The sequence below is a fragment of the Apus apus genome, chromosome 6, assembly GCF_020740795.1.
Source record: "Apus apus isolate bApuApu2 chromosome 6, bApuApu2.pri.cur, whole genome shotgun sequence".
Lineage (NCBI taxonomy): Eukaryota > Metazoa > Chordata > Aves > Apodiformes > Apodidae > Apus > Apus apus.
The window spans coordinates 25,318,854-25,806,440 of record NC_067287.1 but is presented as its reverse complement, the minus strand read 5'-3'; the positions used below and the strand labels follow the sequence as shown (position 1 = coordinate 25,806,440).

The 487,587-nt window shown below is 39.2% G+C and overlaps 9 protein-coding genes across 36 annotated transcripts; 3 read left to right on the top strand and 6 right to left on the bottom strand.

Annotated features, from left to right (window-relative positions):
* Positions 1-6,554: 6,554 nt before the first annotated feature.
* LOC127386364 (gamma-crystallin B-like) lies at positions 6,555-9,668 on the bottom strand. The gene is given in 3 exon segments (XM_051623295.1): positions 6,555-6,805; positions 7,828-7,928; positions 9,640-9,668. Coding segments are annotated over 3 exon segments (381 nt in total).
* Positions 9,646-19,261, bottom strand: C6H2orf80 (chromosome 6 C2orf80 homolog). The gene is made up of 5 exons (XM_051623681.1): positions 19,185-19,261; positions 18,950-19,037; positions 18,460-18,537; positions 10,791-10,914; positions 9,646-9,771 (listed from the first exon to the last, which is right to left on the bottom strand). Coding segments are annotated over exons 1-5 (348 nt in total). The 5' UTR covers positions 19,187-19,261; the 3' UTR covers positions 9,646-9,715.
* A 4,888-nt stretch (positions 19,262-24,149) lies between these two features.
* On the top strand, positions 24,150-34,253 carry LOC127386215 (shugoshin 2-like). Its single transcript, XM_051622900.1, has 9 exons — positions 24,150-24,241; positions 24,431-24,574; positions 25,507-25,682; positions 25,937-25,999; positions 26,595-26,674; positions 27,819-28,087; positions 29,007-29,483; positions 32,806-32,932; positions 33,810-34,253. Exons 2-9 carry the CDS (start codon positions 24,433-24,435, stop codon positions 33,955-33,957), a joined length of 1,482 nt encoding a protein of 493 aa, XP_051478860.1. The 5' UTR covers positions 24,150-24,241; positions 24,431-24,432; the 3' UTR covers positions 33,958-34,253.
* Positions 34,254-35,992: 1,739 nt separating this feature from the next.
* On the bottom strand, positions 35,993-48,968 carry IDH1 (isocitrate dehydrogenase (NADP(+)) 1). Its single transcript, XM_051622902.1, has 9 exons — positions 48,886-48,968; positions 46,088-46,215; positions 44,315-44,606; positions 42,914-43,019; positions 40,174-40,351; positions 39,579-39,730; positions 38,351-38,491; positions 37,452-37,614; positions 35,993-36,964 (listed from the first exon to the last, which is right to left on the bottom strand). The coding sequence occupies exons 2-9, from the start codon at positions 46,207-46,209 to the stop codon at positions 36,871-36,873; spliced, it is 1,248 nt and encodes a 415-aa protein (XP_051478862.1). The 5' UTR covers positions 46,210-46,215; positions 48,886-48,968; the 3' UTR covers positions 35,993-36,870.
* Positions 48,969-49,100: 132 nt separating this feature from the next.
* On the top strand, positions 49,101-121,533 carry PIKFYVE (phosphoinositide kinase, FYVE-type zinc finger containing). 14 transcript variants are annotated; one of them, XR_007889833.1, is made up of 44 exons: positions 49,833-50,177; positions 52,526-52,707; positions 54,234-54,440; positions 59,498-59,616; positions 61,288-61,459; positions 62,176-62,383; positions 65,581-65,670; positions 67,940-68,078; positions 70,135-70,292; positions 71,052-71,163; positions 72,881-73,028; positions 73,514-73,681; positions 79,136-79,198; positions 81,203-81,332; positions 81,667-81,847; positions 83,217-83,291; positions 83,922-84,029; positions 85,843-85,983; positions 86,653-86,779; positions 87,835-89,021; positions 90,449-90,549; positions 91,713-91,784; positions 94,103-94,274; positions 95,640-95,818; positions 96,803-96,916; positions 98,245-98,353; positions 98,466-98,620; positions 98,990-99,080; positions 100,068-100,128; positions 100,725-100,868; positions 101,039-101,159; positions 101,568-101,696; positions 102,282-102,377; positions 103,202-103,285; positions 103,764-103,855; positions 104,504-104,668; positions 105,255-105,314; positions 105,824-106,000; positions 106,719-106,822; positions 107,065-107,193; positions 108,496-108,757; positions 109,011-109,085; positions 110,045-114,003; positions 119,059-121,533. XR_007889833.1 is itself a non-coding variant. In XM_051622872.1 (43 exons), exons 2-43 carry the CDS (start codon positions 52,536-52,538, stop codon positions 110,158-110,160), a joined length of 6,513 nt encoding a protein of 2,170 aa, XP_051478832.1. In that variant the 5' UTR covers positions 49,101-49,230; positions 52,526-52,535; the 3' UTR covers positions 110,161-118,739. The 14 variants fall into 14 exon arrangements, 13 of the variants coding, with proteins under 13 accessions (XP_051478832.1, XP_051478831.1, XP_051478835.1 ...); XM_051622872.1 differs by lacking the exons at positions 49,833-50,177; positions 119,059-121,533 and adding an exon at positions 49,101-49,230 and having other exon boundaries at positions 110,045-118,739; XM_051622871.1 differs by lacking the exon at positions 119,059-121,533 and having other exon boundaries at positions 49,833-50,132; positions 110,045-118,739.
* On the bottom strand, positions 116,337-140,044 carry DNAJC10 (DnaJ heat shock protein family (Hsp40) member C10). The gene is made up of 23 exons (XM_051622888.1): positions 139,920-140,044; positions 139,000-139,361; positions 137,211-137,376; positions 135,879-135,929; positions 134,468-134,550; positions 134,166-134,297; positions 133,425-133,518; positions 133,125-133,202; positions 132,054-132,097; positions 131,554-131,691; positions 130,370-130,459; positions 129,498-129,611; positions 128,588-128,702; positions 126,804-126,931; positions 126,445-126,561; positions 125,420-125,521; positions 124,235-124,390; positions 123,003-123,136; positions 121,447-121,500; positions 120,910-121,057; positions 120,352-120,471; positions 118,865-118,981; positions 116,337-118,311 (listed from the first exon to the last, which is right to left on the bottom strand). The coding sequence occupies exons 2-23, from the start codon at positions 139,198-139,200 to the stop codon at positions 118,300-118,302; spliced, it is 2,394 nt and encodes a 797-aa protein (XP_051478848.1). The 5' UTR covers positions 139,201-139,361; positions 139,920-140,044; the 3' UTR covers positions 116,337-118,299.
* Positions 140,045-140,379: 335 nt separating this feature from the next.
* PDE1A (phosphodiesterase 1A) lies at positions 140,380-369,017 on the top strand. 12 transcript variants are annotated; one of them, XR_007889836.1, is made up of 22 exons: positions 140,380-140,728; positions 141,707-141,743; positions 181,492-181,675; positions 185,819-185,883; positions 196,862-198,303; positions 295,231-295,344; positions 308,221-308,403; positions 308,801-308,867; positions 309,819-309,935; positions 311,347-311,487; positions 316,127-316,227; positions 318,748-318,873; positions 323,333-323,434; positions 323,554-323,674; positions 327,968-328,049; positions 329,644-329,764; positions 331,922-332,100; positions 342,830-343,105; positions 352,597-352,716; positions 353,040-354,607; positions 356,759-356,892; positions 368,172-369,017. XR_007889836.1 is itself a non-coding variant. In XM_051622891.1 (21 exons), exons 6-20 carry the CDS (start codon positions 198,197-198,199, stop codon positions 352,671-352,673), a joined length of 1,914 nt encoding a protein of 637 aa, XP_051478851.1. In that variant the 5' UTR covers positions 140,380-140,728; positions 141,707-141,743; positions 181,492-181,675; positions 185,819-185,883; positions 196,862-196,959; positions 198,190-198,196; the 3' UTR covers positions 352,674-352,716; positions 353,040-356,741. The 12 variants fall into 12 exon arrangements, 10 of the variants coding, with proteins under 10 accessions (XP_051478851.1, XP_051478852.1, XP_051478850.1 ...); XR_007889835.1 differs by having other exon boundaries at positions 368,167-369,017; XM_051622891.1 differs by lacking the exons at positions 356,759-356,892; positions 368,172-369,017 and having other exon boundaries at positions 196,862-196,959; positions 198,190-198,303; positions 353,040-356,741.
* PPP1R1C (protein phosphatase 1 regulatory inhibitor subunit 1C) lies at positions 361,298-409,485 on the bottom strand. The gene is given in 6 exon segments (XM_051622903.1): positions 361,298-361,764; positions 385,664-385,724; positions 387,547-387,584; positions 406,604-406,664; positions 408,936-409,079; positions 409,081-409,485. Coding segments are annotated over 6 exon segments (498 nt in total). The 5' UTR covers positions 409,186-409,485; the 3' UTR covers positions 361,298-361,675.
* A 6,506-nt stretch (positions 409,486-415,991) lies between these two features.
* ITPRID2 (ITPR interacting domain containing 2) lies at positions 415,992-457,151 on the bottom strand. Of its 4 annotated transcripts, none has more exons than XM_051622886.1 (18): positions 456,820-457,151; positions 456,633-456,681; positions 451,030-451,079; positions 450,120-450,176; positions 447,431-447,467; positions 446,023-446,121; positions 445,291-445,499; positions 443,676-444,370; positions 439,979-440,051; positions 434,177-434,268; positions 430,105-431,328; positions 427,633-427,713; positions 427,123-427,250; positions 425,925-426,075; positions 424,716-424,781; positions 423,611-424,024; positions 417,620-417,744; positions 415,992-417,245 (listed from the first exon to the last, which is right to left on the bottom strand). In XM_051622886.1, the coding sequence occupies exons 1-17, from the start codon at positions 457,046-457,048 to the stop codon at positions 417,634-417,636; spliced, it is 3,765 nt and encodes a 1,254-aa protein (XP_051478846.1). In that variant the 5' UTR covers positions 457,049-457,151; the 3' UTR covers positions 415,992-417,245; positions 417,620-417,633. The 4 variants fall into 4 exon arrangements, with proteins under 4 accessions (XP_051478846.1, XP_051478843.1, XP_051478847.1 ...); XM_051622883.1 differs by having other exon boundaries at positions 417,629-417,744; positions 456,820-457,093; XM_051622887.1 differs by lacking the exon at positions 423,611-424,024 and having other exon boundaries at positions 456,820-457,096.
* Positions 457,152-487,587: the final 30,436 nt, after the last annotated feature.

Genomic DNA, 487,587 nt, shown 5'->3' with positions numbered 1-487,587 from the left:
ATTATGTGATTAATTGTTCAGAAAAAAATTAATAATCATGAGGCAAATTTGCCTTCATTTGCAACTCAAATACATGGTGGTGTCTCCAAAGTGGGATGTCAGGTTGCCTCTGTACTAGTGTTGTCAGCGACTTTGCCTGCCTTGAAAGATGAGCATTGACTGGGGCATGGAAGGTGTCATTCTCAGTTTTGTACTAAACCTCCTTGTGTAGATCTTGTATAGCCAGAGTGATTTTAGAAGACTGGTGAAGTTCTCTATATTTAAAATAATATATAAACATACTATTAAAATAAACATTAATATAATAAACTTTCCCCTCTCCCAAGCACTAAACAACCATTCATTTGGCTGAGAATCTCAACTTACTTATTTACCTCTTTGGGAGTCTAAATCTCTTTAGGTGAACTTGGTAAACATAATTTCTGCTTCTACATAGTGGTTTCTGGGAAAGTTGTTACTTGTGCCAGAGCTATCAAAATGGGGTGTATTTCTTCAACTCTAATATAGGTGGTAACCTACGTGGAGACAATATGGAAAACTTACTGCTGTGATGTTGCAACAAGACTTAATGGTGTAAATGAAGCCCATTTATTGCTTGTAGTCAGGATATTCTCCCTTCCTCAGGAGGTACTAAGGGCCTGTGTAGTTGGGATGTTCATAGCAGAGTTGATGTTAGTAGAGTTGCAGTAGTTGAGGTGAGCATGCAAGTCTGGCTTGTCTGTGGTGGCTTCACAGAAGCAGCCCTCAAAGTCTGTCATTGATTAAAGTGATCTACAGTAAACCAAAAGCAGCCCCAGTCACACTGGAAAGTATTTGAAAGCTGCCTTTGTTTTGTCTAGATTGTACAAAACAATCCAAAGACTGCAAGAGTCCTTAGGCACGCTTCTACTCAGCTCAAAGACTAGTAAAACCCTTATGTCCATTTTCTATAGCATGTGCAGACACTCACTGGTATCTTCATTTCTCTCGTTCTACAAACAACAGATGGGTGTCCCTTTGGGACTCTGGGCAGTGGAAGGCAACTTTCATAATGATTTCATACTGGAAATAGCTTGTCGGCAGGTTCATGACAAATTTTGGGAGCATTTGGAGGAAGTGAAACCCCAATTGTTCTTTGACTAAAAGCTCCATGGATGACTTGTTATCACACAATCATTCAAATTTGTGCCCACCTCTTGCACCCAGTCCTGGGCTCCTAGAAATCTTTTGCAATACAGAATACAAACAAAGGAAGGAATCATTCTCCTACATCTGAACTGTGCTGAAATGTTCACCTCTCCTAATGACACAGAAACAAAACAAGACTGTTATGTCTAAACCAAGTTAATCATTGAGTGTTTTGGGTCCTGCTGGGTAGCTAAGTCTTAGCAGCAGTAAAATGAAGTTAGAGATATTTAAAGTCAGTGGCATTGTTTGGTGATATTTATTACATTTGTTTTGAATACAGTATTTTAACCTCATTTTCCTGTACATCTTAGAAGGCTAAGGATATGTAAACTTTAATTCTCTTTAAACAAACTCAAAGGGAAACTAGACAGAGAAAAATAACTATTTTTGTTTAAATATTTTAGCATTTGAAAGCTTCCAAGTACTCTATAGGCATTCTTTAGGAAACTTATCACAGTTAGATAATAAAACAAGCACTCTAGGTTTCCCCTCTGCTAATTTGTTGTTAGATCAAGAAACTATGTTTGCAAACATACTTGCTTACAAGTAGCTATGTGTGTGATAGATTGTTTGTCAGTGCTCCATTTACTCAGCTGTTCTTACCTTTGCTGTTTTTGCCAGGGTTTAGCTGTGATGCCTCAGCATACAAGAGGATCCAGAAGGCCCTTGCATAGAATGCACAATGCTGCATCCAACAAAATAAAAGACGATTTTTTGCTCAATAAAGAGAATGAATGTTTTTTCCCCTTCACTCTCCCTGTTGTCATTCCTTAAACAAAAGGCAACAGAAGTAGTTTGTGGGGTACCAACTTTATCATTACTGTCAGTAAACAGATGAGAGTAAAGGGAAGGTCAAGGAATATTTCTATTTTGCTGATGGGACATGTGAAAATGCTGGAATCACTGCAGCAGAATTGTTTCATGTCACTTGATTTTTAATCTCTCTATTTGCTGTTTATATGAGGAAAAAAAATAATATATAGATTCCCAGTGATGATACTATAAAACAATCTTTGCAGTATGCTAATACAAACTGTCCTGATTTTCAAGAACCTTCAGACAAGATATTGCTGCCTATTTCCTTTAACAGTAAGACTATATGTAATAAAGATTAAATTATGTAATAAAAAAAGCATAGTAATGGGTGTTTACATCCATCCAGGCTTAATATATTAATATATTAACATAATTCAGAGTTCATAGATAGAGACTGGAATTTGAAGGATGGATACCACTTGTTTAAGACAGAGAAGAACCTTTTAAAATCTGTACAGAGATGTTTCACTTGAGAGATCTAGAGATTTTTTGAGCTCAGGTATGAGTCATTGAATAAAAAGGCAACAGCATAGTAATTTCTTCAGTTGAAGAAACCTTAATTGCAATTGAACTTAAAAAAAGTTGGTTAGGAAGGACATTGTGGTAAGTTTTCAGTCTGATCTGATTAATCCCAAAGATGTTCAGGACTGTCTTCACTCTGGGCCCTTGTTTGGTATGGTGTAGAGTGATTCTCAGTCAATTCATACATTGCAGTGGTCTTTAGAAGTCTGGGCAATAGGCAGCCTCAAAGTCAGAGCTGTTTTGAGTTTATTGGAAAGGAAGGCTGAAGCTGATGCACTCTGGGGCGATTTAAGTCAACTTATTCTGCTACTAATCATCTTTGGGTTCTAGCAGGAATTTTTTTCTCAGTTAGTCTCATTTGAGTAATGGGAGCTAACCTGAGTAAAAGTTTTATGCTACCAATGCTACATGAGGCCTTTGAAGTGTTTTCCCTTCAGTCTAGTAATTACAAGGCCTAAGTACAAACCAATGTTCAAATATCAAGGGAATGTTATCTATGTTCTGGAGATTTAAATATTTCTCTATAACTTGTTGTTTGTGTTTTTTCCAGGGACAACTAATTTCTCTCCTGCTTGCTTTCCTTTTTTCTCCTTCCACACCCACCTTTGAACTAACTTTCACAAAATCCCATCACATGCAGTGCCACATTTTCGTATTTCCTGCTCATACTGCATGGAGTAAGAGTGGATCTTTTTGTCTCACTGGCTTCTTGTTCAGCCAAGACACTACATGTTTCTGCTTTCTTGCATGTGTCTTTCACTACGAGTCTCATATGGTGATTTCATTAAGCTACAAAACTTCAGGGGCACATCTTTAGCTAGCCTATTTTTATACAGCTCTTAGTTGTGCTTCTAGCAGGTGTTGTAAATGGTATTATTCCTGTCAGCCTCTCTCATGGAGGTGCTTCCTCAGCCAGGAAATTGTAGTCTTTACCACTGAATGCAGACTGAGGGACAAGTGTGAATTTAAGTCTAGCTTTTGCTTTATTTGGATCAAAAATAATTTCCTGATGGTTAATGCTAAGCAAATTGAATTAATTTACATGAACAATTTCTGTGCACAGGTCTGTGCTTGCATCTCTCAAAGATCTTTGACAGGCTTGGAAAGGTTACTCTCTTTTTTTGTTCTTTCTGTGATCATGCTTGCTTTGTGGGGCTGGCTTGTCTTTTGGGTCCCATATGGTCTGTGATAGTTTAATTCAGTAGGCACTGGGCTTGGTGATTAAGTTTGTAACTTAAGAGACCAGAACATGAACAGTGATACATTAATTCCTTATTCTAGCTACAAATGTAGAACAACCATCATGGGTCAGACCAGTGGTCCAGCTAGTCAAGTAACTTGGCAGCAACTGTGACCATGAGTAGGCACCAGGGGGAGGGGAGTATCAAGCAAATACATATAATTGTCCCAACTTCAAGACTTTGAGTATTTTTAGCTCAAGAGGTTTCCTGAGAAGGAGGTTTCTTCTGTCTGGCTAAAAGCATTCAGTGGATTTATCCTCCAAATAGTCATCCATCTTCTCTTGAATCCTGGACCCACAGGTCCCACAGATGAGCAGTGCACTGCAGGAAGGGCTATGGATTGATCTTAAACTCTGGAGCCAAAATATCTTCTTAGTCAAGTGGTGTCCATGATCTGAGGAGTCAGCTCCAACTGCCTTCCACTAGTATGTTGTTATGACAGCCACTTTTACATGGAGATTGACTGGTCTTGCACCCCAGAAAAACTGAAGTGTAGGGATAATGTGAAAACAGCAGTGTGTGACTGTGTGCATGCCAGCAACTGTAGTGCCTGCCACCAACCATAAAACAAGCATACAGGAACCTAGCAGACTTGTTAGTGAAAACTGGATGCTCTCAGTGAATTCCCACTGCTCCTCTCCTCTAGCACCCTTGTTCTTAATGCATGCTTGAGATTCTCTGAGCATTTGCCAACAAAAGCAAGTAAAACCTCTCAGTGCTCCTTGAAAGCTAGGAATTGCCACCATTCCTGTCTCAGGTGGAGAAATTTGGAGAGAATTAGCCACCCTTAAACTCTAGGATGCAGCCGAGTCAAGAATCCAGACATCCTGACTATGGCTCTGATCACCGAATCGTACATTTCTGTTCATTCTTGCCTTTGACCAAAGGAATGCCAGCATGGAACCTTCACAGCATTACATAGCCATGTTTCTCAGTTGCACTAATTGATCTAGATACCTTGTTGGAGTATGTAAGCGTATGTTAATTGCTGCCTGGGGAGCTGGTCTGTTTCTTCTTCATTGTATTATTGCTGAAGGCAAGTTAAATATTTTGGTTCCCTGTTTTAAGTGGGCAAGTAGATACTGTGCTTAAACTGCTGTTATGTTGTAAACTTGGATCAATATGCTAACTTAAACATGCTAACATATAATACCCTGTGCAATTCCTATAAATGCAAAATATTAGGCATTTGTGAACAAAAGGAAACATGGTTTTTCACACCTCTGCCTTGAGAGCTAAATTGTTCATGCTCCATTTCTCTCTGGCTGAAGCATGGTGTTTTTTATGTACACCAGGCATTTGCAGCAGTTGTACAGCCTACTTGGTGCAGTAAAGGACAGGCAGGAGGGCATGAGTCCCATGTACAAAAGAAAGGACAAAGGGAGAAGGGCAAAGAATAGTTCTATTTTCCTCTCCAGCGTTGTCAGGGAAAGACTGGTGAGGATCACTAACAGGTTAGTACTGATGGGTCATGTGAGCCTGAAATAATGGCTTAATGAGGTATTTGACATTAGCAAGTGGAAATGTGGGTTTTAAGCAGTCAGCCTCACTGCAGTAGAAGTTGCCCAGTTTTATTCAGAGACTCAATTGTCATAATGTTTACTGGACAAAAAAAAAAATCAAAGCCTACCCTTTAAAGCCCAGATGAAATAATTTAAAATGAGGTTGCAGAATGTCCTGGTAGTCATATGTTCTCTGTACTGAGAATTTTTCCAAAAGTTTCCAGCATCTTGCTGAAGAGCAAAAGATTTTTGCTTAATTATGCCTGGAAAAAAAACAATCTAGACTCTACTACCTAAATGAGAAGAGGCATGTTAAGATACAAGATCCCTTAATGTGTTTAATTTTATTATGCCTCTCATTCATTACTGCAGAGTGCCAGCTGGCACAGGACTCAGTGATTAGTAGGCATATATGTAATTCCTTGAATGATAATTAATGCTGCAATGGACTTTTTCCGGCATGACAAGATGTCCTGTTTCTAATCCACCCTGGTATGTTTATTAAATTCCTTTTGCATGCTGAATAGCAATTGAGGGACTTGACTCAATTTCCTGCTGCAACAGATCAGTACAGCTCTGAAGTTAGTAGAGGCAGGGCAATTGACACCAGCTAGACATCTAGTTCATGAAGTACTAGTTCATTAAAACACACTATAAAAAGGTGGTGTGATTTAAGGATCTACAAATTTTTTTTCTGGAGGAATCAACTAGGATAAAACCAAAAAGGTTTGCTGGACTGGTGGTAGCATGGAGCAGCTTGTTTGCCTGAAGAATTTGATGCCAGATACAATGTTCACTTTGTTCTGAGTTCCTCTGCATCTTTTTCTCCTTTTCTTTCTCAGTCAGTACTTCACTGGATATAACTATTAATGGACTTACTTTTCTGCTCCATAGTACATAAGAATTTAAATAACAGTTAAAGGTCTGACTGCATATTGTTAATGCCAGAGCTGGAATCTATTCCTAGGTCAAAATTTCTTAAACTGGAGAAAACTAAATGAAAGAATCAGACCTTCCCATCAATAGCTATAGCCAGTGAAGTAATGACTCAGAAGTTCTATACTTATCAGCATTAGTAACATGCACTTGGACTTTCAACAGTTATTTAAATTCTCGTGTACTGTGGAACAGCTGGGTAACTGTAAACATTTTTTAAAGTATTCTCCCTCTCCCCCTAAAATGTGAGAGAAATTGGATTTCCCTTTGGCCTGCACAACTTTAATTTGTTTGTAGTACTGAAGGAAGACTCATTTGAACACAGATTTTTGGAATGCATTCATAGTTGACTTAGCATGGGAGCAGTAACTCAGTGCAAGTCAGCCAGCCTCTGCAAAGAGACATTTTTGGCATTTACTGCACCCCAGTCAAGGAATCTTCTGTATTCCCTGGGTTTCAGTAAATACCATCAGCCCTGGAAGCTGGATATGTCATGCAAGATCCAAGAGCCACCCAATACATTGAAGGAGCAGATATCAGGGAGATGGATGTAACCTGGGACTAATGGGCAATCATCAGTGAGCTCCAATACTTGGTCTGAAGCTCCTCTCTTACATAGGGCTTAATCTTGTGGGAAACAGAATTGTCCAGTGGCAAATGCAGCAAAAATGTAGGTAAGACAGAAATCTAAGTGATTCTGCTGTTACTGAACAAGACACACAAAAAATAAGCAACATTCCCAACTACTATGTGTATTTCTGAGAAACTGTGTTCTATTCTAGAGATGGAATTTTGAAGAGATTCACTCTTTTGAAGCTAATAGAAGAGGTTTAATTCTTACCCACATGGAGGAGCTCAGGAGTGCCATCAAAATCAGTATGATCATGTGGGGTAGGAAGTAAATGGAGGATGCTTTATGATTTAAAGAAATGGGATTTTGTCAGGGGTCTATATTGTGACAACAGGATAAAATGTATTCATGTGACTTAGAGACGATCTATGGTGTTAACTCATGACCGGGCATGAACAATGTGACCTTTCCAGCATTATGCTACTATAGGATGTTTCCCATCTTACTCCATATGCTCCCATTATACACTGGTCCTCAGGCAATTGCCATGTGGCAAACTACTGAGCTCTGTGAAACACAAGCACATGGAATGTTCATGCTGCTATGGCTTATACTGTATAGTATATCTTACTTACCAGAGAGGTACCTTAGCAAGTGTAATTCTTTGCTTGATTTTACCCAACACAGCTTTTGTGTTAAAACAGATTTGCAATGGGTGTAGATTTCTTATCTTCTTGTGTCATTGACTCATAACGTAGTATCCTCATGAGCCAGTTCAAAACATCAGCCCACAGCAAAACTTTATACAAGCTGGCTCTGCTAGCCTTTCCCAATGCAATGTGAAAATATTTTCTACCTAGAAATAGTCACTCAGATTTCCCTTAGCCATCTCCAAGTTATGAACATGCCCTGGACACAGCACTGATTTCCTTTGTCTCCAGTGAGACTTTCCATTGCCCTACTGAACTTTGCCTGTCTCTCAAGTTACTTTAAGAGGCTATACAATTACATTATTAAAGGATAAACTATACCAAATTTCTTAAACTGTGATATACTGCCAAGCAGAACTCACCTGTAGGGATTGCATGGTAAGATCTGATGGAATTGCAGAGTCTGAACCACTTTTGGAAGTCAGGATAGTCCCTCCTCAGTGTGTGGTTAACTACTGCATTCCTGAAAAGATCTGAAATCAAGTGCTTCTTATTAGATGTTTATCAAAGCATCTGAATTACTGGCTAACACTGTAAATCACTTTGGGTCAGTTGGTTCAATTTTTTTTTCCCCCTTTGAAAGTCAGTTTTAAAAATTCAGAGGGATTAAGCCGCATTCAACTGAAGTTGCTCACTACCTGGAAGCGGGAAGGATTGCTGTTTAGTGCTAGAACAGAGTGCTGTAACAATAAATCACAGCTAGTGGCTTAAGAAAAACTGTGTTCCTCTGTTTCAGAACTTTTCCTCTGCTGTTTTTTTTTCTTGTTTGGATCAGGGCTGGAACAAACCTTGACTTATTCTATTCTGATTATAATTTTATTGCACTTAAATCTTAGACTCTTGAAAAACAAACTACTTCACGGAATATGCAAAGCTGGTTATACAAATGTCTTGTATCACCAGTAGGTGAGGCTTCAGATCAAAAGAAAGTACAGCACTCCAAAAAGATTTATAATCTTCATGTAGTTGGGGAAACTCATTCGAGCATGTAAAGACCTTGTCCACATGATTAATCAGTTACCTTGATGTGCAGATAAACACCTTTGTAGAACTAATGCATTTAAAAGAGCTTTATTTGCATCTATATAGTCTTCACTTCCAGTGGAACAAACGAACATTTGTGGCCATAAGGAGGGAGAACAGGGCAAGGTTTGGGGCACTTGGTGGAGTACAGCTTTGCTTCCAAGGTTTCAGGCCAAAGAGAAGGGCTTTCAGTGCTGTAGAAAGAAAGAAAATAGACAGGAGTGTCTTCTGGGGCAATGGATTGCACATCCTTCCATCACAAACCAATTCACTGATTTTTTTTTTTATTTTTTTTTCCCTAACTGGATCCATATTAAACAACAGGGCTAATGTACATTCACCATTTCCAAACAGGTTAGATACCTCCTGTCCTCTTTAGTATATTTAGCCCTATTCTTTTGAGCTTTCTAGGTTACTTCTGTTGCTTACTTTTCTGAACTTCACCAGCCTTATATATAAAATCCAGGAATTATTAGCCAATGAAAAGTGAAGACAATGGAATTACTCTAATAGCAAAACCAGCACTGGAATAACATGGCTGATCACCTATTTGTTAAAGTCTTACTTTTTATTTTATTGCAGGTCAGTGAACAAAAATCAGTCATGAGATGTTAATCTCTCTCTCTTCTTTAATCTTAACCACTCCCTTGCCATTGTTCTACTCATGCTCAGCAGCAATATCCTCTCCTCTTCTCTCGTAATTACCTCATTTCAAAGTACAATTTCTCCCTCCTTTGGCTTTCAAAGGGTCAGTCTGATGTTGTTTTGACTTTGAATGAAATTTGCTCAGGTCTTGGCACTGGCTGCTGCCTACTTTTCTGCTGAATTTGTTTGAAAGACCACAAGCCTCTGTTTAGAACCTGATGAATGCTGAGCTCCAGGAAAGAGCCTGTGCCAAATGTGACAGGGCAGACCTGTCCCAGCTGTGAACAAAGGCCATGGAGGAGAGGTAGGAACTGCTAAATGGAATTGGACAGTGTGTTCCAGCAGTCCTGCTTCCTGCAGAGCCAACTAACCAAGTCAAAACAGCTGATGCTGCAGTAATTTATGGCTAACGAGTTTCTGTGTAAAGGGAGAGTGATGTTGCTGTTGATTTTAAGTCCACCCTAGTCTTCTTATCTGACTCCCTGATGCCTTGATTTTTGGCTTACCTGGCTTGAAAGAGAAGTGAGGGATGCATGGTATAGCTGAGAAAGCCCCATCAATATCAGGACAAAGTCACACAATTTAATCTTCAGTTTCTGAATGTACCAAGCTGTGGTTAGGTTCTTCCCTATGGACAGCTCAGAATTGAAAGGACAGGTGTTTACAGCAACTATATTTTATTTTAGACTGATTTTAAACAGGAAATTTGTGATAAGTGATGTTAAAATTAAAAAAAAGCTGTGAATCTGGTGAGCTGAAAGCAAGTTTTCAGTCCATAAGACTTCTAAAAGACCTTTTGAACCCTTGATTAAGTTTAACTATTCCCAGGCTTTCCTGTGTAGTGCTGTCTTTTGGCATCTCCATAAGTAGGCTCTGGGACTGAGAAACAGTGGGTAGAAGAAAGAGTTTTGTTTCACAAGTGTTCATTGTTTTTCCTTTAGCAGATATTTTGCACTAGAGCACAGGACCATCTCCAGGGTTTAATGCAGCTGTATGATATGTGACCATACTTTGGATGGATGTCTATATCATAAGTTAGTACAAGGATGAGGATTGTGACAGCCCATCTAGGAAATGAGGGAGTGTTCTTGGGCAGCACAGCACAGACATAACAGGCAAACCATTAGAGACCTACAAATAGGGTGTGGAAGACAGGTTTCAGTGCTACACTGGCACACTCCTACAAGGAGAGGCTTGTTCTTTAGCTGAGTCCTTTAAGGAAATAAGAAAGGATGATTAAAGGAGAGAGCTGAAGAAAATGGGATCATCCTGAGAGGCAGAACCCTCATATCACATGCAGGAAAGCTCATTCCTGCCCCACTATGGATCATGTGTGGGAGTTGCATAGCACCCTGGACAAGGGGAAGTATGTACTCCCTGCCTCTCAAGTGCTGCATTCTCTCTTTGGCTCCGTAAAAGTAGCACAGTGTGTTGAGAAGCAGTAGGGATGCACTGGGAAAATGTAAGCTCTCAACACATTGGCAGGGAAGCAGGAGAGAGGTGACTAAGGGAAGAAAAGGGAATGACAGAGTCTTGGATACAAGTGTGAGGAGTGGGAAAGAAGCAATGACTGCTAAGATTTAAAAACAAAAATCCCCCATAACACAAGTCACTAATGTATTACCAAAGCTAAGGCAGAAGACATCAGTTAGCTCACCTACAGCTAAGTGAGGTACATGAAATCTGGGTCTTTGTTGGGTCTTTCCTTCCTTCACATTCCTTGCTTTTGAATCCATTCCAGACTTCCTTGTAGAGATTCCTTGTTTGGCTTCTGCAGCTCCCTGCAGGATGCAAATGTTAATAAGCACAGCATGCAGGGCCAAATGCATCAGGGCAGATGGGGGCATGGCAGATCAGCTTCCCTCCTGCTGCATGACATGGGATGCACACTGAACTGAGGGCTGTGGGGGAGCCCTTTTACTCTACTTGGTCAAATCCAGCCTTGCTGCTGGAATGTTTTCTTTGCTTTCCTGCTTAGTGGAGTGGCAGAAATAACAGGCTTAAGCAAATCATGGACACATAGAAAGGCAGAGCCTAATTCATCTACATGCTAGGCTAATCTGACATTACTGGGTTCTTTATGGAGTCAGGTTTTGTTAATTTTAAAAAATAGTCTTCAACTTTTTCTTTTTTAACCTAAAAATGATAGTGTATCCTGAGTATTACTGGAGTTGACTTTTCCAGCTCATGAGTGACACCTCCTGCCAAGGTACAATACAGTAGCTATGAAAGTCCAATTTAGGACAGACTATTTATACATTAGAATCCTAGAATGGTTGAGGTTGGAAGGGACCTTAAAGATCATGAGGTTCTAACCTCCCTGCTATGACCAGGGACACCTCCCACCAGACCAGATTGCATAAAGTCTCATCCAACCTGGCCTTAAACACCTCCAGGGAGGGCGCATCCACAAACTCCCTAGGCAACCTGTTCTAGTACCTTACTACCCTCATGGTGAAGAATTTCCTCCTGATGTCTTAATCTCCCCTCTTTCAGTTGAAACCATTACCCATTCTCCTATCACTACCCTCTCTGGTGAAAAGCCCCTCCTCAGCTTTCCTGCAGGCCCTCTTCAGGTACTGGAAGGCCACTATAAGGTCTCCCCAGAGCCTTCTCTTCTCCAGGCTGCATAGCCCAAACTCTCTCAGCCTTCCTTAATAGCAGAGGTGCTCCAGCCCTTTGATCATCTTTGTGGCCCTTCTCTGGACCCTCTCCAACAAAGCCATGTCTTTCCTGTGCTGAGGGCTCCAGAGCTGTACATAGCATTCCAGGTGAGGTCTCACCAGAGCAGAGTAGAGGGGTAGAATCACCTCCTTTGCCCTGCTGGCTGTTAGTGCTACTATGATACATCTCATGCTAAAGAGTGCTAAGAAAGGCAAACAAGAAAGGCAAACAAGAAAGGCTTTGAGGGCTCTGGGTGGCCTGAGGTGCTGCTCTACCTGTGACACTCAGTGGCTGTATTGCAAAAAGTTTTACTGGCTTGTGTGAATTCTTCAGACCTACTTTGTCAACCTGTTGTTTTCCTCTGGTCACTGAGTCCAGTTGCTTGCTATGCTTTTTAGCTCTCCTTGCTGCACAAGGGTTGGTCTTATGATCTGCTGCTGCCTGGTACTTGATGCCTTGGGAGGAAGAAAGAGCCTTGCATCATCTTGTGCTTAGAGAGGATCACCAGCACATTTACAGACCTATTGCATGGGATCAGTTGCAACACATGGTTGGAGGAAAGGGGTCCCAGTTTCAAATTCTCTAGTGGTCCTGAAATTACTCTCATTTTTACTAAACTTGGAGAAGAAGCAGGGAAAGGGGAGCAGCTCTTTCACTGGCCAGCAGCATAACTGACTTTTGCAGAAGTCCTAGTACTAGTCTCAGCTTAAGAACAAACAAGTGATTGTCACACATGAAAGCTGATTCTACTAGAAATGTATTATCTTATTGTTCACCTCAACTTGAGGAAAATGCTCCTTTTGTAATTGTCATTAACTTCAGGAGCCTGAGCAAGACACTTTCTAGGCTACAGTGAGAACATGACTGTATCTCCCGCTCTGAAAAAACAGCCACAAACCAAGGTTTACACTATCCTTCCCATGTGCTGTTGGAGCTCAGCAGGCTGTAACTTGGTGGCTTGGTGGCCAGCTTGGTGGCCAGGTGCTGCTGTCCCATGTTCCCATGCCCTTGTGAGAGCTGGGTTAAAATATGCTCATTTTGTTTCCAGCTATACTCTGCAGGTTCAGGGCAGTCAGCATGGAAAACGGATACAGGGAGAGCTTGAAAGGTTGAATCCAGTGGTCCTGGAAGCACAACAATGAATAAATTAGTATGTCTGCCACAGCTCTGTGCCAAGCCTAATGGACATGCTCTTTTGTAGTCAGTGTAAAGTAAGATAACTGCTTCAGAGGTTGTGATGGATAAATGAACATAGCTTTGCCGGCAGTTTTTGTCCTGGCTGCTTGGCTTACCCAGCTTCTTGAAGTGCCCATCCCAGACATTTCAGCTGGCCACACAGTAGCTGAATTGCTGCATTTTACAGCCCTGCATGTACTGGTGCAGCCTAGGGGTTGTGGTCTGCCATAGCATCCTGGTGGGCAGCCTGCAGCTGCTCAGCTGTTCACATGGCAGCTCCTGAAATGTCTGGCCAATGGGGTAGGGAACTCTGAGAAGAGGCAGGCAGTGGGGATAGCAACAATTATGTCCATTTCAGGCTAGGATGGCCCTTACCATGAATCAGAAGTCTTTTTGATCCTAAATCTCACTAGGATGTAACTTAGGCTTTCTAAGTATCTATATATATTTTGGTAAAGCTAATGCTTGATTTTCAAGGAGATCTAAGCCAAGGCTGCAAAACTGCTGTGGAATAACAGGAATCTCCACCATTTTACTTTGATGGGAAACTGGAGGGGGAAAGAAAAAGATAACCAAACCTGAGGTTGGGATTCCAGCTCTTTGAGTCTACAACTCTTAAGGAGGCATAAGCTGTGCTTTATGAGTTACTTTTAATGAAAATGGTAGATTTAACCTCTTAAACTAATGAGGACTTTGCAAAATAAATTCCCCTTACTTTCCAAATTCAGCAAAGCATTTCTGTTCGTTTCTTATAGAGTGGGAATGATCTTAAACTCATTATTAAAATTAAACAGCATTGTTGGCTAAATGTGGAGAATAGGCCTGGGGGAAAAAAAAAAGCCACCTCTATCTGTAAAGAAGTAGATAAAACAATGAGAACAGCTAAGGGCAAGGGCTTGCTGTGAGCAGCACTGTGAATGTTGACCAAAAATCAGAACACTGTTTATTGTGTGTTTGTTGTGTGATTGGCTACATCCTGGGAGCCCAAGGACTGTGTATGTGCCAAGGAGCAGGTGTAAGTGCTGTTTACACTCTCTGTACCCTGGTTGCTTATTCTCACTTCCCACTGTAAAAGGATATAAGGGAGCATTTTCTCATAATAACCAATTCCATTGCTTCTCACCCTGGAGCTATGTCTTAACCACCACAGCTAAAATAGAAACTGGAGGTCCTGATAAAAATGGCTTCTCTTGCTCTTCAGAAAATTTTGTTAACTTTGTTACCTCATGACCATCAAGGAAGTATCCCTGAGTCTACTAGGGACAGGATCTAGGCAAGTGCACAGTAACACAAGATGAACAGAAACTGTTCCTGTTCTTTTTTTGTCTCTACTTGCATAACATCAGAATATAAATCGAGGCAAAAAACCCAGAAACTCAGCCCCACCCAGAAGAAAAAAAAAATAATCCAAAAAACCTGACCATGGGAAAGAGCATGAGTAGCTGGAAAACTTCCAAGAAAACATCACTCCTCTGCAGTGTACAGTATGAACTCCAAATGGAGTTTTCTATAAATATCCTGAGTTGCAAATACCTAGAGAAAAGGATTCCTGCCCATAAGAAGCATGACAGGATAAACATTTAGTGTAACGTTCGCAGCAAAAGGAGGGTGAGCTCATCTACCCACTTCTCCCAGTAGCAGAGGGAAAGATCCCTCCTTCAAATAAGCATGTGAAATGCCCCTGCATGGCATCTAGTGGTATTTCTAGTTCTTGACGTGGGAAAATTCAACCAAGAGAGGTTTTGGATAAGGCTGTTCTAATGCTTGTAACTGTGAGCTGGAGTGAGCTCTTGCTCTTTCCGGACACCAGGTGACAGTCTGTCATTAATATTACAGCTAAGCATGAAAGAGGCAAAAAAAAAAGAGGAAAGATTAAAAAAAACCCGTGCACCAAACCCACTGTGAATTACATGTGAATCATCTACTGTAGTCTGATTACAATTCCACAGCAATTTTTAATGGTTGCTTGGGAAACATAAAGTCTGTTACTGAAAATGCAATCTATATATTAGAGCACAAATGCTCTTTTGTTAAATAGCTGGGCCATACAGAATATTTTCTTGTGACTTGAGTCATGAATTGAAGATTATAATACCACCTCTATTTTTTAAAGGGCAATTACACTTCTATGACTAAATATATGCTGTTAGAGAAACTTGGCCTGAACATAGGCAAGTCCCATGTAAATTGGCTATATCTCCTTGGACCTGCATAGCCTCCTTCCCCACTCCACATTAATTGTAATTGGAACACACTGGTGGGAATGCACCTCTCTAAAGCACTGTGCAAAAGGCCCAGGAGCTGGGTTATGTTTTAGTGAAGTTGTGAGTAGCTGGAATGCCCTTTTGCCTCTCCCTGTTGCTCTATAAGGTAGAGGAAGAGGTGAATAGTTCAGCTTTTTGCTCTGTTCAAAGAGAGAAGGCTGGAGCTACTTTGCTATCACTAATGGGGCAAGAGGTGCAAACTTGAGTTTAAAATACAACATTTTTTTTAAAGGCACAGATATTATAGGATCCAAATGCACTGTGCAGCAGGAGATTTCTTCCACTTTATTGCTCACAGCACACCAGTCTAGTCAATGGGCTGGTGGGAGAAGGGGCCCATAGCTTACCATTGCTATGGCCAAAGGTGGGAGTTACTGGCACCATTGAACTGGTACCTCTTATTTGATGGACTCTCACACACGTAAAGGGCAGAAGATGTCAAAAGCTGTGGGCTAGATTCTGCAAGGTGTGTGTAATGCTTGCAATGATGAAAGCCTTTAAGTATGTTTGGATGTGGAATACCACTTTAAGACGGGGGCTATGTGTGGGTATTAGTGTCAGGGCAGGATAGGATTAAAGAGTTTTAACTGGTGAAAACTCTGTGGGGCCAAGGTGAAATCTGATCAGTAAAGCTGGAGTAAGTATCTCCTTTTTGTCTAGGGTTGCCTGCTGTGTCCAGTTTTGCATGGACCAAATACACAGTTTCTTTTTCTGGTAGCCTGGGGATAATTTTCAGCAGAGGTCCAACAGAGGAACAGCATTACAGAGCCAAACAAGCTGCTTCTGCCTTTTGAAGAAAAAAACCATGTTCCTGAAGGTCAGCTACTGAAGACAAAGAACTTTTATGTGTCTGTGCTTTCCCTGCACTAACACTTACTTTGCTTGTGTTGGTAAAGTCCAACACCAGTGTGTGGGCCAGAAAGGAAGTATGAAGCCTGTGGTCAGCCAGGCGTTTAAGCCAAAAGAAGACACGCCAATAAAAGGTCTTCATAAACCGCTAAACCCAGGAGCACATCTTTCAAGTATTCTAGCAAGCAATGAGTGAGCTTTTAGATGAAAAAAAGATGGAGCAGGGATTTTAGAAGTAGCCCTTATGCCGCTAGAGGTTTCTGATCCCAGTGGTAGTGTAACAAGGAAACCATCAAGAGACCAAACTATAAAGGTTAAATATAGTTACATTCAATTAAATATGGTCATATTATATCTGTCCAAATTCCTCTGTGAGGTGATGGGCAGGAAAGGAGTTTGAGCTTGTGTGCAAATGGATTCTGTCTGGCGTTTCTCTGTGTTTCTTTATTTTTCTCTGTGCTTTTGTTTCTGCAAGCCATGGCCTGGAGGGGTTGCCTCCTTCCAATAGCATGTTTCTCTTTATTGTCACCCTGAATGTCATCTTACATGCCTCCTCATGTCTTCTTACCTAATAGCTGCTGCTCTTTCTTAAATAAGTTTGAGTAGAGGTGTTATGTGCTCCTCTGGCTGAAGTTTTCAATTTGTAAAGTTTTGGCTCACACCTGACTGTTTACATGGGTTTTTTGAGTTGACTGTTGCAGGGCAGCTCATGGTCTCTTCCCACATAGGTAACTACTGCAGCTCTTGCTGCCTGAACTCTGCCATTTACACCTAAAACAGCATCCGTGTGGAACTTGCATGAAAGCAGTAAACCTTGCAATTTAGGCCCAATATAAACAAACTTATTTTAACTGGGGATGCAGAAGTTGTCATGACATCTACAACTGCTCAGGTCTTACAAGCTCTCTAAGATCTGATGGATCATTCCACACAGAGGTTTCCTTCCCAAAGATCAGGGATGTGACTTGTCTGGAAGGTCTTAAACAGTATCAAATTCCTTTGCTTACGTAAATACACTCTTAGAAAGCTCAGATGAAGCAAAGCAGGAGGCACACACTTTGCTGCCCATCTTTAGAGCTCACCGGACCTCAACAACTCTGGTGTATGGGCTGACAGCAAGCCATGTTGTCAGAGCGCTGTACCCAAGGAAACAGCCTCCTTCTCTCTGGAGGCTTTTTAGCTGCAAGTAATGACCCTGACTGTGCCACAGATTGACTAGGGGAGAGATTAAATTACTTTCCCAAAATCAGATAGCCTCATCTAATCTGTAAATCAGGGTAATGTTACCTGTTATCTCTGCAATAATTTAATTGTAAAACCTTGTGCAAGTTTTCTGCTACTATTTTATGATTTGGCACAAGGGTACTTCCAGACTCTAGACCGTCTATTCACAGGTAACAGAGATGACCTTGCAGTAATAGTTACTGGTTTGTTCTGTTTAATTTGTGTGTTCACCTTCCATAGGACTGCAATGCACTGCAAGTAAAAATTGTCTTAGTACTGTTTTCTTATTCTCCTCTCTTTCACACTGCAACAAAGGGAGAATTTAAGACTCTCTGACAGGTGCCATCTCTGATCCTTTTCTAGGATCCAGGAGTGATTCCTAGGATGTAGATGCTGAAATGGGGGCCAGGCAGTGAAAGGCAGAACCAGAGGCCAGGAGCTAGCAAATGTTAGGTATTGTTCCCTGGCGATTTCCAGTTTGAAACCTGAGTGGACTGGGAAAATACATCTTTGGCATGCAGATGACAACAGCAAGAGAAAGTACCAACTTCAGATAAAACAACCCACACTCTTGTACCTAACCTGTGGTCTCAAATGCTACCCAAATGCTTATCTTCTGCTCTAACAAGGAGATACATGAGAATTTCTTGTAGGATGTTTCCAGATATCATCCACATATCTGGATATGCAGATCTGGCCGCTGCTGGTCTAACAGTAGTGATTGCTCTCCATAGAACAATGGAATTCCTTTCTTTATCAATATGGGTGAGCTGGAATAAACAGTAGCTCTAATAATAGAACCCCACACAGTAAGATCTGCAAGCAATTATGAAATGTGCTGCACTCTGCAGCTTTGACACACACCCTCAAGACTAGCAAGAGGAATGAAGTACCTCATGGATAACTACAACTGCACATGGAAGCTTTATACCTCATAATGATGCTGAAAGGCCACCCGAAAGGCTCTAAGCCATAAGGGCAGATGTGAAAAAAATTCAACAGTGTTCACTCTGAGAAATAATCCATGTGTGGATCACAATCCCAGAATGCCAACCCAGTGAACTACACACAGGACCAGGCCACTACAGGTAAGAGAAATCTTCACTCAGGCCCCTATTAGAGATGGTGAAAACCCAACAAATCACTCACGTTTGCAGAGCTCTTCTGGTGTGTTGCTGAGGGCCTCATGCTGTAAATCTCAAAGATCTCTTCAATAGGGATGCTGTTCTGTGAAGACAGAGAGAGATTTGCCTTTCAGAACAGGAATTCTTTAAAGTGAATGTATGAAATCCAGCTCATATCCCCTTCCTTTGATTTCTGCATTTGAACTCCTAGTTTTGTTTCATGCTGCTAGTACAAATCTATTGAGACCTGGTTCTGAAACTTGTAATTTTGCACTTGGGTGAGACAAGAGAAGTAACCTATAAACACACATATGGCCACCTACTTAAACTGCCTATTTTGTTTTCTAAGGCTGAGACAAACTTAATGGCTACCTGATAAAAATGAGAAGACTTTGTAATATTTGCACTGTCTGCATACTGTTGCTTTCAATGAACAAAGACATCCAGGGTACAGGCAGTGTTTCTAGACAGGTGCCACAGAGCAAATGGTATTGCTGTTTTCCTTGCCCTCTTACCATTAATATTCCAGCATATGAAGATAATATCATAGCTTCTCTCTCAAGTTGGTTGGGATACGTGTATTGGTTACGAGCTGCAAAATTCCTGTATGGTGTTTTGAACAAGAAGATTATTATCCTGGTGTTATAAATGCAAAAAACAGTCCTGGGCTCAATTTACTGCTGCTTTTACTCGATTTTCACACTGGTGTAACCCACTGTAACAGCAGGGCCTTAGCTTTGCAATACTCACATTTTCTCTCTTGTCAGTGCAGTTTGAGCATCCAAGTCACTCAGCCATAGCAAAGCAACACTAAAGGCTAAGTTGTAATGGACCTGGAAAGAGATTAAGACACTTATCTTGTTTTATTGTAATCACTTTGCTGAGGGACGACACAAAGGCCACAGAAATGCAGAAAAAGGAGAGCCAGAACCCAGTATTGTCTCAACTAATCTGGGTACCTCACCAGTTGTGACACTTACTGAGTTCTGAGGGGTTTTAAACACAGCCAGGAAGACTCTCAGTTTAGCTGAAAGATGTTTTGTTATGCACAGACAGATTAAGTTTCTGAAGGATTCCCTTTGTTTAGTTGACTTGAACTTAAATGTCTTCTGTGAATGAGCTTTGTCCTGCTGAAAAATCACTGAAAACTTGAATTATCTTGGATACATTACACCTGGATGCCACTCACAGCCAGTCTCTCGAGATACTGGTTTCAGTTACGGGCTTTTATTGATTGTTGTAGGAACAGGTTATTTAGCTGTACGAAACAGCCATCCTTCTGAGTTCTCAGTAGCTCTGTAGCTAAAAAGGATAGAAAGAAAGAAGTCTGGTGATTACCATGTCATCTAGAAAGGTGTATTGCCTTTGTCCTCTTGGATCAAATTTGTTTTCTCTTAGTCTGATGCCAACATACTCTCCCCTTAAAGCAAGGAAATAACTCCAAATTACAGCTGGTTCTAAGCAATCCACTGCATAAAATGTGTAATAGATGACTCTAAAGCTAGTGCAAGACTGGCTCTAAATTTGCCATGATTCAAGGCTAGGAATCTGCTGCAGGATTTCTCACAGATGCCTCTAAAGTAGGAAAGCTGTTAGTTTTCTTTATCACTGTTGATTCTAGCTTCCTTCAAACTATACCACTGTCTTCCCCAGAGGCTCCAAAATCTAGGAAGAGATACAAATATGAATCAAGTATTTAAAGTCTCGTGACTCACAGAAGGATTTTATTGTACAGTCATGAGACTGAAAGAGATGCTTCACTGGTGCTTGTTCTTCTCATTCCAGGGAGGCCTGATTCTACAATCTTTCATCAGACTAAGCACTACTGATCCATGCAAGCAATCCTAGGGAAGACAGGCATGGGACTTGTATGGAATAGAGGGGAAACTGCTTACATCCCCTAGGAGTTGCCTGCTGAGCACTCCTGCATCAAAGAGCATGAGATGCTGCTGCAATAACTAGGAGACCTCTTCCAGTCAGCCACTGCAATGGCTACATGGCAAGGAGGAATTCTGCACCTTTCTGATCACTCCCACTGACACAGAGCAAATTCTAGGCTATGACATCTCTACTGTGATGTATGCATTCAGGTCTCACACCACAGATTGCATGTAAGAAAATGAAGAGCATCTCAGCGAAAGTCTGCTCATAGTTTCCAGCAAGAGAAGACTAAGGTCATCCAGCTATGTCATACAACTCTTTGCAATGAAAACAAGTCTATCTCAAGTGCAATGGAAGCAGCTGTGGGCAGTTACTACTCACAGGAGTTTTTCAATCTCTTTCTTCATGCGTTTTCTTTCCATACTTTTAACTTTCACTGTAACATAAACTCAATGGGATCTAGAAGAGAGAAAAGTGCATTCTTCCAAGTATCTGTCAATAAGTAAATCTGAATCACAGATGAAGAGTACGGGACACTTGGAAACCTCCTACAAAAATCTGTCCAAAACCATTTTCCAGGTAGGATTACAACAGCAGCTGAGAAAAATCTAGTCAAGAAAGAGAAGACAACACACACAGTACTGAAAGTGAGGGTAAGGAGTTTGGTAATGGGAAATGGGCAGGATGAGCCCATTTAAGATAAGCATCGTGTCAGCTTGCAGGTTGCTTGCATCCTCATCACAGTGATGTATATTCTCTCATTTAATGCAATCTATTGGCCTGCTGCAGCTTCAGAGTTTCTTAGCACATGGCTTGCTCTCCCCACCGTGTGTGTATTAATTGGATCTATGTGGTACAAAGAGGGGATGGACTGGAAGAGACGGGGTAACAGCTGGCCTTACAGGACACAGCAAAGAGAAACCAGCCCCTAGCCCACCAATTTATTGTAATATCAAAGCACATGCTTCACTCCTCTGCTCCATAATACATACACCTAGTAGGTTCTCTGTGTTCCTGGATATTGTCCCCCTGTTTCTGTCTCATTTGTGCACACAAGAAATCATGCACTACCTGTTCTGGAACAGGTCTCAAGATCTGGATTTGGATCCTCTGACTTCAGGTATCTAGGAGGAGGAATTCCCTCTTGATGTCACTGTTCCTTTCTTGCCTCTGCCACTTAGTTTGTGTGCCAGGGAAATTAGGTTATGGCTTCATGGAGGACTGCAGCTTTCTGCTGTTGCTTAGAAACAATGCTACTGAGATGAGATAAACTAAAAGGAAAAAAACCCAACAAAACAAACAGAGAAGAGGTTAAACCTGTACCTTTAGATTGGGTTATCAGTTTCAAGCTAAATGATCCTTTTACACTTCTAGGCATTGAGTTTCACTGCTGACTGGCTAGTTGGAAATACTGAAGACAGGGTAACAAAGAAGGCAGAGACTATTCACTGGGTTTTCTGATGGATCTAATGGCTTATAAAAGAAGCTATCAGCTTCCACTGTTCTAGCATTCCACAGTATGGAACACTGAAAAAACAGACTAGACCTGATACCTCCCAAGAGTGCATCTGGGGTTCTACTTGCAGTGTTTATGGCATACAGCAAGGGTCCTGCTACTTGTCCTGTCATCAATGCTATGTTTTTTCTTGCAGTATTAGCAGAAACTCTAACAGCCAAGAAATCCCAACATGACTTACTAAATCCCGCTGTTGTCCTTCCAGAGGATGCAGGGCATGTCTTGCACAGGATTGCTGATGGTAGCCAATGCATCATGATGACTAACAACTCGGTGAGAGGCTACTGGATTTTGTACATTAGGAAGGTTTGCAGGCTTTTGTTCTCAGTGCAATGAGCCATTGCCCTCCATGGGAATGTACTTCTCATGCTATTAACTGATTACCTAGTAAACAATAGGAATGGGTTTATGAGATATCATAATGTAGCTTCTCTTTGTCATTATCTAAGAAAACATAAAAACAAATATATTATCACAAGACATAGATTTGTCCCAGGAAAAAGCCTGCTTGTATTTACAGAATTTATGCTGTGCTTTCTCTTCCTTATTTCATTTCAAAGTTCTGTTTCCAAAGCCCAGTGTTAGCCATGTGCCTAGCCAGGTACAAGAGGTAAAGGTAGTGGACAGGGTTCTGCCACCTATGGTGTCTGCTGTAGCAGTGGGAAGCCAGGTGGGTAGCCAGTGAGGAGGGAGGCCTGGAGTATGGGAATGACCCTTCCTAGCAGTATTAGATGCTTATGGCCATTCTCCTTAATTCTGTGGCAAACAAGCACCAAGCTTAGCTCCTCCCCACCTTTCATTCCATCTGCAGGGCTCTTCAAGTTGGATTTGATTTCTGAGGGCATTTACCTGGCAGGCCTGTGCCTCCAGCAGAGCTGCTGCTTGTGTGATCTGCTTTAAGAAATGCAGATCTACTGCCTGCCTTTATTCCACTTACACCCACCCAGGTCTTATTTGCTGTTATGGCCAAGTGAGTGTGAAAAGCGACCTTCACAAAGCGATCATAACCATTCCAGGACTGACCCAAAGTACTGCTAACTCAACCCCTCTCCTATTATGTGGCAAGGGTGATACCCTAAATTTAACTATTTAGCTGTACCTTCAAAATCTCTCATTGAAGAATAAAAGGAAACCACAAAGGCCCTTTTCTCACCAAGCAAACTCTTTTGTTTATCTGTCCATTCTTACTTTATCTCTGTTTCGGGCCTAGTTGTGGCTAAGCTGGGATCCGTGTTCTTCAAACAGAGAGCAGCTGGTGTTATGTTATCCAATGGCCAGAAGAGCAGCACGGCTGGAGATAGCTGGCCTGATGATATTGCAGATGGTCAGCTTGTGAGGTGGGACTTCAAATGTCAGCTATCACCAAACTTATGCTGAATTTCTATATGCTAATTTTTCCCTTGTGGTTTATGTGTGCACCCAGTTGCCTTCTTTTATGGGCAGAGAACACGCAACAGGGCTGAGCCATGTCTGACCAGGAAGCAAAACCTTCAGCTGAGGACTCAGGAGATAAGGACTAGCCTTGGAGAGGTTTGTGCAGGATTCTCTCCAATGGGAGGGACCCCGTAGAGAAGCAGGGGAGGACTGTAAGGAGTCCTTCTCCTTCACTTTTCTTGAGGAAAGAGACCTCAACTGCCATCTGGTCTGGGTATCTTCCCACGTCTGTTCTGTTCGGCAGCTTCGTGGAGTATCAGAAAGGACTGGAGCAGCTTCAGCAAGAGCAACGTGCAGCCACAGCTGAAATCACCCGGCTGCTAACCAGGAGGCACAACCTGTATCAGAAGCGGCAAAGATGGCTACCCAGAATAGCATGGCTTCAGATACGTTGTTAGCGTCTCAAGGAGGGGTATGCACAGTAATTAATACCAGCTGCTGTGTACACACAGCTGAGAGTGGGAGAATTGCTACGCATTTAAACGAGATTTATATATATAAAAAAAGTATTTTCTAGCCAAAAGGGTGGGATCCCCTTTCCCGCTGAGAGCAGGGAGCTCCCCTCCAGCAGCACCGGCCCGGCCCGGCAGCACAAAATGGCGGCGCGGCCTGAGGCGAGAGCGCGGGGAGCGGGTCTCCCGCACACGCCGGCTCGGCCGCACCGCACGGGGCAGGTAACGCCGCTCACCCCGCCCCGACCGGCGCCGGGCACGGGGAGCTTGTGCGCCCCGGGCTTGGACCCCGCTTCCTCAGCGGAGCAGCGGGCGCAGAGAAAGGGCCGCCGTGCCCGCCCTATGGCGCAGGCGGGGCAAGGGGTGGGCTGTTCGCCGCCCCGGCTACATTCAAAAGTCTCCGGGCGGGCAGGGTTTTCTCGCCCCGCTTTCCCTTCTTCTCCGGCCGTAACGAGGAGCAGCCGCCCGCCGTTCCCGCGGAGCTCGCCCGCTGCAGGCTGGCAAGACTGCCGTCCCGCACGCAGGTGAGGGGGGGGTCTGCCCGCCCGTGGGCGCGGAGGGGCCGCAGCCCGGGAGCGGCTCGTTCCTCCCGCGGGGCCAGCGCAGCGCGGGGCGAGGCCGTGGGGGCTCTTCTGAGGAGTGGAAGTCTTGGCCCGTAAGGAGTTGCTGAAGGGAAGAACAGGGTGCTGACTGCTCGGTGTCGCTTTCTTCAGCTATGGCGTCTCGGGAGGCTTCCGAAACATCCTTCTTCAGCCTGAGCGGTGTAAGAGAACGCATGCGGGAGAAGAAAAATGGTGCCTTGAGAACTGCGAAGTTGAATGCCTCACTTGCATCAAAAATCAAAACCAAAGCCATTAGTGAGTGTTTTTGCCTTACATTGTGTGCCGGGGCTAGCAGCTGTGTCAGCTTATAACCGTGCCTTTGGCTGTGGTGGTGATGTGTGGCAGTCTCTTACCCAGAGCTTATATTTAACAGCTGCCTGTGGGTTTCTGGTGATTTTCATACCCTGCAAGTAAGTGTCAAGTGCCACTTGAAGTGCCCAAAGGTGTCTGACAGGTATCCGTGTCTGGCAGGTTTAATGCAGAACCTTTGGAGCAGTAGCTGGGGGCATCACAGATTGCTTGACAGCATCTCAGATGGCATTAGACAGCTGTGTCTGGGTAACTGAGTCTTTGGGGTCCAAACAGCAAAAATAAGAGGTGTGGAAAGTATATTGTGTATATGCAATCCTGTGCAGAAGTTTGCCCAACTGTGATTTGTCTTTATGGGGGAAATAATGTGACAGTAGTGCATGATATAATTTGGATTACCTTGCTAAAGTCAGGTATTTCTGTTACTTCATTTTTTTTTAATTTTGAAATTGTGAAACATGGACCTACGTCTTCTCAAGGGCTACTAAAGTGGAAAGTCGGTTTTTCTCCCTTTTTTCAGATGGAGATGAGGACTCAGAGCTATAGGGGACTTGTTCAAAGTCAGAAGTGCATCTTTCTAAACTTGGCACCCAAACCATGCCATAATTATTAAGAAATGAAGCAGTAGCCTGCTTACTGAGCATGACACTGAAGATGAAGAAGGTGACTGTCTGAAGCGTTGTAGGTTGTTTCTGCTGTTCTCTGGACACTTCTATTGCTGGAAGGAACTATACTGCTGACTGTGTGGAGGCTATTTAGCTGTAGAGATCTGAGCCTGAGGGTGTGTGTTCTGGGAATCAGAAGAAGCTTGATGAGGGAAGAAACATGGATGAGACCTGGGATACTGATTCTGTGCAATACTTCTCTATCCCTTACAGACAACTCTTCCACTCTTAAAGTCTCCTTAAAGCACAACAATAAAGCACTGGCCATGGCCCTCAATGCAGAAAAAGCCAAGGCACAGCAGCTCACCCAGGAGAAGGCCATCCTGCAGAAGGAGGTGGAGCAGTGCCACTTCCAGAATGCTGTGCTGCGGCACAAGCTCTCTTTCCTGGTATGGCATTAACAGTGTGGCTGGCATGGGAAGGGGTGGTGGGCAAGGTATGCAACACTAGCATCTCAACCTTGGGAGGAGTGATCTGGCACTGATTGTCAATACTCTCTGCATGTGAAAAATGTCACCATTCATTTACTTACACTGTGTTTTCATCAGAATATGCCTTGCTCTGGCTAACAGCATCTTTGTTGGAACAGATGTTTTGTTTTAATGTCTTTATGGTTTTCTCTCTCTTTATTCTCTCAACATAGAATAACATCTTGAAAGAGCTTGAAAACCTTATGGCTGCAGTTAAGATGGCCCGGCTGTCTGAGGTAAACCGTGGGAAACGTGAGCACACTGCTCTGAGAAGGGGGCTATGTTTATCTCTCTCTGTTCCTTGTGTTGCCTGCTCACTTCAGTATTTGATGCTTCAACTGCTTTTCTTTGCTTGCTTGAATTGTGCTGGCTGCACCCTCATTTTTAGCTTGGAGTTAATGCAGGGTAACTTCTGTAGGGAAGGCTATGGTTTTAAACTGCCTTGCTGTGGGTCACTGGCTGTATTGGCCAGTAGGCTCTTCTGCTATGATGGGTTTGACTTCTTTTACAATTTCCTTTTTTTATGTGTTGGTATGGCAGCTTGGGAATAGAACACTTTTCACATGTCCTGTCTTATGGGTGGTTGGGAAAATATTCCTGCTTCCTAGTCTCAGATATTTGAACTAGTTTAACTTCATCCTTAAGCCTGTGGAGACAGAATCTGACTGTGCTGCAATTTATTACATAGTTTGTGCAATTTTAAATGGGAGGGGGTTGCCAGCTGTATTTGACATGCTTTCCAGGGTGAGACTGAGCTTCTGATGTTTCTGTGTAGGAGGCAGCACAGCGGATTGAAAGACTTTTAAACCACCCTTCTTCTCTGCTTTTCAGTTCCAAACAAGTTCTGCATTGAAGAGCAGTGTAACTGAAGATAGCTGGGCTGACAGTATTGCAGATGGTCAGCTTGTGAGGTAGGACTTCAAATGTCAGATATCACCAAGCTTATCCATAATTTCTATATGCTAAATTTTCTCTTATGGTTTATGTGTGTGCCCACTTGTCTGTTTTATGGGCAGAGAATGGAGCAAAGTGCCTGCAGTGGCCTGGCCCAGCCTGCTGCAACCGGGCCAAGCCCTGTCTGGCCAGAAAGGAAAACCTTCAGCTGAGGACTTTGGACATAAGAAGGGTAATACATTAAACTCAAAGTCATTGGGCAGGATAGAAGTGAAATTCACTTCAAGATGAAAATGACAACACACCTCAAGAAACTCAAAAGAATCCTACTGTCAAAGGCAGGGTGTTCCAATTAATTAACTCAGGTTTCTCTCTAGGGTCAGAGAATTATTGCTAATCATACCCCCAAGGAGCTGGAGATGGAGGGGGAAGATGTTATTGAAGTTTATCAACATGTCTTCTCTAAACCTGTACTGCTTGATGTTTTCCTTTACTCTGTGTTTTTTCTGCTGCCACTCCTTGTCTTGTCTGTCCTAATGCCAAGTCTATGCGTAAACTGATCCTTCTCCCTCCATTGTTTGAAAACGCATTGCTTTTAGGTAGTTTTTCCTTTGTAGCTGGTAAGCACTGTCAGATTTCCTCAAGTGAGTGAGTACCATAGCTGGCTGCTTTGGTGTTTGTTATATATAAATGCTTAATAGTCATCTGCCTGTGTGATGTAAACTTGTGTTGTGGAAAGAAGGTCGGAGCAGGATCTCTTAAAATGTATTTGAAGTTCTGATTCTCCTCTGTCTAGTCTCCTTTGAACACAGGGGAGCCCTTGGAGCTGCCCACGCTCATACCTCCAAGCAGCTCTGTTGGTGTTCCACAGAGAGGTGAACCTGTTGTCACAATTGTGTGCTGAAAGACATTTCCTTGCTGTCTCAGTGTATTTTGCTCCTGCTTCAGTGTCTGCAGCGGTGTGCTTTCCTTATGAGTTATGCTTGCACAAAAATGGGAAATTGGTCCTGGCTGAGCAGTGTGTCTTCTTCAGTGCCTGAAACCTTCAGAAATATTTTTCAGCAACTTTTGCTGGAGGTGAAAATTGTAGCTGTTCTGCTGGATTTTGGGGCCTGTTACAGGTATGAAACATGCCCCAGTGCTGCTGTTCTTTCTCGCCAGGGCTGCAGGGATGCCAATGAGGGTGCCCGTTTCCAAGCTGTGTGATGCAGGACAGCAAAGTGTGAGCTCTATAGCTGTACAGACATTCTCACTAGATCTTCAGAGACCTGCTTCTGATGAGCCCATGGAAATGGTGCCTGTTGCCTCCAAAGACACTTTGCCACCACAGCCTGTTGAGATGCCTCAGTCTTACCAGGAAGAGAAGGGGAGAAAGCCAGCTGAGTCAATGCATGCACCAGAGGCTTTTCTGGACTCTGGCATCTTTGGAGGTAAATTTTTATCTTCTGCTGTTCTGCTGTTATGACTTTGCATATATCTGTTCAGAAACAAATGAGTGCTGTGCCTTATCTCCAGGTAGCTTCTAACCATCACTCCAGCTGGTCCTAATGACTGTTAGGAACTACATGCTTCAGTGACACTGGTGTCTCGAATTACATACATCCAAGAATGGGTTGTCTTGGTGGGGGTATTGGGATATATTTGCAATAGCTCAGTATCGCTCCTCAGGCTTTCTGAGTAATAGGCACTAAACCCCAAAACAAAACAAATACAAAACCCACAAAAAAAACCCAAATAAAAACAAAAAACTCACCCAAAAACTAGGGCAGATCACTCAAAAAAGTATCCAGACAGGTCTTGAAAGTCTCCAGAGAAGGAGACTCTACAACCTCTCTGGGGAGCCTGTTCCAGTGCTCTGTAACCCTCACAGTGAAGAAGTTCTTCCTCATGTTGAGGTGGAACTTCATGTGCTTGAGTTTTAATCCATTGCCCCTTGTCCTATCACATGGCACAAGTGAAAAGAGCTTATCCCTGCCTTCTTGATGCCCAGCCTTTATGTAGTTATAGACATTAATTAGATTCCCCCTCAGCCTTCTCCTATCTAGACTGATGCACGTCTTTTGTGGATTTGCTGTATAAATAACAACTCTCATACAGATTATAAGCATTCCTAAATATTGGAGCTGGTTAAGGGATCTTGCTTTGAGCTGCCTTTCTGTTTTGAGGGGAACACCTGAGCAATTTTGTTACACAGTAAAGTTGAGGAGTGCCTGTAGAGACAAAAGAATGCTCTCTCTGTAGTCTGTGTTTGTGGCAGTGTGGGGTGGGATGCTTTTTGTGGTGTGGGGAAAGCTGGTATTTGCCTGCTGCATTTCTCAGTCTTAGGAAGAAATTTTGTCTTTCCAACAGAGGCCTTGTGTACCACCCAACAAAATGGGAGCAATCTGCCAGTGCTTGCCTGGGAAAGTCATCCTCTTTCAGACAATGGTGATGAGATGACAAAACACTACTTGGATCGTCTCTCACAAGGGCATGTTACTCAGAGGAGAAAGCGTTGCACGCTGTTGGCAACAAGCACTCCACAGCTGCAATCACGCAGCTCCCAGGTTTCACCTACTGAAAACAGTGTTACTCCTCATAGAAAATCTTTGGGCGAGTCTGAAATTTCTGAGGTGAGGCAGAAGGTTTGTGTGGGGCCTTCTGACAGGAAGAATGAAGCCTGTGGTGTGGAGCAACATTCCCACTCTACTGATGAAGTCCGAAGTCTCAGAAGAACATATATGGTGGATCCAACACAGCTGCACAGTTTTGGAAGTGGTGGCTTGAGTACTGAGGGCAACAGAATGCCTGAGAAATCTTCTCAGAGCTCACCTTCAGAGAAATCTGGTAGGTGGTAGGCTGGGGAGGGGACCTGTGTTTGGAGATAAGTGCCAAAAATCCATGCAGTGAGTACTTTTGTACTCTGTGGTTCTGTTGTGCTGGCCATCAAATCCACACTGTCCAGCAAACTCCCTCTCCTCTACCTGGCTGGAGGCAGGACCCCTCTAATATTAAGCATGGCATCCACAATTAACACAGGGGTTTGTGTGGCATAGTGGTCTCTCATTTGGGTCAGAGACCCATCTGCTTGGGCTAGTGGATACTTCCTGGGAGACTAGGGCAGCCATCATTCTGGAACTGTTATCTCTAGTGGCACCACCCTGCAGCTCCCATACTCTTGCATGCAGAGCAGTGGTGGGTTTGTGGTCCCATCTGCTCATGTCTTCACCATGGTCCAAGCAAAGTAGACCACAAAGACCCTTGTGTTAGGTTCTGCCTAACCCGATCTGGTCTCCTAGGAGGGCTCCTGTTTCTAATGGCTGATACATGGAGAAGAACAGGTGTTTTTCTCCCTCTCCAGCATGAGTATCTCATCACCCAGCTTCTCATAAAGGTTTTTCCACTACTCAGCTGTTTTTCCCATAGATGAGACACACATATTTAGGGGTTAGAGATACTGTCTGCAATATTGCCTTAACTGGTTGGCAAATTCATTGCCTGTTGGTGGTGGTTCACCATTTCCTGCAAAGACCCTTCCTCCCAAAATGGTGGAATACACAGGAGGAGCACTCTTGTGAGAGCTTCTTTAACACAGGTTTACTGTATGGCAGCTCAGCAGGGCTTTCAGGTGTGTCCTCATTACCATAGATGATCTCCTGAACTGCCAGCTCTCTCAGATATGTAATACCTCTTTCTATGGTGTTCCACCTACTGGGGCTGCATTCAGTGTCCTCCTTATGGGAATACTGGCTTTTCACAGCCATTAAAAGGCGGTGCCAGAGTGTTTATGTATGGTTTTTCCTCCCAATAATATCAGAGCCTGCATCTCTGTTTAACAATCCCAATTGCCAACCCTCCCGGCCCTCCAGATCTATCCCATCAGCTCCCAGGTTATAACACCGTAACAGCCATTAAATCAGTGACACACCCTCACTATGAGTATAATCCTTTTTTATATCCCATAAATCTTTCATGGACATGGATATTGCAGTTATCTCAGGGTCCGAATGGCTGTTGTTCCTGGCTTGCTGTTCCGACCCTCCCAGGTCTTTCAGGGCCCTAAAGACCCTCTCTCTACTTCCTCTTATAGGTGTCCAAGGTCGTGCAAGGGCCACTTAAACCATAACACACAGTAAAGTTGGGGAGTGCCTGTAGAGACAAAAGAATGCTCTTTCTGTAGTCTGTGTTTGTGGCAGTGTGGGGTGGGATGCTTTTTGTGGTGTGGGGAAAGCTGGTATTTGCCTGCTGCATTTCTCAGTCTTAGGAAGAAATTTTGTCTTTCCAACAGAGGCCTTGTGTACCACCCAACAAAATGGGAGCAATCTGCCAGTGCTTGCCTGGGAAAGTCATCCTCTTTCAGACAATGGTGATGAGATGACAAAACACTACTTGGATCGTCTCTCACAAGGGCATGTTATTCAGAGGAGAAAGCGTTGCACGCTGTTGGCAACAAGCACTCCATCCAGTCTGGGTATCTTCCCACATGTTGGTTCCGCTCAGGCAGCTCCATGGTGTATCAGAAAGGACAGCAGCAGCTGCAGCAAGAGCAACATGCAGCCACAGCTGAAATCTCCCAGCTCCTTAGTTTCACCTACTCAAACCACTATTATGCCTGATGGAAAGTCTTTGGGTGAAGAGATTTTAGGTGATCAGCCGCAGGCTAAAGAAAGTGGGTGTGGTGTTGAAACTGACCCCAGCTATAGCCAGGTCCCTAAGTTTGTTCCTGTAAAGGTTAAAAGCAAAGGTTACTGTAAAACAGGTGAGAAAGCAACTGTTAAAAAAGCTGGAACAGGAAAAGAGAAAACAAAAGCAGTTAAAAACAATGCAGAAAGTACTCCTGATATAGCTCAAGCTGAAGAGAGTGCTCAAAATGCAAAGAAGCTTCTTCAGCCAAAAGCTGCAATGTGTTCTACAGAGTCTGAAGTTTCTGAGAGGAGGAAGAAGGCTTGTGTGGGGCTTTCTGACAGGAAGAATGCAACCTGTGGTGTGGAGCAACACACCGAAGTCCGAAGTCTCAGAAGAACGTATGTGGTGGATCCAACACAGCTGCACAGTCTTGGAAGTGGTGGCTTGAGTACTGAGGGCAGCAGAATGCCTGAGAAATCTCAGAGCTCACCTTCAGAGAAATCTGGTAGGTGGTAGGCTGGGGAGGGGACCTGTGTTTGGAGATGAGTGCCAAAAGCCCATTCAGCGAGTGCTTTTGTTTTTCATGCCCTCCTCTCTTTTTTCAGAGTTAAAGATCAGTGTCCAGTACACCATTTACGCTTCCACTAGTCCTGGCCAGTCATTTCTGTGTCTGCATTTGCTTCTAGTTTATCAGTATTCCTGTAAGAATTTCTTGTCCCTTGTTCATGTGTGGATATTGGGAAAAGACTAGGAGAATGTGCGTCAAGTCCTGTTTTACCACTGTTGTTATCTGCAGGGCATGCCTGACAATTTAGAAAATAAATTACTCAAGCAGTTGAAAAGTATAATTTGATGCTGACCCTGGCCTACTAGAGTCAGTGTTATAGGGGCACAGAATATTATAAAAATAGGAGATTTTTGGTCCAGAATGACTAGTGCTGCAAGGTTTCTGACTTTATACCTTTAGGTGGTATATTCAATGGAAATTCATCAAGAGCTACCTGAGTTCTCTTTGTTGTGGGCTTTTTTGGTTTTTGTCTTTTTGGTTTTTAAGGATTTGGAGGCTGTATCCCTTGCCTGGTAATACTAGCTGAGCCTTTTCAGGAGCTTGCTGTTATTGGGTACTCTATAAAGAGAGTTGTTTTGTGAGGTTCTTCCTTCCTGTAGCTGTTGAGAAAAAGGTCTGTTATAGCTAACGTGTATTTTGTAGGTTGATTGGGTGCCATAACCTTGCTTTTTCCTCATTTTTGTATCATTTTTCTACTATACCACAGTCCAATGATACTAGCAATATTAGTGACCTGCATTTTTTTCAGTGAGGAACCCAGTTTAATTGATGAGCTGACTTTGAGGAGCAGGTCTGGGATTTTTGGACAAAAATGGTCTCCTGAGTTTAGAGGGAACATTGGATTCAGGATTGTGCAGTGTTCAGGGAAACTTGGTAATGCAGCACTTCTCTAATTGGCAGCAGCATTTCTTAGGATGTCTGGAAATGATTTGGGAACACTTTTATAAACTCATGTGTGAATGTCTCCCTTTGCAGAGATCAGACCACTACAGGACGTAACCAATGCCAGGAATCTCTCTTCCTCCAGCTCCGAAGAAGCGTTGGTGCGCTCCTCCAGGCGCAGACTGGAGCCAGGCTGCTATACAGAGCCAAGCCTCAACAGGTTGGGCTTTGCACTATTCCTTCCCATGACTGCTCCCACGCTGCAACCCTCTGCTCTTGTGCTCACTCTCCAGGGCTGGACCCTCTGTCACTTTGTTTGTCTTTAAGTTCCTCTTACCCTTTGTGTTTCTATGACCCTCGTCTTCTACCACAGTGTATGGCAAAATTCTGCTTTAGCACAGATGCATGTGCAGGCTTTTGGTAACAAGCTAACAAAGATGTTCTTTCCCTCAACAAAATGAGCACATCTCTTAGACTGCATCTGTGTTAGTCCAGTGCTAATGAGGCATTAGCATGAGGATGAAATAAAGGCTAAATAAAGACAGGTAAGTGAAAGCCCTGATTTAACTTGCTGTGATTCTGTGGTATATGAAGCTTTATACAACTGAATAATACTTCCCTTTTAGTTGTGTTTCAGTGAAGAAACTGCTAGATTTTGAGGAGGATTCTCCCTGGGGAGCAGGCTCTTACCTTTTTTTGTTTTTTGTTTTTTTCTGTCAGATAGAAGTATCTAAACAAGTAGCTGCATCTTTCCTCTAAGAAACTGTAGATTCAGTCCATCCAATGGCTACTGTACAGAACCATTTAACTCCTAAAATGATGACTTTGTGGTTATGCTACTGGGTAATAGAATGTTGTTTGTTTTTTTTCCTGAAAAGTGTAATAGTTTGAACTTTCTGTGAGGAGTTGGTAATACTGTGTCAAAAAGTACTCTGTACTGGTACAGCTGTTCTTCTACTGGACAAGGAACAAACCGTGCCACTGAGTTATCTTATAGTGGAACCATTTCAATAAGATCAGGAACTTTAGAGACTGAAATCATACATGTATTCAAGAAATACCTTGATGATTCAATCTAACCTTTTTTTGTTTTGCAGGAAACTGAGGCAGGGTGACCCATTTACAGACACGAAGTTCCTCTGTGACCCTCCAAAAAAACCAAGAAGAACTCTCAAAGCCAAGAAAATGACCAGTAAGATCAAAGAGGAAAAAGAATGGCTTCCTGAAGAATTTCCCAGTGCCTAGCTAATAACAATGGGAAGAGAAATAAAGCCAGAATTCAAACAGTGGTTGAACAGGCAGCACCCAACCTCCTAGGGTCTTGTGTGCCTTTGCTAGAATATCTCTAATGTTTTCCACAGCTTTTTAAAAAATTTATTTTAGAATATAAAGATATAAGTCTCCTATGTGAACAATATAAAAGCTTTGTGACATTTATTCCCCACCCTCCTCCTCTCCACCTTTAAAGGCTGGGGTGCTGCTTTATAAAGTCTTTACCACAAGTCCTTCTGGCACCACAGACAGCTAGCTGGCTCTGCCAATTCTCTCCTGGCCCTTCACAAGCTGGGGAGAGTACTCCTTGGAGGGCTGACCTGGCATTGCAGATACCCCTGAGGGCTGCTGAAAGGGTAGGAAAGGGGTGCAGCAGCCCAGGCTTGGACAGCAAGCAGAAGAGGAATGCTGACACAGTGCCTAGTGTTACCTCATGTGAAAGGTGGGTTCTGTACAGGTAGAGCAGTCCACTGGGAAGCCTTGGACAACCCTAGAAGTCAGAGCTCTCTACTGTTCTGGAAGGGAGCTACATCAGGTAGTACTGATATATTGCCTCTCACTGTATTTGCTGTCAGTGGGGATTTGTATGACTATGGAGTTGAAAATGGAGCCCTCCACCAGTCCTGAGCATGCCTAGGACACAGATGCACACTTCTAGTTACATCAGTGTCAGCACTAAAGGCAAGCTAGGCTATACTTTGATCAAAGATAACTTTGGCTGTGTCCGCTGATGGGAGCCTTGGCACACACAGCTATTACTGGTGGTGGGAGCTACAAGTGCCCTGCCCAAGAGCTTTCTGAAGCAGCTGGTATATACTGTGAACCAGAAAATCATGTACTCTTTTCTGTTGCAGGCTGAGTGCCTGCTGGCCTTCAGCACTTGCTTTTTTAGGGTCTGCTGGTGTCTAACTTTGAAGGCTATTGATATTAAATGTTTAAGGGAGTGGTGAGGAAAACAAGAGTTCATATTAGTAGTACAGGGGAAGGGAATGTGCCTCCTTGGAAGCAGGGAAAGAGATTTTCTTTCTCTAAAGCAAAGCAGAGAGAGGGACACTTCTTACAACCACCCTTGCTGCTGCTTCTTCCAACACAGAGACAAAGCATTCCTTTCTCTCATCAGCACTTCAGTAACATCCATCAGTTCATGAGGATAGATTTGGTCTTGCTGTACTCTGCAGAGTCCTCCAGGAGATGGAAACTTGGTTAGTACAGAGGGAAAGCAGTGTAATCTGCAGTCAGGTAAATGCTACTACATTGTTTATACTTAAGCTATACTTTTAAGTCATTAAAACAAATAAAAGGTATAAGATGTAAAAATGCCCCTTTATTTTGTTCAGTTCACTGAAAGGTAGTAAACCTTCTCTGGTACTCTAACTCAGGAAGCTAGATAGGAGCTAATTAATAAGAGGGAAGCTCAGACATGCTGTTGTAGTACAACCTGCCTGTGGCACAGTAATTTGAACTACTGTGTCAGAAGCTAAGCAGGAACATAGATCTCTAGAGGTTCCTTCTATGGGACAGCAACAGGACTTCTTCAGCTGCACTTCTTACACACTTACGTTAGTAACAGAACAGCAGACTACTGTGTTCATTCACATTGCAGGCACAGTGGCAGATGCTAGTGCTTGTAGAGCTGCTTTTCAAACATGCTCATCCCAAAGCAAATGATCTAGTTGATCTAATTTAACATTGTATTTCTATCCTAACCAACACTTGCAGCTAGCCAGCTGCTGGGTGAGAATTTGTCTCCTGTATAATCAGGTTCTGGTCTTTGTTGGGTGGTGATGTATCAGTTCATCTTAGTCCAAAATAAAATTTCAATGGAAGCAATCCTTTTACATTCTTGTGCACTACCTAATGCTTACCACCACTCTACAGATCACATATTGCCATAGGCCAGGACAAATGGAATTTATATCACATTCTAACAGCCTGTCCCAGTACATACTGTCTCTCTGAGGCACAATTTCCCCACATCTGCTAATCACAAAGGAAGGAGAGACACAAAGAAGGTTAGTTGTATTTTATTTTAGTCTGAACTAAAATATTATTTAAAAAAAGAAAAAACAAAACAAAACCATGGATGGAATAGTTTTTCACAGTCATAATCTGACTTGCTGTATCACAACAGGACAGGTAAGTAACAGCCTAGATACCTAGAGAAATTTTGCACCCTGATGAATTGTGGGGTGGGAAAGAGGTAATAATTCCTATACTTCACATCCAGTCAGGAGTATAACTAAATGCATGGCCTGCATTTAGACACTGCAGCATGGCTTTGTTAGGCTCTTAGCCTATAGTGTTTGTTTCCAGCATTTACTAAGTGCTTCTTCTCAAATACTACAGTTCTGACTGTAGCAACAGGACCAAATCCCTTAGTATCAGGATATCTGGTTGGCACTAAAAAGATAAGTAAGAGAGAGGCTGCAGTAGAGCTTGCATAGCCCTATGAGCTCACTTCTACTCAATAGACAGTACTGGAAAGATGAGGACAGTTCTGATGTCTAAAAATCTGTTGGACAGTAAGTCACTGCTGGTTTGACCAGAGTTGTGATAAAGACTGGCTTTCAGTCTGAGAGAAAAAGAGAAAAAAAGAAACAGATTGTGAAGTCATGGAGAGAAACCTTAGGTCTGCTATGAATGACATAAGGAATCCAGACCCACACCGAGTTTAAATACTATCACAGTCAGCTGCTTAGCAAAAGTAAGGCCTAGTCCTGCAGCTCAATGGGTTTAAGAAGACATGGTCTTTGAAAGATTTACAAAAGAGTACACGTTCATTTTTGTCTATTATTTGAAATGTTACACAGGGTGTGATACAGTGCCACTTACACTCTGGTGTAAGGGGAGACCTTTTGTTAGTGGAGCTGGAGCAGAACCTGTGCTTTAAAGTTTGCGCATAGATGCCAGCTTCCCCTTCAAGTTTTCAGCAAGCTTGTCCATGAACTCAAAGGTGTTCAGGTAGTCAGAGCGTGTGACACTGAGGGGGGAAACAAAACAAGACATGTTAGTTGTAAAGCCATTCAAATGCTCAAAGCAAGGAAAGACTGTTCAAAGAACTCCAAGTCTTGTCTCCAAAACCAAAAGTTATCTCCTACTTATCAGACTGATATTTTTTGCCAAAAGGCTCCAGAGAAGAGGTAGCCAGGTAGTATTTTGCAGTGAGGTACATCTCTATCCTAATAAAAAGACAGGGCAGGATCTGGCTAATGTAGCCAGCCTGTCATAAGTGAAGTCTTCTAATTTAATTTTTTTTCCCCATGCATGTGGTACAACAGCAGGGCCAGAGCAACCTAGACAGAACTACCTGGGGCAGGGAGTCAGATCTGTTTGTACACCACTGGATACAGGTAAGTCCTGTGAGCAGACTCCTTCACCCTACTTAAATAACTTTCCAGAAAATGCTGTTCACAAATGCCAAGTAAAACAGCCTCCTCCAAGCACAGCCGATTACTTCATACGCTTACTTAGGTAGGCCTTTGATACAGGCAGCAAGGTCCTTTGTCATGACGCCAGATTCAATGGTCTCAATGCAGACTTCTTCCAGGGCAGCTGCAAAATTCTTGAGGCTACTGTTGTTGTCCAGCTTAGCTCTGTGAGCTAGTCCTCTTGTCCATGCAAAGATGGAGGCTGAGAGAAAACACCAGATTACTCTGAACTTCTAGAACTCCCTGGACATTGTTATAAACTGTTATGTATAACAGTACATATTATAATATTAATAAAACTGAAGTAGGCAGAAAAAGATAGAAAATCTGCAATGGGAAAGAGAATACCTATCTCCATCTAGAAATCTTTGCATTTTGTGCAGCTCTAAAGAAAAGCAAACCCTAGGAACTATTAATTGTCTCAAGCAATCTCTTTGTGCATGCCATTTGATCTTACTTTGCTCCTGTCCAAGTTGGAAAGAACAAGCAGTGGTAGAATTCTGTGGTTACACATAAAGTTGTTCTTATGATGGAAAGATGTGACTTCTTCCTGGTATTGTATTACACTTTGGTCCCTATGCAATTGCAGAACATTCTTTCCGGGGTGGATGGGTCTTTTGGAGCATCAAGAAGGGAATTAAAATAAAGAACAACCAACCTAAACCCGATGGGTTTATAACTGCAACAGCCTTCATTTGCTGAACACTGAGAGCATGTCTCAAAGCCTAGGTTAGGTCTAGCTTATTGCTCACACTCCCTCCATTCCAGCCTGCTTTTGCTCCAGGTGGCAGCCGTCTCCATGAAAGAAAAATGCATTAAGAACTACCAGTTTCAACACTCAGTGGTGCAATTCTCTACAGAAAGGATGCAAATCTTCTTACTCCAAACCTGTTTTTTTGTGTGTAGAGATCACTGAAGGGCAGTGAAAAGCAGCTCACCAATGGGGTTAGTGGAGGTTTCCTGGCCTTTCTGGTGCATGCGGTAGTGACGAGTAACTGTGCCATGAGCAGCTTCTGCTTCAACAGTCTTGCCATCAGGGCAGATCAGCACACTTGTCATCATCCCCAGAGAGCCATAGCCTACGAAATACACCATTTAAAGAATTCAGTGTCTCCTTCGGACAGCCCCTTTGAATTCCCCTTAATTCCCTCATCCTACAATCCCCTGACATCCTCCCAGCCTTGATGGGAGTGCTCCTGAACAGCAATGCTGCTGCTGCTGCAACTAACCAGCTAGTCCTAACCTGTCGAAACAACACTGTCTGAACAGAAAGTGCTGCTGAGCCATGATACAGATATGCATACATTCTGCACCATTTCAAGAAAATTAATGTTCTCACCTAACTTGCTGGACAGATTTTTAATAAAAAGGTGCAGTATGAGAACAAAGAATCCTGAATTAGCCATGTTGGGTTGCCAATCACTATCTTCCCCACATGGCAATAGGAAACAAACCTACTTCATACCAAAAGCATCCGCTCTAGTGAAAGGAACCATGAGCTGGCAAAACTGGACATTGACAGGATTTCTAACCCTGTAAATTTCAGAGATCTGTGTCTTTGAAAGCTGCTTTGTTCAGTAGTCCAACACACATCCTTGTTCTGCGGGAGGCAGATAACTGGCATTATTTTAGAAAGAGCATATCACATAAAGCCAAACATCTTGCCCTGTGGGTTTCTGTATCCAGATTTGTTCTGTCACCAGGCAACTTTGTTAGACAGGATTTTAATCAAGCACTACAAGTATGTAAAGTTTAATATCTCAATCTCTCTCTTTACACCTGACAGGCAGCTTTAGATCCTGCAGGTTTCCTTACCTATCTGTAGAGCACCTGCCAGTACACTCACTTCGAGTCAGTTCAACTCAAGCTGTCAGTGACAGAATCCCAGCTGTATGGGTACCTTCCACTAGAATGGAAGGTCCATCAGTTATTATGTTGGTAGAAACTGCCATCTGGTAATGTGCAACTACACAATCTACATTCAAAGGATTTTCTTGTAAAAGGAAAATCAAATAGTCTTTGCCTGCCTGGTATCTCCATGACTGGCCACAGGTCCGAAATTTAAGTTTTGAGACCCAACACCACCTCCTGGAACATTACAGAAGATATGGTCACAAGAGACTACAACTGAGCTTGCTTCAGTGTAGCAGAGGACACATCTCATACCTTGTGCAACAGAGTCTGACTGCACATCCCCATCATAGTTCTTGCAGGCCCAAACAAATCCTCCTTCAGATTTCAGGGCCTGAGCAACCATGTCATCAATGAGCCTATGCTCATACCAGATCTTTTTGGCTTCAAACTGGGACTTGTATTCTCTGGAAAACAAAAAACAGAATACCTTATCAGTATGGATACATACAGGGATTGCAGAGTTTGTGCACACAGTTGTGCATAGTGAAGGATGTGCATCAAGATGAGTTAAAAGAAAAACAACCTTAACATAAATTTGCATCCTCTTTTTTTTTCCTTGCTTCTTTGCTAGGCTACTGCAAGTCTGCTTCAGAATCACAGAGGAGTCCACAGAGAATCTGGGACTCTGTCAGGAGAGATGAGCACCACAGCCACATTTAGCAGAGCTTTAAACATTGAATACTGTGTCCTGCAGAACAAAGGAAACTGACAGGGAAGGCACACAGCCTTCCCAAAGTGCTGCTGAGTGTCTGAAAAAGCCAAATTACCTGCAGCAGCTGATGAGGCTGGAATGTTCCTGCTGCAGACTAAAGCACTGTGGTAGGAAGTACACAATTATCCTAGTTACCTGTCATAGATTTCTTGGAAGATGTCTTTAAAGCGGCCGTCATATCTCTTCAGAATGGTGTTCTTGGTGCTCATGTAGAGGGGCCAGCCTTTAGACAGTGCCATTTGGAAGGAACTATGGGCAAAATCCTTGATAGACTGGTCAAGATTGTACATTCCCATGGCTACACCACCACAACCTGTTAGTAGAGGAAGAACCAATAGGAATCAACTAGATTTAGTTCTCATTAAAAACTTGACTCCCTGTAGCATTCTCTGGCAGGCTGGCTGGTGTTACCCCAGGTGCCTTGATACAGTGCTCAATTTAATGCTGGTTCTTTCAGGAAAAGATTCACTTTGCACTATCAGCTCAAAGCTCCAGCTTTGGAAGGTGGTTTTGTTTTAAAGCTAGGTACATCTTAATACCATGATCTAACATGCCTAAGAAGTTTCTTCCTAATCCAGCCTAAGCAGCAAAACTGTGACAGCAGTGAGTGTGCTTGAACTCCTTCTAGCCATATAGGTAATAGAGTATTTTTCTGCCAAAGCAGCAGGCAGCAGTTTAGAGCAAGGGGCTCAGTCAAAGCCAGAACTATGTTTGCTCCCAGCTTAAGTGTTTTGTACCTTCAGGCTCTGACTGCACTGCAGAACTAACTGCAGCACTGAGAGGCTGCTTTGCCTAGATCAGGTAAACAAGTCCCCACATGATTCCTGCATCCTTTCAGCATGTCCACCCTGCAGCTTTGTTTCATCTGCTCAGGCGCACTTCCACAAAGTTGTGGGTAGAACATATCAGTCACCTTGATGCAAGGGAAATTCCTGAGAAGGCTCTAAGGAACTATTAACACTCATGTGTCTTAGATTGTGTAACGCAGATGTGCTAGCAGCCAGAATGGAAGCGCCTTAAACTTACAGCCCAGATCATCTGGGGGGAAGCAGCATTCAGATTATAGGAGAAGCTGACTGTGAGTGAACGTAGGGTCTAGGGCTTTATGAAACAGCTTTGTAATCTTCAGAACACAGCTGTGTGTTTCTAGTAAAAAGTGGATACCATGTACTTAAGTCTGAGCACCTCACTACCATGACCTCGCTACTTTGTTGTATAGTACCTAACACCCTAGATTTTCTAACTTTTTTATTTTTATTTTTTTAAATACCCTTTCCCAGTATCTGTTTGTCCTTACTTCCAGATGGTTGTTATTACACGAGCATGCATGCAGAATGAAGAGAAGCCAGAGGAGGTTTATCTGCTTGCCAAGAGAGCAAGGTCATTTAAAGTTGATACTGGCAGGGAATGAAATTCCTGTTGTTACCAGCAAAAAACATGTTGTCCCCTGTCTCCCTTAATGAGTCAAGGGCAGAACAGGGTTTGATTAGCTACAGAGACTGTCCTCTGGAGCCACTATTTCATAGTTGTTAGATGACAGCTATTAAGTTTTAATTAAACACCTACTTGTGTATATATATAAAAAACAAAAATCTTGTTGCAATCATACAATCCTACTGCCTACTAAGATATCTTGATTCAGTGTCAAGGTTGAGCATATTTTTGTAGCAATAGGGACAAGCATCCTTCATGCATTGTGGAAATATGCTGGCACAACAGTTATCTGTGGGGAGAGGAGTTCCCCCAAAGCAAAAGCAATAATCTGTCATCTTTGCAATTCCTTGGTTTCTACTTGCTGGTGCAATGCAGAGCAGTGAATCAGAATGGCAGCTGGAACTGCCAGACATCACTACAGGCTCACCTGTCACCTACCAACTGAAAGCAGATTAGGACTGGCAGTGAAACAGGTGAGCTCCAGATGAAAGTCTGTGCAACATGAAATAGTAGTGGTTTTAGAGATTTAAGTTCCTGTGAAAGGCTGCCACAGAAATAAAGTGTTACAAAAGAGGGTCATATGGCAGTCTTACTACCTGTTTGCCAAGCCAACTGCATACAAACTAGGATTCTGTGGTTTACTTGGATATGTTAGTTTTTTGTAGCTAGAAAAAAACCAAACATTGCACACATACATATGTCACCCACAAAGGCTTCAAATCCTGAACCCTTTGATCACTGATAGGTAAGAGAGATGACTTGTGTGATGTTTTCCTGAATCCTGCCCCTAGAGAAGCACCCTGGGTTCTAGCAGTATGTGTATAATCGTTTTTATGCAACAAAGCCCAGCCATGTTAGGACTCCTCCTGAGCCTAGCAACATCTACAACCAGCACAGCATTACTGTTAGGGGGGACACCAATACCTTTGGGACTGCAACTGTTAACAAAGAACCTACAGTCAGGAGCATCCTTGTCAAATCTCCTTTCCGCCTTATAAAGAAAGTGTCAGTTCTCATTTCTTTTGAAAAAAAAAGACCGCTTACTAAAGAAGGTATACACCAGTGAGATAAACTAAAACCAAAGAGTTATATATGAATTATTCTCAAATATATCTCCCCTTAGGTCAAACCCTATTTAGATAGCAAGTTTTCCTCTATCAGAAAAAAAACCAAAACAAAACAGATACTGCTGCCAGAGTCATCATACAAGAAGCATGGCAGGTGGCCAGTCTAGTAGGACTGTGTTTGGTAAGCCTCCTCAATCCCAGAAAGATTTCAAGTAACTGTCAGTACCTTCCTAGATAAATGAAGAAGGCCCAGACCTTCCACTCAATTCTACCTCAAAGTCATATCTTACCATAAAAGAGATCTTACTGATACTTCAGGGTTAAATTAAACAAAAAATTATAAAATTTAATCACAACTTAGAGATAATACCTACTTTCAAAGTTATGCACCAGGTATGTGACTGGTTTGCCTCCGTCTCCTGGAGTGTAGGTCATCTCTACTTTTCCAGGTCCAGGTACCACAAAATCAGTTGCCCTGTACTGTTAAAACAAAGACAAAAAATTTGCCATGATCATTTTATATATCAGGACAGGACTATAAAAGACAACATGTACTTGGGAGGGCAGGGTGCAGAAAAGCATAAACAGTTGTACCAAACACCCTATTGAATACACCCTGTTTACTCAGCCATGTGGTCAGCAAAACTCTCTGGGCCAGGCCATCCAGCCAGTTTTTACCCAGTGAAGAGTACACTTGTCTATGCCATGATTCACCAGCTTCTTCAGGAGAATGCTGTGGGAGACAGTGTCAAAGGCCCTACCAAAGTCCAGGTAGACAATGTCCACAGCATTCACCTCATCCAAAAGGTGGGTCATAGAAAGAGATCACATTGGCCAAGCAAGACCTCCCTTTCATACACCCATGATGGCTGGCCCTGATGGCGTCTCATCTTCCCGACTGCCCTGAACAACACTATTTAAGGTTACATTTCTTTGACATTCATAATCCTTTTTCATGTAGTTTCCTTCCTGTTGAGGGAATCACTTCTGTGATCTGTTCTGAAATTACAGAAGTGTCTTGCTCATATGTCCTTTGCATGTTTTTATATTATTCGTTTCACTTTAATCTTATACTTTGGCAGAGTTTCAATCCTTCCCCCTTAATCCATTGTCTCCTGTTCTTATTGTGACCTTTTCAATTATTCAGTTCTGTTAAGGATGTTGAACCCCATTCTTTTCTAGTGTCAGGGCTCTACAATTATTTTCCTCTTGGAAATTTACTATTTTACCTTCCCACACCAAATAATCTTATGACTTGCCCTTGGTTTCCGGGTTTGCCCAACCATTTAGGCATTTGACTCTTCTAGAAGACTTTTTTTTTGTTGTTAGGCTGCTTTACAGCATATCATTACCCATGGAGAACAGTATCATTGGTTGTTGTCCTCTGGGCTGCCGAAAGGCCACTACACCAAGTGCCATACTAAGGCTTTCCATTACCTTGTACTTCCTCTGCCAGGAGAGCTCTCTCTGATAAAGGATGTTTTTCTACTTTAGTAGGGCTGCCTAATGTGCCCACTATGAATAACTCTGCAGGTAAGTTTAAGAAAACACCAACAAAACACTACACCCATGCACAGAAGGCAACTTTGCCCACTTCTAAAAACCACTCAATTGGATCTATTTTTGCTGCAAGCAACACTTGCCACCAGAAAGTCCTTCTGAGGAGTAAGAAGATGAGCAGTATAAAGGATATTTTCTAAAGACATTGTGGCTCTGTATAAGTCAGGACTAAGCCTGTTCAGGTAAAAAGAGGAGCAAGCACTGAAGTGACTCACCTGATCCCCATAAGCATGACGGCCGATGACAATGGGCTTCACCCATCCAGACACCAGCCGGGGAATGTTCTTGCAGATAATAGCCTCCCTGAAGACAGTGCCACCTAGGATGTTTCTAATTGTCCCATTGGGAGACTTCCACATCTGCTTCAACTTGAACTCCTCCACTCTTTTCTCATCAGGAGTGATGGTTGCACACTTTATGCCAACATTGTATTTCTTTATGGCTTCAGCAGCTTCCACAGTTACTTTATCATTTGTAGCATCACGATGCTCAATGCCCAAGTCATAGCTGTAACAAACCCATAAAGATGGTCAGAAGCACCCAGGACATTTGTGTCTAAGAGGAAAGAAAACAGACCCCACATGTGCCTGTGAGTGTAGTTCCAGCACTCTGCCATAACCGAAGTTAACCTTCTTCCAGTGCAAATGCTGCTGGTTCGGAAGAAGACACAGGCTCATATACTGATACTTCTGCTGCTGCTAGAAGGCTGGAGAAAGGAGAGCTTCAGTTAGTGGCTGAGGCTCTCTGCCAGCATGGGACAGAGCCAGTATCTCTTCTGCCTTCCCTTCTGAGCTTATGAAGCTACACTAGGCTTAAGAACTGCTTTGACAATGGACCCATAATCCTGCTCTGGCAGTAAAACTGCCAATATTTTCCTCAGTCAGAGGAAGCACGTTTCACACACTCACTGTTTTAACAGCTTTTGGAGAATGACGGGTGCCCAGTGTGGGACAGCCCTGAAGCACAGCCAGCTGTACATGAATCTAGCCATTGTACTGTCTCAGCCAGGGGTCTGCTTTCCCTTCTCCCACCCCTCTTTGAAAAGGGATGTTCTTCAGACTGTATGTATGTTTATGTTTGCTTGGTGTTCAACACCAGCAGACAGAAAGCCTGATGAAGGTGGCATACAAATGACTCCAGGAGTGGGTGAAAGGTCATACTTGCGAGTATAATAATGGCAGATACCAATAAAAGCCTCTGTCCACATGGATAGGAGCAATGCAGCTGGGTACTTCTCTAATAATTATAGCTAAGTGGCTAGAAAGGAAAGAGGTTATTTGTTCTGCTTGACCAGATGCTGTAGATAGCATGTCTCTTTTGCCACACCAGCTGCTAGTATTTGTTTTTTACCAGAAGTAAGCATAGAAGCACAACCTAGGCTCAGGGAATAATTGCAACAGTTAGTTCACATTGTCAGCAGAAAAGCTCAACCTTACAGACATCAGGGCAGAGCCTGTGCCCTACAACCATGCTTTTGTTCTTTGCGTACATCTTCCAACATAGACAGCAAGAAGCCATAAACTCACTCAGAGTCCACAGATGCTAGGCTTCAATTCAGGGAGTGGCTGAAACACCCCGTGTTTCTAATTGTTTAGGCTGCAGGAAGCCATCCAGACCTGCAGAGGTGCTGGAAAACCAAGATATGGGAGATAAAAACTGACTATGTCTGTGAGAGACCTTAGAAGCACAGTACAGAAAAAAGTTAACTCACAATTAAGCACTCATTGCTTACTGCTGTGAGGAACCCAAGAGGGGCTGCCAGACTTTGACAATACCTTCACCACAAGACCATGCTTTCCAGAGTACTTAGTGAGGCCCTTAGGCAAGTCAACCAGGGGAGTCTGCTGGGAACTTTACCAGTATAAAAAGGGCTAGTAGTAGTGTAGGAGGCACTATAGGGCTCTCAGTGGGAAGTGAAACATGATCAATGCCTAATGACACATGCAAATTGCAGTACAAAGCAGCCGTGTGTCATAAAGAGCCATTACCTGTGCAAATCCAGATCTACGTAAGGAAAAATCAGTTTTTCTTTAATCAGTTCCCAGATGACCCTTGTCATTTCATCGCCTTGCATCTCCACAACAGAGCCTCCATGGATTTTTTTAGACATCTTGAGCTGCAACAGACATAAACCCAACCTAAGTTAAACATCACCAATACATGTGTTCCTCATTTTTAAAACCAAACTAGAAGACAGGTACTAACATAGCATACAGGACAACTCTGCTAAAAATCCTGAAAATAGCCACAGTTTATCCTTGCTTTCATGCTAACCGGTATTTTTCTTAAAGCCCCAGCTCCTAGGGAGACCTATCCAAGGATAAAAACCAAGTTTAATATCTGAGATTAAAGGGTATGTGTTCTAAGGGCATGAGCTTTAACTATGGGCGTGTAAAAAATTTCAAAGCATGACCAAAACCTTTCCCTAATTTCACAGAAACAGATGAGCACTGTTTGTTTTCAGATTTCATGACTTCTAATCCAGTTGCCCATTTTTCCCCCTTTTTCAGAAAATTGGGAGTTAATGGATATTTTTTTAATGACAGCGCATAATATAACGTCAGCTTCTTTATTAGCTTCCTTCCCCAGCAAGTAAGGAAACAGGTACAGAAATTCAAGGACCACATCAAAAGTGCCTTCTCTTGGCAAGCTCTATTTCTGCTGTTAAAATAAATACTGGACAGATTTGTTTTCTGTATGGAACAGAGGTTTCCCAAGATATTTGTTCACAATGCCTCAAAAAAATAAACCTGAACTCTGCCCTTCTATTTGGACTTTGTTCTTTGACAAAACCCAAACCCACAAGCCACTGAACTGCTCTAACACAGTGCCCTGCTTCCTAACAGCCACAGTTTCTCGGTTCTCAGCTCTGATTATGCAAGAGCTATGACTTGGCAAGTTACTCTTCCCAAGACAGCCCTGTTCTTGAATGCAGCTGTCAGGATACCACAGAGAGATATGAAGCCCCCATGCCTGAGGCTGCAGTCTCACAGATACAGGGGTCCATGAATGACTTTACCCAGTGAGGGGTGCTACTACAGTCTGTTCATCCAGATGAAGTTATTCAGAGGTGTGATGGCCCCAGGATACAAGCACGTGGGGAGACTGCTCCCAGGTTCCGTTTTTTTTTTCTTTTTTTTTTTTTAAAGTAAAGTAAATTTTGTTCTATTTCCAAAATCCAATCTGGTAAACTTTTTTAGTCTGGGAAGAGAATAAACTTTTTAAGCTGTGTTCTAGTTATTGCACCAAGATTTTCCAAACCTCTTAAAGAAGAAAAAGTAAAATGAAGTTGTGAGTTACTGAGACTACTTACTATGAGCACATAAACTTGAAAAATTCACTATTTTGAGGCACTCCTACCCCAAATAAAGATAATACCTTGGTTTATATTAGGCCTCTCTGGTCCTCACCAAAAACCTGAGCTTCACATGACCACACCCTGTCTGAACTCAGTTTTTGGTCCCAATTTTAAATTCTGACTATCTAAATAAGGACTGTATCACACTCCTGTGGCATAGGCACAGGTTTACTATGCAGGAGACTTCAGTTTTGCTTTTGGCACTTACACAGTCTGAGAAACAGTCTCATTCATTTAAGCCAAAATGTACACACCCACCCACCATGGCTTGTTTTGTGGTTTTGCCACTACTTAAATAAGCAATAGATCTTGCAAAGCTGGCTTCAGACCTACACAGTGCTGCTGTGACAAGGGGAACACAAAAGGCATGAGATGCACCTCCACCAAGATACATCTCCATTGATAAGTGGAACCAGCAGCTTCTTAAACAATTCAGACTGCATCCTACATGTTTATCTGATCATGGTCTCAGTACTTCTTCCCTCCTCAAACACTGATGTCCCCAGCTCTCTATGCAGAGGCAGTACTGCCTATTCTGCAGGGCGAAGTCAACGTTCCTAGAGGTTCCTCTAGACAGCACATATTCCCTAGAGTTCAGCTCGCTCTGCCACTCTTCCTCTTTGATTTTATACTCCCCAGAACTGCCAGAAGTCAGCACTGACTTTCTCCTAGCCAAATCTTTAAATGCGTTTGACCCAAGCACTTAGCCAAGACAGCTTAGAAGAAACTTTGTGTATTTCCCAATACTCATCGTTCCTCAGGAAGGACTGAGGGCATACAGTCAATAATTAACTATTGCAACAACTCCTTAATTCAGGTTTAAGGAAGACCTCTTCAGACCGGGCACGCTCCCAAGGAGAGCGGTGCAGATCGTTGTCACTAACCGAGATCCTGCCCGCACTTGCTTTCCGGCTGCACCGCCCTCCATCCCCCGCCGGCAGCGCGATGCAGGCCGGCTCTCCCGGCACGGGCAGGATCTGCCGACCAGGCCGCGAACAGCAACCGGTGCCAGAACGGAGCCTGCGGTCCCGGCACCGGCACCAGCTGAGCCGGCACGGCAGCCCCGGGGGCTGTCCCGGGACACGAGGGGCCCTGAGCGCATCCGGCATCAGACTGACTATCAGAGACAACTGGATCGCGAGGGGACAAAGCCCAGCCCTGGGGCGAGGAGGCTGAGACCGGGGCGCGAGAGGCCCCTCAGCACCCGGGGCGTCTGAAGCGATACCCGGGCGGGACGGAGCGCCGGGGCGGGCGGCCTGCCGCCCAGCTCCCGCCCCGAACAGCCAGGAAACAGCCCTTCAATATAAAACCCTCCCAGGCCGCCCTTGCAGGGCGTGGGACGCCGCGCCCGGGAGGGTGAAGACAAAGGGCGCGGCCCAGCTCCATCCCGCCCCACCCGCGGAGCCCCGGGGCGCCGAGCCCCGTTACCTGCGCACGGCCCGGACCCGACACTCCCCGCGATGCGGGGCTCAGCGCTGCGCGGGGCCTTTTATGGGGCCGCGCCCCCAGCGCCTCCCGGCCCCGCCCGCCGCGCGCGGCCCCTCCTGCCGGGGCGCGGGGCTCGGCCCGCCCCGCGGGCGCTGCTGCCGCCCCGGGCGGCCTGTGGCCGTGCCCGCCCCGCCGCGCCTGCCCGGGCTCTGGGCGCGGATGCCGCCTGGCGCGGAGGCCGTGGCAGCACGTAACTCGCGGCCGTTCCGCCGGGCCAGGCGGCCAGCAGCGCGGTGGCCTGTCCGCCCGGCCGGGCCCTTCTGGCGCTCTCCCGACACCGCCGCAGTAAGTGGCCGGCGTCGCCACAGGGGAGCCGAGGGGCTGGACGGCACGAAGGCCTGAGCGCCGAGATGCTCGGGCATGTCCCCGGGCCTGCTAGAGCGGGTCCCGGCGGGAGCGCGGGCGGGCAGCCTGGCCTCCCCGCCGTGCTGGCCGGCCCCAGCCGCGGGGGCTCGGTGGGACCGCTCCGCCGCCCAGCCCGGGGGAAACGCGAACATGCGGGCGGGCCCGGACACACGGGCAGTCCGGCCTTCCGAGTAGCAGCGCTTCCCGCCCCGAGGGGTAGGAGAGGGCGCCCCGCTGGGGCTGGGCCCGGCCCGGAGCGGGTGGGGAAGCCGAGGGGACCACACCCCCCTCTGCTGCCGGGCCGGGGCGGCTTGGAGTGGCCGCGCGGGGCGGGGCGGGGCGGCGGAGCGCCGGGAGGGGGCGGGGCGGGGCGGAGGGCGCAGCCACAGCGGCCCCGCCCCACCCGCAGCCGCCTGCGGGGGGTTTGGCGCGGAACTCGATTGGCGATGTCTCGGAGAGGTGCGCGGCCATCGGCGGGCGATGGGGCAGGTCTGGCGGGAGGGCGGCGGTTGCTGGGGCGGGGCGGGGAACGGGCCGGCGCGGAGCCCGGGGCGGGGGTGAAAAGAGGCGGCGCCGGGCTGGGCCTGCGCCCGGCACCCGCAGCGCCGGCGGTACCGCCACCCGCGGGAGCAGGTGAGGACGGCCCGTCCAGCGCCGGGCCGTCCTGCCTGGGCCTCGTGAGAGCCCGCGGCTCCCCGGGGCGCGTCAGCCCCCTCGCTGCGGCCCGGCCCCGGATGGCGGCTGGCGGCGGGGCTGGCCGGGGGTTGCTGCGTGGCCGCTGCCTGCGAGGAGCTTTCTGCTGCCGCTGCTGCTTTCCGGTCCCGTCTCAGCTCATCTTCCGGGTCCGCCGTCCCAGGCGGGCGTGTGTCTGTGTTGGGGGAAGGAAGGTAGGGGAGCCCCCCATTCCAGCGGGGAAAGCAAGGCGGTCAGCGTGGCTGTGGCGCAGAGGCTGGAGGCGAAGAATAAGTATCACGCAGTTATGTTTAAATTACGACTTTTACACCCGGAGCGAGTTAGCCAGGTGCCTGGGAGTAACTTCCAAGGAGCAAGGAGTGCCTGGACCCTTCTGGCACTGCGCAGTTGTGGCCAGTTTTCTGGCGTGCTGGGTGTCACAGAGCCATTCTGGATGTAACTGCTGAGCGTGTATGGGGGTTCACAACCATCCTCGCACTGTGTTTTATCGGTGATGAACTGGTGGTTGCTAAAGGCCTCACAGTCTTAAGTGGCTTCAGATATATCCCCTGTGTTATTTTGGAATGCATCCTGAGGCAGATGTAGTCTGGTTTTGTGCTCTTTGACTGATACATGCACGTTGCTTTCTGATTTCCTGTAATATACAAATAAATGGCTATTTCCCTGTTTCTTGGAGGGAGATGCATGTTCTAGTGGGAGAACTAAAGCACTCTAGCTGTGCTGTGTGTTTCTCTTTCTTAAGGTGTTGCGCAGCACAGAAAATCCAGATGTTTCTGGAGCTAAGCCAAGTACAGTGCTCCACTTGTCAATCTGTTTTAATTTGGCTTGTACTGTCGTCAGAGAAGCAATTACTCTGTGGTTTTCTTCCCTTGAAGCTAAAGTTTGTTTTTCTAGAATCACATATGTGATGTATGGAAGTTCAGAAGCTTTCTTGGTTTTTTGTCTTGTCAGGCTGTAGCTTGTTGCTGCAAGATGAAGATGGTTTCCTCTAAAACTTCTGGTTGCCTTCATAATGGCATTTTTAATGTGGTAGTGTGTGTGGGAGCAGAGCTGTGTTGTATGTTAAGTGTTTAAAAAGCAAGTTATCAGTTGCCTTAAGTATTGAGGAAACAATTCCAAATTTGACCAGAGATATGCTCTTGATGGCATTTTTCATGAACTCTGGTATTTAGGCATGTTCAATTTCATCAGTTTGAATAACATTGCTGCAATGCACAACAGCAAAAAATACCATGACTTACAGAGAAATCCAGACTAAGACTCAGCCTTACACAGAGAACCTGACCAAAGTTTCTGTTGAAAATTTGTGAATTATGTCTCTCTGTTTTCTTGCTTAAGGATATGTGAATATCAGGAGAAACTCTGAGCTGAAGGTGCTTGCAATACAGAGGAATAAATGAAGTCATGTGGCTGACTCGCAAATCCCACGTTTTGTGCATTTCTTGGAGTGGTCAAATCTTGCCACATGAGCTGCATGCAGCTTGTTAGCATTTCCAGTCCCACTTGTCAATCATGTGGATTTCCTCTGGACTGCATAGACTTCTAGTGTTGTTTCTTAGAACTTTAGAAAAAGGTGCTCTAGTCTGCAAAATATGCCTGTAGATTCTAAGGAGCAGTTGTGGAAACTGCTAATTCAGGAGGGAGCGTATGTATCAGCTGCTAAGCAGGAAGTAGACTCTTACAGGATTTTGATCTTTGTCATAGGTAAAAGTTAGCTGTCACGTGTAGGTTCCTTCAGCTCCCCGTGTTCCTGCTCTGTCAAATGTTTTACTAAGTCTTGCTTAAACAAAGATGAAGTTAGTAAGCACCTTAGCCTAGCAGGCTAGAAGTGCAGGCTTAGTGAGGCAGAGTGGGAGAAATCACACACGTATTGAGGTTAGAGAATATGGGATGTGGGAAAGTATGATTCTTGGCTGTATGAAGGCTTTGATACACAGCAAGTAGACTTGAGTTGCTTCTCTGCACAAGGACCTCTATTGTAGTGGAGAGGGGAAGGAAGCAGTGTGCCACCAAACTGAATCTTTCGGTCCTGCTTGTGTTTGCAGTTCATTCTGTTTCTCATTCTGAAGTTAACGTGGCCAAACAATGAGTGTGCCTTTTCTTGCTCAGGTGTGCCTGTCTTCAGTTTTCTTGTTTTAAAGGCTGCAGAAGTCACAGCATTGTCAGCTCTCTTCTTGAGCTGAAATTAAAACTTCTTTGTGATATGCATGCAGAGTCTCCATTTGAAAACTTCAAGTTCCCATAAAACAGTAACCAGAGTGTGTAGTTAGTGTAGTGGCTGCTTACTTACTTTGAGTGCTCTGGAAATTTAATTAGAGTCTCTGAATTGCTCTCTGTAGAGATGCTGATCTCTTGGCAGTGACTAGGCAGGGGATATGAGCACCTAACTCTGGCATTCTTGACCTGTGGTAATAGCAGATGTCTGTGGTAGGTGGCGTGAATGTCCCCCTCTAGCACCTAACAAGAGACCTTCTCTTTGGTTGACTGAAGGTGTTCTGTTTCATCACTCTGTGTATAATGTGTGTTGCTGAACTCTTTCCAGGGCACGTGAAATGGCCGCAGAGGACAAACGGTCTCCGACACTGGATTCTACCAGTGATCTACCTCATTCTCCTGGTAGTCCATCTCATCTCACTCACTTCAAACCCCTGACTCCTGACCAGGATGAGCCTCCTTTTAAATCAGCCTACAGCTCTTTTGTAAATCTCTTCCGTTTCAGCAAAGGTAAGTGCTTGGGGGAATGTGCGTCTGTGGATTGTGCATGCTTTCTGGTTTATTGATGCCCTCTGCTGCCATGTAAACTTGTAAAAACACCTCTGAATATAAGAGTGTAATGTCAGGTGACTGGTCAAATAGATGGGGAGTCAGTTCTTTTGTGAGGAGTGTTGCATCATGCTTTTGGGTGATAGAGTAGACCTTTGCTTTGGGAAAAGATAGATTAGGAAGCTGTGGCTGCCCAGAAAGGTCAGAGAGACAAGCTGGTTAGCAGATACCTTCGTGGCAGGGCATCTGAATTTCCTTTGCCTGTATGAATTTTTTGGGGTTGAAAGCAGGAGTAACCCTCTGCCAGCCTATATGAGCAAAATGTGTGCCCATCTTTCTAGCACAAGTTCTTACTTCAGACTTACTTGGCTCCTCACCTTCCTGTGCATCTTGTACCTTCAGTGGGGTGGCAGCTGAGCTGCAGTGAAGCAGTGTATTTACAGGAAGTCCACCGTTAATTTGTATGGCTCAGGTGTTCCCTATTAAGAGGTCTGAAGTATTGCAAAAGTTTTGTACAGTGAAAAGTATTACTTGATTTTGTCCTTTGTGCTATATGTATCATGAAACGCTTATATTCTCAGTAGACAAGCTCTTTAAGAACTATACGAGCTTTTCTTTTTTGTTTCAAAGAAATATACTGCAGACCAGTGAATGAATGCTCTTTTGTTTCATAAGCGAACTGTGTATCTCTCTTCTGGAGATGCAGACTGGTCAGCTGCTGTTTTTTAGTCTGTCCATTACCCAGCTCTGCTAATCATACTTCTGCAATATTTGGGCTAGGAAAAAAGGGCCAAGATAGCTTTTTGCACGAGCAAACTGATCTGTTCAGACTCTTTGTTTGCAGAATGAAAAAGAATTACTTGATATGAATGCAGTTAGTTTGCATAGGGGAGTATCACCTGTCATTATTAATATAGTGAAACTAACATAACATGTGCTCAATATTTGCTTCACTTGTTTGTCTCTGACAGATGTAGCTGGAGTGTTGTGTTGTATTGAAAGTGTTGTGTTGAAAGAATGGAAAAACAACCTTGAAACAGCACATGAAATGGCCATGTTACAGGAATCAACAAGAACCTGTCTATACTTGTTGCCCTGATGGAAAAGGGTGGCTTATTAAAGGCTGTGGTAACTTTAATGTGACCTCAGTACTGGTGTCTAACATAACTGAAAACCTCTTTTCTGAGCAGTAGCTGATAATCAAGTGTACCTCTTCCATATAGCAAGAATAATTAATGCTTGCCAGTTTGGTATTTTAGATGCTTTTCACATTAGGGAATTTCTGAAATAGCCTGAGCCTTGACAGACAAGTTCTACATTCTAACCCATTTCTGTGTTTTGTATGGTACTTTTAAATTTCTTTTATTGTGTATAATCATGATCCAAATGAGTTATTTATGAGAGCTTTTTACCCTTAGTTTTGCATGCACCAGTGTTTCTCTTTATCATGTCTGAATGGTTGGTTTCTTGCTTTTTGTAAACTCCAGATGATGGCAGGCTTTCATCAACGGCAGAGAGAGCAGAGGCAGGACAGAGTCATCCACAGGCGTTGAGTGGTGGCTGGTCCAGTCCTCAACATACCACCAGGGCTCAGTCTCTGAGGTCACCAGTTCCTTACAAGAAACCACTGACTGGTGAGCTGCAAAGAAGATCTTCTGCAATCCTGGGTAATTTCAGCTCTTTGTGCTACAAGGGTATGTTGTAATAGCCAATCTGGGATGCTTCAGAATGAAATGGAAGGAGCTGAACTAAAGTTGTTGACTGTCTACATTGATAGCAGAATGGGGTATAAGGTACTCTGCTTTGGTTGGTGGGGTCAGCCTTGAACCTCAGAAGTAGGTATCTAATTGTACCTGTCACAGCTAAGCAATTAAGGTTTGTTTGGGGTTTTTTGGGGTGTGTGTTTTTTGTTTTGTTTTTTTTAAGCTTTTTCTCAAATGCCTCAAGTAGAGCAATATACTCTTAGCTGATTTTCTACTTTACTTCATTCTTAGTTACTTCTCGTAAATAATTTGGAAATTATTTGGGGATTACAGCTTAGAAACTTTTAGGTGGAGTAGGTCAGTACTCAGTAGATGTAATCTTGCTCTTTGACTTTCACTGGGAGTAGACAGCCAGGGAAATGAGAGTCTACGGTGTGGAGGAATCATAGAATATGCTGAGTTGACTCATCAGGATCATTGGGTCCAGCTCCTGTCCCTGTGTAGGGCACCCCTAGAATCACACCATGTGTTCCACACAGGAGGAACTGTTGCTTTTCAGGACCTCCCTTCATGTCCCTGGGTTTGGATGAAATTGTGCTTAGAAAAATGTGAATCAGCCTGGAAAGAAGTAAAGTTAGGCCAAGCACAAACTGCTGCCTTTTAAAAAAGATTTCTGATACTTGGTGCTGAGTGGTCTGACTCACAGTTGAGTATCTTCTGAATAATCTTGGTGCTGTAACAAACATGAACTCTGTGTAATGCAAGCAAAAGTGTACTGAATTGGTGAGGAGGTTTCAGGAGAGTTTTTCAGGTCATCTCACTGTATTTGAAGAAGGGGAAAATACTTGCATCTCCCCTCTCCAAAAATCAGGCATTGTTTTTTTTTTCTGGTGGGTTTTGTTTTTTTTTTGGAAGCAAACTTCAGAAAATTAGTTTTCCTGCCTTCTTTGTATTAAAAGGTGCTAAATAATAAGACCTTTGAGGATTTCTGAGTATTGAACAGAGGAGACTTAGTTCTGCCATTGCAGCTGATGCTCGTCTGCACAAATAATCTTAGAAATGTCTGTAGATGTCACTTGAGGCTTAGTCATTACTCAGATACTTCATAACATCAGCAAGTATAGGTAGGAAAATGTGTAAGTCCTTCACAAGAGTCTTCCTATGTGAATTTAAAAAACAAGCCAAGCTTAAGTAAACAGAAAGGAACAAATAAATAAAAGGCTGCTGGTGCCTCTAAATGGTGATGAACTGAAATTGTTCCTGAAGATGCTGACTTCCACCCCTCATCAGTCCAGTAGCTTGGACTGTTGGCACAGCAGATAGTCTCATGGCTCAGGGACCAGGCTGGCTGACAACTGCAAATGCAGAACAATATGGAGGGATGGTGGCTTTTGTAGAAGACTGTCTAGCAACAAATATGTAGTATTTCAGTTGTGTGATCCCTTCAGGACTGTTTATACAAAGACATTACAAAAGCACTTTACTGCTTTTGTGAAAATAGGAGAAGCTGCTGGATGCCTTGCTTTCATCTGAGATGCTTTGTGGTTTGTACAGCTGAAGAACCAGTGCTGAGACTCTGCATTGACTTCTGTGGCCTCCCTCTTGGGTAATCTGTTGCATCCTCATGTGCTAGAGTAGGGTGCTGGGAAGCAGGTGTCACTTCTACAGAGACAGTAGGCCCAGTGGGTTGTACTGGACTGCATCTGTCTGTGTGTCCTGTCAGCTGAGTGCTTGCAAGGTGCTGGCTTGAACCAAGATGGTCACATACTGAGGTAATGTCACAGCTTTCAAATCCAATTTAAGGAGAACTAGAAATTGTGACCAACTGGAGAGGGAGCATTGGTAGTAAAAGCATTTCTAGCTTGTTACCCTACCCTGTCGTGCAGGATTATGCTGTTATGGCTAGACAATTGTACCAAGACTGGCAGTAATAGGGAGTGGCAAAGGAGCTTGGTAGGAGTAGAGAAAGGCCAGTGATCATACGAGGGGGAAGAAAGCCTGAGGGAAGTCTGTGGTGGTTAGTGGGAATTATAAAGAACCTGACTTACTACTGGAGCATCTTTTCTGTTGAAAAAGGTTTTAGAAAATGAAAATGCATGTTGCAAGATGAAGACAGCTTTCATACTTTTCGTGTCAGTACTTTGTGTGGTAATGACTTGAAGAAGACGTGGTGTTTGAACTGTAATAGTGAACTTGAAAATGAAGTTATATAATTTGGCAGTGAACTAGAAAGCAATTCATGTTGATTGGTATTAGCAAAACAGGTATCCCTGGTGGGGGTATTTGTTTATTACTGAAACTGTGAAGCTCTCTGTTTTACCTCTTGTGTTAGTGTATGTTCAGCTCTCTTTCTGCAAACTGAAACTAGCAGTTAAGTTGCAACAAAGTAGATTTCATAGTGGTTTTGACTTGTCATTGATTGTAAAATAAATGCTAAAATACATACGTCATGGAAGAAACTCTGTGAAAGGGATTTCAGTGATTCAGTAACTGAAGATGCAGAACAATTGCATGCTTTACTGAGCAAATTTTTCTATGGCCTGAACTCAGAAGAGTGTACACAGTAGGTAAACATAGCTGAAATGGTATTGCAGATTCCTTCCCAGTGATCACAGTTCAGGTAGGGAGAGTAGGAAAAAGAGGAGAAAACATATAGTATATCGAATGATGTATAGGTTTTGGTGAGGATCAACAGCCATGAATACATATAGGAAGGATGAGGGTTACTATTGAAAAAGAAGAACTTTCTCTTTTTAGCTATAGTAATTAACTTTAAGCTCAAGAAGGACAAATAGGTTAGAAATCAGTCAAATTGGAAATCCAGGTGAAGTTCCTTTGGTGTATTGAGATTTTGTTCACTGAACACGTAGACGTGAAGGAGGCAGGTAGGAGAAACACAACTGCTGCGTAAACTGGTAGTTCTGGGGAGATGTGTTCTACACTCATGTTGGTGTGTTACACTGAAGGGCTGAGATGCAGCTGGCATTTGTTTGTTTAATGCGAAGTGATATTAAGTGAAAAATTACTGTCTTGTATGCGTGTTTGGCTAAGGAAGAAGATAAATGGGTGAAGATGTGGTAGAGTTGTGGACTGAGAAAATGTGACACTATATATCAAAAAACATGAGGAAGCTGTCTTTGTTTCCTGCAGGTTTGTTTTTTTTTTTCTGATTGGACAATGACATGCAAAAGTTTGTGGAGCTGATCTGGTTGCCATAACAGATAAATTAACATTTAAATAAAGTTTCATATTATATTAAAAACCTTATTTCTTGTGTGTAATTTTATATGTGGCTGGTGGGGTGTGGGATTTTTTTGGGGGAAGGGGTATGTAGTTTTGTGTGTGTGTATTTTTTGGAGGTTTGAGAGCCGACTGAATTTGAATCTGAGAATCAGTCAGCTTCTCTAGTGTAAGCAGGTTAACCATGTGTTCCCACAGCTGGTGGCATGCTTTTTTCTACTGTAAATTATAACCTTTTGATTTTGTTATATGTAACACAGAAAAGGGCATTTAACTAACAAGAGAACCAGTGTGGAGTTACCCATTCCTCAGTGCTGCATATGTTCTTACTTTGGGAATCACCTGCCTGACAAGACTGGTGGCCAGTTAGGTAGTACTTAGTGATTTTTTTTTTTTTTTTTTTTTTTTTTTAACCAGAAGCAACATTCCTGGAAAGAAGATACTCTTAAATTCGAAAGTTACAGCAAGAAATTCCAGGAAGTAAATACAGCATAGATCTTGTGATAGAATTAAGGAGAACCCATAGTTTTCTATGGTATTATCAGTGTTTTCTTGAAATATTGAAGTCTCTTTAATCACCCTAAAACACTTAATTTGGTAGTAGTCCTAAAGTGTATATGTTTGGAAAAAAAAAAAAATCCAAGTGGCTAGCCACTAGCACTCTAGAATCTCTTTTAAAATCATCTGCTGTTGTGGATTTTTTTGTTGTACATAGGTCACTAAACAGCTATATGTGGGCTGATCAAGTAAAAATATCTACTAACAACCTGAAGAGGAGGCATGGAATCCCACAGTTTTAATCACATTATTCTAGGGGTTTTGATCACCTGTACACAAAGGAATAGCCCAGTGGTCACTGCAAGGGAACAGTTAACAACAGGCTTCTGCTAGTGCTGTCAGCATTCCCGCTGACATCAGTGATATCTAAAGCAGTAAACAGAGAGCAGCCATGTCTGCTCTTCCTGTACTAGGGGGAATCAAAATAAAATGCTAGTCAGATGGAGAGCAGCGAAGCTGGTAAGAAACTTTAACTATTTAGAAAAGAAGCTGATGTAAAAAAGTGACTCTGAAAGTATTTAAATGTTCAGATAAATACAATGTGTTTGCAGAGCTTTTTGGAGAGAAGCATCCTGTTAGTAACTTGTACAGGAATGCTTAAAAATAATCTAGCATTTTATAGGAAAGAAATTAATGGCATTACCTTTTTATTCAGGAGTCTCTTTGCTATACTTAATAAAGAATGAATGTACAAATTTTTAACAACTTTGCTTTTTTTCTTAGAACATAAAAAAGAACAAACAACAAATAAAAAATGTGGACTTCTATTCTGAGTTACTGTTTTTTTAATAGAAACTGAATAATTGAGACCTGAGATTTGCTGTAGTCATTTATAAATAAGTTCAGTTTAAGATAATTACTTATACCAGTCCTAGAATTAACATGAATATTGTTGCAATTATTTTGTAGGTATTAGTATCCTACAGGGCTTTCTAAAATGAGACTCAGACTACTACAAGGTTCATATAGTAGGTTGAAAATAACTTCTTTAAAAGAAGATATTTTTATTCTCAGAGGACTTAAATTGGTTCTTGTAAACAGAGGATGGCATTTAAAATGTCACTCAAAGCAAGCCATCTGGCAGCAGAAGCTCCTTTTAGGGGAGAGAAGGGCAAGAAGGGATACACCCTGCACCTTTGTAAAGTCTGTACATATGTGAACATTTCTCCCTCTAAATGGAGTTTTGTGTTGTGATGTGAATGTTGATGTACCATCAAAGAAATGAATACTACTTACTCCTTCCCTTTCAGACAATCGAAGGAAGGTAGAACCGCCTCTTGGAGGTCATGATCCTCGAACAGCGGTTCAGTTGAGAAGCCTCAGCACTGTTCTAAAGCGCCTCAAAGAAATCATGGAGGGGAAGAGCCAGGTACTTACTTCTGGAGGATTTGTAGGATAAATATCTTGAAACTTGACCATTTACTGGGCTTCTCTGAGCTTTGTTTTTAGATACATCACATGGATTATTTTTTTTTTTTGCACATGTTTGAAGGATGAGTGATTAAACTCAAAAACCATTGTGTTCATTCAGGAAAAACAGTTTTAACTTGATGCTGATTTTTTGACATGTCAAAAATCTGTCATACTGTGGGAATGAAACATTGCAGTTGATCAGCTTCTTGAACTTGGACTGGATGCTCTCATTTTAGAGTCCTTTCCACTTCTCTATTACTTAATTTAGCATTACCTGGTGATTTTCTCCCTTGAAGGCTAACCAAGAGCAGGTGAAACACATTGGCTGTCACAAATGGTAATGACAGTTCTGAGGATAAATTAAAATCTCTTCTAACTGTGGTAATGATTGTTCAGCAATATTTGCTTGAAAAGCTTGTCCTGTTAATGAATTTTGATTCAGCTACGTAAGCTTCTGGTAGTTGCTACTGACTTGCTGATTTCACCTTCCTCTGCTGTGTTGGACCATACCTTTAAGCAAAGGATCTAGGTGAGAAAAGAAGCCACAACTATAAGTGTTGATATTAATATCTGTGTCTTTTTTGGTGATGTGAAAATCAGAGTATGGATCACCTTTTTTTTTCTCTGTGATTACTATCTTTCTCAGTTGTTTTGAGAAAATTCCTGCAGCACTTTCCCTTCCTAAGAAAAACCTGGAGTATTCTGTCACTTTGAAAAGGCTTATTGCCAGAACTGAACTCTCGCAAAGAGTGTTTCACAGGCAGTGTTTCTCATGTGACCATTAGCAGTCATTTCCATCTGTGGCAGTTCTGAGCTGGTGTGCTCAGAATCACAATTGAGAGATTTGTCTTGCTTTGTTTATTGCTACAACACCAAAAGGAAATTTTAATTCCTTGCTTTCAAATCTTAAAAACAAGTAAAAAATTCCTGTGGCTGCACCCATGCTATAATGTATATGTTGTTATCTGCTGAATTCCACAGTTGTCTTCATGTAGCAGTTACCCTGGAGTTCTGAAAGAACATCAATTTGGGACACAGGCTGTTACAATTGTTTACTAAGGCTTTGACAAATTTGATAATATAACGAAACTTTTTACGTATATCTGAAATAATTTCAAAGTACATCTCAGTATTAGCTGTTGAAATGATCTTCCTGCACTGGTAATTCTGAACAACTCGATATATTTCTAGATAACAGCTTCTAATAATGTGTGTGGGGTTTTTTGTTGATTATTATTTTTTTTTAACTATGCTAGTTGTGCTGTTGTGCTAGAGGCAAATGAGAGAGAAGAGCAATCAGTATTTCATGTTTGTTTCTTCTTGACCTGTATCTTCAGCTCATGATAGTTTTTAGCTGCTTTGCTTCCATCTTGGATCAAGACGACAAAGGCTAACTAGATTTAGTCTCACAGTTAAGAGCCCTCCCAGCCTTCTGGCTCCCTATAAAATCACATGAAAAATCCTTTCTGTGCATGTGTGTGCTTATACAGGAGAGTCTGCACACACACATACATAGATACATGAAATTGTCCTTTTCATGTGCACAGTCTACAAAGCAATAAGGAATCTTAACATAGTTTTTACTTGAGAAAAAAAAGAAGTTTTTCTCTGCTGCTTTCCCTTGTAGGACAGTGACTTGAAGCAGTACTGGATGCCTGACAGCCAGTGCAAAGAATGCTACGACTGCAGTGAGAAATTCACCACTTTCCGACGGAGGCATCACTGTCGGCTTTGTGGGCAGATCTTCTGTAGTCGATGCTGCAATCAGGAAATCCCTGGAAAATTCATGGGCTATACAGGTAGAGTTTATCTGTTGAAAAGCAGAACATTCTGTGTGCCCTGTGTTCTCAGCTCTCTTCATACTACTGCATTTTAGATTCTGATGTCTGCTACAACATGCTGTACAGATCTCTGGTGGGCTTAGAAATAAACAAAGAGAATCACAGGACCTAACTACCAATTTCTTCAGGCACCATGGTGGATTATGCCATGCCTGCTTATTTTTATCAACACTATGTCCATGATGACAGAATAAATATGGCCACTATTTAGCAAGGATGCTCACTACAGAAAGTGTGCTCAGGTAGAAGCTGCTCTTAGTAATACCAGTTTTAAAATGTAGTGACCTGCGAGCGAAACTCTTTCAAATACCAGTTACCAAATTCTAGACATTTCCTGGCGGAGGTAATGATTTCTAGACACAAGCTGGTTTGTTGTATCTGACTGGCTGTTGTTGTATCACGATTTCAGTGTGCATGTGTGATCTCTCTTCCCACCCCCACAACCTGCCTCTCTTACCGATCCCTGTGTTCTGTATCATCTGACTTGAAGAAATTCCCTGAGTGTATAATTATCTTGGGTTTTGCTCTTTAAGGGAATATGAGAGCAAGACTTAAATATGCAAAGAGGTTTTGAAACAGGAAGTCCTTCTTTTCTCACCACAACACAGCTCTGATCCTGTAGGAACAGAGTACTATTTGTGTTCACTGACACTCTCTGGTTCCCTTTTCCATAGGGGATCTCCGAGCCTGCACTTACTGCCGTAAAATAGCCTTAAGCTATGCACACTCCACAGACAGCAACTCCATTGGAGAAGACTTAAATGCTCTGTCAGATTCTGCAAGTTCTGTGGCCGTGCTGGATCCTGGCGAGCCACGCACACCAGTTGGCAGCCGTAAAGCTAGCCGCAACATCTTTCTGGAGGAGGATCTAACCTGGCAAAGGTAAAGTGAATGGCTTCGTGCTGAGCTCTGGAATCTTAACTCTTCTCAGGCTGACACCTGCCTAGACAAAAGCTGGTGGATTTCATCTGGGAAACTTTGAAGCATATCTCTTGTAAAAAGTATCTAATCCTGTGCTTGCTTCTAATATTCTTCTCTTCAAGTTGAAATGTGGGAACTTTTGTAGTGGAGTTGTAAATTATTTGCAGTTCTTCTTTTAACCTATTGAATCAGTGTTTCTCTACCAGTGACAGGTTTTTAGCTTCTGCGTTTAAAAAGACAAAACTGTAAACATCCCTTCTAACCACCAGTGTATCCAGGGGCAAGTCAGTGTAGCACTGATGCTGTATCTCTCAGGTTTTGGATTGAGCAAGAGAATATGAGATGTGCTGTCTGTGTAAATAAGAGAAATGGTGGAAGTAACCACTCATTTCAACTGAAGAGGGATTGAAAGGATAGCTGTTAAAGGTTCTGTGATCTCCTTTCACTTGTTATGAAGTGGTATGCAAATTAATTTCTGAGTACCTTGATTTAATTTAGTGTGGGAGGAGTAAGAAATAATGAGATGTGTTGATGCTTACTTCCCTAAAACCCAAAGAACAGGCAGATGTGAAACTGCTGAGGACATCTTGAGTCAGAGCCTTTGTTTAACTGAGGGGTAGTGTTAGAGACATGCCTCTCTCAGATCTTTTTAGTGGTTCTGATAGTATTAAAAGAAAAACCTCAAAAATTAATATATTCAGAAAATGCCTGGACTCTTGCTTTGCATGTTGCTTTTCAGAGTATGGTGCTCCTATGTGGAAGCAATTAAGTAATCAGTTTTAGGCCTAAGTAAAAGGAAGTGTTTCTGGTCCAATGTCGTGGTCATCTAAAGCAGTAATGTCACAATGCTTGGGGATAAATACTACCAAATTTTGAATTAAGGAATAAGTACTTGGAATGCTTCTCTTCAGGTGTACAAAATAATAGAAAGTATTGTTAGTTCTGTCTTCTGATGTATTATTAGTGTCTTTATTATGGCAGTTCAACAGCTTATAGACATGAACATGTAAACAAAGTATTTGTATCTTTATTTTGGGAAGCTTGTAGCACTCGAGAAAAATACTAACTGTTCTTGAAAAGTTTCTATACTAGAACACTTCTTGTTGGGAGACACTGAGTAAACATGGACTGCTTTTGTGTGTGAGAGGGAGAGGGATTGAGATTAGTTTATTGTTGCTTTAGGAGGATGAAACATTTTTTCAGTCCTTGTTGCTGTTAAAATATAAAACTGCAGTGGGCTACAGAGTTGTGGATTTTATTTTTTTTTTTAATACTGTGTTTGGCAAGTCCCTGATTGACCTTGAGAGGTTAAACTCAAGACACTGAACTTAAATGGCACTGCAGTGGAAAGTGGCAACTCAAGGCTTCATAGTGGAAGCAGAGGGTTTTTTCTAACATGTAGTTTGTGTGTGAGAAGTAGTTTCTTTCAGAAGAAAACTTGGGAGTTGAGTCTCTTGCCAAAATAATGTGTCTGAGATAAGGCTCTTGCTTCTCCTGCTGTCATATGCTGCAAAGCAGTGGAAAAAGCATTTAGGGGAGTGATGCTGTATTTATTTGTCTGACATTGCTCTGCTCTTTGAGCAAGTGGTCACTGCAACCAACACTGCCCTTAAGCTTCACGTTGTCTACCAGCCCATCCTGGTTGGTGAGAACAAGGTCCAGCACAGCACCTTTTCTCTAGTTAGTTTCTCTATCACTTGGAGAAGAAAATTGTCATTGGTTAATTCCAGGAACCTCCTGGATTGCTGGTGCCCTGCTGTGTTGTCCTCTCCAACAGATATCAGGGTGTTCCTGTGATTTGATGTGGTTGAAATCCCCCATGAGGACCAGAACTCGTGAATGCAAAACTGCTCCTATCTGTCTATAGAGGGCCTCATCCTCTCAGTCTTCCTGGTCAAGTGGACTGTAGCAGACCCACACTGTGATTTCATAGAGACATTTAAGTTGGGCCCCCATTGAAGCTGTTTTACAGACTGGAATTACATTGTTTCAGATGTTCTCCTGCTGGCCTGTGATCCTTCTGCAGGCCCAGGGCATCTATTACTGGCATTTCCCTCAAAGTGGTGGCAGTGGGATGGGTTAAGGATCCTCTTGCCAGGGAACTCCAGTTTAAGGCCCTCTTTACTAAATGGCAAGCCTATGGTCAAAGATGTTCTCCCCTTTTTCTGAGAGATGGATCCCATCAGCCCCTGGGAGACCAGGTTTTTTGAAGTGAGTCCCGTGGTCTAAGTAGCCAAAGCCCTGGCTTTGTAACTGCTAATTGATCTTCCCAGTTCAATTGGTTCTTTCAAGCCCTTTCCATTTCACAAGGAGGATTGATGACTAGCTGTTCTCCCCTGTCCTTCACTGCTGTGTAATCCTTCTTGATGGTCTTCAGCTTGCTCCAGGCTGTATCACAGGTGCCACGTGAAACAGCAGCAGTGGATAATAGGCAGTGGGACGTACAAGTTTTGGTAGTCTTTCAGTGACATCCTTGACAGAAACTTTTTGTAAGCAGCACACCTCTCTAAGAGAGTGGGTCAGGTCAGCAACTGAGTGCCTCCATATCTCAGAAGAGAGTCTCCTAGTACTATCATCTGTCACTTCTTCTAGTTAGAGCCGATAGGGCTGCCTTACTTGGCTCCAGCAGCTTAACCTGATGCAGCATGTTTTTCCTCTTGCAGGGGCACCTTGGGCTTTGAGGGAGGTCTCTTTCTTCTCCTGCTTTTTACCTTTGAAACCTTCAATAGCATTGGGTAGCACTGCTATTAGATAACATTCCATAGCTTAGATAGCATTGCTTGGCTTACAAATATGATGTGTTGGGGAGATGGTGGCAATGCCTCTACCTCCAAAGCATGGAACAGCAGCCTGTAAGGATGGAAAATGTCTAAGAAAGGGATCTAGGGGAAGAGGGCAGGAAGGCAGGATAATATAAGAAGTGGGAAGAGGCTATATTGTCCAAGACTTGAGTGTGAAGGGAGAAGACTTGAGCACTGTCCTCCAGATCTCATTGACCTACAGATGGGGAGATTTCCCTATTCCCTACTTAATTTATCAGTCATGGGAGTGATAGAGAAGTAACATTATAATTAACTGTATCTTAATTCCAGCTGTTCTGACACTGCTTCATGTGGCACATCTCTCCAAGATTTGTAACATCATCCTTTTCCTTGCAGTTTGATTCACCCAGAGTCTTCATCTACCACATTGTCTGCACGCCTTGGGGCTGTCCAGGAAGATGCAGGGAAGTCACCAGCTAGGAACAGGTAAACTAATATCTGAGTATTTTCTGTTCTGGATGCACTCCTAGCATGCTTTTCACTGTAAAACCTGTATTTTGGAGCTTGTTTTTACTGAGCATGCTGTTTCATGTCTAAAATGGGACACCCCGTTACCCGTATGTAGTGGTAAGGAAAGATCATTTGTGTACAAAGTCATATAAATAAAGATACTGCTTTTAAGGAACCTATAGTTTGCTGCTGAGTCAGTCATAGAGGTGGTTGGTGAAGAGAACAGAAAGGGAAAGAAGTGGCTAAGAAAGGTAGAGTTCTGAGGAGGCTGAAGAAAAGGGAGTAAGAGACTTGGTAATGGGAGTCAGAGGCTCAGGTCATGCGGGAGCAGGCATGTAGTTTTTGTTTGTTTTGTGGCATCCCCTGTCCCCCCATCTGCTCCCCTTGCTCTTCCTTTGAGTATAATCTTGTTTAAGCTACCAGATTTTCTTAGGCTAAAATTCCATCATAGATCTTTATGCAAGAGTGCTGGAATGAACTTGGAAATGTTCATGAGAGCTGTAGTGTAAGCTGTGAATGCTTGAGTTTGATCCCATTAAATAGGCTGATACTAGAAGAGCAAGTGCTTCTGCTATGGTTCTGGTTACACACTTCCATTATGGTTAAATTGGGGAAATAAAGGTGAGGCAAGGATATGAAGAACTGAGCAAAGTTAATCCCAATTTCATTGTTGGAGTCAGGAGACAGAGACTTCTTGCATTGGTGTTAGAGGAGTGCAAAGCGTTTAGTAATTTGAAGGGATTTGGCAGGACCAGTGAAGACTAGGGAACTCAGCTAAGAAAGATGCTGGGTTTGCCTTTCAGGGAACAGACAGTTAGCACACCTGTGTCACAGGGATAATTAGGAGGTACCAGTACTGACTGTACAGCTGAGAACCAGAGGACTCATCTAGGGAGAGTAAAAAAAGCCTGGTGAATAAACTGGTACCAAAAATCAGTTTTGAGCAAACATGGCAAGGAGTCCAGAGTTAAAAGTTCAATGCTAATTAACTTCAGTGACGTCAATAAATGTCTGAAACCTTGAGGATGCTCTCCTGCTTCCTGTTTGAAATGATGTTTGTTTTAAAAGGCCTTTGCTCATTGCTCACATGCAGTAGTAAGAAGGTTCTAAGCTGGTTCTGTCAGGCTTAAACTGTTCACTCAAGTTAAATTTTAACTCTGGCTATTCAGGGCCTCACCATAGTACTTACCTGTCTGCACTCATGTTTGAGAAGCAACATAACAATGAAGTATCACCTGTGTCTGTCAAAATTCTGAACCTGTGGAAACAAAGCTCTGGGTTAAGAGGCAAGTTTGACCATGCCTCTTTCTAGATAAGATGAAGGAAAAAAAAAAAAAAAGCCTGAGACTGAGACTGCTGCAAGCCTCTTGATTCAGTTCAGCCTTGGCATTTTGAGCTTCCCTGTTGCTGTACACAGAAGCGTTTTCCACCCTCACTCCCTAGAGTGCTGTTAGTGTGAACAGCTTACACTGCACGCTTTTTGCTACTGCACAATGAGAAGTTGTGCACTGGTTATTTAGAGGCTTAGTCTTGTTGTGGGGTATAAGAGCAGAGGGTACCTGGAATTTGTTTTTGCATTTGTAGCCTTGAAGTGATTATTGCAAAACAGTGTCTTTCTACTGGAGTGGGCAGTCAAGATTTCCAAACAGCTGGCTGAGGTGAGGTAGATGCTCCATGTTGCAGTACAAGGGCAATTGCCCTTTGGAGTGACCTCCAACTTCAGCAGACAGTTTAGCCACCATAGGAAGTAGGTGCTCAAAATTCCAGACTCTGCAAGCTGTCACCCATGTATTTCAGAGAGCTGAGGAGAAGGAATTTTAAATGTGTCAAGGAGAGGGAGAATATCAGTGACCTGCTGCAGGGATCCTAGTGATGTCTGCCCTTGCTGGCATCTGTCTTGCCTCCAAACCACTGGAGCTTCTAATTACCCATCATCCCATCTCTTCCTCAGTCTATTCAAAGGCAGATGTATATGAGTTGCTGTGCCTAAACTTAATTCTAACTGCTTCTAACAAAGAGCTTTACAAAGATTTATGCTTAGCTTAAATGTTCCAAAGCATTTGCTTCCTCGGGATTCTTCCTTCTGCTTTGACAGGGGAGGAAGCTCTAAGCAGTAAATCTGTACCAAGGAGAGTGAGCACTGCTGCAGACTCAAGTTCTTTTTTAGCATGCTACTAAATCAGTTCCTACTCTGGTGAAGGCACAATGAACACTTATACTTCAGTTTTTCTCTCTTCTACTACAGATCAGCCAGCATCACTAACCTGTCACTGGATCGGTCGGGTTCACCAATGGTACCTGCCTACGAGACATCTGTCAGCCCCCAGGCAGGTCGCACTCACACCAAGGCAGAGACCAGCGAGGATGAGCGCAAAATCCTGCTGGTACCTTTCAGACTTCTGTTTGTCTTGCTCTGTGAAGGCCTTGAAGTTTGCCTTTCTTGGGTCTTGCAGCAGGAGTGTCTTGCTGCCTTTAAAGGCTCTTGTCTGAGCACTGTTACCTGAACCTCTCCTCCAGGTGGTGCAGGGATGGAGAATATTGGTGCTACTTTGGACATTTTTGCTGAAACAAATCGTAGTTTCATGTGGTGTTTGCATAAAGGTGTTTACAGTTTTAGTCTTGGGAAGTTGAGTTGGTGTATGGTGGCTCCTCATGGGTTAAACCTGTCATGATTGCAGTTGTAATGCAATGACTTGATTCTGTATTTCTCAAAGTTCAGATTTTCCATTTCTTAGGCCACATAATTGGAAACTTTAAATGTCTGTTTCAAAATGGTTACACCATGATGATTAAGTTAAAACTGTTACAGATTATTCTGCCAAAATATAACTTGGCCACTCCCCTTGTTTGCAGAATAAATATAACATTTTGTAGAAGGTTGTAATGACGTACTTGTTCACAGAAAAATCAATGTGCAGTGGTGTTCTGTGTGACGCTATTATCCCCTGCCCACAGAGGCAGTGTTGTAAGTGGGAGTCGCTGTACAATGTTCAGTAGAAAACACTGTTTCTTTTCTTCGAGGGGAGGGCAGGTGTTTCTGACAAATGAACTTTGCTCATGAAGTAAAAGGCAGAAGGGAATGTGTGTACCCTGGAGTGAGCACATACTTCTGTGAACTAGAAGTCAAAATCCTTGAGTTGAAATGATTTGCTGTATTCTGCCAGTTTGTACAGTTTACTGAATTCACTTTGAGAGTTAAGGGTAAACTACAAGACAGCTGAACTGTGGAATCACCAGTTGCATCAAATCTTGTGATTCTATGATGTGTTCTGTTACTGATGCATTTCACTCCATAGCAGGTATGGAAGGGGGGCTGCTGACATGGGTTTTAGGTTAATATCTGTGACAGCCACTGCTGGAAATAAAAGCAGGATGTCAGTCCAGTAACAGAAGTGGAGCAAAACTCTTGGATCTCAGGGCACCCTTGGGAAAGTGGAATAATATGGATCTGGTAGTTAACTGGGAAGTTGAAACTAGTTACAATTTAATTCAAGTGGGTTTTTTTCCCCTCTGTTACACAGAAGAACTCGTGAGGCGTATGACAAAGTGATCTGCAGTGTCCCTTCTCCACCCCTTGGGGTGCTCTCTTGCTCTTTCAGAATATTCCCAGTTTGCATTCTGCATCAGTTGAGTGTGCCAAACCATGGTGCAAATGGGAAAGCAAAAGGGGCCTGCTGCAGAAAGACAGCTTGGTTTGGATGGAGCATAGCCAACACAAAATCTGGCATGCATGCCCAACAGGCCTGAAAAATAAGTTTGAGATATAGGAAGAATTATTCTAAGGGGTGAAGGGAAGAAATTCCCTGATCAAAAATGGTTAATTGAATTGGGAGGGATACACACCTCTTTTGCTTAGTGGCCAAAGCTAGCAGTGCCTAAAAAAGGCTTGATACTGGACAGTAAAAAAGGAATAGTCAGTAAGAAATGGTATCCCAGAAATTGAACATAGCAGTGTGCATTGCTGTGTCAAGAACTTACTTTATATCTGGGCTTGATAATGGACTAGTATGCTTCACAAGCTGAGGTTGCATGCACATTATGTAGAAAAATTATTCCAAAGGAGAATTTTTGTTGTCTTCTATATTTACACACACCACCTGAGTTCAAGAATAGAGTGCCAAGAGGGCAGTAGAGAGGACATAAGTATCTTGTAAGCTGTACAAAATGTTGCCACATTTTAAACAAAAATCCGTTAACTCTGAGAGTACACACTTGGTTTCTTTTTCTCAATTTTATATGAAAGGAAGGATATAAGGAGCTGATCTCATGTCTGTTGCCTGTTTCTGTTTGCACCTTCTCATAGGTTGTGCAGAATGGCTTAGGTTTTGTCTTTTTGTGGAGGGCTCTTGATCTAAAAGCTGATCTGAAGGCCCAGGCTGATGCCCTTGAAACCAATTCTAAGCTCAGACTAGTAAGTACCTTGCGCATCTCCCTCTCCAGGACTCAGTCCAGCTGAAAGATCTGTGGAAGAAAATCTGCCATCACAACAGTGGGATGGAGTTTCAAGACCATCGGTACTGGCTGCGGACACATCCCAACTGTATTGTAGGAAAAGAACTGGTCAACTGGCTCATCAGAAATGGACACATAACCACAAGGTAACCTTGATGCTTTAGGACAGCAGTTGTCTTCTGTCTCTGTGACAGGATGTTGTGAGTTTTAGCTGCAGAGATATATGCCTTTGCAGGGAGATGAGAAAGAAAAAAAAAGAAAGAAAATTCAGATCTCCTCTTTTCTGGAGGTAAACAAAACAATAGGGCACAGGGGGCTGTCTGGTTTGGGAAGCAGCTTATGGGACAAGGATCACTCAAACAGTTGGAGCACAGGGAGTGTATTACAGTGTCCAAAAACATTCAATCCTACTCCAAATGCCAAATCTGCTTCTGGGGTCAGAGATCACTAATGATGTTTCATAGTTAAATTATTGGTGGGGCTGGAAAGCTCCTAACCCTGTGAATGTAAAGAATAAAGGTATATCTAATTAAGTGAGAGGGGATAAAACTGAAATGGTTCCTGAGTGTAGCGCAGCAGTCCCCACTCAGCAGGGATGCTCAGTATGTATAACTCAAGCTAACAATATTGGAGGAGCATAAACAATGTGTCTTAATCATCTGTTGGACACTTCAGCTGACTTTGGAGTACTGGCAGTCTCTTAATTGAGATCCATGCTTAAACCAGTACACTCTGCTGCCTCTGCAGAACATCTTAAATAGTGCCTGGTTAAACATAGTAGTGAGATACTGATGAGTCAAGTACCGTGTAGCAACTGACTCTTTCCTTTTGTAGCATTCAGGTACCATAAACCATGTGTGTTTAGAACTAGACTTAGAAAACCATCTCTGTTCTTAAACCTCCAGGGCCCAAGCCATTGCAATAGGACAAGCATTGGTTGATGGACGCTGGCTAGAATGTGTCAGTCATCATGATCAGCTCTTCAGAGATGAGTATGCTCTCTACAGACCATTACAGGTAAAAGGAATAGGAAAGCCATGGTTCTTGCTAGGTTTGGCTGCAGACTGCAATCTTTTCTAATCCTGTTATTGGCAGCCACTGTATGTTTTCTAAATCAGCTCTTCTGTACAGAGAACTGTTGTCCAGGCCTCTTTCCTTAGTGGTTTAAAGCCCGAGGAAGCTGCATTTGCCTAGAAAGCTTTGGTTCTGTCCTCTGTGTAGAATGAATTGTTACACATAGTGCTGCCTAACGTGGATGAAAGGGTTTCTAATCTAGGCCAGTGCCTCTCATGTTAGACATCTCTTCCACAGAGGCCTTGGAATGGCACAGTCTGTGCTTGTGGCAGCTGTGCTATCACATGCAGAATCTAGAATCTCTGTGGTGACCACAATCGTGGTCTACTACTTCTGTTTCAAAATTCCTTCTTTAAAGACTTCCAGAGAATGGATATTTTACGTATATAGTATTGGATCTTCTTATATATTGTAACCTCCCGGTCTCCAGTGATGGCAGTAATAAAGAATTCAGTATCTCAGCCATATGAGGCAAGATTGAGAGGGTGTCTTTGTCACACGTCTCAAATAGGTCTGGCTAGCTAAGGGGGAGACAGGGAAATGGAGACCAGAGATGCTATCCTGTTGTATTTAATTGCAATCAAACTAGCTGAGAAGTAAGAGCAGTCATTGGCCACAGTGATTGGATTGTTTTTTTAACTTGAACAAGGTATCTCTGTAGCTTCTGTTACCTGAAATCATTTAAATGAACCTTCCATGTTCTGCAGCTTCTCACAATAGAGTATGTCTCAGCTGTCCTATGGACCTCAGTCAGAAACCTTGCAGCCATTAGCATCTGGTGCTCCTTGTGCATTTTATCTGTTGGCCATAGTCACATGGTCTTCCATTGAATTGCTCTGGGCTCCATCTTGCACCTCACCTTGTTAACTGCACTGTCTCAGCTTGCAAGTAAAAGCTGGCCCTTAACTAACAAGTGTGGATCCCTGTTTATAACTAAATGTAATATGCTTATGTTATTCAAGGATTAAAGCCAGTTCTTGTTCTCATCAACTGACAGCACTGTCTGGTGTTGATTCAGTTCCTTGGTGCACTCACTGTAGCCAAAGGAATCATAGTGTGGTACCTGGAGACATTAATACAGCTGATGGAAAATCCTTAGCTGCTTTCAAGGTTCTCTGGCACCCTATCCGGTCTTTGTTTTGACACAGTAGCCCCAACTAGAGTCTGACTTGTGAGTGAAACTCTTAAAGCTACTTTGGTCAGCTACAGAGTTGCTTCAGTAACTTAGAATTAGCCTCCACCAAAAGCTGCATGTGCTGGTTCCTGGGCAAAGGATATGGTCATCACCCACCTTGACTGGGGCTAGGAAGTATTCTGAACTGCTTAGCTGATGTGGTGACAGAAAATGTGCTGTAGAATAAACTTGTCCTTTAGTGCCACTTAGTCACAACTTGTGTGGAGGTGCAGGGGAGACAGACTAAGAGTGTGGGAAGTGTAAAGAAATATTTACTTCCTGTCCCAGAGTTCCTATTTCATGCCAAGGGAGGTAGCTCTATGACTAACCTGGCTCAGCCCAGTGTGAGTATCCTCTGATTTTTAAAATGTCCGATCTGTATTTTAGCAGGCTGCTTTCTAAGGCTGCTTAATATTTTAGCAGAGCTGCCTTGTAACACAATTTTGTTGTTATTGTTGTTTGTTTGGTTTTTTCCTTGTCTTCTAGAGCACAGAGTTCTCAGAAACCCCATCTCCAGACAGTGACTCTGTGAATTCTGTAGAGGGGCATTCTGAGCCATCCTGGTTCAAAGACATCAAGTTTGATGACAGTGACACAGAGCAGATTGCTGATGAAGGAGAAGATAACTTAGCCAGTGAGTTTCACATGAGTCTTGTTCTCACTGCCTTCTCCCCTGTTATATTCTCAGTCCTTTGGGATAGGGGAGTTTAACCATATCTTGCTTTATGTGTGTGTTTGTGTATGTGTGCATGGGGCTGTAAGGGTCTAAGCAAGCTATAACCTAACTGGTCCTCCTGTTTCTTATGATGGATACAGTATTTTGTATTTAGTGGAATTGGTAAAGCTTCATACTTTTAATGGAGGAGAAGCACGTAAACTGCTGCCTTCTCCTCAAACAGACTCCTTGATTTGGGCCCTATAGTAATGCACCAAAGAGTGTTCAATATGTCAGCATGCACACTTAAAGATTAGAACTATAAAAATACTGTATTCCTGTAGTATTGCACACTAGTCTTTATGTATTAAAGACAACTTTTCTCCTTTCCTCTCTGGTACCTTCATGATACCCGTTTGAACCCTTCTCCTTCCTATGTCTTTCCCCTTACCCAAAACTAAAAGACTCTGCCAGTCCTAGCAAGCGCACTTCAGTCAGCAGCTTCCAGTCCACAATGGACAGTGATTCAGCCGCCTCCATCAGCCTGAACGTGGAGCTGGACAACGTGAACTTCCATATCAAGAAGCACTCCAAGTATCCACATGTGCCCCCTCACCCTGCCGACCAAAAAGGTACGAGGTAGTCACCAGCTGGAGTTGCACATGATGGAGAGCTGGGTCTAAATAATACTGACCTATTTGGACACTACTTTTGTAGCTGTCTTACAGAGGGGGAAATATGGTATTTAGCTGGCACTCACTTGCAGTTTTTGTGTGCTCACCTCTGAGGAGGCTCAGTAGGCCTGTTGAAACACCTTCTCTGCACAGTGTGTAACTTCCCCTGTGACTTTCTCTTTACAGTTGAAGCAATGTCTCCTGCCCACATAAAATAGGGCAAATCCACGTATAGTTTCTGGCTATCTGGGGTGGAAAAATAATCTGCATGAACCAGTTTTAATATATGTCTCTACAGTTTGAGATTAAACTGGAAAAGCAAGCAAGAAAAAAACCCCAAACAACAACAAAAAAAATGGAAGAGCTCTGTGCTAACTTCTAATTGTACCTTAATAAGCTTACATTTGATAAGAAGAATCTTACTGATGAGCAATAAGGCCTAACTTAATCCATATATGTAACATTTGTTTGAAAGAGAACATCCAGTTAAGTAAATTAGGAAGAAATCAAATACTCAGTGTTGCAGACTTTTGAAAATTTTTCCTCCTAAATAAGTACTAAATGGAAACGGTCTAACTATGAGAAAAATCCTTATGGTAAAAATAATGTGTCTGCCTGTTGGCAACTGCATTCTCCAAGTTGGACAAGGGCTGACTGAAACCAGGGCTTGCCGCTGGCTTGGGTCTGGTATATTCTAGTTGCTTTACGTGCTGGGTGGCAGTTGATGTCTTTGCTCTGTTTTCCTTACTTAAGGGTACGTCAGCTTTGTAGACTTCTATCTTTGGTTGCTTCTGTGGAGTTTCTTATTCTTAATTACTGTTTCACCCCATCCCTTCAGTATTTCAGCTTTAAAAGATGATCCAGTATTAAATAATTTGGACTCCTTCTAATTAATTTATCCTTCTATAAAGCCTAACAGATCTCTTCTATTTTTGTGGATCAGAATGCAAGACTTGCCTTGTCCTTGCATACAGGTCGCGTTTTCTGAAACTGAAATAGTCACTGAGGAGATGAGGGAGAACAGGTCACAACTGTTTTTCAAAGTATATTAGACATGAGAGAGTGGGTGAAGCAAATTAGAGGGGTCATTGTAGTCACCTTTTGTTATTTGCTAAAAATATGCCTAGAAGAAGGGTAATTTAACTTATTTTTTCTGCCAAAGAGAGGAGCAAAGCAGGTTTGAAACTTTGAGCTGATGTCAGATGACTCAACACCAGCTTGCTGTTTGTTCCTTTCACCTTATTTCCAGCTTGTGCCCAAATCAAATGAAAAGCTAATGCATCTGCAGGGAAGGGAAAGGGTGGAAAGTAAGAATATATCAATTAATTCCTTTGAGGAAGGAGAGATGCCGAATTAAATGAGCTTGAAACAGCTGCAGGTGTGCTGTAGTATCTTATGAATTTACAGCTGTAGCAGGTTTATCTTTATCAGTGTGTGTTGGCAGTAAAGCAGGCAGTAGTCAGTTTGGCTCTGGCAAGTGTTGTAAGACTTGCTGAATGATAGTCCTGGTTTCAGACATACTTCAGTCTTCATTTCCTTACACAAAAAAGCGGCACGTGATGAAGGTGAAACCTAAGAGAGCCTGCCTCTCTGGGAAAGTGTTGACCAAATCAAGGCTGCTCATAGTGAGAACTGAAGCTCTTGTGAGAAGGACTTTGATGATGAAGAGCTGGGAGGTCAGCAGAAAAGGCAAGTAGTGAGAGAACTGAAAGGGAAGTTCTGCCTTTGAATTATTAATGTCAGAAGCGCTCTGCTGTCTTTGGTGAATCTCTGCAGAATGGTGTTATCTGTTCCTGAAATGTGTGGTCTCTTAACTAGGTTATTATGTAGGAGTGTAATTAGTAATAGAAAACTGGGAACAATTCCTTTTAAGAAGATGGATTTCCCTTGAGGAGACAGTATTGGTAATATGCCCAGAACTGGGATAGGGTGGAGGTGTGAGCCATTAAAACACACTCTGGAGAGGTATGCATTATCCTGCAGTTTTTTGGAAAATCTGTATCCTCTGCAAATGCAGAGGACTTATTGTACATATTTTCTTTTTTTGTTTGTTTGTATTCCTGGCATGAGAGTCTCTAGAAGAAAGATCTAAGCAGGGAGCAGCAAGCTAAAACATATGACAGCTTCTTGGCAATAGGGAGACTGAAATTTTGTAGGTAGTTAGATGTTTGTTATTAAGGGCCTTAAAAAACTTTGTGGAAGGAAACCCTGCAGTGCATCTTGCAATGTGTAGGGCAGTGAGATGGATGAATTCTAAAACTTTGTTCTGGAAATATTCAGAGTGCAAAAACTTGCACCATGTGTTCCTGACTTATCCTGGCTATATTAAAAATAAGATACCATCCAGGATGTTACTGACAGCCAAGGATGTAGACAGCCAAGCCTAGATAGTTAATCTTCTATGTAAAATGGTCCATGGTTATTTTAAGAGCAGAGTACTGTTGTCAATCAGCAATGTGGTATGTTTGCTGCTGCCAGAGGTCAGTAACTTCACTATAACCATTATGGACATATGTATTTGGCTTGATTTAATTGGAATTGTCTTTTGTCCTTAGACTGGATGACAGTTACTTAATTTGCATTGAAATAATGAAGTAAAACTGAAGATCACACCCACCTTTGAGACTAGTAACTCAGTTTCCTCACAACTCTGTAAATTACAGTCATTGAGGGAGGACTGAGAGGACAAAACAGAAGTGCTGGAAGTGCAGGTCAACTTTAAGTGGTTAGTGGGTTTCTTCAAATGATTAAGTGATAATGCAATTTCCACCAGTCACAGAGGTCAGCTGCTTTAAAGCAATGGCCTGTGATGTACCAGCTGTGTTTTACAACAGAGTGGTTTGTATAGTCTGAGTCTAATGGCAGGGCTTCTTGTGATGTTCTATGCTGACTAATGACTGGTGCCTTTCCATGAAATTCCAGTAACTCAAAGTTAGCTGGCTTACAAGTAGTATCTTACAAGTGAGTATGGTGACATTTATAGTAAGTATCATCTGTCTAAAGACAGTGGTACTTTATAGTGTTTAGGGAAATGAAGTGAGATTGCTTTCTGCATTTAAACTGGGGGAAGAGATTAAGTGACTTATTTTAAGTATGAGTTTTAGTTGCTGTTTTTAAAGACATAAAAGTTATCAATATGGGAATTTTATTTTTGAAATGCCCTTGCAATCTGATATCCTTGATCCTGGTAGCAGGTATTTCAGGTAGCTAGTTCTTGATGCCTGCAACTAGTTAGGAAGGGGTGGGGGAAAAAGGTTCTGAGTAACTGTAACACAGTTCCTTATCACCACTGCTTGCCAAGGCTAAGAATGGCATTGCCAGGAGCCCTTTTGGTGCAGCTTCTTCTGAAAAGGTGCACCTCAATTTTCAGTGGATAACTGTGGATGCATGCATCATTGTCTGTGTATCTACAGGAAAAGCTGTGGTTGCTGGCTATCTGTTTTTATGATCAGAGAAATCTATATGGTGTATAAAATCTATACTTGCTGGTTTTCATTGAAGACCTATGAATTTCTATTTGCATTGTGGTATTTGCTTCCAATGATGCCCTTAACTAGCAGAACTAAGAATTTATGTTCTGCAGTGGGGTTTTTTTGTCTTTTTGTTGTTGTTTTGTTTTGGTGAAGCTGTGCAGGGGACCCTTGTAAGATGGTCTCTTTATAGCAAACTGCTTGCTGACAAGGCTACAAAATATGCTACAGCAGCCTCTTGCCCCATGCCCCCCAACATGTGGAGCATGATGCATGTAGGGATGATGTGAGGTAAGGTGTGTGTGTTGACCACTAGGTATCTCAAACTCACAACTATGAGTGTGTTATCTGTCTGGTCTAGGAAGAGGTATGGTATCTTATATTGTCTAGACCTTTCCCTGGGGCACCACTGGAACCAAAGTTGCAGGAGGTGAAGGTGTATTGAGGAGGAGCACTTCTGGTTTGGAGGGGCCATCTGTGTTTTTGTCCAGAGCATAACTAAGGTTCCAGCTGGGGTTAACTCCCATGTTGTCCATGCCAGTCAGGAATGTGTCAGACCCAATTAGAGCACATGCACAATAAGAGCTGCTGCCCTGAGGCTGTTGCAAGGTGGAGAGGGATGGGTGTATACATTAGTATATATGTATACTACTAGTATACATGCCCACATACATGTATAGGGTGGCATGACTTTCTCTAGGTTGTCTATGGGGCTGTGGGTGAATGAATGCTGAGGGTGAGCCAGCTTTTATCAAGCAGTAGATTGCTTGTAATGCTAACTCTTCATCTAATCTAAGCAAGAGGTGAAAGGAATCTGCAAATAGCCATCAAGCTGCAAGGGAGGCTTCTGTTTGGTACATTGATCATCTATTGAGTATCTGTTTGCAAACTGGGCAACTGCCGACAAGCTCAGATTTTTGAACTGGTGGCATGTAAGGGCTCTCTTGCATGCTGATGTTCAGAGAATTGTGATTGCTTGTGTTCTTTCAACTTTCTGTTACTTTCCATTTGTGTCTGAAAGCTGCCTGGCCTTCTATTCTCTTTGTGGCAGTAGGTCTAGAACCATTCTCAGGAACGGTGATAAAGGGTTAGCTCTAGGTTTTGGATCATCATGCTGTATTAGCAATTGGGCTGTTACTCATGTTTTCCCACTGTACAATCCCTTTTTGTAGAAGCAAGGAACCAACTAAAGGCACAACAAGCTAATGGCCTTTGGAGAAAATAAGCTTTTTGTAGCCAGCCAGCCTACATGGAAGATCAAGATCTGGCAAGCTGAACAAGTGTAGTAAACGGAGCATCATCTTATTTCCCATATGTAAAGTGATAAATAACTCTTGCTTTTCTGTGTTACTGGAAGTCCACCTTTGTCAGCAATGATTTCTCAAAACACTTGAAGCTGTTTAGACTTTTCTCTGTTGAAAGGCAAGCTGTCTTTTGCTTCCTTCACTGTATAAGATAAACTGTATGGCTGGCCTCTCCCTCAGTCTGAGGTAGTTCATTGGAGTGTGAGAGCAAAATGGCTTCTGAAGCTGCATTTTTAGACCAGAGAGAGGAGACTGTTCCATCTCTGGGCATTCCTACAGTGTCTTCTCTCAGCTTAACACATTTCTATTCAGATCTAGAAAAGTGTGGTGTGGTTCTATGGTTCTATGGTTCAATTGGAAAAGTAAACTCTTGACTCTGATTCCAGTCTTTGCTCCTGTCTGTTCTGTTTCTTCACAGTACTATTTTCTTGTTGTCTTAAAACTTTTTGATAGAACAAGAATGAGAGGATATTCTTGTCTTGACCACTCATCAAGCTGTTGCTAAAGTGATGACTAAACACTCAGATGAGTAACGCTGCTTCTTCTGGTGTGGACATGTACATTGTAATTATATGGGCACACCAGTGTAACCTGTCATACGTTGTCTCCGCCTATTTCCCTCTTCTCTCTTCTTTCAGAGTACTTGAATCCTGAAAACGGAGGGCAGCAGATGTTCTCTATAAGTGATGCTTTTATTAAAGGTAAGGAGAAACTTTAAATGTTGCTGTTGTGTAGTTTTAATACAATGCTGAAAATCACTCCTTTAATAGGGTATTGACCCTTTAGAAAGATGTACTTACCAGTAAATCTGAACTAATTTGTGGCAAAACTGGTGTACAAACTACACTATTTTTTTAAAGGCACTTTCAATCTTAAATTTCTTTCACTTCTCAGATGTCTTAATTCAAAAGCACTCAAAGAACAGCTTTTTCTTTTTATTTTTAGGTAAGTGTAAAGTGGCAAGTCTGTTCCCAACTTCCCCACCCACAAACTTATGTAGCAGATGCCTGTTTTAACTTTTTGTACAAGCAAATGAAGATATGATATGATTAACTGGACTGCTTCTATATAGTGGTTTAAAGCTTAATCTCTTTCTCGGTTTCCTGTCATCACCACCACCACTGCTGCTTCTGAAATGACAGGTTATTAGGCATAGTTTCGAGTTTTAAAACCCATGTGCTTTCCTGTATCATGGCCAGGTGCCCTTGTGAGCTTTTTTTCCCAGTTAATGATATTGCTTTTGATAAGCTCACAAGAGGAGGAAATAAGGGGAAAACTCCAGTGTCTGTGCAGCGAGAAAAATACATAATTTCATTAAACTGATGCTAGTTTTAACTTGAGCTTTTACGGGAGGAAGGAAAGAGGGGAAAAGAGAATGTAACTTATGTTCATCTTCTCCATAGCTATTTTTGGTTATGGAGCACCTGGAATAAGTTAATTGTTGTTTTAAAATAGTCTCTTTTCAATAGTTCTGCTTATTGCTATGATATAAGGATTTTGCAGTTGTATCATGCCCTCTGAGGAGTTTTAAGCTTGAAGTCTGAAGCCTTACGTACTTGCTCATGAATATTTATACGCTACTAGCATAAATTACTTATAATGTTGTCAGCCATTACAAAAAGGAAAAGTTTGTAACTTCCCTCTATAATATCATAATACCTGTGTAGGAAATAACCTAGTAAATCTTTCAAAGCACAGAAAAATGTACTGAAATAACCTCTAATCTCGGTATTGCAAAACAGAGAAAAATCCTAGAGTTACTGCACAATGTATGATTGAAAGTGGCAGACTCCCTCCAAGTGAGGACTGTCTTGTACTGTTGAAACATGTTTTCTGTTTCTGAAACCAGAAATGCCTATAGTTCATGCTGACATTTAGAACTTAAAACACTGTATTCATTGGATATAGCCTTCATTGGCATCCCATTTATCTTAGATGGAGGTGGGAAGATGTGCTCAGATCTTTTGAAAAGCTTGTGCCACTTTCTTGACAGAAGATCCTTGAAAATTCTGTAGGATTAAATAATGTGATACAGGCTAGGTGAACCAGCCTGCTGGCAGCTCCCTCTGCACCAAGGCAGCAAAGAGGTGGTGTGTGGGGTCAGGGTTGCAAGTCACATAAAGATTCAAAAGTCTGACATATGAATTGGTAGCATAGCATTTCTTTAAAATGGAGATGCACTAAACAAGACTTTTACTGAGATAATTTTGATACTTGTGCTGCAGCCTGAATGTATAACTATATCTTTTAATGCCACTTATATGTAGATGTCTTCAAAGCAGCAGCTTTTTGTGGGTCAAATTAGTGCCTTTGACCAGTGTTCTAAGTCTAAAAGGCACTATGATTATGTATTATGAATATACACAATATTTGGAGTCTGCAACTTATTTATAGGCAAAACTGGGATATAAGATTTTTTTTTCCTTGCCTTATTAAACTTGATTACAATTTAATTCCAGAAGAGTAAACCATCTGCTGCATACTGGTAGTACAAGAATTTTAGTAGCTTGCTTTTCCTCTCCACTTGCCACTTTTCTACTCAATACTGTTTTCTATGTCATATTGCCATGATTTCTAGCTCAGCTCAGTATTTCAAGAGGCTTAGATTTGTCATAGTAAATTTTTTCCTTTCAAAGTAGCCTTTCAGAAAGACCTGGGCATTCAGCTGTGACCCAGTATTAACAAGGTTTGTTTTTCTCTTGCAGAGTCGTTGTTCAACAGGAGGGTGGAGGAGAAGTCCAAGGAACTCTTTTTCACGCCCCTAGGCTGGCACCACAGCAATCTGGATCTGCTGAGAGAAGAGAACGGGGAGAAGCAAGCCATGGAAAGGCTGCTGTAAGAAACATGTAGGAAAAGGAATTTGCATACCCTGAGTAGCAATTCCTGAAGCCCACCAACTTTCAGTGGGACTTGATCTACAGTGGATAATACAAAGAACTAATTTGCATTAAGAAAATGGCATTTTTGCAGTTTATTTCAGTTGCCTTTTTCCCCTGTGTTTTTTATATATTACAGTACAGGACCAGAGTTGACTGTAGAATATTGTAGGCAGCTGTTCCTTCAAAGGACTTCCTGCACTGTAAATTTAAGAAACATACTTCTGAATTGTGACTTCAACTAATCATTGCTCTGCATTTTTCTCATGATAAATCTCTTATCTTTCTTACAGGTCTGCTAATCACAACCACATGATGGCACTGCTGCAGCAGCTTCTGTACAATGAGTCTCTGTCACTGTCCTGGAGGGATATAATTGTTCCTGTGGTCTGTCAGGTAGTTCAAACTGTACGACCTGATGTCAAAAACAGAGATGATGACATGGATATCCGTCAGTTTGTCCACATCAAAAAAGTAAGTTCCAGACAGCAGATGTAGGGGAAACAAAAGAATGCAGTTGCTGGCAGCACCCATTGTTTGAAGAGAAGACTCCCCTTCCTGCTGCCCCTAGCATATTTAGTGGTGTAATTGGCCAGCATAGCCTTTGGATAAGGTGAGGTTTTAGAAGAAGTTACGCAGAAGGAGCTTTGTGTCCTGTGGAAGGTGTTTTAATGCCCTGGAGCTGACGTCTTTTTTCAGACTGTAGGCTGCCCAAGGTAGAAAGAGCAACACCTCTGTAATAACTTACTTCCTTTTTTAGTTTTTGCTTGTTTTGTGCTTGGATTGGAGATTTACTGAATTCTGGATAAGTAGCTTGCAGGACTCTGTGTAGCAATCCATTGCTCTATAACTATCCATTATGGAGGCTTGAACTCCTCCCACGCCAAGTACAACAACTTTCTTCAAGAGGAAAACTTAATTGTTATGGGATGGTACATCTAGTTCTGCCAGATGACCCAGTGTTGACTTTCTTGAACTGTGAGGCTGGAGTTGTGGCATGCAGAGTTTCTTCTGGGAGGCTGGTGTGAAACTAACATCCAAGGAGCTAGTATGACTGAGGATCAAAGGCTTGGTCCTTTTTTTTTTTTTTTTTTTTTCTGGGCAAAATTCACCTCAGGAGGCCTGTTTTGTTTGGAAGCCATGTAAGAGATGAGCAGAGCCTAATGGCTCTGGTGATAGCTCTGTGGCATCTCTTCAGGGAGCATCAGTTGTTGCTGCCTCTCCTGAAACTCCAGTTGAAAGAGAAGATGTTCAGAGGTGAAAGCTCTTCATAGCTGTCTTCTGTGTTTGCTTGATGGTAATAGAAATATCCCCTGAAATGTGTTATTCAGAAACCTCTTTCATGTTGTTTATTACTCCCGTGATTGGTTCTGACTGTAGCCACACCAATGAAGCATTTTATCTGTTCAAATAGTAGACAGAGGTTTGATTGGTTGTTTGTTGTTGTTGTTGTTTTTTTTTTAATTCTCTTTGATTTCCTTACAACTTGTTTGTTGTTAGTGGAAGTGGCATGTGCAAAGATATATGCTCCCCATTGCCTGTAGAAGTTAGGTTCCCTTATTATCTTTGAGAGTGTACCCAGTTTAACAATGTATCTGTTGAGGGGGCATAGAGATCCTGGAACTTGGTACTTGTTTTCATGTTGTTCTTAGTATGCCAGACTTTTTAAAGGAAGAGATTTCTGTGTCCAGCATGACTGTATCTGATCGTTTATCTGATAAATGAGGGTATAGCTGAAGCTTGCACATCAGCTGCAATAGGTATTCTACATATTACGTTTATTGCATTAGAAGTTAATTGTGGGAGTGTATGGCAATTCTAAAAATGCTCTTTGCTTTATTAGATCCCTGGTGGAAAGAAATTTGACTCCATGGTGGTGAATGGATTTGTTTGCACTAAGAATGTTGCACACAAGAAGGTAATGCAGGCCTGATTAATCAAGTGCTGACTGTAACGCATGCTGAGTGTGCTATGACTTCCTTTTTGTGTTGTGAAGCTTCTCTCACCACGTGAGGTTTGCAAGCTTTCCTCAATTTGAGACCCTAAACATGAATGGCTTTTAAAGCATTTTTTTCCAAGTCAAGAGGTTCTACAGGGAATATGCTTTCTTCATGCATGTGTAGAAAAGCATCCTTTCCACCTCTACTACCCCAGAACACATCTAATAATTACTGCAAGTTTTAGCCAGAAAAAGGCATTTGTAGTTCTGATTAATGACAATATTAAAGTGAGCCTTTAAGTAAAGCAGGAAGTCAAGATATGATTGATCTAGATTGAGGCTCCAAAGTGTAGCAAGACTTGAGGGTTCTTGGAGGTGATTATAGAAGCCTTTAGTGTTGCATTTTGACTGGGCAGTAGCAGTGAAATTCTGGGAACACCTTCAGAAGAAGGAAGAATGTGTAATTCGGTCTGCAGGGAGGAGGTAGCTGAGACACTTTTTGTGGGGGGTAAACAACTGATAATGGGAAGTCTGTCTTTTTTTTTTTCCTCTTGTGTGCTTTTTCACTTCTGGTTGTTTGTATTTTAACCATTTTTGTGTCTTTCTTAGATGAACTCTTGCTTAAAAAATCCCAAAATTCTTCTGCTGAAGTGCTCAATTGAGTACCTCTATCGAGAAGAAACAAAGTTTACCTGCATAGACCCAATAGTACTTCAGGTGAGAGCATGCTTTTGTTCCTGGTTAAAATTGCCTGAGGTCTAGTGATTCAAGCAAAATGATGATCTGTGCACATCTGATTTTTTCAGTGTGAAAGGTGGAGTTCAGTGAGTGGGTTTGCATAGGACAGAAAAATTTCCTCTTCTAGTAGCTAGTTAAGAAACCTGCTGCCATTAAGTACAATACAAACTTGTAGTCTTGTGCTGAGGGTTGTTGTCATCAAGTTACATCTACTAAGATTAATCTTATGATCTTCCCAATTAAATGCAGCATTTTAGGAAACATGTTTTGTTTTTCATGGTACACTGTGTAAGGAACATACAGTTCAGAAGATCAGAGCTGGATATGGTTTAGGTGCGTGAAGAAATAGTAGAAAAGTTAACATAGGGGAGGGTTAGGTTGCACCTATGCCATTTCTTGTCAGGCTTGAAAAAATGGGACAGCAACCAACCTAGTGAAGTGATGAGCTAGAAAATGTCACTTGGGAACAGGTGCCCTGACCATCTGACTATAAAAACAATGAAATGGCTAGACCTTGTCTTTAACACACTGCGTTCCTGTCTGAGAATCAGTCTACATGTGTTTGCCAGGATACTTGTAACAAGCATATTTGGTGCCCTACTGAGCTTGGGCCATAATGTTTGTTTTCTGTATTTGACTGTTTTCTTAGCATGCATTTAGGACCACTTCTGTTTGGCAGTGAATAGAAGGATTGCAGGCATGAAAGCTTTATCAGTGAAACTTGTTAATGCCTAGTGATTTGCTTTTCTAGCAAAAAGCTTAAGCTGAGACCTACCCGTTGTCTGAATGGGGTAGAAGTATCTACTATACTTTATAAATGTTGGTCTCTGATTATTCTAGTGTCTGCTTCAGAACATGATCATAACTACTTGTGTATCTGCATTCAAGTCCTACAGGACAGATAATACTACAGAAATACTAGTTCAATTTTAAAGGTTAACTTCTAGCAAAAGCTTTATCTTGGCTACACTACCATGAACGTTTGTGTTCTGAGGAATTGGCATACTGTTTTTGTGATATCTTTCTCTTGCACAGAACTTTTAAAACCTAACTGATGTGAGCTGTGGTAGCACAATTGGTAATACCTGGCTTAGGAAGCTGTATTCTCCCTCTTGCACCGTAGGCCTTTAGTTCTGGTAGAGTTGCAGCCCTGCTTTCTCTTTCTGAGCATTGTAACAAAAGTGGTGGTGGTGGGGCAGATAGCAAGATGAAGCCAGATGGTGGGCATGGCTGTAGGAGCAATTTTGCAGTGCAGAGCATTTGGGATCCCACTCCATTAGCACCATCCCCAGGTATATATTAGGGACTGAGACCCTGTGTACAGACTTGCATAGAGGCATAGAGTGCTGGCATATTCCTTGTGTATGAAAGTGTCCCCTGAGTGCCAGCACTCAACATTACCATGTATCTGAAGCCAGCAAACATGATACTGCAAACAGCTTTGGTTTAGGATTATCTAATTATAGAACCTTTCAGACCTAAAGCCTTTTTCCACGTAAGGATATAAGGTGCGTGTATATATGTTGGGATGTTGCAACAGGTCTCTTGAGGCTGTCATTAGGCTAGATCCTCACGAGCAGCTAGTGCATGTAACAAGTTACTGATAAACTGGGTGTTGTGGGGGTAGGGAAATGTGCACAATTGGCAACTGTTGAGCTTTCTGGTTAACTGGCTTCCCCATTTTATAGGAAAGGTCAGCATAGGAATGAGGGAGAGAGTAATACTAAGCATTTAAGTGACTTCTCAGATGAGTTTTCAGTAGTTAACTGCCATGCTTTGTTCCTGTCTGCAGGAAAGGGAGTTCTTGAAGAACTATGTACAGCGAATAGTTGATGTCAGGCCTAATTTGGTCCTTGTTGAGAAGACTGTCTCCCGAATTGCCCAGGACATGCTCTTAGAACATGGTATCACTCTGGTCATCAATGTCAAGCCGGTGAGCATTTCCTGCCAGACTGGGCCTTGTGGTGAATCTCTGTAATTTCTTTTTGTAGCAAGCTCCCTGGACAAAGAGTTACCTTACTTTCTCATCTAACAATGAGCCTGGCTTTTTTTTAATGGTACTTCTCTTCCAAGAAGGCAAGACAGGCAGACCTACTGAGTTACTTTTATGCAGCCCTTCATATCTACTCTTTGGTGTCCTTGCTTGGTACCTTGGATCCTGTCTTGGTTCCAGTTAACTCTGGTTTGTAACAAGCCCTTCATGGGTGGGCCCTCAGTGATCCCCAGAGATCTTCTCTGTACTCTGTGAGCCAGGGTACTGTCAGACAAGCAGAGTGGCGCTAGGAGTTGGCTGAGCTCCTGATAGCCAGTGCTATGCTGACTGCACTGTACCTCCTGGGGCTTTTTTCACTTGGAACAGATCCAGATAGCCCCAAGGAAAGGCACAGTCTTGCCTCTCACCAGAAATATTTAACCAACTGCTTTTCTAAGATTCTTGTATATTGTGGGTGTGTTTGTTACTGGATTTAACCCAAAGTTTGTGTCTCAGTGAGAGGTTTGCTGAATCATGCTGACTTTTTTTGTTGTTTTTTTTAAGAGCAAGCTAAGGGTGCTAGTGTCTTCTTTGCACTGTGGAATCTTATTGTTCTTTCCATTTTTATAGCAAGTGTTAGATCGAGTAAGTCGAATGACCCAGGGGGACTTGGTGATGTCAATGGATCAACTGTTGACCAAACCACGTTTGGGAACCTGTCATAAATTTTATATGCAAGTGTTTCAGTTGCCCAGTGGTGAGTAAAGCTTGGTGTGTCTTTGTGTGTGTGTGAAAGGATAAATGCTTTACTCGGCTTAAGTAAATATGAACTGTTGAGTGTCCTGTGTGATGAACTAAGATGAGACACAGTAGATCTTAATTAGGCTGATTTCTTCCTTCAGACTGTTTTTTCTCTTCCCACCACCCCCAGTTTTTGTCTAGTCCAACTTCCCAACTTCCTGTTCAAAACAGCAAGCATTAATGTCAATGCAGGCTTAGATTTCTCAGGGCTTTGTCAGCCAACTGTTGAAAATATTCCAGAATGGATGTTTCATAGCCTTTCTGGGCACCTTGCTTGGTTGCTCAAGCATCCTCAGCATAAAGATTTTTTTCTACATAGATACAGAGGATCACAGAACAGCCTGAGTTGGAAAGGACCTCAAAGGATAATCTGGCCCAAACTTAACATTTGCAAGGCAGATTTTGATTGTATTTATGCACAATGCCCCTTGTCCAGTCATTGTGCACCTTTTGAGAAACCAGGTTCCTTTTTCCTCTGTAACCTCCTTTAGGCAGTGAAGTCTGCAAGGGAAGAAGAAAGAAGTTCTGCTTGGCTAGTTAGCAGTGGTGCTGATACACATAAATATTGTTGATGCAAATCTTTGCGGCAATGCAGCCAGTGCATCTCTTTCCTTCCACTTCCCTATGCCCCCTTCCAGCCTTTGAGTTGCACTCAAAATCTTGTAGGCTTTTGCCTTGTAAATATGAGCAACTATGCCTGGGAGGCTATTTTTGCTTTTGCTTCAGTACTGCAGGGTCTATAGGGATCTTAGAATACCCTGTTTAGGTCATGTTCCATGTGGCCTTCACTTGGGCTTTATGATTGCTTGCTTTACAAAATAGGAAAAGTTTTATAGCAAATTATTGTTTTGCTTGCAAAAATAAGTTGAGTACAGTGATGCTGGCTTTTGCTACCAATGTTAATTGCACTTAGTCTTTGTTACAGTCTCTTCATTGTGTGAGATACCCAAGAGCAGGTTGACTATAGTTGTAATCCTAACTCGTATGTCTGTTTTTATTTTTTTCTTCTAGAACAGACAAAAACCCTGATGTTCTTTGAAGGGTGTCCTCAGCACCTGGGTTGCACTATCAAGTTGTGTGGTGCTGCAGAGTACGAGCTGGCTCGTGTGAAAGAGATCCTGATCTTCATGGTCTGTGTGGCTTATCATTCCCAGCTGGAAATCTCTTTCCTTATGGATGAGTTTGCCATGCCCCCTACTCTGACCAAAAACGCCTCCTTTCACTCCCTTATTGAGGAGACAGGGGATGAAAATGAGCAAGAGAATCTCTTCAATGGAGAGGATTTCAGCACAGCAGTCAGAGACATTGAACTATCCTCTGAAAAGCTGCCTATAATCTCTGAGTCAGTGTCCTCTGATGAGGCTGGCTTGCTTGAACAGAGAATTTTATTTGAGAGAGCTGACAAAGAGAACAGTCAACTGGAAATGGTATCCTTGAAACAGCAAGAGTACCACAAAGTGGAGTCACCATTTCCAGTGTTCAACTCTGTACCTCCTGCAATACCTGAAACATCCCTACTGCCCCTCCATGGCATGGACCAGCACCTGGTCACTCTGGACAGTCAGGCACTAGAGCCTCTTCAACAGACAGATGATCTGCAAGAGTCCAAGAGTCAGATGAGAGTCTTCAGAGACCCTCTTCAGGATGATACTGGTTTATATGTCACGGAAGAGGTAACTTCTTCTGAGGATCGTCTCAAGACTTACTCTGCAGCATTTAAGCAGGAGTTGAAAGATGTCATTCTCTGTATTTCTCCTGTAATGATGTTCCGTGAGCCATTTCTTTTGACTGAAAAAGGCATGAGGTGCCCTGCCCGGGAATACTTCCCTGAGCAAGTTTATTGGTCTCCTCTCCTCAATAAGGAATACAAGGAATTGGAGAGCAGAAGGAAGAGACAATTATTGCGGGATCTCTCTGGACTACAAGGGATGAATGGGAGTATCCAAGCCAAGGCTATCCAAATCTTACCTTCTCATGAGTTGGTTAGTACTAGAATAGCAGAACACTTAGGTGATAGCCAGAGCTTAGCCAGAATGCTGGCTGACTATCGGGCTAGAGGAGGGAGGATACTACAGAAAAGCACAGATCCCTTTGCTCAAAGTAAGGAAGTGTCTAGTGTTCCTACTGGAAGAACTGGGTCCAAAACTGAAGAGGATGAGAAGGGACTGTCTCAGAGTGAATCCTCATGGTCTCATAAGGTAAGATTCAAAGCTATGTTACTGAAAACCCAGGTTACATCAGTTTCTCCTGGTGATGCAGGAGGTGTAGTGTTTCATATTAAATGTTAAACTAGAGTTGGGTTGCTGTTTTTTCTTGTTTATTTTGAGTGGGTCAAAACTGCATTTTAGATCACAGTGCTCTGGACATTTAAATAAGTCAATATAACCAGGGACTGTGTGGATGTAAGAAAGCAGAACAAGAGACTGCAAAATTTCCCTGAGAAGGGAAGACGTTGTGAGACTCTTCTTTCTAAGAAATACACAAAGTCAACCAAGAATCAATGTATTACATTGCCTTTTCAGCTTAGATGCTCCTTACTGATTTCTGAAAATGAGTACGTGAAGAGGGAAAAAAATAAGTTGTTTCTGAAACTGAGCTTCCTTGCTACTTGTATTGGTGATTCTAAAATTGTAGTATTTTCATCTTCAAAGGGCTTAATGGAAACAGCAGTAATTATCTTAAAGTATTTGTTTGTAAAAGTTTGGGTGATCTGAAGAAATGTGAGACCCTCATAGTGGAAAGGGGTGAATCTTTGAAATTTCAAAGCAAGGCTGTATGTGCTTGTAATCAAAATATTGAATTTTTTTTTTTTTTTTTTTTTGAAAACTGCCAGGAAGAAAACTAACTTGTACCTGGGGAAGGGTATCTTGACACTTCCTTTTACTGGTTCTGTTCAGGAAAAAAGTCTATGAACAAGAGTAGAAGAACTGACCTCTGGAAATATTCAGGCATTTTAGTCACTGAGTCGATTAGCACGCAAGTTCATAAGCAGAAGTCACTTTTTAATTGATGCTTAAATATAAATTGCGTAGCTTCACATGCCATAAACTTACAAACTGTAAGACTAGTCCTTGCTCTGGATCAGACTGAGTGATGGTGTTTTAAATTTATTCAGTGAGCAAAGAGAAGTATTTGGCAACAACATAGTTCTGTGGGGCATGGAAGAGGAAATGGCTCCATTCCAGCATCAGTATGGTCAATCTCTTCACAGAGAACAGAAAGTTAGAAGTCTTTCTATAGCTTGAAAGAGTAATTGAGGTATAATATATTGGCAGAGGTTTGACTCTAAGGTGTCGTAAACTGTACGTTGCTTTGGAGACAGTGGATGATTGTCTTGGGGCCTTTGTTGTTTTCTGTTTGCCTTGGTTTTCTTTTCACAGAAATGCATGTGTGTAGTTGTTTTCATTATGCATGTTATTTATGCTGTCCAAAAACCAGCAGTTAGCAATTATACATGGTAGAAGTCTACCTGAAGCTCACAGATAGTGCAAGGTTAATCCTTGTAAAAAAGCAACAATCAGATAGTAGTTTGTAAACAAAACTACTAGAATAGAAGTTTCTTGTCAGAGTTGTGTGTGGATGGAGGTGTCTGTAACCAGTAAATGAGTTATTTTCTCTCTACCAGGTGGATTGCCTGAGTCCAGTAAACCATCAAAGACTTTGTGTTCTCTTCAGCAGCTCTTCTGCTCAGTCCAGCAATGCTCCAAGTGCCTGTGTTAGCCCCTGGTATGAAAACTGGTCCTCTACAGCTTGCATAGTTGCTATTTTTTTCCCCCAAGTCAAAGTCAGTGCTTGCCTCATAGCAGTATTTCTTTGAGGATTCCTTGGTAGGTTGTGTCCATCCTGTAACAGGAATTGTTGCCAAAATAACTTACTCTTGCCTAGACAGGTGGATCTAGAGCAGTATGCCATAGGCTGTATAATCCTCAGGGCATGAATGAAAAAGCCCAGCCTAAAATCAAATGCTTTAGTTAATCCTTTCACTGCAGAGTAATGTATGTGTGGAGAGGGCACTGCATGCATTCTCATGGGGAAGAATTAGTGTACATAAAGACAGAAGAATGTCCAAGCCCAAAAGTAAGCCTCTAGAGAACCTCAGAATAGTTCTAAATTGTATTATCTTAGAGTTGCATTTTAATATATTACTATCTTTCTTATGTTATAGTCAGCAGTGTTAAGAGCTTGAACTGTATCTCCAGCTTAGGGAGCTATAATTTGTTAATTTTGTGCAATTTATTATGCACTTCTAGCTCTACTAAACAGGACAGGTCTTGTTCATCATGTAGCTCAGGTGAAAATACAGAGATGGCTCTCTTACAGGAAAAGGTATACAGTTCCTGTAAAAGTTTAGGAATGGACCAAAGAAGGGGGTGATAAGCTCACTAACAGCAATGATAAGAGGGTGGCATTACTGATGTTAGAAACAATTGTGACTGATACTTACTTACACATTTTAGTGGCTTGGTCACCTCAGATTCTGAAGAAACAAGTTGTTCTTAAATCTAGAAGAATAAGGTTTTCTTAAGGCTTTTTTCACCTGCAAAGAATGTAACCTTTTTCTAACTGCTTAAGTGTTAGTGTTTGAGTCTTCATGCTGTTTAGACTTCTGTATCTAGATATTCATGAACATAATATTCAAAAGTGCAGTTGAATTGTATTAAACTTTCAAATGTCAAGTTCAAAGTTGCTCTAGTAGGACTCTGATCTTGTTATTGGCAAACTTCACAGCTGGGATGTAGGAAGGGTAGTCAAGAGGATAAAAGCTCTTTGAAAGTATACTGGGCTGAAAACAAGCCAGCAGTGGGAGCAAATCTGTGCACCTAGAGGCCATTGAACAGCTAACGGTGGCAGCATCCACCTCTACAGCTTTTTTTTCCACTCTGCTTTAGGATTGTGACCATGGAGTTCTATGGGAAAAATGACCTGACTCTAGGGATTTTTCTGGAGCGGTACTGCTTCAGGTGAGGAGTAACTTATTGTATATCTCATTCTGAACAAAACAAAAGCTTCTGATAGCTTTGTGGAATTGACCTGCTGCCCTCTTTGTAGGTTTTATTTCCTATGCACTTAGGAGAGTAGCATGCAAGTCTGCAGAGCCCTTTGTGTTCCAGTTAAGCTTACCACTTAAATCTGTTGCTGCCTTTACTTTCATGCTTTATTGAAACAGTAGCTAGATTTAAGAATTCACTTACTCATGCTTGCTTCTTACTAGGAACTACATCCACTGCTTTCTCACTTTGGCCCTGTCCCTCTTACTTCCTTTAATGAGGAAGTGAAACAGTTTACAAAAAAAGACAAGTTCATAAAAACAAATGTATTCACTTAGCCCTTTCTTCTAGTGGTTAGGGCTATAAGGGCATAGTTAGAGTCCGAGTATGTATTCTTAATGACTGTTTTTCAAGGCAAGCAACTGTACTGATCAATTTTCTGAGGTTTCTATTTTGTACTTCTGTACAAATTCTGTAAAAAAAAAAAAAAAGCAAGACCAAACAAACAACCCACCAAAGCAAACAAACAACCCACCAAAGCAAACAAACAACCCACCAAAGCAAACAAACAACCCACCAAAGCAAACAAACAACCCACCAAAGCAAACAAACAACCCACCAAAGCAAACAAACAACCCACCAAAGCAAACAAACAACCCACCAAAGCAAACAAACAACCCACCAAAGCAAACAAACAACCCACCAAAGCAAACAAACAACCCACCAAAGCAAACAAACAACCCACCAAAGCAAACAAACAACCCACCAAAGCAAACAAACAACCCACCAAAGCAAACAAACAACCCACCAAAGCAAACAAACAACCCACCAAAGCAAACAAACAACCCACCAAAGCAAACAAACAACCCACCAAAGCAAACAAACAACCCACCAAAGCAAACAAACAACCCACCAAAGCAAACAAACAACCCACCAAAGCAAACAAACAACCCACCAAAGCAAACAAACAACCCACCAAAGCAAACAAACAACCCACCAAAGCAAACAAACAACCCACCAAAGCAAACAAACAACCCACCAAAGCAAACAAACAACCCACCAAAGCAAACAAACAACCCACCAAAGCAAACAAACAACCCACCAAAGCAAACAAACAACCCACCAAAGCAAACAAACAACCCACCAAAGCAAACAAACAACCCACCAAAGCAAACAAACAACCCACCAAAGCAAACAAGAAAACCCCAACTCCTTTAGTGTTATGTCAACATCTCAGAATAAGGCTTTTTATCATGCTGCAAGGTGGCTAATGTAAATGGTCCAGAACACTTTTAGCCCTGGCAAAATACTGTGTAATTTATTTCATCTGACAGAGATGCAAGTTGTTACATTTCAGTAATAACCAGTACTGCAAGAACCCCTTGCAGAGTTTCAGCAGACTGAGAGGCTGGACAGGTTGCTTTTGGTTTCTTCTAAGACAAGATTACTTTGTTTTCTGCCTTGGCCCCTTGCAGTAGCAACATGCTCTTAATGTTCAGCCTTATGTAGAGCAAGAAGTATTTGTGCTGATTGAGGAAGAGCTTTGCTGCCCACTTCTAAGTTCTTCTAAGTTCTTCTTCTAAGTCTCTGCTGACTAGGTAGTGTGTGCTAAAGTAATGCTTCTCAATCTCCATAATCTCAGTAATTTTTTTTTTTTCATATGAGCAGGGAGGATCTGGGCTTTTTTGGCCTGTTCTGTTTTTGAAGAATTCTCTATTTCACTTTCGTACCTAAACAATCTTTTATTTTTCTGATGTCAGTTTCTCTTCCCTGACTTAAAGGAACACCTGTCCAAACAAAGGCCATGGGTTTTTCTCTTCAAAGAAGTTATATGGCACTATTTTGCTGATGTCTTTCTTCAGGAAAGTAAACATCACAATTTTGAAGGTTTTTTGTCACATCTTTGTCCATAGTAGCCTTTGTCCTCATTACAGTGCCAAAGTGATCTTCTGATTTCGTGCCAGGCACTTCTAGGTTCTTGATCCATATTTTATGGACTATATGGAATATGTTGGTAGAAAGGGATTAATGGTGAAAAGATTATGAAGGCAACTAGTATCCAGTCACTGCTTTTGGGACCTATACAGCCATTGCTGGCAAGGGAGCTTCCCTACATGCTATTTCTAAATGAGTACAATTCACTCTGTAGGAACAGTCTTCACTAAAGGCTTAGGGAATTTTTACAGTGAAGATAAATAGTACCATGATATTAAAAGGCGTATTAGATATGTTGAATCAGTTCTTCAGCAGTTCCTAGCATATGATCATGTGTTTCCATTTCTCCCTACAAGGCCTTCCTACCAATGCCCCAGCATGTTCTGTGAAACACCAATGGTGCACCACATTCGTCGTTTTGTTCATGGGCAAGGCTGTGTGCAAATTGTGTTAAAGGAGTTGGATTCCCCAGTCCCTGGATACCAGCACACCATTCTCACTTATTCCTGGTGTAGACTGTGCAAACAGGTAAGGATGTGGATTTAAGGATCATTGCTATTTCAATAGCCTGGCCTTGTATGGAAAAGCAGCATGTTTGAGAAAGTACTCTTCCCTGGAGCTATGGCTAAACTAGCAAAAAACACGTTAGTGATACAGATGTTCTCCAGTATTTTTAAATTCCTCATATAGAGTTAGAACTGTTGAGAGTGAAATATCTGGTTTGAGGTAGTCATGTTGGAAAGCATCAGACCTGGCTCTGAGAGGACAGGTTTAAGTGGAGGTGATATACAACTGGAAACTAGTTTCTGACACATGGAAAAAATGGAGTTGCCCTCTTAGAGGTGAAGAGTATGGTCCTTTCTCTGCAGTGAATCAGTATGAGTATCAAGAGAATGTGTGTATGGGGAAGGGCAAACACTGAGACCTACTGGCTTAGTAGCTGGCTAAAATCACTTGGTATTCTTTGAACTGCTATGGGCTGGACAGCCTGCATTGTGTCAATGTGATGTCTAGACTTGTTTTAGTAGTCATAGAGTCATAGAATGGTTTCAGCTGTTGTTAGAAATAAAGGGTATCTTCATTAGAGGAACAATAAATTGCTTTGAAAAAACACAAGTTAGAAAGAGTGTATGTTATCTGAAACTTGCTCTGTAATTTAGCTAAGAAAACATTGCCAACTGGATACTCATCCTTAACTAAACTTTATAAAACTTAAGAACCTTCAAAGAGATGAGAATAAAACTTTTAATTTAAAAAGATTGATACACACGCAAAACATTTCAATTATCCATGTGGATGACTCAGCTGACCTACTTATGCTGGCTTAAACATGGGTGTTGGATTTAAAGATACCTGGAGGGAGTTAACATAATGGCTGAAGGCAAGCCCTATGCTGTTGTGTATACACCTGTTCTACAACTTTTTAATTCTGCGTGGTCATGTAAATGCTAACATGTTTGTGGCTATTAAGTATGTATAAAGCAGTGGCTACTCTAAGCTTGCAAGCACTGCTAAAGTTGAAATACACTGCAGAACAATAACAATTTATTAGTAGCTGAAGAATCACTAGAAAAAAGGTATATGATGAGACTGCTGCTGACTGGGTTGCTGCAAATGCCTCTGCAGAGGAATAGCATCCCCTTTATAAGGTTCTGTCAAGGATATGTTTCCCCTCCCCTAACTTAGCACTTGTCATCATCAATTAGCAGTTGCTGTTTATCCGATTTATTGTAACTGTGTTGGCTTTTGCTTTGCATAAATGCTGTTTTTGTTGTTGTTTAGTATGTTCCAGGGTTGTGGGTGCTCCTGGCACTAGAAATACTAGATTGTTGTCTAGGTTATCCTGTCCTTGATCTTGGTTGAAGGATGGTAATAAAACTTTCCATCTTCCAGGTGACACCAGTTGTTCCCCTTTCCAATGACTCTTGGTCTATGTCTTTTGCAAAATACCTTGAGCTGAGATTCTATGGGCACCAGTACACTCGAAGGGCCAATGCAGAGCCTTGTGGTCATTCCATTCACCATGACTATCACCAGTATTTTTCCTATAATCAGATGGTGGCTTCTTTCAGGTGAGGTCTATTCCTAAAAACTTCATTCTCTCTAGTACTGTGTGAAGCATGTAGCTCCAATAAGAATTCATCAGGTCTGTCCCTCACTTGGAGCACAGCATGGGATACCATAACTGCACTATGGCCATAAGTGGAGGGTTGTGTGCTGGCTTGCAGCGGCCTTGGTGTGTGCCATCACTGTCCTGAATGGGGTAGACAGTGTTCCTGAGAATGGAAGGTTCTAGTTCATGATGCAGAAGGGAAACGCTTTTCCCTGTTTAATCTCAAAAAACTACCAGAATTTTGATTTTGGAACATGATCTGTGGTTTTACTTCTTGCCTTGGAGATAAATGCACAGATTGTTATTTGTCCTGGTTTGAGCCAGGATGAAGCCAGTTTTTCTTTAGCTGATTTTTTTTTTTATTTCAGTGAGCTTTCTTCAAGCTCTCAAGGTTGTGCCTTTGCTCTGCTGGCTCAGACACTACGGGGGGTCTGTGGTCCCCCCCCCCCCCCGTGGGAGGCTGGGTTAGACGAACAGCAAAACTGGCCAGAGATATTCCATTCCATATATCTACGTAGGCTCGGGGGAAGGTCGGAGATGACAGAAGAAAACTTCCTTCCTTCCTGCTTTGCTCTCTCGCCGCTTCGCCTTGCCTGTCTATCTGCCTTCCTTTTTCTCTCTTTTCCTCTTTCTTTTGTTCGTGGCCGGCGTCTGGGACCCCCCGTAGTGTCTGAGCCAGCAGAGCAAAGGCACAACCTTGAGAGCCCAGCAATTACAAAAACATTCCAGTGTCTTATCAACCTAGCAGAACACGCAGTTGCTAGTTGAAGAAAGCTCACTGAAATAAAAAAAAAAATCAGCTAAAGAAAAACTGGCTTCATCCTGGCTCAAACCAGGACATTATTGCAACTAAAAGTAACTGAAGCCCTGGACATGTTGGCAGTGGTTACAAACCCATTATGTGGGAAGAGTTTTGTTAATACCTGTTGTATTGCATTTTCAGCTACTCTCCAATCCGGCTACTTGAAGTATGTGTCCCACTCCCCAAGATCTACATCAAACGGCAAGCTCCATCAAAGATAACTATTTTGCAGGATCTCAAGGATTTCTCTCAAAAGTAAGCTTTTTTTTTTTTTAATGCCTTCCTCTGCTTATTTGTATCTTGGGTTTTACTAGCAGAATACAAAACTGTTTTTGCTAGTATAGATAAGACTTGGTAAATAATTAATTGAAAAGTAATATTTTTAAACACAATCATATGTGCCTATGCTTCTAAAGGAGGGGTGATACTGAGATCTTCGTTACCTTTACCTGCTTGGTCTGTACTGCTCTCTCTTTTTCGTCTGGTGGCAATTCAGCTTAAATATAGCCAGTAGAAACTAAGATTCTTGTGCTCTCCATCCCTGAATGTTGCACTGAGTGCAGTGTGATCTGTGAGTGATACAGCATTTTTCTGAATTATGTTGCCAAGTAGCCACTGAAAAGTTGACTGTCAGCTGGTGTCTGAAGTGTTGCCTTTTCTTAGAAAATGCCTTCTCAAGCACAGCTGAAGTATTTCTAATTCTTTCTTCTAATACTAAAAAGAGAACAGAGGAGGTGGTCCTAGAAGGCTCTAAAAATTACACATAACACTTTGTACCCATACCCTAACATTCTTTTTTGGAAGATCTGATCAGGTTTAAATCCTGCCTTCAACCCATAAAAACTGCAAAGGCATTGCTCAGATTTGTTGTCCAAACATTACATTTTCATTGTATTGGTTATATGGCAACTAAACTCTCTGGTGTGTAAAATACATTACCTATGTTAGCTATTGAATGTGATAACACCAGACAGTCTGGTACCTTCTTGTAGTCTAAGGTAAATTACTGTAAGCATAGACACCTTCTAAATGTAGGAATAAAAAGTGGGAGAATAAAAAGTGGGAGACAGGCTTGATGGTAACTGTATTGAATTCAACCTGACTGCTGTTCTGCCTGATGTCAGCATTCCTGTATGGCTGATGTCTCTCTGAAAAACCTGAATTCAGAACCTGTGGAGCTTAGTTAAGAACTGAAATGAGAGTTATTCACCCTCGCTGTCTCTGACCCTTCTGGGGCAGGTGTAGCTTGCATTCCTAAATTCTTCCTAGACACAGATGACACAGGAGTTCCCCTCTGCTAGTGACGTGTTTGTGACCTTTGTTTTGCTCTCTAACTTTTGCTCTAACTTTCACTGCTAAGATTAAGTTGTGAAGAGAGGGACATCAGTGTATGTAACTCCTGGGTTTCTGCAATACTAATTAGTTTTTTCCAAATTACCCTCTAAATCCAGTGGGGTAGCCTACTCTGGAGAAGACTGTCGTATATAATCTTTTGTATTCTTAAACGCATTCAGACTTCTATTAAAGAATATTGAAAATATTCCAGGTAGTCACAGCTTAACTCTTTGCATCCCTCTTGACAGAGTGTCACAGGTATATCTTGCTGTTGATGATCGCCTTGCTTCTCTGAAGACGGATACTTTCAGTAAAACAAGAGAAGAGAAGATGGAAGACCTCTTTGCTCAAAAGGAGGTAATGGACTATTTCTGCATCAGCAGACCAGAGGCTGCAAAGTCTGTGGAAAAGCCAGTCACATCTGGTGTCATCTCTGGGTGCAGAAGACTGACAGTTTTTCTTTTGGCAGATGGAAGAGGGGGAGTTTCAAAACTGGACTGAGAAAATCCAAGCAAGGCTGCTTTCATCATCATTAGATGCACCTCAACAGCTGCAATCTGTTTTTGACTCTCTGATAGCTAAGAAGCAAGGACTTTGTGAGATGCTACAAGCCTGGAATAATAGGTAAGAGGACAGATGTTAGAATAATAAACAACAACGATACTGTCATGGTTATAATAGGGAGGAGGTTCTTGCACAACTTGCATCTGAGAGGAGAAGGTGTCATTTGAATAAAGGTGGAAAAGGGAACCATAGGGAAGTAAGTAACTGAGCAAAATTACCTCAGAGGTGAAGAAAATGTTCAGGTTTTGGCCATTTGAAACAGCTTTGGCACATGTTAGCAAACATCTGAGCTTGCAATAAAGACGTCTGGCTATATTCCAGTATGGAGAAATTCTGTAACTTGTGCCTTCTGTAGCTAGTACCTATAACCTATCTTTTGATAACTTTTCTTTGGGTTCTTTTTGTGGTTTAGTTTGTTTTGTTTTTAAGATTGCAGGATCTCTTCCAACAAGAGAAAGGGAGAAAACGCCCATCGGTTCCACCTAGTCCTGGGAGACTGAGGCAAGGTGAAGAAAGCAAGGTATGAGTAGCAGGCTAGAAGCCAATTAAACATTTCTTTTTCTTCTGGGACAACACAATAGTCTTAAAACTGGCTTCAGTTCACTTAATTAACTTGTTTCACTGCGTCATGTAGCTTTCATCTGTAAAAGCTTTTACTGCATGTGAGTATAGGTATTTTTTCCTAAAGATGTGACCTAAAAGCCATATTACACAGAAGACAAGTCTGAATAGGATTTGATTTATTTTTTTGTGGTGTTTTTGTAGTCCAAATACTGACAACAGAGAGCTGTATTAATTGTCAGGTTTACATCAAGCTATAGGAAAGAGTTAATCTCCTTGGATGCTAAATTGTTGCTCATCAAGTTTTTCCTTTGTGAAAAAGAAAAGGCAAAAATTACCAGATGAGGCAGAACAGAGAGCACAGGAAGCCTGATAATGAATCTGTAGATTCTGTGATGTGTCCTGTGGGAACTGCCTGGGGCTGCGGGGTGTATAAATGATTTTTGGACTGCTGCTTTGAGAGCTCTGTCTAAGGGTACAGTTGACAGCATGCTGAATAACTGCCCTTTGGAGAGCTGGTACTCTGAGAAAATGTCCAGACTGCAAGGCAGTGTGATATAAGCATCATACGGAGAGGATGAATTCCCAGTAGCTCTGACTGGGGGAAGCCCAAGAGACTCTGGGTTTGCTCTGCTGCATCCTTTCCACTTAGCATATTTGTTAGATACAAAAACACACTCAACCTTCATCTAGCAACAAGTAGGTTTATATAAAAGAAGAGCATAGTCTTGAAAGTGGTATGTAGAGATGATAACAGTCATAAGCACCTTTGTGAAGCTGGGTTGCTGTTGCCTTGTCTTTTTCATGTGGTGGCAGTTACAGTGACAGTGCAGTGGGTGGGAGTGCTCTGTTGTGATGATCTTCTTTTCCAAGAACCTTCCACAGAGGAAGTGATAAGAGCTATAAATAGCTTGGTATTGATATTGGTGTTTGTTATTCTGCCTAGATCAGCAGTATAGATGCTTCCCCACGCAATGCTTCTCCAGGACTGCAAAATGGAGAGAAAGGTCTGTTGTTTAATCATTTATTTTTCTTAAGCTACCAAAAGAAGCTTGCTATAACCCTCTCTCTGACATACTATGGGAGTCTTTATCAAATTTGGTAATTTGGAGAAACTGTGAATTCCCATCCTGTCAGATGGGAATAAGCCAATTTCTAGCTTACTGTTATAGAAAGCAAAGTCTGCTTCTAATCTGAAGCTGAATTGCCAATGTTACTAAATTGGCTAGCAAGAGTTTTCCTTTGAACTTGAGCTTAAAAACTTTCAGAGGCTTTCTAAATAACTGAATATCTACATCAAATCTGGGGGATGCCTCTCTCCTCTTCTGTGAAGTGGGTTTGTGTGCTGAGACCTCTTACCTGTGAGGCAAACTGAGAGCTTGTGGGAACTGAAGGTAGTAGTACAAGTGCATGCAAGTGCTAGAGGTTGTGCTACATTGGTCAGCTTGCCCATTCCTTTGCTCTGGGTGGCCTTATCTGCTTTCTACTTATAAACTTCTTGAAAGTAGATACTGGTGATAGCTTGGTCTCGGAACAGGGAATGTCACTTCTGACAGTCATGTTAAATGCTTTTTTCTGTCCTTAACTGTGCTTGTCCTTTCAGAGGATCGTTTCCTGACTACTTTATCAAGTCAGAGCTCCACAGGTTCCACCCATCTTCAGTTGCCCAGCCCTCCAGAGGTTGTATCGGAGCATATGACTGGTGCCAGCACGCTGTCTGAACAGGATACAACAAGCAGCTCAGAAGGTACAGTTCAGTTGTGATCTTGTGTTCTTTCTCTTCCTGATTTGTGGCAAGTATGTGAGATACATGTAGAAAATGGCCAATCTGTTAATTCTGTGATCTGCAACCTTCCTTCTGAATTTACGGCTTGAAGTTTGATACTGTGATGCAAATTTAACTTCCCTCTCTTCCAGATGTGTTTGATGGACACTCACTGGGATCTACAGACAGCCAGGTGAAGGAGAAGTCTACTATGAAAGCTATTTTGGCTAACTTTTTACCTGGAAACAATTATAACCCCATCCCATTTCCCTTGTAAGTACTGTATAATATAAATGATGTACAAAATTAGCCACCCGGTTGAATTGCAAACACAGCCATGCATGCTTCCTTTGCTCAGTATATAATTTAAGTCCTCATTTGGGTTTGTCTCTGAATAAGCTATAGAACTTCCTCAAGGCAAGAAGTTTTCTGTGTCCCTTCTAGGTGTTAGTAGGTTCCTCCTTTTCTTTCATAATGATCACCCCTTGTTTACACGCATGATCAGTTTCTCCTCCTCCTAGCAGACATGCCTCCTCCCAGCTCTTGTGAGGGAGGAGAAGGAGTGGAGGAGAGGGAGAGAAAGGTGCCTTCTAACTTGATGGCTGCAGGGAGGGAGCAGAAATGTCCTTCCTTACTGAAACTTACTAAAGCTGTATGCCTGACTCTTGTTTTTGCTTCCAGACCTCTTCCAAGGGTTGGACTCAAATTGTCATTGTCTGGGTGTAGGTCAGGTTCAATGGCTACTGCATGTGCCCTCAAGTCCCCTTCCCATGTGAAAATGGGCAGGCTGGAAAGTCTTTTGGCTACTTGGTCTGTGTGCTTTGTAGTGTTTCTTGTTTGATGTGAGCCTAACGTTTGGCAGCTGGAGTTTAACTTCTGAATCCTACCCCCAGGGTAGTAGCGGAGGCTGTGGGCTAATGAGATTAAAGTTAAATCACTGTCTTACAGATCAGTGAGAGAAAATCTTACAGAAGCCCAGGAAACTTTGGAGAATTTTCTGTGCTGAAACTGCTTGTTCAGAAGAGTCCAGGTTTATCCTGTAAATTCACTCTGCAGGCTGTGTTTTAGGACAGTCAAAACAAAGGAAGGTTTTAGTGCCTAGAAACATTGGCTGTTAAACAGAAATAGACTCCTACTCTAACTTGAAGCGAGTTTTCTGATAAAAGCAGCTTGCTTGAAGTGATAACTGCCCTAACACTTTACCATGTAGATTTAACCACATAGCTATGTAAGTATCTACTGGGAGAAGCTGATCTGGGGAGCTTTGGTTCCATGCTGAGACTTGTGGCTTGTGCCTGGGAGTGCAGTGATGAGATCTGAGTTTTGGTTAAAACTTAACCTTTTCTTTCCACAAACTTGAATGATCTGCTAACAGTCTCTGTTGTGTTCATTTAGTGACCCAGATAAGCACTACCTAATGTATGAGCATGAACGTGTGCCTATTGCTGTCTGCGAGAAGGAACCAAGCTCCATCATAGCTTTTGCTCTGAGGTACTGGTGTGATTTTGCTGTTCATCTGACACATGACTTTTGCAGCTTTGTGCAAGGAATATTTAAATCCTAATTGTAGGGAACAAGCATGACAGAATTTCTTCACTCAGCTGTGTTGAGAATTTCTGCCAGAGCTTATTACAGTTATTAAATACGTTACTAATTTATCATTTATTTTAACATTATCCAATATTATTTATTATTTTAATAGTTATTATTTAAATATAAAATTATTATTATTAAACTTATTATTAAGTTCTCTCCTTTTACTGCTGAGATATGGAAAGTAGGTTTTACAAGTTGTAACTGTTTTTTTGGCTTTTCTTGCTGAACTCTGGTACAGAAAAATGAAATTAGCTATGTAGTGTTCCCTGTAATGTGATATTGTAGAGAAAAAATCCTACTGCATTTTGCTCAACTCACTAGCCTGGCAGAAGTGCAACTGGGCTAGGGAACAAGAGATGGGTGTTCATACTGCAGTCTGTCCCCTGCCTGCCTTTGCTTCTAGCAGCTTTTGCTACTACTTGGTTCTCCAGACCAGCTGCTTCAGTAAATCTTAGAGTTTTCATGTCACAAGGCAGCAGACTTTTAAGGAAGTGTGTTCTTAAATTGTGGGAGAGGGAGAAACAAGGGGGAATTTTTCCTGCAGTATGATTTAGAGTAGTTTTTGTTCTAAGGGACCTAAGTTCTAATTGTAAGAAAAATAGATTGAGAGGTTTTTGTTTCCTGTGGTTGTCTCTGAACTGACTCTTTGGGGTGGTGTCACAGAGTCTCCCAGAGAATGGCTGACTGTTTTTATTAACTTATTTTTCTTTCCCCTTCAGTTGCAAGGAGTACAGAAATGCTCTGGATGATTTGTCTAAAGCATCTCTGAAGAACAGTTCTGAAGAAGGACTACAACCAAACAGGTTATATGCAGGAACTACGTAGAAAGAAGGCACAGTGACTGCAGTGAATAAGCCAAAGCAAGAATTGGGAAGAAGGCTCAAAATACATCTCTGTTAGGATCTCTGCTTTCTGATGGAATGTCACACATTCCATGTAACTGACACATACTTACAGTATCTGAGTTTCCATTTCATGCTGAGGACTATGCTGACTCCATCACCTGATCCCTTGCTTGTGGTAGGGATTACTGGGTCTGCTTACCTTTCTATGGTGATGGATGAACTGGTGCTGTGGAGCCCTGAGATGTTTTTCTCAGGGAGGTGGAGGAAGACAGCTTTGGAGAGTTCCACACCATTCTAACTTCAGACTGTATCCGCTTCCCTTCGCAGTACTTATTTCTAGGCATGCAGGAGAAAGAAATGTACAGGAGTAAAGTAACAGTGTCTCAAGTTGCAGTGTTTTTTGGCCTTATGACTTTTTTTTTCTTTCTCCTTTCAGCATGTCAGACAGCAAACCAAAAAGCTGTAGCCCCGTCCGCCTGCCTGAGGCTAATGTGGGTCCATCAAATCGCAGTGCAGAAACCGAGCAGTGTAAGACCGTTTTTTCCAACATCATATCCATGATGCTAATCTCAGTTGAGACTTCAGTCTGCTTAACTTTCATAAGAGCTAGAACCTGGGTTAAGTTAGAGAGTTGAAAATGTCACTAGTCTTAGGGTTAACTTGATATAGAACATGGTGGGGAAGGTTTGATGTTTGGGTTTTTTTGGTGTGGGGCTTTTTTTTATGTCTGTGTCCGTGACGGTTTCCTCTGATTCTTATGAGATCAAGTTATCATTCCTGATTTAGTATGTTATCATGCAGTGGACCTTGAGTTTGAACTTGCATCTAGACCGTTCAATGGGGTATGAAGCCCACAAGGTGTTCTGACATATTTTGGCATTGCCTTCTTTCATCAAAAGATGAAAATTAAAATATTTTGAAATGGGGAAGTGAAGATCTTATTATGTCACAGACACTCACACTTGATTTGTGTTTTCACATGTTTCCAAAATGCTACTTAGAACACTAAATCAGCTAACCTGATGAACCTTGATTGCCTGAAAAATAGCAAATGAGTTACAGTTGAATGACATAATTCAGTTAGAAAAATGAATGGAGAATGCTTATGTGACTAATGTTTTTATTAAACTGCCTGGGACATGACAAGGCCAACTTCTTTATTCCTTTTCACTGTAGCAAAGAAACCATCTGGTGTTTTGTCTTTCTTCCGTGGCACGGGCGGAAAGAGCCCGGACCTATCTTCCCAGAAGAAAGAGACCTTACGTGGTGCTGACAGTGCCTACTACCAGGTTGGACAGATGGGCAAAGAGGGAGCAGAAAACCAAGGAACAGAACCTCAAGGTACAAGACTGTTTAATCCATTTTCTCTCTTGGACTGTTACTTCTCCCAAGCCTCATTCATACTTATGAAACCCAGAATACACTCCTGCCCATACTTTTTCAACAGTCCAAGATTTCTAAGCATGCATTGAAAACTAATTATTTTAGCATCAAAAGTAGGTTTCTCCTAAAGACACTGTTGTGCTTTATGAGAAGGGAATTAGTCTTTCCAACCCTGCTAACTGTAGAGACATTGAATTGTCTGGGTTTGAATGGCTTTGGATTGAGTTGACTCTAAGTAAGTAGCTTAGTCTCTTCCTTGCTTCCTGTTTAATTTTCATTATTTTAGCTTATGGAAGATGAATGAATAGAAAATTAAGAGGAAGCTTGTATTTGGGTGTCCCACGAACAGCAGTGCCCTTCTAACATGCTTATTTTATATATCATACTATTATAGCTGTATCTCTAATTCCATATGTATAGTTTCATCTGTATTTTTGAAAAAAGGAAATACTTTTCTTGTAATGTGAATTTACAAGTAGTACTTCACGTGGCTTTCTCGATAATAATGAACAACCCTGACTGAATGAGCCCTTTATGCCCTCAGATGATGTAGATGGAGGAGATGGACAGAAGAAACAGCTGGTGAATCCCCATGTAGAACTCCGTGAGTAGTTGTAAATAGTAGCTTGAAGTCTTAACTGACAGAAGTCCTTCCTTCATGTAAATGTAATGGAAATCTTGAAGTTAGTAAGTATTTTGTTTTTGATTTAAGCAGGAAGGTAAAACAAATCAAGAACAGAGCAAAGCAGTTTTTACTTACTGTAATATCTCTCTGCTGCAAAAATGTACCATGAAACAGTTCTGGTTTTTTGTTTGTTTTTTGTTTGTTGTTTGTTTGTTTGTTTTGTTTTGTTTTTTTTTAAATTGATCTTTTGTCTGGACTCATTCCCATGGCATACACTGTGAGATAACCTGTAGGGGGTTGACTTTCCTCTGAGTTTTCCTTTTAAATCCTTTTGTTTTAAACTTAAGTAGAGTAGACATGAGGGAAGGATGTTTAATATTTTTAATATTCTTCTAGACAGTAGTATTTTTCTAGACACGAGTAAATCTGTCATCTCATGTAGTCAGTGAGTAGTGCATACTGTTAGTGAGGAAGATCTTTTTTTCCAGAGTTTTCAGATGCAAATGCCAAGTTCTACTGCCGGATTTATTACGCTGGCGAGTTTCACAAGATGCGTGAAGTGATACTAGGGAGCAGTGAAGAGGACTTCATCCGATCCCTTTCTCACTCTATGCCCTGGCAAGCACGAGGTGGCAAATCTGGGGCTGCATTCTATGTGACTGAGGGTAACTACAGCTTATTCCTCCTTTGTAATTAGAGGGTATTATTTGGGGATGCCAGTGGTTAGTGTGTCATTTAATTTCTGATTACCTCTAGCCAGAGGGTTGCTGACTGAAGTGGCCACTCAGAATGGAAAGTAAAGTGATAGTTCTGTCATCTTCAGTATCGGATGATTTGTCTCTCTGTACATGCAGGAGAACAAAATGCGGTTCTGTTTCTCAGTAGTAGCAGCTAGGGAGGCCAGCTGAACAGCAGGATTGTACTCTCTCAAGCAAGCTTCAGAAACAAACTCTTGAGTATAATTCAAGAAAAACTGTTATTGAACAAGACACAGTGTTTCTTACAATCCCACATGCTATAGTTGATTTACAGGATTTAAGTTTTTTTTTAAACTCTGGTGGATTCTAGACCCCTTATTAAAATAAGTCTTGAATGAAAGGGTCAGTAGAATGATTCTGTTGTCTTTATAAGAAGCCCATATATCTGAGGTAAATCTAACTTTGGCAGTCTCTTCTCCCTGATTTGCTAGAAAGCTGAAATCCAGAAAGGCTGAAATTCAGAATGTATGAAGTAAAAAAGTTTCTAGAAATGAGCCAAGGATTTAAAGTAATTGTAGTCCTTGATTTTTTCAAGCCATTGCAGCTGTGTGACAGTCCTAAAAAACTTGCAAAGAACACATAATTTACTGTGTGTAACCCTTTTGCATCTGTCTGATGTTAACAGATGATAGATTCATCTTGAAGCAGATGCCTCGTCTGGAAGTCCAATCGTTCCTTGACTTTGCTCCACACTACTTCACTTACATCATTAATGCAGTTCAGCAGAAGGTATTAAAAAAAAAGTGCTCTGTATTTTACAGACTAGTAAGGGTTGCCATTAATCCCTTTCATTTAAGTACAAGAGAATGTTGCAGGGTATGACCTGTACTAATAATGTGTTTTTAAGATGAAAGTGGGAATTTTGATAGAGCTTCTAAGCTGTAATACACAATCAGAACAGTGGCACCTCTAGTATTTGAATGCTGATTGCCTGTACACAGAGATTTTAGCTCATGTCTCCTCTTCATCAGAAACCCACAGCACTGGCCAAAATCCTTGGGGTATATCGAATTGGATATAAAAATTCTCAAAACAACACTGAGAAGAAGCTGGATCTGCTTGTCATGGAGAACCTTTTCTATGGCAGGAAAATGGCTCAGGTAAGAACTAAATGTTCTATTCCTTTGCAGTGCAGTTCTGACTGAGAGCAAGAGTAGGGTTACCAGTAGCTGTCTGGTAACTTTCAACTTTGCATGTGCTGTTTATATCTAGCACTGCTCAAAGGTGACAGTTTGTGCCTGTTTCCTTGTTGGTGGTCCTCAGTAACTTGATGCCTGTATTGGTGAGTACAGATAGCTGAGTTCAGGCTTAAGGTTTTGGAGTGTTATTTGTCCTGGTGTCTCCAGTGTCTGAGAGAAAGCATTGCTAAACTAATTAGGAAAATATGAAACCTTTTTACAAAGCTTTTAAAATAACTAACTGGTATTACAGACTGATTTGTTTAGAAGGAGAGCCTCACCAACGGAGACAGTGAGCTACTGTGTAGAGTGGGGGAGTTTAATAACGTTTTGAATCTGCTGTTGTCTCTCTGAACCACTTGTGTGGGACAAGATTTGCAGTTCAGTATTGCCCTTAGTAAAGGAAAAGCAACCTTTATGAGGGAGTAGAATGAAGACCTTAAAATGACTGGGGGAAAATTCTCTTCAAGTACAGAGTTGATGCTGAAAAGGAAGTTCAAACAAATGTCTCTTCCAAAACTAGATAGTATCAATTCTTTCTTCCATCCCTCCCAGTGTCTGACCCCAAACGGGATGTTTGTGGGAGGAGGTGAACTCAAGAAATTCTGTATGTAAAGGATGTGGGTTTTCTTTTTGATTGTCTGTTTTTGAAATAATGAGAGTGGTCAGGCACTGGAGCAGAGACCCGAAGAGACTGTGAACTGAAGACCTGAAGTATCATTAACAGGGCTTGAACAACCTTTTCTGACAGTACCTGCTTCAGGCAGGGCATTGGACTGGAGACCTCCAGAGATCCTTTCCAACCTAATGGTCTGTCTCTTGCCTTGCCAACAGATGTTAAATGGTGCTTCATGCAAGACCCACCTCCCTCTTCAGTGGCTTTACTTTGTCAGCATCTGTAGAGTCTAGCTGGAAAACTGACTTAAGCCATACAGTATAAAAATAAGGACACCCTTTACCCCTTAAATTAGGATAAATATTGATAAAATGACTTGCCTAAAGTTATTGAGGTTGATAAAGCTTTCATGTAGGCTTTTACATACTGATCTCCACTCAGGAAATTTTAATTTTTTAGTACAAAAACGTTTTGTTAACTGTCTTCCTTCTGCAGAGAAGGAAAGAGTTGCCCTGCTGTGCAGCCTTCTTGAACACTGCAGTTAGGTATGTTGAAGTCTTGAACCTCACAGAACAATGGAACAAAATAGTGCTGTTCTTCATTCGCAGGTTTTTGATCTGAAGGGCTCTCTCCGGAATAGAAATGTTAAAACAGACACAGGCAAGGAAAGCTGTGATGTAGTCCTGCTGGATGAGAACCTTCTGAAGATGGTCCGGGACAATCCTTTGTACATCCGTTCCCATTGCAAGGCTGTGCTGAGAGCTTCTATACACAGTGATTCCCAGTTCCTCTCCAGCCACCTTATCATTGATTATTCCCTTCTGGTGGGTCGTGATGATACCAACAATGAGCTGGTTGTTGGGATCATTGGTAAGTTGTCTTTTCCATTTTCTTGCTTTCTTTTGGGTTAGTTGTTTATAATACTCTTAGAACTGTGCCTCCACCAGGGAGATGTGTGTCAGGAAAGCTTTTCTTCAATGGAAGTTCTTCTGGCTATGGAAGCCTACTGCTTTCTTGTGTTTTCTGAGGGAAGCACATACATTTTAGAGCAGCATTACTTGGCTTATAGCAGATATGACATTTTTGTGTTTGGATTTTTAATTTTTTTTATTTATTGCAACAGACTATATTCGCACTTTTACGTGGGACAAAAAGCTTGAAATGGTGGTGAAATCAACTGGCATCTTGGGAGGACAAGGTAAGTCCAGAATAAAAACACAACTTTGGGTTATGTTTTCTCGTTACCTGGAAACTTCCAATAACTACACTAATAAAGCCATAACATCTCCACCATGCAGATTTGTAACACTACATTAAGTTGTGCAGAACAGGGGCAGGAATAATGAGTTTCAGAAAAGTTCATACATTAATCTGCCTCATGAGTGACCCTTCAAGTACTATAATTCCTGGGAATGAGGTAAAGGTCATCTATTTAGTAGAATGTTCCTTTCTGTTTTTTAGTTACCAGCTACTTGCATACAAAATTAGTCATCCATACAGAGATACATGGCAAAAAACCTTACTGCCTTGTTTCAGAAGCTGTGTTCTGAGTCCAGAAAACTGGATATACTCTAAGCTGTTAGTGTGGAGGAATCCTTATCAAATGATTAACTACTGCCTGTTTTCTGAGGATCTGAGGAGTTCCTTTTTTGGAAGCATGTAGAATACCTTTTGTGCAGCATTGTCTAGTGTTGGCTGCATGTTAGTAAGGGGGCTGGAAAAAGAAGGGAAGTGAAACACTTGATATACCATTGCTAAGGTGTCTGGAGAAGATAAGAGAATGTCCATAGAGTGAAATTTGTCATGGGAGAGATTTGCAACTCTGCTGGAAAACCTCAAAGACCTGTAAACACAAGAAGGGAAAAAGAAACAAACTCAACAGGGCTAGTGTACAAAAGCCTAGGTGGTTCCTCCAATTTAGGGTGTCTAAATTCAGTGTTAGGGATCCAGACCTTGATATGTCTTCTTTCATGTATGTTTAAAATAAGGATTAGGCAATAAAAGAGGCAGGTGATAATGCTTGGTGGTTCCCAGAACCTTCTGTGTACAGTATGCCCTCATGATTATGCTGTCTGGTGTTGTAATCTCATGTGACATCTGTCTGTACTGCAGCATACTCCAGTCCATTTCTAATTGCTCTTGACTCTTACACATTAGGGAAGATGCCAACTGTGGTCTCTCCAGAACTCTACCGGACCAGGTTCTGTGAAGCTATGGACAAGTATTTCCTGATGGTGCCAGACCATTGGACAGGACTGGGCTTGAATTGCTAAGATAAAGCCCGTACTGGGAAAGCACAAGAGGACAATGACATTACAGGCCACTCTCTTCCTGCAGCCTGTCCAGCAGTAAGCGAAAGGATTGCAGTTCCATGTCTACACTGACTTATGTGCATCATGTGGTGAAGTGTGAAATCTGCTCGTTGCACTTTAATCCTCTCTTGGAGGCTGATAAGCAAACCAGCCTCACTAAGCATCTAAGCTGAAAGGTACCACTGAACAGCATTGATGAGATGTTACCTCTGACAGCAGGGAATGTGATGTTATCTCTGTGTAAGAGAAGCAGATACTATCCAGTTCATGATGGTGTACAAGATCTCTGCAAGTCTTAGGCTGCCTAAGTGGTCTAGAGTATGACCAGCTTGTGTTTCTGTAGAGGATGTCTGGTACTGCAAATGTGAAATAAACCCCCCTCTCTGTGTATGGGTGGGTAAGCGAAGAATGAAGTTAATTCCTGAATACTGCTACTGTTGCAGTGGTCTGTTATTGACGTGTTTAGGACCCATGAATAACTTGTCCTGCGTATGCTCTGTAGCTTAATTTTTTCCTGGGTTCTGTAAACAGTAGTTTTTTTTAAGGGCAGCTCCACAGCTATAATGTCATATCACTTCATCTTTTAAGTTATATTACTGCAGTACAACTCTTTATCTGTCATAATTTCATTTTAGCTGAGTCTCATAAAAATGGGTAGTCAGTTATCAGCATACTGCAAAACCCAAAACATATCCCTTTAGTCCTAAACAGTACTCAGATCTGAATGCTGCCCAATCCCTGGAAACAAGTATCAAAAAAATATACCCTTTAATTTAACAGTACTCGATTAATTATAGTTATGAAACTAATAAACCCTTTCCTTAGTGGAAGACACTTGCAAGTTGCTAGGCAAAATGAAGTATACTGCCTCAGAGCGACAACTTTCTCCTTAATGAAACCATCATTCCTAGCACATCACTACAAATCCATTTCAGTTCCCTAGGACATTCAAACAATGCATTTACCTCATGGTGAAACTTTGCCAGGAGAAGGTTTTTCTTGGATTCGTTACATGCTGATGAGAATGAGTATCCAGATCTCATCACACTGTGCAACACCAATGGAAAACCTGTCTCTTCAGCAGTATTAGAAGACATTTTTTTGCACCACTGAGATGAATGTAATCATCTTTTTCTGTAAAAAGAAAAACCTGAACTAACAGGTATCTTGTATGATGGGTAAGATGTGCAGAGATCTGTGACTCTGTTATGATGATAAGCACTATTTTCCTTTTTTTTTTTTTCATTTTTACTGGTTTTGTAGGTGATGAATTTACTTTTTAGCTTCATATAGTATAGGCCAGTAAATAAGAGAGGTTTTTATGAATTTGAGAGGCAAGAATACTCTTCTTTGACTTCCAGTCTCTAATGGAAGGAATTCAATTGAACATGAAGTCTGGGACACATCTCTTTACCACTTGCTCATTCTAACCAGTTGCCTGGTAATACCATCTTAGTGAACTATGGATTGAAATCATAGTGAACTATGGATTGAAATGTGTTTTGTTCACTCCTCCCGTGTTCAGTATTGTCTTCTGCAGCAGATGTTGGTGGCTCTGTTATGGAGTGACAGCCAGGAAGCACTGAGAGAGGAAAATGACAGCAGTGAGAATTGAACTGTTGGCTTCAATAACAACCAGTGTGGCTCAGGTCTGAGCTGCCAGGAGGCCACAGTCATTTGTGTTGGAAGAAGTCTTCTCCACCCCATTGCAAAGCCCTACTGGGAATGAGAAAAGATGCTGACTTTGAAGCAGAAGAAATTAAAAATTTTCTCATTTCCCCATGTACAATGCAATAATAGTTTCTGGGGGTGCAGTGTTGAAAGCTGCAGTGATGTGTGCTATGGAAAGATGACACAGTACTACTTGTTTCCTCTGGCCCAGACCACAGTGCATCAGGTACAGATGACCACCTCTGGAACACATCTTGCTTCGTGTGTTGAAATGTACCCCCAGGATGACTAGTTGTCGTGATGAACTAGATGATACTAGTTGTGTGTGGGGCCTTGTGTAATGAGGAATTGACCAGTCTATCATCTTGATGCTCCTCTCACTTCTGTGGCTTCTACTTTCTTTGTCAATTGATACAAAAGAGTATATGTGATGCAGCCTAAATCTGTTCCAGTCTCAGTTAAAGTTTACATGTATTCTTCCTCCTTCCCCTCCTGAAGTTTACAGGGAAAAAACTTGACTTGCCTGACCAGCTAAGGTGACCCAACAGCAGCTGGTTATGTTATTTTCCATCTTTGTCAGTATGTGGATGGGTTGGTTGGGAATGAATATGGGCAGTATCATGGCATCTGTACTAGGCTAAGGTAGAGCTCTGATGTACTGGCCCTGTCTTGTCACCGGTAACCCTTACTCCACTGGTGTGTGGCTGTTTTATACTGCTCATCTTCCAGAGTCCCAAGCAGAAGGCTATAAAGCAGTGTGTTTATCTGACTGCAGATAATGTTCCCTTGTGCATGACAGCATGAGACTCTCAGTACTGTGAAAGAAGCTTCCACTGGCCAGCTGTTTTAGCCTGTGAACAGAGAGCCCAGACGTGTGAATTCTGACTGTCTTGGCCTGAAGTTCTTGTAGTTGGAGAGATTTGCAGGAGTGATCTTGAGTTGGCATCAACAAGTAACTTTGGGTCAGGATGTGGCTGATAGATTAGTCCTGACCAGAATGGAGTAAATATCAAACCACTGGTCACGGGTAGCATAGTATCAGCAGCACCAACTGGAATTGGGACATCTTTGGGTGCCATGTGACAAAGCTGTAAGCATTTCTAGTTGAAATCCCAGATCTGAACAGATCTTCTCAAACGTTCCCTGGAGTATTTTTATTTCTTTCTAACAGTGGCACTGATACATGTGTAAGCAAAGCCCAGTTGCAAACACAAAGACTGCATTTCTTCAGAGCTACACTGGTTCTTTTTCTTCTGTTGTTTGATCTGAGGCCTTGTGACAAATGTCTAAATCTTGTCCTAGTCAGAATTGATGACTTACTTTGAGTCATTGTGCCTTGTAGCGGCCCAGTGATGCATTCTGTCCCCCAAAAGCATGTGAGGAACTCTTGCTGATTAAGTAGCTCTGCTGGGCTCAGGGGAGTTACCTGTGGAATGGACTGTGCTCTGTGAGAATGACCAAAAACCAAATGAATTGCTCATAGCAGGTGGCCAGACTAATTGTTATTCAAAGCACTTAATGTACCATAATGTATGTATTTCTAATCTACTTTGGTTCAGCTGTATTTTATAGAATAGATGTACTAAATTATTTGAGAATAACTGCCTTTGACTACTTGGAGAATCAAAATGTAATGTATATTAATACAAATAAAGTGACTAAAATATACTGGAGTCTAACCCATGTGGTGGGGCAGGTAGGTCTCATAGCATCGCGTTTCCTTTACTAGAAGCTAAGGCCTCTGCTTAGTCTGCAGCAGCTGCTCTGTTGGAGGATGCCAGCTTTGCGTGCAGTCTAGGTGGGCTTGCCATCTCTCTGTACCTTTCAGCTCATGTCTTTTAATGGAGTGGGACCTCAGGGTAGCTCTTCAGGTTAGTGTCGGTAGAAGGTGCAAATAACCTTTTGTGCATTTTTCCTACCTTCTCCCCAGCTGTATTTCGGTGGAAAAAATCCAAGGAAGTCTAAAAGTTAATGGCGCATCCTGGTTGCTGCCTGTTAACCTGGTATATAGTAACCTCCTCTTAAAGCTAAAAGTGATGATGCGTGATTAGTTCTGGGAATAGAACTTATACAACTAAAAATCTAAACCATGAGGATTTTATCTGTACTATGTGCCATCACCACTTTTGCCAGGTGAGTTTGAGGTCTTTTATCTGCTGTTGTATGTAGGAAACTGCATCAGAAGCTGCCTACTGTGGAGGTGTGAGCAAGGCAAAAGGTGGGATACTTAATTCAGGGGCAGTGCTGCCTTATGCTGGTGTAAGGTTGAGTGGTGGGAATGGAGGGGCTTTCTGGCATGAAGTTGGTAAGTGTTATCAGACCAGCATTCATCTTACACTTAAAAGTGGGACTGTCACCAGTTGCGAACAAGATTTTGTGCTCTAAGCGAACTCCTTTTGGCCAGTACTGAAGCCATCAGTAATAGAAAATGAAATGTAATTCCCTGTGTTTTCCATTCATGTAACTGATGGTATGAGCTATTGGTCAACTTCACCCATTACCACCTTGATTAAGACAATACTACTATTAAAAAAAGAAAAAGAAAAAAGAAAAAAAAAATATCCAAAAGTTGGGATTCACTTTCTTAGTCTATGCTGTATATATCTCAGTTTGAGTCCTGTAGTGTTGTAACATGAAGATACACAAGCAGCAAGGAGTACTTCAGTTTTAGTGTGGAGGTTTTCGAGTCAGTGCAGACACAGAGTAACTTTGCACAGTAATTGGGAAACGTCAGGCCAATGACTTCTAGCACAGAGAGAAGACCAAGGGTGAAAGTATTTGGACTTGGAATGTCACTGTTATCAGATGCAAAGTTTCAGTTAAGTTATTTTTTTCCATTCCTGTTGCAAATGTAAATATTAAAATATTTTACATTTTTATGAGCTGATAAAAAAATATGGAACTTCCACAACTAATTAAACCTGAAGCATGTCAATCAAAACATTTTTTTCAACTTCAGGCTATAAAAAAATCAATACGCTGCTTGAAGCTTTTTGCTATTTTCTCTCATTCAATTTAATGCCTTTTAGCAGCAGTAGAGGCTAAAGAAGCTGAATGTGTCTTGGTAACTTTCTTGTTTTAATATGAGGCACAATAGGTAATCAGTTCAGTGACACTAAACAGCCATAGAAGTCCTTTTAGTTGAAGCAAAATAGCCTGCCAGAAATAAATTTAAAAGCCATTAGGCCTCCATGTGTACTATGCCACCTATCTTACAGCATACATGTATTCGGTGTTTTGTTATGTTTCCCTTTCTTAGTGCATGTGTAGTTACACAAAAAGGAAAAGTTACAAGGCCAGCCTCACAGCCTACTGCTTGTAATTTGAGATTTGGCAAGGCTGCCAATGTTTACTTAGTACCCTGGAAAATCCTAAACAACAGAGACCCTGAAGAGTTGCTCTTGCCCTGCTTTGAGTTGATTGAGATGTTTTGTGGCAGTCTGACAAAACCTCCAGGTCATCACACTTGTCCACCCAGTTGAACAGTCACAACTAGAGAGTGGTGCTAGGAAAGGAGTAAGGAATAAGGGATAATAAAGACTATCTGCAGCTATAATAAACACGATCTCCCTGCAGCTACAGGGAGAAGTGGAACAATCTTGGTCATACGATAGAGTAAAATTAAAATTTAATCTTGGGAGGAGAAGGGGGGGGATTAAGGAATAGTGGAACATTACTTGAAATCAAAGCATTAATTCATGTAATGTTTTTGGATTCATCTTCCACTTGGTTTATTGCTTGGCTATGTGAATTTGAAGGTTTTTCTTTCAAAATACGAAAACAAGTCCAAGTCAAAACAGTTGCTAAAATATAACTACAGTCTGTTATGAACCATGTTTGGCAGTGGAGGAGTATATTTCATATTTGTTGACCAATACATTCTTCATTGCATTTTGAGAAGATTTTTTTTTATTATGCTGGGTGGGCTTTGTGGTTTGGTGGCAGGTGTTTGTTTTTTGTTTTGTTGTTTTTTCAAAAAATATTTTGACTCCTGAGGAATGAAGCAATGCTGACACCTTCACAATTCTGTAGGAGAAAATTGAGGGATGTGGCTCTTCATTATGTTCTTACTTTAAAGTAGTGCTGCTCCAGAAGTGTATTGAAAAACCAGTTTAAACCCTTCATTAGTGAAAATTGGATCATGCAGTTAAGGTCTAATTCACATAGAGAACACTGGAGATAAAAAATACATGTAAAAGGTTTAATTTCTTTATTTGTATGGCTAGGAATAAAGGCAAGATTTTATTACTCACTGCATTTTCCCCAAGCTGCTTATTGAAAACTGTCAGAAATGGCAACTGGCAAAAAAAGTTTCCTTATGAAAACTTGCAAAACTTCTTAGAAACCTACATCATCTACAGCTTGCTCTCTTTTCGTCCTGAAGATCATTTTTTTTCCCATACACAACTATTAGGTCCCTAGCTTAGAAAGTTAAAGTGGATGCAAAGAGAGTTTCATGATACGAATTAAGTGTTAAAAATGAACTTTATTGATATTTGAGTTAAATCCTCTTCTAGACAGCCCAAATGAGTTTCAAAACCAGTAGCCCAGGCAAAATAAGTCAGTGTAGAGAATATTTTGATTAAGTAGTGTTTTGTTTTCATAGTACTTATCTATATGCGCCAAGTAACTAATTCAGAACATAGTGATAATGTAACTTTGTACAAAAAATTGAAGTATGAATAGAGCCATAGTAAAGCCAGAAAATTCTTAGGCTACCATCATCTTGCAGACCAGATTGCTGTGAAGCACTTTTTGTTTTGGTCCTACTACTGTTCCTGTTAGTAGAAATAAGAGAGAAACTGTATGTTAATAGGAATAAAGAAAAAACTCTACAAACGCCTCTACTAGGTTATTTTTTTATTAGCTTTTTAACACTAGAATCCTAGAGTATGTAACCATGACCTCATTCTCCAGGAAGAAGGTAGAAACTGAAGGTACAGTTAAACATGCAAAAACTGACCAAAACAGAGTTTGTTTTGAAGTCACAAAAATACCGCAATTTTTACTTTAGACAGAGTTTGAAGTTTGATTTGGATGTGGGAAGGCCTACTTTTTATTAAGAGGAGAATGTACTGCATTTATTTTTTTTCTCAGATTAATACACTGCAAAGCAACAGAAGCAACCCTGAACATGGGAGAAGCAGCACTGAATGTCTCAAAGGTTACTAGAATCTCTTTTTATTTCTTGCTGCCCTCTTTGTAGAATAAATTACTTGTAGATAACAATGTATTTACAAATTTATAGTACTCGCAGTACAGTGACCAGTCATGCCAAACTTAAACACACAGAGAGCAGGGGAAAAAAATCCATCTGATAAGCTCTCAGAAGCATTTTACTAAAAACATGAAATATTTCAATATTGAACTCCTAAATGCAGGAGACATTTTGTTGTCTTCTGTAATTTTTATCTATTGCGAAGCTATGAAAAATGTTATTCTGGAGTTGGAATTCTATTAAGATGTATGAGGAGACTTTGCAAATGTACAGTGTTTGTTATTAAATGTAAAAAGGCACTTTCTTTCCTGCTTACCTGAAGATAATATAAAAAACAAACAAAACCCCCAAAACATGTCTGCAAAGAAAAGTGGTAATACCAAAAGAGGTTAAATGTGTCCACAGAATACATTCATATTTTAAAAAGACAATAATGTTATGACCTAATAACTTAATCAGATGCTTCTGTGGCATAACCTAAATTGTGAAAGTCAATGAAACACTGAAGTCCTTGATTTTTTTTTTTTTTTTTAATTTTAAAAAAAGAAAATTAAAAAAAAGCAACCCTACAAAACAAACCAAAGAAACTCTAAGTTCTGTTCATCCAGGCACCACCACCGGTGCTAGAATATAGTAATCCACACAAGGGCAGGAGCAATGTAATTCAATAAACCTGTCCTGCTACCAGATCTTGATTGTATTTCTTAGCAATGAACTAGACAGTAATGCAATCCCAAAGCAGAATAATCACCAGGTAAAACTGTTTGTCTTTCAAACAGACAATCCCTCATTGTGTTTCTGCATTGCAGAGTGGTTTGAGTGCATATTCAGCCATAGGCTGAGTCCCACATTCAAGAAGTGTTTGAAAGGAGACAGAAAAATACAAGGAACTAATAACTGGGTAGGTAAAAGTGATACAGTCCACATTGCTGGTCAGCTCCAATGTGTGACTAGGAAGAAGGTACTTGGTGTATTGGAAGAGGGACATGCAGAATTCAGTTGCAGAAACACTGAATGGCTCCACCTAAACCAAATTGTTTTCATCTGCCCACAGTCTAAACAGAATTTGTACAGTCATATGCCCATGAACTCAAACTAGTTTTCATCTCTTTTGTCCTGTCATGAATGTAATCAACCTTGTATTTTCCTTTTGGTGTCTTCTGTATTCACAGCTTCAGAATATTTTGAATCGTAGTGACCTCCATTACCACTTAGAGTTCATCCTAGTGACAAGAAAATAAACAATCAAATTATTCTAAAAGTAAAAATAAACCCCAAGATTATTTGGGTTATTTTGGGGTGTTATTTAGTATTTCTCTGGGGTACTGATTTTTCAGCTGGAAAAACGTTTCTTAAATAGAATTCAGGGTACTTCTTAACAGCTGTATATTAATAACTCCTGAGTTAAAATGTCCACCCCAGTTTTGCATTAATCAGCCTCTGTAATTTGATGCCTGCTTTCTCAATCTAGTCTAAGGATTACACTTAAGGATACAGTGCATCTCAGCCAACTATCTTTAACGCATATTTGTAATTCTGCTAAGCCTTGCCATAACTGATGCTGCAACTGCAGCATTCCCTACTATATCTGTGGACATGGAGAACTGAGTTTGAATAAATTGTAGTAAACAAAACAAGAGTGGAACTAAAATGTATCTGGTCTTATTTGAGGATGTGGCATTTAATATTTCACAGACAAATAGCAACTATTAGCATCATTTTAAAGGGTTACAATAATACAAGTCTTTTGCAAGGCCCCACAATAAGTATACTTACCTTATTTCTAGATTTTTTTCTTTTTCCTTTATTTTGAATTGCTTCTAATTTTTCATTCAAAAGGTCAGCAATACCTTTTGCATCTCTGCTGTCTATATATTCACCAAGAACATTTTTCTTAAAAAGAAGAAAAAAAAAAAAGGTGTAACATATTGCCCATGCTCTACACTTACTTTCTAAATGCTTACTTTCAGATAAAATCCAAGAGGAATGCATGGAGGAAGATAATGGCTCTGGTAGGTCATGATTCACATATATGTTTATCTCCATTTAAACAATGCTAATTGTCTTTATAATAAGAACCACTCTGAGATGCTAGTTTTCAAAACTACAGATTTTGAACTACACAAGTTCTGTTTTCTTCCTTAAAGAAACCTGAAATAGTTATAGTTTTCTCACATGTATTCAGCTAAGTATTTAATATAGCCAGCCATTGCAGTCTGCCACTTTGTAATCCGTGTTCATGGAATCTTTCAGTGTGGGTTGCTACTTTTAAGACCTGAAAAACCATTACCCTTTAGCACAGAAAAGTCTCTCTGAATTTGATGGCATTGTGTGAGGAAGGATTTCTAGAAATTCCCCATACAGATTAAGTTAAAACAAGAAAAGGAGAGTATAATTAAAAGAATTGACTTAACTATCAGAATGCATTGAATGCTTTCTCTTCAGCATTAATACATTTGAAAAGAATACTGTAGTATTATTGATATTTAATAGTTTTACAAGACTAAAGGTAATTTTGAAGTAGTATCTGGATGCTTCTAGCTTATTTAGTTTATTACTACTAATCTGTTAGTAGGAAATGTTGATCTCAATAGAGTCACACTGATAACTGAAACAGTGATAAGATTTGTTTTTGACACAGAACACAGCTAAATATTTTTAATTTTCTATCTTCAAATACATTATTTAAGTCAAACTTATGATGAAATGTTATGATTACTTTGAAAGAGTATTTTCCTTAAACGAAGTTGTCCACATTTCATTTAGAGCAAGACTTTGCCTGATTTTAGTAGCTGGTGGTGGAATTGGTAAAGGTTGAAAAACACTCTGTCACAAGAGACCCTGCAAAATTAAACCCTGCTTCTTATTAAGCACACTTTAGTTACTGTTCTGTTAATTCACAATTTATTATTTTCCAATAAAACATCATTCCTGTATTATTGTACTAATCATAGAATCATTAAGGTTGGAAGGGACCTTAAAGATCATGAAGTTCTAGCCCACCTGCCATAAGCAGGGAACCCTACCACTAGACCAGGATATAAAAAACCTTGTCCAACCTGGTCTTAAAAACCTCCAGGGATGGGGCATCAACAACCTAATATTTTAAATATTACTGAAATTGATTATTATTATTATATCTCCTGAATATCTAAGTGATGCACTTTACTATGTTACAGAAATAGTCTCTTAATTCTTAATGTGAAAGGAATTACATCTACTAACAGTACCTGCTCCCCAGTGTATACATAGGAGATGCTTACCTTTGTTCCTTGGTAGGGGTAAAACTTAACAGTAGGGTAGGCTCTGATATCAGCAGTTTGACAGGTCTGAGCATACATCTGACAGTCTACTTTTCCAGCTTTTACTTTTCCTTTAACAGTCTAAAAAGAAACATTTATTAGAAACAAACTTATGGTTTCCATGGGTGACTGTAAGCAAATAACTTGAATAAGCCAGCAGTGCAGGTAAAAGTAACAAAAAATGTTGTTCAGATCTCAGTAGTTGCTTGCTTGCTTCTCAGAATGTTATCAGAAGTCACGACATGTTCAGCAGAGCACTTCTTGAATTCAGGGCAAAGCACATCACAGTTCCAAATATCACCCCATTATAAGCTGAAGTATGTCTCAAAAGAGGGGTGTGTGTGTCTGTGCAACAGACAATACCCACAGCAAATGAGACCTAAAAGTGTGGACTTGCAATGAGATGGAGCGTCACTGGGAGTATGTGATTTTTGGATGATTGCTGAGAAATAATAGGCTGATTAATTATATTTTAACCTTTAAGAGTATAACAACCTAGTAAAGAAGTTAGAAAGCTACCTTTGCTAGGATCTCAAATTCAGGAGCAAAATTTTGGCAAGGTCCACACCAAGGAGCATAAAAATCAATGACCCAGTGATCTTTTCCATTCAGAACTTTTTCTGTGAAACTCTGAGGAGTCAGGTCTACAGACACTTGTGGTAAATATCTGTGGAAAGGAAGAAATAACAGTCATCATCCATTAAAAAATTTAAACATACATAATTGCATTGAAGCCAAGAAATGTTTCTGAAATCAGTAATATTAGTAGTCTTGAAATCCCTACTTCACTCTTTTGTACTATAGGAGTATCACTTTTTAAAAGTGGTAGACAAAATAATAATATGGTTTTCAGAAAATGGGGGGACAGTAAGGAGTACACTCTTTTTCCACATTTTAAAAGCCTGAGTTAAAAAATGTGGAAACTTTAGCATCTTAAATTAAGCAATACATATACCTGTTTCTAATTCTTAATTTACATAGTATTTAAATGTTGATTTCTCCTAGCAAGCAAACTATGTAAGTGGCTTGTGAACAAAGTTCAAGGCTGTAACTTACCCCAATGCCCAGCCTCTCAGTGAATATGAATCTCTGTGCCATCCATTGTAACTACTATAAAAAGATTAAAAAGAAAACAAAAATCTAGTTGCACAGTAGTATGAATGATGTTTGAAATAAAACCCCACCATGCTGTAGAAATGATGAAATAATGAGCTTAAATGCATATGTTTTAGGATGTATTTCCACCTTGCTTTCAAATCTGAATAAGTCAGTCTAATTAATACAATTTAAACATACAGAATTAAGGACTAGAAGATAAGAAAAAGAAGAACATTCTATGTCAAGTGAGTAAGAAACTTGGTTTGGAGCACATAAACTTTAATAGCTAGAACAACATTGAATGAAGGATCTTTGGTAATAACTCCAGATAAAACTTCAGGCTCTAAGAAACACAAGAATTGAATATTTTCTTGTATTTTCTAATTGATGTTAATTTATTACAATAAACCAATTGTTAATTATATGCATTTCCCTAAATTTGACAGTAGAAAAGCCAGGCAAACTGGTTACTTGGACAAGGATTTATTGTTTGGATTTTTAGGGCATTGCTTAGTTTTGAAATTCCAGTGACAGGTTAGAAAAAAAGATGAATTTGGGATTTATATCCACTAATTTACAACTCTGTAACAAAGTGCTTTGCAGTAGAGTTGCCTCGTCTAAATCTGACAGTAATTTCTGGTGATCTTTGAGAGACAAATTTCCATACTTGCTGACTCAGGATTAGGAATCTGGCATTTAACAGTCATATTCACCAACTTAGCTGTTTTCAACAAGAAAAAAATAATTCTGCTTTTAAGATAAATTTTATCTAGAAGAACTGAATAAAAGCCAGTAGTCCAATGATGAAAGCTACTGAAGTGTGCCATTACACACTAGGATGAAGAGGCATTGCAATTTATTATCTGCCAGCATTTAATAGAACTTTCCAATCTGTAAAATAATGAAGCAACACATCTGCAATTTCAGATGCTCAGCTAGCTTTAAATATGCATGTGCTTCCTGAAGTCTCTGGATCTTTAAACAGTACTGTGAACTGGAAGGGACAGGCTGTTTGGTTTTAGCCAGATTTAATTTCCCATAGAATATTTTGGTTTATGATTAATGGCTGCACACTAATGATACAATGAATGGGATGACTGGAGATAGGCTGGAAATTTTTTTGCAATGGTGCAAATAGCCTGTTGGTAGGGAGGAAGATCAGATGGCTACATGGCTCTGTTCTCTAAAGAAACGCTACAATCAATGAAGCCTAGTATTGTTTTTGTACTACATGATTTGAATAATCTACTGTAACAGACAATTAAAGTTAGAAAAATGGCAATAGATAATGAACAAAAAATAAAGACTCCTGAGGCAGTCTCAGTTCAAATTACTGAAATGAAACAACAAAATGAAACAGCACTAGTTTGATAACATAAAAGTCAGTAACATCTAGGACAGTAGTGCTGTTAATAGCCTGTCTTAATAGCTGTGACAAACCTTTTCTATACAACAGAAGATTTATAGTCATCTTGTTCCATATCATCTAGCATTTCCCAAACTGAACTACTTACTAATATTGATGAGCTGTGTTTGATTTTTGAGGAAAGAGTCTTATTTCAGGATATCCCCTAACACTTTCTTGGTGACAGAAAGAATAGTATTTTTGACAATCCAGACTGCCTACACTGATTAATCCATTTAGCATCTGAAAAAAAAAGAAGAAAACCTACAATCAAATATGCTAATTAATAATACTACAGTTCTAGTAATACTTTAGAATTTTAGTCTTAATCACTTAGTTGAGGAAAAAACAACAAAACAAACCAAGATTATCACAAAGCTTTCTTCTTTCCTGCAAATGGCTCACTAGAATCTAACAGGAGACAGCCAGCCAGGTAAATTCCCATCATGCACATATATTTTAGCATAAACTGCATGCACACAGCTCCTGAGGCTGCCTCAATGGGACACAGGAGTGTACTTACTTAGTAACAGGATTACTATGTTACCATTTTTCATCTCATAGGCTCACAAATTAAGACAGATCCTAGTTCAGTGCAGATGTTTCAGTTGCACAGCTGGCCTGTGTCTTGAGCACACTCTATTGGTTGCCAAGGCCCAAACAATCTGGCACGGGCAGGGAAGCTGGTGTTTACTGACTGTTTTACTATAGAGCTAATAATACAATACAGACATTTGGGCAGAGTAGAGAATTCTGGCTATAACTCCTAATTGAGGTGAGTTCTAAATGTCTGAAAATCACAGACTTGTTTCCACAGCCCTGTTTTTTTTCCCCAAAGTTTCTAGTTTAAATTCCCAGAAGCATGTCCAGAAAAACCCAGATGGCTGTCAGTAGAGTAGTATTACCTTTGCAAATGAGAGAACACTGTAATGACCTTGCAGAAGAAAAACACCCTTCCCAACCCCAACAATTCCATTCTGAAGGATGTGTACTTCAGCTAACTGACAGTCAGCTTCAAAGTGTATGGTATTTAGTGTTCATTTACTTTCAGAGAAGAAAAAAAGATCTTGGAACAAAACCTTCCTAACAGAGGAAATAATTAAGATGGGTAAGATTGAACTCCTGTAATCTTAAATTCAAGTCAGAGGTTTCACCAAGGTCTAAGTCCCATCTTTAAGATGACTACTGATTCACACTGTTGGGTGTGAATTACCTGTTTTGCCTGCAATATTAATCACTAGACTTTCTCAGTTGACAAATCTCTATGACAGCAGTTGTACCATCTCAGTAATTCCACAGAACAGGACACAAAAGCCCAAAAAATGTTTGTATGTCATTTACCCTGGCCATTTTTTTCCATTCTGGCATTAAAGCCTGACAAGGTCCGCACCACGGAGCGTAGAAGTCAACCATCCAGATTTCCTCTCGTTTTCTTCTCTGAACTAATTCAACAAATGTCTCTGGTGTTAGGGAGACCACTGATGGATTCCTAAGATCCTAAAGAGAGTTTATAGGCATATACTTAGCAGCAATAAGTTATCTCGTACCTAGCGCCATCACACGCAAACAGACTGTGCCAAACTGTAAAAATGCCCCTCTTTTAGTGAAATTTGCTTGCTTCTGTGGTAGGGAAGAGTCCGCACCACCAAAAGGCATCCAAAGGCATCCTTTCAACCTAACAACCCTATGCCTGATTTGCTAAGAAGAGCTATATACTAAAAAAAAAATAAAAAAATACACAGCCAGGCTGCAAAAGGGATGTTTTCTGTTGCTTCTCCATAAAGGGAGCAAAGGGCAAGAAATTCAGCTTAGCTGCCAAGAACAGGCATTATGAGACTCGGCCATGCTTAGGCTGACATGCAGAAGAATACATATGGTGCACTAGGGGCCTCTGAAAATCAACTGAAAAAGAGTGATCTCCACCTGTTCCTGCCTGTGTGCTCTTAAACCTGCTTTTTCTGGGCTGCCTGGAGAGAATGAACAGTCTCTTCAGAGAGGAAAATAGCCTGTGGATCTAGCAGAGAGAACCTGAATGCTACAGTAAAGATGGGCAGCAGAACTCTGTGGAGTACCAATGATTTGCAATCCTGCAAGTTACAGTTCAAGAAACAGCCGAGAAGCATGAAGGGCAGCAAGATAATTGACAAAAATGTGAACCTCCTCCTATGTCAAGGTGTGTACATGAGGCATTTTCACCTTAATATTATAGCACTTCACACTTTTAATTCCTTTATCTTCTTTATGGGGTAGAAATCACTACTATTACTTTGCAGATTGGAAGGAATCTTAAGTAATTTCCTAATGATTTCAAATAAATTACTTACAGGAAAATTACTCCATTAGGTGTCACGTCCTTGACTGACAGTTGCTGGATCACTTCTCTTGTGCAATTTTTTCACTCTTTATCTTACTAGTCAAATTAATTAAAAAAGACTTTAAAAAAATTGTAGAATCTTTCAACTGAACAATGTTTGTGGATGAGCTGCCTACAGAGCATGACTGCACCTAGGATTGTAATTTACGTACCTCTATAAACTCCAAGATCTGCTCAGCAGAGTGATGTCCTTCATATTCATGAACATCAGACTGATTGAACACAACTGTTGTTGGATAAGCTCGAATGTTATGCTAACAAAACAGACAAGGAGAAATTGCAAGGAATTATTAAGTTTCACATACTTCACAGCTGCTAATCTACCCAGTTGGTACAGTACAACTGCTCAGATTTACGTGCAGATTGGAGTTTGAAACTATTACAAATAGTACAGTAGAGATGCCAATATTAGTCAGAGTTAGCATAGTTTGTTCTGAGTTTAAAAAGCAGCCAGTAGTTCTTCTGCCATGCTCTACAAACACAGACATTAATCTACAGGCCTTCTAAGCCTTAACTTGAAAGCCATCCCCAGTCTTTAGGTGAAAATGCTCGTATTGTATGAATAACTGTATTATTTACTATTGAACACAGATGCTTCCACAATTTGAATTCTTCCATGATTTGAATTCTTCCATGTGTAAACACATCTAAATAAAACTTTATAAAGCTTGTTAAAGCATTCACACTTCAAACATAAATACAAGCATTCTAATGTAAGAAGCTCTTGTGAACAATAACGTGCAGTTGCAGGAAAGCTGTCAAGATGTAGTATTTTCTGTAATTCAGGAAAAGCAATGTCAACTTCTCCCATAATAAATTAACTGAAGCAGAAGTTAAGCAAATTTACACATGGAAAATTGGGCAGGAGTTTTTAAAAAAATAATTTAATTCTATTACTGTATCTTTAAATAAGTGTAAACTACTAAGTAATAAGCTTTCTTTTACTTTGAAATTGATCCTGCATGACCTAAGTGCTACAAAACAAAAAGCAAAGTCAGTTAGGGTAAACTGAATCAGAAATGGTTTTGCAGACATCTTCAGAAAGTGTCCCATTTGGTTTACTACCCCTAAGAAAGTAGTATGAAAGAACAAGCATTGTCTGTCCCTACCTCCAAGTACAAGAAAATAACATTCTTTGAAAGGATTTGTTTTAGTTTTTTCAGCTCCTGCAGCTTACCATGTTGCAAAGTCCTTCATGGACAGTACAGTCTAGTGTTCCAAATTTAAGCTGACCATATAGATGTTTTGATGCTTTTCTCAGCTCTGGTAACAAAGCTCGACAAGGAGGACACCACTAGAAAACAAAATGCAAGTAAGTGCAACTGCTTTCCCTGCAGTTGCTTCTCAGGAGAATGTAAATTTTTTGAGATGAATAATTTGCTGCTTTGACAACAGACTCCACTAAATACAAAACGCACACAGTTTAGGAACTATTGCTGCCAAGGAATGAGAAATTACAACATCTAATGATACTGCTACTATTTAGTTACATAATTACCGAATAGATTTTAGAAGAAGGGAAATACTAATGTTTACCGGTGCAAAGAAATCCACAAGCCATGGTTCTTTTTCTTTGTCAGGAAAATTTTGAGGTCCAAGTGTGATTACATGTGAATTGACACTTTCTTTGGCAAATGCAACAATGTCATATAAGATCTTCTTTCCTTCAAAGAACAATGTAGAAAGAAAACTTTATTTTTCCCTACTAGAGATCTCATTAAAAAACTCAGTGATAGCAACATGAGTCCTTCAGTTCCCTTGAATGATCTTTAGATGTGGCCTTCTTAAATAAATAAAACAGTACTGGCTTAGTTTTTCTCAGGAAGACAATATTAAACTGTGTAAACCTAAGTAGGTAAGGCATACTTGAGGGGATAGTTGATATTTGGCTAAATATTAAACTGGATATTTACCTAATGTTAGCAAAAAAAGTTTTATCCAAGAGAAAATGTTTTTGTCAAAAAGAAATTAATGTTTTCCTGTGACTGGACTACTGGCTGTTTTACCATCTCACTGGTGTTTGTTGGAATTAAGAAGTTACTATTCTAGATACACTTGCCATGGCAAAGGTATTGACACAGTAGAGACTTCAAGCAAAAAAACGTGGTATTGATAAATCAGTTTTTTAGATGTAACTGAAGTTTGTCCTTACATAGCTCTAGTGGGCAAAGATCAAGTATTTTCATACCCTTCATGTACATATTTGTCTGAAGTAATGAGAGGCTGTGTGTTGAAATGAACTAAGAACTTAAGGGTAATTAAATCTGAAGCAACTGCACAATCACTTATTAAGATTTATTACTGTTCTTAGGTTTTAAACTGCTGAAGCCCTTCAATATAACATATAAAAAAGCCTGGTTCTTTCCAGTATTATATTATTATAAATACTGGAGTTACATGATTATTGGCAAACATTCTAGATGCCATCTCTTTTGTAAATAGCAAACCAAACCATTCAGAAAAGAATATATGTAGTGTAGTACAATGGATTCTTCTTACGCTATTTCTCATCTATGCCGTTATAAAAAGACTTAAACATGCAGTATGTATATGACCCTTTCTTAGCTTCTCTACAAGAGCAGTTTTCTAAGTGGTCAAAAACTTTTCTCCTTTCTTCATTACAGTGCTGAGGCTCTGATTTAATTCTAGCAAGCTGTTTCTAATACTTCAGAGGCTGGAAAATGAGAACCTCATCTTGCATAATTGTCTTGTGCCATATTTTGGATAAAGCCACCTATTGCTGCAAACTACAGTTTTGCTCCAGGCTCATTTCTTCAACAAGCATTTTTGTATCCTTTCAGTGCTACGCAGCAACATAGTTAAAAGCCTTCGAAGGAAACTGCTGCTTTGGAAATGAAAATAAGTGGTAAAAGTCTCAATATAGATTTTCTTGGATGGAAATCAAAACATGGAATTTGGTAAAGTGTAGTGACACAGGAAATCAACCCCAAATTTCTCAGGTTGGCAGCACTGTACAACTAGCATGTTAAGCCTCTATGCCACCCAAAGCAGAAGCTTGTCCTGCTTGGCTTCAGAGATTTCATTTGTACGTAATTATGTAAATGATGTTGAAATAGACAGAATAGTAAAGACAAAATACATCTCTTGGCATCAGATGACTGCTTACCCAGGGAAAAAAGACAAAAGAAACAAACCCAAAGAAAATAATAAGTTTGTGCAAGGCTACAGTAAGGTCAGACCAGCAAATACTAGAACTACAAAACTGTTTTGGGAAAACGTATGCAGTTTGCCAAAGATAGTGTAATAATCTCAAAGTGCTTATTGTAATGATGATTTAAACTTGCCAAAGTTTCCCTTACCATGATGAATTTCATAATCTCCAGTTCCTTTTCCTTTGAAGACTGCTAAACAAGGCTGATACACATACAGTTTGTTGCAGATGCTTGGTGAGGAAAGACAGTCAAACTTGCCAACCTATTTAAGAGACAGTGCTATTTTAATTAAGGCATCCTAATTTATATAAATTAACATATTTTGAAAAGCATTAAGAGTTAGGATAGATTCATTTAAAAAAGGTAAAAATATGAAAAATTAGTAGCCTTTTTATAAACAACAGAGGTCTTAAGACAATCTTGTAACTGCTGTTCAAGGAAAACTACTTGCACAGCTATAATAGGTTGTTTGCTAATTTTTAATTTAAAGGCAAAAGCAGGGAATAAAGTATTTAAAAATCCTCTTTTTTTTTCCCCCTCCAAACAAAATAGCAAGGAAGCAGAAAGTCATCTAAAGTAAACGTGACATTAAAATTCTTCTAGTTAGTGCAAAAATTATTGAAAAATAAATATCTTATAGAACAACACAATCCATATGTCTTTAGTACAAAGTTTGAATTTGGAGTCTTTTTATTAAGAAAAAATTCAAGAGAATCATAGGGTTTTCTGACTAAAATACGGTTTCTTTTACATCAAGTTGATGTTTAAGTGTCAGCTTTTCATTGTTAGCTGAGTAGGATCTGCAGCAACATTTCCCATAAGAAAGCAGATTTAAAAAATAATCTTCCCTAATTACTTTTAAATTGTTTAAACTGAATGGGAAACTTAATTGCTTGCTTTAAATAAAAAGCTTTACTACAGGGCCACCATATGATAGTGTATCTCTTTCTGTACTAGAGGTGGCAGGTGGTAGTAACAGCTCATGATAGTGAAAACCATAATGACTTGTTCTCTGAATGTAAATGGTATTCTACACTAGGTAAGTGAGCAGTCTTACCTGAATATGTTCATCTTTAAGTAAAAATTTAAGTTTCTTAAATTCCTGTGTACTTGCTTTATCACTGTCCCCAAACTGGAAGAAAAGTAGCCATCGGTGATGAGCCAGACGGTCCTTTAAATGAAATTAAAGAACCCCAAGGAAAACAATAAGAACAAACCCAAAACACAGCGAAAGCAAACTTACACCAACCTGTAAATTCCTTTATATGTTTTACAAAGGTAAATGCGCAATTATTCATCTCTTTTCTAACTGATCTCCTCCACTCAACAAATTCTTTCATGTGGTCCTTCCACTGAAGTTAATTTTACTGAATCATACACAGGAAATAGGAAAAAAACCCCTGAAAACCAGTTGTCTACATGCCACCCTCTCTACTTCTAGTTTCCCTGGACATTAAGCTCCTAAGTGACACTACAGTGTGAAAAGAGGTTTCTTTTTTTTTTTCTCAAAGGCATGAGGAACTTTTATGACTTCTATTTCAGTCCATATGTAAATTATTATGGATTAGCAAGTATGCTTTTTCTTTCTTACATGACTGATAAATACATTTGAAATAAAATTCTCTGCCATGTAGTTGATTTAAAAAAAAAACACAACTAGAAAGCTACAGTTGCAGAGTGAGTTGCAATTGCAATTTCTGTGGTTTTCTATTTTCCTATGAAATACATGACCCTTACTTTTGTTGTTTTGCTAAACAACAGAAGTAAATATAGACAAACAATGCTAAATACTTTTGGCTACAAGGGAGAAAAATAATTTTCAGTTAATGAAATACTAGATGGTTTTATCAACAAGACTTTAAAAAATAGAAGAATTAATGATTAAAAATATAAAAATATATTATAATCTTAACATTTTTTAAAATTTACCTCTAATGATACTGCAGAGATAATTTCAAAGTCTGGCAGATGCTGCATTACTTCCTGATATATTTCTCTGGCATCCAAGGAGTTAAGAAACTAGGAAGGAAAGTTAACTGTGTTTGTTATAAGGAATTACAACCATCAGCCTGATTGTTGATGACTAGTACTCAACGCGTCACGGACATAATTCTGATTTGTTCCTTTCCATTAACTTAAGAGTAGAGTTAATCTTTGATCAACTTCTTTTTCATATATATAGTTTCTCAAATATCCCTCTCAGAATACTGCTTTTTAGTTTGCTTTCCCACAATATTAAACTCAACATATTGTATTTTGTCAAAATGGGTATTATGTGTCTCAAATTAAAATTTCAAACCAAATTTGCTAATCAAGTTTACAAGATTTCCAATCTAATTTTACAGCCTTCCTTAACTGCACTGTACAGATATTTAAGTTTCAGTTATTTTTTTTAAGTTTAAGAAGTAATATGAATCAGTAACTCAGAGCTGGTAAGTTACAAGGTTGAAATTAGGCAGGTTAGAAATTTAACTTCCTCCTTTTAAATTTCTAGACAACAGTAGGTGACAATAAAGGAGCAAGCCATGCTTCAAACTGAGAAATGTCTCCCATAATTAGGGAAGTTAAACCTACCATACAGATGGAGGAGGAGGCTGCAATATTAGAATACAGCCAAACAGCATAATCTGTACCAACAGACAGTGTAGGAGTACTTTTATCACACGTCAGTACTCTGTTCAGTGTAGCATTTCTCAGACTTGAGACACCTGAGGCATATACCTGCTGGAATAAAAACTGGCAAACCTCCCAAGCTTGCCCAGGATAGCTGGGTCGCAGTTTCAGAACTACTTCTTGGGCCTGTCACAAAGCATATCCCATCCCTGGACTCCCTCAGCTGCCCAGGGAGACTTCTGGGGAGGCTGCTACAGGCTGCTGCCACTGCAGTGTGCTCCTGGCCACCCAGTGTACCAGCAAACTGGGGAACTACCTCCAGGGATGGCTGCCTTAGAAGGCAGGAGGCTCATACCAGCACATATAAACTTAGAGGAGAAAGGAAAAAAAAACATCTTTTCAGTTCTATATAATAAATCTGGAAATTATTTATACATTCCTTTGTCATTGTCATCACCTTATTTTATCTAAATACAGAACGGTTGAGAAACAAGTCGTACCAAAACACCTCCTTTCTCTTTGTTATTTATGGTGGCTCCAGGTGGAAAGTATGCTGTAGTACTAGATGAGATATCTAAATTATCACAAAGCTCACCCTGGGTGCCACAGTCCATCCAGCCTATGTTAACAAGACCTTCCTGTAATAAAAAGAAACAGTAACACAAAACAACAAAAACAAACACAAGGAGTATTTTTAAATTTCGGGTTCAGAAATGCTTTTGAAAATCCCAGCTCAAGCCATTATATATAACATTTAGAGAATGGAATGAAACCACATTGTAAATAATTAGTTAATATTAATTCATATTTTATAAAATTCTTCAATAATAGCTACTAAGTAGTAATATCTACTAAGTCAAAATATTTCACTCTTCTGAAAGTAATTGGGTGAAATCTTGGTTTCATTAAACTCAGTGAGAGTTGTGGTGACAACTTGATGCTTTCAGTTCTGTTATTTTAACTGGAACAGGTGATATGTTCAAAGTGACACACAGCTTACCAACATGCCAGCAAGCTTAAGGCGCGTTTGGTAACTCAAGCAATCTGCAAAGTAAAAATTATTTATTTACAAACATAAAACTTTATTAAGAAAAACTATTAATGCACTAAAACAACTCCTGTTTAGAATTATCCCTTTCCTCCATACAAAGGTAGGAAACACAGAATTCTATTTTGTAATATGTTAACATTTTATTTGCTGTACTAAGATTGACCTTTAAAATCTCTTCTTAAGCAATGTTTAAAGAAAACAAACCCAACAGGTTTTGTCTTGGAATGAGATTTCAATGGAAAATTCAGTGTTCTGATAATAACTCACTATAATAAATATATCGTATGCTCAAATTTCTTTTCTGAAATAAGATGTATAAAACTCACTTTAATTGGACCAAAGTTGAAAATTTAATAACAAATGGACTGCAACTTGTAATCAAGCAATTTACTAATGTAAACCCAAGCCTGCAGCTCTGATTATTCTGTTCAGAGAGCAAAGGTCTCTTCATAAGACTGAGAAATCTTTATTTGTCAAAGGTGTAATGCATTTACTTAGCTCTACCAGCTAACCAGGGCAACCTTCTCATACATCATATCCAATACTGAGCCCAAGAAAGTGACAGCTACAAAAATTAATGCAAATCTAAACTCTGGCATGACAATGGTGGTAAGAGCCAATTATTATATCCAAACCTAAGAGAAAATACTCAGCTAATTTTTGATAACTAGTGGTTTAATGGGGTGATACACCCTTTGTTCTACTCAGGTATCATGAGAAGCTGGCATGCACTCATTGGAGCTTCAGCTGGAAACTGAAGTCAGAGGCCTTTTCTGCCAGTTCCCTTCCTGAGGGGTTACACTTGAGTGCTGCTGTAATGACTCAAGGGACATTACAGAAGCACAACAGCATAATAATAATTAATGTCTCTTTTGTCAAACTGTCTCTAAAACAGAGTTTAAAATAACCCACAGTCCAAATACCATGATCCCCTAACATGTTTTATAACTTTTATTAGAAGCCAAAGGGATTATGCCATTATTCTCTTTGCCATATTTGAAAAGTATTTAATACACCTACCCCCATGTTCAGCACAGAAGGTGATCAGCCAACCAACACCAGAAGCAAATGAAGATTCAATGGCATTAACAAAGTTTCCTACAAGTGAAACAATTTGCATCAGTTTGTGACTAGTTAACTGGCTGTGAAACAAGGACGTTTTGGTTTTTTATTAGCAAATGACAGTAAACTATGTTTAATCTCAAAAATAACACTTAGCAACAGTTGACAGATTCAGTTGCATACATAAGTTTCTGTAATATTTTATATTGTAAAAGCAACTTCAAGAACAACGCCCCAGGCAAAATGCATGAACGTTACCTGCCCATAACTCAGTGACTGTGCTTGTAACATATTGCATGGCGAAGTTCTTCAAGCTCTCTTTTGACCTGTCTCCATAATATTTCACTGGTTGCTATACAAGACAAAGAATAAAGGTTATAATGTTAAAAAAAAAAAAAAAGAAAAATCACCCCCAAACCTACACTGTTTTAATACAACAGTACTTACACAACTGTGGGATTCCCCCCCAAACCTTAGCTCTAACTGTTCTCTCCTTCCCATATGGCAATGTTTAGATTTTAACTTTTATTTAAAATTTGTAATGTGATTTCTTTCCAAGCTGTAAAGCATGATGGACATAATGCAGCTAGCATGGAGGAAATCTCGTGGAAGAAATTTCCAGGTTTCTTTAGGTATGTGGACATATTCTTTAGACTCAAACCCACAGACTATTCTTTGTGTTTGAGAAGTCCTTTACAATTCTGTAAGAGAATCTGTTCAAGTAGACTTACTGCTTTGGTACAGTACCACTACTGACAACATCTTCCCAAATCATGTGATAGGTTGCATAGTAAAATGATTCAAAAAAAGCACTGTGTAAACCAGATACCTATTTTTGAAGTTAACTTTCTAAAATAATTTAACCAAGGCGAAGGAAGAGAAAAAGCAATTTATTAAAAGGAAGTAATATATTAAAAGAAAGATCTTTATATAGATCTGTGATTGACAAGCATTCCAGATTTCAGTCTTTCTTAAAATGCTTGAGGTTTTATCACTCACCATTCCAGTTTTGAAAACATACAGACTGGGGTAACTGTTGATACCCTTAATTCGACAAAGCATTCTGTTATCTCCACAGTTGACAGCTCCGATGCGTATTAATCCATCCATCTCCTTAGCAAACTCCCTCCACTAGAAAAAAAAAAGGGGGGGGGTGGAGAAGGATCTTTGCTTATAAAGATATAATATTTTATTCCTGACATCTTGAATTGTTTTTATTTTCAGCTTCAGTATAAAAATCAGTTTCAGTTTTAGGCTGTTCAAAACAACGAATTTTCAGTTAAGTTGCTTGTTACACATACCGTAGGTGCTAGATCATGGCAGTGGGAGCATCGAGGAGAATAAAAATTCACAAACCACAATTCTCCTGAGTTAACAGCAGCATCTAGATGGAAAGAAGCAAATTGCAAGTAATGCCCATCTGCGATGTAGTTATATCTAGAATGTACATTTACACCATACTGTTTTCCCCAATAGTTGAATTACATATTTATGTCAGACATAGTAATTCCGATGGGATAATGCTCGTACTGGCTGTTGTAGACAAGAGGACATCAGCACCCTGGCTTTCAACATCTGTTCTATTAAGTAAGAATAAGTTTACTCTCTACAGATTAACCTAGCTGAAATGTGTGATCCTGTAAGTCTGGTTACCTTAAAAAACAAAACAAAGTCATAAAAGATTTATACCCACTAGAACTTTCAGTTTCCTGTAACAGTGTATTTTCATGTTCCATGAGGAAATATTTTTATTTAGAATCCCTGTCTAATGGGTGAAAATGCAATTTACAAATCTAAGGTAATATAATTAATAGAAAAGTCAAGGGAATCAGAATTAAGTACTCCTGCTTATAAAAGAAAACAACAGCAACAAAATATACATGCAGAGATTATCAGCTTGAATTAGGTGGCTTTCAGTCTCTCAATTTTTGAACGTAATTTTTATAGTGTATTTCCTAAGTTATATTTGCCTATATTAAAATATCCTCACAATCAAGCCAGCTAAGCAACATGTGGATTCTGCAGATCAATTAACCAAAGCAAGACCAGGATCTGATGGAGAGCATCATGAGGTTCTGCTATTAGAATAGTTTACAAAATGGCTTCAGGATGTAGATCCACTCCATATAAAGGAAACTGCAGTCAAATGCAGATGAAAAAAATCACACAAAATCCAGTATTTTTTCTCTCTAGTTTGTCTTAGTTGTAAGCATCTTAGCCATAATTTTAAAAGAAAAAAACTGGATCATGTCCAGCGTTATCTTTCCATACATTGTTTTACTTAGCTGTGTGTTTAGTATCTGGTATCCCCCTTCTTGTCTTGAATGTGTTGTGCAAAGCACAACTGACTGGATTTCACAGGAAAAAAATTGGTAAAAATATAATAGAAAAGTTCTATCAGGTGCATTTTTGACAAGTGACCAAAATAATAGTCATGACAAATGAGGAGAAAGAAAATGTTAATTTGAGTAATTCTCTCTTATACGTCTCACAAAGCAGCTTTTCAGTTTAATCTAAACAGTTTATTGATATTGATCTATTTGCTAACTAGCATTTACCAGGAAGTGCTGTTGGTTTTGGTTTGTTTTTCTTATCTTAGGATGATTTTCTGACTGTTTTTTGCAGAGAAATGTAAAATAAATCTATAGATACAGAGGTCTGAACGTAAAAGTTGTTACTCTGGATTGCCATATTGTCAAACAGATAGCTTACCAAATTCTCCTCTATCCAATGTTATAATTTCAGGATCATCATCATAAATACCTATTAAAAAGAATGACAATTGCTTTTTATTTTTGCCATCATTTAAAATGAAAAAATAAATTATCATCTTGTTCACAAGAGAGAAAACAGAAGATAATACATTTACTTGAAGTACAAAGTTGGCAAAGACAGTTTTTACAAAAAAGCTGTATTTATTTAGTTATATGTAACCGTGGTTTAATCTCTTGCTACAATAGCTACCATCAGAACAGAAAAGTTCTTTTGGTGTTTAAGCAGACCAGCCACTAACTGAGCACAGAATTTAAACTACCACTGTTATGGCAAGAGTAGTAGAACTAGCACCAATGAGTTGTCATATTAAAATGCAAGAAGCTTCAGCGCTCAGCTAGAGAGCTATATGTTATGTCTGGAAGCTTTCACTTCTCTCAGCCTTTTGTTATCCAAAATATTGAGATCACAAAGGTGTTTCAGCTACAAGCTTCTCTACTAACAGCATGTGTGAACACAGTGGAATGAAGTGGACAGAATAAAGATAAGGCAGAAGGGTTTTCTAAAAAGCTAACAGTCCTACCTAGAAAATGGCCTACTGCTTCAAGTATGCAAGGAGGGCAGTGCAGAGATCCCAGAAATACTATTAGACAGCATTATATTATGCTACTACAGCTACAGATCTTTTACAGTACCTAACGTGGTGAGCTGCCATTTCACCCGAGGTACACAAGGATTAAATGCAAATAAATAATGAGAGAAATTAATTTCTACATCTGACAAGATAATTTCTATATTACCATACCATTACATGTATATATCATGTAATGTAATACATGCATTCACCCATACATTTATAAAAATATCTATCATTTTATATATACATACATATAAAAGATACATTTAAATAGGCTCAACAGTACAAAAATGTCCCTCAAAATCCACTTACTTTATCTAAACATAAAAGGTCTTAATACATTAATGAGTTAAAAAGAATACTGATGAAACATTAACACTGGAATTCAAGTGAGAGAAAAAAAAATCTTTGCACTTTAAAAGAATAAACAACAAGTTGGATAACCAATAAAAGGGTAGGCAGCAGGAACAAAAGGCTAGGTAAATAGATTATTACATTTTTAGGTAGCCATTAACAGGGCAAATCAAAGATTGGGTCATCAACAGAGAGAAAATGACAGCTACAGGAGAGCAACCGAGCGGGCAGAAATCTGGAAAGGATACATCAGAAATGCATAAAAAGATCTGATGTAGCTCTGAATATTGCATTTACTTGTGACTGTTTTAAGTGCATCACAAACATACATGGTAACTTACCAAAATCGTAGCGATAGAAGTGCCAGCTTTCGTAACGGCCTCCCTGCTGCTGATCTTCAAGACCTTTCTCTCCATATTTATCATACTTCTTCCGCAGGTCTTCATCTTTAAGTACTTCATAGGCTCTATTTATTTTCAAAAAATTTTCATGTGCATTTGGATCATTCTATTTAAGGAAAACTATAATTAGTAGGTAATGAATAAACCATATTGTATGTATAATACTGAGAAAATAGTCTCAGGAAATATTTTTATACCCCTACTAAAGATGTCAGTTGTGATGGAAGCAGACATTACACAGTGATCTCCAAACAAACTACAGTAAAGTTTTATTTTCCTGAAGCCAGATGAGTCTGCTGCTCATTTCTTCCTCCTGACTGAAGTACCAACTGAAATACATATCAAACTGGTAGGAATAATTGCTCTTCTTTCAACTCTTTTTAGTGGAAGAAAAAAGTACTCAAGAATGAAGACTTACTATTTCTTCTATAATCTTCTACTCCCCTAGAATCCCCATTTGTTAAGTTTGAAAATCTGCTATAAAGACAGATTAATCCCTTCTAATCTTACAGTGTAGACAGAGGCCCTCTTTTTATTTAAAAAGCATTCTAGTTCTAGGTAGTTTTGGAATTAGAAGGGTGAATAATGTGCAGACATATTTTGAACCCCAGTTTAGGTTCTTATACTGGTGTAGTATGTGACAGTGGTGAGCAAACTGCAGCTCTCTCCCAGCCGTTTAACTTCTGCTTACATGTTTAATCCAAAGAACACTTTTTCTTAAAGATTCATGACTTATTTACATAGGTCCCTATGAAATTAATTACCATAGTGGAATTGGTGTAATATATTAATATTCTATGTGTTCATCTTTAATGTTGAAAATAACTTGTTAAAAAATCTTAAGTAGTATTTGTATACTTGGAAACTACAGAATCTGACCCAAAATATTGTTTTGAAAGGTTATAAACACAGGGAAAACAAAACTCGCACAGTTAATAGCTACAAGTTGGCATCGCTAAGTTTGTTGAGATTTGGCTCTCTCTTTGAGCTTGGTCATGTTCAAAACTACTGTAAAATGTGGGCGCCTCAGAGGCTTCAACATACTCTGTGCAGGCAGGGTCTGAGCTTGTATGGAACATCAGTGCCTTCTGGGGCTCTGTGCATGTGCAGCTGCACATGTAAAGGTCCTGTGGATTTCTGATTATTTCAGGAAACCTTGAGACAAAAGTGATGACATTTAAATTCAAAAATTATTTCTTCGGAAAATACAGTAGAACAGACTGAGCTGTTCTGTCTTTTCTAGTTAGTCTAGAGCTCCTTATTACCCTCCCTAAATACATCTTGGCAGTCCAAGAATTTCTGCTTTGTCCTCTTTGATACTTGGAGACTGTTGTCACAGTACAGGCTGGTGTTGTTTGATGTTTACATGAAACTTCACGTTTGGGAAACAGTAAGTTCCCCTTAGCTAAACAGAAAGGGACAATCTCACCAGTTTACCGACAAGATGAGATGGTACAGATTTAAGTTTTCCTGTATTTAGAAAAACAGAACTGATAATTAAATAGCTTGCCTCTTTTTTATTACAGCAATTTAATATTCAACACTATGTATTACCAGTCTATCCTTTTTTGTAATTTACTGTGCAGAAAAGTCTGAGCTGAACCGTTATCAGGTGGTTGCATCACCTCACAAGAACAGAGAAACATTTTAGACAAGTGGAACCCACTTTTTGTTTAAACATTAAGATCCATTAGGTCAAAAACTTGGACCTGTTAAGGATGTAACTTACCTGATTTTTATCAGGGTGCAACTTCAATGCCAATTTTTTGAATGCTTGTCGTATTTCTCTACTACTTGCTTCTTTGGATACTCCAAGTAAACTATAGTAGTCCTGATCAGTGCACACAAAAACTATTACACATACTAAAACTAGCAATAAAGATCTTTTCAAATATCTAATATAATCTCCCTTGGATACTAAGAACTCCATTATGAAGCTTTTGGAATGTTTACAGGTTCTGATTTGAGCAGGCTTTCGATTCAGTCTCCAGTAAATCAGCCAATGTTTGGAGATACAGGTGTATTTATGCCAGAGCTCTTCAAAATGCTGGTTGTCCTACTTCATGTCTCAAGTGTTGCTAAAGTTACAACCTGTAAGAAAAGGGGTGAAAAAACAATTAAGTATATTTCCCTCTTTATTCAATAAACATACACCTATACCAGGTAAAGAGCCCCACTGCCAGCTTGTGCAGGCTGCACACGGACACGAAGTTGCTTGATGGCTCATGACTTGCTTTCAGAAGACCACACAACTGACAGACCATCCCTTGCTGGTGCTTGCTGTGACCGAGTTAATCAAGCACAGCTTCACCCAGTTACTCTAAAGACCAGCTCCTTACTTCGCATTTTAAACAGCAGTGTTAGGACGGCTCACTTTTCCTTCAGACTGACCCCTGGTGCCTGCGGGGGGACCCCCGCTCCGGCGGGGCCGGGGGCTGCGCTGCCGCCCCGGGCGGGAGCCCGGACGCCCCTCGCGGGTAAAGCCGCTCGGCCCCGGGACCCGCCGCGGGGGTGCGAGCCCCGGGGCTGCGGCGGGAGGAGAGGGGCGCGGCGAGGGGCCGCGCCGGGCGAGGGGCCGCGCGGTCCCTTCCCTCCCCTCCCCGCCGGCGGGGCCGCGTGCCGGGCGGGCCCTGGGGAAGCGGCGCTTACCGGGCTGCGCGGGGGCGGCGGCGGCTCCGGGCGCTCCGGGCGGCGGGCCGGGCGCGGGGCAGCATGGGACGGCGCTGCCTGCCCCGGCGCCGGGCGGAAGGGCGGCTCTCGCCGGGATCCGGCTCGGGGCTCGGGGCCGGACGCGGGCGGGGCAGCTCCGGGACTGACGTGGCCGCCGCGCCCGCCTCTGGCAGCGGGGTCCGCTCCTCCCGGCCGCTCCCTGATGGGGCCGCTCAGCCCCGGCCCTGGCTCCCGCCTGCCCCTTCCACAAGCGGGCCCGCCCTCTGCCCGGCCTCGGCCGCTGCCCTCAGCAGCCTGCCCCGCTGCCTCCGGCCGGGCGGGGTGCTCGGCAGCGCGGCGGGGCCCGAAGGCGGGCGGGCGTTACCCGGGAGAGCCCTGCTGCCTCCATCCCCAGGGAGACCCGGCGGGCTTGGGAATGAAGAGGTGCAAGTGGCAGGGTGTGTGAGGAGAGCCTGCCGCAGGCTCTCTGCCTTCAGCCTTTCGGGCCTCTCTGGGCAAGAGGCAGCAAAGCGGCCCGTTTCCTCAGGGGCGTTTCTCTGCAGCTGGGTGAGCTGCTCTCACCTCAGGGAGACCCGTGGTGGCCTGCGGGCGGGTGGGGGGTCTGTGTTGGCCTTCCCAGGGAGCTTGTCCCCAGAGTGTCTACAGTGGCATAAATGTCTGCAAACAAACAGGCCTAAGACGTTGCAGAGGCTTCCCACCAGGCAGAGGACAGTGGAGAAAAGGACACATGAAGTGTAGCGTGGGTTGTTGGATCTCTCCCGGAGGGCACTGGGGTGTTCCTCCCTCAGGTCAGCCCAACAGCTAAGTACGGTACCAAGTACAGTACGTCAGGCCGAGGGCTATGAAGGGATGGGGAAGTGGCAAGGTATGGGTAAGAACTGTTTTGTTTGCTGCCAGCTATTATTTGTGGCAACAAAACATATTTGGTTTTCTGAACAGGGCCTGGAAAGCAGATTCTCAAATACATAATCATTGCAAGAAATCTTTGCAAGACTTACCTGTTTTAAAGGTAATTCTGAATTATATTGTAATGCCCATAATCAGAATTTGTTGCAATGTGCAGCTCCATGCATTTGCTTTGTTTGAAATTATGTCAGTGTTATGGTTCACTCTCTGAAGTTACTTTTGTTTACATAGACAAAACAAAACGTGAGCTAGATACTTCAGCTGATGTGAAACTGACTTAGAAGCACACAAGGCTTCTTGTTGAAAGTGAATTCATTCATGCTTTTCGTGTTTGCTTTGCTGTTTTAGTTAGCTGAACAAATGTTTCCATTTTGAAGAGATCTGTTTACTCAAAAAAGACAGGAATAGAGTGTAGTAGAGTGCACTGCAGTAGAGTGTACCTGAGAAACTAGTTTGAAATTTACACATTATAACAAACTTACGGAAATGAAATCATCTGCCAAACTAATGGTGGAAAATGTATCTGCTGAAACATATTTCCTTCCTAATGGTCATGTGACAAGATAGGTTAGTAGATGGTTCCTTTGTTTTTAATTTTTGATATTCAGAATTTAAATGAGACTTCTTATAGTAGGACTTTTTGTTGCAACATTTCTCTCTTTCTGTGCGTGTTCAGTGACTTGAGATCTTTCAGATGGGATGGGGATATTGTCTTGCAATTGCTGAAAGTTTATTTTGCACATGATGATACATCTCTCAGGGGTGTTAATGAAATAATGCATACTAAAATATATTAAATGTGTCAGTCCTAAGTTAGGTTAGTGTAACTAACTGTCAGGTGTTTTGTTTTGTTTTTTTAGCCCAAGCTTCACCTAGAAGAGTATAAGCAACTGCAAGGTAAGCAAAATCAGTTCTCTCTCTGAACTGATACGCAGCCAGAAGGTAATGCACAATGCATTGTGGGAAAGTGTTAAAAGATCTTTTATTTAGCTAGAGGAATAGAAAAACAGGCATTTTTTTGATCGTGTTATGATTAAAACTTTAATAGTAACTGTAACTTAATTTAAATTTGTTACATTTAGGAAATAATATGTGTTTAAAAATATTCAATAAAGTATGTGCTTAAATTCCTAATAGTGGGGTTTCCAGGAGTTATTCTGCTGTTCTTTTTGCCAGGGGTTTTAAATGCCTAATACGAGTGTTAAAGGAGATACGGAGCAGACACTCTTATATAGTCTTAAGGTTTCTGATCACTTTAACAGCTAGCTATCCTAGGGTTTTTTTCATGTTACTGCATTTTTTTTTTCAAGCTGGTATTCTAATATACTCAAGAAAATGTTTCAGGTTTTGTGTTTGTTTTTGTTATGTTTTTCCAACTGCTACTTTTAATTACAATACATGTCTGCATGTCTATGTGTGAAAATAGGGTTGTTTCTCTTTCTACATTGTACTGGTCTAGTATAAAGAACTGTGCTGTGACATAGTTGCATTTAATCCATTAAGGAATATCTGTTGATGTTTTGGCTTGCTCCCCTGCTCATTGGTGTGGACTTGTGTTGGGTCAAGAAAAGCAGCTAAGACCCCCAAATTTTAGTGGAATTCTGAGCTGCAGAGTGCTGAACAAGTGCCCAGAAAGAATCAGGAAAAGCTGCTGTAGCTTAAAATGTGCAACATGCCCATGCTAGGGCTTTTGATTTATGTGGAGGGTGTAATGACTTGCCACCCTAATGACTTTACATGACTCACAAGTCACTTAGAAGCAACTTAATGCGTCACTTTTGTGATAGGCATTTGCCATCTACTTATGTAAGGATCATACTGAATTGTAACTGAGCAGGGCCGTTTATGCACAGAATGGATGGTGTTGCCTTTTCTCACCAATTTGAACTATAAGCCACAACAGAATGAAGTTTATTCTAATCTAAAGTGGTCTTTAGCAGTCATACAATCAAACAGGCCACTGGCTTGGTAGTTATATGATTGTTTTGTCTATTTCTGCCTTTTGATATGTTTGTTTTGAATGTTTTTGTTTTACGAGTAAAGCCAGTAGCAATAAATAATAATTGCAAAACCCTTCCTTTTGCTGGAATTTCCACATCATTTATACTTGGTATACCCGCTACACTCAATCTTTTCTTTGCATCTCTTTTTCTTCCAAACATGTGATTATGGCTTTGTGGAACTATGTAGCCCGATTTTATTTTTCCCTGAGGAACCTGAGGAAAACATGCCTATTCCCAGTTGTCCTTTTTAATGACATGGATTCTATGGAATTTCTTCGTTATCATCTCTCTCAGATCTTTCACACTTATCAGTAGCTGCATTTTACTCTCATAGTAGCATCCATACCTATATCTTGTTTGGAGCTGGTTTTAAGTTCTTCATGAAATAAATTCCATCTTATTTTTCCCATTTTGCTATTTCTGTGTTTGCAAAGGGGGGAATAGGAAGTGAAAATCTAAAATACTGGTTTTTAATTTAGGACTATTTAAAATAAAGGAACCTAGAAGACTTACAAAAAAATGTTAGTATTACCGTGGGGAAGAAATAGGAAAGGGGTGGAAAATTAGATTTTTCACATGTATTGGAAAATAGAATCCAGGTTGCTAAGTTAGTATTGGATACGAATATTTTAAATAATTTGCTGGTTAATAGGGTGAATACAAGAAATTACTTGGTGATTTAAATTTAGAAAGCCAATCGGAAAGAATGCTATCAGATATCATTTTATAGACCATATAAAATGTTTAATTAAGCAGTAAAGCCGTGTAAACCATCTGCTTCTGTTTAAATAGTCAAGATGTTACAGAGACATTTCTTGTAATTTAAAATATCTATGCAATTTTTTTGACATTAAAATTAGAATTAGTTTTTCTAAGGACTTTTTTTTCCTGCAGTGAAATATGCAATAGTTGTTAATGAAAAGGATTTTGAGCTGAAATTCTGTTCATTTTAGCACATTTTGAACATTAACTTATTGATTTTTGTAATTTAAGTTTTTATTTCTTACTAGGAGATTAAAAAAGATCAAAAGCTAAAGCTAAAGTAGACTGGCACAGTTTGAAGGTTTCTCTGTGATGCATGGTGGAAGATTTAGGAGGAATTGGATTTTATTTTTTTCCATTAATCAGCTGGGCTTTTCCTGCAGGCTGTTCCATCAGTGCTCAGTAGCTGGACGTGTATAGGATACAGCTCTTTCAGGCCATGGTGTCTGCAGAAAATTCCTGTTGCAGGCTGCTAAGGGATCAACATGGCCTCATGTTATGTGGAGCTGGCAGGAGAAGAGATGTGAGCAGGAAGGGTGTGTCTCTTCAGTGATTCCCAGTGGCAGAATTCCTGGGGAACCCTTGCACAAATGAAAGCCTCCTGCCAAATTCAGACTAAACCCTAAACATTTAAATGAGCCTTGTTAGTGAACTTTGAAAATCTTCTTTAAATGGAGTGTGGCCTTACAAACAGGCAGAGCTGTAACTTTCAAGTGTATTTGGAGATTCTCTGATGCAATCAAAAAGCTGTTTGCAAGGTGCTTGTCACAAAGTTTCTGACAGTTTAGAAAAGATGAGATAAAATGAGGTATGACTGTGGGGGCAGAAGTTTCCTGTAATGTGTACTTCACAGTTTAAGGGTTTCTTTACAGATCTTGAATGCAAAAATGTACTTTCTGTCTGACTTGGTCTTCCAGTTGTTGACTTTTTGAATTCCTGATTATGAAGTTACAAATATTTTCTTCCTTGTGTGTTCCAGGGATTTGTGCCTCATTTTGTTTCCTAATGGCCTCCCAGAAATCAATATGCCTTTGTTAATTCATAGGTTAATATGTGCAGACTTTTTTTATACGAACATGAAGTGTTAATACCAGTGCTTTGCAAGTCTAAATAGGATAAATTGTTTTGTAGAAGCAAGCTTCAAGTTACAATATTTTATAGCATTTTCAAACATCTTAGCTGAAGAGATATTTGGAGGTGGCTTCACTATAGTTCTCTAAAAGGTTACAAATTTTGACAAATGTTATTCCAAAACTCCTATCTTCCCCTACTCTGTTGTGGCTTAACAGTTTTTCTTAATTCAGTAATAACTTAAGGACAAGGGTGTTTAATTTCTATACAGTGCATTAATAAACTTAAAGAGACTTAGCGGGGGGGGAGGGGGGGGGGGGGGCGGGAGGGTGATGTGCAAACTGCCATAATGTAGCAGATGGTGGAGCTGTCTGAGTATTTCAACATTTGATGTTTTAATTATTGATGATTCAGTTCCTCATATCCTTGAAGGAGTTTTTATTAAAGAAAGCAGAAGAATAACAGGAACAATACAACTCTTCAAAAATTCTAAAACTGAAGTGGGAACTTTAAAAAATGACGATGGATGTGACACTTTGGAGACAATGGCAGTGGCAGTCAACTGCCAATGTTAAAAAAAAAAAAAGGGCAAACAAATGAAAATGTTCTTACTTTTCACAGTATTTAGTCAATATGCAAGTTGGGCTTGCTTCTTCTCATTTATTGTTTAAACTTCCTTTTGGGGCTTTCAGTTTTTAAGCATCCTACTCTAATTCTGCTGACTTACTGCTACTTTGCATACTGCACTGGCCTGTCTGGCACTTTTTGGAAACAAAACCAAGCATTCTTACTGCAGTACTAAGATTTCCCATCTTCACAAACTACATAGTATGGCTATGGCCCATGAGTATCAAGCCAAACTGTTCAACTTTAAACCCATGATATGAATTAGGATGAAATCAGACAAGTCTATTTGTGTCCTCCTTCCTCCCTTCTCTGTGTGGCTTTCTCAACTCCTCAGCAGTATGTTAGTGTGTGTGTGCCATTACAGGTGGCTGAATGGTTTGCTTCAGGCTGAAGCCCAGATTCTCTGCTCTCCAATCACGGGTTTATGCCTGGGTCTTATGCTCTCTAGAGAGTGCATTTATTCCCTGTAGACCCTTTAGTCCAAATGTAGCTCCTTGGACTAGGATAAGCTCTACTCACAGGAAATAGAGACAAAAGTTAAAAAGAAAAAAAAAACACAGTGATTAGGGAAATGGGGTTGGAGGAGGAGGTGGACGTTTTTAGGCTAGAGGATATCAAATTATGCTTGTGCAAGGCACTGAAGGTGACTGCTGGGGTCATCCTTGGTTAGTTATTTAAAGATAATGGCTTAGGTTGTGATCTTTCACTTTCATTCCTGAACATTTATTCACAAAAATAGTTCCTCTGACATAACAAGCATTATTCTTGTAAATGCTCTTCAGAACAAGGGGTTTGTTGCATTTCTTCTAACCTGAACTATAATGTGCAGCATGTAGTGGAAACCTTGAGTCTTCAAATTCTCTCTACATTTTCTCATACACAGTAGGAGATAACTGTGGCAGCTTGTTTGCAGACTAGAATCAAAACTGTTCTGTTGGTGTCACTGAGATTTAAAATCATCATCCCTTGGGGCGCAAAGGTCATTCCTTTGCCTTTATTTAGCTTTTTACCACTGAAGGATGCAACAGGTGCCTGACTGCTGTTGTTTGCAGCAGTGATGCTGCCCCTCTGCTTTGCAAGTAGGTAGATGTTTATTCCTTATAGACATGTTCCAGAATAAGTGGAACATCAAGCTACGTACACTTACGTGATGTATTAACATGACCTCTTCTACCTATATTGTAGCTGTTTTAAAATACAGTGTGGTTGTTTTATTAGATATCATGCTTAGTTTGATTTCTGAAGGTGGCATTGTGAGAAAAAACATTCCTTTCCACTGGTATGACATACATAATTGTTTACACATCTGACTGGGCTGTCTAAGCCTTTACTTATGTTGCCCATTTATTTACTTTGTATTTTCTTATGAAAAGAAAATGTTTGAAAAGCCTGATGGATAAAGCAAATATATTAAATCTCTTGTAATTCACATTCAGATGTCCTTAATGTGCCTGAGGAATGATAGCCAACTAAACTTGTCTCATTAATTTAAAACTGATGTTAATGGCATTCTTTTTATCTGTATGCCTTTAAAATTGTGCTCTTGTTAAAATTAATGATCCATAAATAGATTCCTAATTTGTTCTCTGAATCATCATGTAGTTTTAACTTCTATGCTGAAATTGAAGATTTCTAATGAACACTAGGTTTTTAAAGCATCTACTGAGTTAGTTTGCACTTGAGACTCTTGAAATAAACATGTGATAAAGTTCAAATACGAAGTGTTTTAAATGCAAATTGTGATTGCTGGGCTGGATCCTGAACAGAGATCTGCTTTGCTTGTGGTGTGAACTGGTGAAGAGGACACTGGCAATTCAATAAAATTACACAACTCTAATAATCTCAGCTTATTTAAACTTCTTTAAGTAGTGGTTGAATTGGAGGAAAGTCACAAACAAACAAGCAAAAAAAAAAAAAGGCAACTTATATTTTATTTTAACACTATCTTCCATTTATTTTTAGAGTGAAAGGTTGTACTGATTTCTTATAAGCAAATTCTAAGGATATTAATAGGGCTATTATGAAAGAAATACTTTTCAAAGAGGAAACTTTAGCACACATAGTCTCAGTTCTGTAGGCACTTTCCATTCATGTGTATTATTAAATTTTTTATTAGAAAAAAAAAAAGACCTGCAACTTCCATGAGTGCACTGACGTGCTTTATACTATAAGAAAAAAGAAGGGTGTTTGTGTGTGTGAATGGTTGCAGAACTGCAGTCTGTACAACTGAGGTAATAGATGTAACAGCTGTAGAAATGCCATTATTAATGTGATCCAAGAATTTATCAGAATGTGGTGGAAGCCAAAGTTGCTGTGATTCATTTTTGTTATGTAAAGTAGCATACATGCACAGACTGCAAATCAACATCCTTCAGCCCTGGCTGTCTGATATTTGTTGTAAATATGTAAGCAATATTTAACTGCTTGGCATTTGTTAAAAAATGCAATATTTACTAACAGCTTTGTAGTTGCGTTTAGAGTAAACAGCTTTAATACCAGTATTCATATTCAACTGCTTCAGTAGTTGAAGCTGAGCCACGTGGCTGTGCTGCAGGATGGCAGGTGTAGGCAGCCTGGGCCTGCACTCGAGCAGCTTGGTCCTGTCTTGGAACAACAGTAAAGTTGAGATGTGGACAGATCCCACTTTTGCTGGTCAAGGGCATTGCCAGTGTGCATGGTCGTGCAGTGGGACCTGAGCCAGGTGATGAGGGGCCTGGGTTGCACCTAGGCTTACATCCTGCCTGGACCTGCTTCCCTACTACAGTCTGAGCTGCCACTGGTAAAGTCAAGGATGTTTGACTGCAGGTGTGTGTCTGAAGTGGACTGCAGCACAGAGGAGCTGTGCTCATGGAATTGTGCTCAGCGGCAGGGTGGATTGGCAGTAGTAGTGTCACAAAGAGTGCTGGATCAGAAGTCGTCAGGCTTAGCTGAAAGGGATGTTTTTAACTGCTGCCGCCTAGGAAGGGAGAAAACATGGTTCTCTTTTTAGTTAGGATGCAGCAATTTAATGCTCAGTAATGCTTTGACTCCATCCTGTCTTACAAATCAGAGCTCCCAGAAGTGTGCAGCCTTGGTTTTGGGTTAGGAACATTAAATATGTAGCCTTGGCTGAGCCCTGGGCCAAGCAGCTTGCTGGACTAACTGCAGTAAGAGGTTGGTGCTGCAGTTTCCCTGCTGGAGGTACAGTAGTGGGTTGGCTGCTGTGGCTGCCAATTTCTGAAGGAAATCAATAGGTGGTTTAGAGTAGCTACTTAATTTATTCATGTTTGAACGTATTTTTTTGTAGAATGTTGTCAAAATTATTCTAATCACAGACTAAATGTTGTTGTGATTCTGATGGTGTACTCTGAGATGCAGTATATTCAGGTTTTGGGATGTAAAAGAGGTTATCCCTGAAGGAATTTATGTCTATAGTGGTTAATTGCTTTGATTATTTAAAAAAATTTATCCTTCCAAGCATACTAAAAACCCCTCAAAATCCATCTTTTACTCAGCTTAAGGGGAGCTCTAGAACCTGTGAAATAAGAAAGGAGTCTAATAGAAATTCAAGGCAGAATGAGATTTGTAGAAGGTCTTAAAATAATTTTGTTTAAGAACTGGTGTGCTGTTCTAGGTAAGATTTGATAATCCTTTTGAACCCATAGTAACAGATGCTACCTTGTTTTATTAATAGATAAAACTAGAATGAAGTCTTAACTGCGTTACTAATCAAAATTCGTGTGATGCAATTACGTGTGTAATTTTGCACTGAAGCATGAAGCAAGGAAAATATGGCATAATGCGTTTATTTCTATTTGTCTGGGTATGTACTCATGAATATAAGGTGTTTTAAAAAAATCAAACTTCTCCAGAATATTGTTCCTCTCTAAGCCAGTAGTCCTATTAATTGACTGAACTCTGGCATTCACGTATCAAAAGCCTGAGGGACTACATGATGCCATTCAACATATTCTTCTTTTAAGCAGTGCCACTGTTCTTAAGAGATCTTGTGCTCAGCCTAAAAAATTAAGGAAGGCTGAGATAGTCAAGGCAGCAGACTCTGCTCGTTGTACCTTTCCCTTACCAGACTCTGAAGAGAATGGCTATATCAGTGCTAGCAAGGCACGTAATATATTGTGAAAGTATAAGTTAGCTGATAATCTGCAGGGGGTAAAAAAAAAAAGAGAAAACTATTCTTAACTGTATGGAAGAAAACTTAATCTAGTGATATGCTAGTTGTTTCTTTTTAAGGTACAATATGAGATACAGTTCTGGAACTGTAGAGCAAAATGAAAGTGTGAATCGTAGTATTAGGAAGTGGAGGAAGCATTTGTAATTTAATGATATTTAAGCCACATGTTTATTTTGCTTGTAATTTATGTATATGCAGCTGTGTTAATTACATAAATGTAATTGTCAGATTTATGAGAAAATAATAATGTCTTCATTCTAGAAGAGGCTGTCACATTTACAATATGTTTTTCTCAAGTCAAGGTCTCGTATTTTATTTCCCAGTGAGTGAGGAACAAAATAATGTAAAAGCACAAGGCTGGGAAGGTGCTAGATTTACACTGGGATTTAACACATTCAAAAGGGGTTTATTTTGTGTGGGTTGTTTTTTTTTTGTGTGTGTTGTTTTTTTTTTTCTGTTGTTTGTAAACATTATATATGACTTTACAGAAAATGAAATGAAACAGTTGATTATACTAGAATAATAGAATTACTTGGATTGGAAATGACCTTTAAGAGCATCAAGTCCAACAATTAAGCTAGCACACTGCCAGGTCCACCACTAAACCATGTCCCTAAGAACCACATCTACACATCTTTTAAATGCCTCCAGGGATGGTGACTCCACCACTTCCCAGGGAAGCCTTTTCCAATGCTTGAGAACACACTAAGTGAACACATCTTCCTAATATCTAATCTAAACAGCTTGTTGTAATATTATTTTATTCCTTGTCCGTAGGTATCACTGCTGCTTGTATTAGGTGATGAAAAAGGTTCTACGTATTTTCATGGGGCTGCTCATGGAATTGTCAGGGACTGTATCCTGAGATTCACAATAAAAAATTCACTTTGTTTAGGGAAGAAAAAACAACGATACAAATCTTTTTCCTGGTTCAGCTTACTCCCCCATTTATGCTGCTTCTGCCCTGCAGTTTTCACTAGTTGATGGCAAAGTTGCCCACTCACATTTTTTATTTCTCTAGTTACTGTGGAGCTCATAATCTGCATGTTCTGCTTTTATTGGTGGCAAAGCATCCACTGACCTGAGTCAAACAAGATCAAACTCCAGGTTGCTGTGAGTTCTACTTGAATTACTGGAATAACTGAAAGTATTCAAAGGGAAGGGGACGTTTTTGCATATACTTAACACAGTTGTTTGAAGAATAAAAAAACCAAACAAACGGAATTCCACTTCTAAGCTTTGCTTCAGGTTTTTGAAGTATCTCAACATTTATTTGGATCTTGCGCTAGATATGTGGAAGAGCAAAACTTACTGCACTGCGTCAAGAATTTATTTCATCCGTACAAATACATAAATCTATTTAACTGGGAATGCAAAAATTTTTTTCACTGATGGTATCTTGGAACTTTTTTTGGAAGGGAACTAAGTAGGATCTTGGCACATATAAATGGCAGTCTTTTATGAGTCAAAGTTTTGTGTCCAAGGTAAGACTCTAGAGGGAGCCCACGTCAAAGTTTTCTGCATTGAGAGAAATGGCTTTACAAAGATAATAAAACTGTTTCTATTAATGTATTGTAAAATCTCTTCTGGCTCTGAGATACAAAAGAAAGTATCACAGAACTGTAGGACACTTATTTGCAAACATCTTTAGAAATTTCTCAATTCATAAAGTCAATTCTACCTTATCATTATATGTATTTTTGGAATACCATGAAAGGTGCACAATAGAGGAATTTTCAGTCTTGCGCTTATATTTAAAAGGCAACTTATGGCTTTTCTCTTTTAAAGAGCTATCAGGACCCTGTGCGTGCAGTAATGCAGAGGAGAGGTTTGAGTATGAGCATTTTGAGGCATTATACTTGTGCAGGCAGTGTGGAAATGAGATTTTTGAGAAGGTCAGAATAAGGGATTTTACATTTGTTTGTAAAAGCCTGTATATTGCATATGACTTCCTGTCACGTGACAGTGGGCACATAAAATAGGGGTGTGGGGAACGGTAGCCCCCCAATACCGGCCTGCAACAATGGGTCATGCAGTAATAGCTTTTTTTAGATATGTCTTCTAGCTAGCTAAGTATCAGTTGACGGTGGACAATAGACCTTGCAAAATGTTACAGCAGCTTAGGGTTCATGGCTATAGTTATTGTTATTGACTTTTAGTCCTTTACACGTTCATTGCATTTTTTCCTCACTAAGTAAAGAGGCTTTGGAATGTAGCAAGATTTTTGTCCAAGACAAATTGTTTAAGGCTGCACCTGCACTGCATCATGTTGTTTCCATACTGTATGACTGGGTTTCCTGCCCATGATACTCCCAGCTGATAGTGCACATCCAGTCTCCTTGTGTTATATAGTCAAGATGCACACTCAAGTCCATAAGATGGGAAACATGCCCAGTGTCGATCTGGATGCAGCTGGACTCACCCAAAGTGAGAGTGAAAGTCTAGGTCACAGTTAAAAGCAGACTTTAATTTCAACTGCCCAGCCTTATATTCACTGTGCTGAATACCTTTATTTCAAGAAACTGGTAGCTGGAATGTTTCCAAAATTTGTATTAACAGAGAATAGTGAGCAAAAACTGTCGTTTTTATAAAATACTAAAATGCAGCATTTATTCATTCTGAGTGACAGCTTCCGTATTTCATGTAACATTTCACAAGGGATTTGGTACTGAAGACATTCAGTATCCTAGTTGCACTTTGTTTATTCTCTTGGTTTATAAGTGAGAGAGCTAAATCCATCAAAATCTGTTTACAAAGACAGCATTCAGTATTAACTGCATTTCACTTCCATTCAAATCACTCTGTCATACTTCTAGCTAACACCAAGTTGTTGTTTGTTTTTTTTTTTTTCCCAACACTTCACATTAACAGAAGATTATGTAAGTGTGTACTGCAACTTATTCACAGGGTAACTTGTATCAATATGGTATTTACAATTCAGATAGGAACAGAGATGCATGTAATTTATCAGGCCACACTCTCTCCATCTGTTACACTGTGCTCTTAGAATGCTCCTTCAACTTAGAAAATTCAGAAAATACTAACCCAAACATCTTTTCTGAGTTTATATACCATTTGTCACCATGCACTATACTTGCCATTTAGTCCAGACTGTTGTGGTTTAGTCCTAGGTACCTTCTAATCACAAAGAACTTGGCTTGAAGTAGTTTTACCAAGATTAATAGGAAATTATTCCTATTAGTAAGAAATCACAGCTGCTTGTGCAGTTTTTAAAATTAGCAGCTGTTATAGTTATTTATGTGTCTGTTTTAATATTTCAAATATATTAATTGAAAGATCATATACATTTAGTGCAAAACTATTATTTATACCTTTTTCATGTGTGGAGAGTAATCAGTGCTTTTTCTGCTCTGTTCTTAGCACAGAATGAACATGGAACTGTTGATTTTATAGGCTTTCATGGTGCTTAGCATGGTTGTACAAATTGTTTGTAAACATCAACCAGCTGATTTTCACAATATTCCTCTGAAGCAAAGGGTTATTTTTATTCCCATTCTAAAACTGGCAATATGATACTCAGATTAATACTAAAGTAGCAAGTAACTATGTGTACCTCTAAGGAAAAGAAAAAGCAAAAACTACTCAGACTTCTGAAAGGGAACAGTAAGTCTACATGCATGCCTTGAGCTAGTTACACCTGTGCTGACAAAGGTTACCCGCACTCCTGTTTTCCTGAAGGTCCATGACACAAGCAATTTTTTACTCATTAATGTAAGCTGGGTTAGTTTAAACAGCAGTAATACAGTTCTTGTGACACCTTTTTAAAATGGGCCAGGGTATATTATCGTACAAGCAAATAGGCAGCAGATTTGGAAGATGTAACACCCTATTTCAAGAAGGACAACAATAAGCAGCTAGAGACAGAATGACTTACTAAACTCCAGCTAACACAGTGACACCAAGGAGATAATATAGTCCTAAGTTAGCAAGTTACTTGCAGACCAATGAACTGTCATGTTAGGAAGCCTTTTGTAACTACCTACTGCCTACTAGCCTTTTCCATTTACAAAATAATGTGTTACTTTGCCTACAAAGCCGCATGAATCCCAGTTCATTTTTGTCAGTTCCCTGCCCAGGCTTCTCAGTCTTTGCTTATTTTCTTGGGGTGATGGGGCTCTAAGAGGCACCTGATAGTATTGTTCAAGTAGCTCTTTCTGTTACACGTGGAGTAATAAAAAGCGCAAATGGAAGAAAGTCTCCTGTGGAGGCAGGTTCTTCTGTTACATGAAGAAAGGAGCTTCCTGAGTTACAGCCAGCTGGTTGTAGGCTTTCAAGTGTTCTTCAGATGACATTGACCTGACTGGGCTTGATTATTAAACAGCATTCAGGTGTTGGTGGAATGTTGTGCTTGCCAGAGTTCAGTGTCTGAAGTTCAGGTTCAGAGAGTCCACAGAAATACAGAGACCTGTGCATCTCTGAACTTTCCTGCTGGCTGGAGATAGTGACTTCTGGACATGAGTGAGAGAAAGAACCTTTAATAGAAGTAAGAACTCACAAGTAGTGAGGGTCTGAGGTTAAGTAGCTATGAAAATCTTCTGAAAGCATAATTTGGAGGAAAAAAGCTATTTACTTGTTTGAATGATGGACAGTTTCATCACTAGCATTTATACAGCCTAAAAGCTCCTTCCATTAGGCAAAGCAAAGTATACGCTAGTCCTGCATCATAGTGATACGTTTAGAAAATAATTTCAGCTTTCTGTAATTGTTTACGTGAATAACAAGCCTGAAGGAAAAATACTGAAAATTAGTTGGTGAATCTACTTTCAGTCATGTATCCAATTGTGTTTGAAGATAAAAATATTGAATTGTCCTTGAAACAACGTTTTATTTTATTTTTATAATGAAAGCAATTGCTATCCTGCAGAAATAAACCCTAGCAAGGTTTTTCCATTTGCCCCAAAGAGGGGCAGAAAAATGTCCCAAGTACCTGCCTACTTATTCCATGTAATTTCCAGCCTCTTCTATGTAATGTAAAAAACTCATAATACAACACTTCTTATGTGTTTATGATTGCTCTGAGCCATATGTGTTTGCATTCTCTCTCATTGTTTTGTGAAATATACTGAAGGGCAGAGCTGCAGCTGCAATAAGAGATCTCTTGATAGAACCTTGTATTATTAAAGTTAATAATCTTGACCTGAAGGTGTGGAAAGAGAAATAATGCGCTAAATAATAAAGCTGTATTTAAGCATAGCTACAGAAACCTGGGTTGTGGAAATAGCATGTCCTGTGCCTTGTACTTCCCCATGTAGTAACTAGAAAGCTAACGTGGGCTGTAATTTATTTGGCTGGACTCTGACAAGGGATTTTTGTTGTTTATTGCTCTGACTGAACACCAACTTCCTGAGAATGGGTTCTGTTTAAAGAAGAGCAACATGGTAGCCAGCATGCATGAAATATTTAGTAAACAGATGAAGAGCCTTGCTCCAGTGCCTGTCTTATTCTAATGGACTCATAAACTAGATACAAAATTTGCTGAAGGATTTTGTTTAATCCAAGTGATGGGGACACATATTTTTACAATAAAATGTCCAGGACTGCATTTTGAAGGCTGTGTGAATATAGAGTGATGTTTCCACTGTGTCTCTAGAATAAAACATTAATTCCAGAATAGTATATTTACTTTACTGATTTGCTCTACAGTGATTGTTTAATATTTCTTTTGAGGCATTATTTTTGTGAGGCTTGATTGTTGTTATTACTGATGTCAGTAAAATAATGAAGATATATGACAAAGTAAGTATTATTCTTCAGAGGTATGCAAAGTAAATTTCAAAGAAATATGTCTCATTTGAGGATTACCTTTTTGTTTTGTGACAAAGAAGAAAGCAAATACTAGTGATTTAGCTGTGAATTATGCATTTTCTCCTTCTTACGAAATTTATAAGGCAATTGTACTTTCATTTTCTTTTGAATCATAGAATCACAGGGTTGGAAGGGACCTTAAAGATCATCTAGTTCCAGTGTCCATGGGCAGGGACACCTTCCACTAGACCAGGTTGCTCAAAGCTCCATCCAGCCTGGCCTTAAACACTTCCAGCGATGGGGCATTCACAACTTCTCTGGGCAACGTGCTCCAGTATCTCACCACCCTCAGGGTGAAGAATTTCTTCCTAATATCTAAATCTGCCCTCTTTCAGTTTGAGCCCATTACCCCTTGGCCTGTTGCTGCATGCATTTCTAAGAAGTCCTCCTCCAGCTTTCCTGTAGGCCCCTTTCAGGTACTGGATTCCTTCTGTAGGCTGTTATGTTTCACTGAATAATAATTAATTTCTTACTGTATAAAGACATAACTGTATTGTCTAAGCTGAATTGAAAAGGAATATCATCATCAGAACTGAAGTTACCTTAAGCTAGAGGTATATGAGTCTGTGGAAAAGAGATACGACAAGGTAGGGGTGACCATTTGTAAAAGTAAGTTTTGAAGAATGTTCTCTGTTATTAAAAAATCTAGGAGCTCAAGGGACTGACAGGAGTCTTGTCTTGACCACTGTTGTGCTTGCTGGTTTGCACCATACCGTTTGGTGATCTGGAGAGTTTCCTCTCTCTTCTTATCTTTCTCCAGCCCCAGTATAAGGAATTGCCTTGTGTCATTCTCCTTTTCTTCTGAAACAATGAAGGTTGAATGTGGAAGAGTGAGATTATGTACTATATCAGAAAGTTGTTGTTTCTTCTTGTGATATTAGATCTCTTAAATTTTAGGGTTGGGATGATTTGCAGTATTTTGAGTCTGGACAGGAATTTCCAGTGATTGAAAGAGCACTTCTTGATTGTTCGTGTTTGATTTATCCAAGTAACATGGTATGTTATCCACTTCAAAAGTAATCTGGCAGCTTTCTGAATTCCCTGCTATTCTACCTCATCTATCCTATTGCTACTTATGCTATCAACATACATCAGAATTCTTATTTGCCATGTGCATTTTTTGTACCATTTATTTTCTAGCACATATTTGGGGAGCACTGCAAAAATTGTGATTGCCTTAAAGTCCTCAAAAAATATATCTCTATGACTGATTTGTACATTCATTGTTCAGTTTAGAGAAGGTTATGTTACAGATAAGTCTGATTTTTAGGAAGTTTTTCAGAATCTTGCATATCCAAAGATGAGTAAGAGCTATGTCTAGCATTACTTTTGACAGATGATGGCAGTTTCTTCTTTATATAATTGGAATTCCATAAGTGAATTAATTATTTTTGAAAATGAAATGGGAAATGAGTACTACTGAATATATTTGAGTGCTGATTAATACTGTGTTCCAGGGTTACTTGATTAAAAGCATTATGTATTTGTTGGAAAAGAGATAGAATGTCACTTGCAGCATGGGTGAATTGCTGTTGAGTTAGTGGATCTATTGATCAAAAAGAAACCATGAAAGATAAAGGCTAATCTTTCAAATATATTGCAAGTGAGATTAATGCACATACAGAAAGTTGTCCACCAAGTACAGATTAAGGTAATATACATAATAAGTGGATAAGTTATGGATAACTTGTTCTTGACTTGATCTCTTTGCCTTGTTTTTGTCATTCTAGAAGTTGAAGTAATCTATTTAAAATGCTGAAAGCAGTGAATTTTAGTTACTAAACTGTGTAATGGGTTAGAGAATCCCAGCTGAACTGGCTATAAAAACATGGAATATTTAGCGATACATCTGTATATATGTATATGTTTATGTACACTTAGATAAGTATGATGAACAGAAGAATTTTCTGTGACCTCTGCTTTTTGTGGAATCATTGATACATTTTTCAAAGGAGATCCTATTTCTTAACTCTGCTGTAACTTGTTATATAAATTTAAACAGCTATTTCTTCCTAAATATTACTTGATGATAATAGGCAGTGCAACACCCTTTACAGGACCGTGATGTTACAGTGTGCAGGTTTCTTCACAAGAGTAACCATGGTAACGTGAGTGCCCGTTTCTGTAGATAAACAAAGTTTATGTTAACAGAGTGATACAGCAGAGAATAGTAGGAAAGCACTGAAGTTAGGAGAGATACTTGAGGTGACAGGAATATATGTATGCTTGTATCATATATATGTGTTTAATATGCTTTTTTATGTGATACAATAACAATAAAATTATATCAAAAATGTTTTTTACCTGTGAAATGCAGCTTATTTTCTAGCTTGGATTTATGGGCATTAACATTTTGCCATTTCATTATTAATAGAATAAGAGCAATCTGTTTCTGCCTCTAATAGAAGTTAAATTTTGTATGCCATACGTGGTATAACTCAGAAGACAAAAAGGCAATAGATATCACAGAAACATCCCACAAACAGTTGCCCTTTTTGGTTAATATATATGTTATATATAGTTTTGCAAATCATTCTTAGAGGACTTTTTACTCCTGTGTTCTGAGATGAGTGACTATAATGTTATATCTCATGCACGTTCTGTAGTGATACTGCTAGAAACTTGCCTTTATTAAAATGGGAAGTTCCTGTGCTTAAACCACCTTTGTACTAGACTGGTCAGATTAAAGTTGTGGAAGAAACCAAGGCCACTCTTGTATTATTAGCTCTGGAATCAGAATGAGTGGGGAAAAGATGTGGAGAAAACCTGTGTGTGCAGATGGGTGAGAGAAGACAGAAAACCATGTCCTCTTTGCACTAAAGAACAAAATGACAGTAGATTTTTATAGTCTGGGAAGGATATATAGATTGGTACAGTGCCTTTAGCTGCCAATTCTTTTGGACTACTGAGTGCTGGGGGGCTGCTACTGTGATTTTGGAGATGCCCCTTTTTAGAGGAGAAACTTCCTGTTGCAAGTAAATGCCACTGACAGAAAACGGAGGAAGTAAGGACATAGATATGCAATAGTTTCCAATGCATGCATTTCCTTAAAGGTGTTATCTTTCCTTATAGAAGTAGTGGCATTGCAGCAGTCCTGCATGAGTGAATGGTGAGTGTTGCAGAGCTGAGTAATGTTTGTGTATGTTGTTTGCATCCTTTTCAAAGGCTGGTTGTTGTATAGACATACACTTAGACTAATAATTCTCCCTGATTTTTTTCATGTCTAATACTGAATATGTAACTGAATTTCCATTCAAGACACAGAAGGCTGAAGGATAAGAAATTCTAGGATCAAAATTCAGTATTATGAATATCTATAATGTCAAGTATTTGAAGGATTTAATTAAATCCTTATGCACAGTTGAGTAGCTCCCGAATTTCATTACAGTTGCAATCAAGCATCTACAAACAGAGCTGGTATAATCACAGGTTTTATGACATTTGATAAAGGATTTTTATTAGCAGCTACCTGATGTACTACTTCTTTATTGCAGCATTTGCAAGTCTGGTAGTAGAATATGGGTTTTATTTCATGGGAAGTCTAGTTTGTAGGATGGTTTAGAAAAGGAAACTGTTTAAGAAGTAGAGATCCTACAGTTGTCAGTTCAGCAGTAAGCAAACAAAAAATTAAGATTTAATAGTTGAGGTTTTTTTGCTTTTATGAAACTGCAAGACATTGGACTCACATTTCTATTTCCTTGGGAAACTGTGGGTTCTGAAGTACTTGTATCTTTTAAACAAGCCACACGTTTCCAGAAAAGTAAAAAATATCGGAAAGACATTTTAAAATAAACTGTGCTTTTCTACTTTAGAGTTTCCTTTTGAAAAGCATAAGTTCCCTCACCCCCACCCTCTTATAGCAGACATAGAGACAGTTTTGCATAACCACTTCTGCATGATAAATTATTATGTTGGTCTTGAATACACCTAAAAAAGTGACTAAAATAGAAGCAGAATTGGGTAACTTAGATTCCGCTTTTTGATAAAAAATGAAATTGAAAAGCTTTGGTTGCAGATACATCCAAATTATATGAAGGTGAAGCAGTTTAGATATGGTTAGTTTCCCTGAAGGGCCCTGAGCGATGATGTTGCCTCAGAGAGGTATGAAAGATTGGCTGTACCATGGAAATATATTGAAAAGACAATGGAATTAAAAATCCAAACCGCAGATCCTTTAGTTTCTCTACTTTACGTGCTGATGCTTTTACACTGATTAATTCACCTATGATTCATTCAATAGCAAACCCAGTCATTGTTTCCATGTTTTGGAGCACTGACTGCAGTTACTATTTTGGTCTCCAAAGCAGGCTCTTGGTTTTCATGAAGTGTGCACCATTTATACCATATTTCACATCTAGAATGATAAGAACAGCATTATTTTTAACTTCACTAAACTGATGTGCTTAAAGAAAGTCATAACCACTCCTCTAGAATCAAAGATGTGTTATTAAATCAAGTATCTCTGATTTTAATTTCTGAGGAAATTCTGGCTTCACCTTTACTGAGGAGAGAAGATGTCTAGTCCATGGCTAGAATTACCATACAGATTATTTAACTAATACCATGTCTCTAATAGGTGTGTCTTTAAGGTAGGCTTCTATTGAAAAGAGAGATCCTACCTTGCCTTTCATCCCCTGCCATGTGTTTTGCCCTGTCCTTTGGGCTATTGCCAAGGGAGCACACAGTATGCTGGAGCAAGGAATCATGCTGATTGAAAATGAATTGGGTTTTTTGTTATTTTGTTTTGTTTTTTTTGGCTTAGTTCCAGCCAAATCAGCTTTCCGATAAGCTGACCACATGACTGCACAAATGCTTGCTCTAATATGAGGGAAGCAGCAGTAATACACTACTGAGGCTAAGGGGAAAGAGCTTGCCCCCTTAGGTAGCAGTGTGGTATTAGATCAGATTCATGTGGTCCATTGAAGCACATCCTTTGTTGCCTGGCATTAAGAAATTAAACAAATTAAAGTGGCTGCACTCATATGACTGTCGTAACTTGTGTCTAGGGTCCTTCAAAAGGCTGGAAGTGTCTCTCACCTGTTCTAGTCTGATTGCTCTGCTTTCCCTATTGCGTCCATTATAACAGGACTGCACAGTTGATGCATGGTGAAGCACAACAATTGAAAGCTCTTTCCTTTCCTAAAAGTAAAGGTCTGCTGCTGTTGCTGTGCAAGGGAAAGAGGGATATTGTGTGCACAGGCATTTTACCCTGTGTCTGCAGCAACAATTAGCCACTAATATAGTGATGTTGATGGAGCTTTAAGTGAGAGAAAGAAAGCAAGCTGGCTACCAAGGAGAGGTAAGCATTGCTCTTAACAATGTAAGTGTTTGTAGTGTTGTTGTAGATACTAATTTTTGTTTATATCAATAGTTAAATCATTGGTAGGTGTTACCCAGATGATTTTCTGTGTTAAATATTTTTTCTATCTAATTCTTGCTCTTTGCCATGCTCAGTAAGCTTCTCTTCTAAAAGTATCCATTTCTTAAAGGAAATAATTTAATATCTGTGTTTTAGGTATGTGAATTATATTCCATGGTCTAAGTTGGACATTCAAGTCAGAACTCTCAGTCCATCTGCCAGTAGGGATTTTGTTGCTGCTGATACTTAGTTTATAAGCAATTTACCCCAACTTCCAGGTATTCTTAGTAGGATTTTAATTTTTGTATTGACGTAGCAGTAGCCTGTAGGGGTGGCAATGATAGATCCAGACAAGTTCTAGAGGTGGGCCTCCTAATTTTTTAAATCAGACTTGTTCATTAGCCAGTCCCAGCACTCGAACTGGTACCTTCCAACCTCCTGAGCATCTCTTTATGGAGAAGTGCTGCATCTAATCTAATTAATTGGTGATGTAATAGAGAAGGTCTGGGAGTGAAGAGCTGCTGCATTCTGTAGCAGAGAGTTATTACCATATACCTGCAGGCCTGTGATAGCACCTACTTGCAGAGGCTTACTCATGGCAGGTGCAAGGCCAGGCAGTGTTGTGTATTTTCTGCTTGGGCTGCTGGTTTCCTAGGAGAAGCAAAAGAAACAGAAAGGTTTATTTTGGTCATTAAAGTCAATGGCTATTTCTGTTCTCAATGTATATTCAAGTAAGAAGTTTCTGAGCTAGCATTTGGTTTTTTAGAGCTTATTTGTGGTTTGTTTGCTTTGATTTTATTATTATTTTTTTTTTTTTAATGTGCAAAAGCTAGAATATTTTTAACATGAGAATTGTGAATTCTTCAGGTAAATGTAGTTACAAGAACCAGTGTCTGGGAAGATTGCAGTGACCTGTGAGTGGTGTGTGTTGTTGGGTTTTTTGTTTTTCTTGTTTTGGGAAGAGTTATTGGTTTGATTTTGAAACAGTTTTGACTTATTTCTCTGTCTTACTGATTCTGCAAACATTTAGATGCTAGCTGATTTTTTTCATGCTGGGGCTATTGTAAGCTTTGGAATTTTCTGGAGGATTTTTATAAAGTGCCTCCTGACTAGTTACTGTTTCAGCTCACTTGGTTTTTTCCAAATGTGGAACTGCTGTGATTATTCTTTGGTAGGATATGGGTATGTGTTAGGATTCCCAGCTATTATGCAGTAATTTTGTTTTAGATCTCCAGAATAATCTGGCCAGAGCATCTCTGTCCCATGTCTACTTTTTACTTTGTGTTCCTCTTGTGCTGAATGTGGTTTGGCCAAACACATGATTCAGAAAAGTTTACCTTAGTAAAGTCATTACTCTGATTAATACTGGTGTGGCAGAAGAGTATTGGATTGAGAGTCCCTGTGGGCCAGACTGCACATCTGTTTGCGGCAAGAAACCTCAAAGTCTAAGCCGTATAAATTACTTTATTGCTGCAATAAAGTTTCTTATTGTGGGAGAGGATGGAGTTGTCTGAAGCACAGAACTGGTATTTCAAATATGTCCCACAGAGTCCAGTATTGTACACTAATGAATTTGGATTAATCGCCTCATGTTTGTGTGCTATAACAACAATCCAGGAAGTTTCATAGTAGTTCAGAAGCGTCTTGAATCTGTAGTTGTCCATTGACATCGGTGCTGGCAATTTCAATGTATTTTTCCCAGTTTAGCAATAGATTGTAAATCAGCTATTCTGTGGCAGTTTACCAGTTTCTCTGCTGATATACATGTACCTCAGAGGAATAGTTTGCAAATTTAATTTTGAATCTGATCTCATAGCTGACCCTGCATTGAACAAGAATTGAAACTAGAGACCTCCTGAAGGAACTGCCCTTAAATTTTATTTCATTTTATTTTTTCTTTAATGTTGGTCTATTCTTCCCCAGAATAGGTCTGCAGGAATTCAGATTTGTCAAGATTCTTGCAGGGTACCAGAAACTGGAGTAGTTGTGTAGGTTGACCTGAGAACTAATTTCTATCCCCTCTGACAATAGAAATTTTTGTTTCACTGAGTAGTGAAATTGCCTTTTCCTTTGGTCTGTCATTATGGCTTTTGACATGGATAACCTTAGTTTAGAATCCTGGTCAGAAAAATGGACTTTGTGTTACCCACTGGCATTTTCTACATTGTCCTGTCATTTGTAGTTCAAGTCTGTGTACCTTTTTAGATAAAAGCAATGCGTATGTTTTATGCTCATAAAGTAACCATCCCTTTGGAACCATAACTCAGGTAGTGACATCTGTCCACCTTTATTCCTTCTAGGTATGCATATTTTGGTCAGAGGTTGTACATGTAGACTGTAGATGCTTCCTTTATGTCTCCAAAGACCAGCATGTTGGAACTGGCCTTGACTATTTCATAATGAAGAATCAAAATTTCCCCTTTGAATCTGCATGGGAAAAGATCTGACAGGAGATGTATAGTTAATTGTACTTGAAAAATATGTTCATTTGTTCTTACTTTGGCATTGAAGTAATTTGACATTACTTACATGATCAAATCTCAATAGGGAGAGGCAGTTTGGTAAGCACTCCTGTCCTGAAAGTGGTGTTCTAACACTGGCAGAGTTTGCCCAGAAAAGGTAGAGTTGTCATTCATGCATATAATCAAATCCTGACTGAACACGGTCTTGGGCAACCTGCTGTAGAGGTGACCCTGCTTGAGCAAGGAGGTTGGACTGGATCATCTGAACAGGTCCCTTTCCAACCTTGCCCATTCTGTAATTCTGTGAAAACTTCCTTGCAACAGGAGAACTGCAGTACCTGTTTTGGATTGTGTTTGTATTGCCAATAATCCTGTTTTGAATGATCTCAACCTTTTTTCCCCACTATATACATAATCCCTAAGGCATTTAGTCACAGCATAGTATTCCTGCTATTGATTTTAATGCAAAATTCTTGTTGATTTCAAGGGGAAAGATGGCAGAATATGACTCTGCAGAGATCAATCAATATCATATTCAAGTCTCCGAACACCTAGTTTTCTAAGTGACTGAGGCTCAGCACTTTGTAAAATTTACTGCCTAGTGATATTTGTAAAGGGCCATTTTGATTTTATGAACCATCCCTCAGTAATCAGGGACTACTTTGTAATAAATTACACTGTGCAACTGGGAACTCTTGTTGTATGTGTAGTGAAATATGAACAGTGTTTAGCATCTGGGTACAATAAATCAGTCAAAAATTATAACTGAAAAAACAAGGCATCTATTAAAATTTATTCCACTTTCATGGGGAACAGTCAGCACTTTTACCTAGAAATGTCTTCTAAACTTTTTAATAGACTGCTGAGCTGGTTCACAACTGAAATTTGACAGCAATAACTGTGAGTTTAAGTTTCTATAGCATAGTAATTCTGTAATTGATTCCCCATCCCCCCCCCCCCGTTGTATAAATTATCTATAGGAAATAACCACCAGGTAGAAACACCTACTGGAAGAACAAGGTGTAAAAACATGCTATAAAATGTATAAAAATAGCACCAAGTGGTCTGTAGTGTGAGGAGGAAGAAACCATAGATAAAATGTCATACTCAGTGCTAAAAGGAGGACTCTCTCTGTCCTCCTCCATCTCCATCAACATCAAGTCACCACTATTGTGCTCCTCCCAGTGAAGATCTGGGACACTGAGGTCTCAACTATGGTGTTCCTGTAGGCTGAAGTGACTGAACTTAGAACCCAGAAGGACAATGAAAGTCTGAGGATAACACCAGAGAAATAACAGAAAACTTGTGTGTATCAGTTTTGACTAAGTAAAATTTGAACTACAAAAGTTAGTATTGCATTTTAACTGGACAAATTATTTGATTAGGCGGTTAAGGTTTTAATTAAACTAATGTAAATTGTAGCTTTGCTTTTAAGTAGTATTCCCCCTTTTGCCTGCAAGATGTTGAGTGTAACATGTTAACAGCAGGCACATGCATGCAGTCTGCCCCTTCCCATCCAGTTCCAGAATGCTGTGGGTACATTAACATCCGGTGTGTTGGGGAAAGAATTGATAGGTCAGTGAGATACACAACATGGAACTCAATGAAGTGGAATAATTTGTACCATATTTTTCCACCCTTCTTTTTTTCTAGAGTGATCTATCTATGAAAAAAATCTTCAGAGACAAAAGATTCTGCTTATGACTATGCATCTGCTATCTCAAAGGGCTCAAGAGGAAACATTTGGCTCTTTTGTGATTATAGTATTTTTCTCTGATAATTTCTGTAACATGCTAGCTGGCCTCCTACATTGGCTTCTGAATGACAGCATTTTTTTGTTCATGAAAAGAAATTTTTAATGGGCTGTACCATAAATAGCTGGAACTTGATGTCTTATGTGAAAAATACAGGATATGAGTCATAGTTAACAGTAGGAGACCTTAGATCCTCTTGTAGCTTCATGTATCTTCTGTGACCATATCAAGGACTGCATTTAATCTCAGCAGCACATGCTCATTCCAGATAGCTATAGGAGGTGACTGAGCTCCCACTGGCTGTATTTGTAGTACCTGTTTGTGGGAAACTGTTCTTTTCTTCCCCACATAAGTCTTGTGACACTGTTCTCTAGTAAAACCTACTCCACCCTTTAAAGGAACTCCAGTTAATTTTGCAGTCACTCGGTTTCTGGTACCTTAAAGTAAAATTGAGGAAAATTTAGTAATTTACTGGTCGTCACAGTTTGACTCAGTTTGGCTTGTCTTTGTGGTAAGAGAGGGGAACAGACTAAACGGTCCCACGGTGGCCATTCCTCCGTGAGAGGCAGCGCCGTGTGTGACTCTTGGTCTTATTCACAAACCCCTCCACATCGGGAGGGGGAGTCGCAAAAGTGTCCTGACAGCCGGGAGCCCCCCAGTACCGGCTCGCGACAACAGGTAAGCCAGACCAGTTCTTTGAGGAGTCACTCTTGTGATGTAAATGATGTTTTTCAATAAATCTTTAAAAACTAAGTAGGGTAACTTTTTTGGCAGTCGAATTAATTTTTATTATGACAGTTTCTGTAAATCTTTAATTATTTCTAAAATTTCAAAACATACAGTTCAAAAGCAATTTTATCTATTTCTCCTTTTTATTTCTTTCTTCCATTCCCAAGAATTATATATGGATTTTTCTTGAATACACTTTTGAATTGCTTTATGGCTCAGTCTGTCACAGATAAAGAAGCCAAAAGCCAAAGTACAAACATTATTTAATGTAGGGCTCAAGGGGAGAGTACAAAAGCAATACCTTCCAGACCTCTTGACCCCCAGGACTTTGCCTTAATCAGACACCACAGAAGAATACTTGGCAGTGTTCTGATAAGCCATCTCAAGTTCAGGAGACCTTATTGCTTGAAACCAGGGCTGAATAAAGAACTTTAATAGTTCACATCAGTCAGTTTGTTTCCCTTTTAAGGTAAGAAGTTAAATGTCTAATGCAGGTTGAGACAATAGTGCTGACACAATGGTAATGGCTGGAAAGTCACATTTCAGGTGTCCAGAAGGAACTTCCAGTGTACTTTGAAAGATAAGCAAAATCTGCCTGAAATATTGTTCCACTTCATAATAAATCAGCATGTTTTGTTATTATAAAACACCAGAAACAAGCGTTGGAACACAGGTGATAATGCAGACGTCTGTCTCCTAGGACACTAGCCAATTACTTGGCAATAATTTAGGCAATTCTTTTATGCAAAAATTGCAACACCTTTAAAGAAAAGCACTGAATTAGTACCTGGGGCCACTGTTAGCATGCTGGTTAAATAAACTTTTGACAAGATGGCATTTTTATGTCCCTTTGTTGGTCCCAGGGCAGAAAGGCTTGGAATGAAAGACTGAAATGAACATAATAGCTGTACACTGAAAAATTACCTGGAGTTTTCTCATCAAGGCTGCTGTGTTGGAATGCCTTAACTGTAGATATTTCCCCCCATCAAACCTCACATACTGCATTTTTTAGACTAGCCTCCATAGGAAATGAGAGACTACGTAATTGTAATTTAATGCTTCAGATTTGCAACAGAGAAATCCCATCTTCCAAAGAAGTGGGTAAAGAGATCTCCAGTTAGTACTAAGGGCTCTTCTTTCAAGGATGAAAGTGAGTAATTCAGCAAGAATTGTTTTTCTTAATAGAATTGCTGTTCTGTATTAAAATATCTGTATTTTTTTGCCACACAAGATGAATAACTGTGTCCAAACAAAAAATGGAGAGCTGACCTCGATCAAACTTTTTTCTAAAATGTTTCAAATATTTAGCATAGAAATCACTAGTTTGGATTTGTCACCACAGAAGAAAGGCAAGAGAAAGCTCAGAAATGTGGCTGGATCCCTGATAATATTAACTTACATTTTAGGCATCAATCATTATTTATTAAAGTAGAAGCAATATTTGTGCTTCAAATGTTGATAGGAAAATACTATTTTTAGTTGGCAATATTTAATATCTTCTTTTAAGTTCTCATACACAAATTGCCCTTTAGATGTTAATGATGAAAGTCTGGTACTATAAAGAGGTTGTGCTCACAGAAGAAAACACAGTACCATGTAGCCATTGTATTATACTGTCAAAGGAAGTAATACAACACAAGTTTTCTTCATTTGTTCCAAAGGAAGAAGATAAAAATGGTGTATAGCAATTCTGGCATTCCTTGGGCAGTAGTTTAGATTAGTCAGAATATATATAGTGCTGTTTACTTTTATGGACCAGCAAAAAGTCTAATTATTTTTTTCTTAGGTACTGTTAAAATATCTTCTGTAGCTGGACTGACTTCAATGCTAATGCTTGCTTAGATCATGAAACTTTTGTCAGGAATTGCGTAAGATATTCCTGCAAATGGCTTGTGAACTTAATGATACATGAAGTAAAACTGGAATGCCTGCTAAGCTGATTTCTGTGGCTGTGACAAGTAATACTGTTGAGATTTGGACTGTGGAATTACTGAAATGTGTATCATTCTTACAGCAGGGTAACTACCATGACTGTAAGGACATACTTGGGAGTGACCACAGTGAGATGAAGTTAATTCTAGTCTAGAGTGGCACCTAGAAACTACATTTTCATTCCCATAGAAACTACATCTTCAGCTCCCAATGCAAGTTTTTGTCAAGTGTATATTGCTCTGCTAAAGCTGCCAGGGAGGCTTCTCAGTCTCTCAGGTGGAAATCTCTAATGTTTGGACTGCTAAGACTAAAGACAAAAAACTTACAGCTATGTCTGACTCAGCTGCTTATGTCATTAGCACCTAAATAGTAGGACAGCGCTGATAGACTCTTGACTAACCTTGAACTGTCAGATGTCAGGCCAGAAAAAGGATGGGCAGCTATGTGCTTTGTATTTTTAGCTTGAAGCTGATTTATAGTAGCTTTCCAGTTTCAGAGCAAACTGCTTAGGGCTTCAAGGACTGGACAGGATATTACAGGCTTTCCAGCATGTACACAGGCAGCTCAGACAGGCTTTCAGTATGGAAAATGGGAGGTAAAATGTAGGCATTTATTTCAATCCACACTCTGAAGTTAGTCTTTCTGCTATCTAAGATTTCTGATTCTAAAAGATAAAGGTTTTCCACTTTTATCAGAACAGCTTTGTGCAAGGTTACAGATTTCTGGCATTGCTCACCAATCTTTAATGAGCATTTTTACTTCGGTAGCAGTGGCTACCAATGGCTAAGAAGCTACTTGCAATAGAGCAGATGTGACAAAATCTTTTTCAGCTCCTGAATTTTTATTGACTACCTGTTACAGCTGTGTAAAAGTGAAGACATGAACCTGGTTTGGATAAAGCAAGTTAACACCTGTGTTTGCTCAGTAGCTAAACAGAGACAGAAGTCATATTCTTAATGCCTTTCCTTTGTGATCTGCTTTGGTAAGGTGACTAGCCAGAAGGTGAAGGTGGGTATTGCTTCTGCATCTGTCACTCTGTATTCTCCCCATTTTGTGGCAGGCAGTGAAGCTGACTCACAGTTCAAGCAGTAGTGGCTCATGATGTTCACCAAGTGGCAGTCCCAAATTTCATATATGTTTTCTTTCCATCTGGTAAGTGGATGAGTCATTTATGGGTGGTTTGAGAACCACTAATTGAAATAAATGTCAAGTTTCTTCTGTATTTGGATCTCAAAGCTTTTTGACTTCCAAATCATTCCATTAACAAAGTTTGTACTCTTAAAACTGAATCTTCAGACTATACATGCTTTTACTTATCTTTCAGTTTAATTAGAACTAAATAGTTGTTTGTCCTCAGCTAATTCTTTCGCCCCTAAAGCACTTTCTTATATTATGTCTTCACAAATTACTAAAAGCACATGGTTAACAGAAATAATTGGATGAAAAGGATTCTGACATCTGGAAGGAAAACAAACATTTTAATATGATCACCTGAAGTGGATAAAATTGTTTTCTTTTCCAACATCTGATAACCATGGAATGTGAAAGATTTTTTTTTTTTAATTTAATTTAGTTGACACCAGAAGACTGGAGTATATGATGTTTAAAATTTAATTTGAAGAAAGGGAATGAAACAGACAAACTGCAGACCCCCTTGCTATCAAAATAATAGTTTTAACACATCCTCTTAAACACATTTTTGAAGGACAGAATAATTAATCACGTTTTGGGCACAGTTACAGAAAAGAGAGAAAAAAATGGGCCAAGAGAAAAGAAAAAACATTCAGGGGAGAGTAAGATTTCTAGGTAATACTCCCAAACGTCACCTTACAGCTTGGTCTTGGACTTTGGTCTTACTCATAGCTCTAGCACAACAAATAGGAATGATTTGATTTCAGTTTATTCATGCCACGAAGTCAGGAGGACTAAAATATTGAGGGTGATCATAAAACATATTGCATTAAAGAAACTGCATGGCCTTGTGAAACAAAACAGCAATAGGAAATTTATAAATGGGAAAGGCAAGGTTATGCTTCTGTGGATTAACATTTCTATTAGAAACTGGAGGCCCATCAGTTGGAAGTGGTGGAGAAGATAGACTGTTAGTTGATTATGAGGCACAAGAAGATGTGTAACCTTGAAAAAAAGCAAATATGTTCCTCTGAGCATATCAGCTGAGGTCATTCCAGCAAAGATTTGTACCCAAAAATGGCTTCAGTGCTGTTGAATAAAGGGCTGATTAATCTTTAAATGCTTCAGGATGCTGAAGCCTGGCTTGTTAGAGCAAAATCAAGTATGCAAGCTATGACTTCACAATTCCGCATGATAAACGATATATGTGGATTACATGCTTCTGTGACTGTCACTCAATAACAGTAGTGACTGTAGGGATGGTTTTTGCATCACTGGAGATAATGCTACTGGTAGCAGATTTTATAATTGAAGAAGAAATTGTTCTCTAAAATGTAGCTTTGCAGCTAAGTACTTTGATTTATCTGACACTAAACAGAACTACATTTCATTACTAGCTTCAGTGGAATTGGTGAGGGACCCTAAGAATATCTAGTGTTTTGTTGATGCCTTTGGAAAATGTGGTATGCAGAACTGACCAAGAATAGCTATCTTTTCTTGTGAACTGAACTGGAAATAGAAACAACAGAAAAACACATCTCTGAACTATGTAGTTTGCCATTTTACATAAGTTAGTAGAAAAGGTAGAATAAAACAACTAATTTTTTTACATGCACTGTACTTCATAATTTATATTTTCAATAGCACAAGGTGCCAAGTAAAAATACACATGTAAAATAAATATTTGGAGTGTGTTCAGCAACAGGCTATGCCAGTGGATCTTCCTGGATTATTTGTGAGTTCTAAACAAAATGTAATAGATGTTTAGACTCAGTGTTGGTTTAGTTTGAAAAGATTTATTACATTAATTAATTCTATTTGTTTTGCTGGAGTAAGTGATGCACTAAAGAAATGGGGCAAAGAAGTTTTTGCATTTTGGCAGGTTAATAGCTGTATTATTTTGTTGTCACTGAAGCATGCATAGATTTACGTGCCTCACATAATAATAAGTAGTATCACTAATGAAATATGAACTAAAAAGTAGCTACTGAAATATGAACATCCTGGGCATTTCTGCAGCCTGACAGTCTCACTTGCATTAAAACCCATCTTCTCTCTCCTGTCACTGGTTAATTAGCTATTCTACAATTCATATACTGACCTTCAGCTTCTCTGGTGTGCAGCTTTGCACATAAGAGAACCCTTATGGTTCGTTGAAGTGTGACATTACAAGTAATTGATATTTGTACTCTGAATTATTTTCTAGCTCAAAATAATTTTCTGAGACTTTAAAACCAGTTATTTTTCTGCTTAAAGGGAAAGGTAGCTGAAGTTCTTCTCCCATAGCTCCCCAAGTTTGTAAGTCCATGTTTTGCTGAACCCAGCTAGACTTCTGATAAAGAAGTAATTCAATTGTCATTATTAGCATTTAGGCAGATAGGTATTTCCTAGCAACAAGCAGTGGAGCGATGAATATAAACTTAAATGTCAGTAAATTGTTCTCTGTTGGGTAGTAGAGGTGAAATTGAAGAGGTGAGGCTGAGATAGAGCTTAAGATATCTAGGTGTAGAACCTGAAACAATTTTTATCTTAGACAACACTTATTTTTTTAATTCATGATTAGTTTTCCCTCTCCTGCTACTGTGTTTCCAATAGTACAACAGAAAATCTCCAAGTAATTGTCACTTTCCTCAAAGAAATCTGGAGACTTACCAGACAAGGTAATAGTGTTAGAGAGCTCCAACTATTCAGGCAGGGATAATTTGGGTGAAATCACACAAGTTACAAGTAATGTTGCAAAAGTAGTATGAGTAATTAGTAGCACTGGAAAGCTGCAGTCCTCAAGGTGTTTAGAGCAAAAGGCTTCTGATATGAGACCTACGTCTAGTCTAGGAGATAGTTCTTAAAACTGTTTTAACTGATCTAATTTTTAATTTGAAGATTTAAGCAGGTGCATCTGCAGTTGTCTTCACTTAGTACTTCTGTGCTAAACTCTGCAGAAGGGTAGTACTAGGATTGTTCAGATTATAAACTACTCAATATTTTTTTTTTACTTAGAAATTCCACCACATTTAATAAGAAGTGTCAGAACAAGTTTCTGTATGATACTTTGACCTGGTGTGTTTTACAGCATTTAAAAATTGTTTGCATGTCTGAAACTGTAGATTAGGGGGAAAAAAAACAAACACAACACCCCAAACCATCCCAAACTGTCTTAATTCAGTTTATTTCAGTCCTTTGTACGTGCACGCGTCAAGTAATTTTTTCAGTATTCTTGTGACATTAGCTGTTCTCTCTTGGCAATTAGCAGTAAACTGGAACTTGTCAGTAGTGATTTTCTTTTGCATGCTTCTCTTTTTGCCATTCCTGTCTTTCCAAACCTGTAAGCAGGTACTCCACTCACTATACAGAAGACAGATAGAACAGTAAGTCAGTGGATAATAATCCCCAGTTCAGTGATTAGTCCTTGCTTTAAAAGTTATGTTTAAATTTATTGCTTCACTGTGCCATAAAGAAAAAAGGTGGAGGTTGTGTTTTTGCCCACATAAGAAGCACATGGCAGGCAGCAGCAGCATTAACTTGTCCATGTTGCTCTGGTGGTGTACTTCACCCAGCAGGAACCATCCCGTGTGAGATAAAGTGCTTATCTCCATAGCCATCAATTCTTAGTGCTTTAGATAGCCAAAGAGAAGGGCAACTCTCCTGATGATTTGCGCTCCTCAAATGATATTAAGAATTTCCTTCCTCAGGAAAGCTACTAAGATTTGTTTTATACAGACTAATGCAGGCTGAATTAAATTTATTGCAGACATATGAACTGAAACAGTGTTCTAAAATGAAAGCAATTTTTGCAAAAAAACCAAAAAGTGCAGATATTTTTTTAAAAATCTGCAATATGATTGTCCACCAAATTATATATACTGTGTTAAGAATTGGATTACATTACTAAACCCATTTTCTGTTTTATATTGAGTTTTTCCAAAGGATAAAGTGAGCCACCTTTCTGTTTATTTTTTTCACTCTGTATTGTTATTTTTAAATCTTTTATCAAAAACACAGCTTCTTTCCACATTGCTTTCTTAATCGAGTGATTTTTTTTTTGTGTGTGTACTTAATTAGATGACTCCATACAGCATGAACTGCACTAAGCTTAAGCAACATCAGCATCTGATGGCATTGTGTTGCCTAACAACTTCAGAACAGTTTCTCCAATTGTGCTGAGTTGCCATAGTAATATCTGCCCACTGGTGGTGGACTTGCTTGAGAAATTTACATGGAAACATCTGTCAGACTAACATCATGACAGATATATTAGCCACATCAACACTAAGAAACTGGAAATTATTTCTCTCACAAACATAAATGAAGTTTAATTTTGCTTAGTATCATCCCTAGCTATATGTCTCATTTGGGCGGTCCAACATTCTGTTGCTTTACTTGATAAATATAACTATATACATTTGAGATAGGTATAGATGAGTCAATGGAATTAATTTTTATGCATGACACCACTGCCTTGTCTTGGTTAGAGTTGAATGAATTTCCACATTAAAATTGGGCTTTATAATGTGAAATATTTCAAGATTGGACATTTAGCATGAGTATCAAATACTTGTCTCATGTGAAGACTACTCAGGGAGGACCAGTTTTAACACTGTTTCTGCAACACACTTTTACCTATTTTGATATGGAGCCGTGCTTTATTTCTTCAACTTCCTCCAAATATTCTTCAGATAATCTCATTCTCCTTTTGAAGTAGTTCAGTTATTTGGAGGAGATAAAGGAGAGAGAGTGGATGTTTGTGGGTATGATTTAAAATGATCTGGTTTTATTTTATAATACCTCTGAGTTCTGAATACTTCTGAGTCTTCCTGCTTTTTCAGTCTTCCAGATACTTCAATCTATATGCTGAAGTTGTCAGATTGATGTTGTTCTGCCCTGGAAAACTAACGTAGAAACTTTGCAGAGTAACAATTATTAGCCCATCTGTTTTGCTTTGCTGTCCTATTCAGACAGGCAGAAAAAAACCCTCAGATCACTGACTGCAAAAGGTGCTGGAGCCTTTACTTTGGATGCATGTTTCCAAAGTTGTTCCATTTAACTCAATAGATTGAGAGAATCCTATCCCCTCTGCTATTCAGTCTGTTTGCTTTAGTTTCCTGGATTAAAATTCAATTTAGTAAAATACTTGGATGAAAGGATGCTTTAATTTAGTTTCCCAGACAGGGATTTTTTTCCCCCTAAGCAGCAACTGATTGCTTTTCTCAGGATGCTCTGCAGCCATGGTATTAACTGATAACTGATCTAGGTTTCTTTCTTGAATCATGGTGTCAAAATGTCCATTTAGAAAGTATCACATTTTCCAATCCTACTCTGCCTTAACTGTCCAAAATTAAATGTGATCAGAGTGGGACTGTTTAAACAAATACAGCATGGAATATTAAGTGTTTGCTGGTGATGTGTTTGCTTAGTAATTTGCAGGCTATAATTCTGATTAATAAAAAATTCTCTGTATCTGTGGAAACCAAGTGTGGAAAATAGCTTTTACGTCTGAGGAATGCTCAAGGAAAATGGTTTGGTGGCCTTAAAAAATCATAGGAGCTGTCTTCAGAGCAAAACTCAGGGCATTGCTGATGTAAAAAGAAATGTAGTAATGTGCAACATGTAGAACCCCAACATCAACTGTGTGCTGGGCTACATCAGAAGAAACGTGGCCAGCAAGGCCAGGAAGGTGATTCTTTCTGTTTACTTGGCTCTCATGAGACCCTACCTGGAGTACTGTGTCCATATTCTTGTCTTTTCTGGCTATAAATTTTGGCCAACAAACAACAGTTTTAGGAAGGTTCCTGGTCTTAAAGATGTTTTCTCCCCTCAGCTTATTGACTCCCAGAGGTTATTGTTTGATGTGTTCAAAGCATCTGTTGTCATGTACTGCCATGACAGGGAAGAGGAAGTTTCTGCATTCTTTTTATGACAAATAGAAATAGGTGACTGAGTTTACTCGCCTCATCTGATCTTCTTGATAGACATGGAGGGTCATAATCTTCCTCAGGTATCATGCTCCCATTCATATTACAAACATGTCTTGGGTAACATGAACTCGATTCCATTTGGGTGGAGGTAAGTTAAGATTTGTTCCCAGAATACACACAGTGATTTCCAGCCACTAAGTGGAGGATGATCAAGGGAGTAGATCAGAGATTTTCTCTCCTGACTCACACAGGGAGAAGAGACATCATTACCTCAGCTCTGTAGACTTACTCAAATTGCTGTCTCTTATTAAGGTATTCCTTTGTACTCTATTGAGTAGACTGGAGAAAGAATCCAGCTATGTCAGGAGGACAGCTCTGAACAGAGCATTTTTTCCTAGAAAATAGATCTGATGGAGCAAGTGCATTTTATATTTTGCTATCTCTATTCTTTCATTAAGCATATTGTTGAGTAAATTATTGTGAATGAGGAATATTTCAGAAGAGAATATTCAGTTTTGTTAGTAATATATTAGTATTACATAGTTTGTAATTTGGGTCCTTTATTGTACGCTGATTCTAATGTGGATTTAGGCCAAAGGGTTTACCTGTTGATTTGCTTAAAGGAAAGGCTTAAGTTGGAAGAATAACCAAAACTTATGTAGTGTATCTTACGTTGGTCAGCATTAAGCAGGAAACAGATCTGAAATCTGGTGTCAATAGTAACTCCAGAAGCTTTTGGGTAAAGGCAGAAGAATGGAGCTTTACAGAACATATACCGTGTGTAGCTGGCAAAAATGTAGCTGGCAGTCTTGGGTGACTGAAATATTAAGGTGAATGAAATAGTAAGAAGGCAAAACATTTATTTAGGCTGTGGTGGGAGGGAGCTAAAGCACAGGGGATAGTACTTTGTAGGAAGAATAGAAAGACAGTTTTTTCCAAGTTTTGTGTTTTCTTTTTGTTTTCTTTTCAATGAAATAGTGTTCATCAGGGGTCAGTACAAGTGTTTGAGTATGATGAAAGTTGAAATGAGCTGCAAGAGCTGTGTGGCAGCAGAGCTCCCTGTGCTCACTGTGAAAGTAGCCTTTGCTGACTGCAAAAGAGCAGCTGCAGGAGCTCTTCTGCCACCATGTCCCATTTATATTGATTGCTGAGTTTTATATGAAACTCATACTTCTTGCCTGTACTCTCTGCTCTGTGGGAGAAGAAACTTTAGAAGCAAAATACTACTAGTGAGAGTCAACCGTGAGAGTTTTCGTTTGGGTTAATCTTGTAACCAGCATCTGAATGTTTATTTAAAGGTTTGGGGTCCTAGGTCCTGACCTAGACCTGCCTGTAATAGCAGTGGATCAGTGAACAAAAAGTAGGTAGAAAGGAGGAAGGAAACACAGAAAACTAAAATAAACGAACAAGCAGACAACAATAAATATTTAAGATATGTCTCAAGATAACTTTTGGATGCATAATATATATAATGCAATATAATTGAAACATTAATTGCCAAAACATACATGCCTGAGCCTTTGAATGCTTTAATACTTTTTAAAGGCCCATGTAAGGCATAAAAATTCAGATATTTTAAAACTGCTATTACTGCATTGATAGTCAATGAATGATTAATTGTTTGAAAAGAAACTGAACTTGGTGAGGAGTCCAAGTATATTGAAATAGTTCTCGTTGAACCTTTTTAATACATGTCAAAAGAATTGTTCACATGGATTAAAATAGCAGTTAAAAAGTTAAAAAGTTAAAAAGCAGTTAAGTATTATTCTAGAATTTATGGACAGCCGAGTTTGGGAACCATGCATTTAGAGGCAGTACAAAGTGATATAACATCATCTGCAAAAGTGTTTGTGAAAGACTATACTGTGCTTTATCTAGCCATAAGCAGCAAAGTGCTCCTTAGTTGATGGTATAGCAGAGTTTTTCTGTGAGAAAGATGTTTTTTGTTGTTGTTGGTTTGTTCCCTTATGCTTCCAGATATGATAAGAGTTTACAGTAGTTTTTCCAGACCATCCTTGAGAGCTATACCATGTGTGCTGTCTGGAAAGTCAAATGTCTGCAAATATGTCTGGATGTTCCAGACAACATTGGATTGACTTTGTAGTGGGATTCTCTTGGAGGGACACTGACTGAATTCCAACAAGTGAGACTAGAACTTTGAAAAAACTTTATGAACAATCTTAACATAGAGAGCCTCTAGATTTCTAGTACTGAGAATTAAAAAAAAATCCACAACAGCAAAAACTGCAAATAAAATAGTACTTTATTTTAAATCTAGGAGATACAACCAAATTACAGCAATATAATTTATGTAAATTACCCTATTCCTTAAAAAAAAATGAATTTCAGCAATTCAAAGTTTCAATTTCAGGTCTTTGTATCAGTGAATATAAATAAGTTTTATAAAAAATTAATCAGAACATCTTAAGAATATGTCACATCTATAAATAATTTATTTCAAAAGCTCCTCTGTGTGTATGTATCTATATTTGCATTAGAGTTGTTTATAATTGTACATTTAGTATGAGAGTGGTAAAAGATACTGAATCTTCATCTGCAAAAGCAATACTTCATGAAAGGCATACTTTTAAAAAAAAATAAACAGTTTGCTCTCATTAGCTTTTATTCACAGTGTTGCTTTAAGCTGAAAGGAAACTCCCCTCCATTTGAACCTTAAGTATATTTCCTTTTGAAGTCACATAATCCAGAACAGACTGTATTATGTGACATGTTCTATTTAAATGTCCTTAATACATCTATTAAATTAATAAATGGTAAGGAGAACACAGGAATTCCTTCAAAAAGCATATTTCTATTAATGGCAAGTAGATACTGGAGTAATACAAGATAAAAATAAAGAATTGTTAAACTTGGAATTATATTTGAATGATTATTGTCTGTGGAGACGGAATGCAGCTACAAAACTGCAGTTTACTTCCAAATCATTTGACTTTAATATTATAAAAAGTTATTAAAAGTCAAGAGGAGAGTACTTTTTTGTGTTCTCTCAAGTATGGCTAAATACAGAAAGTATCCCATTTGTTTCTTTTAAATTTTCCTCATAGGTCTGACATCCTCACAGTTATCCTCATGCCCATGTTTCTGTGTACCAGTGAATTATTTGTGAAGCAGAAGAGTGGCTTGAACATGTATGTGATAAAATAAACCAACTGAAATGAATATTATCGTTCTATACTATGCATTACAGTAAAAAATGTCATTAAGAAGAACAGACTTAAGCAGAACATGCTCTTTTGTGTAATATAACATAAACATGGAAATGAAATTTTTGCTGATTACAAGTAGGCTTTGTTGGGATGATCTGATTGCATACAAGCAATTTCTAACAGTGGCTGTGGGCTTTTATTTACAGAAGGCTGTATCTTGCACCAGTTCAAATAAACAGGTGGTAATACAGAAAACAATGTGTACTCAGCCTTCAAAACACTAGTGCCCTGTTACATGACCTTTAAAATGCAACATAGGCGGTTTTGGTCTTCTAATACAGGGAGTTTTCTGCAGGTAGCTGAGAAACAGAACGTGGAGTATACAAACAACTTTAGGATGTGTTTTATTATTTTTGCTGCCTTGCTTAGTCAATTTTTGCTGTGTTCAGCTGTTATTATTTTAGAATTAATTTTCCTTTGTCAGATTGCTGTTCTTGCATAGTATCAAAATGTTGGCAAAATAATTTTGCTTGTAGAAAAAAAATAATCTGATGTTTTTTTGGAAGATAGGCTCGTTTTAGCTTTGCCTTGCAGTTTTATTGTTATAGTAGGGACAGGGTAAGTGACAGCTGAAGTCACATTTCTGTGTACTTTGTACAAAGAAAATAGCACATGGTTGATTGCCCCTTCCCTTTCTATCATGTCTTACAGAATTTTTTCATCACTTGGTAGATAAATCAATTTGTTCTCTTTTCAGTTGTCAAATGAGTATGAAACTTCTACTCTCATTAAACCTCAAGAGTGCATTTGTAACATTTTTTTTACTAGTTAACACAACTTCATAGTGCTCATACAGATTAGTACACTCAAACTGCTGTAAACTCTTTTAGGATTTTGGTCTGCATATTCATTGAATTTGCATGCTGAATTTAAAAGAAAGATACTTTTTTTTTAGTTAAAATCACTGGAACCTATTTATTTTAAAAGCTACTTATTTTAAGGCAAAATGAACAGTTCTCCAACACATTGATTATTAAATAGTCTGCTCTGTAACAAAATGTGAGCAAATGTTATCTCCATCTGTGGTCTTCACTGAAGACTAAATAAGGGAGGACTTAGATCTAAGAACATTTTGAATATGATGAGTTTGCTATTGAAAAGGCCAAGTTTATGGAACTTTTTAATTGCAGTATTAGTACTTTGAAGACATGAAGACTGTATTCTTTCTTGTAAATAAGACTGCAGATAAGAGAGATGGAGACTGAAAACCTGCAGTTTCAATCAACTTGGTTATCAATGTCTCATTGCCATGGTAGAATGCATTTAATTTAATATCTTTGACTCCTAAAGGTCTTCCTTAAGATCAAGATACATTGATTATATTTCATATTTCACTGTAATTTAGGTTTGAGGATTCTTCTCATAGCTCTTTTTCTTCCCAGTCTTAAAGCCTGTGTGTTAACAACAGGATGATCCAATTTTTTATATAGAAAAATTTAAAAGCTTAAGTATGGGGCCCAATTTTAATGTTTTTGAGAATCAGTGGTAACTAAAATAAAGTGGGATTTAATAAGTAATTATCTCAATCAAAGGTTTAACTAAGGACCCAGATTGCTATGACTTGAATTAGCATAATATTTTGAATTTTTTTATAAGAAAACAGGAATTTAAAAAAGCAGAAAGTACATGCTACATATTCTCTTTAATGTTCCTTCCATGTACAATGTCTGTCACAGAGAACCCAGCCTCAGAGAGTGCACTATATAATTATGTCCCCTTGCTAGCAGTTCTGTGAAGTCCTTGCAGCTGTCCTTGAGCGCTTCTTGATCAAGGAGAAACAGGTTCATAACGTGTCGCATGAAAGGACTGAATTGTCCCATGGAAAATAAGCTCCTTCAGATTTAAATGCCAGATCCAAAAGCAAATCAGCTAACTCTGAGGACTTTCTGCTTTCTAATTTTAGAACATTTTAATTAGATTATTATTAATAACACCAGTAGTATTATTACAATGATATTGCAATGAGTAATCACAAAAATGCTACTGGGGTGATTAGTTCTTATTTCCTTTCTTTGTATCTGTAGAAGCCAGCATCTGCACCCTATGACAATCATCTCTGATTGCATCGTGGGTAGGAGCAGAGCATAAAGATACTTCATGGCTTCCAAAAAACTAGCAGAAATACCAGGTGCCTTCAGCATGTTGCCTCAGGGTGATGGGTGGCAGCCCCCTAACCTGTCCCCAGGCATTGCCCATGCAGGGGCAGCTGGTGGCCATTGGCACCCAGGGCAGCCTGCTCAAACATTCCCTGTGGGCAAAGCTGCCTTGCTGGGTTAGCAGACTGCAATTCAGACTGTAGGCAAGTACATAATGCATAAGCATCTTCAAGTAGATATTAATGGATTTCAGGTTACCCTCTGTCTTAAATATTTTGGAGAATGACCCATTACAGTATTTGTTATTTACTTTTATAAAATTTAGCGTGTAATTTGTGCAAATTTCTAAGATGTTTTGCTTGTCAGTCAATTAAAAGTCCAAAATATTGTTTTTCAGATTTATTTTCCCATTTACATCTTTTGTTCAGCAAATGGATTCTTGGCTTGAGATCAAGTAACTGTATTTTCTCTATAATTAAGTCCTGAATATACATATATCAGAAGGACAAAAATGAAAGGAATGGGAAAATTTAGTTTCTTTAAAGTTGCAGTCCTCTAAGTTCATTGTTATTTTTAATGCTCTTCTTATCTTTTTTAAAAAAAATGCTGAGTCTGATTAGAAACTATTTAGAGAGCATAAATTCTTCCTTGGGTAATTGTTTTTAGACTTAACCTCTGTGTTATTTCTAGGATGCTGAAGACAGCCATGAGCTGGCTGGCAGTGAACAGATAATGGCTAAAAAATTATCTTCGTGCTAGTGTGATCAGAGTGATGAGTGGTTTGGTTTTGTGTCTGGTTTGTTTTCTTTGCTGTTGTCACTTTGTTTTTTCTTTGTTTCTTTTCAATTTAAGCTTTCCAGCATGTCTGTAAATATTTTGTAGCATCCTTTGGATTAGATCTATTTTTACTTACACTGAATTTGCAGCAAGAATGTTGAATATAAACCTTTCAGTTTTTTTCCCTATTGTTTTTGGTGCATTACAAAAGATCTTTCTAAGCTGCTGTCTTCATTAAAATGGTTTAAATCTTGTACACAAAATGCAACAAAGAGCTGCTCTGGAAAATATGGAGAGATATGAGAAACTTAAGGTACTATTTATTTCTTTAATATCTAGCAAAGTTATTCTGTTTAATCCACCAGATACTTGCTATTAAAAGTATGTGGAGAGTAGGAACAATCAGATATCCTAGACTAAAATGATTCTGCAGAAAAAAAAATCTCTTAGTTAAAAAGGCCACATTTCTTTGAAACTTACACCAGTGCCAAGCATAATGTTGTTTGTGCAGCTCCTGGTGCCTTGGCCTGGTGTTAGTTTACTGCATCAGGGTAAACAGTGAAAGCTGGTAGTTATTTCTTCACTTCTGCATTATTTTGTGCCAGACATGTAGCCCTTTTATCACATGCTATAATCTCATATATTTGCCTGAGTTTTACGTAAACTTTGGGAGACCAAGTATTTCACATTAATAAAGATTCAGAATAATAAACTTTCACCTACAATAAGTGAGATGAAAAAGCATTAGGAAAAGGTTTGAAATGATGTACTTATACCAACTCTGTGTCTTGAACTGTGTCTTACAGATGCACAAACAAGCAGTAAATTACAGATGGCGTGAAGTTACTTGTAATTGCCTGGATTAACCTCTCCATTTATGGCCTACCATTGTGTCCCCTTGGCACTGCCCATGCCTTGCCTTATGTAACAAAAAGCTGCTCTGCACGCCTGCAGCTGCCAAGAAATCTGTATTTGGCAAACTTTTAAAAGGTGAGTGCTATCATCTTTTAAAATCCTTGCAACTTTAAATCCACAACTTTTAAATGAAATCAGTTGTTTCATGTCTGACATGGTTGGGCTTTGTTGTCTGAAAAAGTAATTTGGAAGAAGACTTTTTGGGATTTATTTGCCTTCAGCAAAGACTATAACCCAATTTAAATAGTTCTCACCCAGCAGATCAGATTTGCTTTTGAAACTCAATCTCAACTATCATCAAGAGCTTCCTAACTTTCATGATTTCCTGAGAAAGTAAATAAAGTTTGTGGGGTTTTTTTTGTTGTGTTTTTTTTTTTTTTTTTTAAATCATCCCTCTTTAAAAAAAACATCAATACCCCTTTTCCCCTAAAAAAACCCCACCATCAAAACTCAGAGAAAAAAACACTGCTTAAATTATTACTGCTGTTGGCAGAGGTCGTAACCAAAAAGAATTTCTTCCATTTATTAAGAAGTGACAGTGGAGACTGAAGAAAGGTAATGGGGAATAAAAAAAATATCAAAATAGAAGCTCCAGCTTGTTTAGGAAGTTGTTGCAATGTGGGAAGAGTTGTTTTTATCTGCTTGTGATTGTGTGGGGCAATGATGAGCATTAACATCAAGTCTATTAAAACAAGTAAGGACTGTGTTTGCCTTCTCAGTACTCATTTTAACTAAGTTCAACAACTTTGGTTTTGGGCATATTTGTAGTCCACAAGGGGACTGTATCTATTATTGTATCTTTCAGATATTTTCTAAAATACCATTTTGTATTGTATAGTCAAATTTGGTATTCTTACAAACAGGAATTTAATTTGAAAGTATTTATTGATTAGGAATGTAAAACTAAGAAAATGTACATAGATTTTTTCAGTGATGAGCAGTTTTCTTTCTCAGTGGTCAGTCTAAAGACCATGGGCCTGTTGAAAAACATGATGTTCTGAGCGAGTTAGCAAAGTTGAGTTTTTTTGCATGTTCTCTAGTCTTCTAGTTTAAGGGATATTAATTTTATTTTTACAAAGTTTTACTTTGAAGTATACTTACTTAACACTTGCTCCTAAGAGGGAAGGAGTTGAGGTACTGAGAAGGGAATGGAGAAGACTTTTAATATTATGGGCTTGGCACCTTTATAGGCTTGGCACCTTTATAGGCTTGTTTTTAAATGCTGTAATTAAAAAAAAAAAAAAGTAATTAGAATAGAGATTGTGTATGTTTCATTGCAACTGAAATGTATTTACCCTCTCAAATATTTACAAATAGAAATCATAGGAACTATACAAATTCACACTAATGAGGATTAATGAGCTGTTATGTAAGTTAATATTTAATTGATATGGCTAAATACCAGTCTGTATGAATTTTTGTCGTGCAAGTAATGTTTTTTGGATATGCAAATATATGTGCTTGAAGCTTTGTCAATCCCCAGAAAATTCCAGTGTGGTCCTTTGTGAGATTATAAAAGGCTCTGCCAAGTGTAGTTTCAGATAATTTTTTGAAGCATATTTCCCAAGAAAGCTTCAACTTATGCAGTTTCCTGCTGATTTTACTAAGTCAGTAACAGGGATAAGTACACTTTGATATCCACCATAAAAAGTAAAATCAGTAAAATTATTTTTAATCTTCCTTTTACCACTGTCACAAATATAAAATCTTGCTTAAAAGTCATGGAGGTAGGCCCCTGGCAAAGGTTTTACCCATCTTGGATTTTTCTTTTCTCTCTTCTGTGCTTTGCTCACCATGCTATACATCTCTCTTCAGTATGAATAATGTTTTCACCATATCAATATATAAAAGTCATCATGTTGTGACACAAAATATTAGTCCATCTAGAAGAAAAATGTGTTCAAAAGAACTCTAAAATCTGTGGTGATACTTGCTTGGAAAGACATGAACTGTGCTTGTAGTACGCAACATCCAATACAATGTCCCAATCCAATTTAACATATATCTCATCTATCCTTACTTTTAAGAACTGCTTGCAGAAGCCATCTTTGATTAAATTAATTTTATTGTTGTTATTTGATATTGCTAGTCACACAGAATCACAGAATTCAGACCCACTGATGGCTCTAAATCTCCAGAAGGGATTACTTTTACTAAACCTTTACTGATATTAAATTTGGAATATCAGTTGTTGCCCAGGAACGATGTCAGCTACAGCAGATGAAATTTACTAAGGTCTCTTCATTATAAAGATGTTTTAAAAACAAAGCAGGCAGTTCTTCTAGACTTTGGCCTTTTAATGTTCTCAGCCTTTGTTTGGGCTGAAAGAATCATTATACTTTGAGTTATCAAATATTATATTTTAAGTCTATTTTATAGTACCTTTGTATAAAAAATATAGATGTATGTGTTTCAACAGTAATTTGTAAGTAGTAAAAAATTCAATATTTTATCTGTCGTTCACGTACTGTCATGACTGTTCTTCTATATTTTGGGGGAATGAGTAAAGGGAAAGGCAGAGAAATAATTGCTGATGTGCCATGTTGTCTGTTTCTTATCTTTAAAAATCAAATACACAAAATAGTTCTTCAAATATTTCATAGTGAAAACAGTATATACCATGTAGGAAAATAGTTAAGTCAATTTTCTGTCTCCAATAGTATTCTGTATTAGATATATCTGGCCAGGATTTTTATTATTGTAAGAAGATAGTTTAGTTTTTGTTCTGTCTGGTGATATGCTTGTGATCTGACTAAGGCCTGAAAAATACTAGCCTTTTCATTTGTATTCTATTTTACATTAATAGCGGTTGTCATTTTTTATGCTTAAATCTGCAAAAACATCTTAACAAAATTAAATCAAGTGCATCCTGCAGCAATGAATTCTGCAGGTAAATTTTATTGTCTACATCCTGCTACTAGAGTCAATATGAAGTGTGCAGATTTCAAATACTTCTGTAAAAAGAACTCTCAAGTTAATTGGAAACGAAATTTCCCAACCTCCTGCAGGGCAAAGCTCAGCTTTGCTAATAGAACTGTATCTGTGGCAACAGTACTTGGTTGTTGGTTAGAATCACAGACCCCCAGTGTCAGCTGGAAGGGACCTTTGGAGGTCATGTACTCAAACGTGATCAAGGTACTCAGGTGCTTGTCCAGTTGAGCCTTGAACACCCCCTAGGGTGACAATTCCACAGCCTCTCAGGGCAACCTCTTCTAGTACTTAACCGCTCACGGTCAAAACTATTTTCAAAATACCAGATTTTCTCATGATAATTTCTGCCCCCTCCATACAAAAATTTCTCATGTTTTGTCTGTTGCCTCTTGTCCTATAAATCTGAATCTCCGAGAGGAGTCTCACTCCATCTCCTCTGTATCCTTTTTTACTAGGTAGCTGTAAAGTGTAGTGAGGTCTCCCCTGAGATTTATCTTCTCCAGACTCTCCAGTTTCCTTGATCTTTCTTAGCTGCTAAAGGGCAGCCTCACAAGGCCTTTATCTAGCTCCTTCAGCACCTTTGGATGCCTCCTATCTGGTCTCATGGACTTGCTTATATCCAAGCTGGTTAAGTGATCCCTTCCCTTTCTCCTGCTGCAGCGACTACTGCTTAACTCCCACAGAGTCTGCTAGGAGGCTCAGGAACAAGCAAGGCAAGCCTCAGGGCAAGCCTTTTCAGGGAAAAATAAAATGCTATTTTCTGTTGCTTTTTAATGCCTTCCAAAGAATATACTTGAGAATCTGCTTTACCATCCCTCTTTCCCCCCTTTTTCAGATTGTATCTTCATCTATGTGTGCACTTCACATGAATGCTAGTAATGATCTCAGTATCATGAGAGTTCCTTGGCTGAGACCAATGAGAGAAGACAGGTGGAATAGGTCTGACACTGCTGCAGAAAAAGTTTGACTAGGTTGCACCTATGTAGCTTTAGTGTCTGTTATTTCTGTGGGATATTAACACATGAGGATTCATAATGCTGAAGCAAGGAGGTACTAAGGTAACCTGTATCTTATTGTTGTATTCTTCTCTTTCTGGACTTGGCGTATACAAAGATCTTTATGTGATCTGACCTATTATTTTAAAAAATATTTAGACATAATGCTGCCTTCTGGTGTGAAAAATACCAAGCAGTAGGTTGCTAATGCTAGAAAACGTTTGTTAAGTTTCCTGATGTCATTAATCTCTGATCACAGAAGTGATACATGAATTCTTTTTCACTGTCTTAGAAGAGCAGAAACAATGTTTGCCTGACTTCTGAAGACGTGTGTGGGAAGTGGTTCGTCTTCCCCATGTAAGTTCCCCCCCCAGCGTCAGCTCGCGACAATGTGTAAGATGAAATCTTTCTGAAATATTCTGGTATTATACTTGTGCTCCTACTTTTTTGTCTTGTATACTCAGCATAACACTTGGATAAGTTATATTTCTGCTTGTTTGTCTGTTTTCCTTCTGTTTTCCTCCTAGTTTAAAATAATTTCCCACACCGACTCAAGTTACTTATGAAGTTCAGAAAGCAAGGTAGGAAGTTCTTGTAAAATTTCTAGCTGCTTTTTTTTGGTACCAAGTAGCTGCTTTTTTATACAGGGTGAGTGTATCTTAAAACTATTAGAAACCATGTTATCTACTACCCCTTAATTTCTCTAATCTTCTTTATTAAGTTTTGATAATACAGAGGAGGTTATATTTTAAAAAATTTCATGTGATTTGTGAGAATTGTGTAAACCTTTGCTAATTTTAGCAGCACTTATGAACAAGCAGTGTCTGTATCGCTAAAAATCTCTTTCCTCTTCAGAACTCATCAGTCAAATAATTCAGTCAAGTTTTAACTGATTTGCAAAGATGCCACAGTGTGGTTAAGTTCACAGTGAGGAAATTTTACTCTGCACAATATTTGAGCAAGATTTTAGCACAGCTTTGTTACCTAAAGTGGGACTTCTCAGCTGTTGGACTTCTGCACAGGGAATGTTGCTTCCTCTGGTTTATTTCATTCTCTGTGGTGGCTCAAGTTTTGACCCCAGAGTGTCTGTTCTTCCTGGGAGTGAATGATAGTAAATAATTTCTAACCTTTGACTGTAAGCTCTTTTTCTACAGTAAGTGGGAAGCAGGGTTTGTCAACTGCTTTTCAGCAGTTGAATGGGAGAAAAGGAGTATTACTTTACCCAACTGGGATGTGTTGGACAGTGTCATTGCTTCCTGTACTGTCACCAAACAGAGCCACCTGGGATACCTGTCTTTTGAAATGTCATGAGAACTGGTAAGCTGCCTGCAATTGTCCCAGGTACAGTCTCACTCCTGAACTGTGTAATTTTAAAATACCAACACTGTTGACAGAAAAGGAGAAGTTTGTTATTTGAGGGGTTTAGACTTCATCCTTTAAAAATCTCCCAAGTCAGCATTTTTTTCATAGACCTGCTTTGTTTAGCTTCATTTACATTCGCTATTATACTTCTATTTTCAGAGAACGCAATTCAGACTTTTTTGAATATATCTAGTATTTTTGCAAAGTACGTTTGTTTCTCTATGAAGTACATTACAGTCTTTCATTAAAAACTTAGTTGTACAACTATAGAAAATCAGAATTTCTCAACTTCTATGAATAATGTATCTGTGATTCAGACAGAGTTTAAACTCTACAGTAACAGATCAGAACATAGGATCTAAATTTTGACATTACATTAATAAGCTGATATCAGTTTGAGATAGGTTACAGGGACCAACTAAGGTTTTCCTAATCCAAGGGCTGAATACAGTATGTAATTAATGGTCTTTGTTGGAATGCAGAATGAAACAAAGTCCACATGATGAAACGCTGAAAAAGCTGAGTTAGAAGAGCAAGCTAGAAGTAATGGATAGCTTTTATTTTCCTTATAAAAATAACCAAAGATTTATGATTTCTGACAAATACTGGACAATTTGAATGTCAGACAATTAGTGGATAAATAATTAACATAGGGAGGGGAAAAAACCCAGTCCTTAACTATACATACACAGTAACAGCATCTGTAGTATTTTTATTATTTAAGAAAGTGATTTTGATATCATTTTGGTACTTCTATCAAGATGCCAGCTCAGGGCTCAGCAACCATGAAAAGACACATGAAAAGTTTCTAATTCTTAGGAGGAGAACTGAGAATAAGCCAAGAAATAATGTGCCACTCTGTAAATCTATGTAATTTGCATGTGCATAGTATGAACCAATGAATGGGATGGAGACTGTGAAGAGGAAATACATATCTAATGTTACTTTAATGCAAGAATTTAGGGTGCTAATTTACAATTAGCACATTTTACACTGGAAGCATACAAATGACAATATATTTTCCATGATTTGTTATTGAAGTGTAGAATGAATTGTTCTGGGATTTTGTGGAGAATAATAAATGAGACAGTTCAAGAAAACTGTAGTCAAATTTCTAGGGAATAAATCTAGCAGAGACCACAGGACATGCTATCAAATGTAATCTCTGGCTCAAAAAATCCCTAATTTGGGAAGATGCTGGAGAAGGCTCATTTTATGCTTACTAAATTTCATATTTGCTCTCTAGTTATGTAATGTTGACTAGTATTTCAGACAGGATATTGGCATGCAATAGTAAAATCAACAGTTTTTATAGCCCTCATCTAGCAGAAGCTGGGATGTTTTAAAGAACAAAAAGGAAAATATTACTCCAGCTTTATCCAGCATTTTACTGATTGCAGTAATATTCTGGCAGGTGCTTCAGTTTAAACTTGAGCTATGACTGTTTAGTGTAAATGTTTGCAAGAAAATTGGATTTACATCTCAAAACGTGTTTATGTTTAAAGTTTAAGATTGATGACTGGAGCACATTCTGTTTTATCTGTCAAAATTTAATACCTTTACTTAAAAATAGGATCTCCGGAAATATTTCCTGTTGTGTAAAATTCCTGCTCCATGACATAGAGGCCAGATCCTTCATAGTGCAGCAGCCCTAAGAGACTTACTACCCTAAGACCTGTTTGTATAGGACCACTCAGTGCAAAGGATTGTGTCATTGTGTGGCCTCTATTTTGCAGTTTTTTGTGTCAATTGCTTTTTTGTCAATGCTGATACGTGCAACAACCCCAGAAAGAAAAGCTCCCTAGGCCAGAAGACCTCAGTGAGAGCTGAGTCAATCCTTATGCAAACAGCTGAGCTGTCCAAGTTATATTATAACATTCTCAAGCAAAACCCATAGTGGAATGGGTGGAACCTTAATTTACAGATTCATTAAAATCAGCACAGACTCACCAAAATTTTGCTGTATACAAAAGGTAAATGAACTGCTTTTTCCATGTATAAATACCAGATAATGTGATTAAGTTCACTGAGATAATTTAAATGTTATAAATTGCTTGGAACATGCATATAAACCATCAGAGAATACTAAGTTACATTTGGTTGTTGGTGGTGGTTTGGTGGTGGTTTTTTTGGTGGTGTTTTTTTTGTTTTGGTTTTTTTTATTTTTGTTTTTTTTTTTTGTCAAATGACAGCTTTCCTTCAAATTTTTGAAGAAGATATATAGTTGTGAGGAAATCCTGTAAATCCTCAAATGGCTACAATTAGGGAAAAATTCTGTAGCCTGAAATAAAATGTTACTTAAGCTCTTGTACCAGACAGAAAATGTTACACGTGAACTGCAAATTTTTTTTTCATGGCTATTGGAACCTATAATTACTGTTGATGTTGTTAAAAAATTACTTATTGCAAGTCCTGCTTTCCTTCAGTCATTTTCCATCACAATATAGTAAATGTTTTTCATATCCTATTGTGCAGTTGTCTTTAAAACAAAACATAACAAATTAAAACAAAGCCACATTGCTGTGTCATCTTTGATAAAACTAGCTGGTATGTTAGAATAAAAACACTGTACTTCTTTATCTATATTGGTAATTAAGCATTTGACTTGAACTATATCTTGAACTTAGCATTTTTGAATTTTCAGAGGATATACTGTCATTCTGTTATGAGAGGAAAAACAATGTCAGGCTTGAGTTCTGTTTCTAGCTTTGCCTTTTCTGCAATGATAGTCAGATATCTGTCTGAATGGTCATCACTTAGGCATCAAATGCTGCCCTGGGAAGTGGTTAACAGTGTAAAGATGCTTAAAATAATTCTGAACTAACAATCAATCAATACTCCTCAATTGTGTTTTACTGTTTTTTTTGCCTTACATGTTCATCTCAGCCATGAGTAAAGAAAGGGCTTACTTTCTTAAATAAGAAGAGGTTTATTTTCCGTATTTCGTCATCTTTTAATAAATGTCATATAAATAATCTGATGGGTGACCCCATCAGTGTTGGAAACTATCAAACATCTGATACTTTTGATAACCACTAGCTATTAAAAAAAAAAAATTGCCTGGACTTAGTCTTTCTGATGACAAATTAATTTACTTCACAGAAAACAGCTGTGGCAGCACAGAAAATAGAACTGTTTGAGAGCTCAGCTGGGACACTCAGGCTGATTTCATAATTAAGTTATTTTAACCAATACTGAAAATTGCTTTGATCTTGTAAAAGAATGACAAATGTACCTTTTTGTTGGAGAGTGAAGAACTCTCATTTTTTTAAAGCTTATCAACAGGATTATGTGGTTATTGGAACATGATCTGTAGGTATGGACAAGAGGAAGCAATATGCTGCAGAGAGGGTTTATAAGGCAAGAGATAAGAATGAAGATCCTGTTATTGGAAGTTGGAGTTAAAACAGTTGGAAATGTGGGGCAAGGTTTTTGGGAAAAATAATAATTAAAGACTGGAACAATTTAGAAACAAGTTAGGTTCTTTCTTACTATAGTCTATTGCTCTAAGCTGTAAAATAATAATAATAAAAAAATGTATAGATGTACTACAGCAATACCATTGTTCTTGAAAGTGATGTGGAATTGACCAAACAAGTAAGCTAATCTTCAGTGTTCAGCAGTGCACCTGACTGAATGAACCAGTACACTTTTTAGATTCTAGACCATACATGTATACTCATTGCTTTCCATAGATCCTTTCTGAACAGTAAGAAATACTTAAATTTTGAGCAGAGTACAAACTGCTTTTTCTTGCTCGTCTCTCTAGAATGTTGGATTGATAGCGTAGGCATTTTTAAGAACACTTTCTCTCTTTATAACAAAATGACTGTACTTTATTAATGGAAAGGAAAATTAGATTTTACAAGTCATGAGAACTTTCCTGTGAGTAGCTGAGTGTTCTTGAATTTATAATGTGCTATCCCATTGCTTCTCTGTGGGACTCACTGCTATCTTATTTTTCTTGAGATATAGTTGAATATCTCAACTCAAGCTAAGTAATACTCCTATTTTCAAATTCAAGATTGAAAAAAATGAACATAGAAAATTTGCAAGGGACTGACAGCTGATCATTTTGAGGAAAGACATTTTCTGATATCCTCTAACTGCTGTTTAGATAATAATTCTGTACACACCCTCTGAATTTTTCTGATTTTTCAAAAGCAAATTTTAGAGGCATGGGTCTCTGAGACTGATACAGGCACCCAGAGTGGGAGAAAATAGGCTTGAAAAACCTCTTGCCTTTGCTTTGCACATCTGACTGTTGTAGTACAACACACTAATTGTGGCTGTCTCCAGGGTCAATAAAATATAGAGAATCGGATTTCTTCAACTTTTTCTCCACCCCCTAAGTAGGAATCAAAGTGTCCAGGTAATGTCTGCAAGAAAGTAACTCTGCATTTGGGTCATTTTCAAATTGAAACAATCGGGGTATGTGTTTAGTTATTTTATGGCTTGCCTCTCTTGATCAAGTGGGTGTTTAATAAATGCAATATGCTGCCATTACTAAGTAGATTTTTCCTTCAATATGTTTGTAACCTGGATTGAGGAAGTCATGATCCTCTTATTTTCCTTTAAAGGAAAAGCATACATGAATGAAGACCTTGATATTTTGAATGTACTATTTGATGTAATCTACTTTCAGGGTATCACATGCAATACTTTATATCACCCTGAACTGCACCAAACTTACAGGAGGTTCTTGGGGTTATGATGCAGAAGATCTTGAATCTCAAGGGAGGTGCCTTTGCCCTTCTTTCCTGAGAGCTCAGATTTGTAGTTCAGGTTTAGAAGGGGGGTGTAATGAATCAATTCCACCTGTGTGAGGTCAACTATTAGTGGAAAGCTGGTTTACAGTAAGAACAGCTATGGTAAAACTTGATTCTCTAATTTATATCTGCAGTTAGAGATGAAGAGACTTTTTTTTTTTTTTCCTCTCATGGCATCTGTTCTGTTATAGTCTTTTATAAATATCAAGAAACATTTCCTTGTTGCTATGGTCTTTGTGTGAGTAATGTATAGCAAAATAGAATGGTTTTCTTCTTTGCTTTGTTGAGTAGCTCAAAATGAAAGCTTGAAATAACTGCTTTAAGACAATAATTAGCTGAAACAATTTTACTCCACGTTGTCTTTGTCTACACACATCATGCCACCATGAATCAGTTATTTTCTTTACATCTGTTGTAGTTCAGTGGGATAAACTGCCAAATGCCTTGCCCAGTCTAGATTTCCTAATTCCTTTGGCATTGTATTCTGTATCCTTTCTGTCTTTCTCTAGTTATATGCTCATACCAGTAACATGGCAGTTACCATTTTTCAACCATGTCTTTTGTGTTCAAAGGACTTTTATCTTACTATTACCTCTTCTGTGCATGATTATCAAAATTACAATGACTTCATAAGAACTCCTAAAGAAGAGAATGAAAACATATGAAGTGTTATAAAACAGTCATTGGCCTCTGATAAAAGGAGCATAACTAACCTGTAACACTTGTATTTATTCTACATCTGTTTATTCTACACTATGGGGGCATTCCTGCCCTTTTTTTATGTTGGAAGGTTGTTATGAAGTACACCATTATCCTTGTGATTTGCTATGGCAATTTCAATTTGTCTTATTTCAACACTGTGGCTGATTCTAGAATGGTTTCCTCTCTTTGCAAAAATTAGCATATTAGTTTTGTAGCCAAACTGCTTCCTAAGAAGTTGCTAAAGGTTAGTGTTTGTTTCATGAATATTTCTCCTTATCTTCAGCTGATGTTTTTCAAAACCAGTTTGCCCATTCAACCTAAATAAAGAAGTTAAAATACACTAATCCATGAGAACTTGTAACCTGTATTTTCATCAGTTGTGCTGATTGTCCTATGACACTGTATGAGCTATATGCAATAGCTGAAGTTCCTGTTTTAGGAAACTTTGAACAGGTTTTCAGTGGCTCTCTACAGTCATGTTTTGAACAAGGTTTGGTTCACTGAAGTAAATGAATGATTCCTTGAAGTAAATTGGGTGAAAGATCACATTCAAATAAAAATTAAAAATAGATGTGCCTACCTAGGGCACCGGGACATTTAAATTCTGTTGTCTGCAATAAGGCCCTGGAAAACATTAATGCAGATTTAAGACACCTGCTTTAATCAAGCCAACTTTACTTGGCACTGAACTGAAGGACTGTGGACATTCACATACAGTCATGACAGACTTTAGGAGTTGGTGACCTCTAATAAGGGGCAGTACTGAACAATTAAATGTGACAAGGTCTTAATATGTCGTAAGTAGGTTTGCAAATGTCTGTTTGTGCCCTGAGGTTTATCAGCTAATTTGCTAGCTTTCATGGATATTTGTTTTCATTTTTAATTACCCAAAAGCTTTGATAAATCTGACTCCAAGTTCATTACCAATATAATATGCCATCCACATAGCAAATGGAAGATATTTTTTCTCCTTGCTGTATGTAAAGCTTGGTAATTGTAGGACACATAAATAGATAGTTTAGAGATTATATGAAGAAGCCTCAATTGCAGTAAATCAGATGCAGCAGAAAATACTAAAATTAAAACAAAATCCACAACAAAACAAAGAAAATATTCCTTGTTGGATCTCCTTATTTAGATCATCTAATCACTAATATATCAATCCCAACTCTTTTACCTACTTATGTGAGTCAATGCCTATACACTGTGTAGACCATATGTGTGAATCTTTAAAGTTGCTGTTCCTGAATTGTGTAACTCTACTAATTTTTAAATATATTCTATAGACACTCTAAAAATCCAAGATTACTTTTAAATCAATATTTTGTCATTGCCAGAGTGCTGGAGACCTATGTATTTAAATAAAATCCCTTAACTTTAATAATACCAAATATTACTTTTTTCCTTTGCTACTCTTCTTGATTAATAGTTCATACATTTGGGCATTGCAAGCAAGCTGGAAACTGCTTCTGAAGAAAGGGATTGCACATCACTTCACAAATGCAAACTTAATAATGGGGAGGGCAGAAGGAGATATGGAGTACACTGTCTAGCAAACCATTCCTTTTCTGCAAGGGCAAAATTTGAGTGGTGGGATTTTTGCCCTATCTTATGTTCTGTTCACAAAGTACCGTGTAACACCTGAGTCCACTGGCAGGCATTTCTTCAGAGTTTTAACTCTATTATTTACAATGCTATTGAACTCTGTCTTACGTGGCAAATCTAAGATCTGCTATCAATACTTACAATACATTTATTTTTGGGGGAGTTTGTTGATTTGATTTTGTTTTGGTGTGGCTGGTTTTTTTTGTGTTGTTGCTTATTCCTCACCCCCACGTGTTCAAATATCATAATTGGTTCATGGCTCTCCTGCAGTTCCACCACAGGGAGGATTTTGTTATCAGGCTTGGAGGAATGAGTATTACTCTGACAAGTCACCCTGCAGGCCTCTTGATATGTCCTTTTTCTCCATTTGTCATGAGCTAGATGTTTTGAAGATAATTTCAAACAAAGCAGCCTATTTAATTTCCCTTCAGGAGCAGAGAATTTATTTAAAATAAAGCTCTCATTTTCTTCATCAAACCCTGCATCATCCCTTTCCTGTTTCTAAAGCTAATCATCAAGTGGTCTAGCTGCAGGATTTTCCCAATTTAATGTAAGTTGATTTCACTGTAACTGTGTGGTTTTGGCATAAGTGTAAAGGCATCTCAGTATTCAATATTGAAAAATCAACCTGATTTCTTTACTGTTGGGTGTATTTTAAAATTATGTCTTTGAGTCAATATCACTACTGAGTGAAGTATTTTTACATGAAAGATAAGGAACTTGGGATACATTATCATTAAGTGTAGCTTCCTATCTGAGGATTAAGTGGCACCCGGAAAGTTTCATTTTGCCATAACTAAGGGTGAAAAAGTTTATCTCCTTATTGATAAATACTTTCCTTTAGTGTTCACTTTAGCATGGAAATTTTAAGTTGAAATTGAAAAGAAAAAAAAAGAAAAGCTGTTAGCTAAGGGCAAAAGCAATTATATTTTTATAGGAGGAAGATGGACTGTAACAACTTGTTGAGACTGTAGCACAAACACCACCTTAGGCAGGGCAAAAACAGAAAAAAAGAACAGGAAGTGGAAAGAGAAACTTGGTTTAAGATAACTTATCATTTGAGATGCTATCTGCCTACTTGATTTGATTTCCTAATGTAGCTGTTCACTGCTTAGTGTTCTGGATCTTTTTTAGACCAGTTTATACTGTGTGGGGATAGATTTGTATTTCTGAGCAAGTCAGGTTGTCTTGTAATGCCTCTCCTGATCCCCTCATTGTTACATATGGGCTGTAATGTATGGTTGTTCTGTATTCCAGCAGCACACGCTGGTCCTTTCTGCCCCGTACCACCTCTGGCAGAGAGGTGCTAGCACTGCTTTGGCTCCATCGTTCTCAGCCTCTGTGTCTGCCTTCCTCTGGATGGGAGTAAGGATGCAGGCTCAGCTACTTCATTCTCTGAGCATTATTCATAGCAGCGAAAGGGAGGAAGGGTCCTTCCTTTCCCCATGTCTCCATGAGGATTTCTTTGCTCACATTTTCCAGATAGCAGCATGCCTACAAGTTGTTTGTTTGTTCTCAAAGATTTGTTTCTTTTGCCTTAGGGACACTTTCTCTGGCTGCTTCCTTGATTTTTTTTCTAATGCCTTATCTATAATTTTTTTTGTGTTTCCTGCTATTATTTCATTTTCTGAGACACAATTTCATCCTTCAGTGTTGTCTCAGGTGATTTGCTGTATTGATTTTTAGGATAAACTTATGGGGAAGAGGCTGATTTGTTTGTCCTTTGCTTTAGCCATGCCAGCTGCTTTTGATACAGGAATTTCTATTGTAGGAGTAGTGTGCTCCTGCAGGCAGTAAAACTTTTACAGTTTTCCTTCTTGGAGTTCTGGTGAAGTTAAAGCGTGACACAGGTGTATTTCAATTTGCAGTGATACTGTTTGGGCTGTTTGTTCCTTCTTCCCTTCCTGAGGGATATTACCTGCTCATAATATTTTTCTCCAGTAAATCAAAGCAATATATTTCAATTACTTATTTCATTGTGAGGGAGAGAGAACAGCTTAAAAACAGCACTATTCTTTTGTTGTAGGATTGGACAACAAGAGTCAGGAATACTTTATGAGAAAAAAATAGCCCTTTAAAATTCCCCTCTATCCCTGGAGGGTTATGTGGTTTCTATAAATAATTTCTTTGCATTGCTTCAGATGTCTGACAGTTAAAAGGCAGGGAAGAATCCAGATTAGTGTGAGACATTCTCATTAGTTATTCCATGCAAGGATATTTATACTCTTTCTTAAAAACTTCAGTTGGACTCCATGCATAACATTTGTTTGGAAGTTTTTAAGTGGTTCCTCAGTGAAGTTTCAAAGATTACTAGTGCTGTGGTTAATCAAATAGATACTTTGCAGTTTTTTTTGAGTGAACAACTATATTTCTTCACTGTTATCTTATGATGTGGAAAAATTTAAGAGATTTCACTCATCCAGTGACTGTTTTTCAGGTATTTCTAGTGAATTTTATGGGACTGACACTTACATGTCTGATTCAGGAATAATTCTGTGAAAGTCCGTGAATTTAATAACAGTTTAAAACTGTATATGTGTTAAATCCATAGAAGTAAATGAAATGTACTATTTAGTTATCCACCTGAAGTCAGTGTGTAAAAGACGCATCTCAAACTGGTTTATAACTCTCATAGGGTATATTTTAAATCTATAATGTGCATAAAGGGTATCCTAGAGAAAGAAAATAGATTAAGAAATTCTGAAGTGTTAGGATTATTTCAAAGAAGTGAGCCTCTTCTTGATTTTTCTGTAAGATCCCGAGTACCTAATGATATTATCCCTTGTTGCCAGTTGCATCAGATGGAAACCTCTCATCATCTCACATAATTTTAAAATTTAACACAGATAAAGCTGCCTAGTTAAAGCCAGATTGAGGTATACATCTCTTATCTTTAGGCTCCTTCCAGTCAGCATGTGAAGACATTCATCCTCACTGTTCCATTGGGGACCCGAAGCCTTTTCCTGGCTGGCAGTGACATCAGTAGCTGGCAAAGGTCAGATGTATTTACTCCTACACAGCCCTCTTGCCTAGCTTCTTGCACAGCTCCTACTCTGATTGAAGCAAATGTGATCACTGAGATAAGTCTGCCATATTTGATTATTTTGCTGCTGCTTCAGAGATGAAGATTGTTACGAACTCACCAAACAGAACAGGTGCTATTTACAGAGTACAGGTGCTGCTTTGCAAACCCAAGTCTGTGGCTGAGCAAGCAGCATGGAAATCTTCTCCTTTGCCCTCTCCAAACCCCACCTTTGGCTTTACAACTAGGTTCTTAGGTTTGCACTTGAAAGGCAGAGCTGGGAATCTGCTGCATGGCTGGCGTGTTGTTTAGTCATCAACCTTTTTGCTCGTTGCATGCACTTAATTGTTTTTTGCTGGCAGACACACAGAGCTCAGCATCAGATTTTGACACATACATGCTGCTGTCCTGAACGATTCGCTTGAGCAGGCTGCCTTGCAGCTGCTGCATTTTTCACCAGTTAAATTGACAGTTACCTACTGTGTGGAGTTGCTAGGAGAAGGTGAATAGTCATCATTACAGCATATTCTTTCAATAACAACCTGTAGGTCTCTCTGATTTCTCTTCTGCAGGGATTTCTACATGTCTTCACTACCAACAGCATTTGTGCAGTCATATTTTTATTCAGAGGCTGGTATATATTTATTAACTAAGAGTAAATTCAGGATCAACTAAAGAGAGGAAAGCTCTGGCATTTGAACATGCACTCTTTTTGTAGGGTGATGTGGCTGATACTGGCTTCTACCATCTGCTTTCCTATTGCAGCCTGTTTCTCCAACCTGCAGAGCAGAAACCAGCCTTTCTTTTCTTTTAGATTGTTAAAGCCATTCACATTTATTCTGCATGGCAGTGAATTATAGTGCATTTTAAGGAATCTTTTGTGCTTCTCTGCGTATTCCTACAGCAGAAAAAGTGCATGAGAAAGGAGCCTGAGCAGTCAGTAGTACGGTAGCTGGCTCACCCATATGGATTAGACTGGCGAGGTCAGAGGAGCTGTGTGTACTTGCTCTGTGCTTGCGGGGGGGGGAAGGTGGGTTTGTCTAAGTGAATAGTGATTCAGGCAGGACCGTCCCTCAGCTGTTGTAATTCTGATGTGTTTTGATATGAAAGCAGCTACTGTCTAACATGCATGGATCTTCTGACATTCTGACTAAAGAATGCTTTTACTTGCTGCTGAGCCTGACTGTAACTGTATTGCTGTAGGACAATAATGATGGGGGCTCGAGCGACAGAAACAACTCGGGAGCTGGAAAGCACCTCTATAAAGTATCAAATAGGAGGACACGCAGACAGAATGTGGCAACGGCTCAAAGGAATGTGAGTAACTTCTCTCCTTGGCTTTTGTTCTGTTTCCTGGGAAAGATTGTTTCCATCTGCTTGTTAAAATGACTAATTAGCAAACGGGAGAGTTATCGCAAAGCTCTGAATGGTATTTGTGCTCATACAGTCTATCGCTCTCATATATGATGGTATTTAGATTAATGTCAGACTTTATAAGGTTTAGTCACCTCATTGAAAAGGTAACCAGTGAGAACTAGTACCCAAATTGAAATGCAGGTAAGTCCTTTCAGGTTAACACTTTGATAGCTCTGATATGATTTTGTAAATGTTATCTTCAGAATCAGCATTGCTGGAGCTGTTTCATCGTTCCTGTCAGTATGTATAGGTAAGTATATTATTGCAGTTCCATAGGAGTTTTCAATACTTTACCTTTGAGAGCACAGTTGAAAAAGTCTTTAATAAACGGTGCTTAGCTAATTAGAAGGATGTTAAGTCTCTGGTGTTTTTGTCTGTTATTTTGGTGCTCAGTGATGCTAAAAACTGATTGAAGAACTATTTGCAGGGGCCACTATCCACCTGCTGTGCCTAATTTGTTCCTCTTACATGCACTTTTCAGTGTAGAATTTTGGTGCAAACGATCAGTAAATCTGCAGACAGATCAGTAAATCTCAGACAGATCTGCAATCTCTCAGAAACTCCATCAAACTAGTGTGTTCTAAATGTCGTAAACTGCAATGCTTTCTTTTAAGTATTTGTTTTGTTTGTGCTCTGAAATCTGTCAGGATATTATAGATAAATACATGTTACATTTTTTGCTTTGGAAACAAGGAAATGGCACTATTATTTTTGCTGGAAAGATTTGGAATATTGGTTTCTAAAGGCATTCCACAGATTCTATGTAGTGCCTTACCTGTTGAAGGAAATAGGGTTACCTTCAGTGCTGAGAGGACTAGATGCACTGGCTGAGGCACTGCCTGTTTCCCCTATGTGTTGCGTAGAAATTTGAGCTGGTTATGGGAAAGCAAGTTTCCACTGTCTGCTTTCTGTAAAGAGAAAGTTTGTTTGCTTTGTTGGAAAGTCACTCATCAGTCATGGCCAGGGATTTATCAGAACTTCTCTGTGATATAATTTTGAATATTTGCTCTGAATCTTATCTTCACTCTGATTAAGATTATGCACCCTAGAAATCTCAAAGGGTACTTAGCAGAGCGAATGTTTTGATCATTTCCTGATGTCACACCTATTGCCTCTGAGTTTCTACGGCTAGAGACCTCCACCAGTTTGTACGGACTTCCATTTCTATAGGGTCTAAGCTGCTGCTGTTTGTTCTGTAAGTTCTCTGTTACCAGGCTCTTGGGTTGAAACATTTCCTCTCAGCTGTCCCTGGAATGGTTCCATTAAGCAAGTGAATGTAAATAACTAAACATTAGTGACATTCAGTACACCAGCTCCAGGAAATAAGGTTCATGCTTCTTTAGGAGTAGTTAATAATATATATATATATAAGACTATATATAAGAGTAGTTGGAGTTTGTGGTGTATCAAAGTAAAATGGAGCGTTAAGTTGGTGCCGACCTCATGACTGTCGTGACTGCAAGACAAGACAGTGCTAAAATACTTGCATTTAAAAGAAACAGGTTATATTATTAGATATGAGCTCAGATGACTATTTATCAAGTTTCCTGATGGTTTAATTTTAATTATTCACTAGTCAATTGGAAATCACTGACTAGTCAATATTAAGAATATTGGATGGGGAAATTAGGAAGAGTTGAATTCTTCAGAGCAGATCTCTGCTTAGTTTGTAGTATGAACATCAGTCATTACAGAAAAGGATTAATTTTGCTGATTCACAGATATAAAAGTAGAACTATGTTTGTATGTGGGTGGGGAGAGAGACAGGTAAATGGGACTGCCACAGATAATCTGATTTAGGAATAATTTTTTCGCAAATTGGCATTTAAGAGAATTGTTTCATTTTAGGGGTGGGAACTGTTAGCAAAACCAAGTATCTAAGAAGCCGAATTACCCAGTTTTTAAAGTAGTATATGGTAATACATTTACACTGAAGTCAAGACATGGTGTGAATTAAGAAGCTGAATCTGTTCTTGCTGATAGAGCCTACAGGCCTCCATAGGCCTACAGAGTTCACTCATGTATACATGTGATTTCATCACAGTTTTACTGTATTTTGCCAGTCAAGAAGGCTAATTATCTTCTTGAAGCAAGTAATTATTTCTGTAAGAACACTGGATTTCATTCAGGTAATTATCTGGATAGCATTTAAAAACTGCTCAGTAGGTTCTTCTTTAAATGGGCCTTTATTTTCTGTTAGCATTTCACCTTTTCACATAATAGACATTTAATTATGGATTTGACTGCAGAATTCAATATACATTTCACCTCATATGTCTTGGTGTATTTTTGTTGTTGATTTGGTGGATTTTTTTTATTTTTGGAAATGCAGACTGTTCTCTAGGATAGCTGAGTTGATTGTGCTTGAAGAGAAGTGAAAATCCTGATTTGAATGCCCAGTAAGAAAAGGCAGACATTGTGGAAGCTCGAATGAAAAGGTCTTTCTCTGGGTTTTCTACTCTGTAGTTTTGCCTAGACCTTGCTAACCTAATGCTACCCCCCAGTGCTGCAACAGAGTCTTGGATGTTTTGAGTAAAATGAAAATCATACCTAACTTTCATTTGGTCCGTGTAGCCTTATGGTCAAGCTCTGCTTTCCGCTTGGCAAGTAAAAATCCAGCTACATTGCAATTGCAGCAATGCTGCAAACAAGGAGATTATCTGGCAGAGATTAATTTAAAATTAATAACTTGATCCCTAGAATTGGTGCTGAGTTTATTGATGCCTGAGTGTATAAAAACACAAGCTCACTGAAACACGACTGACTTGTATAAGTGAATCACATCCATTTCTGTCTTGGCTGGAGCTTCTGGTCTTTGTATTAAGACATTTTCATGATGCAGACTGCAAGCTTCTAATGTTTTGTATTTCAGGGAGAAAGCAAAAACAAGCAACAAATGACAGCCAGATAACTCATATAACAGTGTGGCTTTTATAATCCTTTGTTACACAGAAGAGTGAAAACAGAAGCCATTCAAGCCACTGTAGGAATTTCAGCTGACTGACTGAAGAGGAGTGTTGTAAACCTTCCCTTTGTCACAGATACTTTGTCACAGTCTGGCCAAGGGCTCCTTCTCAGACCATTTAAAGCCCCTGATTGCACTCTTTCTCCCTTAGCCTTTCATTTAATTTCATTCTCTAACAAATGGAATCTTACTTTATACAGTAAATAAGTATTAAATGTATCCTTGTGTCCACAAGACCAGAAGATTTGCTGCCTAGGGGAGTTTATCTTCATATGCTGAAGAGCATGATAGTGAGATCAGGAGGAGAAACAGCTTCCTTAAAGCGTTTTGGTTCAGAACCCAGAGCACCTTATTTAAAGCAGAGCTCTGTATGCTTACTGGCCTCACAGTGTTTGGTATTCTTAATCTGCAGGTAGACTTGACTTAATTCTCTGTTCTTCAATATTCTGTGACATGGTGAGGTGTGTGTTGACAGTATACTTTGGCTGTCAGTGGCTTCCCTCAGTGTCACCCACAGAACAGTCAGACCCCTCCACCTTATCTTATTTTGCAAGTAGGCATCTTGTTTGCAAGTAGCTTCTTGTATCCACACCACTGCTGAATGTAGTGTTAGGGATGATTTCCATTTCTGAGCTTTGAATTTAATCAGTGAGAAAAATGATTTACTTTTCAAAAGTGTTTGAAAGGTATGTGTTTACGAGAATTGTCTCTAAGAGACCAGAAAGTCTCTGAATGGAAAAAGTTGAAATCCAGGATCTCTAGTTTGGGGCATTGGAGTTCACATGCAGCTATAATAGGCAACCCTGTGTATTTGTTACTGACTTAAAAAGAGAAGATGTGTTATTGCCATGATGATCCTAAAACTAGTATGTGCTAACTTGGATGGCAAAAGGATTTGAGGAAAAGCATGAACTACTTCCCTTATCTTCTTCCTTACTTTCTCTTCATATCCAACATAATAGACCCCAATTTCTGCATAAGGGAGACCTAAAAGGGACTGACTCGTAGACCCAGTTTGTTGATCCTGCAGTGCTGCAGTGACAAATGCCTATCATTGCATGTGTACACATTTGGTACACGCAGAAAGGTGACCTAGTCACTGGTTTGAGGAAATTTGTCTTGATGTCAAGTAACACAGATAAATGGCTTCCTCCACACCTGCTGAATTATCTGCAAAGAGAATGCTTCTAAAGGCGTTAAACAGAATCCAGATTAGCAGCCTGATAGGTCTAAAAGTGACCAGAATTGGTAACGTTTGTTAGGGAACCTCACTCAGTCAGTTCTTCACCAGATCCATGGATACTGGTGGAAGAGCTGTAGAATAATTTCCAGAACAATATATGACAAAGTGGTCTATCTTTAGTTTTTCTGAGTTACTTGTTCACATTTTATTTTAAACAAACCCATTCAGTGTTTGTGTATTGTCCTCTTTTGTAGGCTGATTTGCCTAAACACAGTTCAAATAGTTTTTACTTGTAATGTTGCCTATTGTAACTTTTTCCTAATGTGAAAATTTTTCTTTAAAGGAAAATTTTAAGCTCTTAAAAGTAATCCAAATGACAGCTATTTCTAAAGGGAATTTAAGTAAAATTAAAGCTGTTATTTGTCAAATATGATTTCAGAAATGCTCTGAACAGTAAATTAAAGAAATTATATAATGATTTACCTGTTGATTGATATGTATCCCATTAGTGCTATAATTACAGTAAGAATTGTTCCATTATAAATTGTGACCAGCTTCTTTTGATTTTGAAACCAGTCTGTTTCTGTGCGTGAGCAGTCAAGGTAAACTATTTATAATTATAACCTTGTAACCTGAAAATATGTATCTAATTAATGTTATAATACAATAAATGTTAGAATTTTCAATAACTGTAGATATTTCAGCTACTTAGAATTAGCAATTTAGCTAACTCTTTTATCCAGTCAGATTAATGGTATAATTTTTTCTAGAAAGGTATTTCCATTATTATCATGTACAGGAGGCACAGAATTAATTTCCTGGTTCATACTAATTTTTGCTGCAATTTCTAGCAAGTCAGTGCTTTTGATGAGTTAGAGTAAATAAATGCTAATCCTCGAGTTTACTGTAGGTAGGTGAATTACTGTGCTTATAGAAACCTCTACTAGAAATTATTGTAAATAGGAGTGGTGCAAAAGCCGTAATTTGCCTATGATGTCACTAATAATATCAGGAGCATGTCTTTACAGGTCCAACAGCCTCTAAATAACATAATGTAATGAAATTTCCCATTTGTAGAACTTTAAATGTGTATGTGTGCATACATCCCTCCCATATGCTTCCAATTAACATTAAGTATTTTATCTAAGAATACTACGAAGGAAATTAAAGATAACGTTTTATGAAGCTGACTGCTAAACTGCAATTAGATGAGGTCTCGTATTTCTGTACTCTATTTTTTTTTAGCTCAGACTTTTGACTCTACTTATGCTACATCAAACACTTCTAAGACTTCCTAAAAGGTGCTTTCTCTGACTATTTAATTTATAAATGTTCAAGCCAGACCTCTGCCTAGAAAGAGATTGTGTATAATCCACTACAGAAATAATTACTTTGCTCACATTTTGAATTCCTGCCAACTACGTGTGCAGGGACCCTTGTTTGTGCTGCAGACTGACCAATTATTATAAATGTTTCTTTCAAAAACTTCATTCTCCCGCTTAGCTGTACCCACTTCAGCACACCACAAACCTGTTAGCAGTTTCTCAGCATGGTTGGTCAAAACCTCAGAGTTCATACTGCCTTCCCACACCTAACTCCCAGTTTCTGCTCCACCTCCACAACAGAATGAAGTAAAAATATCTGGATAGGCAAAAAAGTCTTTTGTCTTGCTAATTACATGGATTTGGAAAAATGCAAATGCCTAAATACTGAAATTACATAGTTACCTGTGAAAGTTATAACGAAAATAGGCATTGACTTCATACATCTGAAAGAGAAACATAACCTCGGGTTTATAAAAATTGTGTCTGAGAAAAGTTTCCTTTAAGATGTCAAAATAATCATTTGGGAGTTAGCTAAGCATTTAGTACAGTTCTATGTTGTTTGCATTTGCCATCCAATCTGGCTTACTCCTGATACCATCTCTGGAGTAGAGCTAGAACAAAACCGTTGCAATTATTTCTGCTGCTGTTTACTAGAGACTATTAGAAAACTAAGACTACTAAAAGGTTTAAGTTTTACTTTATGGTAGCAAGTTCCTTTTTTCTTTTTATCAAAAAACAAACAAAATCTCTGAAGTCCCCTAAAAGGAGGTAAACTCAACCAACCAATCAAAAGACCAAATGGGCTAAGCTTGACCCACAAACTGCAGAGTGATGGAGTACTTTACCCAGGTGACAGCAGATGTGTGGGATCTTTTGTTTTTCCTTTCCTACCTTTCCATACGGTTTCATGAAGTACTTGACGTCCCCAGTGCAATTTATGGAACTTTTAAAACAAGGCCTCATGGAGGGGAGCTATAAAAGTGGTTAGATTGCAATATAAAGTAAATTATTTTATTTTTATTAAGAATCTAGAGAAAACTGAGTACTTATGACTAAAGTAAGGAGAAAATTGCACTCTGCTGTGGTTAAGGGAAGCTGAACAGAAATTGAGGACATCAGTTATAAAGTTTCAGCTGACAATGAGGTGACTCAGTTTTCATGGTCCATAAAGCTTCACAATTAGTGTTGCAGAATGAAGAAGCAAGTTGTTTTTCCACCCTCTCTTTTTTCTTCTAGAAAACTGCTTAGACTGACTTTGGAAGAGCTACTAAAGGCATTCAGAATCTGTTGAAGGCTGCAGCTGGTTGCAGAGTAGTCTGTGGCTCAGACCACAGACACAATCTCTGAGTACATACAGGCAAGGAACATTGAACTCAAAGGAGCATGTGACTTACTCCTTAAAATTTGGGCAATTCTGTTTGCCAGCGTGTGTAATTTCATAAGTAGAAGTCGGATGCTGTTAACATGACTTGTCGTATTTGTTCCTGTGGATTCTGCTAGAAAAGTGATTTCAAAGCTAGTCTTCTGTGAGCTGAGGGAGTTTGTCAGCTACATGGTCCCTAAAAGATGAACTTTTTCAGCAACCATCATGGATTAAGTTGTCTCCCATGATTCATTCTTGCCTCCCAACTCTCATTGCTGCCTCCATGCTATTTTAGCTGTTCTAGTATGACTGGTTTTGATGTTGTGCAGGGAATTCTGCTCCATTAAAAATAACCTGTAATAACATTATTTTACCCTTGCTATAAATTTAAACTTCACTTAGTTCCTAAGCTGGATTCCTTCTATGTTTCCATACCTAGTTACATCCTTATAATGGAGGAAGTTGTCTGAGGGTGGAAATATCTGAAGTTAAAATGGAAGGAGATGGTCCTGCTTGAGCAGCTAGCTCTCCAACAAAACAATCGTAGTCTTAAATCACTCATGTTTTAAGTCCTTGATTCTGTGATACTGTAAATCCTACTCTAGGGTACCTAGTATTATATCAAAACATGTCAGAAAGTATTGATCCAATATAAACTTGTCCTGAGGGTTCAATTTTATTTGCTATTTTTGAAAGGTTAACTTTGAACTAGCAGATTTTATGAAGATCAAGTACTGCCCACTTCACTCCAGCTTTATAATTCATCAGATAACATCTGCCCTCCTGTAGCCAGCAGAACACTGACCTGAAAGAAGGTCAGTACAAACATCTGTGTTGTGTACTTCTGCTAATTCAAGACAATTGAAATAACATATTTGCACCTGAATTGAATCAGTTAAGTACTTCTAGGTAATCTATAGCTAGCAGTTATAGAGCTGTAATCTAAACCACCCTACTTCTGTTGTTTGCCTTTGCTGTATAAAGCTTATTGCCACCACTGGTAATATTCTGGATGTCTGCAAAAAAAAAAAAAAAAAAAGGTGAAAATTGCTATTTTAAAATTTTTATTCTTGACCTGAATGCCCTAATTAAGATGCATTAGTTGCTATTGTGTTGTTTATGGTCTGTACGATGAAGCTGGGCAGTCATGGAGTTTGATTTGGGTTCTTTAGAATGAGTAGGAGAAATAATACTCATCTGAGTCACTGTCATAAAATGGCAAAGAGAAGTATTTCTAAGTTGCATCTATATTTGGCAATTTAGGCAAATACATCTGATTTCATAGACCTTCCAGAGAAACCAGTATACCTTGAGATATCATCTGCTGGAGAAGTGACAAATGTAAGACACACATTAAGGCTTAATTTTTTTCCACAAGTAGCATTCCTACAAATATCCCTTCAAATTTATTTGCTTGTTGTTGTTTTTTCTTTTTAAAAAAGGGGGACAAAAGCAATGTGCTTTTTCTCAACTCTTTCTCACTGATCTTATGGCTGCTGCACTGTGGCAAAACTAAGTCTTTGTAATCATAGTAATTCAGCATTTTTGCCTCATTTTGTTCCTATTTATTCTATGAGTTTTTCAGCATCAGAGACTGTTGAATTCCAGCAGTGCAGCATTGCAAGCATAATGCAGATATTAGTTGATGCAGTGCTATTTAACCAAGAGAGATCTAAAGGAAGATGTTTGTCTGTGCAAGTGCTTATGCTCCATTATCTATTGTTTGACACTGGCTGCAGTTTGTTTGACCCAACCCTTTTGCAGACTTTTGGCGCCCTCAGGAAAACAAGTAGCCTCCATAAATATTATGCAGACATTTAATTGTTGTGAATTTCTCTGATAAATAGTGTTTGGAGGCACTTATATTTGAATGGTTCACTGTTAGTGTAATTTATGCCAGAAAGACATGAAGGAACAGACTACTGGGTAGTATTTACTTCTTTTTTTTGTTCACTACAACACAGAACTGCTTTTCTGCCTGGAAAAATTGAAATTAAATACTATTGTTGTTTTTCTTCTGATATGTTGTTTGGAGAGTTTATTGAAGAATCAAGATATATATATATACACTACCTCTGATACTATTCAGTGGCTTTCTTTTCCCTTTTTATTAAAGGCTTGATGAAGGTTTGAAATTCTTTCCTCTAAACTGAAGATATTGATTAATAATCAGTGTATTTTTTAACACCAAATGCATTCCGTGAAGAGAAGTGAGACATTTGGCACTTGTTTGGCAGAGATGCCAAACATGCCAGGCTTAGCTGGAGCTGCAAGTGGTTGTCCCTTTTGACAGTCCCTTTTGTCATAATTGTCTGATTTTCTTATGCACAGGCAACTGCACTGTAAAAATCATTACATCATTGGCATTGGTTTCCATTAGGGTGGGCTGGAATGCTGAATTCCTGCTCTGAAAAAATTTAAATACATGAAAGACCTGGAAAAAGGCCACAAAAATTAAGTCGTTGGAAGAAATTTGAATTAACATCTTTTTATGACTTTTTCTACTTCCAAGATCATAAACTGAGGTGGCAGTAAACTGGCTATTTGAAAACCAGTGATTTTAGTCCCTGTGCTGCTGAAGATGACCTGGGAGCACAGCTCTGGGCAATCCAGGGGAATAGTTACATGTAGTCAGGAAATCTGTGAAATAGATACAATTTTATGAGCAACGCAAACTGTGCACAATCAATGAAAAAGTTCAATTAGAATTAATTCTTTTCTACTTAGCTAGAAAGACGTTGGAATTTATGGGTAGGTGGAAATTAGATGTTTTTCTTTCGCAGAGAATGGCTGAATTATCACTGACTCTGATCATATATTAATTCTTTGATAATTTGGAATACGTTGCTGTGGCTACTAAGACACCTTGACCATCTGTAACATCAGTTAAAAGTTTACAAATCAGGTTTATGGGATAATCCTGTAATAGTCAATGGCAGTAAGTTGGAGATGTAATAGCCTTTTCTCTGTCATATACTGCTGTGACCAAGAAACCATATTTTAATGTTATATCTCTCTTGAACAGACATTATTGGTCATAATTCTAAATAATTGGAACAAAAATAGTACTTCAAATTAATGTATGTCTCAGTCACTCCATGTAGTGCATGTATTTGATGCTTTTCATTGGGGCACATTATGTTTTCCTTCCTGTTCCCACCATGAAGACTCCTCAAAGCTGTGTAACTGTTTTGATTTATCTAGTGAAATAGTGCATTTACCTCTGGAAGAAAAACTGCAATCATTAGATTATAGGAAGTATTACTTAGAGTGGCAAGGGCATATGTAAAAGGAGTGAAAAAAATTTATACTCTTCAAAATCAGTTTGTCTCTTCTGATATATGTAAATTTTGTTTAAAAAGTTATGTTCTTAAACTTAAAATGACATAGATTAAAACTTTGGCTTATTTAGGCCTTTTGATTTCAAAGTTCCTTTCTAAGTGGATTGATTTAATATTGCTTGTTTCTCTACAAATATTAAAAAATATTTGTCAAAGACATGTCAAAATGAAGAATGTTAATAACATACACATGTAAATAGTTTAGTGGTAGATGTGAGGAAGCTTTTCATCCAAGAGATAAATGTTTAATTTTATTTTTAGTTGTTCTCTTCAGTATATGTAGAATTCTACACTTGATCTTAGCCAAGTAGTTTGGTTGGCCATTGTCTGGCTTGTGTGAGCTACACATCAAAAAAGGATTCCCTCTCCGCCTGATTGTTAGTACATCCCTAATGTTCCAGAAATGTTTAAATATATAATGAGTAGAAGTAACTAGACACAGTGTTAAAGTATTTTGGTTCAACACACTTCTGAACCTACATAATTTATCAATTTCCTGGCTTTGTAATAAAAAAAAAAATAAAAATAGGATGCACACTTAGTAGCTTTCTGCTCTGAGGTGGGTCATGTCAGGTGATTTTTTGGTAACAAATTAAAGATTGGTAATATAGTTCTGTGCTGTGAAACAGAAAATTGATTTCCAAGAATGCCAGACAGCTCATGAACACTTAGGGCCTAGGCCTTATGATTCCTAATTCTGGTTTAACATCTCAAAACTTCCCTATTTGCTTCACCAGTGATGTATTGTTTTATTCTTCAGCATTCCAGGAACGTGCAGCCACACCCCTGTTGGGGATTGAATGTAGTTCATGTACTGTATGAAACTGAATGTTATGTAAGAGAAGAATTGGTTTGCCTACATAGCAGATAGGGACAGAAAGGTTTAAAAGTGAATGCACAACAGCTGCGAGTCTGTTTAAGAGCTGGATATGAGGTAAAGACAGGATATGACAATCCCAGAAAATTATGAGAGTTTATAGCTCAATCCAAACTTTCTGAGTTGTTCCTTTTGCTATTACAGCCTAAACCAAAGTTTGTGTTCCAACACTTAAAGCATTTAAAAAAAGAAATTTGTGATAGATGTAATACAACTATGACAGTGCAGGTCCTGATGTTTAAAATAAAGATGGTCTTACTGTATTAGAATTTTTATCAAAAATCTTGGCTTTTGTTTAGTCCTCTAATTGGATTTCTGCTTTTCTGTTAGATTCTTGCGTATCTATTAGCATCACATGCCACCTCTGCTACAGTCTAATTAAATACAATGCTAACAAACATGCCATAATATGTTAATTTCATCAGTTTCTGGATAAATTAGATGGCTGAAGTAGGCATAAGCCATATGGACCTGTCTCTGTCACCTGTTTCTCCTTTGACTTAAACTCAGCTTTGACCAGATTAATTATGGATACGTGAGAGCATCAACCTTGTTGTAGTACAAGATCATATTTAGCCTTCTAGCACTGTGCTGATCTTTTCTTCATGACAAAGGTCTGTATTCAGAATGCCCTTGTGTGTAGTTTAAAAATATCACTGTTCACATACAAGATAAACACAAAATGTAAAGAGTGGATAATGAGTTAATGAAAGTATGTAATTTCCTACGAATTTTACTAAAGACCTCCTAGCTTGAAAGTTCAGAACATTTTTTATCATCATTTTAGTGCTAAAATAATCTCATTGGCTTGGGAGAGGAGGACTCAGAAGTTGCAGAGTCGTTGAATTGTATTACTATGTAGGGAAACATGGTTATTTATAGATATAATTTTTAAATACTTTTCAAACTTTGTGTTAAATGTAATCTCAAATGCATGCTTAGTTTGAATGACCAAGGGAGTAGAATGAAACTTTATACTTTTAAGACATCAGCTCCAGTAAAGGAAGATTTCAAGGGGAAGGATATCAAGGAGAAGGTAGAATTCATAGAAGCTTTAGAGATTAACTGTATTCTTTGTAATGAGAAACCATATCTTAGCTTTTCATGCGGTGACTCTGTGTTGAAAAAGACTCAAAAAGATACTGTGTAGAATTCTGTAAAGTGACAACAGATGTGATTTCTCGCACTAAAATGCATTCTTATCATTTGACAGTTCTTAACATTATGATGATAACTTGACATGGAACTGAAATTTTTCTACATTATACAAACTATATTAAATCTGTGCTTAGCTGGCACCCGTGCCTTACGGATGTTGGCAGACTACCACATGCATGGGACCAGTTCCAGCTTTATACATGGGCTTGAGTGCAAAAGACTGCATATGATACTTAACTTCTGAAAATTAGTAGATGATTTTAACAAAGTGGCTGCTGCATAGTGCACTCCTGTATCTCAGCAAAAAGTACTTCATGGCCCAGCTATGGGTTCTACTTGCTCAGTCATGTGCTTTTATCCAGTCCATTAAGATCTAGTAATACTTTAAAGGCACTCCACTTCCTGGCTGTACTAGAACTTTGTGTTCATTCTGACACATCTGCAAATCTTGTAGCTTTAGAGTCACAGAATCATTGAACATCTTGGGTTGGAAGGGACCTCTAAAGGTCATCTAGTCCAATGCCCCTACAATAAGCAGGGACATCTCACACTAGAACAGATTGCTCAAAGCCCCATCAAGTCTGACCTTGAGTGTCTCTAGGGATGGGGCCTCCACTACCTCTCTAGGCAACCCGTTCCAGTGATCCATCACCCTTAAAATACTTTCTCCTAATGTCCATTAAATCTAACTTTTTCTGGCTTAAAACCATTACACCTTGTCTTATTGTTACATGCCCTTGTGAACAGGTCTTCCCCAGCCTTCCTATAGGCTCCTTTCAGGTATTGGAAGGTTGCTATAAGGTCCCCCCAAAGTCTTCTCTTCAGACTGAACAACCCCAACTCCCTCAGCATGTTCTCATAAGAGAGGTGCTCAAGCCCTCTGATCATTTTCGTCCTCTGGACACACTCCAACAGGTCCACATTCTTCTTGTGTTGGGAGCTCTAGAGCTGGATGCAGTACTCCAGATGAGATCTCACCAGGGCAGAGTAGAGGGGCAGAATCACCTCTCTCAATCTGCTGGCCATACTTCTCTTGATGCAGCTCAGCATGTGGTTGGCCCCTTGGACTGCAATTGCACATTTGTGGGTCATGTCCAGCTTTTGATCCACTAATACCCCCAGATCTTTTTCCACAGGGCTGCTGGCTGGCATGTCTTCCCCAGCCTGTATTCATATCTCTGGTTGGCCCTGCTCAGATGCAGGACCCTGCACTTGATGTTGAACCTCAGGAGGTTCACCTGGGCCCACTTCTCCAGCTTGTTCAGATCCCTCCAGCATATGGACCACACCACCTAGCTTGGTGTCATCAGCAAACATGCTGAGGGTGCTTTGCAAGACTATAGTTCACAGATGGAAGAAAAATTGAAGATCCAACATTCAGTTCATTCCTTCAGGTAAAATATGATGTTGGACTACAATTTTTTTTTTTTTTTTTCTGAAACTGATAGTGTGAAACCTGTTTGGGGTTTTTGAATGAGGAAAAAAAGGTATGTAATAGTTTTTGTGGCATAATTGACATAATACAGTTCATGTCATGCCTATAGAGCATAGGCCAGAGAACTTCAGCCTGTGATTTCTCCATCAAGTCCATAATTTAATAAAATTAGCCTGGTTCTCATCAAACACCAGTATAATATGAGGCTTACAATTACAATAAATATGACCTCAGAACAGCACAGTAGTTCATGGATGCAGTGGAATTTGGCTAGGGTTTATTGGTCACTCCTTCGTATGAACACTGGACTATGTCAAGCTTGTTATAATTTATCAGAGGTAGTTATTACTTTATGTGATTCTTTTCTTAATTGCTAAGTGGGGAAGTCACCTCCTGTAGGAAAATAATGTTGTTTTTTTTTTTTTTTTTTTCTTCCCTCCCCCCCTCTCTTCCAAAGGCAAGAAACATGTTTACCTCCCTTTGTCTATCACTTGGCTGTAGTAGTAACATGGAAACAGATTGCAACAAATTTGCTATTTATTGCTATGGTTTTGGACTTTTGCCACTCTTCCTAATGAGCTGTGTTTTGCAGATGAACTAAGGTTGGGCTCTTCAGCTCATGTGCACTAGATTGCATCCCAGTTTACCATTAAATTTATTTTTAACAATAAAATCAGCAGATTTTAATTTGTATTATGATTGTCACAAATAGATCTCACCGTGTTTAATGCAACTGTGGAGCTTTGGCTGTACAGATGAGGGGAGTCAGACATTGAAGAAAGAACTGAGACTTTGTGACTCTGTGAATGGGAACAGGGAGGAAGGCAGAGATGGATGGCAAGGGATAGTTTTACCTAATGCCACCCCCACTTAAATAATTACATTGCATTCTTTTCTAGGGCAGCTTGCAGATAGCATGATACAGACAGTAGTGTACAGTATTTGGTACCGAAGTAAAAGTATATACTATGCTAAGTGATCAAGTCTTAAATGTTGTATTCACATTTTCCTAGGTAGATGAAGGCTTCTCACTGCACATTTGGCACTGCTAAAAGTTTATAATGAATAAAAGCTAGAAATTTTGTTTTTTTCCCTGCTGAGTTGCCTCAGAGGAAAGTGTCAGAAGTACAAAAGCCTTTGTTGCTTCACTTCATTATTAAATCCAGCCTTTCCCATTGAAAGAACTCTTTTCTTTTGCATTATTACCCTGTTACAAAGTGTCTCTTTGCATAAAAATTATTTGTTTCCCTATGCTTTTTTTTCCTAATTAACGCTCAAAGCCATTCCTAACATTGTGAGTCTAGAAGCTGCAGTTCCTTCATGTGTAGCGTTAAGCTCAGCAGTTATACATGTAAAAATGTTTTACTCAGTAAACTACCTTTGTACCAAAAGTAAACTGCTTATGAGCAAATGTAGGCTACCATTTTAAATTTCATTATCCACAAAGCACCAATATTTACATATGTGATTGTGGCTACCCAGATTGCCTTTTCTGTCTAAATGAATTATGAAAGTGAAAATGAGCAGCAATGTATTACCAATTATTGTGATGTGCTTATAAAGTTATCAGTTCTGTTCAGGCACTTGTATTTCAGTGGAAGGTAAGCATAAAAATGTCACGTTTGTACTGTGGGAAAAATAGTTAAAACCAGAAGTTATCAAACTTAACCTGTGTCAGCTTCAATTCACAGCTTTGGATACAATGACATTCTTGTTTCAGTAGTCAAGCTAGTTCATCCTCTCTTACTTTCCCACTCTTCTTTGGAAAGCAGAATTACCTTTAGTCCAGTTTGTTTGTAGGAATCTAGATAATTTTAAGGATCTGGTTTATTGACTCAGTTGAAGGCATAATAGTTGTGGCATGGAGTGGGAATGAACTGTAAGAGCCCGGGGTGCAAGTAAAAATTCACTGCTGAAAGTGGTGTATAGAGAAGCAAAATCCCTAAATTGTATCAAAAAGCTTTTCCTTTACTGAAGTTGACAAACACAAGAAAATGTTACCTCAGTGCTGTTTGCAGCAACAGCAGTGCTGAAGCTCTGTTAACAAAACCATGAGATTGCCTCCCTCCCTCCCCCCCTGCGATTGGAACAATAGAGAACACTGAATCTTTGATTCAGTGTTTTACATTTGCTTGGCAGCATGCTAACTTAATCAAGAATGAACTTGTTCAAGGATTTTTTCCATAGAAATAGGACAACAAGATGTTCTGGTACCACTCCCAGAGTATGACTCACAAAGAGAAAGCAGCAGTGAAAAAGAGTGTTTTGTTTTGTTTTGTTTTTTCCTTTAATGAAACCACTCGCTTACTTTCAAGGTTATGCACTTGTTTTTGTGTGTTTTTTTTTTTTTTTTTTTCTAAATGTGTAATTTGATTCTCTTCCTATTAATATTTGAAAAAATAGTCTTAAAGGTAGATAACAGCCATATTTATGGAATGGGTTGTCATGCCCCTCCATTTTTTTTTGCTGAAAGATGCATGCTACATTCCTTCTATGTTTAGTCACTTCAGTATAACATCAAATCCTGACATGATTGCAAATTCTCTTGGCTCCTTACTAAATGAATTTGTTCTAGAAAAACAGACCAAATTATACCAATAAAATCTCTCTCAGTGTTCATTCCTTAGCATTAAGAAGTGTCGTGTTGGCTAGGACTTCTCTTGATGGTTAAGGTGCTTCTCACACAAGGTAAAGCCAAAAGCTAGATTTTCACTCCCTCTGCCCTGCCCTGATAGTAATTTTTTATCAGTCAGCTTCTAAACAATATACTCAAATGATGTGCTCAGTTTCCTCTCCCCTTAAAAATACTGATAGATATTTTAATCATAGAATCATAGAATGTGTGGGGCTGGGAGAGACCTTTGAAGGTCGTCTGTTCCAGTTCCTACCCTCCTCCCACCCACCCCCTGTAGCATGCAGGGACCTTTTTAACTAGGTCAGGTTGCTCAGAAACTGGTTGAGACTGACCTTGAATGCTTCCAGGGATGGGGCCTCCACCACATCTCTGGGCATCTCTTTTTGTCCTGCTTGTTACAGAATGATTAGGTTGCAAAGTTCTAAACTCATATTAGTTAAGTTACTTCGTATAAATTAGGCCATTGTTGCACATGTTAATGTCATGTTTCTCATCTGCTGTAGTTCATTATGATCCTGTTGCTGTTACTGTCTTCATACATGGCTATTAAACCCCTTACCAAACATATCAACTAGTTCTTTCACCTCTAGTAGCCCAAGAAACTTTAATGTGTCTGGGACTATTAAGCAAATATCTGTTGTTCTGAGAGCAAGAAAGTGGCCTAGTGCCTGACCAAGAATAAAGGCTTTATTTTTTGTTTTCCTTGATTCCTTTTAACACCACCTCTCAGAGAAAGGGGCTGAAGTAATAGCAATGACTGGTGGTGCGGAGGGACTACATCAACAGCGAAATCTGGTAAGTAGACCTGATCAGTTCTAGAAAACATACATGAATAGGACTTTGGGAAATGCGCACTTTCTGGGTGGCTGGCTGAGTGCTGTTTCTCTGCAAGATCAAAAGTGTTAAAAATATATTTCAAAAGAATAGTTATGACAAAAAGAATGGAGACAGGAAAATATGTTTTGGAAACATGAAGCATATATTTTAATGCAAATTATCAGGATTTATTAATATGCCTGATATTTTGCTTTAGCTAAGGAAGAAAAACAGGAAAGAAAGTGTTACACATCCTCATGTTATCACTGAGACACATCTCTGTGACTACTGTTGATTCTGGATGTACCTAATCACATGTACAGCACTGTGAGTTGGAGCTGATGAGTAGATAAGGACTATACACTCTGTCTTCAATATCAGGATTGAACTCTGTGGTTAGATTTCATCTTACAGGGACTTCTGGGTTGTGGTTGTTTTGTTTTGTTGTGGTTTTTTTCTTCTTTTTGTTTGTTTGTTTGTTTTCCCCCCCGCCCCCAGCTCAATGGTAGCAAAACCAGCTAACCAAATCACTTGACTGGAAAATTGTATTGAATTCTCCTCATCTCTACTCCTGCTTGCCTCTGCGGTTTTTGATTATTTGGTGTTTCCCTTGATATATGCCTGCATGAGACTTAATTTCTCTGAACTGAATTCTGAGACCTTTGAACTCCAGAGTCAGTGATAAAAGTGATTAACAATTTCATTTCCTGTCTCATAAGAAATGTTAAATTCTGTAGACTAATTACTGGATTGTAAATGGTTTAAAGCTTGGGAAATTCATGCATCTTTTACTTTTCTGATATTTTATGCAACTAGCTTATCTGGGAACTCAGCAAGGGTCCCAGAGAAATGATTATTGTTTAGTTCAGGTGATTTATTATGATGGGACCTGCCCAAGTCCACCTTGCAAAGTCTTGGGATTGGTATCTAGTTAAAGAGAAGGTTACACAGGCAGAACAAGTTCTGAAACCTCTCCTTACCCTCCCCCCCGCAACCTGTAAATGAAAGATTCTGGACAGTGCCCAGATTTGTAAAGTAGCTCTACAGAGAGTTCACAAAAATGGTATTTTAGTTTGATTTATCCTGGTTTGGTAATAAAGACAGTCTTTTTTACAGTTTTTATTTTTTATAGGGGATGTATGGAGTTGCACCACAACCTTCCACCCTTTGCATACTTACAAGTAGACTTACATCTCATTACTGTCTAGCTATTAATTGTATGTCTGTGAACAATGATGGCTTCAAGTACTAAGCTGTCAGTATGATTTTCCCAGATGAATATCTGAGTAGGCGTAAATGTCATGATAAGCATGCTTGCCTTCATAGATCACAGAAAGTTATCTCTTTTTTGCTGATTTTTATATAACTATACTTTTGGCTGATAAAATAGAATAAATATTTAATTTTTTTCATAGTCCACAGAGTTGAACATATATCTGGGTGACAAATCCCCTTACTAATAGTTATAGTGTTTCCTTCAAAATTCCTGTCAAATCTGACTGCTGCTTTTTCACATATTTTTATTTGGGTGAATCTGAATGCTTTAGAACACTTATATATGTGAGGATAAAACCACAATTATCTATTAACACCAATATTGATTGGCCCTCAGAAACTTGTGGAGAAAGAAATTAATTGGATACTTTTTTTCCTTAACAAAATGTAGGAATAATCTTTAGAGGTAGCAGCACTGCATACCATTGCAAAAATGTATCTGAGGGGCTGGAGAAAGACAGAATCATCCAATTTTTTGAAAAGTTAGAATAAATTTTAAAAGCACTATTTATATTAATGTTGTTTTTTTTTTTCTGTACTGTTTGTTTTTCAAATTAAAATAGTGTTAGACCCATCATAAGTAACAGAAAACACAGGGGAATAATAAAAACAAACAAAACATGGCATAAAATTAATATGTTAGACAAAAATTAGAAACTTAAGAGGCATCAAAAGCAGGACAATGCAGTCTACATTTAAGATAGGTTGTTAATGCAGGATCTAACAGAGAAACATATCCTTGGGGTAAAAAAAAAAAAAAAAAGGCAAGAGCATTAAGCTCCTGTAGAAGTTCTACCCTTATAAGCACTTGTTATTATATACAGTACAGCAAATAAAAAGATTTTAGAGGTTTCTGGGCATTGTTCTCTGGGCTGTTCAGGTTCCTGGCTGCTGGTTTAGGTGTTACACTGCATTGTTAGTGTTGCTTCTTCCCAGGAGCCAAAGTCTGACAAATGTGGTGAAATGCAGAATACTGATTACCAGAAAAAAATAATTTAAATGCAACAAAGGTTTGGGCAATTCATATGTGAACTTCAAGGCTGCCAGTCCCCATTTTATTTATAATTTACTGCTACTCCAAGCAGACTTTTTTTTTTTTTCAAAAAAGGTCTTCATTGTAGTTTTGTGTCAGGGTCAGGAGCAGGTCCTTGAGCTTTCTAATAGCTTCTTGTCAGATCAGCACGTGGAAAAATCAAACAATGCTGCCTGCTGCTTTTATGCGTTCCAGAGACCTTTTTTTCAATGGCTGTTGGTGAATACGAGTGCAAAAATGTTCAAACCAAATGTTGGCCAGGCATCTTTCAGTGTTCAAAAGCTTTGAGAAAGAGTGTGAAAAGTATTTCTTATTCCTTTTCAAATGATACTGTTGATTCTTCTCGTCCTTTAATGCCATAACTGAATAAACCAGAAAATGCTCCTTTGCTTTGGTCTAACTCTTCTAAATCAAAGTTGCTAAACATTATTTTCTTAGTTTATCTCTGTGAAGAGCATAGTTGTGTGCAGAATATTAAGAAACTATGCTCAGGAATGACTGACTTTTGTCTTAGTTTTTAATTAAATCTCAGATAGAATGAAGAAACGAAGTCTGGACTTCTAGGAAGTAATTAAGGTGTTTAAGTGCCCAGCCTTTAACTTGTGATGGAAACTAAGCAGAGGATTTCAAGCCTTTTTCATAGTCTTGCCTCAGTGATGTTGATAAATTTTGCTATTATAAGATTCTGCTCAGATAATGGATGTAACACTAATTATTTCACTGAAGTAGTAACGTATCACAAGAAACAAACTGAACTCTTTATATTCTTAAACATTCTCCTCTTACATGTGTTTACATGTAACTGAGTTCTGCAGTTCTTTCATCATATCTCATAGCTTGAAACTCATCTTAATTCTCATTCAGCATTTTTTTCTGGAGTTTTATTCCATGTTACTCCTCCCCCATATGAGTTTTGAAAGCTTAATATTCTGGCAGTTTAAGTAGAGACTCAGACCAAATCTCTGGAAATTCTTGGACTTCTGTTGTCACTGGCTTTTCTTCCATTCTTTTTCTCTTCCTAGAACAGTTGTTTTCTTGTTAGATTTTTCTGTGTGTCTGTTTTAACCCTTGGTCTAGAAAAATATGCTGCAGCTTTTTGGACATCTGCCAAAATAAAAAAAGGGTAAGTACCAAGTTCTTAGTTTCAAATAAGAGAGTATGAAATGCTTCATTACTTCCTGGCAAGTGTAATTATCACTGCAATCACCATTCATTATCTATTTGCATCCTTTAAGGCTGTGCTAAATATTACTGTATGTTCAGAAAGTTACCATTTCAACTGAAAAAAATTAGAGCAGCACTAGTGTGTGTTGTCAGAGAATGTAGGGAGACAACTAGGAAAGCTAAGGCCTCCTTGGAACTTAACCTTGCAAGTTGGGTTAAAGACAATAGAAAGGGCTTTTTCTAATACATAGCCAACAAAACTAATACCAGAGGCAATATAGGCCCACTGTTGAATGAGGCGGGTGCCCTGGTGACGGAGGATATAAAGAAGGCAGAGGTGCTGAATGCCTTCTTTGCCTCTGTCTTTACTCCTGCAGGCTTTCCCCATGAGCCCCAGTTTCATATAGCCCCAGATGAAGTCAAGATAAAGGAGGAGTTTGCCCAGGTAGATGAGGATTGGGTTAGGGATCAATTAAGCAATCTGGACATCTATAAATTGATGGGTCAAGATGGAAGACACCCATGGGTGCTGAGGGAGCTGGTGGAGGTCATTGCTGGGCCACTCTCCATCATCTTTGGCAAGTTGTGGGCAACAGGAGAGGTGCCTGAGGACTGGAGGATAGCAAATGTCACTCCAGTCTACAAGAAGGGCAAGAAGGAGGACCTGGGTAACTATAGACCGGTCAGCCTCACCTCCGTCCCTGGAAAGGTGATGGAACAACTTGTCCTTGGCACTATCTCTAGGCATATCAAGGGCTTGGGGGTCATCAAGAGCAGTCAACATGGTTTTACCAAGGGTAAGTCATGTTTGACTAACCTCATAGCCTTCTATGAGGAAATTACTAGGTGGATAGATGATGGTAGAGCGGTGGATGTGGTCTATCTTGATTTCAGTAAAGCATTTGACACCGTCTCCCACAGCATCCTTGTAGATAAGTTGATCAAGTATGGGTTTGATGATCAGGCAGTGAGGTGGATCAAGAACTGGTTGAAAGGAAGAAGTCAGAGAGCTGTAGTCAATGGGGCAGAATCTAGTTGGAGACCTGTGACTAGTGGAGTCCCTCAGGGGTCGGTACTGGGACCGGTGTTGTTCAACATCTTCATCAACGACCTGGATGAGGGTACAGAATGTACCCTCAGCAAGTTTGCTGATGACACCAAGCTGGGAGGAGTGGCTGACACACCAGAAGGCTGTGCTGCCATTCAGAGAGACTTAGACAGGCTGGAGACTTGGGCAGGGAAAAACCTGATGAAGTTCAACAAGGGCAAGTGTAGAGTTTTGCATTTGGGGAAAAAAAATGTCATGCACCAGTACAGGTTGGGGGCTGACCTGCTGGAGAGCAGTGTGGGTGAAAGGGATCTGGGGGTCCTGGTAGACAGGAGGATGACCATGAGCCAGCAATGTGCCCTTGTGGCTAAGAAGGCCAATGGCATCCTGGGGTGTATTAGAAAGGGTGTGGTTAGTAGGTCAAGAGAGGTTCTCCTCCCCCTCTATTCTGCATTGGTGAGGCCGCATCTGGAGTATTGTGTCCAGTTCTGGGCCCCTCAGTTCAAGAAGGACAGGGAACTGCTGGAAAGAGTCCAGCGCAGAGCCACAAAGATGATTAAGGGAGTGGAACATCTCCCTTATGAGGAAAGGCTGAGAGAGCTGAGTCTCTTTAGTTTGGAGAAAAGGAGACTGAGGGGTGACCTCCTCAATGTTTACAAATACGTAAAGGGTGAGTGTCAAGAAGATGGAGTTAAGCTTTTTTCAGTGATGACCAGTGACAGGACAAGGAGTAATGGATACAAATTGGAGCATAGGAGGTTTCAGGTGAATATCAGAAAAAAATTTTTTACTGTGAGAGTGACAGAGCACTGGAACAGGCTGCCCAGAGAGGTTGTGGAGTCTCCTTCTCTGGAGACATTCAAAACCCGCCCGGACGCCTTCCTGTGTGATGTACTCTAGGTGACCCTGCTCTGGCGGGGGGGTTGGACTAGATGATCTTTCAAGGTCCCTTCCAACCCCTATGATTCTATGATTCTATGATTCTGTGTTTTAAAAAGGAGACAATACTGATCTTTAGGATGCTCAGAGCTGCCTTCCTTAGAATGCAAGACCTGCAAGAAGAGTGTAAAAATGGTATATGCTGAGGTTAGGGTAGTGGCTATATAAAATAAAGCATTTCAGCTGATTTAGCCATCATGTTTGTCATTATTAGAAGCTGACTGCTGAAGTGTTAAACCAGTTCTACCTCTCAGATGGATGCTTATTCAGTGTCTAAACTGGGACATTGGCGGGCCAGTGATTATATTTAGTATTCCATTTGTGTATTTATTTATCCTGTTTTAAGCAGATACTTGTAGCTTCACTCCTATAGATTCTGCCTATACGTAACTACTGTGGGAGGCAGATTCATTCTCACCAGTCATTGCTGAGAGTTCAAAACAAAATTCAGACTTAGTAATATGTCAATGTATTAATTTCTCAGATAACTTATGTTGTGAGATCTTTGGAGTAGCAGTCAGCATTTTGTTCTGTTTGTGTAACAATGGGCACAATGCTGTCTTTATATACCACTGGGAATTTTGAGTACTATCACAGTTAAAAAATGTTTAAAATACATTGTTTAAAAATCTTACAGTGCATGAATTTTTTTCCAAGTTGTTGTGAATGACTGCAATGTTAGTGAAAAATCTTTACCTAACAAGAAAATATTATTTAGGATTTCAGCATTTATTTTTGCATGTCACCTTAGCTCTGCTCATACCCAGCAAGATTAGGTGCAAAGAACTGCCTTTGTTTGCATGATCTTGTGGCATTCAACTCTAACTGAAGGTCTCTCCTGTGACCTTACATTCTTGTACATTGGAATCAAAGCTTTCCAAAACAGGTCTCATCCTGGAATGCTGCTGCAAACAGAAGAATCAAATAGTGTGTATTAAAAGAAGTTGTAAGAGTGGCAGGAAGGGGGAGGAAATTATTTTGATGGAAGTAGTAAGAAAGGGAGAAGACCTAAAACTCTCCAGAAGTGCTGAGTCTGGAAATGGCCCCAACCCACATTATCCTCTAAATGTCTTCCATCACTATGCCCAAATGCTGATTAATTTATGGTAGGACAAAACAGTATTTCTAAGTAGGTTTCAGCTTTAGAATGAGTGAATATATTGTTTATCTGAGAGGAGTGTGTCGAAGTGTAGACACTACAGTACTTTTACATCAGGAGAAGAAATAAATGGATATTTTGTGCATTGCGACATTCAATTTAGAATTTTATATGGACTTGCCTTTTAAAATTTCATAGTTCAAAAAAATGCTAGAGATTATAGCAGATGTCATTTCACTCTCCGTTAGAGTAATTAGATAGCTGAGGAGGGTAATGAGCACTGTCTATGTTTCCACATGTTTTTAGAGTCCAGAACAGTTTTGTCTTTGACCTCTTCCTGAGGCAACCTCTGTGAGGTGGAGTTGTGAAATTTCAGTACTATTCCTACTTAGTCCTATCCCAAGTGAAAGATCTTAGTGAAGAGACCTTTAGGAAGCTGAAACAGGGTAACCCTCCTTGTTTTTTTATCTTCAGCTTAAGGGGAGTTTTTGACAGATGCTTTTCTTGCATTATAATGTTGCTTAACTTGAAAGATTGCATTGTGCTGGTGGGAGATGGTATGTAGGTTTGCTGAACTCCAGACATGACTAAGGATTTTTAAAAAAATTAAACCCAAGATTATGATTATGCAAAAAATTACACGTAACCTTGTGATTCAGTGAGTGTGCCTGGTCAAGTGTAGTGGCATTCTTCTGTCAGGTTCTTAATTGTTTCTCACTGTGATTTGAAGTTTTATTTACGTTACTGACTGAGCACAAGTCTGATATCATAGATAGGGTTTGTCAGCAAGCTGGCAGAACATAAGTTTTCCTTTCTTGGCATGGATCACATGAAGAAATTTATCAGGGAATATTTTGCAGACTCAAAATCTGTCAAAAGTCTGAATGATGGTGTGACAGAAACCACCTGTATAGCTCATGATGTTCTTGGATCAAAGTACCAACAGGAAATTGCTGCAGTATTCCAAATAGCAAGTGTGATTTTGGAACACAGCAGAAACCCTGAGACCAAGTTGGTATTTGCCTTTTGTCACTTTAAAGCAGTTATTTAAGGCTTATACCAAAGGACATACTGAATTTATGGCAAGTGCTAGTAAGAAATAGTGAGTTATGTATTCACAAATTGACAAGACCAGGAGGCTAGGGCACCTGATATGTCAGAGGGATGAGAAAGATATTAGATATTACTGCATAGGTAAGGAGTTTCAAATGAAAATATTGTTACAAAGTTACTGAAAGAAAAATTTTCTTGATACAGAAGAAAGCACAAAGGAAGAAAGAATACCTAGTTCTTACAAAGAATTTTAGTCCATAGCACTTTTGAAGGGAAGAAATTTAATCAGCTCCCAGTGTTGAAACTTAGGTAGTCTGAGTTGAAAGTGGTCTGTCCAAGACCAGTCAATGGACTAATCAAAAGTTCAGGTCTCTTAGGTCCCAGTCCAGAGTTTTATCTACCAGTCCACACTGTTTATATTTGTATGAGAATGAAAAATAACCAGGTTATTTTTGCCGTTAATCTATTTTAAATGCTACTTACTTCACTTAACGCAGGACATTCTGTGAAGCCATCAGCTTCCACCACTAATATGGCATAAGCATGCAAGGCTTTGTGCAGTATTAGTAATAACAAGCTAAATCTTTATAACTTAGTGTCAAAGCTGTCACTTCAACATCATAATTTTACATTAATAAAAAAAACCTGTGAGAGTAATGTACTTAGCAGTCATGATGCATGTAGTATCCAAAGTAGTTTTGTACAGTTGGTGAAATTGTTTTTTATCCAATTTATATTCATATTTAACTTGTCAACATCACTTCAGATAGAGTCCAAGGAAGGCTCATTTCTTACAACAGTTAACAATACAAGGATATTTTCCTGTGAATTTGAAGGTAAGCTTTTGATACCAGTTGGCTTAAATTAGAATGTGAGTTTGATCTGGTTGCTGTGTGGTGGTTTTGCCTTTTAGGGTTGGTTTTTCCACTGCCAACATCACTGTGAATGAATACGGTAACTTGTTTCATCACCTCTTTTATTCTATGGTTTCTTGAGAAACATATCCTTATATTTGCTTTTAGGGCTTAGAGGAGCTTTCTAAGAATCATACATTGGCTGGAAACTATATTTGACAAAGACTTATCAAAAGGTTGTTGTCAAAACAGAAAGGTGTATGCACTGACTCTGAAGTCCTCTGACACTTTAGATAAGACATAAGGAGGAAATTCTTTACTGTGAGGGTGGTGAGACACTGGAACAGGTTGCCCAGGGAAGTTGTGGGAGCCCCCTCCCTGGAACTGTTCCAGGCCAGGTTGGATGGGGCTCTGAGCAACCTGATCTAGTGGGAGGTGTTCCTGGCTGTCCAGGGGGGTTGCAGCTAGACGATCCCTTCCAACTCAATTCATTCTATGATTTCATGCTTCTCTTTCCAAACACTGATCATTGTGTTGGCTTGTATTGTTTCTGTTGGTTGCCACATTGCTCCACATACCCATCACAGTGTCATTCTTGAGAGGTTTTTTACCCTTTTTTAATGTTCACAACATCAACCTGAATTACAAAATGTTCTTTAGTTACAAATCTTAACTGATCAAAAGAAAATAGAGTCTAAGTATAATTCTGAAATTTTTGTCCCACATCATTGTAATTTGTTTGGGTTTATTTTTGTTTTCAGAAATTCAGACTGCATGTTTGTGAGAATGAATTATTAGGTCTCCCACTTTTCACTCTTTTCAAAGATATGTGTTTACAGTTTTAAAATTTTCAGGTTTAGGTGGAATGCAATTTTCTTCAGCATCTACTATACTGCTCCATAGTTAGTCTCTTTGCCTGACCTATCAGGAAAATACTGAGATGTAAAGTGCATCAGAACCAGGTATTCTGAGAACTAAACCTACTTTATGGTTTACTTTCTCACTGCTGTCAGAGATTACTGGAAGAGACCAATGAAGCACTATTTAAATCTGCAATCATTCCTTTTTTTCAAAAAGCCTCACCTCTCTGGGAGCTGTTAATGGCTCCTGTCAGTCATTTTTATTGCTTTGAATACCCTGAGCCACTTGCAAGTCTGTTCCCACCATTCATTCCCCCATGACTTTGTAATATGAGCTTCTGCACAGCACAGTCACTGTCTGAACTCTGTCGAACCCCTCCCCTAACTCGCCAAACCAGATAAGTCCAAATCACAGAACAGTAATTTACACAGGAATGTGAAAGACAGATGTTGTCAGAAATATAAAACAACTTGGTTTTATATAGACATATTTCTGGATTTCAGTGGTCTTCCCTGTGTTTCTTTTCTTAATGATCACACCAAAACAGCTTGAACAGAGTTGACCTGAGTAGCCTGTGACGAGTTTCCTTTGGGTATATGTTTTTATGAAATGTTTTTCTTAATTGAGTTTTTTTTGAGCTGGTCTCTATAGTATCACTAAAAGAATAATTTCCTAAGGGTCAAATATTAACCAAAGATTAGATTTTAGCACCTGTCGTAGAGTCATTAATTATAACACACTCATTTCATTTTACATGCTATTTAAATGCTCACCATTGTTAAAACGTTTTTGATTATATGTATCTGTAGAGTGAAGTCATTCACTGCACCAAGCCAGAATTATTCTGTGTCATTGAATTTAAAGTCTTTAACTTACTATAATGTCCTTGCAATAATTATTGAGGAATGGAAGCACCTCTCAGTCTAACACAAGACTTACTTGAACACAAGCATTTAAAGCAATGTGTCTCTAGAAACTGAGCAACAGTATCAGAGAAAAGGGTGCAAGCTCAGTCTGCATAGTTTGCAGTTGAGGCACAGAGCGTTGGCAGGTGAGCATTGGCTACTTAAAGATTGATTTGACCTACACCTGGTTGTCTCAGTCTAAGGCTTGGGGAAGATACCATGCTAACCACCCTGCTCAGGGCTGAAGGGTAGTACTGCTGGCTGTTCTCTGTCACATTCCTGTTTCTGAGCTATAGTAGTGCTGCCAACAGGCTGTCACGATTCTAGCCAAAAACTGGGTGTTAAAACTCCACTCTGTTGACTGTTGAAACTCCACTATCTTCCCAAGGGAAGATCAATGTTGGAAAAACCCCCTAGAATAGGTTTAATATAATAATAAATAGTAATGATAATAGTGGTGAATTACACGTATGTATGTACAAATATGTAAAGAAATTCAAATATAAACATTAATATGCAGATACAGAACACACAGTCCTGAGTTGGTAATAACTTCCCAACCAGAAGAGTCCCAAACTGGACTCAGCAGCAGGCAGCAGTGCCTGAGCCCAGGGCGCCAGTGACAGTGCACAAAAAACCTTGCAATGGCCAAGCCAGTCCTACTCAGGGATGCAAGGGAAGACACCCTGTCTTGGTCAACAGTATACTTCTGCAGCAAGAGAACAGGATGCAGGAACAGCGGCAGAGGGAGCAGTGACAAACAAGCAAAGCCCAGAACAGCTTCCAGAGGAGGCTCCCTGAGGCGCCATTTTATGCTGAGCGCCATGGGCAGGAGCTCTGTGATTGGTCCTTTGGGGTCACCTGAGCCATCCTCTCCTCCCCACAGGAGCGGCCGCAGCTCGGCGGCAGCCGCGGGTCCCGGGCAGCCGCGGGTCAGGGTGGCTGTCAGCAATTTGTATCCTGGTCCCCTCAGAGCAGGACAGGGGCTGTGTAGAGGGCTGTTTAACATCTTCATAGCTCATATTGTTCTTATGTGAAAGACTGACTTTCATTGATATTTCAAGAAGCACGTCTGACAGTTATCGAAGTTCAGGGCTCTTGGGGAAGATTCAGCGCAGGTTGTGTTTTCTGGTAGGTTTACTTCAAGATCCACTAGAGCTTGTTTCTTTAAAGGAGTCAAAATAGTTCCTTCTGAAGGATATCTCAAATTGTATTTTTTATTTTCCACTGCAGGTTTCCTGATTAGTTAGGACCTATCCTAACTGGGTAAGTCATTTTGTTGCGAGTATGATTTACCACATCCAGTGTATTTAATGAACTGTGAGTTTAGGGATGCAATGAATGTTACATTGGTGGAAATCATGTTATAACAACTTCTCTCTGATGCTGTTGAATGAGAGGCATTCTGTTTTTAAAAATGTCCAAGATGAGACCACTACAACTCATGTTTGGAAATCCTGAATTCACAGAATTTTGTTTAACTATGTGAATTAATTGTGATGAATTGGTATTGTTAGGTGTGCTCAGCTTTGGCTATGTCAGCTAGTTGGGACTAGTAATGTAACTCTGCATGTTTTATATATTTTCTATATGCATTAATTTAGTTCTTATACCAAGTGTTCTGGTCTGAATATTCCAAAGCATGGAACAGAAAATAAAATAAGGACATTGAGGTGCTGGAGCAAGTCCAGAGAATGACCGAGCTGGGGAAGGGTCTAGAGAAGAAGTCCTTTGAGGAGAAACTAAGAGAACTGGGTAGTTTAGTTTGGAGAAGAGGAAGCTGAGAGGAGACCTCATTACTCTCTATAGCTACCTGAAAGGAAGTTGTAGGACCAGAGGAAATGGGCTGAAGTTGTGGCAGGGGAGGTTTATACTAGATATTAGGAAGAATTTCTTTACTGAAGGAGTGGTCAGGCACTGTAACAGGCTGCCCCGGGAGGTCATAGAGCTGTACCTGGAGGTATTCAGAAGACATGTAGATGTGGCACTTCAGGACATGCTCTCGTGATCTGGGAATGGGGGGTGTTGCTGTGCTGTTGTTTGTTTGGTGCTGTTTGTTGGTTTTTGTTGGTTGTTTCTTTTCCTTCTGGGTGGACGGTTTGACTTGGTGATGTCAGGTTTTTTCCAACTGTGACGTTTCTGTGATTCTGTGTAACATCTGAAAATAGCAGACCTACTAAATGTTTGACATTCCCCATGACACACATACTGGGCTTCTGCAAAAACGTGGGTTTATGTTGCACATGGTGGTATCTGTTATGCATTGTTTGACTAGATTGGTTATTGTTATCTTTGACACGCTAATGCCAGTTCTAGCTTGTCTTGTCAGGGTAGTAGCTGAGTAGCATTAATGAATGTACAGATCTCCCTGTTTAGCTATAAATTCTGCAATAACATAATTAAAAATCTGCTACTTGGCTATCTATATAATAAAATTCCAATTAGTCTCATTATGCTTTACTGCTTGACAATTATCTGTATAACAAAAGAGGCTTACTGTGCTCATGGCAGTGGTATTTAAAAGCTGCTGAGAATATGTATTTTATGTTAAAGGGAAAAATGTGTATTAAACATTAGCAGAGAGTTGGTTTTGTTACTCATAAAAAGGAGATCAGAAGTTAATCTAGTGTCAAATGTTAGGAGCAAGAAAAATACTGGTGTGAAATATACTTATCAAAGAAGAAACTGACATAAAACTGACTGCTGTATTGCACAATGCAATGACAACTTTGCTTTTGTCATGAGAATTTGTAAAAACTAGATTATGAAAGTGTTCAATATTTCAGAGTGCTGATTAAGGGAAAACTTGAAGCTCCTGGGACTAAACAGAAGAATCTTGCATCTTTGCATTAATGGTTCCCATCTGAATTACTTTTCAGTGGTTTAGTTCAATTTGCCATTTCTGGTTCTAGTCAGACAGTACCCATGTAACATAGTCCAGAATCATAACAAATAACACAAATTGGTGTATTTTTTTGTCAGGTTCCAGAGAAAAAGGTGAGATGTGAGGTGAGCGTGAAGCAAAATTGCTCATCCTTGTGTTAGGGTATGAGTGAAAATAAGTGGTAAAATTCTATTAGAATTCTGTAGAATTGACACCTTTTTGCAGAAGAGAAAATGCACCCAGTCCAGTTCAAATAACATAAAACATTATATAGTGATCTGTTTTAATCTGCATCTTATGATAATTATTTTTCAGCTGTTGTCAAGATGTTTTTAGTTACTGGAAAACCTTTTTATTATTGAATATTGTGTTTTAATTTTTCATTCAGTAATGACTCATGAAAAGCCATTCCATTAATAGTTCCATTAAAGACATCAGGACACAGATTTTGTAGAAAATTCTGTTCTTTGTTGCTTTCAGTTAATTTTAAAGACTTAATGAGTTGTAGTTTTTCATGCTATGGTCCAGGTACACCTACAGACCAAAGTGGATAAACAAAACTACATTTTCTGGGAGTATAGCCCATTACATGAGTGCTAAATTAGTTTGTAAAATAATTGCATAAGTAACAAAGCCCATTACATTGTACTCCCATTCAAACATATCAGAGAATTTAACTAGCAAAATTATCTGCTTCAGCCTTGAGTTGAGGCAAATTAGGTGTAAAATGAATGCATACTCTTTTTTTTTTTTTTTTTCTCTCCAGTTTGTGGTTCTAGTATAGGTTTGAAATTAATTTTTCTGAAATGAGTTTTTAAATGTATGAATGCAGAAAGATGTATTGTGGTGAAGAAGGGGAAGAGAAAAAAATCTAAGCAGAGACCTTACAGGAAACCATGACTCATTCCTTGTTTATAAACTATAACATTTGGTTTGTTTCATATTCCCTAGTTGAGTCCTTTTTATTTTATATTGCTGGCAAACTTTTGACCCTTCATAAAAAGTGGGAATACTGAACTACTTTTGAGCACCATTTTTATTTTTAAAAATTGTTGTGATATTCTGACAAGCACACTATAGAATGACTGACTGTCAACATTTATCCAAAGGAATAACAGGTCCAGAACACAAATGCACTAGTGAACCCTTTTTGAGAATCATTACCAGTGATTTCAGTGGGAAATATTCTACATTTCCCACACCTATATAATTGTACTCACTTTCTAGCAAAAGGCTGAATGGTTCTTTGTTGGTTTTTTGAAATCAAATAAGCTGATGCATTTGAAATATGTTTCAGAATTCTCTCATATCTAGACTATAATTAGCATTAGACCCTTATTTTACATAGTTAGTCATAATAAGGATTAACTTTACTGGGGGGCGTGGGGGAGAGAGAAATATTTTATATACAATAGGTCTGCATTTCTCCTTTCTCATTGTTTTTCATCTCTGGAGAGTTGCCAAAAATAGGGTGAGTTTTCTTCTGGGTCTCCTTGAAGTTTGCTAAAAGAGGTGAACTTCCCAGTAGTCTTCTGTCACAAGTATACATAATCTTGGCAAACTTGGCAAAGTGTTGTCACAGTAAATAGAGACTTGGGAAGAAGTGTGTGCAGTGTTGAGGAGACGGTGAGCTGGTATGAGGAGGAAAGAAATGTAGGTAATATATATGTAGAATAAAAGATAAAACTCTGTGCAGTCTTCTTGTCTTTGTAACCTGTGTTGTGTATTGCAAAGACCATAACAGAAGCTAGATAGAAAGAAAAAAAAAATATTTGGATCATTATTGTATGCATTACATTTTTAAAAATAACTTTGTAATAGAAATAAAAGAATTATCAAAATGTTATTGTGTTAGAATAATAGATTTCTGAGTCATGCACAAGAGATTTTTTTGTCTATGACCATATTACATATCTGAGGATAGAGCTGAACTCAGAATTTAATTTATCACTATTTGTAAGACTTTAAAATGACAAATGCCAGGTTTCAAGACATCTACAGGGAAACTGTTACTTAAAAGCAATTTTCACAACCAGAAATCAAAGCTCTCGTATTATTAGTGTGCTATTTCAAAGAAACAGTTTTGTGAGATTATATGTAATCACCTGTAGATTTTTTTCTATTCCAGATTCTTTTATATCTAACCAATGGATAATGGCAGTGGGACCAAAGAACAAATAATTGATAGAAAAAACACTGCAACAACTCCCAGATACTGCTAATCCCTTAGTGAAATGTACATACTTCCAGATAGTTCCCATATCTCTCAAACTGGATGCCAGAAATCTAATGACAAAAAACAGAAAATGGCAATAACTGCATAGGCCAAAATACTTTAACCAATGAAAATGAAGTAATTTGCAGAAAAATAAGAAATAGCTGAACTTTGAGACCATGATGAAAGACAGTGCAAAATACTTGAAAAATCTAAAATGAACAAAATAATTTAAAAATCTTACTGTAAAAAAAAATTCTTATACTGTTAATCAGAAGAGACCTACAGTTCTTCTCATTGTCTCGTAATGGTTTCTCTAGTAAGTATGACTGATGGGTGTTTACATTTTTTTGAAGTTTGTACTCTGCCATGAAGAGAGAAACTTAAAAAGGGAATTGTACATGAGTTAAGAAGAAAAACCTAGGTAGTGGAGAGGTAGTTAGATAGATTCTTGCCTCTTTACTCCTGCCTTGCTGATGAGAAATCCAGTTGTATATAGAGAAAATTAATAAAGTCAAATTTCATAACTTCCATAAGTTCTAAGAACTTTTTTCATCAAATATAGTTCAAGGAGTGAATAGCCAGTGACTACCACATATCTTCTGGTTCCTTTTAGCATAGCACAGTCTTAATCCTAAATGCTCATATATTTTCCATGGGGATCTGCAGTTTAGCAGAGAAATTAATTTAATCATGATCTTGCACTTGTCCAATAGCCTTTCTTAATGTATGCCAGTTACTCATGTTTTCCTTTCTGGATAAGTTTGGAGTTCCAAACTATTTTTTGCTATTTTAAATTATTGTGCTGAATATTTATACTGGCGTACATTTGAATAATTATCTTTGAAGAGTCTGGCCATTATTTTTCACTTGATATTCCGTAGCTTATCTGTACTAAGTCCTAGGCATTTTATTACCTCTTTCCCCCTTAAAGAACAACAGTTTGCTTAGTAGTTGCTCTGCTGTACAATATATAGTTGCTGTTATATGTGTGCATTTATAAAACATATGGCACATCAATTACAGTGTTTTCCTATAGAGAGTGTGGCCAATAATAATATTGCACTGGCTCAAAACCAAAGCATGCCATGTTTTGGCTTGTGTATCTCAGTGCTAATTTAGCATTGTATATCCCAAGGGAATTTCTTTCTCCTTCGCCTTTCACCTCCCTTCCTCTCCTTCCCACCCCCCTTTTCCCCTTCATTGAAGATGCAGAGTATAAAATCCTAATAATATCAAGTAGGATAGAAATAAAATACAACTGTAATACTGGTCATGTTCCTTAGAAGAGTTTTAATTGGGAAAAAAATGTCCCTGTGGGACATCGGTATTTGTATTTTTTGATACCTTTACTCATTTACTCTGAGCTTTGCTAGGACTCTTAAGATGCAGTAAAATATAAAATCAAAAGTAAAGGACTGGGAAGTTTCTTAGGCCAAGTTCCTGTGCTCCAGTCTGAGCAGGAAAGTCTTAGCAGGGGAATTAATCTTTTGCCTGATGGCGCTGACGTAAGTCTCTGCTCAGTTTGTGTGTGCATGTAAACAGGGAAAGCAAGAGAGAATGAAGTAGTCTTATAAATATTCTTAGTTATGAGAGGTAAAAAGGGAAGCCAGACCTGCACAGCTGTTTGCACAGAGCTTTACCAGTTGTTCTACAGTAGATCCAGTAATGTTTGCCAGCTTTTCTATCTGCATTCTGAATGAATCACAATTATCTCCAGTAATGTCTAGTTTTTCAAGCTTGGAGAAGTCATTAGGTGAGGTGTTAGAGTGGATTTTGATGACATCAACACAAATAAATAAATTGAGACTGTCCTACACATTTATGTATGCAGAGTGCAATAAGCTTAATGCAAACCTGATAGAGCAGTTGGGTGAAAAAGCATTCAGCTGATCCATGACAGGATGAACTGTGCTGACGCATATGGGTACCTCTATGGACAATGTAAGTAACTATAATTTAGCTCTTAAACTGTTACACAAATACAGTTCTAGTAGATAGTGTTCTCTATTAAGCATGGTATGCTTGGGATAAAGTTTACCCTTTGTATGACAGGCAATAACACCATCTCCTGTAGCATTTAACCTGTATCTGGGGACAGTACAAGACATCAGACACCTGGGTTAGGTTTGGAAAGCCTGAATGTGGACTGGAAGCTTTAATCCACCAGTCATATAGATACGTAAATAAAAATCTTCTTAGAGTTGCACAAGATACACTGTTTTTCTACTGTAAAAAGTTTCCTCTTCATGCTTTAGTAAGCAATTTAGTTATATTAAAATTTATGAAACAGTGAACTGGTGCAAGGTACTGTAGTGAAAAGCAAAATAGCATTCTCATTGTGAGTGCTGCTTTAAATTTTTATATTTCAAACCTGTACATTTAAAAAAAATTAAGAAGAGAAACATGTAGAAGTACATTGTCTTTTTTTCCCCCTACTTTAATTACTCAATATAAAAAATGGATGCATGAAAGTTAACTCTCCACTTGCTCTCTTGTTGCACATGAGCAATAGAGGAAAGCCTCTGGCCTCTTGCTTTCATAGGGAAGCAGAACAGAGATTATGGTTTTTAATGGATTAAGGCTTTTAATGTCACACTTTGTTGCCAGCAATAAGGAACAAAGTTCAAAATTTGTATGAAGTGGCAAATAGATGGAAGAGTCTAAAGCCCAAACGGTACAGTTGGCTGGGATATGATTTCACACACACAGAAATCCCAAACTAAAAGAGCAGGTTCAGTTGGAAGCTGATAATAGCAGTTGGTTGTCAAAGAATTTTAGAACAATGAGGTTATTTACTCTATTTTCTTCCTCAATGCAAGGCCAGTGATTTCTGAATGTTATTTATATAAATCTACCTTTAAAAACCTACTCATTGTGATTCCATGAACAGATTCCCTCAGCAATAATGTGCTTAATATTTTCCATTGAAAAGTATTTTCTTTTAACAATTGCATCTTTAGTACTGCAACTTATGGCCCTTTGAGCTAGTTTGTATTTCTTGACCATCTTATTTCATAAGATTGTGATGATGTGATTCATTTATGATTCACTGCTACTTGCCATGCATTTTCAGAAGAAGTGCTTGCTTAACCAATGGCTCTTTGTCTGGCAGATTATTCTCATGTGTGTGCAGACCTTGGGTTTTTTTGTTTGTTTGTTTTTTTTGTTTTTTTTCTGAACATACCTGCAGTTTGTCAAGGATTTTGAGTAAGAGCTTACTAGCTTAATTTTGTCAGTGCTGGACTAAGTATATCACTTACCTCCATCCAAACCATTGAAGAAAACATTGAATAGTGCTGGCCCTAGGACAGCAAGCTTCCTAGATAAACTCTGATAGAATTACTACTCTTTTAGTACAGTTTACCAATTATTTTTTCCACTTAATGTTCCAGCAGTTTCATGAAGCTAACTTCTTTCTTCCCATATGTAGTTGATCATGCATTTGTAATTTCTTTGTCTTCCCTTTCTGTTGGTCCTCCCACATATTTATATTTTTACAAAGGGAGATGAGCCCTTAACCTTGACCAGCAATGCCTATACATATCTTCATTAACCAGAAGATATTTTGGCTAGAAAGTAGAAAGAATCAACTGACACATACAGATTACTGGTTCTTAAATTTACCATTTTAATTGCCCATAGCGTTGAAATTACAGTAGGAAAAATAATTACATTTTTAGACATCTGGCAAAGAACTACAGATCAATAAGAAATATATGGCATTAATACAAGTAGGAAAAAACGTTTTGGGTTCTGTCTCACCTGTAGTCTTTTGCCTTGAGACATAGTACTAGATATCAAATTACTGAACTATTGTTATAGGTCACAAGGTTAGGGAAACTTGGATTTTGTGAGTATTACATGCATGTGGTCCAAAAAGTCTGCTTTCACATGATCTTAAGCATGGGAAATGAAATAGAAATAGCTTGCATCACACCAAAAGAACAGTGGAATAGTGTTTGCAATCAGCAAACAATAGTGAAAATAAATTGAAAAATAAACAATTGAGGAGTTTACTGCTTAAGTTTCATCTAGTGCTGGCAAATTAAGTATCTCTAGGGCATCATATAAATAGATTTTTAACCTTGTAATTACTGCTGAAAGAATTAGTCAGAAGTAAGAAATAGGATGAAGATTATCTACAGAGGACTCTTTAAAATTGCAATAATGATTTCAAGCAAAAGACTTCCTCATTCTATATAAAAAATAATGCTTCTCTTCAGTGCATTCAGTATGTCAGTTTTAGGTATAACCTACAGTTGACTAATATTACTCCAATATGCTCTAACACTGTAATCTGGAAAAAGTTACATGCTGGTGAATTTTATACATTTGATTATGTGGGTTTTTTTCCACTAAACAATACAGGAACAATGTTAGTAGAACTCAGCCTTCAAGCAGTCTAATTAATCTATTTTATCTTTCTGAAATGCCCTTCCTTGAAGTATTTGTGTGAATACTTATTGAACAAGTAGACAGGATTTCTGAATATTATAAGGAAAAAGTCAGTGAGTTGTTGCTGTCTTGAATGAAAAAATGGGGAAAAAAAAGTGTTTTGAAACATGAAAAACCATGTAATTAAAGTGAAGTTCTGTTGCCAATTTATATCAGTATTTTCTTTTCCTGTCTTTTTTTTTTAACAGCTCAAAATTCCTCGTAGCCAATGTAATTACACTGCAGGAATTTCAGCTCCCCTAAACACTGCTTTTTGCAGTGCCATGCTTGAACGGAAGTCCCATGAACAACAATGTGCATTTGACTAGGCCCAGAAAAACTGACTTTTAAGATGCATGCTAGTTTCAGGACTTAGGTATGCCTCTCATTGAGTTTGGAGACTTGTTTTTTCTTTCTTGAAACTCAAAAGATAAGATGATTTTTGTCCTGAGCTACAGGTAATCCCTCTGAGTAACAGAAGTGTAGCAGTCCTATGCACATAATGTGAAACAGAAAGAAAAGGGAGGTTTCTTTGTGATTTTCAGCTGTCTGTAAAGACAGGGAGTGAACACACTTCAAAAAGCAGCAAGCTATTTTGAAGTGCTGAAACCAAGAGCAGGAAAACTACATGAAGAAAAATGTGAATCTTGGCAGGCAAGAAGAAGTAAGATCATGACTACATGAAAGTCTTTAAAAATATGACAGCATTCTGAACACTGCATATTGCTGAAGATATTCAGATCATTCACGATGTTGGCAAAAACTGATATGTAATCTGATAAAGAGAATAGTTTTCCTGATTTCTCTCTACTTTTCAAAGGAGTAGAAATGAATACTGGGGCAAGGTAAAACCCAATTGATACAAAATAACTGGTGATGGCTCTCTGATAATTTTTCCATATGATAGTTTTATGTAATGTGGGAATCAGCTTCTGGGTCCTTTCAGGCTAACCAGCTTGGCACTCTCTTTTGTATAAGTGATATATATTAGTTCTAGGAAGAGATTTTATGCATTTCAAGAGAATCCACTGAACTGCTAAATTTTCCTTTGTAAAAATACACATTGCTGGAGTGTTTGTTATCTCTGTATTATATAGCATTAATTACTGGAAATTTCATGGATTAAATAATAACTTGTGCATAATGTAATATGAGCTTTCTTGGTCCTATCAGCTTAAGACACAAGTCAGTGTTACTTATCTTGCCTTTTCTGCGGATTTTCAGTGTCCTTCAAACTTAATTTGATAATGCCAGTGTTATGCCCTTAATCTACCACTCTCCTCCTTTTCCTCCAACCAACAATGCAATTGCAAAGATGCCCAGCCTTCCTGATCCTGCTTGTCACATATGAATCCCTTCACCTAGCACATACTGAGAGGTTTTCAAGAATTAAGCAGTGACTGAACTCCAGTGCTGGGCCACAGGGCAGAAGTAGCTGTGGCAGGCAGGTCCTTCCCCCCCAGCAGGAAGCGGGGCACAAGGGCCCAGGGGACTGGGTGGGCAGGCTGTGCAGCTGCACACATGGTGGTGGCTTGCTGCTGGTTTGCTGCTCCTGTGGCTGGATTCCATGTTCCAGCAAGCCCTGTGCTAGCACAGATTCCTTATGGGCCCTTTGACGTGCCCGGGAAATGGCATCTCACCTGAACCACTCGTGGCTTCAGTTTGCTGAGAACCACGGGTCAGCCCCTTCTGCTTTATAGCTTTGTTTACAGCCTGTGTTTGCTGCGGTTGAATTCTTCCTGATTTATGTCAGTGTGATGTCAGAGTAAGCTTTTCAGTTTGGATCTCTGTTGAAATCTTATCTTGCAAACAGTAACAGTTTGCTACTGTCACTATCTGAACTTGGTAGTTTTATTTTCCTCACTCATGTAGCGTCGTTTTGTTTTATGCAGTTGTGGTCCTACTAGCTGCAAACACCATGTTCTGCTTCAGCCAAGTCTAGGTTATTAGGTTACAAATGCTAAAAATTATGAGCTGTGCTTTAATTTGCATAGTTATATCCACACATCATCCAGAGTGAATAAAAGCCAGATTGTAAAATAATTACAATCTCTTGAAGTAGAGCCAGCCTTACAGACCAGATCCATCCGTCTTCGTTAATTTGTATACAGTTCTTTCACCAGAACAAACTTTCTGAAGGTACTTGCATGGGAATGCTGAAACAGCTGCACAACTTTTATTTTGAAGAAAAAAAAGTTGAGTCTCAGAACAGTGCGTTTTAAAGAGAGAGAGAGAGAGAATGACTCTGCATTTAAGACTTTGACCAGCATGTGTAAGAAGTGTTCTTGTGGCTGGAATAACCTAACAAATTTTTACCTGGGTAGCACTTGGCAAAGCTCCCCCTTTTTCTTGTACCCTTGAAAGGAATCCAGTACAAATCCGTGCTTTGACCAAGTGGACTCCAGTTTTGCACAGCCTGCCCAGTTTGGTAGTGCACAGCCGTGCCTAGCTTATGTGGCCTCTATGGCCCTTTTCTGCTTCACTGTCAGAAAGAGGGAGGGAGGCTTCCCCCAGCACCAAAATATCATTCTGTGTGCTCTCTGCAGCACAGTAGCTAAGAACAAGTTTCCCGATTACTCCCTGGTCTTTTTGGACTTATTTGCTGGAAGAAGTCTTTTTCCCCACTTTAAATGGATGATTGTGTTACAATCAAGAAAAAGCATCTCCAAAGACCAATCTTTAGGTAAGTGATGCTATTATTACTTTGAACTGAAAACAGTACGAACTTAACTCTCCACATCCTATTTGTTAACTTAAAGTTTATCTGCAAATAAAAAAAATATTGTTCAAGCGAAAGAGTTTAATACTGTGTAGTGTAGTAATATATCAGAGGCTTTTGGTGCTCAGAATATATTTTTTGGCTTGTCTTGAGACTTCATAGAAGTTCTTTTTCTTCTTCTCTCTGTCATCTGCGTTCTTAAAGTTTTGTGTGGAATTGTTTTTATTATGAAAGAGGAGCAGCACAGCTCTTGAAAACTTTTTTTAATGTGTTTTGTTTTCTTGCAGCTCTGCTGTCCCTCAGTGTATTCTGGAATTATAAAACTGTTTTAAAGTGGAACATAGTTCTTGGTTGGCTTAGCTGATTTGTGTGTGGATGACAAAGTTTTAATACTTGAAATAATACACCTTTCAGAGTAAAGTAGTTTGCTTGCTGGGATATGCAGACAAGTGCTCAAAGTATAACTAATCCGTAAGACTCTTCTAATAGGAAGGCTTCAAGTTCAAAGAAAAACAAGTTGGAGTTTTTGTGAGGTGGTTCTTTACTGATTCCTACATATGTTAGTTGGATCTACGAAACATTTCTGATTATTTTAGATTTGAAAGTCAGTAATAAAATTATTTTTGCAGATCAGGATTAGATCTGGTTTACTTATGCTTTTTACCACAGAAGAACTCTTGCTTTCCTTTGGCTAGTCCTAGCTTCAGACCAAGTGACATTGAGTGGGAAGTAATGTTTCTCAAACTACTGTGAATAAGAATGCAGTGGCTGTAAGATTAAATAAACCTGCAATAGCTGACAATTCTGTTTATGGCTGGTGACATCTTTAACAAAACTCCAGCTCTTTCTGGGTGACATCAGTAGGATATTGTAACCACAGTGTTGATATGACAATATATAAGATTATAAATGGTCCTGGAGCAAATACAGGAGTGTGATTTATTGGATGGCTACTATTGATGTCATAAATTATAGGAGTACAATAAAAGTTGGTACTGCAGCTGCAGACAGGTTGGTCAGTACTGATATCATACATTATAGGACTACAGTAAAAGTTCGTATTGTAGCTACAGACAGGTAGTCATTCCAGGATTATGTCCTAATAATGTTACATGTGGAGAAATCTTTCCGTATTTTTTACAGTTGCAAGCAGAAAGAGAATCTGGACATTAAAAGGTTACTATGGGAGTGGAATAACTTAACTGTTAACCTTAACTTTGAAGGTCCTGTGTGGATTTGCTATGCAATTTATGTCATAATCTGCAAAATGTTTAATTTAATTTAATAAAGTGGAGTTTAGAAAGTTATTTCACAGACATATGACTGATGATTAACAGACATTTGGTATTTTCCTCAAGTGATATTTTTAAATTAAGCTAGTAGTTTAATAGAATATATTTCTGTTTAAATATCAATAGTTATTTTTAAGGGTTGATGAGAATTGTCCCATAAACTGTAACTTAAAATACTTAAAATGCACATTCTTCCCAGTCTGTTTTGGGCCATTAGAATTGTGGGTGAATAAGTACATATTTCCTGATGTGTTCAGGAATCTGCTAAAGAAATCTGCTGTAGCTAGTGTTGTACTGGATAGTTTGCAAGAGCTTTCTTAATGGATGTTTCCCTAAATTGTCTCGTGGGAGTGAACTTAACTCAATGAAATACAAGAAGTTTCAACATTTCTTACCAAAATCCATTCCTGCAAATCAGTTCTAAATACAGAATGGCAACTAACTACTGTTGGCACGCTTAATCCAGAGCAAGAAAACCCCTAATATGGAAAGCCCCCTAAGAGCTCATGGCTCTGCAGTGACTCTTCTGGCAAAAGATCTCTGTAATACTACAGTAAATGCTTAGGAAACTTTTCCAAGGTCAAGACCAGCATAATATTTTACACAGGAACAGAAAGACAATCTCCGTATGCCGTAAAGATGGTATCATGTACAAATAATACAGACACTATCATAGTACATCAAAGAGCTGGGTTTTTAATGTGTGTTCATTTTCCTTATGACTTTGGAAAATATTTCTCCAGTGAAAAAGTGTTCTTATACAAGATTTAGCCTCAATCCTTGTAATCCTGTAATTTTCTCTCCCTGTAGGTGAAATGGTTTTACTGGGTACAAGTCTTACATCAAGGTAACTAAATCAGCAGTCTAGTCAATTTTTTTCCCTCAAAAAGGGAAGAAAAATAGAATTTATCTGAATTTTATATGTATTTGTATTTACTCATGTTTCACCTACAGCCAACGGCAATTATAGTTGCTCTTAAAAATCAGGTTTTCCTTGAGAGATGTGTCAGAACTTAGTAAGTACATAGGAGTAACTTCCTACATAGCAAAGTTGCATTTACAGTGGATTTGTACTTTAAATTGAGTTGCCTTCTTTGTAATTTGAAAAGTAGGTTGAGTATCTATTCTAAATAATCCCTTCAATATCACCAGTCCTGAAGGTAATACTGTAATGCTTTAAGATGGGAAACTCAATAAAAAAAAAAAAAATAAAAAAAATTACTAAATTTCAGGGTTTTTTAAAGTTCTGGAATAATGAAGATGTAAAAATACAAAAACGATAGGAACAAAGTGTAACTTTTGGTATTTGCTAGTCAGTAGTACTTGGAAACAACTAAAAAATTCATTCAGAAGTATAACTGTAAAAAGGCTGTGCTTATGAATCACATTGAACTGATTACTAAAGCACATCAATTTGGATAAAATTTTGTAATTGCATCAGAATCCGACTGCCAAGGACTTAGAAATTCCTGCATTCCTTAATATTCCCAAATATCAAAAGAGCAGTCTGGTATATGCAAAGATAGATTTCGACAGAAATTATAGCTTGAGTATTCCCTGGCTATTTTAATGCTACCATAAATTACTGAGGACATTCCATAATAAGAAATATTCCATTTATTAAGCACAGCATAACTGGAGATGGTGAAATTAATTCAAGTAATAAACAGATCAGCTTTCTGAAAGAAAGCAGTGGGAGCTTCATAGCTCTGACATTTTAAGTTGGACTGAATAAAGCCATATAAAATATGCTTTAGGAAACAAATCCTTCCCTGACAACTGCATAGATTATAGGAAATAATAGGTGTTTTAGTTCTCAAATTTCTTTGTTTTTTATTAACTTAAAAATCTACACAGTCATTAGTCAGAGCTTAGGCTGAAGCTAACATTTTTCTGCATTATGCTGCTGTCTTTGGGAGCAGTGGTTTGTATGACTTTGGTCTTCCTTGTCTTGACTGTGAAGGGAAGTAAAAGGATCATTGTCTCACAAGAGCAGTTGTTCTTTTGGTGTCTCTGCCCTGGCAGGATCCAAGAAAGCCTGAAATTATTTCAAGAAACCTATGGTCTTTTGAGATTTCCAGATCAATTTCAGTTGGATAATAACAAAGAATTTCTCCTCACTGTGTAACATCTGTGATTTCAGGCTCAATATGTTTACAATTATTAGTTCATTAGCTTCAAATTACCTCTCCTTTTTTTTCTGCATGTTATCTGTGATCTCACACCATTTTGAATCCAGGGGTTTCCCTTAGAGGGGTAGGGACAAAAAATAGGGCTCATGGTGCTGAAAGCAAGCGAAAGAACAAGGGTGAAAACCACTGGTTTTGTCACTCTTGAGGGAGGTCTATTATTATATTGTCTATGGTGTCTGAGAGAAGCTCCTTGTACTGTTGCTCTTGTTCCAGTATCTTTGTTATATATATGAATGTTTCATTAACTGCAATTAAATAGATTGTGACTTTGAATTGTCCTTTACTAAGAAAATTGTCAGGTCCACTCCTTTGGTCTCTTGCTTATTGCTGATTCATTATTTTATTCTACACTACAATTAGCTCCAAAACGTAGATACTGATGCTTACTATAATCCACTGGCAGAAACTATTCCAACATAGTTATTACACCACTACAGAGCACATAGGTAATTATATACTATATATTCTGTACCATATATGATAAATGTTTGCGAAGGCTAGGTTTCTCTAAAATTCTTATACTGCTGTAATTTGTGGAATAAGAATAATCCATATCAATAACTTTTCATATTTTTTCACTTACAGTGTAATAAAATATGTAAACAGTATGTTCTTTCTGCAGCCTCTAGACATTATATATTTTCCTAGAGACTCTTCCTCTTGAAAAAATACACAAGTGTTTTCTAGCAAAAAATAACCATCAGTGTATTGCCCTTACATGGCATGCTCAAATTATTAACATTTTTTTACCAAATACAAGGAAATACAACCTCGTATTATGCTAATGTATAATTTTTTTTGTATTTCTGAGTTCTATCTTACTCTATCCTGTGGCTTTTAGTATGTATTGAACAGGTATATTTGTGTCTTGCATGGGAATAACTGGTGTTTGCACCTTTAGCACCTGTAGAAAAAGTACCAAATCAGAATAACATATGAAGAGGAAGCAACTTGCTCAGTAAGGAAGAAAAAAATCATGCACCTGTGGGTAGCCTAGAAAGTAGTAGATTTTAGTTGCTTAGAAGCTCATTAAAAAAAAAAAAAAGGATGTTTTCTCCCTTTATTTGTGGTGGCCTTCAAATGGGTCCAAATTATTATTATCTGTGTACTGTGCATACGGAATAAACAGATGTATGGGAAACTTAGCCAGGTTTGTCTTAAATTGTGCACTGCACTTACAATGAATGTGCATTATATATCATTACTGCTAGTGATGGCTTAATTGTAAATTAATGTAGCATATTAATTTAATGAGTGACAATTTATTCCCATGGTGTAGGAGGAAGGTGGGCAGGGAACAGAAGATGCAGTCATCCTTCTTGCTATAAGAAAAGGCTGGAATGTAAAAACACAGTGCTACAAGACAACCCTGAAATCACAGTCTGTTTCTTGATTGCTCCTTGCCCTAAAGGCAAAGTTTGCTTCAACTTCTGCAAAGCTACACATAGTTCATAGCCATGGCTGGCCTGTTGGTGATGTTGCTAAAACTATTTTCTGACTATACACTTGCTTCTGCTTCTTCCTGTGTGGCTTTAATGCCTACACTGATGGGTAAATACCAAAAGATATTACATAGTTGTGTGTTCGTTTAGACCATCAATAGCTTTTTACTAAATAGCAGTGCCTTAGAAGAGCTAACTTAGTTGGATTGAGGAAGAGATGGGTGTAAAAACATTGAGAGGACAGAGCCTCTACACATATCCTGATAAGAAGCTATGAAAAAAAACTTGATTGAACCAATAAGTGAAGATAGTTTTGAGAATTATCCAGAATATTATGAAGGGTATATAAAGGTCTTAGAAATTTAGGCTAATTCTCCAAATGCAGGAGAAAAGGAGCAAATGCCTTACATTTGCTTTTGTAGTTTAAAGATCTTCAGATACTTTTGAACAGCTGTCCAAATGATAGTATTCAACACCTTAATCACACTAGAAGTGAATGAATACATTTTAGAAATTTCAGCAAGAAAAAAACTTGATTGAGATGAAATGAATTAGTAATATGTTATATCAAGGCATACTCTGTTATATAGATAGCTTGGCCATAACCAGACTGAGACTGGAAATTAGAGGAGTGTTTATAGTCATCCCAGTAATGGTATAGATTGCTATTGAAGTGATGGGGGAAATCCTGACTAGTTTTAAGAACTGACTTGTGAAAAGGACCGTTTGTTCTAGTACTTTCAATAGCTGAAAACAAAAGCTTTTGATGAAGAACTATTCATTTTTATATATATAGAATATATAGTATATTGAACTTCCTAACTTAAGACAGCTCATGAATGAGAGCATTCTTATTTAAGTTAAAAAGCATTTTGTTTTATATTGTTCTGTGTCCAGTTTTGTTCTGCCCTGGGTTGCACTCTGTAGGGAATGTATCATATGAAAACCAATGTTGGCTACATATCTTGAGCTTTTTCTTACAACTTTCCCTTTACTTTGTTCCTACTTAAGACCCGATTTAACACTAACTTTGTAGACATCTGAAGAGGAAATGTTAAGTGAGAACTGATGTGCATTCAGTGATTAACATTTTCATCTCTGAAGACTACTTCTAGTTGGAATTTAAGTGTCATCTGCACAGTTTTGGAAGGCTGTTCTCAGGAAAGTCAGGTTACACCTCAACCAGGATCAAAAGGAGGCAATTTTTCATATAGCAGCAGCAGATCAGGCTTTTGTTGTTGTTGTTGCTTTTCAGAGGAGTTATGAAGGGAAGAGTGGAACTTCAATTATATCTGAAAGAGCAGGAGTGATGAGCAGTGACTGTACAGCTGTTACTTGTCTTTGTGGCAGCATTCCTTTGTTGCCTTCGGAAAGGCAAGGCGACCTGGTTCAGGAACAGCACGGCGACCAACCCCTGGTCGCTCGGTCCATATGCACACAGACACCAATGTGGTGGATGGCAAAATGGCGTTTATTGCCATGCGGCATGGCTTTATATAGCTTGAGTAACGTCACATCCGTTTTGCTTACATCACAGTCTATACACTATTGGCTGTCCCGAGGGGGGGGGAGGGCCCTGTCCTTCCGTACAGCACGAGATCTTCCGGACGCCAGACCCTGGCTACATTCCTTCAAGAGGAGAAAGCAGCAAAGAAGGTACAAGAAAAAGTTCAAAGACAGTGAATTCTTTTGCACTTCCTAAAAAATACGATAGTAAGCAGCAAAGAAGCTGAATTCTGTTGAGATCTGAGGCTGAATTATTTTTTTCCTTGGTGCAGAAATTTTTTTCCTCCTATCTTTCTCTGAAAAATTAGGAGGGGATATGCAATTCATTCTAGGGTGGAATTAATTTATTCTGGAGACAGATTGAAGAAGTAAATTATATGTGCAAGTATTGAGGGTCCTGGTATTGTGAAACGTTGTATTGGAAATATGTTTTGTCAGACCTAATAGCCATAAAAAACTGCTGTTCTGCTGCATTCTTCACTTTTTTTGAGACAAGGCCAATGAGTGAAGAAGAAACACTGTAAATGAATATGGTGAAAAGAAAAGCAGTTTCCTTCTGCATAGATTAGCAGTGATTTATATTTTCCAAAAAGTCACAGGTTTAAAATCACCTGGTATAATTTAAGAATACTGGTTTCTGCTTTCCTGGGGCTTTAGTCCCTGCAGTACCCATGGAGTATGTGGTACCTGCCTCATCTCAGGTTATCATGCTTCATTTCTATGTAAAATGGCCCATGATGAAAGCCACAGCTTGTGCAGTGCAGCAGCTCCACCAAGAAAACTCAATGTGTTAGCAAAGGCAGTATACCCTGTCTTGCACATTAAAGATAGGTTGCTCTACAGGCAGGTTTTACATGTTGTAAAGGCTTCTAATTTGTCTCTGTGGTGGTGAAAAGATCATGGTTGAATCATGGCTTAGCACCCAGCTGGGGTCTGGGACTGGGATGAGGACAGGTCTCTTGTTTCCCTCTCTGGGTGTGGAAAGTAGCGGAAGAGGGAGGGGAGGCTGACTCCCACTGTAAGGAACAGCAGAGAGGGGAAATGAACTTCATACAGTTTTTAAACAGCTGTTTCTATCAAACCAGGCTGAATGTCTTCCAGCATAATCCTGGCTAGGTCACACAGATCTCAGGAACTTGGTTTAAGAATTGGAGTAGGATGACTTTCTGGGTTTCCAATTTGTGTCTGTGCACATAGATGCACCCGAAGCAAAAGAAATCCTGATTCACCCATGCAGCGGAACCAGGTATGTTTGGGTCATTCACAGTGTTGAATGCTCATTAGCGTTTGTTCATTAATCTGCTTGGAAATAATCTTCACTGAGTAACTAAGTTAGAAAAGGGCTAGCTTGGACATTAGGGAAAAGTTCTTTAATATGAAGGTGGTGGATCGCTGGAACAGGTTGTCTAGGGAGCTGGAGGAGACCACATCCCTGAAGACATTCAAGGTCAGGCTTGATGGGGCTCTGAGCAATATGTTCTAGTTGGAGATGTTCCTGCTTATTGTAGGGGTGTTGGACTAGATGACCTTTATAGGTCCCTTCCAACCCAAAACATTCTATGATTCTAAATAGGAGAATGAGAACAGGTTATGTGAGGAAGACATGACATTTTAGGTATTTTGTTAATTGTTTTCCTGTTATAAACTTAATATTTCGGTGTATTCTGTGTTTATACTACTTTGGCCTGCCCTTAAGCACCTATAGGATAGTGTAATTGAAAATTGTTTGCCAAACCAGGAGAGAACAGTAAGGATCAATCAAAGCCAATATTCTGTTTATTACTGGATTTTATAGGAATCTTGACTTCAGAAATGTTTAACTTTCCATTACACAAGCTTACACTCGTAAACATTCAGTTTAATTCTTCAAAATTGCTCATTTTATGTACATAAAAAGGCAGATAATAGAAAAAAAATGACAGAAGCTTTCTACCCACCTAAGAATGATAACTGTATTGATTTAATTTTTAAATTAATCTGAAAGTGAAAACATGATTTGGCACTAAAAAGGTTTATATTTTAAATATTTCGAACTTCGGACATAATAATGATGACTATAAGGCAATGATGGCAGTCATAAAGAAAATTAGCAAAGCCAGAAGAGAGACTGGGGAACAGTTTACTTAAAGCTTTGAAACTTTTATCCTGAGTTTTTTTCTGAATTCTGCTCTCAAGAGTGATTTTAAAGTTGTTTTAAAAACAGGAATTTTGGTGACCTTTATAGACAACTGCATAGGCTACATTGGTATAAGCCTGTGGTTTTCTGAGGTCAGATGCTGGTGTGCAAAAAGTTATTTGTTATGTTTTGTCATAAGTACTTTGTTGATCATTGCAACCCTACATTAAAACAATACCATTTGCTTTCATGTTCTTTTCTGGCCCTGTAGTTTTACTCAGTTTGGAAACCTGAAATTCAGCAGCAAAGACAAGAGAATACAAAGGACTTGAAAGTTTCATGCATAATACAGGATCATCTATAAACACTAACTTGACTAATACAAGCAGTTCAGTTATGTTAGTCTTAATATCTTAACTTGTATATATACAATTGTACATAGCCTTAAGTGCTCTGTGAAGTACTCAGTGTCTTAATTTATATACTGTGATGTCAGTGTAAAATTAGCCTGCCCAGTGTAAAACTAACCAGAAAAATGTAGATTTTGTTCTAGCATCAAGTGTAACTCATTTTCAGCTTCCCTATGTGTCTCCACAAGGCATTATGTTGTGTTGTGGAGACATAACAAAATTTTTATTTTTAACAAGAAGTCTGCATGGAAATGTAGAAAGCAAAATATTTTCCATTACTTCATCTTTAAGTTTTGAAATTATTACTATAATACTAGGAGACGTAAGTCAGGAATGCTAGATGATTACAAAAAAATTGTAAATAATGGAAATATGATTTATTGATGAAATATTTGTAAAAATTATATCCATGGTGAACTACTATAATAGGTGCTTTTTGAGCATGTATATTTTTAGGTCATTGTACTATTATGAAAAAGACTGCCCTCAATTTATGAATCTTGAAGATTATGCTTTACCATAATAAGAATAAATCCAACATTCAGTAGGCTCAGTCCAGATTGGGACAGTTTTATGCTAAGTGGTGTACTGGTAGACTGTCAGTGCATTTTGATTCATGAAAAGTTAAAAATTCTAGAAATCACATCAAAAGGAGAGGATAACTCAGGGGAATGGCTGTAGATGGCTGTTCAGTGAGCTAAGGAGAGGGAAAGTGAGGCATGTAGCTGATGCTAGAGGAGGAGATCAGTTCATAGTTAAGAGTGTATGAGGATTCACATCTTGCTGCTTTTAAATGGAGAATATTACTGCATACTGGTGGTGGGAGGGAAAGAGATCATCAGACATGGAGTAACCATGTTAAGCTATGGTTACATTGTAAATTAAGTCCTTAAAATCTCGTTCCCTTACCTTCACACACATTGCAATGCAGAAGTGTGTGCGTGCCCATTGCTGCTCTGGGAGCCACTGAGGTGCCCACCAGCTCACACTGATTGCAGAGCTTGTGATGGCTGCATGGTGGCTTGTGTCAGTGTGAAACCGAGTTTTGAGTATTGCAGTTTCCACTCCCAACGTCTCTCCCTCCTTCTCCAAATTTCTCTGCTACCTCTAAACTTTTTTTCAAGCTGATGCCTTTGTTTTGGAAGTGTTTTCATAATTCCCCTATTAATGTTTCATGTGGCTGTTGACATCTTGCTCTTTAACATAAACAGTTTTGGGAAAGCACCCTTTCAGGAAGTTCTGTGCATCCCATTCATGCATACTATTTACACTCATGCTCCTGTAATAACAGCTGATGTTATCTGGCCCCTTTTCAATAGATGGACCCTACAGACACCCTCACAGATGCAGATGAAGAGTCAGGATTTTTAAATATATTATGTCATCACCAGAATTGAACATGATGATGACTGGGATGAGTATGTAAATATAGAAAACAATGCAAAAGGCAGTGGCTTTGGTTTAGTGGCAGAACAACACTGAGATGTTAAATAGGATTTTGTGGAATTGAGAAAGGAAGGGTAATGAGAAACTTTATAGACATGATGTGAAGCAAAAAAACCCAACCAAACAAAAAAAAACAAAACCCAAAAGATAAGCAGGTTCTGGGCTGACAAGGAAGTTAATGAGAATATGGTCATTTGCTGTTCTATATTCTTACTCATCCCTTAGTACACTAAAATGTAAATAGTGTTAATTACTCCATGTTATCTTTAGGTGGACTACAGATAATGACACTGGTGAAACGTATTAAATATTTAATGTCAACCTGATGGTTTGTTTGAGACATGTTTCATGTCTTGTTTTGTACTATTCTTAGGCTATTTTTTTTCTTTATTTCATCACTGACATCACAAGATCAGTTGTTGACTCATTTTCTGACCGCCGTGAGTGAACTTCGTGATGTTTCTTGTTTTTAAAAATATCTGACTCCTTAAGGTACTTCAAGGGGTCTGAAAAATCTGCTCAGGAAGCAGATCCTGGTGGTTGGGATTTTTTTGTAATTTTTCAAAAATTAAGTAAAGCAATTTCCTGGTTGCCAGAAACATTGACATCCAGTTTCCTTCAGACCTACAGCTAGTAATGAAACATGGCGGAACACTGAGAAATTAAGTCACTTTTATTCTTCTCTACTGCCCTTCTGCTTGTTGGAACACAAAGGTTTTCAGTCCATGTTCAGGCCTTAAAGGATGCTGTTCTTCCCATGTCGTGGACATTATTATAGACTTTATGTGTAAGTGTGTGTATTTTTTGAGGATACTAACTTGTTTTCTTGGTGGCAGCAACTGAGAAGCCTTTTGTGCTGAGTGTATCTTTTGAAAGTTATGAATCCCCTAAATTTAAAAACCCCAATTTTCATCACCAAAGTAACAGGTCTGTCAACCTTTGATCTGAAAATTGTGTTTTCTTGCAGTTTTGGATAGATACAGACAAACTTTTTAAAATGAAACATGCAAAAGGCATTGATGTAAATGTACTGTAGTAACCTTCTCTGTTGATAATGCACAATTAGAAGGAATTGTTTAAATATTGTTATGAACTAAATTAATAGCTTCATTAATGCTAGATAAAGGATTTCAGTGCTATAACATGCTTCATAAAAATTAAAATCCAATTAATACTATACCTGAATAACTGGAATGTTGTTTCTAAATAATTAACAACATTTTCTTGTTTTGAACAAAAACTAATCATTAAGTTCCTGTAAAAATGCATATATTTTAAAATTATTTTCAGCAAGACTGATCTAGCCAGAGTGATTGCCCCTTCAGGGCCCAAATTAAAATGTACTGTTGTGTTGCCAGGTCTCCCTTTTACATTTTGTCCTCTTGAAATGTAAAAAACTGCTTTAATGACTCTATTACCCTATGTAAAACCAAACTACAGGAAGTTTTTGTTAGGAATTCTGTAGTCAGTGTCTGAGCATGGACTGAGCTCCATTCTGCTTCTGACTGATTCCACAACCTGACTTTGCTTCTTTGCATATTCTTTCAATATCTGTGCCCTACAATGAGATATGCTATGAAAACATGCCCAGTTTGGCAAGTTTGTTTCTTTTGTGTATGGAAGAATAGTCTGTTATCAGCTTCTTAGTAAGAACTTTTTCCCTGTATACCTTTCTAGCTTTCAGTCATATCTTTGCTGGAGAAAATGAATCCAGTTCTTTGATATTTCTCTTCCAGTGATGTTACCTAAATTTCTGGGGTTTATTATTGTTTCCCTTTCAATTTGTGTTATACCTGCAGCATATGTCAAGCTGTGATTCCTCCAAATGGTCAGAGTATTTCAGTAACAGCTTGTTTAGGACTTCATTAATGGAAAAATGATATGTCTAATTGTACACTCTCTTGTATCACCTCACCAGGTCTTGCTTTTTTACATTATCATCCATTCTTACCCCCATTATCACTCTCAATATAGTTTCCAGATAATTTTATGCATTGCTGCTGCCTTATCAATTGCTTCCATCTCCTTTCTATAACATTTTTCAGTTGCCTGTATTAAATGTTATTTTGTGTAATGTGAGCCATTTCTGCAAACGAAACTTTTACCTAACCTCCTAGGTACTCGCAATGTTTCCCACTCTGGTGACTTTCACAAGCTCTTATCACTGAGCTTTGTTTCTTCATCTAAGAGAATATGCCACAGATCTGAGCTGGTATCTTTGGATACTCAGCTTGAAATGTGCTCCTTCTTTTTCAGTGAATCGTTGCTAATTATTTATTCAAGCAGACATACCCTCATCTTAGGTAATTTAATCAAAGTTATATTTCCTCTCTTTATGAGAATGTCTCATTAGGACAGCAGGAAGACTTTATTAAAGTCAATATTTTACATAAACACTTCCTCTATATGCACTAAACCAGTTAGTCTAGCAAAGCAGAAAATTAAAGAGTTCTGGCTTGATTTGCTTTGGGCACATTAATTTCAGCTGCATTTAATTATTTTTTTACAATGTATGCTCTTCTAAATGGATTTATTAACTATAAGATTTTTTTATTTCTGTGAATCTCAGTTAAATGAATGGATATATTTCCCATGTTCTTCTTTACCCTCCAAAAGGTAGGTGCTATGTGCCTTCCCTCAGCCATCTAATACCCCCTCCCTATTGGTTTGTGAAGCTATAACTAATGACCAAGAGCAACATTCAGCTAGTTCCTTAAGTACGTAACAGTGAATTCATCGGGCTTTGCCTATGTGAATCTGTGTTAATTTAATTCATTTTATGCCACAGTCATTCTGTATTTCTTTCCTTCCTTTTCCCATAACTGTGCCCTCCAAAGATTTAACAATTTTAAGTGAAATTTCATTGCACTTTCCTCTGATATTGTAATTCTGTTATTGTACTTAAATCTGAAATAATGAGCCATCCTTCTCCTTCTGTAAATGTCTCTGCTTCTTGAAACAATTAGTTGCCCCCAATACCTTGCTGTACACTTTATGAGCTCTGCTGTATTATTTTATGAAAAAACCCTCAGAACTCTTGTCTTATTATCTTTGTGTGCTTTTGGCAATTCTGTTCTTCCTCATCTTGGTAATTTTCTGTAAATTTGCTTCACTTTTTGATTTCTATTGTAGTAATGTAATAAAGCTACTTCTTCCCAAAGGCCCCGCATCTTTCCAGTCTTTTTACTTGACATCATTTCTCTACCTATTTATTATCTCTTTTAGGCCTTTAGCTTCAGCTGGAAGTAAGAGATAGAACATTTGCTATGCCACATGTTGCTTCACTGCTCTGACTGTGTCTGGCAGTGCCATCAGTGACCACGGATGGGCAGCAGCAAGCAGAGAATTGATTATGTGCATCAGGCAGAAGAACCGGTTTTTACCACTATCTTGCACAGACTCCTCCTACTAGAAGAGTGAGGTGTGAATTCTCTCACCAGTAGGAATCACTTCTTTTAATAGGAGATTTGGGATCTTGGTGGATAGAGGACTTGCAATGAAGGCAGAACACTGTCTGGCATGTGAGTAGGCAGTGGCGGGTCTAATGACACTGCTGATGTAACTGCAGTCTTTACTAGTTAGCTAATTTCCTCAATCTGTGCATTATGTTCATCTTCTTGATGGAGTCCATTGTTCCAGGAAGTTTGACACTCAAACAATACCCTCCTGCTGCTCTCCTGAACTTTGGAGAGACTTCCTTTGCAGACATCTCTGAGACTGAGAGGTACTTCTGCCCAGCTTTCTTTGGCAAGAATACAGAGTCTGGATATTAGTATCAGAGTGGATGCATTCCGTGTCAAGATCACTTTGTGGGCCAAGCCATACCAGATATAGACTGAAGAAGAGACAGTGGTGCTAGCATAATTATGTTTTCCACTCATTCTGATTCTTCTCTGTAACATCTAAAATAGCAATGGAAGGATTTGCTAATAGATTGCTAATTATTGCTAATAGATTAATTTAACAGGCCAATTCAGTGTGCCTCCTAGTTTCATTAGAGAGCTTCTACACATTCACATTAGGATGACATCAAGACCATAGTAACACCTAACCATACCTTATACACATTACAAACTAGTATGTATTAAAGCTCACCTAGGTAAACCTATCAGGTATACCACCAAAACTCTAATTTACTGCTTTTAGGTATAATATTCAGGTAACTCTCATTTGGCTGATTATCCCTCATAATACTTATGTGAGGTTACATGTGTATATTTATCTTTATCTGTTTATTAAAGAGCTCAACAACAACAAAAATATTTATGACAGTCACTCAAAATGAAACAAATATCACTTAGTTTGAATTATCTGACCTGATACAAAAATAACTTAATCAGAAGGTCTTCTGGGCTTGGCCTCATAATGTCTTCTTTTTCTATTTCACAAATGTATATTAAATATGTACTAGGATAGAAACCAATTTGAGTTTTATGGCTCTCATACTAACATATCAATTACCAAGTTAAATAACTGTTTTCAATCTTAGCTCAGTGACTATTTCAGTACTCAGCAAATGCAGGACTGAAGATCTACTCTGTGATTGTCTTAATGGCATGACAGTTGGGACATTTCCATAAGGTATCAGAGACCCCTTCCATAAATCAGAGGTTAGATTTGAGCAATTAAAGCTCTAATGATCAGGTGTGGATTAAGCTGCATTGATTGTCCTCAGTACTTTATGAATTCTATAATTTCAATTATGTGAATCTTTTAACTCTATTTTACTAATATAAAAATGATGTAAATTAATTTATTAATTAAACCCAAACACATACTTATCAATTAATAACTCAGTAATTAGGTGACGCTCAACAGAGAATTATTGTACACTCCCCTGTGTAGCTTCTTGGTGCCTACTTTGGTACCCTCCAAATGATCTAGGCTTTATTGCAATACTATACCATACTTAGAAGAAGCATTTTTCTTTTGCAAGGCAAGAGAGAGTCTTTCCACTCCAAATCACATGGCTCTTGTCTCTCTGAAGTTCTCTGCACCAGACATTCTTAATTTCCTGCTTTACAGGGGTCCTTCTGTCTGGGCCTCAGCTTTTCAAGCGTTACCTCTTTTTTGTCACCATGGAGTATCTGAAAACTCCATAAGGTTTCACCACAAAGACCATGAAAGATATATTTATTCCTCCCATTGCTCAGTCTGTTACTGATCAGTTTCCCTTGGAAAAGAACTTTGAGGAGAAAGGATAGCAGATGCCAGTATATTTGTCAGCACCAGCTGAGCCAGCCATCCTTTAATCATACTCTTTTATCACAGATGATTACGAACCCTTCCAAGATCTTATGAGAAAAGCTGCTTGACGTCTATGTGGAAGCAGTCCAGGAAAATCCTTACAGTGCTGGATGTATTGCACACAGCTGTGCCTAGATGAATAGCTTTAACTATTAGTGAAGAGTTGTTGAAGATGGACAGGTTCCTTTGGCAAAAAATTGATTCCTTAGCAACAATCTCCAAGAAAGCAGATTGTCATTAGTGTTGTCCTTCATGTGAGCAGCTCTTTAGTGGTCCTTTGCTGGACTTTCTGGTGGTAGAAACAGTGAGCAAGAGAGTCTGAACAGTATAAGTTTTAATATCTTCCATATGTAAAAGTCCAACTGTAATTGGTCTATAAACTCCAACACAGGATTTGCCGACCCCCTTTACAGACTAATTGCATGAGGACCTGAGGGAGTTTTAAGTCCTTTATTAGTGATGCTCAGATTATAAACAGAACATCACTGAAGGCACTTAGTACTGATTCAGTAGATTCTCACATCCATTGCAACAAGTGTGTCAGGCATTCTTCAGCATTTGAGACAACTCTTTGAGCATTGCAGTTTTTACTGCAAAAATTCATGAATCTTTACAATTTACCTTAAAGATTCCAGTGTTATGGTAAAGGATATCAGAAGTCAGATCTCCACCATCAAGAGGCAATTTGGAACATGATATCAGAAATATCTTACATAGGCTCTGGATCTGTTCTTGTGTGAGAGATGCCTCAGTCCCTTTGTCATCTTTGTGACCCTCCTCTGGATTAATGGAGCAGTCTTATTCCATTGTTGTGAAAGTATCAAGCAACTGCTCATCTTAGTAACATAAGTACCAGTTCCTGTGGACTCTTTTCTGTTATGTCAGTTACCAGATATTAACAATATCAGTGATACAGTTCCATATGAAATGCTCTGGCAACGTGATAAATAACTCCTACAATGAGTATTAAATACATAACAATTTTATGAAAATCTGGTATGTTCTTGTATTACCAAACCTGGATTTTGACCAGACAGATCAAAGTTTAATCAAGAAAGACCATGTGTGCAACATCAGATCCAAAGAGCAACATAATGTTTGACATACCTCTTTGCAAATGTGCAAAAAATGTTTTGCAGTAAATAAAACTTATCTTGTCCCTAAACTTCTGTCTGACAATGAAACAGGTTATTGCAGCTTCACAAATCTAAATTTAATTTTTTTATAGCTCTAGCTACTTAAAGGAGTCCATTCACCTACTGTCAAATGCAGAATGTGTGATTTGGGCTCTGTGTTTGGTTCTTTTAAATTTGTTTAATGTTAGAGAGGTAAATTAAGGCTAGGAAGAGCTTTTGACAGTCTTGATTTTCTCTAAAGTGGTCATTAAACGTCACGACTGTCCTGCAGTTTTGGCAAGAAGAATACAGACTGATACCATGAAAACCCCTTTGGAGTCTTACAACAGAGGTTACCAAATAGGAAAGTCCATTTTACTTAATTTAAAATTTGTCAGTGAAGTTTTGAAAATTAAGGTTTCCAGTTAAAAGTATTCCTAATATGAGCGGAAACTGTCAAAATTGTAGATACAGGATATAAAGTAACCTTTTAGAATAAAAAAGGTATAAATCTGCAAGATAAAAGGTTGTCAGAAATCAATGAATCAAGCTTAGAAGCATGCACTTCATTTTGCATAAAATGTACTTACTTTTATCAGTTTCTTTCTGCTTTGCGAATATTTGGCTTATTTCAGACATATGGTCACAATGTTTCACTGAGGTATGAGAAGGATTAGGATAGCATTTTCAAAGGTGCAAAGGAAAAACACACTCCTTATGGATCTTTGAATATGTTTCCTTAAAATTAGTTCTAGAAAAATTAATTTCAAGGTGCTGAAAAATGTTTCAGGATGAAATACTGGCATTGGATACAAGATACAAGATGTGAGGAAGCAAATACAAGAGGGCCAACAGACTTTTGGAGTGAGAAACTGGGAGGCATAGGAATTCTGATCTTTTATAATGTTTTTTAGTCCTGACAGATCTAATGGAGGCAGCTGAAGAAATGTGCACAGGCATAACATTATTTTTAGATATTTGATTATCAATGTGTGGCTAGTCATATGGTAATACATGAACAAGGTTTGAGTGTGGTGCTGTCTTGACCATGAGTGAATAAAACAAAACCGAAGAAAATTGAAGGTGGAGCAGTAAATAGATTAATATAAAGGAGTTACTTGCTTGGATTACATGGTAATCCAAGATCTCTTGGTTTACCTCAATTAGAGTCATATGCCTAGAATAGCAGAGGAAGCCGGCAGGAGATTTCTGTGAGGACTTTCTGACTATTGAATTTATTTCACATTTGCTTCCAAAATAAGCCTCTACTGACTACCCCTTAGCAACTCTTGCAAAACTTTATGTCACTGGCAGTAACTAACGGTGGTAAAGCAGCTTTATGAAAAACCCATACAGACCTTTAGAACCTCTTCAGAAGTTGGACTTTATATGCACATATGTATTATTGAGAATAATAGATTATTTTTATCACTGTATATCAAATGTATATTTAAAGTACATCAAGTCATCCTTAAGTAATCTTTCTCTCGAATTACATACAGAGTTGGTTAGGAGAATAAGTAGTCTTTCTTTTCAGAGATTTTTTTCTCTGAATACATCTCAACACAAATACCATCCCTTTTTGGTGTCCTTTTTGAGAAGGTCATCTCAGAAGATTTTTCTTGTTTGGGTTGGGTCACTTTATGGAAATCTTTGACAATATTTGTCTTTGGGTGAAGTTTTCCTTGGTGGAGTAAGTAAGTAAATAGATGTATAAAAAATAGTTTCTTACATTTAAAGTATTATCTGTTTGCATTTTCCTTGGTGTTTTCTTATCCATGATTTTTAAGTACTGCATAGATATAATTAAGTTGATTTTCATTTCACTGTTCATGGAATGTTATTCAAAGTACAGTGATTTCTGGCTGTGACAAACAGTGACCGAAGTGGACAGTAAACTCTTGTCTCATTTGGTGTATACAGGCTGCTGACTCTGTCCTGCTTTAGAAATGACTTCTTTGTCTCCTAGTCAAAATATTTCACAAGAAAAATTTAACAGCCTGGAGAGCATTTCCAGAAACAAACTGGTAATGTGAATATGAGCTGAAATAGCACAGGAAAAAGTTGTGAGGAAATTATGTTTAAAAGGAAATGTAAAATGTCTTAACTTTAAACAAATTTGTATCCTGTGAATGCCATTTCTTGAATGGGAGGTCACAGTCCACCAATAGGAGCCAAGTGCTAGGGCTGTGCTCTGTTCACTGCTAATCCAGTATTTTTAGCATGTGCCGTAGTAGGTGGCTGCAGGAGGAGATGGGGAAAGGGAGCATTTTAGAAGGAGAATAAACTTTTACATGCAGACAGGCTTCTGGGCCACAATACAACACACGTGGGAAATAGAGACAATAAAGATACAAATGTAGTAGAAGTAACAGAAATTGCAAAGTGCAATTGGGTGAAAGTTGCCTAACACTTTGATTATAAAGATCTGTTTCTTTAATTTATAACCTTGCGAAAACTACAGTGAAATTTTCCATGCTAGGTGGCTTTTCTAGGCTTTTTTTTTTTTTTTTTTTTTTTTTTTTTTTTTTTTTTTGTAATTTGAAGATTTTAGCGAAAACATTAGAGGCTTTTCTGAAGCTTGGGAAAAATTGTTTTCGACTAGAACAAAATCCTGGTGATTTTACTTCAGAGTGGTTTTTGGGTTCCCTGGCACTTGAAATGTGACAGAGTGCTCATTTTGTCATCTGCATTGTAATTTTTATTGACCTAATGAAGTTTTATCTCAAATGGATAGTAATAACCTTCTGCTAAAGTTGAGTTTTAATAGACTGGGTTTTAGCTTGCTAGGATTGTAAAGCAGAGTCCCCAGGCAATTCTGTCTAGGGAATTCTGTCCAACTCAAAGAGCGACTGTCTTCACAGCGCCTCTGTGCCAGCTGGGTTGGGTTTGAAATTACAAAGCAGCTATGCTAGGGGACTTTCCAAGATGGTCACATTGTTCTTTGGAGTGCTTTTGTTAGCAGTTTTGCTAAGAGATTCCTGCTTCCTGCAGACCTGAAGCTCAGGGCAAAAATTCAAGGTTGTCAAAATGATTAAAACTGCAACTGCTATATAAAACTGAGTAAGAATCTGCTCAGTAAAGCAAATCAAAAGTCCTTGCACATCCTGGGTTTTATTTGCATTCACGTGACAGAAATAAAGAGAAAAACATCTTTCTTTTGATACTAGCACAATTTCAGCATGTATTCATGTTGCTTTTTTCCTAATAGCTCCATGTACAAAACAGTGCAATTAGTCCAGAAAACAGGAAGTTCAAATCCTGGCCCAGTTTGTGAACCAGATTTTTCTTTTTTGATACCCTATAATCAAATTCCTGCCATGCACAGCTTTCATAAAACAGTATTTACCTGGTTACTTCTGCTGCAGAAGCAAACTTCTTTCATTTTTTATTTTCTTTTAAAAACCTTAGTAGAAATGCAACAAAGTAAAACATAAACCAGTGCTACTTAATATTCCCACACTCTCTTCTGGTCCTGCCAAAAAGGATATTACAAAATTTACTGTTAAAGAGAAACAACAGAAGAGCATTAAATTTATCTAGGGACTTCTACTAAACAGTGAAAATATCATATATTCTCAGGGAGTGTATGAATCAGGGAAATTCAGTGATATACTTGGTTCTGCTTTTTCTGTTTGTTTTAGTTATGCTTCTCTCTTCACTAGTTCATAAAACTCTTTCTTGATAGTTACTGCAAAGAAAACTTCTAAAATCTGTTTTACTATGAGAAAGCAGTACCATCATCACGGGAACAAGAGTGCATAAACAGTGTCATTGCTTGGCAAAGTCACTTTCTATCCTACCCCCACTTCACTTGGTAATTTTTCTATGATGTGACCATCTGAGTTTTCTCAGATGAGAAGGTTATTAGCATGTAGGGAACAAAAAGCTCATGGGAAAATTCCTTTTTTAACCTTTTCTTTGTTATTTTTCTTGACTGTTCATTCTCTGTTCTCATCTTTATAAAATGTGTCTGCTGCAGTACAACTGCTAATTATTTATTGCTGTCTTTATACAGAAGTAAAGTAGGATTATTCATAAAATTACTTAGTACAGTTTCTGAGTGAAAAAAGGGTTCTTGGAGTTCTTGTTAAAAAATCTAATATTAGAGAAGGGATGTGAACTTAAGATATTTAGCCCTGGAATCCGGGAATTCTCTTCCCAGACACAGAACTGGTGATTAGCCTACAGTTTGTCTAGATTGTGTTACTTTTTGTTTGTTTGTTTGTTTTGTTTGTTTGTTTTTAAGGTGATTTAATTTTCCTTCTTCCCAATAAATTAATCTTAAATCACATTCTTTAAAAGGATTTGATAGAATGATGAGTATCATTCTGTGAAACTTCATATTTTAGAGAGAAATCACAAAGCTTGTGAAGCCTGGGCTGTTCTGCACTGTCTTTATATTATGCTCATTTGAGCACACCTAGGGTATTTTAGGATTCTAATATATATTGAAAAAGGAGGGCAAAGGATTTGCTTTGAGGTCTCAAAATAGCACTTTAGTAGAGTTCTAATTTCATTTAGTGCTGCTAATTGCTCAGGTCCCCTTCAAGGAGTACTTGAAAAATAGTGAATGAACAGTTGTGGAAGGTAGACTGTCTACTGTTTAAAAGTCTTACCTGTCTGGGTTAATGTTTTGACCTAAAAACTCAATATCCTGAAAAAGTGCCTGAAAATTTATTCTTTGCTTCTTATTCTATCTTAAATATGATGTTCATATTCAATAGTCAGTTTTTTGCTGAGGTCTTCCCTGCAAGTATTGATCCTGTCCCAAGATGTGCTTTTGGAAATAACATCAAGGTTATAGTTCACTACTTTATGAACAAGGTTATAATTAACAATGTAGAAAGTAGATATTTTCAGATGTGAAGTATTTTCTGGAACATGTCATTCTTCTACCTTTGTTGTTTTTATGTTTAAACTAATATTTGCTTATGGAACGGTGAAAGATTGTAAATAGCTGATAGAACATTACCTAGTTGCCGTAGTGCTATGCAACCCTCTTCAAAGAAATGTGGGCAAGAACTCTGTTTGATCCTTGGTGCATGCACAGGTAAGAAAACAGTTCCATGAGAAACTGTACTTAGTAATGATTTTCCATGCTGGGCCTGTCAGCAGGTTTGAAATTTTCCCACGATAGAGGAGAAAGGTACAAAATGGAAAAAAATGTAGATTTACTTGTAGATGTACTAACACTTCAAAACAGCCTCTACTCAGGCTACTTGGGTAGGATACAGCATTTACTAAAATAGACTCTTAGAGGAAAATCAGTGTTGTAAGGTGCCACTGTTATTTCGTACCTAATTCATATTAACTTATTTGCTGGTGTCCCTTTGATCCTACTGATTTTAATCAGCTTTCTGTTTGTCTTTTAAGTCCTTCTTCCTCTGCTTAATTAAAGTTTGTACACTCTGTTAACCTTGATTTTCTTCCTTATAGCTTAGCTATTTTACCACAGCTTTGTCTAGCTACTATATTTCTCAGTGTTGCCTTCCCCCCCCTCCCCCCCCCCCTCCCCCCCACCAAGAAGAAGTGGCTTAATAGCTAGTTGAAGCTACAACATACACAGAGACAGTCCTGCATGTGAGCACATCTCAAGGCTCTAGTGTTTAGTTAAACAATCCTTCTACAAATATAGGTACGGAAAAGAAATATATCAAGACTAGCACTGAAAACATTCACTGACAAGGTTTTCCTCTGCTGAGATCACTAAGATTACTCAGCTAGTGCAGTGTTTTCTCCTTCTGATGTTAGGTATGACCTTGTGCAAAGGCCTTCTCAAAGAGTGTATTTCCTTTCAAGATAGGGTTTCTGACTGCATCTAAACCTGGCCTCTTGTCTCAGTCCTCGTGTAAAGAAGAACTGAACAAAAACAACAGTAATTTGGACCTATTGCTGGAAGTAAACGGACTTATGAGGAAATATACAAGTTTACTGTAGTGGGCAAAGGTGATGGTAATTAGGTGTCAAACTGGGTGGCCCAGAACCACCCCCCAGCTTCTTGGTTTGTACTGTTGTGTGAACACAGAAGGAACATAATTCTCCAAAAGAAAACAATTATTTGGTCCCAACAACCATGGGACCTTCACTGTACAGACACACACACAGACACATGGTAGTAACTCCTAGGATACCAAGTGAGCTTCTTACTTGCACTGTAGCTAGAGGTCATGCTGTGCTTGGAAAATGCAGCCCATCTCTGCTGTTATAAGGATAGCTTTGGTAAGAAACAGCCTATTTTATGTTCCATTGGGATTGGAATAACAACCTCCAGTGTTATTCAGAGTAAAGTTTCACCTACACTACACTGAGGTCCTCTTGGCTGTGTGCTTCCATCTGTTCCTTGACAGCAGGCTGCAGAAATAGCCAAGAGGGGAGTCGGTTTAGGCAGGTGAGCTGGGGGAAGTCCCATTCCCTTTTTGTTTTCCTGGATCCCAGAGAGCGCTTTCATTTTTTTCAGCTCAGGTTGCTCAACTGACTCACATGTCACCATCCTACCAGATCACTTCTGGAGAAACTGGAAGGAGCATGTACATGACAGGGGAGAAGAGAATATACTCACCGCACTGGACATCAGTCACTGTTACTTAACAGGGGCTTTTCTGTTAATACAGAGTTAGGTCTGGCAGAATAGATCAAGAGCTGTTCTATGTAAAAAACTGGTGCAAAGGTTCGCCCTTGTATACCAGATTCACCATTTTAATAAGTAATTCATGTAGATACACCATATTTTGAATAGTAAAAGGTATGAAATATTGATCTCAAGGATGGATGCCCTAGATATGTTTTATCATTTCTACATCAGTAATTTAACTTCTCTTGTGTATTTAATTAAGCTGACATCTCTGAATATAAAGCAAATCTGCACTGAAATTAGGGCCAGTAGGAGATCTTTTACCATTTAAATTCTACTTTCAACCCGAAGTGACAGTCTCAGTGTATGTTGCCTTCTGCAGAGAGGTTCATGTTGCTTGTACAGCAAAAGAAATCTGGAAGATGGACTGCACATTTCTTAGCAGTTCAGGGGACATGACCCTGTAAAGGCAGTATTACAGGATGGTTGTTCACAGTGTAGCCTATTCCCCCCTAGTTCCATTACTACATGTTTTTTTTAGCTGAAGAAAGTTGTATTGGAAATATAAACAGAGCTCTAAAAGCCACAAGGCATCCTTAACTATATTGCCATCAAACCTTCTGTTTCACAAATAAGTATCGTGTTTTCCTTGGATTTATTAGCACTTTCTCCCTGTTACTTTTTCCATCAGTAATACTACCTCAGGATGTCAACATTTATTACAACAGTTTTGACAGGTAAAGAATTACAGTATTGCAACAATGTTCTGCCTCCTAATTGTCCTCAGAATGAAAAACTCTTTCTTATTAAACAACTTGTTCTTTTTCAGGAATAAATATTCCTGTTTTGTGATCTGTTTTCTCTGTAATTCTGTTTCAAGGTAGTTACTGAACACTGCTTCAAATATTTTGCCAGTTCGTATTTGTTTCTCAGACAAGAGGTTTTTGTAACTAACTCTGAAGCAACCAACTAATTTTGGAAAGCAAAATGTTTCCATGTTACAAAGATTAGCCAGTAAATGAGTATTAACTTTGTTCCTTTGTGAAAAAAAAAAAGTGAAACAACTTTGCTGGTGCAATTTTTAATTTTTTTTAAAATTTTTTTTTCCTCATTTAGTGCACACAAGGTAAGTTTGTTTCTTAGCAGTTCAACTCAGAGACTTAAATCAGGAAAACATCTGCAAAGGTGTATCAATAAACTGTGCAACTTCTTAAAACATTGAGCTGGAATAATCATGATATTTAAGGGCATATTAATGCATTAGGGCACTTTTAAATTCACTACTGCTGACTTCCAGTTGCTGCTCCATTGACATTTACACCTGTGCATTCTCGCTGACGTCAGTTGGGTTTATTATGGAAGTTAAGCAAGACCAGTAATTGGCACTAAACGTAAAATGTTCTGTTTGTAAAGAAAACAATGTGTGCAGAAAGGAATGAATATCAAGAGGGTTCAAAAAGTTTTGGCATGTTATTAAGAGGAAATATTTAACAGGATGGTTAAACTTTAAGCTAAAAATATTTTCCTGTTGGTTTTATTAAAAACATCTCTTTAGATTTTAAATGAAAAAAAGACACCTACAGACCAACTGTAGTCACCCTGACAACAACCTAAACTCAAAATCACATAACAGTATTGTTTGGCAGCATAGTTAGCTTGCAAGCTACTACATGAAATCAGCAGAACATAGGCTATCCCACTTCACCTTAAGTCATATATTTTTCTTCTGTCTTAATACATGAGCAAACCATAGGACACACAAACATGAGCTCAGGCTCTGCTATATGTCCTGAATAATTTTTGTCAATTTTGGTTTTATAACTTTTCTTTTAAAGACAGGTCTTTTTTGGGGGGACCTGTGATTGTCTGCATTTTTTGCTAGTGTTTGTGAAAATAGAAACAGATAACTTTCTTGACTGTGCTACCGGGGAGTTTATTCCTCACAGAATTATGGAAGCCAGAGATGGCAATGACCTACTAGTATCAAATCATGCAGCCATATCTCTTGCCAATGCAAAAATATTCCCCAAACTACACTGAGTGTTATTGTCTAGTCTAGTTATAAAAGTTTAAAGCTATGTAGATTCCATTGTTTCCCTTGGGAGCCCAGTTTGTTTTGCTGCCAGGAAGCTTTCCTGATACTCAGCCTCAATTTTTCCATGTTTAATTTCAGGCTATAGTATGAGAGTCTCATACTGAATAACTATTCTGCTTTTTCTTTATAATCTCAAAATATTTGTAGATGCTGTCAGTCTAGTCATATGTGAACAAATCTGTATTTAATTATTTTTAGCTTTCCTCTTTAATTGAGTCTTTTCAAGCTGCCAGTTAATGCGCTTTTAGAGCAATTTCTACTTTCTATGGATTTTGTTTGGTTGTAGGAAAACTTAATTCCTTTTGTTTCTTATACCAAATTCATATGCAAAGTAATGCTCTTTTTCTTTTCCAAGATGTAGCCAAACATTTCCAAGTTCTGGGATTCTTTTCAGTGACATGCTAGCATGACTACTTGGTCCCCTGAAGTCTATCTTAGAATTTTCATTTTCAAGCTCTCCCCTTGAATACATATTGAAATATGTTCTTGCACGTTCTGCTTGGCCTGTGATGGTGTGAGATTATTTTCATAATGGTTTTACTTCTGTGCTTTTGCAATAGTTTTTAAATCCTCTTTGTTCTCACCTGCCTTGAAATTTGAAAATTTAATTAATGTTTTTTCCATTACTACATAAAAAGTAAACAAAAAGAAAACTTTCAATCCTGGATATTAGCAATGATACAGCATCTCATCTTGACGTTACTCTGTTTATGATTTTCATGCCAATTTTCAGTTCTCAGAATTACCTTCCTTTCTGACACAATTTGACTTATACTTCCATGTATTTCAGTGTCCAAATCTTTCTGGAAATTTGGTGATATAATTTCTACTCAATTGATCTACTTGTTTTAGTGCTCCACCAAGAAGAAAATTGAGATTACTTGATTTGGTCCTTATAAAAACCAAAAACTAAATTGTCCATGATCTCATAATTCTGCAGCTAATCACTATGCTAGTCTCTTAAGGTATGTCCTGAATTACTAGGGAGCTACAAATTCAAATGACTTTTTGATAGCTGCCAGCATCACAGTTTACTTCCCTCTGTTCTAACATTTACTTATCACAGGTCTCCAGATGCTATTAGATCTGTGGATTGTTAACTTACTGGAAAGCTTTTGGGCGTTTTGATATTTTTTGCTAATTCCTTCCTTGGAGCACTCATTGACACATGAAATTCTTTCCTATGGAAATCTGTTCATGGTGATTATTGTGCTAAAGAGAAAGAAAATTTGAAGACCTTTCTTATAGGAAATGCTTGTAGGAGAGTGACTTCAGTCATCAACTTAGTTTAAAAGTATTGATGGACTTACGGGACTGTTTGAATACATCTATTTGTATCCTGGCAGATTCATCGTAATCAGCAATTTAAGACCATGCCTGTGACATCTACATTTAGGCTACCTCAGTGTCCAGGAGACGTTGTCCATCTTTGTAAATCTTACCTCCAGAGCACCCAGAACAGTTTATTATTCCACTAATGGAGTAATTCAAGCAGCAGTGCTGTGGAATTCCTTTTCTCCATAGTTCTTGGACCTACTGTGCTTATGTAAACAAACTGAACGTTTTATGCAAATCTCTATCTGAAGTATTTGATCAGTTCTTGTTAGACATGTATAACTTTATCTCACTCAGTCAGTACTTCCTTGGAGGCAGCAGAAGGTACCCTCTGATTAGATTCATAATTCTTGACCTGGTGAATGTGCATGGCTCTGAGGGATTTCCTCAGCAGGGCACTGGTTGGAGCAATCACCAGAATGCCTGTATGCAAAACAAAGTAGTTTCTTTAAGAAGATGGCTGCTGTAATAAATATCAGGGAACTATTTTGGGAATACAGGAAGTAGGTAAATGGAAAGCAGCCTTATAAGAACAACTATATCTTTATGGAAGAGGTGTTCCTGACACATACAAGACAGATGAAAATAAAAGCTTTGTTTTTTAAGGGCATCCTAACTCACTTATAGTGGAAAGGAATGTAGAATTTTCTGGTAGGAATCCAGTTTTCAGGATAGTGTAGTGAGCTTTATATCCTTTTTCTCAAAGCTAAGTGTTTACACCGCCCCAGCCATTTAAATGCATTGCACACCATTCTGTGGCCTGAGGATGAAACAGTTTGATGACTTGCAGATGTAATGGTGAGTTGAAAAGGACAAGTATTTTGCTGTTGTGTATAGTGCCAACAAGATTTCAAATTGTGAATTATAAATATCTTAAGAATGACTAGGAGCAAGAAACAAAACAAAGTAATAAGTAACAAACCAAAGTAATAAGTAACAAAATAGAGTTCATAGTGACATTTTATAAATAAATGATAAGTGGTTCTTTACACAATGTAACATTATACTGAGGGATTCCTTTCCAAAGGACACTGTGGATACCAGAAGTCTACATGCAGAAAGAGACTGAACAACTTAATGGAAGAGTTTCTAGATTCATAGAAACCATCTCTGTGTCAGGGAGACCTTGATCCCCACGTGGCTGCAGGCCATGAGAGTATCCAGTATCACTGTATACTACTTATGTTCTTTTCCCTGGACATCTGCTTCTAGCCAGTTTCATGATGAATGGTACATGTACTTTAGCTGATATCTTGCCATGAAACATGCTTATCAAAGAGAATACATCCTCCTTAGTGAAATCTGGGGCATAACCATCTGGGAGAAGAACAGTAGTTGTCTTTCTGGAAGATAATGTAACATTGTTTTGAGAAAACTTTGCTATTTCTTGGGTAGTACTGAAAAAACACAATTAGACAAATGCCATCTCACCATAAAGCATAAATCAATTAAGTTTAAACACTGCACTATTGAAGTTTTTAAAATAAATCCTCCAAAATGTCTAGTTGTACAAAAATGTTGGAAGAATTAAAAATGTTTCACAATACACATATAGTTCCTCTATCAAATTCTGAATACTTCATTCTAATGTTGGGTGGTTACAGGATGATAACTTTAAAGTTCAGAAAGAGACTTAAAATAACAATCACTATTGATTTTTATTGGGTGTGTCTCAAAATTGAGGCCTTCATGTATCAAGATGCTTGGTTCTGTATATCCTTTTGCTTGGGGATACAGTGAGAGGACACTGAGGTATATTTTTAATATGGAAAGAAACTGGCAAGATTGTTCTGTGAAGATCTCCTGACATGCCACCAGATACATCTGTGTGCCAGGGTGCACATTGCAGCCTGTGGTTGGGAAGCTGGAGAGGTTCTTTGCTCTGCCTCCCAGCTGCAAAATTGTATATGTCATCAGAATAGGTGAGCTCAAATCTGTGAAGTTTAAAAGTAGAAGTAGGCTGTTGGCTTAAATGAACTGGTCATAACCTTAGTCACACACATGCTTTTAAATAGCCCACTGATTAAAGGACTATTTCTGATCCAATTTACCTATCAGAAAAAAAAGTCATTAATTAAAGTTGTACACTTGGTAATAAAACATATAAACTCCTCTGTCAAACAATGTGTACCTCCGACATAGCAGGAAAAATGTGTTTACCATCTGGGCAGACTGAATTAGAGAAAGTAAGGCGAGAGGTGTCTGCTTACAAGTACTTCGTCTGTTTCTTAGGCATGTTGGGGACTTCTGCCAGTTTCAGGAACTACTTTCAGTAGTGGCTTCATATGCCTTTACCATCGCTTGTGGGTGGAGTTTCCCCCATCTGCACAGCAGATGAAACTTTTGGACAAGCAGACATCACAGGAGTTCTTAACTGAGCTGAAAACCATCATATTTTAAGTACAAAAACTTTTCAAGATCTTAGTGAAATAAGATACGAATTTCAGTTTGGTTCTGTGGAGTTTATAAATCTGTAAATTTATAAATGGGGACAAGATCTGAGAGCAATAAATTCTGGAGTCTTTTAAAAATAAAAATGTAGCTAAATCATCCGTTTCTTTGTCAGTACCTTACAGTAGGGTTCCAATCATTGGCATGTAAATACAAAAAGAGAAGTGAATGTTTTTAAAAGTATGTCTTGAGAATGCTCCTGAGGTTAGTAGTAAATGTAAATATGTATGTATTACAGATGGAAAAAAAACATCCATTCAGTTTCTGCTGCAGAGCTATTGGTCCTGTTTGACAGCAAACAGGTTCATTCTTTCTGAGAAGTTTTGCAATATTAGATGTGGTTGCTGTCTCAGTGACTTTTAAAGCAATTTTATTTCTGCATAACAAAATTAATTTTTTTGCTGTGAAAGCAATTCTTGGTATCCGTACATCTCTGAACATCTAATCCAAAATATGGCAACCTGTTTAAGTAATCAACAAATAAAAGGCAGTAACTGTGCCTTGATGTTGCTGTTTGCTAAGAAGCAGTAGAACTGGCAATGGGAATTCAATGATTGTGTAACAGAGACAAATTTAGAAAGGGAGATGAAGCAAAATTAGGATATTGAACTATTTATCTCATCCCATGCAAGAACTTTGAAAACACCAGACAATTATTCTCATGTGGTTTGAGAAACATGAAACATTAAGCATTATTGTGTTTTTGAGCATACCACTTATAAAATGATTTGTAGATGAGAAAAAAATCCTGTTAAGCTTGTTCATTTTAATAGCAAAAAAAATCACTTTGGTAACAAATAGCAGTACTGAGTTAAATAGCTAAATGTCGCTTGGAAACAGGGGTCATCTCCCGTCTCTAGCTCTGTATGTGCACATATATTCAAATGACCACAGCTTTTGTGAGTGTAATTTGTATTTTTCAATATTGGAGAATTATCATAAGTTCCATGAATTTGTTGAGAACCGAAGTACCATGTCATCATCATTTTGAATGTGATGCAGCTGAAATCAATACTTTCTCATCAGACTAATTATGGTTTATAGCACTCTAGAATGATCTGTCTTTAAGAATTGGGAAAGATAATACAGGTAATTTTCCTATAGTGAAAAGATAGATGTGAGAGATTTATGAGGTTGATAGTTACATAAGGCTTACCTATTTTATTTTGTGATATTATAAATATTTTGAATGAAAATATAGTAGAGTTTCTATAGAATTATTGCCATGTACATTTGATATCCTTCAAATTTATGAGTAATGAATTTGTCTTTATTGGATTATTTGCACTACTGCATTATAAAGAAATCAGAACACTAATGAGCAAAATCAAATAAAAAAATTAATTTTTTTTTCAAGTTTATGCCCTTTCTATATTAATTGTTCCTCAATTTAATTGCAAGAAATCTGCATGAAATAACTCCCTTTAGATTGAAATGTTTATTATAATCAAGCGCTTTACTCACAATTTCAACCTTTCTCTCAATTTTTCATAAGTAGTATTGTAGCTTCTTCGATCAATTTGCTAGTTACCTGCAAATATTATGGATCTACTGTATTGTAGCAGTTACAAATAATGCATTTTTTGTCATTTGCATATGCTATTCAGTAAGGAAAGAAAATAAGCAAATTATGTAACTGAATTTTGTTTGCATTGTGCAATGACGTGGCATTTTATGTTATCTCTTAGTTCATATTTGTAGCCAGCAGGTCAAAGGAAGGTGATTCTCCCCCTTTACTTGGCTCTCGTGAGACCCCATCTAGAGTACTCTGTCCAATTCTGGACAACAGAAGAAGGACATGGAGCTCATGGAGAAAGTCCAGAGGACTTCCTCTCCTATGAAGACAGGCTGAGGGAGTTGGGGCTGTTCAGCTTGGAGAAGAGAAGGCTCCAGGGAACCTTACAGCAGCCTTTCAATACCTGAAGAGGGCTATAGGGAAAGCTGGGGAGGGACTTTTTTCAAGGGCTTGTAGTGAGAGGACAAGAAGTAATGGATCAAAACTGGAAGGGGAGAGATTTAGGTTAGACATTAGGAGGAAATTCTTCAGTGTGAGGGTGGCGAGACACTGGAAGAGGTTGCCCAGGGAAGTTGTGGATGCCCCATCCCTGGAAGCATTCAATACTAGGTTGGATGGGGCTCTGAGCAACTTGATCTAGTGGGAGGTATTGCTGCCTGTGAAGGGCCATTAGAACTAGATGATCTTTAAGGTCCTTTCCAACTCAAACCATTCTGTGATTCTGTGATTCTATGATATTTAACCATTTGATAGGTTTGACACAATCAACTCCTTTGGAACCTTTTTTTATTTATTTTTAAGCTAGAGAGTAGTAGAACCCTGCTAAGCACAATAGAGATGAGTTCTCAGGGAATATGGCAGAAAGGTGATTTAAAGACGGGAGTGAAAACATCAGGACTGGGGATTATAGGAAACATACTGAACTTCTTGAAAGCTAGGTCTGGCCAGGCAGTCGCTGTGGTGTCTTGAGGCTGTAGTTCTGGGCAATGTAGAGAACTCCCTGCTGTTTTTTCAGCATATGGGAGAAACAAAGGGCACAGAGTGGCAAGAATGAGCCTGTGAGCTCAGAGAGTTGTGTCCTATTTCCCATGACCCCAGTACCTATCTTCTCATGTTCCTTGGTGTCACTATTTGTAGAACAGAGATAAAATTTGGTGTGCAAGTCTCAACTTGTTTATAAAATGTCACAGTATCCTTGGATAGGAAGTGGTATGAAAATATAATCTATTCTGGCAAGCACAACCCCACAGTACCAGTCTCTTCCACTCTGCATCTTAATGTTTTAGCACAGCTAATTTCTATGCAAATATATTGTCTTAACAAAAGTGAAGTTATCTCATAAGAAATAAAGTACATGATCCCAATTATTAAGATTAATACAGCTCTTTGTGACACATGTTTAGACATAATTTACTACTAGGTTAGTTTCCTAATAAGATGCCTTGGGATTCAAATAGTTTTAATGTGTTTTTTTTTTCTTTTAATTTTCAACAATTAAAACGAAAATAGTTCAGGAAATTTAGATAACCTACTATTTATATCTATACAGCACAGAAACACAATAATATACTCATAAAATGTGAACACTCATTACTCATTACGTTCATATGAATTTCTGCTTTTTGCTCAAGACTGAGTGTAAAAGCCAAATAAATATGTAACATTTAAATTTCTTTAACCAGGAATAAGAAATCAGGGGGATCCTGTAGAATTTTTAGTAAACTTTTAATTGAGGTGTGACTAACATCAAGCAGCTTTTTAGATTTTATTGACAATAGAGCAACCTTTTCCAAGGTGGCATAATTGGGTTGAGAGCAGAGCAGGTTATAAAAGAAGAACAAATAGTTCATTACTGATTCTGTAGGGTCTTTTACTTGTAATTCTAAATTATCAAATATGACAAATTAACTACAGATTTCTTCTGAAGTATTTCTTTCAAGTCATGTAATGATTGTTAGATTTCTATTTTTATGATGGAGTTCTACAAAAGGATTACTTTCACATAAGGTCTTTTCTGTGTAAGCATGTGCCTTTTTTTTTGCCCTGAATCATAGAACGGTTTGAGTTGGAAGGGACCTTGAAGACCATCTTGTAAGTCAGAACTTTTTTTTTTTTTTTTTTTTAAATTCAAAGATTTGACTTGAAATTCTCCAGAAAATTCTAGGCTATTTCTAAAAGTACTAGATAACCTAAAATCACGTATTTTTATTGAAGAAATGATTTTTTTTTCCTGTTTTCACATTCACAGAAATACTTTCTAAAGTTAAAACTGATCACAAAGCAGCTTTACATCTTTTTATTTGAAAATCACTGGGTCAGATTCATAGTTTCAATGGCACAAACTATCCTTGTTGAACAGGATAAAAATTATAGGATGATACTTTGATTTTATACTTAAAAGTTCAGATTAAGACATAATTTGAAGTATTGGCATCGGGACATAATGTATCTCCTGACTTAAAAGAAGATTAAGTAAGTTATAAAAATAACACGATATAAAGACAAGAAGAGAAAAATCTCCCTTGAGCTGAATGTCCTTGCTTAGTTACTACAAGATATGAACAGTAGGGTTTGGGTTTTTTTTGTCTTATTCCCAACATAATTTTTTGTATTTACCTTCCTGTGAAGAAATTCTTCTGGCTGGGGAATGTGCAGGGCATGAGTACCCCTGACCTTGAAGGGAATTCCTCTCTCTCAGGACTCATGAGACTTCAGCACTTTCAGGCCTTTGCAGCTGCCTTGCCCCAGCCTACACAAAATGGAACAGTTTTCTAGGCAATCCAACAGGCTCAATCACAATAAATGAATAAATGCATCTCTTAGCAGCAACTATGTAAGAAGTCGCAGGGCAGTTAACTATTAAACAGTGGCGGTTATTCCTGTCTCAGGATGTAACTGTAATCTTTTCAGGTTTTCCATAGGAAATAGGAAGCGTCAGGGAGCTGGGAAATTTCATACAGTCTTCCTACTGTTATACTCCTCTGCTGAGGCACCAGTTCTTTTTCTATCTTCTGCTTCTATTTTCTTTCTTTTCTTTTTTTTTTTTTCCTGTTGTTAGGATGAAATTTTACTAATGCCAGTAGCATCAAGTACATTAGCAAAATTATAATCAAGTGAATATGCCAGACTGATGTATATGCCCTGGCACAGAAAGGGTTGAGACCCTTTGATCTTATTTGTAGCTTTTTGACCAATGAGAACTCTGAAGTATTTAGTACAACTGAAGGTATGGTCTTATAGCTGACAAATGATTTTCTAACTTCAAGAAGCGCATTCAGAGATATATTGGCATGAAGAATCTTCTTCAGAGGCCACCAAATGGTTAAGAAGCCATTGTATAATGATAGCTTGGTGCTGAGGCTGAATAACAAGTGAAGAAGAGAATATCCTCTTAACCTTTAGCTCTGCTTTTCAGCTGACATTTGGTGAGATGCAACTTGTGGTGCAGAGAAGACATTTTTCCATGTTGTTTCTTATGTTTACCCCAAACATACAGCTTTGTTCACAATCCACTTGACTATAGCAATTAGTAGCCAAATTTAGATGTAACCATTTCCTTGGAATAACTTTGGAATCTCTTAAAATTAGTCTTATAGGGCACTTGGGTTTCTGGGAAGGTTTTATTTTAGTTTCCAGTGACGTGATATGGTATGCTGTGTGATTCTGCAGCAAAATAGCTGGCACTATTTGAAAAGGACAGATAGTAGCATTTTCCATTGTTCACAAATGAGGCTTTCTGATTTAACAAATAGTACTACTTTCCTTTGGAAAACTGTAAATACTACAATTACAGATTTGCAGCAAAGCCAGCAGAAGTGCAGGCTAAACTTAATTTTATCTCGGTGTTGGGACAGTCATGTTCAGGTATCTACTATGCAGCAACCTCAGATGCTGTGCTGTGTGGGGCCGGTGCCATTTCTGATGTCTTTAGTGGGAAAGAAGTATGAGGGGCTACTGGGATCTTGTAAGAGCTGAAGCAGGTGTCTCAGCTATTGCCAGACCAATATTTTGCTCTGTTTTCTAGACCCCTTTTATGTTTCAGTGGTTTCCTAAAAAATAGAGCAAACAGTCTAATTTTAGTGGAATAGATTGTGTAAATATAGAAAGATGTGTTTATTTATATAACTTGTATAGTGACTTTTTAGGAGAAAACATCTTCTATATAGCAATAGTAGTGCCACAAGCCAGAAGCAAAGTCAAATAACTCCTAGTGGGTGGAAGCTCTCTAAAGCAGTGTAGAATGTCTGTATCTCACTGTTTACAGTGTGTGGTGAAGAGCAGAACTGCTGTAGTCTTTGATAAGAATCTCAAAACCAGAGTAATGTCTCAATTTGAGCATAGAAAGCTACTAAATATTCATTACTTGTACACCACAGATTGAACACGTTCATTTTCTGGTTTGTAGTGGATAAAATGGCATTATATTAACAAATGCTGTTTTCTTTAATAATAATAAAAAAAAGATACTACACATTTATGTAAAAGTATATTGTGTACAGTGGCTCTGAATCCATTTATACCTGCCTAATTGTATTCATACATTTCTCATTATTTTCAGAACATCACGAAATGTTGTAAGTATTACTGATCATCCCTTTAAGGATGGTATTTGTACCATGATCATGGCAAACATCAGAGAAACTGAGGTGGCTGTAAATTCTACATACGGAAACTGCCTAGGAAAGTTACTTTGGTTGGCTTAATAAATTTCTCATATTGGCCTGTGATATGAAGTCTTGTGAACAAATTATAGTCTATAATTTTGTATAAATGAAACAGTGGAGCTAAGAAGAGCTGACATGTACCTTCTGTCAGAGAAACTTTTTTAACTCCCTGTCTTCCTTGTTAGAGTGGAAATGTAGAAGATGCAGATTCACTAAGTCCAGCTAGGATATTCTGGTAATTATCCATTCAGATAATAATTCAGTTATTTTATTGCCAGCCACTGATTCCTATTCTCCAACTACAAGCGTTCTCAACACAGAAATATATTTCTCTAGTGTCCAGTATTCATCTTATTTGTACAATCTGAACTCTGTAAAAATACCCTTTTTTGTAAATTAAGTAAGTTTTGGATCTCATGTACAATCATAGAACCTAAAAAGTGTGATTGAACATCATAAACTGTATTTTTAAATTGTTGTGGGTTGTTGGTGGGTTTTTTTGCTTGTCTTGTTTTGTTGTTGGTTTTGTTTTTTGTTGTTTTTTTTTAATAGAGCAAGGTGGTAAGCCCTTTTTAAAGATACTATCATTTTATGTAGCCTTTTATTATTGCCATATTTCTGAAAATTGTCTTGAAGATAAACATTCTTTTTTAACAAGTTTGTTCTTTAGTTCCTTTCCTGTCCTCAAATGAAAGTATCTAGGTGTGATTTGGAAGGATTTTAAGCTCAAAAGGGCAGATGTCATGAGAGGACAGATGAGAGACTAATTTCCACCTTCATTTATGATGAGCAGCATTGTCAGTTCCGGTCCTTGGGGGCAGGTACCATCTCCCACAGCTGACTGAGAAAAAAATATCTCAGCTGTTCTCTCCCCAGGGAGCCACAGTATGTGTCCTTGTTTTGGAGGGGTGAAGCAGGTGACTTTGGAAGATTTAGTACTGGGAGACAGGAAAGGGGAGGAGGGAGGTCCTGGAGCACTCACATGTTTCCTGGGTAACCTGGTACTTAGACCTGGTAACTAATAAATTAGATTAGTAGCATAAAGTCAAAGCTAGGGCTACAGAGCCTAGTTGATCTCAAAAGAGAACAACAAAGAAATAACCATACATTTTATCTGATTAATTTGGCTCCTGTTTATGTTTTGACCACTACATTATTTGCCCAGCTGTGGAGGTGGATTTAATCTGTGCTCCTTTAATACCGCGTGGTGTGAAAAGATGTTAGTGTGAAGAATGTGTGCTGCTTTCCTATTCGTGTTACTCAGGCGTTGTGCTTGACTGAGAAGCAAGGTAAAACCTGGACACAGTAGTAAATTATGAGATCTCCTTTGTTATAATGGATTATAATGAATCATAAAAGGTGAAAAATCGTACAAAACAAGGGATAACTGTACTCCTGACATCTCAGAATGCAGTATATATGCACTTCCTCTGTCTCTCTGGCTTTCTCTGTCTTTATTTCTGTTCTCACAACACATATACGAGACCAGGCTTTTTATGTCATACTGCAGCAATAGCACCATCCCACACACTCTCTGTCTCTGAAGAAATGTAACCCTTCTCCCATTTAATTTCCAGTAGATTTCAGTGATTTCTGAACTGAATATCTTCTGTCTGAAGGAGCATATATCTGCATATCCTGTAAAGAAATGACAGCCTAGGCTTAAGTCAGTCACTCAAACACAGGCATCTAGTGCCATTTGAGACACTTAAGGGTGCCTGAGACATCCACCTAGGGCTGGCAGATATGACACAGGACCTGCAGGACACCTGTGCTCTTCTGGAACAGCAGCTGGGGACCAGGTGAGATACTCCAGGGCATCTCCAGTGGTGCAGGATGCCTCTACTAGATAACTGATTTGAGCCTTCTGTTTCTGAGCATAATGTATATTTGATGTATAAGATGACTGATCAGAAATTAAGTTCCTGGTTTTGTTTTTGTTTTGTTCTGAGGCAAGGTTGTACAAATCTGTAACTACATTGTCTCCCCATTGATGCTAATGGAACTGCTTTTATGTGTGATTGCTACTGTTGTGGGTGAAATATTCATGACTGAGCTCTCCAGTCCCCAGTTCAGACTCTGCAGCAGCTGTTCTTGAAGGGAACTTTGATAAATGACAGACCATTCATAATTTGTCTTGTTCACAATATTAAAGGAGCAAAGCCACTCAACTTCTAGAGCTAATAACTAAAAATGAGCATGTATATTTACACGGAAGGCTTTGCACTTTAGGACTTGTAAAATCTTCTGTCAATTCTGGCAGTGTACAGTTTGTGAAAGAAGCAAAGGACTAGATTATATAGCATCTCTCTGAAACCAGATTTATGTTTTGTGTGCCAGAAGGACATTAAGCAAATCCTCTGCTTCCTGCTAAAGAAGCTAGCCATTTTGTAGCTCTCCAGAATTTTCTTTCTTTAGTGATAAACATGACTTGGAAAACTTTTCCATGCACCTGGTACTAACCACAGACAACAAATAACAGAACAGGAAACCATAATTAAATTCTTTACTATATAGAAAGCTTTGCAGATGACTTAAGCAGCTACATTATTTATATGCACTGGCTTTTTAAAGAGGTTGATATGTTTTCTTGGCTCATGGAAATGGAAAAATCTGTCTCTCTTCATGTATTCTGTGTACATTTAATCAGCTTTTAATCCTCTGCATAGTTACATGCCTATATTTTTTTTCCTCCTATTTCAGAGAACAAGACAGAAAAACAAGCATAAAGCATTTCCAGCGAGTTGCATTTCTAACATACAAATGTTGCAGACCAAGCTGGCTGCACGGCTTTAAATGCTGAGGATTTAAAGCAAAATCAGTATAAGAAGGACCTTCTGTTATTACTTAAACATTTCCTTGCTTGAGATGGGTATTGGTAGCAGTTGTGGTATATGATAGTTTTATTACAAATGCTGCTTTCCTTTTCTGTATCTAAGGCTGATCACCCATTTTGTTAATACTGTCTCAAGTCTGATTTAAGGTTTTCCTAATAATTGAAATTTTAACATGTTATCACAGCTGAAACTTATGCCAAACTTCAAACCTGAAGACCGACTGGGTTGCTCTGTAGATTGGCTCCTGTCTTTTGACCTTGCTTGAGGGAGCATGCAGGCAGCAAACCAACTTCTGGCACTGTTGTGTCATAGTAGGAAACCAGTTCCTGCGGTACATCAGGTATATGCATTTCCTTGGAAGTGCTTCCTCTACAGTGATACATAGAAATAGATCTCAAAAAAAAGAGATGCTAAGAAAATTATACTTTTACTGTGGCAGTAGTTTTCCTTAATTGTTTGTTTGTTTGTTTGGACAGGTCCCATACACTTTCATCTCTGTCTTTCTTCAGCTGATACCAATGGCCAGCTCTTTGTGTTGATGAAAAGGTTAAAGTTCAAAGGATCTTGTGGAATTATGCCAGTTATGATTCTTCAGGCAATTGTATACAGTTTTTCTTTCTAACATTTGTAGATATTTTCAGTCGACGTATGTCTCTCTAGAGACAAAGAACTGAAGCTGAATTTTTCTGTCATTCTGTCAAAAATGACTGAACAAAACAGGAACAAAAATCTACATTCTGCCTTCAGGAACTTTAAACATTTCTTTATAGTAGGTAGAATGCAATTCACTTCTCCGGGGCATTTATCTTTTTTTTAATCCATCCAATAATCCAGTCTGGAAAATTTGTCTTCTAAACATACATTGGTAGTATGGGATCAAAGCCTGCTCAATATCATAAGTAATATTTCTGGCAAGTTGAATGGTTCCTGGCAAGTTGAATGGTTCCTGGCAAGATGGGTAGAATGCAGAAATAAAAGTCTGTTGAGGTGAGCAGATCTTTAGATTAGGTACTTTTGCATGAAACCAATCTCCTGCACAAGCTATCTCTGCTGTTCTAGAGCGATGACTATTATGTATCTAGTCTAGCTGGCTCCATAAAGTCCACTGGTTTACAACATAAAATTTTGAATCTTTTGATGTAAGTAGATAATTACTTGTTCTTGTGAAGTGAAGGTAGCTTAAGTGTTATAATTCTAATATGTGTATTTATATGCAAATAGTTCTTACTGTGTGGTCTGAGCTTAACATGTAGGATTTGTCATTGTTGGAGCTGAAAGGATGTCCCCAGTGGCTTAAAATAACAATGATAATTTATTGCTTAGCTGTAAAAAGAAATGCTGTAAAAGGAACATGGATGGTGTGGAGAACGGGAACTTAATGTGTTCTTTTTTTTTTCTTATTAATTTTTACATATTATTTTTGTTCCTATTTCTGTTTCTTTGTTGATGTTTACTAGCTGCTCCTCTCTGAAAAGATCTTAGAATCATGGACAAGTTTGCGTTGGAAGAGAACTTAAAGATCATCTAGTTCCAACTCCTCTGCCATGGGATACCTTCCACTACACCAGGTGGCTCAAAGCCCCATCCAACCTGGCCTTGAGTGCTTCCAGGAAGGCGGCCTCTACAACTTCCCTGGTCAGCCTGTGCCAGTGTCTCACCAACCTTATGGTGAAGAATTACTTCCTAATATCTAATCTAAATCTAGCCTCTTTCATCTTAAAACTGTTACCCCTCATCCTACTGCTACATGCCCTTGTAAAAAGTCTCTCCCCATCTTCCCTGTAGCTCCTCCAGTTACTGGAAGGCTACTATGAGATCTCCCCAGAGCCTTCTCTTCTCCAGGCTGAACAACCCCATCTCTCTCAGGCTGTCCTCACAGGAGAGGTGCTCCAGCCCTCTGATTATCTTTGTGGCCCTCCTATGGACTTGCTCTAAGAGCTCTATGTCCTTCCTGTGTTGGGGGCTTCAGAAGTGGAGCCCACTCCAGGTGGGGCCCCACAAGTTAAGAGTAGAGGGGGATAGTCACCTCCCTTGACCTGCTGATCACACTTCTTTTGATGAAGCCCAGTATACAGTTGACATTCTGGGCTGCAAGCACACATTGAGTCAATTGCCTTAATTAAGCAAACAAAGAATCTTCAGAATAATTAAATAATATGCTTATATTCATAGCTGGACATCCTGGTTCTTATTCTGTCATGGTGTCCTAGTCTGAGGGGTCATAAATGAACCAAATTACAAAATCATTGAGAATAGGAACTATGACCAGACTGTTTGTTGTTGGGCTGCTGAGAGTTCCCCTGATAAAACAGACTTTCGGGAATTGGCTGATAAATATTTACGTCAGCTAAGCAGAGGTCTAATGTACTTACTGATTTAGAGGAGCAGAAGAATCCTTATCAGATGGCCTAGAGGCTGATGCATTTGAGAATCAACTGCCAAAGACATAAAGCTGTTCTGTCATGTACCACTGAGAACGTTCACTGCAAAATGCTTCCACTGTTCTGTGCTCTAATGATAAGAGGTTTTTGACAAAATACAGGCTTGCTTTTCATAAGAAAATGCTAATTATTCAAACCCAAAAGCTCTTCTGGAACTGAATACTTTTCAGTGAATTTTTGGTTGAGATCCATACTCATAACCTACTTAATAAACTACATTATTCAGAAATAGCTTTTTTGTTATATTTCTGGGGTGTATTGAAAGGTCTGAGGAAGTCCTTATGCTTTTATTTACTATTTTAAGTGATAAGTATGCCTATAACACTAATTGTAAATGTAAATATCAAATATTGATATGTCAAATCTCAGTGTGGAGTAGAACATGTGGCTTTAGGTGAACCACTATAACATATTGTTTTCCTTGAGTTTACTACAAAATTAGACATTATCATTTAATATTTTAGAATGATAGCTAAATTTAGCAGCTAAAAAAAAATGGTCCAGTTCTATAGTAGGATGGTGGTAAATGATATGGCAGATAACATATTATACTGTCTAATCCAACGGTAGAGGAACTGCAGGGACATTTTTTTATTAATAGAGAGACCACACTACCATGATTCCATCTTACAACAGTGTTTATCTTTTTTAATACTTACAAGCAGCTAGTTGATGCAATGACAAGTTAATAAATAGAAATTCTATAAGCATTGTGAACAGGATTATCATGATATATTAGTTTCTTTTTAAAACTCTGAATCTCTAAAAGGTCTGAAAAACCTCTTAACTGACTTTTATGGAGTTCCTATAATCCTATTTATAAAATAAAAAGTTTCCATGTTCATTCACTGATGTAGGTCCACAAAATGCTGTTTAACGATTTTTCTGTTTAAACAAGATTTATGAGACAATATGTTTTGGCAAAGTGCCATGGTTTTACAAACGTGGGATTGGGAAGTGCTGACAATGTTCCAAAAGGCAACTCAAAAACTGCCTTATTCATCACAAGAAAATACTGGAGCAAATCTGAACAGAAAATAATTATAATTTCCAAAGTGGACCTAGGCCTTACACGAGTTAAATTTGCAGTGTTGTAAGGGATGAAAAACTGAAAAACACAATAGTGCTTAAGGTAGCATTTATTGAATCACCATCAAATAAAGGAAAATTTGGTTTGCTTTACAGGATACCTAAACCCATTAATTTAGTATATAATTTTTAAGCCTTATGCTAGTAAAAATCTGGCAGAGTTAAATGGAGTGTGCATAAAAGAACTGCAAAATCAAGTAATTATTTTGTTAAAGATGATGTGTTTTCCTCTTAGATTATTTCATGCTATTTCAAAATCGTTTTGCCATGTACTCAGTGTATAACCTGGAGCTTGGAAGGGGCTACATTGATGAAGAAAAACCCCTACATTGCATCAGAAACCAGCTATCCTGATCAAGTTGATTCTTGGTAACAATAGCAGTGAGGAAGGAAAAGTTCTCAATGAAGTTTAGTTCTAAATCACCGAGTTCCAATTATCTGGATATGCAGATATGGTTAAGATTATGAAGTAATTTATGATTGTATGCATTTTCAGGACAGAAACATTGCTGGAGAACATTGCAAATGAGTCAAGTACATTTGAAGCACTAATTGTGCTTCATTGGTGACAGCAGTTTAATATCTTTCATGAACTGTTAATCCATATATCTTTATTTTATGCATGAAGTATTAATGTATTTCTAAAGAGCTCATCTGTCTTCATAATTGAAGTTGTTAAATGACTTTGTAATGAAATTCTGAATATATGTTGATCTGGAAAAAAATGCAGTGCAGATAGTCTTCATCTGGAAAACATTGATTTTGTTTCTTCATGCCACATTGGTGAAGTGAGGGAAAATGCCCTTCATGCTGCTACTCCTCATTTCACCTCTGGCATGTCTGTTGGAGTGCAGGAGTTGAATGACAGGAAAAATCCCCACCAAAAACCAAGAAGCAAAACTGGAAAGTACCAGGCTCAGTTTAGAGCAAAAGTGTCGAGGGACCTAAGGGAGAGAAGGGCTATAGGAGCAAAGTTTCTCATTCACATGCCTGGCCCCAAGATTAGAACATGACAGTGAACAGTGGGTATCCATGACCCTTGCAGATACACATGGAGAGAGCAGAGAAGTGCCTGTGTTCCATCAGAGGAGGAGGCAACCTGGAATTAATGGAAAGATGAATGGCAAAGCAGGGGATTTATTGCTGTAATCTTTGTACTTGTATTTATGTATCTTTGGACTAAATTGAACAAGGAGTACTAGTGTTTAGAAATTGGAGTCACTTTATGCAGCAGCTCCCATAGGCTTCTGAAGGAAAAGGGTCTGTAAGTGCACAATGTTAATAGAATTACTGAAAAAGTTTTGCAGCCTGGATATTCAGCCTTAAAATGTTAGGACAGTCTGGTTGTAACCAGAGGTGATAAGCCACAGAGGTAAAACTCAGAAATCTGCCTCATAAAGCAATTCTTTCTCTGGTTAAATTACATGTTGTCAGATTCAAGGGCTCATATCAATCTATGATCAAATATGTATCTGCATGTCAATCTATTCTGCCTCTGAGTGGAATTAATGAATTCCTCCTACTGCAAAACTAATTGAAATCCATGTCAGACAACTGGATGGTATAAATGAGGTCGTGAAAGTTTAGTAAATTTTTATGTCATTTCTGTAATCATGTTTGTGGTTGAGGTGCCAAGCTCTCTTTTTTTCAATATATCAGAATCTAGCAGAATAGCTGTGGTTGAGTGTCTCCAACTCTATTAGCACAAAATAATTTTTTTTTTTTTTTAAATTAATCTGCTTCAAGACGTATTGTTGTCATTTTGTGAGATCAATTTTGAAAAGGGTTTATTTCCTTGTTCTGTAAGAATATCCTACTCTGCTGGATTGTGTTTGTTCCTATGATGGTGCTCCCACTTGAACTTTAGTAGCAGTATTATAGAAAAGGGCCTGAGATTAACTATGCTGGATTAAAATTTAAACTAAATGCAGCTGACATGACCTCAAAATTACAATCCTAGTGAACGAAAAGCTTAAACAAATATTTACATACTAGTACATTTTGAAAAGAAAAGTAGAAAACAGTTACTTTGTGGAAAAGTATATTTTAAATTACTTCCTGGATTAACTTTACATTAAATCTGATTCACTGTAATGCAAATGCACCTCTTTAATACCTGATCTAGAATCTACAGGAGGAATATTTGACATTTATTTTACTTATATTTCTTCTTTTTAAAAAATATATTAACGTGTACAACATTAGCAGCCTTTAAAGATACATGCTGGTATATGCAAAGTTAGAATCATAGTTTTCGGATAGCGAATTTCAAATATAAAAACTGGAGAGTAATAGAAAAATTATATTAAATAGTTATAGTCCTTTATTCTCCAAACATTTAAGATATGGATAAAATATTTTTCTTTTGGGTGCAGATTTGCCTGTTTTTTCATATCTGTTAACTGTCCCTGCATATCTCATTTTAATTTCATGTTACTGAAACTTTGGCAGGTTTCTTCATAAAAATACATAAACATTTTGGCTAGTTTAGTTACTGTATTAAATGTCAGTACCTCAACTCCGGCTTGCTCACATTTCATTCATGTTCCTTGGCTGACTATGGTAGAGGAAGGCTTTAACCTGACTTTTTTGCATACTCTCAGTTAATCAATCAGGCATTTCAACACAGGTTTCCTTAAAAGGAAGCACATCCATCTTTTAATAACTGTTGCATTTGCCTTAAATGTTAAAAAACTAGATTTAGACCTCTTTGTTGCTTGATTTGATCCCCCAGTCTCATGGCGAGTGCACATTTTCCACTTCAGTGTGTATTTAACTCATTTATATATGGAAATACCTCCAGCAACTGTGGCAATAAACATTTTTTAATAAGCTGGAGCGAAGTTTCCAGCTATGTATTTACCTTCCGGTAGAATGTTTTGCAATCCTTTTGCTCTTCCATAATTTTTTTTTTTTAAGTGTGTCATTGACTTTTTTCTCTCTCTTTCTTAGTCTGTGTATGACATGGAAATCTCTGGCCAATGTTAACACAAATCTCTCACACATCTTTCAGAATTACATCCTTGAATCCTGAATCAACTTGAAAATCACTTAGAGTCCAAGTTTCTTTAATATTCCTTTCAATTGAATTTCTAGTCATCAATAATCATAAAATATGGCATTACAAAACCCCCCAAACCCACAGAAATAATGAGCTGAGATAGATATAAAATATTTTAGAGGACTCACTTCCTAGTATGGTCAAATATAGTATTACTGGGCACTGCACAGCAAATAGCCAGCCAGAAAATCTAACCTCAGTTTTCAAGCCATATAAGCACATAGACATTCTTCAACAATTACTGTCATTTGCTGACCCAGGAAAGGGAGGTGGCCACCCAAAAAGGTGGTATCCATCTGATTTGCTGTCATTTCCACAGTAGCTTTCCAGAGTGGAATTGCACTCTAATGTGACTATTCTCAATCTGTAATGGCAATAAAATATTAGAGACCTTTTATCCCAGTGATCACAATCAAAACCACATTCACCAGAACTGTTAATCAGTATTGCATTTCTTTTCTTTCACTTTTACCTGTTCAAGAATGTCCTGCATTATATGCTCAGGACTTTATGTAAATATCTGCTCTAGTATTTCTCTACAGTCTTTATTGAGATAGGAACTCCCTTTGTAGTCAATGCCTGGATGGCATTGTACGGAACTGGCTGCTTTTTGTGGGCAAACGACTGGCTTACTTCTCTTGAGTAATGTTATTTTAGAATAAAGTGAATGATTTGATTTAGAAATTGAAGATTAATTTCAATAAGAGGTATGCTGCAAAAGGAGAATCTGAAAAGCAATGGAAAGCAAAACAATGTATTGTCTGAGAATATGACAGGCAAATCACAGTATGTAGGTACACTTTCTAACCGTTTTACCATCTATTTTGATTGTTTTATGCACACAAGCTTTTCCTAAATCCTTAGTAAGTATGTACACAAACCATCATAAAACAATGAATCAAGAATTTAATTGTTTTCTATTTTGAAATTAAAATGTAGCCAGGTTTTTACTTTAAATGAATGTCAAGGCTTTGCAGAGAGTGGGGGATAGTGATTCATTCAGTAGAGATATGAAAAATGAAGCACAGTTTAGCAATTATTTTAGTCGTGACCATAAGAGAGCTGAACTTTTCAGGTTAGATTTCATATCCCTAGAGGAGTACATTTAGGATTGTTGTACTGTTATCTCCTTGAAGTATTCAGATTTTATTTTCTGAGTCCTAGAAAGGCACAGACATTAAGAACAGAATTTTATCAAAAGCTGGTTTTGAAAGTTTCTTATAAACCATTGCTTGCCTAGAAGCCCAGTAATTTTCCAGTTGAAAGCTCTTCTGGTATAGTATTTATGAAGATAATAAACAGAACATTTTTAAGGAATTTAACGAGTAATTAATTATAGCTGGATGAATTTAGTTAATGTGGCTCATTTTGAAATCCATATAGGACTTTTTAAAGAAACTAATGGAACAGTGTCTCACTTAGCAACTAAAGGAAGATGATAATTATATTGGGCAGAAAGCCTGAGAATCATTTTAGTGTTTTTCTGCCATGAGAGCACAACAGGTGCTTTATGAGGCACAGTCTCTGTATTTTGCCTTAGGAAAGGGTGCTGGTTCTAATGCTCTAGTTAGCAGGGCTGGTTGTACAATGGTGTAGCTCCTTAGAATTGAGTGATAATTAATTAAAGAACGTTGTTTCTAAAATGAAGAGGGAAATGCATCACTTCTGTAGGAAACATGATATTCTGAAAAATCTGCTGTGCTCCTTTTGGGCTGAGAGATATCTTTTGTGTTACGATGTTAAGTAACGTGTATGCTGCTTTTTTTTTTTTTTTCATGAACAAGTATAATTTTAATGCTATTCTTCTAACAAATATTCTCTGAATATTGTCATGATCATTTGGGGCACTAAGTTCTGAATTTTCATTCTAGTCTTATAATATGTAAAGTTTATATTATATAAACAGACAAGTTACAGTCAGCTGCCTATATGATGAGCAACAAAAGATTAAAATAATATATTGGAGGTGAATTACAGTCTATGTTTGCTAAATTTTCTGAGTTTAAACAAAACAAGACAAAAGTAACACTCTTGGTGATAGTTTCTGGACTACACCTTCTGATGGACGTTCCTCTTCAGACCTGGAACATCAACAAATTGGAAGCTATGAAAATATTGTCACTTTTCAGTGAAAAGGCTGATAATCAGGTTGGTTTAGTAGCATGTTTTCAAACCAGGCAAGACGATGTGAACAGCATTTGAGGCTAGTATGTTGTATCAGGACAGATGAACTCTAAAGCACTTTGTGGGATGTATAAGAACAAATTACTGGGTGCAGTGGAGAAAAATCTGGGCAGTTCTGTGATGAGGATACTGGCCTGTCCCGTGACGGTGTCCTCTAGATTAGAGCAAGGCTGCAGTTTGCTGCTTTTTGCTTAGTGCTTTTGCAGTCTATTTAGTCTGTTTTTCTTAAATGTGGAAAGAATAAGGGAAACTTATGGGCAGCATGAATTAAGGCAAAGGAACATCAGCAACTAAGGAATGGCCGCTAATCCAGTTTAACTTCCCAAACCTACAAAGCCTGAACCCTGTATGTTGTGTTGCCAGGCACTTTGCAGGCTGAGAAAAATGGCAGCTATATACTAGGCATTGACTACAAATGTTTTTTTTTATTTAGTTTCCTACAATTCCTGTCACAACTGTTTCCAGAATCAAGCCAATATGCATGTGGGATATATTCTCTCTCTATATATATACATATATATAGAGAGAGATTGCTAGATAATGGTTTTGATGTTGTATTTTTCAAGAATAGCTTTTTTTTTGAAATATTCTTCTTAATGAGCTCCAGAGACTTGTTTCTGTTTGATTTTACTCATCCTGAAATATTCAAAGATGGAGCTGTTCAAGGACAGATAGTGAATTTCATTTTCTTACCTGAGCTTAATTCAAACTTAGTTTCTCATGAAGGCAAATCCTAGATCAAGCTCACATGTGTAAATAAGAATGGTCGTGTTACATTTAATCCTATTTATCATCATTCTGAAAGTATATAGGGGAAAAGTTCACCCAATTGGTTCCTTCCTCTTTTAAGCATTTATAAAGCTCTCAAGTATGTTTAAGCTTTTCTAATGTTCTACTTCTCATTACCAAGACCTACCTTGAAGTACTTTGATTTGGTAATTCTTCAGCAGAACATTTATTTTTAGCAATTCCAAATGCCAGAAGTTGAATTCACACATAACATGCTGGATTCCAGCATCTCCTAATGTTTATTTTTTCTTCTTTTTAATTTCAGTATCACAATTTTAAATAAAAGCCCTATTGATATTTTTACATTGTCATTTACATTATGTATACCTTATCCTTTCTTTAGAACCACTGAGATGGTAATGATTTTTCAGAAAAATTGTGCTGTAATTGCTACAGCTGTTGTGATATAGCATTTATGTCTTGCTCCATCTTTTGAATGAAATATACTTGTAGTGAAAATAGATTTGTTGAAGGTGTTAATTATTCAGTAAAAAAGACATCTGAATTAAGATGGTGGTATTTTTCCTACAATGTTTTAGGCAACCTAAGGTAACTTAAATTATTTTAATAATTTATTAAACAGTCTATAATAGTTCATAATGCAAATATTTGTTTCTTTTACATTTCACAGTTTTGTCACAACAAAAAGAGATCTGTATGTTGCTTCTCAGAATGCATAATACACTAAAAACAAAATTCCAGATAAATTGTCTCTGTCATCCCATCTAGAAGATGTGATAATGTATTTTATTCTGGTACTTCAAGTGTTTAATTGTAAATAGGAAAGTAGGGCTTCTTAGCCAGATTACAAGTTGGAACTGAAGCAGGATTATCTTGGTTGTTATGCTGGTTGTTATGTTGAGCTGTTGGGCCAGCTGAACCAACTGCCCTGGTTCATCTGATGGCATAACTGCAGATACGCATGACTCCTAATTTTGTTCTGTGGAAAGAGTTCAGTAGAAATCTCCCTACTGTAAAATATCTTGAAGGTGATTCAGACTGTTTTGGTAGTATCAGTTTGAAGACATATTGTTACACATGCACTTGTGCTGTTAGATACCAAGAGGCAAAGATTTCTGGAAAAAAAGTGGATAGAAACGGGGCACAGAGAGATAACTGTGGCACAATGTCTGACCATGCTCTTAGACTCAAAATGAGGGACTGGCATTTAAAACCCCCTATTCTTCTGTAATATGTTTTGATGCAGGTACTTCTGTAACCTGTGTTGACTTAATATAATATTGGTCTTAGGTTGTATGTATGCTGAGAGAAAAGGACGATGGCATACTAACCTACCAAATGGTACTGTATTTCATGTCAACAAATCAGAAATAATTTAAAATATTTTTTAAATAAGCGTAGAAGGCCCAGATTACTTACCAGGATGCAGATTCTACGGCTTGATGTCTCAAAAAGTCTGTAACTATGAATGAAACAAATTTAAAAGTTGCTAGAACTTTTAGCTCTGAAGGTTTGGCTACATTTATGTATGTTGATCTCTGGTGTACAGCAAGGAAATTGTGTCCTGGTTCTAATTTCTGTCTTCAGGAAACCAAAACATGAATTATATATGGTATTTAACATAGTTTGATTGCACAGAGAAATCACAGAAAAAAATGTCATTATTTTGATGTTAATGAAGGAAATCTCATGCGTTGTTTGCTCATAAGTGCCTTTATCAAATAGAGAAAAGGATACTTGCCATGTCATAAATTAACATTCTTCAATCATTGCACAATGATGTTATTTTTAGTGCTGAACAGTTACTAATCTTCTGTCCCTAACAATTGCAGAAATTTCACCAAAAAAGGCTTTCAAAAGTCTTCACTGTTACACTAACATATTTACTAAGTAGTAGCCTAGAAAAGATTTTCAGTACAAAGTTACCAGTTCTGGTTAATGCACTATTAAATAAAGAACATCAGTTGACTTTTTATCTGATATCTTGTTCTTAATGTTTCTAAAGGAACTTTCTACCTTTTTGTATGCTGTTTTCAAAGGTTAAATATCAACATTCTTCAACTCTGTTTTTCTGGTCCCAAGGAATGAAGGAGATACTCAGGATAGGTATACCAAAGACTTCAGGGTGAATGAGAGGAGAGACAGAATAAAAGAACCAGTAATTAGAGATTCAATTCCAAACCCTTGTCATTTGGTGATAGTTGATGAGTTGAAAAGATACCACTGCATGGGAAGATACTATCTCATCCATGAGTTTCAAGCAAACTGTACTAGGCAACAGAGGGAACACAAGAGGTAAAAGACAATGGAACAGTTGGAGCGAGTCCGTAGGAGGACCACGAAGATGATCGGAGGGCTGGAGCACCTCTCCTATGAAGACAGCCTGAGAGAGATGGGGTTGTTCAGCCTGAAGAAGAAAAGGCTCTGGGGAGATCTCATAGTAGCCTTCCAGTAACTGGAGGAGCTACAGGGAAGATGGGGAGAGACTTTTTACAAGGGCACGTAGCAGTAGGATGAGGGGTAACAGTTTTAAGATGAAAGAGGCTAGATTTAGATTAGATATTAGGAAGTAATTCTTCACCATAAGGCTGATGAGACACTGGCACAGGTTGACCAGGGAAGTTGTAGAGTACCCCTCCCTGGAAGTGTTCAAGGACAAGTTGGATGGGGCTTTGAGCCACCTGGTGTAGTGAAAGGTGTCCCAGTCCATGGCAGGGGGTTGGAACGAGGTGATCTTTAAGTTCTCTTCCAACCCAAACCATTCTATGATTACATGATTTTCAGAACATTAAATTTATCCAGTTGCTGACAAGGGAGACTTAATATGCCAGGTTATGTTATAAAATCAAATTATTTAGTGTGTCACAATCATTAAAACATTTTGGATCATGTGAAGTGGGGAGGGATTGTAGAATAGTCCTGTCATACAGAGAACTGCCTTCTAACATCTCCCATGGCTCAGTGACCATTCCTGGGGCAGAATGATCTTTCTTACAAGTGTGGGAGATGCAGCTGTGCTGATTGTGAGCTGTGGTGTAGGGCTAAGAGTGTTCAGCTGAAGCACAGCTAGAGAGATGTGCCAGGCCTGCAGTCCTCTCATGATTTCCGGTGGCACAGAGCTTTGGATAGAAGTTTCTTGCTGGAATGTAGAGCTAACACTGGAATGTGAGTGTGCAGTGACCTGTTTAGAAATAGCTTTCTTCTACTATGGATTTTTTTTATTATTATTTTTATAATTGATGGGACTTATTTGCAAGATTTAGAGGCTTAATTTCTGCCTTTTAGCAACTGCTTCAAACAATGTGCTCTAAGCTGCTGTCTGCAGGAAAAATAAAGCTTTTTAGGCAGCTTTGGGGAGTAAGGACTATGTGCCCTTTCTGTGTGTTTATTGCGTTATCTCAAGGAAGGGCGTGTAAAGACATACTGAAGGTCTTCCATCATCTTCCAGCAGGGGTTTTGGCAGGTGATGAGTTTACATTTTATTTCCCAGCTGGTTGATGATAATGAATTTAGCTGGATTATGATGAAGACTTTAAGACATAGAAACTGTTCAAGTATTTGGCAATTTTGAGACGAAATAGCTTTAGCTAGCACTCTATATAATGTATACACAAGTCAGGAGAACCTTATAGATCAAATGTCCATCTTCAAACAGAAACATTAAGCAAAAGCCAGAAGGAAAATTTGAAATAATTTGAATTTTACAAATCAGTTGTATAGATTATGCATTTGTCTCTGATTTAATGGATTGATTATGAAAAAGGAATATCAGAAAATGGAAATAGACAGTCATAGAGTTTAGGGTAAGGAAAGAGTAGTTGGTTACTTGTTGGATCTAACAGAAGACAGATAAAACACCAGAATATAAGTACATAGTAAGTAATTTAAAGTTTGATTTTTTAAATTAAGCTTCAACCTGCAAAGCAATAGAACAGTGGGGCCAAATTAGCATTGATGATGGTTCATTAGCAGCAACAAGATAAAAGTTTGAAAGACACTTCAAGCTCAGCTGAAATAGGGTTCATTATGTATCTTCCTTGTGCACAAAGGAAGATAAGAGAAATTCACATGTGAGAATTAGTGCTGATGACATACATTCACTGTAGCAGTGCAGGATGGGGAAAGATGAGTAATGCGGGGAGGCAAGAGAGAGCAGGGAAGAGCAGCAGCAGGATCCCAGGTGAGCCTCCTCCTCTGGAATGGTTCTCCAGAGTAGCAGGTGGTGATGATGGAGATGACAGTGAAAGGTTACAGAGCTGCAAAGAGTAGGCCATTAGTGTTTCTGAGGTTAAGACACTAAGGCTTCTCAGACACTTGCATTTTGTTTGATCAAGCTTGTTGAAAATTATGCAAAAAATCAAAACTGCTTTAGAGAGCTTGTATCAGTTTGTGGTTTCAGGTGGAAACGGTGTAAGACTCCATGGTTTTCTGTAATTTCAGTGAGGTGCTAAAAAAAACTTGGGAATTTTGATAAATTTCGGTTAAGCCTTTAAACACACTCAAACATGTTACTAAATGAGACCCAAAGGATAATATTTTTACAGCATTAGAGTGCTAAATAATACATTTATAGGATGAGTAAGGTAAAATGAGTTGGAGCCTAATAGAGAATTCCTGCCTGAAGGAAAACCACTTCATCTTGCATAAACATGATCAATTTTTAAACAGCGAAGGCAATTCTATCACCATGAACATGCAAAGTTTTATCATTAAGAAAGTGTAAATTTCACTATGTGTTATATAGTTGCAGAACTTCTATTTTAATTCTTCAATATGGGATTGAAGTTTAGGTGTATCAAAATGTTGGCTGAACTATCAACATATTCAATATAATTACAGTTCAGTGTGTACCACTCGTATGCTTAAAATAATCACAAAATGAATGTGATTCGTGCAACCCTTAGCAACCACAAGGCTTCCTGGGCATATGCTCAGACACAGCAGTGACTGTGAAGTAATTTCATAAAACACATTTGCAGCACTGAATGTGATACATCTTTCTTGCATTTCTTAGTATTAGAATTTACTAAGAACATCTCTAATCAGAAGAAATACTAAGTAACTGCATTTGAAACTACAATTTTTATGATTTCAGGGAAGTGAAATGCAAATCAAGGTCTGAGTCGAGAACTGTAAGTCTAATCCTTGCCCTCCATTGATATGCTGGCCTTTCCTTGACTGACAAAATGTAAAAAACGTTGAAGTCAAGGTTAGCCATGTTGAACTGACATTAGTTGGCCACACTGTAAATGCAGGTAGGAGTAGGGGAACAAGAGGGGATATTCAAAGGGATCACTCCTGAATGTTTATTATCATATTCTGGATATTTCTCCAGTATCTCTCACCCATTTGTATAATCAGGTATAGTCCTTTATAGCCATGTATTACAAATGTTGCAACTGTATCTGGGATTTTCCTTTTTCATAGTCAGTATTTTTCTTCTACCTTGCAGGAAACACAGAAAAGGAATTATATCCTTCGTCATAGTAAAAGATTTTTAGTAAATCATATATAATAATTTTTTTACTTGAAAAAGTAAGAACATAGACTTTGTGCATGGTTGATTTTTATTATTACGGTTTATTTCACTCCTCCTTTAATAGGATCTGTGGTAAAAGCCAGCTTTTTTTGTACAAAGCTTCCAAAACAGTTTTAAGTCAAGTCCAGATACATCAGCTAGAAAGCTGTGTTTTTGCAGCGCTCAGTGATGGGAAGACTCAGATGGCAGATAAAGGCAATCTTTGGGAAAGCAGACATGTTTTTTTTTTCCTCCGGTTCAGAAGTTAACTTCAGGCTGAATTACCCTCTTCCGGTTCTTGAAGACTGTTAAGCTGAACCTTTAATTCTCATTTATTCTCAGCAATCGCTGATAATTCATTTTCCCTTGGAAAATTAAGAGGGAGTCTTTAAAATCTGAAATTGAAATTGCCCAACTCATCTGCCCCTCTCTCTCAACTCTCTCTGCCTTTACAATCTGTAAGTATGTAAGTATGTAAATATGAACAAGTAATTCCTGCCCTGGCACCTTTCTTTGTTGTCTTTTAAATCTGCATGTATGAAAATTTTTCAGTATTTTCAAATTTATTTTTCTTGTTGAACTTTTCTTGATTCCATAGAAGAAAACATTTTCTCATGATAACATTGCAAAAAGTCTTTTTTAATCACTGATTCCTTATCTTCCCTTTTTTCGTTTGTTTGTTTGGTTAGTTTGCTTTGTTTATTTTCCAGTAGTCACTGAAATTGTCATATGAAGCCTTCTCAAATAACCTAAAATCTGTCCCCAGTTAATTTGGTACAACCCCTGAAACTTTAATGCAAACATGGGAGAATTTTAACGAGGAAGGAAGGAACAACTGTTAATCATTAGCATGCTGCTTTGACTCCTAGTAAAAGGCTTCTTTTCTTCTGGTTTGCATGTGTTGCTGGGTGAGCCCCAAAGTGTAGTTGGCCAGCGGCATCAGCTGCCTGGGGAAGTGAGGACTGGGGAAGCAGCGCTCCTGGTAACCCCCGAGATGACACTATTGGAGACAGGTGGGAGCAGAGTGCTTTTGGATTGTCCATAAAAGCATTTAATACCACAGCACAGTTAATGGTGTTTACCCAAAATTACAGAAGATGATTCTCCACCCACTCCCTTTATTAATTGCAGATGTCTCTTTTTCCCTTACCAACTGGGGCTGCCGTTTTCAGTTGTCCTGAGAGAGAAAAAAAAAAAAAGTTTATTTTTCTCCATAAATCTCTTTCTTTCCTGTTGTGTCATATTAAGCCAGCATACAATTTTCTTTACACCTCAAACCAGATGAAACAGCCCACTTTTCTATTTCACAAAATAGCCCCTCCATTTTTTTTCTTGTTGCTATTATTTTTTAGTAGTACAGTTCACAGGCAGGGTAATACAATTAGCTCCAGTTTTAAGTAACATTTAATGCTTTCTGATGTACTATGATTGTTTTCCATTTATCACACTTAAAAGAATACAAACAAATAAAAAATCCTGCCCGATGCAGCTGGAGTAATAATTGGGTTTTGTTACTTTTCCTTGTTCTTTTTACAGTTTTCTTTGTCTTGCAGAACTCTGGGTTACGAGTATTTAACACTTATTGTTTTTTCTTATAAATTGACATATTTATTCTTTATTAAAATTACTGAAATTACTGAAGTGTGAGCACAAACTGTGGCTATTGCACTTTAATGCATAGTATGCTGAGTATTTCACATAATTCATGTACTGTTAAAACCCACTAATCTTGCTGTGCTGTAAGTCAATTTTTTGAACTTCTGGGCTAGACCTCATGATTATCACCTGACAAGTATGTCATAAGCAACTCTATGGAAGGATTTTTTTTCCTGTGTCCAGCTTCCTAGTAGGAAGATGTACCACAGCTAGAACCAGATTTTCTTGGAAGTGTACAGCAAAGGTGTGGGCCACTTGGTACAAGTTGCCACAAAGGACATTCCGGTTAGGTATTCATTGCTCAGAGGGTTTTTAAACTCTCCATGCATTTGAAGCTCAAGTGGAAATGACTCTTGAGAAATTTGATCTAACTTTGAAGTCAAACTTAACTTTGATGTTTGCTGTACTTTGATCGACAACTTGGATGAGGTGGAGGTCCCTTCCTACTGACTTTACCCTGTGTTTCTAAGATAGATCTGCTTTGGGTCAGCTGCAGACACTCTTGAGGACATGTCCATAAATTGTAGATGCATGAGATGACAAGGTCACTGGTCATCATTGAATTATACAGATTTTGTCCATTTGTGATTCTGTAACCTCTTCAGAATCACTTTAACTTTGCCTGAGGAGCTTTTCCAAACTGTCTGGTCTGTTCTTTTGTTCTGCCTCCTAGAATATGAACTATAACTACAGGGCAAGTTAAATGAGTTGACTGCCAGCTATGCAGTCAACTATGCACTGCCATAGTATTTCATCCACCCAACTTCAGTTCTCTGAGATGTTTTTTAAAGACTAAATTTTCCATGCCATTGATATGCAATGCACTGTGTAAAATGCCAAATAAATATGGTTGCTAAGAGCCTTATTTGTTTTGTTCTGTGCTAACTGGAGTTGAATTAAGGCTTTGGAGAACTAAGAAGGCTGGTCTTAAAAGTCCATTTGCTAAAATTACCCGTGCAGCCTTGGACATAACTATACTTAGGCCAAATATAAAGAAAAACCATGAAAGTGGTTTTATGATGGAACAGTACTTTCCAAGTTTATGACAGATTAGTTTTTAATATTACTGCATTTAAAAAAAAATCGGTTATTTAAATTAGGTCCAATAAAAGATTGTATTACCCTAAGAAAACAACATATAGTATATATAATATATTTATATAACATACTGTATCTTTTCATATATGCTCTTTCACATCATAAGTATGATTTTATTCTGAAAGTAAGGTCAGCTTAGTGATGACTTGGTTTCCATCAATTTTCTAACAAAGTTCTTGTTTTACAGGTTATTTTCACATTTCATACACCTAAAGAGATGATTTAATGAGTTATGTTAAAATAATGATGTATCTTTAATTACAGAGATCTTTATCTTACGTGACACAAAACTGTAAACTATGTCAACTCAGAGATGTAGCACAAATATGAAGAATACCCATACTTCTTTAAGCATCCATTTAGTTACAGCTCTACACAGTTACTGATAAGGGTTTAATTTGACTCCAGTTCTGTGACTACACTGTATGCTTAAGTTGAGCAGTGTCAGAAGTGTTTTTCTCATCAGAGTTTAGGAAAAATCTGGTATTCAAGTAGTTTATCTGTATAAGTGTATTGCTACAGAGGCATGAGTTGATACATTACAAAATCCCCTTTGGATGTATGCATGTTTGTAATGTAAAAGAATGTTCTCAAAACTAAAAGTAAAAGCACGCTTGGGAAAATATTTGGATTTTTCTAATGCCATAGGCACCTTCTTTTGTCTACTATAATGATGAATTTTCTGTAAACATAGAACAATGGAGCTCCACATTAGCTCATGCTGGTAAGAAAGAAATTCAGCAGCAAAAACATACTGGAGGCCTAAATAAAAAGCAGACATTTAAATGAATCAAAATCAGTATAAAGTGGATATTAAAAATTATAATCCATCTTCAAAGCACAGAATAATTATATTAAGACAACTTGCAAGGTTTTATTTATTATTTAAACAAACTTTAGAGGCTCAGGCATAACAGTAATATCACAAATAATTATGAAATCACTCTGATGGCAGTTACTGAGTTGTCTCTGATTTACTGGAATGTATATACCTGTTCTTAATAGACCTCACAAGTTTGGCAAGCTTTAAAAACATACTACTGGTTGTTATGTGCATTCTAAAACCATTTTTTTTTAAACAAGAAAGGCAGTGATATTCTCTTGCTTCTACTTTGGCTATTGTGTTGGATCAAATATTTCAAATAGAAAGTGCAGTCACTAAAATTTGATATAAGCAGCACAGTGAAATTTTTATTTTCTTTTTCACAGATTAAGATGCTTGGTAAAGCAGCTGGAGAAGGGTGACATTAATGTGGTGGATTTAAAAAAGAATATCGAATATGCAGCATCTGTGCTGGAGGCAGTGTATATTGATGAAACCAGGTAAGTTTGAGGAAAAAAACAAAAGGCAAAGAATGTTGGGGATCTCATTTTAGAAATTCAGTCTTTGCATGCAATTGTAACTGATGTAAACTGAAGGTCTCTGCACATCAGAAGAATTGTATGGGGCTCTCAGGTCTTTTGATGATGAGGTTAAAGCAACTAAGATTCCAAATCAGATATAACTGTCATTGGGAGAATTTGCCTTGTTCTCATGTCCCTCACTTGTCAAATGTCCACAGAATAAAGTCGTAAGAATTTTCTGAAGGATGGATTATCTTTCCCTCACAAGCCTCATACCAATAATCATCCTGAGGACTGTGTAACTGAAAAAATGGGTTGTTTTGGAATAAAACGCTCATGAAGATGAGTCAGAATGTTGTAATCTGGCCTGTAAATACATAAATTCATTAAAAGCTGTAATTTTATTTTTGTAATCTTTGATGCTTTGTTTATAATTATTGTTACTGACAGTATTACTGGCAATCATCTTTAATGGGGGTTGACTCCAATTAAATTAGAAGTTCTACGTACTGGGCTTCTTGAAATAATTTTAAGATATCTATTATATTGAAGTCAATTAGCTAACTTACAGCTTTCTTTTCTATGTGCTGTCCTCCTTAAGTTATTTCTAAGCAGAATGATCTTGTAAAGATGTCTGCCAAAACTTCTTCAATACTGCTGAAGCATGCAGTGTATGACTTGGTTCAATACTACATTTAAGAAGTCTGCCATCATACTGATTATTACATGGACCTAACTCTCTTTCTGTGTCATCCCCAACCCCTTGTAAATCTACACGTTTAGTACAGTGCTTGAAGTTCTGCTCTGACTTTCTCCTGTTTGTTTTCCTTTGATGATTCACACTTCAAACCTTGTCAGTTGGGAATCTGGAACATCTACTGTTGGGCACTAGAAAGCTTACCTGTTTGAAAACAGAAGAGTGAAAACAATAGCAAATGAATCTAGTACCAGTGGTCCATTTAAAAAAGATATTACAGACTAGGTCAGCAGGATAACTTGTACTGGTGTCCTGCTCTTAAAGTGGATGCACGTCTGCTTCTGTAAAAAGCTGACACTTTTGTAACAGGGAAGACTTTCCTAAGCAGCCTTCCAGCAGCAAAGCCCTAAAGTTCTTAGGGACACTTTCTAAAGTGCTGCTAGTGATTCCAAGTTAAATACACTACTCGAGGGACCCCAGTGACATCAAAAGGCCTCACATTTTATGAAGATGTTTACAGATTCAGTTAAATTAAAGTTAACTGAGCAGACTTAGGCAAACAATTTGTGTGACTTCCAGGGGACTTGTGAATTAAAATTAAATATTTTAAAATATTGGTAGTTAATATGCCACTGTGGATATATTTATATCAGTTTTGCTGGCTGACTTCAGTTAATCAAGCATATTTTACATTGAATCAAGGGTTGATTTGTGGATTTAAATTAGTTTATAGTCATGTTTGTAATTGAATTCATACAGGGGGATTCGTTCCCTTAGGGAGACAGATAAAAGAAATGATCATCAGACTTCCTCTCTGGGCTCATATTACCACAATAAAAGCCATGAAATTTCATTTCTCAGCAATTGTTCTAAACATAAATCTTGTTGATACATCTTATGTGCTCAAGAAGATTTGAAAGGTTGCAGTTCTCTTTCCCTTGTATTATGGGATACCACATCACCACCAGTGATCAGAGCTTAAGCATGTGTTTAGCGTTAATAATCACAGCTGCGATCCTTGCAAACAGGGGTATAAACCACAGATTATTACTTCCATCCACCTCCTAAACATTGTGAGTAAATGGTTATAGTATTCATAACTCTTTCTGAGCAGTAGCTCCAAGACAATGAAAATTATGTGAGGTTTACTTCATATGTAAACTGAGGCAGCCTCTGTGTAAATGAGGATTTGAGTCTTTCTAGCTCTGTATGGGAGCATCAAGATGTGTAACAGACATTTCATACACAAGAAAACTGGTGCACTTGACAATACATGGTCTTTGGCAGCAACAGGTGCATTATTTTTAATGTAAGTAAATCTTTAAATAAGTTAATTACCTTCATAGGACTTGACAAAAGGATCATTGAACTGCCAGAATGAAAAGAAATATAATTTTGTAGTGGTTTGGAAGATTTTCATAGTTCTCAGGTTATTTTCATAATCCTAGGGTATTATGACCTCATAATGGTTACTATTTATTTTCAAATATTCTACTTCAATATACAAATAAAGCTTTTGCACTTCCCTAGCTTGATGCACAACAATGTTAATCTTATTTATTGCATCTAGTATTTTGCAGAATAATCTGATTTTTCACTGTACAGATATCTTGTTTTGCTCTAATTTATTGAATACTACTGCTCTCCAGTGCAACCTCAGAATTTGTAAACCTACCAAATTTTGCTAGCATTCCATATATAAATATATATTAAGTATATGGTTTATGTATATCGTTCCACACCTATAGTTATATTTCTGAAGTATGTGTATATAGACATATAAATCAAATTTTCTTGCCTCTGTCACTCAATATATAAGTATTAGTTAAAAATGAAATTACTTTAATGAAACTTGCTTTTCAACTTTCATTCTCTTTTAGTGGTTTGCATTTTATACCCCCTAATCTTAATTTTGGTTTATAGTTTTTGATTTTTTCTTTTAATTTCTCTTGCTTGGACTAATGCAGACTCCATGAAATTCAAACTCTGTGATGCATTTCTTGAACCTGGTACTATCGGTGTTAAAATTATGCTAAAAGTACCAGCTGAACCTCAGCTTCTTAGTTGGGAAATATTATTAATAGCGCTGTTTTAAATTTTGACATTTCCTCATTAATAAGAATTTGTAAATTAAGGTATTTATTGTGTGGCAGAGAGAAATTGTAGTCTTCACCAGTACTTCCAGAGTCAATTGTTTTGCATGGCTAACTGCAAAGATAATAAAATTTTCAAAGTATGACCAGTATTCTGTAGTCTAAATCTGCAATAAAATATTGAAGGATAAACACACAAAGAAGGTCTCTCCAGCTTCTGGAAAGCTAATTGTTAAGGAACAGGAGCAGTGTATTGAGTCAGATGGCAATGGAGGCTGGAATTAGCTTGTGAGGTTACATTTGTTCTCACTCCCACCAAAGAATCCAGGTTCTTTGTCCTGCACAGAGCTGCCTCTGCTGGGAGTCTGGAACTGAGTTAACTGAACTCATTAGTAGATTAGAAATACTAGTTTAGATCATAAGAAGAATGGCCCATTCCTAAGCTTCAACATGCACTTTCATGCATCACAAACTTCAAATTACTTTAGTAAGTTTCTTGCATTTGAATTGCTGTATGCAAAGAAGTAATTGCAAAAAGAGCACCGAGTAAAGCAGTGAGAAAACCATCTCAGTACAGATTACTTTTATTAACTAAGTCCCAGAAGGAAGTTGCATGCTTTATAGGATATAATAGTTCTTGAGATTTGGCTTATAAGATAGAAAATTTAATGATGCCTGGTTCCACAAGGTACAAAGTATTGCAGGCTTAGGACCAAAGGTTCAGCACAGTTTCTGCAACTCACATGAGAATACCCATGCTTTCTATTTTAAGCCCATGCTTGAGCCCTAGGTTTTGTCCTGATGAATTTACTGATACATTGCTTACATATCCAAGCAGAGGAATACCTCAGTTTCAACCAGGCACCTAAAACTGAATGATTTCTGTGATGTTCCCTTCTTTCCCACCTTTCTGAGAAACAGACTTCAATATCAGCTGGGACAAAGCCTTCTAAAATATCGCTACAGTCAAGATAGGAATAGGAACTAATGAAGAGTTGGTTAGGAGCATCCCTGTATCTTATCTTTCTTTGACAGTGTACATTCTATTAAAGAGCATAAAATAATTGTCTCACACCTATTGCAGGAGGACCTTCACTGGCACAGAGACAAAGAAAAACAAAATCAAAGCTGAGATCAATAGAGATCCAAGTATGAGGTATCTCACAGAGCATGTTCAATCAAGGAGGAGTCTGGCCTGTCCCACAGCTCAAGGGCACCATATATATGTCTTAAAAATTAAATCTTAGGCATTAGTCTAGCAAAACCACTTTTATCTGAATAAGCCTGAGCTTTTTTCAGCTGTTATCTCAAATTTTTTGGAGTAGGAGATACCCCTTTTTTCCCTGTATATTGTTACTTCGAGTTGATTGGAAAGGCTGTGTCATTCTGTAAAGTTGTGTGCATGTAGAAGTACATGCAACTGTGTAGGCTGACAGCACCTTGACTCTTTATTTATAGTGCAACAATCAGGTGGAAAAGGGCTGTAGAATTCAAGTCCTTTAGCAGAGTATGAAGTATTTTTCTGAAGTCCTGTTACTTTCCTGTTGTCTGCCGCTCTGTTTCTCTATACCATAGCCTTTTATCTGAGAATAAGATTGCATAAGACTATGTACACATGCTCATTGCCATACATGCTCTTTCTAAATCTATACAGTTGGGTTGGGGAACAGGCAGAGAAATATCCCAACAGGTTTTATTTATGGAGTTCTGAGAGTAGATTCCTTTAAAAAAGGAATATGTAGTAGGGATAACGTCCCAAAATAATGAAGAATTGGTTTTGGGCAATGAATGTCAGTATCCCATATGAAAAGTTCTGAACTGATGTAAAGTCACAAGGCAGATAAATCAGACATACTTAAGTGCTGCTTTCCTATGGGCTTAATTATCTGTGGCTCCATGTCAATTAATAAGCTTTTTTAACAAGCTCTTTTTAGGACTGCTGCATCTCGCAGTGCTGAATAATTCTAAGCTGCATTAAACACTTCCTTGAAAGAGATCTAGTGCTTTGGTGGCTAAAGCAGAGGTACACTGTTACCTGAAGGTAATAAGTGAAACTCTCACAGTTCCAGCCCCTCAGCAGAACATCTCTGTGGAAGTTCAAACTTAGTAGGTGTTATAAATAATTCTGACAAATCTTGCAACAAAATTTTCTCCATTAGTACCTGCCACTTGGCTCGAAGTAGTGGAAGAAGGATATTTAGAGTCAAACAGGAAATAAATACAGCCTGATATTTCAGTCATGACAGCTGTTCCGTTCCTAGTAAACACAGCTCTTTATTCATGCTAACTGAGAAGAAAGTAAGTCAAATAAAATCTAGATGGAAATTACAAGATTAAAAAAATACATATGTATTCCAAAGCCAAATAAAACATTTAAACTTCTTGTTCTGGATAAAATAAGAATATTTTATTACATTTTCAAATGCCTTAATATGTTACAAATCTAGGCATTTTCAATTCCATACATGGTTTTTAGTCTGTTTTGACATGTTTAATGCCCTTTAAAAAGTCTGTAATGTATTGAGAAATTTTGATTAAGATGAGACTATGTTTCGGTTATGTATGAAGTAGATCTGTTATATGTAACTGGGAATTGCTTTGAGTATCTTTGATTCAACATGAAAAAATAACAAATACAGGTTCTTTCTACATTCATGAAGTGAAAGGAAGTCTCATTAAAGATAAGTGGTGTCAAAAATATACATTTGCATGATGGCTCTGTAAATAGTGAAGTTATTTCAATGACATAATGGTAAATACAGTCCTTCCTGAGAAAAAGCTCATACTTGAAAAAAACCACACATTCTAACTTGTATAATGTGAGCTAAAAAGGAAGTCATTAAACACAAACTTTGTGACTGCTGTTGTAATGAACACCTTGGACCATGCTCATCTTCCAGTGCGCTACTCCAGCAATGCACCAAATGTTTCTGTGGTTTCTGGAATTAAAGCAGGAAGAAACATGTCTTCAAATTGTGGACAAAGGTAAATAGTTTAAACTGTGATCATGTCATGCACATGTGTGTCTTTATCTCATGAAGTCTAAGGAAGAAGAAAGGAGCAAATGCTTGACTAGATGCTGGTGCTTGCAGAGCTGTGTGTTGTGGAAGTATGAGTGGAGCTTAGCAACAGCCCAGCAACCAACTGAAATGTTTCCATTTCCAGGGGATCCTGAGGTGAGGAACGGTCAGCGCAGCCTGTTCTTGGGCAGTGTTCACTATGCCGTTTTGGTTATGTTTGCAAGCTGCAGAAGGCTGTTCCCTGGTGTTTTCAAGTTTTTTCAGTACTGCAACAGAACGTGGGTCCATAGCAGCTGCTCCATCTTAGGCTAGTAATTAGTATCTCAAAATCATCTCACAGCAGGACTCTGTTGCTTGACGTTTCAGGATCCTTTGCATTTGATTCTGACCCATAGCATACAACATCTAGCTGAGCTGGTGAATCACGTAGGGTCTCTGACTGTACAACTAGTTATGGAAGAAATTGTGCTAATTCTGATACCATTATCTATTCAGGATAACCAGCAGAGATGGTCATGCCAGCAAATCTCTTTGAAGGTACAAGGGTTGAGAAAGTTAATTTCTCTAATATCAGAGATACATAGACATTAATTAAATTTTTTTTAAAGCCTACATTCCTAATTTTTCTACCTGAAAAGACAAATTAATTTGTTAATTTCTACATGAAGGCAAATAAGTGTTTAATTTACAGAACTGTGTGGCATTTAGTCAGTTATAGAACTTATTTTGAAGACTCTAGACAATATTTCTCCTCCAAGTTAGCTTTTTTGAAAAAAAATCTGGGAATAGTAAAGAAAATAACCCACCTAATGACTCAAGTTAAAAACAAGTGGAATGGGATGCCCTATTTCATAATTATTTGCTAGATGAAAAATATGGTCTATATGATTCCTCTCTGAGATGATGTAGTTGAGAAGAGATTGGAAGTAGCATTTTTTTATTGCTGTCCTCCATAAGCAACAAATGGCCAAAAGTACTTTCCCTGAGGTTCCTTTGTAGCAACAAATGTACCATTTGAAGAAAATTTTTCAGTTCATCCATTAAGAGAATTGGCAGATGCAAAAGCTGCTCTTCAGAAAAAAGCTTATTGTGTTGAGATTAATTCAGTATCTTCCATCCTTATAAAAGCTTAAAACAAGCCTTTACAATCTTTTGTACTAAGCTGTGGGTTTTTTTCTGAGAGAGAAGATTACAACAGCGTCAAAGTTTTATTAAAAATACACTTTCAAAATCACTGAAAATCTGTTAAATTCTGACAAGCTCTTCAGTTCCATTAGGATATTTAATGGATAGTATGCATTCCTTTTCCAAAGGTACTGGATATTTCTGTCTCAAAGTTATTACTGTTAATTTATTTATGAGTCATGCCCTATAGTCCCTGCCCTATAGATCTGCCAGAATACCACATTAAAGCAATTGAATTAAATTTAAAAAAGGAAAGTATATTAGCTCACAGTTATACCCCTTAAAAATATTTTTAATTATTAATATCCTAACCTGAATATTAAGATTGTTGATGGCCTTTGGCATGTACATCTGTGTTTATGAATAGGCAATTCATATCAACAGGTGAATGCTTCTGGTAACAGTGGTCCTTACTCCATTATTTATCTGGTGTCTTAAACACTGTTTTATCCAGAGCCTGCCATATTTAAGTGGTAGTTCTTAATATGAGGGCAATACTTCTGAGAATGTGCTAAAGTTTAAGAATAAAATATGTTGATAAATTGATAATTTCCTTTAGAAAGACATTTATGTACTAACAATGAATCTCAATCACTTTTGCAATTTGTCTGTCCCGAGTGGACGTCTAGATAATCTTTTAGTGGATGTTAGTAGAAATGTAGTAGACTATAGGGTATGTAAATATTGACTGAATATATTGATTCATACTCATTCAAGGAAAACAGTGAGATACTAGAACAGAAATAATTGATAATAATCTGAATTGGAGTACGAATTCTTTGCTTTCTGTGTTCTAGACCTAGAATAGAAATTTGATCAATTCACTTTTAAAAGGTTGATTATTAACTTGTTTAATTCACTAAACTGTAAAGAGCTAATACCTCCTTCTCAATGCCTCCTCTGGAAATCTTTCACTGTCTCTTAAGCTGCATGACTGATCAACACTAACGGATTTTTTTTTTCCCCATAGCCTTTATCTAATATTTTTTTCATTTTTCATTTTCTTTTCTTTCTTCTTCTCCATAGTACATCTGATATATTCCTAAGGGAAAAGAAATAAAATTCTGATTAGTCAATTACTATATTTAAAATCATGATTAAATGAAAAGAGAGCGAGAAATTATCATTCCTTGAATTTTGAAAAAATTGTTCTTGACAAAAAACATGCTACTATGCCAAGAAGATCAATATATTAGTTACTGTGACTGCAATCTCAATTGATTGCTAAGCTGAAATGCCATGGGCCATATCTTACTTATTCCCACAGCTGTCAATGGGAGTTCCACTCACTGAACTAACAGAATTAAGTAACACAAGCCTCCCCCTCTCCTTCCCACACATAGCTCTTCCTCATATTGCCTGTGCTTAATAGCCTAATTCCAACTGAGCAAAAGTATATCTAACCCTGAAATTCTGACTTTGTGTTGAAAAGGAGTACTTTCTGTGGCACATAATATTAGAGCTTTTTTGTTTTGTTCATTGCCATTTTTAGGTGTTGTTTAGCTTTAGGAAAGAAAAAATTAAGGTGTGTGCTTTGTAATAGTAACACTTATTTAATTCAATTATGATACTGGAGTTCGTGCCTCCCAGTTGTTTGAGATTTATCTCAGTAGAGTTTTACTTTGAGGCTGACTTTGTGGAACAACTGTGTAGCTTTAAAATAGAAAGTAAATCCTTGCCATCTCTGATCTTCAGTGTGGCTGATTTAGAGGATGAGGCTGTGAATCTTGTAGTTAATCCACTCCAAATATTTTCTAAGCTGGAGGTTCTAGCCTTGTGTTTGGCAGCTATGGTCACTTGTTATTTTGTTCACTTTAAGAATAGCATTTTTGAACCTATGTAAAAGTTTACCTGTTGCAAACTAGAACAGGTTGCCCAGGGAAGTTGTGCATGCCCGACCCCTGGAGGTGTTCAAGGACAGGCTGGATGGGGCTTTTAGCAACCTGGTGTAGTGGAAAGTGTCCCAGTCCATGGCAGAGGGGTTGGAACTTTAAGATCCCTTCCAACACAAACCATTCTATGGTTCTATGAATTTATCCACATAAACGATGATGTATTAATACTCAGTGATTGCATCAGAACGACATTATAATACATCTGCTCGGAGATACAGCTTGTGTTGTGGTTACGTTCTGTGCAAGAGAAGTAGTAACAGCAAGGACAAGCGTGTAGGGGCTGTGTGATTTACTTGGAGCGTTCACTGCTGTGATGTACATCAGTAGGACAGGGGCTGGCAAATTAAACATTGGTTCTTGTCAGGTGAAAATTTCAGCTGTTATGGTAAAGTAAGTACTGAAGTACTGTTAGTACTTCTGGTAAATGTGAAAGATTTCTGATACTTTTGAAGATTCCTTTGCTACATTTAGTAAAATTTATATATATAATGCACATTTTGTAAAGAGTAATTGTACTGGTATACCAATTTGATTTTTTTACATCTCAAGATATAAATTCACTTTATTTGGGTAATTTTAAAGTAGTGTTTTCAAAATCAGTGAGTAAAAGGTGAAGAATTACATGTATTTAAACAGAATCCACAATGTTGTGTATGTATACATAGATATGCACACCCATGGAAATATGACAATGCTATATTTTATAATCAACGTATAAATAGATGAATAAAGTTGACAAAAGTTACAAACTAAGAAATGAGTCAAATACTGGATTGTAAGAATTTGTGATAATTAAGCATAGTTTCCATGGTGCAATATATCGCCTAATTTATTTCCCTTCCTGAGTAAAATTACCATGAAATTATAGATCCATATAATGATCCATTTATTTGCATGTGTACACCCATATACATGCCCTGTCTCTATAATTATAGAAGAATAGCAATCATTAGTGAATGTATTAAAAGGCCATTTCTAGCAATGCATATGCTATGACTAATTTTCCCTGATAAGAATATTAGTCTTCAAAAGGTCAGGAAATAGTTACGAGATTAATAATTAGCCCTTGTTGCCTTTTGTTAAATGTTGTTTCAGTTAGTCTTATGAAAGTAGCTAATTCTTTTTGAGAAGTTACTAAGGTTATGTGTTGAAGGATCTGTAAGAGCTTGTACTTATACAGGATTGTGCTTACAACATGATTCTATGTTGCAGTTGCTTTACTATTTAAGTAGGAACCAGAGGCACTGAAACTCTCTTCCATAACTTATTGTTCAGTCACCTCTCATCAAAGAGCAGTGGTTTCATGAAAATTACTGGTTAAAGAAACACTTTTTTCAAGTTCTGTTTTCTCTGTTCTGTTTTCATAAAGTAACTCCTATTACTGTCATTTACAGACTGAATAGTCTTTTATAGATCTTTAGAAAGATTAGAGAAACTGCAGTGTGTCTTGCTAGCCTTAATTTGTATTCCAGCAGCTCATATGTGCAGAACTCAGCACTTGGTCCCAAATTCAGATCTTCATCAGATTTGGAAACTGATACAGAGTTCTGTTTCACACTGCACAAGTGATGTGCAGTATCTGCTGCATGCTCTGAGGCAGCCTAATGTCCATAGACCTTTAATCGCTGGAATAATTTCATATCATTTGAGTAACATTTGGAATAGTTACAATAATATGGTTTAGGATTAGAAGGTTTATTCCTTATTATACTACAAAAGCACCAAATGTCACATATTCCTCAGAAACATTTTTATTTTAGGGAATAAATTAAATTTATAGCCTTTGACCTATGGCCGGTCTCAGCCTTGGTTCAGTTTTGCAAGGTAATTTGCCCAGATCCTTTCCTCTGCACAAATCTTGCACCTCCAAAATAAATTACTGACTTTTGGCTCATGACCCACTGTCAGAAAATCTCATCGTACTTGTCCATTCTGCTTCTTTTGCACTCTGTGATAAACAGCCTTCCTAGTCTGATAATTCGTGTCCCTTTAAACTGGAACATTCCTGCAGTGTTTTGGGGGGCATTTTATGGATTATTTTTTTAAGACCCCAGTTGAAAAGTCTCACAAAATATGCTGCCAGCCGTATGAGCTGCTGAAACTGGCAACTGAACAGATGAACACTATTTTACGCTCATTGTTCACAAATTATTTATGTGACACTTCTGGCATCACGTTTCCTACTAGGCATCTTCCTAAAGTTCCTCAGACAGTATTAGATTTGCATGGAGATTCCTTTAAAATAGACTGTATTTAGGCTTTTCTTCATCATCCACATTGCTGCTCCATTACTCTACATGCCAAAGAAGACCTTGGATTAGGCAAAGGTTTGAAATCCTTGAAGGAGAGAAGTAGAGAAAGCAAAACGTGTGAAAGAAGAGCCATTGAATAGGAGCAGAGAGTGCACAAATAAGGTGAGCAATCGGCAGTTCGGCTAGCAGTCGAAAGAAAATACAGTAGCAGAGGTGAGAACATGAAAATGGAAAAAGAGTTGATAATTTTCCTCTCACAAATACGCATCTGTTGGCTGAATTCCCACCAAATATATTTCCCAGGAATCCTGTTCACTTAGAAGAGACCCAAGATTTAAATTGGCAAAAGGATTATCTGATAAGAAAATCACTCTCAAACTTTGTCCATCACTGCTTTGTGTCCAATTCATGTCAACCCGAGCAGTTTCAGAAGGACATCAGCAGAGAAGCAGATCTATGTAATCATGCAATGCTTGCAATTCAATTGTTGCCACTTATAATAAAACATTTTAAAAGGGTGACGTGCCTTACATATGCTCAGGTCATGTTAGCTCTGGAGTTTCTTGCATAATTGCATGAAGGAAAAATTGTTGTGACTAAATAAAGGATTTGGTTCTTGGAAAGAAACCCAGCAGGCTGAGAGATATGGGCAAATAACAGCAAGAAAATGGTTGTGTACCTACATCTGGTAGGTTTATAGAAGTGTAGAGTTGAATTCAAGTGTTGAGTCTGTTTTAAAAGAATAATTAATTACATTTTTTCTTCTCAATAGCTTGATGTCCAATTCAGTTCTGTTGAAGTTTCTTTTTTAACACTTCTATTTTAACACTTTTTCTGTTTTGTAAGAGGTGTCCCTAGCTATTCTAACTTTTTGAAAAACTAAGAACTGTGAAAACTGACTTATAATCTAATCTTGTGGAATATCTTTACTGCTATGGTTTTGTTACCTTGCCTTCAATAGGAATACTGATCTCCACACATAAGAAATTAATTCCTTCAAATACCTATGTTGCAATGGAATAAGATGATGAACATGTATACAGGATGCTCAGTTAAATGCGTTTTCTGTAGCATTGTTATGTAATACAATTTACTTTGCACGTAAGTACGAAGATATTTTTTTGTACCATTTTAGAGGGCAGGTCAGATGGACTACTGATGTTCTGTTACAGTAGTGACCTCTCTTTCTATATATGCTCATGTCAGCCACTGTTTTAGTCCTCTCCTCAGGACTGGATAACTCATTGTTTATGCTTCAATCCACCAAAGCTGTGACAGCTCTGTAGAAAAATCTTCATATGCCTTTACTTGAATATCTTCCATTTGAGTATCTTTTACCTTCTGGAATGTGAGCAGGGGGAGAGTGGAGTCTCCTTCACTGGTGACATTGAAGACCCACCTGGACGCATTCCTGTGTGATGTATTCTAGTTGACCCTGCTCTGGCAGGAGGGTTGGACTAGATGATCTTTCGAGGTCCCTTCCAACCCCTAGGATTCTGTGTGATTCTGTGAGAGAGTGAAGATGTTGTCTGTGCCCAGCTTCCCAGTGGCCTCAGTATGTCTGTCAGCGAAAACATTCACTTATTTGCTGAGCTAATTCTACAGACAACCTCTGCTCCTGTTGATTTAAATTTTGATACCTCTTCACCTGTCCATACTCCTTTTGCTCAAGTCTGCCATCTTCTCAGTTACCTCTTATTAATTTTTTTGTAGGAAGCTTTTGGACACCGAGGATGAGCTCTCTGACATCCAGTCGGATTCGGTCCCACTGGAAGTGCGGGACTGGTTAGCTTCCACATTCACAAGGGAAATGGGAATAGTGAAGAGGAGGTCTGAAGAAAAACCAAAATTCCGAAGTATTGTGCATGCTGTACAGGCTGGGATCTTTGTAGAAAGGTGAGAGCTTTGTTTTCTTATAATAGAAAGTACTGCATTTAACCACAGTAACTGTTGTTGAAGATCACTTAAGTGGTGGGATGAAGCTGAAGGAAATCATTGAACCAGGAGTTAGGTTTCAATTTCTGCAATCAATGTATTTTTCCACACAGAAATCCAGATGGAACCTCTAAATGTAATGAAATGTTCTGGACTTTGGAAAATTCTGGGATTGAACTTCACAGCTTGGAAACTTCTACATGAAAATGTATCAAAGACTGCACTAACAAACAAGAATAATACACCAGCAGAGGGGCTTTTCTCTTAAGTTCATAAAAAAGATTAATTAAAAGAAGATAAATTGTTCCAGTATTTTTAAAAGGAATACTATTACTTAATATTTTATTTGTTCTTTTAGGATGTACCGGAGAACTTCTTGCATGGTTGGTTTGGCTTATCCAGCAGAAGTGATAGTAACATTTAAGGTGAAATAAGTTTACTCATTGTGGATTTGAATGTATGTATTTAGTGACTTTTAGGATGAGATTAATAGTTTTCTACTGAACATAACTTAGCCATATTTAGTACTACGGAACTGAGCACAAAGAGCAGAGAAGTTACTAGTTAGAAATTAACAAATAGCATCTGATTCTTTTTATTGTTTTGTGGGTTAGTTGTGATTTCGTTTACATGTTATTGGAGCAGTAGGATGAAATTTGTATAGAAATTTGTATAGAAATGTGAGACAAGGTTTTATCAGCTCCCAGTGGTATGGTAATCAGTGCCTCAGCAGAATTTGTTTCCTTTTTAGGAAAGAAAGAGGAGAAGTAGGATTGGGATAGAGCTAACAAAAGAGGATGTAGCTTATGGAACAAGTACAGTATTTGCTGTGAATTTAAGGCATTATTGTAGTTCACCCAAAAGGCAATCTTTTATAGTAGTAAAGTTCCTGTGGCTAGCTATGCAATTCAAAAAATGATATTTTTTGAGAATGTAGTGCCTCAGTTTTTCTCCTGAAAATCGAACATTGTTGTATTATTCTCAAATTGATATATGGCTACAGTGTTAATGACACTGCATGACAGCCTATTTAAAGGATGGGTATTCACATTAGCTCCATGACATTCTGTAGACAATTTGTACAAAGCAAGTGAAATTTGAAAGATTAAGGCATTTGATTCAAAGCATACAAAGTTTCATAGGTCATGTTTCCAGTGTTTTATTCATAACTGCCACAACTCTTTTCATCATTATTATTGAAATAGTCATTAATGTGTTATCTTCAGTAAGACTTTGAAAGAGTTGGACAACAAAATATCATCAAACTCTTCCTCTTCCCCCCCAGAAAAACCCCAAACATCTTTTTAATGGTTAACTGGAAACCTGCTTAAACAGATGGGAAATTGATGTTCTTTTTCTTTTCCTCTCATCTACAGGATGTTGATAAATGGTCTTTTGACGTGTTTGCCCTAAATGAAGCAAGTGGAGAGCACAGTCTGAAATTTATGGTGTATGAGCTGTTCACCCGATATGACCTTTTCAGCCGTTTCAAGGTCAGAAACTAGCCAAAAATAAAGATATGTATGTAAAATCAAGGATGTCAAATTTAAAATACGAGACATCCAGGATATGTTTGAAATTACTGTACTGTACAATGCAGTGCAGAATTTCAAAGAATATGGCAAATCACCGTTCTACCAAATGGAACGTCACCCACAGCATGCAAATTTTTTTGCAACCCAAAAAGTAGAATGCTGTGCAGACCCATGTCAAGTCAGTTTGGGATGAGGTGTTGCTCATGAGCAGCTAAATGCTGTAAGCAATTAACAGACATATAATGTATACAGCCTGCTTACTCCACAGTACTGAATTAGTGTCACAGCTTCTTGGAACAAGGATTCCTAATAAGGCAGAAAGCTGTAGATAGTCCTAGGTACTTTGTTCATAGTCTAGATCGTAGCATGTTGTCCACTACTATGCAGGGGTTTCAGCTGAACCTTCCTCTCCTAACCAACTTGGGGGATATATGAATAGAAAGCTGGTTTTCTGTGGTGTTTGCAGAGTGTTGTAATACAATATGGAGTATTTATAACTGACACCAACAGGCTGAGATAAAAAATATGGATCAAAGTGCCAAATTCATCATTATAATAGTATGGAATGAGTTTCATTGCAGTTTTAAAATGTCCACTGCAAAACTCCATGCTCCATTTGAAGAGGCTGTGTCACCCTGAAGTTGGTTGGAGTACTTTTATTTTAACCAATAACTCAGACTCAGCTTTTCCCTTTAGTTTTTTCCCTTCAAGCTTTGGGTGCTTGAAGTCAGAACTGCAACAGGTGTACCATTTGCAACATGGTCAGAAAGTGCACAATGTTACTGACTCAGTGGGCTTATACCCATTCTCTGTCCTACTATGTATCTTGCAGGGCATTTAAATAAATAAATAAAAATATGTAGGAAAATGTAATTTTACTATATGGGATAAAAATGGGATTAGATAGTACCTGTATTTCATACACTGCCTAGAAGAGAAGGAAACGAAGGCAGACTGTCAAATTCAAGGAATCCTTGTCGTAGGCAAGATAAAACTGGTGAAGAAAAAGAGGTAATCCTATTGTTACACTCCTATCTGTCATGTCTTTAGTATGTGAGCAATCTGTTCATTCCTGGTACAGACAGACATGTCTTGAAAACTATTAGGTTTAGAGCTCTGCAGTCTCCTCTGCACTAACCATATGCCACACATGGTGTAGGCAGAGGGATAGAACATCTACAAGAATTGGGTGAAGACTCCCTGATGCATGTAAGATATTTAGATGCATGTAAGAGCTTTACATTTTACTTTTGTTCTCTGTTAACTAAATTCTATGTTGTATTCATTTGCATTCTATTTATTGCATGATTAACTTTGCAGCTGTTGCAGGAAAAAAAACCATATTTAAAAATGTTTTGCTTCCCCCTAGATCCCTGTTCCCAATCTTATTTCATTTGCTGAAGCTCTTGAAGTTGGTTACAGCAAGTACAAAAATCCGTATCACAATTTGATCCATGCAGCTGATGTTACTCAGACTGTGCATTACATAATGATTCACACTGGTATCATGGTAAGAAATATGGCAAAGTTTAATTTACTTCTTTTCTGAGCTTCTCCTGTTTTAGATACATGTGTACATTCATCTTTTGTTAAGGAAAAAGCTCCCTTGAAAACTGTGCAGAGATAGGTTCAAAACTACCATTCATGATGTGAATTTAATGTAACTTTAACAATTTTTCAAGGCTGGAACTCTCCTGATACAGAGGAAAAAAGAGAAAAAAATCCTCCTTAAATCCTTTTGCTTTTCCTTGCCTGGGCTAAGGCATTCTATATCACACTATATATCACATTTTCTGGAGTGGGCAGGTGAGAATTTTTCACTTCCACATCAGAGCCTGGGAGGTGTGATCAGGCAAGGAAGTTTTAGTATCTCCTGAGGTCCTGGCCATTGAAAGACAGACTGAATCAGTGCAGGCTTTCTCAAAGACCCTGCAGCTATTTTTTCTCTTAGTTTGTTTCTAAGCTTGTTTTGGACTGCTCTTCCATACTGTATGTGCCTATAGCATGCAGGAGATTGCATCTGCCTTGCACTTTGCAATATCCCAATATTTTTTAGTCTTTGCTTTGGAAACTGAGTCTGGGTGAGCATTTTTACTCTAAACACTTACCTTTGATTCAATACCAGCAGTGGGAATCTTCCCAATATCAGCTTGGTAGACAAAAGTAAATGCTGACTGAAAGAAAACAGACATTTCAGTCAATGCCTTTTCATTACCTGTCCTCACTAGGAATGTCCTCACTAGTGGAGTGATGGTTTCTGATTTCTGGTTTTAGGGCTGACTCTAAGTGTTCATGCTCCAATATATACCTAATAAATCATAGTCATTGGCTAATGTTAAGCCTTTTCTCACCAAAAGTTTTGCCTTTGGCTTCAGCATAGGGAAGAAAAAGTCCCTGGGCATTGCAGGATTTAATTCTACTTTTGAAGGAACATGTTTTTAAGGCAGTATTTTAACACAAGTATTACTTGCAGCCTAAAACCTGGAGTCTTCAAAAGACAAGATTTCTTTTCTTATTGATATGTTTTCTTGAGAAAGGACTTCCATACCAGACTGAAGAATAGGCTAGGCAGCCCTTGCCAAGATCACTCCAAACCATAATTGTTGTATAAGGTGTTAATCTATCAGAATAATAATTTACTAAAAGAAAAAGCTTGAAGAGATTAGATCATGGTTCCTATCCTACCCTTGTCTTCTACTGTAAGATCAGCTGCAAGCATGAAGTGATATGAGATGTCTTTGATGCAGTTGTACATCTGGATAGCAACTTGACAGGAAGGAAAATCCCTCTACTATATTATCCATTATAAACATCTCTTTGGCCTGTTGTAACTGTGGTCCTCAGCCCTTCAAAAAAACCAGTAGCATCCATATTTTCTTTGGGATATAAGGACAAAGTTGCAACTTCCAGAGCTATCACAGTGAATTTGAAATTTTTAGCCACTTATTAGAAACCTTTGCAACACACTTTGGATATCTCTGAACACTGAATAAAGGAACCTATTTTATATTTGAATATCTGCTGTTCCACTGGGTGCACAGGAGATAAGAGAGGCTTCTCCAGCTGAAGCTTTACACTATTAGCATCTTAACTGTGTAACTGAACTTTGATGTGATTTGGACAACTGTTTGCAGAAAATCTTAGACTTTATTGCCGTTACTTTGCTGTAAAACCTGATTAATTTTGCAACACTGCTGCAAAATATTCCTATAAAATTGGGCCAGGTTTTAAATAATCACATTTGAATTGCTAAATTATGATATTGGAAAGCTCTTGGAAAGATGTCTGACTAGGACAACACTTAGTCAAGAGTGCCTTCAAACAGATGTAGTTTGCCAGGCAGAAGGAGCGTTTATAGAAATCAATGTCTGAAAGAAGACTAAGAGATTCTGCAGCTTGCAAAGTATTTCTGTCCCAAATATCATTTGCAGTTTGAGAACACATCAGTATCATGCGAATGTTCTATTTAACTTGTTGGGTTTTTTTTACTGTTGCCTGGTTTACCCTACAGAACCCTACTCAATAACTGTTTGAAGTTTGCTTCTTAAGCCAATAGTTTTCAGAGTATGTACATTGTAATGCCTCTCCAGCGCTTCACCTTCTAACAAATACCTGGATTGGAGTCAATTTGATGCAATTTTGTATCAAACTCCTGTGTATTTTTTGCAGATCAGTGTGTGACTTGAAGTTAATGTGCTTTCATTGTCTTTTAAGGAACTGATGCTGACTCTCAAATCTTGCAAAAAAATTGCTGTCTTCCTTGGTCACTTCTGAAAGACATACTGAAGCAAATGTTTCAAAAAGCTGGGTTTTAGAAAATCCTTTTCAAGGTTCCTGTTGTTGAGGTCATACATTTTGTATCTTCTACAGGCACTTGGAAAGCAGCCATATTTCAGCATTTGCCAAAAAATTTGGTGGGTTAGAGGTAGAGCCTTTAGTGAGATTTCAGTGAATAATAAGACATATTCAGAGTCACATTTAAAGAAATTACAACTGTATTTTCCAAAAGTTACTGTCTATCTTAAGAAGCAAGATCCAACCACCTCAGATCAATGTGTTAGAAAGTTAGATATCACAGATGGCACACAATCTATTAACTTACCCGAGAGATTAAATCCCAGATGATATGACTGAAATATATAACTCAAGCTCACATTTGTGAAGTCTTCATCTTTATAAAGATGTAAGAACCCAAGTCTCAAGGAATACATCTTGTAAAGAACTTTTGAGTCATCGATCATCTTCCCACCATCCCTTTTCTCCTCCCACGTACCTGTATAGCTCTAACTAGTGGAAAAAAAATTCTTTACTGTCAATAAGTGGATTGTAAGACTCCCTTTCTTACTAATTTTTGAACCCATCATTTTTTTAAAAATAGTTTGAACTAGAGTTCATGAAAAGTTGGAATGTATCTGTTTAATTATATGCTATTTATAATACTGGAAAATATCTCTCAATAGAGGAGATCTTTTCCAATAGGTCCTACACCTGCATGGCACACTATCTTCTAGGAGGAAAGCAGGTTCCAGCTCTTCACAGTCTTGTGGGCCCCCAGATACCTGCTTTTCCCTCTCAAAAGAAAAACACTTGTTAACTGCCGCTGTAAGAGCTTTCTCCTGCTTCCTTACAAATCCTTTAGCTAAAGAAGTTCTCTCATTCTCTAATTTGAGTACTGATCTGAATTTTGACTATAGAGTTACAGTCTCAAGAATACTTGCTCTCATATATCACAGTATGAAGTTAGTATAGTCCATGCATACTGTTTGTAAGGAATGCTCTTCTATTTATAAATGCATTGTCTAGCAGCTATTTTGGTTACTTAAAACGTTGATCTTTGAAAAGGCTTCTTAGAGAAAAAGTTTATGTTTAACTTTAGTTACTAATAATTGCTGGATTTCTATTTTATTTGGTATGTTGAAAGCATTGTGGAAGCCAGGACTGGTCATGGCCTGGTTTCTTGTGACACACAATACAATGAAGGCCATGGTTTCCATTTTTAGAACTGTTTACAGTACATTTTCATTCCTCTTTTTTAATCTATACTTCTTCACCAACAGCCAGTACTTGTTGTTCCTCAGCAGTCTTATTTTGTCACTGAATGACCTGTTTCGTTATTCTCAAATTACTTACGAATTTTGACTGTTTCCTTTCTTCTTTGAAAGAAGTACTGCTGTTGGCAGTTCATACTATTTCTGGCAGCTTATACATCTTATATCCATTCATACACATGTATGTGCATACATGAGTGTGTAAGGATGAGATAATTCTTTGATCCTTTGCTACAGAAACTTGCTTTTACACTAAAAAAATCTGAAATATGTGTGGAAATACTTGACTGACGTTTGACTTAATCAGTCCTATGACTGTGGGGGTTAATTGTCATATTATTGTTCTACCCCCATTTTTAGATAGAGTTAATTTTCTCCTCAAGGATAATCTCTCATTCAAGAAATAGATCTTGAAAGATAAAATAACAGATTATTTTACAAACTGAGCGATACAGAACAACCTTAGTTAGCAAGAGGTATGAAAGTGCACAAAACTCTGGGGTCTCAATTATCTTGTATACATTATCTGTATTAACTTTTGCTCTATGTAACTCTATACTAGCCTTATGCTAATATGAAGTATGAAAAAATTTAAAACAGAATAATCTTCCATGGGCTTAATTTTACTGCTGTGTATACTGGTAAAATATAGTTAATGCTGATGTTGTCCCTAGAATTTATTATAAACTGTATACATTGTTCACTAAAAGACAAATTATAACATTAACTTCATATCAAGTTTTTAGATTAATATAGCATAATTTGGCAAGTGTCATATATGGGCTAGGAGATTAGATTCTTTCTACTCAAAACATCTATGAAGTATACCATGTAATTATCTTAATAACTTCTTGTATTTTTGTTTGCCAATATTTACTTTGCTAGTGATCATAAGGCCATTTGTCTTAGAGAAATTATAAGTACAAGGAGTGATTTTCCTGTGTAATACTGAAGTGTTATGGATATATAGCTACTTGGAATAAGACAAGAATAAAGTTTATTGAAGTTTAAGGTAATGCAAGTTATTTCCAGTACTGCAGTGTTTAACCTGAATTAGGCTGTTTTAGAAAATATGACTGAGATTTTCTTTTTGTTTACCAGCACTGGCTCACAGAACTGGAAATTTTAGCAATGATCTTTGCAGCTGCCATCCATGATTATGAACATACTGGGACCACAAACAATTTTCATATTCAGACAAGGTAAGAGGAGTGGTTTCTAAAGTGTCATATCTGGAGTTTGCTGTTCATTGGTCTGAACTATTTCATACCTCTTACTGATGCAGTCAGGAAGTAGCTATGTCATTTCTGATTTTACAAGGCTTCCTTGACTTGTGTACAGTTAATGAGATTGCTCACTTGAACAGAAACAGTGTGGCGAAGTAAGGAGTTAGCTCCATAGTATTTGAAATGTATTTTGGAGCTGATATGTCAGGGGAGACTTTAAAAAGATTCAGAGAGTGGACTTGAAAACCTGTCACTCCTCTCTTCACTTGCTTAAAATGTGACAAGTCTGACACACACATTTCTTTCACGGTGTCTCCAGAAAAATACCACCTCACTTTCAGCAACGTGTCTGCTCTTAAATTCAGGTGCTGCACTTTATGTCAAGTTGTGTATTAAACTTACAGGCTCCTAGTACAGCCTTCAAGTACGGCTTTAGAAATCCTTTCCGAGAGCCCTCTCCTAGCTTATCTTGACAGCATCTGCAGTAGATACAAAAAAGAAATTGAGAAAGAAATCCAGCTTGAAGGTCAGGCTAACTGTATTATGTAGGCATGATGTTTCATCCTAGCCTCTGGTCCAGAACAATGGTATAGATCTCTTCCCCTGAAAATATTTTCAGCTTATCAAGGGAAAACAGTGACTAGTCCATTATGGGGTGTTAAATGGTACATCTCATACTTAGCCTAGTAGAAAGCATCTTATTTTTCTCTCACATGAAGCTATACCTTGGTTTTGGTGTCCTCAGTTGGGACAAAAGCCCACATGCTTTTGAAAAAAAAATTGTTAAGCAAAACACTGACATATTCTAGTGCTAGAAATACTACTACTTTAGATGGAAATATCCTTGCACTCACCTATACAGATAAAATGCCCGATGGTTACATTTAATTTATATCCATTACATACTGTGCCCTTAGATGTGCTCTTAAATAATGAACAGATTCTAGATCTGCAGCATAACTAAAGACATAGTTCTTTTCTCCCTTAGCATATTTTGGCTAAAAATAAACTTCAGTTTGTTGTTCCAAGTTTATAATACTTTTCTATTTTTGTCCTTACTATTTTGCTCTGAAATATTGAAAAAGAGGAAACATGAGTTAAGCTGTTAGCCTTTGGGTTTTACTTGGACATACTTGCCAACAGGTATTTTATATATTGTTTTGTGATGGAGCTCAGTCTTCTCTCTTAGTGGAACCTGATCCTGATGTGGCATCCCAGGGTAGTGATTCCAGGCTTCTTTTGCCTGAGAAAAGCAGTCATAGCAAGTCTTAGCACTATTTAAGGCTATCCTTAAGTAGCTATGTGGGTCAAAATGTGCTTCATAAACACATGTGATTGGGAAATCATGTTTTTTCCCATGATATTAGAAAGATTGTGGTTGTGAACAAATCTATTATTTAGGTAGGTTATGGTTTGTTCCCTCTAAATAAAGTTTCCAATTGCATTTAAAATTGTTAGATTCATTGGTATCATACCATACGTGGGGGTGGCTCAGCAGAAGTTGTTGAATTTACCTTATTAATAACAAAGTAAGCTGTGCAGCTAAATCATCCCACCTTTCTTCTACTGCAGACTTTTCAGCTGACCAAATTGAAATACACAGGAATAGTTTTATCAGAACAGAAACGTAGAAGAGAGAGGAGACCTGAGGTTGCTTAGCAAGTTAGATCAGATCTTGGGTAAACAAATTCACCAAGAATTAATGAAGTTTGAAGCTAAGTAAGAGAAATCCATAATTTTTTCCCTGAAAATTTATGAAAGTCTGTATGTAATTTTGGCAATGTAGGTTAGTCTTTAATTAAAGAGGGAAATGATGCTGTTGAGGGTGCTAATGTTATGCTAAGGGTGTGCCTTTAGGAAGCACTTGAATGCAATAAAATTTCAGCTTAGCATCTCTTCCATTCCTTTGTTATGAGGCTCAAGGTTTGGCTTTTTTTCTGATTAAAAATAAAATTAATTTAAAACATAAATGGAAGTTTTAAAGTATTTTACTTTTCACAGCTCCTTCTGATTATGAGTGACAGAGGCCAAAGCAGATCTCAGAACAGGGGTAGTAATTTCATAATAATTTCATAATATGCATAATACCAAGTGTGCAGCTCCCTCTCTTGGTGTATGCATTGCATTTTGCACAGTTTTATCTCCAAAGAATACTCTGGAGGAGCCTTATTAGAGCATTTTTGTTGCTCTGTGATCCTATCTACAGTCAAGAAGCTCAAAGATCTCACAATTTTTTTTTCACAGTCATATCATATAAATAAAACATTGCACATTTAAAAATATTACTTTCCCACAAACAGCATATGCAATTGTATAATGACAATTGTCTGTGCATTTAGGGTGGAAACTATCAGCTTTTGATACAATAAATCCAAATAAACATAGTGTGCTATGTAGTCAATAGTTCTCATAGAGTATATGCATTACTACCCTCCCCAGTGGGATCATCTGGATACTCTTGTAAATTCTGCCTTTGTTTGTTTGTTTGAACACTAGGTCAGATGTTGCAATATTGTACAATGATCGTTCTGTTCTTGAAAATCATCATGTAAGTGCTGCTTATAGACTCATGCAAGAAGAAGAGATGAACATCCTCGGAAATTTAACCAAAGATGACTGGAGGTAAGACCTACACTGACATTCAAACTTAATTTAAGTATTTAAAAATAATAAAAAACACCAGGACTTCTCTGTGGAGTCTATTATAAGAGCTTAAATTACAGGAAGTAACTGGCACTGGAAGGAGTAATGGATATCTAGAGCTCAGGGAAGGCTGCTGTGTTGTAAAGAAGTACTCTTTGGGAGATTCCATACAATTTTCCAAGTGAGGTTGTGCATTTATGAGGCACAGTGTTGGACTGTGTGGGCAGTGTCTCAGGTGAGATAGCTCTTCAGGAAAACCACAGGGATGTCCCTCTTGAGCTAGGTTACCTTTTTCTAACTGGGTTAAAACATGGGTGCAGAGTCACACTCTGCTGCCAGTTGGAGCACTACTGCCTCTGGGATTTCTGCTGTGTAGCATAGCACAGTGTAGTTACATCCTGATGAAGCAGTAAAAAAACAATTATCTGGAGAGTCCAACAACAATAAAAGGGCAGAAACACTACAGAAATATCTTCTTCTTCCTCTCAATTTTAGTGTAATTCCTGAAGCTGAAAGAATCCTTCAATACTGGAGACCACCATAAATGATTATAGTTTGGGAATCCTTGCAGCAACATGCAGTTGCTCTAGCTAACAGAAATTTGTCTGCAGCTAGTACAATGGATCCCAGTTGTTCGCTTTTGTTATGTCACTGAGAAAAAGAGGGATAGGCTGGTAACTCCTGTTAAAAAAGTGTTTCCCAATGGAGAGAGGAGCCAGTGGTTTCCAGGTGTATATTTATACTTATTGCTCTGCTGGACTGCAACAGAATAAAGAGAGGAATGTGATAGATTATCTTCACGTTTCTGACTCACACTCTTCTCTGCATAGATTGCTTAGTCTGGTCTTCCCATGGTTCTTTTTCTTTATATTATGGACCATTTGCTCTAGCTTCTGTTGTATTAAATTTCTCCATGGTTTTTTGACCTATAATGAACTACCACATTACTTCAGAAGTTGCTCAATCACACAGACAAGGTGTGTTTGCACTTGCTTTTCAGTCTTCTCACACTGTAACCCAATTTGGATTTTCTGGAGGATTTTAGTTTAGTTTTGTGAATTTTGTTTGCAAACAGTGGCTGCACAGATCCAGTCCACTCTTATATGTAGCCAGTTTGAAGTTGTTGGTATTTGGCAAGCAGAGAAAGTAGAGCTAAAGGTTTTTTGTTGGACCTGTTCAGTACAACTAAGAAGATACGTATGAAGTGACTAATGAGCTCAAGCAACTAAATGAGGACACTCAGTTCAATGGTTTGTCTCTTAAGGAGACAATTCCAGTCCATACTTTCAAACAAACTGTTAACTTCCAAAGTGCCCGTCTGAGAACCTGCACAGCCCATTGAAGTCTTTTACTTAATTTAGATGAAATTATGGTTTCCTGATATTAATTTCTAATATCAAAAAATACCTGTTACTCTGTCATCAGATACAGTTGTTAACTGGTGCAATGACGGATATGTTAGCCGCTTAGAAGAGACTCTTCAATTTTCTAATTATTACTACAGTGAACTTCTTGGACCTATACTGAAATTCCTGCTGTTAGACTAACAGCTTTGAAGTTAGCACTGAATCAAATTGGCAGTAAATTGAAGTTATGAATTGTTGAACTTTATAATGTGCTTTCTGGCACTGATACATTTCTTGACTACTGTCAGATCTGGTTTTTTGAGTTCCAGTGATTTCACCTTTTTAAAGTTTAATACCCTTGCCTATTTAAACTGTGGTTCTGCTAATTATTTCAGAAGAGGATGCAAAATGACTGAGAATGACTTTATAGTATTACTTTTTCTTTTCTACATGTTAATGCTAAGAAGATAAATGAACTAATAAACTGTCAGCTTCAATGAAGCTTAAAACATAGTGTTTGGGCCTAAGCAGGGAAACACAACAGCATCCTGGTTAGGATGTCCTTTGCTGGAAATCCATGTGACACTCATAGTAATTTCTCACTCTTTTCTCAACTCTGAAAATATATTCCTGTCTTCCATATTGTCTTGTTTCTTCCACTTAGTGCCCCTAAATAACTGAAGAGGGATCCCTTCTTATCCCTCCTCCTCCTCTGATTTACCAGGCTTCTGGTGTTCTAGCACCTACTGTGTTACATCAACAGTAATAGGTGGTCAGAAAGAATTAATGTCTCAAACCATTGCAGCCATAAAGTGTACAACAATATATTGCCTGATTATATAAAAAAGACTAACAAATTGTATACAATTGTATACAATGCATAATGAACAGCTTTTCTTTCACAAATTCTCTTGGGAGTCTTCTGTCTTAGGAAAGAAAGATTGCTATAACTTGCAAAATGAACATTTTCTTGTCAGTTCCCAGCTTGCTTTTGCTCATCTTTGCCTGTCCCAGAATTCTTTTCATTAGTGTCTATCTGACTAAATGTCTTTGTCACAGATAAATCCAGGTAAAGCTGGTTTCTGTTTGTTTTTTTAACTACTCTTCTGAGAAATTAATGTGCCACTCCTTGTGTTATGTTTATTACAGCATTATTCATGTAATTTTTTCACATAATCTTGCATCTACTTTTTGACAGTATCCTATCCACAGGACATATGGGCATAGAAGGGTTAAAAAAAGATGATAGCACAGGACATGACAGTTTACTTAAGAAAAAAGGAATTGTATACTCAAAACCAGTCATCTTCCCATTGTAGGGCCCCCCAAAACTCTGTGTGCTGTACACAAATAGTGTTACCACTTCCCATCATAGAACTAAAGATGACAACAACTATGTATCCTTTTCCCATGGTAGCATGAGCAATGTTAACTGGATTATCCTGGTGCCTGTAGTTGTGGACTGCTTAATGAAGCGAGCAAGCATTTCTGTCCAGGAGTTACCTATGAGACTGGCTGAGATCTCCTTTAATATGAAAATGTTGTTGTGGTTTTTTTTTTTTCCTGGGAAACAATTTAGGAATGGTTTAAGTCCAAGACAAGTAACGTTCTGTGCAGTGGCAGTAGACTGAGCATTTGTAACACTAGTAGAGCTGTTTTTTGTTGGTTTGGTTTTGTTTTGGCTTTTTTTCCAATGAGTTTGACTGTGTTTGAAGAGTAGTTTCAAAGCAATGTGGTGGAGGAACAGCTGGGATGCAAATTCATGAGTATGTTATGATAAGGTCAAATAAGTTAAGGCATTTTCTAATTGCTATGGCGGCATATTATTGAGTAGAAGTGAGAGCATTGAGTCTTTATCTAGTTACATCAAAGATAATCAGAAATAAATACACAAAAATCAATGAGGAGTGTCAGCTTAAATTTGCAATTATTTTGGCTCAGAAGCAGTCTTGATAATTTTTTAATGAACTATTCTAACAACCCTAAAGAAAACTTAAGTTTACCTCTTTACAATGTAGTCCTTTAAAAAAACTGCATTGTTAAGTAAATCAAAGATATTAATACAGTATGAAAGATCAGTGAGAATGACTATGGTAGGATTCTACTGTTGTAATTGATACTTAGAGATTCTTAAGATTGAGGGTATGTGGATGAAGATATATGGTGCATAATGAAAGATTTAATGTGATGAGTTGTCCCCAATATATGTATGAGCTACACTTGCACAAAGATCCTCCTAGGCCATTTAAAAAGCATATAAATAAAGACACAGTAAACTCCTACATGGTCTCTATCCAATACATCTACATCAGGGAAATAGTATTCTCTAAACCAGTAAGTATTGTTGACAAAATTAATATACTTTTATATAAACTGAGAATTTGTGCTTTCTGAGATGATTCATGTTTTACTATTTTCATGTTCATTTAACAGAAAGCTGTTGGACAAGCTAACATCTCTGACCCTAATACCAAGATACAGATAAATTATAAATCCTGAACTTGTTATGATTCATGAAATAGGCATTAAGGTATTTTTAAAGGTATTTTTGAGATTAAGTGTAGTTTATAATAATTTCCATGTATTGGTATAATGTTGATAGAATTTCAGATATAATACCTCTTGCTCTTCTGAGTGTTTCCATAGCCTTCTTCCTAGGTTTGGTGGTATGCCTGCACTGCTCTAATATGATAGTGGTAATAAGAGACACAATGTATCCTCTTGTATAGTGGTAAAACCACAGTCCAGCTGTTTTTTTGAAAGCTCTACTGCTGGAAAAATAAGGAAAGACTTCTAATGAGTGTCAAAGCTGCATGTAATTTTAGTTTATACACTAAAAGAGAGGAATTACAAAACAATTTAACTCTGAAACAGTGATTGCAGAGTGCATTTTCTGAAGTATGTCCTTTTGCAGAATCCCTTTAGGATACAGCATTCAAGTTGTTAATGATTTCTTTACGTGTTTTTTAAAAAGTAATAAACCCCTTGATGTTGTTTAGAAAGTTATAAATTAACAAGTACTGCTTAAACAAATGTACCATACATAGAAAAAATGAATTGTAATCAGTCATTTTGCTTTTAATTATTTGTAGGGAGTTGCGTAGCTTGGTCATTGAGATGGTCTTGTCTACAGATATGTCGGGTCATTTTCAACAAATTAAAACCATGCGACACACTCTACAGCAGACAGAGGGGTAGGTTATTTACCATTCTGTTCATTATCTGTAGCCTTTCAATGAACTCATGTGCAAGAAAAGAATGTAAATAGTTGCTTTTGTTTTGAGATAATTGGAGCATGTCCTTGAATTGACAGGGTAGACAAAGCCAAAGCCATGTCTTTGATTCTACATGCAGCAGACATAAGTCATCCAGCAAAAACCTGGGAACTGCACTACCGGTGGACCATGGCCCTGATGGAAGAATTTTTTCGACAGGTGCCATCTTTTAAATATTTTAATAAATCTAGTTCAAGAGGCAATGGTTACACAATTGAATCTTTTCATAAGTCTGCCAGCAAGGATGCTGTTCGTTGTGATTGACAAGCATAGTCAGTAGTATATATTCTTTACTCTTCATACATACCACTGACATTAATTCAACTTTTATGTGCATGAGTGAGATGAAATTATTATAGCTCTGTATCTATTTCAGCTGATTCCAGGATTCTGAGTGTTGTAGCATTTTTCTTTCAATAATAATAGAACTTGTCAAGCTGCTTTCATTCTCCAGACAGAGATTTATATATGCTTAGAGTTATAAAGAAGCACCAGCAGGGTGGAAAAATGGGTCAGAGCACAAAAAAGTCAGTGTGTTAAACCCTGAGTTTGTTGGGCCACTGGCGCTAGAAGGTTCTTGCTTGGTTCCTAGAGGTTCTTTATACAAATTCACAGTAGGGAGCATTAGAACATTCTTGACTCTAGGCGTTGCACTGGGGAGACACACTGGAGAGCTGGTGCCTTATTCTAATAATGAATGGACTGTTTTATGGAAATACTGAGTACAGTCAAGAGTTTGTGTCTGCTTCTGTAAATGGAAATGATGAGGATTTTGAACTTGAGAGGAAAAAGGAGGAGAAGATTACCCCAGAGTTATATTATTTGAAAAGGTCAGGAATGACCAACTGTAAAAACATTTTAGACACAGAGGGACAGATTAGACAGAGCCCATGGGACAGTGAGGCAACATGTCCAGTCAATTGGATGCAACATCAGCATTTAACAGTACCACACTGGTTGTTGAGGGCATAGAATCAGCTAATCACAGAATCTTAGGGGTTGGAAGGGACCTCAAAAGATCATCTAGTCCAACCCCCCTGCCAGAGCAGGGTCACCTAGAGCATATCACACAGGAATGAGTCCAGGTGGGTTTTGAATATCTCCAGTGAAGGAGACTTCACCACCTCTCTGGGCAGCCTGTTCCAGTGCTCTGTCACTTCACAGTAAATAAGTTTTTTTCTGATGTTTACATGGAACCTCCTGTGTTCCAGTTTGTGCCCATTGCCCTTGTCCTATCACTGGACATCACTGAAAAAAGCCTGGCTCCATCCTCCTGACACTCGACCTTAACATATTTGTAAACATTGATTTGTAAACAGTCTCCTCTTCTCCAAGCTAAAGAGACCCAGCTCCCTCAGCCTTTCCTCGTAAGGGAGATGTTCCACTCCCTTAATCATCTTTGTGGCTCTGTGCTGGACTCTTTCAAGCAGTTCCCTGTCCTTCTTGAACTGTAGGGCCCAGAACTGGACACAATATTCCAGATGTGGCCTCACCAAGGCAGAATAGAGGGGGAGGAGAACCTCCCTTGACCTACTAACCACACCCTTTCTAACGCACCCCAGGATGCCATTGGCCTTCTTGGCTATAAGGGCACATTGGTGGCTCATGGTCATCCTCCTGTCCACCAGGACCCTCAGGTCCCTTTCTCCTACACTGCTCTCCAGCAGGTCAGCCCCCAACCTGTACTGGTACACGGGGTTGTTCTTCCCCAGATGTAAGACTCTACACTTGTCCTTGTTGAATTTAATCAAGTTTCTCCCCACCCGACTCTCCAGCCTGTCCAGGTCTTGCTGAATGGCAGCACAGCCTTCTGGTGTGTCAGCCTCTCCTCCCAGTTTAGTGTCATCAGTAAACTTGCTGAGGGCACACTCTGTTCCCTCATCCAGGTCGTTGATGAAAATATTGAATAGTACTGGTCCCAGTACTGACCCCTGAGGGACTCCACTAGCCACAGACCTCCAACTAGATTCTGCCCCATTGACCACAACTCTCTGACTTCTTCCTTTCAACCAGTTCATGATCCAGCTAATGTTTTAGTTATTCTTTTATCCTTTCATTGGAAGTTGTTACTGGATCCCAAATAAGCTGCTCAAAGAACTGAGAAGGGTTTAATAATTAAACTACCATGTATGTATTTATGCAACTCCACAGTATAAAACATGAAGGAGTCTCAGGCTGTAGAGGAGTGTGCAAGGAGCTGAATTATTTTTTACACATGCTACCAAAGATAGCATGAGTGAAGTACTACCAACAAATTTGAAGTGTGATGAAGTAACTGTACATATACAAATGCACTGAACAGGGCAGGCATAGGAACTTTCCTGCTTCCTAGGTGCACTGGCTTGGTTGTGCATCTTCTGGTCTGTTGATCTGAGTCCACGTGGTGGAAGTCTCTGGGATTTCCAAATCTGTGTCAGCCAAGATGAAGTAGTCCAAATATGTACTAAACCCGCTAATTCCTCCACTTCTTTTCTATGAAAATAGTAGTTCACCTACCTCTACTGCTTTACAGGAAAAAAGCAGCAGAGCCTGAAACTGCTGATGCAAAACCAATGCTTTAACAGCCAGCTTTCAAGGTAGTGAGCACCAGCAAAAAATGAACATTCATCTAGAAAAAGAACTTTATTGACTGCAGCTAGTGGTTAAAACATGTGCCAGTCTTAATTTCAGGGAAAAAACCAAACAACTCTTAAAAAAAAAAACAATTACAGAACTTGTGTTAGAATGCCAAGGAAAATCTGAGCTACTTGTTTAAAATAGAAACACACCCACCCATCTGAAAACCTTAAAAATAAATAAATACTTGGCTCAAGTCACTCAAAGCAGTATCACAGCTCCTATAGCATTCTGCTATAGGTTTTAATAGAACCAAAAGCACAAAAAGACAATATGTCCTGTGAGTTCAGCACCTGGGAAATATTTTTTTTACTGTTTTGATCTTTATCTTAATTTTAAATATAACAAAATTCTAACAATTTAAATATCAATGCTGTGTTCTTTACTACAGTTTTGAATAATTGTAGATTTACATAATATTTAAGTATTAATTAGGTTTTATTTTAATTGCAAAGAAATTAATAACTGGGTTAAAGAGACACTTGAGAATGTAAAAAAAATTCAAACTGATTCCTTGCTATTGTGAAATTGTGAAGTTAAGGGAAGATTTAAAAAATAGTATTGCTAAAAATCCTATATTCAGCAGTGGCTGAAATTATTAGGACTACCGAAGTTTATATTATATCAGAATCTGGCTGCTCCATTTAGATGGAGATAATCCTAGCATTGCTCCTAGTATTAAGTGTTCATGTGTTCTACACTCTGAAGTCAAGTTGCGAACACTTGGGTGCAGAGTTTAAAGGCCATAGAAGACTGTCCACTTCCACATGGAACACAATATGCAAGCTACATCTGCTCTTGTGGCTGAAGTGGTTTTTTTGGTATTGTAGTTCTAAACTTTTCCCAAATCTACTTCAATGATACATAACAAAAAGACTAAGGAAGACTGATACTGCCCCTTTCATCCATAAGTTTCTGATGAGATCTCTGGTAAAATTATACGTTCACATTCCAGTCTCCACTGAATGATCATGAAACAGCCCTCTCTATAACTATTGGAATATTTAGAGCCATTTTACTTGAAAGATTAAGTTTTCCTATATCTACAATGTCAGTGCATCTGGGGACCAGGTTTCTCCAGGAAGACAAGTTGTAGCTTCTTTTGAAAGATACCTCTTCAGGGTTTTTTGCACCACTAGACTTCCTTTTTGAGCTTTTGCAAGTCAGTTCGTCTACCGTGCTGCAAACAGAGATAACATCATGTCTGCAAAGACTGTTACAACAACAGCAAAAAACATTTAATGTGTTAGGTGTTGAAATATTTTCAGAACTAGGCTGTACAAATAATCTTTGTAATGAAATTGATCTTGTGCCTATTTATGGCTTCAGCAGCAGCAGGATGGTCCTGCTAGTGACAATGAGTTGAAGCTGGATTGTGCCTTTGACCTGTGTAAATCCTTTGAAGGAATTTTACATATTGGATAAACCAATATAATAGAAGGAGACACTTAGTGTTTGGCATACTATTACAAACATGTCTAAATATCTCCAATCCTAATACATCTGGGATCAGAAGGACTAAACTGTGAATGCTGAAGGACTTCAAGATGTTAAATCTCATTGGCAGATGCCTGGTTCTTGCAGAGTACTTGCTTGCAATAAGTTTCTTTTTATAGACAATGTAATATGTAAGTTAGGAGTTTGACTTTTACTTTTCCTGAAAATTTCGAGATAAACAATGAGGGTTGGTTTTGGTTTTGTTTTTTCGACTGTGGCTTGTTTTTACTTAACAATATAAGTTGAGAAAGTAATCTGTTGAATACATGCTAAGAATGTTCAGATTCCTTTGTCTCTCTATCAAATATGTGCTTATAATATGAAATATGTTGTTTGCAGGGAGACAAGGAGGCTGCTTTAGGTCTTCAGTTTTCCCCACTCTGTGATCGCAAGTCTACTTTGGTAGCTCAATCCCAAATAGGTAAAGGCAAATTGTGTTTTTCTTTTTCTTGTATGTGTAGTGGCATGTAAAATCATGTGGATATTTCTTATACCTGTTGTGAATTTTAAATGTTCCAAATGCTATCATACAGGAAGTATTTCTTTGCACCAACTGTTCACCAAACTCATATGCTCTTACAGCAGAAATGTGCTGGTCTCAAAAGAAGATGAAGTAATTTCAGCATATGTGATGCAAGGAGGGGTAGGAGAGGGATTAACCAAAGTACTGGACATGAGCTCAACATGTGCTGTACACACTTCTGAGTTTGGTAGATCACATCCTGAAACAGATTGACACTCCCTCAAGAGCTCACAGGTCTGTCTCTACTACAGTCTGAAAGCCTGGTACGGTTCTGTAGATGCATCTCAACTTAAAGCTAATTCATCCATCAGATCTCTGGACTATAGTTAAGACTGTCAGTGTGGCAGAGTCGAACTACACAGCATCAGACTTCCTTGGGTTGACAATGACCTCTGTGTTCTGTTCCCATCATCCTAATTGCATTTTGGTCAAGAGTGGCAATGGGGGTCTTGGCTCTCTCTATCCCCGTTTCCATCAGTAATAATAAGGAAATAAAAATTGATAAAGATGACTGGGGCTAGTTACAAGGAGGTACCCTAGAAGCATACTGTGTAAAGCAGCATGTCCTACCAACAGCTGCATGTGTTTTGTGAGTAAACACAGTACTCAGGAAGAGATTTTATAGGTGATAGTATCTTGTTCTTGAATGGAAGCACACCATTGTGTCTGATCTTGTCACTCAAAATATCTTTTATTCCATTTTGGTGGGACTTGAAAGACAATGTGCTTGAGCTTCATACCTGCTATAGGAGGGAAGCTGGATCCTAGGCTGAAGCCCTGTTCCTCACCTTTGTTCTGTTTTGCATGGGTAGAGTATAAAGACATCTGGAAATACATTGCTAGCTCATGTTTTAGTTGGGTTGTGGGGTGTGGTTTTTTTGTTATTTTCTTTTTCTGTTAAGTGCTCACCAGATAATAACACTTCATTCTCTCACTGTGTCATTCCATACCTTGATGAGCACTTTAAAATGTAAAAGACATTGTTCAGAGCTGACATCTCAAAACTGTGGGATGAATGCTGTCTCCTAAGGATACTACTTGTTCCCTTCACCAATTTGACAGAATGCTCCTACACAGTGTGAAATAACACTTTACCTCTACAGAATAATAAACAGCAGTTTGAAATATTAACTCCTTGGCAAGAAGGTCCTGATGGTAAAAGAGACAGTATGACTTCTAGCCCCCTGGCTCAGTAGTACTTTCCCTTCTATTAAATAATTAATATTAATTTCAAATTGTAGGTGAGTTCTGCAGTGCATAAAATTTACAAGAAAAAGCAATTAAAAGCTAGAATTAGTAATATCTATTTATATCTATACAGCTTCATATGTTTAGGGTTTTAGTTGTGCTTTTATCTTCAAGATTATACTAGTGGTATCAAGTATATTGAATCGGGACTATAGTCAGAAAATCAACATGATATAAAGTATTTATTTTAGATTTGAAAGCTGTGGAAATGTAAAATCTATTTTTTTCTCTTTTTCTTCTTTAGGTTTCATTGATTTCATAGTAGAACCAACATTTTCTCTTCTTACTGACTCAATGGAGAAAATTGTTATGCCTCTTATAGAGGAAGCATTAAAATCTGAAAGTCCTGCATTTGGGGGACACAGGTATGAATGCACTGCTTAGTTGTTGAACTAACCTGAACTAACATAATAATGCCATTCTCAACTGTGAATTATAGCAATTGTTTTAATAGTTGGAAAAGCAACAGAAATAGCTGTACAGTATTGCCATCATGTGGTCCTATGTTGTATTTGCAATATGCTATTACATTGTAGACATTCATGCATATAAAAAGGCAAAACCACAATAACAAGCAGAATGCACACATAAAAATAGAAAGTTTATTTTCTACAGCATATCTAGTATCAGTTCTTTCTTTTTATTATAATCTTTGCAATAGATTATTGAAGTTCCTATTTTTTTTATCTTGAGTCCTTTAAAAAGTAATTTTCATTGACAGTACTAAAAGTCATTCTTTTCTTTCTGAAACACAATTGGAGATGGAGATTTTTTTTTCCAGTTTTTTGTTATGTTTTAGGTCACTTACCTTGTTCACCTTTCCATTTTAGTATTATTTGATGTATACACTTGAGACAAAACTGATCGCACTTATATTTCACTTGAGAGATTTAAGTACAGTGTAAGTGAGATGCAGAGGTGGGGGAGGATTGCCTGTCAAGCTCTTGATTTTCCATGACTTGTCTGTAAAACAAACTAGCTATGACACAATGTTATCTGAGGGACTCCACATTGAAAGCATCGTTCAGTAATCAGATGCTGCTTTTACAAATATTGCCTCTTTCACCATATTTTTAAAAAATTTAAAGCTGTAATTTGAGCTTTCACTGAGGCTACTCATATGATAACTCTGCAGGGCAAATTTTCATTTGCTGTGCATTAGTTAGATTTTAATAGCTAAATTATGAACCTAGCTCTTTTCTGTTAAAGGCTTTACATGTATTTCAGTTTACTAGCACTAAGGGGTAGTTACTAGAAGTAGGTATTTGTGACAGTGTTCTTTGTGTTTTGGGGAACAGCGCTAAACTAAGGCATCATTAATAGGAATACTTGATTACCTTCTCCCATCTTCACAAATGAGTGATCAGTAGCTACAAATGATCAGTAGCTCCAGGCTTCATTTTTGGCTGATATTTGGGGCTGATGGCAGATGAACAAAGGCTTGTGATCCAGCAAAGCTTCCTCATGAGAGGTGGAGGGTGAAGGGATTTTTTTTTTCTTAGTATGGAATCAAGAGCTACACTTACAAAAAGTGGAGACCCTATAGCATGTTACAGAAACATCTGAGCCAGCAGAGTTGCACAAACACTACTGGGTGGACACCACGAGTGTATGGTATGGTGTGATAATCACTGTGGTGCCTGGAAAACATTAGAATTATAGCCTATTCTTTCCATTCTATCCCATTCAACACCACTGGATCACACAGAAGTTACTGTTAACTTTGCTTGTGCAGTTCTTGCTGATATCTTCACTGCAACTATATTTTCTGATTAATGGAAATCCATTTGTATGCATATTAACATTATTTTGTCTTTGGTACCAGTGAGGTAAACTAAGCAGCATAATTGAGTAAACAAAATCTGGTATAACATGTTTACCTGTACAGGGCTAGAAATAGGTCTGATTTTTTTAAGCCTAAGGAAAAAAAAGAGTCCATTCTTCTTTTCCCGCCTTTACATGTATCTTCATATTCACTGATGAATAATAAGTACCTTATGTGTAAGGTAGCTGCAGTAGCTCTTAAGTAGATTTTAAAGGCACTGTACTAAATCTTGCTCTGACTGCACTTGGAGGTATGTACCTTGAAGAGAATTTTCAGCTGAAGCTACGCTTACCTGACATGACGTTTCATCTCTTTCATTTTCTAAATGGGTCAACAAATAACAATCAGATGTCTTTCCTGTGAGCCCCAAAGATATCATTCACTGTTAAAAACACAGCTAAGGAGCTGAAAAATGGCTGCATAAACATTCTTTCAAGAACCAGCTTACGAGTAATGTACTTTCAGCTTTCACTTTCCCCCCCCAGGAATTCCCTGGAAAAAAGGTCAGTAAAATTAGGTCCCAGGTTACAGCTTCCTGAGTTGAAGAAATGTCTTGTATCTTAGGTACTCTTTGGTGAAAACAATTATTTTGAGCTAGTGTTTGCATGTAGGTCCTAAGGAATTTGATTAAAATTAACTATGTATTATTAAAATTGCCTGACTATGTTAATAATTTAGGGTTTTTTCCCTTCTGCAGCCAAAATAGTTTGGGATTAGTAAGCAATGCTGAAGCACAAAGACGACCCACTTTTAAAAACACAAGTGATGGAGGGACAGAAAATTCTCTAGCATCTGTAGACCTAACAAGCTTTAAGGACAACTTGATGAAGATCATTCAAGAAAACAAAGAAAGATGGAAAGAGCTAGCAGTAGAAGGTATGATATGCTAACGTGGAATGCTTTTATAGGTTACTCCCTAAGATCTCCCCTACTTTGATATTTTTATTTCCTTCAATGTATAAAATATGTAGTTGTCCTGTATTAGCATATTTTATGTCTTAATGTTTGTTTAGATGGTCCTGTTTTGCTCTCCCAGGAGGTAGAAAGAGATGTAGGTAGTCAGGGGATGAGGCGAAATCATATAGCCTGTACAATAAGGCTCTGTTGCTCAGGTTATCTATAGAGATCTGGTTTAGAAATGTGTATTCTTGGATCTTTAATCATAACTGATACTGACATGTGCTTTAAATGCCAAAATCAACAATTCAAAGTAGTGTGTGCTGCCATGTTTCTTAAGAAATGTAAAAGTTATATTTTGCTCTTAGAAATGCTATTTTTTCCCTACTGTATGGAACAAAATTCAGTATTGCAGGCTTCTTGAGGCTATGCTGCAGGCAATTATTTAAAAGATTCAGTGGATATAAAGATTTGGGAAATCACAGCATGTGTTAGACCCAAACAAGGTAAAAAGAGACTCTTTATTTGCTGATCGATAGTTAATAAAGTGAACCTGCATCAACTACCTTAGTTCATAAGCCATACCTGAAAATTGTCTGGGATTGCAGTTATCTGAGTGAAATTTTTTGTGATAATTGTTGAACACAATTTATAACCTTGATCCAGGTTAAATGAATGACATTTGGGAATATTTTGTCCACAATCTTCTGAGTAAGCACCTGGAATATTTCAGCATAGATTTTCACTGCTGTGGCTGGTCTTGCTGTACATGTCCTGGTACTGATAGTAGGGAATGATATCCTGGCACCCAGTGCCGGCCTTGTCTTTCATCCCCTCATCCAAAGCAGAATATTTTTTTTCTCAAAGAGGTGCCAGACAAGACTGAAAAAGCAGTGCTGAGCAGTGCTAAAATCTCATTTAGTGCTAAATTGTGAATGAATATTCTTGTTAGGAGAATTTTAAGTAAGAACAAGCTTCCATAAACTATTGTGACAATGATGTGAGAGTTAGGTAGAAGGAGCAGCTGAGGAGGAGAATTAACTAATATTGTCTCCATGAGCAGCTTTATGTGATTGATTTACTCCTTTGGTATTGTCCAACTAATCCTGACTGGTCAAAAGGACAAGGCAGCTAATTTGTGATGATCAGTAGTAATAGCAGACCACCAGCTGGCCAAGACCACTTAGCTACAGCCTGCAGAAATCATGCAACCCTATGTGCAAGGTCCTTTAATGTAGTAGAATGGAGAACTTCCTATCTGGAAGTTTGCCATTTTCAGTTATATCCAACTAACCAGTTTGATTTTGGTATATCAGATTTTTGGTGCATTGTTTTGGAGCTGTACAGTGCTATCAAAAAGATGTCTTCCCCTTCATTTCCAGTGCTTTGTAGTGCTCTGTACATTACTGACAGATTTAGCCCAGTTTTACTGGACTGTTGGCAGTCATTGAAAACACAAAGCTTCTCACAGCAAGGGATTTAAAAATTGTTTCCCTATACAGTCAATATTAATGGGAGGCCCATTAATTTTGAGCAAGGTCCAGGAAACTGGGCATGCTTTCTACTGTGAAAAACAGAGCTGTTCATGTTCAAGACTATATGGACTTTGCTGAGATTGTAGTTGTTCATATTCTGAGATGCCCTTTCTTTTCTGACATCAACTTGACTGATGAAGTATGTTGAAGTACTTCCTGAACAGAGTTACAGAATTACAGTAGAATGTACAGTAGGAAAACTGATGGGTAAGTGGAAATAGCTGGTGTTGAGGCTAGAGCTTGATGAACAATATCTGCTCTCTGTGATTGTGTGTGAAGCTGTTTTGCAAAACTCTTGTGAAAACAAGGGAGAGATTTATAGAAAAGTGTGCTCATAAAGAGACTACTTGCAGCAACATCTGCAGTTGACTGGAGCATGGCATGGAGACCTTCAGGGTGTGTGGTTAGAATCTAGAGGAACCTTGTGAATAGTGGAAATACTTTTGAGTACAGATTTATATTTCTTTAGTACACAGATAGTAAGTGTTTTTTAATAAAAGCTGCAGAGGGTTATGTAGGGTTTGTGAAAGTCAAGATTTTTTCCATTCAGTTTTTGCAAGCAACATGAGGACACTAAAGCCTGCTGGAAAAGAGGTTTTCTTTTGTCTCAGGTGGCACATAAGTTCATTGTCACATAATGGGAGAAGGAATCTTCCCCAATGGGTCCAGATCAGCTATATATCTGCTCTGAAACCGCACCTTGCAAGGCTGAAAGCCCTTAATCAGACTGTCCAAAATTAACATCTATTAAATAATGAAATTATGGAAATGCATCCCCTTTCCACTTGAAATTCCTTCTAGATTGCACTCAAGTTTGACTGAGCTTATAAGTGGATAACCTGAGATCTCGAACCTTAAATAATTTGTTCCATTCTGTCTGGATTTCTTGTTACCTTCTCTGGCTCTATTGCTTGATGGAAAGTCTTTAGGTTGCTCTGGGCATGTGTATGAAGTTGTGTTTTATTCATATGTAAGTAGAAGCCTATATCAAGGGAAGAAATACCAGGGTTAAAGCACTGCCAGGTTGCTGTTATTCCTAGCTAGATAATTGATGACAAACTGCAAAGATCTGAGTGCATGGAGGAGGTTTTGTGTATGAGGGCAGTATGCCATGAGAGTAAGCAGGCTGCCTGTTATCTTATATCTCCAAATGCACTTCCTGAGCTGACGATGACAAAAAATACTTGTACTGTTAAAAGAACCACCTGCATTCTTGTCACTGGGCTCCACAAACAGTAGACATTGTTCCAGAGTAGTTCACAGGCTCAGGAGAAGTCATGTCTATAAAATGTAGTGATACAGGTGCACAAGTAATATAGAAAGGAAACTAACAACAATCTGTATGATTTCCGGAGCATGACTTGAACTTGTTTCAGCTTCTCACCTTTTCAGGATAAGGCTACACAGGTAGCACTGGTTGAGAGGCACTGCAGCCAAATGTGCAGGAAGGTGGTTCTGATTCCCGTGTCTAGACAGGCCAGAGCAGAAGACCAAGACACACTGACAATGCTGTTACAGGAGAGCTTTCCTGGAGATGCAGCCAGCCCAGCTCCTGATGCTGCTCTCTCTGGAAAGGTAGTTGCTGCTGAGGCTTAATTCAGAGCAAGCAGCTTGTCAAGGAATAGTGTGCTTTGTTTTGGAAAGACCTGTGTTAGTAAGCAAAGACTTTACCTACCTAGGCAGCTGTTTGAGAGCTTCCTTATAAGAAGACTCACTGAATAAGATGGCTTCATTTCACTAAAAAGGCCATTTCTTGTATAATTAATGTTGAGGAGCTCAGTGCTGGATAGCCTTAGGGTCCTTCACCTTTCGCCACTGGAGAATTAGAGGATATGTTTCTTAGGTCTTTCAGGGAGTGCTGTTAACAGTGAATTACCATAATGATCAAACATCTGGGATTCTAATTTTAAAGCCTTGATGTTTAATTAATATTTCAAACCCCTAATGATCAGATAATGTGCCTTTGTTTAAATCAACATGTGATAGAGAAACCATTCCATCCTGTGCTTTTTTCAATACATAGCAGTGATTACTGCTGCTATTTGCAGTTGTGGTCACTGTAGCAAATAGTAAAGATTCTCCAATGAGTCTGAGAGGTAATTTCAATAGAAAAAATGTTTGCTAAATGGATTTTAACATCTGGAAGTTACTGATAAAGCTGTAAGAAACAGACAACTTGTTGGGAAAGATTTAAATATTGTGTAAGATCCTTCATGATGCAGTTCTTAGAACACAGAGAAGTTATAACAGAATTATTTAATATTTTAAAAATAAAAGGTTTATTCCTTCATAGAATCATAGAATCATAGAATCCTAGGGGTTGGAAGGGACCTCGAAAGATCATCTAGTCCAACCCCCCTGCCAGAGCAGGGTCACCTAGAGTACATCACACAGGAAGGCGTCCAGGCGGGTTTTGAATGTCTCCAGTGAAGGAGACTCCACAACCTCTCTGGGCAGCCTGTTCCAGTGCTCTGTCACTCTTACAGTAAAAAAATTTTTCCTGATATTCATCTTAAACCTCCTATGCTCCAACTTGTATCCATTACTCCTTGTCCTATCACTGGTCTTCACTGAAAAAAGCTTAACTCCATCGTCTTGACACTCACCCTTTACATATTTGTAAATGCTTATTTTGTTCTATAAAAATGTTCTAAAGATTGACTAATCAAGTTGTTCAGTGGGTGGCAAGCTCAGTTACTCTTAAATGAGTAGAAGGGTATGGACTAGTTAGTAACCATGCTTATCATCTGTTTGGTAGACATAATGGTAAATAAAGTTTCAGGGATAATTGTAATTATCTTCACCTTAGAGTTGAGCAGAAAGACACAGAGACAGCTAAGATCACTCATCCCAGGTCATGTAGTAACATGAAGGAATGCAGTGTGCAGACCAAGGCTCCAGCTGCCAGTCCAATGTGCCCATCACTGAAGTGTGCTAATGCTGTTCATCTCCAGGATCATACACAACCAGTGTTACTGTTCCTATTTTATGCTTAAGTAAGTCTTCTGAAGAATTAACTGTGACAGGCTCTGTTTGTAGGGGAAATGATCAGTGACAAACCTTGTCCTCACCACCTTTTGGCAGTGCACTGTGCTGAGCACCTTCAAAGTGTATGCAGGAGAGCAGGACAGGACTGGCTGCATTGGGATGGCATGAAAAATATGGCTCTCGCTCTGTCCTGTGCTTCATTTTGATAGTTAAAGTCTGAAAACAATTACAACTACTGCATCTCTGGAGTAGAGATCAGCTCTTTTTTCTTCTTCTCTCTCTTTTTTTTTTTTTTTTTGTATGTGTGTTTTCTTTTGTTTTGTTTTTGTTTTGTTTTCCTATGGGCAATAACTTTGAATAACAAATGTCTCTTCTGAAAGACCTCTGTATGGTACCTGGAGGGCCGCCTCTGGCACTTTCAGTCCTGCATACTTCCAGGCACAGTAACCACAGGGCTCAGTTCCATTTTGTCTGAAGGATTTTCTCTGCAGACTCACTAATAAGAAGAGAATAACAGCTGCTGAAATGCAAAAATCTCAGAGTGATGATCTGAGAGCATGTTAATGTGATTTAGTAGCCACTAGGAAGGGCGAGTGGTGGGAGGATGAGTGACAGTCACAGAAACTGTCAGTTTAGCACATGAAATCTACCCTAATGGACTGTTTTAATCTCTGGGAGAAAAATTAGCCTGGTTTGAGCTAGGATGAAGGCAATTTTCTTTTTACTGATCCTTGTACTGAATCAAACTATGACAAAAATAAATTCAGGGGGTAAAGGAGTCCCGTCTAGGACCAGTGACAGTGACTGAGCAGTGCTAAAATGTTTAGGCAGTAAGCAGTTTTTGAGCTAAACCAGAAAAGTGTTAAGAGCAGTGGGAAAAGGAGAAATGATCTGAGGAAATACAGAGAATGGGTCGAGCTAAGATTAGCAAGAAGCAAATTTTATTGGCAGTACTTGCTAAATCACAGACTAAGGAATGATAACTGAACCTGATAATGGAACCTGTTGTATATCCCCCTGGAGTATACACCAGAGAACTCTCCCGCCTCTGCACAGAACAAACTTCATGACTTAAACCATCTTTTCCCTCTGGTAGGCTCAGAGCAGCATGTCCCTCCCTTCCACAGTCCCAAAAGTCCCCTTATTCAAGCTTATGGCTAAACACCAAAAGAGAAGTAAAAGGTGGAGGTAGCCACCCTAGGAAACTGTAAACTCATACATTATTTTTGACCAAATCTTTTATTTGAAAAGAAAATTATAGGTAATTAAGCCTTTGCCATGTTCTCTTTATGATGTAATGTTGTGACATTAAGTGCCACTGTATTTTGTGGTTGTCACAGAAGTGTAAGACTGACAAAACATGTATTTAAAAAAACCAGTTCAATAGTGTCAGGGAAAAAAGGTAAAACACTCAAATCCAACAGAGATCTCCTATTACAAACCCTTTGGGAGACACACTTTATTTACAGGTTCAGGATGTCAGTAGGGAACAGATAGTACACAGTGTGTAGCTAAAACTAAGCTGAGAATGATGGCTCAATATGTGTGTGCCACTCACTGATGAGGCGAGGACACTCAGTCCCAGGGAAATTATTTTGATGTCTTGAACCAGAGGGCTTCCAGTGACAGATCTGCTGCTCTGAGGAGAACCACACAAAGGGGTCTCCTGGGGGAGTCCCATTTTATAACCTAGGCTGGATTTGAACTGTGGTCTTGTATTGATTGAGAGGTCTCCTAGGTGGGTTTACTGGCTGTAGTGGACCTTGGTGGGCTCAGGTATCTGGGGTACATGTCTGGGCGCTCTCTGTGTATGTGACCAATGGCACAGGCACTTCCCACCAAGCCGGCTGCCAAGCCCCTGTGCTGTTACACCTGCAGGGATGAGGGGGAAATGTGCTTGTGCCACAATGGTTTGCAGTGGTTTTATATACTCCTACATCTGTGATGAAAATTGTGTGAGGAGTTGAAAGTGGAAGGAATCGGTGTCTAAAAAACTTGGTGAGCTACTGCTACGTATTCTTGGGTTTGAAAGTGGCAGGTTGGTGGGGAAAAAATCACTGCTGTTTGGGAACTCTTGAACATGTCTTTAAATTTACTTGGGAGTCCCAGAGGCTCCTGGATCAGTCCTCTCATGTCCTGCAAATTTTTTATACTGGTAGCTGGTTTCTTCCTTTTCTCTTTAAAATGACTGATATGACAGCATGTCTTTTAGAAAGGTGCAGTTCCTCCCTGTGTTGGTGCTTGTTCTTTTGTCACTCCTTTGTGAAATTTTGTTTTCCAGTAAAAAAGAAGGCAGACAAGTCTAGAAATCAAGGTTTGTAGTAGTATACACAGAGTCCATAACATCTAGCAGCATTCATCGTTACAGATTCCTCAAAGAATTTAATTCTTAATGAAGATGAACAGCTTTCCTCTCTAAATAAATAGTTTTCTAATTCTGAATACTTCAATATCATTACGTCTTTTCTCTAATGCAAAGTTATTGTAGCTTATTTTCAACCCAACCAATGAAAACAGCATGTATCAACAGAAATTTGCTTTACTGGGGTTCAGCACTGTGGCAGTCACTACCATTTGCTGATTTAAGACATTCTGCTTATACATGGCTTTTGTGTTTTTCCTCTCCACTCTTGTTCAGTCAGTATGTGCTCAAGTGGTGTAATTGATGGAGACAGAGGGGCATTTTATAAGCCTGGTGTGCAGATCAGAGTAGTTGAATGCTCTGTTACTTAGGCCAGGAAAAAAAAGTTGATGGACAAATACAGAAGAGAAAGTAGAAAATGTAGAAAAGCTTCCTCATCACTTAGCAGACCATATCCTGAAAGTGTTGCTGCATACATAGGCAGTAACATAGCTGAGCTGGTGTAAATCAGTGCTGTAGCTGATAGTACAGGCTCAGCAGAGCCTCTGCAGCAACAGAGCCGCTGTAGTTTGGAGGCCACTGAGTCCTGCTACATGGTGCTAGGAATTGAGCCATGTGACAGTTTTAGTGTTTCGGGGACACTTTAATCCTTCACTGGACTGGCAGAAATTCAGTGCTCCCATTCACTCTAGCAAATGAAGGAGTATCTGGTGAAAAGGGGAGAGGAAAGAAGTCACCTTCCCTAGTTAATACATTTTCTGTATATGCAAAATTACTAAGTACCAGAATTTTTCAACTGTTTTGAAATTCAGCTATTACCTTAGGACTTCTGCCAGTTTTCCAAACAAAACAATGCATTACAATTATTTTGCCAACAGCCCATCAAAACACAAGGGATGAATGAAACTTCTACCATGTTTACATATCAAATGCCATTGCTGCTCCTCATGAAGGATAGTGGTTTAAGGCAGGAGTTCAGAAATTACTTATAAATACAAAAGATTATAAGGTTGAGTCACCCCTAACAGACCAGTTAGGAGAAACCATTTGTTTTACAGATGAACTCATACAAATTTTTTGGAATAACACTTGGGTTCTTTTAAAAAAACCACAATACCAAACAGTTGAAAATGTGTAAACAGACCTGTCTACATGCATTTTTACCAAATTAAAATAGAGAGAGCAAAAGCAGTAGCAACAACAACACATACTCTAAGTTCACTGCACAATACACTTCTCTCCATGGCTATGATACTTCTTTGATACTGTGTCTGACTGACCACAGAAGAAAAAAAGAGGGGAGTTTTCTAGAGGGCCAATAATGTAATTTAATTTTATTAATTTTATTAATCCCTTTACTCTTATTCCATATTGTCACTTTTGCAAATGCCAAGTTACATAGTTAATTTAACATACCTCATTTCCATCTCCAGCTGGCCATGGTAATGTGTGCCCATAAGGGAGGAGGAATTTATTCTTCCCAGCAGCCCAGTGCAGGGTGAAGGGCAGCAGTCTTGCCTGCTGCTCTTGAGAGGTCCTGGCAGTTCATGGCTGGGTGGAAGCAGAGGCTGTGCTTCAGTATCTATTACAATTTACTGTCTAGCACTGGGGATCAAACATCATGCCAGTTCTGCTTCTCTTACACTAAGTGGTATTCGCTTAGCAGTGCCTTGCTTGAATTTTAGTTATTCAGTCACTGTTCCAGTCTCAGCCTCTTTTTAAGACTGTTAGATATTTCTGTTTCATCAGAGTGATAGACAACAGAGATGACACAAAATGCTAATTATGATATACAAAATAAGGTCCTATGTAATATAGAGTAAAATGATTAGCTTTTGTGGAGAGCAAAAATCTGTATTTTTCCACCACCTATGGCATATTCCACAAGGGGCTTACAAACTATAATAATCGAGTATTTTTCGTCTTTTTGGCAGCAGACTTCGTAAGGATTGAAGCTGAGTGGAGCAAAGCCAGTCAGAACATAGACTCAAATGTCAAGCAAATGAGACTTAATATCACAAAAAAGGACTGGGGGTCTTAATAAAAGTTGTGCTATCATCAATAGAGGATTTTGTATTTGAGGCTTCACAGTCACAACTATCAGCCACTCCTCCTAGTTGCTCTGAACAAACTCCTTCCAAGTGGACAAGATACTTTTCTTTAAGCTTATTTAACTTAGAGTGACTAAAATTTTATCACTGTGGAATGGTAATCACAGATATGATTATCAGCATAAAAGGCTAATGTTTAGCAATAGTTTTAACTCCATGGATTTTAAAGTTCCACAGTATTCTTCGTGCTTCCAAAATACAGTATTTTTTTCACATATTCTTTACTACAGACTTTTGGGATAAATAGTATCACACCAGTTTATGACAGTTAATTAGTATGTTATCAGGTGTAACCTGGTGCAGAGATACTCCACTTCAAAGCTACGTCCATCGGATGAGTTAGAATTTGGATGTGCTTTAGATATCTCTAAGCAGTTATGCTTGAGATCATCTCAGGGACAGTATTTGAAAATTATTTAACTGTTCCATGCTTTCGCACACCAGTTCAGGTTTGGAGGTGTTCCTTTGTGTCCTATTTCACAGGCTAAATTGTACTTCAGAGAGAAGTCTTTGGATTCATAGAAGTGAGATGATGAAGATGCCAAATAGTGACAGTGGTAGAAAAGTGATTACAAACTGGGCTTTCTTTTAGTTGTCATATGCAAACGCTTTTGGTCCAGTTTTAGACTGGTCACTCACAACCAGAGATTCTGGGAGCTGCCAGCTGAACTCAGTAAATATCTCAGTGCTTGATTTCCTTCCTTAATTTAATGCAATGTTTACAGCCAAGTTGGACATTTGATGCAGTATCATGCAGCTATTTTGTGGAGGTCTTTTTCAAACTCCAGTGCTTTCACTTTTTAAATTGTCAGGGGTTTGTATCTTCTATAAATCGGAATTTACAAAACAGAGATTGTTATAGCAAGAGAAATAGAAGATAGTACAGCTGTTATTGGACTATTCACCCTCCACCACAGTTTTTCCATGCTGTGTTTTCTTTATTTTCTAATTCCTCCTGGTACCACCTCTCTTTGCTGCTCTGTTTTGTTTCTTTTAACTCCAGACAGTTTTGCTTGTACTGTTCTCCAAACTTCTGCAATAGAGTAAGGACTAGAGCCTCCCATAAACATGATTTTCTCCTGCAGCTGCTATCTCCTGAAGCACAATTTCCCCTGTGTTTTCTTCCTTCCCATCCTGTGTGTGTCACTAGTCATAATGGCAGCAGACCTGGATTGCACATGCCTGTAACCCTATATAACTTGTTCCAGCTGAAGCTCTGTAGTAGCTGACATTTTGGACTTTTCTATGCTGATAGGCCAGCTTTCTCCAGGGCTTCCCTTTAATTCTGATGCCTCTCCCATCCCCAGCAAGTTGCTCCCCTTGATGCCCTTTCTCTGTTGCAGAGCTGCTGAGCTCTGCTTCTCCTAGTCCTGTGGTGGTAAACATCATTGCTGGGGCATGTGCCCACAGCACAGGGTCCTCCTGCTCCCATCCTTCAGCTTACAGTGTGTCCGATGATGCTCCTTGCTCTGTACAATGGCCAAAAAAAAGAGGTACAGATTAAAGATCAAACCAGAAACAGACCAGTAAGGTTCAATTACAACAGTGTAATCAGGAGCTGTCCTGTATTAAACACACCAATGCACGTGTCCTCATGCAGAAAGCTGATGTCCAGTGTTCCCATGTGCAGCTCTATCAGTCACTATTCTGAAATCGAACAATTCTGGCATATCCTTCTTATCTAATTCACATATTTTGTTCCCTCTTTGTAGAAGAACTTGTGAAAAATGTTGGTGAACAGCAAAAAGACCAAAGCAGAAATTCCACAGATGCACAGTTACAGGAAGAGACAAGAAGGATACAAAATGAGAGTAGTCAGGGAAGTGATGGTACAGCCTGTCCTCCCAGATCCATCGTCCCACAAGTAGTCTCTTTCGACACTCCTCTGAGTGATGAATCCAACTCAGAAAAGTTCACTAACTCTGATCCGAACCAGAAGGATCTCACCGATGCCCAGCAAGAAACACAGAACACAGACCCACTGAATGGTAATGCTGCATCACAGAGCACCAGTCAATCTAATGAAGCTGTCCAGGGTGAAGCTGCAGCAGTGTCTGGTATCTCCCTGTCAAACAGTAACGTAAAACATTGAAACAAGGTGTTGTACAAGCCACCAGTGTAAGACAGTTTCTTACGTGTAGACATGTAGAAACAGCAGTGGCCTAAAACTATCAAATAAAAGATGATTTATATAAACATATGATCTTCTTGATAGTAGCTATCTGATATCTAGTAAAAGATTTTTTACATAAAATACCAAGACTCCTAGTTGAACTGGAAGTATGATTTAAAAGTAATTTAAAGATGTATATTTGCAATGAAATAGCAGTTTGCTATGGGAGAATGAGGTAAATTTTCAAAATAGAACTATTTAATATTTTCTCTTTGAATAGGTAATTATACTTAGACTATTAAAATGCTCCTCTTAGTTTAGGCACCCAATATGATTATTATATTGTAAACCACATCCTTCGTACTAAACGTAATGTGAATTTTAGAGTTAATTTAAGTAGATGGAATGTGCAAACTACAGGAGGCAATGGGACTGTCCTCTCAATCAGAAATCAGTCTCCTGACTGAAGTTTGCAGGACAAGCAGAACAGCCAGAAAATCCCTATAATGTCAGAATATTATTTTAGAATGTAAGTATTGTATCACAGGCTGACTATGATTTAGTATCTGGTGACTGTAAGAGGTCAAGATGATCAAGCAACAGATGTTATGGAAGTAAGAGAAAGACATTGTGCATTTTCATTTCAGTCTCTGATTTGCTTACTTTTAGAATAAGCTTTGAGGTATTAGGGTAAAAAGAATAATCAAGACATATAATTACACTGTTTCCCTCACTTCTAATTAAAATGCTTAACTCCTGGATGATTTTAAGACAGTGAGCCTTGCAATATTGTGCCAGAAGTGTGGCATTGTCTTAGCAGTAACACTGAAGTGCTTATAAGACTTGGCTTAGACATAAGTATGTGATTTGGCATATTTCTCAAAAATGTTTTTTGTAGAGAACTCCCACTTACTCTAGAGTTCCACATTCCAGCACTCCATTTTTATTGTTGACAGGTTTTTTGCATCAGAAATAACAGATGGTTAATTTAGGGCTCTAAATAAAAATATTTGTACTAAAATTAATTTCACAGCATTTGAAGTTGTCTAGTAATTGACATTTTTGCCTCTTGACATGTATTTTTTGCACCAATTTTTGTACTAAAGCCCAACTTGAAATTTAAGTGCCTTAGAAAAGTTTCCCATCTCCTGGATGAGAAATGTGGCAGGAAGACCTGTGTTGTTTATCTAGCCAGTGATGCAGAAGGCATCTGTGATGTAGCTGTCCTTGGGGGTCTTTAGATGTCCAACCAACAACAATGCTGTTTGAGAGGTTAGCCACAATTCCACATGCAGTTAGTTGCACTCTGTTGTCTTGTCAGTCTTTACATTACACCTTTCCTGTGACAACAGAGATTTCTTTTAGAAAAAATCCCATCTCATTCATTTTCTAACATAGGGAATTTTCTACAGAATCCCTTGTGTTGTAACACTTCCAACTGCAAAGTTTATGAAAAGGGTAAGAAGTGGTTGGTTTTGTAATAGTATATGTCCAAAGACAAACATGATCTGGAAGTTATTTTTTTATTCAAGGTGGTAAAAAAGATTTAATAACGTGAATTCCACCAATCCAAGGATGTTCCTTCACTAGAGATGCCAATATTTAAAAAGAGTCCAGATAAATAATGAAATGGAAATGAGATGGGTTTAATGATTTTGTGGGGATAAATAGTATTGGTAATGTCCTGAACTAAAAGCCAGAGCTTATATGAGGACATCAGTCAGCTCTTGCATCACTAAAGAGGGAGTGTACTTGAACCATGGGCTGATAGAAAGTAATGGAAAAGAGAAGATATATCAGGAGATTTAATGACATCAAGTGATTAATGACACACTAAGAGAAGCAGCAAACTATTTTTATGGCAAATCCAGAGGGTGAGTGATGAGACAATATTCTCTCACTGGTATTCCCCAGCTTACATATAAGCCACTGTAGGTTTTGCCACACACATTTCAATTGCTGCTGATTGCCATGGAAAATTTTTGGTATAGAAATTTAGGTTTCTCTATTGAACCTAAGCATCTATGTCTGAAAATCTTAAAGTGCTGTATAAAGATCTTTGGAAATCAAATGGAACTGAAAGGATTTTTCTCCAAACCCTCCTTTACTAGAAGCTGTGTCTTTTCCAGCTGGTGAGAGCGTGTAAAAAATAGAGAGGCTCACACCATTGACTGAACACATGCCCAGCCATTATAAAATTCTGTTCTGAATACATCTTCAAATTAGTTTGAAAATTGTTCCTCTGATAATGGTTTGTGAAGAAATGTAGTCATCAGTTCTTGCAGTTCTCATGATGTCACAAGAAATTATATTGGCAAAATGCTGTTGTCATGGAAAATTCAGAGATTTTGTGCATTCCAAATTCTTTGGATCTTGCATTCTAGAATAGTGGCTTTTCACCTATTTAGACATGTGAATCCTTAATTTTTTTTCCAGTGGAAATGTACTGGTAAGCCAACTTAAGCCTACAGAAGTTAAGTTTGCATTTCTTTTAGTCTCATGAACCTTTCATGAATCCCCTTGTAAGTAATCTGTAGTTCCTCAAGTCAGAAAACCACAAGATGAAGCTGGATTTCTGATTTACACTGTCCCAAATTTCTAGTAGAGAATGCATAGAATAAGGATATTGGTTAGGTGTTGTTTTTAAAGTCATCTGATATTTGAAGGCATTTTTAGTTGTTTTTCTATGTGAAATTCTGTTCACTGTGGTATGTTGAATTTACCCTCAACCATCTCCTTCAGGGATTATTTGTGTTCATTTCCCAGCATAGATAGATACCCAGGTAAATGGAGAACCTGATGAATTTCCTGAATTCTGTAGCATTTTAATGTCAGAGTCCAATACTCTCTGACCAGGTGCTTGCAAATATTTCTCATGTGAAGGGTGTAATATTTAGTATCAAATTTACCTATTTGAAGATTGTTGTTGTTACATAGGATTTCTGATTTAGCAGTGATACCAAATATACTGAAAGCAAATGGAAGTTACAGTTAGCAAAACAGAGTAATTGCAATATGCTGCTCAGTCACAATGCTGATGTGATTCCCATTACTTCTCTCTGGAATATGCTCACCAGCACAACAGTGGTTGTCCCCACCCACCTGTAAGGCATACATGGGTTGAAGCCAGGAAGCCTTTCGCTCTCTTCAAAGTTCTTTTTCTAGTTGTTTAGTTTTTATACTCTGTGCTGGGCTGAGCTGCCTATTCACTCTATCCATGCTGGCCTGGCCAGCTCAGGGAGACAGTCATGCTCTTCAACTCAGGGAGAAACATCTACATCACCAGTTGGTCTTCTCAACTGTGATATGGTCAGTGGATCCACTTGACTGGCATAGGTACTTATCTGACAGAGAGACACCCTCTATTCCCCTTTGTGTTGGGATTGTCAGCATTCTTTGCAACAGCTTTGCTCAGTCACCCCTTGCACTCTCCTGACGTTGGTAGACACATCCCCCTTGCTTGTCTTCTCGTTGAGCCTTCAATTGGAGGGGTTTATTGGTCCATCACAGTATCAATTACATTTTGGTTTATGTTATTAAATATTTTTATTTATACTTTAAATATAATACACTTTCATTCTTGCATTTTCCCTATTTTCCCAACATTTAACTCTGTCATAGAAAAATGTTTTTAGTATTTATGGTCTTTTGAAATTATTTTCAGAGGGACTATGTCACCCTATTCTTAAAACATTATTTCCTAAGAACAGGAGATCAGCCATGTTACTATTCAGTGAGAAATAACATAGAAGGTGGGCTTTTTCTGAGCCTGCCAATTAAGAAATGTACAGCAGGTGTTTATATCACTCTAAGGTGCAGGGGCCAGGGCAGCAGACTTTCTCCAGACACATGCAAAAATTCAGGTCCTGGCTTTTTCAGGCAAAAGGAATTAATACTGGGTTTCAGCAGCAGCTATGAGTAGCTCTGCAGAGATTGTGCTAACTACTAAAGCTAACTAAAAAGAAAGACGATGCAGACATTTAGTATTTAAATAGTCTGCAATATTCAATAGCAAAGGGCAAACTCGAGCTAAAATGTTTCATGTTTCTCTTTCACAGTGGTGAAATGTTTTAATATCATTCAAAATGGAGGGAATTGCATTAAACTGTCATTGTTGTTGTATGTAGGTACTTAATACTAAGTGTTTTTCCAAGTTTTCATGACTGCAGTGAGTGTAGAAGACACGTAACTGCTATTAGCAGAGCAGTCTCTGTTTTCTCTTCGTGCTCCCCCCTCCTTTTTTTTTTTTTTTTCTGTATGAGTGATATTTGAGACTGTCAAGAGTGAGCGTGTTGTCTCTGATGCAGTAGCACTTGGCACAGAAGGGAGATGTATCATGGATATATTATCCCCACTTTTCACTTTTGTTCCTCTGTTGATGGCCAGTGGATCCAGACAAGATCAGATAGTTTCAATGGAATGTCACTTCCAGCAAACAGAAGGTAGCACAGACATGGCCTTACATTTTTTCCTGCTTCCCAAATTAGAACTATTGATTATTCTAAGCAGCATTATACATCTATCAGGACATTATTAGTACTCCCCATGCTAGATTTTTCTGCCTCTGTACTTTCTGTACTGAGGAGGGGCTGTAGAAGGCTGAAGCCATGTCTGGAGTGCTTGCTGACTCCCAGGGCAAAGAAATAAGCACCTGCAGGCACTGGGGCTTGGAGAATGAGACAGAAAGTAAAAAGAAAAGCAACATAGTTATTCATATTTAATATGTTAGCTGTCATTGTTGGGGGAAGGGATCCAAAATGGCAATGATCATAGCACCTTCACTACTACAACTGATAGGGGAATAAACTAGGCCAACCAGAGTAGTGTAAAATGTGCCTCAGCTGTCTCCTCAAATGATAACCAAAAGATCAGCCTCCTGAAGTGTATAGATAGAAACTCATGCAGTCTGGAAAATAAACAGGAGGAACTGGAGCTCCATGCCCAGTCAGATAGTTATGATATCATAGGAATAACTGAAACATGGTGAGACGATTCACATGACTGGAGGACCATGATAGATGTATAGCTATAGGCTGTTTTGTAAAGACAGGCAGGGGAGAAGAGGTGGAGGGGTCACACTCCTGTTAAGGAAAACCTTGAATGTATAGAAGTCAGCTATGGTAATTATGGTAGCCCTGTTGAATGCCTCTGGATCAAAATCAGAGAGGTTGTCTCCAGGGTGACCTTACAGTTGTCATCTGTTAACAATCCTCAAACCAAGATGTGACCCACGAAGAGATACTTGGGTCCCTCAGGCAAGCTTTGAGTCAACAAAACCTGGTCTTTATGGGAGACTTCAACTGCCTAGACATTTGCTGGAAGAGCAGCACTGCAGCTCACCTAATATAATTTAAGTTCCTGAAATGTGTAGAAGACTTCTTCCTCACACAAATGTTGGATGTGCCAACCAGGAATGGGGCACAGCTGGACTTACTACTCACTAACCAAGAAAACCTGCTCTGTAATATTTCAGTTAGTGACAGACTTGGCTGCAGTCACCACAGTTTGGTGGAGTTTGGGATACTGCTGAGCATGCAGAAAGTTAATTTGAGAAAAAAGGTTTTAGATTTTAGAAGAGCAAACTTCAGCTCACATAGAGCTCAGTCAGAAAGGATCCTGTGGGAAGCTTCCATGGAGGGTAAAGGAGCTAGTGTGTGCTGGGAGTTTTTCAAGAACACTCTCCTAGATAAGCAAAACCGGTTCATCCTCTCTAAAGGCAAGGAAAGTAGGCTGAGCAAGAGACCACCTTGGATTAGCTTCTGGGTCTGCTCAGAACCAAAAGGGAAATGTACCAGAGGTGGAAAAGTGGAATATTGCTGTTTGAAAATTAGAAGGACATTGCCAGGGTTTGCAGAGATGCAGTTAGGAAAGCAAAAGCTCAGCTTGAACTGAAATTGGCCAGAGATGTCAAAAACGTCAAGAAAGGGTTCTTCAGATAAGTAAACCACAAGCAGAAACAGAGGAATAATGTTGGCCCACTATTAAACAGAAGAGGTGAACTAGTCACCAACAATGCTGAAAAGGCAGAGGTCCTCAACACCTGGATAACAGGCCCAACAGGAGGGAACACTGTGCTGCAGCAGCAAAGAAAGCCAACAGGATGCTGGGCTGCATCAACAAGGGCATCACCAGCAGAGATAAAGAAGTCATCATCCCACTCTACTTGGCACCTGTCAGACCACATCTGGAGCTTTGAGTTCAGTTTTGGTCGCTGCTCTACAATAAGGATGGGGACAGGCTGGAGAGGGTCCAGAGAAGGGCCACAAGGATGATCAGAGGACTGGAGAACCTGCCATATGAGGAGAGGCTGAGAAAACTGGGTTTGTTCAGCCTTGAGAAGAGAAGGATTAGGGGAGACCTTATTGCCATGTTCCAGTACTTAAAGGGTGGCTACCAAGAACATTGTGACTCCCTATTTACAAGAGGTCACGTGGAAAAGACAAGGGATAATGGGCACAAGTTGCTCCTGAGGAGATTCCAATTGGACACAAGAGGTAAATTTTTCACCCTGAGGACAAATATTGGAATAGTCTCCCAAGGGAAGTGGTAGTTTCCTACATTCGCCCACTTTGGACAGCTTTAAGTCTCAGCTTGACAGGGTGCTGAGCCATCTCATATAAACTATAGTAGTACCTAGAAAGTTTGGACCAGATGGTCCTTGAGGTCCCTTCCAATCTAGCATTCTATGGGTCTATGATTCTAGAATTCTTCTGACTTTATAAAAAAGCAGAGAACTCAGATCAGTTCTCTGTGAGTGAGTGAGTGACTGAATTATATCAGATTTGGGGAACAATGGGAAGATGATCTATCTGCACTCTTGGGAACTGTTGCTGAATGTTTGGATGTACTATCATGAGGGGCATCCCCATTTAAAAGAGAACAAAATGACTGTTCCCCTCTCCTTGTAACACATCTCTTCCTAGGTGTGGTTCTTGTAGACTATAGTGTTGTATTAACAGGAGTGGCCCTGCTCTGTGTCCTGGTCAGTGTGAAGGGAGAACTGGAGTTGCTGTTACAGGAACTCCAGTTATGACTGAATGTATTTTTTTCTCCACAACACCTTTGTCCTTTCCATCATCTCGCTTTCATTTAATTGAGTGTTACAAGATTAAGTGGAACTATTATAAGGTGATTTTTTTTAAAGTGATGATTTTCCTTTTCTCTTGAGTGATGTATTAATTAGAACATTAATTTTAAAAGCTGCTTATGTTTAATTAAACAGCTCCGCATTTCAATGATTTATAAGTGCTAATTGGCACATTTTTAGCTTTTTAGTCATGATGATAGCCACATGAATCCTTAATATCAAAATGTAAAGGAGATAATAAATCTGTGATAGAACAGATTATCAGTAACTTCACTCCCTATGACAGCAGAGAAGTACCCAGCTACAGAAAGCATTCAACGTTATGAGCAGTCAGTAACTGAAAGCTGCTGGAGGATAACCAGAATAAATAATAGTGGACAGAGCCACATCAACACCATGTCAGTAGATTTATGGTAGTGCAAGTGGCATTGAGTAATCATCCGTGCCAGGCCAGTGCTAGTGATCACTGGGTGCCACAGTGGTCCCGTGGTGCCCAGCAGAGCGTGGAGCAGTTTGCACCCCTGCAAAGCAGGCTCAGAGCACCCTGGTGCCAGGTTCCTCAGCATCCCTTCTGCACAGCGTGGGGCTAAACTGAGCAATATGACATCAGGGTCCTGGTACTGGAAGGCTCGTACTTGGGGTGAGGATGGAGGGAAGGTTATAGCAAAAGAGCACATTATGTGTTTATAAAAAGGATAGGGATTATAAGATAACAGCCATTAGGAACCTTTTAGAGGGTAGAGATTATCACATACAAAACTCAATACATTGACAGAAAGAAACTTATGTAAGGTTTAGAAGTCAGTGTTTAGTTTTTATGAAAATTAAACAACAACAAAAAATTGTTTTAAGGTCGCCACAAACCACTCCTATCCCACTCCTAAAACCCTGCTAGCCACTCTATGTGAAGTATAAAATTTAATTATTTAGGTCAATAAATCCATTTCCATACCCCTCCCACCCTATTTTTAATTTTTACGGGTAATAATAAGAGTTTTGCTAAATCCTTCCAAAACCAACTTCAGGCTGAAAGATCTGGAGAAGTTCTTGTTCTACTTGATGTTAGTCCAATTTTGAGACTTCAAAATCCTTTAAAGAACTGGCTATCTATATTCCACACCTGCAAAAATTTTGTAAAATAAGGGGAATGAGGAAGAATGCTGCTTGAGGCAATATGGCCCATCCACTGGTGGCTGCATTACACAGTGGGCAGCACCCACTCTGCCACCATTCATGGTGATGAAACAAGATTAAATTCAGTAACAATACTCACTTGTTTATAGTGAAGCCACAGTGAATTCTTTTTTCTCCTTTCCTCATTCTCATGAGCTCCCTTTCCGCTCTTCCCTTTCTCGTTTCTAAACTGCGACTCTCTTCTTCTGCTTCAACTTGCTGTCTTTCAGTTTTCATTTCAGGTCACACATTGTCTGCTTGCCCTTTCCACTCCCTGTACCTTTATTTTCTGCCTTTCAAAAATATTTTTATTTTTATAACTTTTCTCCTTCCCCCAGGAGAAATCTTCTCTCATCTTCTCCATATTGGAGACTTCTGCGCTTTTCCTTTTTCACATTTTCAGTTCAGCATAATCTCTGGATTGCTCAATGGTTAAAACTGAGAAGTTACTCTATAGTTAGTAAATAACACTGTAAGTTTCTACATTGTCCCTGTGCCTACTATCTCTAATCAGTTCATAATTTCCTCAGCTGCACTCATTCAAAATTACATAAGCAATAGTTTAAACAGCAGCTTAATATTATGATTGGCAGTTTAAAATGAATGTTGTATCAGTTTGAAAGCTACTTGTTTCACTTGATGTAATTACTCCCTTCTGATTGATTTAATTGAATTTTTAGAACTTGATATTGGCATCTTCCATTACCTGAGAGAAGCTTACTCCCAATTTTAATGCCTAGGTTAATTAATCAGCACTTCTCTGCAGAGGGTGAATTTTTACTTTCAGTAAGTTGTAAGGTAAAATAAACCAAAACCAAACCCCCTTTATTAACAATTACTTCTGTAAATATCCTAATATTTTTCTTTCATAATGTGATCTATTGTTTTATTTCTATGTTTTGCCTTATGGATATGCCATAATGATTACTTAATCTGATCCTATATTTACTTTAGTGAGAAAGCAGTTAAAGAAAGCAGTGCCTGAAACCTCATTTTAACCTTAAAGTCAGGGGGAAACTGTTCCTGTTTGTCTAGGGCTGTACAGATTGTCTTAACTTTATTAACTTATGCTCTCAGGTTCCAACCCACATTTTTTTCTCTTCCAGGTGAGCCTATACACTGTAAGAAGTCAGAAGATACAGCAAAAGCCACTGAGCAGAAAGAAGCACTGATACAGAACTAGATTTGCTGTTTCTTTTAAGCTTCTGATGTTTCAGGCAGGACAGGTAATTTTATCATTTCGGTCTTCTAATTGGGACAGATGTATACCACAAAGACTCACCAAGTGCTATTATTATCCTCTTTGTTCTGTTCCAGTTGTGGTTTCATTTATTATTTAAATGGGGACATGGTACACCCCACTCTCTGTGTCCCCTTAAAAGCCATTAAATATAAAGAAAGGAAAAACAATAATTTTATATCCCTCAGTCCTTAATGTCAGACTAAATGGTTATGTAATAAAAGATCCTCAATACATGTATATGAAATATGAGAAGCAATAGTATTAAAAATCTATTGCTTACGAATTTTTATTTGACCTCTGTTGCAGGAGAAAAGAACTCTGGCTGTTCCTACCCCATGGTCTCAGAAGCTGTTATCTTGTTCTCAGATCATCCTGTTTCTGTGGAGAGTAATTGAACAAAATGATCTAAAGCATAAAACAGAAAACGCTGAGCTGGTAACTCAAGGCACTTACAACTCGCAAGATTTCAATTGTGTTTGTTGTTGCTATGTCTTCTTCTATTCTGCTTTCTAAACTAGCCAGAATACTTTGTTCAGTCAAAGCTGGGCCTTGCTTTATTGCATCACTGGCACCAGACATTTCCAGTTAACCATGAGCCATGGGAAAATGTGACATCTATCATCTGCCCAGGACTGCTGCTGCATATCACTGCTACTGGTGTCCAATGGAAATGGACAGTCAGAAAGAAATGTTGCTATAGATATTTGTTCATGCAACCATGCTGCACGCAGCATTAAAGTCCTACTTGTTACCTTCCTTGAAATGCCTGGAAATAAATATAATGAGACTGTACAGGGAAGTTGAAGAGTTACATTGACCAGCCTGCATGGATGATGGTTCTTTCCCACTGTGGGGGCTGCCAAATGGAGAGAACTGGTGTTTAACAAATCAGTATTTGAAATATCTCTTTAAAAGTTATTAAATAGCATGCAGTATTAAAGATCAAAACATTCTCAGTCCTATAGTATTTTGGAAGACATCAGCAATGGCGTCAGCCCTACCATGAAGCTGGTGCTTATTGTTTTTTAGGGCAGAACAGACAACTACAGGAATACAAGAAAATTGCTTCAGTTCAGCAAAATATTGTGTTGCCTCTCAGACAGAACTGGAAAGTGACAGTGAGGCCTTATATCATGGTTTGTCTCAACACGGTGATGATCTGGATCCTGCAAAATCCTTGCTAGCATTTTTTTTCATTAAAAGAAAACATCAGACCATCTTTCCCTGAGAGGCAGTGAAAACAGAGCATACAAGCAGTTACCTCTGCAAGACACCTCAGAATGAGCCCTCCAGCCCAAACTGTGCCCAGAAAGAGATATCATTTTCATCTCTGCTTCCCTGCAGCTGCCTGTGACCTCTCCTGGCTTGCCCAGGCACCCCACACTCTGCATCCAACCTCATTTCCTTCTGCTGGAACCTGCCAGGAACCTTTCATGTTCCTCCTTGCGTTGTAGGCCCTCAGGTCACTGTACTCCCAGTTCTCCTTTTTGGACCTTGTGGTTGTTACCTCACTGACCAAAAAGTCTTTGCAATCAGCCATGGTGTGCTCTGAAGAGGACTCTTGGGGGTGGTGACACTCATCTCTGTGCAGAGGCTGACGGACATTTGTGACCTGTGTGCTGCTCGTCGGCTGTTTCAGGGGTCTAACCAGAGTGCAACAGGCATGAGGCTCAACTTCAGCAAGGGCAGGCTTTGTCCCAGGTGAAGAAGGAATCCTAAAACAGTCACTCTAGACTGAGGGAGCCTTACACTTCCATACTGGCTGACTATTTCTTTTCTGACAGCAGAGCAATCAGAATTGAGCTGGGAACAGAGCAAGCTCTGAGCCCGGGGACAAGGGCATGCCAAAAGGAGGAATTCCTGTCATTGAATATGTAAGCCATACAGACACTATGCATAAGTAGTGTGCATAGTTTTAACTTAAGAAATGTTTGTGCATTTAGGATGTAAAAAGTACATTTAAATTGTTTTGTGTATCTGGTCCAGGACTTGTATTTAGCGTGGACACATTTCTGTACAGTGCAGTAACAAATGAAATGTTAACAGATGAAATTGTATCATATATGTTATCATGCAATTGATATTTTTTGCTAAGAGTTAAGAATTTATATATTCTTTGCTAGCGTTTGAACAAATCATTAGTAGCTTGGACCACTCCGTGCACCTTTGCATCGTTTTTGGGAATGTTAAACTCTTTTTTTTTTTTTCCTTTATAGTAAACCACAAACTATCTTATGGTTACTTTCTGTCATTATGACAAGATAAGAAACATAGTGGTCATATCAGACTTTTTAAATCTTGTTAATTGCAATATGCTTTGGCAGTGGAAAATCATCCTGTTTAAGATCTGAGAACTTGGGACCTTACTTCAGATACGTTGAACATCTGCAGTTCCCACCAAATTTGAAAAGAACAAAATATGACTGGTATCTTAAACACTAGGCCAGTTAGGTATTTGTTTGTTACAGAGTGTTCTTCAACATTGTAATTTTTGGTTCATTGTGACTGAAAGTCTGGAGCAATCAGAAATTAGTTTTTTATTGTATTTTCAATTTCAGACTTTTGCCATAGTTGAAGTTGACTTTTTTATCTGTGTCTCTGTCCTATTGTGATTTATATACTCTGCAAGTATACTCTTGTGTTTCTTCTGGAAATACAAGCAGAAATTATAACAGATTCTGCTGAGTACTTGGAGCATCCTGTGGGGCTCTCACTGTCCTGACATTATAGCCAGCACCAAGATCTCCAATTGCAGAAACTAGATGGAGCTCCTAAACTCACAGGAGGCACTTTGTGCCTGCAGAACTCATTAATTAATATAGAAATGTGATTTGTTTATACACAATTCTATTTGCTCATTTGTATTGTGTTTAAATCACTGTGGTAGATGTTACTGAAATACAAGGAGAGTCCTTAGTTTTCTGTTAATAACAGCTGATTCTCTTTCTTTCTTCCTTCCTTTCTTCTAAGCAAGATTTTACCTGGACATGACCCAAACCTTAGTGCGTTGTTTGACGTTGTTTGAGGAGAAATTTGCTTTGGTGAAGACCAAGATAGCCAACACGTGTTAGTTAAGGCTTTGACCTTGGGTGAAATTTGTTTGTCAATGGCAGAAAGGCTTCTTGAGAGAGTCTCTCCCTGAACAATAATTTCTCTCTGAAACCTGTAAGGCTGCACTACCAAAACACTGCATGGGGCCACAAGACATGGTGTTTGTTTATGTCTCTCTCCCACAGCATTATGGGCATGTACCCCTGCATTGAGCACACTGAGGAGCCGTAGCTACAGATTAGCCCTCAAGAGTTTTATTTTGTATTTTTATCTTGAGATATCTGACAGATATGGTATGTAATATTGTTACGGGTTATGATCTAGCCAGTATTTTTTTATTTAATTTTTAACAAGGCAATCTACAACTGTGTTTTTATTCTGCTGTATTTGTTCATATTTCCTATGATATTCCCAAATAAATTTGATTTGAGGGCAAGGATTTTGAAGCTCCTGAATGTTAGTTACACATGTGCTTTACAGAAGCATGTTTGCTTATTTGTGTATGGTGGAGCATAAAGGAGTGTTTCCAACCCTTTCACCTGCTTGTGACTCCACACTTTTTCCATGACTGTGCTGGTTTGCTGTACAAATTCATTTGCTTGTACAATTTGTCTAAGCAAGTCTTGCCTTCTTAGCTTTCACTGTTAAAATAACCCTCACAGGAAGAAAACCATAACTGACAGAACCTTTTTTTACCCTAAAAATTCTTATTGTGGGTTGGTATTGAGGGAGTCACTGGGGTTGTTCATCTTAGCAACAATTCTTTAGGAATGGTACGACTTTCAGAGGCACCTCCATGACATGGTGTAAATTTAATCAGCCAAGTTCAGTGAAGCAGGGAGAAACACAGCCCCTTCCTTACTAAGTTGGAAATTAATAGAAAGAATCCCATTGACCTGGATGTGTATCAAATCCTAAAAAGCTAAATGATGGAAATAAATTGAGACAATTGCTTTATATCACATTCTTTGCAGTTCCTTTTTTCCAGATGCTATCCCAGCTACTTGCGCAAAGGAACTTCTGCTGTTATATAAATGCCGGAAGTCAAACAAGCCACTACTGTGACCAAAACAACTTCAAATTAACAAATAAATCAAGATCTTCAGAGGTAAGTGTCTGAATCACCACCTATTATGCAATTCCGTGAAAGTCAAGAGAGCCAGTGTCTTTATACCAGCAATTAATTTGATAGTTGGATAGTAATCAGTTGTCTCTTGGTTTCTGCTGGTTTACTGATTGTTTTCTGCACTGGAAGGTACTTGGAGGGTCTAATGACTCTGCACAAAGCACTAGTCAACTTTAAGCCATCTGAAGTTCTTTTCTTGAAATTGTGCCTCCTTTTTGTTGAGACCTCTTTCTTTTGAGGGTGAGCTATGATTTGCTTTCCAGTCTGAAATGAATATTCAGCTCTGTTGTTTGGGGCACTCCAGTAGTTCACAAGTGGAATGAATAGCAGCATGTCTGTCTCAAGCGTTTTGTATGATGCAGGATGCATCTTTATTGTAGCATTTCTGTCTGAAAGACACAAAGTAGTTTGGGGTAGGGCAGAATTGTGATGGCAGCTGGAGTAGTTCTGGGGAGATATGTGTGTTCTCAAGTGAAGAGTAGGTACAGGAGCAGGGCTACAGAGTTGGTATTTCCAGTAAATTAAAGAATAAAAATGGGACGAGCAATTTAAAAATTACTTATAATTGACCTTCATGTCTGTTTTTAATATTCAATCTGCTGAGTGTTTAAAAAAGCAATTAGAAGTCCCATATAATGTTAAAACCCTTGATAAATGTAATAAACAAATGACATATTCAAAAGAGAGAATCTATGTCCCATTAGGAGAGAAAAAGAAAGATGAGAGCAACATATGGCAGTATAATTAGCATGATTAGGGAAGCACATCAACAGAATTTATGCTGCAGGGAAAATGTAATAAGAAACCAACACACTTTCCTCACTGCCTTGAAAACTGCAAATATCACTCTCTGAAAAGGAGAAAATGCAGAAAGACTCTTTGGCATTTAAAGCTGTAACTTGTGTTCTTCTGTCATTATTAAAGATGCACACAGCCATCTGCAAACCGTTTATTTTTTGCAGAGTTCACATTGTCCCATTGCTTTGATTAGTAAAGAGCAATATTACACCTCAGCTGCTTTTCAGAAAGATGCTATTTTTGAAACCTAATTAATACACATTCCGCAGTTAGCTTGAGGTGTTCGTTAGTGCCAGATACTGAGTTCTTATTTGTTTCTCATTATGTGGAGAGTAGTGCTTCTCAATGCCAAGGTTTTTGTTTTGCATTTTGGAATAACCTTTCAACACCCCTGCTTCCCCCAACCCTCCCTTCAGAAATGCTAATAACACCTGTCACCATTATTTTAACAAGCCTATTACGTCTGTTGAAGACAATGTGGGCTATTTACATAGATAGACTATCCTGATGCACAGCAAATCTTCCTGCCATTTTCTGAACAGTTGGACCAAAAAGAAAAGCAAAATCTAGAAAATTGGCAAGGCAATTGAGATCTCAGCTTACCACTAAGGGTCAGTATAGGCTAAGCAAATGAATCATTACAAAATTGAAATGGAGTGTTTGGCCTACCAGGAGTACAAAAGATCCTTTCTGTCCTAAAAATCCCAGATTATTTGATTTTAAAAAACCAAGCAAGCAAAAACAAAACAAAACCCATAACAAAAAAACCTCAAAAAACCTATAGCAGAAATATAGACATTGAACTTGTAGAACCTTCATCAGCCAGCTTTGCTGTAACTGGAGACTAGTAGCATCTTACCAGGTGGCCTGAGATTTAGTAAAGGGTGCACAAATATCTTCCTTGGGCTTCAGCCAGAGTGCTGCTCTCCTCTCTGAAGGGTAAGGGAGAGAATACAGGAAAGCATAGGAGACATTTAGCATCCACTTTTTTGCCAAGTATAATTCTCTGCATGAAAAGGTCAAATGTAATTGCTCATGTCAGGAACCAACAGAACAACTGAAATTCTTACTGCAAATCACCATTGCACTGAGCTGCTAAAGAAAAAGTTATAAAAAGAAAACAGCTGTGGCCCTGAACACCAATGGGGATGCCATAGGAGAGGAAGAAAGGGGAGTTTTAGGGACAGCATGTTTTCAGTCTGTCCTTGCATTGTACCCCAAGGGCTAGGGGATGGATGGTGTCTTATGCACTGCAGAAGTAAGGTCCCTCATAAAACCCCCTGTGTCTCAATCTGTAAGAGAAAGAAAAAGATAGCAGGATAAGAGGAGCTTTCCTGTAGACTACATATATTTCCCTCAAAGAAGGCATGTTGTTGGCCAAAACCTGTGACCATACTCAAGCAGAATTCCTCTGACTTAGTGGAAATTATGCTTTGGAAAGGACTTTTAAATCTTGGCTCTTACTTTATATCTATTTAAGTACTATTTAGTTTTGCACCTGTAGAATAAACGACATATACCATCCTGTAAGTCAAACCATGGAATTTTTCCAAATCACTTATCACCACAATGTCTCAATGGTGCTCACCATGCTGTGTGACAACCAGAGCTCTCAGTTACATGCCCAAGTGTATGAGCAGCTCTCTTGCTAAGGCTGCCATTTTTAAATGTGTCAAAGGCTGCACCAAAACTCAGAAAAGACCTATTTTAGTAAGTAGACTGCTTTTCCTGACCTTCCTTTCTGATTTCCCCACTTCCAGACATTTCTCCCATGGGGCTCACTGAAAACCCACTGCAGTATTTCACCTCTGCTTCATGACAAACACTTTTTTTTCCTGATCTCTCTTGTTTTATGGATTCTTTCCTTCTAACTCCACTTGCTGTATGCCTCAAGTGAAAGATCAGATGAACAGGGCTTGCTTATATTTAAAGATAAAAATGGCTGATGTATAAAAAAAAGGGTGTCCTGACTTTCTCCTTCAGATGAGGTCCCACCAGCAAATGATGTCTATAGTAAATGATGGATCTATAGTAAAATCTCTGCTAGAAGTCCTGTCCTTTTGCCAGAGAGGAAGATGTGCTGTAGTCAGATGTGCTGTGTACATAGCCTTGGGTCAAGAAAGAAAGAAACAAACTTTTAAAATGATAAAACACAGTTGGAATATTTATAGATGGGGAGATGATAAGACCTGGGTTTAGAGACGTATCTAAATACTGGTGTAGCTAGAGGCTCTTATCAGACCTTGTTGTTTCATCCAGATCCCAGCTGTGAAACAGAATAGTTGTTCTCTCGTTGCTGCAGTGACAATCATGGAAATACTCAGATGCAGTTCAAACTAAATCTATTTTTCTCCCCCTATTCTTTATGAAGTTTAATCATCCTCAGCAAGCAACTCTGTAAAGAGCCTGGTGCTGTGTGAAAGCAAAGCTGTGTCAAAGCTGGGACCAGAGCCCAGTTCTTCCTGATCCTGATACCAGTCCAGTCTTAATTTTAGTCCATTCAAATGGCTTCTGAAGGGCCACTTCCTTCTTTTTGTTGTTTCTGGCATGAAAAGTCCTCAGTTCTGTACGTCCCATAGCTTCTTCTGTATAGCTGGAGAGTCTTTCTTTTAACCTGTCTTGTATACTTGTGCTGAGCTGGAGTCATGGATCCTGTTTGCAGTGTTTCTACAGAAAGTAGCAACAAAGAGGCGAGATACAGAGATACGGATGGAGGCCAAAACGATGGCTCCCAAATATAAAGGAACACTTGTTGACAGATCCTGGTTTCAGCAGGTCTTCATGGAAGACCAGTGAAATTACCATGCAAAGCAATGACAAAAGGCTCTGTGTTTTCATGCACTTCATCTTTTCTCCTTTTTTTTTTTTTTTTTTTTTTTTTTTTTATAGCTGAGCCTTTTAAAACTTTGTATCAAAGGCAAACAGTTAATATGAAACAACAGTGAATTATTTTTTAAATTTGCCATTGATGAAAAAGGGTTTTCCTTTGCCACCTTATTTCATTTTATGCCATAGAGTTTGCAAGGTCTAACAAATTAGAATGTTGATAAGAACCATACCAAACTTCTACCAAAAACCCTATGGCTGAGTCACATGCTCAGTGTCCTGCCATTTACTGGCTGAAATGGTGACAAATGCAGAGTGGCCTAGCTCGCTTTCTCCAAGAGGGCTGTACCCAGTACTTGCTATAGGTGATGCGGGTGAATATTGGCATTCCTGGGGCTCAGCTGGTGCATGGGACTCTGTTCGTGGCTCTCACACACTCTTGTGTTTCCTCTGACTCCCAGATAAAAACCTTTTCTAATGCCTCCAGACAGCAATGACCTTGCATAAAGAGAAATTGTTTTGGCTGATGTGACTACTCAGCCTCAGACCAAAAGCAAGACTTTAAGTGCTGCCTATCCAGGGAACGCAGGGAAGAGTGTCTTTGCATTCTTCTCCAGACTAAGTCACCTCTGCTTACTTTGCTTCTGTCTACATTACTGCAAGTAACTCTTAACAGTACTGGTAAAAGCTTTCCTTAGCTGAAAGGACTATTCTCTACTACCATTTCTCTGCATGCTAGACAAACCCACTGTACAATACAGTCTTGTCTAAATGAACATATTATTTATTTTGTAGCTTTTAAATCAGTTTTATTTACAAGAGGTCTTAGAGTACAGCTCACACGCAGTAGTTAAGCTCTGGCAGTACTGAAGTCAGGTCACTAACACATTTGCAAATTACATTTCTAAGTCATAAAAAATGAAAGAAAAATGACTTTAAAATAACCGTTTTATCTTCGGGGACAAGGATCACAGGACGCGTTTGCAGGTGGCTTTAAATCCCAGCCGAGGGCGCTGCGCAGGGAGCCCCGGCCCGCCGGGCGCTGGGCTGCGGGGCACAAGCAGCGGCGAATGGGCTGCGGGGCGCACGGCTGCGCTGCTCGGGTGCTCTCCTTGGTGGGGTGGAGGCAGCTCCCTGCTCCTCAATGGTCCCACTCCTCTTCCCTTTCACTTACTCCTTCTTCCTCCTCTGGAAATGCTGAATCACTCTTACTCTTCAGGTGCTTAATCCCTGAAAATACAGAAGTTGTGTTAGCTTGAGTAGGACATTTTTTTTCCTTAATGAACAAACAAAAAATGGAAGTAATGGCAAGTTTTGTAACGCCATACTGCTCCCTTTTCCACAAACCTCTTAGTTCAAACAATACTGTGGTGTATTTCCAATAGGTATAGACTCTTCCTTGAATACAAGCTCTTAGGAAACTTATTATGTTTTATTGAAGCTGCTGAAAGACATTTTGTAGAACAGAACAATATTTGCTTCTATTTTTCCCTTGACAATCCTTCTTCGGTTCAGTAGTGCCTAGCTCAAGCAAGGTAAAAATTTTCAATGCTCAGCGAGTAGATGAAGGAATTATTCTACCAGAATTTCAACTTGAGCCTCTTTTGACACTGCCCATCTGAAGGTCACCACTCACACAGACCCAGTGTCCCATGGTCACAGCTTTCCATGTGCACCAAAGGTCTTCTCCAGCATGTATCCCCATAGTCCACACACGACCTGCAGAGCCATCCTGGTGCAAAGCAAGCATCACACATGACAGAGAGGGAACTGCTGCTGCCAAAGCCATGACCACACTGGATTATTTCTCACATGGAGAACATATTCTGTTGACCTCCAAATACCATATGGGGTTGAATGAAAAGGGTAAATAACTATCACGGGATATTTGGAAGTTTAGGTTTGAGGAAAGCTATGAAGTCCCTTCTCCTGGCCAGTTTCAGACAGAAAGTGAAGTAGGTTCTATGGAAATCAGTCAAATTGCAAAGTTGTTCCCCCTGTCCCATGTTCAGTACCAGGGAGCAGGCTCTAATGAATGGGCATGATCCCATCTTTTCAGCTCCCTCTTGGTGTGATAGAAGAATTCAAGCTAAAAAGACGGAAGGAAAAATCAAGCAAAAAAGAATAAAGAGAGGGGAGAGCAGAAATGAAGGGTTGTTTGTTTCACATGAAAAAAAATCAGCATAAATTATTCCAGTTCAACAAAATTACCAATAGCTGAAAACAGGATCTTACAAGTGGTCATGCACCAGGAATTCAGCCAGCTCCACTTCCAACAGGAGCCCGTCACTGCTCAGTGCTGGACTCCTTTCTCTCTTTTGCTTTTTTGCACAGAAACAACAGTACTTGGTTCCCTGAGAAACTGCTGTTCAGACATGAAACAAGCAAATAAACTAAGGCTCCCAAGTCACACTATGTGTAAATGTGCCCTGCAATAATGAAACCACTTCCAATTAAGTAACCGTGATACCATGAAGAAACTCTTAGGGTGCTCAAGTAGCACCAAGCTCACCTCTTTAGCAACACCCTTTAGGGAGACAACTATAAATATGATTTCACCTAACTATAGGTTAAAGGATATTAATTTCAAAATGGTATTGTGTTATAGGGCAAACCTGTCTCCTGTTGTTTACCTCTGAACTTACCAAGCCATTCCTTGCACATACACAGTACCTAACAGCTACTATGCAGCACTTCAAACAGGAATTGCTAGGAGCCAGAATGCACCATTTTAAGGGAGTTTTTTTGAAGATGAAAAAGGCAAAGTTATAGACAGAAAAAAGGGCATATGATATACAGTTAGTATGATGAAGCTTCATGGAATGTTACATTTGGTAGAAGCAAGACTTTTGGCTATGTAGTTCAATGGCAATATTCAATGTGAAAATTGCAGGAAATTTAGAGAAATTGCATCAATGAGCATTACTCATTGATTCCTATGTAGCAGGCAACTATCAATCTTATTTAATGATTTTTTGTAATATCCATTCTACAGCCTAACTTCACCTCTGCCAGCCATTTAATACCCTGGTGTCATCTGGAAGGAAAGCCTCACAGGGTTTCCTGCAGTTACCAATAAGTGCCCAAGACTCAGTGTTATTGTTCATAAGCCTCAAGATGTTCTGACAGTACCAGGATGGCAGAATTATCTGACCCTATGTGTGGTATTATAAAATGAGATGCTCAGCTACACAATTAAGTTAGTGTAAATTGACATACAGGTAATGAAATTCCCTTCGGTAACGCATGAACATACATGACAGAAAAGGCTGGTGGCTTTCCTGGAAAGAAATATTTAATGCACAAAGTGTCGGTCTTTTACAGTGCAAAAAATAAAGTCCTGGATAATAAGAATACTTGGTTAAATGACAGCAATCATACTCCTCAGTTACCAGCATAGCTAGCTACATGATAGTGCAGAAACCCAGAGTGGCTGCCAAGGGTGCTCAGAAGGCATTGGATCTGGCCATGCACACGTTCATCCACAGCTCCCACTCACTAAAACAATTGAAAAGGCTTTTACAGCAGCTCTTGAGTGCCACTCCAGCAGGGTTATCCAAACTGCCTTCCCTGTCCTTTGTCAACACGAAGCAGATGATAAGCAGGAAGCCAGGTGGAGCTCTATCCACAGAGATTTTTTTTTTTCTAATCAGGTTGCATCTATTCAGGCCCAGTGTCTTTGTTTAACAATAGCTAAATAGTTTGCTGAAAGGTTACGCTCTGGCTAGATTCTAAGTGAAAAACTTGTCACTCAGGTCACCCCAACTGTTTTTTTACAACTACTACTGTGGTAACGTTAATTTATTAGAAAGGATATGCCTGGCTCACCTTTTCAATCTTCACACACTGCTAACATAATTCATGCCCTCAGCTTTTCAAACAGTATTGAAGAGGCACCAGAATGCAGTTGTTTGGGGTTTATTTCTATTGATGAAGTACAGTAGTGAAGATAAGCAACAAATATAGACTATAATTTTACTCAGAAAAAAAACAAAACAAAATAAACCAGGATATTTGGGAGGCTATCTGGAGGACATTTTAGAAAATACTGTTTGTGCATACAGCAGATCCAAGTTAGAAAAATCAAGTTGCTGGTTCTATATAAACTACAGAAGTGTTGCAATATAAATTGCAAACAGGGAGGATTGCAAATGCTGATCCACAGTCTCTCTCTCTCATCAGTGTCCTGAACTCTAGGAGATGGGTTACTCTGACTTTGGGGGCACCCTCACTGTTCTGAAGCTCTGTGCCTGCATCATCCTGACACAGTTCCATGTCTCCCTGCTCTACCCCCAGTCTGGGCTGCCCTACCCAGCCCTGGGCTCCCCTGCCCACCTTGGGTTCCTGTGTCTGCAGAGGTCCCAGCCATGCTGCCAACCCCACCGGTCTCTGGTTCCCTCTGCTCCAACCCCTCACACTCTGCCCAGAGCTTTGGTCTTTGTCTGGTAGTCTGACAGCAAAGCCCCTTCCAGCCCAAAGGCTGCCATTTCTCACCACTCCTGGGCAATGATTTCATACCCACGGAGTGTTTAAACTCACTCTTATCCTGGCTTAAACTGTCTGAGCGCTGCCTCTCCTGTCTCCCCACCCCAACTCCTTTTTATGCTTCTAAAGCCAGCAGGACAAAATTTGTTTTTCCTCAAAGGGCTCATATTTCATCGCAGGTAATTCAAGCCAATTAATGCTGATGAAGAAACCCTTAATGCCAAGCCATATTCAGCAGCCGTGTACTAATACACTTTGAACTGGACATTTTTTTTAGATGAAGTCACTGCCTCAAAGCATATTTCTAGATTACTTATAAATTATGAGTGCAAATGGGACAGTTTTCTGGCACTTTTGCAGTCACATAATAATGTCTATACTGTTTAATCAACAGCTGGCTTTTTGCTTCTCTCCATTTGACCAAAGCACCGGATTAGAAGGCTAAGCAATGTCACAAGATATGAAATAACCAAGTGCTCCTGAATTAAATATCTAATGGAAAAAATTAAAAATTTTATTTTTTATTTAATTCGAGTAATTAAGGCAGCTCCCCCTCCTATTTAACATTTCTTCCTTCACCCCACTTCACTGCCCAAGGAATGATTTTGACATTTACCAAACTCAGGATTGAAGTCTGGTTGGCAATTTGAATTCCCTGAAGTTTGAAGGGTTATTTAGTTTTATGCTTTGGAGCTGAACTGCTCTCTCAAAAATGCATTTCCAGATTTTCAGAAAACAGTGAAAGGCAAAGCTGAGCCACATGCAAAGCAGCCTGATTTTCAGAGTTTCAGAACTCACATCACTTTGAAATTATCAAGCAAGCAAACAAACCTGGCCAAAGCGGATAATGGCCAAATAAAAATGTCTGCCTTATGCCAATCCTAATTTAAATAAGTTGTTAGCAAAAATAAGAATATAAAAATAAAAAACACATATTTATGCCACTAAACAGGAAAAAGATCTCCTTTTTATGGAACATTTTGTTTTGAATTTAACAGTCAAATATGTTCTGACTTCTTTGAAGCCCCTTCATCATCTGTTTGTTGTTAGTTTTTGCTCAGGTTTTCTCCCCAGCTGAAAAGAATTTTTAAATTTAAAAAAACCCAACAAAACAAAAAACCCAAACCAAACCAAAAAAGCACAAACAAAAAAACAGGAAAAAAAAAACACAACACACCAGAAAGAACCCAAAACTAATGTAATGAAAAACAACATCCATCACAGGTCTATGGCTAATTTGGAAGCAATAAGATACAGCAGGGAAGCTAACAGAGCGCAGAAGGTCTTCGGGAACAGCCTCTCTTCAAGAACCAGAGTGGCCCACACTGATACAGGAGCATTTCTTTTGCTTTAAACAACTGAAATAGAGAAGAGTATATACTCCACGCAGAAGCAGGACAGTAAACCTGTGAGGAAAATGCTATAGTTTCCCAAATGTCTATTTTGAGCTTTGTCTTGTTTCCTCTTTGTATAAATGACCTACTATCTACATCTCTCATCAGTACAATGAGTTCCTGAAAACTTTAATCCATTTTTACTTAATTGGTTGGCTTAGATAAGCTCTCCTTGCATGCAAGTCAGAGTTCAGTGCACAAGCTGTTGTTAGTAAATCCTTAAAAAACATTAACCCCATCCTTAACCCTACGTGCCTCCTCAGCTGCTGCCCAATGTTTCCTTCCACTACCTAGCTCACCAAAATGACACTTTACTGTCTACATCTTACCTTTTTTTATTATTTTTTTTTCCTCTTCCTAAATCAAGTTTGATCAAGTTGCCCTTTGATCAAGTTGCCCTTGGACTCAGCCTGGAAGCTTTCTGGCAAAAGCGCCTTGTGATCTCAATCTTCATCTTTTCCTCTTTGTTCATGCCTTTGCCTCTGCTAAGTCTTTGCTCTTCCACTCTTTGTAACATTACCACCTTCTGAAGGTCCTTTTCCCCTCACTCCAGTCTCTGAGGATGGGTGGCAGAGGCTGCCTGTTTGCTTCTACTCTTGGAGTATTCCCTATCTTCAACAGTGTACTTCACAAATACAGAAATAATAAGCAACTTTATCAAGGCTCTGATGGTGAGAGGTTGTTCCTTCTGTCCAAATTAAAACTCCTGAGTGCATCTTTGGCAGAAGCTTGCAGAAGTCAAAGCCATTATCTCAAAGTAGTCAAAATCAAGCTCGTGATCTGCAGTCCTTTCCAAACTGATTTGTTCATTTACTATAGATAACAATCATTTTTTCCCTGACTTTCAGACTTAGACATTTCTGATATCCACTCTTTTCTAGGTCACCATACCAAATATTCATCTAAGTCTTGCATGTTTTTTCTTGCTTAATGTGTCCAATATGGTATTTAGCATTCATCCAATGAAAACAGTCATGGAAACTCTCCTTATCCCTGGGGTCTTCACTACAAGCCCATCTCCTTCTCTAGGTTTTGTAAGTGTACATTTCTTCCTGCATTCAACATTCTGCAGTGACAGTGACCTGAGTAGTTTCCCTGATTACTTCCTACGCCAACACTGAGCAACTAACTTTCCTTCCTGAGTGCCTTCCACTGACTCCCTTCAAGAGTTTTCAGGCTAACGGTGGCTTTTTTATTTCAAGCAAGTTTTTTGCATATTATTAGCCCCACTGCTCTCATCTCAAATCAGGAACTGATCCAGCTTCATTGGCTAAACTTTTAAATGTGCATTTTCATCCATTCTCCCATATTGTACTGGGTGCTGGAGAGATACAACTATCAGCTTCCACAGCCACTTCAAAATCCTCCTCAAAACTCTCTGTTCCACAGTTTGAGAAACAACCAGACAACATTTTGCTTGCCAGCATGCTGAGACAAAGACCATCACATTCCTCTCTCACACTGTGTCCATTCCTGAGTTTGACTGCTACACCCCAGCTGGGAGTTCCCCAGTGCAACAACTGACTTCTGTTAAATGTTATACATGATTTAATGCAGCAGCATCCTAATCCCTGGTGTGGATTCCTGGGAGCTTTGTTAATATCAATACAATATGACAAGACTGGTGGCATAGAGTGATCCGTGGGGGATTATTGAGTATGAACCAAGAGCTAGACCATAAGTTGTATTTGTATGCAAAGAGAAAATATGTTTTACATACCTTGCTTTGTCTTTCTTCGTTCCCACCCACAAGAACAGCTTCAGCCTGGCAGCAAGCAACCATTCCATCTGCTGATGCTCATGTTCATAAATCATGTCAGATCACCTGTGTCAGGAGGCTAAACCTGCTTCCAAGCAGACCCGGCACAAAAGCAGCAGCCCAACCTTGCTGAGGTTACCAGCCTGGGCACCTTTGTCCCCTTGGGTGTCATTCTCTTGGGTGGTCCCTGAGCCACCAGTAATCAAAAAGTAATCTGTGAAGTGACAACGATAAAACACAGACCCTGACCTTGACAATTCCCATGTGTGTTAAGTGAACAAACAGAAAAAGAGAGAAGACAAAATAAAAGTAAATGGATGTGCTTTACAGATGTGGTAAACAAGTCTGCTTGATGCAGTGTTTGGAAGATAAAGGAATTGAGAAAGACTAAAAAATGCTGCTCTGCAGAACTATGCAAAGAACTCTGAATGGTACTTATGCCTGTAAGCTTCTGTTAACCAGTGTTGCCCAATAAAGCAAAACTAATCACTCGTAACTTGGTAACCAAAATGCAAAGGTTTGCCTTACTCCTATGGTCAATAATTCGGAACACAACCGGGTCATTCATGATTACAGAGCTTCGTCCCACTCCTCCAGAAGTTAATAAGATTTTCCCTTACTTTCTCAAAGAAAAAAGGGCCAGCTTTTGTAATTAATCTTGATTCTCAGTTATAAAGAATAACATCAAACAACTATGGTTTTTTACAATTAATGTATATAAAAGACTATAAACTAATGTTGTATGTGGCTTTAAAGTTTGAGGTACGAGATAAACAAAATGACACAGGAAACTGGCACACTAGGTATTCTCAACTTGCTGTTTAGATTATCCAAGGAAGAGCCAAGTCAGGCTGTCACTCTGTCCTTTACAGCTCTTGGAATCTTCAAAGGCCAGCACACATGATGAGTCTGCAACATTTAGAATAAAAGATTTTGAACAACCAGTGTGGTGGTCAACTTAAACTAAACTGATATTTTAGCAAACTACAAATCAGCAACAAAGCTTGTGTGCTACCTTATTTTATACCTATGCACAGACTGAGGAGGAGAAAAATATTTTCAAGTGTCTGTTGTGATTTGAGGCCAAGCATGCAATTTACTCTACTTTTTTTTTTTTCTTTTTTTTTTTTTTCCTGCCTTCAATGTGCATCTCCTTCAAAAGTGCTGATGACTAAATCAAAACAAATTATCCAAAGCACTGGCAAATATGATGAGTTTATGAAAGAAACATATCTAATCTGGAGCAAATCAGATCATCAGCATATCCAGCAGGTCATCATGGCCTCATAAATGTTTGTAAATGATCATTTGGATACCAAACAACAACAACTGACTAATTTTCTAAATGTCTGAAGGTTGTTACTAATTCTTCTCTTAGCTCCAGCCATACAATACTTGGTCTTCATGGTTAGCCTTTTAAATTATAAATTTTGAGGCTGGTGCTATTTTCCCACACAGTCAAAAGACTCAGTGTTAAACTATAACAATGAAGACTGTATGAAAGCAGCAAAATTCAAGTTGCAAAATTCTGGCTGCTTTCCATTTTGTTGTCTCACACAACACTTTACACTCCATTTTTCCCCCTCAGAAGTCACTTGAAGCAGCACTGGCTCCACATGACTAGTGTGAAGGAGCTGCTTCAGCACAAGAAAGGCTTTTGTAGGTCCTCCACAAGCTGGTCAGAACATGCACTGGAGACAGAGGTCAGCTTCGCTGTGGCTGAAGGAATTGCACTTGCAGTAGCCAAAGGAGTAAACAGAGAGGCTTTTGTCACCTCAGGCAACTTCTGCCAGTATATAAACATCTCATTTTGCTGGTTCCTTCCTTCCCTTACTAGCTCTTAGATTGCAGAAGTCTGCCAGTCTTCTGAGTTCAAATGAAGAGCAGAAGCCCCTGCAAATCAGCTTAGTGGGTGTTTCAGCCTGTAACAACCTCAGCCCAAAACTAGCTATTCTTTGGAAAGCCAGAAAACCTTTCTTAGCTGATTATGTGGATGATGGCTCTTGTTTAAATACCCCAACAACAGCTTCAGCTGAAAAACATGCGGAGATGACATCCACCTTGTAATGAAGCCAGACAGCTCTGCAAGGCTCTTCTTCACAGCTCTGTGGGCTGCAACCAAGAGAGTTACAGTCCTCCAACTGGCATTTTTTCATCCCAGTTTTTCACAGTTCAGACATAGGCTTAGAGCTATTGATAACTTCTTGAATTTAACGGATGCAGAGAGATCATCAAAGGTGCTGTGTTCTGACGGGTCCCAGGAAGCTCACGAGATGGTCTAAATCACGCCCAGAGAGCAGCTGTCTGGATGCCAAGTTTTACTGGGCAATGTGTTGATTTGCTGGCATTGCTAAACCCTCACTTTTAGCACCAGTACCACTTGCAGCCAGGCTGCTGTCTAAGAGTAGATCAAAATCACAGGACTGGCAGAATCGTTCCCTTATGTCAAAGGATTATAGTAATTCTGTCAAATAATGGGTCACATTTTCAAACCTGAATCAGCTGCTCCATAATAACCAATAGCTCTGCTACTGTCACAAAACAGATACTAGAACTCACTGGTCTTAAAAGTTTAAGAATAGCATTTTCTAATGGCTTATTTAAATAAAATATCTTGTATTTCACAGGCAACTTCTGTCATTCTGTCATTCATACAATTCACCACATGCTGCTCCAGGCTAGTTAATCTTTCTGAGATTGAGACACTCTGTAGGCCAACTACCTTAAAATAAGCCATGAGGGAAAAAGCAGGAAATAGGTTTTACAGCTAGAAAATCACATCAGTCAAGGCTTGGGAAAGCAGATGCTCAAGACAATATAACATTAAGCTCAATATTTTGATTGAAGCATGTAAGGCTGTTTGGAGGTCAGGACAAGAAAATATTAGTTATAGTTGGCTATGTACAAACCAAAACAAGTTATCATTCCACATGCTGTAGGTAAAAGAAAAGATAAATCCTAACTTTTATAAGAATTTTTCTGCATTCTAAAATACATGCCATCATTCAACATCCATTATAGATCAAGTGTAGAATCAAGTTGAAGGGTGTGCTTTCCGCTAGAGGTTCAATTATATAAAAATAATGGTCCTTTCCCAGCCTTAAGATCAATGAACATTTACAAAAGTGATCTTCCTCCTGTCTCTAGGAAGAAATGCTTTGTTCACAAGTACTATTCCTTTCGCTGAGGATTAAAAAAAAAAAAAAAAGAGTCTGCACCCAAGATGTTAATACAATAAACAGTGATTTACATGTGAGAAAGCAAATTGAGTCTTATACCAATTTAAATTCCTCTGATCTATTCCTGCCAGGAGTGGCAACCAAGAACATTATCTCCTTCTTAAATCTTTTCTTCACCAATTCTAAATGGGAAATGTCTGACCTGCCCTCCTGGCTGCTTCTCTCACTACAGCACAGTTATTCAAACCTTTCTATTGTCTAATTAAATTAGAAATGCATTTTTCTACAAAACTGCTGTTGAGGCTGCACAAACCAGTCTTCAAAGCAAATGCGTAAGTATTTATAAGGGATTTTAATTCAGCAATTAACTCTTGGGGAAAATGCTATACTAGAGAACCTGAACCAAAGGAGGCTGAGCTATTTGGATGTTAGGTGGGCTGAGACTTGCACTCAGTTGAGATGTGAAGCAACTGTGGTTGCCATGATCTGGAATCCTTTGAATAGGATTCTCATCTTGATCAGCTCGGTGCTGCTCAGGTAAGCCTCTGCACTGCAAACAGCTGCAGCTCACACCCCTCTGGACAGGTAAGGTATACTCAGAAAGTTTCTCTGCAAAACTTCACTAACCTGTGTAGGGAGAAAAGTTTTCATGTGTATAATTCTGTTAACTATAAACTATGAGCTTAAAAAGTAGTGTAGAAGGAATAAGGGGACATAGGTACTGCTGCAATTTTGTACACCACATCAGACTTCAGGAGACACAAGACGTGTAAAGACCACACCCACATTCAGTGTTCCAGGTACCTAACAATTGCAATTGGGTTATCACTCAAGGACCAGCAGTTTAGGTCCAGTCACAGGTTAGATCTAGACAGTATCTGGGGTCAGATTTCACCAAGATTATTAATTATAGTCCCTTTTGTTAGAATTGGAAATGCTCATCTTTAGTTATCCAAAGCCAGTGCCACTGTAGTCTCACAAGTTTTGGCCATGCTGCACGGCAAAAGTTTTTGCCTGATGCAGAATTCTTTATGAAACATTGAGGAGGTTTTGCTTTGGTTTTAATTAAAAAAATATGGAATTTTCCTCCTTGTTGTAATAGTGATAAATCTTGTCAAAAAGTAACATGGTCAAAATCATCCGTGCTTTACCCCCACTTCCTTAGTCTTTATTTCCCTTCTCTCCTGCTCACAGCTGTGGCTACATAAAATCCATCCCTGTGTGATGTTCAAGGGCAGCCTGGGTTTGTAGCACAGATGTCCACCTACCTTTTGGCACCTAAACAGTGAAGACAGGTGCCTGTGGTTCCTTATCTGGTCAGCAGAGAGACTTCCAGGACTTGGTTCATCTCTTGGCAGCCTGTAACAAGCCCGGGTAACTCCATGCATGACTTGGTGTAAGCAGCATAGAATCAGGCCACAGCATTTATAAAAATGACACTCACAGACTTCAACAGCTGAATATTTGTGCCTCCTTGGAGCCTTACATTTTTTGCTTGCCTGTGATTAGGAAAAAAGCTGAAATTTCAAAACTTTCTTTACGAGTAAAAAAGGGGAAAGAAAAAAACATTTAACCAAAACATACTATTAGCAGTCCTAAAACACTTCGTTTTGCCTAGTTTGTTAAACATAAAAATCTAGACATCTTATAGGAAAATTAAGTGTTTTGAAAACAAAAGTAAGGTTTTGCATTGAAAACAGTACTGAAAATGCTCTACAAAATATTTTCATCTCCACAACTTCATGAGCCATTTCCAAGCATCTGTATTTCAATTTTCTTTGGGCATTCTTATCTGACTTCAGCGTTAACAGACAGCATTATCCAGCTGTTCCCTTTCCCCTGGACAACTGCACTGAGGCTCTACTTTTTTCTATTTTGGCTTACATGGATTTTTTCTGAAGTCATGAAACCTAAACACGAGAAAAAACTGCCTGATCCTGAGGGAAGAAAATCTGTGACAGAGGAGGAGAGACTCTAATACTCAGAAGCAGAAGCCTGAGTACATGATGGGGTGAATGAAACCCTGCATAAAACACCTGAGCACCTTTTGCTGTTTCTTGGCTTCTTCTGTTTTGCCTCAAGGTCTGGCATGGTACCCTAAGCAGTTCATATTCTGGATCTGTATTTTCTATTTTTGTTATTTTGGTGTGGAGGGGTTATTCCTTCTCTCCATGATTTGGGGCAGATACAGCACAAGATTTGTTGGTGGCAGATTTGAATACCTTGCTGAATCTTCTGTGCAGCCTGAGATTTTTAGGGTATAGATAAAAAGCTTTCCAGTGAGTTGTAGTTTTTAAAATGAAGACAGGAGCAAAATCTTTGCTGGTCAGCCAAAAATCCAAGGTTGTGTTTCTCTGTCATACTTCTATGTACTGAATGGCTTTCACTTTTAATTAATCCAGTCTGTTTGGTTTCTCTCAGAAGTTGATAAGCTTCTCTGTTAATTTACTGATGAATCCCCTACTGAGTTATAATCTTCATTGTGGTCTTTCTTATGATGACAAAGGAGATAGGATTTTGGCATCAACATAACCTGACATCAGTAATATTGTAAACGTTGGAATGACCTCTTCTTTTAAGTATTTTATAAACACCTTCATAATTACAAAACCATTGGGGTGATTAAACGATTGATAGGCCAGTGTTTACATAAAATCATCCCCATTGCAGTTGCTTCATGGGTGGCATGTGAATAGCAGGCAGTTACCATACTGTTTACATTACAGGCACTGTAGCTGTAGTCCTTATATCCAAGCAGGAATCTGTCAGGAAGAACGAGCCTCTTCAGTTTTCATCACCTCAGGGTCTGTGGGTTGCTGAGATAATCTCAAGCAGCTGGGATGCATGTCAGAGGACTAAAGTTGAAGATAGCTTGCATCCTTCACCTCTCCCTCTGCAGCAGACTCTGCATGTTAACCAAAGCAAATCCTATGACAAGAGTTGTGAATCAAGTCAGCTGAACTGCCTAGGAGCACCAGAGTATTTCTGGAAAATCAGAGACAGTCCCTCTTCTGGTTTCATTAACACTCCCTGGTGCTGGAGCCTTTTTACTTATGTTAAGACCTTACTTATTTGGGGCTTTCAGCCTGCTCTAATGCTGATTTTTGATTCTGAGGTGTTTTCTAGTACACAGTATTGCCCAGACAAACTGACATTCAGAGACTGCTCTTCCAAAAGTAGGGAATGTACTGACACAAAATAAGATGTCATCAAGACACAGCAACCTCCAAACAGACGCCCCAAGCACATATGTGTTCCTCACCAACCTGAAACTGAGGTGGGAGGCCAGCCTGGGCAGCAAGGTGGCCTTGTCCACCAGTCAGGCAAGCAGCCTGGTAGGATGTTGGGGGCAGCAGGGGCCTGAGGAGATTAGTCACATGGAGCTGGGTAGCCTCAACAGCAAACCAGCAATGAACCAGAAGCAAACCAGCAGATGCTGGAAAGCCCTCTACCTGGGACTCCTGCTGGAAAGCCCACCTACATTCAGGCTGATGCCTTGAATCCTTAAGAAATGGCTGGCAATCTGTTAAGTCCCACTGCTGCAGCCAGGAGGAAGGAGACAAAGCATGCACCTGTGTTGGTCCTAACCAAGGACTGACCTGTGCTCACTCATATTTGCTGGTCAGCTGGCAAGTGGGAAGGAGGACACTTGTCCCTCAGCATCTGGAGAGAAAAAAGCCATCCTTTTCCACACAACACAACATCAGAAACATTTGGTGGAAAATGGTTCTCCAAAACTGTCAGACCACAGTGAGTCCAATGAGAACAACATCACTCTGCTGTAAGAACAATTTCCGTAAAGTAAGGCTACAAATCCCTTGAATCAATGGAGACAAAGCAAAATGTGGTGATTTATTGTGTTTTGCACAATAATATAGGTAGGGTTTCCCCATCCCTAGAATAAATGCAAAACAATTTAGTGCATAACACATATGCACAACCAGGGTGCTTCTCTGTGGGGAAATGTGCAAATGCAGCCATCAGAAGGGGTCTGGGACAGTGTCCCTGTGCTGATCTTTAGGGAATGGAGAAAAGGGAAGATGAAAATAATAAAAGGTTTACTTTGACACCTTTACTAATATTCAGAATTTGAAATATTCTTTTTAAAATTCATTAAGCTTGCCGACAACTGAAACCCACCAAATTCTTACATCTTAGCTTTTTCAATTGCTGGCAAATTAAAAGCCAATGTTTAGATAATTATTCAATATAAAATTAAACTACAAACTGTTTCTATTACAGTAGATGCAACCAGTCTCACTTTGTAGTTGCCATGGGCAGCAAAACATCAACGACTAGCCTTTAGTGGCTCTTTATTGAGGGACTTGGGCTTCTGAGAAACTTACCTCTTCTGGCTTGCCTAAGGCATCAAAATACCCCAGAGCCAGCATCCAGTACAACCAGAATGTAATTACACCATGGATGCACAATATCTGGCTCTCGCATTAACAGTCAGAGCGTGAAAACAAGTATTGCTCTCAATTTTTCTGGAAAGCACAAGCAAGACTATTAGCTTACTCAATTTCATTGTGGAAAATATAGACAAAGTAGAGAAAAAGTAGACTTTTCTCTAAAGTTTGTTTCAGAGTCATAGATTCTGTAAAAAGGAGTTTTAACCCTACTCTTGCTTTTAATCTTGCTAAGGGGTTGATTAAAAGTCAGGCTCTATCCACTCCAGGGATCTGGGTAAAAGCAGTGGCATGAAGAAGAAATGAAGCAATAACATAAAAGATTTTACCTGGAAATTACAAGTTGAGGTCAGACATTAATATAATTCCACTCCTTCTCTTACAAACTTTCTTGCCTATTGCCAAAAATTGTTAACATGCTTCTTGAGATAAACACATTTAGTAATTCAGCAGGACAGGTGGGAAGGAGCTCGACCCACCTGTCACCAGGGGCCTGCCAAAAATCCCACTGGCTTTTTTTTAATAACTCTGTTTTCTTGGGGATTGCAAGGAGATTGAAAGCTGAATGTATATAATTTCTCCTCATTCCTGAACGAAAATGAACCCCCTGCTGCCTCCCTTTGCCTTCTCTTCTCTTCCCTTCTCTTCAGCGGTGTTTTCCCTGCCTCCCACTCCTCTCCACTCACCTGGCCTCATCTTGCCTGAGTGTAATTTCTCAAACTAGATACAGTCCCAGATAAGCTGGGTAGATGTGCATGGGTTTCCTCTGCCTTACCAGCTGCTCTCCAGGTAAGGTGCAACCATGGTGTGTCCTGCATCCCTGTCATCTGGAAAGATGCCATTGCAGGGAGCAGTCCATGGACCTGCATCATGTCCAGGGTTCACCAGACACGAGTTTATGTGCACTTCTTGCTGTGTGGGCAACACATGCAGTAAAGGTGCACCTGGAGCTGAGAGAAGCACATCAAACATTTTAGGTTTCTTTTTCTGCTTCTGAGTGGTCATTAGATCCCCTGATTCTTTCAAATGTATCCTTAAAATTAGTTACTCTGTAGATTGCTCAGAGCCTCCTCATAATCTCTGGCTATTAAAGACCCATGGAATATTTATTCACAGGTTGGGTGAGCGCTGAAAAAACCTAAAAAATCCTCCCACTGTTTCAAGAAAAATTAGCAGCTACACCAGATGAGAGTGTTTTAGACAACATCCTTCTGGACCATGCAGCTCACAGGAAAATAAATTCCTTTTCAGATCCATATGCTTGCTGCAGTATTTCCTGTGTTTTTCTGGTCACATTCACACACATAATTCATGTGAGTGTTCAGTCCTAGCTGTGGGCCTGAAAGGATGTGGTTGAAATCTTCAGGCTGCTCATGTTCTTGTCCCCATGCCAAAGCTCTGGTGGATGTTTTTGGGAACTCTGTGTTCCTGCTAAACTGGGCAATGTCGCATCCCAAGGGGTGAAGGAAGGGAGAAATTATGGAGGGGAGGAGAACCACATGGCCTTCTTTAGAAAATTTTTGCTTTTCAATAAATTCAGACTAATAGGCATCCGCTTCAAAAGGGGAAAATAAAATAATATAAAAATCAGGCAATATCTCCACCACAAGAAATCCAACACAAATCGTTCCTAAGAATCAGGAGCAAGGTTTCTCTTAGCCTAACTGCACAAATAAGGACCACATTGTTCAGAGACAGAGATGTCACAAAGCTAACATGCTGCTTGGACATTTTCTTGAGTCAGAGTGCAACCTGACGGTAGAAAGTACAATAACTAATGCAGAGCTACTGCCCCTGGAAGAGCAGCTTCCAGGCAAGAGCTGCTCTTGGAGAAACAAAGTTTTCAAACCGCCCAGCCCTGATCCCAGGAGAAGTGAGTCAGGTTAGTGGGAGCTTTCTGACAGGCTGTGAGGCTGCACTTACTTACACATGCTCCTAAAGAACAGCACAGCTGAAGGAGTTGCAGCTGGAAGGTCGTGGGATGATTTTGCTGTACCAGTCACTGCTCAGTGCACAGTGGTGCCATTCATACTGGTCAAATTCGCTATGAACCTTGGGCTTGCCATGATGTCTTTTGACAGCTTTTCCTTTTGGGGGTGGAGATTTTTGTAAATGGAATCTGAATTTGTGGAGAAGACATTAACAGACATACAAGAACTGTAGAAATATGCAGTTATATACAAATGGAGGGAAAGCTTTTCTTTTGAGGTTTAATTAAGTGAGACATGACCCTGCATGGCATGGAGGCTTTTTAGAAAATACTACTTAGAGAGGTACTTCTGTATTTAAACATTGTACCTATCTCTGTTTCTGGAAGACCCCAGTACAAACAGAGCGAGTTTCCCCCCCTGCCTCCTCACATGCCAGACCCCCCCAGCAGTGTCACAAAAGGAGTGTGCTCTCCCCAGAGGGGCTGATTTGGGGCACAGAGCCAAGGAGAGGTGAGGACCTGACAAATATACTTGCTCCCATTGTACCCACGACTGTGCTGCTCCTGTCTGGGAGCCCAGAAGATTTCAAACACTGAACAGGAGCAGCGTGTAATCCTAGGTCTTCATTAGGTCATCTTGCTTGGGGTCAAATTCAGGAATTTAAATGCTTGAAATGAAACAAAGGGGCAATTATTATTTATTACAATAGGACTTGCTGGAGTCAGTGTCTGCCATGTGGCTTGGTTGTTAACCTCCAGCATAGAACATACAGCTAAAGCCAGGAAATAAAACTTAATGCCCTGCCAAATTACTGGCTTCATAAGAACCCTACATCTTCTCCTATAAAAATATGACATTTTCTTTAAAACCTGTTTCAATTCAGAGCACAACACTGCCAAAATCTTTGGAATTTCAGTATAAATACATCTTAGGATATAAAATAAGCAGACTAACACATGTTGCCCTTCCTGGGCTTTCTACTATATATTTTAAAACAAGTACTAAGCATCACACAATCTCTTTCTATAATATTTTATGATGTTATCTCTTAAAAGATTGACTTTTTAATGCCAACTGTTACTGCTTAGAAACAATAATACTATGATGTTTACACTGCTCTATATTTAGTAAAATAATGTTTAATAGCACTATTTTCAAGTCATAAATGCTGCATCAGGAACATTTGTAAAATTGCCCTTCTATCATAAAAAATAAATAAATATAATCATACCCTTAAAAAGAGGCCAGCATAGTACTCATTGCATGAGAATTAGAAAGAACCATCAGATATGCAGACTGCAAGCTGAACCAAATTAAGTCAGTGGACACACTCCCCTAAACTTTGGTCCATGTTGGACCAGGCCCTTATGCCACATGTGGTAATTTAGGGACCGACACAAGCACCCAGAGCAATCTTTTCTTTTTTTCATACACTAGGTAATAGTGGCAGATGACAAGTTATAACACAAACATCCCAGTTTTGCTGTAGAGCAGATGTCAAGCTTAATCTCCATTGAAGCCCTCAGTGTCTCTCAAGGTACTGTGGTATTCATTGCAGCCAAGGCCAGGGCCATTCTGAAGCAGAAGCCACCAGCTGTGTGAAATGAAACGTATTCAAAGCTGCCAGCAGTAAGAAATTAAATACAGACTACGGTGGCAGCTGCCAACTTTTTGGGTAGCAGCAGAATGGTGGCAGCCAACTGAACCTGAGATGGCAGCAATCTAATGTAACCCATTCACCAACTCAGTGATTCACTAATTAATTTAGCTCCCTTTTTTTTTTTTTTTTTTTTTTAGATTGTATCTACTGTTATCATACTACTGTACAAGGCTGAGGAAGGAGAGAGTAGGGTAGAGAGAGAGGGAGAGAAAGAAAAAGAGTCCAAGCACTGGAATGTAACATTTTAGCAAAGAATGGTACCATAGCCAAGAAACTTGTTCAAGGCCATACTACATTAAGCAGTGTGGTTGCATCAAGGTTCAGGCTGTCTAATATGTAGGTAACAATGGTATATAAATGAAGGGACGAGTAGTTTTGAAACAAAAGCTGCGCCTTTCTTTTGTGACTTGGTTAGGCAAAAGGAAAAAAAATGCAATGATACAAGACTGCAGCATAAATTTTCTTTTTCCAGTGCTTTGGGAGGTTCTGACAGCTGTGGGACTTTTACTTATGAATCTAAATGTGCTGATGGCACTTTGTCACATCACAACACATAAACAAACAAGAGCCATGTACATGAACCATGAGGCAGAGCTCTGCCTTCTGTTACCGGAGAACCAGCATATTGAGATACATCTTCCACCTAAAAGGAATGGATTGAAAAATGGGTGTCACCAGGCTAAAGAAAGGATATTGCTCCAGGAAGGGTTTAGAGCAGGACTTGGCCCCAGCCTCAGGAATTTCTTCATCTTTTGGACAGTGCCGGCTATTAGAGCAGTCCTAACCATCTGCACAGTATTTATCACAGTCTTTTAGCTTACTGGAAAAGCAGGGAAGTCTGAAATACACATTCAGGACTGAGAGGACAGTTGGAAACCATCTCCTTCTCTTGTGTTGGCCTCTTGGCTCATATGCAGCACAATGACATTTAAACAAAAAAATGGTAGGTATTTTGATATCATTGAAGAGATTGGGAAAATGCAATAAGCCCTGAGCCAAAGTGACACCTACTTAAGAAAAGTCTGAATGAGCACCAGCTCAGTCTGTGAATTTTGACAAACTTGGGCTTGATATTCAGAAAACTATGTAAGATGTGCAATATTGTGGCTAATATTAATTTAATAAAAATTAAATTTAAGGAAGTGTATGAACCAGAAATCACCTAAAGACATAAAGTTTTTCTTTGTAGTATAATATGTTTCTTGTTCTTATGCTGATGTGTTTAGTTAAGGCTAGAAACTCTTCACAGTTTGCCCCATAAGATGGCAGAATATAACATGATACGAGTTTCTTAGTCACTGCTTAAGACTTACAAAATTCATTCCTCTGCCACTTGAAGCAAATTTAGCCTGAGATTTTTGTTCCACAATGATTCTCATGGGCTCCAAACTCACTGCTTACCACACAAAAAATAATCCTTTACATCTCTAGACTGTCTCCGTGTTCCTTGTTAACCTTCAGTCACAAAGTAATGAGATGCATCAGACAGCATCACGCTGGCCTAAGGGGTTACAAATTTGGATGAGGGCCACATACTGTACTAATTGCTTCTAATAAATTACATATTTCAGGAGGGACATCATGATTTTAATCATTTATTCTGCATGTTGTTTCCTTTTGAGAGAAGAATAAGCAGGCACTAAACAAGCCAAGCATCTGAAAATCATGGCAGAAGCTAGAAAGAGCTCATTTAATATCAACCATTATTGTAAATACTAGAATTATGCATGTATCAAATCCCTGGGTTTGAACACTTTGGGAACAGCCAGTGAGTCCTGGTTGTTTTCATGCATTAAACCAAAAGGATGTCTTTGAACACTCCTTAGATTTATAACAACTCAGATGTAATCCCATTTCAAATGTTGTAGCTGGAGCCTAGCTCAAGAAGAAGTCTTTGTTTCTATGGAAAGAAAAATACATTAAGAGGGTAATTTAAAGGCTGTATTTCCCAAAGGCTGAGAGGGAAAACAGTCAAAAATACCTTTCAGCTCTGTGGGGAAAGACTTTAATTATGATTTGTTGGCAGCTCATTGCAAAGGTTGTCCAGTGAACACAGAAAACTGCAAGAACTTCTTTAAAGCATGCTGAAATGATTGAAATCTTGATGCTGACCTAAATAGCCTCCTGCAGGGTGAACTAAGATGAGCGGAAGTTTCCTATTTCCCTGACCTCTAGCACACCCACACTGGTAGACTCACTGTTAAAGAAATCCTCAAACCACTCAGGATTATGCACTTCCTTCACAGGGGGAGACCTTGATGGTATTTAAATAGCTGCTGGTATTAATAGCACTAGCTGGTGGATAATGTGGCAACTTGGGAGCTCTAGGGAGCAAGGCAGGTTTGGGAACAGCTCCTGCTCTCTGCTGTCTTTGTAAACCTTGTTTCCTGACACTTCAATCTGTGTTTCCTTTCAAGGATGAGCTGAGACAAAATGTGACTATCTAGGTAAAAGGAAACCTACTTCTGTACAAAGTTAATCTTGGGATGGAAAGTTGCAGTTTTAGCTCTGAGACTCAAACGTGCTCTTTTGATTTCCATGTGGTAATGAGATGCCAAAGAAGTACCATTACCTTGGATAAGTGCAGTGTGTCTCTGCCTTGGCAGGTTAAGCTGCCTTCTACCTCGTCTGTCAGTACTTGGGAGAGTTATCATCCCATTTTAGAGTTCTCCGGTGAGTGTGAGGCGAAAAGTTTGAGAATCCAGCAAGAATTCCAGGGGCTTCTCTAATCCTCCGACCAGAATCATCAAGCTATCTCTAAAGATGCTCTTTGTGGATGGATGGACAGACGAATGGATACTTGTGCTAAAACAGCTGGATGTCTACTTCGATATAGTGGAAAAAGATCAAATGATTCTTCTTGGTTCTGTTATACAGAACAAGAAGCAGATTAGTAAATAGGAGATAGAGGCCTTACAGAATGAGAATTGCCTGGGAAAGTCTGCCCTAAGTAAAAATGGTGACTCCTCAATTTGGGAAACCTTCCTCATGTTTTTATGGTGTTTTCATAGGGAGGTTCAAGCAAACCTTGGCACATGAAGAAGAGCTTAAAATTAAAGAAACTGATGTAGATTCAAGATTAGCGTATCAGACCACTGGAAGTTACAAAAGGATGAGAGAATTGCAAGTTCAGACATGAAGGCCCAAGAGTAATAGAAGAAAACAGCGAAGAAAAAAAAAGGGGGTGGGGGAGAAGGTGGGAAATCCTCAGCTAAGACTGCTGCTATGCCAAGGAAAAAATGTGACAAGAGGTAAATCACAACATACAGAAAATACGATAGATTGATTTGGTGCAATTTTCAGATACTGACTTCTCCCAAGATTGAATGCTGCACAAGAGCATGAAGTTAACAAACACCAGTGCAGCAGGTTTAGGAGAAATACCTTTGAAAGCAAAATGGAAAACTTCTTTGACATCCATTAGGTTTGGTAATATAATATTAGCAAGAACACTGCACTGAAGCGTTATCTGGTTTGCTGTCTGATTTGCTGTCCAGATTGCTGCTTAAATCAATAGCTCTCACATTGATTTTTTCAGCACACTGTATTCCAGTAAAAAGAACAAAGCTCTGAGATGAGTCAGCTATTTGCTTCATCTGTAGGAATTCTGGTGCAGTTCTGTTCAGGAAAATAAAGGCAGGAGCCAAAGTACACACAAATATTTAGAAATAAGATCCTGCCTGTTGCACCATGGCATGACAGTGGCTCTGCAGCCCCATGGGTTTGCTACAGCTTGCTGCTGCAACTACAGACCTGCCTCCAGCTGGAGAAAGCCCTTCTAAGGGTGGAACCAAAATGCTCAGGAGTGATCTTAGACAGACTGTAACATTGTCTTTCAGCTGAGGTGACTGCTATGGCCCAGGGTAAAAATATGCCCACATTTAACTAAGAAGCTGATTTCCATATATATGCCATGACTTGTAGAACATCAGCAATACTGCACTTTTCATTTCTTTCAGATATTTTCATGTATTTGTATATTTCATGGAACATGTGCTACAGTCCAGGTACTGTAACTAATTGTCACTATTGCCTGATGTTGCTTCTGCTCTTTTAACTATGTTAACAACCTCCTACTTTGTTTGTAATCACAACATGCAGATTCACTTACACTTGCTTTCTCTCTCTTGCTTAGCCATGAACTCATGAAACCAGCAACCCTTCACTCACATACTGGTAACCATTTCAAGGATTTGCAAGAAGCACAGCAAAAATGTTTTCAGTTCAAAGGAGAAATAATAGTCTCAAGAGCTACTTGGAGATTTGGAGTCAGGCTGAAGCATGACTCTCCCCACAGTTTCTCTTGACCACGTCTCTGCTGCTCATGCCACGGCCCCTCCTTCCTCCCACAGCTCTCGGCACGCAGCTGCTGTCTTGGCTTTCAGGCTCTGCACTCACATGCAAGCTTGGCTTGTTCCTGGTAACTTTGGATTAACAGCAGCTAAAAACTACTGAGAAATGTAATACCTGAAAAGGTCTGACACTCTTTTCTACTCCAAGTTCTGTTTTATGGAGATGTATTATCTCAATTTTTGAAAGTAAGATGCTGGACTATAGTCTATCCCACCTGCTGATAATAACAGTCCCGGAGAAAACAGAGCACCCAAGGGGGTGTGAAGAAGGGAGGTTCAGCATGCAGAATCTCCTTCTTTACAGTATATTGAAGACCATATTTTGACTATATTGAGGGATAAACATATGCAAAGCTGTGGCAATAGTGTGTAATTACTAAGCCTGATATTCTGAAAATATTCTGTTTGTTGCTATTTTCAACTGCTACAGAACTAGAATAAATTAAAAAACTCTGTGTTTCTCAGGAATGCTTTCATAACATTGTGTATTTCACATTGTACATATTTGCCACCTACCTCTTAGTCTAAATGAAATAACATTCATGTTTTCATAACAATGAAGGGGAAGGAACAGTCAATTTTCTATGTCAAGTAGAATTTTTAAATAAGAAGGGTAGCATTTGTGGCAGTTTAGGGTGTATAGTACTGAGAGCAATTTGTGCTTTGCTTTGTTCTGTTTACAGTGTATTTCAGGTTCGTTGTGAGCTACCTTGAATGACTTACTTTCCTACTTTCCTGCTGTTACCTAGCTAGGATGCAGTTGATGTAGAAGCTAACTATGCTAGGTATCCAGCAGTGTATTAGAGGTAACTCTGAGCAGGCTGCTGGTTCTATTTAAGGACCTGTTTCACCGAGCACTTCATGCACATGGTATTTAATTTTAGCTTGCACAGCAAAATAATACAGCCATGAGACCACTAGGTATAGTTACTACCCATGTAAAGCTTCTTCCTTCCACAAATTATTATAATTGACTATAGTAAGATTTTTTCCAATATCAAGTACACAAACTTTAGCCCATTTTGACAAATAGATAGTAAGTCTTGTGTGGCACCTGTGCGCCAGAGAACTGAAGCTGCCACATGAGATATATATATAACTGGCTGATAGGGTAAATTGCCTATTGATAGCTGCAGTCTTTCACACAACAAAGTAGATACCCCATCTTTTTTGCTAAGTAATAAATTGTGTTAAGCATCAGGAATGGAAACTGAGAATGTTATCTATCAAGAGATACCTGGCACTATAGCCTCTGTTCTACTGTCTGAAAATAATCCTGTACTGTCAAGTGTCAGTCTGAAGTGCTGGTGAATCATTATAGATCTTACATCACTGCAAGCACCATCAAGCCAAATTCTGTTCAGAGTGATTTGGGAAACAAGGCCTAAATGTAGCTGCTTTGATTCCAGCTAATATTCCTACTGCTTTTATGCTCATTCCTGAAAAGCACGTAAGCCCTTTAAACATTTACTAAGATTTCTCACTTCCCCTCATCTTCACAAGAAAGGCTTCACGCTTCCTATGATCAGATACCAAGCCCTCAATTTTGGCTGGAAAGGGAGGCAGTATGAGCAGGAGTGGTGTAAATGAGAAACAGAGCTGTGTAGGGCCAGCACTGCTAAAGCATATGTATTAAAGGACTTATCTTCAGTGTTTGGGGTGGACTTATCTGTTATCTCAAACTAATGAAAATATTGACATTTGCAAAAAGGCAGCTTTTATAAAAATAATAAATCTGCCACTGCTGCAAGATTCCGTGGTGAGGATACCAGGCAGATGGTCAATGCCAGAGAGTCACTTTGAAGTGTGAAAGCAGAGATGGCAAAGTGTGACCCCTTCCCAGCTGTGCAGCTGGTGGGCAGAGAGCCATTGCTCCTGCCCCAGTGTCTCCTCGGCGAGAGAAGTCACAGAGGCAGGGCATGGGAGGAGCCCTGCCCCAGAGACAGTACCTGCACAGTACCTTTGAGGGCAGGCGGGGTGAAGACGCTCTGCTTCCTTTGCTTGGGAGAGGCGCTCTGGGACTGGGGAGGCACAAAACAGAGAGAGGCAGTAAGAGACAGGCATGGGGAGACTTTTGTATTTATAGCAGCTCTGGGTCTTGCCCCACAGCTACTTTCAGACGGTGCACACACCAATCTGAGAAATTTCTAAGAAAATTATATTGTATAAATCTGATGCCAGCTCCTGAGCATTCATGAATACAGGGAAAACTAAGATTAGATAGACAAAATATGTGTGTCATGGACAAAGATTATGGTTCCCAGGCAAAACAGACCAAGTACTACTGAAGATTATCCTTCTGTCTAAGAAAACATTGTTAAGCATAAAACTAAGCCAGCCTATGCTTTTAACAGTCTATGTAACTGATTCTTGTAAGGTAAATAAATGTTCACATATATTAAAATATTTCCAAGATTTACATTAACCAATATCCATTTTTCAATTGAAACAATACTCAGATTCAGTATTTCAATTAAGTACAGTGTAATGAATTATTATATATAAGTACGGTAGTACTGAAATAATCAATATATACATTTTTAATAAAAATGCAGATCCTGCTGCACTTTTTCAATGTCTTCTATTACTTCTGAAATAATAATTTCAGCAACTAATCACTCAGCTTTTAACTGGGCTTGATTTAAGCGATATATTTAGATACAGTTAAACTTTTCATAGCTCCAAAATCACATCTATGCACAAAAGAGAAATTATTCCAGAATAATGTAAGTAAAATTACACACAAATATTAGTATAATTATACCAAGGTATAGGTAGTAACAACTAACTGGAACACATTCTGGTGCTAAAGCAGACCAACTTCTGCAAAATGAAAGCAGTTAAATTGGTTTCCACATTATACCAACATGAATTATGTCCAGAATAATAAAACTACATAAGGTCACACACAGCTTTTGGAGATAAAAGCCCCATCTCACATTCCTAAGATGAACGTTAGAAAAATGCCGTGTGTAGGCAAGCTTCTGGTCATAACAATGTTACCTTTTTCCAAATACTGTCTAAAAATACCTTTGTCCCTGAGTACTTTGACTGGTTTATAGTATGTGAATTTTAATCAGATCTATTTATTCAAGGAACATTTGAGATAGCTCTTAAGAAAACCACTTTCACACAAGTATGGCCAATCCTATTACCCTACTTTATCACAATGGTGGAATGATAACATTTATAAATAAAATATTGTCTTCTTTTGAAAGAGAAAGCCATTTATAAACACTGTGGGATAGGTTGTTGAACCTCACCCCAGGAAATCTTTGTAAGTCTGTATTTGTGTCCAAATCTGAACCAATCAATACCTCCTACTGCTATTTTAAGTGCAGCCTGCTTCTCTGAGCAATGGGTGAAGGAGAAAGAGATCAGGGAATTGCAAGAGCATAAGGGGATGATAGAAAACAAGATCAGAGGAGCTGATTTTTAACTCTTCTGCAAACAACATCAATGTGCTGCCTGCTGTGGGCTTGGCAAATGGTGAGAAGAGGAGAGAGGAGTTTGCAATGCTTTTGTAGAGCAGTAGTGATCTGCAGACCCAAAGCAATGCTGTGTGAGATGACCTGGCACGGTCATCTTGGGGCAGATTTGCTATGATTTGCCAGGTCATGGCAGCAAGGCAGAGGGGAAGTTTGCCTTTCCCAGTTGAGTTGGCAGAGCTGAGCTGCAACACAGCTTTACACAGCTCTGAAAGTGACAGGCCTTAAAAGGCTGTGTTACTGAAGATGGCCAGACAATGTAAACAAAACATTAACTAGGATTAATCAGTGACTTTCAAAGAGGTTATAGCAATATTTTAATTAAAAAATCAGTTTAAAAAGATCTTTCACTTACCTCTGCCTGTGAGATGTTTGTTCTCTTCTCATCTTTCTCTGGTATAGGAAAAGATATGGAAAGAGAAAAGTTAGTAAAAAAGCACCTCTCAGCCCTTGCAGCTCTGCCCTGAACCCTACAGCACTATTGTAAATAAGAAATCACCCTTTTGACTTACAGGGTTTTTTTCTCTTTTGTGCCTCTCAGAAAACTGGAGGCCCTATGACTAGTGCACTTAACTCCCAATTTTTGTCTATGCATTACCAGTAGGTGGTGGAATGCCTTTAGCAGGAGGTCCTTTGGCCAAGCTCGCAGCAGGGCTCTGTGCTCAGTGGTGGCAGTCGGGATATGTGGCTGCTTTACCCAGGGACTGCACTTCCTTCTATGCTCAGAAAAGGCTTCATTGCCTAACAGTGTGCAGCAAACTCACTAAGGGCTTTACTGTGCTCAAATAATGATCAATACAGGCCCCACCTCAGTTAAGTTATTAACATACCAATACTGGTACTGAAGAGCATCTGGCAGTAATAAGTGAAATTAGCAAACCAAAGTTTAACAAAGGCTAATCTTTAATCTTAAAAGTTTCATTATATGACTGGTTTATTGTCCGAAATAACTGGAATAGTTCCTGGTGCTGCTTGGTTTTGTTGCCTTCTTTTGCTATAGGCATGGCAGAAACTATCAATACTAGCGAATTCTAGTAGAACAAGCATCTCTGAAAAACTGTCTGAACACCTAAGCAAAGTTGTATGAATCAGAGGAGAGTCAAGGATCTTCCTAATCATAGTCCTTAACCAGTTTGTGCATTAGATTAAATTATTTTTCTATTGTTCTCCTGATGCTGTTACTGGTCAGAAAGTGGCTGTCTTCTACTGATGATTTCCCAAATCTTTGACGAAGATCACATAGGAACTTTGATGCATGGTACTAAAATAAAACACCGTTAAGAACAGAGACATCAATTTGTCACTGTACCAGTGCCCCTTCTAAAATTTTCCACTTGAAGATACCACTGCAATTTCCACGGAGGCGTGGCAGGTCTGTAAATGTAGGTCTAAGGGAAGAATTAGGTCTACATAATATCACTTCTCTAGCTTACTCTAGATACTGGCTCTTGTGGTGTGCTGTGTGTAAGGGGAAGAGCCAGTCCAGGCAAACTGACTGCGTATTCTGCCCTATTCTTTACCATTGTATCTATGCATCTTATAAACATTAACTGACTCACTGCAATTTTGAATGTGTATATTTTCCATTACCTTTGTATGAAAGATATTCAAATTACTCACACTCAAGGTTAAAAAAGGGTGGTTGAAAACTGTGCTGATTACTAAAGCATGGTCCCACAGATACGGAATTAGACAGGATAATCATGAGGCCAGTTCCTGTCATTGACATTTGCAGGAACTTTGGTAAGGTGACTAATATCTTCCTTGACTTCCCTACCTGTAAATAACTATAGTAGTACCTATTTAAGTATAGCAGTGTCTATTCTCCTTTGTAAAGCACTATGGGTAGGAAGTTAGGCTGGCTAAATGGGCAATCACTTCTGTGCCTGAAATCTTTCTTATTGTATACTGAACAGACACAGACTTAATTATTCAACACTTGATTATTCATGTATTTTTAGCTCAGGATCCTGAATTTAGTTTGGAGGTTGAAATTTTAATAAATCAGGAACTTTCAGGAGAGAACAATGAAAAGTAACTTATGTCCCATTCTTTCCTGAAACTCTAAACTTGACCAGATTAAAAATATGTTTTGTAAACCCAAGCTGAGGCTTGCCTAAGGAGCAAAAACTGCAATCAGCAGCTTTGTTGGGTTTCAGGTCTTGTTCCTAAGCATGTGCACAATTCTAAGCCCTTGGATTTCCACTTCTAGTGTTTTTAGTGGGGTGTTATTAAACCTACCAGAACTGGAAAACTTCCAGACTTTCACCAGCAGCCCTTATATGAGACGAAACTTTGAGAACAATAACTGGCTCTGTATGGAGCTAGAGAATGCATTCATATCCATTCATATTGGATTGGCAAATAGTGCCAACGAATAGAATCCAACAACTTGCAAATGTAATAATTACTTAGAAAAAATCAGAGACATATTTTCAAATCCAGAAAACAGAGGTCAGAAATGAACCTACAGGAGCAAAAGAGACAGACTTGAGAACATAAAATATTTCAAGCGAGCTGTGAGATGAACAGAAAGGCAGAGCTAGTTGGAGATGCAGTTTGATCAATGAGACATTTTCACATACATCCATTTTTGAGGACAGAAAGACCATTGCATGCTTATTTTTAATAGCTATTTTGATAGAAAAGACTCATTGGAGAGTATAGATTTTGAAGGGGAGGAGACAAGGGAAGGGAGAAGTGGAAGCTGGGATCACTGAGTGCCATAGGCTGAAGCAGAAAGTAGAAAATAAACATTATTTCTATAAAAGAGGAGGAAAAGATGAAAAGCAAGGGATACATGGAAGGAACAGAGGGAAGATAGAAGTGCTTGTGTGCAGCTGAGGTAGTACTGAGAGACTGGGACAGTGGAGTTATAGCAGAAGTAAAAGGGAAAACTCAGTGATGTCAGAGAGCAGAGCTGGAGTACAGAGTGGGCTGGAGCTCAGTCAAGAGCTCTTTGCCTGGGGAAACACTTAGAACCATATTGGTCTAAGAGAAGGATTACATTAATAACTATGTGAACATTTTTCCTTGGACAAATAGCATATTTCCAGTGTAACTTATAATGCTTTGCAAGCAGTCTAAGTAAATTCATGAAAGCGTGTTCTTGTAACAGACTTAACAAGAAAGCGTCTCTGAGAAAGTCAATGCATGTAGGAACTGATGCTCTCACTACAACAGGTCAGTTCTGGCACCAGGAGATTTCATGTAGAAAACCTCTGAGACAATAAAATTTATTATGAGAATGGAAGGTACAAGGTAAGAAAGAACATCAGCTGTTAGCTACTGCAAATCAGACATATCCACCTACAGAAGTCAAAAAAGCCACATATCTCCCACCTTTTCATCCTTCTCAAATCCATTTACAATTCACAGAAGAAAAATGAAATCCCTGGGTTTTCAATATCCTTTAGTTCCCATAGAACTACTGTGTAGTCAGGATTCTGCCCACAAAAAATCACAGTGACACAGAATGAGAAATTTCCTTATAATGTTTGTAACTAAGAAATTATATAACAGAGAACGTGAATTCAAGTGATCAGCTATTTCTCTTTTATATGAAACATAAGAAAAGCTCTCAGTAGATAATTTCTCCCTACAGGTTTGCTCTCTTTTTGGGGCTGGGAGGGAAGGAGACTTTTTAATGATCCTCCATTTTCCTCCCTCACAGAGAGTAACTTTGCCCACAGAAAAAATACAGCTGTATTATATTCCCAATCTGAACATATGTAATTTTTCCAGTTTAATTTATTCTTGGCTGCTCTAATTAGCTAAGAGGAATCTAATTACTCAAGTAATTTCTTGGCCAGTTTTTGGTTTAAAATTGTATAATAGAAATCACATGAAGAGCTGAGAACAGATTTGCACATACCCAAGTCACTGGGAAGTCTAAGTACCTACAAATAAGCTTGGCACTTTGTTTAAAAGGTTTGTTACACCTGTGCTGAGGAAAAAGCAGTGGAGGACTTTCTCCTGTACCAGGTAAATAATATCTGAGGCAAGTGTATCCCTTCCCTTAGATTGCAGTAGCACCTGGCAAAATAAGCAGGGTTTCAGGCTTCAGTCAGTGTTCTCAGGAAGATAAACGGTCCAGTATATCAGGGAAAGTTTCAGTCTAAAGAATATTTCCATCAGTCCAGATATGTACACAGACTTTCTTGAAGGAAGGCTTGTTTCTTTAAGGAGAGACACTTCTGAAAGTCCATCCACCTGCACAGAGCCCATTTCAGCATTACAGCTCTAAGCTTCAGTCTTCAACTAGGGCAAAATCTCACCCATTTGCAGCAAGATTTGGCAGGGATATATTGCTGAAATAAGGAGGGAGAAACGTCAAGGGATTTGTCTCCCAAATGTTCTTGTAAGCAGAGCATTTTTAATGTTTATTAGCACATCCACCCAGGCAAGCTGATGTAATAAGCTGAGCTGCCCCAAAGGTATAATTATATGAGGTCAGAAATGAACCAAGTGGAAGGATGCCGGATATAGCCAGGATGGCAACCACCTGACATGGCTGATCACTTTTTCTGTGAATCTCCACTGTTGTGCAAACTGCATGACCAGACTGGGGGAAGCCTTATGGTCGTTTTAGAGTAAGATCAAAAGTCATCTGCCTCTCTTCTCCCACTGGATAATGTTAATGCACTTGAAGCAGCTACGCAGGGCAAGAGGTGACCTATTTTAAAAGAACTGGCCTGTGATATCACCCATGGGCTCTGCAGTGGAGTCATCCGGCTTATCTCATCCAGCTAAGTACCCTGCTTCCTTTCCCTTGGCAAGAGCACATAAAAGCCCTTTCTGTAGGATTTCAGTCAGGCACTGGAGGAACACAGCAGGTCAGAGAGGCCAGATTTTGCACAAAGTAAACCCAGGCAGAGACTGGTAAAATTATTGGAGAAAACCTCATGTAGAGAGAGTTTGGAATTTTCCTTGGGAAAACAAAGCTGAGGAGTTTCAGATACAAATCACAGGGGGTGACAGGGCTTTGGATTTGGTAAGTTTTTGTCATTGTGTCTAAATTTTCCTGTAAAAGAATAAATGCAATAGTTTTTAATTGCTCAGATAGTAGAACTAGACCATGAGCTGCATGCCTGTAACAGGTTTTATTTAAAGAATGGTTTTAAGAAGAATGGTTTGAATCTGAAAGAAATGAGCCTGAAGAGACACTTTAAGGGCACAAAGTCACTATCAGTCTAAAGCTTTCTTATAATCTTGCCCTCGCACTTATATAAACAGTGCCACTGGAGAGACCAAAGTTTATGAGCAGAAGCACAAATCCAGCCCTTCATTTGCCAAGTTTAGTGTAGGACAGCTCAAATTAGAGACAGATCAGGTGATCTTACTGCTATGAAATGGTTCACCCAGTTTAATTTAATTAGTTTTGATTAAATGTCTCCATGGCCAAACAGTGCCATGTCCATGAGCAAAGCTTTCTCAAAAAACATGAAAGAAATGGAGCAATTGCTGACTACTGATCAATATGCTCGATTACAACATACAGGTAGAAACGGACACTAATTTTCCTGGCTCTGGCTTCACTTAGCCATCTCCTGTGATGAGGAGGAGGGTGGCTCTCTGCTCCTACTGAAGGGCTGAGGGATGCTTGTGTGCTTGGGCAGTGGGTGGCTGAGCCCTGCTCCTGGTTTACTGTGCTAATTGCACAACAAGTCAGACCACTTCTTTCAAAAACTTACATTTAAATGGCACAGACCCACACAATTTTAGGAACTAGGAAAAGAAACATAATTTTCCAAATAATTCTTCATTCTACTGACACTTAGTGGCAGGCAAACCTGACATTTTCTGAAAGTGTTGTTTCAGTAATTTCACATCTCTATTTCTTCATCAGTAAAATATGGGTATTTTTAAATCTAGCAGCTTGCCTCATTGGTGTTTCACCACAATCAGTTGTATTCGTAAAAAAAGCTCATTGGAATCTGATTTAGAAATTGACTGGTGTAATGATGTTTTGTTTCTTTTCTGCTATCAAAATTACTTCTCCTTTCCTCTAGAAGACAAAGTAAGATAAAAAAACATTTCACGTTCTGCTTTTGCCAGAGTTTTAACTTCACATTGCCAGATCAGTTGGCATCTCGCCACTTTTCACTAAACCGAGGTAAGAAAATTAAGTAACTCCAAAAAGGCAAACATAAAAATATTTATGTAGTTAATTGTTTGACTTTTGCTTATTGGTTTCTATTTGCCTGAATCTATCAATTAAAACTTGACTGTCTGTATAAATGTAATTACATTTGATTACCCAAAAAAAATCCTGGTAAGCCCTCCTAGCATGAGTGTATGTTTCTGAAAATCTTCACATTGTAAAAGCTCCTCACTAAACTGCAGTACCCAGCTGCTGCAGTAAAAGCAGCTAGAGGGCCTGCTCCAGAGTGCATACATTGCATTTCTGCTGCATCTCACATGCTAAGCAGCAACTAAATTATTATCTGGCCCTTCAGGGAACACTAACAAGATTTGTATAGGAAATATTATTAAAAATATTGGGGAATTTTCTATATGCACAAGCATTGGCATGTTTACTTTGTAAGGCATTTTCAGTTAAGGTATGTAGCATGGGAAAGGTTCTGCACTACCCTGACAGCACCAGCACCAAGAGACCTCTCTTCACTCTGGGTCAGAGGAGACCATAGGGTAGCTTTTCCTGACTCACTCAAGCCCTTGGTAGTCCACTTAAATGACACAGGCCAGATGCATCAGCTGTTTAGACATTTACAAGTGTATTTTCAGTTAAATTATATTTATATTTACATAGCTCTGTACTTCCCACCTTCAATATTCAAGTAGCCATTACTAGCATGGAGAGCAGGGGCAGCAATCTCCTTTGTTAAACCAAATCCTTCCTACAGGTACTCAAAGTCAAGCTCTAAACATAAAGAGAGACCATCCTTTTCCTCAAAACATGAGATTGTCTGATACAAACAGCATCTGTATCTCTGAACATCATACAGACAGTATCCAAGGACCCACTTTCAGCTGCACAGCCCTAAGAATATGAAATAAAGCCACCTTTTATAAATTACACAGATCAAAATTCCTTTAAAACACACGTTCTGAGATCATAATCTAGTTTGGAAGAAACTGGAGACCTTGCAAACCTCAAATGTGAAGCTAAATGTATTTGTTTACATCACACAAATCTCAGAAGGGAACTACAGTGCCTGATTCACCACCATTCCAATTTTATGTCAGAGTCATGGAAATTAGTCAAGTTTCACTGGCATTAAACTAGAATATAACAGTGATGAATCAGATCTGCAACCTTACCACAGAGCAACAGTTATAACAAACATAAAAAAATCATCCCTCTCAAACATTTTGCTTTCGACTTTTCAATCTCCCTATATCTGTTAAATATAAGCATCAAACAAATTCTAAAAAAGTCCCACAAATCAAATACAGTTTCTTAAAATAAGCAGTGGAAAGGAATAAAAATTTAATAATTTTTCTCCCTTCTTGTTAATAAAGACCAAGTTGCTCTGTCTGCCTGCTGCCAGCTCTGTAAAGCTCTGTCTGATACTGTTTCTGGCTTAGAATGACAGACCACAAAACTGGCTTTGTGAAAACACCTGTCATGAAAAAATCCTTCCAAGCAGGAATTTATTTTCCTCACAGCACAAGAGGCCCTGCTCTGTAGCTCTGCTCTGTGAGAGAGTCAGGTGAGCCAGGAACATGGAGCAGACCTCCATGACATGAAGTCCCTCATCCATCGTATGAGGCAATTACAGGCCTGGCATGTCTTTCCAGAGAAAGTAATCAACCCATGGAGAAACACACTTGAAACAAACATTCTATTTGTATAACCAGTGTAAAGATTGACTTTAAATCACAATATAAACATGCCAGGCTTGACATTGCTTCCTTCTAGTCACTTTCAAAGCAGCACAAACTCCTCTTTTCTGAATGAAACTGACGCAGGTTTCCCAGAGCGACTGACTGAGCAAGAGGAGGCAGCAGGATGCAGGTGACAGGCTTTTTTTTCCCTGTCTCTCAGATAAGGCATTTTCTGGACCCACATAAATCTCTCATTAAACTACCAGGAATAACTCCAAGATAAACTTCATACGATTTGCAGCTGACCAGCATGGGCTTCGGTCATCAGAGCCAGAAGAAACCTCCGGCAAGACCACAGGCTGTCCCTGCGGGCAGGCCAGGCTGCAGGCCCAGGCGTGTCCCGGGGCTGCCTCAGAGCTCCCTCAAACCACCCCGTTCCGAAAGCACGCCCCGGGTTAACAGCGAGGCACTGCTCTCCCTTCCCGGCACAAGAAAGCCAAGCTGAACGCCCAACCTGCAGGGCCTGCTGCCCCCCACGCTGCGTGGCAGCGCTGCCTCCGGCTGGGCCGGCGCCCGGCGAGGTGGCGGGAGGGCGGCCCGGGGCAGGAGGGCGGCCCGGGGCCGCGCGGGGCACGTCCCGGCGGCTGCACCTTCACCAGGCCAGAGCAGCTCCTGCCCTGCCTGAAACGTCAAGATTTAATCCGAGATATATAGCACGAGTCTGGTAAAAGAAAAACCAAACCAACCGAAAAAAAACCCAAACAAACAAGCAAAACTTTTTTCAGTTAATTAATTAGTTCTAGAATTAGTGCACCTGGGACAGAACTTCAGCTTCACGTAGGCTGGCTTCTTAGTCAGAACTCTTACTCATTGCCTAAAACTATGTAAACTCTCTGCACCTTTGAAATCCAGATTCATTTGTTCAACTAAGTAAAAAAAAAAGAGACAAACTGAAGAAAACTGCTGTGACTGGTGATGTGAAACCTAAAACCCTTGGCCTGTTGGGAAGGTTGATGGTATACTCGTCTCAAAATGTACAAAGATTTAAAAGATTATGAGAAATGTATTACTTTCTTTTATGTACATCTACTTAGGATGATTCAAATAATTTTTTACATTGAAACATGCATAGTAAAACTTCCCTTATTTCTGAAGAAAAGAAATGTAAAACAGGGTGAGTGATTTTCTTGCAGGAGTCAGAAGGAGAACCTGAGGGCCAGCACTTCTCATTGCCCCAGGCAGTGCTGAAGGAGCAAAATGAGCTACAAGGACACCTTGGAAAAGCAGACTTTTGCAGAGATACAGAACAAGACAAAGGATGAGGACTAGAAAATAGACCTAAATAACAATGTGATGTCTCAAAGTTTGTCCAACTGTGCAGAAGGAGAACTCACCTTGTAAGGTTACATTGACACAGGGTCTATCCTAACACAAAAGCAGACATCAAAAAAAGATTAAATATTTGCTGCATCAAGTAAGGGCTCTTTCCACACTCACAGCATAACCTCATCTGGCCTGAAAGCTGACAGTGAAAGAAAATATTTGCATGAAGGAAACAGGAGAGCAGTGGAGGTAAAGACAGCTTTTGAGAGGTTAGAAGAGGGACAGAGCTGTTAAGTGACTGCCAGCAAATACTCAGAGAAAGCAGTTCAAAGAGCAGAAATGTTCCTCTGAAATGGATGTGCCCAAGCAAAATATACTTCCAGACTAGTAAATATTTGCAAATAAGGGTTACAGTTTTACCAAATGTTACCAAAGTACATAAATAAAAGCTTCCAAATAGCCTGCGATTACTTTGTCCATTGACTCAGTCATAACAATGTTTGTTATTTATAAATATATATATAAATATAAAACAATTAGTTTGTGTAAAGACTTAACATGTTCATTAAATATTTTAAAATACAGAAAGAAGCTAAGTACCTTGAGAAGACAGTTACCCAGAGTTGTCAATTCACCAGTAATACTGAACAGTATTAATAATGGGTTACTTCCCAGCAGCTTGCTTACTTTATGCTCAGTCTATGTTCAAATGACATATTGAATAAGTTGAAGATCTAAATACAGTTGAGACATATGAAGATCACGAAGTAAAATCTGTGGTTACCAGAAATATAATACTGGCTGATCCCTTAAAATACATTTAAAGAATTTCCTAGTAGCTTCACGTAAAGGAATCAATTGTGATGGAAAATGGCTCAGAATTGACCCACTGATCTCAATCTTTGTATTGGAGTTACATCTGGAATAGCTATCACTGCAAGCACTTCCTTTTTCAGCTGTTACCTTTAGTATTCTAATCTCTAAAATAAAAAATAACAGCAGCAGCCAAAACTAAAAAGATCAAACATTTCTTAGCATGCTATAGCTTATAAAGCCATCACAAAAATATAGCTGAACAGTTTTGTACATTCCGGAAAGTGGCATTTGCCAGGGGAGAAGAAAACACAAACAAAACAATAAAACTATCCTTTAGCCAGTGATTAGTATTGCTGCCTTTGCAGTTTCCTTCCTTTTGGAATAATACTTCCAGGACTTCAGTAGGAATGTGTTGTAAAGCCCGCCCTGGCCAACTGCTCACAGCTTGCGTGTGGTTGAAATGCACATGCATAATGCTCATCATATATGTTTATCATCTTACACATGAATCAAGAGAACTACTAGTAATAGTATTTCTTGGGGTTTAGAACCTTTTGTACAACAAGAAGATGCAAATACCAGTTTTGTAAGTTGATTGTTTGGTTTTCTGAGCTTTCAAAGAGCTAGCAAAGGGTGGTTCCATAATCTCATTCTCAGCATCAACACAACTAGGTGCGATGGAAAAGACCAGGCAATTGTTAACACAGACTAAGCCAGCTGTAATTTCTGAAGGCACTTTTCAGAATTTCTACTAACCTCATGATGTACCAGAAACAGAGGGGACCCTGTGTTTTGTTTTATATGTCTCCACCCATACTGTCACAATCAGGAATGCGTCACCCTGATTCCCATGGAATGAGCTGTTCCACACCCTCCTGTGGGATACCTGTATGCATTAAGGCCTACGTCACACCCTAGTGTCACCATCTTAGGAGGCTTGAAAGCACATTTCTAAACAATTACAGCCCAGCTGTCTACTCACTGTATTTCAAAACCAGACAATAAAAACCTAATGTTGATCTGGTTCAAAAAAATCTTCTGGATCTCAATTTTTAAAGAGAAAATACTTTGCTCTCCGCTACCCTATCCCACTCACTCTTTAGTTCATCAGTACAATTCCACTTCAAAGATAAAAGGTTACAAAATTGCACTTACTAATACAAACATGTTGCATTCAGACCAGCTGGGCTGGTAGGTTAAACTGCTCCCCAATTCTTGATCCCTCCTGCAGATTCCAATGTAACTGGGAGAAGGTGGAGCAAGTGCTGCAGCTACAGGGTGGCTCATCCCAGAGATATTACTGTTTGGTGGTGGTCAGAGAGTCAGCATGAAAGGATTATCCAGATCTTCTTTGCTTTCTGCCACAGTCTGAGAATAGCTATGGCAGGGAGCTTCAGAAAGACTTGAAAAGAATACTGCCACCACAACCTTTTCTATTTTCTGAGCAGTGGTAGCTCAGTGCTGAAATGTTTAGGCTATGGGATGTCTGGGTACCAGGATAAGCAGTACCATAGAATGCAACAGAACTCACTCATTTATTGAATTTTCCATCTGCCTCACTCAATCTCATGTTCTGCCCTGTGTGACTCTTCCCTGCTTGTCTCATCAGAATGAATGATGTGGCCTTGGGTGAAAAACACAACCATTAGAATGCACATTTTTCTACTTAACACTGCTAACTCTGTAAGTGCTTTTTGGTTCCATAAGATTAATAATGCCAAGACATTAATTCTTTGTGGTATCTGCATCCTAAGTATCCTATGGAAAACATGAACAAAGAATAAGCATATAACTGTGCTTCATTCTGCTACTATGATAATATATTGAACCCTTAGTACAGCAATTTTAGAAAAATATTAGAATTGATTACTTTAAATACACACACTTGAATTGCGTTTTCAGGGGGACACAGGAATAGGTCTTTGAGGGGGAGAAGGGGAAAACAGCTTCTTCCAATAGACATGTAGCTTAATTCTACCCTAGAACAGCTTTGATCAATGTAAAAAGAGACTTGCCTGGTCCAGCTGATCTTGTTTCCACCAGCTGGTGACACAGACTCACAGGAAAGCAAAGCTAAGCTCTGCTCCTCCCCGCAATCTCCCTGAATTTCCACAGTTCAGCCTTAGGTAGTTGCCAAAACTTTCATGACTGGTATCTTTGTTTTGTTTAGAGTCTCTGCTAATGTTTGGTCCAGATTCATTAAATTCTCACTTTCAGCATATTTTGAAGTGAAGCTTCAGCTTCAGTTAATCCATATAAAAAGTTAAACCTAGTCTCTGAAAGCTCAATAAATGGGGCTACCTTGATTGATGGCTTAAGTGCAACCCCTCCCCAATATTCTGAATGTAATGAGGTTAGTGCTAAAAGCTGGAATCTCTCTCATCTGTCTGCATTATCTATTTATTCCGCACACGTCACCATGGTAAATAAGTGCTGCATTAAGTACTAAATAGTAGAGGTCAGACAAAACCTGTGTTGTTGTTTTTTCCACTCAGCAAGGCTGAAATATTTATTAATGGATTTTAGTTTATTACCTGATGGAAAAAATATCAGTATTATTGCATCATTGAAATATAATTTAAACTTAATCTAAAAAAAAACCCCAATTTGACATTCTTATTAAAAACATTCTGTCTTATGATGTTTAAATGGACTTGATTTCAAATGGTCTCTAAAATTTTTTAGCATTCTAAAAGAACACTTAAAATACAAAATTAGTGTTTGCTCCAGGCTAAACCAGACCCATTTTGATCTATTGTTTTTTTATGCCACTAACCTCCCAAATTGTATACTCATGCAGCTATATTACATATACTATAAGTGCTTTGGATATAAGTAGTTGTTAAATACACCTATGCCTTTTTTAAATGGAAAAGTTCACCATCTACTCAGAACCCTCCATAAATCAAACTGTATGAGGTGTACAAGTGCTTGACATAGAGCAAATATTTTATAGTTCCTCTAGCAAAATATTAAACCTTATGAATGCAGCAGAGTTAGAAGCTGCCCAGCTACCATCCTTACCAGGTCAGAGAGTTGTGCACACTGCTGTTCTCTGCCCCAGGCAAACACCTCTTTGGCACATTCATACGCACAAAGGAGATAGCAGAGGTAAACAGTCTGAAAGATTATCAGTCCTGACGCTGAATAATCAAGCAGCTGGAGATTTGTAACATGAAGCCATATATATATATATTAAAAATTATTTGCAAATAATCTCCCAGGGTGAAAGAAGGCTGTTTCTATGGTGCTTTTGTATAAGGAACAAGGAAAACAGTGGAAGAGTACAAGGTTCAACTCTAAAAATACCTCCTTCACTTCCATGGACGTTGACCCTTCCAACACCAAACCAACAGGACGCAAGGAGCAGGAGGAACAAGTGTACACTAAGGGCTTAGCTGCAGCCATGAATAAAAAAGTACATAAATTCACGTGTTGTGGATTTACAGCTGAAACAAGAGAAATGGATACATGCAATTCAACTCAAATTGGAAACAAGTAAATTTTTTTTCAATTTTTTTTTTTTTTTTTATTTTTTTTTTTTGCCTCTCAGCTGTACCACTTCTGATCTAGGTCAGAAATTTGAGTCCTGATTGTGAATATCCAACCTCTTTTTCCAGTCTGCTGGGCTGTCCCAGGCCCTTCCTCAGACCAGAGCTCTCTCAGGCAGTCTTTGCATCCTGCACTCCCCCTTCTCGTGGAGGGCAGGCAGGCTGCACCAAACAGGAAACACTTGTGACTAAATGTACTCACTCCAGCAAGCTACACCACAGTCATTAGAAGCAACCAAACTCATACAGACTATGTGTCATATAAAATGCACCTATGCAATCATCATTAAGCACTGAAAAAGAGGGAAGCATGGACAGACATGAAAAAAATGAAGAAAAATGAGTTTTGACCAGAACATGCACAACACCTCAACACCTTTTTGTTCAGATTTCCTCTGAGTAGTTGTCAGACTCTTCTTCTCCTTCGAGCATTCCTTACTGACTAAAGAGACAGTCCAGACTCTACTTGGGCACCATAAGAAGTAGAATATATTTCCTACTGTTTCCCTATATGTTTTACACAATGACTAAAATGTTCACAGTTAAGTTTTGTATTTGTGAACTGATAGGGTCATGATGTCTAAGAACAGTGAAAATGCATCTGGCTGCTTTAGTGATAACCTTCAGTTTAGGCACATCAGTGTCCAGTGCATCCCAACCACCTCAAGCCCAGTCCTTCAGATTACTGTCTTTACCGTGCTGCAGGGAGCTTGACAGCTCTTTTGGCAGGTGGTGATGATGACATAAAGCTTCACTCTCTCATGAAAATGGAGCATTTTCATGAAAGATACTAGGGAGAGCTTTTTCTTTTTCTTTTTTTCTTTTCTAACTCATTGCTTCTATTTGGACTCTGTGAACTGTCCTTTCTGGGCTGCATTAAAAAGAACCCAGTTTCCTGTCTTTTTTTCTTGCTTGCCTTGGAGTCTTTATTCATACTGCATTTGTCTGTGAAGAAATTATGCTGCAGCTTGTGCCAGGGGCTTCTGTGAGCCTAAACTGAAGAATAAATTCAAAGTAACCCAAATGATAGAACATCTGAGCATAGGGTATATCAGTAAGAATAAAGGAGGCAGTTTGCCACTCAGCATTTGTAGTCACACATCAGCCTGCAAACAGCAGAATATTTTCAAACACAAACATTATTCTCTCTGTTCTAGAATCCCTGTCGGGTCTTATGCAATGTTTGTTTCATGTATTTCATTGTTTCACTGTGTCAGATAGTCCTTTCAAGCACAGGCCCAAAGCACAGAAAGGTCCTCACTGCCCTGACCAACTGATCTCTGAGCATCCTGGTGCCACTGGTAACATGCACTGAGCTGTACCCATCCTGTGCTGGGAGGGGACACAAATCTTTTTTTATTGTTTATTGTCATAACTCCATGAACTCCTAGACTGAAATAAGAACAGACAGCTCATTTAAGTGTCATCCACATTTAGCATCTAGGAAGGCCAACTAGTTCGACCAAAAAAAAATACAGTTAATGACAGTTTTTAGTAATGTACCGCTTTTATAAATGCTTTACTACCACATTAGAAGCCTAAATTTGCAATTGAAAACAGCTGCTATTTGACTTACTCATTTTCTATTTCCTTAACCAAAGTAAGCAGTATGTCCTACCAGAATCTCAAGGTTTTGAAAAACATATCAATTTTCATGAACTGTGGGACCGAGTTCTCTGCTGATCCAAGCTTCAGTGAAACTGTTGCCTGAGAAAGTATAGCAGGTCTGCTTCACAATGCCCAGAAACAGCTGCCTCCTACCTAGTAGGTCCTTTTTTATTCCAGTTTATTTTGTCTTGGGAGACAAAAAATTGTGACCATTAGATGTAAAACAAACTCATTCACCTAGAAGCATAATCTAACAAGTATTAGTCACAAACATTAAAGTTGGGTAGAGCATATAGGATTTATCCCCTCAAAGATGTGGTGCTGATATAGTTTGCATGTTCAGAAAAGCACAACTATATGTGGTAATGAGATTTATTGTGCCAGAGAAGTCTGGGCATGTCTAGTATCAATTGAGTGTGAAAAACCTAATCTCCTTTGGGTTGTTGTGGGATTGCCACAGGTGTAAAGACTGTGCCCACTGGCTGTGTTGTTTGCTACTCCTTTAAATGTTGGGGCTGCTCCTAAGGCATCTCAGCAGACCTCTGGGGAACTGGCAGTAAGCTGAAAGGCATGAATCCCTGTCTGGACTATGGCAAAGCAGCTGGGAACAAAACAAAGAAAGTGCTAATGTCCAAAGACAAGCTGTAAGCAAGTTCCTTGTCTGGTGACTGGTACAGTCACTGCTTATCTTCAGGTTATGACTTCCAGCCTTCAAAAAACTCAGATGTGTGGAGTTGTACCTGAAATACATGTTTTATATTGCTTTTGCAGTGATAATATATCCTTTCTGCCTTGAAATGAGATTTGTATAATAGGAAAAGGCAGCTCTGGAGAAGAATTATCAAAACACATAACTATTTTTTCCTTATTTCCTAACACTGAGTAACATTTACATTACAAGCAAGGAAGCCAAAACATGCAACTGAAAAGAAAAGACATCTGGAAACAGCAAATACATAGAAATTTCTGAAATGCAGAAGTTTATCCTAATGTTTACCCATATTGTAGTTCTTCAAGAAGACTGAATACTTTGAGACAAGTTGAACAGCCTTTCCAGCCAGACTGTTTGATGTTGCATTGGCTCTGACAAAGCCAGGCCATGCAGGAATGCTGCCATTGTTTTCTGATCAAAGGGAGCCTTAATGGCATTGAACCTGAGTTGTGGTCTGACATGTTTTCCACCCTCAACTATCACTTCTCTACATTGCCACCAGATTTTGCTTGAGCCACTGCAGTACGATATTCTGCTACCATCAGACTTGTATTTCAAATAATAAGAATTGATTTTCATATATATTCTGTGCTTGGTAAGGAGACAGAAGGTTGTGAGCTTATGATGGCAGCACAGAAAAGGTTGCTTTCAGGGTATGGTGGTTTTCAATTTCTGGTGGCTCTAAAAAGATTGCAAGAGCAGGAGGAGATAGGAGATAGCAATTTTTGGATGAAGCTCTTGTGCAGCTTAATAGTTAGATGTATCTTTAAAACTAAACATGTGCTTGTGTTCTATTTCAAAAGTTCAGATATGGAGCAACTGTGGCTATGGCAGGACACGAGTGGGTTATTCCAGTATCACACATACAGGCATCCTGCACAGGTTGAGATTCTGCACATTTTTGTCATTCTGTTCACTAATACTTGCCTTTGTTTTCACAGTTAGGAAAAGGGTCTTACAATTTCAAATAAAACTCTTTAGATAGTATGAAATCAAAGATCAGATGTTCAAAAAACAAAAACAACTCCATTGATGGCAACTGAACCACGACAGAGTTACTTCATAACTTGAGTCTCGATTTTCTCGTGCCAGATTCTCTGCTCCAATCTGACATAACTCATCATAGAGCACTTTCCAGAGCACTTGCAGAACGAGTTAAGGGCTTATTCATTGCTACATTGCTTCATGAGCCTGTCTTGTCTGATGCAATCATTGTTGCTGCTGCAATCCAAATTCTCTTCTGTTGACTTTGGTTGTAATTATATAAGATGCCAACCAGATTGAATAGAAGAAAAGGCACAAGACTGAATATTAGCACCTACAGTCACATCTACTACCTCTCTTTAAATCATTTAGTGTGGTCTAGCCCTTGCTGTCTTCTTGGAAGAAAGGAAGCCAAACAGACTATTTTTTTAGTAGCTGTTGTTTAAAATGACTTAGCCTCAGAAGGTATTCCGTCTTCACTTTGTAGCACAATAGACATGATTTAAATCAGTGAAGACAGATTCCTGTCAAAGCTGTAGCAGAAATCAGGGACAGATAATAAGACTTAGAAGAAAACAACTATTTTAGATCTTTGTACAACACAACTCAAACCGAATTTATTATGAAGTTCTGAAATGTCCAAACACATTTTACTGCCTTCTGTTTTCCAGATAGGTCTGCAACCAGAACACCAGAATACCACAAAAATGCTGCTTTTTTTTTTTTTTTTTCTTTTTCCTGCTGCAGTCAGAAGCAGCTGGAACAGAAGGCTACAGAAAAGACTGAGTCTTAGAAAATGCCTGTCTCTCTTTTTCAGAATAAAAGAAGTTTAGATGATTTGAGTAAACTTTGTAGGGGCATCCAAACATTTAGAATTACATTAGGACACACATTACAAACCCTTGGAAGCTTATCCTTCACAAGCTGTTTGCTCCTAATGAGGGAATTCAAATACTCCAGTGGGTAAAATTCGAGAGACAGGATTCTGGTCTAACCCAGCTCTAATTTAATAGATGGCTTTAACAGTAGCACTTAAATTCTCTGCTGCTCAGTTTCCCCATTGACCTCAGGAATCATGCTTCTAAAGCAATTTGCTGGTTTCGAGTTCACATCCATACTATTGTTATTTTGTTCTCTGTAAACATACAAAGTGGTGAATTTAACGTTTTTGGAGACAAATGGTTATTCAGCATCCCATTGAATTCTATTCCAAATCCAGTTAGAACCAGCCTTTGGAGTTTAATCAGCAAGGGGTCAAGAGCCCATAGATCTAGCATAAACCACACAATGAGTTGCAGGAAAATGAAGGTGCTTTTAAAGTTTTTATTTTTATCTGACTTCATGTAAAACCAAAAAACAAGATTATAATTTAACCAAGAATACCTTCATTTATATTAGTTCCTAGTATATAGTAAGAGGGGATAATATCTAAGTGAATAAATATAAATAAGCAAAGAAGATTAATATGCAAGCTCTTGGGCTTATATTGGAGTTGGCTGATACTTGCAGCAAGTCTGACTCATAATAAAAATGATTTATTTAAAGATCTATTATGAACATTGCAGGAAGGGAGATAACAGACATACACGCTTTGTTTACAGTAAAATTTCCTGTAAATTAAAGGAGTTCTTATACTCTGTTTGGTTTTGATCTGGTAGTGTACCAAGTATCTGTTTATAAAAGGAAATATGACAGTACAAAGTGTACATAGTGAATTGCAGAAGAGCTTTAACAGTCAAGGTGAATTTGCTTTAAATTAAGTCCTAGCAACAGAGACACTGTAGATCCCATTAAGGTAGGGAAAGCTGCTCTAAGGCTGATTTTTCATGGAGCATTACCAAGAGCTGAACTGTCTGAAATTCAGGCCAGAAAGCTGCTCTCCAAACTGGGATTGGTGTTAGATCTGCAGCAAACTCATGGGTCACTCTGCATCAAAAGAATATAACTGTAGCCATTATATAATGCTTGAGCCTCTCTAATCTGTATGCGGTGCTGCAATGACTGCAAGAGAGCAGGGCTCTCTAAATGCTTCTTTCTGCACGTTCTGAGGAACTTCAGCTACCAGTGATGTTAATGGGAAGTGGAGACCCAGCAGTAAGTGGTGATCCTAATAGAGCTGAGGTGGTTTTGTTTTACTGAGGTGCCAATGCATACACTAATGACCTGAGACACATCAGTGAGAAAAAGCCTGAACTGCTTTTAAAAAAGGATTTGGGTGATGAAGAGGTAAGGCAGGAAAAAAACCATTGTGAAGAGCTACATAAAAGAAAAGTTTGATATAAACTAGGTAGTGTGTTTCAAAGGGACTATGTCTGAAGACTTTTTCCTGCAATCCATTTTTGCTGAGCTTTTATGCTTATGATACTCCCTAAACAGCTAATTAGAGTGTCTTTCTGAAGTCACATTTATTTGACAAAGCATGTTGCAAGCTCATACTGTCCCATCCCACAGAAAATCTTCTGAGAGAAGTCTTGGATGAAGATAATGTAGCCACAGTTGAAAGGAAATAATGCAAACAGCTATGAAATTAATGCTGGATTTTTAAAATACTGTTGCTAATAAAACCAATTTGCAGACAATCCTGTATATACAGGTTCTAGTGGTTTAGAAGGTATGTTGGCACTTACCTGGGGGCATGTGTTCATTCATGATGACAAGCGATGCTGGTGTTGGCCTTCTTTTCCTGATCTGTAACATTCACAAAACAAGGAGAGTCACTAGGGTCCTCCAGCTGCCCCACACCCAAAACAAAGCAAAAAAATCTATCTGGTGCACTCCTGATTATACACCAGGCAAAGTTAAAAGAAGAAAATATTTAAACAGCAGCACGTCACAGTCTTACTGACTGCTTATCTGCCAATGATCAGGATCATGCTGCTGCTTCTAAATGGAAAGCCAAGGAATGGGAGAGAACTTTCCAAAATACCATTAGGTTCTCCAATGATATTGAGTAAGGATTTGAACATGTGTTGCTGATATGTGTCTGTCATATCTTAAAATACTGACATTTAGCTCTGCTTCAGGAAAATTATTGCAGCAGCTCATGTGTGCAACTACCCAGTCCTGTCACAGCTCTCACAAGTAATTGTTAATATTAATATTTTGTAAGCATGCTTGAGAGTTGCTATTGCATGTATGTCTTCCGGTGAATTTAAGGTATTTCTGAACTGTGGCCAGAGGTGTTACTCCTGCTCTTTGACTAAAGAAAAACAATACGTCAGACTTTCAAAACAGCATTTTCAAAGAGCATTACAAAACAGATCTTTATATATCAATATATAATCCTGAATTATATTCAATTCTTCTTATTCAGAGTTTATTTAAGTACTTTTGTTCCATTAACACTGGCTGAACTCTGTGATATTGGACTACCCGCCTATAATGCATACATTTGCATGGAAAGCTTTGTGTTGCTTCCCTAACGCCTCCAGGCTATTGATATTCTGTTGAACTTAGGAGAGAGAGAGCAAGAGTATTTAAGCTAGAAACCATTCTGACACAAAACTTCAAGGTGCGTGCTTCCACTCTTTTTTAGTTGCTGAGCTAACATCTGTATTTAGCTGGGTTCAAATTTTGCTTTCAGAGGTGTAAATGGAAAATTACATTATCAGGGTTAATGGGTTTATTCCTGATTAGCATAACTGCAGCTGACAGCAAAATTTACTACTTTACTTTCATCATACACCCACAATGAAACTGTCTAGCACTTGGAATTAAACTCTCAACATTAAAATAAGGATTGCCCATAAATGTGGGCCACAGCATTTCAAAAGCCAGGGGAATTCTGGGAAATCCTAATCTGTTCTCACAGATTTCAGAAAAATATCAGAACACATCCTGCTTGTATTCATTGCAGGACTGTACCATAAGGCATGGGCATCTTGCAGCTCAGAAGTACCTATGGACAAAATGAAGACCTGCAGCAATTCTCCCCTGCACCCTTCTAGTATTTCTTCATTCAGTGGTCACTCAGAACTCATCACTTTCTGACAAAGGTGGCTGCCTTTTAAAAGACACGACATCAGAATATTCAGGAAACCAGATACCTATCCCAAAGGTGTGAATAATTCTGTAGCTAATGGCATGGAACTGTCAAGGTTATAATATTCCCCTGGTATAATCTAAAACCAGACTTACAAAAATAGAAACAAATGTGGAGAAGGACTTGCACTGAGATAAACCTACTGGGTCACCTAATTACTTTTATCCATCTTTTCTCCTAAGATTACTGGTGTCCTTCTTTATTCACATCTACACATATCTGTACACAATAAAAGATAGATTTTCTTCCTCACATCTTTATTGTTTCTTCCTCACATCTTTATTGCTATATATATATTAGATGTATGTGTATGTTTCAGAAGTAAGTCAAAAACCTAAAATAGCACACACACAACACAGACAAAAGTCAGACATATTTCTACATGTATCTATTGTTCAAATGTGTAAATGACATAAAGAAGACTGTATAAAAACTGTGAGATATACAGGAGGTAATTGAAGTGGCAACTTTTGTGCAAAACTTAACTTGTATTTTCTTCATGTTAAAATGAATGGTAAATAAGATGTCTCCTGCACAATATTTCCATTAGTTACCTAATACCAGCTTCATGTTTTGCTTTATGTACAAGTAATATATTTTAGTTAATCCATTAAGAGTGTGTATTCATGTGAAGGGTACGTATTAGGGTACAAGTCCAGCTGTAGAAAAGGCACAATAAATACCTACCCAATAAAACTACCCAAGGTAAAAAAGCCTTATTGTGGCTAGAGAACATATCCTCCTCCCTCTTTGGATGTATCCCAACATTACTAACTTCCAGAGCATTTCATTTATACTTCCACTAATATAAGTTAGAGAAGCATTTAGGCCAGAAGTATTACGTGTTCTCAACCCACATCTCACCCACATTCCTACCCCATTCCCTCAAAACGTGAAAAGAAACTAATCTTCCTTACCTGCTCAGCTGCTTCAGGATCTATTTGACTCTGAAACAGTGGCACAGCAAACTGTATTTTTTTAGGGCTGTTGGGCTCCATCGTGATGCTGAGGTGAGTCAGAGGAAAGAAGAGCCTGGAGCCTGAGGCTGGGTCTGCGCCTCTTCCCGGGTGCCCTCTCCACCCCAGGCTGAGCACTCCTCTGGAACAGCTGTAGCTCCCGACTTAGCACGGGGAGCTGCGTGAGCCCAGCAACTCCCTCATTCCACATCCACGGAGATGCCGCTGGCTTGGCTATTTTCTTTTTTTCTCTCTTCCCTCTCTTTGCAGTCCTTCAGATCCTCTCAGCGCTAAGCTGAAAGGAACAATAAGCTAATTGTGCAGCAGTTCACTTCTACATATGCCAAGCATTCACTCAGAAGCTAATTGAAAATGCAATACTCGCATTGCATGGCCTGGAGCCCTGGGATTTGAAAAACAGGATCTCTCCACTGTACATTACTAACTGGCTGCTCAGAAGTGCAATGCAAGCTCCCTCTGAGTATTGCTGATGGGCTCTTAATTATTGATGAACACAAATCAGGAAGTTTTCAGATTTTGGGGGTGGAGGTAGCAGGAGGGGTGGATGCAATGATTCCATCTCTGTTACAGTGTGCCAGAACTGCTCTCCTCACATAAAAAAAAGAAAAATCGCCTTTCCTCTTTCAAACAATTTTCTAAACCTCTTCCAGGATTTTGGATGATGATGCTATGCAGATGCCTGCATTTTCATGAAGCTTACCGAGTGTGGTAAGTGGGTTTGCACCTTAGGCTGGGCTTGCAGATTTAGACTGTGATCTCTTCTGGTGGGCTCCATCTCACATGATTTCAGATACTGAGAATACCCACATTTAAGCCAGCTACATGGGTTCCCTCATGATAGACACATCCAAGGGCATTTCACCCCATCCTAGGTAAGTGGAATATAGTGTTTATTCAGTCACTGAGTATTTTCCCACATGTGCCAGTGGAGGAGGTGGGGAAGGAGGGGCAATCATGGTTAAGAACAGTTCACAGGCCCCATACAGCAAAATAAACCCACAAGTCAGGGATGGAATATTTGTTTATCTCTGATTTATACAAATGAAAACTGTTATAGGAATACAAGGATATTTCTGAACAGAGGCAAGCACACTACCTAGTTGATTCATGAAGAAACTGATAAAGCTTCGGAGGAGAAAATACCATAAAATTTAATGACCCAGTTGACTCCACAATCAAAAGCAACTTTCAGTGAGGGCTGAAATTTCCCTCCTCATCCAAATCAAACTACTGTGTACCATAGTGGTTTCCAGCTGATGGCTAGTAGCTTGCAATTTTCCTGTTAGATTTATTGTGGTAGTTTAGGTGGCATTAACTTAGAATTGTAGAATCAGAGAAGACTCCCATTTGAAGGAGACTTCTGAAGATAGCTGGTCCCACCTGCTGCTCAAAGCAGGGCCCGAGATCAGGTTATTTTTTGCCCTCTCCTGCCAAGTTCTTAATGTTTTCAGTGCTAAGGTGAAATGCTCATTTTCATTTACCACAACAAACAAAACAGACACACAGAATAGTGATGCTCAGTGTCTCACATGATAATTTTTAAGCTTCTGCTATTCCTACAAAGACAAATCTTAATTTGCTTTATGGATTTCCACAGACAGTTAGAGCCAGACAACATTTTCAGCAGTTCTGCTGGTACAACTGAGTCTAAGACACTAAAGTAAGAGAGGCATAGTCTGCTTTCACTAAGGGCAATTAGAGAGTTGTTTTCAGGACAGTATAATTATCCACTTTCACAAGTCCTTCATGAACAGACACGTCATTAACTTCAATGACAGCTTCAGACATAGCAGATATACACAGGGATACATGCAGGGGAGAACATACACAGAGACTTGAAGTTCTGGCTTTTCTCTGATAACTTTTCATACTTGAAATAAAATAATTTTTGTTTTCTTGGTCCTAGATAAAGCGAGAAAAATGTTTTCCAGCTGCTTTGCTATTATATATTAAGAAATACTATATTTTAAATATCAGGTTCACCTATGAAGAAAACTGTTTGCCATAAAATATCTATTACAGCTGTATATGAAACCTCATGTGTTAAACTTTGTAACAATTACAGTTTATGTTACCATATTACAGGAGCTACAATTTGCATTAAAAAGCCTTGAAATTTCTTCTGTTAATGATAAACTCAGTTGGAAAACACATTCAGATGCTGAAAAAGCAGGAAAACATTAAATGCTCAAAGGACTACAGAGGTGTGTTTCAGCCCTAGACTGCTGGGCATTGCTGTCTAAAGGGATCACATCTCAAAGTCATCACTAGCAATGGTACCTGAGAAAAAAGCTCAACAATTACATGAAGAAACAAACCAAGAAAGCCACCTCGTGGCAGGCTCAGAAGGCAGCTAGACAAAAGGACAGCATAAGACACAAGGACAAATCTTAAATGGGCTGCTATGCCTCAGAGAGAGGCCCACCAAGGATGTGATGTGGAGGTGCTTGCCTCTGCAGCTCTCCTCTCTGTGCCTATTTGGAGCTGGCTGCCCAGCAACCTTCACATGCACTATAACAATAAAAGTATTTTTAAAACAGTGTAACAGGCACATTTCTGAGCACGCTCAGATATAGCATTTCAGGATTACTATATCAGCTCACTCTTACACATAATTTGCAGCACTAGATGTCTCTGGGCAAAGCGTGCTTGCATTTTCTACAGACTGCATCATAGTCTGGGGAAGAGCTGAAATGCATTTAAGTACTGCCAAATCCTTTTAGCTCATCTGCTGGTTTTAGTGCACTCCCCACAATGTTTCAAATTCTTTAATGATTCAGCTAAAACTATCATGGAAGAAAAAATAATAACTAAGATCTTTCCTTCTTATGTCATTCAGGAGGTTCTGGTATGAAGCACTTGCTTTTTAATATATCCTACTGTAGTGACAAGCAACAGGAGTACTCACAGCAGTTCCTGCTTGAGATATTTTTTCCTGTTGTGTTAGGGGAGGGTTTTGGTTTGGGTTGTTTGTTTTTTTCCCCAGCCAAGACAGGGGCTGCTGGGAAGGGAATCCAAGGGTCTCTGCCCTGCATACTCCTTACACAATTTCTGTTGTGGCTGTGGATTGGCCTCAGCTTCTCTGCTGTGGTCAGGGACTACTGCAGCATTAGCCTGATGAGGAGAGGAGAGAGAGCTGGAGTTGCTTGTGAAGCCAACCTACTTAAGGCTTTGGCTTCTAATTTCACCAGGGCAGATGCACGGAAGAATTCAGTCACAGCTTCCTGATCCACCAGGCTGCCTTCACAGAGAAAGGACTCAGCTTGGAAGTGGCACTCCTTCCAGCATGTCTTAGGAAATTTTAATCCTCATTGTAGCCACTGATATGCAAGAACCTTTGCGAAGATGTGTTGATTTGTGCTTTTCTTGGGTTCTCAGCTGGGACCTCTTGTCATGCCACCATCTCCTCAGTTTACTGCTGGGCAGCTTGAGGATCATCAGGGGAAGAAATGCTGCAGAGCACATGGCTTTCCAGCTGCTGCTCACCAGCTTTCTGCTATAGCCAAAGGGGACTTTGGCATGCCCCTTCCGTCTGCCCTTTTCTACCAAACTGACAAATATTTTTTTCACTGCTTTTGTCCATAAAGAGGCATCAGTTTCACAACTCTTGGTGTTGGTCATGAATGCTGGACGTGGTCTTTGCTATGCACAACATGCCTGTTCATGGAGAGGTTTTCCTCTTGGGATTCTATACCAGGCATTGCTTTAAGGTGCTAAAATCACATACATACTCTAAACCTCTCTAATATGTTGCAGCAAATAACCTGTAGAAAACAGGACTACTAAAAAATGGGAAACTACATTATTATACAAAACATGGCTAATTTAGAAGTACCTGTGGAAGCAGATATCTGTACCAAAGATTTCAGGACAAGCAGAACAGCTACTCCCTCACTGAGGCAAGTCTTGATTTTCATCATGCTGCCTTCCCAGTGCCACCATTTAATTACTTAATGGGTGTCCAGACTTTCCCCTTTTACTCTGTCAAAAAAAGAGAAAGATGTTTCTGTATATAATATTCACCATCACTCAGCAAGCAACTATGCAGAATTGCTTTATATACAAGCTATTTGAAATTACCAAGTGATTTTGTTTCTTTTTTTTTTTTTTCCAGTTGTCTTGTCTGTTATTGTTACAACTTTCATTATAACAAAAGTGTCCATTTTTATTCTATGGCATGAATATAAAGGATCGCTATCACATGTAAAATCATACATGAAGCATCAAAGTAAATTTGCACTATGCCAAAACAATGAGTTTCTTGTTTTTCCTGAAAATTAAATAATGTACTAGTTTGACATTATCATGTTAATTCAGAAGAAAGTGTTGCCATGGTCTGAAGCCATATAACCAGGAATTATTCTATTTTATTACATTGTTTAAGTTTCAGAGTTTTGTGTTTGTTCCCTAGTGTAAAAACCCTCCTATAGAGAATTTTTTCCACTAGTTTAGGCATGATTTTGTTTTACACTGCTGGTCATGGCTTGAATTACTCCAGTTTCCAAATCAGACTCTTCCATTCTCCCTAACTATTATGATCCTGTGGCAAGTTTCATTGCAACAAATTCCTCTGTGGTATATCTGAATTAAGATTTTCTGACCTATGCTGTATTTCAAGTGTAAGCCATTTGCTCAGCAGTACAGAAAATACTGCCCTTCAGGACTCAGTAGAGAAATACTGGGAAGCATCAGTGGCTGGGCTGTATCAGCAAGGCTTTAAATTCTCCCCTGAAAAGAGACAGCAATCAGAGCACACCAGTCTTTAGGAAATGCACAGATTGGAGCATCCTGGGCATCACTTGCCTTCTACAAGCAGGCTGCCAAGGGCTTACACACCACACAATTTTGGAGAAAGCAAAAGGGCAGCCTTCCCTCTGTGAAGATCATGGTCAGCAGAAGTGCCTTAAAGAGCTTCAAGAGCCTCAGTTCTTTCAGTAAGGGCAGTGACACTCTTGAGTCCTGTCTCCAAACAGCACTGCACAAACTACCAACAGCAGGAGCCTCTCCTCCTGCTTACTCACCACAGCTATGTAGCTGGGTCTGTTCCCAACCTCGGTCCTTTCCTTTTCAGGTTTCACACGCAGGGTGCTGGGGAAAGCAGCAGCAGCACCTCAGGGCAGCACAGCACCAACCCCAGCAGTGCAGAGAGCTGCTCCCACACTTCCCGTGATTGTCTCCAGCTGCCAAATGCTGAGATGACTCCATGTTTCAGCAGAGGTAATTTTTGTAGCTTTTTGCTGCAACAGTGGATCCAGAAACATGTTTTTATTAATCTTAAAAATAAAATAAATACATAATCTCCAAGTACTAGGCCCCCAAACCTTTGCCTGATTGGAACTGTGCCACAGGCACACACTGCTTTGCAACAGGCTAAAGACAAGGCTATTTTGCTACCAACAGGGAGGCAGCTGTGGTGTACCTATAGAAAACAGGTAGCTCTTAGGGTTTCCAACATACAGCCCTTGGCTTTACATTCCTGCAGCCAACTGGCAGCCACAAAGACCACTATCATGGTGAAGTTTACAAAAGCATCCAAGATATCTCTGGCATGACTGCCAGCTTTGTTCACAGCAAATTCGATCAACCAATATTTATCAGCCACTAATAAAGCTGTTTTAATCTGCACAGTATTAAAATCAAATTGCAGGCTGGCAGGAAAAAAAAAAAAAAAAAAAAAAGGTACCATTAATTTGTAAGGAAAGTAACAGTTCCAGTCATTAAACAAGAGCAAAACTGTCCATGCTCAGAAAATCATTACAGCTGAATTGACATTAATAAAGGGCAAGCCAGCCAGGTTAGGCATGTGTCCAATAATAATGACAGCTGCTCCTAAGGCATAAGCAGAATTGTCAATACAGGTTGATACCAGTTCAGCTTACCTTATATGACAGCAATGCACCACAATTTCATTTTTTTTTAACAGGAGTTTATAGACACCACTATATCTAGATAACTGTCACTCAAAAAATATTAGATGAAAGTGTCTTTAAGAATGGTAGAAATCTGCTCTAAGAATTATGGAAAAACAGGTACTTGTATGTTGAATAGTTTCAGTACAGTTTTTAAAAAGATCATGTTGAAATGTCTTTCTTTTAAATTACGCCAGAACCTCAACAAATCTGCCTTTCATCAGCTGAATGAAAAATATGCACTATTTTTCATTTCTCAGGATATATTAGACTCCATCTTGTTAAGATCAAACGTTCTTGCAACCAACAAGCTGAAGCTGCCCAGACACCCCAGGACACTACTTACAAGAGACTTTCCTGGTCCAAGAGGTGAGGAGACAGGCTGCAGCACCCGCCGAGGATGCGGCTGCTCGGCAGCCACCAACTCCTGAACTGCTTTCCTCTGTCACTCCACAAGAGTCACAGTTGCCACCTTTCTTGGAATGACACTTTTGAGTTGTACATGGGCACAAGACTTACCTTAACACCTGAGTACGCTAATGAACCTGGCTGGGGAACAAGGGGAACATCTGCTCCTGCTGTGATTGAGTAGGTTTGGGGTTTGCACATTTGTGAAGGAAGGCTGTCGGCACTCAGGTCTGGCTGGTTACTCTACAGTGGCGTTCTGGAATGGAACTGTGTATTCATGCAAGCTACAAAGGAAAGCAGAAACCTACTGCAGCTTACCAACTCATACAGATTGCCAAGTTTGTATCTCAACTTTTAAACGCATAGGATGAGGTTTCAATGAAAGCTCTGGCTCTACTCACAGGGACATACTCTGAGGATAGGGCAAGACCAACCAAGTTCTTGGAGTCATAACAGGAGCCAACAACTTTAAGAGTTTTGTTTTAAGTGCAAACATTTATCTTAAAATCCCATCTCACATTTCCTAAGCATATAGGGACCCCTTAAGCAACTGAAAGCTTTTGGAAACCCATATCCTGAGCCTTCCTGCTGCTCTCCATTTGGGGTACTATTTGATAAAGTCTACGTTACTTATTTTGTTTAAGTGTAAATCACACACAATGAAAAACACTGACACAGGTTATAGGCAAAATAAATATTTTATTGGTTTAATAAACACTTTTTTTTAAAGAGATCAGACCTTGTGTGTCTTGCTAACACAATTTAAAATCTTATAAACTTTTTCATATAATATTGTTATATTTGAAACTATTCTTGATTAAAGACCTTGACATAGTGTAAAGAGCTTTAGTAGACAGAAATGGCAAAGGAGTACAGAGATTTCAAAGCACAGCAATAGAGGATATTACATATCCACTAAATGTCTGTTTGACCACGTAAACCTCCAATGACTTCCAATTTGCTCCACTGGAACAAACACATGTTCATCAGGCTGACTGAAAATACACTCATTGAGGGATGGGGAAGGAAAAGAGATTTTTTTTCCACTTTCCCCATAACACAGGCAAGGTCATTCATCTGTTCCAAATTGCACATCCTAACAGCTTTCAGAAGATCAGAACTTTTGTTGCATTTTGGTTAATATGAAGCAGAAGAGAACTTCTCTGGGTATGACTAAGAGGAGTCAACACAAAGACAAAAAAATAGTTCTTAAAATAAGGCATTTTTCTATAGAGGGATGGGCAAACAGTAAGGAAGCAGATAAAATTAGTTAGAAGTTCATCTTCTACACAAAGATAAGGCTTTCAGTGTCAGAACTTTAAGTAGTTTTAAGTAACCTCACGTCATTCTACCACTGCTAATAGTAACCGCCCCAAGAATTAACAGCAATTTTTACATCAGGATTTTTTCCTTCTTTTGAAGTGGCACTAAGTAACAGCAGTGGAAACCATTATTGGTTGTTTCAAGCTCTTAAAGTGGATCAGTTATTGCACAATAAATACCTCATAGAGGTCAGTGTTTGGGGGGAGAGGGGGTTTGTTGTGTTTTTGTTTTTTTTTAAAAAAAGCTAGGCTGAAGGTGTGTGTGCTATTTATAAATCGGTTACATCTGGAAATCTTCAAGTTTCATGATGCATCATTAAACAAAGAAATTAGCTACACAAAAATTTACAACAGGGACATACAAATAAATACAAAAACTTTCAGAGAGACACAGTTTTGTTGATACTTTAAGGAAAGTTTAAGGAATGAGTTAAAGTGTGTTGAGTCTTTACAGATGAACTCAAAGAAAGGTACACATCATAGAACCAAGGGTCGAATACAGTAGCCTATCTCAGCAGCTTCACCACCTCCTGAAGCAAAAATAACTTGACACTTTTGCCAGTGCACACCACCCAAAGCAGGATCCCACAGCATTTCGGACTACATCCAACCTTACAGAAAACAAAAAGCAAGATAAATATCTAAATTAGATTTTCAGAAGTCTGCTTGTATACTTAAGCATATATTTTGACAACGTGCATAATATTCTAAAGCAGGCAAACTACAGAATTCTTCTTGCATGATACATTCACATGCAAAGTCATCATGGAGCTCACCAAAAATAAAAATCAAGGACCACTGCATGAAAGCTGACAATAGATAGAATGGGCCAAACTATAACCAAACTGATTGTATTTAAAGAACTTTAATTTTGATCACTTATGTTTCAAGGGGAAAATAAAAACAGAAAAAGGTTTAAGTTAACAACAATACTTCATATGACCAAAAGAATCAAATCTGGTTGTGGCAGTTTGCCAAAGATTACCTGTAGTACCTGTTTCATGGCTGTGTATCTTGTTTTGCAGTTGCAGATCTGCTTTGGGGAGACACAGCTGCTAACAATCCACTTACTATTTCTCGTCTTATTTCACCAACAATAGATTCCTTGATCTGGAAAGGATTAGCCAAAGTTTGAAGGTCAGTAAGTTATATAACCAATGGATAAAACTAAATGATATTGCAGGTATGTTTGACATTATTGATACAATACCAAAAAGTCAACTTCCAAAAAAATGCACATGGAGAAATATAAGAGAGTTTCTCTTGGAAAAATAACTGTAAGTAATTTTAAAGTTCTCGCAAATGATACAAATGCAAAACAAAGTAGTTTTGTTTTTCCAGATGGTAAATAAATCCCTCTTTTATACTTAGGAATACTGTTTCTATGTTAAGAAAAAATACATTTAAATTACGCTGAAGTTCTGAAAATGGCATTTCAGGAGGTATGCATCAAAGGCACCCCAAATGAACTGTTTTTTTAAATTACTCATTATCTGTTGAAAAGGCGGTAGAACCGATCTGCCTCACAAATGGATTATGCAGTAGGAAAGGTCCAAGTCTATGAACATGAGCTGCTGTTTTCATACAAATCAGAAGGAAACTAATCCTAATTACATACTTTGAGCATGAAAGGAACTTATCTGTTGCTCACATGATCAGTTGGCCCCTAGGATATAATCTATGCCAGCAAAGACTGTTTTTCACAGGATTGTGACAAAGCATTTACCCATTAAGTTTCACATAAAATAAACCCAGGAATTACTACTAACAGGCACCTCAGTGGGGCCAAGGCTAGAACAAAGACAGAACAGAGCATTGATGGCTACAGTAAAGGAAAAAGAGAAAGGGAGTCAAAACTCAGTTCTACATCAGCATATCATGCTGGGAAAAAGCAGCATATGACAAAGAAAAACAATATGGGCTGCATGCAAGTACAAGAAATCTTTGTCATCTAATTTTTTAAATTCGCTTCACTTGGGAAAGCACTAACAAGTCAGATGCAGTTCCAAGGACAGAGAAGGAGGATGATGGTGAGAGGGTGCAATGGGCTAAGAGCCACAGCCCAGCCACCCAGGTCACTCACAGACGCGCTCATCAGCCCAACTAAACAATACCATTTTCTTTTTCTTATGAAAAGGGAAAATAATTTCCTGGCACAAATAACTGATCTTAGACTAAAGAAAATATGGTTCATAGTGTCAATTCAAAGTAGCTTTCAAGTGCCTGAGTAGCTGTAATGAACATGAGACATGACGCATATTTCTAATCCCAGTTTTGCCAGTAACAAATCCCTTCATGTTCTGATGCCCCACCAAATATCACAGGAATAATATTTATCCAAACCCAGCCTTCCCAACAGCCTTGCCACATTTGCGCAGCCCTCTCATCATCTTGAGGGTCATTTTGCAATTATTCTTGTAAGTCTCCCCTTTTCCTGGTGCGTCAAAAAGATTAAGCAACAACGTCAGAAGGGTGGCAGCGGCATTAGCATAAGGTTATTTATCCCTTGTTCTCACTGGCAAGCAATTAAATCCCTAAAACATTAGCAACAAGGCTCCTTGTTTCATTACTACTTTGCACCAAGCAGAAATTCGCAGACTATAATATTATCTGGAAACACATTTCCAGTTGGGCTGTTTGCAGATTAACAGCCAGAAGAAAAGCCAGTGTGTAACAGGACCTGGCTTACTGATGGCCACAGGTCCTGAGGATGTCTATGCTGAAGTACACAGAGAGGTACAAAGCTTTAGGCCCGCTGTCAATGCAGTGAGGGCTTCGGGATTTAGAAACTGGCACAGGGAAGCAGCACTCAGGCTGTCGGGCTGGCCCCTGCCGTAAGAGAGCCCCAAGCTGCTCGCTTCACTCTCCTTCAAGTTTGCTTATAGCATACAGTCATTCTCTATCCTTCCCTCACCAGATAGACAAAAATAAACCTCCTTTCCAAAGAAAACTGATAAAAGCTTTCTAAACTAGCAAGTAAATGGTCTAGTATGACAGGCTTGTGGCGAGGCGGAGACTGAAAGGAAAACGGCTCCTGTTCTATTCTCAGCTCTTCCAGCAGCTTCTGACTTTACCTTCATGGATCATGCTTGAGCCCTCTGCCTCTCACCTTCTCATCCAGGTGACAAGGCCACCCTCTGCTGCTTCTTTTCACTGCCACTGCTTCCCCTGACCTTTCCAGACTTATCAAGGTCACTCCTGTGTGGCGAGCACAGCATCAATTCCCACAGTGACTCATTCCCATGCGTGTGTCAAGACAATTGCTAATGTTTGTCTTTTTCATTACGAACAATTAAGGACAAGTGCACCTTCCATTTACTCTGCAGAGGGCACAGCTGGCTGCCAAGCTTCTGCCGTACAGAAGACAGATGCAGTCAATGAATGCTACGCTGGTATTTTTAGCAGTTTAATGAAAAATTGATCATTTGATACAGGAGAGAACCCACTCATTTCTGGTATATATACTATATTGATACAACACTACTATTCAATATTGCATTATTAACACAGTACAGTTTTACTATGGTAAACCAGTGATCTTTCTCCCTCTGAAAGAATTACCATTACTGCAGTATTATGTTGCTGCTAAGTAATGAACTGACTGACAGTGCAACGTGTCACAGTGGCAATTGTTCTTCACCTACTGAGGGAAAATGGGCATGAGATTTTCACAGTCCTTGTACTCCTAATCTGAGGTATGTTTTATATATGGAAAATATTCTTTTTTCTACTCTATTTTCTTCTTCTGTCTTGGCTTCATGGCAGCAGCTGTTGAGTTTTTATGCTCAAGATAGCAAGATGAGAAACCCAACACCTGCACGAGGGAAGGGTGAACAATCAGCAGACATTTTTGATCGATGCTGAGCTAACATGGATTTGAATGGAAAACAGAAAAGGGAAGATTCTCCATACAACTATCTCTCTGTCCCATGAAGACCCATTACAGCATCTTAAAACCGATGTTGACAGAAAAATCATACATTTATTTAAAGTATAACTTCATTAAATGTAATTTACAATGGAGCAAGGTTAGCAAAACCAAAACTTGCACTGCTCTTAAGCTGAAAGCTTTTTAAACTATGACTGCTTTTAAATTGCAGAAGAGCAGAATGAGGGGGCCTGGTGGCACTCCTAGCAACACTGTGACCTACAACTCAAGCACTAAGTGCTTCATGTGATACTGCAGTGGAGGTCAGGATCTATTTTCATCAAAACAAGAGGACTGCTGTTTGGTGTTTTAACATTTCACATTGTTGAATGCTTTTCTGTGGGAGTTAGTCCATTAACGATAAAAGTTAACACCACGGGTTTTTTTCATGCCAGCAAATAGTTGCAAGTCAAAGCTTACATGCATTACAGCCTACCCAGGCATATTCTGAAACACTGCCTTTCTCTCCCCAACATTAGGTCACACAGCTACCGAGAATGGGAGGAATAAGTAAGGGTTTAACATTTATGAGTGCATGCATCAAGAATGCATCCTACCAGATTTCTTTCTTTTGACAACGAAACTGCAATGCCTTTGTTAAAAACAGGACTTCTTAAAGAAGAGACATTTCAATTTATGCTCTGTTTTAGCTCTTATGAAATACAAAAAAAGTTTCCTGATCAGTACATGATAGCATATCCTGGCTCTGCAAAAACTACCAGGTGCTTTGAGCCAATGCATCTTCATTCTGACCTGCAAAATTTCTCAAGCTGAGAAGCTTCTCAGGCTCGTAATGAAGATAAACTGAGGGACAATCTCTGTGTGTGCTCAAACATTTACAAAGTGAGTCAAGCTCAGATATTTGCTGACTACTCATCTTTGAACAGCAGCCCCTTAGTTCAGTGTGGATTCTTTCAGCATTACAGTGTCCTCAGTGCCACACAACACAGAGAGCAATCTCTGTGCAAAGAATTCACATCTTTATTTGCTGTCAATTAATGAGGTTAAAGAGGAACTTTCATGCAGTCTAACCTCAGAGAAAATATTGACTGAAATAACTCATTACTTTGACTCCATCTCCCTTTATTGTTTCAGCTTCTTTTACAGCACATTTGAATTACAGCACTTGCCTTCCCTTCTCAGATTCTCCTTTAGAAACCCCTCACCATGACACCATTTCTCTGACACACAGGGTTTTGCAAAAAGGCTAGACACAATACAGATTCAATATCCTGGTTTCACTTCAGAATTGGAAGCAAAGTGCAATGCAAGCTAAGTATATCATGTGCAAGTCTTCTCTAAGCAGTAGGCAAGGAACACTTTTAAAAGGGATAGAAGAAAAAAAGAAGGAGCAGAAAGAGAATTTCAGATGTATGGAAGTACTTTATAACATATCCAAACCACGGCCTTTCCCAAGACTCCTTCCAAATTTTCTCTGGCTATTTAGAGAAGATGGCAGCAGGAGGGTGGCAGGGGGAGAGACATTTAAAAACTGAATGCTTCCCACTGTGCCTCATTCATTCCTTTGCTTTCAAAGTAGATGTGTCAACTCAACAAGCTCCACTGTAAGCATCAGCAATGCCTACAACTACATCCTCTTCTAACACCAGCAGTTCACCCACTGTTAATGCTCAGGGCTACGCATTATTCTCTGCACTATCAGTCCTGGCTAGTCAGTTTTCCAAAGCTAAACAAAGTGAATATCTTCATATGCTTCCAGCCACCATATTCTATCAGAACGCTCCTTAGAAACTGTCTACTGCTTCACAAATCTAACTGTGGTAAAGTGCATAGCAAAGCCCACAGTGAGTCTAGAAAATACCTCCGCGTTGAGGAGGCAGACACAGCAGAGTCTTGTGGTCAGACAAGTAGAAGGATACCTTATGGTCCAGTACACTCAGCCTCTTTCTGCACTGAGAGAAGAGAGGTGAAGGTGTCACAAAATATCTCTCCGGAATCACAGCTGATGTTTTATCATAAGATGAGTGGCCTGCCTCTTATCTGTTCTAAAAACAAAGCTAAGGCAAAGCTGGTTCCAGTTGTTCACAGCCTCAAAGCAAGCAGACCCAGGAAGTGCCACAGCTTTACAGCCTGGCCTGCTGTACATTCCTGAGCCTGACACCTCTCCTGACCTTTCAAGGGGGTTGATAGCAGAGTCATACCAAAGCTTCAAAGGATGAGCTAAAGGCTAAGAGACAGTCATCCCCAGCTAATGGCTAAGTGGTCCCTCTACAGTAAAGGAGAGGGAAGAAAGCCCACAGGTTCTCAATCCCCTCTGCTGAGTACTCACTGCAGACAGCTCACTCCACTTTCTCACAGGCACTGCTTCTGAGAACAAGAAGTTTATTTTACTTCCTTTTTCCACTTATAATACTTGCCATAAGGCTTTCTGTTCTGTCATGCCCAACAAGCAAAATGTTCAGTTTCAGTCCTGCTTTTTAACCTGACCCACAGGAAAAATAACCAGCATCTTTCACTTCCATTGACTGCCAATAAAACTTGTCCAACAGCATCAGTTTAAGATCAGCCTTAAAAGTCTGAAATAACTTCTCATCTGATTTCAGCTTGCTTCACTTACACTCCTACAGCACTCAATGGTTTGGAGTAGAAGGACTGGGAAAGTATTTTTAACATTAACTATAGAGTCACTTCAGAAACAATATTTCATCAATAAAATTAACTCCAACTCAGCATTTTAGTCAGCAAACGTGCCAGAAATTTTCACTTGGGAATCTAAAATACTGCTGCTTAACTCAGTAGTAGAGATGGCAAATTCTTTCTCACCCAGGCTTATAGAAGTGACTAGCTACTGATTCATGTGCTAGCCACTATCGCTGAAAAAACTTCTACTGCTTTGCGCAAGAACACAGTTGTGGCTTTACCACCTAGCAAGAATCTCTGAGCCTTTAGAAATAGGACAGTAATAGTAAGGAGCCTTGGCTTGAGAGGGAAGAGAAAATCCCAGTGGCCAAGAGTTACAGATATCCTGTCTTTATGTTTCAGTGAACACTGTTCAAACATCTTAGATCTAAGCCCCTCCCTCCTCACCTCCCGTATGACTTGCTGCAGCTCCTCCTGCTCCACGCTTTTGTGGATTTCATCAACCGAAGGCACGAGAGGGACTTTTTCAAGTTTGTGCTCCACCTCTATCTTGGAGTCCACCAACTCCTCAGAGCTTTCCACCTGCTGTCCAGCACCTGCTCTCACCGGGGGAGTTGGTGTTAAGGCAACAGAAGCTCGGTATAACTTCTTGCTTTGACACTTAGACTTTCCTGTTAGTTCAGAAGACCCAACACCAGCTTTTCTACCTGTGTGACCGGAACACACTGAAGAGGAATCAGAGTGTCCATGGGAGAATACAGACTCAGTACCCTCTGCTGGGTGAGTTTCCAGTCCAAGATCTCCCAGTCCTAAACCCAGTTCAGCCTTCAGAAATGACTGCTCTCGAATAAGTTCAGAAACCTAAGAATTCAGAAAAGAAACAGCTCTGAATGAGCAATTTAAAAAGTACACAGACACAAATGTATACACACACAAATATGCTTTCTTGTTATTTATTCAATCACTTATTCCCTCCATGTAACAAATACAGCTATAAAATAAATATATGCTTTGCCTTTATGATTGCAACAAAGAGGATAATAAAAAGGAATGGACTTTTTTGAAAGCCAACATAAATACGAATTGTGGCAGTTCCCCAAGCCACTGACTTTTGCAATATGGATGCATTCTGCCAGAGCCATTGACAGAGGCACACATAAAGGCTTGATTTTGCTTTTCTTTGCTAAAACAATTCAACTTTGCTCTTTTCTATTTGTTTTCAGTAGTTCAGAAGCTTACTCAAGACTCCTAGCATAAAATGCACAGAAAAATAAGAAATTATTTTTCCTGCAAAACTCACCAGTCATTGTACCAACTAAATGCAAACACCACCTCACCTCTAAATATTCCTGTTAAAAAAAACCTACTTCATAGCTGCTTAAATCTATGGTTAATTTTGCTTAAGGGAAAGCAGCTGTTCTCAACAGAACTACTCAAGTGAGTACAGTATTTCCAAGATCATGTGTCAAATGCATCGCCTGCAACCCTTTTAAAGAAACCCCTTCCTGGTTCTTTTTCTTAGTAAAACATACAGCACACAACAATTACTTACTGGTTCAATGACATTCAATGGAGAGGGACATGATAGGTTGTCAGCACTTCTGCTTCCATACATGCCCTGAAAAATTAAGTCAAGTTTATACATTTAGGATTTTTTTAGCACTGTTAGCAGCTAATAGATAAACATGCTAGGCCTCAGACAACTCTCTGTAAATGCAGAAACTTGGAAACAGGAAGCAGAGCTGGTTGGAGAAAGTTTATTTCAGTAATTTTTAAATCTAGCCCTCTTCTATAAAAGGATTTACAAATAAAAATATATTTATATGGTTTAAAGAATGCAAGCTTGGCCTGGGATGACAGTAATACCATATTTTCCTGGTTTTGGGTTTCATTTTTTTTTTCCCCTGACAAAATACTAAAGAGGAAGATGAGGCCTGTGCTTGTGCTGCTTCTACAGTCAATGACTGGCTAAGAAAGAGGAATGAAACCCAGGAAGAACATAAGACACTTTTTGTTTCTGCTTCTTGTTTGGCTGATGACAGAGTTGCAGTAGCAAAAAAGAGGAACAGTCTACTGCTGAGTGGAAAAGGAGAGAAACTATATCATCACGCCACCAATAAACATATGCAAATGTATTTTTTTATCCTCCCTCTTGTGCTTCTTGGGAGTGTCTGTGGGAGCAAAGTTTCTCCCACTGTTTGGCATGGATCCACACATTTATCTGAAGGAGCTACAAAAGGCAATGGAGGAAAAAAATGACAACTGGATTTTCCTGGGATTTTTGTTCCATAGATTGGTAAAGCTGGAGGGGAAGCACACCCCATTTCTTGGGAGAGAAACATTATGTATTTCTCATTTCTGCTTGCATTTCAGAGGAAAAAAAATCAGTGTTGGGAAGCTCCAGAAACACCATCCCCTATTGCCTACGATTTAAGACATAAGCACTACTTACCGAACCTGTGTGATTTCAGGGTGATGAAAAGGAAAAAGAAGAAAGCACTGACAGAAGAGGTCTGAAATCTCAGAGCTAAAATCCCTGAATATACGTATTGGTACATACTAACACCAAGAAAGTACCTCTATTCACATACTTTTTTCCCGGGATGAAAATACTGACTGAAAACAGTAAAATATGACCCCTGGTAGTACACATAGTATCATTATATTCCCCAGGTACCATCCCATTGTAAGAGTTTTAAGTTATGAGTTATTAACATTACACTGAGAAAGCACACAATGTTACTGCAAAAGTAATACTTACTATGTGTGTCTGAGGTCTGTAAGGTGAAGACATATGCAGACATCTCAGCTGATCTTCCAAAGCAAGCAGACGTTCTTCTAACTGCATCTCTAACTCCTGCAGCTCCATGCGGACAGACTTTCTCAAGCTCTGTAGCTGATCAGCCTCGTATCTAGAGCAAGCCCATTGCAAAGAGAACAAGGCAAGGCATTCATTGCACTCAGCTGCACACACAAAGGGGGAACTGAACAGCACAGCTGCATCAGTAAAGGACTTCATGTAAAGGAATTCAAAGTGGAATACAGAAAATTCCTCTTTCATGGAAAAATTAGCTGAACTCCTAGACGGAATAAGTCTTTCTCCATTTATAGAAAATATGTATCAATTCTTGGAGAAAACTAAACAACACGGTGTATCACGGAACGTTCTCCAAAAATTTTAGCTTTAAATGTTGAAATATATGCAAGCAGAAGAAATCAGCATTTATATGTATATCTAATAAAATCCAAATTAAAACCAGTAACAACAAAAATCATAGAGCAACACACAGAAATCATGTATTGCTTCTCTGCATGGTTCTAGATTCCCAAGTGGTTGCAGATACATCTTGGCCAGGGTGCCATTGTCTAAGAAGGCCAACTGATTTCTAACATGCTTACTTGTAACATGGTTAGACAAGAGCTGATTAAACTAAATTAAATACATAAGCAGTATAAAAAATTGTTCAAGATCAGCTGCTGCTGCATCTTATGGTGAACACAAACATACAGAGCCATGAATGGCATCTGTAGTCTACTGAGTGGCCACTGTAAGTTGGAAAAGCATCTGAATGCTACAATGTTCATTTTTTATTTGCATCTACAAAGACTGGGGAAAAAAAAAGAAGGTGAAAATCATTCATATTTCCCCCCCCCCAGTATCCTGCATTCATATATCCTACAATGAAAATCCTTAAAATCCACAGCGGTAAATCACTTCAGAAAAAAAGATTAAGAAAATATATCATCAATAAAAATAAGAGATTAGAAGACACAAAGGGGAAAAGACTCTAGAATGAAGAAGTATAAAGAGACTAAGCCAGTTTTTGGCAAAAACTCAGCTCCAACCCTGTTCAAATTTAAACTATTAGATTTTTTGATCTGATGTTTGGGGGCAGCAACACATTTCCTGAAGCATTTCCAGACTATTATCTCCCTTTTTTAAAAAAAGATCACTTTACCTCTCCTCTTCTGTCATATGCTGATAAACTGTTGTCTGTTGACGTAACATAGTCAATTCCAAATCCATCATTTGGGTTCTAAATAAGTTTAGATTTCTCCTTACCACTTGTAGCTCCTGGAAAGTATTCTAAAAAGAAAAAAAAAAATGCATTGCATGAAAGAAGTGAATTAAAGTAAGTCTGGATCCTATAATCACATTTGCCCAGATGCGCCCTTTGAGTCAAGCAGAACCTCAGCAATTTCCTTTTTCTACAGAGGCTGCAAGATATGAACTTGCAGTAACTCACGAAAAAACTATTTTCAGATGTATCATACAAGAAACACATGAAAGTATCTCCATGTATTTAGATTAAATCCTTTTTAACACGCTTGCAGGATGGAATAATCTGTTATCTCCTGAGAGCAAAGAAAGGGAACTGCCAGAAGTTAGCACAATCTATGGCACCTCTAGGATGCTTCTTTTTTATTTTATTTTGACTTAGAAACACTTTGTGAACAGGGTCACTTACTTCATAGAGAGGTAGAATGGATGATCTCTGAGTAGTGTAACTGGTGGCCACTGAAAGATCTTGATCCCTCATCACCGGGTACTAGGGAAGAGACAAACAAATTGAAATGGGAATGTCAGCAATCCCCTTTATGAACTCATCTCAAATGCACATATATTCCACACAACCTTGCTGACTTTGTGATTTCTGCAGTCTACATAAATTTTGTAAGAGGAAAAGGAAACCTTACCAAATGGCAGTGCCAGCTCTTAACTGAAGCACATGCACCAAAGCCTTGCAATGCAAAAGTGCTGCAGGTGAAAAAACAAATGAATGCTGTCTGACACAGTAAGTAGGAATAAAAGCAAAGTTTTAGCCACCAGACAATTAATGCCTGAACACTCAGTAGTCTCAACTGTCTTAGCTAATGACAAAAAGAACAACTTGGAAAACAGACCTAAGCAAATTAAACAGTGTCTCATTTTCAAATCATGGTTAAAGTCTCATTTGTTGTGGGGCTTTGCTCAGTTCTTAGCTTGGATTTTTTGTTGATTTTCGTTTTCAATCTCACTACTTTGCCAACAGCCAAAGACCCCTGCATGCTAATGAGCTCTCACAAAACGAGCACTGAAGAATTTCTATTTGCATGTTGCGTCAACACATGGAGCAACAAGATAAAACTCAGCAGTTATTACATGTGGAGACATGGCACAACAAAGAACAGTGGAAACAGCAAAACATTCACCTCTTAAAACATGGAACAGACAGCTTGTCCAATATAATTTTGAAAGAATTCAAAGGCCTATTGACATGCCATGGAAAATTTGAAGCATGTCCATTCAATCCACAGGATCTTTGCTCAAACATGATCACACCAAGAAGATGTTTTTTTTTTTTCCTCTCCCAGTTTTCTCTCTTTGCTGTTCTATCAGGAATTTATCTACTGCTTTTTATTACCTCCTAAAATTAGAACCATTTATATGAAACACCTCAACTTTTTCTTTAGCAGCATGCCAAACTTGACCTTGGTGGTAGGAAAAAGCAGAAGAGCAGCACTAGGGAGCTGTGTACTGTAAGCAAGATGCTTTCATACAAACTTCTATACTGAGAAGGACCAAACCCCCAGAATGGAACTTGTCCAGACAAAGTACACTGCAAGTAGAACAAGTAGGCTAGGAGATGTTATTGTCCCCTCCAATACCAGTTTTGTTTTTTTAATTGAACCTTCTTGAGCATGAAGTCTGGATGTAATACAGAGTTCTTCAGCAGGTTTAGTTAGCATGGTGTAAGTGATAAAAGGGCTGTTGCACACTGTAACCTTACCCATACCAAGGCTGCAATTGGTCCCCAAGAATAAATTTTACACAGAAGGCTAAATTCTGCCAACACTTACACCTAGGTATGCCATCCACTGAGCAATGGCTGACCTAAAACACAGTTGATTGCAGCTTTCCACTGCAGAGCTGTGTCCACTGCCCAAGCTCACTCTGACAAGCAAGACTGGCTGATATAACCAAATTCAAGCTGGATCAGCCTCCTACTTGTGACAAGTGATAAAATAAAACAAAACTGGAGTCTAAAAAACCTGCAACATGGTGCAGGCAGGCACATGTTTGTTCTTGGGTTAAACCCACAGAAACTGCTGAAGCTCTCTCCACAACTGAATACTGCTCATGTACTCATTTATAAAAAAGCAAGCTCTGCTCTGCCAATGTAGGCTCCTGCAGCAGCTTGTAGGCTCTTAAATTGGATTATGACCTAACAGAACAGCAGTACAGGGATGGCAGAGGAGGGATAGCTGGCAATCAGGAGGGAAAGAGCAGAAAGTGTGGCAGAAACTGGTAAAGAAAGGTACTTGCATTTTAAAGCATTTTTTCTCTGAGTGATGAGATGAACAAGGTTTCATACACTGTGACAGAACTGATTTCTTAATAAAAGACAGGTGACTTCAGGATCATGTTGGCTAACTCCAGAGCTGAACAAGCAAAAGTTTGGCATGAAACAGCACAGAAACGTATATGAAGCAGACATCATCACTGACATCATTAGTGAAGCCCTAGGACTTAAAATGAAAAAAAATAAATTTCTATCAGTTGGATGGGAAGCCTGCCAAATACAAGAGAGGTTATAAGAACTGTCAGTATGTATTTTGACATCTAGAGCTAATTACTATCTCCTTACAATAACAGCCGATAAAGAATACCCTGTTCTTACCTCTCAGCCAAGAATATCCATAAAAGTTAAAAATACCCCCTAAACCTCACAAATCAATCTGGGTCAACTGCAACAAGAAAAAATTAAATGCAAAACCAGTGTATCATTGGAGAGATGATAATTTGCCACTAACACAGTAGCAAATCAAACTTGCACAAATTGTCATTCTTTCCATGATCTGTTGCACTATACCAAGGAATATTCGATTAACATTTTTTGTTCTGTAAGGATCAAATGAGAAGCCCCTTTGCCCAAGGTAAAAAGTTGTCTTCCTCTTACCTGTGAGAGGTTCTGCAGTGAATTTCTGATGTCGTGTAGGACCCTGCGCAGCTGCATCTCCACAGTGGAGGGTGGGTTGATGGCATGAGGTCGATGAGGAAATCCAGCATGCCTTGGAGAGAAGGGACAGCTGAAGGGGGAAAAGAAGCCACTGAAGGAAGAGCCAGAGATGCTCGGGACACTGTGGGTGCTCATGGTCCTCAGATGCTCACAGAGTGGTCTGTCCTGCCACTCAGCAGGGAGGGAATGGAGGGAGCAGGTAGACTGGGACATGTGTGCCGGCGTGTGCAGTGGGCAGCTCTGCACCCTGGTGGGACTGGGCTCCTCAGACAGCCTGTTGGGCCCAGTCTGGGGCACCTCTTTTTTGGAGGACGAAGGTGCAATGAAAAGTGTGGATTTGCACATCGGCTCGCTAGTGGCTTCCTCACCCTTACTTCTGTCATCCTCAGACATCACTTTCTCATCTTCCTCCCCACGTGTGTACTTGTAGGTGAAAGAAAGAGGACTGCACAGAGTCTCTTTTCCTGGAGTTAACTGGACATTCACAGAGGACACCACTTTCACTGGATTTAGCAATGCAGTTGGGAGAGACTGAGATCGCCTTAGAGGATAGCCCGGTTCAGCAAACCAGAGTCTCTGCTTCCTCAGGAGATCTTTTGACTTAAGCAGAGGGCGTCTAGCTCTCCAATCAGATGTGCTGATGATCCTCATCTCAGCCCTCTGCAAGGCCACATGAACCTTGTCCACGGATGATGGGGAAGAGCTGCCACCTTCCAGAGACTCCATTGACTTGAGGATATGGTGCGTATGGTACTGAGGAAACTCAAATACACTGCCTTCCTCCAGCACCTCTGATTGTTTTTGCTCACTGGAAATGTCTTCTTCTTTAGAGCTGACCTCCCTTTGGACTGTCTCTGATATAGGAGATGACTTACTTTCTCCTCCTTGATTTTGTTCAGTTTCATAGTCAATCATTTTTCTATCTTCATGCCTTCTGCTACTGGAAGGTGCCTCTTCCTTCCATCCCTCTACTTGAGAGATAATATCCTCTTCATCATCATCATCCTCTTCCTCATCATCATCATCTTCCTCCTCCTCAAACTTATTAAAACAAGGCAGTTCCTTAACTATTGGTGTCTTCTGTTCCTCACTATGCGATGTCACGGTTGTCTCACTGTCACAGCTGTCAGCACTGCTTCCCATGCCCTGCAAAGACTCCTGAACCTAGGAAAGAAATGAGCCAGCAAAGCAGTGAACATAATGAAGACTCAACTACTTCCTTCTCAGGAGATGGGCTAAGAGTCCAAGTCCATATTCATTGGGCATCGTGGTGAGGAGCAGAAAGAATAATAGAGTTAGTGTGCAAGAAAAAGAGTGAAGGAGAGCAAAGAAATCAGAGGTACAAGGCGCTCCCCATAGATAAAGGATCACAGTCAGCTCTGAAATGCAGGATGGTATAAGGGAATGGATACAGAGAAGTGAGGGGAATTGCAGACCGTAGTGTTAACCAGTGTCCTGGAACAACACTAGGAATAGGAAAACCAGTCTGTCCATACACTTGGCCTGTTTTAAGTCACAGAATTGTTGGAGACTGAGAATCTCACATTAGGCTGCTAATCTCTATTGAAGACTGCACCCAGTACTATTACCCACATCCTTCCTTTCTGCTAATATTTCTTCCCCTTTTCATTCTAAATCACAGTTTAAAGCAGAGCAGATGTATGAGGTAGCTGCTAACTTAATAGGTAACAAACTACAAGAAAAGCATCTATGAGAAGGAAAAAGAAATCTCTTGATTGCAAAGCATATTCCTCAGGCTGGCCCAATTGACTGATATATTTGCAAGTGAATAAGACATTTTTGTTTTCATGGTATCAAGTACAGTCTTGGAGGTTGACCATAGTTGACACATGAACTAGAAATTTAGAGAAGCTTCTTGCATCTCTAATTTCTGCAGCTCTCCCTGCCATCAGGATACTAACTAGTAGTTTCTTCTAGAGAGATTACTTATGGTGTTAGTAATACAGGCAATAGTTCCTTCTCCAATCATCTAGAAGAAAATTTCAGTCATGAAGGTAGTCTTTGTAAGTACTTACATTGTACTTACTGGCACGGCCACAAACTAGTATGAAAGACTGTGCAGGTTCAGATACTGTTCAAGGAAAAGGTATGAAAAGAATGACAGATTGCAATGTCTAGGTGAAATTAAGTGTGCTACATGTGTGCACATCTATGTCTTTAATCATCACAGTGTTCACTTACAAGCCAGGCAAGCAAAACTTCAAGAACTTGGAGTCTTTGGTAACATGAAACTCCCCTGCAGAGTATCACATCTCAATGACGAAAGCTCCCTTAGAGATCTTTATTTTGGATGTAAGGAATGAGATGTAATACAGTTCCAGTTTTAGAGTTTTCTCCTGAGTCTCAGCAGAATGCTATGGCTGCTAGAGTTAGTTATTTAACAGTAGATGGCACTAACTTACCATACTTTTAAGAAACAATATACACCCCTCTGCATCCCCTTCATCTTTTCACAATTTCTCTTCACTAGCTGCCAAGTTCTCGTTTTCCCTAGTATTTTCTGAATTCAGATCAGCACCTGGTCTGAATAAGGCAACTGAGGTGGAAGAAGAGCCTAGCAACTCTGTGGCACAAACCTCATGCAACCTCAATACATTTTTTAAGAACAGCAAAACAGGAAGGAGAAACATCTCATCCTTTTACAGCCAACACAAATAAACTCCACTGATCTTACAGTGAAGGGGCACTTAGTTGCAACACGCTTTTAATTTACTCTTGACCAGGTCGTAACCAGTATAAAGATCAGGAATAAGCAATTATAATCTGAGTCACCTTCTAACATGCCTGTCAACCTCAATGCAGTCCCAGTTTGGTAGAGAGCAGAACCAGTATCTTGGACTATCATGCTCATTAAAGATACTCATGATCATGATTTCCTTTAGTTACTCTCTTGCTCTTGGAAAGTGTAAGCTGGTGTTTAAGGGACACACAAAGACCAGCACTGTCTTGGCTTTCATTTTGGTACCAAGTCAAAAAACTACTCAACTGGAAAGCACAGAATACCAGTACCAGAACAGAAAAGGAACACTGATGGATGAGGTAGGGTGGGAATCTCTTCCTAGTAAGTGCCAAGCAGCTTTTAAAATGTTTGGTGTGCCACAAGGGAAAGAAACACACATTAGCACACACACCAAAAAAAAAAAAATAAAATAAAATAAAAATTCAGCAGCTGCAAGCCACAGAAATTAAGTTACTGGTGACACCCAGAACCCCATCTTTGTATTCCTCTGGACCATGGTTTAGGTCCCAGACAGCTAAACAATAGCGCTGAGGCCAGGATCTAACTCATGAGTTTTCTCCAGCCAATTGTCAGGCCAAGCAAATCGTGGCTATGACTGTGTGAAGTTTGAGGAGAGGCAAGAGACCACCTTTCTTAAATATCAGGCAAGCACTGAGTAAATGTGTGTATGGAGCAGACACTTAAACACCATGCTGGAACAAAAGCCTCCTCTAAGACATGAGGTCTCCAGCCAGTATCATGGCAAGTTCTGGGACTGAGATAAAAGGAACTGGAAAAAGAAAGATTGTCGAAGCTCAGGTTCAACTACACACTAGTGTACAGTTTACAGTAAAGTTAGTATGAAATCGTTTTCACCTTCTGTCAGCCACTAACTAAAAAAAAAAAAAAAAAAAGGAAAAAAAAGAAAAAAAAAGAGTGGAAAGGCAAAAATTATACAAGAAATGAAATTATGAGCAAAAAAAGCTATAATCTTTCATAACCTTATTCTTAAACCACCACAGTCATGAGAAGAATGGACTATGATTCTGAAGTTTCAATCATTGAGGAAAGATACACCAGAAACAGTAAACAGGACATGCTGAACATAAGAGTTTATTCCAGGCCCCAGCACACCCAGATTACCCTACAGTAAGGCTTACAAATTTTAACACAGTTCTGTACGGGACTCAGCAGGTCCAGCTCTGAAAATGAGAAGTTTTATAGGATCTAGATTGACAGTCACGATAGCAGTTAAACATCAACATCCCTTACCTGAAGCTGATTAAATGGAGAACAATCTGTGGAGGAGTCCTCAGCGAAGCCGCTGCTGTCAGAGTGCTGACTCGCAGTCCGTAACAGCTGATCTGTTTAAAACAAACAAAACTTAACTGTAATTACTTAACAAATCACAATCTTTCAAGCCCAGTCACATTCAATACGCGTTTTCCTTTTACATCAAAGTAACACTAAGTGGATAACACAACTGATTTTCATGTTCCACTTCGAACAATACAGAGAAACAGCTTGTTTGTTTCAAGCAAAACTTCTTCTCATGCAAAGCCCTGCTTGTGAAACTTCAAGCAGTGGTGGAAGGGGAATCATCTTTTACATTTTTCTTTCCTGTACTGTGGGAAAAAAGCCACTCTGCAGATGTTGCTATTGCTGGAGTTTTCCTTCCACAAAACTGAATCATTGGTTAGTTCACAGGCAGGCAGTGGAATAGTTTATTTTGTATTGACACGTACAGATTTGCTGCCCCTCCTGACCATGCAAATAATGGAGATCCCTCATCTCCAGCCAGCCTACAGCAGAGGAACAGCATCACCTGAGCAGAGTGGGTGATGCACAGGCTTGGGAGAACTGCTAGAGACGGTCCTCCACTGGTTTAGTGGACAAATATAAACCACCTCTGATACATCAACAGGCAACCTACCAAAGCACATTCCCAGTGCTCATTTTACACAGGAAAGATAAGATCCTCCTGTTTGTTCCTTTCTACTTAGAATAGGTAAGTGTTAAAATAAGCTAAAGAGACTCTATAAAGTTCTCTAAAAGCACTACCTAGGAGCAGCTTCCTCTAGAGCAAGCACTATAGCCACAAAGTTGCTTTTCAAGGAGATCTCAGTAGCTCTGCAGTACAGTACTGGATTTTTCTCTGCCAGACACAGGAGGCACTCAGCAGGGACGGGGTATTCCTACACACCATAAACATTTTGCTTAGCCAGATGTCAGCCTGGGCAACAACTGTTTGTATCTGTATCTGTATCTAACCACTAGTTCTCAGCAGAGGTCCAAAAGCTTAGAGATGGGATGAGAACACAGCAGCTTCTTGCACCCAGATCCCCTCCACTTCCTCACCCTGGGGCAAGAGCTCACTGCTGTCTTCTTGGAGGCTCAGTGCAGAGAGATTTTTGCCCCACATTCCTTCAACCACTTAACTGTCATCATAGAAATTAATCCCAGTTCACAGCTCAATGCATTGGAATGTATTATGAAAACTGTTTTGAAACTGTTGGATATTCAGAACTGATTTTTTTTCTAGTATTAATTTTTAAGGACATTTCACTAAGGCAGAAATAAAAGCCTACACAGGCCCAGAAGTTTGTGAACACCAGGAGGAGGCAAACTGCCCATTAAACTTCTGTATCAGTGACTCCACACAGCTTTTAGGGAGTGCCTTTCAAATTGTGCTGTTGCTCTGTTATCACGGTAGCCACAATACCCTGCGACGATAAACAACTTTTCTACCTCAAGACAGATATCCCCACCCAGCTCCCAGTAAAGACAATGGCAATTACTTCCCTGAGAACTGGACTAACTCTTATTAACTGTCCCATACAATTAAAACTGCTGAAAGAGTGTGTTGTGAACATTTTGCCACTACAGCTGAGGCTGGTGGGAAGCTGCCACCTCCTTCAGGGTGAATAGTCACCTACTTTGGCCTCCTCTCTGTCTCTTTTCCTATTCAGTAAATTTCAATTTAAAAGGAAAAGCACTACTGGTGAAAACCTTAGCCACTGGGGAGAGATTTCAACTAGTCCAGATATTGCAATTCACCAGTGCGTGTGCTGGCATCTGGCTTCATGTTCATTAACTTTATTGCTGCTCAAGAATTTTTTTTTTCCTGTATTACTGCCCATCTATTTCCTCCTCAGTCAGTATTCCCTTTTCAGCTATAAAAAAAACCCCCACAACCCCAAAACAAACATACATACATATGTATCAATTCTTGATCTAGTCAGAGACATTTTCCTAAAGTAAAAATCAGTGTTTCAGACAATTTTCTACAGCATTTGTAATTTACGAACACGCTTTGACACCCTTACATTACAGATATTGCCAGTCAAGTGGTCTTCTACCACACCTTACTTACCCTTGTGTCTTGCAAGTTCTCAGAGATCTTCTCTATACCACTACCATGTAAGAACAGAAATCTCTACTACTTCAGTAGCGAAATAACAAGGTTTGGCTCCGTAATGATTGGAAGTACCAACTGACATATTGGGATATACTGATACATAACAGTGTCCACCCTCTTTGTCAACTACTGAACCAGATGTACAGCCTGCTCTACAGCACCTGGATGCCTCTCAGATTCAAGCAGAGAACAGGAAAACAGGGAAACATTTTTTTCAAAAAAAGCTAAGGAATTACACTCCTATCTTGATTAAAGTGCCTCCTAGCCATGGCGAGTCATAAGATAAGGAGGCTGTGATGAAATACTGCTCCCTCTCTTCACCTTAAATGCAGAAAACTCAGCACAAAAAGCTGGACTGTAGGGGCTGACCCGGGATCATCCCTTGTTCTGCGTACCCCAATTATGTCAACTGTACCTTCCACAAAAAGGTCATCACACAATGCTGACGCCGAGGCCCAAAGCTATTATCAACTCTGTGTAGAAGCCTTCTGAACTAGCAGGAGAAGGCCAGAGGCAGCACAATAAGGAAAGTGTGGGAAAAGGAACCAGCCAAGATGAATAAATACAGAAGGAACAATCAAATCCATGTCCCAGTTAAACAGAGCACAAATGAAAGTGCCCCTTGGATTATTGTTTTAAACTGCATACAAAAATCAAAATATATTTAGGCGCTGAATACATGCCAGAGAAATGTGGGTATTCAGAAATATACCAAATAGGCTGAGAAAGTTCTAAACAAGAACAGATGATGAAGAAACAAGTCTGTGGTTTACAAAATATGAGAGCACAGATTTATCCTGGAATCATTACCAAATAATGGAATAATTCATCTACTGTAAAATAATATTCAGCTACCAATGGACTCCCAGTCTCACCAATCCAAACTGTTCCCATCAGGTACGTGTCTTACACTTTCTGCATCACTCAGCTGCTCACACAGAAGAAGAGGAGAAATACATGGAAACTGCTAGTAAAGCTTTAGTAACACCTATGTTTCTTGTACCGGCAGCATTGGCAAAGCTCTAATGCACTTTGTATTTCAGAAGATTATTAATAAAACTGACATTCCCAACTTGGTTGTAAAGAATTCCATTATAAGATTAAATATCTGCTGCCCCTTTCTCCCATACAATTACACCTTGCAGCCCTGCACGGCCAAAACCAGCCTTCTAGAGAACCCCACTGCAGAAACTTATTTGAGTCCCTGTGGATTTCCTAGCTTCTGGACTGACAGGCACAGACTCCACAAATCTGTTCCAAATGTTTTCTTCTCACTCCTTCACCTCTAATGTCCTGTAGAGCTGCACCCACAGAGAGCTATACATGCAATATTAAGGACTGGAAGTGCTGATTATGTGCTTTCTTCACTTTTAAGAACTAAATTTTCAAAATTAATCACTGCTTTTGACTATCAGTGTCAGATGCCTTAAAAGAAACAGGTTGTGGCTACTCAAAATTTCACAGAGCCAGTGGTGTCAGCAGCCAGACACATAAATTACAATGGTTTGAGAATACTTTGTTCTCTATACAATGCACCTATATTTGTCCTGTTTGTTGGGCATTTTTGGAATAGAAGGTGCTGCTGTTTAAATTTGTTTTCCAACTAACAACTTTGCAATAAGGCTTTTTTATAGTGGGCATTTCACAACACTGTATGTTTACAGTGCAAGGCAACTGAAGCTTTTCATTATTCTGTACTGCATTCCTAAAAAAGACCCCATGCATAAAAATACACCTGCCTTTGAGGTTTGCAACAACAAAGAACAGAATGCCAGTTTTGCACATAACGAATTACTGTACAGTTCAGTTTAGTACCATTTGGACGACATAACCTAAAAAGTATATTGAGCTAGTCAATACGATACAGAATTCTTTGTATCTTAAGAGACTCCAGACTATTAGAGAATTTTTTTTTCTTTTATGTTCAAATACTTCATATCTTATTACAGACACTCTGAAAATGCCTTCCAAACCATTATAAATGTCAGAGAAAGAATCCACAGCCCTCTCTGTAGAAGTGAAATGACACTGCAAGGTTTATAACATTCTGTACTGAACAGCACTACCCCTGTTAAGTGACACAGAAGTACCTGTATATGAAAAAGGGTACAAATTTATTCCTTCATGGAAAGCATTCATTTTGAACATTTTTTTTAAAGGGTTTTTATGTATGCTAGAGCAAACACTAAGGAAAGAGATGGTTCTCTATGAGGATCATCAACTGAAATCACATTGCAATGGAAGATTGGTGCTTGAGTTTCATACTGATCTCACCTCAAAAGATTGCTAGTGAGAGAGGCTTTTTATATTCAGACACAATGGTCAGCATTCTCAGTAAGTGACCATTAACTTTGGATGCCTTCAAACTTGGTAAGCACTAGATCTCTGAGAAAAGAGGCCTCTACATTGTCTCACATTGGACAACTATTTTTTAATGTTTTGGATAAGTTTTCCACCAAATGCTTTCTCTCTTGGCAACTGCACTGAAACCTGTACAGAAAAAAATCCTAAAATCTCCTTATCTTGCAGGTGAAATGCAGTGTTGGTCTTAGACTAATTTTTAGCAAATGTGCAGGCTTACCATTTGCATTGATGTCCTTGTTAGAAAACTCATAGAAAACTGTAGGCAATACTTACATGATAACAAAATGTCGTCTCTAATCTATGCCAAGTGTATGCAGAAGCGGGTGGGATATATTAGTATCCCATGGCCCTGCTTCTGCCATGCTGAGGACCCACTGCTGAACTGCTGATACCTTGGCTGGTACCATAGGGACCACCTGACTTTGTTTTCCTTGCATGGAGGAAGAAGAGAGTATGATAGCTACTGGGAACAGAAAACACAAAATTAGCTTTTCAGAAGATGAAAAAATGTATTTTTCTCTTCCCTGACTGCAGCTCCTGGTTCCTTAAGTCATCCTCTGAAGAGCACTTTCTGAAACTGCTGAGGACAAGCAAACAAGACATCTGATTTGTAAAGGGTTCATCTCGTCACATGTAATCATGTAAAGGATGTAATTATGAACTTTAAAATACAGCCAAGAAAAAAATGCTGGAAGCTGTCAACAGATGCAGTTTCTGGCGGTCCTTCTTGGTCTAACAATTGGCCTTGGCCCTCTCCCAAGCCATAAAATATGTAAGAATTTGAGATGAAAGCACAAACTAAGTGAGCCACGAGAGCCAGTGCACAGAGTTTGCCATGTGAAGGACTACAATTGCCACATGGGTGCAGAAACACTAGTCTTCTGTGCAGCCAGCTTGCAGATGGAGCAGTAGCACATAGGAAAAAAGCTGGATGTATCATGCAATTTTGGTTTAAAACAGTGTAATTTTAGTTTAAATGGCTATCTTAAATTACAGGATCTGTCAAGGAAAAAAGGTCCTGTACAATTTTAATTAACATTTAAGTTCCTCTGAGCTATCATCAATTGTACAAAAGTGAAAACAGCCAGTGAGGTTATAGGGCTGTTGTCTTGCCTGTAATTTGGTCATCATTTTGCAGTAATGTTCTGTGATTTAGCTGAAAAAGAAACCCAGATCTTCTTTCGTTCTAAAGAGAAAAGACACTTCAGAAGTTTTAAATATCTGAATCCACATTTCAGAGAGGGGAGGACACTCAGCAGACTGCTGTCTCCTGGGAGTTGAAGTTTACTCACCTTTCCTTGACTTGGTCACTGCCAGCTGGTGAGAAGCTGGAACGTGAGATAGATCCCCCTCCGTACTCTGGATCTGTCAGGAAGAGAAGATGAATATTTTGTCACACCAACTGGAACACACTGATGTGCTTAACAATGCCCAAGCTATTTACACTGCACATGCAGGTTTTGGGGGATTATTTTTAGAGGGCTCTGGGGGATTTTTTTTGTTCAGTTGGTTTTGTTGGGTTTGTTGTTTGTTTGAGTTTTTTTGGGGGGGAGGTTTTTTCCTTTGTGGCTGTTTTTTTCTCCAGTCCAACAGCTTATAATGATTTCATCATGTACTCAGCAATGCTCCTGTAGGACAGCAGTGATCCTTAGGCAGCACCTCTCACTCACAGCACAAGGCTCTCCTCCAGTGACATTCATCATGCAAAAAGACCAGGAAATCACACCATGTGACACTACCGAGAGGGCTCAGTTCCTCTTTGAAGAAAGACTGAAATGTGTGAAAACACCTCTGACCACCATTACACTACCGTCTTTTCCATTCTGCACTCTTGGCCCCTCATTTGAATACAAAGAACAAGAAAATACATTTTGAAAAACATAAAAAGAGGTCAGCCACATAAGGATTGTAATCTGCTGCCCTACCAACTATTTCCTACAAGTCACCAATCCTCCAGAACAACTCAGACCCTGCCAGAACCTACTCCAGACTTCATTATGCCACTACTCATGGAAACACTTCTGTCTTCCAGCACAAAAAAGGAAGATAATGTGTTCAGAGCCATGCAGATTTCAACTGGGAAACTTAAAACTACATGAAAATTAATCCTGTTACTTAATCACTACGTGAAACACAGCCTTATTAAGAAAGCAGTTCTCAGACAACAATTCAAACAATGAAAAGAATATGCCTAAAATCTGAACAGGGAGGGCTTTGTTTGTCCAAAAGCTAGAATGTTTTCTCTTTTGTGTGCCACAGAAAAAACTCTACTGTTTCACATGCAAGTCTACACACACAAAACTCCCAATCCAACCACTCCCAACCCTTCCCTCTAACAGGCTTCCTGTCTAATGTCAAACTTACTAAGCAATGAAATTTTAATCTCTATTTTTGATCAACTCAAAAATGCAAAACCATGATACTGACGGTTTTAAGCCCAAACTAGTATTTGCCTAAAGAAGCTGTATTTGCACTGATATCATGTGTATAGCAGCCACAGGGTGCATATTCTTAATTACAAGGGTTTTGAGAATTACTTGGCCTGAACTTTTCACCATTAATAAGTGAGCAGCATTACTCTTGCACAATAAAGCAAGAGACTTTGGTTCCTTTATGAGATGAAAGCTGTACCAAAGAGGTAAATTCTTATTTTGTCCAAACATCAGGGAGCCTAGAGGGGGCTCACCATCTACGTTTACAAAAAGTACCTTTTTAAAAAATAAATAATTTTTAAAAAAAGGAACAGCAAGTATAATCTTACAGGCCCTTTGATTGGTCTGGCCTTCCAGGAAAGGCGTCTTGATTCTGTTCGACCTCCCAATTTCCGATGGCTAAATTTGCAGCCTCCCAACAGCCAAGCCTCTTCTCATCTAAATACCCTCCGCCTCCTGCCCTTGCCTGGGAGGCAGCAGCCTGGCAGCACCCGCAGCGCGGCGCAGCTCAGCAACCACAGAGAACCACTCCCCTCTCCTTCCCCGCCCCTTTAGCCAATATCGATGCTGGTAAACGACCTTCAGGACTGTAATTGGCCGCCTCAGGAGCGGGTGTTTGGGGGAAATCCTGCCCTGACTCACTCCCGCACTATCTTCACAGCCACAGACTTCCGAAGGGCGTTTAAACCTCCAAGGCATTTGTGAGCACGGAAAGAGCTTCCTTGATATATCTGTCATCTTTCTTATGCGTATGAACGCACTCCAAGCCAAGATGGGAAAACGGGAGGAGTTAATTTCACTGTTTCTAATACAGTTTATTGTTCATTATACCCTGCCTAGAGATGCACAAAAATAAAATCACACTGCCAGGTATTGTTCTAAAGTTTCTTCAACAAAACCAAATCCCCCCCTCCCAGGGAGCTGAAGGCGGCTGATACATATACATTCTATTGCATAAACATAAATTCACCATAGCCCCACCCCACATTGCATGTTGACTTGCCAAAACAGCTGTGTTTATGCACTGGCATCATTGCAAAGTGTGTCAACCAAAACTTCACAAATGCATTGCACTGGGCTTGTGCAGAATTTGGCAAGTCTTCTTCATGTCATAACCCTTTACAGTCCAACTTACTCTGAAGGAAAATTCCATTCCTTTTTCTTTTATTTTTTCATTAGTTGTTTCAATTTTGTCCAAGAGTAAAAAAAAAAAAAATTAAAAAAAAAAAATTAATTCTCCTCTGAGGTACGTGAAATGAGTCCAACCATCAAGAAGCAAAATTCACTGCCACTCAGACCCCTCCCACTGTGCCAATGCAAACATCTGTGCAGCTACACAAAAACCTGGAAAATTATCCAGCTGAAAACTAAGCCAGGAAAAATTAAAAAATCAAGGTATGCTAAGTTTCTTTTTCCCTCTCAACTGGATAAGTCCTTTGTGCTGGTTCCACAGATGGCCACACAACATGTGGGTGATGACACACAGACACAAACAAGTGGCAGGAACTACAAGGGGCTAGATTACTTTTTTAAATTTAGCAAGTGCCTTTAGCTACAACATTATTTGATCTAGAAGAATCTATAATGACAATATAACACTAGACACAGTATCTGCTAAACCATCACTTCATCATTCCCTGTAAAACTCTGGGGGTTCTATATTCACTGCCTTCATTCATTTCACCAGCAAAATCACAATCCTTCATTTAACATATCTATTTCACAAAGACAAAAATGGTAACTGCCAAACTGTCCACAAAAACATCTACTAATTTAAGACAGACCTTACAATTCAAGGTGAGAATCTATGCAAAAAAATGCATTCTTGAATTTGTAGGTTGCACATTCACTAGCCTAATAAACAAAGCACTTACAGGAACTTGGGAATTAAAATCCCTTTGGGACAATTATCAATCAAAAAAATGGATAGGTGCCTTTATGAAGATATTAAAAGGCAGCTAACACAGAATTTGTAACTAAGCCATTGACAAAGGCACAACAAAACAGTCACGCTCAGGGTGCTAATTTCCTGAGAACAAACAGATCAACATTGAGCAGATTGTCATCAAAACCACAGATTGCACAAGATGAGCACCTCACCTAGATAGCCCCTTTCCCTTTCATGCAACAACACTCTTGGTCCATCCACAAATTTATCTTTAATCCATATATAAAAAACCAATTACTTCTAGTTAGCAATTTGAGCAAAGTCAAAACTTAAAAGTTTTTATACACAAAGGCTAACCTAGACCTATTTCCACGAGAAAAGTTTCTAGCAGTTTTGCTGGTTACTGCAATTACCTGAGCTTGATGACAAAAAAAGAGTATGGACTTTCCTGCTGGCTCTCAGGAACAACAGCAGCAGCACCAAGTTGTTTCATTAAGATGATCAATTAGAGCAGCCTACTGGGAGAGTGACAACTGTCCTGTCGCTTGGAGAATTTAAAGTATTCCTGGAGAAAACGCTGTCAGCTACATAGGAGGGAACATTCCTTTGCTGGCAGCTCACAAGTTATGTAAACTGTATGCAAAAACAAAGTCATCCATCTCCACCTACCTCTTCCATCTCAAAGGAGTCCTTCTGCTGCAGCATTAGATTAATTATGGATGGGTTTGCGAGGGGAGCACAAGGGTCTCTATCTGGGGATGCCGTGGGCAGCCGTTGAGTCAAGGTGCTGCTGTTGGATGCACTGGAACTGCTGCTGAGGCTTGGTGAGTCCAAAAGACCAGATTCTTCACACAGTCTATCCTGGGCACTTGCCAACCTGCTGCTCTGCACATCTGCTGGAAGCACAGTAACTTCTTGCTTATCATCAGGCCCAGCAGGAAGGTTTGCAGGTTTATGTGTGTCCGCAGCATTTTTCTGACTACCAGCAATCTCCTCTTTTACAGTAGACAAAAAAGAGGGGGAGTCTTTCTTTTTAGAGTATTTTGGTAATTTAGATTCATTTGTAACATCATTTTCCTCACTCCCTAGCTCAGCTGGACTTTTCCCTTTTTCAACAGGTGAAGGAGTTGAGCAGCCACTCCCATCAGCCTGCTGTGTGCCACACAGATTGAGCTTAGACAAGGTCTTCATTAACCGGCTGGCTGTGTTGCTGCGGTTTAAAGGGGGAGGGCTGGATGCCTCTTTGCTGGAAGACACTGAATTCATACTACCAATTTTCTGCAGAGGAGTCCCAGAGACTTGAGAATACAAAGAAGAAAAAGCATTGGCCACAGTAGTAAGCACTTCAATCTGACGAAAACGACCTGCACAAGAACAAAACATAGGGCAGAGTTTATAAGAAAGTTTGCTGTTGTCACATCTCAGACCTGTTGATCTATCTCTACATGATGACTTGAATTCTCAGAGACAGCTCTTTCTTCATATTTGAAGAGCGAATTTTCATCAAAACCTGGACCCACTCCCAAATCTCCTCCTACGTATATAAAGGGTCCCAAAGGCTGACTGAGCACTGATTAGTCCTGTAATTAGAGTGATACGTCACAGTATGAAAAAACTGGAAATAACCTTTGAAAGGGTGTTTGGTAAATGTGCAAGAAGAACAGCAAGGAAAGCTTTCATAAAGTAAAAAAGAGACATGGGTACATGAGTGCAAGTTAATTTACAAAGTGCTAGGAAGAAAAGGGTTACTTGCATTGTTCTCTCCATCTGCAATGTCAAGAGGACATTTCAGCTATGCCCTCATTTCAGCAATGTCCATTACTGACCTAACAAAGCTCCTGTCCGAGTCAACAGAAATATTGGCCCAGTTTTCAAAAACTACAGAAGTAGGTCACTGCTGACAGATTTCAAAAATCCCACCCGGATACTGAAGCACACAAAAAAACAGACAGATATTGCTGTTCATTTCAGTGCTCTAAAGATGCCACAGAAGACAAGCTTAGGAGCAAGAATGACACAAAACAGAAAGCAATCTATCTTATGGAATGCCTTTAATTTCCTTTCCCCATGATAAATCCCTTCCCCTCACCTCAAGGTATATGACACTGATGGTAACCTTTTGCCATATTTAAGACAAAGCAGAGTTTTATTGTGGATTCTAGAAGGACTCTAGCCTTTAGACTGTAAAGGGGTTTTGCCAGAACACTAGATATACACCTTCTTTTGAAGTTGTTTACATATGCCAAAAACTGAAAAATAAACTTTGCTTCAAAAACATACTTACTTGTTAAAGCAAAATTTGGGTTTTCCACTTCCATGCGCTGTATTTGGGCATTCAAAAATACTTTGATATCTATGCCTCTGGCAAATGATGATGAATTAAAAAATCTTGCTGGAATTTTCGAAGCAATATCTGGTTCATCTCTTCCAAATCCGAGGTTATAGAGCACTTCTTCAGGATCTTCCTCATAAAGCTCCAGTAATTCAGAAACACTAGACAAATGAAAAAATGTTTACTATCTACTTGTCTCTTTTTAACACCCAGTCTCTTCTGTCGAACTGCAAATTCAGACCAGTAGCCAGCTTGGCCTATTGACCTTTTAACTCCTACAGCTCAGTCTACTTTAGGAAATAACTGTCGAGATCTCTGCATCTGAAGCTTTGTTTCACATCAGCAGAAACATCATAGCAGACACATCTCAGATCCAACCCTGCAATTTATAAAGTCAGCCCTTCTTATTCTGCAGAGCTCCAATTTTAAAACATCATTACAATTTCAGATGTTTCTAATGTTTGAGCCCATTTGTTAGTATTTACCACAAACCACAACTAAAAACAAATAGCAGTTTTCAAGCAACCAAATTAAAATTCCTTTCTCGGCTACTAAATGCAACAATGCACATAAAGCAAGCCAAGTTAACTTAACTGTGGAACAGAAGAATTAAGTTTTGCCAGCAAAATGCAGCCAAATTCCACTGAACTGTGCCATGACCTTCAAAACATAGTACTTTCTTACCTTGAAACAGTCGCACTGCTTTTTCCAGACCCAGAGGAGTTCATACTTCTACCCTTCTGGTGGAACTGCAGCCTCCTCTCCTTTGCCAGCACACCATTGCTGTCAACACAAATAGAGAAGAGCCCCACGATAAACCTCTTTCCTTTGGGGATTCGATTCTCTGTCTTGGAGGAGAGCTAAGCCTGCAGTGCTGCTGAATTTCTCTTTTCCCCTTCAGCGTTATCTGGTTTATATTAGCCATGTCATTTGTCGAAATACAATAACAAAAGCAAACCCTGGGACACCTCAGTAAAAATGTACATAGACGGTAAGAATTTGAAGGCAAATGCAAGCTGAACAAACAAAATCCCTGATCTCCCCTTACTGCCCCACCCTCCCTGATCCCACCCTCCTCCAGCGAGGAAGCCCCGTCTCCGGTGAGCTGCCCTGTCCTGCCTTTCCCTGCCCTTTCCTGTGCCACTGCCTCCTCCAGCAGGACCACCTCTTCCATGGCAGGTCCACCCTTCCCTCCCTGCCTGGCCTACCTGGCTCCCCCTCAACCTTGGCTGCTACCAGCACAAGGCTCTGAGCTGCTCCAGCAGCAGCCAAGGAAGCTGAAGAGGCTCCAGGCTGGAGAAAAGGAGCAAGATAAGCTCCCAACCAAGACTGCCAGACAGTTTCTTTCCCAATCCCAAACTATTTCCTTCCTGCATCTGGAGAAGCTGTCTCAGCATTAGGTGGTACCTTTGCCTAAAATGCACTGTTACTGACAATCTCTCTGGGGGACCAAACATTCACAGGGTGAATTTTACTGTACAAATCCTAACACACACACAGATACACACACTCCAGAACGACCACGGAGAGACCAAAGGAGACAAAGGATTCACCTAAAAATGTGTTTACAGGACCCAGCTTGGGAGGAGTAGTGAGGATACTGCCCACATGGGCTGTGCTGGTATTTGCTGAAGGCTCAACAGGGGGTTTAGTCACAGCACTTTTTATTTAGAAGCTCTCCCTATAAAGCAGGCTCTCTCAATGACTTTCTTTTCCCACTCCCAAAGGACTGCTCTGAAATGTAAAACTAATTTTCCCTTGAAATTTGTGAAATGGCGAGGTATCAGTGAAGCAAAGAAGGTAAATCATACTAAGTAACTTAGAAGGTTCGACATTTCTGTTTTCCTCCTGCTACCCCTAAATCTATGTCAGATCTGCTTCAAGAACAAAAACCTGCTTTTGTTTTCTGCATTTTGTAATGACTGTTTCTGTGCCACCTCGATCTTCTCTTTCCCTCTCATGTAAGCTGGCATAACCAGATGAGCTTTAGCTCCGAGGAAGCACCACAACTCCCGCTGCCCCCTCTCCCACCACCCCTCCTGCACAAATATTTCTCTGATGTAAACAAGAAACAAAAATTATATATATTTACCATGTTTCCATTTGAGTATCACTGCGTAGATGATTAGCTGTAGAGAAACAAGAAGTTGTTACACACAGACCTCTTCAGAATTGCACTTCCCACGGCCAGTATGAAGAAGCAGGCAGCGAGCACATTTACCGATACTCCCACATAAGCCAAGTTTTTCTCTTCCCATAGAAATGTGATTGCCAAGTGTTTCTAGTAGACATCTGATACAAAGATGATCTGGCTTGCTCAGGCTGTGTTTACAGTAAAATCTCACATGGACACACATTTATATGCTGTTGTTAATCATATTAACTTGAAATTTTACATGTGGTAAGCTAGTAATTGTTAAATAAACCATTTATTGCTTTGCAACTGAAGGCGCGATTACCAGCTGCAGGGCTGTTCCTGGGCGGGAAGGGGTGGAGGAGGAGTAGGCATGCGAGGATTGCTCCGGTAGAGAAAATAAAGAACATAAGAAAGGCAGCTGGCCTCACAGCCAGGTATTGACTATGTTCATTAGTCGTTATAGCAGCACTGTTTGCTCTTGAAGTGGGCCAGGGCTGTGGCTGCCCGAGCTGTGAAATCCATGGATAACAGCCTGTGGTACCAATGGGACCAGTGGGCGCATTTGAAACTGAGAGGGCTCTGGAAGGAGACCAGTGGCAAGGCACCAAGCACCTGGTCACCAGCCTCTGACAGGGAAGCCAGCACTTTCTGCAGTCAGATCAGCCCAGCTCCACATGGAAACATCCCAGGTGGCATTATTGTTTTGGAAAACCAACACCCTGTCAAGCCAGAGAGTTGACTGCCAGCCTTCAATTATGGGTTCCCCAAAGAGGCAAGTCAACATTAACAAACTTGCCCCAGGAGACAGACAAAGGGCATGCATATGCTATAGCAGCCCTCAGAATCAGCTACAGAAAGAGCCAACTGATGTCAGACATGCTGCCAGGAAAGCCCTGCACCTTGACTTGCTGTGCCAGTGGGGAACAGTCAGTAACAGAGAGCAAACGTGGAAACATCACAACCTCTCTCATGTTTTCAGAGACATCACAAAGAAACTTAAATATATACAAAATGCAGATGCCACACCACTTTTTAAAAAAATAATATTCTTGTCTACAGTATGATGGTAAGCCAATCTATATGGATTAGCTTGTGACTAGTGTGAATAATTAAACCATGGGTTTTAACAGCTCAGTAGGGGCTGGGGTTACAGGACCCTGCCTGATGCTCTCTGTACTGTTCACACAGAGATCTGGCTTGTATCTGTATTCAGGCAGCCACAGATGCACAAGAACAAACTATTCATACCAGCCTCTTAAGGGGCTGTCTGTCTGGCAGGGCAGGGAGTGCTGCTCCAAGCAGCTCTGTTGTCCCCTCAAACGGGAAACAAAGCCCTGCAGAAACGCCCGCATTCTTGCCCAGGAAGATCAACCAGCAATTCTAGCATTGGGACATTTGTCATCTGAAAAACAACCTTTTGCCTAAATCATGCTAAAGGCTCATAAAAAAAAACACAAATCCTTGGGAAAAATAAGGGGAAAGAATTGAAAAGTAAAAAGTGACATGATGTTTTAAAATGTACTGACTCTTGAATTATTTGCCATATGCTCAGAGCTCGAATTATCGTTACAAAGAAACTTTTCCTATGAAATCTTTGTACTGCAGGCAATTCTGCTTGCTAGATTAAGGGGCTCATTTATTGCTTCTCCATCATTATCAGCTCAAGGTCATTATCAGATCGACTGTTTTCTTTAGAAGTCTTGAATCTTTAATTTTTAAAAATATTTCCTTCCTACAGACACTGTCCCATTACTTTGACACCACTGGTAAGAGTATTGTTGAAAAAAGGGCTTTCTACTATACAAGTTCTGAAATTTTGCAAAAGTTGCATTTCAAAAAACATTAAAAGCTAAAGGGGGAGAGTGGTTTTGTCTTTTGTTACACTGAAACCAGATACTGTCCTATATCCCCTATCCTGCAGAATACCCTACGACCTGGTTTGTGAGTTTGTTTTTTGCTATTTTGTTTCATGATGTTGCTGTTAGAACACGATCCACAGTGGTTTTGTTTGTCTGTTTGTTTATGGACACCTCTAACCCTGAGAGGTTAAAAGTCTCTTCTAACAAAGAATTCCACCATTAACAGCCTCATCTCCTTCCCTTTAAAAAAGGGAAGAAAAAAAAAAAGGCAAACAAGTGTATATCATGCCTAATCCAAAGTACTTACTCAGCTTTGGTGCTTTTCATTTTTAAGAGCACTTAGCCATTAATGGGTTTGCCTCTTGGCTGACAGAAGTTCATTCCTCCTTTCTAAAGCCTGCACATGCCACTCCCAAGGGATTCAGTGGAAGTGGGGCATGCACAGCTGCCAAGTGCAACCCATGGACAAGAACAGCAAGTAGGAGAAACCACTTTCTCACAGCTTCAGTGAGTGCTCCAGGCTGTGCTGCCACTCCAGGCAATAAAATTCAGAGCTGCCTCAGACCCTCTGGGTTAGACCAGAATGTTTAACACCAGGGATAATTTAATAAACTCCAAAACCAAATCTTCCTGCATTTTTATATGTGCTTCATGCTGGTTTTCTAGCCAGCTTCATCAACTGCCTTTGACCAGAGAGGAAATGCTGTCTTTCAAAATAAAAATCAGATGACTGAACTTCTTCCCCCCCCTCAGAAAAAAAAGAGTCATAATCCTGCCACACCCACCTTCAGCTCCCAGGGATAAGTCATCTTCAAAACTTCCTCCATTTCTCACCAGCATGCCTGAAAACGTACAGTTACCAGTTCAACGACCAGAATGCTGCTGTTTTCTTTCCAACAGCTTAACTAAAGATATTAGCAAGCCACTTCAGCTGATAGAACAGGATATAACCAGACTATATTTACAATCCCTGCATTACTCATACACCAAAAATGCACTAAGAAGTGAGAAGTTACATTTGAGAAAACAGAAAGACTATTTTGAAAGATAGCTACAATGACACTGCTTTAGTTTTGTGCTCAGAAACTTCCCCAAGTCAAACTGCTAGCAAATTAATTGCAAGCAGAAACCTAGAGGTACCACCCAACACACCTGTGCCTTCTGCTGCTCCATCATCTGTGCTCCAGACATCTTACCAGGTGGATCCAGAGACTAAGTTCAGCTTAGGCATTCCTCTCTCTCTTTCTCTCCCTGTACCAGATTAAGAGTTGAAGCAAGCGTCCAGGCACAGCAAGTAATTCCTCTGCACCCTGTCACTATCTGCACGTTCTCATTGTACTTTGAACTTTAGTATTCGGATCTGCTCAGATAGTAAAATTGTCAGGTGTGGCAACCAGAGTTATTAGAGGCAGAGACTGCCTAATGCTGCCAGCTTGGAGAGGAAACTGCAGCCTTCCCCCCTTCTGCACATTTTGGGGTATTTTTTAGGCCTTACTAAACTTTCCAGAAAGACTTATTCAGGACCTTTCCCCTCTTCTCATTTCTCAGGCACAACTGATTCACAGTGAGAATAAGTCGGCAACACCAACTAGGCTGTGGGTTGTGCTGCTGCTAAAGAGCCGCGGTCTCAGGTGAACATCCACGAAAACACAGTTCCTGGCAAAAGAGATTTCAGTAGGTAAAGCCTTTCCTTACCCTTCAACAGAGGATTGCTTTGCTCATCCAGGGAGGCTCCCAGAGGCGTTCTGAAACCACAGAAGAGATTAATAATAGTTTAAAAACTTGCTGCTTCATGTCCTTCCTTACAATGTGCAACAAGTTTGTGATAGCAGCCGTTCTCCCTCGCTCCACCCCCAGAAAGCACAAACATCTGAGGACCGGCAACAGCTTCCTAAACAATCCCCAGCCCTCTGAACAAATTTGCCTTGTACGGTAAAACAACAGAACAGGTTAATAATAACTGCAAAGCCTAGACCCCAGTCAGTGGCAAAGCTTTGGGGTCAGCAGCCCTCTCTTGAGGAAAATCATGGACTTCTCAACAAAACACACAGAAAAAAGGTTGGTGAGTTTTTGAACGCACTAATTCAATCTCATTTATGACAAAAACTGTTGCTATTTTTCTACACTCCTGGAGAGAGTGGTGAAAAGCTTTATTTGGTGATCAGGAACAGGATAAAAAAATATTGACAGCTATGTTATCTGTCACTTAGCAGCTCTGTTATCTTAGAGATTCTTCACATTGGCTCTTGCTTGGATGATCCCTCCTATTGCTGCTCCCTGAAGAGCAGATTTGCTGAGCCTCACGGTGCCCAAAAGGGGCAGCAACAACCACACAAATGACAGGTCCAGTCCCTCTCTGGGTTCACCTTACAGTTGTTGACACTAGCTGGATGTTTCCACATCTTGTCTCTGAGATGTGTAATCAAAAGCCTGTCACTATTAAGTAGTACAGCATTAACTCTCAAAGCCCAAAACAAATTCAGAAATACAATACTCACAAAGAAGGGGAAAGCAGATGATTTATGTGCCTATAGTATGTATGTTTCATTTGGATTTTTAATCAGACAAGCACATAAACCTGCTTTAAAACCTGAAAGTAAACAGTGCTCTGACACATTATTTGCTTTAGTGCCATGGCTAAATTCAGCAAGGAAAATTTGCATCTGCTTTCTAACAGGCCTTCCACTTCACAACCTTTTTTCCCCCCTCTGAAAATAATTTGCTCATTCCACATGTGGCCTTTGATAGGGAGCAAGCTCACTTTGATGGTCTTTTGCAAAGCAAAGCCCTGCTGCAGTGAGACAACAAGGCAAACAGCACCGGTGCAGCAGCATGTTTCAAGTGAAAGCACAGACACTGCCGAGGCTCAGATCTCCCGGGTTCCTGTGTGCCTGTCCTGTCAGAGTTTGAAAAAACTAAGGGCATATTGTCTAAACCTGTCACGCTACAACAAGCCTTATGTTCTGATGTAATAACTATGATGGTTGTTTACTCTCTGGCTTTGATTGCTGTGCGCCCATCCTTCTCCCTCTCCTTCCCTAGTAGCTACTTCTATGTCTTTACCTTTTTGTTGCAGAAACTTGCTGGCAGTGACTTTGACGGTCAAGGTCAGTGCTGCCTGCAGCAGCTGGCAGAAAATGGTAAAAGCAATGATCAAAGCTGGCATTTTCTTTAGAAATTAAGTCCATCATCTCTACAGCATGTTAGCAGCTACCAGAAAAGCCGCTCTGTCAAAGCAGCCCTGTCAACCACGCATCTGCTGCCCTGTTTGTGCTGCTGCACACCGGCACACTGCCTTACACCTCCTGCCTTTGAAAAACTTGCATCAAAGAACTAGACAGATTGTGAGTTTTAAAAATGGACAAGTATCCACATAAAAATCCTCTTGGTCAACATCACAGACAACTCTGCGTTTCTGTGCCAGGATGTTTTTCATCCCAGCAAGGCCCACAACTCAGCCTGGCCAGCTCTGCCTCTGAGCAGCTCCGTATACTCAGCAAGGTTAGGGCTGGGGGACCTTCCTGCTTGCTCGGCCCTCGTGAGGAGGTCTCCATGCTGGAGGCACACCCTGGCAGGTCCTCAGCACATTCTGGCAACCTTCACACAGCAGCTAAGGAGGCCACCAGCAAACAGAGGGCAGCCCGAGCAAAGAGCTATTAAGCAGGTACATGCGTGGAACAAGAGATCCTACAGATTTCCATTTGTGTTAACTCATTTATTACTGTATTTTAACATATATGGCAATAGCTTATATCAATATTAGTCTACAAAAGAATTCTCAGTGCCCACGTTGCTGTGGGAAATGGGTATTGACCCGGTAAGGGGACCATATGTAGCTTCAAAGCTTTCTTTCATTCCAGAATTTGGTTTCCTCAGCTAACAGTTGTGTTAGGGTGGTCTTCAGAAACAGGACAGGGCTTTTGCACTGTGCTGTGAAAGTGTTTAAACCTCAGCTTTTGAAGTCTTAATTGGGGAGGAGCCATGTTTATTTTTAACTTGAAGAAAAAAAAATATTCTGAGACATTTCAAGAACTCACTTCCTGCATATCTACAGGAGATGGCTCCTAAATACCTCCCATATCCCCTGTATCACTATTGGGAGTTTCAATATACTTAATCAAAATAATACATGTCACCATACAGTTGACAAAAATTTATTCTTTTCTATTAGTATGATATGAACACTTGTGTTTCCTGTCTTAGCTTGACAAGAGTTAAAACTAACCTTTTTAATTTTTCTTATTACTTCAAAATGTCTTTCCCAAGTAGCAGGGAGAGAGCAAAAGATACCTTTCTCAGAGGCATACAATTCTCAAAACATGAAGAAACCAGAAACTTTGGGTAACATCTGACATTACTTAAGCCTCCATTATTCTTATCAGAGTGTGATACAGAATACAGACTTTTTTGGCCTTGCTGAAAAAAAAACAAAACAAAACAAAACAAAAAAACACAAAAGAAAAAATTACAAAAGCCCATATGTCTACCAAGTTAAATAGCATGGGATACTAGGAATCGTCCTCTCTCCTCCAAAGCAGATGTGAACCAGAGATGCCAAGTAACAAGAGCCCCAAACCACTAACATGAATATCAAGGGACAGCTAGTAATTCTTTCTATCCATATTATCCATATTATAACACTGTTGATGCTTCTGGAAACAAACAATGGAATAAATCTTATAAACAGATCTATTTATGCAGTGGGTTGATATTAAGTTTTTTGTGCTGCTGCCAACTCAAACCAGTAAATAAGATTTTTTCTGATGTACACCACAAAAGCTTATGGGAACGCAGACAAAATGGGAAGGACTGCTTTCAGAAAATACGTAACAGAGAATACACTTTATTTTAGTAACTGAATGTTCACTCGTAATGGTTATATTCTTGCAACAGAACTAATGTGTAAGATTCAGGTTGTGTGATGGACCGGAAACAGCAGCTGTCTGTGTATGTTGCCCACACTTTGTAGCAATCTAAGCTCCATAGCTAAAACAATGTTACTAAACAAATAAGAATTTTCAGGGACAACAATTGTATGTTTTACAACAACTGTTGGTTTTAAGTGTCTGTAGGGCTATTCTTTCAACTGTGATGCTGTCCTCTCTTCTTATATACATTGTTATCAAGAGACAACCAGTTCAGAGTTTCTATACACACCATCACTTCATAACAGTGCAAATCTTATAAACACTTACTGTGTGCTTCCTACTGCTCACGTGAATATTAGACACACAAAATATTTACACCATTCTGCAGTTTTAAAACATAAGGGACTGTGCACTACTCCAGGCAGCTGGGATCACACCTCTCAGACACGAACCATGTAGGCACGCACTCTGTTATGCTCAGAGACTAACTGATCTCTTAGTTAATCTCAATAGCTGAATGTCACGAGCCGATGCCAGGGGTTTAAGAGATCTTAAAAAAAAATCTATATATGCAAATTTTATCTTTTTGAGAAGAACACAATATTCTTTTGAAGAGATTTACAACAGTGAACAGCTACACTTCACAGACTTCTATGGAAGGACCACAACGGGTTTCAAAAATGTGCATTAACTAAATTTGCATCTCTATATTAGCAAAAAGGTAAAGTCATACTTTATTTCCTTATGTGCAAAACATGGAAATAGACTGTAAAATAAGATGCCTGTATTTTGGGAATAAACTGCCAGAGATGCAAAAACATTCCACAGAAGTGTTTGGTGCAAGTTTTTACACAGAGCATATGAATAAAACTGCAAACTTTGTGTTATTACTCCAGATTTTTTAACATCTATTCAACATTCATGTGGTCAGTTTGCAGTTTTGTGCTATTCCTTAAATTTTGTATGGACATGGTAAGGATCACAGGGCTAGGGAAGGTTCTAGACAGAAATCCTGCAAATATGGAAACGGCAGTGCAGCACTAGGAAGAATTTTTCCCTTGGGGGCCTCTTCCCTCTCCACTCCTATTTTTGCCCTCTCTGCCGAAAAAATACTTCTCATAAAGCAGTGTATTCATAACACTTAGTTTTAAGGATATAGTATGCCAGGCTAACAGGACACCAGATTTCAGGTGAAGTCAGAAAAATCTTCTCCCATTCTGGCATTCTAGAAGACTGGCCTATGAGGTCTGAACATCATATTTTAGGGATACAGTATGATTTCAAGCCTCTAGCTGTCAACACCCCCTCCAAGGCACAGCCTGTAGATACTTAAAGAAAACTATGCAGAAGACCTTGTTAGCCATAAAGCAACCCACACTTCATTTACTGGAGTAAGCTCAGCTCAGGCACTTGACTGGATCAATAGACCACAAAGGCAGAGCTAATCTCAGAGGCAAATTTTCATCTTACCATAGCTGCTCTCAAAAGGAGAAGGAAACCAGAAATATCAAATACATGAGTGAGGTCTTGAAATGTCGTTGTTAACTACGGGAAAGCTAATTGTTAGCTTGTCACTATCAACTCTGGCTTCAAGAGCTGCTAGGATTGAACGTAGAAAAAGGTGGGACAAAAGCAGCTGTTACTGGACATAGCATTTACACTTTTTACGTGACTGAGGATGAAGAAAAAGTAATGTTGACAGCCTGTTCCAAACACCATGCAAGTGTTTTGTGATAGCAACAGAAATATGTAATATATATACACCATGTTGCAAGTTAAGGATGTCAGTCCATATGGCAGACACGGAGAGAGACTTGGATAAATCAGGTTAGTCTGAACTGTGCTATGGCTCTTTAAGACCCCTAAGCACAGAGACCACTGCTGTGAAAGTAATATCTGTTTCTTTAAATCTGCAGCAAAAGCCAAGCAAGGCAACGGGAGGCTTTAAACTGGAGCCCCTCGCTGAGAAATTGAGCAATTTCCTCAAACAGGCTGCTTTCCTTACCCTGAACTTGGTTCCTCCTCCCTGGCTGATAGCATTCAGCCTCATTACATGAGACACCATTGGGAGGAAAGGTGCCAAAAGCCAGCTCTTCTCTAGCCATACGTACAAATGCTACAGATCCTCTGTAACCTCACCTGAAGGTATAACCCCTGTAAGACCCAAGGGTACCCAGGCTCCGGGCAAGCCCGTGGCAGCGCTGATGACAAGCACCGCTCCACTGCGCAGAGATGCCCAGGGTACCCCGCGGGAGCTGGAGCCCCTGAGATTTCCTTCCCTCGGCTCCATGGGAACTGCCCGGCCCGACACCCCGTGGGGGGCCGCGGGCTCCGACCCCGCACCCGCAGCGACGCGCCGGCGGCAGCCGAGGCGGGAGCCAGAGCGGGGCGCAGGGACCGGGGCCAGGTAGGTTCGGCGGTAGCACCCACCTGCAGTCCTTCAGCCATATCGCGATCTTCTCGTTGGGAACGTTGTGGCCTTAAGGGCAGAGAAAGAGCGAAAAGCCAACAGTCAGGAGCAGCCTGTCGGGCAGGGCGGCCCGCCGAGGCCGGCCCGCGGGGTCTCGGGGGTCCGTCTGGGTTGCGGCGCCGGCTCCGCCGCCCCCCGGGCACTGACCTGCTTCTGCGGTCAGCGGCAGCTCTCCGCCGGCGAGATCCTCCTCCTCTTCCTCTTCGTCTTCCTCCTCCTCCTCCTCCTCCTCCTCCTCCTCGCCGCGGGCCAGCGCTGCCGCCGCAGCCGAGAAATCCTCCGCTTCCGACGCCTGCCAGGAGTCCCGGCTCTTGGCCCAGGCCTTCCTCTTCTGGGTCGCCCCTTGCCACTCCTCCGCCGCCGGGGGCTCCTCCATCGGGACGGCGGCGCCGGCGGGGGCCTCAGGCCGGGAGGCGGACGCCGGAGAGAGCCAGCCTGCCGGGGGAAGGCAAGCGGGGCCGCGCCGCTCGTCCAGGGCCGGGGCCGCTGAGCGGGGCCGCCGGGGGCGCCGCCGCCCCGCCCCGCGCCCACGCCCCCCCGCGCTCACACCCCGGCCCGCCCCCCGGCCCCACTCACCGCCGCCCCCCGGCTTCCCCCGCGCTGCGGCGCCCGGCTCCGCAGGTGCCAGCTCCGACGCCAGCAGCATGCAGGTCCCGCCCGGCCCCCGCCGCTCGGGCCGCAGCGGGAGGGCAGGGGGCTGCGCTGGGGTCGGCCCGGCCCGCGCCGCGAGTTCTCACTCACATATCGCGCCGCGAAGAGGCGGCGGCGGCTGCGCCCGCCCGAGCTGCGGGCGGCTCCGACTTCCTCATACCGGGCGGGAGCGGGTGCGCGCCACGTGACGGCGGCGGGAGGAGCGGGAGGAGCGGGCGCCGGTCGCCTCCTGCCGGGGCCGCGGGGCCGCCCGGGGCCCGGGAGCGGCTGCGGGGCTGCTGGGGAGGGTCGGCACCGCTGCGGCCCCTGGGCCCCCCCGCCACCCGCCCTGGGGTGAAGCTCCTTGGGCTGGGCCCCGCCGCGGGCGGGCAAAGGGTGTTTCCGAAACAAAACACACGCAGAGCAGGCAGTTGAGTGTTCTGGGGAGGCAGAAGGCACAAGGAGGCAAGCAGCTTAACTGGGCACACACTTCGTCGTTTTCAGAGGTGTAAAGTCAGGTAAAGCCTCTGCGTGAGCACAGGCAGGTCTGCAGGGACACGGGCAGTACCAAACAAGGCCTGTTAGCATCATCTTAGATGCACTCGAAGCCTTTATCATCTGCCTCAAGCAACCAGAATCAGCTGAAAACCCAGCAGAAGATAAATCTGGGAAGGAGGTGTCACACCAGAGGCTGCTTTCACTGTCAGGGTCAGAGAGCTGCTCGCAGCTGCTGGCACCTGTTTGCTCACCGAGAGGCCGGCCAGGTGCCCTGCCTCGGCTGCAGCGCCCTGGCCGCGGCCCCTGCGGCACAGCGGGCTCCCTGGGCTCAGGCTGTCACCTCCCGGGCCCTGCGAGGGAGCCCTGCACGCCCTGCCAGCCCGTCTGCAGCCGCAGCACCTGGGAGAAGTGAGCTTTTTACAAGGGTCTTTCACAGCATATTCAGGAGAAGATGCTGAGTTACTAAGCACAAATAGCAAGAAGGACCAATGTGCTCCGGAGGTTTACCTGGTCTTGGCAGGTGGGCACATCAAATATCTTTTGTTTAAAGGCAGATACGACTATGGAAGAACCAGGTTAATGTTGCTCAATAAATTAAATTCATTTTCTTATAGTTAAAACCTTTCAAAGAACTTCTGTGACATTTTCCCCCCAAACAGAAACAAACAAAACCACAAAAAAAAAATCCAAAACCCAACAAAACAAAAAGATTTAATGAGAACAATTTTTTCCTAACCTCTTCAATCCATCCACTACTTTACATATATATATATAGCCTTCCTGTGATTAATTTATCCTCATCACATCAGCCATTTTCCTAAACACACTCTAATTTTTTGAATGCATTGTATTGAAATTAAAACAGAAAAACAGTAGCACAGAGGAAGTGTATTTGTATTTAGTTTGTTCCTGAAGGAGTTCATTGCCATACATGTTTTGGGATTGTATTTTTAAATACCAGTATATTAAAATAAACAACACAAAAACAAACCCACACCAAAAAAAAAAGCCATGCCAGACATAGGTGTTGATCCTCAAAACAATCAACATTTTATCAGCATGGCATGTTTTACACAGTATGTGTTTTTGCGTAAGCTAATATATTACAGAGCATGTCCTGAGGGGTGAGTTGGAGGGTCAGCAGAGCCCTGTGCTATGCTGGGGCTGGGCCTGCAGCTGGAGTTCCTGCCAGGTGTGTCTATAGTACTGAAATTTTAAAATCTGATTTTTCTGGGCCTGTTAGCAAAAGCCTAGCACAGCATTACTTCAACATAATGGCCAATATTTCTATTTTCTGCATCTGCATAAATAGATGTATCTATTAAAAATTACTCTTTGAGGTTAAACTGTCCCAGCCAGAGCTGTTGGATCGGCCTGGGGGTGGGAGGTGCAAGTGGGAGAGATTTAACCCCGGCCATTGTTCTGCTGCCTCGAGGGAAGACAATAGTTTCTGGGAAGTAACAGTTTCCTTGGCACAGCTGAGGGTGAACAGTTGTAAGCTAAAAGCAGCTACTGTCTGCTCTGCCAATACATCCTTAAGGAGTTCTTAATCCACAAATTACTGACATTATTGTCTATAATTGCTTGTCTGTTGTGACAACACTTACTCAGAGAACGTTTGAAATGTAAACAGCAGCCAGTAGCTTTTTGCAATGAAGTCCTGCCACACATGGCACTGGACTCTCACTTTAACCTTTATACCATCCTGGCAAGTTCCCTTTGACTCTATATGGATAAAGATTGCACATTTAGTTCCTATATTAAGTAAAGCTTTTTTCTAAGGAAAATACTTGGCTTATTATTTATTTTAATACTTGTAATGAAGTGGTTTTGCTCTGTAATAAAATCTTCTCTTGCTTCAGAATATAATTCATTAGTTGTACTTCAAAGAAATAAATCTTCTCAGGTCCCTCTGTCAGTTAAATGAGACCAACTTCTTTTTTTCCCCAATTATTTGTGAAGCTATTCAAATATTTTTAAAAAAGCAAAGACAGTAATTAGGTAAGGGAGAAACTGTAATTTACACAAATTCCTAAAGGAAGATTTCTAACCATACACCATTAACAATACAACCAGGCGTCACAATGAAATACACACACACATTTTAAGAATAATAATAAAATAACTCTCACATTTGTCATCTGGGTGTTGGCCTTGAATACATAAATGTGCATATAAAGGCACACACAAAGAGATAGAATTTACCTCAAGGAATGCCACTAAGTCACTGTCTTTTGTTCTTAAAAGAGCAAAAACCTCTGAAGAGGACTTAATTCAAATTTTGCCTGCAGAGGATTCTTTCAGATACAGGATTGTCTGAAAAAATACATTCCTACATAATTCAAAAAAGACATAAATGAGGCACTTTCACCAGTTCCCTTGGGGACCTGTTGCCTTGTCTGGGTGCATTGTATCACTTTCCTGCTGCAGTAGGGCTAAGCTTCCCCATGTTTTTGAGCAGATCATTTCCCTGCTAGATCTGTACACCAAGAGGTCTTTCACTCTTCAGGAAGAGTTATACAATTAAGCTATATCCCTCCATATTATATGGAGGAATAGGGACAAACATCTGAAAACCAGGGATATCTACAGGCTACCTAGCTGTGCCCTCAGTGACACCGTTGGCCTGCGCCTCTTCCTCTGGTGCCTCTGCCAGAAGACTTCCTGGGAACTACAGACATCCAGTGCTGGAGGAGGATGGCAGCAAACACGACCAAGAGGTGCTGGTGAGGACTGAACTGGCCAGACTTGGAAGCTCTTTTCTCTGTTTTCCATCTCAGCAGAGGGCTAAGCCCACCTCACCAGGACATCTGCAGCAGGGTAAGATGCTGTCAATGAGCCACCAAAGCCTTTTTGCACAGATCTCACCACGGAGAGGACACTGTGACCACACAAGTGGAAAACACACACAGAAGTTTCTAGAGAGGGTAAGCAGGACTAGGTTTAAACCCCCAAATAAATAAATAAATAAATAGATAAATAAAAACCCCAACCAAAACAAACAAACAAAAAAATCAAGTAAATCTCTCTACGTGTTTAGTGCCTTCTTTTGACTGCAGAAATGGGAGTAATTTTGAAGCCTGTAGCATTCACAAAAGTGAGGCATTAAGACCATTAAGACAAAAGCCTTCTGTTGGACTTTGATCTGACAATGAGAACCAGTTCTTGATGAGAGGAGAAATTACACTGCTGCCTAATGTAGGTCTGATCCTGGGACAGGCAGCTCCAAGTCAGCAACATTTCATGGCTACAACTGGATTTCAACATTGTTGGCTTTTTCCAGACAGAAGAGAGGATGAGCTAACAAACAGTTCACCTTAGCAAGCATTTAACAAAAAATAGTCCTACACAGTAACAAAACTATGATAAATACTGTGCAGTTATTTGCTTTGGCAGGGTCTGTGTTTAAGAGCAGGAGAATGCATGAGGAAACACACAACCCAGTGTCATGTACATCTTTAAAGTTTCCACAGCTCCGTTTTAGTAAATGTGCTTTGTTAAATTAAGTGATTTCTTCCTGAGTCAAGATTATAAGGGAAAAAAAAGTAAATAAAGTCTACTGAGGCCTCTCTCACACTATAAATGAAAAAGGCAACCTGGCCTGATATGGCTAGCATCTATTGCATGTCAAGAGAAAGGGCCTGCCACTGCCTTTTGCCATATTTCAGTTTGAATTGCCCGCTGCAGGGATGGCAGTTTTGTTTCCTGACTTCTCCAGAACACATCCTGCATATGCAAACTAAAGCAAAAGGCTGGAGTGGTCAGTGGGAAGGTGCTGCTGGCTCTTCTTCAGGTCACACTGGCAACTTCCTGGCTTTTCCAAATGTATCTCTCCTCCCTGGTCCTTCTGTTCTAATGATGGCAGGTAAACCAGCACCTCTTTCTCCCACAGAGCATCTGTAGGTTTCTCCTCTCTGCCAGTGGAAATGCCTCATATTTATTTTTTTGTGGAGGTCTTGTAGGCCATTATCTATTGGTTAGGGTTTTTGAGAGTCTTGTCTCTCTTCATGCTGATACTGACCATACTGGGAATATCTGCCAGTTTACACCTCTGAAAATGTTCTTACCATGCTTAAAGGAAACCTCACTTGTTGCATATCATCACTACATATCATCAACTAAATTGACTAATTGGAATACTATGTTGCTAAGGCAGAATAGAGTATCTCTTTGTATCCTATGAAGTATATGTGCCATAAGAGGATAAATAACAAAAACAACACCATTAAACAATAGTATTATTAATGTAATATTTTTTAAAAAAATTCATTTTAAAAATTACGTTTTTGAAGTGAAATGTTGTAAGTCAAAGGGAGTCAGATCTGGAGTGCCATTCAAGTATCTTTCTCTATAAAGAAGAAAATCATATACTTGATTTGGAACTATCACTGTTACCTGACAGATGTCCTGTCTCAAATTTATGGAGTAGAAAGGATGGAAAATAACCTAGCAGTTTTTCTCCAATAAATTAAAATGTTAGGACAGCCTCCATGGCTTTGCTAGTCATTTTATTTATACATGAGGGACACGCATGACATTTCTATAAGGTAAGAAACAAATGCATTAAAATTAATGCAAAAATACTCCTTTTTATAATAGTAGAGCACTCTAGGCCATTTTCAAACCAAACACTGGCTGCTTTATTAAGTGACTTGTCTTTCTGGGCCCTCTTGCAGCAGGAGGAAGGAGGAAAACCCCACTTCTGTCTGCGCGTTTACACGAACTATAGCATAGCAAGGGGAAGTTTCTAAAGGAAGAGCCGGATATCTGCACTGAAGTGGATTACAGCTGCACCACCAAATCTGGTAGAAGGAGCTGAGGCCAAGTATATATAGATGTGCAAAAACAAACACCATGGAGAAGAGGACAGAGTAAAAGTGGCTTTAAATCTTCCAATATGTAAATGCACTTCATGACACTGAATTATGTCAGTGGGTAGTTGTAGTTTTTGAAGACACTGATATCTTTGCCAAGAGTGCAGGCTAAGGAAATAAATCCACAGATGCAGGAAATTAAGGTTGTGGTTAATTTTTATTTTAAAGCTGATTCTGTGCGTTTTCTCATTCAGTGCTGCCTTTTATTCTAGCAACTATGTTCATTCTCTTTCTGAACATCACTCTTATAAGACTCGGGCACTGGGGCCATGTCTGCTTATGCATGGGTATCCTACACTACAAGATTCTGTGCTCTATTTTTACAGTTAGAATAGTCTATCTTATCCTAACTTGTCCTATCCTATTCTTCACTTTCAAAAGCACTCAGCTAATATTTTGGGTTGTGTTTCTGCTCTCAATGGGATTGCTGATGAAACTGTGTGGGTTTAGAATAATTAAGCTTTTTAATGTGCATGGAGATACAGCGTAGCTGTTCCATTGTCCAGTGTCAAACAGTGATCTGCAGGGAGAAAACAAGGAAACTCAGCACATCTAGCTCTGACCAATGCACCATACATGTCCATCCAAATCCATTTACAAAACTCACTGGATAGATTTTTTTTTGCAATCACTGAAAGAAAGTTTCATCAGCACCTAAATCCACAGGAAACTTGACTGACTTGTGGTCGGATGTTTTTGCTTCCACTAAGTCTTCCTTCATTGGAGCATTTGTAACGTGTCTCTCCTCTGTGGCTTGCTTGTTGGCTGATAATGAGTAATTTCACTGAGCAACTTCTGCCACTCAGCTCTCAAACTATCAGTGCTGTGAAACATACTGAAGCTTGATATCATGAAGTCCTCTTCCCTCTCTAAAATGGAGCTGAAACTGGTGAAAGAGTTCAGAAATTACAACAAGAAGAGAAGAGGAAAATAATCTATATAATCTCTGTTTTCTTAGGAAATGTAGTTTTTAAAAAACCCAACACCAAATATGAGTGTGAGAATCATTCCTCAGTGCAAAGTCCACACAAGGGCTGTTTATAAGCAAGCCCAGAGGACACATCCCTCGTTTGTCATCTGGAACTGAGCAGCTCAATGTACGTGAGCAGCTAGTTACAGAAATGTGCTGCCAGATATTTACCCAATGTACCAGTTCATTTGTGGGTTTGACTCAGCTCTAAAATTAATGCATTTCCTTTCCCTGGAAAGTATAAGAAATTCCAGAGTGATAATACTATTGACTTTAAGGTGGTGACTAAGTTATCCTATAGCTGTGATCAGTAGTAGGACAAAAAACATCAGGAGAAAATTCTAAACAGAAAACTGTAAAAAGTTGAGACAATCTTGGCTTATTCACGTTATTTTTTAGAAAGCTCCTGAGATATCAGTTCAAATGATATAGCTCAGCACAGGAATGGTGTCACCCTGGTCCTCAGCAGTGGGAGCACACAGGAGGTGAATGTGAGGGAGAGAGGGAGAGCCAGCACGGAGGGAGGGGACCCAGGCATCACAGCTCCTTTCAGATAACACTTGGCCAACAACAGGCTGACAATTACAAAACACTGCAGCAGGATACAGAAGAAAAACTTACCCATGTTTAAAAAGTCAGTTTATGACCCTATTAAAATGAAGCTGGAATAAAAGGAAGAAAATAATGTTTTTCTCTTCCAGCATAAATAACTTTGGATCTTAAGGGTAGTCAAATAATTGTGTAACTGCCAGACCTCCTGCATGAAGCTGCTTACAGGCAAAAGGGCATATTTGACTTCATGAGCTCTTCCACGCCAATCAATACATTCTAAAGAAAGATTTATTTATAGAGTTCAATAACTCCTTAATGAGTCACTATGCTATTTCAACCCTTTTCCATAGACATTTAATGGTCAGATGGTATCACGCTAAAGAGGATTTTCCAGTCTAACAGCTCCATCTTGTTGCATGTATTTTTAAATGTTTATAAATGGATACTCCAGTGTTTGGAGTACAGGATATTTCTCTAGGTGACTGGTTAGAAGCTGGTCTGATCCAGTAGCAACCAACAGCCATTCCTGGCCTGCAGTTCTTTGGTGACATGTGAGTTCGTTTGATGTGCTCAACAGAAGTAGCTCCCACTGGGCAGAAGGCCAAGTCGCAAAAGCATCACTTTTGAACTTAATCAGGTACCTCATTGCTGTCTATGGTCCAGGCTATCAAATCCTTTGTGCACAGTAGTCTCATTAACTTTAAACTTAGCTCCTTAAAGAGCATAGCAGTGACTGATAGTGGTAAACATGACACCAAAATTAAATGGAACAGAACCTGTGCTGCCCTGAGAAATTATTCCATTACATGGAAGTTCAAGTCTTCTGGTGCTAAATTATGAGAGGATTTTATCTGTTCAGCTCCCTTTAGGTGCTAAATTAATACTACCTTTGGGAGCATTAGTTAACTCAAACTCATGTGGTTCCAAGCCCTGAACTCTGCCAGCGATATTTCCCATCCATTTAATAAATTAAAATATTAACTGAAAGTCCAAATGTAGTTCCAAAAAACCCAACAATTAAACAAAACAAAAACAACTTGTCTCCTTAAAATTAGGTTTCAACCAGAGGAAAAGTTTCCTTCTCTGCCACACACCAGGAAGAGTCAATGTCTGCATGTTCTCTAAGAGGGTGGTTAAACCCCCAGAGCTCACTCTCTCTGCAGTTTCTATTTCCCACTTCCCTGCAGTTACTCAGCACACTCAAAGCCACCCTGATATCTGTGCCTCTCTCCATGTACACAGTCACTTACTACAGGAACACTTCAATTATCTCAGGTAGAAAATTGTGGACAGTAGATATGGAAGGGTGAGAAAAAACTGCCCTGGTGAAGATAAGGACTCTGCCTTTGTGTAAATAAGTTAGGAGTTAAGTCTGCTTAGGGGAGATACTACAGAATACACCACCTAAAGGACAAGAACATGACATGCTTTTACCAAGGTTCATGTCATTGCTGTTAGAGCAGGATGCACTGGACTGAGATGGGGTAGCAGCTGCATGTCTCTTTTCAACAGGCTTCTAGCCTCACCATGGGAAGGGATGCATCAGTGTGCTTTGAATCAGGGATCCTGACAACAGCAAGAATCTGGATTTCAAGCACTGCTCATAAATCAGTTAGGCTTTACTACCACTGGAAAACATGAATTATATTTTTTAATGCATTATTAATGTATAAAACTATTTTGGCCCTTCCACAAATGGATGGAGGCAGATGTTTCGTGCTTAGAAACACACCATTTGTGGTCCTTCTTCCCTCTGTGCCATGCCCTGGTGACTGTAGGGACCAGAGGCATTGTACACTAATGTCTAACATGGATTGCATGTCTCTGCTGTCATGCTGACAGCTGTCAATCCTGTGAGCTCATTGGTAGTCGTTCTGTCTTTTGCATACCCCATTCAGAGGTTTTGGTTTGAGCAAAGCCTGAGGAAGACTGTGCTGCTGTCTTCCTACAAAAAATGGTGCTCTTTGCTCTTCCCAAAACATGAGGGCACAGCTAAATGCCACATAGCTAATACACATAGGTCTGGGTGTCCCCTGAATGCAGCACAGGAGGCTGCATGGGGGTCTTCTCCAAAAGTAGGAGGCGGCAGCTCTGGAGCCCACCAGGGTATTCTGCAGCCTCCATGGCTGATGTTTCTGAGCAACTGCCTCCAAAGTGGTCAGACATGAGGGAAAACCCCTCTCTCTACCTAGCAGGCTCTGAGGACACCCAATACCATTTGGATGGTTTGGCAATACCATGGTGCTAAGTAACATTGTGACAATTTCCTTGTACAAACATTGAGAAAAGGGGGAATGGTGCTGCCTGTCACCACAATATACCTAAAACATTCAAAGATGCAGAGAAATACCAGAGCAGCGTGACACTTGAAGCCACATCAGTACCCTTTTAGAGAGTTGTGTGCAAAGGTCTGAACATTTTTCCCCTCAGTTATAAAAGTAATAAAGCATGTTAATTGTGCACTGCTACAGCCAAAAATCTCATGATGAAGTTGAGGTCTCCAAAACAGTAGCTTGGGATCTCACAAAACCTGAAGCTTTAGTTTCACAAGGTGGATATGATCAGCATTCCAGGCTTATCATGCAGGAAGAACCATCCTTTTTAAAACCATTGCTGAGCATCTCAGAGAGCTCCAGCACCTTGATCTGACTGCCAGCTTTCTCACCCATGCTTTCTGATGCATTTGTTTCAGTGGGTGCATTCGCTCACACACATAGGAGATCATGCAGAGCCTTATCTGTAAAAAGTAGAGCTAATTAACCTCGTGAAGCCAGTGGAGCAGCACAGGAAATCTGCCTCCTTGCTGAGAGGTGGTCTTGCTTTTATGCAGACAAATCCTGAAGGAAAAAAGACCGTCCCGGTACTTTCAGTTATGGCATTCTTTGTTTTAATGATTACATGTGAAGCAATAATTACCCTGGCACTACTGAGCACGCCATAGGCTAGAAGCTTTTTATTTGCCAGTTATTGTTTGTATTATAAATGCTAAAGTGAAATGACGCAAGTGCCCTTTTCGTTGTCATATTGTTTGCTTTAGCTTTTGTTGGATCTGATCCAATGGTACCTTTACGTAGGCTCCTGTGTAATTAAGATAGTGTGCACAGCCTCTGAAAGGAAATATTTTAGAGCCCCTTGTGGAGAATGCACTGATTTCCATGTCTGTGCCTTTTGAGTGTGTATAGCTCACACTCCACATCGATTAAATTCTTGATAGTCCAGGCTCACTTCAAATATTAATCCCATGTTAAGCTGCCAAAGCAGCTTTCAGTTGAAAACATTCAAGCCACTTTGTACAGCCACTAGTTACCAACATCGACTTATTATTTCTAATTATAGGATGTTCCTTTCTCAGTAAAGAAAAAAAAAAAAAGAAAAAAAAAAAGTGGGTTTTTTTTCCCGGTCAGAAAAACCTTTGTTATTTTAAAAAGAAGTATAATTTAAAAAACCCAAACAAACAACAAAAAAAAATCAGCTCTCCAAACTCTCTTGGAGTAATTGGCAGATGCCTTGGCTAGAGGGAAGAAACTTGGTGATTTAACAGCTGAGTGAAAGGGATAAAGGAATATACAAAACTGCAATTCATTTGCTCACCTGCAGTTGCAAACACAAAACATAAGCTTTCCCATTACCTATGAATAACAACCTTTAATTGCTACAAACTCTCTGTAGCACTCCCAGAGAGATGTGATGCATCCTGATGGTAGGTGACCCCTGCTGTGAAGGTTCCAGGCTGCTGTGCAGTGGAATACCTGGTCCTCCTGACCCAGAGCTCACCTGCAAACACTTCTTCAGTGCTTCTGCATCAAAACAGCCTGATCTTCCAGGCTACACCTCGCTGTGGATGATATTCCTCTCTTTTAAATCTAGTGGGCTAGTCAAGAAAACACGGCAAAACTAAACCACACCCGCAATATGAGAGAGGGAAGAGCTCTGCTATTCTTGTGCTCACCTGCCTTTATGAGGAGGTCAAGGGGAGGTTTGACTTCTCTCATATGCAGACTTATCAAAAAATTAAGTAGACTTCATGAGAGGTTTGACATCTGAAGCTGGTCACAAATAAAAACAGATAAAATATAACTTGCAGATACTACATGCATATTTGTAGATGATTAGTGCACAACACTAAAAAAATGGTTATTTGGTACCTTCAACCTAAAACTAAACAATAAGTGTATTAAAGTAGGAACTGCTTGACCCAACATGCTAAAATTGTATCAAAGTAATTACAAAGCCTGGCTAACAAGGCTTCATTCCCACATGCAACTCCACCTTATTGCCTTGGCAAAGCCATAAGCTGGTAACACCCTTTAGCAGGTTTTCACAAAGCACATTAACGATTAATACAAGCAAAGTGGAGGAGTTCATGTTTGTTTCCAACACACTGACAGTGTTTAGGGAACCGGTAGTCTCTGACAAAGGGGTGTGGTTCCAGAAAAACACTTCTGAATCAGCTCCTGTTTTCTCTCTGATTTCAAAGGCAGCAGAGTCAGTCCAGTGCTGAGGACCTGTGCCAGGTTTGGCTGCAGTGCTAGAGCCCCAGCCACACTCCTCATCCTCTCCTGCCCAGTGAGAGCTGATTTGCTTCACAAAAGGTCCTAGTAGCAAAGTACTAAGAAAGTATTCCCATTTGTGAGGTCCATTAGAAAAGGAAACAAATTGCTCTAAATACAGATGACTGTTTTTCACAACCTCCGAACTGCAGCCTCTAACAAGTCTTTTGTGCATTGATGTGTCTCCTACTATATTGGTTCTTGAAAACCAATGCTTTGATAGCAAATACACTGTGAACACATCCATCACCTGAGCTTACTGCTTACTGGAAAATTAAATACTGAACTTTCAACAGTGTGGGCTTTCAGCTCAGCTCCTGTTCACCCCTAAGTAGACTGTATGAAGTTTCAAAAAGTACAATTATGACAATTAACTCCAAAGATTAAGGCAAAAATCTCTATCCTAGCAAGCTTTATCTGCACCATCAAGGCAGTCTAATTTCTAATTGTGTTCACTTTTGGAAAACAGCAAACATTTCTTCCACTCCTGTTCTTTGCAAACTTTCCACACTGCTTCTTTAAACAAAGAAAGAAGAATGCACAACATTTTTTCAGGCCACTCACAGTATCCCAGCCTCAGGACTTTGTCTTCATATAAATCCACCACTGCTGTAGTGGAGTACCCAAGTATTTTTTACCCTTTGTTAGCACACGGGAAACAGATTAGAGAAGGGAGGTGAATGACAGCATGCCCCTCTGCTAACCATGACAAAAATACTATAATATCAAATAGTTTTTGCAAGCTTTATTCAAAGTCCAAACATGATGAAAACGGTGAACTGCTACTGGAGCAGCAATGCTGTTCTCAACTAGAAGGGGCAAGCTGCCACACCCCAGAGTGCTTCATTAGGACTGCTTTTAGCAGATGTAAAGCATACCGTGTGACTTGATTTCTGGCAGTACTTTTTTTTTTCTAAGAAATAAGAGTTAAAGCAATTAACAATCAAACGTAAGTTATTTCTTCCAGAAATATTATCTTATCTGCTAAATAAGTGCAACAGTCCCAAGTCCTGTGGATAAATTTGTTCCCTTTAGGGATGATGACATGTGTGCTTGTTTCTGCTGTCTTTCAAGCTGTTTGATGAGATCTACAAAACTTTTTAGTTATAAGGATTCAGAATCTATTTTACAATAATCTTTTATCCAAGAGGAAGAAGGAAATTCAGCAACCTAAGTCCCTTTGAGAATGGTGCAGCATTCACCACCTTGATCAAAGGGGTCATGAACTTGGGTTACAATCTGGGAAATCTCCCAGGCTCTGCATAAACCTCAAGCCCATGCCCCAAACCTTGATTTGTACCTATGACCCTGAGGAGGGGTGGAGCAGGGCCAGCATCCCTGTCCGAGCCACATTGTCACCAAGCAGTGTTAAGTCTGGTCCCAGCAAACCTGGGCTCCTGACCAGAAACACACAAAGCTTTGAATGGAGGAAGTAATTGGATTTTAATACATGAAAAATAGTTCCAGAAGATACTTCGGGCTCTACAGTCTGTTTCCTTTTATCACAAGCTGAAATACTGTCAACCAATCAGTACCATTTGAGAAAACTGCTACCTTTCAGTTTTCTTTAATTAGCTTTTTTCATTATTAAGTTAAATCATTGGTATGGCTTCAGAAATAAATTACTGAAGCTGTGAAGGCAGATGCACTCTCATTAGGCAAAGATGTTTAACTTAGATCCTTATTCTCATGTTCATAAAAAAAGTGAAAATACAGAAATAAAAGCTATTAATTCAGAACTATTGCCCATTTTTAAAATAATTGAGCTAGTTCTAGTTTAGAACATTTACAACACTAAGTAGAAATGAACTTATCAGCATCTTCCTAGTAACTTCACAGAATTAAGGTAGGTAATCTATTGATGCAAGTTTGCTTCCCAGGTGGAAGATGTTTTCTGACTCATGGACTGGTAGCACAGCTGCTTTTTGTTCTGTGCTGTGACCTGCCTGGGATATAAAGTAGCTGTTGGAGCAGCAGGCACAGCTGCACTAGGTCTGAATGCTCCCACTATGAACTCTAAAACCATCTGACAGTCATGCAGTAGAAAAATCACAGAACATGTAAACCCTTGGCACAGGGCAAGTCAACAAGCCCACATGCCAGGGAACAGGTTGGACACCGCCCCTGACAGTGTGTGAAAGCATCTGCAAACAGAAATGTTCCTGAACCTCCAACAGCTCCCACAACAGTTATTTGGAAATTCATTAAAAAGTTAGTTTGGTATTTGGAGGCCAAAGACAAACAGTTGAGATTGCATGGTCTCTGTGAGCATCAACTGGCATTCATGGCCAGGAGCCACTAAACTGCAGCTCTGTCAAGGGCAAACCTCCGCAGCTCTATCTGGCCCTACAAGGAGAGACTGAAGAGTTGCCCTGCCCAGCGCGAGAGAATAACATTGTTTTGTTTCACATTTTATGTAACTCAGACCAAACCTCTTCCTCAGTTTTGGTGATAGGACACAAGTCCTATCCTGCTACACTGAGGAAGGACACTGACATATTCTCTATTTTATGTACAGATTTCTTTTACCAACAGAAGTGGTTGGGGGGTGGGGGAACCCCAACAAACAAACCTGAATTATGTTAACTTTTAAATTCCAGACTTTTGAGTATTTACACCTAATTCTTGTATTTGTAATGGTGATGGTTCCTTTATGGGCTTAATGTAGAGGATGCACCACCCAGTTACCATGAGATCATGGCATCATGCCAGGCAGACAGATAAATACCTCCTATTTTAAAACTGAAGAGGTGAAATGTGCTCATAAAAAACTTCAAGAGCATAAACCAAAGGTTTGAGCTTAATCTCCCTGTCATGCTATTCTTGTACTTTCAACCTTTGAAAGTCCCTCAAACACAGACAAATCCCAAAATAGCTCCTGCTGAGTGCAGTGGCTGCTGAGCACAAGGGTAGCATGCACTGTGGCTGCCCAAATCAAGATCACAGCACATCAAAATATGTGGCTAGAAAGGAAGGAGCAGAGGACATTTTCCAATATTAGTCTAGAAAAGACATCTTCAAGCTGCAAGTGTTATTATAGTGCTCCAGAAATCACTAATACCACTGTGGGCTCATTTTATACAAAAATGTCTTAAATAACAAACCAACAAAAAACAAACAACAAACTCCTCCTCTTCAATTGTTTACCCTTATGAAATACTACACAATTAAAAAAATCAGTATCCTGTGGTAATGATGACAGTGTCACCTACTCAGAAAAAGATGACAGGGTAGTAAAAGGAGAAGACCAGCCCTTTTTTTGCATCCAGAAGGTAAGAATGATAGAAATTAACTTTAATTATTAACTTAGGTTAGCTATCAGAGTACCTGAGAAACTGCCATATGGAACATATTCCCATATAGTTTCCACTAATGACCTTGAGCCTTCGAAGAATTTTCTGTTACATAAACTGATATCAAAGCAGCCTTGTTTTCCCTTTCCCTAGAGCTGCAACTACATCAGCTACACAAGAGCTTTTAATGTACATTTGATGTGTCCAGTGAAATTTTGAGTGAAACAGTGGTTACTTGAAGTAAATATTTTAATAGAATAAGATCTAAAGTAGTGGGAGACTTGAAAGAGAAATTCCAGCTATGTTATCCTCCCACTTTAATTTCTTTTCAACAAAGTCCTGCTGTGATCATGGCTGTGCTTTAGACCCAAGTGTGAAGAATGTAAAGCAGGAAGAACTGTACTACTCAGCACTTTAATTATCCGACTCAGCATTCCTAAAAAGATTACTGTAGTAGTAGCCATGAGAAGATGGCATAGATCTCATCTTTTGCACACATGGAAGGAGAAATAAAAAACAGCATCCATGGAAGTCACATGGTATCAGGTTTCCATCACTGTTTTTCAGATTAATTTTATTCTGGAGACAATTTTTTTGTGCTTGTAGACACTTTTTGTCTTTCCCCAGAGGTGTTATATATATATATAAAAAACCCAATGCTACATAATTATATGAAAGCACCAGAAACTGTTTTCCTGTTTCAGCAAAAAATAAATGTGCAGGAGCAAACGAAGGCAGGGTTTCCAGAAATACATAAGAGCATGAAGATCAGTTTCTTCTGATTTTGAATGAGACATGGGTTAAAAGAGAAAAGAAGTGAGAGTACAAATGAAAGGATTAATGAGTCTGAGGTCTGGCTTCAGATCTAGTTTCAAGTTTTCATATTATTTCAGTAAGACAAGTGAGGAGGTATCACAGACACAAAGTGCAGGTATTTGTCACATGTGCAATTTTGGTTAACAGAAGTACATGGTGGATGCCTGTGGATCCAAACTCCAGCTACTGTGCTCTGAGCTAGTGCAGAGAGCCATGGCACAGTCTAGTTCTGTGCCTGTCAATTATTGTGCTAACAAATCAAGAGCTCATTGTTCCTTCAGTCTCCTTCTGCTCACAAAAGGACAATATTCCTCATGGTTTTTCTCTGTAAAGCTAGTAAGTGCATTTCAGAAAAAGGCAGCTAAAATGGATGTCACAAGATTCATTCAAAGGCATTATGATATTGACTGAGAAAGGCATGTTGCATACCACATGCCTCCTGTGCAAGGCCAATATTAGCCTTAGAATGGTGGAATACAGTGAACACATTGACAAGCTCAGTGTCACACACTTTTTTCTGAATAATCACCATTTGAGGAAAAGCTAAGATGCAAAAAAGGAGCAATCCTCAAAGAGTCACTCACACATACATGCACATGAAGACACAGTTGTAAAACAAATCTCAAATGGAATAGCACCAGCCTGGCTTCTCTTATTTTCAAAGAGCTCTTACCTCTGCATAAGCCAGGCTGTTCTCGTGACTCTGCCCCCTCCAAGGAAGCATCTGAACCCGTTCAACTTAGGGTGGAAGGGAATAGGGGAAAAACATCCCTTGTCATTTGAAGTCTGAGTATGATCATAGCTTCTGCTGTTTTACTTCTATCAGATCTGGCTTTCTGTTGTTCAGATGGCTTCAACAGCTGCCTATTTGCACACAGTTGTGCAACCCTTTTTTTTACAGCTTGTTAGTTTAGATGAGATTGCAGCATGTGGTTTCCTTCAGACTTAACTTAAAATAGCAAAATCCAAAAAATTCTTTCTTAAGCAGCTCAAGGTCATTTGTTTAAATTTGAAAAGAATCAGAACCCTGTAATTCCAGGCATTGTTATGAAATGGGTGAAAAGGTTCTTACATATTACCTTGCCAGGTGCACTCTGCAGTTGTATCTCACTGCAGAACCATGACCAATGTCAACTTTGTGTGTGTGCTTATTGCAGAGAAAAGTCATGCCACAAACATCACAGCTGCATGTAACACACCTTGGAGGAGGGGTGACTGCATGAAAAGTGGTAACTTAAGAAAACAAATCCAAACCACCAGACAAGCTAACTACAGAGTATCTTTCATAGTTTCATAGCCTGGTACTCTCACAGTTTATGGATGTGTTGAAACTTGAAGAAAAAGCAATTTTACTTACCTTAAGCATGGTAAAGGGAGAAATGCCAGGGAAATGACAGTAATATTGAAAGCTCTCTCAGATGATCAAAATGCAAACCCTCCTCCCCTGAAGGGCTTTGTGGTAGCTGCAAGATGAGAACAACCATCTACACAATGCATGGGAACCAGCAGTAAACTGTTAGTGGCGAGTGCCAGCCCAAGAAAGAAAGCAACAGGGACAGAAGGATTACATGCAGGAGTGGTAGGACTGGTATTTTTTTATGTAACAAAGTGCAACTTTATACTGTGTAGCTGTTAGAAACAAGGTAAATCTTCAGGATGCTTTGACTTGGTAAACAGTTCTTTGCTAAGCAAGCTATGCTTTTGGGTACTCAAGGCAAGTGCAGGCAGGAGAGAAAGAGGACCAGGGATGCATTAAGTACTGCTCCCTTGTCTAGCAGAATAACCTCAGGTTCAAAATACACAGTGAGCGACAAAGTAAGAACAAGCACTTCTGAGGAGTCTCATAAGCAAAGCATCAAAGGGCATTAGCTTCAACTTACTGTTTCCCTTTAATGGCTGTAGGCTGAATGTATTATTCCCAATCAGTCTCTTGTGCTATTTTTACCCCCATGTATGGGCATTACATGTCTCCTCTTCAACCCAGGCCTTTGGAGTTCTTCCCAGGTCTGGGAAGGAGCAGAGAATATTACACATTTTATATTTAGCTACTGTAGATTCAAGTCAAATATTTCTTATTCTCAAGAATGGTTATTTGAACCCAGACCCAAAGCAGGCTGCTTAAAAATTACTTTGGCTAGATGGAAAGCTAGCAAGCACTCTTACTAGTAAAAAGGGCATATTTCTCTCTTCAAGGTACCAGATTGTTGGAGGGACAGAAATTATGATAATTTAACTCTGTAGTTTGCAGAAAATATGAAAAATATTTGATTTTTGCAGAGTGAACTTGTGGTCTGATGAGACAGAGAGGGGAAGGGAATTTCAGGTGAGTTGGCCAGTAGCTCCTAATTGAAAAAAAGCATATAGACAGCACCAAATGGCAATGAAGTATTGATAAAAGGAGGTGCAATGACACTTCCAAATTCATTGCACACAGAAATGCCAAGTTGCAGTGTTTATCTTTTCAAAATGCCAAGAATTCTCTTCTGCTGTATAGCAAGTAACCACATTATTTCTTGCAAACCACCATCTCCAGAGCCTGCTGTATCACAGCCCTAGCTCATCTCACAGCTTATTTGAGCATTATGATGACAGCCCCAGTTAGATTATGCTGAGGCTTGTAGGCTGCTCCATGTGGTGCTACAGGTGATGCGCTCGGCTACCGGAATGGAATTTGCAAGCCTGAACTGAGTGCTTACATCTTCTGTGCAGTAAAAGGTTTCAATGCTTGTGGTTACCCTTTCATAACATTCACATGGAAGAATGCCTGAAAAGTTTCTTTAGACTTCAGCACCATCCAAAGACCAAATTATAGACCACGTCTATAGCCCAAAGTTGCTTTGTAGTGAAAACTTTACATCATTCCTCAGGAAAGAACAATCTTACACCTGATATGATGTAAGGCACAAGATATGTATTCTGGGTCTACTTTGTACAAGCACTGATATGGGCACCTGCTTCCCAGCATTAATGCAAAATATATAATCAGTTGCGCCCGAGCAGACAGAAACAAGATCTTCGTGTGGCCCCTGGAGGAAATGTCTCTTATGGTGAGACCACAGCAACAAATTCTCTCCTGGACCAGGTATATATTCTTGGTACACTGGGGCTGGTCTTCATACAGAAGGGTGAAGGGGTCCCCTCAGTATAAGATCTGCAGAATATAATGTTTCCCATTTAGAACCTGCAGTTCTTGCAAATAGTGCTGAGCTCATCTTCCAGCAAGGGCCTCAAGGCTGTTCTAAAACGATGCTCCCTCCTGCAAATTACGGTAACTTTCAGTGACAATGGCTGCAAGTTCTGGGCTTTTTGCTGACTTGTTTTAATAAGCACATGATTACTCATGGTCATGTCACACTTTGCAAATCAGCCCCACATACAGGCTCTGCACAAGGAATCCCTTTACAAAGCTTTACAAAGAGATAAGGTGCAGAAAATGTAGGTAGCTCTGACCAGGCTGAGCACAACTCCAGGAGTCTACATAGCTTGTCTGGCAAAAACATGGATATCCATGCATACCCAGGTGTGCAAGTGGTTACGCAGAGCTCTTGGAGGCTGCTTTCAGATGTAGTGGATATGTTCTTCCTTTAATTTTGTGAATCTGGCCTGATGTTCTTTAATACAAATTCTATTGAACAGATTTTTCAGATCAGCCAGGAAAAAGTTTGCTAAAAGTCAAATTATGTTGTTCTAAAGGTAATTGCTACAGGTGACTGTACACATCCCAAACAAACCCAGACACCACTCAGTCAGGAAGCCTAGCCTCTCCAAGAAGCATGAAGGGACATGGCAGGGCAGAGCTTGGCACGTTTTCCACTAGGCCAGCTAGAACAGATTGCTAAAACAGATTGCAAATCTTCTCAAACTAAATGCTTCCAATGGAAACTTTCACTTGCCATTGGTGCTGAAATCCAGACAGCAACAGAGCCCAGAGATGTGCTGCAAGCCAGCAGGCAGGGCAGCCTCCCCCAGTCTCCAGGCATCACCAGCACTGGCTGCTACAGGGGCAGCTGCTCCTCCAGCAGCAACGTGGCTGGTGGGGTCTGTCCTGCTGTGCCTGAGAGCTCAGCCCGGGGACAGCCCCCAGCCCAGGGCATCAGGCACCCCTGTGGGGATGGGAAAGGTCTGAGCTGAGGTAGAGCAGAGGTGCAATGTTGCTTGCTCAGCACACACCAGCAGATCTCATTCCTTAGCACCAGCTGACACCAAGACTGCTGAAGGAGCAGAGTGACACATTAAGCTGAGAAATGGGCACTGCAAGAAGATACGTTTCCCTGTTCAGCCCTCAGTAGAGAGAATGTGGAAGAGACAGAGTGGAAGTTCCATAAGCAGTGAACTGCTACATTGGAGATGAGGAAGTGGAAAGACTGGGATGGAGAAAAGCAGCTGGGAATACAAGGAGGCATGAATGATTGACAAAAATGATGACTGCAATTTAAGAAACAAAAGCCTCATTTATAAAGTGGAATAATTATAATTAGACAAAAAGAAAATACCATAAAAGCACACCACATCAGAAAAGTTTACCAACCATCCATCACCCATTCCATTAAACATTCTTAACTCATAAAACTACTCATAACTCTTGGCTCATTAGTCTTATAAATTAAAGATTCAGGATTTCCTGGCCCATTTTCTGATGTCAATAATAAGACAGGAACAATACAGCAGGATCATTGGCATCAGGAAACAAATTTACAAAGTGCAACCACAGCACTTGCACATGAGTAAATAATTGTTCACAGTAGCTGGCAGCCAGCTTGGAATGGGTTTATAATTAGTCTATTAAGTCTTTAACAATCTTCACTTAAATATATATCTTCTTTTCATAATGAAAATCTAATTCCTTTTCCTGAAGGTATAAGAACATTAAAAGAGAAGGGTTTTTTGTTCTGCCAGTGTCCAACATGTTTGAACACCAGCTATTGCTTACTGGTGCTCTCCATCCATCAATGGAGCTGAGCTCGTGCCACTGCTGCCAGAGGTAACTTTGTTACCAGAACATCAACTTCCTAAACCCTCCAGGAGAAGATGAGGGCACAGAGGCTCTGAGCACAGCACAGCAATGAAAGCACTGTTTCTTGGCAACTGGAAAAACAATCTCTCAATTAACACACTTAGTCTAGTCCACATCTGCTGTTATTACGCTAGAGGAAAAATATTTGAGCCCTTTCAAATTGCCGATAATGAAATTACAGACAAGAGATTAGATTGTTCTTTTGGAAACCAGATTAATTAATAGCCTGCACATTTTATTTATAGTCTAAAATCCTTGATTCAATAGCTTCAATTCTGCTCCTTTCCACAGCACCTCTTGCTGTGGAGTTATGAAAAAGAAAGAAAAAATTCAGAATTTTTTTTCCAATTAATTCAAGACAGAGTTTGTATTAGAACTTCTATTAAAACATACCTATTTGCTTATGTCTTCAATAAAAGCCACATGCAGCAGTAAGGTTAAGAACATCACTTGACAAACTTGTGTTCAAGGCTCATTCTGGTCAGAGAATTGTTTTTCATCTTTAGTGGCTCTAGTTGGTTTTATTTTTTTACATAGGGAGTATTGCTCTACATTTCTGTACCTAGTGCTTCCACCCCTCACTTGCAAAATGCTGTCATTGTTAGATACCTGGCCTGTGTGTTTAAGTTTTAAATCCCAAAGGCAGTGCTAGTTTTACCTTTTAGGTGAAGTTAAAAAATTGACAAGCATTCCAAATGAGCCTGTAAGCATATTTCTACAACTAAAAGGAATTGACAAAGATTTCTGGCAGTGAGGATTCACTCTCCTCAATCTACCTAATGACTCTTTTTCCATTGTGTCTTTGCCTGCTTCGATTTTCATATGCTGATTCCATTTTTAAACTCTCACTGAACAAGGCAGTCACTATTTGAGACAAGGTAGATATGATTCATGCAAAGGTCATTACTTAACTAGGAAATTATACTAAGTAAACAGTATGAAGGAAAAAAAAAAAACCACAACCCCCCCCCCCCCACACACACAAAAAAAACCCCCAGCATACCTGGAGCACAGGAACTCCAAATTTCCACTAGGAAAAAAAAATTTAAAAATCACCATGAATCTATTCTGGGCTCCTCACCGAGCAGCACAGACACTCTTACCAAACTGGCCTATCCATGAACCTCCTGATATTTTTAGGATGCCATCAAGTACAAGAGTAATTTGTACCTTAAAAATAACTATTGCTTCCTACATTGCCTCTTTTGGAGCAAAAGCTAGAGAAAACATTGATTACAAATGTGTAGCTTTTTCCAGAACACTGTTTAATGAAGCTACTTTCTTTTCCTATTGATCAACCTTACATACCTATGTTTTGTTGAATGACAAACAATAGCCCAGGGGAAATGAAACACTGAAATCTGCAGACACTCCAGGACAGTATTTGTTTAACAGCTGCCGAACTCTGGAAGTAACAGTGAAGAGTATTATGTAAGAAAATCCTGTAACCCAAACAGATAATATTCTGGTTAATATCACTTTGAAGCCCTACTTGTTTAAAACATCACTTGTTTTAAGAAAACATGTTCAGCTGAGGATCCACAATGCAGAACTCTGTTCAGTCCAGAAATGTAATAACTTAGAAATGTTCAGTAAGACAAACCCAAGCATATATATATTTGTAATTTCTTTAAAAGGAAACAAATACATAATACAACAGATTACTTGGTCTTACTCCATCTTTGAAAAATATTACTGTAGTGATATATTGTACACTAGGTTGTTCCAATCTTCAGAATTAAAACTGATTTCATAAATGTGAAATTGTCAAAGGCTGTAAATGCAGACCTGGACACAATTTAGAAAAAAATGAACTAATTTGACTTGCATTTCTTAGCAGAATCTACCATATTTCATGTCATGATTGGTTAATTATACTAAATGGAAAAAAACCAAAACATTATTTTTAACTTCAATAAATAAAACATTTTTATGAGCATTAATCCATAAGAAAGTTGACATTTGCCAAACTGGTTTGTTTTTCCGGTGTTTCTAGACATTTTTAAAATCTAAATCTGGCCAGTAGATTAATTTATCTTTAAGAAATGGCCTCATAAATTGTTTGACTGTTACCAGAGATACTTTAGAAGTAACACTAAAGAATTACCATTTCAAAAGAGGCCATACAACCTTTGTCAAATTACTAATGTTGTTTACTCATTCCAGATAGATGACATTTCAGATAATTGGCCAGACTACTAATAATAATTCAAGGAAGTCAGTGCAACATTTAAAATCTGGTTATCAAGTTCTATACAAATTGCTTCAGAGGACTTGCAGAGAAAGTATTGTAGAAAATCAATTAGGTAGCAATACAGTAGGTAAAAGTATATATTTTTCAGAATAAAACAGTATAATGTGATTTTTGAATAGTTAAACGCTCCTATAGCCTCATCTAATTTTACAGTTTAACTTAACTAAAACCAGCTGGAATGTTTGAGTTCAAGAGGCCTGATCACGAATGTGCAACCCATTAAGCCAATATGTGCTAGAGATTTCTTCTGCTTAAACAGAGCACGAAGAACCCGTCAGGAAAACAGAGAGCTAAATTAAACCAAGAGTCACTTTTCCATCATCTTTGAGGAGTTTGACCTAAAAATAAAATCCAATACCAAAACATAGTATTAATATCTTCCTACCTCATCCATCAATTGATTGTACTAGGATTAAACACATCTGTACACAGTTCTAGGCTGGCTGTGGTACAGAATCAAAGATCTCTTCCTGTCACATTTTTCTTTCCAGCAGAAACATAGGTAAGGAGATCTAATCATTTAAAAACTCCATGACTGGCAATTAAAGTCTCATTTTGGCTCTTTGAAAATTTTTTGCCATACCAGAAAGACAACTTCTCTACTTCGTGCTCTGCCCAGTGGACATCTTCCATCAGGACAGGGCTATAGCACATGCCTCACCCTTTCCACAGGCAGCCACTGCTACGCACTGTGTAGCTGGACATGGGGCCAGAGAAACACAATGTCCTGAGCCAGGCTTTGCCAGCATTATATCACCTGCACAAGCAGGGGACAATGTGGGGATTCATTTGGCTCACGAGAGAGCAAGATGGTATAGGGAGAGAGAGAGGATGCTGGTCAGCAGTTTCTCCTGCTGTTGCCTCTGAGTGCTCCTGGAGAAGCTCTAATGCTTTACTCCTGAGTAAGTTTTAATTTTCTTTTCTTTATTTTTAAAATTTATTTAACAGCTAAGCTGCCTTTAACAGCCAACCTCAGTGCACAGGAGATATGGAGCTGCCCATTCACAGAGGGTAAGATAAAGATCATAAAATACATGTAGTGCTAGCTGCCAGTATTGAGGCTAAGGAAGTAAGGAAAGTAAAAAAAAACCAAACACAACAACACTCTTAGACAATGTCTTTCACACCCACCTTAAAGGTCCCTTGGGTTGTCTCTGCACTGTAGGAAAGGAAATAAGGTTAGGCCTGGGACTGTTGATTTCCCATTTGCTTTCAAGCTTCAGGAATATGGCAATAATTCTGATGCTCAAAACACTAAAGTAGCAAAAGAAACATAAGCAGACACTTGAGGAAAGAAGCAACAGGACTAAACAAAGGCATTCCCCCTTTTTTAATCTGTTGGTAGAAGTGGTTTTATTAGTGAATTCTCTGTCCCATTGGATTAAGTATTCCTATTCTTTCACTTGTTAGTGTCTCAGTAATGGAATTTGCCGAGTCAATGCTAAATTAACTGCGTTGCATCATCTTTTTTAACCTTCTGTCATGTTTCCCTTTCCGATGTTGTTCTTCCCACAGTGCTGGTAGGGTCACCTGGAGAGATTTGTTTATGCAGGAGCACAGCAGTGCAGGATCTGATTTCATGCAACCATCCAGGGAATGTGCACAATTTTCATAGGAAGCCAAATGTATTTTCACATTGTATCTATTGTGAGATACAATTTAGTAATATCTAAGTATTACCTTGACAAAGTTCCATCCAGTAACTTTTGTTCCTTAAAAGAACTTTCCCTTCTCTGTGTAACGGGACATTCATCTAACCTGGTTTAGCTGAACAGGCAGCATGATCACAGCTGGGTTAAAGCTGGCTCAGTCTTCTTGCAAATCTTCACCATGCAGAGGAGAATGAGTCACTGAATCTTTAACCCTGTCAGATAGGGCATGTTTCAAAGGTAAATCTGCAGGGTTTAAGCAGAAGCTGGGCAAGTCTGTTGTCTTCCAGCACTTGCATTTTTAACGCCTTGCTGCCTGCTATACTACTTCTGTCAGAGAATCACTGAATTGTCAGAGTTGGAAGGGACCTCTAGAGATCATCTAGTCCAACTCCCCACTAAAGCAGGGTGTCCTAGAGCACATTACTCAGGACTGCATCCAGGCAGGTTTTGAATATCCCCAGAGAAACAGACTCCACAACCTCCCTGGGCAGCCTATTCCAGTGCTCTGTCACCCTCACTGTAAAGGAGTTTTTCCTTGTATTTAAATGGAAATTCCTGTGTTCCAGCTTGTGCCCATTGCTCCATGTCCATCCCCCTTGCACCCACTCTGAACGTATAGGCATTAATAATGTCTCCCTTCAGCCTTCTCATCTCCAGGCTAGAGGCCCAGCTCTCTCAGCCTTTCCTTATAAGGGAGATGCTCCGATCCCCTAGTCCTCTCTTCAACCTCCCACCAGTACAAATCCTGCATACACACACAACCCTGCCTGCTCCCACTCTCCTGTGATGTAATTTAGCCCAAATGTTCCCATAGATCTGTCTTAGTCTCAAATCAATACTACCAGCTTCATCCAACTCATGAAATAGACTAGCTCCTGTAGTTATCCACTCTCAAAGGGAATTTTTCTTGGCCACTTACACTCTGAACCTTTTTCCAACCCAGCTTTTGTCTTGCATCCTCTGCAATTTCTTTAAAACAAAGTTACTATTGGTCTTAGAAAAAAAACATGGTATTCAGATTCCACCCTTATCCTTCTTTACCCATCAGCCATTATCTCTGTCAGCTCTGGTATGTACCAGAAAATCTTCTCCCTTGCCTTCCATCTCTCCTGATTTTCCTCTCACTGAAACCTTCTTTACTTTCACATGCATTTTTTCATCCAATCCACTGGTAATTCTGTGTTGGTCTTTCCGTTACTTTTCAGTTATTTTACTCAGACTTTCTTCCTCCTGTCCACTTTCCTTTGCTTTGATATACCATAGAATATCAGTTCAAGGTAAGTCTGGCAAATACAAGGAAAGGTTGGATGCTATCCCTTGCTTCATAGCAATGAATCACAGAAGCAGTTTCTCTGCTGGTTATCAAAGCAGATCTCTTCTTTTGGCTGTCCTTCTATATCTTCACATCTGAGCTACATCTGAGTGACTATACTTATAAACTACTTGAAAATTTAGCTACCTCTAGCCTTTCAGCACTACAAAGTACACAGATAAAGGCTGCCGTTACCTTCATTTTATTTACTGTAGCATAGCTTCTCATCTTAAAAAATTCCATCATGATCCACTACAGCCATGTGGAAAATTAATGTCCAATAGCCTACTGACCAACTTAACCATGACCTGCACTCTTCCCAGATGTCTCTATCACATCTGCTGTTTACTTTCTAAATTCATTGCCAACTTACCTCATCCTCTTTTACTGTCAGCTCCATCTCTCAGACAGCTTAAAACTGCTCAAAAATGTTTTTCCTGGCTGTCATTGAGGTTGGGAGGAGGAATCTACAAGCATTTACAAAGATGCCTGATAGCTGTCCTTCTAGTTTCCTTCAGCAACACAAACTTGAAGACAGGCCACTGGCACAAGGAGACTGCTGACTGTTATTCTGATCAGTATCACTGTGCTTCCTCACAACCCCTTTGGCACAGTAACTTATTCTAGGTTTAAGGCACATGGCAAAAGACAGGGAGAGCTTTCAAGTCAGCGTGTCTCAGGCCCTCCAGTTAAAATTTATTTCCTTCTCAAATGAAGAACAGTTCTTCATCTTCTCAAATCTTTAAACCATTCCTGATTTGTACAACAAAAGATCTGCAATATAATCCTGGTGTTTCCTCAGCTTTAGAGAAACGTAAGAACAAATGCAATCCAGGCTCCATCTGTGGCCCTAGCATGATTCTTGACTCCCCCACTACCACCTTTGAAACTGATACCACACACCTGATGGTATTTTCCAACCTTTTATTCACTCAGAGCCCCAAGGCTCTGCTCACTGCTCACTGCCCACTGACAGGCCATGGCACAGGCCAGCAGCAGCAGCGCAGAACCCGGCACCGTGCTCCTGACCAACATCTCTGTTTGGAGGAGAGCTTACTCACTCCCTCTGCTTACCTCCCTAGTTCTCCTCCTTTGTGATTCACAGCTTAAACACAGCTGCAAAGGATATTAGTGGGAGAGATTCAGCTGAAAAACTTTGGGTTTGCAACACTGGAGTTTCCAGCGAAGTTTATTTAAGGTAATAATGTAGCCACTGATGAAGGCAACTTCCCAGTCACTACCATGTCAGTGGCACAGGTGCAGTGAAAAGCTAACACAGTCACTGTGCTAGAATTGGTAATTTGGATTTCTGATGCATTCTGGTACAACCACTGTGTGCCAGATGATGCTGTCCCACATGGACAACCCTAGACAGTGGGATGATTTGACATTGGCTTTGCTATTTGTGCTGGAAAGCCCCCATGATCCATGAAAGAGCTGGTGCAGACTGGCTCACAGCTGCATTTTATGTGGGTCCTGATTTCTAATGCGCATTATCCTTCTGTCTACACTTGGAAGCAGAGAAGAAAAACCTGCTCCCTTCTCACATAAAAGTCTGATTAGTTTACTCCAGAGCAAATCTTGGGTGTGAACTAAGATGTAGACAGTGCAAATAATTCAGGGGACTTGGATCTCTGCATGAAAGAGGGAACACCAAGACAATTAGACAAATTTACCCCATGTTTCTTTCAATTCCTCTGCCTAATGTGACAGCTTAGAGCAGTTTCTCAAGTAGTCTAATAGAAACAGCTCAGCCCAAGATCCAATTACAATGTCAACTTTTTAACTCAGGTTAATTTCTCTATGAAACCAGATTTCCTTCCTGAGCATTGAAAATCTTGCTAAGCTCAGGGTGTAACCAAAGCAGCAATAGCTCTGCAAAAGGATAGCTGTATTTATAGTATATATGGCTTTTTTTTTGCAAGAAATTATCCAATTTAAGCAAATTTATTTAGTATATCTTGCAAGCTGTTATTCTACAGCTCACTTAAATTTCTCACATCAACCTAGTAAAGTTCCCAATTCCACTAGAATAAATACATTCAATGAACCTCATTTAGCTACAATTTATAAGGGAGATCCCACCTATTTACACAGGATGACTTTTCCTCCATATTCTAGCTCACCACACCTGCACATGGCAAAGTCTAGACAAATTTGCCCATATTGCCAATGTCAAGCTCACCCCTGCACTATGCAACATTCCCATTCCTGCTAAGTATTTGAGCAGCATGATAAGCTAGCTTGAGCTACTGAAGTATCTGCTTTTCATATGTTCTTTTTTTTTTGTACATCTTAAGAGATAAAGATGAAGTGCTCAAAATTTCTTAAATAAATATTAAATCCAATGTTATTACAGTCCGTTCTTTACTGCAGGCAACCCCCAGGGTTCCCCAGATAGAAATAATTTGTTCATCTCACACTGTATGCCCAAGACTGAAATAGGTTTCCGTACCTTTGGCTTCTGTTTCAAAATCACAAAGGTACGGAACAACCCCCAAAAAAACAAAGTTCAAAATAAATGAAATCTTTTGGGAGAAGAAATGCTGCTTATCCTGTGACAATCACAAAAATTTCATCTGCCATGCATCACAAGCTGAAAAATGACTGGAACTCAGGAGAGTCATTTGTTTTGAATGTAAAAAGTTGGTTTGGGATTTGTTGTTTTGTTTCTGTTTTTTGTTTTGTTTTTTTTTTTTTCTTTTCAGTTTATGGGCTGAGAGAATAATTTATCTGAAATTCCAACTGAAAATTTTTCCATCTGAAAAAAAGACAGCTTGAAATCTATTTCAAGGGTACCGTGGTTTAACAGAGACTAATGGGTACAGATCATAGAAATGCCTCAGGAAAAAGGGCCTTCAAATAAGTTACCCAGGGCCCTGTGACAATGAGGCCTGAATATTTCCTCTGAGAGTCCACCACTTCTGAGGAACCTGTTCTAGAGTCTAGCTGTTCCCATGGCAAGAATAATTTTCTGATATCCATTTTCCCGTGAAGAAACTTGTGCTCACTGCCTCTTGTCCTGTCACTTTGCATCCTGAATGCACCTGAAATCCATGAAAAGGATGCCCTGTCTTTCCTTATGACTACATTTGAAATGCCGGGAGGCTACGGTTGGAGCCTACTGAGCCTGCTCTTCCCCTGGCTGAAAAAGGCCAGTTCCTTCAGTCTTTCTTCATATGCCAAATATTTCAACTTCTGACCATCTGGGTGGCCCTCCATTGGACTCTCTCTAATCTTTCAGTGTCTAGGGGACAAGAACTGGACAAAAGTGCCAAGTAGAGTGGAATAATCACATCCCTTGCCCTGCTGATGCAGAGGCAGAAGAAACACACCACCTGCATCCAGCAGGGTCTCCCAAAGGAGGATTTTTTAATGACTCCTTTATCCTGTATGTTGTTAGGGTTTTGGGTGTTTTATTTGATAGGGTTTTTTAAACTACAAATGGGTAGGCTGACCCTCAGAGTAAACATGAGGTCAAGCAGAAGCAAGAGAGCATAATGATACAGTCTGGTGCTCAGCAAGTCTCTTTGATCCTGACAGATGCTGAAACAGAGCAGAAAGAGAATCACACTGTGTGCATCCTATGCCACACACTTTTCTTCAAGCTTTTGGTACTGGTCATAGATATAGACAGGTCCCTGGTGCTTTGCTGTCATCAGAACAGCGATTCTTGCATCCACAGGCGACCAAACTTCACACCCTGAAGGCTTTCACAGCCGAAATCATGGCAAAGACGAAACACTGCTGAGTGCAGGGATTTCTGCTTATTTTCCCCAAAGAGAGCAAATTTTTTTGTGCTGCTTTCTTATGGAATGACCAGGTGCCTGATAGGCTGGGCCTGAGGAGCTAGCTATGCCCTCAGGAGGTATCTCAAGGTCACATCACACATCTCAGTGTGACCAAGTTGTGCCAGCACAGCACTGGCCCTGCTATTTCAGGCTCCTCTCCCAGAAACAACACATGCAGCAGCTCCTCTTGCAACAGCTCTCACAGCTTCTCACTCAGCATTTCTGTACAACTCCATTAGTTATTACTCCTACATGTCCAAAAATTTCAGTAGCAACACAAAATGAGTGCCAAATGGTGGGTAGTGCTTCAACACATTTCAAACTTGAGGAAAAAAAATGCCTCCCCTTAGGTGGACTGGATATCCATGTTTTTATGGTAATGGTGAAGCCCTGTGCTGATGAGGGGGTTCTTGAGGAGACAGCCCTTTCCCATCTGCCTGTACTGGCACGGAAGGGTAAAGCAGAGGGTTCCAGTGTTACTTAGTTACTGTCATTGAAAGGAGCTGAGTTTTGCTCAATAGCCACTGAGTACATTCCTCAGATTTTTTTATTCTATGCTTTGTAAATCAGGGTTGGAAGTCACTGCTGAAAGCACAGGAAGTTAAAAATCACCTTTTTCAGCCTCCTGTCACCTCAGGGTACTTCTGTGATAAACTGACCCAGTCTCAAAGAATGGAGCACCTTTTATAGCCCCATCACAAAACAATTT

Coding starts and splice junctions, on each gene's coding strand:
- LOC127386215 (XM_051622900.1), top strand. CDS start 24,433: ATGGCGTCTCGGGAGGCTTCCGAAACATCCTTCTTCAGCCTGAGCGGT. Junction 24,575..25,506: donor AATCAAAACCAAAGCCATTA/GTGAGTGTTTTT, acceptor TATCCCTTACAG/ACAACTCTTCCACTCTTAAA. Junction 25,683..25,936: donor GGCACAAGCTCTCTTTCCTG/GTATGGCATTAA, acceptor CTCTCAACATAG/AATAACATCTTGAAAGAGCT.
- IDH1 (XM_051622902.1), bottom strand. CDS start 46,209: ATGTCTAAAAAAATCCATGGAGGCTCTGTTGTGGAGATGCAAGGCGAT. Junction 39,731..40,173: donor TTCCAAGAAATCTATGACAG/GTAACTAGGATA, acceptor TTTGTTTTCCAG/AGAATACAAGTCCCAGTTTG. Junction 38,492..39,578: donor GTCAGACTCTGTTGCACAAG/GTATGAGATGTG, acceptor TGTATTTCGTAG/GCTATGGCTCTCTGGGGATG.
- C6H2orf80 (XM_051623681.1), bottom strand. Junction 18,538..18,949: donor CATATGCTGGAATATTAATG/GTAAGAGGGCAA, acceptor CTGTCTTCACAG/AACAGCATCCCTATTGAAGA. Junction 10,915..18,459: donor ACCAGAAGAGCTCTGCAAAC/GTGAGTGATTTG, acceptor TGCATCCTGCAG/GGAGCTGCAGAAGCCAAACA.
- DNAJC10 (XM_051622888.1), bottom strand. CDS start 139,200: ATGGAGTTCTTAGTATCCAAGGGAGATTATATTAGATATTTGAAAAGA. Junction 132,098..133,124: donor CTTCTGTGCTGAACATGGGG/GTAGGTGTATTA, acceptor TTTACTTTGCAG/ATTGCTTGAGTTACCAAACG. Junction 126,562..126,803: donor TTGTGGATTTCTTTGCACCG/GTAAACATTAGT, acceptor TTTGTTTTCTAG/TGGTGTCCTCCTTGTCGAGC.
- PDE1A (XM_051622889.1), top strand. CDS start 198,197: ATGATGGGGGCTCGAGCGACAGAAACAACTCGGGAGCTGGAAAGCACC. Junction 328,050..329,643: donor GGTAGCTCAATCCCAAATAG/GTAAAGGCAAAT, acceptor TTTCTTCTTTAG/GTTTCATTGATTTCATAGTA. Junction 332,101..342,829: donor GAAAGAGCTAGCAGTAGAAG/GTATGATATGCT, acceptor CCCTCTTTGTAG/AAGAACTTGTGAAAAATGTT.
- ITPRID2 (XM_051622886.1), bottom strand. CDS start 457,048: ATGGAGGAGCCCCCGGCGGCGGAGGAGTGGCAAGGGGCGACCCAGAAG. Junction 456,682..456,819: donor GCCGCTGACCGCAGAAGCAG/GTCAGTGCCCGG, acceptor TCTGCCCTTAAG/GCCACAACGTTCCCAACGAG. Junction 450,177..451,029: donor AAGCAATCCTCTGTTGAAGG/GTAAGGAAAGGC, acceptor GTACGTTTTCAG/GCATGCTGGTGAGAAATGGA.
- PIKFYVE (XM_051622872.1), top strand. CDS start 52,536: ATGGCCGCAGAGGACAAACGGTCTCCGACACTGGATTCTACCAGTGAT. Junction 105,315..105,823: donor GAATCCCCATGTAGAACTCC/GTGAGTAGTTGT, acceptor CTTTTTTTCCAG/AGTTTTCAGATGCAAATGCC. Junction 106,001..106,718: donor TGCATTCTATGTGACTGAGG/GTAACTACAGCT, acceptor TGATGTTAACAG/ATGATAGATTCATCTTGAAG.